Source organism: Phalacrocorax carbo, chromosome 18 (assembly GCF_963921805.1).
Source record: "Phalacrocorax carbo chromosome 18, bPhaCar2.1, whole genome shotgun sequence".
Taxonomy (NCBI): domain Eukaryota; kingdom Metazoa; phylum Chordata; class Aves; order Suliformes; family Phalacrocoracidae; genus Phalacrocorax; species Phalacrocorax carbo.
The window spans coordinates 12,132,499-12,628,457 of NC_087530.1; the positions used below are offsets into that span (position 1 = coordinate 12,132,499).

General features: G+C 51.8%; 14 protein-coding genes across 49 annotated transcripts; 7 read left to right on the forward strand and 7 right to left on the reverse strand.

The window, feature by feature from the left end:
* The first annotated feature begins 7,154 nt into the window (after window positions 1-7,154).
* Window positions 7,155-48,286, forward strand: GRIN1 (glutamate ionotropic receptor NMDA type subunit 1). Of its 13 annotated transcripts, XR_010375646.1 has the most exons (23): window positions 7,155-7,441; window positions 12,103-12,237; window positions 19,522-19,698; window positions 24,226-24,288; window positions 25,043-25,143; window positions 25,728-25,849; window positions 26,342-26,516; window positions 28,072-28,216; window positions 28,316-28,399; window positions 29,572-29,707; window positions 30,616-30,743; window positions 30,924-31,088; window positions 31,430-31,548; window positions 32,275-32,387; window positions 32,907-33,055; window positions 33,847-34,004; window positions 34,495-34,656; window positions 36,386-36,495; window positions 37,663-37,808; window positions 39,432-39,683; window positions 40,424-40,534; window positions 43,390-43,661; window positions 46,572-46,611. XR_010375646.1 is itself a non-coding variant. In XM_064468762.1 (22 exons), exons 1-22 carry the CDS (start codon window positions 7,184-7,186, stop codon window positions 46,638-46,640), a joined length of 3,078 nt encoding a protein of 1,025 aa, XP_064324832.1. In that variant the 5' UTR covers window positions 7,155-7,183; the 3' UTR covers window positions 46,641-48,286. The 13 variants fall into 13 exon arrangements, 12 of the variants coding, with proteins under 12 accessions (XP_064324832.1, XP_064324830.1, XP_064324833.1 ...); XM_064468762.1 differs by lacking the exon at window positions 43,390-43,661 and having other exon boundaries at window positions 46,572-48,286; XM_064468760.1 differs by lacking the exon at window positions 46,572-46,611 and having other exon boundaries at window positions 43,390-44,190.
* Window positions 48,287-50,768: 2,482 nt separating this feature from the next.
* LRRC26 (leucine rich repeat containing 26) lies at window positions 50,769-52,545 on the reverse strand. Its single transcript, XM_064469077.1, has 2 exons — window positions 51,987-52,545; window positions 50,769-51,028 (listed from the first exon to the last, which is right to left on the reverse strand). Exons 1-2 carry the CDS (start codon window positions 52,528-52,530, stop codon window positions 50,769-50,771), a joined length of 804 nt encoding a protein of 267 aa, XP_064325147.1. The 5' UTR covers window positions 52,531-52,545.
* Window positions 52,546-56,349: 3,804 nt separating this feature from the next.
* RNF224 (ring finger protein 224) lies at window positions 56,350-60,857 on the reverse strand. The gene is made up of 3 exons (XM_064468954.1): window positions 60,669-60,857; window positions 58,146-58,215; window positions 56,350-57,312 (listed from the first exon to the last, which is right to left on the reverse strand). Exon 3 carries the CDS (start codon window positions 57,309-57,311, stop codon window positions 56,805-56,807), a length of 507 nt encoding a protein of 168 aa, XP_064325024.1. The 5' UTR covers window position 57,312; window positions 58,146-58,215; window positions 60,669-60,857; the 3' UTR covers window positions 56,350-56,804.
* A 1,010-nt stretch (window positions 60,858-61,867) lies between these two features.
* On the reverse strand, window positions 61,868-64,559 carry CYSRT1 (cysteine rich tail 1). Of its 2 annotated transcripts, none has more exons than XM_064469210.1 (2): window positions 64,477-64,559; window positions 61,868-63,542 (listed from the first exon to the last, which is right to left on the reverse strand). In XM_064469210.1, exon 2 carries the CDS (start codon window positions 63,530-63,532, stop codon window positions 63,119-63,121), a length of 414 nt encoding a protein of 137 aa, XP_064325280.1. In that variant the 5' UTR covers window positions 63,533-63,542; window positions 64,477-64,559; the 3' UTR covers window positions 61,868-63,118. The 2 variants fall into 2 exon arrangements, with proteins under 2 accessions (XP_064325280.1, XP_064325281.1); XM_064469211.1 differs by having other exon boundaries at window positions 64,481-64,536.
* A 19,117-nt stretch (window positions 64,560-83,676) lies between these two features.
* RNF208 (ring finger protein 208) lies at window positions 83,677-88,813 on the forward strand. 2 transcript variants are annotated; one of them, XM_064468662.1, is made up of 2 exons: window positions 83,677-84,446; window positions 85,828-88,813. In XM_064468662.1, exon 2 carries the CDS (start codon window positions 86,537-86,539, stop codon window positions 87,332-87,334), a length of 798 nt encoding a protein of 265 aa, XP_064324732.1. In that variant the 5' UTR covers window positions 83,677-84,446; window positions 85,828-86,536; the 3' UTR covers window positions 87,335-88,813. The 2 variants fall into 2 exon arrangements, with proteins under 2 accessions (XP_064324732.1, XP_064324733.1); XM_064468663.1 differs by lacking the exon at window positions 83,677-84,446 and adding an exon at window positions 84,734-84,828.
* Window positions 88,814-94,428: 5,615 nt separating this feature from the next.
* On the reverse strand, window positions 94,429-96,327 carry LOC135316189 (E3 ubiquitin-protein ligase TRIM33). The gene has a single exon (XM_064468553.1). It carries the CDS (start codon window positions 95,939-95,941, stop codon window positions 94,832-94,834), a length of 1,110 nt encoding a protein of 369 aa, XP_064324623.1. The 5' UTR covers window positions 95,942-96,327; the 3' UTR covers window positions 94,429-94,831.
* Window positions 96,328-97,973: 1,646 nt separating this feature from the next.
* NDOR1 (NADPH dependent diflavin oxidoreductase 1) lies at window positions 97,974-113,097 on the reverse strand. 2 transcript variants are annotated; one of them, XM_064468552.1, is made up of 15 exons: window positions 113,011-113,097; window positions 111,709-111,843; window positions 111,181-111,258; window positions 110,660-110,757; window positions 109,775-109,873; window positions 108,996-109,097; window positions 108,293-108,499; window positions 107,822-107,943; window positions 107,170-107,390; window positions 106,685-106,792; window positions 105,843-105,957; window positions 104,720-104,866; window positions 103,947-104,065; window positions 101,200-101,294; window positions 97,974-98,181 (listed from the first exon to the last, which is right to left on the reverse strand). In XM_064468552.1, exons 2-15 carry the CDS (start codon window positions 111,841-111,843, stop codon window positions 98,037-98,039), a joined length of 1,791 nt encoding a protein of 596 aa, XP_064324622.1. In that variant the 5' UTR covers window positions 113,011-113,097; the 3' UTR covers window positions 97,974-98,036. The 2 variants fall into 2 exon arrangements, with proteins under 2 accessions (XP_064324622.1, XP_064324621.1); XM_064468551.1 differs by having other exon boundaries at window positions 112,660-113,020.
* On the forward strand, window positions 113,070-113,938 carry TMEM203 (transmembrane protein 203). Its single transcript, XM_064468554.1, has one exon. The coding sequence runs from the start codon at window positions 113,184-113,186 to the stop codon at window positions 113,592-113,594; it is 411 nt and encodes a 136-aa protein (XP_064324624.1). The 5' UTR covers window positions 113,070-113,183; the 3' UTR covers window positions 113,595-113,938.
* Window positions 113,939-126,212: 12,274 nt separating this feature from the next.
* On the forward strand, window positions 126,213-133,524 carry LOC104051749 (ectonucleoside triphosphate diphosphohydrolase 8). The gene is made up of 9 exons (XM_009512869.1): window positions 126,213-126,335; window positions 127,284-127,401; window positions 127,938-128,088; window positions 129,154-129,313; window positions 130,138-130,371; window positions 131,419-131,691; window positions 132,190-132,300; window positions 132,967-133,104; window positions 133,342-133,524. Exons 1-9 carry the CDS (start codon window positions 126,213-126,215, stop codon window positions 133,522-133,524), a joined length of 1,491 nt encoding a protein of 496 aa, XP_009511164.1.
* Window positions 133,525-135,640: 2,116 nt separating this feature from the next.
* Window positions 135,641-139,732, reverse strand: LOC104051740 (ectonucleoside triphosphate diphosphohydrolase 8-like). Its single transcript, XM_064469079.1, is given in 8 exon segments — window positions 135,641-135,856; window positions 136,225-136,326; window positions 136,509-136,739; window positions 136,867-137,026; window positions 137,504-137,654; window positions 138,010-138,014; window positions 138,821-138,933; window positions 139,607-139,732. Coding segments are annotated over 8 exon segments (1,104 nt in total).
* A 1,078-nt stretch (window positions 139,733-140,810) lies between these two features.
* ENTPD8 (ectonucleoside triphosphate diphosphohydrolase 8) lies at window positions 140,811-149,735 on the forward strand. Of its 2 annotated transcripts, none has more exons than XM_064468689.1 (10): window positions 140,811-140,887; window positions 142,665-142,796; window positions 143,229-143,346; window positions 144,424-144,574; window positions 145,052-145,211; window positions 145,742-145,972; window positions 146,776-147,039; window positions 147,452-147,562; window positions 147,718-147,849; window positions 148,460-149,735. In XM_064468689.1, exons 2-10 carry the CDS (start codon window positions 142,677-142,679, stop codon window positions 148,649-148,651), a joined length of 1,479 nt encoding a protein of 492 aa, XP_064324759.1. In that variant the 5' UTR covers window positions 140,811-140,887; window positions 142,665-142,676; the 3' UTR covers window positions 148,652-149,735. The 2 variants fall into 2 exon arrangements, with proteins under 2 accessions (XP_064324759.1, XP_064324757.1); XM_064468687.1 differs by having other exon boundaries at window positions 140,870-140,946.
* Window positions 149,157-167,884, reverse strand: NOXA1 (NADPH oxidase activator 1). Of its 2 annotated transcripts, none has more exons than XM_064468686.1 (15): window positions 167,558-167,884; window positions 166,169-166,251; window positions 164,469-164,577; window positions 160,112-160,246; window positions 158,975-159,082; window positions 158,183-158,242; window positions 157,557-157,594; window positions 156,695-156,836; window positions 155,060-155,113; window positions 152,893-152,965; window positions 152,664-152,722; window positions 151,570-151,739; window positions 150,775-150,880; window positions 150,566-150,689; window positions 149,157-150,339 (listed from the first exon to the last, which is right to left on the reverse strand). In XM_064468686.1, the coding sequence occupies exons 1-15, from the start codon at window positions 167,729-167,731 to the stop codon at window positions 150,242-150,244; spliced, it is 1,533 nt and encodes a 510-aa protein (XP_064324756.1). In that variant the 5' UTR covers window positions 167,732-167,884; the 3' UTR covers window positions 149,157-150,241. The 2 variants fall into 2 exon arrangements, with proteins under 2 accessions (XP_064324756.1, XP_064324755.1); XM_064468685.1 differs by having other exon boundaries at window positions 151,570-151,742.
* Window positions 167,885-168,340: 456 nt separating this feature from the next.
* Window positions 168,341-469,231, forward strand: EXD3 (exonuclease 3'-5' domain containing 3). 19 transcript variants are annotated; one of them, XM_064468665.1, is made up of 23 exons: window positions 168,341-168,455; window positions 174,470-174,510; window positions 216,141-216,240; window positions 239,463-239,576; window positions 267,604-267,668; window positions 271,796-271,966; window positions 273,239-273,406; window positions 283,083-283,136; window positions 283,679-283,818; window positions 284,631-284,731; window positions 291,925-291,998; window positions 294,819-294,857; window positions 312,484-312,650; window positions 319,142-319,280; window positions 319,627-319,840; window positions 320,562-320,671; window positions 321,808-322,018; window positions 323,129-323,295; window positions 325,704-325,874; window positions 332,919-332,972; window positions 334,710-334,841; window positions 457,810-457,903; window positions 464,162-466,824. In XM_064468665.1, exons 4-23 carry the CDS (start codon window positions 239,540-239,542, stop codon window positions 464,656-464,658), a joined length of 2,805 nt encoding a protein of 934 aa, XP_064324735.1. In that variant the 5' UTR covers window positions 168,341-168,455; window positions 174,470-174,510; window positions 216,141-216,240; window positions 239,463-239,539; the 3' UTR covers window positions 464,659-466,824. The 19 variants fall into 19 exon arrangements, with proteins under 19 accessions (XP_064324735.1, XP_064324739.1, XP_064324745.1 ...); XM_064468676.1 differs by lacking the exons at window positions 168,341-168,455; window positions 464,162-466,824 and adding exons at window positions 168,462-168,702; window positions 468,332-469,231; XM_064468677.1 differs by lacking the exons at window positions 168,341-168,455; window positions 464,162-466,824 and adding exons at window positions 168,462-168,702; window positions 468,332-469,231 and having other exon boundaries at window positions 271,799-271,966.
* Window positions 469,232-481,231: 12,000 nt separating this feature from the next.
* On the forward strand, window positions 481,232-484,662 carry NRARP (NOTCH regulated ankyrin repeat protein). Its single transcript, XM_064468602.1, has one exon. It carries the CDS (start codon window positions 481,462-481,464, stop codon window positions 481,807-481,809), a length of 348 nt encoding a protein of 115 aa, XP_064324672.1. The 5' UTR covers window positions 481,232-481,461; the 3' UTR covers window positions 481,810-484,662.
* Window positions 484,663-495,959: the final 11,297 nt, after the last annotated feature.

Sequence of the window (495,959 nt, forward strand, 5' to 3'; positions counted from 1 at the left end):
GACAGCAATGGGAAGTAAAGGGCAGTTCACAGGACTGCAGGAGTAGGATGAAACTTTGGAGAACTGGGTTGTTGGCCACAAAGACTCTCAATGACAATTTTCACCAGTGTCTTTCCAGGAAGCCCATCCTGAGACTGCGTCTCTTGCCTTCCAGATGCACTGACTTGTAAGTACATTAAAGATACCTTAAGGGAAGGAGATGAGATAAAAACAGTGTTTTCTTCAAAACCAATGCTATTTAGCCTTGTCTCATCATGTTTTTATTTGGGTTTAGGCTGGTTTCGTAACAGAACTTGTGCAATCAATCTTTCTATCTGTCCTCGGCAATAAGGTTTTGATCTTGTAGCAACAATCAATCACACATGACAGGAGGGCACAGCTCCGGAGGGGACAGGTTTGCTGTCATATTCCTGTGCTCTGGGTTTTGTGTTTGAGCCCGAATCTACCAATTATCTGTTCTGGTGCGTGCTGGAGCACACCCAGGCTCCACAGTCCAGCCCGCCAGCTGGCTCCTGGGGTGAGGTACGTCAAGTGCAACATAAAGTCTGGTGCCACTCAGCTCCTGCCCCTACTTGCCATATTGACACAAATGGGCCAGTTCTGGCTTTGTCTGGATTGCTTAGCATCCTCCAGAACTACTCCCGAGGCTGTTCACCTCTCATTTATCATGTTTGATGTCTTTGAAATCCACATCTGGCAGGTTGGAAAGCAGCCCTTTAATTTTTCTGTTCTCCCAAATTTGGGAGCATTCGCATGGGAGCTGCATGGGCTGCGGAGCCCCTGGAGTTACTTAAGTGTTTGCAAAGACATGAAAATTTCCCAGCAGCAGCATTAAGTACTGAGGCATCCTAGACACTGTTCACTACAGGGGGACAGATCCACGTCTGGCTGGGGCAGCGCAGAGCTGGGCCCCAGGATGCGAGGGGAGTTCTGAGCACTGTGGTGGGCTCCTGGGAGGGGGACAGGAGGCTTGGGGTGCATGCAAAGGGGCTCTGCTGAGAAGATGTTTGCTGCCTCCTCCCAAAGGCGGGTTTCAGAGTTGGGAACTCTTGCACGTTTCTGCACCCATCGCTGTGAAGACAGTGCCCTGTCTTTGAGGACATCTGCCTCTGGAAGGGTTACAAATTCCTGAGTGCCTCATTTGTCACTGATAGCCTTTTCCTTCCCTCTTTTCAGCTTCACTGAAGCCTGAAAAGGTCAGGCATGCCCATAGGTCTCACTCTCCACTTGATAGGGCACCTCTGCCTCCTGATGAAGCCTGTAACCACCTGGACTCTACTGGGGAGACATACCCACCTGGAGAAGCTCACATGTCCCCTTTCCCAGGGAACTTGTCCTCTCCAGCCTCTTCAAATGGTGGGACCATTTCTGCTCGAGCAAGGTGCTGCAGAAGCACACCCCTCTGCCTCTTGCAATGAGCAGGGCTGCAGGTTATCAGTGCAACAGCAGGCTCTGGTGTCCCAGTGTTCCCAGCGAGTCCCTGGAGATAAAGGAAGTGATTCTGACAGCCTGGGATGTCAGTGCTACCTTGTGAAGCAAAGCAGCCACATCCCAGCGACAAGCTTTACCATGGATGCCCAAGCTGTTGGACTGAGCTCCAGTGTGGCAGGACATGCATGCTGGGGAGCACCAAGGGCTGCACAAGGGCTGATGTTCCCCAGCGTGCTCCACCTCCAGCCACTCTGCACTGGTGACTGCATCACTGCGTTACCTGGGCCCAGCCTCCAGTGTCCTCCGAGGTGAAGATGTGCAGGAAGCCCCCAAGCAGTGCCCGATCTCTCTGAGCTCCTTTCCAGTCTCTGCTATGCAGCAGTCCCAGGGGCCTGGAAGTCCCTGAGGACAAGTTGTCCCATCTCCTGGGACACAATGTGCAGGCAGCTGAAGCCCAGCCACCTCTTGGCTTGTTTTCCAGCAGAAAATTGGAATGAAATCAAAATGAAAGTTTCCCTACAGAGCATTTGAAACATGTGAATGCTGGTTTTCCCTTAGGAAATTATTCCAATGGAAATTCCCACCCACTTCTACTGAACATCTGACTGTGTGTTTCTGTGCATTCAGTCCCTTCTGATTTCACAGAAGCTGTTTCTGTGTTTCTCACCATCTTTGCTCTGGCCATTGATGTTCCATGTCCCATCCTCCTACCAGCCACCTGAATAGCTCCCTGCCCACTCAGGAACCTCTTGGTATCCAAAAGCCAGCCTAACTGCTTACACCTTATTTCAACTCTGCCCAGCTGCCTAGGATGAAGGCAAAGCACTGGTGGACGGTGGGAATGGTTCTGCACATGGGTGATGCAACGATGCAGTAACCTGACAGTGGAGGGAGAGAAATACCTCAATTCCCATCGTTTGGCATGGGATGCTGCTGCAGCTTCTTTCTATCATGACAGGGACTCCAGAATTGGTGCACACTGTGCTTGGGAGGGTGACAAATGCCCTCGGAGTCCTAGATCTTGTGCCCTGTAGGGAGAGCTGAGCAAAGACAACACAGATGCCCACATCAGGCCAGCTTTGTGCTGCACCAGCACTGTGCTGCCTGGTGACTCCACCAGCCACATCTGAATTGCAAAGTAGGTTGGTTTGAGTCTCTCTTGGCTGAGAAAGCATTTAGGGAGAGCACAAGACCTGCTTAGGGACTGCAGTCCATCCTGCTATCATCTGGAAAAGAGGTGGAGACAAGGCCAGAATGTACAACAACAGCAGCTCAGGCCAAATGGCTGCTCAGGCACTTTCACCTTGGTCTCCATCCCATTGCTCCCTGCAGCTCCCCCACCATAGAAATAACACCTTTGGCCACCTTACTCTCTGCAGACACCAATCATCGCCTATCAGGCTGGATGGATGGCAGACTCTAAGGATGCCCTCCTGCTGCATCCCAGCTGCTCACAGAAATTGCATCCCTCAGTGGACTGATGGTGGGGCATGCACTGCGCTGTCCTTCAGGTGGGTGGTGAGGAGCTGCGGGGGGCCCTGCACCCCCTTCCTTTTCCATCATCCCTGCCTGCTGTCTGCCACCACCTGCTGCCCTCACACTGGGGTTTAGTGGCATTCTCCATGCCCATCCCAGGCCATCCTTGTGTTGGTCACGTGGCAGAAAGCCCCCCACCAAAGGCAGGTTTCCTTTGCCTGCAGGGTGCTCAGGGCATGGACTCCCCTGGAGGTGTCCAGATGCCCGAGACATGATGAAGCTGGGCAGGATGCTCTGGCCATGGCATGAAGACTGTGTGAGGGGGAGAGGGTTGCTTTCGTCCAAGTTCACCACCCTGCCTACCCAAGCTGTGCTGGAGCCAGCTTGCACTGAAGGAGCAACTCTGGAAGCAGCTTCTCCAGTGCTCAGAGCCCCTGGGGAAAGCATTCGCGCAGAGACAGTCCTCTGTCATTGCTCCTGGTAGGCAACGTCTGATACCACAGGCAGCACTGTCCGACTTCATCGACTCTCTCCTCTTCTGTAGCAGCTCATGAGGAGATTTTCTTCAAATATTCTCAGGCCCCTTTTTCTCCAGTTTTTCAGCCTCTTTGTAAAGAATGTGATCCCCAGATCTGTGGGCAGCATTCCCATCTGGGATTCCCCAGTGCCATTTCCGACCTCTGTTCTGACCCCTCAGGGGCACAACCAAGGATGACATTGACTCTTTTTGGCTTTGACATTTGTGATCTCTGACCCCCTGGTCAACATGAGAGATCACTGCATCTGCAGTCCTGTCTACGGGCAGGACCAACAATACTTGCTTCTACTTACATGGGTGTGTGCTGCCTTAAAATATGTTTCAGTACTCTATTTGTCAAACAATCCAAATTATTTGGCATCATTGTTGCTGTCTCAGTGATTTTATCATCGGTGATTGCTTCCAGAGCAAAGGCAGAAATACTGAAGTATCAACCACATCTCAATTCGTTTCATACCTGTATGAAAACCTCTATCCCATTGCACACCTTCATTAACAACCGCTCTTTGAAATCTGCCATGGCCACTTAGTGTGTGCATTACTAAGTTTTATACCTTAGATTAACCACTCTTACATCTTGCAGCTGTATGTAAAAGGCATTTCCATAGACTGTGCTATAGCTGTATGGTTACAGCTATCAATTAAATTTTAACTTTCTCAGAGGAAGAATGTAGTTTGTTTGGCAGCTCCATGATGACTGGCATGAATCATATATCCCTAATCCTTGATTTCCTCATTTATGAAATTCCATATTAGCTTTTCCACCACTGAGACTGATGCCTTACCCCAAGGTGGATGAAATTTCCAGCTGGGTTCAGTGCTGCACCCCTGAAGTCTCTAGGTTTTATGCTGATTTACTCTGGCCACAGGAGGAATTACACCATTCACAGACAATGGGGCACCACACAAACATCGGTCCCATGCTCTTGTCCAACTCCCCTGCATCCAGAAGGTGTCAGACATAAAGAGCAGGATCACGCTACGTACATGCTAGTTGCTAACAGGCAACTGTGTTAAGTTCCTGTGCCAAACCAGGGCTAAGAAGGTTGCCATGGTATGCCAGGAGGCAGCGACAGGAAAAGCAAAGACCTTTGCTAGCTACAGAGTCCTCACAAGCATCAGCTGGTGGATGCAGTTGTCCTTGCCATTTACACAGCTTCCACCCTGGGAAAACCCTGCATGCACTGCCTTCAGATGATCAAAGAGCCTGAGGACGCAGCAAGACTGGAAGCCGTGTGGTGACAACGTCTGTGCTGGCTGAGCCTGGCTGCTGGAGGTTGTGATCTGGGCTGTTCCTGATGCCAGAACAACACGGCCCGGTGGGAGGCATGACCTGAGAGGGAAGCAGGCGTTTCTCAGATCTCTGCAATGGTTCCAGGAACAAGAGTCTCTGGAGCCAAAAAATGAATGGAGGCACAGAGGGAAGACCCTGGTTCCTGAGTATGATAATCCGAGACTCATGGGTGACACAGGAGGGGCTCAGTAACTGTACTCCTTTTTCTCCCTACAGGGAACTCCAGATAATAAGAAGGAAAGACCTTTTGCACTCCAGTATGATCTAGCCAAATAATATTTCAAAGCTTGCCTTTTTCCTTTGTCTTCTCTCCTAAGTCCCCTGTGATGGCCACGTCTTGCCTTTATTATTCTACTGCCGTCACACCCACCAGGGTCCTGCTCTGTATAGCCCACTCCAAAACTGTTTCTTCCCAAATAACCTACTTGCAAATGTACTTGGTAGGCAGAGGATGGGATGAAGTCAAATGTGTGCAGACTAAGGGTATGGATCCAACCCTCTTTAACTTGCACCCTTTGTGCCTTCACGACAGCACTCAGGCCCCTCGGGGTGGACAGAGCCACACCACGTGAGTACTGCAAGGCCCTCATCTCCAAGCATGGAGGAGAAGGAATGACACAGTGACACTGAAAATGCTAAAGCGTGCCTGGAGGTCTGTGCGAGGAGTACAGCAGGATCAGTGTGGAGCTGCACGCAAAGCACTGCAAGAGTTAAGACAAGGTGGGGCCATTTTCTTTCTTTCACGGAGCACATCGTAACTGCCATGGGCTCCAGTGCTTTCCCAGTCAATTGTCCTCAGCTTCTCTGAGAGGGTCTCATAGCTGGAAGGGTGCTGCGTAGCACAGCAGCTCCTTGTATGCTGAGACCCTGCAGCATTACACAACGGCCATTTTGCTTCTACAGCTTCTTCTGAGTGCATGTGGGCAACGTGGGACACAGACAAAATGGTTTCCATGGCAACTTGCACTTCAGAGATGCCAGTGAGAAAATTTGTGTTGGGGGAAAAAAATTCTGCTTCAACTCACGTTGCAAGCAAGCACAGAGGTGGGCTGTGGCAATACCCTAGAAATGGCTGATGTATAAATATCTCTGGTGATTTTTCTTCTGCTGTGCTCAGCCTGCCTTCTTCTTGGCTGGCATATGGTGGGCCGGCTGATGGCATTTGTCCCATGCAGTTACAAAGCAACACCCTGTCGCTACCTGCAACCCCTTTGTTTTTTCCAAAAAGGCCAAGGTGGAAGCTCTGGGGAGCAATGTGCTGCTGTGGCCACTTCACCCCTCTGGTCCTGGAATGGGAGAAGCGTGGTCCAGGAGTGAAATGCAATCCCTTTCAGCCCTGGTGTGTCCTCTGTATGTTGGCCACTAGCTGCTGTGCCTCCATTTCCTTTGGGGAGGCTAATGGTAGCCCAGGGGCAGATAGGTAAAGAGACCCCCAATAAACCTCCTCAGCAGATGAATCTTAAAATCATATCCTGGAGTACTGCGGTGAGCTTAAGGGAGGAAAATGGCCATTTGCTCTGTGAGCTAATGTCTGGAAGAGTGGTGGCTCTGTCTGGAGGGACAGAGTGAAGCCAAGGAACCAGGCTGAGTGTCTGCTTAACATCCCTGCCCAAGAGCTGCGCTGGTCAAGGGAGGGTTCTCCAGCACTAGAGTGAACACAGACCCTGATGGTTTTCATGTCGCAGGCAACTCTCCCCAGCCAGGGGAGGGGAAGTGTGTTGTTCAGAGATGCTGCAGAACTGGGAATATTTGTTCTGGCAAACAAATCCTGAAGACCCTGGTTTCCCCCCGTCTGGTGTGATTATGCCTGGGGAAGACCCTGGTTTACCCAGTCTCTGGTGTGATTGTGCCTCCTCCCAGAGCAAGGGGAATACCCAGACCCCGAAGTGGCGGCGCAGGTGAGAAGGACGCTCTCCCCTGCGGCCGGAGGCTCAGCCCCAGACGAGCTCCGCACGCCCTGCACCAGCGACACTCCCCAGCGCTGCGGGAGCCAGACCCCAGCCCGCAGCCCCCTTCCCCGCGTACCCGCGCTCTCGGGAGGCAGCAGGAGGTCGGGGCGGGGGGGGTGGGGTGTGGGGGAGGCGTACAGCCGACCCCGCAGCAGCGCCCAGCGCGCCGGGCGGGCTCTGCCGCAGCGGCCGGGGCCGCGGGGGTCCCTCCCGCACCCCGCCGGGGCCGGGGGCGGGGGCGGGCCGGGGGGAGGGCGCTGCGGCAGCGGAGCGGGAGGAGCCGGCGGCGGGCGGAGCGGAGCGGAGCGGCGCGGCGCGGAAGGGAACGGCGCGGAGCGGGCGGTTCAGCACCGCGGAGAGCGCCCCGAGCCGCCCCGCACCGCCCCGCACCGCGCCGGGCCGGGCCCCGCATGGGGCCGCGCTGAGCGGGGCCGGCGGCCCCTCTGCGGCGGGGCGCGGGCGGGGGGGCCCCGGCGGGCTCCGGGCCGCCCGTGGATGAGCACCATGCGGCTGCTGCTGCTCGCCCTGCTCTTCTCCTCCTCCTTTGCCCGCGCCGGCTGCGACCCCAAGATCGTCAACATCGGCGCGGTGCTGAGCACCAAGAAGCACGAGCAGATCTTCCGCGAGGCGGTGAACCAGGCCAACAAGCGGCACGGCACCTGGAAGCTCCAGCTCAACGCCACCTCGGTCACGCACAAGCCCAACGCCATCCAGATGGCCCTCTCCGTCTGCGAGGACCTCATCTCCAGCCAGGTACCCCGGGCCGGCGACTCCCCCGCCCCCCCGCCCGCGCGGCCGCAGCGACCCCGGCCCGCGGTGCCCCCCTCCGCCGCCCCCGGGGCTCGGTCGGGGCGGGCAGAGCCGCGGCGGTGGGGGGGGGTCCTGCCCCGGGGCCCCGGGGCTCCGCTGCCCGCATTGCAGCCTTTATGTAAGCGTGGCCGGGCCGCACGCTGCACCGCACGGGCACCCGCACGCACCCCGGGGCACACAGGGGCTCACACACACAGGCACCCCGGGGCACACAGGGGCTCACACAGGCACCCCATGGCACACAGGGGCTCGCACAGGCACCCCATGGCACACAGGGGCTCACACAGGCACCCCATGGCACACAGGGGCTCACACAGGCACCCCATGGCACACAGGGGCTCGCACACACAGGCACCCCGGGGCACACAGGGGCTCGCACACACAGGCACCCCGGGGCACACAGGGGCTCACACAGGCACCCCGGGGCACACAGGGGCTCGCACAGGCACCCCATGGCACACAGGGGCTCGCACACACAGGCACCCCGGGGCACACAGGGGCTCACACAGGCACCCCATGGCACACAGGGGCTCGCACAGGCACCCCGGGGCACACAGGGGCTCACACAGGCACCCCGGGGCACACAGGGGCTCGCACAGGCACCCCATGGCACACAGGGGCTCACACAGGCACCCCATGGCACACAGGGGCTCACACAGGCACCCCGGGGCACACAGGGGCTCGCACAGGCACCCCATGGCACACAGGGGCTCACACAGGCACCCCGGGGCACACAGGGGCTCGCACAGGCACCCCGGGGCACACAGGGGCTCGCACACACAGGCACCCCGGGGCACACAGGGGCTCGCACAGGCACCCCATGGCACACAGGGGCTCACACAGGCACCCCGGGGCACACAGGGGCTCACACAGGCACCCCGGGGCACACAGGGGCTCACACAGGCACCCCGGGGCACACAGGGCCTCGCACAGGCACCCCATGGCACACAGGGCCTCGCACACACAGGCACCCCGGGGCACACAGGGGCTCGCACACACAGGCACCCCGGGGCACACAGGGGCTCGCACAGGCACCCCGGGGCACACAGGGGCTCGCACACACAGGCACCCCGGGGCACACAGGGGCTCACACAGGCACCCCGGGGCACACAGGGCCTCGCACAGGCACCCCATGGCACACAGGGCCTCGCACACACAGGCACCCCGGGGCACACAGGGGCTCGCACACACAGGCACCCCGGGGCACACAGGGGCTCGCACAGGCACCCCGGGGCACACAGGGGCTCGCACACACAGGCACCCCGGGGCACACAGGGGCTCACACAGGCACCCCGGGGCACACAGGGGCTCGCACACACAGGCACCCCGGGGCACACAGGGGCTCGCACAGGCACCCCGGGGCACACAGGGGCTCGCACACACAGGCACCCCGGGGCACACAGGGGCTCACACAGGCACCCCGGGGCACACAGGGGCTCGCACACACAGGCACCCCGGGGCACACAGGGGCTCACACAGGCACCCCGGGGCACACAGGGGCTCACACAGGCACCCCGGGGCACACAGGGGCTCGCACAGGCACCCCAGGGCACACAGGGGCTCGCACACACAGGCACCCCGGGGCACACAGGGGCTCACACAGGCACCCCGGGGCACACAGGGGCTCGCACACACAGGCACCCCGGGGCACACAGGGGCTCACACAGGCACCCCGGGGCACACAGGGGCTCACACAGGCACCCCGGGGCACACAGGGGCTCGCACACACAGAGTGGGTGTGCAGGCACGGCCAAAGGCCATGAGGGCAGACAGCAGCGTGCGTGCGCACACACACCGTGCACAGCCACTCATCGCCATGGACACACACAGAGCTACATGTGCACATGCTGTGCTGCTGTGCGGACACATGTGCATCCACACGCTGTGGGCAAATGTGGGCACGGGGAGCGCCGTGCGTGCACACAGACTGTGGGGGTGCCCACGGGTCACGCTGCACGCAGGCACACACCCCGTGTGCACGCATGCATTGCTCTGCAAACGCGGGCACGCATAGAGAACACTGCACGTCTACACTCGTGCCAGTGTTCAAACACTGGTGCGCGCACACTATGCCACATGCATACACGCAGCCCCGAGCGCACGCTGCACCAGGCGCACAGACACGCGCAGCCACACAAGCACCGCCTGCACTATGAACACGCGCACGCAGACACACAATGCTTGATGTACACCCACACCCGCAGGTCGTGCACTCGAATGACTGCGGAGCACAGCTGCACACACCCCCCCCCGCACACCACAGACAGCACCGCACCCCAGCACCACACAACGCACACGAGCAGACCCACTGCCACACACACACGGGAGACACAGGCACACACAGAGACACAGCACTTACACACCTGCACACACACAGAGACCTGTGGGCACACACACGGTGCGCACTGTGCGGGCATGCCTGCACACACAAGCACAGCGCACTCCTCTCTCCCATCTGTGCAGGTCACTCTCAGCACACAAAAGGGAGCAGTCCAAACCTGCAGCGGTGGTGGGTGCAGCCTGGGTGCCCTGGGCAGCCTGTGGCCCAGCTTCTCAATCTCCAGAGCGTGTTCTCTGGGTGCTGAGCCCAGCTGATCAGCCCTATTCCCCCTACTCAGGGCCATCAGGTGGGCAGACAGGCAGGTACAAACCCACCTCCACCTCAAGCACATCCATGCACACGCAAAAGGTATACAAGGACACACGCATAGGTAAAAATGCACACAAACTACATGAACGCCCACACCACAGAGGCTCACACCCCCCCCCGCCCCCCGCATAAATACATCTATGCACCCAGGCACACATAAAGCCAGCGACGGGGGAGGGAGCTGCAGGGGCCAGAGGTGCACAGCGGAGCAGAGCTGTCACATTCGCAGCTCAGCTTCCTACTGTGGAGATGGAGGATGGCTGGAGACACCCCTGGGGATGGTGGCAGAGCCGGGCAGGAAGCACAGCACAGGCTGTAAAAGATACCCGCTCCCCGGCAGGGAGCAGGGAGAAGGCTCAGCCGGGTCCCTCGCTGAGCCAAGGCTCCATTTAAGCAACCCTGCTGATGGCTGCCTGTGTCCATGCCTCGGCCCCATGGCAAACCCCACGGATTTGCCACGTGCAAGATTGCAGGCGCAGGCACATCCCTGCGTGAGTGGTGGGACGGAGGGGCAGCTAAGCCAGGGTGCAGAGGGGGCTGCGGGTGCTGGTGTCAGGGTGCTGGGGGTGGCCCTGCTGTCCCAAGATGCAGGGGTTGCTCTGTGGGGCACAGCCACCCTCGGCCCTCGCTTGCTGGCGCTGTGCCCAAGCAGGGGTTGCAAGGCAGAGGAGGGGCTGGGAGCCTGCACATGCAAAACGGCTCCTGTCGGTCAGCTGCTGTGCAGCACAGCGCAGCCCTCACCCCCACGCAGCCCCCAGCCTCTCCCACCAGTGCCTGGTCCTGCCCCAAGGCCCATGCCCCAGCCCTGATGGGTGCAGGTCCTCACCCACCCATCGTGTCAATGCAGCACTGGCATCTCTGCACAGGGCACTCCTGCCTCCCCAAGTGTCCTCCCCAACCCCTTCGCCAGTAATTCCTCCCTTCTCTCACAGTAGAGTCTCCAGCCCCTGCCCCAGCTCATGCTGCACCCTCAGCTTGCTTCCACCCAACACCAGGCAGGATCTTCCCTTCTTCCCATCCCAGCCGATCTCCGGGTCCCCTTCCCCAGGCATGCTTCATCCTCCCCTCCCATCCTAGCAAGCCGTCCCTCCAGCCTGGGTGCAGAGCACATCCCAGGGGTCGGGCAGATGTTTGGAGGAGGAGGAAGAGTTATTTCCTCCCAGACATCAAAGTCTTTGCACTGATTCACCCTGGCTGGAGACCTGTCAGCAGCTGGGGACATTCCTTGTGCTGTGGAAGGGCATTAGTGTAACAAAGGATCCCCCAGAGATTAACCAGCTCCTTCCTCTCCATTTGACACAAAATAGGATCCCGCTGGAGACCAAAATCCCAGCCCTGTAATAAGAGCACGATCTTGCCGAGTTCCTCCTTCCCCATTTCTGTATAACCTAGATCCCTGTGCCCCATCGCCCCGGCGTGCTGCAGGCAGATCCTGGCTCCTGCCCCCCCGCCACCCCCCCGGCTTTCTCATTTCACTGCGTGCTCAGGACCAGATGGCTGATTTGCTCCCTGGCCCTGCGCTCCTTCTCCTGCTTGGAGTCCCAGCTGACCACTTTGTTTGTAATAGTCCTCGGAGGGGAATTACAACCGAGTATTAAATGTGTGGTTAAAGAAATCGCATTACACAGTGTGACTGTAAGGGAGATGTTTCCCTTTAATCTGTAATCCATGAAAGTTATTAGTTTAGCGAGCGGAGCGGCCAGGCACAGCACTGCCATTAAGATACAACCGTGGGCAGACCCATCACCTCGGCGCGGGTTGCAGCCTGAGCGGTGGCGTAGCACCCCTTGCTCCCCGGCTCAGTCCTTGCTTCGCTGTTCCTGATTATTTGAATGCCGTTATTTTGTTAACGTGGGGCTGTTTAATGTTGCAGAAAAGAAAAGGAAAATAATCACACTCGATGGCCGATGTGCTCCTGTGAAATAATGTTTGTGTCATGTATCCTGTCCTACAGGTCTATGCAATATTAGTTAGTCACCCTCCTGCTCCCAACGATCACCTAACACCAACACCCGTATCATACACAGCTGGCTTCTACAGGATCCCTGTCATTGGTCTGACAACACGCATGTCTATATATTCTGATAAGGTAACTGCTGCATGTTTCTAGTCTAGTACCTCATACATGTGGTGTAAATCAAGAGTGCCCGGCAGAAGGGTTAATGATGTCTACGCTACCCTGCCTATCTATGTGTCTGTCTGTCCATCCATCCTCTCCAGTTAAACCTGCAGCTCCCTCTCTCTCTCCCCCCCACATTCCCTGGTACATAATTTTTTCGCAGCTGCCAGTGTTGACCTACATAGTGCTGGATGATTTCTGCAGTGTTTCTCTGCCAGGCTGCTGGGCTCGCTGCTCTTCAGCCAAGGCAAATGCATGAACAAGCTCCTGCCTTTGTGCGCTAGTGACAGCCGGGGGGTTCTGGGTGCTCCCCAGGTGCGGGGGGACCTGTGGGTGGGTGGGAGGATCCTAGGGGAGCCTGTACTGGGCACTAGCTCTCTGGGGCTTGAAGATTGTTTGGTTGCTTTCACTTTTCTGAGTTTATGTGATATTGTAGGGGAGATAATAGAATTGACTAACAAGTTATCCTGAGTCTTTAAATGACATTCAGTCCAGCCTGCCAGCATTCAAGAAAGAGGTTCAAATTCCAGTGTCTTAAACCACTGTCTGCTCTCCCTGTGGAAACACGGAGACTTTCAGCCTGGCTGAGGTCCTGGGGGCAATGCCCTGGCCATGAGATACTGCCACGGGCCAGCTCTTCCACTGGGTGCTCAGCTCGCAACCTGTCTGGCAATCACACTTTGTGATCAGTAAAAGCAAAAGGAGGAGCTGAGCGAAGCCAGGCAAACCACATGCCATTGCAGCCTTGGTAGAGGTTTTGATCCAGGTGCATGAGCTTAGTGGGAGATATCAGGCCCGTTTCAAAGCACGGCTCGGTCTTTGCTTGGAAAATGTGAATATTCACAAATGCAAATGTTCAGTGCAAAAATAGTCACTCCGCCTACATGCTAAATGAAGTCAAATTTCAGGAGGGAGGAGCAGAGACTCCCAGAGATGCAGCCCACAGGACTGCTCAGCTGGAGCAGCAGCAGGTCTTGGCATCTCCCGCCCAGTAAAACCATAGTAGGACAACCAGTAAGCCAAGACCAAGGCAGTGACAGCAACGGTTCCTGCCAGGGTCTGGGGACCTGCATGCCCTGGCAGGGTCCCATCAGGCATCATTAGAAGGAAAGGGATGATAACAGAGCTGGCAGACTGAGGGAGGGGGCAGGCAGCAGGTAGGAAATGCGCAGGGGGAATTTGGCTCATGCTGCCATGGGGAAGAGATAGGTCTGGTCAGCAATGCCACTGAGAGGGACCTTGTCACAGTGCACATCATGGCAGGGCGAGGGGACCGTGTGTACTATCGGTCCAGCTTCATCTCAGCAGAGCCATGCTCACTGAAGCAAATTTGCCACCTTTTCCACCTCACGACCTTGTGGTGAATTTGTGTGCTCACCCTGAGGGGGTGGGAGCTTCCCCTGCGGGCTCCGCTTCAGCCATTTGTTTCCTATTTAAAACACATTTTCTGCAGAAGAGGCTCATAAAAACCACCTGGCTCACTTCAGAGCTGGAGGAGCAACCCACTGCAGCAGTGGCAGCCCGCTGCAGTGGCAGGGAGATGCTGCCCGCTGAATATTTGGGGGTGTTGGGCAGGCCAAGGGCTGTGGGGTGCACTCGCCTGGCAGGGACTCAGCAGGTAGGCTGCACTGCCTGGCAGGGGCATGTCTCACCCCCCCGAGCACGCCTGCCTGGCTGGCCTCCTGCTCAGACTCCTTCCCACCGACGCAACCAGGGGCTTGAGGACTTGGAGCTCTCTGCAGACTTTCAGGCAGGAGACGGGGCAAAGGCAGGGACTGGGTGTGGAGAGGAGCAAGGACGTTGAACAGCGGACTGTCAGGAGCTGAAGGGGACAGCAAAGGTGGGAGTGGAGTGGAGGACAGCAGAGCAAGGGAGTGCAAAGGCATGGGACAGGACGGCGTGAGACTCTGCACAGCCCCTGCAGGACAGGCTGGCTGGTGCAACCCAGGGACATTCAGCTGGTTCCCTTTTTGGTTTCCACTAATCAGCTTGCCTTTTTTTTTTTTTTTTTTTAATTCAGGAAATTATATCTTTCAGCTTAGTTTCTATGGAAACAAGCTTGTAAGATCACTTTGTGTGTATGCCCCGTGCTGGTTTTGAAGGCATCAGCCAATTTTAGCTAAATTTCACAGGGGGTTGAAGTCTCAGAGTTAATTATGGTCCTCCCAAGGCTAAGCTGCCAGGGAGAGGAAAGGCGTGGGCCTCAGCACAGACAGGTTTGCCCAGTACCTTCTGATGCTCTTGGAGCATCTCCAGTCAAGCATAGTGGTCCACGAGCTGTAGACAGTCTTCCAACAAAGATACCTGAGGGAAGCAAGCTTTATTTCTCCCAGTATTCAAAGGATTATTTTTTCTAGAAACAGTATTGCAGCTATCAAGCTGAGCACTCTGGCTTGGCAGCTTTTGTTTGGCCTCCTTGTGCATGCATCTTATGAAATCATTACCGAGACCCTCACCTCATTCAGCACAGTCCTGCCTGCATGGTGAGGGGGTCTCTGAAATGCCGGTCACCTCTGAGTGAGGTGAGCAGGGAACTGCAGGAGAGGGGAGGGTCTCATGGTAAAGGCAGCAGAGCAGTCCCCATTGCTGTGGTGTCCATCACTATGGAGAGCCCCTCACGGACGCCTCATGGACTGAGCATTGCAAAAACCACGCTCTGACCTCATGCTGGCCCCTGAAAGGACAGGCTGCGCGGTTGCCTTAGTGCTTCTGTTCCCCAGGTGTCATTGGGGGTATTTATATCTCCCTTACATCTCAGCTAAAAATATGAGATTACATTGATGTCTTGACAATATGAGAAATATGAAATGACACCAAGAGTGTGAGACAGGAGCTCGTGGGGAAACGCACAGCTCAGGAGCACACCTATGTGCACCTGGTCCCGGTGGTTGAAATGAAGTCTGTCTCTTTCTCTCTCTCTCCATCCTGGGCCATGGGATGGCTTTTCTCCCCGTTTCCTTGTCTCAGTATAACCAATCCATGCCCTCCTGGGGGTTACTGCTCACTGAGAGGGGTATTTTTCTTTTTTACTGGTCTCACTGGCAACCGATGCTCAGCAGAAATGGTGTTAATCAGCGTGGGAAACTGCACTGAAAGTGGGGAGAAAAGTGATTCCCCTCGAGCAAGGCCAGGGTCAGGGTCAGGACTCCTTCACTGGTACCTGCAAGAAGTGACTGGAGAAGCTGGTTAACATAACAGAGATATGTTTCCCCCAGGGATGGGTTTCAGAGGCACGGCCAGGCAGCGCAGCCATCAGCAGGCTGGCCTGCGATGCGTCAGGGCAGATGAGGGGCTCTGCACGCTGAAGGCTGTACTGATGGCAGTGATGGAGACCGCTGACCCCAGCAGAGGAGAGCTCTTCATAGGCTCTGAGGATTCAAGCTGGGAGGAGGACAGAGCAGCCCTGACACTCCCCAGGGCCGCTGCTGCAGCCTTGCGTTCCCCAGAGGTTAACAAGTCCTCTCCAGGCACTGCAGGGGGAGGGCAGACGATGCATTTGAGCCTGAGCTCCCCTTATGTCTGCCTCCACTAAAATCCCTCCCAGCACATGTCTAAGCTATTGCAGAGTTATCTCAGCTCCCTCCCACACCCGCAGCTATCACACGGGACAGTGGGCAGGCTGCTTTCTGGGGGGGCTCAGAGACGCGTGTGCTGGCTGGCGGGCAGGCTGAACAGAGCAGGGGGAAGAGCAGCCCAGGCGCCTTCCATGGAGACACTGGCCAAGGATGCTTTTCTGTACCCAGCTGATGATTTTTGTAAATTATCAGGAACTTATGTATTGGGATCTCTGTCAATCTCCTTGATACTGCCCAGACAGCTCAGTTATGGGGCGCATTGCTAAAAGGGGAACCGACCACATTATTTCCACAGGTAACGAAACAAAAGCACATCATTTCCTCAAGCCTGTAGGAAAAATTACTCTGCTAGCCATGGACTGTGAGCTGTGATGAGCCCTTAAGCAGGCAGAGGTAAAGAAGATAGCAAACGTTTCACTCATGGACCTGTACGTGGTCCTTACACGGACACCCTTGCACTGCCTGGTGGCCCCCCAGCCACGCCCGCACGCGTGTGTACCCCCCATGCACACAAACTCCATTGACAGGCACCCACACAGGCACCTTCCCCCATGCACGGCACGGCCATGTGCAGACTGTGCGCAGCTATTCAAGCACCCAAGCACGTTCCCTGCATGGGTACATGCACACACACTTTCTATGTGTATATGCTCACTTTTATGCATACAGAGTCCTTGCCTGCACAAATGCATACACACACATTCAGAGGATCTACTCAAATTCAGCTCCTCTTCATATATACTCATGTCAACAAAGTCCATACCACTAATAATTTGTGGATCCTAAGAGACTGGACCCAGCACATATCCCCACCCTCAGAACCACGCTCACTCCCACCCAGTGCATTTAGGCTCCAGTCCCGTGGGTTTCTGCTGAGCTGAATCCGTGTAGAGCCCTGGATTCAGTCCCAACTTGTATTTACTTACGTTTTGCAGAAATAGGATGGAGGAAGCACAGGGCTGAGCAGCCAGGTTTTGGTGGGAGATAGGAGGCTATTGCAGAAAGCTGCTCCTCTGCTCAGGTCTGCTGAGCAATTCCCACACTCACATCCCAGCCCTCCCAACAGGCAACAAGCACGCTCAGAGAAGAGAAAATGATATGAATCCTGCAAAACATCTTACAAAGTGAACTGCTGATTTGTAATTAGGAGCATTTTCGCTGTGTGCCTGGTCTGAGGGGAGCAGGTTATGATCCATGACAGCTCAGAGTTAAAGCATTTGTAGCAGTACTTCAGGGACAGTGTGATGAGCGGTGCAGCTGAAATGAGTAACAGTTGTCTCACAGAGGCTGTGTTAAAAAAATCAGGTCTTTATAACTGTTATTTGCCTTAAAAAGGGCTTACTATGATGCAAAAATCAGTGCATCCACATACTTTGCAGTATGGCACCATGTGCACATGCCCACGGCCAGGAAAACTCTGTGCTGGGTTCAGAGGGATTTGCCGGAGAACTGTCACTGCATATGCTGTGATATGGGTTATCAAATCACACAAAACCTGATTCCCAACTGCCTCTGCACACCCCAAGTTGGACTTGTTAACCTTTGGGGGACTTTAATTTTTCTGCCAGTCCTTGGGTCCTGGGAGAAGTTCAGGGGTCCCAGGTGCCTCAAAAGCTGAGCACGGAATGGGAGTGCTCATCCTGACATCTCGACTCAGCATTTGTGATTAGTCACTCTTCATTATCCTATTTAAAAACTAAAATTCTGTAATCCGAGAGCTGAGATACCATCATAGCAAGTCCATGGCCTTTTTGACACAACCTCATATTTGCCTGAACAGTTAAACCAAGTTGCTCCCCAACAACTTTGCAGTAAAATTTGTTCATCTGAACTTAGTGATATGTATTAACAACACTTAAGAAAGCCACTATCAGTTTAAACAGCATTTTTGCAAGCTAGTTGGGAAACTAGAAAATAATTTGATGCAATATATTGACATTTCAAAGATGTTTTCATTTCAAAAAGAGATTGAAATAATTTTAAGTTAGATTTTTTATTTTTTAGCTTGTGTTTTTCTGATTTTTTTAAACTACTAGCTATTCTGTTCTTTTTTCATTTCTCTTCTGAATTTTGTTCCCATTTCCATTTTCCATTTTCATGGATTTCCTTAAAGCAATTAAAAATGCTGAGGGATTACAAATTAAAAATGCTCCAGCCCATCTGGCCTGAGCTGTGGAGCTGGACATGGAAATGCCTGGGCATCTCTGCTGACTCCAAAGAAAGCTTGAGCACCGTGTTGGTGTGGAGACCATAGCTGTCCTTCCATTGTTTGTCCTTGGGGGACTTCTTCCCGATCCCGTTGATTAGTACTGGGCATGTGGGGTGAGCTGCATTTCTCCTGCTCTTTGTGTAACTGGGAATGTTTGCATGAGTCATACAAAACTGGAGCTCTGAGATGCTTGTTACAGCTCTCCTGGGCTGTTTCCTCCTTTGATTAAACATCCACAGTTCTTATTGGTCTTCAGTAATTAGGAAATCTTCCCAGTGCTTTGGTATTTTTGCTGCTGTCTCTGTCATTTCTGTGTTTTGGGCCAGGGCAGCAGAATGGACACGCTGTCCCACTGCAGAGAGACCTTGCCAAGACAGAGGTTTTGCAGTGTTTTCTATACATTGCATGGTTCAGTTTGACTTTATCCCCATGTTGAGTGCAAGGAAAAGGCATTATCTGGTCTGTCCATCTCTCCTGTGCAGGTCCATGGTTGACATGATGCCCTTTCTCTTCTGCAGTCAACTACTTTGGCCCATTCAGGATATTTCTGACCGGTGCTGGGTTAGGTCCCTGGATGAGCATGTCTGGACAAGCCCTGTTTGTTCCAGAGGACCATCTCAGTCTTAAAAAAGAAGTATTATGGTGCCTTCCTTTTTGTCCTCTCCTGGTCAGACTTCTGCCTCTCTCCAGCAGGTAGCTGGTTTGTCACGTAGTGTCCATGCTGAGTGTAAGCACTTTCATTTTCTAATATTTGACTCTAGGGCCTTTTGGAAAAGCTGCATTTTTTGAAACGTCTCTGTCAGCTACATCTTTTGGTCCAATTGCTCCCCAAAGAGTGCTGTACTTAATTAGGCTGGAATTGCTATTGCTCAATCATCCAACCATAATGATGTCTTTAACCAAATCAGATAGGTTAGCCGGGGCATTAGTCCAGAGCTGCCTCCTGTGTGCTGCTGCAGAACAAGCTGACCTAGAAACAGCCAAACAGCATATTATAAAACTGATTTTCTGAACTTCTCTCATGATGAGTAACTAATATATACCTGTGCGTATCTGCAGCTGCTCCTTGTTACTCTCTGAAGGGAATTAGTTTTCTTTTTGATGTCCTTTGCTCAGTAATATTTTCAAAAAGACAAGAGGAAAGGCTATATTTGCACTGAATGTTGCTGACAGTTCATTGCTGGACAGGCATTGCTTCACCACGTGTTTACAGACCACAAAGCAAACTCCCATGTGCTGGATTAACCACAGAGAGATATGAAATCACAGACAGGGTTTGCTTCTCAGCCAGAAGAAAGGAGTGCAGGTCCCAGAGGCTAGCTCAAGGCGTGCAACCCAGAGGTCTACCAGAATTGCTGCCCTGCCTCTGGCCTTGTCCCAGCCCTGTCCCTGCAAACCTGCCCGGTCCCTGAGACGCACCCTGGCCAATGACCCAACCAGTCTATGTTTAGCTCTTGTTCTTCCTTGCAGAGCATCCACCTGTCCTTTTTGCGCACAGTCCCACCATACTCTCACCAGGCCAACGTCTGGTTTGAGATGATGAGAGTCTTCAACTGGAATCATGTCATTCTGATAGTCAGTGACGACCACGAAGGTCGTGCTGCACAAAAGAAGCTGGAGACCCTCTTGGAGGAGAGAGAGTCCAAGGTCAGTTCCTGAACATTGTCTTGTAGCTTTGTTTAAGCAACAACAACAAAACTAGAAGTCTCGGGCTGTTGTATGTATGTAGATTTCTGTATGTAAAACACCTTTTCTTTCCATTGTAACATGGCTAACATGCTTAAAGCATCAACAGTGTCTGACTAGTACCTGACAGAACTTTGTACTTTATTCATTTCACTTGCTTTGCCATGGTCAAAATCTCCTACATGTAAATCGACTACAAAATGAAGGGAAGGATAACCTGGAGCTCTGCAAATGCCTCGCCCAAGATTCCCACCTAAGGAGAGGACCAGTCGCTCAGCTTAGGGAAGCACCTGCCCCATTACAGCCACCCAGGGGCCAGGCAGACCCAGCAGTGCCAAACCAACCCCAAAAAGCAGCTTCTGAATTGGCTAACCAGAGCTCACCTTAGTGGCTTAGGAGGGGCAAGGGAAGCCGGCGCATTGATGCACGGAGGTATAATGCACCCCCTCTATAAAGCTGTCAGCTCTGCGGCTGCAGGCTGATGCCCCCGTTCCCATCTCCATTGAAGCACATGCCAAACGCTGCTTTCTTGACACCCCATGCTGTTATGAGAGGGCGGTTGCTGCTGGCGGGAGCAGCTTTATCGAGGAGGTGCACTGCACCTGCACTCAGGGCCACAGCGGGGAGCAGGGAGGGAGGCAGGGGAGGTCCCGGAGCCTGCTAGAAATTCAGGAGTACCTTAGACCTGCTGCCATTGAGTAAAAGCACGGAGCAAGTGTTCTAGCCAAGCAGGGAAGGAGAACACAGGGAGCCGTTCAGCTGCAGTGGTTCAAAGGCAGGCGCCCGTCTGGAAGGCAAGGAACCACCTCCTGCCCTATGGGCTGAAGTCCCACCATGCTCTCTTGCCTGGGTCAGGCTGAGGTCCCCTTCAGGTGGGCAGAATCCTAGCCCCTCTCCAAGTCTCCAGCAGTGTCAGAGCAGGCACCCGTCCCTGGCTGCTCCCTCCTGGGTCACAGGCAGGGACCACAACCTGCTCTTCTCCAGCCCCACCAGCAGCTGCTGGACTTTTGGCAGCTGGCTGTTGAGGAGATGTGGCTGTAGACCCTTCTTGTGCTTGGAGATGGTGGCTGATCTGAGAGACCAGCGAAAGCAGCCTTTCCACTGCTCTTCATCACCTCTTGTCAAGCCACTGGAGGAACAACTGGTGGAGGTGTGCGGGCTGGCACAAACCACACTTACCAACAGGCTTTTGGTTTTGGTGGTGGTTTCCAAGAAGTTTCATCCTTGCAGCATCCTGGGCCACCATGAGACACTGGTGTCCCACTAACCATGGTGGGATCCTCCTGTCTCCAAAGGCAGCTTCCCACTGGGTAGACAGTGGGCCAGTATTTCTTTCCAAAGCCTCTTCCCAGCACTGCCCCTCACCCAGAGACAGCTGGGGAAAGGTTGTTCCCACTGTCAATCTGTCATCCCCTTCCTTGCAATCTTTTGATTTGCGCCTTCTGTTTTCCTGCAGATCCTGTGCATCCCCTTTTGCTGCTCCCTCTCATGACGCCACTCCCTGCTCACTCCGTGCAATGCTCCCCGGCACAGGGTGTATTTCTTCTTTGAAATCTGAGGCTTGAAAGATGAGGGAGAAAGGGTCTGTCCTCAGATCTGTCCCACATTTGCACTGCATCTGTGACACATCTCAGTGCCTCCTGGCAGCCACTGGGCTACTGCAAATGCCCTGGCCATCCTCCAGACTGGGGCATGTGCTCTGCGATGGTAGGTCACCTTGTCTTCCCTTTGGGATGTGCCACAGCATCTTGTTTCTTTTTCCTTGGGGAGCTTGCTCTGGTCAAACTGGCTGGTCTGGAAGGTAGCTAACCCCCATCAGGGCTACCCCCTCTTCCTCAATTTCTTCTGCTAATTGCTCTTCTAATCAGTTGTGTGCTGACTCTCTTTCTTCATGCTGAGAAGTTTTACCCTGGACCTCTCCCCAGCCTTCTCAAGGCCAGCCTGGGTCATGGGGAGGGAGCAGGCAGGAGACGTGCTCTTGACCTCTTCAAGGCTTGGATCACAGCTCCCAAGGACCTGGGGCTGGGTCAGATGCTCACCTGCCCTCCTCTTGGACCTGAACATGGCTTGTCCCATGGAGTCTGTGCCAGTGCTGGGTGTCACTCAGGCACCACTCTGTGGATTTGCACTTCAAGCAGGTATTCGGAGCCCAGCACTCAGGCCAGGCTGGCCAGCCCTGGTGCACCCCACGTGGTAGCCTTGTCTTAGGTGTGCCTGCAGTAATTCTCAGCCTGGAGCTACTCCTTCATCCCAGTACAACTCTGCTCATTCATCCGGGCAGGCCCACCGTTGTGCCAGCGCTGCTCGGGGTCAGGGGGAAATGCCAGACACTGTGAAAATCTGAGTTTGTCCAAGTCAGGGTTGCCAGGTCCCGGGTGTATAAAATCCCTTACTCTGGGACAGTGGTGTTCATGAAAGTGGTAAATGCTTGAGTGAATGCTGGAGAACATGGTGGAAAGTGAATTTTGAATCTGTTGGTCTCTGCGTGGGCTGAGGAGCAGGGAAGTGCTGCAGGACCACACAGAGAAGTGGAAAGACATGAGACATTACTGGTCTAGTTCTGGCAATAGAGATGGGAACAGGGGGAGACAGAGGTTATCAAGTGCCATCAGATCCAGGTTTGCTGCACCCAAGACTCTGCTTCACTTTGCTGACTAGCTTGGGTCGAGGCACCAGCACATCCTGGGCCATGAGGTGATTCGTGGCTGGAGGCTACCAGATGGATGACCGAGTTTCCAGCTAAATTGATAGTGCCTGAGGAAAAGTGGCCAATGTCTCTACATTGGAAAATATTCATGCTGTCCTGCTGCTGCGGCTCTGCTCTCCCTGGAGGCAGTTGTTACTCCAGGTCTCACCTGTGATCTGAGCAGACCCTAAGAAGCCATTGCAGAAATCCCTGCCATGGACGTCATCAGATGGCAGACCTGGGCTCCGAGCAGATTTTGCCTCCTCAGATACTTTTCCTTACAAGGACCCAACTTATTTGAGCAATGAAAAACCTGCCAGGCTGAGCCCAAGGAGAAGAAAGGAAAGATCACACAGCTGCACAGAAAGGAGACCTGGCAAAATGTCCTGCCAAAGACTGGTCTGAGTGCTCAGGAAAAGACAAGCTGTTCAATTTGGAAAGCAAGACGCAGAGATAAAACCTGGCCACCTAAGAAACAACCTGGAACATGAACCCTTGCATTACTGGGGTGCAGAGGGTCGGGTTCCTGGCGGGGATCAGTTGCCATCACCATAAAATGCTGCGAAATGGAGATTAGAATAGAGCCATGTCCCGTGCCCCATACACAAGATCAGGGATGCCCAGCTGGGGTGGGACGGCGCCGAGAGGAAGAGATCAGACTGTGTCCCACCAAAGCCTGCCAAGCACTATCCTGCAGGCACTATCAGGTTGATGTTATTGGCATGGCCACAGAGGCTGCTCCCAGGAAGATCCACCTGTGCATGCTGCTGCAGGGTCAAGGCTTCTGAAAGCTGAGGCCATCAGCCCTCAGCGTGCTGCCTGGGGAAGAGGAAACCTCCAGAAGTAGGTTTCATGCCCCTGGCTCCTTTGGGGCTGAGCAGCAGAAGTGGCTTAGGCAGGAGACGTGGCGGGGAGCGGGCGCTCTGCTCCGGTCCGTTACCTGCAGGGTCGGTGCATGCTGAGCCACCTGCCCCTGGTCCAGGTGTGACACTCCAGCCGGCAGCACGGAGACCACCAAGCAGTTAACCCCTCTAGCCATGCGTAGGACCAGGTTATGGGCACCGTGGTCACCGGCAGCTGCACCGCCCAGGGCTACCCATGTGCCGCAGAGCCACGAGGTACCCTCGGCCCTCCCCAAGCACCAGGTAAAAGCTACAATGTCATCCCATGATCACCATTGCTTCATATTGCCACGCTTTGAGCCAACATGAGATGCAGAGAGCTTTTTCTTTCTCTCTTGGACAGCAGCAGAGCTCCAAAAAGCTGCTCCCTCCTTGCAGGAGGTGAGAAGTTCAGCTGAGACACCTCATTTGCTCTGAACTTGCTTAGGGTGAACAGGATTGTAATGATAATAGCGATGGTAGTAATGCTAATACTATTAACTGTAACAGTTTGCATTTATCCAGCACTTTCCGTACACAACATTTTGTCCTTTACTTCCACAGTAATTCCATGGAAATCCCACCACTTAGGCCCTTAGAGACGCATAGATTGTTTCTGAGTTTAAGATAAAAATTTCTTGCTGAAGAATTCCCCAGTCCCACAAGGGAAATGCAACTGCATCGCAACAGCTGTGACACTCAGGCTTGCTCTAACCGATACGGCTTTGCGCCCTGACGCTCCCGTGAGAGCTGAGGCACTCTCTCCTGATAGTGGTTTTTGCGAGCTCCAGCGTTATAGAGACCCTTTAGCAAACAGTGGAGGAGGAGGTGGATGTTGGATTGCTTTACTACACGTCATTTTCAACTGTTTATAATATTCTTCTGTGTCTACATATTTTCTCTGTGCACATTATTCATCAGAGTAAAAAAAGGAACTATGAAAACCTCGACCAACTTTCCTATGACAACAAGCGAGGACCCAAGGTATATATGCATGGAAATGCACGCCGCCCACCAACCTAACTAGCAAATGAAAAATAGCCACAGCCAACAGAAAAATAAAAAAGAAAAAAAAGAGAAAGAGAAAAAAAAAGAAAAGAAAAGAAAGAAAAATAAAAAGATCCATGACTATGTTTCTTGGTAGCACGTTTTTATGTTGAGATAGTTTGGTTTGGACTTGAGAATGGAAACCTAGCCAGCTGACCCTGGAAGGATTTCTTTTTGAAACATGCATGTGAACCAGTAATTAACTTGCAAGTTTTTTTTTTTTTTTGAAAAGTTGAACCAACCCCCTTTCCTCCCCAAAGGAAACGGTTCCTTGGTGTAAGTTGCTCACTTTTACTCCCAAAGGTTAACCCTGTGCAATATGTTTTTTTTTTCATTTCCCATGTTTTTGAAAAACAACACTCGTTTGAGTTTTCAATTGCATTTCAAAGCCTTTTTCTCTTTCCTGTACAATGCACGCCTCTTTTTGGGTCTTGATTGACTTCAGTTTGCATGCACAGTGCAAAAAAAAAAAAACCCAAAAAGCCAAAACCTTAAAAGAGAAAGGAAGGAAGGAAAGAAAGAAAAGAAAGAAAAGAAAAGAAAAAAAAAGAAAAAAGTAGCTATAACCAACCTTATTTAGCAGACTTTTGTGCAGTTTAATGAATTCTCTTGACCCTTTCCTAGATAGCATGGCTCTCACAAGCAGTCCTGGGGCTCCTGCACTAACCAGCTTTGCTCACACTAATCACAGGCTGAGAAAGTGCTTCAGTTTGACCCCGGAACCAAAAATGTCACATCGCTGCTGCTGGAGGCTAAGGAGCTGGAGGCTCGTGTCATCATTCTTTCTGCCAGGTAAGGCAGAGCAGCCCCTTCCCCTCCCTGCTCTGATTTCCTCACTCTCCCCTTTGCCACGCTGCCCAGCACTGGAGTCGGTGCAAATCTGGGGCACGTCGTCCTTTCAGGGAGTGTGGGAGAAAACCCACATAAAGGCCCGTGTCCCAGGCAGGTGGTGGATGCTGTGTTGTGCATGCTGCTGGCCAGGGAGCTTGTAATCATGAGCACAGATGGGATGCCTGCCTGTCGAGGAAAGTGTTAGCAGCTGCAGAAGCGGCAATAGTTACTGATGATATATCCTGATCCACTCGTGAAGGAGGGGAGTCTTTCTGCCCCCATGCCTATAGATGGTGAGCAATAAGGAATGGGCCAGGTTTGCAGATGCTCAGCAGTGCTGGGTGCTGTGGGATTAGATGAAGCCGAGAGGAAGGTTCCCATTGCATCAAGGAGTTTAGCCATTGCCCAGGAGAACCAGTTATCAGAAGAGGGCTGCCTGGTGTTGTGTTTTACCTGGCTTTGCCACTCCCTTGGGGTCCGATACAGGAGAAAAGGGGCCATGCGGCACCTGAGGCCACATTGCCATTCCCTTCTTCTCGTTGCAGTGAGGACGATGCGGCCACGGTGTACAGATCAGCAGCCATGCTCAATATGACGGGCTCCGGCTACGTGTGGCTGGTGGGGGAACGGGAGATATCAGGCAATGCCCTGCGTTACGCCCCTGATGGTAGGCACCCGCCGGAGGTGCGCGTCCCGCTGTCGGCCAGGCCTGGAGGAGCCTGCTGAGAGCTGGGACGAGCGGCACCTGCCTTCCCAGGGACCCCTTGGGCTGGGGGAGCGCGATGCCTTGGTGGTCCCGAGTGAGCGGAGGGTCCCACACGTTGCTCTCCACTCCTTGCTCGCATGGGGTGGCAGCAGCCTTGGCCTCGCTGCCATGCCCCAAATCCAGCTCGCTGTCACCAGGGAGAACAGCTTGGGCAAGAAGACGGGGTCAGAGCACTGGGTGTCAGCAGTCTGTGTAGCTGTCCCCAGTCCCCATCCAGACACTTGCTTGCCCTGCCTGCCCCTGCCTGAAGCTCAGAGAACTCCCCAGCTGCATCTGAGGTGTCCCCGGCCCCGTAGCCATGTGCTTGCCGGCCCCTGAGCCCTGCGTGTGGGACTAACGCCAGAGCAACCGGCGTGCCCTGCTGACCTGCCTTCTCCCCTCTGCTCGCGGCAGGAGTGATTGGTTTGCAGCTCATCAATGGGAAGAACGAGTCAGCCCACATCAGCGACGCTGTCGCGGTGGTGGCCCAGGCTGTGCACGACTTGTTTGAGAAGGAGAATATCACAGACCCGCCCCGAGGCTGCGTGGGCAACACCAACATCTGGAAGACAGGACCCCTTTTCAAGAGGTATTTGGGGAAGGGTCCTGCTGGAGGGAGCAGAGGACCTGCTCAGCGAGAGCTGGAAAAGGTGGGAGCATGTGGAAAAGGGCAGCGTGGCAGCTTTGTTCAGAGTCTGTCACTAAAGCTCTGAGGCATGTGGCACAGGACTGCTTGGACTCTCCTGCGTGATTCAGACGGGAGGGCTACATGTGTCCTGTAGAACTAGCCAGGAGACAGGCTCAGGCACTGGCCCAGTTTGTCCAGGCTGTTTAGGCATCATCTTGGTGCCTGGCACCGATTCAGCCCCTGCCAACCCATGCTCTCCTGGGCAATGCTTTGTCAGCTGGGATCAGTGTGGGCAGGGAACAACTCCAGGAGAAATAGATCTGGGGGCCATGGAGGGATGATTTCCTCTGGTCTGGATCTTAATTCCGTGGGCAGAAGAGGGGAGAAAGGGGGGTTTCTGCCAAATCAGGGTAGGGGGATATTTCTGTCAAATCGGAGCTCAGTGCTGCAGACACATTTCTTGCTGAATGTTTCAGGGCTGCAGCATGGGTCAGCACGCTGCAAGCAGGACTTGGGGGCAAGAGATCTCCATGCATGGGACAGGCTTCCTCTCTTCTGTAGCAAATACTGGCGCTTTGGTTCTGGTTTGTTGGGTCTCAGCAGATCAGAGCATGCACATGTTGGATCTTGCTGCCGTGGGCAGTGTGATCGGTAGACGTGGCATGTGCTTCCCAGAACACAGTCTTTGTGCTGCATGGGGTTTTGTGCTGCATCACTGCAGATGCTAGAGCCACAAGAGCCTCTTCTGCAGGCTGGCTCTTGGTAAAGCAGCAATTTCCTTTGCAGCATGGCTCCCCATGCGGGAGGGCTGCTCTCTGCATTGTGCAACCTGGCACCAGGGTGTTGCTTTTGGCAATGGGATCTTGCACCAGGGGTTGCTCTCTGCAGACAGGGTCGTGGTGTCTGTGGGGTGCCCTTTCTGTCAAGCATGGGACATGGAAAGCCTGGAGATGATTATTTTAGAAAAATTTCTGGCATCCTCTGCAGCGACACAATCTTTGGCATGAACTAGTCAAAGCTGTTCTCTATGGTGCACTGCAAGTGGCTTGGGCAATTCTGTGTCTTCACTAGCACCTTTCCAGGGTTTGGAACTGGTTCTCCCCTTGGTGTTGCATGTGCATGCCTGGGGCACTACCCAGGCTGTGATGGGCAGGTGCCAGACAGAAGCACCAGGAGCAGTGGCACGGACACAGCTCCCAAGGGACCCCCAGAGGAAGGTGTCCTTGGTGCTGCGGAACCGATCATTCCTTAAGGGAATGGGACTGATCTGGTGGAAAACAAGGGGCAATGACAACAGATATGGTAGCGCATCATTCAGGAGACTGATTCCATCTGCAAGCAGGGGATGACCACAGGGCTATGAACAGACCATAGGTAGCCTTGACTGGACTTCTGGAGGGTAGTAGGCATATGGCAGGCAACTGTGAGAAAGCATTTGCCTTTCTGATGCCTTCTTAGTTGTCCCAATGGCCACAGCAGGTTTCCTAGGTTGGCCCCACTGTGTTTCTCTCCACAGGGTGTTGATGTCCTCCAAGTACTCAGAAGGCGTCACTGGACGGGTGGAATTCAATGAGGACGGGGACAGGAAGTTTGCCAACTACAGCATCATGAACCTGCAGAATCGGAAACTGGTCCAAGTTGGGATTTACAACGGCAGCCACGTACGTACAGGCCTGGACAGGTTGGGTAGGAGGGATCTGTGCACTAGGGTGTCTACCTATGGCCTCATGTCTACCTCCTTCCTCTGGGACTGATCACAGGTCTTGACCAATGACCGGAAGATTATCTGGCCAGGGGGAGAAACGGAGAAACCTCAAGGCTATCAGATGTCGACCAAGTTGAAGGTAACAGCAAATGGTGGCAGGTTTCCTCAGCTCTCTGCATGCAGGGCTGTGGCTTTTTTTCTGCCTCCCACTTCCGCTGCTTCCTCTGCAGCTGTCAGGAGCATTTGCAAACCCAGGACACCTGCCATCTGGGAGAGGATATAGCAGAACAACTTAGAGAAGGTACCAGAGGGTGTTCAGAGATAGAGTGCAACCTCCAGCTGGAGACAAACTAGATAGGGTGGCAGGCATCCTTTGGTTTGGAAAGAGACAGCTGGGAAGGGGATATGAGAGAACAGCAGAGAAGGGATGAAAGGATAAGGTGTTCACCGTTCCTCATGGCTTGGGAGTCAGAAGGCACCTGGCACAGGTTTGCAGGAAAATCAGGGATGGGCTCCTTTGGCCAAGGCATAGTTCAGTTCTGGAGCCTGTTGCTGCTAGATGGTGCAGAGGCCAGAAGGAAACAGGTCCAAAAGAGATTAAACAACATAGTGGAGGGTGGGTGGGCTGGTGGCTGCAATATTGGGCTCAGGAAATCCCTGAAGAGCTGATGGCCAGAAGCTGGAGGTGACACTGAGAGAAAGTCCTTCCACTCTTGCTTTGCTTCTCATGCCTTTCCCTTAACTGTAGGCCAGCAGCCAATTTAGTGACTGGATCCTGGGCAGGTTAGTCTTACCAGCATGACCATTCATTTTTCCTCCTGTCCAGACAAGGGAAATCGCACATTCCCACCAGCAATGAGTCCTTTCCTGCAGAGATAGTGCAGATGCATTTGGATGCTGCTTTACTGAAAAGGTCCAGGGCAGGACTGAAATATCTGCATTAGCTTGGGGCAGTGTCACAGTGTCTGAAGGACTATTCAGGGCACTAATCCTGGCTATGCAGTGGCTTTCATCAGCCTGCTCTTAGGGAGAGGGGTGTGAAAGGCTTTGAGGCCAAGGTGAAAGTGCCACATGAAGGAGGATGCTGATGTGGCTGTTCCTCATCTTGGGTGCAGGGAAAGCAAATATTCCCCATGTCAAAGCCAGGTCCTGCAGCTGGGCTGAGTGCTCTCATGTGCTGAAATGGCAGCTGAGGATGGCACCATGGCATTTTGGCCATGTTTGCATGGAGAGGGCAGTCCAGCTCCCCACCCAGGGGGAGATAGCTCTGGAAGGGAATGGACAAGCAGGTGTTTGTGCTTCGTCCTGCAGATAGTGACAATCCACCAAGAACCCTTTGTGTATGTGAAGCCCACGCAAGCAGATGGGACATGCAGGGAGGAATTCACCATCAATGGAGATCCTGTTAAAAAGGTCTTTTGCACTGGACCCAACGAGACCATCCCAGGTAACTTGTTCTGGTGGTGAGCGCAGCAGGTCCCCCAGCCCGCCCAGCTGATGAAGGCTCCTGTCCCAAGAAGGGGTCCCCAGGGAGGGTGTTCAGTTGTACAGGAGGCCCAGAGGATGAGGAACAGAAAGGTGACAGCACACTCAGCCCCCAAACACCCCCCTGTCAGTTGAGCCCCACAGTAGTGCTGTGCCGTAACTGGGCACTGGGGTTCAGATTTTTGACACCAACAGATGACTTTCCCACTGTCTCTCTTCTGGGTGAGCTCCAGGGCTGTTTTGGGGGATTGTATCCCATGTTTCTGTCTCCTGACATGCTCTAGCTCTCTGCCTTGATCTCAAGCATAAGCAAGAACCCCAAGACACCTTAGCTCCACTAGTACTAACACCACCAGTTTCAAACCATTTTATTACAGAAAGCCTGTTTCAGGATTAGGAGTGTGCACCTGGTGGGGTGTGAGCTGCTTAGCAATGCCAGACTGGCCCAAACCCACCTGAAGTGCATCCCCCTTGGCCATCACAATTTCCTGTGCACAGCTCCCCTCGTCAGCCCTGAGTTGTGTCCTGGGCTGTGTTCAACTCAATGGGTTTGTGTCAGCACTCCCCGAGCACAGCCTGCATGCATCAAGCCCCCTCCATCCTCTACAGTGGCACCGACTCTCAGCCCACATAGCAAATGAAAGAGAGCCTTTTGCCCCCATCTTGCCAGCACCCATAGGCGATGGAGGCAGTGGGAGAGGGTGGTCAAGCTGGGTGGCCCTGCCTGAATAACATAATATCATATCATATGAAACCACAGCCATGCTGGTGGCTGCTCTCGCTGGGGACAGCCATGGCTCCTGCATAGGGTCTCTGGCAAAGGGCTGCCTCTACTTGTGTCCCCCCCCCCCCATTTTCTCCCACCTGCAGGCCGTCCCACTGTGGCACTGTGCTGCTATGGGTTCTGCATCGACCTGCTCATACGGCTGGCCGGGGTGATGAACTTCACCTACGAGGTTCACCTGGTGGCTGATGGTAAATTTGGTACCCAAGAGCGGGTGAGTTTGTGCCTGTGATATCTTTTTGCCTGTATTTTGTGTTGAAACACCCCCAGGCCCATCTCCAGAGCAGGGGTGGGGCGGGAGGGTAGCGCAGGGCACCTCCTGTGTGTGGGGGTCCTGGCCAGTGGGGGACAGGTGTCAGGGCAGTGGGCTGATCCTGCGCTGGCTCTCTGGCAGGTTAACAACAGCAACAAGAAGGAGTGGAACGGGATGATGGGGGAGCTGCTGAGCGGTCAAGCGGACATGATTGTGGCTCCCCTCACCATCAACAATGAGCGGGCACAGTACATTGAGTTCTCCAAGCCCTTCAAGTACCAGGGCCTCACCATCCTTGTGAAGAAGGTATGGGCTGGGCTGGGCTGGGCTGTTTTGTAGAACAGGGGAAGTGCTCCTTGCTCCCACACTTGCAGACATGTGCCATGCCAGCGCCATGCCCAGCTTCCCCAGCTGCTGCCCCCTGCCCACCCCAGGGCAGTGACCGCAAATCCCAGCCTTTGCTGTGGGATGCCAGTCTCCACATAGCTGGTTTTAATGCTGGGTCTTGTCTCAGTCACTCTGAGCCTTCCTGAGTAGCAGAGCAGGAGGAGCTCGGAGCAGGGCAGGGGCCCTGGTGAGCCCAGCCAGGCGGGCAAGGTGCAGGCATGATGGGTGCCAGCACTGTTCACCTCTCTCCTGTGTGCTAGGAAATCCCCCGCAGCACCTTGGACTCATTCATGCAGCCTTTCCAGAGCACGCTTTGGCTGCTGGTGGGGCTCTCTGTGCACGTGGTGGCAGTGATGTTGTACCTCTTAGATCGATTCAGGTGAGTGCACTTTGGGTCACCCAAGGGCTGCAGGGGACAGGGAGGTGCTCCTGGGAACCATCCCCTGGGTCCCCACAGTGTCTTGCTCAGGCATGGCCCTGCAGCCCTTCAGGAGGCTCTCACAGGAACTAAACCTGCTTCCTCTGCCCCACCAGCCCTGGGCTGAGACTCCTGACCCCTCTGGCTGCTGCTAAGCTGAGAGATATGGATATGTGGGGTACTCAGCACCTGGATATGTGGGGTACTCAGCACCTGGATATGTGGGAACACGCCCGTCAGACCAGATGCCATGCTGATGCCTGACTGAGGGGACTGTCATCTCCTGGGATCTGAGATAGTCCCCTTCCTTGACCCTAAGGCAGCTCCTCTGAAGGGTAGGGAACCTGTCTCCACCGCTAGCCCTGTGCCCAGAGGCTTCTGCAGTTAATCTGCAGTAAGCCATCCATGTTGCGGTGGGAGAGGCTGGAAATGGCCAGGATCAGATGATCTTCCTGGCCCAGAGAGAAGTGTGATAGGACCAGTACCCGTGTGAGCTGAATAGGGTTGCAGATCAGCAGAGGGGGCATGCAAGGCAGTGGGGCATCAAGGGTGAAAAGCTGTTTGGGGCATAGGCACAATCTGTAGGGCTGAGTGATGTGGGGCTGCATCAGGACACTTTGGGCACATCAGAGAGGCCTGGAAACCAGGATAAGGGATATAAGAAGACCTCTCTGTCTTGTTTTCCAGCCCGTTTGGCCGGTTCAAAGTGAACAGTGAGGAGGAGGAGGAAGATGCCCTGACCCTCTCCTCGGCCATGTGGTTCTCCTGGGGAGTCCTGCTGAACTCCGGCATCGGAGAAGGTGTGTTTCAGCACACAGCAGCACCGCTGTGCCCTGCAGCCCTGGCCCCAAGCCGGGGCACATCAGGCTGGGGGAGAAGCTCATGCCCTCTTTCACTGCCTCCTTTCTGTGGCAGGGCTGATGCCTTCAGGTGACCAGTCAGTGAATGGGTACAGCCCTCATTCCCTGAGCCTTCCCTGGAGTGGGCTGGTGGGCGATTTGGTGATACTGGGGGTGTGGCAATCCCTGTGCAAACCATCCTGCCACCTCTCACCATCAGTGATGGGGAATGGGTCCTTCTTGGGCTCCTTCTCCTGCCCAGGCTTACCCATCTGCTCAGGGTGAGACACATCAGGCCCTGGAAGGAGGCATGGGTTTTTCTTGGTGTGGGCAATGCAGCAGCAATTTGCACGGCTGTTGGCAGAGCAGACAGATGGGGCACATCTGCAGCTCTCATCAGTCTCATGTGGGATGGATGTGGCTTTGGTGACCAAGTCAAGCCCTTGTCATTCCAGTCTGATCTTGCCTCTCTCCTTCCAGGTGCTCCCCGGAGTTTCTCTGCCCGTATTCTTGGCATGGTGTGGGCTGGCTTTGCTATGATCATTGTGGCTTCATACACTGCCAACCTGGCAGCCTTCCTGGTGTTAGATCGGCCTGAGGAGAGAATTACAGGCATCAACGACCCCCGGGTAATGACCCCTCACTTGCTTTTCCCTTCCCTGTCCACCTCTGGTCAGAAAAGCAGGAGATGCCTCCAGTGGGTATCTCCTGGCTCATATAATATGGCTTGTAGTACCTGGAGCCCTGCTTTAACAAGGTTGTGGGTCTGTGCCAGGGGGTCAAGCTCCAGGTAGCTCTGCCTGGGGCTGATGCTGGGGGGACTGAGCCCCTGTGTTGTGTGGGAATGGACAGGCATAGGGATCAGCAGGGAAACACTGTCCAGAAATAGCACAGACCCAGCCAAACTGCCTGCCAGTTCCTGGAGAGCCTGCACTAACCAACGAGGAAACGATTCATTATGGATGAGTTATAACTAATGAAATTGTCCCTGCGGTGCAGTCAATACTCTTAGCAGATACCAACATGCCTCAAACCCATTTCCTACTCTGGCAAGGACGCAGCCACAGCTTATCAGCCCGAGCACACAGGAATGTATCCCACAGCAGCACCAACCCACAGCATCCTGCACCCGCTGCCCATGGCACTGCCAGCCCCACAGCATCCACAGGCCTCCTGCATCCTCAGGGCCACGGTGTCCCTGTCCCATAATATCCCCTGCCCCACCACCATCGTCCCAGAGCATCCACTGCCCAATGGTATCCACTGCCCCGTGGCATCTTCAGCTCCACTGAGGAGATCAAGGACTTCTCTGGAAAACAGGTCCCTGAAGGGGATGGGAAATTAGGGAACACAGCTTTGGGGTGAGCCAGTTGGGTTGATGAAGGACAGAAGACATAGGATCCCTGCCCTTGCCTTTCAGCTGCGCAACCCCTCTGATAAGTTCATCTATGCCACGGTGAAGCAGAGCTCGGTGGACATCTACTTCCGACGGCAGGTGGAGCTGAGCACCATGTACCGGCACATGGAGAAACACAACTATGAGAGCGCTGCCGAAGCCATCCAGGCAGTCAGAGACAAGTGAGTGGGTCCAGCACCTTTTCTGGCCATGCTGTGAAGAGGTGTTTGTTTTTTTTTGGGGGGGGGCTGCAGTTTGGTGGAGCAAGCAGGGCTGATGCAAACCTGGAGGGAGCTGCAGTCAAAGCATGGCTTGATGGGGCCTGCCTAGCCCAAGTGTGTGCCGGGTCTCTGCATGGAGAGCACAAGGTCTCTGTGGGGAAAGACACACTCAGAGCTGTGGCCCTGGCTACAGCATTTCTCTCTGGCCTCTGCAGTTGCTTCTGTGCAAGGCTGAGTGGCTTCAAATCCCATGTAAACCACTCACATCCCTCCTCCAAAATTTTGCCAAGTCTTTTGCCTCCCAGCAGCACATAGACACACCCTGCTGGGATAGGGATGACACTAATCAGTGTTTAAATTAGGCCTGGGAGCGCATTCACTGCTCTCCCATGGTGGCTGCAGACAAGGTAGGCTGCCCAGCCTTACCTGTCTATTCTTCCCCGGTTTTCAGCAAGCTCCATGCCTTCATCTGGGACTCGGCAGTGCTGGAGTTTGAGGCCTCCCAGAAGTGTGACCTGGTGACGACGGGGGAGCTTTTCTTCCGCTCCGGCTTCGGGATCGGGATGCGCAAGGACAGCCCATGGAAGCAGAACGTCTCCCTGGCCATCCTCAAGTCCGTACACAGCTCTCAACATGAGGCTTGCCCCGAATGCTGCATGCGTTAGCACGCAAGTAGCCTCGTGCCAGGCACTGCCACCCCACCCTCCAAACCCTCCGCGGGGACGGGGCTCTGGGGGCTGCTGTGTCACTCCTGATGAAGGGGACGTGCCTGAGCGGCTGGGGTGGGCACCCGCAGCCCCAGCTCTGGCTTGCAGGGCTGGGGGAGCAGCGCAGAGACGGTGGGAAGGCAGAGTAGAGCAGGGCAGAGAGCAGGAGCTGTGCTTGGCCATGGGAGCGTAGGCAAAGCTGGCAGGCAGCAGCCCTGGAGCCATCCAGCACCAGGTCCTTGTGAGCAGGGCATGGACTGCAGCAGCAGGCAGGGGTGCTGCCATTTCCCCACTTCCACCTGCGAGCTCAGCCTGGCCGGTAGCGTTGTGCTGCCCTGGTCCGATCTTCCATGGGTTTTCCTTTCAGCTCTGGCTATTCATGCTAGGCAGAGATATGTCAGGACCCCTGTTGAGTGCAACTAAGGCTTTTATACCAGCATGAGCTTGCACTGTGTTGTGCCACAGGTCAATCTGATATTATGGGTAAAAAGGTATTTCCTTGGAAATACTGCACTTGTTGCAGAGGCATGTGGTGATGGAGTAACTGGCAGCTGGGAAGCAGCAAGTGGAGGGAGGGGGACAAGTGAGATTAATTTTATAGATGGGGTCTGAAGCCACCAGGGTCCTGCCCGAGAGGTGGAGATGAAAGGCCTGAGAGGGAGGATGGGCAGGGTGTGGAAGATGCAGGCAGGACCCAGGGTAACATAGGGAGCCATGGGACCCCATCTGTGGGGTGGTCTTTCCATGGGGGTGGGTGGCCACAGGACAGATGGGATTTGGGACAACAATGTGAGAAGCCTGGAGAGGTAGCAGGACCCCTTGGTGTTCTTCTGGCTACAGGTGGCCCAGGAAGGCAGTGGAGGTGTGCCAGGAATAAGAGGGAGGAAAATGCAAGGTGGGGATGTGCTCTGTGCCCACCTCCCTCCCCACTAGCTGTTCAGGCAGAGACAGGCACTGCAGGGACATGGTTTGTTTCCTCCCAGGCTGTGACACCAGGTTGTTGGGGAGTCACAGCCTTCACCATGCACAGCAGGTTGCTGCCAGGCAGCAGTTATTCCCCTACCCTTGTCTAGAGGCTGCTGGTGATGATCAGATAGGGCTGGGGTCCAGCATTGCCTGAGCTCCCAAGTGGCCCTGGCAGGTGGGGGGATTGTGCAGGAGGGCACCGGGGATGTGCTTTGTGTCAGCTACCTGCAGCATCTCTCTGAGCACACTCTCCAAGCCCTGCCTACACCCATCAGCTCCATCCCTCCCCTTGGGATCCGAGCTTACACATGGCTCCTTTTGGCAGTGGCTGGCCAGCTCTTGGGCTCTCAGACACGCTGTGGATGCCTGCTTGCACCCGCTGCAGCGTTCACAGGGCTCGTGGCTGTCCACAGAGCAGTGTGCAAGCACATGTAGTACGGACATCCACCACAGACACTGTCTACGCAAAAGCCATGTAAGCACATGTATGTGCACACACACGCGGTCAGGCAGGCGTGCGCACGCACACATCATCGGTTCATGTATTCGTAGGCTGCAGGCAAGCGCAGAGTCCTAGGACGGAGGGCATGAAGGCACAAAGAGCTTGTGCCCCTGCTGCCTGTGGCTGGTCCCCAGTGACTACTCTGTCCTGTCTCTTTGTGCTTTCAGGTCCCACGAGAACGGCTTCATGGAGGATTTGGACAAGACTTGGGTGAGGTATCAGGAGTGTGATTCCCGTAGCAATGCCCCAGCAACACTCACCTTTGAAAATATGGCAGGTTTGTTCTGCAAACCTCTTTCTTCCTCTTCGCTGGGTAGCCTGCTTTCGCTCAAGACACTCTCCTCTCCAGGGCTCTCCTCTCGGGCCAAAGCTGTGCTTCTTCTGGGTTTGTGCTTTCCTAGCGCTGGGAGGCTGCTGTGTTGGGCTGCAATCCCACCTTGTCTGAAACAGCTCCGCGAAGCTTTCCCCACCTTCCCTGGGGTGGCTTTCTCATCGGTGGGGCTATCCTGCTTGGAACATTGCTCCCCTCCCTCTGCTCTGGCCAAACTGCGGCTGTCACAGTGAAATCAGAGCTGTCGCCAAGGCAGAGAGAGGGGAGCAGCACCTCGGGGGAGGCGAGAGCGGCCGTGGAGGCAAGCGAGGACCCTGCTGCAGGAGGGCGCTGGCGGTGAGGGGCAGCCCCCCAGCCCTGAGGAGCGTGTCCCAGCTGGCCCTGGGCAGCGGGCAGGGGGCAGGAGGAGGATAATCAATACAGAAGGGGGTTTTGTTGGTCCCTCTTTGCAAAGACTGTGAGTTCCCCCAGACGGGCTCTCCCTTTGCAGCGATGTTGTTCTGCTGGTCCTTCACCCAGCCAATGCGGCAATGTGGGATGAGGGGTGTCCGATGGGACCCCATCCTTGCTGGCACTGTGGGTGAGGGCAGAAGCACCAAGAGAGGGGGCACTTTGCTCCGTCTCCTCAAGATACCAGTCCCAAAATGTCAGCCCCGAGGGTTGCTGGTGGCCAGGGACAGCACAGAGAGCTCTGTGCATGGCTGTCCTTCCTGATGATCCAAACGGGAGCACCAGAGCTGGGCTTCTGGTGCAAATGACCCTACAGCCCCAGGGGCAGGGTCTGCCCTGGTGCTTGGTGCAGCACCCAGCACACCGTGCCTGCCCCCAGCATCGCTGCAGCACAGCCGGTGCCCTGTGCCCGACCGACAGGAGCTTGCACGGACATCCAGCACCCCATCACCTTTCTGCCCATCACCACGGGTGCCCAACCTGCAGCACCTGCCCTGCTTTGCTGTGTTCCCCTCCCTGGCCCCTCCAGGACTGTGGGGGGATGGCGGGGAACCGGGGGGACTCTGGGCTGGCAGATGTTCCTGTTGCTGAGTGTGATACAGAGGAAATGAAGTGTCATGGTGCAATTTCCATTGCCCCCTGTAACTTTCCTGCTTATTTCAGGTGTGTTTATGCTGGTGGCTGGAGGTATTGTTGCCGGGATATTTTTAATATTCATAGAAATAGCTTACAAAAGGCATAAGGACGCGCGGAGGAAGCAGATGCAGCTGGCGTTTGCGGCCGTTAATGTGTGGAGGAAAAACCTGCAGGTAGGACAAACCGTTTTTAGAGCAAATCTCCAACAGGTGCGTTTTCCATTCCTTCACCAAATCAGTGAATGCAGAGCTGTGGATTAGCATGGGGCCCTCTGTCCCTCACCCCAGTAACTCAGCTGGGCATTACTGGGCACCTAGCAAACTGCAGGGAGGGCCCCTCTGCCTTGTCCCTGGGAGCTGCCCTCGGCTGATGCCATCTCTCCCGGGAGGTGTCATGCACAGCTCCAACCGGGACAGAGACCTGGCCCAAATGCCCCCAGCAGTGCTCGGGACGGGGATTTTGCTCTGCTGGGGACCACGTGCCGGAGCCACACCTTGCCCTGGCAGAGCAAACGGTGCCAGCAAGGCTCCCTTTGCAGGCGCTCAGCTCTGCTGCCCAGCTCCAGCCGTGCTCACCAGCAGCCAGGAGGGTTAATCCGCTGCCACTGAGCATCCCTGCCCGGTGCTCAGGTGGAGAAATGCTCCAGGGATGGTTTCCATCACCTCCCCTCCCCGCCCACTCCCCAGGGATGTGGTAGCCCTTGTCATACCCGGGACAGACTCCAAAAAGAGGTGGTGCGTGCTCTTGTCATTTGGAGACAAGGACATCTCCCCGCATGGGAGCCAGCAATGCCGGTGCCTGTCAGAACCAAGGCTCCCTCGGGCCCCTTCCGTGGGCCATTGCTTTCCCCGGCTTCTCCCATCCCTGAAACACCTCCGTGCCACTCAGGCAGGGGAGCCCAGGAGGGTCAGTAGTGCCTGGCAGTGACACTGAGCCGTGGGCATGTCTGTGGGCCACCAGCCTCACACTTTCCCTTACCCCGTTGCTTTTGGGGATGAGACCCACGGTGCCCCGAACCCCAGTTTAGGGCAGCTGGAGACTCTCTCTGAATTGCCTGGGCTGCTTTCCTTCCTTGGGGAAGCAAACTGGCATTCAAAGAGCAAGAGATCCTTTAAGCGACTAAAGGAGACTGCCATTCGCGGCAGAGCCAGTGAATGAAAGAGAGAGAATGAGGCTCGGGGACCCCAAAACAAGCCCGCAGCGGTGGCCCTGCAGGAGCAGCGCTGGCTGGGGCGTGCGGGTGGGCTGCCCGGGTGGAGCAGTGAGGGGAAGCACGAGGCCGGGCTGCTGTACCCTGAGAGCTCGCTGGGTTCAGTTCACGGATAAGAGTCTCGGAAAAGCCATTTCTCTATTTTTTCGCCTTTTTTTCCTTTTTTTTCCTTTGCTTCCAAAAAGCAGCAGCACCGAGGGGGTTCAGGCTGCTGGGACAGAGCACACTAGTCGCACTGCCATTTTTCACTTGCCAACCTTCTAGAAAATACTGCACTGGGTCCTTGGGCAGAGTCTGTGGGACTGTGAGCAAAGCATGCTGCCCTGTGGGGGTAAACAGCCTCATGGTAAAGAGCCGTTTGACATTGTAAGACTTTTCCACAGGAGGAAACGTCAGAGCACTAGTATCTGGTACATTGCTAGAAGGTAGGCAAGTGGAAAGATTTATTTGTTAAAACAAACAAACAAAAATAATGGTTTTTGGGATCACAGTTTTGCCATGGCTATTTCCTGAGATGCCATGGAAGAAAAAGACATTTCATTCCATTCATCTTGCTTTCCTTTCCGTTTGTGCATGTCCGCAAAAGAGAGAACTGAGAAGGAGGAGCAAATGTATCCCCGAGCATGCTCTACGCACCAGCGGGATACATTTTGGTTACCCCCGTGCGGTAGCAGAGCCAGACCTGGTCACTCCGTCCCCCGTCGGAAAGGTCACACTCATTGGCACGAAAGCAATTGGGGAGGAATCGTTGTCAGCGCCCGCCGCAGAGCGCGGCCGGTCCCCACGGCTCGCTGCCCCCGCACCATGGCGGCTGGTGCTCCCAGCCTGCGCTAACCAGGTCCGACTCGCTAACACCAATGGCTACATTTTTCAGTTCTGTTTCTCTTTGAGTTCATCCCGATCCCGATGACATCATAGTGCTAACGCTTTGCCTCCTCCCTTTCTTTTCCTTTATTTTTGTTTCCTTTTCTTTTTCTTCCAGTTTCCTTTTTTTTTTTTTTAACTTGTTTTACTTTGGGAAAAAAAAAAAAAAAAACCACCACCAATAACCACGTTCGGCTTTGCACAACTGCATCATTTAAATTTTTGAATACATTTTTTTACAGAATACTCATACAATGACTTCTCTTTCAATGCAGTCCTCTCTCTCTCTTGTGGCACTAGGATTCAGCCTCAGAAAAGGCCCTGAGCAATTTTTGTTTTTTTAGTGGTAGGTGCAGCATCTCACCTCTCGGTCTAGCCAGGCTAGCGGTGGAAGCGAGGGGCAGGGCGCCAGGCAGAGCATCCCCAGGAAGCGAGGTCAGCTGTGCCGGCCTGGACGCAGACACCCAGGAGAGCAGGGCTACTCCCCAGAGGGTTTCCAGCGCTCCAGATGCGAGGCCGGCCCCGTAGCTGTAGCAGTGTGGCGGCCGTGCTGTAGCTGTGGGTCGTGGAGGCCCTTGGAGGACTGGGAGTGACAGGACACCTCCAGTAGCTTTCTCACCTAAATGAAGGACATGACACGGGGCAGTATTCAAATAGATTTAGCGTTTCCAGCAACACACTAGAGATCTAATCACTTATACATATTCATTTTAGGATAGAAAAAGTGGTAGAGCAGAACCTGACCCTAAAAAGAAAGCCACTTTTAGGTCCATCACCTCCACCCTGGCCTCCAGCTTCAAGAGACGTAGGTCCTCCAAGGATACGGTAAGAGGAAGAAGAACAATTCTGCCCTCTCTCTTTCTCTCTCTTTCTCTCTTCTGCCATCCCATCGACTGCCACACACCCATCCCGAAGCTGCCAGTGTACATGCATAGCTCATGTTCGTCACCAGTCAGTCAGTGAGTCAGTGAGTCAGTCATCCCGTGTACCTGAAAGGATGCTGGGATCCTGGAGGGCAGGCAGGAGGTGGCTTGGAGTCCTGTGATGAGTTGGGAGATGCAACCGAGTTTTCGTTTTGTTTTTTGTTTTCTTTTTGCCTGGATGATTTCTGATGTTCCTCTCTGTGCTTCGCTCACCTTACCGGTGCTGACCTCTTGAAACCGATGACATTTTTTTTTTTCTTTGTTTCTGTTCCTGAGTGTTCCTGTACCTGTTTGTCATTGTATGCCTAAAAACGATCACCCCAATTTAATTTGGGCACCGTGTCACCTCACCAAGAGCCATGCGTGTCACATTCTCTACATGTGATTTTTGTTTGTGACGATTAGCATTCGGGACGTAGTCCTTGGCACAGGAGTGACAGCTGTCTCTGGTTATCGTCAGCAGTAACGCAGCTCTAGACAAGAGACGCAAAGGCTTGAAAGAGGAGGTTGTTAAAGACCCAAACTTGCTTCAAACTTATGCTTTCCACCTTGGAGTAAAACTGCTCTCACGTAACCAGAGAAAATTTCCAAATTGCTGCCTCTAAAGCAAGCCAGCTGTTTCCAAATGTGCAAACGTGTCTGCTCGTGCTGGAGCTTCAGACACTCTTCAGCGTCAGGTTGGGCTGTTGGTCTGTCAGACTAAGCCAGTGTCCCTCTGCATGTTGCTGTCTGTTGTATGACACTCTGCACTGTGGCTACTCTGTTGTCTCGTGTGGCAGCGGCCGCTGCGTTTTGCTGCCCGACCTCCTGGCGCGACGGGCTTGCCGACATCACCTCCCTGGGGTGATCGGTGGGTTTCTGCCCAGGGCTGCTCAGAGCAGGCTCCCCGCCAGGCTGCCCAAGCCGCAAGGCGGGGATGGGGGGACGGCGGCAGTGGGGGGAGACGCAGCCCCCTGTGGTGGGGTGGCCCATCCCCAACCACAGGCTCGGGGTGCCTTGGGGAGCAGCACGGGATACTGCAGGGGGTCTCGGGGCCACGGCTCTGTATGCAAAATGGAGGCGGCTGCCTTTGACACCAATGCAGGCTCCATCCCAAGAAGCTCCTGGAGCACCCCTGGGACACAGCCCTGGGGACAGCTGAGCCCTCGGCTGGGCTCAGCTGCCACCGTCTCACACAAAGTGCTCCTCTCACTGTCACCTCAAAACCTCGCAGACATGGGGGGGGACCCCATGGTCTCCCCACTCATCCCCCATGCCCCATGGGGAAGATGGGCCTCCCTGTCATCTCCTGCACTGCCTCGATGATTTACCTCGATGATGAGGTGGTACCTTGTCCCGGTGATGCCCCTGTGTCTGGGGTCCTCCCTCCCCACTGCTGCACACCCCGAGCAGCTCTGCAGGAAGGTTGCAGGTCTTGGTGGCCTGAGTCCCTACTGGGGGAGAGCAGACAGAGATGGGGTGGGTGGTGCAGGGGGGAGAATGTGGGAAGAGTGAGGACGAGGAGAGACAGGTGGGATGCACAGAAAAAAGGAGAGAAAAAGTTGCAGAAAAATCTGCTGGGGGGACCCTCAACATGTCCTGAGTAGACCCCCATGTTTTGTTGTGTTTGAACCACTCCATGGTTATGAAACCAAGGGGCCCTGTCCTGGGAGAGCAGAAGCATCATGGTGTAGTCGGCACCTGGGGATACTGGTGCCCACAGTGGGCACAGGAAAGGGGGACAACCCAGGAAAGATGGGGCAGCTGGTGTATGGTGCCCCGGTACCTCCCACATCACTCCCTCTTCAGGGCAGTATCCTGGGCCTGATCCTGCTCTGTGCTGTGGCACCCACCACTCACCAGCACTTTGTCCCAGGGTAGAAGCACCTCAGTGCCCTAGGCTGACCAGGTCCAGCGGCCACCTGCTCCAGAGGTCACACAGGCAAGCGATGGAGCCATGCTCTCCCCTTCCCTCGCCTGGTGGGGACCAGCGTGTCATGGGGCTCCCTGTGCTTTGGGTCCTGGCCATGATCTTCTTGGCACGTTGCTCACAGGGGAGTTGTGGAGGGAGATGGCCCCACTCATCCCAGAAGATGGTCCCCGCTTTTGGGGCAGCTGCATCCGCGAGGCAGCTACGGGCAACGATGGGTCACTGCCCAGGAGCCTGTCGCAGTCTTCTGCCTGCCATGGGACAATGTGGCCGGGGTCCCAGGACATATTTCCCAGGCAACCAAGCTAGCTGGGTCAAGAACAGGCTAGTGGGGCCAACATCCAAGTCAACATGACCAAGATGGAGGCTAGCAGGTCCAAGGTCCGGCTATCACAGGAGGCCTGTGGTGGAGCAAGCTTTGTCGTGATATTGGGAGACCCGTTGGTTGCTCTGTGAGGTGAGCAGCCAGCAGGAAGGTGGTGCCACCAGCTCACGTCACAGCCTGACATTTGGTTCCCTCCACTTCCGTGCAGCAGCCCTGGCTCAGAGACCCCAATGCCCTCCTGCTGTGGAAGGCCCCATGAGTATGTAGCATGCTGGGACACGTTGCCTGGGGTCCTTGTAAAGATGAGAAAGCAGCGAGGCGCTCTGTTTTATGATGCTCAGCAGAGCCAGGGGCCCATACCAGGTCTCAGATGGGCAAGGCTTGAGAGCCCATGGGGCTGGAAGGCCAGGCTGACCCCAGCCCCATGGGCTCTCCTGGCTAGCGAGCGAAAGATGCAAACCTGGTGGCCTTGCTTCTTTCCTTTTCGTTGTCGGGAGTTTTAAAAATGGATTCTGCTCTGCAGCCCTGCAGAATGGTCCCTCAGGAGTGCCAGAGAGACAGGCTGGCACCATGGAGCCAAGACAGCCCTGGGAAGCTACCACCCCACTCTGAACGTCCTAGCGCCCACCATCACCCGAGCTGCACAGCCTCTCCGCGGCACATCATCCCCACCGCCCCAGGAGGAGATGCATGTGTTCCCCATAGGCAGCTCCTGCAACTCGAATAGCACTCGCAGAGCTGACGTACTGCCATCCATCGCAGCCACCCACGATACTGCAACCCCACAGAAGCCATGTGAGACGCATAAACCACACAGACACCTTCCGAGCCGGCACATTTCGTACAGACACGTAACGAGGTGCACAGGTCCCTTAGCCCCCCCACTGCAGCCGTCATCAGTCCCCGCAGAGTCACACTGCCAGCCCGCGGGCGTCCTCCCCAGACACAGCATGACACATGTCCCACGTCACCGCCAAGCGAGGGCCCGGCACCGCGAGGCAATGCTCGCCCTGCAGCCATGGGGATGGTGCCAGAGCTGGTCGAGAACTGAGGGGGTTCATGGAAAAGGTCACCTTTTCAGTGAAGGATCAGCCGTCCCAAAGCCAAATGCTTCTTGGCTGAAAAAGAACATAGTTTTTGGCCCAAAAGAACCAAAAGTAGGACAAAGACAACTAATTTTTTTTAAAGGAAAGTTGACATTTTCTACAGCAAGAATGCATTTAGCTGGAATCCTAATTTTTAATTAAAGAAAAAAAAAACAAACCCCAAAACTCTTCCAGAAAATCTTCCACCAGCCAGGGACTACCATATCAGCCCAGATTAGGATGAAGTCATTTTTAAAGACATATTAAGTTCTTGTCTATATTTTCTTCCTGGTTGTCATTTAAAGTTTTTGGTGCCTTCACTTCACTTCCATACCTTAACATGTTTGAGTCTCTTCTACGGTTAATATTGATTAATTTCTTGGCTTTATAATGTTTGGTTTGGGGATAATTGCACCATCCCTGTAACATAATTTACCCTAAATTACTGGTATGTGCTTCTAGCATTAGTCTACTTTAACATAGTTTTGATATGACGGTTTTCTTGCTTTTTTTCTTTTCCTTTTTTTTTTTTTTTATTTTTATTATTAAAAATTGCATGCGTGAACTCTACACAAAACAAGTAAATGAGAATGTTACCCTGTGATACTCTGTGATTGGAGGAGATATGCTTTCAAATCAAAAGCCATGCTCTTGTATTTTAATTTTTCTGGCCAGATTCCCCACTTTGCTTGGTTATTTTAGCGTTTCCCACCCCCCCGAAGCTGTGCAGAGAGGCCAGAATGCCCCAGCCTGCCCTGCTAGAGCTCCAGCTTTCCACCACAGCAGCCACACATACATGTTCACCGAGGCACACACACACACATGCACACACCACTCCCCCCCCGCACTTGCATCAGGCAGGATATTTAACAAAGGACCTTTCTTCTGCCCATTCCTTTTTGTATATCAAGTTCCTCCTTCTCCACCAGTGAGTCACCCAGCCTCTCCCCTCTCCCAGTCGCCTCTCCTCCCTGCGGGAATCAACCCCTGTCCGTCCCACGAGCGCACGCCTCCTGGCCATTTTGCTATGGAAAGGAAAGGTTGCATCCAGCTGGAATCCTAATTTTTCACAAGGAGGGAGCAGCTGCACCTGTTTTTGGGAGAGAGGGGCGTTTTTTGGTGGACTAATGAATAGCCACAAAAAGCTCCCCCCAGGGTGGCAGAGCGACTTCAGGATCACCTCGGCTGTTCTCTGTGCAAACAGGCAACAGCCCAGGTGTTGCCACTTAGCAAAGCAAGGCCACAGCAAGGAATTTCTCAGAGTCTCTGTTTTAATATTATCTAGTCCTCGAAATGAAAGAATGATCCTGTGAAATACTCCCTGGGTGTCAGCACGTCCCCAGCACGTGCACCAGGGAGACGGGAACATGCTGGCTCCCGCCCCTGCCCCAGCAGCTCCCCACTGAGGGGTCCTGGAGAAGCACAAAACTGGGCAAAGCAGGGCAGCCCGGAGGACCCCATGCAATAGCTGGGGGGACCCCAGACCTCCCCGTGGCAGGAGGCAGGGTGTAGAGCCATGCAGGGTAGCCACAGTGCCAGAGACACCAGCAGCACCACGGGGGCCACAGTCACCACTGACCAATGCGAGACAGGTAAAATCGTGTCACTGAGGAGCCCACCAGGAGCCCAGCAAAATGGCAGCCCTCCTGGGTAGCATGGTGCAAGGGGCAGATGTCACTGGAGAGGGTCCACGCTGCAGCACATGAGACCCACCGAGACCCTTTCCTGTCCTGGCACCAATTTAGGTCCCCAGACAGCACTGCAAGATGCTCCGTGCCACCCGCTCTCGCAGCAGGTCTGGACAGGGCTTCCAGTTCAGGGTTTGGAGTTAGGACAGTGGGACTGGGAGAGGAAGGGAGTATGGAAGGAGGAAGGGAGAAAATAACTGCCCAGTTGTAAATCCCTGCCTGGGGAGAAAGGACTTTTTTTTCTTGCCTGTTGAAGGGTATTTCTGCTTTCCCTATTTGCTTGCTGGTGGGACTGCGGCTGGGAAGGTCTCTCCCATGCAATGTTTGCCAAGTCCTCCCCCATCTGCAAGGAGCGCAGAACCCCAAATCCAGGCCACATCCCCAACACAGGCTGTATTTTCACATTAGCAAATGACGCCACAATTTATCGCAAGTCAGCCACACTGCACACCTCCTCACCTGCATGAAAGGATAGTCAAAGCACAGTCATTCAAGCAAGGAGGTGAAACGCCCTGGCCTCAAAGCACAGCTTGATCTGGCACCAGAGAGATGCTGAAAACCAGCCAGACCCTCCAAACACAGGTTCAGCCGTGGGCTGGGCTGATGAGTCACAGGCTTTGTCCTGTAGCTCTCCCAGAGCAGCGAGGGGCTCGCTCAGCAGGCGATGCGGCTGCCGCGCTCTGCAGAAGCTGCACCGCGCTGCTGGGCGTCCTCCCTGCCAGCTGTAGGGTGCTTGGAGAGTGTCTGCAACGGCCTCTGCACAAGCTTGGCTGGCATTGGGAAGGGGACCTCGGCCAGCAGCAGGTTTTGGGCGGTTGCATCACCCCCAAGAGATATCCTGTAGGGACACATGAGATGTAAGTAGAGGTGGGGGCAAGTGCCAGAACTGCCTAACACTTCTTTCTCCTTGTCTGTCTATTTGTGTGTTGCAGCAATATCATCCCACCGACATCACTGGCCAGCTCAACCTCTCCGACCCCTCAGTCAGCACTGTGGTGTGACCTTCTCCCTGAGGGCCATCAGTCCTTGCCCAACACAGTAGGAAGGCACAGCCAGGACTGTCTTTCAAGGGACACTGATGGGTTCTTCTGGGTGAGATGGGAGGAAAACATCCTTCATCCATACACAGTGACTTCATTGTATATCTCCCTCCCTTCCTAGACCTGCTGCCATGCTCGTGCCCCAGAATGCACAGCAGAACCAGGACATGGTTTGGTCTTCACTGTACAGAGATAACTGCTTCCAACCAGTGCTATTGATAATCAGTATTGCCACTGACTGGCTACATGCAAGGGGAAAGGACTTTGAAAGGCACATGGCGCCTGCTCTCCCACAGTAGTGGGAAAGAGCTGGTGCCACACTACAAAAATGTGCTTCACTTCACAGGCTTCAGGCTTCTCGGCACATGCACGGCCCCTCAGACTTGTGCTCCACGTCTCCCACCACCCCAGAGGGCTCCAGCCACCACCCCAGAGGGCTCCAGTGCAACGTGCTTGTGGTCCCGAACAGCTGGCGCGGTTCGCCAGGATGGGCACATGGTCCTGCTGTGCTGAGCGACCCCTGCCTCGGTAGCAGGGGCTGGAAGATGTGTGCTCTGCTTCTTGCAGGGGATGAACACCCTGTTCCTCCCTCCCATCAGCCCATGGCTGTGATGTGGCTCCTGTATGTGGTCTGTTTGCAGCAGGAGTGCTCCCAGCCCTACAGCCCATGCTCCTGTGCTAAGCATGGTACTCTGGAGCTCCAAACATGCTGTCAGCCAAGATCCTGGCTCCCCACCTCTCCTGCACAGAAGACATCCCCAGGACCTGGCCATGGCCAGCTTGTACCTCTCACACTGTGGCTCTCCTGGCCAGGAATATCTTCATGGGGAATGACTCTGGATGGTTGCATTGACGTCTAGCCAAGCTCCACACTGCCTCTGCACCAGCAGTGCAAGGAGAGATGCTGCTGGCTGGTCATGGCTTGCTGTGTGTTGCGGTGTCTGCAGCGGCCACCCAGCCTGCCTGCAGTGTCAGAGCACCAGAGCTGGCGCTGGCAGCTTCCCTGCCACACTCAGCTACAGTTCAAGCTTGCCAGCATCTCCCACAGCAGCCCTGAAGCCCCAGCTCACATGGTTGCATCTGCCTGAACCTGGAGATGTGGAAACTGGATCCCAGTTCAGGAAAAGGGAACCAAACAAGGCAGGCTGATGCTGTTCCTCCCCACAAACATACGTGCCCATGTGCCAGTATCCCTGAGGACCCTCCCCATGGGTGCTGCAAGCGGTGCGGAGACACCAGTGTTGGGGAAGCATCTGGCACCAGCCAGGCTGGTGATGAGCAGGTACAGCATGCGCATGGGCAATGATGCAGCCTGCCTCCTGCGAAGGCACCAAACCCACCTGCAACATGGTACCAAGCCCGTGGCATGAACTGACTTCTTGCCCCAGCCGAGCACCTGGGGCTTCCCCCTGAGGGTCGGCTGCCTTTGCAGGCAGGATTTTCAGACGGCAGCTGAGGTCTGTGAGTATCGTTCCACTGACTGCAGTGGCTCCATCAAGTTCATCTCACTCCAGCTGAGAAATTGGACCCATTCTACTTTATACGTCAATGTAACATTAATATCAAGTTTTTGCAAAAGCTCAGTAAAGTCTAGACTGGATCATGAAGTGGTTTATTCCAGTGCTGTGTGCCTCTTTCCATCCCTGCCTTCTGGCAAAGCTGGCAGGGAGCCCTGTGCTGAATCAGAGCCTCATCCAGCACTGCTGCAGGGTTTGCAAACTGTAAAAGGTGGAGGGATGGGGAGGGACTGAAAGCCAGCAGGGAGAAAGGCCAGGAGCTGCAGGGAACACCAGGAGGGAAGGGACATCACCATTCTGGGATGCCATGCTGATGGACAGCCTGAACTTTCAGTGTGGAGGGGACAGGCCTGGCAGTGGGGAGCTGGGGACAGCCTGAAACTGTCCAAACGCCAGCACCGTGCCAGCTGGCTCTCACCCACCCCCATCCAGGGGAAAACGGTCCCTGTCACTGCTGTGCCCTCCAGCTCCTGGGAGCTGGTGTGGGGCACTGCCAGTGGGGCTGGCCTTTGGGAACAGAGGACCAACTGCAAAGATGAAGGCTTCTGGGGAAGTCCCTGCACGTCAGCCCATCCACAGGGATTTGCAAAACAGAGGCACAGCTCCCATAGGCTGAGCTGAAGCCACATCACTCATTCACAGCATGTTCCCCACATGCTGAGACCACCAGCCCAACCTCCATGGGGGTCTCAGCCTCAGGATTATCTGGGAGGAGGAGCGGAGCTCAGGTGGCCGTGCAGGACAACAAACGAGGTCCTAGCTCCAAATGGGAAGCCCAGGCCTTCTTGGGAAGGACCTGAGTGCTGTCACTAGGGAGGGTCTAGGAGAGCTGGGATTGCTCCTGGGAAAGTTGCTGTGCAAGGGGCCGATCCTGGCAAAGGTCCTGCAGCCGTCCCGGGTGCAGGGCTGGTAGCACTGGAGGAGCTGATGCTTTCATGCGCTGCCCGCAGTCCTCACACCCCTTGCTGAGGAGAGGTGCAGCAGGAAGAGCTGAGTGGCAACTGAGCAGTGTTGCAGCACACTGCGTTGTTTCTTTCTTGAAAATAAAAATGGGAGCAAGCCACAACTGAGGTGACATTGGTTTATTCTCTGCATGATTTATTTAACCCTTGCCAAGAGCTTGCCAAAGGATGCATTGACCCCCACCACATCCCTGGCTTGTCCCACAGCTCTTGCATGGAAAAGAGATCAAGCAAATAGAGGGAGGCTGGTGGCCAAAGTCATCTCGTTGTGGTTCTTATCGCCTTGCAACGGGTAAGAACTCATGCCAGAAAGGGCTCTTGCTCCTCCTTGAGAGATGTTTTTGTCACCCCGGCTTGTGCTTTCCTCTGGAGCACAGCTCCAGCGCCTTCCAGGACATGTCCCAGTACACTCACTAAGCATTTCCATGCAACGTGGTGGAGAAGCGTTTCAGCAGGGAGATGCAGGGGCAACCCCAGCCCCTTTTGGTGGGTGATGGGAGATGAGGCAGCAGCAAGGGCTGCAGGCTCTCTCCTGTAAACCCACACGGGCCTTTTTGTCCCCACTCCCATCACTGAGCTAACCTTAGACCTTGGCCTTGGATGAGTTTTAGCCTAGGGAAAAAAGCTATTGGGGGGTGAACCACTGTGCTGCCTCACCCATCCTTTGGCAGCCCCTTTGCTGAGCCACTTCAGTGGGAGCCTGAGGCTTTGTCACTTTCCAACACCCACCCTAAGCCTCAGCCTCACCCTAGAGCTTGGTTGTTGGCTGAGCCTTCTCAGCACCAGCAGCCCTGTGTCAAGGAAAAAAAACTATTAAAAGAAACATTTTGCAACTTTCCCTGTGCTTGGGCAGTGCACAGAGGGGTCTGGGCTTTCTGAAAGTCCCGTGCAGGCTCTGGAGTCCCCCAAAAGCACCCAGAGACCTTCAGGTGCACACAGAGAGCTCTGGGGCACACCAAAAGGCAAACCAAAGCCTGTCAGGACACAGAAAGCCAAGTGGGTGGCATTTGGATGCACAAAAAGCCAAGCCAAGGGGTCTTGAGGGCATGGAAAGGCACTCTGGGTCTGCTGGGGCCACTGAATGGCAGAAGGGGAGTGCTGGGGGAACGAAAAGGCCTGAGGAGGGCTTTGGGGCAAACTGAAAGGCAAGCAGAGATTCCTTGGGTGCACTGAAAGGCAAATGGAGGCTCCTGGGGTGCACCAAAAGGCACATGGAGGCATATGGTGCATCCTGAAATGCACCCTGAGGCCCCTGGGCAGCAGAAGGGGTAGGACAGGGTGAGCTGGAGGAGAAGGATCACCTGGCCCCGCTGGGAAGGGAATGTGCAGGTCTGAGGGTGGCCTGGCGGAGCCTCCCGAAACACTGAGAGTAGCTGCGGTCAGACCATGCCCTGCAGAGGGGATGAACTGGAGGCTGCTTCCCCTGGTAGCGGGGCGGTGGGAGCTTGGCATCATCCTGGGGGACTCTGGGAGGAGGAAGAAAAGTGATTTCCAGGAACAGAGCATCCTTTCACTGGTCCAGAGGGAAATGTTTGCAACAGGGAGGTGCAGACTCCTGGAGAAGGGCATGAACCACTGCCTGCCTGTTGCTAAAGCCTGGTCGCCATGCCTCAGCGGCCCCTGCAGATGTGGGGTCTCCTCCAGAAGTAGGATTCCTTGCGCAGATTGTTGTAAATGACGATGATGGAGCCCATGAAGGTGCAGAAGAAGATGCTGGCCATGAATGAGAATGGTCCAATGATCAAGAAGGCAATGTGGTGCTGGGCAGACAGTGAGGTGTCCTGGCATTGCCTGAAGGATTCATTCCTGAAGGCCATAATCGGATAATTGTTCAGCTGCTCCGGGACTCTGCACAGGAGCAAACTCTTCTCTGGAAGACAAAAGCAGTGCTGACGGGCACACTGGGCAGCTGGGGCAAAGCAGGTGTCCAGGACGGAGGGTATGGCAGGTCTGTATGGGACAGAGGGGACTAGGGCAGGAGGACAGGGGCCAGGTTGACCAAGATAGCCCGGGGAAGGGTACAAAGAAGGGGATCAGTGAGGATTCAGGGCTCATCTACATCCTGGGGAGTGGGACAGGATGGGGAGGTGGACACAGTGCTAGAGAGGGCACTGGAAAATGGATTTGGGGCAGGATAGGATGGAGCAGGACAGTAGATGCATCAGGCAAGGTGGTGAGCCTGGTTCCTAGGGGACAGGCATGGAAAGCAGTGAGCAGCCAGCCTGGAGATGCCACAGAAGGTCCCAGCGAGCACCAGTGACAGGCACACTCCCAGGCTGGAAGCAAGCAGGAGTGGGTGGCAGCAGGGGGAGAGACCTCATTGGCAGAGCTGTCTCACCAAGGTTCACAGTGGAAGAAAGGCAGGATCAGACCCATGTTCATGAAGGCACTGGGGAAGGGGCTAAAGGCACTGAGTCCTGGCTGAGTCAGCGGTGATGCCCACCCTGATACACAGGCTCATCTTGCCCCCTCAGGTGCCCATTGCCCAGCTCACCTTGCCCTCAGCTTGGCAGGACTGGTGCCACTGCTGGGGACAGCACGGGGTGCCCATCGCTGGGCCAGTGCTCTTCTCCAGGCAATCCCCACTTCTGGCCAAGGGTGGGCACCAGGGACCAGACCCAGCGATACATCCACCCACGCAAACCCAGGAGCTGCCATGGCCTGGGGATGGGTCCTGGGGAACCTCACCGTACCCCCACTGGCACCAACCACATGAGCCCATGGCCAGCTGGCAGCCACTGTGCTGGGTCCTGCCTCAGCTCTGACAGAGTGACCGGGCAGCATGGAGTGGGTGGGGGGCTTGGGGACACGGTCCTCCGGGCACTCACCTCGCACTTTTTCCCTGTTGTGGCTGAGCCAGCGCCAGAGGGGCAGGATGCCGCAGCTGCACACCCAGGGGTTGTCCTGCAGGAGAAGGGCTCGGAGCTGGGGCAGGGCATGCAACACCCCGGGCTCCAGCTCCCCCAGCATGTTGCTGCCCAGGTTGAGCGTGGCCAGGCTGGTGAGGGGCAGGAAGGTTTCGGGGGCCAGCACGGTTAGATAGTTGTTGCTGAGGTCCAGCTCCTGCAGTGCCCCGAGCCCCACCAGCGCCTGGCTGTGGATCAGCCCCAGGCGGTTGTGGGGCAGGCTGAGCAGCAGCAGCCCAGGCAGGAGAGGGAAGGAGCGCGGCCCCAGCACAGTGATGAAGTTGTAGCCGAGCCACAGGGTGCTGGTGTTGGCCAGCAGGTTCTGTGGCACCTCGCGGAGGGCACGCTCGCTGCAGTCCACCTCCCCCGAGGAGCAGCGGCAGGCGGCGGGGCAGGCTGGCGAGGGCAGCGGGCGCAGGAGGAGCAGGCAGGCCAGCACAGTGCTGGGGACCCTCCGGCAGCGCATGGCTGCCCACTGAGACGGCGAGGGCCCCTTGACCTCCAGTGCCAGGATTTCCCCAGGGACAGGATCCCTAGTGCCTGTCGCCTTGCCCAGCCACCCGTCCTTGCCTGGCACCCTTGGGTGAGCCCAGTGGTTCTGAGTGGAGATGCCAGGCAGTGCCTGGCTGCGAGGGGAGCGGGTGGATGTGCTTGGCCTCCCTTGCAGCCATACACATTCCCCCACTCGCCACTCGCCACCAACCACTGTCTGCAAACTCGGAGCAGGCTGTGCTCCTGGCTCCAGTTTTCCTTTGGGGTGGAGCTGCACTTTTTTCAGCAAATATTTTTGCAGTGATGCCTGCCCTGGCAAGGTGCGGAGCCGTGCCCTCGCCCCTCCCTCTGCCAGGCACTGCTCCAGCCAGGTAAGCAGCCAGCTCTGTGTGGCCTGGGATTAACTGCTTGTGTGCGCTGCAGGCTGGAGAGCTGGAAACAAGCAAAACCAGACCCATCTCATGGCCTCCACCCTCCCCACAGGGCATCCCCCATGGGTGTGCTGCCTCACCAGCCACGTACAGAGGGGTGTATGGACCCAGGACCCCCATAGCTGGCCAGGGTGGGACAAAGCTTAAATCATATCATCACTAGGTCTAATCCCATCTTTTGTGCTGGCCCACCATGCCAGAGGTCCTCAATAGGGAGCTCTGCTGGGAGCCATGGGCCACCCTACTGAGCCCAGCCCTTGGCCAGGCTCTGTTTGCCCCTGGCAGGAGACCACAAGCCATGCCGAAATGAGCAGGGTTGGGATTTGAATCCCATGGGCCACCCTCTTCTTCCCCAGCAGGGTCACAAATGTGTGTGCACACTGGGGCACAGCCAGGAGCCCCCCACATGAGAGGGCATGGAAAAGGTGAGCTCGCTGGGCTGCAGGTGCTCAAAATTTGTTTATCCTCACCCCAGCATGGCCATGCCAGTTCAAGAGGGCTCAAAGTCTGACTCCACCCTGTTTACACCTGCTCCAGTTTCAAAGCTGCCTGAAGCCCCAGCAGACGGCTGGAGAGGAGAGGCATCACCTCGCAGTGCCCACCATCCCTGGCAGAGCTCAGCGGGGACCAGGGGTCCAGGGGACACGGCTGGGAGCACCTCATTCCACCCGCAGCTTGGCATGGGGGCCAGGAGCAGAGATACAGTCTTCCACTCACACCCTCGCATCTCCTGTCCCGCTTGGGACCCCAGCAGTCCCAGTCCTGGAGGAATCCCTGGCACCTCTGCCCCATGGCCAAAGGGCTGGAAGGGCAGCAAGGCAGCACATGCCTGCGCCTCAGGTCAGGACCAGGATGTTCCCAAATCTGGGGCAGAAGCAGCAGGCAGGCAGTTTATTAATAGCATCCAGAGAGCTTTTGTTTGTTTATCTATCCTGCAGCAAACTCAGTTTGCTGCATTAATCCCCATCTGGAAATCATTGAGAGGAATCCTCCAGCCCAGCCCCGAAGCAGGGCACAAACCCACAGCCACTTGGAGCTGCAGCAGCAGCTCATCCTGCCAGTAGCTGTGGGCTATTTGAGCACCCAAATTTTTAGGGAGCCCTGTCCCAAAATGTTCTTCCTCCCCAGGGGTTGCATTTCCATCTGGCTGTAGCCACCTGGGATCAGGTGAGAAGTGTAAAATTCATTGAAGAAAAAACCCAAAACCTATTAAAAGCAAGGCCATTTCCATCTTTTGCGCTCAGAGAGCCCAGGTGCCCAGGCTGCAAACCCATCTCAGTTCCTCCACCAGCCCTTCGTTGTGACACCGCTGCACACCCCCACGGCACGTGGCAGGAGAGATGTCCCCAGTGTCCTGCCTGCCAGGGACACCAGCCAAGCACAGGGCTGGTGCTAGTTGTGCCCGGCCCCACTCTTGTTTTGCATACATTGGCTGTACCCTGTTGCAATCACAGGCTGGTGACCCTTGGGGGTCCTGAGCCCCAGCAGAGCCACCACTGTCCCTTTATGCATGCTGCCAGTGTTCAGCAGAGCGTGGGTCCCTGTCACTGCCCCCTTCTCTGGAGGGGGGCACCTGGCATTCTGCAGGAAGAGCCCAGGTCCCTGCCCGCAGCCAGGGCTGCACCCACCGGTGCCCCACTCCCCCACTGCAATGCCTCCTCCTGCAGTTTCGGGATCCACATGGAACAGCACAGCCTGGCCCCAGTGCCAGCACCAGGAGAGGCTGCTCCAAGCATCTGCTTTGCAAGGAGGAGCTTGGGTGGCCTATGCTGACCGATGGAGGAGTCCCCCAAGGCACAGGGCTCAACACCAGCCCTTCTCTAGCCAAGGGGTGTAAATCTGGGTCCCCCGCCAGCACGCCAAGACAATTCCCACAATGAAGTTATGGTGGGGCAGATAAACTCCTTCAAAGACCAGCCACTGGCTGGGAGCAGCAGGGACATGAGCAGATGATCACTGCAAGGGCCAAGCTGCACAGCTTGGTTCTAGTGCTGGGGGGATGCAGTGGAGCAGGGGTGGGAGCACAGAGGCAAGGATCTGGGGCTAGGGACAGGGAGCTGTGGGTCTTTGTCACCCTCCACTGTTGGAAAGCTGGGATCCAAGGTGCAGGACTGAGAACCGAGTCCTGCTGGCACCTTTGTATGGAGCCGTGCCTGGGTTAGGGATGGGCTGGGGTAGGGACGGGTCCTTCCCAGACTCTTCCCCTTCCCAGACTCTTCCCACCACCCACTGTGGAGTGTTTGGGAAGAAGTGAAGATAGAGGGGAAGGTGTTTTAAGTCTTTCTGTTAGCTTTTGTCCCATGCTTGAAGGCTTTAATTTACTGCATGCAATTAAAGATCCAAGGCAGGCCGATGCCCACCCCATGCCACACCACGTTTCTGCTGTCCCCCCGGGCATCTCTGCCCTGGGGCATCACTGGTGGCACCGCTCTTATGGCTGGAAGGTTCCCAGGTTGGGGTCTGCTGGGAACATCTAAGCTTTGAATTTTTTATGGCAGGTGACACCAAGTGGCAGAATTGTGCATGGGCACTGTGCATGGTGTGAGCGCCGTGAATGGGGTGGGTGCTGTGCACAGGGCGGGTGCTGAACAAGGCATGGGTGCTGTGCATGAAGTGGGCACGGGACTCCTCTGGCTGCAGCCCTGGCACACAGTACAGGGGTAGCCAAGCACCAGGACTGCCCAAGGGGCATGAGGTCACTGCTGGACCCAGGGAGGCACAGGATGGGATCCCCTGCTGAGCCTCAAGGGACAGCCAGTGGTGCCTGATGCTGGGCTACTGCAAGAGCATAGAAACCACGTGGAAAACAGATGCAGAAAATGGGCTCTGAGGAAGGACCACAAAGGCTGCGCAGGCAACCTCGAGCCTTGCCCAAAAACTGTATTAGTGTCACCCTAGTGCACCCCAGTCCTCCCCTTTTTTGGCCTCTGTTAAACCCACACCTGGCTGTTTGGGCGCTCGTCCTTGCACCCCCAGTTTGGAGTCAGGCAGGGAAAGCCACACAAAGACTCCACCTGGAAAAACAGCAGAGGGGTTTCTGTATGGGGTGCATGCAGGTATGCAGGCAGGGAGGTGAGGAGAGGGTCAGGAAGAAAGACCAAACCTGGAACTAGCCATGGAGCACAAGGCCAAGCAGGAGCTCCTGTGGGCCCTGCCATCCTCGATTTCAACTGTTCAGCTACCCCGATGCCCAAATTTCTCATGCAAATGGCCAACAGAGCAAGCACTCAAAGAACAGAAATCCAGCAAGGTAGGTCACTTCCCCCCTCACGCCCCACTGCAGGCAGGGCTTGCCACAGGCTAGCCTGAGCCTTACCAACAAATACAACCAAGACATGCAGCCCAGCAGGGCCAACAGAGAGATGTTTACTAGGCATGAAGCTTTCAGGGTGCTGGACACACTCCCCAGAGCATCATGGCGTCACTGCACTGTGCCAGGTTCCTGTGTCTGCTGTCTGGGAGATGCTCAGTGGACGTGTCCCTGCTGTAAAGCCATATGCACGGAGAAGCCGGGTGTGGGCAAGCCCTGGGCCAGGGACCAGGGGACATCTGTGATGGCTGGACCAGGTTACTGAGTTGTCAGAGGGGCGGGTGGGCAGGATGAAGGGGTGGGGGCATCCTCATCCTCCCCATTGCGCTCCAAATCCCGGCAGGATGGATAGCAAGCCCTGGGCAACCTGAAGCCCTTCCCAGGCTGCCAGTGAAGCTGCTGTCCATACGTGGGTCTGGGGCATGGCGTGGGGTCCCCAAAAATGGTCCCAGACTGCACCCCTGGAGCTCAGATGCCGATGCACTGCCAGCAGCCCCCTTGTCCTGCTCAGCTCTCGAAGGCCGCCATCACCCCACAGCACAGGCATGGCTGGCAGCAGCTGCATCGGGGAAACGGCACAGGGGGCACCACATCTTGGCACAGCCCGGCTGGCTGCTGGGTGACCGCTTTCTCTTTGCACAAGCCCTTGGTGGCCGAGTCAGGCTGGCACCTGCCAGCCACCCGGGGATGCTCCTTGTCAGCCCTGACGGCAAGAAAGGTGGCCAGGTCAAGGTCGAGCATGGCGACGCCGCCACGTGGCGTGGGTGTATTTTGGCGACACTGTGGGCAGGGGATCCAGTGCTGCTCATTGGCGACAGCGTCGAGGCGTTTCAGACAGGCTTGGCAGAAAGTATGGCCGCAGTAGAGCCGACGCGGCAGCCGGCTGCACAGGTCATAGGAAGAGTAGCAGATGATGCACTCAACCCGCTGGCTGCCCCGGCTTGGGGTGCGCGAGTGCACGCCAACACATGTCCCTGCGTCTTCTGCCCGGGGGCTGCTGCTGGCCTGGGACATGCTGGGGAGGGGAGGGTGAGAGGAGCCATCAGACCCATGGTCAGGGTGCAGGCTGCCACCTCTGAGTCCATCTGATGCATGGGAGATATGGGGACCAGCCCCACGTAGTGATTTCCCAGGGGCATCAGGCTCCCTGCCCAGCATCCCTGCCTGCTGCCTGCCCGCCCCGTGGACAGCCCTACCTAGAAAAGCAGAAACGTGCCACTACAGATGGCTCTGCCTGCACCCATGGGGGATGCATTTTCCCTAGTGCCACCACCCCTGCATCTCTGCCAAATGCCCCTTATGTCCCATGGGGGATCAGGGCTGGTTGGACCTCAGCAGCTGCCTGGGCTCTGGGTTGGTGGGGAGCATGGGGTGGGCAGGAGCATGTCAGCCGTGTGGGCAGGGGAGCAATGCCCGGAGGACCAGGCAGTACCACCACATCCCTGCTCCTTGCCAGCCCCAGGCTGTGCCAGACCGCTGTGGCACAGCTGTCAGCAGCAACAGACAGGCATGCAGGCTGGCAGGGAGGATTTGAGGGATCCAGCGGGATCTGGTACCACGCAGCATATTTGCAAACCTCTCTTGGAGGCTACCAAGACCCCACTATGAGTCTACAGGTGACCTTAAGTGTTTTGACATACACAGGCATCCTTCCCCTCCTCCCCTGTCCCCCATCCCTACCTGTCCTGAGATGCGAACCCCAGGCCCTCAGGGGAGGTGGCAGAAGGACCGCGCTGTCCCAGGGGGCCGCAGCAGTCCCATGGGGAGCATGGGGGGCCTGAGTCACCAGCAGCTCCCCAGCCTGGTCCCAGCGGCTGCTGGTGGATGTGGCAGTGGGAAGGGGCTCACCTTTCAGGGACAGGCGTGCTATCAGATCTGCTGCCGGGAAGCCAAGCCTTGGAGATTGAGTTACAAGCACCTGCATAAGAAAGATCTCTGAAATCTAAGCCCCAGGAGCAGTCATTAGCCACCCATCTCTGCTTCATTAGCAGAAGAAACCGTCCCCATGAGGACAAGGAGCCCTGGGCTTCACTGTGGGCGGAGAGGGCTCAGACATCAGCTGTACCTGAGCAGCAGTGGCAGAGTCTTCCACACCCTCAGCCACCCATGCTGGCAGATGTTGCCCAGCAGAGACACCCAGCCCACACATCCCCAGGCGGTCTGGGCTGCCGGGAAGGCTGTGACAGGAGTGGGAGGGCACAGCCAGGCTCCAGGCTCGCAGGGGTCAGAGGCTGGGGCTGGTGCAGGGACAGCAAGGCTCCAGCCTGGTACGAGCTGGCAGTGCCCACGCGTGGGGTGGTGCCCCTCATCTGGTGCCTGGGGTGACTGCTGCCACAGACAAGTTGGTGACCTGCCCCTGCTCTTCCAGCTGGGGCTGCAGGCTCTCGCACTGGGGGCTGAGTTATCCTCGGCTCTGCCGGGGACGATGCTCATCACCAGGCTGGGAAGAGCCCAGCACCCCTCGGTGACAGCAACAAGGTTCATGCCAATGCATGACTCGGGAGGTCACAGCACCAGGGTGGTGGCAGGCTCAGTCACCTGCACAGCCCGTGGTCCAGCAGTAATGCTGCAGCCTCTGCATGGAGCGTGCTCCAAGCAGGGGAAGATTTAAAACAGGGAGCGTGGCAGGGGGACAGATCCTGGACCCAGGATCCTGGAGGAGAAAAGCACATGCTGGAGCCAGGGCAGGGCTGCCAGCAGCACTTCTGCGTGGGAGCAGGAGAGGGCAGCAGCTCCTGCTCCAGGCAGGAGCAGGCAGGGAGCCAGGCAGCGCTCTCCTGTGCTGCCTGCTTACCAGACGTTTCAGCAGCCCTCGAGCCATGTTTCCAGTACTTCTCGGCAGCAAGATCTGGGGCAGTTAGACCGAGACACTCACGGGGTCACGGGGCTTTGCAGAAAAAACTCGACCCCTTGATGCCGATGCTCAGGAACAAGGCAGCAGGACAGCACAGCACCTTTGGGGAGCAGCGGCTGCATCCTGACACAGGAGCCTGATACATCCTCTGTCACAGGTTTGCCCAAGCAGCGCACATGGGGGGGTGGATGCCCATGGGTCCCCAGGTGCAGGGATGGCACCCCATGGCAGGTCTTTGCCCTCCCCTTGCCAGGCTGGCAGCAGGCAAGGGATGGCAGGGTGGCTGGCTTGGGATGGGCTGTGCCTGGAACCTCAGTTTTGGCCAAACCCACCAGCGGAGGTGGGGGCAAGGGCTGTGTATCCTGGGTGGATTGAGAACCAGCTGTGTGTGATTCCTGCTGTGCCCTGGCATCTCAGGGTACCACCCCGCATGCCTGCGGGCTGGGTGGCAGCACGCTGGATGCCAGCAGCCAGGGCAGAGCTCGTGTCTGGATGAGCACAGTGTGCTTCCTCCAAAGCCATGTGCCCAGGGACATGCAGGCAGCTGGATGCCTGGGGATGTCCGGGCACACCCCAAAGCTGGCAAGGAGTCACTAGCCCACCCAAAGCATGGTGGTGGCCTGGCTCACCTGCTGCAGGGCAAGGTACGGAGCACGCAGGTGTCAGTCCCTTTGGGCCATAGGAAGCCCTGCCCAAAAAGCCCATATGGGTGAGAGCGATGGGCTTGGCTCCTTGCACACCCCTGGCACTGCCCAGGGGTAGTGACCCCCCACTTCAACTGCCTCGCCTTGCAGAAAAGTGCACGCACACACACATATACACCCCGCTTGCCCTCCTACCCTACTCCAGCCCCTGCCCAGCCCCTGCGCATCAGCCCTCGTGTCCCCCTCCCTGACATCAGCAGAGCTGTGTCCCGTTGAGGGGTTGTGCCCAGCTGCCCTCAGCCACTTCTGTCCATTGCATGCAAGCCCCTGGTGCGGGGCTGTGCACCCCAGCTCACCCACCCTGCACCCCACAGGCAGGACTTGGGGCGGGGGAGCCCTTGGTGACATGGCTGTGCAGATGCCAAGCCGTGCAGGGTGACACCACGGGGCATGCTGCCTGAAACCAGCCTTCAGCCCTGGCTGGGCTCCATAAGCCCTGTCAAAACACCCAAATCTGGGCACAGGCAAGGCGTATCTGCAATCAGCTGTGACATGCATGGGTGGGAAAGGTCTCTTCCTGTTCCCAGGACTCATTCCTGAGAGCTGCAGGGACCTTTGTCACAGCAGGGCAGGGAGCGGCACCCTCAGAGGAGTGCAAAGGTCTGATCCAGATGAGCCAGAGCCAGGCATCACCACCCACACTCCAGACACAGGAGGTAGCAATCACCCAGCACAACCCTCCACACTCCTGAGAACCCTTCGAAGATGAAATGCACGCAGGGACTACCCATGGGACCCTTCACACAGCTACCCGTGTCACCCAGAGCCCCACCGAGGTCTGGGGCAGCATCCTGTGCCCTTCCCTGCTCATACCTCCAGCTTTCCTGCTGCCTCCAGCTTAATCATTGCTTGGGTATCTGGTAGTCAGCACTCTGCCCAGCCTCTCCCGATTTGTTTGCCATCGCCCCAAGGTAAGGCAGAGCGAAGGGCAGCAGTGACACACAGCACTGCCGGCAGATGCTGCGCCCTGCCAGCGCCATGTCTGAGCCAGGCCACAGGTTTCAGCCAAGCCTACATGGTAACACCACATCCCTGCTCAGCCACGAGGCAGGTGGGCTCTGGCTGGGCAGGGCTGGCATCAGGGCCACAAAAGCAAAGCAAACGAGGGGTGGATCTGCCTGTCCCCATGCCAGCACTGCCCACGGTCCAGGCAGGGTGAACAAGAGCACTCCTTTTGTTGGGAGGGCGGCATGGGCTGCATCCCTGCCAGCCTCCTCCTGCAAGCTGCACACCCGCCAGCCACCCACCAGCATGGGACCTGGGCCAGGCAGACTGGTGGGGAGGGCAAACTGACAGGGGTCTGCCCTGCACCTCTGCCAAGCCACTGCCACCCCAGCCCAGAAGCTCCCAGCGGTGGTGGGATTTCAAGAGTGGTGGGTTTCCAGGCAGTGGTGGGGTCCTGGTGGTGGTGGGCTCCAAGGGGTGGTAGGCTCCCAGTTCTGGTGGGATCTCAGTGGTGGTGGGATCCTGGTGGTAGTGGGCTTCCAGGCAGTGGTGGGCTCCAGCGCTGGTGGGATCCTGGTGGTGGTGGACTCCAAGCAGTGGTGAGCTCCAAGAAGTCGTGGGCTTCAAGCAGCAGTGGGTCACAGCCAGCCAAGGCAGTGCCACAAAACCCACCCAGCTGGCCCAGCCAGGAGCCACCCCTTCCCCAGCCCCTCCCAAAGCTGGGCTCTCTCTTTCCAAAAGACAGGACAGGCATCCAGTTTGGCAGGGACACGGTGAGCACCGGCCAGTGTCCCCAGGCAGGCAGGAGCAGACTATACTGGAAACGCCTGGGTGAGGGGAGTGTTGGGCCCAGGCTGGCAGCAGGCAGCAGCAAACTGAGGAGCTCAGCAAGCCACTGCTGCTGCTGCAAATCAGCAGTGTAACAGTTAAGCCTGGTTTTGAGGGGAGAGGAGAGGGCTGTGTGCCCCCTCTGCTGCCTTTACACAACCCGCCAGGATAAGCAAGAAGTAACACGGGAATCCTGGAAAACCCAGGGCGGAGGGAGGAGGCATACCTTGGCAGGGGAGAGATGGCTGTAATTTTATTTGCAGCACCCTGAAGTCATCTGCTAACACACGCACTCTTTCCAAGCCCCTGCCCCTGCAGACCAGGCAGTTCCTGCAGCAGCCGCGGCGCTTACGCAGCTGCCACCTGGCAGCATGGCCGCCCACAGGACGCCAACACAACGGCAGGCTTGTTCCAGGTTGGCGGCGCCAGCCCCAGCTAAAAACCCAGCCTGCAGCCAGCTCAGCACACTGCAAAGAGGCCAGGAGGCTTCTCACTTGCCTTCCTCGATGCCCAGGGGGGTTGCAGAAGGCGAATGATGGGGATCTGCATCCCAAACGGGGTACCCCAGTGCTATGGTGCTGCTGGAGCTGGGCCAGGCCTCTACACTGGACCCAGCCCCAACACAGTGTGGAGTCCTGAGCCGGGATGTGGATGGGGCGAGGGATTGTGCCCAGTGCCCTGCAGGAGCAACGGAATGGGGCCGGGGGTTTCCTGGCAGTGGGATGTTAACACCCGTACCCAAGCTGTGCTGTCACGTGCTGCCCTGGAGCACTGCCTGGGACTCTGGCATGCTTTGTCTGTCTGTCCTTCCTGCCTCCTTCCCTCTGTCCCATGGGCGGTGTGGCAAGGAGTGGTACCAAGCTGGAGCTTGGCACAGGCCACTGCAGCATCCTGATGATACTGTGGGTGGGGGAGACTGCTCAGTTCTGGGGAGGCAGGTCCCCATCCCGGCTGGGGGCATGTTCCTGGCTCCTCTCCACCGCTCCAAGACAGCGATGACAATGTCCTCTTCTGCCACGCACACAGGGCTGCCATCATCCAAACGTACCCTCCGGCAGGCAGGCAATGCCTGCACCTTCCCCACAGTTGGAGGTTTTCCAGCAAGGGCAGACTGGCAGGGTCAGTGTACAGGGACACCGGCTCAAAGTGCTGCCCCATCCCCAGTGTAGGCACTTCTTGGCGGTATCTGCATTGGCACACATCATCCTCAAGGCTCTTGGGCCTCAGCAGGGCAGGGGGGACCTGTCCTTCTCTTCCATGCCCCACAGTGGGCTCTCAGGACCTGGGAGGTTCCCATCACCGGTGTATCTGGCTGCAGAGCTCACGGGTGAAAAGCAACAGCAGAGTCCAGCCAGTATCACCTCCCAGCTGCCAGCTCTGCCGTGCACCAGGGCAGCTCCCCAGGGTGCCCAGGCCGGGCAGCCACATCCCTGTGGGGGCACCTGGCCCCATCCCACGGTCAGCATGTCCCGTGGGTGCAGTGAGGGCCCTTAGGAAACAACACAGCAGCGCTTTCTGCAGCAGGGGCAGCACTTGCAGCAGCCACATACTCCACCAGCCTTCTGGTCCTGGCCCTTGTCCAGGGTGACAGTGTAGAAGGAGTCAGGTGATTCCCCGTTGGGCATCCTCAGGCTGGCATAGGGGTTGTAGGGACGAGACCAGGACTTCTCTGTGGAAATGGTTGGGCTGTTCGAGCTGCCAGCAGGGTCCGCCTGCTCCTCCACGCCGCAGCTGGACACGGCTGCAGGATTGGCAATGATGGTGGGCTCATCGTTCAGGTAGCGAGTGAGGAAGATTTGCTGGAACTGGTCCTGTGGGATGTTGACACTGGCGTAGGGGTTCTCCAGGCCGACGCTACGATCCATCTCCCTGCTCATTTTCAGCATGCGTAGCCCAGCTGGCATCTCCCACCTCCTGCAAGACAGAGACCCCATTAACCCAGGGTGCGGGGGATGTTAGTTATGGGGTTGTTCTCATGGCTTGGGGAAGGGGCCCCCTGCAGAGCCCACTGGCAGAGCTGTGCTCCCTGTCCCTGGCAGCCCCATAGGACCCCAACATGAAGCCTGTGCATTTTGGCCATATGGCCCTGATGGTAGAGCCGGGAGAGGAGGCAGGAGAGGGTGACACCAGACATGGGGGTGGGCAGGGTGCTGGGGGGCAGGAGGGGGTGCTGGATGTGAGAAAGTATGCAGGGAGGGCAGTAGGGTGGGGTAGGAGCTTCTGGGGGGAGACAGGTCCTCAGATGTGGGGGGCAGGCACGGGGGAGAGGAGGGGGGAGAAAGAAGTTGTGTGGAGGAGAGGCAGAAGCAGGGGCGGGAGGGAGAGGGGCAGGGGACCGGGCGGGCAGGGGGGAGAAGGGGAATCGGGGCAAGGGGGCAGGGAAAGGGAGGGCAGGCAGGGGAAGGGGGGCAGGCAGGGGCGGGCGGGGGGAAGGGGGGCAGGCAGGGGCGGGGGGGGGAAGGGGGGCAGGCAGGGGCAGGGGGGCAGGCAGGGGCGGGGGGGGGAAGGGGGGCAGGCAGGGGCGGGGGGGCAGGCAGGGGCGGGGGGGGGAAGGGGGGCAGGCAGGGGCAGGGGGGCAGGCAGGGGCGGGGGGGCAGGCAGGGGCGGGGGGGGGAAGGGGGGCAGGCAGGGGCGGGGGGGGGAAGGGGGGCAGGCAGGGGCAGGGGGGCAGGCAGGGGCGGGGGGGGGAAGGGGGGCAGGCAGGGGCAGGGGGGCAGGCAGGGGCGGGGGGGGGGGAAGGGGGGCAGGCAGGGGCAGGGGGGCAGGCAGGGGCGGGGGGGCAGGCAGGGGCGGGGGGGGGCGGGCAGGCAGAGGGTGGCCAGGGAAGGGCGGGGGACCCGGCACTCACCGACCGCTCGGCTCCGGCCGGCTGCGGGGCCGCTCCGCCGCCGCCTGCGCTTCCTCCTGCACGGACCGCCCCGCCCGGCGCCGCCCCGGACCGACCGACCGCCCCGGACCGACCGACCGCCAGCCCGGACCGACCGCCCGCCCCGGACCGACCGACCGCCCCGGACCGACCGACCGCCAGCCCGGACCGACCGACCGCCCCGGACCGACCGACCGCCCCGGACCGACCGACCGCCAGCCCGCCCCGGACCGACCGCCCCGGACCGACCGACCGCCAGCCCGCCCCGGACCGACCGCCCCGGACCGACCGACCGCCCCTGACCGACCGCCAGCCCCGGACCGACCGACCGCCCCGGACCGACCGACCGCCCCTGACCGACCGCCAGCCCCGGACCGACCGACCGCCAGCCCGGACCGACCGCCCGCCCCGGACCGCGCCCGCACTAGACACTGGCACCAGGCAGGGGGCACAAAGAGCTGGGCACCAGCACCGGGGACCGGGCACTGAGCAGGGGAACTGGGCACTGGCACCAGTACTGGATAGGGGCACTGGGCAGGGGGGCACTGGGCACTGGCACCAGTACTGGACAGGGGCACTGGGCACTCAACAGGGGCATGGGACAGGGGGCACTGGGCACTGGACAGAGGCACTGGGCACCAGGGAAGACCACCAGTACCGAGCATTGTGCATCAGCACTAGCCACTGGTACCAGGCACTGGGCACTGTCTCTGGCACTGGTCAGCAGATACCAGCACCAGCATGGGCACTGTTATCATGCACTAGCACCACGCAGTGTGCACCGGGTACCACGCAGCAGGCAGTGATACCGTGCACTGTCACCACCACCAGGACCGAGCACTGACACCAGTACCTTCCACTAGCACCAGCACCATGTGCCACGCACCAGGCACTGAGCTCCAGCACTGTGCACTGGCACCAGCATTGGCACCACACAATGGCACTGGGCAGCAGCAGGGGCACTGGAATGGGGGCACTGCACATCATGGGCCTGTAGGAAGCAGCAAACACCAGGCACTGGGCAGGGGGCAGTGAGTACCATGCACACATCTGAGCACTGGGCAGGGGACACCAGGCACCTCCACTCCCTGGCAGCCCCCAGACCCTCCTGTCAGTCTCTGCTTGTCCCCATGGCCACCCAGGTCCCTGCAGCCCAGGGATCCCTCGCACCGTGCCTGGCTGTGCCCTACCTCTCCAGCCCTGACACCCCCCGATGCCAGGTCTCTGCTGGGGTCCTCATCCCTCCAGCAGATCCCAGGGCTCCCAGGCAGCCAAAGGGCATGAACCAAGTGTGCCCAAGCGACCTGGTGTATGCCTGGGCATCAGGAAGATCTGTGGTGGGATGTTGGCTCTGGTGTGAACCTGTGCCCACAAATAGAGCCTTTTCTAGGATAGGCTGGGGGGGGATGTTACCCTGTGCCTGCTCCCAGGGCATCGTTGGATGGTGAAACACACGATGGAGTGAGGGACACAGCTGGCACAAGGGCAAGGAGAGGGATGCTGGCACATGTGCCAGTCCCCAGGACCAGAAGTACTGCAAGAGAAAAGATGCAAATTTTCAGCACCCTCCATCTGTGACCAGGCAGGAGAGACCTTGTGTGAGCCTCAGCCCTCAGTCCTGCTCTCATGTGAGGCTTTTTGGAATGTCCCAAATGAAAATCCAGCCCAGAGGCCAGGCCCCTGTTGCCTTGGGGCCCTGAGTCTGCCACACTCCCACCATCACCAAGCCAGTGTTCCTGTCCCCACCATCACCAGCTGCCAGGGCTCCTTTGGTTCCCTTGTTCTACTCACCGGTACCTGCTGGGCCCGTGGAGGGGCTCTGGGGCAGCATCAGCCCTGTAGGACAGCAGGAAGGGCCGCAGGCAGGGCAGTGCTGCCTGCAGGCTCCCCAGGCTCGTGGCTTCCCACCAGCAAGGAAAGCACCAGCACGGATGGAGTTGGGCCCAGCACCATCATGGGGACACAATGTCCCTAACCGTCAGAAGCCACAGACATTCCCAGACCCATGGGCCATGGCCACCCCCGCAGCTCCGCTGCAAATGGCTGTTCCTCTGGCCTCCCCTCCTGCCACCCCCTGCAGGGTCAGGGCTTTCAGCTCCGACACAGCCCCGGCACGCCTGCCCCATGGCTCCGCTTGTGGCTGGCAGGAGATGGCCACTCCTGGATGGATGTAGCTCAGAGCAAGAGCTGAGCCTTGGGGGAACCATGGGGATCAGCCTGCCAGCCAGGGTGGCTGGGTGGGAGGCAGCGCAGGAGCACCCCAGTCCCACATCCAGACCTGGCATCCTCCTTTGGAGCAGTGGAAGGAACCAGCTGGAGTCCCCTCAGTGCTGCTGCATCCCCAGGGAAGCTGCAGGGAAAGCTGGAAGGTGCAGGGACAATGTGAAATGCCGCCAGCCTGGCCTGGGGAAACAAGACTTGGTGGGACGTGGCACTGCCACAGCTTCACTGCTCTGCCCTGCCCTGGGCAGGACACCCACATGTCCCCTGTATGTCCCCTGTGGGTCCTGAATAGGCATTTTGGTGAAGGTTGCAGGACTTCGGGCTTGTCAGGAGGGTCCTTACTGCTGGGTGGCCACAGCCAGCCCTGACAGGGGCTCCAGTGCACGATGTCCCTGCTTCTGGGTGCTTGGGGACAGGGTGGTTTTGCTGGGAGCCTGTGCCCAGCCAGGTGTCCTATCCCCAGGGTGTGGGACACAGCTCCTGTCCTGCAGCTGGATGGTCTCTCCTGTGCTGGTGGCTGAGCATGCCATGGGGTAGGACAGGACCACTACGGATCCCCTTCTCCAGCCGTGTCCCTGCCATGTGACACTGCTCTGATGCCCTCAGCCAGAGTCATTCTTCTCATCACCAAGCCTCCAAAACTGGTTTGTGCAGAGACCCAACATCTTCCCACAAGCAGTTCCACGCAGAAACCCATCCTGCCCAGGAGCCCTGGGCATGCTTATGGGGCCGGGGCAGCCTGGGGACAGGCACAGGGTAGAAGGTGCCCCAAATTGCAGCTGGATCCTCCTGGAATTGAATTACATTTTCCGTAGCACTTTGCAAAAAGAAAAGCCGCTTCCTTCTGGCCATTGCAGCAGAGAACTACATTTCTCACATGCGCGGAGGAGCTGGGGCTGCACAGGCTGGCCGGATCCTGCTCGCAGCAGTGCCTACCACTGCCCTGCCCGTCCAGCCTGGTGCCAGGTGAGTGGGGACACCAGGCTGGGGGCTGCACCCTTGGAGCCCATGGAGCAAGCAGGAGAGCTCCAGTGGGTGATGGGACCCTGCCTGGCCCTGGCAGCACTGTCACTGTGATAGGGGACAGATGCTGGTGGGTGCTGAGCTGGCCAGGCACCCAGTAGTCAGCATGCCTGCTGCCAGCACCCTGCCTGCAAGCCCCAGTCTCCACTGCCTGCCCTCTGAGGCTGGTCCCTCAGTCCTGGAGCCTGCTGGGCTTGCAGCTACCAAAGTGTATTTTTCCCTGTAAAGAGACTCAGTGACCTCCCAGAAGGTGGAGGGAAGGGAAGAGGGAGGCCTGGGATTTTTTTTTGAGAAGCTGGGAGGTCAAACCCTCCTCTGACCAGCTCTAGCACCAGAAGAGGGGCCCTGTGCAGCTCTGTGCCTCAGTTTCCCCACTAGTAGGGATACAGCAGAGCATGCACCATGCGTAACCAGCATCACAGCACCCAGCTCTTGGGTTTTGGGAGGTGCAAAACACCTGCACAGACACACCTGGGTCCTCTCTGCTCCCACAGCATCACCTGGAGGACAGCCACTGGCAGCCCCTCTCCCTTCACTGGGCCTCACTGCTGCCAGGTTTTTGAAAAACCCATATATTTTGTTAAGCAGGCATAAAAAGGAAGCAGCATCCTCCCAGTTGTAACCCCAGGCCTGCCTGCCTGGGCATGTCCCTGCTCGCATGGGGGATGTCACTGTAGCACTCTCTAGCAGTGAGTCTCTCAGCACCTCAGGACTTGCTCAGTTTGGCTTTTTGCCCCAGATTTCCATGCGTAGCACTGTTCACAAGTGGCTCTGCTTGCAGGGAGCTGCAAGGCTGCATGCAAAGCACAGCTCGAGAGTGGGGGACCCCAGGACCCTGCAACAGCACCCTGTGCCCTCAGTGCCTTCCCTCTCCCAAAGAGGCTCCGAAGTGAAGCTCACCTCATTAGCACCTCTGAGCTCTTTGAGGTAGGGATGTCTCACACGCTGCAGCCTGAGGCTGCGGACCCCACATAACCTCCCCGAGTAGGGTGTTAGCTTTAACCTGAAGTGCCTCCATCCTGGCTGATGTCCCTCCCTGGCGTCTCACTGCAGCAGCTCCCATCTCGCAGGCGCCTTCTGGATAATCTCATTCCTTGCAGGCTCTGGCGCCAGCTCTGCAGCGGCTGGGCTGGTTGCAGCCTCAACTGGGGAAAGCCCTTCCAGCCTCTGCTGCGGCTCTCTGGGTCCGGATCTAGCTGCCTTCTCCTTTCCAGCCTCAATTTCCTGATGGCCAATTTGTTCTTGGGCCAACAGCATCTCTAATAGCGCCTTTCCTCCTGGCCAGGGATGCAGCGGTGACGTACCTGGAACCAGTCCCATGGTGAGAGCTGCAGTGACACTTACATACACTGGTGGGGATAGGGTTGGCTCAGGTCTTCTGGCAAGGAAAAGCAGCAGAAGCAACTACATCTTCTGTGGACCCTATAAGGTCCCTATCAGGCCAAGGCGGCCACCACGGCACCTGTGATTTGGGCTGCTGCCTAAAGGCAAGGTGCTCCCAAAGGCTGATGAATTTAGGGTCACAGCAGCATCCCTCCTTCCTCCTCAAAGCTCACCAGCCCCGTGTCAGCCTCAAGGAGCTTTGACCCTCTTCTCCCATGTCACAGGGGAACTCCAGAGCACCAAGGCTGGGGAGGGCACTGACACCAGGGCTGAGGTTCTGAGCCCTCCTGGGGCTTGTTCATCTCCTTGGGCGTATTTTGACCCAGCTGTGGGTGACTCCAGTGGGAGTAGTGTCTCCAGCAGGTGCTGGTTGTCCATGGAAGAAGTTATAGCTTTTTATACAGTTTTCTTTCTTCTGACAGATGTTGAGAACGAGGAGGTGGAGGCTCTGGCACATTAGGGGACCAGGGGGACACCCCCTCCCAGGCTGCTGGGGACTTCACGGATGACACAGAGAACCCTTGTCCCAAAAAGCCCCTGCAGCAGAGACTCTATAAATGCCCCAAGTGCATGAAGATCTTTGTGCAAATCTCCCACCTGCAAGCCCCCCATGGGGCAGTGCCCGTACAAGTGTCCCACCCATGAGGACAGTTTCAGTGACACCTCCATCCTCATCAAGCACCAGCGCACTCTCACGAGTGCCATACCGGTGCTCCCAGTGCTCCCTTCAGCCTCAGCACTGACCTGCTGCAACACCAGCGGGCAGGGGATGCATCACGGCCCAGACTCTGCAATGTGTGGGGTGGCTGGCATCACTGTGGTCCAGCCTCCAGAAACGGGGCACCTTGGAAATGTGGTTTTGTCTGTAATGGGAGCTGGGAAGGGGGACACCCATGAGAGAGGGAGGTTGTTGTCACACACAGCCAGCAAACACACCTGGGATGTTAAGACACTGGGACCAGTTGCCCTGGCCACTCTGGTGATGCCCCAGGGGCTGTGTCCATCATCGTCCCTCGCTGGCTGCAGGTCATCGCAGCATCGGGCAGATTTGTATCCATGCAGCTCTGGGCCCCTGGGCACTGAGGTTCGTCCTGCTGCCCCCCAGGTGGACAGGATGGGCAACCCCAGCACCCCACAGGCAGGAGGTGGCTCAGGGCTCACCTCTCCCCTCTGGGAGGCGATGATGGGCACCAGCCCCCCCTTCCCAGGAGTCCTGCGGTCCCCACAAATGGAGTTAAATAAGTCCTTTAAATTCAGCGTTACTGCGCAAGAGGGAGATTCAGGGAGTGAAAGCCTAAATCTGCCCTTTTCAGCACTGAAAAACTTTGTTCCCTGCTCCTTGTCCCCCCCAGCGTGCTGGAGCCACGGAAGGAAGTCTGGGCATGGCAGAGTTGTTCGGCGTTCAGTGCCGGCAGTGGGGCAGAGCTCTGGCAGCGCAGCCCCAGCTGAGGAGAGTTACCACCAATCTAGGAGCAGCACCCCCTAATCTGGAGCCTGAAGTTCAAATATTTAATTCCTTGGTAAAATAGGACTCCGAACTGAGCTTGGAGAGCCATGTCCTGCACTCTCATGTGGCTCCTTGGGGGATTTACAGATGATGGAGAATCCTCAGATGGAAAAGCTGCTGCATCTGAGCCCAAGCTGCTATTTTGGAGTCGTCCCATGTGGGACTTGCTAAGCTGGGAGCCGGTGAGTGCACTGGAGCTCTGCGCCGCTTGAGTAAATGGATGAGCCAAACTAATGCATAGCTACTTGTTGCTTAAAACCAGCCTAATTTCCTGCAATTGTTTGCAGGGGAAAAAAAAAAATTCAACAGAAAAAACCTAACTGAAAGCTCAGTGCCCACCCAGGAAATATTGTGTGCTAGGAGAGGTGATGGGAGGAAGGTCCTCGTGAGGTGCCATGGTGCTTGCAGAGAAAGGTGCTCTGGCTCTGTGCAGGCCAGGAGACAACCTCTGCGATTTGAGGAGGAGCCTGAGAAAACCAGGAGAAACAGAAGAAAAAGCCAACCTTTAATTGCCTTTTTTTTTTTCCAACTCAGGCGCCTGCTTGCAGCCTGTGCTGCCTCCCAGCAGCACAAAAACGAGGGGGCAGATCCGCAGAGGAGGCCAGGGGCTGTGTCCCCAGTGCCAGCAGCTGATGACGGGTCTGGAGCCCAGCGGGTGCTGCAGGGGTAGGACCATCCCCAGGTGTGGGACATGCAGCCAGGAGGAAAGTGCTGGGCTGAGCAATTCCTGCAATACTCATCAAAAAAAGATTTTGGGTCTTCACAGCAGTACCATGGCAGGGTACCCCAGTGCCCCATCCTGCGCGACCAAACACAAGCTTTTAGGATTTTTTGAAGGATACCAGTCACTGCAGTGATCTCATGCAATGCCTCAACTCTCTGGAGTTCCACACACAGTGAAAGGGACACTTATTTTGTTAAAAAAAACAAACCAGAAAGCCACGGGCACATCCTGCTGCTGGGCACCCTTCCCCTAGGGACAGGCACGCATGTGACATCAGGGTCGGTGGAGCTTTTCCAGCTCCTCCCAGGGGCTCTCCCAGTCACCAGGACATAAAAACTCATTGACACATCATGTTTGCTGAATATTTCCCTCCTGCGCCTCGGGAGATGCAGTGCCATGGTGCCAGCACTTGAGGGTGATGATGTTCTTTCCAGCCCATCAGTAAGGTAGGATGATGCAGAGTGGCGTTTCCTAGAGGGACTGGCTTTGCAATCAGCTGGGGGAGCAGCTTGGTGAGAGCCCCCAGCACAGATGGTGGTTTCTCACCAAACCTTGGTGGGATTGAAGAAGTTTTTGAAGCTAAGGAGAGCCTGTAGGTGGTCAGTGAGTGAAAAGGGCACGGGGGTGAGTTGGGCCAGGGCAGCAAAGGGAAACCAAACCCCAAATTCAGTCTGTGTGAAACAAAGACAGGCAGGTGGGATGATTTCTTCTGGGACATCACAAGGCTCCTTCCATAGGCCCCTCTGCTGTGCAAGGTCTTCTCCAAGGTGTTTGCCTTAATTCTTGTCTGCCTCCTCATTAAAAAGCAGAGTGAGGCTGGGCAGGTACGGAAGGAAGGATCACAAGGTGGCCCAGGGAGCAGGAGGCATTACTGGGGTGAGTGTCCATAAGGGGAACCCCATGGGGTCAGTGCCACCGGGAATAGGGGCTCAGCTGGGACCCAGCGAGTATGGAGGAGGAGCTGGGGCTGCTGGCACGAGGATGCCATGGAGGGCATCAGTGGTGCATCTTTGAGGGGTAACCTAGGGAGCACAGACCAGTGCACAAGGACAAAGCTGCTGGGGGGGTGTGGGTATTGGGGTTGGGGGCAGCACAGAGCTATTTCCAGCAGCACAGTGTAAAATTCAGCGCATCCCCGCAGGCCAGGCTGGCACCCTGTGCTCAGCATCGCATCCTGCAGGTCCTGGCACTGAACCTACCTTTCGATGCAGCACGCGGCACAGCCTGGTGTGGACATGCGACCTGGCAGCCCCACAGCTGTGCCCCATAGCATGGGGCCCTGGCACCCTCATGTGCCCGGTGTCCATGTGTAGTCGCAGCCCCACACCCTGTAGTCTGCCTGTGGCATGCAAAGAGTTTTCTCAGTTCTTGCTTCCCTCTTAGGGAAAGTGATATGTCCCGAAGGATAGTGGCAGCTTTTAAAGCCAAAACGGAGCCTGGAAATGACCTTCAAAATCTGCTCGATAGGAGGGATTGCCTGCAATGCCAGGATGTGTCCCGTCACTTGGGTCAGCACATGGGCTGCATGCACCAGGGGTCCCTGGGCCATGCATCCATCCTGCAACAGGTCCCATCCTGCCCTCAACACCAGCTCCTGGGATTCAGCTCAGTAACCTGGAGCAACGCAGGCTTCTCTGCAAAATCCCCAAGGCTCTGTTGCTCACCCTACATCCCTCGACAGGGTTGGCAGCTCCCCAGATCTGACAGGATCTGTCACCAGCTCTGTCTTGCACACGGTGCACTCTCCCGATGTGACATCTCAGCCACCCTGCAGGCCTGCAAGTAGGGGACAGGGACATTGGGAGCACCCTGGGGATGTGCAAAATGCAGCGGGTGCTGTGCACAGCTGAGGCACACGTGCATGTATAGCACGTGTGGATGCTGGGCACCTATCTGCCTCCCTGGTTCACTGATGTGCCTGCAGGAGGGCTGAGGACGCTGCAGAGGCATGTTTTCTTGGTGTATTGGGTCTCCTCCAAGCCTAGGCTGCATGTCATCCACATATATGGGGGATGCTCAGGCTGTGGCTGCAAAGCCCAAAGCCTTTCTAGTTTAAGTCCCACGCTGCCCTGGCAGGGGGATGCTGCATCCCTCAAAGATAACGAATCGGACACATAATCCGGTGTCCAGGCTGGCACGGCCGGAGCCAGCATCACACGAGTCGGCTGGTGCCTGGCCTGCTGCCTGCCTCTCCTGGGGCTCACGCCAGCTGCAGGAACAAGGAGAGGAGCTTGTTTCCTTATCGCCCTCCACACTTACCCTCCGTCCCCCTCCCCTGCGGCTCCCCGGCCCGGCCAGCCCCCGGGTCACGCCAGGCCTTGGCAGTGGCGCGGGGGAAGCTTGCATTGTGGCTGCCCACTGTGGCCCAGCTGGAGGAGAAAGCAAGGATTTCCTGGCCCGGAGCAAGTCCTTCCTGTCTCCTCCCAGCAGCGAGTGCTCTGGGGCTGAGGGTGGGCTGTTCCTGACTGGTTTGGACCTGGAGCTGCCTCCCTGCACGGAGCTGCCGCTGAATGTGCAAGCAAGCAGGAGGCAAGCACGGAGCCAAGGCGCTTCGACTGACACCACCCTCCAGTGCCAAAATCTCCCCCCTCCAGCTCTGTCCTACCCACGTGCAGAATCTCCGCTCAGCCAGCATGGAGATGTCCCTCACTGCACCCTCGGTGCTTGTGCACCCTCACATGCAACGTGCCATGGGGACAGGGGCGGTGCAGAGTGGCCTCGTTCCATTGCATGGGACTTTAGGAAGGGCAGTTCACCCGTTGCCAACTTCAGCCCAGCCCATGGCAGGTCGATGCTGTGGGATTTGTGTCCAATGGGCCATGGCCTGCAGCACCCCGCTCATGGCCGGGCAGCAGCAAACAGCCTGGGTGTCTCCCAAGGCTAAACGCTTGCTCGCATGCAGAGACCTGGGAAACAGGCTGTAAGAGTTCCAGCTGGGGACGCCTGGCTGGGCACCTCATGTGCATGGCCATAGTTTTCCCTCCTCAAATGTAATTTTTACTTCCTGTGAAGGAAGAAGCAGGGCTGAGGCCAGGGCAGCTGCTGGCATCCACCGTTTGGTGGGCTCCCTGCAGGCACTGCTTTCGCTTTCACTGCAAACAGCCGCGCTGGGTCATGCCGCAGCTTCCGCTGTGCCACAACCACACGGAGATCTTGCATGGCAACTATACCTGCCAATGGTTTTTTTAGGACAAAGGGCTGATTTCCAGCTATTTTTCCATGATTCAAAATTTCTAGTCCTGGGGATGGCTGCGGCAGAAGGGCTGTCACCCGTCCTCTGGCCTGGAGCATCCCCAGCAGTTTGCCATCCTCCCCCTTTCACCCCTGCCCCAGGGATGGATCAGGGACGGCACCATCCTGCCCCAAGTGAAGGCTTTGAAATGGCAGTCTGGGGATGCTCTCCCTGCCGGGAGCAGGCAGATCCCATGCAGCACCCAGCTCCCAGCTAAGCCCTTGGCTCCGGCTCTCTCCCAGTGGAGGTCTGGTTTCTGTCCTGCCGTCAGCTTGTCCTCCCTTACTTCAAACAGTCCCTGTTTGTTTGGCTCTCGCTGCTGGCTGGAGCCGGGGCTGCATGCCTGGGCCGCCTGTGCACAACGGCTCCTTGTTCGCCACCTCCCTCCCTGCTCGCCCCTCGCCTGCTTTAGCAATTATCCCAATTAGCCATGCCCTCTCCTTGCTCCCCGCTGCACCACGGACCCTTGCCCCTCCTGCTCTGTGCTGGTGGCAGCAGCGCTGCTGCCTGCAAGGGGCCACCCCTGGGCAAGCAGGACGTGGGCACCGGGGCCACGGCTGCCAGCTTCCCAGTGGGAGACAGGCAGGTTGTGCAAAATCCAGGTGTTTGGGGCCAGTGCTGGATCCCAGGGCTCTTTTCAAACCTCTTTGGGGCTAGAGGAGGATGAGGAAGCTGTGCCTGGACCTGCAGGTCCTGGCGTGCCAGCCCTGTGCCACTGGCATCTGCTTCTGCTCCTTCAAATCACCTTGGTGGGTGCTGCCGCTCATGCCCCAACTATGCAGGGTGCTCACCCTGCCTTGCTCCCTGGGAGCGTGGGTGCAACCAGCCAGCTTTCTACAAGCCACAACCCACGTGCCACTGCAGCAGCACCGTGCTCCGGCAGCCGCTGGCTCGGTGAGAGCCTGGGGCAGGCGGTTGATGTTTCCACCTGCTGACGCAGGCTGGGGCAGCCACACAGGCCTGTGAAGGGGGCTTTCCGTAGCAGTTCCCATCAGGCGTGTTTTGGGGCCACCTTCCCCTCTGCCCTCCCAAGCCTGTGGAGAAGCTGGGACACAGCCCCTGGAGAGGTGCTGGGTGCAGGAGCATCCCTGTCGGCAGAATCAAGCAGGAGAAGTGGGGGCCATCTGTTCCTGCACCCCAACAGTGGCTTGCACATCCCCCCAGATCTGAAATCCAGGGCAGGCAAAGCCCCATATCCTCTCCCCATGGCATGGCCCTGAACTATGGCCAGCCCTGCCATGGTGGCTGCAGTACGCAGGCAGCACTAGCAGCCCCTCAGCAGGCTCCTGCCCACACCCTGCCAGGGACACTGTGCACCGCAGCCACGTAGGGACACAGCGCTTTAGCAGGGGCATCACCAGGCAGGGTGAGCAATGGGGCTGCCACTCCCGGGATGGCCCTGAGCGCCCCATCTCTCGCTGACAGCTGCCCCAGGCTCCTGGGGTTTGATCTTTACCACTCGAGCCGGCCTGTCTGTTCCCATTTGTGTCTGTCGTGCTGCCGAGGGATGTGAGTGCCAGGCTTGCACAGCCTGGCAGCTCTGCGCTGGCACACGGACAGCCGCCGGGCAGGCAGCCTCTGCACTGGTGCGCAGCCTCCTCCACAGCTCTGCCAGCGCCAAACCCCCGTGCATACATCAGGGTCCTGCTGAAAGCCAGCGCCTGGTCGAGCCCTGGCAGGTGGGGGGCTCCCCAGAGACCGCTTCTGCCTTGTTGGGGGTTGTCCCTTGTCCTTGATCCTGCACCCAAAACTGCCCCTTCTCCCCCATCCATACAACCGTGATTGCTCTGGAGCATCCTGGTATAAGTCTCTCTGGTTACCCCCACCTTCCCTGGGTACACAACAGTGCCCCAGTGGGGCCCTGACGGCTCCCCCAGGAGTCTCGGCATGCTGGGTCCCCTTCCAGGCTGAAGCACTTGTTTCCATTGCATGGAAAGGCGTCGCCTCCCCATGCACACCAGGGTGGATCTGGCTCCGGTGTGACCGCTCCCTTCCCCACAGCCTGCACAGCAGCACCAGGCTGCGGCAACCCGCTGGTTCCCAGGGGTCCTCTCCAGCCAAGGCACCAGGCCGGGGCTCCTCTGCAGCAGGGGAGAGATGGGCCACAGGATCCTCCGGCAGCACCCCAGGATGGCTCCCAGCACCGAATATATCAGGCCCTTGGAGGGCTGAAGTAATAAGGGAGAGGAAAGATGTGATGGAAAACCCAAAGCCAGATGATGACGTCAGCCCCATGAAACTCCCCCAACAGCCAGTACAACACACCATCCCTGCCCCACAGGATGCAGACCCCTCCCGTGGACCCTCTGCCAAGGGCTCTACATGGCTCCCAGCTTCCATCCAAAGCGATGCTGGGGAGTTCACCAGCTCCTGCATTTCCTTGTACCTCGCCCCACACACCCCCTCTGCAACCACCCGTCCCCAGGTCTGCAAGCCACTGCTCTTACCCCAGCTGAAGCTCTCCCCACCACATGCTCAGAGCAAGTGGCAGCTCAGCTCCCCATGCTCAAACCGCAGCGAAGAAGCACCTGCTCCGGCAGCCCCCGCACGCCCGGCAGCCGCAGGAAGCTGCTACTGTGCCGCAGCACAGGCCGTGGCGGGGCAGCTCCCGGTTTTGCACCCACACAACACCCCCAGAGAGTTACAGGCGCACAGAGAAAACGAAATCCTTGGGTCAACACTCAAAATCACTCAGCTGACTTAGAAATGCAACTGTGATGCTCTGTATAAGAACATTGGTTGCCCAAGCAGAGGAGAAGGGATGACAGGAGACCCAGGGACTGTTGCCAGCTGCTGGGAGCAGGGATGGGGGAGCACATTGTGCCCCCAGGTCCTACCGGGAACCCCAGAACAGCCATGTTGGGACAGCAGGCTCCCACCACCCACAAGCATGGCCATGGCCTCATGTGTGGGGCTGCATTCAGAGCAAGGGGCAGCAGCCAGGAGCTGCCAGGACCTGGCTCAGCCAGTCCCATCCACTGCGTTCAGGGAAGTTTTCCTGAAAAAGCTGAAATTCTGCTGCAAAAACAAATTGCTGCTTCAGTGCTGGGCTGCTCTTTGGAGCTGTGCCCCAGCTGAGGCAGCACCTGGGGCAGACAACAGGAGCTTGGGCACCTCTTCACCATGCCAGGACCACCTTGCCCCACCACGCTGCTGACGGGCATCTCAAAGGCGCATGCAGCCGCCACGCTGCCTCCTTCTCCCTGACCCAGTTTGTGTCTCACCGCTGCATCCAGGCAAGCAGCGCTGTCAGGTTACAAGCACAAGCAGCTCCAGGCTCTCTCAGGGAGCCAGCAAAGCAAACGCTAAGTGTCACCACAATTACAAGACATCTGCCTCAACCCCAGCATTGCCAGCACCAGAGCTGCTCCACCAGCCCTGCACCCGCCCAGCCCAGCGAAGGAGGACTGGAAGAGCAGCTGTATCCCAGATCTGGTACATGCTCTGGTTTCTACTGAGCCTCAAATCCCTCAGGCTCTGTTAAACCCAGCATTAGCTGGGCTGGATGACAAGGGGGAAGGTTTCTGCAGAGCTCCCATTTCTATTTCTGGGCCATCCCTGTCCCGTTTTGCTTGGGCACAAGTTGTTTTCTAAAGGACATGTGTTTTCCTCACACACTCTTGCTCCTGAAATGTGGCTCTGGGTCTTTGTTGTCACCCCCTGCCTGGGCCAGCAGCCCCCAGGGAGCTCCAGACCTCCCCATCAGCACTGCAGGACCAGGAGGGACTTTCTGATGTGACTGTGGTGCTGCGAGGTCACCAGCAAGAAGGGAAATCCTCCTTGCCTTGGGAGTCTGTGGGACTGTGCATACGCGGGGCTGGGGTAGATGCGTCCCCCAGATGAAGAAGGGGGCTCTGATGGGAGCAGGGGACCCCACTTGCCCTGAGGGGACTGTGGCTGGTCCCACTCCCACAGCGGAGTCCAAGCCCCTGCTCAGAGCATGGCCAGCATGTTGCGCTGGTCCTTGTGCAGGGCAGCTTTGAACATCTCCAAGGCTGGACATCCCCACCACCTCTCTGCGCCCCAGTCCAGTGTTTGACCCTTAAAGTGAAAAAGCTTTAGCCATAGGGAAATAGAGAAATACAGCTTGAATTTCCCATGTCCTGGCTTATGGCTATTGATCCTCGTTCTCTCTTCCTCCTCCCATGAGGTAACTGTGGAGAGCAATAAATTTTCCATGAGCCTTCTTTTCTGGCAGCTGAGCAACCCAGGTCTGCAGGCAGGGAGCTGGTGGGGAGGGGGATGAAGGTCAGCACGTCCAAGGAGAGAGGAGATGGTCTCTCTGGCCCTGCTGCCTTGATCTCCCACGGGCATCCCTCCTCCTTCTCCCTGCCCTCCTGCCATCGGTGCAGCACCAGCAAGGCGGGCACCCACTTCACACCGAGGGCTCCCAGAAGTGGCCACAGTATTAATCACCAAACCAAACTAATAATAAAAATAATTAATATACCCCTTGGGATCTGTTGGGGCTTTAGGAACATCCATACCCTTCAAGCTGGCCACACACTATGCGTGTAGGTCTGTTGTGCTGCCATGGAGCTTATAATTCCTATAATCTCAAGGTCTGTGTGTGCTAGCACGTGGAGGAGCCACAGGCTTTAGACCGCTTTGCAGATATTCTGAGAATCGTTTTTCCTATGGTGGAATCTCTGTATAGGGCTGCAAGCCTAGAAATGACCACATCCAAACCCCCATCAATGTGTTAGGACTGTACTGCAAGAGCATCTATGGCTGGGTCCTGACCACCGCCAACCCACACATTTCTGCTGCTTCAAACAGCAACCAGAGCAACCAGCTCTGCAGCAGCTGGTTGCATCCTTAAGCAACCAGCTGACAACAAGCAATTCTGCTGCTGGTTTCTTGACAGATTTTTTTAATAGCACCCTTCCTTCAAAATGGTCTTTGCTTTGCCTGGTCAAGCTGCACATCCCAGGAGCTGCAGATAGCTCCTGCGATAGTTCTGGTGGAGCTGCACGGCAGATCCACAGGGTGAGAGACTGCCCTGCTTTCGTCTTCTGTTGGTGTCTGTGCTGCACTGTTGTGGGGGCTGATGCCACCTCAGCCAGGCATGGAGGGTCATGGCCTGGGAGGGTGGCGATTGTGGCACTTGGGGTCCCTTCTCCTGATGCTCTACCCCAGGAAGAAGAGACAATCCCAAGGGGATGGAGCATGGCACGATGGAGTACGGAGAATGAAAATACTTAACATGGAGCATAGGTACCACATCCACATGTCTCCCAGCCATGCCAGGCTGGGTCATTCCTCCGGCACCACAGAGCAGCTGGGCAGGCACTGGCACTGGTGCCCAGCCTGCTACAGACCTGCCGATAAAGCTCTTCTCTGGAAAGCTGAAGATGAGCTCATTTTTTTGTGGGTGAATTATCTGTGTGATGAGTGATTCACTAGTGCAAAACAAGACCACTGTGAGAAACAGGCTGGATTTTGGAAAGAGCCGTTGATGTGTGCAGGACCTGATCAAACGAACTCTACTGAGAGCAGCAAGCAGCAAATAAAAGTGGTGTGAGTCATTGTAAAAGCATCGCAAGGTGCCGCCGCCAGAAGCACAGACAGCAAAGCGCAATGCCAGGTGTGCACGCGGTGGACGGGATTGGGATGCAGGGCAGGAAGGTTTGGCACTCGTGGAGCTGCTGGCTCACGCGGGTTGAGTGGAAAGCAAAGACACACGTGTCATCACAGCGCAGGGTCAGTCCCAAGTGAGGAAGGAGCCATTCTGTTAGAACGGGTCCTTCTCTGAAGGCATTATATATCCAGAAAGGCAATAAAGTCCTCAGCGTGCAGCTGGATGACTGAACCAATGATGGCTGATGAGGAAGAAATTTAGGGTCAACCTATCTTCTGGCATCACCGTTCTTCTCAGCAGAATTGCAGCAGCGACTGGCCAATCTCTCAATCCATCTATAAAGCAAAAGTTTAGAAATGACCCATTTGTGACACTGGAAATTAATAAGCTTTGCAGAAAGAAGCTGTGGTTGCACGCAGGGCAGTCCCAGCAGGACCAAGACCGACTTGATTACAACAAGTTACCACTTGATCACAAAAAGCAAAACTTTGTTAATCTGGAGGGCATGAAGTAAACCCGCTGGCAAAGCTGCTCCTGCATGTCTGTCCACGTAGAGCTCGAAGAAGGACATGGGGAACGGCAGGTCACTTGAGCTAAGGAGCTCCCTCCGAACCCAGGGGCATGCTTGGCCTGCTCAAAAGGTCTCAGAGAATGGTAAAATAAATCAGTGCTGCTTGTAAAACCCAGAAAATCATGCCATATCACATCACCACAGCTCAGAAGACATGCTGAGAATAACCACATGCAGCATAAAGATGTACATTTATGATAACACACAATACAATCGATTTTTATAAAAGATAATGCAGCATATATATGATAAAGTTAGGTGTTAAACCCAGGAGTAAGAGTATGGCCAGACCCAAAGGCAAAGGTAAGAGCTGGCCACAGGGGCTGGGGTTTGGTAAGGACATCGCTCAAGATTGCAGCCACCCAGGCCCAGCCAGAGATGAAGGGTCTGGGCTTTGAAGGATGAAATTATTTTCAGTTTGGGGTGGAAAGCGGAGATCTTGGTGGACCAACTCAGCAGAGAAAAGGGAAAAATCTGCACCTTCAAAAGCAAGCCTGGACAGCTCTGCAAGTCTCATTGAGCACTGACAGGTTGGGGTGAAAACTTGGGGCCAAAGCCTCCCTTGTACAAGACTTAACCAGTGGCACTTGCCACCAAGGACCCCATCAAGCCTAACCCAAGCTCTAGGAGAAAAAGAAGTGCCAGGCTTTGGCTCAGGCTCAAACTGCTTCAGAAGTACCTGAAGAGGTGGAGGAAAGGCTGAGAAGTGCTGCTGTGCTGGGATGGGGAAGATCCAGTGCCACGTCCACTGAGCACACAAAGCAGAGACTAGCAGTGCCATTGGAGCAACACGAGGATCCCCAGCATGTTGGCACAAACACACTCTTATTCAGCAGAAAAGATGCCTGATATCATTTATGATTATTTTTAAATAGAGCTGTTGCTTAACTCTTGGAATAGCAGCGCAATAACACCGTGTGGCTGGGTCAGCACGGGGATGCCATATGAATTAATAACAGAAAATGGCTCGTGCTCACTCACTTCCTGCAATTTCCTTTGCTCTGCGAGTTCAAGCATAATATATGGTTTCTTGCTATCTGCATCCAGAAGCATTAGCAGGAAAGTAAGCAAAAACTGACACAAAGAGGATGGGGAAGATTAAGGGAATCCCTGTTTAGAACTGTTAGGGTGCCAGACAGCAGCAGCCTCACACTGATTTCAGCAGGTGAGCAGATCAAAGAATTACACTTAGAAGGACTAGAGGCAAAGTCGTTACAAAATCCCTTATCCAACTAGAAGATTAAAAATACAACTGCTCACGTTGATGCAGAGGAGCATGAATTTCCGGGCAGAGGCAGCTGGTGGGTGAAGCTGGACTCTAGGGTCAGTCCAGCCTGAGAATGGAGCGTGACTGAGCCCTTGGGGTGCCAGGGGATCCCTCTGGACCAGGTGGGTTTGCTCATGTCCTCCAGGCCAAGCATCTGGGGGGCAACATTTTTAGCATCATTGCCTGGAGCGTGGATGGTTGGATCACCTGTGGGATGTATAAGGCCCGATGGAGCTGAGCTTTCCTTTGGGCTGAGAGCAGGAATGCAGAGCTGTTCAGAGAAAAATGTGAGCTCCAGCTTCTGTGTCCATCCCACTGATGGAGGGGCCGGAGGACTGTGATGGCAGGAGCATGTTGTGGCTGTGCAGTCACAGCACAGATCCAGGCCCCCGCAGACCCCTTGTTACAGGGGCGAGCGGTGGATGAGTCTTTGCTGCAGCAAGGCTGGAGGGCCAGCAAGTGGTGCTGGGCAGGGGAGCCTTCAGGGGGAGGGCATCAAAGTCCAGGCAAAATCCTGGGGCCAACTGAGGAGTATAAGGAGCTCAAAGGTGGCAGCAGGTGACATGAGCAGGGAAACCCCAGCATCACCCAAAGGATTCCAGTGACCCTCCCACCACCACCCTGCCCCAGCCAGGGTGGGATGGAGTGGTTTTGGGTTTGGGTGTGCATGTGCCGGGGTCACTGTTGCTGACAGCCCCCCATTCTCTGTGAGCGCTGGGTTTGAGCGTGGCTGGGGAGTTGGGGGGGTTCTACATGTGGCTGGCTGCCCATTTGGGCTGCCTGCCTGTGGTCTTCCCAAGCTGGAGGCCCCATGGCGGGAGGAGAGGGCAGCCCAGCCTGTAATACCTGCCAGGGCACGGCAGGAGCCGTGAAGTACAGACCAGGAGTTATCCTCCCAGGGCACAATGAGGGGTGTCCCCAGCCCGTGGGCTCCTGTCTGCCTGTGCCAGTGAAGGAGATCAAAACAGCAAGACCACGGCAATGCACAATGCTCCCCAGTGCTCCCCAGGGACGTGACAGCATTGCTGGTACCCAGTGGTGGTGTGACCCCCCTGCATGCCGTGCTGAGCACCCCACATCCCCAAGGGACCAGCAAGACCCTGTGCCCTGCTCCTCCCTCCCAGAGCTCAGCAGGGGTTGGGATGCTCCGCCGGGTTTTGTCCTCAGCGTGGGGGACCCCCTCTGCTCCGCTCCTGAAGGGGTGACTGTGGGTGGGAGTCAGGCCTGGCAGTGGGGAGGGGGTCCCTTGGGACACGGTGGAGTGAATGGCTCTGACTCAGCAGTGGGGAAAAAGTGGTGGTAGTGGGCACTGCCGGTGTCATGGCCTTTCCCCCAGCCCCGAAAGCTGTGGGGGCTGCTGGCAGGGGCCCCTCTCCCCGCTGCCACACACTCCCCGATGTGGTCCCAAAACCCCGGCCTCCGGAGCGGCGTCGCCCGCTCCCCAGCGCGCGGCGCGGAGCCATTTCCAGCGGCGGATGCTGAGTCACCGCAGGCCCCTCCGAAGCACCTCGCCGGGACCCGGCCGGGGGTCGGGGGCGGGGGGGGCGGAGGAGCCGCGGGGCGGCGGCGGCGGGAGGGAGCGGGGCCGCGGCGGGGCGGCGGCGGGGCCGGGCCCGGCGGGGCGGGGGAGGGGGTGCGGGGGGGTGGGGGGGTGGGGTGCGGGGGGGGGGGGGGGTGGGCGTGCGGGGCGGCGGGCGCTGCGGCCGGCGGGCCCCGGCGCTGCTGAGCGAGAGAAATGTGAGCCGGCTGCACCACTGCGGCGGCACTGCGGGCGGCAGCCGAGCGGGAGCGCGCAGGCAGCGCCCGCGCCCGCCGAGCCCCGCGGGACAGCGCGGACGGAGCCTGCCTGCTGCCTGCCTGCTGCCTGCACCTGCCGGAGGGGGAGCGGGGGGAGCCCGAGCTGCAGCCCCCCCCCCCGCCCCGGGCAGGCAGCCTGCGCTGTCGGCCCGGCAGTGTTGCATCAGCCCCGTGCGGAGCGGGGGCTCCGCGGCCGCCGGAGGAGCCGGGGGAGGGAGAGCGGAGCCGCGGGGCGGGAGGTGCCTCCCCGGCGGCGCTACCTGCCGCCTCCCCCCGGCAGCTGGTCCCCGCGGAGCATCCGGAGGCAGAGGAGGCGGCGGGAGCCCGGCGCCGCCAGCGCTGCCGTTGTGCCCGGTACCCCCGCCCTGCGCCGGGGAAGCTGCTGGGGGAGGCGGCGGGGCCGTGGGAAGCGGGGCCGGGAGCCGCGGCCCTGCCGGGAGCGGCGGTGGAGACCCGCCGGCATCCTCGGGGAGCCGGCACTCCGCACGGGCAGCGCCCGCATCCCTCTGCCTTTCAGATAACCTTTAGCCGCTCGGGCCTCCCAGCCTTTACCGGGGAGAGAGCGGGGGTCTGGAGGCTAAACTGGGGACACGGCCGCGCCGGCACCCCCCGTCCGAGTCCGAGGCACGGCGGGGCCAATGCAGGTAACGACCGGCAGCGACCATCCTTTCGGCCGGGCTGCCCGGGGGGCATCACCCTGCGGGCGCGCAGGCGCGGGCGTGAGGACGTGTGTGTGTGCGTGTGTGCGGGTGTGCACATGTGTGTGCACCGCTGGACCGCGAGCGTGCCAGCGCGGCGGGGGGCTGGCGGCTGCGGAGGGAGGTCGTGGCGGGGGGCGATGCTGCGCGGCCTGAGGGTTGCTGGGGAGGGCTGCGTCCCCCCGGGGGTGATGGGGATGCGGGGCTCGGCGGGGTGCTGCACCAGGGCGGTGCATGAAGGGGTGTGACGGCGTGAGCGTGGGACCGCGGTGGCTGTGCGCGGCGGCTGCCCGGCCGCACGGTCGCCGTGCCCGTTGGCGTGCTGCGGGTGAGTGTCTGCGCAAGACCTGCAGGCAGAGAGCCCCCGGGGCTGCTGTTGTGCGCGGGGAGGGGGGCATATACGCTGTTCGTGGGGTGCGGGGTGCAGGGTGTGGGCCCGCGATGGGGGATGCGGGACAAGAGGCCTCCCTCTCCAGGGCAGGCAACGCAGGATGCTTGCAGGACCCCAGTGCAGCCAGGGCATGGCTCCCGGGGACACCCCCGCTGGGGTCGGGCAGGCATCCAGACCCCCACGGCTCTCAGGCATCCAGGGCTGAACCACACCCCCCGCGGCCTCTCGCCATCCCCACGGGCTGCTGCTGCAACCAGATGGCCCCCTCGGGCCCCCTCCGTCAGGCCTGGCAGGGCTCGGCAGGAGCAGGCATCCCCCTAACAGGATTTGCAGCATGATGGAGGAGAGCGCCTTCGCCCTTCTCGGAGGAGAGACGGGCTGTCGCTGGGGCTGCTGAGGGAGAAAATGGCCACGGGTCGGCTGCCTGCCCCCCATCTCCTACCCCCAAACGTGGCCTGTCCTCTCCGGCAGCCCCGGGACACGGGCAGGGGGCTGGGAAGGGGGAGAGGAAGCTGGAGGGAGGGATAATAGCAGGGACAGATCAGGAGCAAGCGATGGAGGTAAAAATAGATCCACTGAGCAGAGGAGGGGCTAAACGTGAGAGAAAACACTGAGCAGAGGCAGGTCGGTGGGGGAGCCCCCCCGGGAGGGTCCCTGCATCTCAGAGGAGTGGAGGGAGACCTGCCCTCCTGGCCCCCAGGGCAGAAGGAGGGCCTGGGACCCCACACTCCGGGGGCTGCTGAGGAGATGCCTGGAGGGAAATACCTGCCTGCTCCCACTTCCGCCGGCCAAACATGTGGGTGGATGGACAGGACCTGCAGGGCTCAATTGCCAAATTGCCGGGATGCAGGCGGGCATGCATCCTGAGGGAGCGCTGGCAGCTGGTAGATCCCTGAAGAGCCTTGGATTCAACCCCCTCTCACTTTTCATTTCCAGTGAGCACGAAGCTGAGCTGGGGACTGCGGTGCCTGGGACAGAGGAGACAAGGTGTGTGGCAGCCCGGGCACCAGCCAAGGTGAGCTGCCCTCCGGCGCGGGATGCTCCCTGGGCCCCTGCCCCGCGGGAGCTGCTGGTGACGACAAGTCGGAGAGCCAGGAAGTCACAGCAAAGGAATTTGCAAACACATTCTTCAGCACCACGAGGATCCCAGGGCCTGTAAACAGGAATAAAGGCTAGGCAGAGGCGGGGACCGGGGAGAGGTGGGGGCTGCCCTGGTTCCTGTGAGACCCCCTCCGGACTCACCTGCCCCGGGCAGCACCTGGCACCACGGACCCCAATTCACCGTTCCCGGCTGCAGCTGATCTGGCACAGGAAGTGCCAGCGAAGGTGAAGGGGGGCTGCCAAGTGACGGCCAATGTCACGTTAACATCCTGGCGAAGCGCTGTGGGGAGCTGACTCTTTGATCACCTGCCCAAGAGCATCTTCCAAGGCAGGAAGGATGCCACTGTGAGCTCTGCCCTCCCCTGCACGCCCCAGCCTTGCACCCGGCACCCTCGGGCTGGCTGGAGAAGAGGGGTGCGGGGCCCGCTGGCGCTGCCCCGTCTCCCCAGGATGCTCTCCCACACCAGCAGCTGCTCCCTCTGCTCCTGCTCTGCGGCCAGACCGAGATTGAAAGCTCAGCAGGCTGCCAGTATGTTTTAGCCTCATGCAGGCGTCCCTCGGAGACCCCAGAGCAGTGGACAGTAATGTGAAAACGATACTCATGTCGTGTCTGAAAGGGCAACAGGTCATCATTAAAATGGAGGCGATGAAAATCATCCACCCGGAGAAGTTTTCGGAGCTGCAGGCCTCGCAGCCACGCTACGCGCCAGCCCCACGCCGCGAGCCACCCCTCGTGGCCAAGCGCGCGTGGCCTTCTGAATCCGAGATCATTGTCAACCAGGCGTGCGGGGACATCCCCGCCTTGGATGCCACCCCCGGGCCCCTTCCGCTGCCCCGGACTCCCCCCCTGCCGCGGCGAGAGCGTGGGTACCAAAGCCAGCGGAAGGGCAGCTCTGAGGTCTGCTACCACCGGCAGCCGCCATCAGATGAGGTCATCGTCAACCAGTACGTGCTGCACCCCTCGACGCCCTGCGAGCCCCTCGAGTGCCCCACCTGTGGCCACATGTACAACTTCACCAACAAGCGGCCCCGCATCCTCTCCTGCCTGCACTCGGTGTGCGAGGAGTGCCTGCAGATCCTCTATGAGTCCTGCCCCAAGTACAAGTTCATCTCCTGCCCCACCTGCAAGCGGGAGACCGTCCTTTTCACCGACTACGGGCTGGCGGCGCTGGCCGTCAACACCAGTATCCTCAACAGACTACCGGCCGAGGCCCTGGCCACCAACCCTGTCCAGTGGAGCAGCGACACCGACCGCAGCTGCTACCAGACCTTTCGCCAGTACTGCGGGGCTGCCTGCACCTGCCATATCCGAAACCCGCTGTCTTCCTGCACCATCATGTGAGCCCCGTGCCCCTGCCCGCACCTCCTGGCAGCAGGGTGGCCGGCGGGTGGGAGGGGACAGTGTTGCTCCGCGGCTGATCCCCAGGCCCTTCTTTGCTGGTGGCACAGCCTGGGGATGCTCACCGTGGCCAAGGACGTGGGACTGGTGTCCTCACTGGCACTGGTGGGGGGTGATGGGGACGCTGGGACCTGGCGTCAGCCCCCTACACCCAGTGGTGCCTGGGCAGAGGGACGCTGGGATGGGGAGTATGTCCACCAGCGCATCCAGGGGCTCCGGCTCCCCCCAGTCCTGCAGCAGGTGCCCCTGCTGTGCATCGAGCATCTCACCATGTTCCTTCCCTGGGCACCTTCTCCCTCCTCTCTCCCTGTGGCTCCCGAGAGTGGACGCTGGGTCCTGACCGGAGTGACACCATCCCCATCGCCCCGCGGCCGCCGGCGGCAGCACAAAGAGCCCTGGAGGTGCCACGCTGGGTCACCCACCCCGCAAAAGAGGCGAGGACAGGTCCCCAGCTGCCCCCCCCTCCTCTGTAAGTTATTTGCCAAAGCTTTCATCTCAGCGGCCACGCCGCCATGCACCCGAGTTGTAGCCATGCCAAGCCACTGCACCGGCCCCTCGGTTGCGAGCAGACACACGGCCCGTTTCCTCCACAGGCCCTTGAGGAAAGCTCCACTTTATCCTCGTTTTGGAGGATTCTTCTTTTTTCCCCATCTGCCCCCGGCCTCCCTGTCCCAGGCCGCTACGCATTCACAAAGGCATTGAGCTGTGACCGTTCTCTGCCACTCCACCCGGGACCCCACACCCATGCCCTGTGGGATGGCTCAGGGTGGGCAGCGTGGAGTCTAGTACCCTAAATTGCCGGTTCCAGCAAGGGGATTTGGCTGGGCAGGGGTGCAGAGGTCTAGCTCCTGCCACAGTCCCTTCTCCAGAGCAGCACCTCTGCTCTGACCCCTGTGTGGAGGGGCTGGCAGAGCAGCAGCCCCCTGTCCACAGTCTTGCTTTCTCCAGGGCACCTGGTGGGGCAAGTTTGCTGCCAAAAAAGCAAAAAAACCCAAACAAAAAAACCTAAAAAAAGAAAGAAAAAGCCATAATTTGTGGGTGCTCCCACGGGGCTGAGCACCACAACCCGGCACACCTGCAGCACCAGGGGCACCGGCTGCCCGGTCCCAGGGCACTGGGGCTGGAAGAGCCAAGGGGCCCTGCAAAGCCCCGCACCCTGGAGGAAAGAGCAGCCCCCGGTGCTGGCCGAAGCCCAGCATCCATCCGGGGAGAGGGCCAAACTGTCCCCGCCGCCGGCCCCTAGGGAGCAGGCGATGCCACCAGCGCAGCCCTGGGTACCACCTCGCTGCCGGTGGAGAACAGGGGCCGATACCGTTTCTGTGTTGCTCTGCCAATGCCTCCCGCTGCTGGTTGTGACAATGATCATGTTTTATACCCGGCCTTGTTCTTACCCCCATCAGTCTCCCCAATAAAGATTATATTGGAACGAATGGTGAGTGTCTCGGGGGGGGGGCGTGTCGCTGTGGGCAGGAGTGGGGCTGCACACTGGGCAGGGCGATGCACCCTGGCTCTGTTCAGTCCGTGGAGCAAGTTGGGAGAGAAATACCCAGAGGCAGGTCTTCCCACCGGACTGACACCTCCTCCCCCGACCTGGCTCTCAGCTCTGATGTGGTTCTGTCCCCTCCCTGCCCAGTCCTTGGTCCCACCATATGTAGCTGGGCACCATGGGGTACCCTGCCCACCTTAGCAAGCCGGCTTCAGATACACCAAGGGCTCTTAAATATGTGTTGGATGTCCCATTCGTCCCTGAGCGACATGGCATACTGGAGGGAGGGTTTGCCAACCTGGCCCAGGTGGCACCCACTGGCAAAGGGAGCTGGGCAGAGACATGGGCAGTGCTGGTGTCCCCCTGCCCCGCTCCAGTGAGGCAGATGCACCCACAGGCTCTGCTGTGCTCGTGGGCTCTCTGCACCATCCCCAGCTGCACACAAGGACTGCCCTGTGGCCAGTGTGCACCCAGCAACACTGGGAAATGGCATTGGTGGGGAGCACCCACTGCCCGCACCAAATGGACCTCAGGGTCACCGTGACGGCAGCTCACCAGCTGGGAGAGGCAGAAGTTTGCAGCAGAAGCAGCTGGGAGGATGCTCCCAGGGCAGCGCGATTCCCCAGGGGGTGACCTGTGCACACAGCCACGCAAGTGCACACACTGGTGCACGCACGTGCACAGTGGAAGGTGCATATGTGTGCGCACATGGAGGATCTCTGTGCACACACAGCCCACTGGCCCAGTGCTGGCACCCCAGTTTCCTTTCTCTGGGAGCAGCGGCTGTCTGTCCTCTGCTACGGGCCACTGTAGAGCGGTGGCTGCCAAAGCACTGGCACATCCCCAGCTCACAACTGAGCCCCAGGGGGGAGCCCCTGCTCTTGGGGGCTGCAGGGTGTGGGGGGTTGCTGCAGACCCCTTGTGCTTGGCTGCCAATTCCCGCCTTGGAGGGGTTTCTATGCCCAGAAAATGAAACCACATCCCAGTCCATTGGTGCTGAATTACAGCATCAATAATGCAGCTGGTGCCATCCCTGGCCCTGAGAGCGCTTGCAGCCACGACCTGGCTCCCCGGCCCTGCACCCGCATCCCTGCCATCCTTTGTGGGTGTGGGGGCACATCCAGCCCTGGCAGCAGTGCCAGGCACTCCTGGCAGTCACAGCATCCCCACAGCGAGCCCAGTGATGTGGCTGGTTAGGGAAGATGTGGCAGTCCCAAATCCAGGATGAGCAACTCCATTACCCCAAAAGCTCATCCTGAATCGAGGATCAGTATCTCCACTGGCGGGGCCCCAAAGGCACCAAAGCAATGGGCCAGCCAGAGCAGAGGTGGCAGCATTTTTGCCCTCAAAGTAGGAATTTGCCCTTTTTATTACATAAGGATGAAGGGTACAGCATGTCCTCCCCTCCTTGTGGTACCTCTGGGGCACAGAGTAAATTTAAAACCACTAATTTGATTTTGAGTTGCAATTAAGGAAGAAGTGGGGCCTTTCAGGAATAAGTGATGTAAGTAAGAAAGCCCATTTCTCCAGCCCTATTAACCTCGAACAAGTGCTCGCTGGAAAAGGGGCCCATGTGCACTGCGGGGCAACAGGGACGGTGGGGCAGTGCCAGCCCTCGTGTCAAGGCTGCAGGTGAATTTGAAGTCTTTCAAAGTCACTCCTGCATCCCAAGCCCTGAAACACTCCCATGGCCACTGTGGCCATGCCAAGCTTTGTGCCTCCAAGCTGGGTTTTCAAAGTGCTCTGAGTCCCAGCAGCTGCTTAAATGTGGCGAGGATGCCGCTGTGGGAGCAGGTTTGGGTGCAAGTGAGCAAAGATGCTTACAGAAGTTTCCAGATGAGCTGGTTTTAAAATCTCCTGGTTGATGTAATGTCTGTCCCAAGCTGTGACAGAGCTCTGGGCTCTCCTGCTGTCTGGGCTGGCCTGTGGTGGGACAACAATTAAATGGGGGTGTTAAATGGCTGCTAGGGATGACCCTTCCGCAAATGGACTTGCTTTAGATGTGGGAAGGCCCAGGAATGGGCAGCTCTCCGTCAGTTTGGGTCTGGGCTTTGGCACGGGTTCAGGAGATGATGTTTCCCAGCTGTTCTCCCCAAAACTGGCTCCCACAGAGCAGCGGGTCAGTGCCAGGGGTCATGCCAGGCTGGGGCAGATCTGAGCTCCTGCTGGTGATGAGTGGACAGCCCTGGGCAGCACTGAGGCTGGTCCCCATGCTTGTGGCCCCACCAGTCCCCATCCTGCCCCACCACCCTGCCGGGAGGTTGCACAACAGGACCAGTTCCCAGTTGGTGCAGTGTGGGGGAGGATCTGGCCCCAGCATGGCTGAGGGGGCGAAGGCTGAGCTGGGTTACGTGGCAGCGCGATGCCAGGCTGGGAAGGAGGTGACCAAGCATCAGGGAAGTGCCCGCCTTGGAGTCACACAGGCTCAAAACCTCAACCCGGGGTGGTCATGCACCCGAAATGGCTATTTCAGCTGAGAGGAAGCTGCTCGCAACGGCTTCTGCCAGCGCCCAGCTTTCACAACAAGGTGAAACCCTGGGCTGAGAAGATAACGGGCTGTGGCACGGAGCCCGAGAGGCTGTGACAGGTTCCCAGGGCAGCACTGGGGCAGCACTGACCCCACAGATGGGGAGGGACTGCTGAGCTCAGGAGCTTGCTTGGGGTTAAACCTAGGAAAAAGCTGCCCACGGGCAGGGGCACCTGCTCCCGCTCACTCCCTGGCTCCACATTTGAGGATGGATTCTGGTGCAGGAGGTGCTCCTAGCGCCTCACCACTTCCATGCCTTCTCCCCGGCCGCTGTCCCTCCAGCCTCGCTCTCATGGGTGCAGGATGGGGACAGCACTAGCACGTCCCCAGTGTGCGGGATGAGCGGGCAAGGGGAGATGCTGCTGCTGGTTGTGGTGCGAAAGGGGTGGGGATGCCTCCGACCAGAGCTCATGGGGCCCCTGACATGCCAACCCCTGCCTGCCCAGGCAGGTGAGACCAGGCACAATCAGTGCATGCCTGAGGCTGGCTGTGCTGCCTGTGTCCTTACAGCCACCTGGGCATGGCTGGGGACCCAGGTGGGGGTCACACTGGGCCTCAGTGGGGGAAGCCAGGAGAGAAGTATAGCCCTGCAGAGCAGGTCCCTGTGGGGATGGGGACAGCCACGTCACTGGACTGGGCACACCACATCACCCTCCCAGTGCCAGCAGCTGGGAGATGCAATGAAGCATTTGGGACGCAATGGGGTGTCAGGGGCTTGTAGGAGTGGACAGAGAGGGCTGCGAGGGGGGCAGGGGGAGATGGGGTGGATCTGGGAGGGCTCTACTGCAGTCAATGGTAGGGGAGAGAGGGGTTGGGGGGGATGCAGTGGGGCAATGGGGGGCAGCTGGGGGGCTGATGGGAAGGTGGATGAAGGGTGGGTGGGGGTGTGCGTAGCGAGACTGGGGTGCATGGAGGGGCTGTGGGGGCTGTAGAAGGGTGATGGTGGGATGTGCATGCGGAGACAGGGTGCATATGCCTGCTGGGGGAGGGCGTGGTGCCTAGTGGGGGTGCAAGGGGACTGCAAGGGATCAGACGGTGTATGCGTGGGGCTGTGTGTGGGGCTTTGGGGGGCCTGTGCCGGGGTGGTGCCACACAGCTATAGCCATGCCGCAGTCTCCCATGGCTCTCAGCACGCCGCCCCCAGCCCCAGCTTGCCATGCTGCGGCACACCCACTGTGCCGCTTGCTGCTATCTCAGAACGCTAAATATAACCGAGTCCTTGTGAGCGGACATCGCAGGCAGGCTCCCACGGGCCAGCCTGACTGCATGCCGGGGCACCGCGGGCAGCACTGCCGGGCTCTGCATCACCTCCAGGGGCGGTTCAGCACCACAGCCCCCACAGGGGCACTACCCCTCGGTGGATTTAGGTGCCCTTCTCTGGCCTTCAGCACCCAAGGGTGCCAGCAGCCCAGCGAGGGGCGTGCGGACACGCTGGAGGGTGCATTGTGCACCATTGTGTCCCATGGGGACAGCTCTGGCCTGCTTTGCCCAAAAGCCTGTTATACCCCGCCATGTAACGTAGAGCGGGGACACGTGCCAGGCCTCCCATGTGCTGGTGGGTGTCTGAGCCACCCCTTTCCCCACAGACCCCATCTAGCTGAAAATGCCCCTGGCCAGGGCTGAGCTGGCACGTCTCCTGATAGAGCTGCTCCACTTGGTATAAATATATATTCCTTGGTGTGATGGGGGCTGGGGGGGACCCGCCTGCCTCTGCCTCTCAGCCTGACCCGTTTCGGGGTGCCTCAGCGGGTTCCTGCCGCTGCCTCCCGTTCCTTGGCACTTTGCCGGAGCAAGGCGCAGCAGCGCCAATACCGAGAGGAGCTCGGTACCCGGGCAAAGCCCATGGCCCAGATCTCTGTCCCTGTGGGCACAAGGGCATGGTTTTCCTGCAGGGCTGGGCGGACAGGGGAGCATTCACTCACTCCCCACTGACTTGTCTCCCTTTGCAGGAGGAAGGGGAAGGGGGGTGGGGGTGGGTAGTGGTACCCTGCGGTCCCCCGCAGCCCTGGGGAGGTGCCCGCAGCGCATTTCCGGGGGAGAAGGGCAAAGCCGGGACACACAGCTGGTTGCACAACACCAGCGTGGCCAGGCGTGGTGGTGTCAGCCAGCCCCTCAGCGGGGATGGGCAGAGTGGGGATGGGCAGAGTGGGGATGGAGAGCGGTGACAGCACAAGGGGGCAATTTGGCATGGGGTCGGCATAGAGCTTTGGCACGGCACCAAGAGGAGGCTGGCAGGGGTAAATAAGGAGCAGCACATCCCAGGCTGCTAAGATGGATGCCAACACTGCAGGAGACTGACCCCCCCAATGGGACCTTGGTCACGGGGCTCTGACATCTCCCTGCCACGCACCACCAACCCAAAGGTGGCTGAAAGCCTGGAACCATCCCCGTTCCCCTTGGAGTAAAGGTGTCCCCAGTAAGTGGCTGCCAGCCCCATGCCCTGAAAGTGGTGGGCAGGAAGGGTACAGAGGAGCCATGCCATGGCCGGGACATTGCCCCGTGGGGGTCCCAGGGAGCAGGGCATCATGCCTGCCTGGGACACAGCCCCCACGCAAGACCAGCTGCCAAGTAAGGACCAAAGCCCACATCCTGCTCAGCACTGAGATACTCCTGCCAGCTGCAGTCCTGGACACAGCCCCGGTGCCATGACCACCGTGGGCTCTTCTGCCTGCAGTGCCCAGCTGAGGCCAAACCTTCCTGTCCTCGGGCACTCGGGGCCCTACCGGCCAGTCTGGCTCAGTGCTGCCAGTGCCAGGCCACAGGGGCAGAACTGTGTTTGCTCTCTTATCTCCGCGCAAGACAAGGCACAAGCACGGACTGGCACAGCTTGGCTGGGGCTGGGAGGTGCTGTGGTGGGGGCAGGCACCCTTTCCCAGTGTGGCTGGGGACCACTGGCTGTCCCCATCCCCTCCTCGTGTCACTACTGCACTCCGAGGGGAGATGCTCAGCCTGGACCAAGCACTGAACTCAGCTGAACACGGCCGTGGTACAAATGCAAGTTGTATTTCCAGTCCATGCTGGGGAACCCCAGTCTGTCTGTCCCAGGCATGGGCAGCGCAGCCCACCGCACAGCCCTGCTCTGCCCGCAGAGGCCCTCCGGTCCCTGGCCCTGTGCCAGGGATGTGCCCCCGGTGCAGGAAGGGCTCCTGCTCCGTCTGCCCCTTCGCTGCTGCAGTGATGTGTCACCTGGTGCCTGATGGGATGCAGGCGATGCCCAGCTCGGGGGTCACCTCCCTCAGCTGCCAACTCCAGCTCTTCCGCTGCCTCACCCACTCCGGGCTCACCAGCAGCACCAGGGCATCCCAGGCACCTGGGTTCACAGGCTTGCTCGCAGGCTGGCATCACCACCCGGCTCCAGCCCCAGGGCAAAGCAGGAGCAGGGCACCTCTGCCCATGCATGGCCCAGCCCAGAGGCACAAACCCAGCACTATTTATCGAGGATGAGGAATAGCAGCACCATCAGGACAATGGGGAGGAAGATGAGGAGCAGGCTGAGCATCTCAGCTGCCAGCAGCAGTGCCAGCACCAGGAGGTAGCAGCAGCGGCAGCGGTGCTCCAGCCGCCCCAGCCTGTGGATGAGGCAGGGTGGGTAGCGGACGCAGGGCAGGCACCCGAACATGCGGCTGGTATGGAAGCGCACCTGGAAGCGATGCTCGAGGGCGCCAGCGAGGCCTGGGCGCCGGGGAGGCAAGGTGGGTGGCCGGGTGGTGGCCAGGGCAGTGGGGGAGCTGGGCTGGGCATGCAGCAGGAGCAGCTCCTCTTGCAGCTTGCAGATCTCCCACTCCAGCATGGGCGTTTTCTGGCGGCAGATGGGGCAGCGCACGCGGCCAAACTCGGCGCCGGCAGCTGTGTCCATGATGGCGCGCAGGCAGGCGCGGCACAGCCCATGGTTGCAGTTGAGCAGGGCCGGTTTGTGCTGCTGGTCGTCGTAGGGCTCCGTGCAGATGGGGCACTCGTCCTCACTGCCTGCTGGCACGTGGCACGGCTCTGCCGCTGCCTCACTGCTTGATGATTCCTCTTCCTCGCCAGAGAAGCTCAGGATGGAGCTGGAGGCGGTTTCCAGGCTGGGTGACCCGCCCTGACGTGCTGGGCTCTCCCTGTGGGGCAGGATGGGGCTGATGGCGGTGGCAGCAGGAGGGTCCTGCCCCGCAGGCAGGGAGGCACTGTGGGCCGGTAGCTCGTCATGCCCGGGCAGGAGCAGCTCAGTTGCATCCTCTCTCGGTGGCGGGTTCCGGCGTCCCCAGGCAGCAGCAGGCTCCCCTCCACAGAGCCGGGGTGGCTCCCCGGGGCCCCCTGACCCAGCAGTCTCGCTCTCCCCCTGCTGCCTGGCACAGCCTTGCCCACCGGCTGCCTGCACCGGCTGGGGGCCGGGCTCTGCCTCCTCACCTGCTGCCAGCTCCATGGGGGCAGCTGCAACGTGACTGCCCCCCTCACCCACTGCCCCCTGAGTCCCCTCAGGGCTGGGTGCGGGACGTGGGTGCTGCTCCAGGGCAGGAGGTGGCTTCAGCGCGGCTTCAGGTCTTAAGGGCAGCGGCATCCACACACAGTCCTGTCATCCCTCCGGCACAGTTTGGGGCCCCCTCCCAGGCTAGCGGGTCAGGAGCCCCCAAAGCAGGGTGCATCCCTGTCACCCTCACCGATACGCCACCCCAAGAGGGGCATCGCTGTGAGCATCCAGCAGCCACTTCCTCCTCCTCCTCCTTTTCCTCCTCCCCAGCACCGACACAGTACTGACCTGCCACGGTCCAGACGAGAGGGGCACGAGCTGGGCGCTGCCAGGTGCTGCCTGCTGCACCGGCAAGGGGTGCAGGCGTGGCAGGCACCCGTGCAGGCAGCTGCTGCCTGCCTGCCGTGGGTCAGGCAGGGCTGGGGCTGAGCCTGGCTCTAACCAGTCTGGTTTGTCAGCTTCTGGAAGCTGCTCAAATGCAGGCAGCCCAGGGCAGGCAGCCATGCCCGCGCCAATCAGCTCCCGCGGGAGCTGGGGAGGAGCTGGGCCCACGGCCGCCTCTTCCCCTTGCCCAGCAAAAGTGGAGCCACCTCTGTGGCCAGCGATCCCCACACCACTGCCCGTGGGGCACACCAGCATGGGACCTGCTCTGCTCCCAGTCCAGCCCCCCAGCTCAGACGCCAGTACAGCACACCAGCATGGGCCCAGTGCTGTCACAGTCCAGCCCCTCAGCTCAGACCCCGGTGTAGCACACCAGCATGGGCCCTGCTCTGCTCCCAGTAGAGCCCCCCAGCTCCCACCCCGGTACAGCACATCAGTGTGGGTCCTGCACTGCCCCACTACAGCCCCCCAGCTCATCCCCGTCACCCAGGTCAGTCCCTGCGCTGGGCCACCTCGCCTTGCCGTGCCCCATAAGCAGCTTGCAGGGCTTGGAAGGAAGAGCGCAGCCTGGATAGTGCCCCATGCAAGGGGACAGTGTGACCCTAGAGTGATGACTGCCATGCAGCAGCCTGGTGCTGTCCCCGGGGCACGGGGACACCCAGCCTAGCCTGGGTCTGCAAGTGCAACAGTTCCTCGCAGCAAAGTAACATCAGCAAAGCAGCAGAGTGGAGAGACCCAAAACCCACCGAGTTCCCATTCACTGCGGTGCTGTAGCTCGAGCAATGCCCTGGGGCACCGCTCGCCTGTGCAGGACCCCATGATTTGGTGCGTGGGAGGGTGGCTGGGTCACAGGTGTGGTATGGCACCGCTGTCCCTTCCTGTCCCAGCCTGCTCCCAGGGACTGTCCCTGGCTGATTCATGCCCTGGACTCTAATTGCTATTTACACAGTGGCACCGAGTTCGCTGAACTAGGGGAGGAAGGTGGTGGCACTGGCCCCACTGGGGCACTGGCAGGGTCAGGAGGGCACACGGCCCCGAGGCTGCCAGGAAAAGTGCTGGAGGCTGCCAGCTGCCCGGCCCCAGCTGGAAGCGGCTCCCCAGGATGGGGTGGAGGATGAGTCCAGCTGAGCAGGCACTCAAGGAATGGGATAACTCACTGGGAGCTGGCACTTGGGGAGCTCAGACCACGGCATCATGCAGGCTCAGGAAGATGAACTGGCAGCAGAGGCAGAGGGATCAAAGCTTCCTCCTGTGCCCATCCCTGCTGGCCTCAGCCACTGGAGACAGGGGGAACAGGTCTGTCAAGGCAGCCTCCTGCAGCAAGCGCTGCTACTGCTGACTAATGCCAGGGTGGAGAGACTCCCATGCAACAGCTCACTTCCTCTAGGTCCTACCACAAACAATGGCTGTTGCGAACACTGTCGCTCTAGCAATGCCTGCAGGTGCTGCTCGCCCAGCACAGGGACCCCAGGTGCTGGAGCACGTGGGATGGCATCTTGGTCCCACGCAGGAGCCAGCCAGCAGCATCCCACCACAGATTTCTCACCTCCGCTCAGGCGGAGTATGGGCACAGGGAGCCAGGCTTTACCCACGCCAAACCTGCATCCCCAGGAGATGGGCTCCCCTGCCCGCCATGGCCCTGCAGCCGTTGGGGAATGGCTGGTGGGGTAAATCCACCCCCTCCGCCAGACCCCTGTCCTGCCTGGGATAATCTCAGCCCAAGGACAATGCCAGAGGCAGATCATTTTGCTGGCTCCTTTATTCAGGCAGAGCTTGTAGGGAAGGGGGAGGCAGGGGGCCAGGCTCATGACCAGGTTTCAGACTGGAAGCGCTGGGACCGTTCCAGGGCTGCTAAATGCTCCTCTGCTTCGGAGGGCGACAGGCCGCCTTCCAGCTGCAACACTGACTGCAGGGCTTCAACCACCGCTGCTGGCATCTGCTTGGCATTCCTGGAAGAGAGAGTAGGCGGTGCAACGGAGGGCAAGCAGGAAAACCAGGGGCATATCTGCATCCCCAGTGCTCTGGCAAGCCCGTCAGCAGAGCAGGAGTCCCTACGACTGAAGCCACCATCCCCAGCATACAGCACAGGCTGCCCCTGCACCAGGGCAGTGGGAACCTGCCTCACTCTGCAACATGGGCTGCCTGGCACTGAACAAATGACAGGCTTCGAAAGGCAGCTCGTACCACTCCCTAGAAAGCAGCACCATTATCCACGCAGGGGTTTTCAGTGCTGGCATTTGCATGCAAAGACAAGGCCTTGGCACCTAGTCCCTGGAGAGGAAGCACCACAGCTCAGAGCCCTGGCCTCCGTATCGCTCAATTTCCCATCACCTTCGTCAGAGGGACATGGGGAATATGCACAAGCCACAAAATACCGGCAGGAGGGCAGGAAACTGTCCTTTCATGCCAAGGGAAACATTTGTTGGAAAACATGTCTGATCCCAAGCTGGACAAGACGACTGCTGCAAAGGAGCAGCCACTTCAGTCCATCCGCTGCCCAACTGTTTTGATGGTGACATTTGTAACCAAAGCCAGTTCAAACCTCAAAATAAGAGGTGAAGAAAAAACCAAGTTCCTGTGTAGAAAATACCCGAATAGGATTCAACACTTCCAAGTACAATTATTTCTTGTGGGAAAAAAGAAATTCAGACTTCTTCCTGGACAGAGTTTCATTTGATGAATGGACTGTGTGACGAACATCTAATAAGAAATTTCCCAGGCTCCTCCATTGGCATGAGCATCTGGCAATGTTCTTGCTGTTTCCCAAGAACAAGGCAGAATTCTGACTTGCATTTGAAGATGATTAACATCCCAAAATACACAGAAAGGAGGTCTTCTTTTTTTGGAAGAGTCATATTGTTTCTGAGTCAGGCACTGATATGCAAGTGCAAGATAATGTAGCTGGGCTTGTGATGGAAAACACATCAAATATCTATTTTTTGCAGAAAAAGAGAGACATTTTCAATCTTTTTGCCCCTGGGTGAGATAAGCTGGGCACAATCAGAGAGAAGATACAGCCCCAGCTCCCCAGACCCTGCCCCAGCCAGCAAGGGCCTGGGAAGGCAGACACACCGTGCTACATGGCCCAGGGCCACTGCTCGTGGCAACGCAGCCCAGGGTTCGCTTTCCCCATCCTTCTCGTAGTGTGGCTGAAGCTGTGAATACTATTTTTAGAGGAAAAAAGGCCATTTTCAGGCTAGCCCACCTCCACCTTCCTGTTTGGCACCCCACTGGCAGTTCACGGCAGATGTCCGGGGCCAAGGAGCAGCGCCGTCACCCTGGGAGTCTTTACACGCGGCATGGGCTGTTCAGGAGGGGTGGGGAAGTGCCCACTGCAAACAGGACAGTCACCACTTGTGCCAGGAGGGTGAGACTCTTGGATCCCACCTGCCTGATTGGGGCTGAGGGCCGCTCCGTGCCAGGGACAAAGACCCCAGAGAGATGGGTCTCGGAGCAACGCTGATGTCCAAAACAGCATCCTTACAGCCACTCCAAAATCCTGCAACAGGAGGAGCCGTGCAAGCCTTGCTCTTTCCAAGATACTGAGGAAGAGGGATCTTTTCTGGCAGCCCCCAGCGTGTCTCCCATTAGCACCAGAAAGTAGCAAAAAGGGTGGAAGAGGGAGAGGACAGAGCCATCGGGACACTGCAGATGGGCACCCTATGGTCTGGGCCTATAGGCTGTGGATGAAGGAACAACACAAGTCCTAAGTGCAACTTAATGGAAGGAAGCAAACCCAAACCCCAGATCTGCGGGTAGGAATGACCAGTTTGGGGTAGAGGCCCCAGAAAGCTCCACGATGCAGCGAGGCATGCCAGATCAGGCAGCAGCACTGGTGCAGCAGTGAATGACAGGGCAGTGGGTGGCCTGGCCTCCTCTTCCTGGGCAGTAAACAAAAATCTCCTCCCAGGAATGCAGCGAGGCCAGTCGCGCCCCACGAGGCACTGGGGAAGTTCCTGCTCTCATGCAGGACAGGCAGGAAAGAGCCTCCTGCAATTGCTGCTAGTGTCGACAGCACGGCGTAGGTTTGCACAGCGCTTTCCAGGTCACGAGGTGCACGACAAAACACCACTGCCAGCCTCTCGGCAGCTCAAGGAGCACAAAGCATTTCACAACCCTCGCCCCAGGCAGCAGGTGAGTGGCCTCCTCCCTTGCCATACAGGCAGCGACAAGGGCTGGCAGGTTAAGAGCTTTGCCCAGGAAAACATCCACAGAGCCAGGAACAGAGCTGCAGATGCTCTGCCTCCAAAGGCCAGATCCCACTTTCTGGCCAACTCTGTGAGATTTCCCGTCAGCCCAATGCAACCACCTGGTGAATGCCTGGGCTGTCAAAGGAGGCAGGCTGCAGTGCAACATGGCTCATCCCTGCCCCAGGAAGGCAGTTTCAGGTGCAAAGAGCCAGCCAGGATGTGCTGCGGGTCCCAAAACCTGTTGCTCACAAGCCCCAGCACTGGTGGAGCTCTGGTATATTGTGCTTTAAAAGCCTCCTGCCCACCTGAGCAGCCACAGGAACCGCACATGACTTTTACTGTGCTTTCACTGAGCCCTGCTGGAGGAGAGGGGGGTGAAGAGAGGCCAGGGCTCTCCCGTGTATGGATTTGCCATGGGTCACAGGCCAGGCAGCCCACTGGCAGGCGATGCTGGTCACAGGTGCTGGCAGTTGGAGGGACAGGCACATGGGGTCAGCTGGGGCAGCTTTACCGTGGTGCCAGCTCTGCCATTCCTAACTGGAGCACAGGGTAGGTAAGAAATGTCCCTCTCAGCCCAGGGCTTGTGGAGCAGGACAGATGGAGAGGAGGAACAAGCTGGTCCCTCCGCAGTGGACACACAGCAGACCCCAGAGACCTGCTGGGGTACAGGGTGTGCTCGCTCTGGAGGCTGAGCCAAGGGAATGCCTGCAGGGAGGTGGAAAAGCAGTGACATGCAGTCCCACTCCCCTAGTCCCTGAGCAGAGACTTCGCACTCACCCAGCCAGGTAGACATGAGCGTTCCTGCTACTCAGCAGCTCCCATACCACCCTTCGGTTCTCCCGGATGCGGTGCTGAACATAAACCTTGTCCTCCTGCAGGGAAACACAGCGCTGAGCCCACCAGCCCTAGCAGCAGCCCCAGCTCCAGCACGCCTGCCCGGCTCCCTAGGACTGTCCTCAGGGGCTGTTTGCAAGAGCTTGGGGCAGAGCAGCCCCCCAGAGCGGGAGACACTGGGAGAAGCAGTTACATCAACTCTCACACAGGGAAGAAAATCTCCACACCTCCTGTCAGTGCACTGGGATGGGTTGGTGGGAGATGGGTGCAGAAGGACCTTCTGTGGGGAACACACCCCACATAGCTCCCCCAAATTCTCTGGCTGCCCCCTGCCTGCTCAAGCTCTGGTAAACAGCCAGGGCCATGAGCTGGGGAGTCCCCACAAGGGCTCCCCTCCTGCCCTCTCCTCTCCCAGCATGGGCAGAGAAGGCTCGGTGGCCCCCCTGTCCCAGGGCTGCTGCAGGGCAGAGACCCTTCCCCACCCCTGGCTGCCAGTCCCAGCCCTGTCACCTGCTGGAGGCCTGGAAGAGCTCAGAAGGGCAGGAAGCTTGGAGAGACAGCCTCAGTCCCACTCCCTGCCCCTTCACTGTGCTTAGAGACTGGATATGACTGGCTTTTGGCCAGTACAGCCCAACCGAGGAGAGTTCCCAAAGGGTTAACCCACAAGACTTCACACATCCAAGCAAATGCCTACGGCCCTGGCTTCTGCCCAAAAGGAACACCATTGCCAACGTGCCTGAATGCACTGCCGGCCCAGAAAGCTCCTCCATGACAAAGGTGACACTGTGATGGAGGCCAGGCCCTCTGCCACACGTCCCACCACGCCGGGCTGTGCGCAGCGGTGAGCTGAGCTGCGGGCGCAGCCTCCTCCCCCTCTCTCCCGCCCAGACCCAAAGGCAAAAAGGCTCTTGCTGCGTTTCAGCTCCCTGCGTGCTGCAGTCTGGAGATGTGCGTGGGAATGACCCCAAGCAGCAACCAGCCCCAGCTGTCACAAGAGCTGGTCAAAGCGCGGTCAGCGGGACCCACGCAGCCCCACTGGCTGCTTTGCACTGGAGAGTCAGGTCAGCCCTGGGCACGGCACTGCTGCTGGCGATGCAGGAGGCAAGCAAGTCCACCAAAGCACCAACACAGCCAGTCGGTAGCTCAGCTTCAGCATCGTTAACATTAATCAGCTAAGTGCTGACAGAGGCTCTGCCGACGAGGCTGGGGCTCTGAGCGGGTCACTTAAGGACCTGCAGCTACCTAGAAACCAGAGCACCCCAGTGACAAACTCGGGTCACGACGTCTCCGCTAAACCCCAGGGCATCCTGCTGAGAATTAGCGACAGCCACATTAGGCTGGGATCAATCAGTCTGCACCGCGGGGCAGACGTGATGTGACAGAAGGTCACTACAAAGGGGACCTTACAGAGGGAAGAGGGAAATCCTGCTCAGTGATGGAGCATCCCAGCTCCTGCTAGCTCTTCGAAAAGAAACTTTTTGATGAGTTAACAGCTGTGGTATCTCCTACAGCCATGGGTACAACAGCCCAATATGGCACATACTACCTGGATATGCTCCCACTCGCCTCCTTGTGCAGCACTGCATGGACTCAGTGGCAGAAGACCCCCCACAACAAACTGCTTTGCCCCATGGAGTAGGCAGAGGAGGGAGGCCAGGAGGCACACTCCAATGCAAGTCCCATCCCTCCAGAGGCTGCAAGGGCAGGAGGCAGCTCTGAGGTGACTCTCCAGATTTAGGGAGCAGCAGGTCCCCCCTTCACTGTGTGAGCCATCAGAAAAAAGGCAGACTTGTCACCCAATAAACCTTTGCAGCACTGCTTCTGTTCATCAAAGACTTGGAAAGCCTTCACAGAGGCATTCAACTCATGCCTTACAAGTGACTGGATAAAAGATGCTGGCTTTATGTCAATACATGTACACAGCCAGGAGAAAAGGACTGGTGCAGCTGAGCTACCTAGAAATACCCATTCTCACTGACCCTTTTTATCAGATCTCTCTATTTCAAAGGCAGGCTGAGCTTTCAGTGCCATCAAGGGACAGGGCAAAGCAGTGAAAGAGTCGCAGCTCACAGAGCCTCTCCAGCAATGTAAAAAGCCCTGCAGCCTAGAAAGGGGCTGAGAGTTGCCCACCAAAGATGCCGCCTGGGAAATGAGGGAGCAAAGTGAGGGGCTGAAGTGTGGGGGTGCTCGTACCTCTGGGGAGCTTTCTCCTGCACAGCTGAGGCTCAGGGAGAGCTGGCACAAAAGCACCATGAGCTGGGGCAGGAGGCCAAGCTCCTCAGCTTCAGCCAGCGACCAGAGGGATGTGGTGGGGAGGGCTGCACTCAACTAAGAAAGGTTATTGCCTGATGACACCCACCCCCCCCCCCCCCGAGAAGCTTGGGAGCTTTTTATCACTCACGTGGTCCAGCTAAACAAAGCTGGCTAATGCCTTATCTGCTCTGGCACTCACCGGCCCTGTCCCAGCAACCCTTCTAGCTCAGCTCAGCTAGATGTGTCACAGCTGGGCAGCAGCACTGTGCTGCTGGTGGGGATCCTGGCCATCACCCAGGTGGTGCAGGGGAGCAAGGTGACCACAGTGCCACCCCACCAGGTCCTTCACAGGCCATGCCAACAAGTACAGGGGCCAGAAACACTGGCAGACTTCCATCAGTGCTGCCTGTATCCACCCTCTTCCTCTGGGAACTAACCTGGTCCCTGGAAAAGGCAGTGAAGAGTGTCAGGAAGCCCTTTGCCACCAGCTCTTCCCACTCTGCCTGGCAGTAGAAGTCCTTGGATTTCTGGCGGCAGCCAAAGAACAAGCAGTTCCCTGCAGAGAGACAACCAGAAGGGCCGTGCTGAGCGGACCAAACACCCTGTGAATGCTGTGGACCATTGGTGCCTATGGGACCTGCAGCAAAGCCCACATGCTCCCACCCCTTTGCCAGGACTGGCTAACAGGCCCGGCCTGGAAGAGCCAGGAGAACTCAGGAACTGTGTGACCATTAAGCCAGGTGGCTTGTGGCAACCAGAGGCCCCTGTGTGCTGGGAAAGCAGGAGGCAGGGGTCAGGTAGGGCAAGAATAGCCCTCCAGGGCTGCCTGTTCCTCTCCACCAGCCTCCGTTTCCTGCTGAGACCCACAGCTGAGCCAGGGGAATGAGGATGGGACAAGGGCAGAGGCATGACTCCTTGTGCAGCAGAAGATGAGTTCAACAACCCATCTCCACTCACAGAGAGCCAAGAGCCTCTGCAGAGCCCTGCCTTGACCCAAGAAGCAGCCTGGCCACACAGCCTGTGAATAACTACACAGGTTGTACACACCAGCCTCTGGTTTTCACCTGCCCCAGAGCCCAGCATGCTCCCACACTCAAAACCTGGGCCTCTCCAAACCGCCAGAAGCCCCCAGTCCTTTCCTCCCATAGGCTGAACACAAACCTGCCTGCAGCAAGGGGCATCCTGAGTCCCTCTCAGGACCATCCCTCACCTCTACGCCCTTGTGCAACACGCTCCTGTATTGCTGCTCGGAAAGGTGCCACCCCTGTGCCAGGGCCAATCATGATCACGGGGGTGTCAGGGTCAGCTGGGAACTTCATTCCTCCTTTCTTCACCCAAAGAGGCACCCGGATATCACCTGCAAAATGGACTGACTAGTATCACTCCACCACCACTGCACCTGTGACACCCTGCAGAGGGTGAGCCAGGCATCCAGTTCTTCCAGGATGGTCCGAAAATAGACAGCACCTGACTTATGACCAGGCACCAAGGCACCCCTAGTGCCATGGGCACGCTATGTGTATGAAAAGTGCTTCACCTGTCTCAGCACTGTCTCTGCAAGCACCTGAGTGAATCCCAGAGCAAGGCAAGAGCCCCACAGCACACAGGCTGTAGTACAGCCTTCTCCTCACACAGCTGGAGCCAGGGATGTCAGAGGTGGAGAAGCAGAGGTCTCAACCTGCCTGGCAAGTAAGGCAGGGTCAAAGTTGCCTCCTCTGGGAGCCAGAGGAGGGATGAAGATCTCCCCATCTAGGCACTCAGAGAAGACCCAGTTTTTCCCTGGAGTCATACAGAGCAATTCTCTACCATCCTGCAGCAGGGAGACCCTGTGAGCTTGACACATTTACTTGGGGACCCAGCTGGAGGGGTTTTGTTGTTAGAGCAGATGAGCAGCACACACAGGCTTCACAGGACAGATGTGCTCAAAGGAAGGACCATTCCTCCCTAAGCTGGTGCTATGGGCTTGAGGTGTCCAGCAGTCAGAGAACTACCAGCTCCAGGATGCCAGGAGCAGCCCACTGTGAGGCAGTGGGACAGACTGGCACTGGGAGCAGGAGGGTGGAGCAGCTGGGAGAAAACCAGGAGCTCAGGGTCCTCAGGGCAAGCTGGAGGAGCACGCCATGCCCTGAAGAGGATGGGAGCAGTGAGGAAGGATAGCTACTGAGTTCAGCCCATCTGGCCAAGTCAGTGCGCTCCAGCTCCTCATGGTGGTGGTGCTCCAGGGCAGTTCCAGCATGTGGTCAGCATGCACACTGCTCCACCACAGTCCCGTAGGGTCAGTGCTGTGTGCTGTGGCAAGCAACAGGGTCCTCACAAAATCCAAGCAATGTTACCTTGCTCTGGGTTGAGAGAAGCCAACCAGGTAGAGCACAGACCATGGCGGGGTTTGCTGAGACGTGTCTTGTACTGTACTACTGCCATGAGGATTTGGATCCGGTCAGGGTGGGCCTGTGTCCAGACAGGGAGAAATGAGAAGACACCCAGTACAGCTCTGCAGGAAGAGCCCAGTGCCTCCTTCAGGGACAGAGCCTGTGCCTAGCTCCTGCCAGGGCATCTGCAACACTCGTCCTAGCCTGAAATAGCTGCTGAGACACAGAACGGAGCACACGCTTGCCCAAAACCTTTCCACTGAGGAAGGGGGCTATCTCAGAAAAGCACTGCTGCAGGAATGCTCTGCACAGCTGGCAATGGGCACAGAGACTGTCCAACCCAAGAGGTCCCCACAAAGGGCAAATGTCACCCGTGCTTGGGCTGACACCTGCCAAGTCACCTGAGCCAGGTCCCACTGCCACCTTCTGGCAGCACCAGGAAGCAGCACTCCCCCTTCCCGTGGCCACACCGCCCAAGGAAACACCCAGCCTTCGTGGCACCACCTCCCGCTGCTCCCTGTGACAAGGACACCAGTCCTCTGCAGTGCACTGGGCCAGCCCCGGCACTTGCAGGACTGCAGAAGGGCAAGCACCCTAATCCGGAGGCCAGCAGAGCCCTGGGGGTTACATCTAGCGTGTCGGGCTGATGCAGGCTCACAGTGGAGCAGGGGTTCGAGTGGGGTGTGGGTGCGGGTGCTCAGAGGGTCTGCACATCTGCAGCGTGCATGGCACCAATGGTCAGCCCTAGCCCTGCCAGACCCTCAGCTGAGAGCCTGACACGAGGCCAAAAAGGGCAGACCTCTTACCAGCAGGGAGGAGGCAATGGAGAAGGCACGGGGTCTGATGCGAGGGATGAGGTCCAGCAGGTATTCAGGTGGAATGGCGCACGTGGTGTGAGGGAAATCCCAGAGGGCCTGCAAAGCCAAGGCGGGGTGAGACCTGCTACGCCCCAGAAGGCAGCCTCCCTGCTTCTCAGGGTGTTAGAGACTGTTCCACACTGCTGTGCCACACTGCCCTCGACCAAAGGCACCACACTGAGTACCTCTGAGCATTGATCATCCTGTCCCACTGCCCTCCCCTCACTCCCAGGCTGCAGCACAGGACCCACCACAGAGCCCAGAAGGATTTGGAGCAGGTCTTAACCATCAGTGGAAATCCAAGGACACTTCAGAAAGTGGGTGAAGTAGATTAAACTCCCCAGCTAAGAAATTACAGCTGATCATCTGCCTGGGTGCTTTATGCCATGGCACAGCCCTCACAGAGTGGGTCTGTGATGCTCCCCCAACCCTACCTCGAGAGTGGTCCTGCGGGGCCGGTTGCAGTAGCTGTACAGCTCTTCCTGGCCCTGTGCAGAGCTGAACTCCTGCAGCTTCTCCCGTTCCAGCTCGTTCGTAGAGAAGTAGGACAAGAGCTCGAAGAAGGAGCGCCGTGGCACGCAGGAGATGTCCAGGTAGTGGGTAACCAGGTGCTGGATGGTGCAGGGCTGTGGCAACAGGGCAGGGAGGGATGTGCCTGCAAGGCAAGGCAGCGGGGAGAGCTCAGTGCCAGCACTGGGGCAGGACACCCGAACACTGCCTGCCTGCTGTCCCCACAGCTCTGGCCCTCCCTAGGATGGGGCTGTAGCATGAGCAACCCAACCGGGGTCTTGGGCTGGGGGGGCTGCAGGATCTTCCATGCTCTAGGCTGAGGGCTGCAAAGACACAAGGCATGGGTGCAGCCGGGACACTGCTGGGTCCATCCCACGAGTCACACTGGCCTTAACATGGGATCTGCACACGCAGAGCCCCCATGCTGCGAGACAGGCAGAGGTCCTGTATCCAGCAGCTACTTCCAACTCCCTATTTACTGTGCCTAAAGCAATGGAAAGGCAGAGCTCCGGATTGGGCCAGAGATCAGGGGCTGCCCCATCCCACCAGGGAGGGGCAGGAGTGGGCAGGACCTACCGGGCTCTGTGGGCTTCAGCACAAAGCGTCTGTCTGGATCCAGGCGCAGGAGCTGGCAGAACTGCTGCACATCTTCAGGGCAGTTCTGGGGCTGGATCATCACTATATCTCCTGCGCTGAACCTGTGGATGCAGGGGGACCTGCCGAGGGCTGCCACGGGGCAGGCCTGAGGGCACAGCACTGCCAGCCCAACCAGCACCCGCACCAGGGGAGAGACCACCGCTCAGCCAAATTTCCAGTGTCACTAACATTATGTGCCCTAACCTGGCAAGGCAAAGAGAGCTGGTCCATGGGCAGGACCCACGCTGCCATACACTCCTGACTTTGTCACGGAGGGGGACAGCGCAGCAGGAACCATGTCCATGAGGCTGCAGCCTCAGATATTACTGAAGAAGGGGAGAGGAAGAGGAAGGCAAGCTACAGGACACTCCATCCCACACAGCAGAGCTGTGGAGTCAAGAAAATGCTCACGTGATCCCTGAGCCCGTGACATCGAACTCGATGAGCCGGACATCCTGGAAATGGGATTCTGCCGTGACCCTCTGGTTGGACACCAGCCGAGCAGCGAAGGGATGCAGCTCGGAGGGAACGGCCCTGGGTGCTGTCGGCTGGAGCAGGCCACCATCGGGGTGTGGGGAGTCCTCAGCCAGGTAGTGCAGGGTGTATTTTGGGGGAAGGCTGTGGGGAGGAAAACAATGCACTGCGGTTCCCTCCGTGCCACAGCTCCTCTGCTATCATAGCGCTAGAGGCTGGAGGCAGGGAGAGGCCTGAAGTCTCCTGCTGTATCCACCACTCATCATCCCTGTCCCCTGGAGCTGGCCTGCGGTAAGGGAATGCAATGCAGACTGCCAGGAGGAGATCCCAAAGGCCTCAGAGCAGGCAGAGGAAGGCTGGCTGGGCACACAGGCTGAGCAGGTCTGCCAAGGGCAGAGGCACATCAGGACAGCAAGAGGGGAAGAACCCTGCTGGGGCAGCTGACACACACACCCAGGGGACAAGGGGACACCCCATCCAGAGGAAGATGGGCCACCCGTGGCCAAAGTTCAAGTGATACTTGGGACACCAGAAGCTTCCTGGTCAAAGCAGGGCATATCTCCACCCCAAAGAACAGCCAAAGCAGCATGGCATTTCCACCAGCCAACTCCAGCAGTCCCTGCCTTCCCTCTGCACTCACCGTACATCTGGACTGATGATCTCAAGGCCCGGAGAGAGAGGATACAAGGCAAGGATCTTATCCCATAAGTCCAGGAGCCACGGATCAACCACTGCATCTGGCCTGCAAGGAAATTCAGGCTGCAGCAGAGCAGCATCACCCCTCCAGGCTCAAGTGCTGCTACCCCGGCACGCAGACAACACTGGGCCACCCCGGGAAACCAGCTCTGCTCCCCTTTCACTGCACAGTCACTCCATGTTGTTCCCTTCCAGCTTCAGGCCTGGAAACATGTCTCACCGATTCTTAAGCACTCACTTGCTGTCTGGGGCTCAACCACTGATGTCTGAACAGAACCACCAAGCCCCTGAGCACAACCGGTGGCAGTCACCGACCCCCCGAGCCACACACACCCTCTGCCCCATGCCAGGAGAACAGCGGCACGGCTCAGGCTGCTGTAATGCCTGCAGGTGCACCGCTGTGTGACACAGCCATCCCCTGGTCTGAATAGGGCTGGAGCAGAGCCAGGAGATCTTGGCACATGCTAGGGGTCATGGGTCACCCTGGAGAAACAAGTGATCCAGGTCCTGGCACGGGACAGTTATGAGCAGAGACCAGCACATTCACAGAGCAGCAGGAGGCTGCTGGGCATGTCTGGGGTGCAGGAGCAGACCCCAAGTGGGAGCAGCATGCTGCTGTCCCCAAAGCTAGGGTGAAGCATACTCAGCCCTGCCATCAGCCTGAGGACAAAATTGTAGTGCACCCCAGGGCCACCCCCCACCACGCCTCCACTGGGCTCTTACCCCAAGTCATGCTGGTCGTCTCCCAAAGCCACTGGCAGGAGAGGGTTGCCCCCAAGCTGTAGCACCCGTTTGTGCAGCTTCTTCGCAACAAAATTAAACCTGAGCAGAGAATAACCGCAGCTGCAGAGGGCAGGGCTCCTCCAGCAGGACAGCAGGCACTGGCTACATGAGGCAGCACAGAGGGAGGTCCAGCCAGAGCCACCACACATGATCTGGCCCCATGCCCTGCCCAGCCCATACCTCCATCCTGAGGCACCTTGGAGAAGTGGCTGGCTGCCACTTGTTGGGCCACACAGGCTGTGCCCAGCTTCCCAGAAGGGACCTGAGGAGGTAAAGCTTCCCTTCAGGGCAGCTTGTGCCACAGGCAGACACTTCCCTCCTTCTAGGTCCTCACCACCCCATGGAGCTCAGGCACACTCCCATCCCTCCCACTGCAGCTCTTTTGGGCACATGGGAACTATCTTTTGGGAGAGAACTGGGACCAATGGGGCTGGCTGGCACCTAAAACTCTATGTTTCATGTCTCCTGTTGGCTTGAATCACTGAAATTGTGGTGGCACAGGCTTTCCTGCAATTCAGAGAACTGCACGGCTGTAATAACTGACTGAAAAATGATGCATGACACACTGCAGCAAAGCACCTGCTTGAGGAGCTGGGAGGAAAGAAACAGGCAGAAGCCCAGTTCTTGGGGGTTAGGAGGGACACGGGCTGGTAGGGCAAGGATTTTTAAGGCTGGTGGGAACTATGCTTTGTCTGAGCTGCTGCTTGAGAGCCAGGCTCTCTCTCCCCTTACCCTCTTCGTTCTCCAGCCACTCTGGTCTCGCCTGCAGCCAGAGCTGAGAGGAGCAGCTGTTGTGGGCAGGCAAGTAGCTACAGAGCTGCTTACTTGGGATAGGAGGAGTCGCCAAGGCCCAGCACAGCGTAGTCCAGCTGGCAGAGGGAACCAGGCAGCAGGTTCTTCCGGAACAGAAACCGCCAGAACATCTATGAAGGAGATGGCCGGGAAGTCACACTGCTGCCAAGGAAGCCTTCCCTACCTGCCTGTCCCTAGCTCCCTAGCTCCCTGCTCGCCCAGCCACCGGGCACCTCCTGCCCTCCGCTGAGTCGCAACAGAGCGGGGGCTCTGCCTTCTGCAGAGGTGACGCCTGAAAGTAGCCACTGCTGCTACCTACAAGGAGGATGATGCTCTGTGAGCCCTCCGCAAACCCATGGCTCTTGTGGCGGTGGGGCCCCTCTCAGCTGTTAAGACGCTGAAACCTCACCCGCTCCCTGCCCATGTCCCATCAGTAACAGGAGATGCGACCGGTGTTGCTCAAAGCTCCCCACTCCAAAACCAACCATCACTCAAGTCGCCCCAAGAGAGAAACCCATTCACTGGACCAGGAATATAAAAGCAACATGTCCTACCTTCATGTTGTCAGGTGGGTCACCCTGGCCAGTGGTTGCGCACACGAATACCACCAACAGCTCATTGATGAGGTTGGCCTGTGGGCACAAACATGGAAAGGCACATTCAGGTCAGCAGCTTAGAAACATGTGCCCCAGCTGTCCCGACATAGCTGCTGAGATCACGTTGAGTCCACGGACAGACTTCACTCGGAATAAAACCCTCAGCCCCACATGGCATGAACTCCTCAACAGGCACTGCAGCAGCATCTGCTGCCCACACACTGCCTGCCGTCCGGGCTCCCTGGTGCTCCTCGCCCTGTAGGGCAACAGCTGAGCACCTGCCACCCAACACAGACTCTATCCCAAAAGTCATTTGCTCAGTTTCACTCATTTTCAGCACAAGCTACCCTGAAGAAGGGCAGAGAGGTTTGGTGAAATACAGCAGGTCCCAGCAAGGGTAGAGGACGCCTGAGTGCCTGAAATGGGGTTGGTAGAATTCAAGCAAGACCAGAAGCGCCTGGAGAACCCCTCTGTGTCACCACTCACCACGTCATAGCTGTCCAGTGCCTCGACTCTGCACTGGAAGTGCCGTCGCTTGGCTTCTCTGCCAATTCTCTCAGCTGTGTCTTGAGCTGTCCCAGTTTGGCTGCCAAAAAGAACGAGGAGCTTCCGTTCCACCATCTGCAAGAGACAAAACCAGAGAAATAACCAGGAGGGGACGGGAGGGGAGGCAGAGCTGGACCTGCTTTGGGCTGGGCATCACACCAGCACCCACCCAGCCTTCACAGGAGTGCCGGTGGCTGTGGGTTTGGGCGACAACTGTGGGATTGATGCTGCAAACAGCAGGGACAGGGATGGCCGAATAATTTGGAGACAGCAGCACAATTCAAGGCTCCCGGGCTCTATTTCCACTCTTGGGCAGCATGGAGGGAGCAACACCCCCTTTGCTGCAGCTTCCTGGCCCATGGCAGCAGCAGGGACACTAGCGTGCTCCTTGTCCCCACTGAGAGCGTGAAGGGAGGAGGCTGGCTTGGGGGCCCAAAATCCACATTCAGGCTCATTTTAACTGTCGCCGCACACTCATCACCACACACTCAGGGCACGCCTGGGAGCAGCTGTTACCCATTTCTAGTTTTAAGATATCTGTCTGCCCTGTGAATCCCCACCCAAGGGGCCCTGGGGGAGTGCCTGGAAGCTCAGTGACAAGAGAACAGTGTGACCAGAAACAGGCTGCTCTCAAAGCGCTCTCTAAAGCAGTGAGGGTCCTGCATAACACCAGTAGTCGCAGCCCTCAGGCGATCCAACCCAGATGGATGCCTGAGCTGTAAACCACTGGTGTCCCCATGGGGAGTGTGCACTGCTTCCAGAATAACTAAAAAACCAAATAATTCGAGAATAACAAAAAAAAACCCCACAATGATTAAAAACAAAACAAAACAAAACAAAAAAACATAATAACTTATAAAAACCAGAATAACATTTTAAAAAACAGGATACCTTTAAAAAAATCCAAAATAAGTAAAAAAACTCCTGAGGAAGACTGCTGGCCTCATTACGGACCAGCTCCTGCGGAGGGTGGCTGCAGCATCAGGGAATCGCCCCGTTGCCCTGGGGAGGGGGGGTTTCGCGGTGGGAGCGCCGCGGCGCTGCCGGCCCCTGTGCAAGGCCTCGCTCCCCTCGCAGCCCCCGGGGGAGAGGCAGGACCCGCGTCCCTCCCCCCCCAAGACCCTCGCTGGGTGCGCTCGCTCTTTGTAAGCGGGGGCCGCGCCCGGGGCTTTGGACGGGGGGCCGGGGATCGCGAACGGAGCTTTTGCCCCGGCCCCGCGGCGGGACCCGCCGTGCACTCACCGTGCACCTTCCCCACCCCGCCGGTTCCGCGTTCGTCACCACGTAGCGACGCCCTCCTGTCAGGCGTCATCATCCCGCGCCGCCGAGGCGCCCCGCCGAGGGCTGGCGGGGCCGGGGGTCTCGCCGCCCCCCGCCCCAGGGCACCCCCCCGCGTGCCCCCCGCCGCCGGGACGATGCTGTTCTCCCTGCGGGAGCTGGTGCAGTGGTTGGGCTTCGCCACCTTCGAGATCTTCCTCCACGGCCTGGCGCTGCTGGCCTTCTCGGTGCTGCTGGTGCTGAAGGTGGACGGCGAGGCCGCGGCGCTCTCCTGGTGGCTCGTCTTCGTCCCCTTCTTCGCCGCCGACGGCCTCAGCACCTACTTCACCACCATCGTCTCGGTGCGGCTCTTCCAGGACGGTGAGAAGCGCCTGGCCGTGCTGCGGCTCTTCTGGATCCTCACCATCCTCAGCCTTAAGTTCGTCTTCGAGATGCTGCTGTGCCAGAAGCTGGTGGAGCACACCCGGGAGCTCTGGTACGGGCTCATCATGTCGCCTGTCTTCATCCTCCTCCAGCTGCTCATGATCCGAGCCTGCCGGGTGAACTGACGGCAAGGGAGCGGGCTCCGGGTCACCGCCCTCGCCCCGGCCGGGGACGCGCCCGGCTCACCAGGGAGCCCTGGACTCGTAGTGACGGTCATCGGGCTTTTTCCCAACCTTTATTTCTGTATGGAGTGGCAGGTTACGCAGGGACGGCACTGTGTGAGCAAGGGTCTGTAATTAAGCATGCTGCTGTGTTGCATAGCGTCGTGTTTCTTCGAAAGATCCCTTTGTGCCGCATCCCTATTGCAATTCACTCAGCTCTTGGTGTTAGTCTTAAAGTACCCCACCGCGCAAGCACTGTTTGATACACCAGTTATTTTATTTTAAAATAAAAATGCACGGAAGGATTAGTTTTACTTATAACATTATTTTTCCCTAAAAAGCATTTGTACTTAAAACTGCTGCCTGGAGAACGGGAATTATGTGGAGGTAGGTTGGTTGCTGTAGATATCCTTGTACACCCCAGCACGCTGCCAGCCAGGAGCACCACAGCTCCTGCCCCACCTGTCCTGCCCCGTCTGAGGCCATCTTTGCAATGATGCACTGGCTTCAGCAGCAAAGCTAACTTATTTCCAGCTGTCCTCTCACTTCCCTGAGCACTTCATGCCTTCGGTGTGCAGGCAGGGCTTTGTGGGGTCATGCTCTGAACAAGGGAGAACTGATGTGTGTATTTTTGAACAGAAAAGTGGTTTTTTTTCTTTGTATTTCAGATCCATTCCCTAAGTCTCAAGATAGGGGTGTTGGGAGGGTGAGACATAGGACAGGAGTGTGCACAGTGTATGCTGGTTGTGAAGGGGAAGGGGGTCTCACTGAACCCCAGCTTTGGTGTGAAACGCTGTTGTCAGGCACCCAGAAAGCATGAGTAGCTCAGTATTCCTTGGGGAAGTGGGGATCAGCATGTTAAGTGCCAGTGTCATGGGGAACTCCCAGCTCCAAAGACACCTCGGTGTCACTTGGGTCCGGCTCCCACCACGAGGGTGTTGCAAATGGTGGATCTGCCTGTCACCTCTCTGTGAGACGTCGAGTGTTGCTTTGGAGCCCAGCCCAGAGGACAGGTCTGACACCGAGTGTTACAGACCTTTGTACTCTATTGATGATGCTGACTCTGAGAAAACATCTCCAGGTACTGCCCTGTCTCCTCTGCTGCTCTCAGGATCTGTGTCATGCAGATAGGACTTTGAGATGGAAAAGTGATAACCAGCACCCCAGTTCAAAGTTGCTTAGCAGAGGCCTGAGGAGCACCAGGAACGTGTTTGTGGGTCTGATCTCCCCTGTGAAATGGTCTGAGGACAATGAAGCAGGTGGCTGCTCCTTTTCTGTCTCTAAAGTGGAAGTTTCCTGTAGGTGACAATGGTTGTCACTTCACACTGCTGCCGGCTCCTCCTGACAGTCACAGAACAGCGGTGGGAGAACCAGCGGCCTGGTCCGGCAGGATCCATAAGCTGACACATATTTAGCCCAGACTGGGCCATACTGGGGCATAGCCCCTGATGCGCCGTGTGACCTGTTCCCCACCAGCCTCTGTTTCGGTGGCAGCTGGCTCCAGCCCTGGCTCGCTGTCCCCAGTGACTCCAGGTGGCCTGGCCTGGCGCCAGCGTCTGCCACCCATTTTGCTTTGTCCTTGCACACCTTTAGGTGGCACTGGGCCCTGAGCATTGGGACCTGCCTTACAGGAGCTCCTCCGATCCTGCTTCACCTTGTGATGTGGTTTTCCAGGGCTCAGTGTCACCAAGGTGCAGCCATAATGTCCCCAGATGTTCCTCTGGTCTGTCCGCTTAGAGCCAGCCATTAGCTCACATGGGCCAAGCTTTGGCAGATCAAGGACACGCCACCTGCGGCCGGCTGCTCCTTGTCCACTTCCAAGTCACACCAGCATGAGTTCATCCCCACTCTCGGTGTCCCTGTGCCACGGTTGTGCCTACAACGCTCCCGGTTGCTCTGAGCGCACCGGCCACGGCTGTTGCATCAACTGCAGCCACAGATACCGAGCTACCAGCAGCTGCCGAGGCACTGGTGTGGGTCCAGGGAGGGCGAGGGCTGGGGTAAGGGGCCATGGGGCTCTCATGAGCAGGGGAGCGAGGCTGGGGGGACAGCCAGTGCCTGCTGACGGGCATGAAGAACTGGAGGCGCAGAGGGTGGAGGATGCAGTTGGTAAAGGCAGAGAGGAACAGGAAGAGCAGCAAAGCCGCTGAGTCAGGAGGGGACACTCACTGAGTTGCCCTGTGGACTGATCGGTGCCTTTGGACTCTCCCACAGCTCCCCAACCACCCAGCTAATTAAACCAAAGAAGGGGCAAGCCAAAAAAACCACCAACCAAACAACAACAACCAAAAAAACCCCAACAAAAACAAAAAAACCCACAAAGATCAAACAATTGAGGCATCCTTCAGCCTCACCACAATGCTTTGCAGGGAAACGGGGCTGTTTCCTGCTGCTGAGCACTGGTGGGGCTTGCCCATGACGGTCAGCCTCAACCAAGCAAACAGCACGTCACCGGGGTGTGGTGCCTGACACAGGGGGGACGGTGCCACATCCACCTGCGTGCTGCTGCGCTCACCTGCAAGCTGCTTTTCCAGCATTTTGCAGCTGCCTTGGGGAAGGGCCAGCAACCAGCGTTTCCCAGCTGTGCTCCTCCAAGGTAAGGCAAGCTCCTAGGTGTGTTTAGGGACGCAGGGGTGGCACGTTGTCAAACTCTGGCACTTGGGGTGTTGCTCTGATGGGGGTGCGGGAGCTGCCTGCGTGGCCAGGGCTTGTGGGGATTGCCTGGCATCCAGGACCAGCCATATCCCTTCCCGGGGACAGGTATATCCCTTCCCCTCCTCGTGCAAAGGAGTCACCTAATGTGCCCAGGGCCACCAAGCGCTGCAACAAAACTTCCTGGGGCACTTGCCCTTGCGCCCCAGCAGCGTGCAGTTCTGGCACACCAGCCTGTGGCCAGGGCGATGTGACCACACAAAGCTTCTGGCAGTGTCCTCCTCAGTGAAATCCTGCTGCACCCTCCGCCAGCCCACACGGCTTCAGGGGACGGACACACTGACACCCGTCCCCTGCCCCGTGCAAGCTGTGGGGTCCCTGGTGCTCCCTGGCATGGGGAGGGAGGCTCCTTAAGCCTTGGGCCAACAGACTCTTTTACAAGCTGGAATATGCTCGGGCAAAGATAAAAATATCACCTCTGGATTTATTTTTGTTGCTGCAGCAGGTGAGTTGGATATCGCTGCCAGCTGGGCCTTTCCCAAACCCAACTGCAGCCCCTGGCTAAAAGCATGTGTTAGGGGAGTGCCCTGGCTCACTCCCAGCCCTGCAGACATGCTGGGGGAGCGGCGCAGCTTCCCTGTGCTGGTCCTGCGGACCCCAGTGGGTGCCCCAGCCCCACGCCCCTCCGAACCCCTGGGGCCAGTGGGGAAGGAGTCTCTGCGCAGCCCCACCTGGTTGCTGAACCAGCATCACCCTGACAGAGGGACAGTACCGGCCCTGGCTGTCACCCCGCTCCATGTGTCCCAGCTCCTGCTGGGACAGGAGCAGCCCTTGGAGAGATAGCTGAAATTGGAGATGGCTCCGCTGTAGGGAGATGAAGCTGGTGCCATCCTGTCCATATGGCACCTCCAGAGCAGAGCCCAGCCTGGGTCAGCTCAGCTGGGCTTCATGCACAAGAAGGGCAAGCATGGCCTGAGCTACCACAGGGACATGAGGGCTCCTAAAGGAGACAGCTGGGAATGGTCCCAGGGACCTCCATCTCCACCTGCCTTTTGATATGGGCAGCACCTGGGGACCCTGTGACCTCTTTAGCATCCCGATGCAGTGGATGGCTCCCAGTCACGAGCTAGGAGCTGCTCTGCTGGAAGGACCCTGGGGTTATGGTTTGAGGTTTGAGCAGTGCCCTGCCTTGCCCAGGGCTCGTGGGAACAGAAGCCACAGTATGAGGGCAAGGCTGCGTGGGGTGGCTGAGAGGAGGATGGTGTGGGAGAACAAGAAAAGCCTGAGGCTGGGGGGTGCCGTTTGTCCAGCACAGACAAGCTGATGCTGGGAGATATGGAGCTATGGGACTGGGTGGCACAGCTGGTGCCACGGCTTGGAGGCTGAGCCCTGGGACCTGGAGGTGGACTGTGTCTCCAGAGCGGTCCTGCCATGTGGTGATAGCTAGAACTTCCCCAAAAGTAAAGCCAAGTCTTGCAAGTCCTAACTGGGAGAAGCTGTTGACTGCCCACAAGTCCACGTGGAAGGGTCAGGGGAGCAAGGACTGGCATGGGTATTTTACCACCAAACATAGCAGAAGGTAGCTTCACCCCTTGTTGCTCAGAGGTTGGTTAGACACCTCCCTTCCCATCCCCAAAGCACCTACCTCCCCTTCACTAGTCCATCCCTTCAGCTGCATCTTTGCTGCTCAGGGACACAGGAGCCATGGCCAAGACATGCTTGGAAGGAAACCAGGGGTGGCAGAACATCTTTCAGAGGGTTGTAGAGTCAAGAGCAAGTCAATGAGATTGGAAAGATTTATCACTTGTGGAAGACATATAGACAATACATAGGTGTCAGGATTGGGAATTACATGACATCGTGGACAGTGGCTGACTTTAGTGATCCCAGAATTTGTCATGCGTTAGCTGTGTTGGCTTTTACAGCCTTCCTTGGGGTCTAGCTGAGACGCAGTGACCATCTGGAAGCTGCTGGCTGCAGGCAGGTCTCCAGCCATGCCAGGAGCCAAGGCTGCCCATGCCTTGGTTTTTCTTGTGTCTTTGATAACTTTCAGAGGCTGAAAGCATTCACAGACAAAACACTAACTCCACAGCCAGAATTGGCAAAGCTGTGGTCAAAAGCACAAGTCCATTTTGAGTCACCGCTCTCAGAAAGATGTGATGAGAAGTGTGGAGCGAGGGCTAAAAGCCCAGAGGGGAGCAGCCAGGATGGCCCAGGCATTTCTTTTATGATATGTCCTGATTCATGGAAGTGAAAGTTAGATTTTTACCACTAAATTGGCTGAAACATGTTTCAAATCACCACTGCCCTAGAGCCTCCTCTGCTGGCTCTAACGCTTGGATCACTCCAAAGACTTGCAAAGTAGTTTGTGGTGCAAGACATCTAAATCCCTCTGCAGCCAGGGCCCCTGCTCCTTGCGGCTGCCCCCACAGTGCGTCAGCCATGCTGGGGGCTGCTGGGGGCAAAGCTTGCTTCAGTCTGGGTGGCAGGTGAGACTGACTGCAGGGCTGAGCTGGAAGCCGGCTGTTGCATGCTGCTCTAGTGCGGTTCAGCAGCATCCCGGCACCCCAGAATGGGGCTTTACAAGCAGCATATTTGTGCCTTGAAGGGATAAGTCCCCGTAGTTCCTCCTCTGCACCCAGAGCCCTCCAGACCACCACCCTGACTGCCTCAACCACATCCATTGCTGGTCTGGTTTTCATGCCACCCGGTGCAATCAGTGCCTTGCTGTTTTTCTAGCTTTTTTATTTAGGGCTCCCAAACGGCAATGGGAACACTAATCCCACCCATCTTACCAAAGCTCGTACATTCCTGCATCCCGGGAAAGCCTGGCTGGTGGTCTGGGGTGGCAAAAGCAACATTTGCAGCACAGCAGGTCCTCTGGGTGACTTCCTCAGCCAGCAGTACACGGGCTTCATGTGGTGAGTGCTGATGCCGAATCATGGTCCGGCATGTGGTAACAGTGTAGTCTGGTTATCTCATGCACAAACTAATTCCCTTGACCAAGATAAGAGGTTTGGCTGCCTGTGCCAGGCCATTCCTGCCAGGAAAATGGAAGAAGCCTGGCAGCCCTGCCAAGAACAACCTCCTAGCCCTGCCTGCGGGGCAAGGAGCTGTGGGTCACCCCTGCCTGGGGCTGCCTCCACACGTGCTCCACTCAGAGCTGTGGACCTGCCTGCAGTCCAGCGTCCCAGCTCTTCTTGAATCCTCATAATTTAGCTTTGGATTTGTGGGTTTTTTTCAATAAGCTCCCATGTCAGAGACATGTCTTACTTGTGTGTAGGCAATGGCAAACTACAGCCCTCTTAGCTCAGCTTCTAGCTGCTGGGAACATTGGGACAAGCAGTCAAAAAGTTACTGGAGAGCACCTAGAAAATGAAGCAATAAGTAGTGTTTAATCTAGATTTGTCAAGAAACAATGCTACCCCAAGCCGACAGCCTTCTCTTATGGGTGACAGCCACTCTGGAGATGAGAGAGGGTAAGCACAAGGTATCATGCTTAGGAAGGGTCACAGCATGGCCTGGCTAGCTGCTGGGTAGGTGGGATACAGAGGTGGCTTCACGGTGTCCCTGGCTAATGGCCAGTGTGTACAAAAGCAAATGTCACCGTAGGAGCACACAAGTCTCTGTCCCGACATGGGTGCCCCGAGCAGCTGCAGCCCACAGTTTCAGGGTTGGTGTTCCTAGGACTTCAGCTATAACTTTTACAGAATCATTTAGAGAGTTGGCAAAGCTGTGGTCAAAAGCACAAGTCCATTTTGAGTCACCGCTCTCAGAAAGATGTGATGAGAAGTGTGGAGCGAGGGCTAAAAGCCCAGAGGGGAGCAGCCAGGATGGCAGGGGCACAAGGAAGAGGAAAGGCTGAAGAAAGGGGGGCTGCAGCAATGGTGACCTCCCTGGAGCAGCTTCTCAGAAGCTTTGCTGAGGCTTTGAGGAGAAAGAGGTGTAGCAGAGTGCCACAGCTTAGTGACATGAGATGACCTAGCAGGGGGCAAGAGAGTGTGGCTGCCCACAGATCACCCACCACCATGGCAGGCAGAGCTGGCTCCACCATAGTGCTGGCTGCCCTTGTCCAAACCAGTTTGGCAGCTCAAGGGAGAACCTCCCACAGCCAAAGGGTTTTTTGGTTTCCTGCAAGTATCCTCCAGCATTTGCTAAGGGACACCTCCATCATGTCACCCTTTCACCTTCTGCCTTGTTTCCTTATGGCCCTGTTGATTGCATTGGAGGCAATCAAGCATCTCCAGAGCTGCTTGCCTCAGTCTCCCTCCCATGCTGTCCCCATGGACTCTCTGTGACACTAGTGAAAGGGAAAATCCTGCCCTAAGGGCGCTTTACCTTGTTTCCCTGTACTCCCTGATCTCAGGAAGAAAAAAACCTTCTGGATGCCCAGGGCCAGAGGTGAGCTCATGCCTGGGGCTCTTGTGAGCCACATCTGAGATACCCCAAACTCATCTTCCACCTTGGTGCTCTCATCCCCAGGCAGCACAGCTGGTGAGTGAGCAACTAACAGCCTCAACCTCTTGGAGCATCCCACCTCCACATCCCTCCATCCCAGCACACACGGAGCCCATCACCACAGCATTGGGCAGCACATCCCCCTCCCCGCAGGGAGCTGGTACTCGTTCCCCAGGTACCCTGCCCTCCAGGGCTCAGCCAGCTCCACTGCCAATATCTAAATACTGATATTTTTGTTGATATCATTAATCTCGTGGATCTTGCGAGGATGCAGGTGTTGTGCTAAGGCACATCCGAGCGCTGCCTCAGGGCCAACACCTGCTATGTTGTAATTGTGCACAGGGAAGGGGAATGGACTGGGGTGTCCATGGCTGGCAAGGGGCTGGCTCCAGGCTCATGTCCCTGACCCAGAACACCCACAGCTGAGAGGCAGCACCAAGACAGCCACAGTCAGGGCACCTGGGGAATGTTTAATGATACAGACTGGGAAAGACAGTGGGGAGGAGGAAAGGTCTGTTTGCAAGCTGGGAACAACAGGCATGGGCATCCCAAAGGCAGCTTTACATCAGCCCAGTTCCACCACTCTTACTGGAATCAGACTGGAACAGAGGGCCAGAGCTGATCCCTGTTGCAACAAATCGCAGCAAGACCTGGGGTGCCTCCGGAAGGGGAACAGGAGGCAGGAGTGTGTAGTACATCTCACACAGAGACATGGGACCTACACAGAGCCACTGCCTGCACCTCCCATGGCCAGAGCTGGGGTGACCTTGTAGTGCAGAAATTAAATGGAAGGAAATAATAGACTCTCTTTTGGCCCTGAGTCAAGGTGTTTTCCTTTCAGAAGGCACAGGGAAGAAGTTAGCAATGGAGGGGATCTCCTTTCATAAACACCAGTCATCTCAGTGACTGGCAGGAGTGGCTGGGCTTGAACCCTGCAGAGTCCCTGCACCAGCCTGGCAACTTCCTTCTGGGTCTCAGAGTCATTTCAGGGGTCACAAAGAAATACATGTGAAAATCAGATCAAATAGGGGTGTGTGTGTACTTTAGCCATACTTCTCAGCTAGCAGATTTGTCCACCTGCAGTCAGAAGAATGAGATATTTAGGTCACTTTTTTGGTTATGAGCAAAGAGTACATTTAGCTCTCACCAGAGTACATCCCTGAAGGCAAACAGGGCTGGGGCTCATCAGCACCAGGGACCCAAGGGCAGCCACCTGAGAGCAGGTGTTCCCGCAGGCCAGGCACCCCACGGCCCCTCCAGGCCCTGTGATGCTCCACGCTCGGGCGCCACATCGCCCTGAGACCCAGCCTATGTTTTAACAGACAGACACCCTCTTGGGTGGGATTATCTGAAGAAAACTGAGGGCCAGGTGTATGTGCACAGAGCTGGGGTGCTGTCACCTTGGCAGAGCCCAGCCGGGGCAGCATTGCCTGGGAGAGGTGCAGGGCACTGCCCATGGGGCAGGTGCGGGCAAGAGGGGAAACAGCCTTCTCCCTCCTGGAGTGACAAGGTGCAAGGAGAAGAGGCTGGTGCTCAGCCTGTTCAGCAGGAGGTAAAAGCTACGGTACTTATCTAATTAGCTAATTGAGGGGCCTCTTTGGGAGCCTACAAAGGGAGCAGGCACTGGTGCAATACGGACTGTGTGCAATGACGTATGCTGGGGATGCGACGCATGTCTGGGAAGATGTTCTCCAGCAAGCCTTTCACCTGGTCCCGTTGGGGCTCACGGGCTCTGCCTCCCCCACAGCTTGCCGTGCCTCCTCCCAGTGTTATCCTTGTGTTGCCCTAAAGTTTTTGAAGGGAGGATATTGTCAACAAAATTATTAAGCCATTACCTGTGACTTGGTTCAGGAATATCTAGCATAAACTGAAGAAGTATTAACTTTTATCTGATTTTTTAGCCGAACTATTTATAGCTAATATTACCTCTCCCAGCAAAGCCTCTGTCCTGGCTCCCACCCCTGTATCCACATCTGTCCACCAGCCCAGACCGCGGGGGTCTGTAGATGGGGCCCAGGGAAGAGGGTGTTGGGAGAATGGGGGTTCCTGTTCCCCCTCGGCTGGGGCAGCTCAGAGCTCTGCAGCTCCTGCTGGGTTTCAGGGAGGAGGAGAGCTACAATACATGGAGGAGCTCCCCTGAAACTAGAGTTTCCTTGAGTCATCCATGTGCAACATGCCCTCTGCTTGGGCACAACCCCATCCCGCAGCTCTGTCCCAAGCCATTCCAGGCCTTCAGCACCCAGACAACCTGTTTGCTCAAGGAAAGTGCTGGTGAAACTGGTTCTCCTGCACATCTACATGTTCTCCCAAAAGAGGTGGACGCTCAGGACCCCAGGAGGTAGATGAAGGTCTTGGGCAGATGGGGGATGTCTCCTGGCCACACTCACGGCTGCGAGGTGTACAGCTGCTGTGCAGGGAATGGACAAATCTGCCCATGTGAGAAGGAAGCAGTGCACCACATGGCGAGCAAAGCGCTGCTGGGTGTGGCTGTCCGTGCTCTGATCAGTAATGTCCACAAGGTGCTCTCACCAGCTTGGTCCTGATCTCCAACTCTCTGGGGCTCTGCCCAGCTCAGGAGCAGGGCTGAGCCTGGTCCTGCCATTCTTGCTAGGACAAGGTCCATGGAGGATGGGTGGCTGAGGGCTGCTGCAGCTCCAGAGCACCAGGGCTGCTCCAAGGACCCCTTGAACACAGCTCCTCAAGGGACCGGATCCCTTGAGTAACCAGTGGGGTTACAGACTATGGGTGGGACCATGGGGCCGTGTGTCCCTGTGACGGTACACATCCGCACCTGCCTGAGTGCGTTGTCCCACTCACCATGTTCATGAGGGGTCCATTGCTCTCAGAAGCTGTGCTGGTGAACCTGGAAGCATTGCAAAGCTTGCATTTCACGTGTGGCCCCAGCTGCACCCCAGTCCCCTACTGGGACAAGCTGCAGGCTGGATGCAGACCTGGGGCACTCCCATCCATCCCTTCCTTCAGCATCCCAGGGGACCCTGCACCCAGGCACCATGGCCAGTTGATGCTGTGTCAGCTTAGTCCCAGCAAGGTCTGTCTTTCACTGCCCTTGCGCTCACATGGACCAGGGCTGTTCCCGGCTAGGCTTGTCCCAGGCGGGTGGCAGCAGGTTCGCCAAAGGGCTGAGCCTGGCAAAGAGACCAAAATTGTTGGGAACAGAGACAGAAACAGCACCTCAGACAGTCCTGCTGCCTGGGATGAGTGGATGGAGTTACCAGAAGCCAAGGGAAATCCCTCCCAGCTGGGAAATCATTACCTGTCCTTCTGGCATGAGATGCAATTAAGATATTATCACATAACCTCTGGAACTATTTCTTTACTACAGAAGGATCAGGAAAAGTAAACTGAAGGGTTGCTCAGTCCGGGTTTGGAGGCAGGAGCTAGAGGGTTTGGTTGGTTCTGGGTGCATACAGCCACCGTGCAGTGCTGCATGTCCCGGAGGGACCGGGGCTGGTCGGTGTCCCTCTGTCCTGCATGCGGACGAGTCCCCCTTGCTCAGGACAGCCCTGACCCAGCTGCTGTGCAGTCTGCAGGGGAATTCCAGACTTGTGAAGGTAGCGGGCACTTATTCACTCTCTTCCAGTGAAGCCATGTGAGTCCAAAGTGTTGTGTGGAGGTGGGAATGCAGGAGTCGTGGCACCCTCTGGGCCTCAGGCATCCACCTCACTGCACCACAAGCCACTGCAAAGGAGGTTGCCACGGGAAGAGGTCTGTGCCACCCAGCTGTGTCCAAGCTGCAGATAGATGTGTCCTCAGACAGAGCACCGGGGGACTGCTGCACCCCCAATTTCACAGGGTGGTACTTTCAGTGCACACAGTGGGACCTCTTAAACCACCATCCCTCCAGCTGCAGGGAAGGTCACATGCAGTGAGGACTCCCCAGCACACATTTCCCTTCTGGCATCTTGGTGGATGTTTGACTCAGCTGAGATACGGAAGCTTGGTACTGAATCCTTCCATCGAGATCACCCTTGTGATAGCCCTGGCAGCCTCATACTGGGGAGCTGAATCAGCAGGAAGCAGCTTCACTGTATTGCCCAGAGAGAGCAGGTCCTGGTGTCCACCAGCCCTCCTCATCCCAGGGCAGGGGTGCTGGGGCTCTGTGGCTGAGGTGGGATATTCTGCCTGTGCTGCTGAGCCTTGAACGCATTCCCAGAGCAATGGGAGGCTGCTGGTGGAGCTGGGGGCTGTGGGAACCTGAGCCCTCCCCACTCCCTTGGCTCTCCTTGGGGTCACCGTCTCTGCAGGGACCCCCAGCCCAGGAGCAGCTCGAGGGTGGGCCACTCACAGGGAAGGGGTGACCGCAGTCCCAGCTGGGCTATGATGGTGTCCTGGCACTCTTGGCCTCTCGTGTCTCCCCTGTCAAAGCACAGTGAATGTTGCTGAGACCCCCATGGAAGGGCCATCCTCCTCCTCTGATGTGATTTTTCATGTCATTGTAATAAAACTTATTATCAAGGCACCTACCACTCTGTGTGTGATTTCAGGGCATTGGATACTGGAAATATCACTCTCACCTCTTACAGACCTTGTAAAGACTCATAATGGAAATACTAAGACTGGTGAGAGCAAAGAGACAACAGAAATGTGTGAGTGAGCGTAAAAGTACAAAGAAGCAGGGGGACAACAGTTAAAAGCAGAGGTGTGCGCTAATTGCTGCAGGGCTTCTATGTGTGATTTCATTCAAATGAGGAGGGGGAACTAACTGGCTGAAGATAAGGTGATAAGGAAGATGCCCTAAGAAAAAATTATGCCATAAATGCACCTGTAAGACAAACAAGGGAACAGATATTCAAGAGTTTTGCCTAAGGCTGATGAGGTCTGGGAAAAAAATTTCAAGCAGTATCCATTTCCAAAGGATATAAAAGGCAAGACCAAGTTGGGTTTCCTGCCAGCAGCAGAGGAGCCCAGAGCCACAGCAAAGACTTGCAAGTCAGTTCTCAGAGATCCTACCTGGGCACACACATCTGGGTGCTGCTGGGTGCACAGGTCTGGGATTGCCAGCAGGTGATCTGACCTTGCTTACATCTTGTAAAAGAAAATCACCTTCTCCTTCTACAATATCTCACATTAAGCTTTTTTGCTGTTCCCCATGCTCTCCTGTTTGGTGCAGTGCTTCTTTTCCTCCTCCTGGCCCTGATCCTTCCCAGTAGGATTGAAGAAGGAGTGGGTGCGGGGCCTGGAGGACTGTTGTGATCCCGTCACGGCTGTGCCAGGCTGCAGGGCATCCAACCCCTCTTTCCTCCAGCCCCCCGGTTTCATCCTAATATTGCTTTTCCCGAGGAAAGATCTGATTATCCACCAGGATTTCCAAGTTACACAGCCTGAGCTAGTGTCAGCCTGGGGACAGCTTTCAGAGCTGATCTTGCTGCTCTCACTGACCTGCCTTGTTCCCAGCTGGCTGGGTCCAACCACCTTTCTCCCGTGTTTGGGTTTGCAGGAGCCTTCACCACGATGTTCACTAGCAAGAAGCACTTCACCACTGCCATCATTGGCGTGCTGATCACACTCTCCATCACCGCCCTTGTCCTCAGCCTGGTGAAGATTGAAGATGTCACCCTGCCACCCACGGTCAAGGTGAGCCCAAAAGAGGGTCCCCAAGCACCACTGCAGAGATCGGTCACCTTGAGCAGGTGCTCAGAGACAACGGCTTATCTTCAGGGTCAGGAGGTGAAGAGTGGTCAGTAGGCCCTGCCTCGCAGTAGCTGGGTGGGTGTTTTCTTCCCACCTCAAGATGCAGGCAGAAGAATTACAGCCTGGCCACCTTGAAGTTAGGGGGGAAGCCTTGTCTGAAACTGGTCACTGTGCTATGTGCTTGATGTGTTTTGAGGAGATTACCTTGGGGCAGATGGGTAGGGAAAAGCCCTGCCCCACTTCCTCTGCCCTCCCAAGGCACTGCACCGCAGGGCGATATGCCTCCACATGGCCTTTGTTCCTGCCAGCTCCCACCAGCCTTGTCCTAACCCACTCACACAACAGCACAAGCATCATGGCTCCTCCCCATCCCTCCCCTGCAGCTTGGCATCCCACCCTGGCTGCTGGAAGAGGGTTGGCGTGGTTTTAGGGTGAGGTGGAGGGCTTTATGTGGGAGAGACACACAGCTGGGTGCTGCTAGACTGGGGCTGGTGTGGCCATGCCAGTCCCTGCCCAGGCTGGGTACCATGGAGGTAGCAGAGAGCACTGAAGATGAGGGAGTTGCTGGCCCCAAGGTGGGGCCAGTGTAGACACAAGAGGTAGGTAACCAAGACAGAAAATAAAAAAGCATGAGGAAACAACCAGGAAAATATTTGTGTGAGCTGTCATTGCTGCACAGACCTCAGGAGAGGGAATGAAAAAAATCCTCAGTTTCCATGAAACATGCCCATGCTGAGGCCGTGCGCTGTCACCACTCTGCTCTGCCACAGTGCAGATAGCCATGCCCTAGGGAGATGTTTTCTGGGGCATCCTCTCTGGATGGGCCATGGCGGGGCCAAGGGCAGGCTGCTGCTCCTCCTGCCAGTGTGATTTCTTGTTTTTTCCTTCCAGTATGGGGTGGTGTTTGATGCAGGCTCATCCCACACCTCTCTGTTTGTCTATGAGTGGGATTCAGACAAGGAGAACAACACCGGTGTGGTCAGCCAGACCTTGTCCTGTGATGTCCAGGGTCAGTATACCCCTGCTCGGGGATGCCCTGTGTGTTCTTGTGGTGGGTGGGATGACCTGGCCCTCCCTCTCTTTGGCCTGCCCACGCTGGGGCAGCTCTGTCCATCGGGCTGGCACTGCTGGCATGGTGGGGAGCCCTGGCTGTGGGCAGGGCGGTCCCTGCCTCCCCACTGGCTTCAATCCATGGTTGGAGGGCCCTCAGCACCACGCAGTGCCTGCACGCTTGGTGGGACTGAAGCACCTTGGTGTTGCGCTCAGTTTTCATTCCTCCACCTTGGACTGCCCCAGCTGCCCAAGCTGCTGTCCTGGCTGTGGAAAGTCTCATCTATAGAGCTGGGAACACTGCTGAAAGCATGGGAGATGTGGGGAAGCCATGGGAGAGGAATGTAAGTGTGGGTCAGTCAGGTCTCAGAGAAGCCAGGCAAAGCACCCTTTGTTGCTAAAAGGTGATGGGCCTTGCTGCCCCATGTCCTCTTGCTCCCACATGCCTGTCCCCAGCCATTCCTGTCAGCGTGTCCCAGCCTGACTCTCTTCCAGGGCAAGGCATATCGAGCTATGCCAATGATCCCCCGAAAGCTGGTGATTCCCTAAGAGAGTGCATGGATAAAGCCCTGAAGGTCATTCCAGCTGCAAAACAGAAGGATGTCCCAGCTTACCTCGGAGCAACAGCAGGCATGAGGTTACTGAGGTATCACTGTGGGGTGCGGGGGTGACGGAGTAGTGATGGCGCTGCAAGAAGCCACTGCCAGGACTAGTGTCCCGCACAGGGCCAGGCTGCCAGGAGCTCCCCCCTCTCATGTTGCCATGACCAAGTGACTGGGGAGTGGGGAGGAGACAGCCCCGTGGGGACACATGGATGATTGACTGGCCCTGGGGCAGAGAGGCTGCTCAGAGGTGGCTGTTGTCATCCTGGGACCCCGCCTCCCAGGAGGGTGCTGCATGCCCAGTTCCAAGCAAGATATGCTTCCCAGAGCTCTTTGTTTGCTATTCATTATTCCTTAAATTCCTTAAATACAAGGTTGTTGATATGCCACCAGGGGATGTGCCATCTGCCCAGATGGATGGGTGCTGGTGGACGAGGGGGCAGAGGTAGGAGGCAGCAGGGTGCTGCGAGAACTGCCCTAACCTTTCACCAGCTTGTTTTAGCTCTCTTCAAATGTCAAACTTCATTTCATGGTTCTTGGTTTTATGGCTGGAATATCTCTAACATTATTCCTGTGCCCTGGCAATCAAACCCCTTCCCTGGGAAGGAGCTGGGTCATAGCCTGAAGGTTACTCGCTTCAGAGAGTGAGCTCATGCCAGCAGCCCCAAGACATATTCCCCCACTCAGAGGTCTGAAACCAGGCTGGTACCTTCCTGAAAGACCCACGTGAGCTCAGCAGCCAGTCCTGGCTTTGATGCAGTCAGTTCAAACCTGGGTTTTGCAGCACAATCCCCTCTGGCCTCCAGCACTATGAAGATACTTAGGTAGGGAAGGGTGTGTGTGACCTCTGTGTGACCGCAGTCAAGCTGCACTGGAGGGATGAGATTGCTATTGCTCCTAGATTTGTGATGCCAAGTCTAGGCAGCTGGGATTTATGCTGTACGAGCAGCTTTGACAAGTCATGTAACAGGAAACATCTTTTCACACAAACTGCTTGTTGCAAAAAACGGGAGTATGTGGAGCTGGTTAAAAACCAGACTGTTTCCTCGTGTTTCATCTGTAGCATTGATGTAGCTGGGTATGTAGCCTGATCTTTGTGTCCTTCTTAGGGAACAGAACAGCTCAGCTGCAGACCAAGTCCTGGCCGAAGTTGCTAAAACCATGCAACAGTACCCCGTGGCTTTCAAAGGGGCTCAAATCCTTACAGGAGAGGAGGAGGGAGCTTATGGCTGGATCACCATCAACTACTTGCTGGAATCCTTCACTAAGGTGGGAGAAGGGTGAAACACACACTCCTTTGCTAATACAGTTTTTCTGATTTTTCTTAAGCTTGCTTAGCACAGAAGGACAGGTCTGGGTTATGGCTTTCGGGAATGACCTAAGGGGAGCAGCCAGTTATCCTCTGGCTTGTCTACAGTGAAAGAGGAGGGAGAAATCAGGAATGGGGGGTCCCTGTTAAGAGCTAGGGGCACATCTCCATACAATGTGGGTGCAGGGTCTCTTGGGGACAGCGAGGTTGGCCGTGCAGCCCAGTGGGGACCGTTTGCTCCAGTGGGGCTTTGTCTCGCTGCCCTGGGAAGGTCCATCTCTGTGTGGTGCTGCAAGGCCCCAGTTTTGGTTTAATGTCTGAAGGAAGATTGAACCAAACCTCTTTCCTGCCACCCTCTCTTGCAGCACCGCCACAGCTCAGAGCAGTGCTGGCACCGTTGGGCTCCTGTGCAGGCTGTTGGAGTATTTCTGTCCTTCCCTTTGCGCCAGCACCAGCCTGCTCCTCAGGAAGAACAGCCCATCCAAGCCAGGTGCCCACCAGCACTTTGGTCTGGGGAGCAGTGTCTCAGAGCCATGTGAGCCCACAGCATGTTGGCACATCTTGACCATCAGACAGTTCAATCTCTGTTTTTTCTGGCTCTGATAAATGGCTGGGATGGTTGGGCAGGGAAGGCAGTGGGGATCACATATGGTAATAATTGAATTGAATACCCACTGAATATAATAACAAAATCCTATTGACTTCAGTGGGATGAGAATTTTGCTCAGAGCAAGTAAGCCCAGCCGTGTACAACTCCTCTTCCTCTCCTGTCTTGCCTTGGCAGTACTCCCCCAAAGCACATATGTGGCTTCATCCAGAGGCGGCCAACATTTTTGGGGCGCTGGATCTTGGAGGAGCATCTACTCAAATCAGCTTTATGCCCAAAGGTTCAGTGATAAACTGGAATGAAGCCTCCAAGTTCATGCTGTACGGGTATAACTACAACATCTACACACACAGCTACCTCTGCTACGGGCAGAACGAGATGCTGAAGCGACTGGCAAAGGAGTTAATTGTGGTGAGAGGGTAACTGGGGGGTAATTGAATTGGACTCTGGTCTCATGATGCCAACCACAGACTTCTTAATGCATAAAACAAGAACAGGCAATGCTCTTCCAGAGAGGCGTCAGCAGGGACTGAAAGCAGGTACAGACTCCTTGGAGCACGGGTGTGTCGATGTGGAGAGGAGCATGGGAACCGTCAGAAGGGGCAGCTTGGGAGAGATCTTCTGGCTGTACACAGCTGCCTCGCACAGTGTAGAAAAGGCAGGACCAGGCTCTTCTCAGAGGTGCAAAGTGACAGGACAAGAGGCGATGGGCACAAGCTGGAACATGCGAGTTTCCAACCAGATGCAGGGGAAAAGTATTTCCCGATAAGAATTGTCAAATATTGGCACAGGGCCCAGAAATGCTGTGGAGTTGCCATCCTTGGAGAAGCTCAGAATTTGATGGGACAAGGCTCTGAGCAACCTGATCTAGTTGGTCATGCTTTAAGGTGACCAACTCTACAGGTACCCTTATATCTCCCCTCAACTACTCTGTGACTGCATGGACCTGAGAGAAGTGAACCAGAAACCTTTATCAGGCCATTTTTTGGAAGGTGAGAGGGGAAGAGGGACTTCACGGAGCTGTGTCTTATCAGGAGGAGCAGCCTTGGCAAGCCAGAAGGCTTTGCTTATGCCGCACAGCCAAGAAGGGTCCCAGGTGATGTCCCTGACTGGGGCTGGAGCTAGAGACAGAGCTAGAGCTGGGGAGGAGAGGGCTTTGAATGCCCCAAACCATGATCCTGCTGGCCAGGGGAGAGACACGCTGGGTCCCTGAAATCGGTCGGCCTCCGTGAGAGAGGGAATGAGACAAATCAGAGTGAGAATTAGTGTTGAGCTCCAACTGGGACTGCAGATGGCCAACAAGACCAGGATTAAACAGCAGGAGGGTCTTTCCCTGCTGAGGAGGTGGGAGATGCCTGCACCCTGGCTTTGGGGCGAGCACTGGGTGAACCCTGCCACCCAGTATGCCCGCCAAGAGGGTTTGAAGGAGGCTGCAGCCTGCAATTTTGCTGTTCCCAGGAGTCGTCCTCTGGCACACAAGTTGATCACCCTTGTTACCCAAAAGACTACAATGAAACCATCTCGCTGTCGTCCTTCCGCACCAGCCCCTGCACCAACCAGAGCGACTCACGCCTGAGCCTCGGTGTCGGGAACGTGACCCTGCAGGGCAGGGGCAATGCCAGTGAGTGCCTGGCTGCCATCAGGAAGCTGTTCAACTTCTCGGCATGCGGCCAGAGGCAGGACTGCACCTTCGATGGCATCTACCAGCCCCCAGTCAATGGCCAGTTCATTGTAAGGCAAATCCTGTCCTCCCACCTCTCGGGCAGAGCATGTCCCCGGGTGCTGCCATGCCCCTGGTGCCCCATGGCACTGTCACCTCCCCGCAGCAGAATGGGTAAGAAGCACCCAGATCACCACTGCCCCAGGGCACAACAGGGGTTTCTGCCATCTGGTTTTCCAGCCAGATGTCCAAATGAGACCATGTTAACAAAACAGATGCCTAGTTGAAAACCAAGTTTTCAGTTAAAAAATAAAAAAAACCTTAGCCAGCAGCCTTCAGGCAAGGCTTTGCCAGTGCTTGATGTGCTGCTGTAGCCAGCAGGCACCCACACCGCCAGCCTGTCACCTCTGCTGTGACGTGGACGTTGATGCCCTGGGAATATGCAACAGAGGGACAAACCCAGTGAAGGACAAAGCCCACCTCCTGCTTCGAGGGAGATGGGGGCAGCTGCCTGGGGGCGGGGTGTTCCCCACTGTAACTCAATGGCATTTCTGCCTCTTGCCTTTCAGGCCTTCTCTGCCTTTTACTATAACTTCAAGTTTCTCAACCTGACCGAGGGGCAGTCGTTGGCTGCTGTCAGGGAGGCCATTGAGCATTTCTGCACAAGAAGCTGGGAAGATGTACGTTCCCTGTGGTGGGAGGCTGTGGGAAAGCTTCACAGCAAAGGGGTCCTGGGGTGAGGAAGAGGAGCAGGGACCCCTCCAGGACAAGGCTCCCTGGTTGCTGAGCTGGGGCCTATCCAGCAAAGCCATCCCTGAGGTCTGTGAGGGAGCCAGGACTGTCCTGCACCCACCCTCAGGGGCCCTCCTTGCTCATGCAACATCGGGAAAAGGGCAGCCAGGGCTGGTGAAGGCAGAAAAATCTCCCCACCAGCACAGGAGCAGGGGATGGAGGTGGGGCTGGAGCCCTGGAGATGGTGAGAGGGAAGCCAGCTACTGGCACCACTCTGGAGATGAGTCAAATGGGGATGGATAAGCCCAAGAGGTGTGGTAGGACCACCGTGGGGCAGAGAGCAGGGTCTGCTTGCACAAGAAGGCTGAGATGGGAGAATATGGGGCAGAAGGAGCTCCAATATGTTGCTGTTTCCACATGGAGAGTAAATTGTCCTCAAAGGAGTTGGCCTGTGTGGACAGATCCAAAATACCTGCCTGGTCCAGGAGTCTTCTTCTGGATGCTGGTGGCTGCAGAGCCATTGCCTCTCACACAGCAGTTGTGAGGGCATTGTCCCTGCATGGAAATTGCCTGCAAATAACTTCCCTCCTTCCCCAAACATGTCCCCACCCCAGCTGTCTTCTAGCTACCCCAAAGAGAATCCTGAGCGACTGCCTAAATACTGCGCTAACACCAACTACATCCTCACACTCCTCCTTGATGCCTACAAGTTCAACGAGACCAGCTGGAACAACATCTTCTTCCAGATGAAGGTAGGCAGCAAACCCAGCCTGTGGCAGGAGTAAAGGCAGCGCCAGGGGAAAGAGCCAGCGTCCCACTGGGGTGCCATGAGAGCCACGGTCCAGAAGGCCTTGCCTGCCCCACATCCCAGCATAGCACTGCGTGTGGGGCCGCGCGCCCTCTTTGGGCTGTGCAGGAGTAGGTGGCCCTGCATCATCAGCGTGGCTTTCCTGCAGGCCTAACTCCTCGTCCCCTCTCTCCTCGGGCAGGTGGGCAGCGCCGACGTCGGCTGGGTGCTGGGGTACATGCTGAACCTCACCAACATGATCCCGGCGGAGGCTCTGACACAGGTGAAGGGGCACATTCCTTCCCTGTGGGCTACGGCTGTCACCTTCATCAGCCTTACCCTTGCCCTAGGGCTTGCTGCCCTGCTCCTGCTCTTGTTCATGTAGCAGCCTGGCTGCATTTTGGAGCAGGGCAGGAGCATGGCAGGGCTGGAGGGCTTTCTGCACTGTGGTGCCCTGCACTTCTGCCAGTGGGACTGGTAGCCTGAGGCTTGTTCAACAATGCTGAGCACATTAATCTCTACAGCACTGAAGAACCAAGGTCTGGCCTCCCATGGGACTGCCCCCAACATGCAGATAGGCACCACGTGAGGTTTCCAGAGGAGCTCCACTACTGTGGAGCTTGCTGGGATCAGCTTATGCACCACAGGAACCCCGGCCGTGGCTATCTGCCTCCTTACATTTCTATGCCTGTTACAGATCTGGCCTCCATCCCACTGGGTGACACATGGGGCTGTGGAGAGCCAACCTGGCCATGGAAGAGCTCCCCAAGTGCCAGACTGTCAGTGCATGGCTGCAGGCACATGGTGACAGGGCGCTTCGTGCAGTGCTGGGTCTGACCGCAGTTGCCAACAGCCAGGCAGGTCCCTGCTGGGTCTGCCAGAATGAGGGCATGCAAGCTTCTGCAGCACCCCAGCCGGCTCTCCTGAGGGTGTATCATTTGGGCTTATCTGATGGTCTTGGAGACAGACAGAAGACAAACTGAGCGCCCAAAGTCAGAAGTGTGGTCCATGCCCCCCCAGAGGGTCCATTTCGTCTTGTCTTCCTTTTCTTCTGGGATAAACGGGTTGATGTTCCTGAGTGTCTTCCTGGAGACCAGACTGTCCCACCAGCAGAAGGACTGGACACCATGGTGTCATGCTGAGACTCCAGCAGGCTGCAAGTCCCGCCCTGACCCTGCACACGCAGCTGAGCTGTGTCCTGCCCACAACTGCGTGCTTGCCTTTGGTTCTGCTCATTCATTGCCTGCCCTGCGGGTGATTCATCTTGTTTGCCTCCCAACGGCAAGGAGCTGATCTTTGGTGTCTCTGCAGGAAGGCAGGCATCTCGCGGCTCTCATCATGCAAATAAACATTGTAAAAGTCGTCAAATGGGGAAATGACAGTTTGCTCCTGAACTTTTATGATTTTATTGTTTCCGTCTCCCAGGGACCCAGGTGTTCCCATCTGCCAGACCTCAGAGGAGCCAGCAGGGCACAAGGACAAGCCTTTTGCTTCTGAGAGCTGGGGTCTCTCACCTCACTCATCCACTGGCTGCCAGTGGGACTCCTCAAAAATTTAAGGGCCCCCCCAGAAGCTGCCCCTGACATGTCCCAGTAGCATTCCCAAATCATCCTGTGTGCTGGAAAGGGAGGGTGAGATATCTGCCTGGCACAGACATGGGGTACAGCCACACTGGAGAGGAAACTTGTACAGGATAGCAGGGGCCTGCTGCCATCCCCCACCTCACAGGGCTTCCCAGTGCTGGGCGGAGCCCGAGTCCCTTCTACCGGGCCAGCTTCCCCCATAGCCCATTGCCACTGCCCCTCTGCTGGCATAGCATAGCATAGCATAGCATAGCATAGCATAGCATAGCATAGCATAGCATAGCATAGCATAGCATATTTTCAGTTGGAAGGGACATACAACGATCATCTAGTCCAACTGCCTGACCACTTCAGTGCTGACCAAAAGTCAAAACATGTTATTAAGGGCATCATCGAAATGCCTCTTAAACCCTCGCAGGCATGGTCCATCAACCACTTCTCAAGGAAGTCTGTTTCAGTGTTCGACCACCCTCTCAGCGGCCATGGGCTCTTCACCCAGGATGGGGCAGGACACATCCACCCCACATTGGGTATCATCTGCAGGCTGTAACCAGCCCTGTGATGATCCCGTTGCTGCCAGACACCCCTTTTCTCTTCCCTGCCCCACTGGTGCCACCATCTCAGCCACTCCACATCACTGCGATCCCCGTGCCCCCAGCACTGAGCCCCTGCTCCACACAGCCATCCCCTCCCTCCTAGAGCACCTCCAACCAGTAGCGAGGGGAAAGGAAAAACAGACAGCACACAGCAACAGGGAAGATTTTTTAAAGCCTGGGCTGGTTCCAGCTGCCCAGGCCAGGACTCAGGTGCCCCATGTTACAAGTTCACAGCTCCTGGACACATGGGGATGATTCCTCAGTCTGCAGCTCCTCACACAAGCATGGCAGAAGGACTAAGTGGCTTCAGCAGCCTCTGGAGCTAGTGCTGCTGGAGACTCCCGTAACCGGAGTTTTTCTGGCAGTATACGTCTGTGAGCAGGCAGAAGATGAGGATGAGCATGTTGGCCAGTAACACTGTGGCTGCTATCCACTTGCTTCTCTGGAGCCCTATGACTCTCTGGGGAGTCTCTGAGGGAATCATGTTCGGGGGATTGAGCATGTAGCCCAGAGTCCAGCCCACATCTAAGTTAGCAACCTGTGCAGACAGAAAAGAGGGATGTGAAAGGCTGCAAAGTACTATGCAAGCCAGAGAGCTAAAGAAGACCTTTGCTGTTGCACCCCCAGGTCCTGCTCCACAGCCACCATATCTGTGCACACCTTGGGCTGCAGATACCCTGTTAGTGAGACATGATGGGGAAGAGCATAAATGGCCCAGGCCAAATGTCCCAGCAGGTGCCTGTAACTCAAGAGCTGCCCTGGGCACAGGCAGTGGAGCGTCCTGCCCCCTTATCCCCTGCTCCCCCATCCAGGCAGGGCAGGGCCAGTGGCAGGGTGGGCGCAGGCCATTTCATGGCACAAAGCATGGAAGCTGTCAGCTGTCAGGTATTTTCCTAACTGATGGACAAAATAGATGTTAAGCCACGTTGTGTGGTTGAATTTGTAGCCTTGCAGGAGAAGGGTGAAGGCTGTGGTGGTCCAACTCCATCTCAGCTCAGTCCTGCCCTGCTGTTGGGACACCCCTGGGATGGCTCCAGCTGTGGTGGCCCTGTTGTATCTACCATCCTCACTGGGGTTTGCACAAAGGCACCGAGCCCAGTGGCCGTCACACCCAGCAGGTGCTGCCTGCCCAACGCAGTGGCATCAGGGTGCAGGCTGCAGCACATGACCACAAGGCTGGAGGCGGTTACCTGGTGTAAGGAGGCCATCAGCATCTTCAGGACTTGCTTTTGCTTGTAGCAGAGGCAGCTGTGGGTGTCAATGGAGTCGTTGGTCCCTTACAGCCCGGGGAGGGCTCTCGTACTGCTGTCATCAATGGAGGTCCTGGGAAGGAACATGATCTGAGTTGAAGCCCCATCGAGGTCCAGAGATCCAGCCACAGCTCCTGCCAGTGGGTGGGTCCACTTGCCTGTAAAGGAGCACTGCCCGGTACTGGGAGTCACCCACGGGGACCTGGCACAGGGTGAACACAGGTGTATCAGCTTCCCAGTCCAGACTGCAGCACAGCAGAGAGTGGGGACCCCCTCTGCCCTCTCCCCTGGCCCGCACCTTGACGAGCGTCTCCAGCAGGTAGTTGACAGTGATCCAGCCAAAGGAGCCCTCCTCGTTCCCCGTGAGGATCTGAGCTCCGCGGAAGTCCACGGGGTACTCGCCAATGGCCTTGGCCACCTCAGCAAAGACCTGCTCGGCCTTGGTGCTGTTCTGGTCCCTGCCCGGGGAAGGAGATAAATACCATGCAGTGGAGGAGGCAATGGCTGGGGAGCTTTCAGCGCAGGGCTGACGGCAAGAGGCTGCCGTCTTCTGCAGAGCGTCAGGGCTGCTCAGAGACAGGGTAAAGGCGCCAAATCCCTCAACTGGTGCGCTGGGAGTCTCCCTAAAAATGCTGCCTGCGGGCTCTGCCTGAGCATGCGGGAAGGTTAATGCAAGCCTGGCAAAGGAGGTTCATCCAGCTCTGGGGCTGCTGCCAGGCTGGGGGTAGAGTGCGCTGGGTGCGTTCCCCGTGGGCACAGCGAGCGGCTCTCTCGGACAGCCTGGTGACTGCGGACATGGGTGCTCTGCCCATCACCATGGCCTGCCTGGGCAGCAGCCCCCATACCCCCGTGCCCCCAGCCCCCTGCACCGGTGACGATGCAGAAACGCCTGGTGGGGCAGGGGTTGGAGGTGCCGGCTCCGGGCAGGGCAGTACCTCAGCAGCCGCATGCCCGCTGTGGCCCCCAGGTAGGTGGGCGTCTCCCGCTGCTGCTTTGCCGGGATGATCTTCATGGCCTTGTCCAGGCAGGTCTTCAGGCTGGCTCCAGCCCCGGCCGGGTTGTCTGCGTAGCTGGAGATGCCGGGTCCTGCAAGAGAGCACCCCGCAGTGCAGCAAGCTCAGTGCCACCCAGGAGGGAGAGGGCAGTGGGGCACACGTTCACCCAGAAAGCCCCCAGGGTTTTTTCCCCGTCTTGCCAGGCTAGTCATGCCCCTGCCAAGGGTGTCCCTGGAAGGGGAGTGCTCAGAGCTGACCTGCCTGGAGGCGGCAGACGCGGCACGGCCACGGCACGCTGCAGGAGCAGGCTGCAAGCTCCTGCTCTGGGTGGAGGCAGAGGGCTGTGGTGTGCGTCTTGTGATGCTGAGCACACGCTTAACCCCAGGGAGGCTGAACTGCCCAAATGTGGCCAGCCTGTCCCGCCGCACTCAGCTGACAAACGGAGCCGTTCCTTATTTCCCTGGCAAAAGCGCAGGCTCCTCTTGGTCCTGCTGGGAGGGCGTGCGGAGCCGATACGCACAGGCAGAGGTGCCCTCTGCATGGCTTGTTTGAGTTCCTATTTTTAGAGGCTGGCATCGGATCTGAGGACTCAACATGGTCCTGCGGTGGGTAGGGACAGGCTCTGGGGTGGAAATATCATTTCAGGGGACACGTCCACCCATTCCCCAGGCCCAGGAAGCTCTCTGGACCTCCCTGGCAATATCCAGATGTCCCAGTCACAGCCCAAAACTCTATTGTATTTGGTGCCGTACAGATACCAAAATGAACACTGCTGACCCAAAGAGCAGTTAGGAACTGCATGCAAAAAACCAGCATAAACACAGTAATGTTTAGGGACTTCTGCAGAGCTTTTAGGAGGCCCCATGGGAACATGAAGCCGCCCATTATCAAAGAATCTGTGAAGAGATGTGAGAAGACCCAAGGAAGTGGCTGCATGGGAGAAGGAGCAAACTCTGCCCATCCAGCATCCCAAGCTGCAAGTTGATGCACAGCAACCTGCTGGAAGACTGGACTGGCTCCACAAACCGTGATAACTGGTGGCCAAATTCCTTACCCACCTCTGGATCCCCCACTTACCGTAGGGCTCCCTAAGGTGTAAACCATCCCCCCTAACATTTTGATTCTTCCACCAGGGCATCTCCCTTTGGCCTAGCACAGGCTGAAAGACTCAGATGACAGACAAGGCTGTGAGCATCTGGGACAGCACTCCACGAGGCTGGGAGAAAGGGACAGACACGTCCTGGCACACTCACCGACACCTTGCAGGCCTCCACCTGGGAGACGATGCCGGTGCCATTCTCCTTGTCTGCGGGCCACTGGTAGATGTAGAGAGCTGTGTGCGTGGAGCCGGCATCAAACACCAGGCCATACTGGGGGAGGCAGAGGGGAAACAGGGTCATAGTATGCTCAGGGCTGCACCAAGTGCCACGGGGTTTCTGAGAGCCTCTGCCGTTTCTTCTCATGCATGAACACAAGCAGCACATGTTTTCACATCTAACCTCCCTTTAGCAGCCCCGCTCTACCTCTAACCCCCCCGATTTAGCCATTCAAGGGAGTTGCAGCTCAGAAAGTGAAGACGTGCAGGTCAGCAGGGTGATTTGCAGAGCAGCGAGGAATCCAGGCATGTCCCAAAGGGCTCAGGCTGCCAGAGCTGCTCCCAGACCTTTGGGAGTGGCAAATCTCACAAACCCTGACTATTTTTTAACAGTCTGCCAGCAGAAAGCAACAGGAGAGAGGTGTAAACCCACCAGGTGACCTGCATATCTGAAAACAGAGCAGAGGAAGTGTCTGGCGTGGCAGACAGACCGCTCCCAGGAGAGGGGCTGCTCTTCTCTCCCCCATCCTTAGCAAGGAGCCAGGACCATGGTTTAGGGGGGTGGTTGTTCTGCCCAGTGCCACCTTGATTAGGTTAAGCCCTGAAAAACTGGACTGGTTATGGGGAGACTTGCAAGTGGAGAGGAAGGCAGGGCTGATGGAAGGATGAGAGATGGAAAGGGGCTGGTGGTTATTCCCAGGCTCCCCCAGGTCCCAAGGGGCACATACTCTGTTCCTCATAGGAAGGGCAGCATCCTTCACCGGGGTTAGGACCAGGAGGAAGATGGCCACCCCCAGCACTCCCAGCACAGCCGCCGAGCTCCATCCCACTGCCCTGAGCAGGCACGTCTGCATCCTGGTGCTGGGTTGTGGGGAGGGATGGTCTTTGCAAGGGCAGCCCTAATCCACCTGTCCCTGCCCTGTCCCTCCCGCTCCTCCTGGGGTCCCCTTCTCCCAGCAGCTCAGGAACCGCATATCCCCTAAATCACCCCCTGGGACAAGGAGCAGCTGAGCAGAGACCATGAACCTGCCCTTTGGCTGGCAGCAGAGCAATGCCCTTTGATGAGTAGCTCCCATCCCAGGAAGGGCGGCGGCGAGGGGTCCCTCCTGCCAGGCCCTCGGGAAGATGGTGGCCGTGGTCCCGGCTGGCCCCTTCTGTACCTGTGCCAGGAGCACTGCTCATTCCTTGGCCGTAGGTGCACTGAGCTGGGCAGAGCCTCTGTGCTCTGCCTATCCTCCCTGGCACAGCCTCCTGGCAGCCCTGCCTGCACCCAGCCCTGCGGAGCGGTGCAAAGAGAAAGTGAGGCGTGTGCTGGCCTCGGATGTCCGGGTTGCTCCCCCAGACAGCTCAGGGCGGGAGCTCGGCACCGCCTGCATCAGTGCAGCACCCCGGCCTGCCTGCACCCCCGCTTGCACCACCCTGGGCAATGGGATCCTGGGCACGGGAACAGAACCCTGGCCATGGGAACAGGTGGGTCCCTGGCCATGGGGATGGGTCCCTGGCTGTGGGGACATGTCCCTGGGCATGGGGACAGGTCTCCACCTGCCAGGTCCCTCCTGTTTCTCTCATGGGCCCCTCTGCTGGCCTATCTCTGCTTGCCAATGGGGAAGCGTGGGGTATGGCAGAGCTTGGCCCATGCTTTATCTAGCAGATCTAGGGCAGGAATGTCAGTGGGGCTCCCAGACCTCAGTCCCTGTCCTTATCCTGGGGCCAGCCTGCTTACAGGCTCCCTGAGGGGCAGAGGTGCAGGCTGGGCTCGTTGTGAGCTTCATGGGGAGCTGCCCGCCGGTGAGCCCCCACCGTGGGTGGAGGTTTCCCAGGCAGACCCACTCCTCCAGCAGCGAAGTGGTTAACGCCAGACACTACTTCCACCCTGGCTCTCCAGCCTCAGCGCTGCTGCCTCCTAGACAAGTGCTCTCCTGGGCAGGTTGCTGGTCTGGGGCCAAGGGGAGGGCCATACCGAAGACTCGGGGCAGCCTTTGTCCCAGGAGCGGGGCCCCACACTCCAGGTACGTGCTGACACGGGGACAAGCGTGGGTGCCAGGAACAGCAACTGGGAGCAGCCTGGGTGAGCCACAGGCAGGGAAGGGGGCTAGGGTGCCCCTCAGGGGGGGCTGTGCTTGGAGGGGTGGTGGGTGGGCTGTGACCCAGGTGCCCCCGGCCAGCAGCAGAGCTGGGTGTTGGGGATAAGCATGCTCCATCGGCTGGAGGAGCAGGAGGGTCAGGGCTGGAGCAGCCACTGGCTGCTTGAGGTGCTTATGGAGGGCAGAGGGGCACGGAAGGGACATGGATGGGGCATGGATCAGCTTCTCACACACCTCTCACCTTGTTTTCCACTCACTGGGCTCCCTCCCCATGCCCTGCTCTCCTCCCCAGGCCTTGCTAGCTCTGTGCTGCCTTCAGATGTTGCCTCCCGCCCAGTCAAATGGAAATAAGTCCCTACCAGAGCAGGTGGAGTTCATTTCCCGCCCGCTGCTGCACGCAGGACTTTTGTGCACTGCCAGGAGAATTGCGTAGCCAAGTGACAGCCCCCAGGTGCCACCCAAAGCACTTGTTGGGTTAAACCACTTCTCCAGGCTGAGTCCAGAGCTCTCCGGGCATCCACCACTCCGCTGGAGTCTGGTTTTCAGCCTAACCCCATGGATTGAGGTCAGGCTGGCTCCCCGCAGGCATGCTGCCTGTGCGGCCGGTGGCAGGGATCAAGGCAGTGCAGGAGGAGGAGGGAGAGCCGTGAGGGTAGAAAACAACACCTGGACTAGCTGCGGGGTGCTGAGCACATGCATGTGTCAGCTGCCATGTGCTGAGGTGGTTGCAGGGAGCCAGACCCTTTGGCTTTGCATCTCTGCTGCAATTTCTTACTGATGCCTCAGGGCTGATTCTGCTGGGAGCTGAACTCTGGTTGGACAAGCAGGAGGCACAGGACCTCTTCCATTCCCCACTGGCCTTGCCTGCCCATGCAATGCTATTGCTGCCAGCTTGGCTAAGGGGCTGTGTGTACCTGGGTCAGTGGGAACTTTCTCCCTCTGTCTTTCTGCCTGCCCTTGGGACTGCAGGAGAGGCTTGGAGATTGCCTGCAGGCAAGGACACCATCCCTGTGTGTCTGCTTACCTGCTATGGCATCACCAAGAGCTGAGGAGACCTGGGCCAGGCAGGAGATGCATGGCTGGAGATGTTGTTCTCTTGCCTGGAGCAGAGAGGACCTTCTCAAGGGCAGTCTGGGACCGTTGGGCAACAGATGTGACCTGATGGTTCCAATTTTTGTAGGATGGGTTTTGAGGTGGTGCAAGGTATGACGGCAGCACGTGGGTGCCAGAGGGATGCAGCTCTGCATCCATCTCTGGAGGGGATGGCCACACTGGGAACCTGCCAGGGCATGGTCCTGCTCCCAGTCTGGGACTCCTGTTAGCCACTGCCATGCTTGCCCCAGTGATGCTCCTGGGAAGGGAGATGCTGACCTGCCACCCAGCCAGTAGTTTGAGCAAGGCAGAGGGGTGGGGTCCTGGCTGTGTGCAGAGAGGGGCCTGAAGGGCTGCAGGTGAGATGGCAGAGCTGAAAAAGCCAATCTGAAAATCCCCCAGGGTGGGCGTGCTCAGAAGGAGAGGGCATCCCAGCCCTAAGACTGCCAAGAACCTCCCATAAGAGCAGCCATGCACTGGAGAATAGCTTCAAGCCCTTGTTAGGGAAGGGGAAATTCCCATCTTGACAGTACCCATTAATGAGATCGGCATTTCAAACTGGCCTTGCAAATGCAGAGGTGTGAGCTGGGGGTTGGGGTTGTTCTTGCAGGTTGGAGGAGGAATGGCCTACAAAGCCAAGGCCATTGTAGGTCTCCTGGCAGCCACCTGTGCCTTCAGCATCATTGCCCTCATTCTGAGTGTCGTGAATGTGAAGGATGTGATTCTGCCTCCCAGCAACAAGGTAGGGCCCTTGGGAGGAGCGCAGCTGCCCACCCTCGCTTGGGTGCCAGCTGCCCCTTGGTATAGGATTTACCCCAGGTTTCAGGCAGGTTGTGCTGTTTGTCACCAAGATGGGGACAAACTCCTGTGCAGGTTGGCATGCCAGGTGGGTCTGGCAGTGTTTGGTCACTGTGGCTGGCCCTACAGCACATACAGCCTTTTCATCACAGAGCATGCCAGCTCAAAGGGCTTGTGGTGGAGCCTTGTCCCCTGCACAGCTGGTGACTGCAATGCCACAGGGCTTTCAGTGCCCTGGTGACACTCATTGTTTTGCCACTTGAGGTTCCCCTGCCCACCAGGAACTCCGCTGGCTATCCTGGAGCTCCACTCGCTCTGCAGTGGGTGAAGATGATCTGCATCCCCTGACACCCTGTTTCCCCTCTGCCTCCCCCAGTATGGCCTGGTGTTTGATGCCGGCTCCACGCACACAGCTCTCTACATCTACCAGTGGCCCGCAGACAAGGAGAATGGCACCGGCATCGTCTCCCAGGTGGAGGCCTGCAAGGTGTCCGGTGAGTGTGCCAGGACGTGTCTGTCCCTCTCCCCACCCTGGCTCAGCTGGGGGGTGCTGGGCCTGCCCTGCCCTGGTGCTTGCCAGGAGCACTGTCCCGCAGCGCCAGGTCGAGTTGGTTAGTTCATGCCAGGCGTGGTATATGGTAGATGCCTCAAAGGACATTTATTTCTTGTGCATTTATAAATACAGAAAGGGGCATTTCTTCCCATTGCAAAGGTGCTCCAAGGCTTTGGCGCAAGGACTGGTCTATATGGAGGAAAGTACCAGGCTAGTGAGGAGAGGTAGGGTCAGCTCAATGGTACATGGAGCTGGACTGGGATTGGCAAAGGCCACCAGACCAGGGCAGAGGTGCCTGGGCAGGAGGCGAGAGGGCTCAGAGCTTGCCTAGACCTCAAATGCAAGCACCACAGTGGTGGTATAGCAGTTACTGGTTAACCGCAAAGGTCTGTCAGAGGGCAAAGTGTAATGAAGAGGGTGCATGGGCTAATAGCAATAATGGTAAGCAAAGCTCTGGGGAAGGTAAATAATGATATTTCCACCCCAGAGCCTGTCCCTACCCACCGCAGGACCATGTTGAGTCCTCAGATCCGATGCCAGCCTCTAAAAATAGGAACTCAAACAAGCCATGCAGAGGGCACCTCTGCCTGTGCGTATCGGCTCCGCACGCCCTCCCAGCAGGACCAAGAGGAGCCTGCGCTTTTGCCAGGGAAATAAGGAACGGCTCCGTTTGTCAGCTGAGTGCTGCGGGACTGGCTGGCCACATTCGGGCAGTTCAGCCTCCCTGGGGTTAAGCGTGTGCTCAGCATCACAAGACGCACACCACAGCCCTCTGCCTCCACCCAGAGCAGGAGCTTGCAGCCTGCTCCTGCAGCGTGCCGTGGCCGTGCCGCGTCTGCCGCCTCCAGGCAGGTCAGCTCTGAGCACTCCCCTTCCAGGGACACCCTTGGCAGGGGCATGACTAGCCTGGCAAGACGGGGAAAAAACCCTGGGGGCTTTCTGGGTGAACGTGTGCCCCACTGCCCTCTCCCTCCTGGGTGGCACTGAGCTTGCTGCACTGCGGGGTGCTCTCTTGCAGGACCCGGCATCTCCAGCTACGCAGACAACCCGGCTGGGGCTGGAGCCAGCCTGAAGACCTGCCTGGACAAGGCCATGAAGATCATCCCGGCAAAGCAGCAGCGGGAGACGCCCACCTACCTGGGGGCCACAGCGGGCATGCGGCTGCTGAGGTACTGCCCTGCCCGGAGCTGGCACCTCCAACCCCTGCCCCACCAGGCGTTTCTGCATCGTCACCGGTGCAGGGGGCTGGGGGCACGGGGGTATGGGGGCTGCTGCCCAGGCAGGCCATGGTGATGGGCAGAGCACCCATGTCCGCAGTCACCAGGCTGTCCGAGAGAGCCGCTCGCTGTGCCCACGGGGAACGCACCCAGCGCACTCTACCCCCAGCCTGGCAGCAGCCCCAGAGCTGGATGAACCTCCTTTGCCAGGCTTGCATTAACCTTCCCGCATGCTCAGGCAGAGCCCGCAGGCAGCATTTTTAGGGAGACTCCCAGCGCACCAGTTGAGGGATTTGGCGCCTTTACCCTGTCTCTGAGCAGCCCTGACGCTCTGCAGAAGACGGCAGCCTCTTGCCGTCAGCCCTGCGCTGAAAGCTCCCCAGCCATTGCCTCCTCCACTGCATGGTATTTATCTCCTTCCCCGGGCAGGGACCAGAACAGCACCAAGGCCGAGCAGGTCTTTGCTGAGGTGGCCAAGGCCATTGGCGAGTACCCCGTGGACTTCCGCGGAGCTCAGATCCTCACGGGGAACGAGGAGGGCTCCTTTGGCTGGATCACTGTCAACTACCTGCTGGAGACGCTCGTCAAGGTGCGGGCCAGGGGAGAGGGCAGAGGATGGTTAGCAGCATATATATCCCTGTCTGAGCTACATCCAGGTTTCTTTATTCCCAGGAGAGGGAAAAATATCGTTTTAGGGCACTAGTCACCCAAATAAATGTAGCCTGCAGCTGTGAACTGCAGATTCAGCTCCACTGATGTGATTAACAGAATCAAGGGTCTTTGTGCTCAGCTCAGCCTGTCCCTGCACTCTCCACTTACATATGGATCTATTTTGGTATCACAGGGATGCAGCAATACCAGATCCCAGATACATGCATTAATCTTTCCCTCCTCAAAGTCTCTGGATCCCAGCTGATGTGCAGCAGCCAAGAAGCCAGACCTCAGTCCTACATGGAGGTCTATGTGGGTCAAAGAGAATGTAGGCAGGGAGGGGTTGAACAGGGAGACAGGACGTGGAAGGTCCCTCCAGGGCTTCTGAGCCCACAAAACGTTGAGGGAAGTGTCTGGGACTGTGACTCCCTCCAGTTCAGACTAACACTTGCTGTCGTATGGGGCCAGTTTTCCTTTGCAGGGCAATGGGAACATCCACGCGACACTGAGGTTCTGGGAGCTCTGGACCTTGGAGGCGCCTCGACACAAATAACCTTCCAGCCTGGAGTCACCATTGAGGACAAGAACACCTCCATCTTCTACAGGCTATACGGCACCAACTATTTGCTCTACACCCACAGCTACCTCTGCTACGGGCAGACGCAGGCCTTGAAGAAGCTGCTGGCAGCTCTCCACCAGGTGCTACAGCCACTGGTCACCAGGATCTGCTCAGTCATTTCCCATTGACATGAAAAATGTCTCCCAGAAATTTTGGGCATGCCGGTGGAAAAAGCATTAGGGAATTGGGAATTTTCATAAACCCAAAAACCTGGGAGAGGCTTAGATTTTCTCAGCTGAACCAAAAAATTCTCCCATTTGGGTGGAAGGTGGTGGTGGTTCCCTGCCAGGGCTCCCTTCTCCCGAGATGTTGAAATGTAACAGCATTTTTCATCATTTCCCAAGCCCAGCTGTATCCTTAGGTTCTTCCCTGTCCCCATTCACTTGCCCTTCCTCAATTTCTGCCCAGAGGGAGGTTTCCCAACATCCTCTCCTGCACACCGCTCCACTACTAACCAGTGTCCTCCAGTCCCACCTCAGACAGAATGCACAGCCCAGGGCTGTGGGAGATGGAGACACTTGGGGAGCGTGCAGCTGGGATGTATCTTTGCTCCTTCCTGGGCTAGGGCCTGCAGGATGCAGTTTGGAGAGAGCAAACATCGAGAGCAACAAGCTCTCCATGCAGGCAGAGAGCACGCACTGCCCTCAGGAACAGGCTGGCAGTGGCATCGCCACCCCAGCACAGCTCAGTGGTGGGGCCAACAGCGGGACCAGCAAAAGCCGTGGGCAGGTTAATCATGCAAAGGATGGGTCTTGCTTCTCCTCAAATCCCCCTAGGGTCTAGATCCCGCTTTGTGGGAATGTCTAAGCACAGGATGGGCTGTGGCGTAGGGTCTCACTGGCATCCCAGGCCAAACCCTGCTAACGGCTCCCACTGTCTCCAGGGCAGCCCATCTGCCCCGCAGATATCGCACCCCTGCTACCCCAAGGGATACCAGGAGAACATCACCACAGCAGACCTCTACGACAGTCCCTGTGTCCAGGCACCGAGCACGCGCAGCCCTGCACAGATCCTCACAGTGACGGGGACAGGGGACCCAGCAGCGTGCAGCGCCGCCATCCAGAAACTCTTCAACTTCACCTGTGGGGCCAACAGGACGTGCGGGTTCAACGGGGTTTATCAGCCACCTGTGCGGGGACAGTTCTTTGTAAGGAGCCTCCGTCCCCACGGTGGTGGTGGGGAAGGATAGAGGGTGGGAGTCTCCTCTGCCACTGGTTGTGGGAAGGCTGGGAAGGGAGGGGACCCTAGAGCTGGTCCGGTCTGCAAACCTCTTCTCCTATGCTGGGAGGTGGCTTCTGCCTCCTGCGATGTCCCAACCCTCCCTGAGGGAAACACAAAGATCCTGTCCCAAGAAGCAAGTCTGAGCGAGCTCAGAGTGCAAGCAGCAGCCCCAGGGCTTGTCCACCAGCTCCAGACTTTCTGGTAGAGCATCAAGTGGGAGCTGGATGCAGAACCCTGGGAATTACATGGGACTCTGACCCCAGTCAAGAGGGGCACCCGGGTCTCCTTTTTGGGGTGAGGAGGAGATGTAGTTTTTAACATCCCACCTTATCGCCCAGGCCTTCGCTGGGTTCTACCACACCTTCCGCTTCCTGAACCTGACTGGCCAGCAGTCTCTAAGCGATGTCATCTCCACAGTCCAGACCTTCTGCAAGAAGAACTGGAGAGAGGTGAGAACCCTGTGAAGGGCCGCAAGGACCCCTGTGTTCAGCCCATCCCAAATCTCTGCCCAGAAAGTACATGTCCTGCTGTTCCCTGAGCCATGGAGGGTTTCTGAGCATGTGTTTTGTTCCCTGTTGCACCATGGCCCCCGATGGCCCCACAGCTGGAGGAGGCCTTCCCGCAGGACAAGTACCTACACATATACTGCTCTGTGGCGAATTACATCTTGACGCTGCTGCTCGATGGCTACAAGTTCAATGAGCACACATGGAGCAACATCCACTTCAGCCGGCAGGTAAACACCCTGTGGGGTGGTGGGAGTGGGCTGGCAGCTGCATCTGCATCCTTGCCCTGGCCCGAAGACACGTTCAGGAGCAGCATCCCTGGAATCCCCTGCATCAGAAATGTGTCCCCATCTCATGGCTGCTACCCAGTGATCCCAGCAGAGCTTCACTCTTACCTGTCCCCAAACCTCTGACACCAGCTCGTTTCTCACTTACTCTGTGTGAACTTAAGCTAATTTTAAGGGGTCAGAGAAGTGCAGAGCAGGATTTGGCCACTTTGGTCTCTGATGTTGGGCAGAATTGACTTAAGCATCAGAGAGGTGATGGTGGCCCCATGACTGATTTGAACCAGAATATGACCAAATTTAAACGATCATGGGGGAGGTCACAGAGGCACATCTGGATCTGAGCAGTCATCCATGTGCAGTTGCCCTTTAGCCCTTGGGAAGAGGCACAGGAAAGGCCTCTGTAACCGGTGCCGGTAAGATCAGGTTCACCACAGGCAGGTCCACGTGTGAAATCACAGCTGGGGTGGCTCATGGGAGAGGTGCCCAGCAGTGCCTTGCACCGAAGCTACCGGTGCCTGGGAGAGTCACTTTTGGATGATTTCTCTCACCTCAGGCAGCAAACACAGACATCGGCTGGACGCTGGGCTTCATGCTGAACTACACCAACATGATCCCCACAGAGGCTCTGGAACACGTCAAGGGGCACCAGCCTAGTCTGTGGGCAGGTGCTGTGTCCTTCATTGTGCTGGCCATGGTGGCAGGCCTGGTGGCTGTTTTCCTCCAGTGTTTCTGGAAAACCAAGTAGCTCCCAGCCTCCTGACTAGAGGCATCTTGCCCACTAAACCAGGCAGGGAAGTGGTGCAAAAGAAGGTGCAGATGAATGAGGGCATTAGATCCATCTCCATTGCTCAGGAGGTCTAATTGGGTCACCTCTGTAAAGATGTCAAAGTTGACAAAAATGTCTTGAGGTCTCTAAGTATCTCCAAGAGGAAAAGACTCCTTTAATTTGGCTGACAAAAGCTGACTGATGCTTGGTGACTAGATGAAGCCAGATAAATTCCAACTAGAAGTAAAATCCTTTTTGTTTTTCCAATCCAAAAGTCACTGACCAGCCTAGCACAGTTTCCTTGGCACTTCCTGTCCTGCTGGGCTGCTCTCCTGACAGCCGTGGGGGGCAATCAGCCATGGCGAGCAGTGGTGGCCACCTAACATCTGAGGAGAGGGGTGACCTTATCTGTATCTTGCCCTGTGCAAGATATGCAAGATTTCTGTAGTATGTGACAGAATATCTTCCCAAAGACACTGGGAGCTGTCTTTAAAAATATTTACTGGCATATCTCAGCAGAAAAATACAAGTGGAAGTTGATTTAAGAGCTGCCAACTTTGGCTCGGGGTTTTTTTTTATATTCAAGTTACATAGCTCAGCCTTGTCAGACACCAAATGCATAGCAAGTTCCAGCTCCAAGCACTTGAGTGTTTTATGTAGATCAGCAGAGCCCAGTCCAGCTCAGCTGCAGGACCGGACAGTAATTTCAGTCCTCCCAGCTCCAGCCACCAGCCCAGTGCCGCACTGCCCAGCCAGCCCTCATCCCAGCCCCTTCAAGGCTCTGCCAAAGCCCAGGGCTGGTCTGAGCAGGGCTATTTCCACAGCTACCTCTCTGCTGTGCTACAAGACCCCTGCCCACACAGCATGAGGCAGTAACATTCAGGCAGGACTTAAGAGCTTACGAAAAGAACTGAAGGCATCTGGGCTGAGAAATGCTCAGAGCCCTTTGGCTCTGGCAGATCCATGGCATATTTGCTGCGGAAGATGATACATGGTGGTCCTAATCCAAGGTGTTCTCCCACATACCCCACTGCAAACTGGTTATGAAAGCCTTCCAAAAGAACAGTGTCTCTCTGTCTGGTGGAGATAAGGATATGTGGCCCAAGGGCCGGGGGAACTGGGCTCTGCCTCCTGCTCACAGACTGCTGTCCTTAGCTTCATTAGAGTGAGGCTCAGCCTTCCCAGCCTGAACTTGAGCAACAAGAGAGGGGGTGATAACCTCCATCCAGAGGAACCTCTTCCCACCCAGAAGCCTGAGCCCCTGAGGTCTGAGTTGCCACGTGGACACTTCCCATAGCCAAATACCAGATCCCTCCCGCTTCTCTCTGCCCTGCACAGGCACATCTTTGGCAGTGTAAGCACTGAGGTAAAAATGCCATGTCTATGAACAGGCTGTAGAAAATGCTGTCAGACTGCTGGAACTGACCCCATGGGATCTGTGGGTGGGGGACATCTCTTGTCCGGTTCAGCAGAGCTCCTGGCTGTGCTGGCTGTGGCCCAAATGAGCTGGGACTGGTGTCTCCCACCCCTGGGAGACAGTGCAGTTGGGCAGACAAAGGCTCCTGTCCGCTATAGGAAGGTAGCACCACAACTGGTCTGGGTTGCAAAGCATTTGGGGAAGATGCCAGTCTTGCCATTGCAGTGTCCCTCCAGCCAGTCCTCGTTCACTGGGAAAACATAAAGGAGCAGGATGAGCCCTGGCCCATATGAGTGGGGTTAGTGAATTTTCAGGGCCGGAATTTAACTCTGGGCAAAACCCAGTGCAAGCCTGTACCTCCGGAGAGTATGAGCCTGAGACAGCACCGGAGAAGCCACCTAATTCGCCAGTCCCTCCCTGCAGTAGCCCCCAAAAGCCTGCCCCAGTACAGCCTGCAGACAGGACTGGAGAGGTACCTTCAGAGAGGATATCCAGCACATCTCCCTTGCTGAACTCCAGGTCCCCTGGCCCCTGCACAAGGTAAGAGTGCTGAGCCAGCATCCGGTAGAGGACGGGTCTGCCCGAGTGGGAGTCCGAGTCCTACAGGAGAAAGTCAGCATGGAAGTTACAAGGCAAAGCAGATTTGAGTCCAGCACAGCAGAGAAGCTTGTCACAGCCCACGTACCTGGCAGCAGAGTGTCAGCCTGCCATCTGTCAGCTGCTGCCACATCTTCCCTAGATCCTCCTCTCCCAAAACTGCACCCAGTTCTTTGCCATCCAAATGCCTGTAACTGCAAGGGTTCATTAACACAGCTCAAGTCATCTCACTTAAAGCCAAACTTTGAGGCAAGCCTAGCCCTCTAACATCTTCAAAGTCCCCTCTGTAAGCCAGCTCTGAGCTTCTCACCTTGCACAATGACATGGGGCCACCCTGCATGCTCAGTGGGCAGAAATGGCTCTGGCAGGGAGTGATGCTGTCACCTCCTCACACACGTACTTGAGGGGAAGATCCTAAACTCTCCTGACTACACTGGCTGTGTGCCTCCAGTAATGTCACAGCCAGGAAGACCTCACCCCAGACCAACTTCCAAACTGCTCTGCATTGATCCTAGTGTATCTCAAAGGCTGAGCTGAGCAGGAGAAAATCCAATATACAGCAGCTGCAGCTGCATAGAGTTTTTCCTTCTGTTCCCCCATTTCTCTTGACCATGGTACAGTTTCCTGGGAAAGACCCTATGGGCCTCCAAAGCTCACAGAGCACACTCTGTTCTCAAAACCAAAAACCGTAGTAAGGTTAGCCCTACAAGGAAAGTTGTGTGCTCGCATCTTTGCTGAATCTCTGCTAGAGTGCTTTGGCCCCAATTAAATGTTCTCAGGAGATCAGACAGAGGTCTGTATCCTTAGGGGAATGGCTGCTGCCACCCTGTCACACATACTCATGCACCAAGAGTGCCAAGGGCCTGGCTGTGCTGCAGCGTACCTCAGCTTCCCTCGCTCTGCCTGCTGGCCAAACCGCTCCCTCAGCAGAGCCCGCAGGTCTGGCAGAGACGGCACCTCGCCTGCCCTCACCACCACGGTGCACTCACAACGCGCTCTCAGCACAACAGGTCTGTCCGTGCTGGATGAAGCTTCTCCATGGGTCAGTGGGATCTGCTGAAAGATGCGGCACAGTGGACAGTCTGGTTATTCAGGGCTCTCATATCAAGAGAGGTGACACAGACACAACCCCTCATTCAGTGGTACCACGTAACATTAGTGCAGCATCAAAATGCAGATCTGAATTTCAGAAGAGGAACTACAAATTCAAAGCCTGGGATCAAATATTCCTCCCATGATCCAGGAAGCCTGTGTCTGAGTTCAATCACACAGGTCCTTCCCAAACCAAAACATGTATGAGCAGGGCCCCAGTTCCTCCAGCCAGCTAGGGAGGTGCAGCCAAGTCCCCTTGTTCTGCTGCCTTCTGTCTGAAGTACAGCTGACAAAAAATTACTCCAAAAGCCCTACAAGGAAGGGTGGCAAAGCTGATCTGCAGCTGGCACTGCCAGAGAGGGGCTGTCCCCATGTGGACGCAGGAGTGATTCAAGCTGCATCACGCACAGGGGTTGGTAATGACACGGAGGTGCATCAGAGGACATCATCCCAGAAGAATGCAAATATGAACAACTGCGGTACCCGGACTGACAGGGACAGAAAATGCCACACAGGACGAGGGGGAAAGGGGCAGCAGGTAGCCCAAAGACAGCGCTCTCTCACAAAGTGGGCTGTACAGTGTGTGCCTGAGAATGCTGCTGTGTCTGCGGCTCTTGGCTCCTTTGGAGGGCACAAAAGGGCACTGCCCTGGTAAGCCTCAACCTTGGGCTGCCTCACAAAATTGTATGGCCACAAACTTGGGAGTGATGAAAGAAAGACTACATGGGACCCTCTCTTTGGAATGGGAAAATGGGCAGAGGAAGACCTTTTTCCAGTGATTTTGGGGCAGCTGAGGAATTTTGGAGGATCTGGCCAGGATTATTGCACTTGTCGCAGCCTTGATCTATTGAGGCTGTGCCAGCTTTGGGTTATGAAATACCTTACCTTGAAGTCCATTTGGGCACTAGCATCATTTGCAGAGGCATCTTCTCTCCCAGGAGGTTCTGCAGAACAAAACAAGAGCAGAGGCCCCCAGCAGCTCTACTGCAATCCGCTAGCACACAGGCAGCCATGGCTGCTGCGGGCAACCAGCCTCCCCACGCACACCTCGAGCAGGGGGGTTTAGGCACAGCTCCACATAACACCCACTGAGGGCCCTGGCCCAGGGCACTACCTGGCTTCTGCTTCACTTGGAGTCTACTGGGAGGCACCTGGGCGGGAGGGAGAGGAATCCCATTGCTGATTTTCTGCAACAGAACAACATCAGAAAGGAGTAAGCAGAAGACACCAGAGACTGGGCAAAGCTGGTGTGCATGACGGAGGCCGCAGCAATAGAATCATAAAGGTTGGAAAAGACCTCTAGGACCGTCAAGTCCAACCATCAACTCAACACCACCATGTCTCCTAAACCATGTCCCCAAATGCCACATCTACACGGTTTTTGAACACCCCCAGGGATGGTGACTCCCCCACCTCTCTGGGCAGCCTGTGCCAGTGCCTGACAACCCTTTCAGTGAAGTAACATTTCCTAATCTCCAACCCAAACCTCCCCTGATGCAGCCTGAGGCCGTTCCCTCTCGTCCTGTCACTGGTGACTTGGGAGCAGAGACCAGCCCCCCCCTCACTCCAGCCCCTCTCAGGCAGCTGCAGAGAGCGAGAAGGGCTCCCCTCAGCCCCCTCTGCTCCAGGCTAAACCCCCCCAGCCCCCTCAGCCGCCCCCCAGCACACTTGTGCTCCAGACCCTGCCCCAGCCCCGCTGCCCTTCTCTGGACACGCTCCAGCCCCTCCAGGCCCTTCTTGTCCCGAGGGGCCCAAACCTGAGCCCAGCATTCGAGGTGGGGCCTCCCCAGGGCCGAGCACAGGGGCCCCATCCCTGCCCGGCCCCTGCTGGCCACCCCAGTGCTGACACAAGCCCGGGGGCTGGTGGCCTCCTTGGCCACCCGGGCACTGCTGGCTCATGCCCAGCCGGCTGTCAGCCAGCACCCCCAGGGCCTTCTCCGCCGGGCACTTCCCAGCCCCTCTGCCCCAGGCCTGGGGCGCTGCCTGGGGTTGGTGTGACCCAAGGGCAGGACCCGGCACTGGGCCTTGTTAAACCTCACACAACTGGCCTTGGCCCATCGATCCAGCCTGCCCAGGTCCCTCTGCAGAGCCCTCCTGCCCTCCAGCAGATCGACACTCCTGCCCAGCTTGGTGTCATCTGCAAACGTACAGAGGGTGCCCTCGATCTCCTTGTCCAGTTACAAATTTCTCAATGTAACCCCAGAGGGAGCCCCAGGGAGACCAATTCATTAACTGGCTGGATGAGGCAGAGCTCTCAGGCTCTCAATGGCCTCTGCAGCTCTCGTGGGTAGCAGGGGCAATGAGAGGTTTGGTGGGATGCTTCCTTGGCCTCCTGACCCTTGCTGGATTGGTGCTGGAGCAGGAGGAGGCTTCTCATACTGCACTGAGGGCTCTCCCCATGATCTGCCAGCTCATGTGGGAACTTGGGCTGGTTCGTAGTGACACATCCATGGGGCAAATGCCTAAGTGTGTGCTATGGCCATGGATTCATTCGGGTGGTATGGGGGTGGTGGGGTTTAAATCATAGCAACATCAGAACAACCATGTGCTTCAAAAATTTCACAGGGAATAGGGGTTGCACCTTTCCACATTGGGTTCAGATGGAAAATTATTTGGAACATGTGTAGATATGCCTGTGGTGGACACAGGAGATGAAGGGAGTTTTCCTAAGTCAAAGGTGAGGGTTTAGGGCTTAGGTGCATGGAACTCGGCAAAAAGCAGTGCCTGTTTAAGATATTACTACTCCACTGCAGGAGATTAACCTGCTCTCATTCTGCTGGTGAACTAGAACATATGAGCACTCCTTACCTGCTTCTGTGCTACATCTAGTGGCTGCAGACATCACAGGAGCAGGCTGAACAAAAAAATGTCGCAAGCCCTCAAATTCATCATTGTGTTCCCATGGCTCAGCAAGTTACAGTGGGTCAGGAGAGCTGCGGCAGCTGCTCATATTTGTGTGCTCCATCAGCCCACAGCGAATAAAAGACAACACCGCCTAGATCAGCCTGCGATAAAAGCCATTGTGGCTTGGGTATGTATCCAAGCCCCCAGATTTTGCTGTAAAGAGATCTGATGTACAGGAAAAAAAAACATTTTTCCTGCTCTTAACTCTTCTGTTCTTCCAGTTCAAGAGCACTTGGTTTTCACTCAAGGTGTCTGAGCTGAAACACTCTATGCTTCTCTTACACAGTTGTTTTATCCTGTGATAATCTTGAAAACAAATATCCCAAATGTATTTCTTGGTTCCCTCCTCGTCCCTGGTTGCCAGGTTGTCAGCTCACCCATTTATCCATCTTTGAGGCAGGCTCCAGGAGAGAGCTCGGTATCCGCAGCTTCTGCAGGACAGAAAGCAGAGCAGCGTGAGACAGGAGCTGCTGCTGCAGCAGATGCAGCCCCATCCCACCCAGCCCCATCTTCTGTTAGACCCACTCCGCACTGCTTCTGCCCTTGCCAAACACCACTGCCCGCTCACCCTACTGCAACACGAATGTGCCCATGGAGGGCCCAGGGTCAGGTACGGTAACCCTTTTAGGTAGGTTTGTGCTCAGAAATTGAGGAACAAAATCCAAGGGTCCTCTTGCATCTTTTTGTGCTGAAAGCAGTGGTGCTAACTGAGTGCCTGTGATGTAACAGGCTAAACACCCACCAAGCCCAACACGCTGCTCCTAAAACGGATGCTTAGGAAGAGAGCAGCAAGGATGTTGAGGGATGCCAGTCCAGCAGCATTTCTGTGTCTTCTGACAATCACTGCTACAGGGCTATTCATTTCAACTGATCATTGTGAGTAATTACGCTTTTTTTTTCACCTCACTGTCTATTATTTTACTTTGACTTTGAATTTCATCTGACACTTCACTGAGCAATCAACCAGCACATTCAAATACTTCTGCAATTGCTTACTGTTAGCTCCAGATGCTTCAGGCTATGCTGAATGGTTTGATTGTCTGTCATCAAACGTGATCACCTTAAGAAGCACTATACCACTATCCCTATTACTATATCACTTAGGAATATGCTAAATGCTTAGATCACAGCAGATTCTCTGTGGGGACATCCTTTCTTTGGAAAAAAAAAAAAAAAGAAAGAAAGAAAAATCTGTTCCTTTATGCCCACTTTTCACTTCTGTATTTTAACCTGTTGTCAGTCCTCAGAGCACTGCCCCTCTCGCTCAAACAGCTCACTGGTTTTTTTAGTGGTCTTGAAGAATCTTTTTGCTTTTTTTTTTTTTAAATATAGGCAGATAATACATTCTCTGGCTCAACCTAATCCAGGTATACCTAAGTCCTTTGGAAAAGTCAGTGCAGACATGAGAGAAATGGCTTCTGTCAACAAAAAAATATTCCATTTTGTCATATTTATCTGTTTCTATTCCATCTGTTTACACTATAGTTCCCTAGTCTGCAGAAAGATGTCAGATTTGCTGGGCTTTCATTCTTTAGGTCTCCTCTAGAGCCCTTTATAAAACCTGCCTGCACAGCTGAAACCCTCCCAAAACCTTCCCAAAGTTAATTTAACAGAGGCACTACACACCAGGTAAGGACCAACCTGTCTCCTTGGCTCTGTTAGAGCTCTCAGGTGACAAATACTGCTCTAAACAGTGGTCCTTGCTGAGGTCTGTTATCCTACATGATTCCACAAGAGGATCCTGTATGGTGGAGAGCACAAGCGCCTGAAAAAAGGCCCTTGGGGTGCTACAGAGGTGAATGGCAGAAGCTAGTGAGAGCCAAGTGTCAGAGAAATCTACGGCTAGCAACTGGTCCGTGGGAATGAGCTCCCGAACTCATCCTCTGCCCTGCAGTGCTACACGTGGGTCCCCAAGGAATGTGCTCAGAGGGTTGCAGCAAGCTCCTGTTCACAGGCAGGGCTGTGGGTCTCTGCTGGTGGGATGGGCTGGAGAGCCCACCCGTTTGCTTTACCTGTCCATCATGTATGGCTGTAGCCCAGCCATCCGCTCCTCTCGTCAGCACAAAGACCAAACTGCTGGCTTTCACTGCCAACTTCTCTGAGTCCTCAGGGCAATAATGGGACAAAACTCGATAGTAGCCTGACTCACTGTCTCTGGAAAGAAAGAACAAAAGCACCTTTACTAACCCTGGAGTTCTGGTGCTGGATGGCTTTGATCCAGGACACTGCACCGATCCAAACTGGCATGTGCCAAAAGTTTCAGGTGTTGGGGAATTATGTTTCCACTGCTACTTTGGTCCAACTGGGAACAAAAGGAGCTTGGAAAACACTGATTTCCCAAACACAACTGTCCTGTTTTCATTATACTAATAAACATCCACCGTATTAAAAAAAAAATTATTAAAATCAGCCTTGAAATACTGTTGGTACAGTATCACCAAAACAAATGACTTTCATGTTTTTTGAACCAGGGCTGATTTTGGCTCAACACAGCATGGCTGGGAGCACGTATTTGGAGACATTGTCCTGGGAACTAGGGCGGGACAGCTGAGCATCCTCTGCCATGGACCTGCGCAAGTTCCACACCTCTCTCTGCTTCCATTCCTCAGCCATAGCACGATCCATGCCTGTCTCCCAAGACTATTGAATCAGCTCCTGCAAACTGCTCTGAGATTCTTGCATGAGAGGTGCTACAGAACTGCACTGTCTTTTGCAGCCACACAAGCCTTTGCAAATTTGTCATTCACTCCACCCTTGGTGAGAAATGGGCGTGGATCCTACAGCCTCCAGACAAAGACATCAGAGAACAAAACATGACCTTCTGAATAGAAATAGCAAGAGAAGGGTTAGAGCAGGGTAGAACCGAACACTTACCGCAGAGTATCAACACTGGGTTCATAAAAGCCCTGTTTCTGTGGGGGAAAAACAGCATCTATTTATAACTGTACGTTATATAGCAACAGTGACACCTTAATTACTGTCCCTCTGAATACCCTCTGTGTTATTTTGTCTTTGCTTTTGACCACATTTGTCACACCACCCACCACCCAGATAGAAGTCTGCTGCTCCACACCTTACCAGGATGTGCCTTCCATTTCTCCCCCTCCTTCTTTATCCCAGCAGGAGGCAAGTAACAAAATTTTTTCCCCTACCCTTGGCTCTAAGAAACTCATTATAGTGCAAACCAGCCGTGCTTATGCTGACAAATTTACTAAAGTGCTGGCCAAACATGTGTTGAGCATAGCAAAGTCTCCACTGCTCTTCAGACATGGTAAAGAGACAAAAATGCACCTTCAAAGGGCTGGAGACTCACATTGCTGACTCTCTTCCAGCCAATGCCGAAGCCTACCACCTGGCTTTGAAAGGCCCTGTTGGTCCAGTCTGATATTGCACAGTTTTTTTCAATAATATGTTCTTACCCTGATGGTGTTAGGATCTGAGGCCCTACCTGGAGCTCCGTGACAGCTCCATTGCTCCTTTCACAGCTATGTCCTGCTCACCTGAGGCCTGAGAGGCTCGAAGCCAATATACTCATCATTGGGAATGATGGAGGAGATCACCTGTTGGAGGAGAAAGTGATGACTGAATCCAGGCTGAAGAGGTTCTGAAACTTCATACAAGGTTATCTACTCAGATCTGTTTCCTCCTGACATCCTAAAGTCAAGCATAAAGTAGAGCCATGCATATAATGGAAAAAGCAGAGCTGGATTCCCAAAACAGATTCAACTGTTGTACCTGTGTTTTTAGTTTTTCCAAAGTTTCTTTAAAAGTACATGAGTTAATTACTTTCCTTTCCCCTTATTCATGTCAGAGCCCTCTGGCCTGTGGCACTTCTGCTGACCGCACTGGCCACAGAGGGATCAGAGGAATCCTCTGCTGACTTGCGTTAAAGGACATGACAAAGCATTTATCTCCCGAGTGCCTGCCTGTACCACCGGGAAGGCAGCAGTGAGTAGGAGTGTGCTGAAAGAACGTGCTCCTCTTGAAAACATCGTTGTCAGCAAAAGGACAACCACGAGGTTCCCCAAGTACCTGCTCAGCTTTTTCAGACTTTAAAGCGATGAAGATTGGGAAGGTTTTTTTAGCACCAAAGTGCAGTTTTTATAGAAAAGGTGGCAGTTCTTACAAATTTTGGCTTCTGTGTCCCAGATGCCTTGACTGGCTGCAAGCCCTGATTTCCTGCCCTTTGGTCTCCACCAGTGGAGTGGGCAACAGCAATGCTCTCTGGCGGCATCACAAGGTAAGAGTTTTATTCTGCTTGCTGTTAATATTAACGATCACATGCCTGTTACCTTGGGTTTGCCCAGGAAATCTTTTGAATCCAGCTGTTCAACTTCCTTCTTTCGTGGTCTGAAAAATTCCCCGAGAGGAACCTGCATGGGCTCTAAAAACAGACAATCCTAGGGCGGGGAAAGCAAATACACGAAAAGCCATCAGTTAATATTAAATGAATTATAACGGCAGTGAAAAGCAAGTATAGTTTCCCTGTGTGTGCAAGATCAGCTCCAGGAAGACGTTGGGGGAAAAATTACAGCTGTGAACTCGAAGAAGGTCACCCAGGTTTAATGAGCACATGCAAACTAAGAGCTCAGCAGTCACTGCCCTGTGTTGAGTCAAAGACTAACTCTGTTGACATGGAAAGGGAGGGAAGCGGAGCTGTTACTAACAAATCTCTAAGCAGTTTTTCTATGTGACTTCAAACGTCGTCTTTTCTTCTCCTCTGTTCAACCACTGAGTAGCGTGCTAGTAGCAAATATAGATAATGCACTAATGTAAAGCACAAACATGATGCCAGAAGAGATGATCAGATTTAAAAAAAAGTGATTATCCCTTAGAAAGGATACAAATAAGATGAGGAAGTATGTAGGTAGCAAAATAATGAACCCTCATAAAACAGTCTAGCAAGAAACTATTACTTAGAACTAACCCTGAAAACACTTTTACACTTTACTTAACCTCTAAGTGTGATTAGCATTAATATCTGAGCTGCCACCAATTGTCACTGAGACCAAAGGGACTCAAAAAAGTCAGCCAGTGTCATGAAAATGGAGACCCTCCAAATCTGCACTTGTAGGCGTTCTGAACTTAAACACTGCATAAGGCAACTTGTTTTACAGTACAAGTACAAACAGAACCAAGCTCTGGAACAGCAGGGACTAGAAAGTAAAATTCCCAACCTGAAAGGTTATCCCATAACTCTCCGCTATGGTGTTTCTACGCTATGAAGCACCTAGGGAGGACAGAGTTGATTAGCTGAAGCACTGGTTTGGTAGAGCATCACATGCAAATGGCTTAGACCCTGTTACCAGGTCACCAAGCAGGTGGGTAGACAGGAAAACCCAAACATACAATAATTAGCACATTCTTATATTGTATTTCTTAACTTAAGCCCAAAGCACATACCCAGGAACTCACAGAGGTGGTCTTACCTGCACCCGCTCAAGGGCTAGGTCCAGGATTGCTGTTCTTCCTTCAGGTCTCCATACAACAGCCTGATCTAGGGTGACTCTGGCCTCCTGCCACTGCTGCAGCCGGCACTGCGCTGCTGCAGTGCTGTACAGCACCTAGAGCGGGCACGGAGGGAGCAGAACTCAGAGGGCTGAGACTGAGCAGACACCCAATACAACTTACTGAACTCAGCCAAAAAACAGGGACCAGGCACTGAAACACCACAGATACAACAGTAGCACCAATCTACTCCCCACTGGCCACAGGAAAGGCACTTTGAACAGAACAGCTGAAAAACTTCACAATCAGAGTGGGAAGAGATAAAAGCTATACCTCCAGGCTAGTTCCTAGGTGTGCTAGAGCTGCTAGCTCTGCTCAAGCCAAGGACAGTCATAGGGAACACCAGACAAAGACTGATACCACACAAGTTTTTATCTTATCCTTCCTGTACCTGAAAGACCAGCAAAGATTTTCTTGGCAAGTTGCATGGGATTTTTTGGGGTATGCAAAGAGGGAATGTTTTTGCTGTGCAGAGTAATTCTGACTCCCTTGCACTGCAAAATAACATAACTGAAACTATTTCACATTGTAGGGGCTGCAAATGTGCAAACTGTCAGCTATAGCTTGTCACCCTTTAGCAGCATGTAAGTATGCTCAGTGGTGAAGTGGCAAAGTGTGGGAGTAGCACAGACTGGATGTTGGGAAGCCTTGATCTATATGCGGAATTAAGAGTGGGAGATGTCGTCTTGTCACTGGCCAACAGTGTATGGAAAAGCTGCTGGCCCACAAGGCAGAAGCGTGGCCCAACAGACTTGCTGCCAGATATGTCGCTATTTTATATGATAGCATTATCAGCTAGTAAATTGCTTTGTGGCACCTGGATGCAAGCCGTGCTTGGGACAGAGGTGCAGCTAATAGAATGCTTTTCCTTCACTCCTTAATCATGACAGTAGAAGACTGCTGTTTCGGGGGTGGGTGGGGGAACAGCCATCCTGAACATCTACAGGAACTGCAGAGATGCTCCCTCTTGCAGAGGCAAGGCAGCAGTTCTCACTCAGCTCAGAGGTGGTGTAGCCTTCAAGAGGCAAATATTTCTGGATTTTCAAACTGTACAGCATATCTCCTCCCCTTGAGAAGATCAGATGCAGCATGTGAGAGGTCATGCACGGGGAAAGCTGATGGCACAGGTCTGCAGGATGATTATGTTCGTGTATTTTGAGAAATGAGCGGCAGGTAGACGTAAGAGCGAGATACAGTCGACTCAGGATGCAGATCCTGAGTCCGGAGTGTCAGCACAGTGAGTGCACATGTCCTGGCAATGCCTAGAGCCTGTGGAACGAGTGCCTGTGCGTTCACACCACAAAGGGTACCAATCTCCTCCCAGTGGCCTCGGGACACTCCTGCAGCCCTGCACCTTTCAAAGGGAATCTGTTGTTTCTAAGTGTGTGTTGAGTTCAGAGAAGGCAGTGCTGTGGCACTGAAACTGTTAAAAACAGTGAGGTTTGGGTAATACCACCAATGCCACGGACAGCTTCTGCCTGCCAGGTATAAAGTGCATGAAAATTGACTGAGACTGAAGGACGGATTTCTGGGCATGCTTGACTTGAGTTTTACAATGACTTCCAGTATCTGCTCTTCAATCTGTGTGTGTGGACTCAGGACAGAATACAAAATGAACCCTTGCAGTAAAGTACAGTTTCGAGGAGTCTTTTACATTCCAAACATTACAAATATTTACAATCAATTTGGACTGAGATCTTTTTTGTACAGGATGTGGCAGGTTGACTCCACATAACAGCATAAGAGCTGCAGTGTGAGGTGTTACAGAAGCAGAACACAGCTCGCAGCCCAGTGCGTAAGGTAAAAAAAGGTAACGTTAAGACCAGCTGCTGCAGTAGGAAAGACAGGCTTCCATGTGCACAAGTTTCTTAGAGTCTTCATTATGTGCCACTGAGGTGAAGGGCTCCAGAACAGAGGATTGTGCTGAGGACCCTTTCTAAAGCAGCAAAACCATTTTTTCTGGGACTCCAGAAAAAAAAGAAGAGTTTACCGCTTCTGGAAGAAGAGGCAGGCAACTTAAGAGTACAGGGATCTCGTCAGGTCATGCAGAGAGAATATTAGAAAGGCAAAAGCCTAGCTACAACCTGGCCACTGTTGTAAGAGATAACAAAAAATGTTTTTACAAATACATTAACAACAAAAACAGAGCCAAGGAGAACCTCCATCCTCTGTTGGATGCAGGGGGAACACTGCCACCAAGGATGAGGAGAAGGCTGAGGTACCTGATGCCTTCTTTGCCTCAGTCTTTAATAGTCAGACCAATTATCCCGGGGGCATTCAGCCCCCTGAGCTGGAAGACAGGGACAGGGAGCAGAACAAACACCCCATAATCCAGAAAGAAGCAGTTTTATGACCTGCTGCTCCACCTGGACACTCACAAGTCCATGGGGCCGGATGGGATCCACCCGAGAGTACTGAGGAAGCTGTCAGAGGAGCTCGCCAAGGCACACTCCATCACTTATCATCAGTCCTGGTGAACAGAGGAGGTCCCAGATGACTGGAGGCTTGCTGATGTGATGCCCCTCTACAAGAAGGGCTGGAGGGAGGATGTGAGGAACTACAGGCCAGTCAGCCTCACCTCAGTACTGGGGAAGGTTACGGAGCAATTAATCTTGAGTGAGCTCACACGGCATGTGCAGGACAGCCAGGGGATCAGGCCCAGCCAGCACAGCTTCATGTGAGGCAGGTCCTGCCTGACCAACCTGACCTGCCTAGTGGATGAGGGAAAACCTGTAGATGTTATCCACCTGGACTTTAGCAAAGCTTTTGACACCGTCTCTCCTGCAGCATTCTCCAAGAAGAGCTGGTGGCTCACAGCTTACACAGGTGTATTCTTCACTGGGTAAAAATTCATTCTGGCTGAATGACCGAGCTCAGAGAGCTGTGGTGAATGGAGCTGAATCCAGCTGGCAGTGTCACCCAGGGCTGTGTTGGGGCCGATCCTGTTTAATGTCCTTATCAGTGATCTGGACAAGGAGATCGAGGGCACCCTCTGTACGTTTGCAGATGACACCAAGCTGGGCAGGAGTGTTGATCTGCTGGAGGGCAGGAAGGCTCTGCAGGGGGACCTGGACAGGCTGGATCCATGGGCCAAGGCCAGTTGTGTGAGGTTTAACAAGGCCCAGTGCCGGGTCCTGCCCTTGGGTCACACCAACCCCAGGCAGCGCCCCAGGCCTGGGGCAGAGGGGCTGGGAAGTGCCCGGCGGGGAAGGCCCTGGGGGTGCTGGCTGACAGCCGGCTGGGCATGAGCCAGCAGTGCCCGGGTGGCCAAGGAGGCCACCAGCCCCCGGGCTTGTGCCAGCACTGGTGTGGCCAGCAGGAGCCGGGCAGGGATGGGGCCCCTGTGCTCGGCCCTGGGGAGGCCCCACCTCGAGTGCTGGGCTCAGGGTTGGGCCCCTCGGGACAAGAAGGCCCTTGAGGGGCTGGAGCGTGTCCAGAGAAGGGCAGCGGGGCTGGGGCAGGGTCTGGAGCACAGGTGTGCTGGGGGGCGGCTGAGGGGGCTGGGGGGGTTTAGCCTGGAGAAGGGGGGGCTGAGGGGAGCCCTTCTCGCTCTCTGCAGCTGCCTGAGAGGGGCTGGAGTGAGGGGGGGGCTGGTCTCTGCTCCCAAGTCACCAGTGACAGGACGAGAGGGAACGGCCTCAGGCTGCGTCAGGGGAGGTTTGGGTTGGAGATTAGGAAAAATGCCTTTACTGAAAGAGTGGTCAGGCCCTGGCACAGGCTGCCCAGGGAGGTGGGGGAGTCACCATCCCTGGAGGCATTCAAAAACCGTGTAGACGTGGCACTTGGGGCCATGGTTTAGGAGACTTGGTGGTGCTGGGCTGATGGTTGGACTTGATGGTCCTAGAGGTCTTTTCCAACCTTAATGATTCTATGGTTCTATGATTATGGTCCGATTTTGTTCCCATACGTCTATACTTCTACCTACTTCAGCTTTTAGATCTGAGGAGTTTACAAAACTTACATGCATATTTGCTTGCCTGTAAGCATAAATATTACATGCATAGATAAGCTAAACCCCCTCCAACGTACAAATTCCTGTGCATCTGCTCTGAACAGTTTTACTTTTCAAACTGCATAATTTGCTAAAGTTTACAGAGATGACATGGTTTTATGACTTTCATGATTAAGTTGCTTTAAAATAAAAAAAAGTCAAGCAGAAAGTTTTTACTGTTCTAATGTACTGTATTGAAAAGCTCTTGGGTTACTCATGCCTGCTGCTGAACACCTGATGAACACCCCAGCAGAAGGGAAGGACTGCTGAGACAGATTGACTCTTACCTCCCATGCATAGAGTATGTGCCTCAGCCCCAGCTGCTTGTAATCAATGAAGGGATTTTTTCTTAGATGACTGAAGGCCATATGATAGTCAGAGAGAGCTTCTTCGTACCTACAATATGCAGAGATAACAGAAGAAACTGAAACTAAAAAAGGTGAAGACTATAATTAAGAAGTTCAAAAATCAATCTAGCAAATAAAATATATTCTCCTCTGTAGTCTGGATGGGGAGAGCTGCATCAGAGACCCGTGTCATCTTGCAACCACAGAAAATTCCTTGTCCTCTCCTTGTTGGCAGTTAGAACAAAACGAACATGGTGTATCTAGGATTATCTGCACAGTTTTACTGATAGGGATAATCACTAGGTTTTGATACCTGAAATAGAGTTGCAGTTCCAAGGAGGAGAAATGTAAAGAACAGAGATTAACAAATGCTGTGAGCTCCTTGCCCAGCTTGCTGCTGACAGTTCTGTGTTAGGGGAGAAGCGAGGGCTGGGAAACCCCTGATGACGATGAGTGTACATGCATGGCCAGAGCAACATGAGCACAAGTTTAGAGAAACTCTAGGGATATGGGAATTAGTCTGAATTTACACCAGCTATGCAACTGAAACCAAAACAGGTTCCCACTGAGGCTGCAGGAGGTGAAATGATGGGTTGTGCAGCGGTCATCCAACCAAGGCCCAGTGAGCACAGCCAGGAGAAGGTGCCCAGTGGATGTGGGTGGGTGGGAGCAGCATCTCATGAGGGAAGGAGCCATGGGGGTGCTGGTGGCTGTCACCTCCTTGGGCGGGGGGCAGGTCTGCAGCTGCATTGCCCTTGACCTGCTGCACAGTGTGTGCACTTGGGGCAGGCTTGCTCCACTTCTGCCAGCTGTGGCACAGCACTGGGAGCAGAGCAGAGCAGCTCCAGTGTGCTGGCTGGGGCTCCAGCATCCCTGACTGCAGGTCTGCTGTCAGACAGAGGCACAGAGCATGTAGCTGCTTGGCGCGCCATCCGTGAGTGTAGAACTGCTCACTTTAACTCCCTCCCAGAAATAAAGATAGAAATTTTCTGGAAATTAAGGTCTGGAAAATATGGGGAAAATAACAGGAAAGAAAATAACTGAACTTTGCAGGTAAGAAAGGACCTGTAAAAACCTCCACCCATCTCTGTGTGCAGGATGTCACTGTGATTTAACCCTGGAAACAACAAGTAATCAAGCCCATGGCACTAGTGGAGCACTCCCAACATTAAATCAGTGAGCCTGAGATCAGGCCCACAACATCCACTGTCAGCAGAGTGAGAGTCAGATGCTGTGGGCAGACTGCATTTTTAGGAAGGCCAGACTCCTGTGTACAATGTGAAGACACACCAAACAGCACAATTGTTTTTTTCATTCCCAAAGAAAATCTGAATGGCAATGTAACCTCCTGGCAGCCCTTCATATAGAAGCAGCTTCTTTCTCTGTGTGTGTGGGACAGTAATGTCACATACTAGCCGCTCCTGGGGCCCCAGAGTTGTGCAGCACGTATCTTTTCAGTCTTACCAGAGATAAGGCTTGCTGACCTGTGACACAGTTTACAAGGCCAAACTAGACCTTATGAACTGTTTAAGATTACTGGAAGAAGTGGGTTTTTGAGTCATAGAATCATTTAGGTTTAGAAATAAAGTATGACTAAAAGGAGAAAACTGAAGACTGAAACGGACATGTGCCTCACTTACCTTTCCAGCTGCAGATGGACAAACCCTCTCTGAAAGAAGCCGACGGCTAGGGAGCTGTCCTTTGCAATGGTTTTATCAAATGCCTAAGGAAAAAAAAAAAACACAGACCCATCCCAAAGATCAGTTAGGAACCCTCCTGTTGATGCCTGCGTGTATCCACCCCGCCAGCCACGTCCAGGCTGCGCTTGCGCGGCGCGCAGAAGCTGTCTCCAGGCTCGTGACCAGCTCCTCTGGACTGACAAGCGCAGGGCTGCGATCTGGGCTGAGGGGCAGGAGACAAGTCCAAGTCATCTTACAGGTCTTGGCTCTGTATGTGCTGAACTTCAGGTTTTTATCCTTCCTTGGGAAAAACGGACTGGACATAACAAATGAGATAGATTTGCCATCCAGCATCTTGTCATGAGAAAACCACGTTGCCTGGAGCAGGGTTTGCCCTGACAGCGGGAGCAGCGGGGCCAGACCAAAGGGGGAAGGCTGCCTGAAGCAGCCTACTGCGGTGATTATGTGAAGGGGTGAAAGGGAGAAAGCTGAAGGGCTTCACACTGCACCTGCAAGTTAGTATTTCTGGTCCAGTTTCCCAGCTAAATACAGGTAAGTACTAGCAAAGGTGGCAGCAGCTCATGGCTGATGGTTCAGAGTAACACTGTGCTGGCAAAACTATCATAACGGCTTTCTGAAAAAGATAGGTGTGCTCCTTCACTTCTCATTGCAAAGAGGTGGCAGGCAGATAACGAATCAAGCCTGAAACCCTAGACTTTCCTGGTACTGTCTAGACAGGGATAGCTTTGTGGGGTGGAAAGATGTTGCAAGAGGTCAGGGAGTGACTGGGCCTCTGGGTGAGGTGGCGGCTGGTTCTCCCACGGCCCCCACAGCACACCTTGCTTGAACAGTCTGCTTTACCGTGCTAAACAAGAGAAAAAACAACCAACTCTTGACCTATGTGGAAGCATAGCCGAGCTTCTTCCCAGTCCACGCCCATTCCTCAGGGCTAGAAAGAAGCTCCCTGGCACCGTCGTGTAAGGGACAGCAGTGCCTTATAGCGACTGTCCCGCCCGCGGCTCCGCCCGTGCCGCCGGGCAGCCGCGCTAGGGGCCGGGGTAAGGAGGCTTCTCCTCGGGGCGCTCGCCCGCCGGCCCCAGCGCAGGCAGCGGCCGCCCCTGTCCAGCGGGAGCGGGTCTCCGGCGCCGCGGGTTCGCGGCGGGCCGCGGAGCGCTGTGCGGGGACGCGCGCGGCTCCCTGCCCCGCACCTGCCCCGGCTCGGTGCCGCTGCGCGTGCGGCGTGAGGAATGCCGCGCTGCGGGCAGTGTGAGCCGCAGCGGTATCCCCGCAGAAATCGGAACGGGGCGGCCGCCCCCGGCCCCCCCCCCGGCTCCCCCGCCCGCCGCTCACCCGCAGGGCCTCCGCGGGCCGCCCCGCCAGCAGCTGCACGCAGCCCATGTTGAAACAGATCCTGGCCGGCGGCTCCGGGATGCCGGAGAAGATGTCCAGGGCGGCCTCCCAGTCCCCGCCGTCGGCCGCCAGCACGCCCTGGTGCCAGCGCCTCACCAGCTCCCGGTACGCCATGGCCGGCGGCGCGGGCTGCACCTCCCCGCCCGGGCTCTCACCGGGCGGCCGGGGGCGGCCCCGGGGCGGGACGGGGCTGTCCGGCCCCCTCCGCCCGCCCCCCTCCGTCCTCTGCCGGCCGCGGCTCTGCCCCCCCGGAGCCGCCACCGCCCCACCCCCGTGCCCGGGCACAGACCCCCGGGGAGGGCGGGCCGGGCCATAGCCTGAGCGGGAGCTGGGGCGTGCGGTCTCAGCCTCTGGCAACGAAGGGCAACAGACAAACCACCCGGTGAAAGGCCCCGGCAGCGCAGCGAGCGGCCAGGGCTGGCACAGCTCGTAAGGCTGGTGTTGGGTTTTTTTTTTTAATTAAATAGTTATTCTCACGGCACTATCGGAGCGCGCGTTAACTACAGTAAGTACGGTAGGTATGCGGGCGCCGCTGCGCTCTGATAAATACGGTAACCCCTTCGGCCGCGGCCCCGCCCCGGCCGCTGAGGCCCCGCCCCGGCCGCTGAGGCCCCGACCCCCGGGGCTCGCTGCATTGCCACGGGCGACAGCGCTCCCTGCAGGCCCTGCGGCATCGGTGCCGTCGGAAAAGGGGGCCGATGGGGTCGCGGGGCTGAGCACTGGAAGTTCCGGAGGCGGCCGGGTTGGCCGCGCAGGAGCGGTGAAGCGGGTGGGACGGGGAAGATTTTGAGCAGCGGACGCCAGGGAGCTCCCGTTGCCGCTTCCGGGTCGGTGCCAGGTGAGTGGCAGGAGGCGGTGGCCGCCCCGGGCTGGGCTGCGGCCCCGCGGAGCCGCCCCGGTCCCGGTCCCGGTCCCGGTCCCGGTCCCCCGCGCGGCCCGGCCCGGCCCTGTGCGGAGGAGCCCGGCGCGGCGCAGCGGACCCCGAGCCTGGGAAGCCCGAGCGGGGCGGGGCGCATTTCGCAGCCGGAATAAAGCCATGAAGCGTCTCTCGGCGCCCCGGGCGGCGCCGCCCCGCGGGGCTGCGGGTATGGCGGGGTGCGGTGCGGTGCGCACCCGCCGGGCTGCCGCGGCCGGGCCCCTCCCGCCCCCGAGGGGGCCCCGCTCGGGCCCCGCTCCCAGCCGCGGCCTGGGGCCGGCCCGGAGCCGGTCTCCCGTGGCGGCGGCGGCCGAGGGAAAGGGGGGGAAGGAGGGGTGAGTCGGCGGGGGGGGGGGACGGACGGTGGGTGCAAACCGCAAGTTCATCGCTACGAGGAGTTCCGCAGCCTGCGGTCTTTGCAGTTACCGCACGGGATTGCGTGGCCTGGGGTTAATTGGAGTGAATTAATGGCAAGCTGTCGATGGAAGCCGAAGGAGGCCGTGGCAGCCCTGGTAGAGGCAGCGGTGGAAGCGTTGTGTGTTCAGACGGCTTAAACAAGCTGGCTGAGGTCCCTGTCGCCGATTTTAAACGTTTTGGAAAATGGGGAAGAAAATTCAGCAGGATTGGAAGTACCACGAATGTTGTCCGCACACGTGGAAAGGTTAACTGTGCTTTAGGAAAACACGTTTGTTGACCTGATACCAGTTTCAGGAATAAAATAAAACGAGTAGCTAAAACTTAGTTATATAAAAATTATTTATAAAATAATTAGATACTACAAATACAATGAACGTAGAGACTAAAGGCTAAACAACATGCTTGAAAAGAGATTTTCCGTTCCCTCCCCCAACCTGGTGTTCCTTCTTGCAAGGGGATTTAAAGATCTAGTTAAGTCAACTGTTGATATAGTTAGTATCGCATACCTGAATCGCTCTGGGGAATCTGACTCTAGTGTGACCTGACAGTTTAATTAAACAAAGGTGGTGGTGTATGGCAGCAAGGCAAACTTTAAAAATGAGCTTAGGAACAAATCATGTTCCTAACAGATCGTTAATTGGAAGACATAAATGAGCAGGCTATTTCCAGTCGGCTCCTCCACCTAACAATTTTTTGTTCAAATACTAATACTGATTTAAATTATCCAACAGAAGGTTTATAACCTCTGCTGTTGAAGTTTACTGATGACAGGCAGGGTGATCAGCCATGAGATGTTACTGCTGCTGCCTGGTCTGAACCTCCTGTCTAGATGGTTTGGAGTGGGAGAAGGATCTTAATATAATGAAAAAGACTGTGAAGTCTAGAAGCCATGATAGCTTCCCACCGCAGACACAGAGGTGGCAGAGAGTGGCTTGCAGGATTAAGTTGCATCAGGGACACAGCTTGAACTTCACTGTTGTGGGAAGAGTTGATTTGATTGTTGGGGTTGGGTTTTTTTTCTGTTTTTAAGGAGAATCAAATTGGAGTGATCATGTGCATGCACATGGTGTTGTTAGAAGGGGCTGCTAGAACATAATCTCCAGTTACAGTAGCTCTCAAGTAAGATATGAAAATACCGGAGAGTTCAGAGGAGGTCACAAAAATGCTCTGGTTCTGGAAAACAAGCCATGTAATGGACTTGATGAACTCAGTTTATTCAGGCACATCCAAGAGAGGAGGGTGAAGTGACTCAGCCGCTCTGTGGAAATCCGTGCCTATGGGAAAGTTATCTGATAGCAGAATATTTTCAGTCTTTCCAACAAAGACATAATGAGATCCGGTAACTGAAAGTCAAAGCTACACAAATTCTTTTAAATATGACACAATTTCCTAGCAGTGTTGGAAGCTAATTATAGGAATAGTTTATGGGAGAGGTTAAAGGCTTGCCATTATTTGGAGGTCTTAAACTGAAATGATAACAGTTTTGAAAGTGGGGTTAAACCTGGAATCTTGGGCAACTTGCTGGTGCAAACCCGTGTGGTTTGGGGGAAATTATCAGTGAGATTGTCAGTGAGTTGCCTTCTGGCACTCTGTACTTCCCAGTCTGCTTGGCTGCAGAAATATCAGGACTTTTTTTTTTTTTAATGTTGGTTAAAGGGCTGTAGTTCTAAATTAAGAGTTTTAAGTGATTTTATCCTTTTGGATTAATGTCTGCTTCAGGGGGGAATTCTGCATGCTGTTCTTACAGAGGAAAGTTAGTGTGTTTCTTCCTCTGCTGTTCTTTAAATCATCAGAGTTTGGCCACAGAGAGCCGACACGGAGTTGGGCAAACGGGCGTGCAGTACTAGTTCAGAGAATCCCCTCCCTCGTGTACTGTGTCTTCCCCATATGTTTGCAGCCTGATCCAGATCTGAGGTCAGGAAGGGATTTCCAGCAAAGCCTGATTTGTTAAGGCATCATGTGAGTTTTTCGCCCTCAGCAAGAGCATAGTTTTCAGGCTGGAACTTTCTGCTCTCACCGCTTTTATCTCATCAGGCTCTTGTAAAGGGATTTGGGGATCTGTTTGTCTCGGTGTATTGTTTCCACAGAGGGAGAATGCTTCCAAGGTAGTAGGCTTTATAAAACAGTATTGGATGATAGTGTCAACTAAGGATCTGTTGACTCACTCTGAAATTATGACTTTTAAACAAAAATAAATAAATGCATACGTCTCCCTGGGCTTCCGTGGATAGTGGAACTCTGCCTCTTCTGTAGCCCTGTGCTTTTTGGTGTGCTTGGAGAGCTCGCTACCCCCCTGGTTTTCTAAGAAACAGGCACCTGCCTGTGGCTGGGCGTCAGCTTTTGACACAGGCATCACTAAGAGCTGTGCCTGCTGGTTCTGTGCTTTTTCTCACTGTTTGTGCAAGTAATAGAGAGCAGGAATAATCAGACTTTAGCTTGTGGCATAGAACCAGCAAAATGCATATTCTGGAATGTAAACGATCCATCAGAAAACCTCTGTTTGGAGTTTTTAAGGCAATAATACTGCTTATTAAAAACCATAACGCACACCTGCACAAAATGTTGGTTCTTACAGTTTAGCAGTTGCAGCAACCTTTTCTCAGCTCTCTTTGTTGGGGGAGCTGAACATGCTGCTTGTATGAAACTGCACCGGCCAGATGTGCAGCGGGCAGAGCGCGCGCAGAAGTTCGGGAGGACTAAACCGCAACGTCTCACGGTGTTCCTGTTCCTGTGGCACAAAGCCGTGTTTGTCCTTACCGTAAGCCACGGCAAACAGGAGTGGGCAAAGCTGAAACGAGGGCAATTTCTGCTGTTCTCCGAAGGCGGCTTGGAGGGAGGCGGGGGGCAGAAGCAGGGGGTCTCTGCAAACCCACTCACTTTTGTGAGCTCTGTTCAGCTGTGCAAGGAAGCTCGGTTATGTTATAGCTTGGATCTTAATGCAGAAGTGGATGCATCCGTTCACAGCTGGTAAGAGGAGTGGATCTCTTTATGCTCCTTGACAACTAAAGCTGTTGTTTTTGTGAATAAGTGATTTTACGCAAACTTGCATTAAATAACTTGCTGATGAGTGAAGTGACGTAGCCTGGGAGGGGAGGAGAGGAGAAGAGTGGGCACAGGCCACCTCTGGGCTAACTGAAACAGTTTGACAGAGGCATTCTACTGGAATTAAGAGTGGTGTTCTCCTGAGCCACGTTTTAATAATCTGATCAAAAGCTAATTACTGAGCTTGTGTAGTATGCCAGTGCCTTTAAAATCTTTGTTTTTTTAAATTTTGTAACTCTCTGAGGATGCTCGATGCTACGGGAGCCTCCTCAAGCAGCTCCCTTGGTAATCGTGTGTATTGGAAGAAGGGGTGGCCATTGAGTAGTGTGTGAGAGGAAGAATTACGCTAGCAGAAATAGGAGATAGACCAAGTGCTGAACATCTTGCTTTTTCACATTTTCATCTTTTAATTGAATTGATGTGTAGTAAACTGACATGTTGTGGGGGGAAACTGTGGTAGATGTCTGAGATAAAAGTCTGAAAAGTTCTGTCGGGTAGAAACAAGAGAGGGGACTGTGTGTGCATTGGATAAGGGAGGGCTGAAGGGAAACTGCAGTTGGATTTCTATCAGAAGAGAAGTCTGGAAAGCTGTTTTACCAGAGGATAAAAGTCTTGTTTCTTTTGTGAATCCATGTGAAGGTTTGGTGTTGCAATGTGACCAAATGGCATTAACTTGGGCCTGGAAGGCGAGAGTCTTGTCCAGCCGTCTGAGATCAGGAGTGGGATGTCCTTTCCCAGCTGTGTTAACTCCCTGCTGGATGATTTGAGGTAGATAATGCTCTATGGTCAGGTAAAAATCAAGCAAGAAAGCCCTGCTTACGTAATTAATAACTTCTTTTGTCTGAACTTTGCCAATTTCAGAGGCTTTTTGTGCTCTTGCATTTTTCCGCAGTTTTTGTTCTGTGCTGAAACTTCCTGCTATGTGGTTCAAAAGGCACTTTATGATCATTTTTGATTTTCACGCATATTCATTGAGCCTTGTTTGGGTTACACATTCATGAAAGAAAAGTCTGTTTTTCAAAACATCCAGGACATTGCCTGTCTATCCACTGCTGATCTTTTTAATGTCAAGCTCTGTCCGAAGCTCCTCAAGGAATAACCTGTTACACCAGGAAAAATGTTGCCTGGAGCACAGCAGTGCTGTGAGGGGTGTTTGAAAATGCGAGAGCGTGCACCGGAGGAACTTTGCACTGCTTGGGAAGCGCTTGCTGTATGAAACTGCTCCACGTGGGTTTTCTTAGATTATACAGTTGCCTGTAAATTTTTGGAAAATATTCCCTGGGGACTAAAATCTCCCACTGTTACAAACTAAAGGGACAGCAAGGTGACCCTGAGCCAGCACCGTGGCCGAGAAGGCCAACGTTATCCTGGGCTGCATGAAGAGGAGTGTGGCCAGCAGGGCGAGGGAGGGGATTCTGCCCTCTGCTCTGCCCTAGTGAGGCCCCATCTACAGTGCTGCGTCCAGTTCTGGGCCCCCCAGTTCAAGAAGGACAGGGAAGTACTGGAGAGAGGCCAGCAGAGAGCTAGAAGATGATCGGGGGACCGGAGCATCTCCCTTATGAGGAAAGGCTGAGAGACCTGGGTTTGTTCAGGCTGGAGAAGAGAAGGCTGAGGGGGGATCTCATCAATGCTTGTCAATATCTGAGGGGGTGGGTGTCTGGAGGATGGGGCCAGACTCTCTTCAGTGGTGCCCAACGCCAGGCCAAGGGGCCACGGGCACAAGCTGGAACACGGGAAGTTCCACTTCAATATGAGAAACAACCCCTTCCCCGTGCGGGTGCCAGAGCAGGGGCACAGGCTGCCCAGAGAGGCTGTGGGGTCCCTTCCCTGGAGACATTCACCCCCCGCCTGGACGCGGCCCTGTGCCCCTGCTCTGGGGGTGCCTGCTCAGGCAGGGGGTGGGATGGGGTGAGCTCCAGAGGTCCCTTCGAACCCCCACCAGTCTGGGATCCTGTGAAATGGGTTTGGCTTTTTGAGAAGGGGAGTGCAGTTCTGCTTTACAGGATAAATAGCTGCTGTTTCAGACTGTGCAAAGTGGGTTTTTAGTAGCAATGTAGTTGAAAGCATTATTGTTTCACTTCTGTTTTGGAAGCAGTGGTTGCCACTGGGTCATTCAGATGGATGGGAGTGGAGGTTTCCTGATGATGTTCTGTTTGTTGGAGTGGATAGCCTGTGTGGATTAGGACAGTAGTCTCTAAATTGTTTGTAACATCAGTAGGGTGTTCTTGTTAGTCTTTTGTGGCTCTTAGCTACATGATCTTAAGCTTACAGTAAAGGTGTTTAGCAAGAAGTAAAACTGTTGGCAGGTAGGTAAGGCTCTGGTTCAAGACAACATTTGATGCCTGCCAATCTCTGTCTTTCCAGGATAGCAGTTAACGAGGTGCTTAAGGTAGGATTGCTTCAATGGAGCTTAGGTCTCGTGTTGGTAAGTGCACAAAAAGCATGGCTTGTTAACAGGCCTGTTTGCTTTCTTGCAGCTCTGCGGTGGCCCTGGAATTCCCCCGACCTCACTCAGCAGGTAAGACCTTCACCATCCTCCTTCAGGGGTGAGCGCGCTGTGTCTCTGGACCCGAGCCTGTTCAAAGGCGTTTGACGGCGCGGGGGCAAACTCCCCGTTCGGCAGGCCTGGGCAGTACTGCTTAAGGAGTTCCTGCCCCTTTCTAGTGCCTGTATTGTGTGAGCTTAGAAAGGGATCATTTTTAACTTCGATTACCTTGTCAATCTCTTTCACCTTATGTTTAGCTTGGGTGTTTGGGGGATGGCTGAGTGGGGTGCTTTGGTGCAGGACGGGGTGGGAGGGAGAGCCCACCAACAGCGCAGGCTGCTCTCACTGTTCTGATTCCGCGTGGAGGAGCTGTGCCCTCATTGCGTATTTATAGGTAGATCTTTAAGTGGAGCAGTCTTATTCTGACAACTTGACATCGAGGTTATTGAAATTAATTTGTCCTGAAAAGTACAGACAGCTGAAAAAGTATCAGCTTTTCTGTGTGGAGTTTGTTTCTGGATGTAATACAAACATCTTTTGTTTGCAGGGTGGTTTATTACCTTATGTAGGTAGGTGAAAGGGAGCTTGACAGTAAACCAAGTACCAGTTGTACAAACTTGGAACAACCACTGTTTCATCACTGTACTTTGTGTGACCACTCTTAGGTGAAGACATGCTTTCAAATAAGCAATATTTTATGGTACAGCAGTGTATTAGGGAATAGATTTATGAGGATTCCATTTTGATTTGTGAACTTCATTCATGATATTCCCTTATTTTTGTAAAGATCGATTTAACTGTGTCCGATGCTGAACAGTTACCCAGCAGTTCCTTACAGATAAAGTAGATCGTGTAGAACTCAGTTTATCTTAAAAACGGGTATCTTTTACTTAATCTTGTACTGGATTAACTGCCCTGGAAGCCCATCTGATTCCATATCCTTTCTTCTCTCAGAGTGGGAGAACTGTGACCTTTCTATTCAGTACTGCTGCCTACTGAGAGATTTACCAATGGGGGTTTTCGTAATACAAGGAAGTATATACTGTCTGTGCAGGAGCAGCCACCGGTTAGTGTGCATCATCTGTTTTCCCCTTTTGTTCGAATGGAAATAAAGCTTGGTGTTTAATGAGAAATTTCTGGAAAGTCTCATTTTAGGTTTTTCTAGTCTTCCTTGTCTGTGTTCTGAAATGTAGCTGCAGCTTCGTTAGAGGGCACTCTTGAATAGCGCATCAGGCAGCGTGCGCCTCGTACTTCCCAGAGGAGTCCTGCTGCAAATGTAATTTGCCGCCCCAGAGTAGAAGGTGTGAAGCTCAGGGTGGTTTACCCGAGATACTTCACCATCTAATGATGAAAGGCAAGACTGACTACGTTGAGGGCTGATTTAATGCTTGTGCTGTATATGGAACACAGTGACAATCTATTAGATAATTCACTATTGTTTTACAACTGTGGATTAATTAATGTAAATAACTTGCTTTTCTGATGGCCTTTACCCATGCCTTGATCCTAAATGTGTGTCCAATTTAGAACGTTTTTTGTATTGTTGCTATTATCTTTTAAAAAAAAATCCATTAGAAACAATAAGTTGCTTCAGAAAGTCTTGAGTTTTCATTCTGGCCGTCACATTAGTTCCTTCCATACTTTGACGAATAGCTTATCGTGTCTTCTTTTACTTTCCTTCTAATAAAGACAATGATGATTTTTACCTTGGGAGAATTAATCAATGTATGTAAAAGTGCTTTGAAATCTGACGTGTTTTAGAATGTTTTTAAAAATATAATTAAAATATTGAACAAAGCAGGAGTCAGGGAAGTCAAAATGAAGACTGTGATTATTGCTCAGCTGCTTTGGTGCTTCTGTTCTGGCAAGGTTATAGAGCCAGATCATTTGCATTACTTTTGACTTTCCTTGATATTTTCAGTTTTTTGTCCAAGGAGAAGCATTCTTTATGTGCAGGAGTCAGATTGACAGTAAACATAAACATAATCTTAACTTTGTCCAAAACATACCTGGTTTTGCTTTTAAAAAAGCATGCCAAACCAGTGTAACTCAAAACGGTTTTCTGAGCAATTAACACTGAATCATACCCACACTGGCTTGGCAAAACCAAAGTGCATGTTTCCTATGCTGGACCCATGCCCACATAGCATAAACCTCAGCTTTGATGTATTGCTTTACTTAGCCCCTAAATTCCCACTTCTGTGTTAGCATCACTGCTAGAGCTGGGTTCTGCGTGGCCGCTCGTCGGTGGAGTTCACGTGCCTCTCAAGGATGAGAGAAGAGGCGTTGCGTGGGGATCTGGTTTGAATGGGGTCACAGATTAGGGCAGTAACGGCTACGAACAGAACCCAGCTCTCCACTGACTGACCACCTCCTTACTGGGAAGTATTCCTTCCAGCCGGGACTGGCATGTCTGTCTTAGCAGGGCTTTAGCTTTGCACGGAGGTGAGAGCTTTATCATCTGCGCGTTAAAGATGGTAGACACTGACAACCTGAGAGTTTATCAAAGCAGATCCTGTGCTATAGCCAGAAGATAGTACTTTGCTTGGTATCCTAAAGAACTGTGTAGTGCTTCCATGAACTCTAATGGCCATGAGACTCTGCTTCTCCAAAGTTAAAGCAGAATAGTTAGAAAAAGTATTTGTCAGGCCATCTTTCTCCTTTCCTTGTTTCTAATCTCCTCTTGCACCTTCCCTTTCTTTCCCACTAGCATGGCTCCTTGTTAGCTTTTTGGCAAAGCGTAGTAGCCTGGAGTAAGGAAGGAAAGCTGAGATATTCCTTCTAAGGAGCCCTTCATGTCTGTCCCAACTGGAGGGTACACGAGGAGGCAGCAGAAGCTGAGCTGAGGCGTGGCAGCGGGTGGCTGCAGGTGTATGGAAAGAAACACTGTGGAGAGATTCCTGCAGACCGTGAGGCGGTTGACTGGAAGAAGGTGAGCAGCTCTTACAGCAAGGTCTTGCCTAGGTAGCCTTGCAAAACAGCTGTTGGGCTAAGTGCAGACACAGTAACTGGTGTGCTGCTCAGCTCCCACCACCTCTCACGGGAGGGTGGGAACAGCAGCTTCACTGGAGCAAGGACAGTGGGTCGGGGAGCGTGAGCAGCCCAGACCTGACCCCGGGGCTGTTGTGTGGCCCCTTGGATTGTTTTGGTGGGCTGGGAATAGGGCAGCAGGCAAGGCAGGCTGGACAGACAGGCTGTCAGGGGTGGCGTGCGAGCGACCGCATCGGCAGTAGCTTCTGAGGAAGCTTTTAGTTGCCTGACTGGCAAATGGAATTTAAGGTGAAATGGAATAAATAAGAACTTCCCTGCTAGAAAAAAACAAGTTACCGAGCCTACAGCACTTTCATCTGTGGGGCTGTGATTGTATTTTTAATGGTTTTGAAGAGCTCAGCTTTTGTAAATGATATTAGGAATGCCATTTTGAATGACAGAGGCTTCAGCCAAAATCTTCGCCCCCCTCAGTGTTATACTCCGTCCTGTATGTAGATGTTTTCTCATGTGTTTTACCACACATAGAGTTTGCGCGTTCTGAAAAATAATAGTAATCTAGCAGCCAGTGACATCTACAGAGCGCGCTGAAGAGGAGCTCCAGCGTGCTTGAATGAAGTACTTTCTTTGTGTTGAGTAGCATCTCCTGCAAATCTTTTCTCACAGAACATTTCTGTGGAACTGGAAGTTTATTTTTATGATGAGATCTGGTTTGGTCTTTGTCATTCTTTGAAGACTAGTGGGAGTTGTGGTGACGTGTTTGCATGGGTTAGCTAATGCCCTCTTCATGGCATGATCTATTAAATGGAATTAGTAGATGCTAGTGTCATCTTTGCATTAGCTCTGAAATCAGCTACAGGTACCACCTGATTGTTATTTAAAAAGACAGTTGCAATTCTTGGTCCCATCTATAGTTACAATCAGTGTCGTACTTAAGATGTTCTGCCAAGTCCTTGTTTTTATCTGTGCATCAGCAGTGGCTTGTCTTTTTGGGATCTGGAGACGAAGTGTGTATTTCTGGGCAGTATTTTGAGGATGGCATTGTGACTAGTTTCATGAGCACCTCCCTGCTGTTAGCCTGCCTCCAGATCAATGTTCTGTTACGGCAGGTTCTTGTGTTGGTCTCAGAAGACATCGTGGGACAAACTGCTGGCTGATATGGGTAGGCAGCAACAACTGGAGAGAGCTTCCTGCTTAAATAGGAGTGAAAAAGCCACTGCTAATAGAATTTAAGGGAAGAAGTAGCACATGTGTTTACAAAAACACAGGAGGGGAGCATAATGGGGGAAAGCATAAATTTAGGCCAGACTTCTGCCTAATGTAACAATGTAAATGGAGCAAGCAACTTTTCTTCCCCCCCCCCCCCCCTTCTTTTTTCCCAGTAGGAGCAGTTTACCGAAGGGCCCAGTGGTGCTGGCTGACTTGTCGTAGGTTAATATTTTTAAGTAAAGCAAATGCAAGACTTTGGGGATATACTGAAAACACAAAGCAAAAAAGAACAAAACTGAAGAAAGCCTTTTGTGTACAGTGTCCAGAGCAATTTTAAAATGCTCTTGTTCCATGCCTAAATAAATGGTTGTTTCAGCCAAAGAGAAGTCTTTCCTATTGATTTATTACCCCAATTTAGATATAAACCCTCCGTGCAGGAGTGTCAGTTTAATAGACCGGCTTTCTTTCTCCTTTCAGATTTAATCCACATGTTGTTGTATCAACAGAGCCTTTGTCTCTGCTCAGTTATGAGTTATCCTTTTTTAATTAAAAAAAAAGTGAAAACACGTGTTTTTTAACAGCATTATTGCAAAAAAGCATATGGCGACATAGGGAGAGGTGACCATCAACTAGTGACTCTGATTTGTAGGTAACTTCAAAGTGGTGCTGCAAATGAAAGTGTGAAAAATGGACCTTTCACCTCTTCATGTTGCAGTGGCTGTGAAAGCCCAACAGTGACAGGAGGAGGCAGCATTATCTTTAGCCAGGATTTCCTAGGGCTTTTTCCCCCAGCTTGTGCAGTGATGCTAAACATGCTTTTTTTGTTAACTCTAATTTCCTTCCTTTTTTTTTAAAGGGGGACTTATCCAGAGGTGTATGTAATTCACATTTCCTTCCTTCCTGCCTCCCTCCCCTGCAGAGAAGGATTTATTTCTTGGACCCCTCCTGTTTTCCAAATGGAGAGGAAACTCATGAATTTGGTATTATTTCTATACTTGGTTTTGTGAGAAAGGATTTTGAGTATCAATGCTTACTTGATACCTGCGTGTGGGTTCAGAAGCACATGTTAGAGCTGCTCAATAAACCAGGTTACTACATCATCTGATTATAACCTCTGTTTGGACCTTATCACACAACTATCTCCTGTAGCATCATGAATTCGTTCTGAAGATGTCTTTAGTACATCCTGAACTGGCGGCTTGGTGGGCTGAATGCAGCCAAAGGCAGAACAGTTGCAATATCTATGTCTTTGGTGCTAGCCTGGTTTCTTCCAGCTTGTGTTAGACTCCTGACAGTCATCACAGTCTCTTAATTCTCTTTCAGGTGTCGGCACAGCAGATCCCACCTGAAGTGTCATTATCATTATTTACAGTGGTGTGATTTTAAAAGAAGCTAATAATAACGTGTCTTCAGAAGGAATTTGTCTAGCATTTAAGTGCTGTGGAATGATCCTGTTCTACTTCTCAAAGTTACAGAAGAGAGTAAGAGAAGATCCACCTTAGAGGCTTTAGTAGTCAGTGGTGGGGAAAAGAAGGTTGTGCCCTTGCTGCCTGAAGCACATGGCTGGCCTGGCAGTGATATGGTAGCTCTGAGGAAGGAGTGTTCTTACTATATCAGGCAGGTCCCTTGGTCCACCAAGCTCTTGAAAAAAGAACACAGAGTCCTTGGCAGCATCTTGTCGAAGTTAAACTGGTCTGGCTTTGTCAGGACAGGTAAGCCAGGCGATGGTTAGCAGCCTGTGCTAAAAGAAGCAGACTGTTCATGTTTAAGGCAGCCTAGATGCTATCAAATTCTCTGGATGTTAACTCTGCAAGTGTTTCTTGCATAAGTAGAAAAAAATTCCTCCCTTTGAACGTGGCTGTGGAATGCAGGCTTATGGCGGGGTGTGTGTGTGGGTGTTTCCCTGCAGGCTGGCCTTCTGTCGCTGCCTGTGTTTTTCTGAGGTGGCTGAGCATACCTTTCCAACATAAGATAAAACCTTGATCTTGGGAGAATTATACTTTTCAAGCTCTCTCAGAAATTTTTTTGTCCTCAAGTCTGCAATCCACCAAGTTCTCCCAACCTTGGTACTAATGGATGTTTAGATTAGGTTTGTTTCCTTTCCAGTTTATCGCTGTTCTTAGTGGCAGCTAGCCATTATTACTTTTCAAAACAGCTTAGAACTTGAATCTTCTTAGAGCGATGGTAAATGAAAGGGGTATTTGGCTAACAAGAACAATTTCTTTATATGTGGATTTTGCAGGCATTGTACGATGTTGTGCTTTCATCTAAAATATCCTTGGGCAACCTCAGCCAACTTTGAAGTTGGCCATCCTTTGAGCAGCTGATTGGATTGAAAACCTCCAGAGGTCCCTCCCAAAGTAGCTTACTCTGTGATTCTGTTTTCTGGTAGAGTTCTGGCAAAGATGCTTCTTTTGGCTTCGTTTATATCTCCCTTCATGCTCAACAGCTTTCATCATGTTCCCATCATAAGCAGTTCTTTAAGCTGAAGTGATGTGTAAACATCAGGAACCGTTTCTAAGCCGTAACATAAGTTTCCTTCCTTCATAGTTTAGACTGTTTTTTATGCTGCCATATTCAGATGATATGAAAAATCAAATCGCTTTTATTGCTATTTATTAAGAGATAATCCCATTTTTTTGGCCTCAGACACAAATGTTTTAACGTGGGCCAGTACAAAGGATAATTTTCTAAAAGCTTAGGTCAGCTTTGTTCCTTTGCACTCTGTCTTTGTTGGGAAGCTGCAGAAGAAGGAAGGACAAAGAGAAAAGAGCCTTGTTGTTATTTGGGATTTATAAGACTATATTGTTACTGCATTTTGAGTGAGTGTTGCATTTTTGAGTTAAAAACTGAAGTTAAGTAAAAGATGCTATTTTTATGCATATTGGTACCTATTATTCAAACACTTCAGCTCATACTTAACTTTATGCTGTGCTGTTTTTGCTTAAAATTTAAGCAGTTGCTTAACACTTTGAATAGTAATGAACTTAATAATGTGCCTTAGTAATTCAGAAACTGTACGCTCGATAAGGGAATGCTGACAGTTTGTTGGCCTGCTTGGATTTAGGATTTTATTCTGAGGGCCGAACAGGATGGTGGGGGCAATTAGATGGAGTTACATATACCAAATGTTTAATTTATCACATATGTACTCAAAACTGAAGTTGACTAATCTTGTAGTTCATGCTTGCTGTATGTTCAGACTCTAACCTCTCTGTTTAGATTGCCAACGTGGTGCCAATTAGTGGGACTGTGATGTGGACACTAAGGAATATAACTCACTTCACATGGGTTACCAAACAGCTAGCAGATGTTAAGCTAATGGTTCTTGGCTACTACCAGCCTGACTTGGATTTCAACCCAGAGGTGAAAGAATTTATTTCTCTCCCATTACCATTTCCCTTGGGCCATATTGTCCCGAGCAGCGAGAATTCCTTCAGCTTACTCTGGAAGATGATGTAAACATTTCCCCTCCCCCTTAAACCTGTTCTCACGGTGTCTTGTGTGTTCCTTTATTTTTATGTTAATTTGCCTTCTTTGGTATTTGTTATTCTACTGGTAGGCTTTATTATAAATGGTAAATGAAAATGTAGACCCTTTAAACACACAACTGAAATTCTTAACAGGAGGCGTCTGGGCTAAGCGCATGGTGTGGCTCATGTGCTGGACCTGCAGCCACGTCTGAGATGTGACAAAAAGTCTATCCTAGGATTGCTGTTACTACTCTGAGTAACAAAGGCCACAGAAAGTGGCGGGTCTGGCTTGCCCGCGATCCTGCCTTCCTTTGTTCTCATTGCTGGGTGTTGTACTCTCAAACCCTGAAAAAAAAGTGTAACTGCAAGGCCCATAGTTTCTCCTCTAGGGATGAGTCAATGCTGAATAACTAACTGGCAGATCCTGCGGTCTCTTTGGTGTGATTTAGAGCAGTAGGTACTAGTGGCTACTCAAGATGATTTATATATGGTATGAAATATAGTGTAATAACTGGGAAACATTCAGCACTCTGGCTTTATTTCCTGTGCTCTTTCAAGTGATAGGCATGATAAGGAGGTCTTTGTCCATACAACTTCAGCAGCTTCAGGAACACAGGTAGGGTGATGGAGGGCTCAGCTGAATGAACGATAACACTTAAATACTTATTTGTGCCTAAATCCTGTTTTATAACTCTCTGTATAGTCATCTGATGTGTTTAACAAGTGTGTGTAATGTTAGGGCTGATGCTTTTTGCTCTCTCTGGAAACTTTGTCCTTCCTTCTTCGAGGATTTAACCTCTGACCTAAAAATGTTGCCTGCAACGTTATGTGCAGCATTCAGTCTTTCAGCAATTTCCTTACCTTGCTCATTTAATACTTTGATAAAAGACAGTAGTATTAGCATAGCAAATGTTTGAAAAACAAAAATCGTACTTAATGAGTTTTCAGTCATAGTTTATTTTCTTACTGATGTGCTATTTTGGGGTGTCAAAGTTGATCAATATCAACATGAACACCAACAGGAAGAGTTGGGTGAGGGTTAAATAACTGTCGTGGTTATTTTTCCATGAAAAATGAAAATAAACCTCTTGCAAGGTCTTGTCATTTCTTGCTTTTCTTCAAGGTTCTAAAGCAAATGTTTCATTCAGTGACGCATTTGATCCTGAACTTCCAAAGAGAGCAATTATTTTTAATTTCTTGAGATGAGCAGAACTGTTTCTGTCCAGTGGATTCATCTTTCTTGGTGTTTATGTCTTTACTAAGAACAACATAACAGAAGTAATGCAAACAGTTATTCTGTACTTAGATAATGGCTAAATGCTAATTACCTTTCTTGAGGAATAATGAATAACTTTCGCATTTTCTGTAAAATGAACAGGGAAGGCTCAACATGATAAACTGAGAAATAAGCTGAACTCTCTGCTTTTCAGGAGTGGCAGGTTATCAAGTGTCAGGATTTTGGTGACAGGAAACAAAATCCAACGCCAGTTTGCAACTATGTTTGTTCTTCTCTTTCTCAGTATCTAAGTAGATCAGAGCAGTAGATGCAGCCTTTCTCTAGTGATTTCACTGGCTTTCTTCCCCTCTAGACTTCTAGGCAGCTCTTCATGATAAATTACTCTTGGTTTTTTTTTTTCCCTTTTAAGAGACTTAAGAAATGCTGATGATGGGGTGTGTTCTCAGGTGTATTTTAGTGTATAGGTTTAGGGCACATTGAAATTATAATAAATCTGGAAAAAATTCAAAGTACATTGTCATGTTCATATAAGTTTCTCAAATATATACATGTTAACCCCAAAATCAAGGCATCAGATTTCCTGCCTTCCTGCCTTCCTGCCTCCCTCCCTCCCTCCCCGGGACTGCTGCCTTAATTAGCATAGGTTTTGTCTCTCATCTGTAGTGACTAGTACAAAATACACTTACTGGTTCTTTTTTCCTGTCATACATAACTGTAGCCTTTTTTTGTTGGCAAATAACAGCAGAGGAAGTTTAGAAGTCCAGATAAAACTGAAATGCTTGATGCAAGAATTTATTAGATAATCGTTCAAGCAGCACTTCCCAGCTCTTCTTGAACATAGCTGTTTTGTTTTATCACTGAAACTTCTGCCCCCCATGTTCGCTTCGTCATGGAAAATTTTCACCATATGACAGTTCTCCCCCTTAGATTAGCATTGACATAACATTAAAAAAGAAGAAATTTGGATCAAATGTGTATGTATTTCTGACAGATTCTGAAATCTTAAGAAATAAGGTGGATGACCTAGGGAGTCTGAGTTTTATGTGAGACTGTCGAATAGGGCTATAAGAAAGTCAATGGAAGGAAAACATCAGTTGGAACACCCTAGTACCAAGTTACAGGTTACCTAAAAATAACAGAGTGGTTCAAACCCATGGGGGAATAGTACAGTGTCTTAAAGCTAAATGTCAGATCAGGAGAATAACTGTATCAGAACTTGTAGATAGGAAAAGTATAGAATAATACAGAGTTTGTAGCTTCAAAGCAGGAAACACAATGGGAGAAAGCTGGCACCCCAGTCCTTGTAGGCCTCAAGAACGACACCTTTGGGAAACATCTGGTCAGGGAATCCAGAACTTGGTACAAAATTTTAGCGCCAGCGGCCTTCCGTAAGTGTGAACGTGTGTACTTACAGATCCTTGCGGGAGTAATCCAAGCCAAAAACTTAACTGAAGTGACACTTCATGTCACAAGGGAGAGTACATCAGAACAAGGAAGCATGTTAAAAAGAAACTGAGAGGAGCAGTGAAAAGGGTGAAATGTTTGTAGGCAGTGTGAAGGTTATTTAAAGGCACTGTGCTGCAGAGCAAGTGCTTCAGCCGTATCAAAAGCCGTTTGAGAGAGAGAAAAGTTATGATGTGAAACAGCAGGGAAGAGAGGCTGTAGAGTCAGAGGCATCCTTCCAAAAGCTGAAGTCATGACCAAGTGAGGAAGACAGAAAAGAACAAACACTTTGAAACGCCAAAAACCTGGAGGAACAGCTTTCAGAAAGTATAAAAAGTAACAGTTCTTTTCCAAATATGTTGGGAATAAGAAGCTTGTCTAAAAGTTTGCAAAACCACTTGAAGACTAGTGTGTGAAAAAATCGCTTTCAGAGGGAAACAAATGAGTTTCTGAGGCATCTACTCTCTTTGTGGCTTCCTTGCCAGAACCCATCTCAAACCCAACTATTATTGCAAGACTTTAAGAACGCAGTGAGCAATAACAGGCTGCAGGGACCCGGATGTTAGTGCCCAGGAGGGATTCAAGGGAGAAACTGTTGAATTATTAACACTTGTGTGCAACCGTTCAATTAAAACCTCCCCAGCCCTAGTGGAGAATAGATAGGGCTGATACGATGCCAACCTGCAGAAGAATTCCAGGGAGCCTGGGGAACAGCAGACAGAAATCTGGCCTTGTATTGTGCAGCATCGTCAAAAGAATAATATAGATTAGAATTACTTGGCACATGATTTTATATGAACATGGAGGAGTCAGTGTGCCTTTTGTAAAAGGAAGTTGCACTTGAAAAATCTTCAAGGACCTGAGAGGCTCAGCAGACATCTGGATTAGGTTGTTCCAGCGTGTATGATATCCTCAGATTTTCACACAGCTTCTGACATGGTCCTTTGCCAGAGCTTCTTAAGGCAAGTGATCTTTCTCGGGGTAAGACAGAATGGTCTTCAGTAAACCAGTGACTGGTTAAAAGGTGAGAAAATGTGTAGCAGTAATCTTTGTTACAGTGGAGGGTGGTTACCATTGGAGTGCGACGGGAGTCATGAGACCTGTGCTGTTTAACACTCACAGGTGATAAGGAAGGCAATGATGATGATAAGGAAGTAACAAAGTCTGAGTGATTTAGAAGTACTTTCGCATAGTCAATGCTAAAGCTGCAAAAGTACCTGCCTTAGGGTACTGTGTGATTGGAAAATAGTCTAGCAGGTTAAACTCGGTGTCAGTAAATGTAGAGTAAAGTGAGAAAATGTCATTATCTCTGTTTACAGCTACGGCTAAATGAGGTACTGCCTCCCCCAATAACAGGCTGTGGAACAGCACACAGATGAAGAATGTCTGGGCCTGAAGGAAAGATGCCTGAGTGGGCCAGAAGATAAGCAGTCATTCCCCATTTCTCTTTCATTCCCTAACAAGAAGTAGGTACATCAAATGGAAGTAGGAAGTTCAAAATAAACAAAAAGAAATACGTCTCTGCGTGATGAGCACAATGTGGCAGCTGTTGGAACAAGACACTGGTGCTGAAAGTTTGCATGAAAGCGGTTGGATGTATTCTTGGAAGAAAGATCTATGAAGTCTGTTTCATACCAGTGCAGAAGACCTGGCTTGTGGAAATCTTCAGCTACAAGTTGCTGCAGGCCTGGGGAATGTGTTGGGGAATATAGCTGCCCTCTTCCCTTCCTTAGGCATTGGCCACTGAGCACTGCCCAGGACACAGTACTGCCTAGATGAAGATGTGATCTTACTTGGCAGGGCTTGTCTTTGGTGCCTTATTCTCTTTAACTGTATTTTGCTATTTCTGTACTTGTCTGTTCCAGCTACTCCCTCCTCTCTGACGCTCCTCCTACGAAATAAATAAGTTTGGTTTTTATGAAAACACACTTTTTTGCCTTTTTTTTTTTTTTAAATAGTACATTGAGTTGTCATGTGTGTAACTTAAGTTTATTGTGTCTGTCTACAGACTTCTTGGACAGAAAATGGAGCTGCTGCTTTAAGCATTTCCATATGTGTTCAGCCATATTGTTCAGCTATGTTTTTCACCTAATGTAACTTGTAAAAATAAATATCTGTAAGTGTTATCTTTCCATGTTGGTAAAGAGTTAATGGAACTAGAGGATGTTCCAGACCAGTGTTCCTACTGTGGATGGTAGGAAGGCTCTCTCATGCCCTGCTAGTTTTTTAGCAGCCTACAGCTTCATCTCAATGAATATGATGGCCAATTAATTGATCCCTCCAGGAGACTTAGTTACATACAGTCCCCCTGACGTTTGAACACAGCAGAGTACTTGAACATTAGCAAGTTTTCCATTTATAAGGGAGTTGTTTGTTAAAAGTGGAGAGTACAATCCGAACTCTGCCAAGTACATGCTAGGCGTACGCAGCCCTGCTGGCCTCAGACGTAACGTGTTGTCAATTTTGGTTTTATTTAGGGCAGATTTGCAAAGCTGGTGTGTTGATAGAGACATGAGGGAGTCTGTGATATGTCCCATCTGTGTAAACTCAATTTTCTATATGCTGCCTTGCTCAGATGGTATGCCTTTGTATGGTTTTTTTGTTTTGCACTTCAAGCTGAAGAATCCGGGTTTGAGGAGATGTGCTGTATTAATTTAGCCCCTTGTAAACTCGAGGTGGCTTGTTGGTGAAGGGGTAGGTGGTAGGAGAGTGGTCACATCTGTCTTCTGAATCAGCCCATGTGTCCCCATCTTTTCCTGTTCAGCAGGTAAAACTGTCTCTTTTGATCCCATCTGTGGAGTTGAACCATTTGTCACAGTAGGAGGAAGTTAGTAGAAGTCCTGACACGGAGAATATTATGTCCTTGTCTTCTGCGTGAAAAGGTGCTTGCATGGGAATGAAAATTGTGGCAATTGCTCTAATGTTGTCTGCTTTCTACTTCTCAGCTTTTCCATCACCAGTAGAAGTGAAGGAAATAGGAACAGTGGGGTGAGGTTTGAAGAGCCCAGTAGTGAGGCAAAGTCTGTAGCCTTTATATACAAGAAGAAATTTGTTCTAGACTCCTGCAGGGTGTGGGAGGAAACTTGTGAAGCTCTAGGAGTCTGTTGATCATTCCTGGCTAAAATTGGCCAACATCTGCTTAGTGCAGCTGTCAGAAGTACAGAAAGCAGAATGGAGGCAAGGCTTTCTAACGTTGAGGCATGGGGATGCTCTAGGAGTACATCACGGACTGTGCTGATGCATGGTCACCCTTTGGTAGTGTGTCAGGATCACATGTGACTTTTTCTAAGTTGAATTCAAGGAGGCAAAACCAGAAGACGATCATCAAAATGAGAGCTTGGATGAGAATTCAAGTCTGGTTTGGAACTTACTGTCTTTGAGAGGAGCTGCATAGAGTGCTTAATAGAATCAGATGTGCTGAGGAGTAAGGGAATCTGGGTGGCTTTGAAGAGATCATCAGAGGAGATGTTAAGCGCGGTTTATTGGTAATGGGATGAGAACATTGGCTGAAGAGGCAATGCTGTTGTGTCAGGGCTGCGGGAGGTAAGCTCAGGTGCTGCGAAAGAGTTGCTGGTACAGATACTGCTTTGTGCGAAAGAAGGGGAAGTTGGACAACGTGTGATTTGTCATCCCTTGGCTGAGGTTGACTTACAGCTGAAAACTAGGAACCTGTTAGTCAATAACGAACGAGAGCGGAGTGGCAGGAGAGGATTTAGGTTCACTGCCCTGGCTTGTGTTCAGTCTTTATGGAAATGATAGGAGTGCAGCGGTGTTACCTTCCATGGGTGGTATCTAATCATGCATTTAGGCATTTTGGCAAATGCTGTAGAACTTGGATGAAGGAAATCTCCTTTGCAGCAGTTAGTCTCTTCTGATAGGAAGAGTTAAGGTTGTAAAAGAGATTACGGGGTTTTTCTTGTGTTTACCAAATAAATGATTTTTTTTCTTTCCCCTGTGACTTCTCAGACTTCTCTTTGCTCAAAGGTATGAATCTTCTTTTAGAAATACTATCACAGCAATCCTTCTATCTTGTCTACAGTGATTAATACATAAGTAGGTACCTACATCTCGTAGATATACCTCCAAGAAAATAGCAGAAGTTGCAAACTGCTCTTGGAAAGTGCCATGGAAGAAATTATTGCTTCTGGTGAGCTTAAAAGTCTTGACCTTTACAAAATATAGGGATTTTAAGGCTGGAAATGAAGATTAGAGCAATAGTTTCCTCTCTTGTATAACATGCTCCACCACTATTTGCATTTTAACTTCTTTAAAAAGTTACCTAGTCTTTGTATATAGTCTTCCTTTACTGTTTTAGGATTATTTTTGAAAGGCAGAATTCTTGCAGAATCACAGCAGCCCTTTGAGTGTCTCCTGTGACCTCTTTTTCCATTGGTGTGTCTAACAGGGTTTTCTGATACTAATTTAGAACCCTTATTATACTACTTTCCTTTTTGTTTTCCTCCAGACTTGTTTGATTTGTCAAGAGTACTTTGCTTTTTATTCCTGTCTTCCCATATATTGACAGTCACTCCTACTTTGGTGTATTTTGCAAATTTAATAATCATCTCTTGGTTTTCAAAACAGGGTTTTTTTTTATTCAAGTAGTAGCTGCAAGTGATAAGCAATGTCAGCAATCCCCACGCAGTTTCCTTGCCACCTTGTGGCATTGTTACCACCTGCCTCTTTTTCTTCCCTCTTCCAGTGCCTGTTCATAGCCCATTTGCAGTTTTCCAGAATTGTAATTGGAAGGCAGGCTCCTTAGGCTCAGGGCATGCTATGTTTAGGACTCTTAAAGAAATTCAGGTTTGACCTTCTAGCCGTTCTTTACTGAGCATTTGCGAATGAGAGTTTTTCTGTGGCTCTCGGCTTGGCCTGATTCGGGGAGATTTTAATGAGAATGGCAAAAACACATCCGGGTATGGAAAGCATACGTGTTTCAGAAATGGAGGAAATGCTTATGAAGGAATTTTCTCAAGTTATTCAATCTGCAATTTCCATCAAGGAAATATCCGCCTAGATAAAGTTTTGTAAAATTGCAGGCAATTTCGAATCAGAAGTACATTATAGTCCTATTGTTGGGGTTCTGTAAGTCCAGTTTATAATGATTTATGACTTTGCTAGAACTGAAAATACCTTGAAATCAACTAGTTGTGTGCATAGCCTACATGCACATTTTTCATTATTAGCCTTCTGCTTGGGTTTTTTGTGTTGGTTTTTTTTTGAGTTTTGTTATTTTGAAAGTCTCTTTTGAGACCTATTTTAAATGACATCTGTCTCCTGGGTGTTTCAGTGTGGCGGAACCACAGTGCTTACGGGCTGCTCCAGTGAGTTCAGTGGTGCTCTGAAACCTGCTTCTCTTTCTGTTGTCCAGAGTGAGACCAGACCCTGTATTTTTGGTGGAAGTGAGGTGAGGAGACTCCCAGCTTCTCTGTCTCTGAGAAGGGACTGAATGTAGGCATCTGCTGTAGCTCTGTACCCTGCAGAGCTAGTAACCCTTGGGTTTGTATAGTCAGCAAAGAGAAATTCCGGGGCGTGAGTCAGATTATCCTAAAATGAATGGTCTCCTAGAAGTGCCCCTTTCATCTGGCAATGGGAGACATGGGAGACATAGATGTCTTAAGAGTGGTGAGACAGAATTTGCAACCAGTATCTCATAGAAATATGAGAAAACTAGAGGAGAAAACAAGGTAACTTATCCTGCCAAAATAGGAGCTTGACTAAAACCAAATGTATCTATTCAAATGTTGCTATTGCAGTGTGAAATTGCTTTCAGGAGCAAAATTCTTGAGAGCACTTTACCCTTTTCTTATTTGTTTTTGTATTGGTTTCCATTTCCTATATCATCGTTGTAGCACTTGTTGGTGAGCTGCTGAGGTTTAACTGTGGACAAGCCGAACTCTGTCTGCCATATGTATAAAGATATTTGCCAGAACACCCCCAGGCAGAATGGTGTGCAAAGTGAAATATGCTCATTTTTCTTCTGCTGTCTCCCATCTGTGCTCACACCAAAACCCACAGGGATACAGTTGTATAATCCTGTACAGCAGGAGCTAGACAGGACCCCTGGGGACTTTGCTGCCTGGAGGAAGGGGTGGAAGACTGGAATTACAACAGAAAGCTGAACATGTGGCAATTAAAATCTGTTTCAGCTGACTAAGCATGCATTATCTTTTAGCCAAAATTTTGCTGAAACTGCACAATAAATACATATATTGGATCTGTTTAAATGAGCCCAGTGTGCTTTTTGAGCTGAAGGAGATATCCTTCCCTGGTCACCAGTGAAAGCGTCAGCGTGACTTCAAGAACGAACATTCCCGCCTTGTGAAAATGATGGCTGAAGTTCTCTGTGTTAGTGAAGCTGAGATCTGAAAAGTGTTGTCCTGAGGGTTTTGGACCCACCCTTGCCAAAGGTAACAGAATAAGGAGGTGTACACTGGTGCTCATAAGACTTAATTTATACTTACTGATCCTCGTATTGCCAGAAAGAAGCTGGCAGGTATCCAAGTGCCATTGAACCATTGTAGAAGGAAACTACATTTCATTCTTGTGTAAGATGGATATCTTCTCTTTCCTATTCGCCTGTCCTGATTCTTCGTGTTACCAGGAAACGTTTGTGTCGTTCATAAGCATTCATAAAATGCAGTCGTAGATTATGGCAATTCATACATATTAAAAAATTTAAAGGAATTTGAAGACTAAAAAGCATGGAGCGGTATAGAGTTTCTTTGGTCTCTGAATAAGAAAATTTTTACATGTTTTGCTAAGTCTTCCCCACTCCATTCTGTCTTCTGGAGATGCATCCAGCTCTACCAGTGCAACAACACTAAATCTGCTAAATCATTCCATTACTTAATTTAACCGTTATGATATGGAGTAAATGTAGGATAGAAATAAGGTGCCTTTTCAAATATTCACAAAGGAAAACATGATGCTTTAGTGAACTGTTACTTTTTAACACAGAATACAGGCTAGATTTGAACCTGACATGATAGCGCCCCTAAAGTATTTCTTAACTTCAAACTTTAAAAGTATATTTTACAGATAGATATTATTTGCTTTGCTGGGAGTTTAAGGAGGATATTAGGAACAACAAGGCACGGAAATTGTTTAAAGTGTTTGACTTTCCTTTTTCACTCACTGACAGTTGCATAGGCAGTACTTGAAAGCTACCGTGTCTGCTTAATACAGTCCAGTTTTCCCAGTCTGCTGAAATGGAGACCAGAATTCTCCTTTCTTAACTCTGTGTTGCTGAAGGTTAAGTATACTCTCGGAATAAGGGCTGTCTCTAGTTTCTTATTCACACAGGCTTGGAAATGTTTCTGCCTTGCCTCCTCAATATTGCTGGGGGCAGCACGCGGATGTTAAGGCAGCTTAGCTGCTGTTAACTGCGGGGTGCATCGGAAGCGGACTTGCTTATCGCATGGTCCACCCCACTGCCGAATTCCCTGGAGAACCCTTGGCCAAATAGCTGTGGGAGGTTAAAAGGATATTGTTCCCCAAAGTCCTTTCCAGGCACATGCTCTCATTGTTCTTGTAATTGGAAAGGATTTAAATGACAATTCGTGCTGGTGGCATACTCACAGCTCTCCTATTCATTTGATATTTATTACCTCCTTTAGAAACAGCAGCATTAAATGTAGAGGAATGTACACTATTATGTTTCTCTGTACTTGAAGCTGAGGACTCCTTTCCCATCATTTTGGGCAATAGGTTAAAAATAATGATAAAATGGTGTACAGGGGCTCAGCAGATTTATTCAGCTGAAGACTTATTCTCTTTTCTGCCTTCAAGCAGATGACCTAGAGAAGTTTATTGGTAGATGTTACAATAAATGGCTGATGACTCTACTATCTTACTGATAACAGAATTTATCATATTGTCTCACTATCTGCTGAAATTAATGTAAAGGAGAGCGAGGTCTGAAATCTCTTACAGCATCCACCAGAACTCAGGATTCATCTCTCTGAGTTCTTTGGAGGTACCAATAAATGTAGAGAGCCACGTGCCCGGGGTACTGGACATGCATGTGCTTACCAGTGCTTTTGAGAACAATCCATGTTCAAGTTCTGCTTAATCACAGAAGTCGATTAATTCGGTATGTTTGTGTTCAGTTACATTTCTGGAAGCATATGAATAAAATAAATTGCTGTAGTTTTTCAGCTGATGTAATGGCCAAAAGAAAATAAAGGAAACTTCCCCAAAGTCTTTTATTCATAAAATCTAATCCTGAAAGATCTGTTGATCAGAACTGTGTTCCTCTGAAAAAATCTCAACATTTAACTCGTGGTGGTTTTGGTTTTTTTTTTACTTTTTTCTCAGCTGCATTTCTGCTGTTGTGAGAAAATGAGTGGGATGGTGTTGGGTTTTGATAATGAGGATCCAATCTGCTGCACATTTTATATAGTTGATTATTAGTGAAATAAAGAACAGGAGTAGGGAGAGATTGTGAACAATCTCTTCTAATACCAGAGTGGTGGAGCTTCAAAATAACAGTGGAAAGGTTTAGATCAAGCATAAGGAATACTTTTTCAGGCAACATAGATGAGTTATGGAAAGCTTTGATGCAGGGCGGTACAAGTGCTAAAGCTCTTGTGAATTCAAGAAGCTACAGAAGAAATCTGTGGACAACAATTCCATCAAAGACTTTTGCAAAACAATGTCCATCTCTGCCTCGGATCCCCTGTGCAGCAGATTTCTGGAAGCTGGAAGAGTGTCAGGGAAGTATCACTTCACACCTGCTCCATTTTGATAATACTCCCTAGGCATCTGCTGTTGTCCACCTTTGGAGACAGGACAGTGGCTAGGTGATCCTTAAGTCCGATGATGGTCCAGTGTTTGGAAGGCAGCAAATAAACTTCTGTCCCATGAATCATCTTAAAGGTCCATCTATGCAGTAACACAGCGAGGAGCTAGCAGAAAGGATACGTAACTTTTGGGAGTGTTAAAAAAAATAATGAGATGACAAAAAAAATAAAGACAAAACACAGATCAAAGAGAGCCTTAAGCATTGTCTCTAGGCAAGAAGATAGTCCTACTAATGGAATTGTTAAATATTCAGTAAAATGAATATTGCAGATTACACCAAATTGGCCCAGAGTGTTGATCTGCTGGAGGGCAGGAGGGCTCTGCAGGGGGACCTGGACAGGCTGGATCCATGGGCTGAGGCCAGTTGTGTGAGGTTTAACAAGGCCCAGTGCCGGGTCCTGCCCTTGGGTCACACCAACCCCAGGCAGCGCCCCAGGCCTGGGGCAGAGGGGCTGGGAAGTGCCCGGCGGAGAAGGCCCTGGGGGTGCTGGCTGACAGCCGGCTGGGCATGAGCCAGCAGTGCCCGGGTGGCCAAGGAGGCCACCAGCCCCCGGGCTTGTGTCAGCACTGGGGTGGCCAGCAGGGGCCGGGCAGGGATGGGGCCCCTGTGCTCGGCACTGGGGAGGCCCCACCTCGAGTGCTGGGCTCAGGTTTGGGCCCCTCGGGACAAGAAGGGCCTGGAGGGGCTGGAGCGTGTCCAGAGAAGGGCAGCGGGGCTGGGGCAGGGTCTGGAGCACAAGTGTGCTGGGGGGCGGCTGAGGGGGCTGGGGGGGTTTAGCCTGGAGAAGAGGGGGCTGAGGGGAGCCCTTCTCGCTCTCTGCAGCTGCCTGAGAGGGGCTGGAGTGAGGGGGGGGTCGGTCTCTGCTCCCAAGGCACCAGTGACAGGACGAGAGGGAACGGCCTCAGGCTGCGTCAGGGGAGGTTTGGGTTGGAGATTAGGAAAAATTTCTTCCCTGCAAGAGTGGTCAGGCCCTGGCACAGGCTGCCCAGAGAGGTGGTGGTGTAGACGTGGCACTTGGGGCCATGGTTTAGGAGACTTGGTGGTGCTGGGCTGATGGTTGGACTTAATGATCTTAGAGGTCTTTTCCAACCCTAATGATTCTATGATTCTGTGATTCTATGAAATTTTGTTGCAGGTTTATGTGAACCATTGGTCTAAAGAAGAGGGCCTGGTGTACAGTACCAGTGTAAAGCTCTCCTAGAATGCTTACATCAACTTGGAGTAATGAGATGAGCTTTGTATCTTTGAGTCCTGTTGAAACATGATAGCTATGCATCAGTCTTCTGGCCTGATGCCCAACTTAATCTGCTCTATCATTTTCTGTAGTGCTTCACTGAGGTGCCAATAAATTCAACACGTAAAGGTGCCCCATGGCGGGGACAATTCATTCTTACAAGAGAGGAATGATATTTTAATTGGATAGCGTGTGTTTACAGTGGGCTAGTCCCGTGATTAAACAGTTTATCTGTTTGCTAAGCTCCTGTTTATTTGGATGTTGTGCCCAACCCCTATTAGTCAACTAGTGAATGGGAAGCTCTGGCTTCTGGTTTTTCCCACAGCTACATCTGAAACAGCTGCCCTGATTTGGAAGTGCAAATGGTAGGTACACAGGATAAGTACACAGAGACCCGATCGGATGCTGATAGGTGCTGAAATCGTTTCTGTGCTTGTTACGGTTGTGGGAACCCTCCACACAGAAAAGCTGCTGGCAGTTCTGCTGTGATTCAGCGAACTGGAAAGGACGAGGCAAATACAGAAAAGCAGTTTGGCCAACCAGCCGTTTTCACTGTTTCCATTTCTGCCATCTGTCCTTGGAAGAGCTCCTTCTCCCCCATATGTGCCTTCAAATGTTCTGTTCCTCTGTCTTTTTTTTTCTTTTAATCAAGTTCAGACCTCTTGTTTTCCCCAAAAGCTTTATTCTGTGTCTCCGCTTTCTGTTCCTCAGTATCCCTGGTGAATTCTGCCTTACAAAATCTGTGGACATAAATTGACCCATCATTAATACAAAAATAAAGTAACAATGAAGAGACACTCCCAAATCCCTTCCAATCTTTGGTGTGGTCTGTCTTAAGACTGTACCCGTGCTAGTGAGGGATGTGGGGCTTGTATGGGGCAGTACTTAATGGTAACACCACAGATCCAGTGGTGAGGTCACGGCCTTCTCTTCACAGAAATCGGATCTGGAAATTGTCTTGCTAACACGTTTAATCCATTTCCTTGCCATTGTCTGATTCTTTCCTGCAGTACATTTGTTGGTGGTATGCCCAGTCTCTCATAAAATACCCATGCAAAAGCGCTTCCACTGTTTCCCTGAGGAATAGTTCCTTATATCGATTCTCACTCTTCAAGATTTTTTGTTCCCAGATACTCAGCCTACCTTTTGCTCTTGCTTAATTTCATTGCTGCCATACCTGCTTGTTGGTGTAGTTCTTGGAATTGTGTGTAAATTCTTCTACTCTCGAGGCTTGCGCCTTTCAGATCGGGGCTCCCGCTGCCTTGACTGTGCTCGAATACTCCCTCCACCTGGTCTCCTAATCCTGTGTTCAAGGGTTCCCCAGTCCTGGTAGTGTTGGTTCAAGTGCGTTGTGCAGCAACCCCTATTTTCCTGCTAAGATGCCAGGATTTCAGAAGATGCATTATCGTAGGACAGCTAACGCCAACGGAGGTGAGATCTGCATCTTGAATGCTTGTGCCTGTGCAGAGCAGAGCACACATTTCCACGAAGCCTGCATCTGTGTTTTCATCCTGTGTTCTGTGAAAACCTCTGGGTGCCTTTATACGCTGGGGTGTTCTTGCTTATTCTCATCCATTTATTTAAGAATATTTTTCTGGAGCACATTTAGTTTAATTTTTCTCAGACTTCCTTTATTTTTCATTCATAAGCTTGAGAATGCAGGGTTTCTCGGTTTCTGTGGACTTCTGCCAAAACATTTGAATAAGGATAACCTGCACAATGTTTTAACATAGTTACCAGTTGTTCAGAGTTGTGTAAGAAAGATGGAGGCAAACACCAGCATCTTTCCAAAGGAATCAATAAATGCTTAATGCAAGATTTTGTATGATGATGATGTGCAGTTTACCTGAATTTTGCAGTTTTATTAAAAATCAAAGTTAGTCCTTTCAGTTAGTCTGGTAAGGTTTCTTTTTCATGAACCTGTCTGTGGTTCGCTTACCACTTCGAAAAAATAATCCTAAATTTATTGAAGCCAATCGCAAACTATAAAGAATTAAGCTGTTGGTACTATTTCTGTTTTTCTCAGCATCCAATTTCTAATGTAAAGATCTTGTTAATACCATGAATATTTTTCTTTGTGAAAATGTGTCATGTCACAAACTCAGTATTAAAGTGTTTCAGGATGAAAAAAAAGTGTTAGTCTTGCAACTCACCTCTGTGTTGCACTGACATCTAAAAATAGATTACTAGGGAAAATGGAGGAGGTGAACGTGTAACTCATGTATTTGTGTGTCTTCGTTAGAGAGTTTTCTCTAGCGACTAGCAAATGCTCGCTAAGACAAAATATCCCGCCTTTGTTTTTAGCATATGTGTTAAAATAATATTGTTTTCCGCAAGGGGAATGGTCTCGTCTGAGCCTTGAGACATGGTGCCATATTTAGCTGCCTACATAATATTTCTTCCCTTTGGTGACAAGGTTAAATAGTGAAATAATTGTTCTCTTTCAGTTTATTTTAATTTTACAGATACATTTTATTTCTGCTTTATAATATTTCTTAAGAAATGATAATGGTTGGCCAAATTTATCTGTGTAAGCTGTGTGACAGACATGAACTGAAATTAAATTTGCTACTCTAGGAAGCTAAAATTTTGCTCCTGTAAAAGGTCTTGAAAGAACCATAGGGAGAAGCAAGATGATTCAGTCCATGTCTTCATTGGAAAAAGTGCGTATGATGGGGGATGCCCATCCCCTGAGAGCCCTTGTTCCACAGCTGCCTTCCGCAAGGGAAGGAGGGCACGGGTATATATGATCGCTGTGAGTACGGTTAACCCCCTTCTCCTTGGAATCACCTTGCCTGGGCTGCTATAGAGGAAAGGGGCCTACAGCTTGTTCTCACTAGGTTTGAACTCATCTGAGAGCTAATGTGTGTTTGCTCAGTGAAAATGCATATTTTTGGGAAAGGAATACAAAGCCTGTGTCATGTAAGGGGCTTGGAAGTTCCCAATTTGAAAAGAGTGATGCAATAATCCTTAATATGTCTGTGCCAGCCTTTGAAAAGCTCCCAGCAGCCAGCAAGGCCCATTGTTCTCAACAGGAGGTGCTGGCACCAATTTGTTTGGAAAATCTGGCTCTAGCGGTGTTCCCGGGTACCCCGCACCCTCAGAGCACCAGGCAAAGGAAGGTGAAAACCCTGTTTTGCAGGTGGGAAATGGGACTCGAGGTTTTTTCCGTAAGTTAACGAACTGAGCCAACTACAGGTTTCAATGGCACAATCCTTAAAATATTACTTAAAAACAATGCACTAATGAACCATGATGACTGTGAATCTGATTACAGTCAGATTAACTATACTGATGATTGCCATAAGAACTTAACTTGCATCACTTGCTTTGAGAGGCAGCCAAGGCTGTAAATACAGCAGTTTTAAGTAAACTAAGCGATTACTTTTCTCTAGCGATGCCTCGTCTGCAGGAGTTGCAGCTGTACAAGGGCAACATTACCCGCCCCTTGCTCACAAGCACTGGTGTCGTCTGTGGGAGTCTCAAATCCTGATGGCACGCAACCTTCACGAAAAGGGAACTTCGCTCTCAGCCGAGGCCGCATGAGACTCCCACTAGTCCACACGCAGCAGGAATTAAATTTTGTGATGGGCAAGTCAGGAGGTTCCTAACTTTGCTTCTGCTCGGCCGTAAGTGCAGAGAGGGAAGTAATAGGATGGAAGCTCTCCAGTGAAGGTGCTTCTGAAAATGACTGTTCCTTCTGACTGTGATTTGGCTCGAGTAGATGTCGCATCAGCACTGCTACGCATGACATGCAAAAAAGAAGAAGGTTTTTTACCTTTCACATACCCTCTCTTTCTTAAAACAGTCATACAACAGTCAGCCACTCTTAATTCCTGCTGGAAGAAGTTGTGTTGCAACTTGGTAAATACTATCAATACATTTTTAAAACCCTTTACATGATCGCAGGGTAATGCTATTTAGTGCACAACCAGGAAATTTCCAGTCCTACACATGTAGGAGACATTTCACTTCTTATATACTTGTTCTGTCAGTCAAGTGGAAGTTGAGGTGTGTACAGCAATATGATTCTGAGCTGGAAAGGGAGTAAATATTCCAAGATTCACATGAGAATTGTCAGAGTTGGTAAGAATAAGAGGTATGATTTAGAGTTAACTTTAGATGTTGTGTTGATCAGATTTCAGTAACATTGCAAAGTTTCTGTAATACTCCTAGGCACGTTCCGTAAATATTTTTCTAGGGGTTTCAGTTTTTACTTATTGGGTGCAGTGATAATCTAATATTGGTATTTTCAGAAAGGCATCATATGCAAGATTCTTCCCAAGGCTGGAAGTAGTTTTTAGTAATGATCCTGGGGCGAAGTCCTTAAAGAAAAAAAGAGTCAGTTGCATGCAGTATTCCTAGAGGCTGGAAAAATGAGTTGTTGGTGCAGTTTTTAGTAACCGTCTATGAGTGAGATCCAGAAAAGTCCATTCTTGGCTGAGCCATTCATGTTAACCAAAGGGCTTTCAAAGAACGCTCTGGGAAGTCATTTCAGGATACATAAAAGTTGTAGCCTGGAAGGGGTCTGCATGCATGTGGTTTTAGCAGGGGCAAAAATCCTGGTTTCTCTGAGCTCATGCGGAAGAGAACATAATGTTCTCTTTAGAAGAAGGCCACTTAAAGAACAGCTGCTCCACAGTGCTCGGTGAGCATGCTGTGCATCTGGAAATAGATTTTTTTCTTCTTTTTTTTTTTTTTTTTAGTTAAGCTGTGGTCTAAACTTATTCACATCAGTGTTTGTACAGTCTTGCAGTTCCAGTCAGTGTCCGTAGGCAGCACAAAAACTCCACTGAAAACCAGCTTAACACCTTTTCTTTTGGCAGGCTCCTTTCCTTTGGAATAAGTGTGTGTGACCTAAAAACTCCTCCTTCTCTTGAACAGGGTATGGATTATTGATGAGTAGGCACCCTCACTTGTCAGCCCTGGTGTGAGAAACATGCCAGGGGCGAGATCTTGTCCTGGCAGAGCGCGAGTGACAAACTCCTCCTGCCCTTTTCCACGTGTGTGGCAATAACTGCTGTTACTAACAAGCATTCTGCTCCCTTGATGTTTTTCCTCCTCCATTCGGATCAAGCTGGATGTAAACTTGGGAAGAAACCGTGTGAGCATGTGCACACCCATGTTAGGTACCTGGGGAGGAGGGAGGCCACCTGGAACCTCAGCCCGTACCAAGATGATTCTGTGGAAATTCTTCTGTAACATACTTTTTAAAAAAATCTTTTGAGCTTTTAAATACAGAATCTGTCTTTAATTTATGAAAACAAGGCTGGCCGTCTAGTTTAATTCAGGTTTTTTTAGGCTAGCACTATAACTTTTCAGCTGTTAATTGACTATTTCCTCTTAATTACTGTAACAATCCTTTCTGTGTTTGGACTACCTGAATGCCTTCACTTAAGGCTTTCTTCACTTAGTCTGTGCATCTCTTAATGCGAAGGGCCCTGTGCGCTTTGCTGAGGAGGAGGGGAGTGTGAGACAGCATCCGACTGACCAGTGGTTTGGTAACCTTCCTTTTTCTTGAAATGGAGATCAAATGCTGCACAGAGACACATTTATTTACCTTTGGGTGTTCCTATAAGCATGAGTGGGATTGAATTATCATTTATAAACAAAGAAGTCTGTAACAACCCAAGTGAATGAAAGATGCGTGAACATTTTGCTGATATGACATGCTTATTTTCCAAGGGTTATTTCCACCCCCCCCCCCCCCAATTATTGTTATAAACACACTAGTAATCTGTTATTCTTGGCCAAAAGAAAAACTGTTGTATTACTCTAACTTTTGTATTCATTTATAAAGATGAAAGGTGATAGCTGGTTTTGTGCTGTTTTCCAGACTGATCAAGGCAATAATATAACACCGTCTTGTTGCTGCAGAAACACTTGAATTTGGAATTGGAAATATATCTACTAAATGTTTCTTTAAGCTTTTCGGGTTTTTTAATTTGAAGTTATGTAGGAGTAGGTATAACGCTGGCCTGGTGCAGTAGGGCACTGTGACAACTCGCGCTCTCTTGCTAGGGAGTCACCAAAAGCAGCCTCCTAAGACTGTTCAAATGTTTTGTCAGAGAACCACCAATTTTGTTATAGGTAAGAAAAGATGAACAAATACATACTACGTAATTGTTAACAAAGCAGCCACATCTCATGTTTTACATTTGTTGTGTATGGTGCTTCTTACCAAAGGATTAATAAAAGGGTCAGTCACCACAAAATTCCATTCTTTGCCTGTTGCTAAAGCTCTTATCCTTGTTTTTCAGTAACGTGGCTGGTTTTATTTCCCCGTCATTATCACAGGGGTACAGACCAGTAGAAGCCTCTTCCTCTGACTGACACCATTATTAGTGTGGAAGCAGAGTAGCTCTGTGCCTGCTTATCCCCAGCCAGGCTTCTTGAGGTGTGATCTCATGGTTTATTGGGACCTGTGCTTGTACAGGGCACAGCTTCCCAAAACTGTACTTACAACCTCACTGCATTAAATGGAATCCAAGCTGCGTGGATGCTTTATGCTTCTTTAAAATGTCCCCGCTGGCTAAGCCTTTTGTTGTTGTTGTTCTGGAGGTTTCTGATACACCATCCATCCTTACAGGGCAGGTGCATTTTTACCTTCATTAATGATTTTTTGTATTTTTAATTCCAGTTGGCAAGAAAGGAGGGAGAACTAAGATATACCGATAAAATAATACCGATTCTTTACTTACAGTGATCTCTTGGAAGCATGGTTGCTGCTGGCTTGCAGTTTCTGTTTTTCCTGATTTTTTTTTTATTTATTTCTAAGTACTTTCTTTCCATTCCTATTCATTTATTAACACGACCGTGAATAGGTTCCTAGTCATGCTTTATTTAGCAAAGTACTCTGCCTCTATGTTGTTGGAGAAATTAGATAACAATTACTCAGAATGGCTCTTCAATGCAAACTGGACCTTGAAAAACCTTGTAATTGCTCTACATATTGACTTTTTTTGGTGAATTTTGCTCATGTACCTCTGTGATCCCAGCTGCGTGGAGCTGTTTTGCACCTTCACTGGTAGAACTGAATTTAATTGCATGCAGCTTGCTAAATGCTATCATATGATGAAATACCATGGTAAGATTTGTCATGAGCCATGAGAAGCTTTTATCAGGCAGGTTAATTGCACTAACATTTGGTCTAAAGTACACTAGAAATTAACACACCATTGCTAGTGAAGCACACAGGATGATAAAAATACTCCAACTGCCAACTAAGTCGTCTGAATTGCTTTTGAAAACTGTCTTAACTCTTGCACTTTCTTCCCTAGCACTCTAAAAATACATCTGTGCTAAAAAAAAAATCTAATGCCACAGAGAATCAAAATTAAGAAAACTGCTAGAAAGCGTATGCCTCTTCATGTAGAACACAATAATTGACCCTGTACTTCATTGTTACTATAGTACATAGAATTACTGTACTTTGTGTGTTACTTCCTTTATTAAATGCAGAAATAATTGTTTCTGGGTTAGAAAATAAAAGTGGCCTTGTGAAATTTCAGTGATGTACAAGTATGCTAGAACTAGAAATCAGTTGTAGGGAGGAAGGTGATAGGCTATGTTTGGGAGGAATTATTATGAGTGTGCCAGTACGCTAAATCTTTTAAGACATTGGAGAAATGGCCTAAAAAGAGGAACAAGGCTCTGCATTTAAGCAAGAATTACCATGCTTTCAGGCTAGGAGACACGTGACAAGCCAGCAGTTGTATAGGCTTCACTGACTTTTCATCTACTCCGTGAGCTACTATAGCCCTCAATGTCCAACTGCTGGAGGGGACAGCTGCATGCGGATAAGCCTGCTGTGCCAAAGAGACGTGGTGATACCTCGCCGCGGAGTACTGTGCCCAGGTGGGGATGTTGTATTTCAGGAAAACTGGGGGCTGCTAATTAGAGAGCAAGAGCTGAACAATTTAGAGGTCCAGAAAATGAGATTTGAGAAGAAGAGGAAGAGGAATGATTCGGTCTGGACAAGGGTATAATGACACTTGTTAGCTATGGGAAAGAAAAGAAACGTAAGCTGTTGTTCCTGTACACTTTGAACAGAATTAATGAGAGACTGGAATTGAGTCCTTTGGTGAGTTGTTGACTATCAGTGTTGGAAGGTTTTACAACTGGATTTAGAAAAGTATCTGTTGAGGAGGAGGAGCTACAGTTGTTTCTGCCTGAAGGCATAAGAGAAAGACTAGATGAGCTCTTAAAGGCCCTTCTAGCTCTGCTCTTCTCTGATTCCCTAACATAGCTAAATGTTTTCATACTGTTCATTATTGTCAGCACCAGTGCAACTGACTGAGAATGTAACAGTGTGGCCAGGCAAATTAAGTGACGTTCTGTATACTCAATACAAGCTTCTTGCCAAGAATTTTCTAACCTTTTCCAGCATGAAAAAACTAAAGGAGAAGATAGAGCAAGCAATTATATCTGTATTCCATTTTAAATTTGGTCCAACATTTTGGATTCATCAGAATTTGAGAGTGTAAAGGATGTGGAAAGACGGGTATTGTCCACCCAACCATCTGGAGGAGAATATAAAAAGTCCCTGGAGACATTGCATTGTGCAATAGTGAAAGCTCATTACTTACCTTCAAGAGCTCTGGATAGAAAACATGTGGAGGGTGAAAGGCAAAATGTAAATAGTAAGCATGAAAGAAAGAATAAAGCTGGCCCGGGGGCAGCGCGATGTTCTGACTGCCATATCCAGACAGAGAGGATTGCATTATTCAAATAGAAAACTGGCGGAATGTTTCTCCAGGGCCTATCTTTCCAAATCCTGGAAGCTGAGCTTTATCAACTAATCGTTAGGCTGGGCAGATAACACGGAGACGCTTGTCCTCTAGCTGCAGTGTGGCCGTTCCTAGGACTGTCAGTAAGAACCGCGGTGTGCAGTTTGTGTTACATCATCATCAGTCCTACTTCATGAGCAACCATTGTGAGCTCCTGCCCACTGGCCTGTTCAGACTGATAGGACCACATCTGCATCGTTGGTTTGGCCTCTCTTGAAGCCTGAAGGAGGCAACCATTTGGGCTGATGGGTATCCCTGTCAAAGCCAGATGCGTCACTAGGAAGTCAACAAAGACAGCAATACTAGATGCCCAGATGATGAATTTGTACCTGTCATGTAAGCTATGCAGAGAAATAGGAGCTTCTGACTGAATTTTTTCAAAGGTCTCGTACTTATAATAGCTTTCTGTTGAATATAAACTCAGAAGGGTGAGAGCAGAATTGTTAGACTTTGGCTGTTTTGCCCCCAAAGCAGCTTTTGACCGTGGCATTCTTCATCTCGTGAGGTCTGTTCATTGTTGCCCTGTCTGAGTTTTGTGGGTTTCTGTATGTGCTGGTGTAAACCATGATACTGCCACGGTGATGAGGGGTGCTCAGTAGTGCAGTGGTTCTAAAATATATGTTGTATCAACCTTGCTACACATTGATGCCTTTGTGATGATCTCAGCATTAATCTTGTGTCCCTGCTTCCGCTCTGTCAACCTTTCCCCTCCTCTGCATTTGGGGCGATGCTGCAGTAGGAGTGGTCACACAGGGGGCTGAAGGCCCTTCGCTTCCTCTTGCAGACAGCGCAGGGTAAGAGCTGGTGTGCGGGAGATGTCCAATATCCGCTAGCCCTTCCTGAAGACAGTGGGTGACAGGGGGGTCTGCGCTGAGATGAGGGATCTTCTGGCCCGGGAGCAATGGGGAGGAGTGGTGAGGTTGTAAGCGCTACCCTGAAGTGTCCCCTCTGCTGTGGGATGGAGTCCCCGGAGAGGGATCTGGTTTTCCCACCCAGTGAGATTTGCTGTGGAATGACATGTTAATGGTTAATGCTTGTTTCTGTCTTCTAAAACTTAGTGCCCTGCCCAGCAGGATTTTGGGGTATCATAACAGGACATGGTGTTTTAAATGGACTTGCCTGTGACTACTGTGTTCCTGGTAGGGAGCTGAGGGCTCTCGGCGTTCCTGCTGGATTAACAAGCGATGGTCCAGGGTTCTTCGGTGAGTTGAACACCTCCTCACCCACAGAGCCAGCTACTCAAGCTGTGACCATACTGATCCTTCTTGGGCCCGCAGTTGGCTGCTCCCCCTCTTGGAAGGGTGTTCTGTAGCCAGTGCTCTGGCTGCCTCCCATCAGCCTGGATCCTGTTCGGCTGCTGTGCTTTCCCTATTGAAAGATGTGCAGAATTGTGGCTAAGTTGAATATCTACAGTTTCTGATGCGGTGATGAGAGTGTGTTGGAAAATGTGAATATTTAACTCTGATCAAAACTGCTTCTGCCCTGAAGATTTGAGCCATTCATGTTGAAATCTTTGAAGGAGACTGCTTGCTTTTGAAGCCAGTATTGTCAATGATAATTCCTAGCAGTAGTTGCATCCGCCTCATCTTTCTCGGGCATAAGCAAGCTGGCTGTTCAAGGGGGCTGTAACCCGTTTGTCTATCAGAGTATTGCAGTGCGTTTACTCCCACTCATGTGACAGGACCACGTAGCTGTGGGTCTCCCCACTTCTTGCTCATACTTTTCTTTATAGTGGGCCGTGGGCCATTTAACCATTACTAATGCATTTGGCAGGAGGAGTGTTCTTGTATGCAGGGATGTCACTTTAGGATGGTGACTTTAGAGTATCTGTATGAAAAGCCATTAGAAAAGTAATTATAAATATTTTTTAAAAATCAAATCAATTTAGAAGAGTCAGAAGAATTTGTTAAAACCCAGTTACAGCAGATTACAATCTATTAATAACTTGAAAAACATGATAAAAACCTCAATGCATTAGATGGCAAGCACGTGTCTTTTTCTGGCTGTTTGCTTATAATTTGACACTGGGAAATGTCTATTTGCAAAAAGGCTAAATTAGTTGTAACCCATTTTGCTTTTGAGGATGATGTGAATATATAAAAGAATAATGTTCTTTCTTCCTGATGACTTACACTTACTTGCTTTACTAACATACATCCTGTCTTAGAAGTGGTTTCTCCTTTCTTCTTCTTGGGAAAAATTCCATCACTGAAGTATTTAAATTCAATGCTGCAGTGATTGCTGTTGTCATTATTTTATACCCTGGGGTTTTTACAGAGTCCTTTAATGCCATGCTGGTGATAGCTTCGTTTATCCTTTTGTCTGAGCCTTCGGAATGATGACAGTGTCCCCCCAGCGCCTTCAGGTCCCCATGGGACCTGCCATTTGGCTAATCAGGGGAAAACTCCTTAGTAGAGGTCTCAGAGTTGACCATTTGACTTGGATGCAGGAATGAGCATCTGGAGACGCAGGGAGATGATTTCCCTGAAGAGGACTCCTGGAGGAGGCTTCCTGGTGAAGAATACAGCTCCTAGTTCTTCACCTTTGAGGAACATTTAAAATACCCTGGGTAAAGCCTAAAACCTACAGGGCTTACAAACAGGAGTGCTTAGTGGGTAACTAAAGTCATAATTGCAAAATAAGCTTATAACGCTAAATAATAATACGGGTAGTTCCTGAGGCTCAGCAAGCAAATAAATCAAAGCTGCAAATGATCTTCATAGCCCCTCTCTTACCAAAGTTACATTTCTTTGCCCACTGTCCAGTCCTGTCAAGTGGATCTGTTGCACGCCAGAGAAGTCAGAGGCTTTGGGGTCAGGCAAAGGTTGTGTCTGTGTGCATGCACAGGCACGCACAACATGAATGGCCTTTGTGAAAGTCCTGCCAGGATGCTTTATAAAGAGGGTCCAGTGGTGCTGGCTGTAGCAGTGCGCTGGAGGGGAGGGGGGGGTGTTCCTTAAGGAGGGTCACTCCTGAATGTCAGTTTTGGAGTTTCGTCTGCTGCCACTATAAGTCTCCAAGTGCTTGTGCTAATGGGTTGCAGTGATGTGTCCCACCGAATACGTGAGATAGTGCAGCCTGTGTTATCTTTGGACATCCTGTATCTATAATCTGTATTTTATGAGAAGTAGGGGAGTTCTGTAAAAGAAGAAATCACATCCTTTGAACCCGGGTACAGATAGCTGTGTGCCGGTATCATGGTAAGAGGTGTATTTTTGTGATGTGCTGAATGTTTATTTTCTGCCATTCAAATAAAAAGATTGAGTTGTATTTTAGGTAGCCAGTGTGCCCACAATGGCTTTAACACCTGACTGAGCAATCACAACTGAGAGGAAGCCACACAAAGAAAAGATGTGGTCTGATAACTACTTGCCTAGTGCTGTGAAAAGAGGGATTTCTCTGAGTCCACTTGTGACAGGCTTGTTGATACAGGATCACACTGAGCCAGGCTGAGCGAGTAACCTACTCTTGGGAAGTTAATAATTACTTTTGACTTGACCAGCGGAGATGCAGTCCTCCATGAGGGACGGCAGTGCAACCTTCACCAGCATCTCCTCTCTACCTTTATATCTGCAGTTTTCCTCTTCGTCTTGCCTGGTTTGAGTTTCACTACCTTCCTGTAACTGTGGCTCAGCTAACATGCCTGCAAGTCTGTTGGCCATTTTGTTATCAGAGTTAGACAAAACGGAGATGAGCTGCCAGGTGTTATCTGTGTGTTGATTACATCCTTCCCATCCAGTAACCCCATGCATTAAATATGGGGAGTCATAAATAAGGATCATAAAATAACAACATGATTTAGGCAGGGAGGAACCTCTGGAGATTACCCTTGCCTTGTCTTCTCAAGGCTGGACTGACTTCAGTTATACCAGGTTTCGGAGGGCCTTGTTCCTCCTTGGATCTGGATCTGGATACCACAGTCTCTCCAGGCACCTGTTCCAACGTTTGGCTACCTCTGTGAATTTTATTTCACCTAATATCTAATCAGAGTCCCCCTGGTTGAAACTTGAGTCTGTTGCTCTTCATCTTTGTACAAGCTTCATCTTGAGCTCGCTCTGGGAAGAGAAACCATTGAGATTTTCAAGCAGAAAGATAAAAACTGCAAAAGAGCTGTCCTGTCCATTCCCTGTGCACCCTTGGATCCTCTGACTGCTGGTGCCAGGGTATGTAGTGGTGTCAGCAAAGTTTCGTTGCATCCACCAGCAACAGGAGAACATTTATGAGCAAAACCATTCTAATTACCTTATTCCGTTCAGGTCTGTAGCTCACCAACAAAGTTTAAGGAGACGGCAGGGAGCTAGAGGCTTGTTACAGGCTGAGTGATGACAGACTAACTGGACCCCTGAAAACTATATTGTTCTCCACTGACTGGCCTTCTGTATTACATGCAGGGAACCTTGTTGTGGAAGCCAAGAGCCGGAATTACCTGGCACCTGTGGTTTTGATCTGTGTTGGGGTGAGGAAGAGGATGTGTCAACTGCGGCCTCCCATTTCTCATTAGCTGCCCCTCAAGTGGGGTTTCCCCACTGCAAGGCAATATGTGGTTATGCTGCTTATACCATTTCTCGGTGTTGGTGCTGTGCACAAGGGCAGATGGGGTCTCGTATTTGGACAACCTGTATTTTAAACAAGAAGAGCAATGGGTTAAAGACATGATCTGTATTGTGCGTTAGCGCTTCGTACTGAGTCACAATCGCTTCCGAGAATAACTGCCCTTGCTTGCTATGTCTTGTCAGCATTTCATCTAACAGAGCTGGTGGGCCGAGAGCAAATACTGACAGTCTAATTTTTGGCACACTTCCATTAAAGGTTTTAACCCAGTAGTGTTTCTCATAGGGGAGTTTCTTCCTTACAGCTGGGTGAAAAATTCTCCTAAGTTTTGCTTGAAGCCACTTGGTTAAGTCCCTTCTCAAAAGTGGGAAATTACATTAGTCCTGTTAGTAGGGGAGTCACCTGCGATTTAATGCGGTGAGTCTGATAGGAGAGGTGTAGAGAATGGTTAGTGAGGTATATTAGGATAGGAGTTTTCTGTGACTTGTAATCGTGTGTTGAACATTGCCAAGCATTCTTATTTTATCAGGTAGTTACTGTTGTTTCTGGCGAAATACAGCTGACAAAATGCACAGCTTGGCTTCTTGTGCAAAGGGAGCCCTTCTTAGGAAGCGGGGACTCCTGCAGCATGAGTAACTGATTAGTACCGGATTGCAAGAACTCGTAAAATGATTTGGAGTTGGTTGGAGGAGCAAGAAATAAAATAAGAAACTAGAATGAGTTGCAGATGTGCATTGTAGATTTCAAACTGGGAATCCTAAACCCACTTGCCTAAGTTGAACCACATTAAGGGCCTGAGAAACACCAGGTCCATGGGAATCCTGTGCTGCTTGGCATTGTGTCCAGAAGCCTCTGTTTTTCAGGCTAGACACCACATTTTCAGCTAGAGACTGTTTGGGTTCCAAGCAGATTTTTTTCATTTTGTTTTAAGCCAAATTAAAAAAAAATGCAGCCAGCAGCCAGGAGAATATTTGGCTTTTGTTTCTTTACCAGCTGTTTTTGTTCTCGGAAACTCATTTTAGCTCCTGGTGTGTTTCTCCAATTTGTAGCTTATGAATTGCAGGAGCAGATGATACGCTGCTGAGTGCACCCTCTGTACAGAGCCGTGTGAGAATCGAGCAGTTCTGTGTTAGCGGGGGCAGGCAAACAATTTGTCATTAATTCCTAGAAAGAAGGAGCTTTTGGGTGAAGGTCGCTAGACGGGATCTTATGACGGAGAAGTTGGCTGCTTTTGAGAAATCTTGCTTTGTAAGAAGGCTTTGATGAGCTCCTTCCATATCTTGAAGTTTTGCCTTTCGTGGAGCGGTGGGCAGTGCTGGTTGCCGCAAAGCCCACAAAGCGGCAGCTGTAAAAAGTCTATCCATGAGCTCTTATTTCCACCTTGTTCCCTTTCTGTTTTGGGAAAGCTGCTCGGCCCCACTGACCCTGGGTTCTGGCAGGAGAACTGCTGTCCTTGCTCGCAGCCCAGTCCCTCGGCGTGTGGCCCCATCCTGGCCTGCTGCGCTCGCGCCCTGGGCGGTCTCCAGCCGCCCCGCCAGCCCTCCTCCCCCTCCTCCGGGCTGGGGTCCTCCAGGGTTTCAGCATTTCCTTTGATCTCCTGCTGCTCAGCCTTGGCAAAGCGACCGCGTCACTAGGGTGGGGGCCAAACTCTTGCCTTCTTGCAGCTATAAACCCAGAAGTCTGGTTGCATATTTGTTGAGATGCTTCTTATCTCAGCCATTGTTCTACCTTTCCTGCTTGTTCCCTTAACAACGGCTTTTGATCCGGCTCCATAGCGACTAACCCATCATACACCCACGCACGGGGGCATGCATCATCGGCAGGGAAAACAATGCCGTTATCTCCCAGTTATTGCTAATGGCGTCAATATTATTCTTCATTTGTCTGGTGTAAGAATGAGAAAGAAAAAGGCTGTGTTCGGACCTCTAATGGTGTGAATGCCTGGCTTGTCAGCCTAAGTCCTTTCTGAATCCATTTACTTTACAGTTTCTTCTCTTTGATCTCAGCCCCATGCATTTTGTCTGTAGCTTTGATTTGTTAAAGAGCGTAGTGCTTTATCGTGCTTAATTTTAAGCACAGTGAGTGTGCTTATGCGCTCAAGCTTGTTCACAGATGCGTTTCTGTCTCAGGACTGGAGTGTGAATGAGGAGCCAGGGGTTGCGGCGTAATTGTAGCAAGGGATCTAGCTGGGTTTTCATTCTGAAGAATTAATTTTTAAAGACATTACTTCTTCTGAGCAATTAATTTATGGCGCAGTATGTTAAAAACATTACTTAGATTTCAAATGCAAGTAGCCTAGAGTGAGGAAATGCCAGAGTTAAGGATGCCTGCACAACACCAACCTACCACAATGTGGGTGTGAATTATGACAGTCTTTAATTACATGACCACATACCAAGTTTTTTTTCCAAAGAACTGTTGCTTTTCACAGTGTTGAAGATGGATGTGCTCTGGAGTGTGTAGTTAAGAAAGCTCTTGTCTGTCAAAGCTCTGCCTCGCTGGTTGCCGTAACCGGAGGGTGTAGAGGGAACCAAGCAGTGTATTGCAGGAGAAAAGGAAACATTGCATTCCTGCAAAAACCTGACTTCTATTCTTATTTCCTCAATAGAGGTCTCATACAGAGGCAGCTGTCTTGAAGCTGAGCACACTCAGAGCAATTGTTCAGAGTTTCAGTTAAATTATCTCTGAAAGAAAAAGGCAATGGGACTTGTGAAATCGAGAAGAGTAAGGGTAGCGCTGGGGGAGTGGGATTGGTGAAGGAGAGCTGTGATGAGGGAATCCCCTTTTGGGAGGAAGGAGCCAGGTAGGTGGTTTATAACCTGTGGAATGTGATCAGTGGATGGAGGAGGAGGTTTAAATGCCACAAAATCATTCCTTCTGCTGTATTACCCACGATGTGCTTCTCTGCCTTTCATAATTAATTATCTGTCATAATTTTTCCCACCATCCTGGTTGGGATAGTTTAATAAAAGATACTTGATGAAAAACCTAGAGCAAGATAGCTATAACAGTACCGCTTGTGTTGTCAGGCCCCAAGTTCCTGAGATCTCAAGGTGTGTGCCTCGTGGTGGAAACGTCTTGTCTCCCACTGTATTTCAGTTTCCCATCTGAAAAGTAGAGAAGATGCTGCCTGGTACACTGGCCTTCTCTCCTCATGGCTTCTAGTCTCAGTATTGGGTGTGTTTTGGTGCATCACCCTCTAGTTTGAAGGTGGTGATGCTGGGGAAGGAGGTGTTTTGCACAATTGTAGTTGTTAATCTGATTTTGTTCCTCACAGAAAACTCCAAATGAGCATATCGGCTGTATTTTCAGGATAAATTATCCTAGTTTGTTGTTTTTTTTTTATCCTAATGGTGGTCCCAGCACCACTCCCATTCCTGTATCCTGAAGCACTGAAAGCTCAGCATGCAGAGCAGGGCAGAGCTGGTGGTGCGCTGCCGGTGGGATGAGCTGTAAGGCAGGTGTTAGCCAAGCTATAGATGTGTTCAGCCTGGAGGTTCCCCCTTGCCTGGGAGGTGGAAGAGGTTTGGAGCAGCTCTCTTTGTCTAAGGATCAGTTTAACCAAAGGGGAGGCTTTAAATCAGGATGTTTTAGTCCTGAGTTTCTGTGGGAGCTGAGCTCTCCCAGGAGAATCCAGTACTGGTTTCTGAGATAGGAAGATGCTGAGCATTGGTGCTGGTTGTCTCACTCGTGGGTTAAAAGTTGTTTGGAATGCTTCTGTCTCACTTCTGATACTGCCTTTAGACTTACAGTTAACACAGCCCTGTAATTACCGTGCCACGGATAAAGTTGGTATTTATTACACTGTATTTTATGTCATGTTCCTCCATTGTTTTAAATGAAATATTTTTATAAGACCAAAAAACCCCAAACCCCACAGAGGTAAGCTTTGAAGAGAATTGCATGTTTTCAGAATCTTTGGCAATGCGTTTAGTTTGGTTGGTTTTAAACTTGCATGATCTCCTTGTGCCAGCTTACTGCAGGTGTGCTGGATTCACAGCAGGCTGCAGCTGCTTTACATGATGTAAAAACCTGTGTAAATGCAACAGCTAAGAATGCAAAGTATTTTTACAGGAAAAATGTACTTTTAGAAAAGAAAACCCAATAGGGTGGTTTGTTTAAGCCTCTTAAAACTGTTGCAAAAACTGTGTTAGCTCTTGCAAAACCTGTGATTTCCTCATTTGTATTTATTGTTTTGATTTGTTGGATTTGGGGATGGATAACTGCTTAGCACCATAAGAATACGTATAATTCCCAAATACTTTAGCATATTACCTCTTCAGCAAGACTGTTATACTCTATCTTCCTCCTGTCCCACAAATTCCCCTTGCTCGATAGTGAATCCCACAGTACCAAAAGGGGGGAGACTTTTTTTTCTTTTTTTATGAGTAGCAGCTTGTTGTAATCTTTCAAGTTCAAATTCTGTTCTGCCCAAAACATGTTCTTACTGAGGCTTGGGCTGTTGAAAAAAACTGATGAGAATTGACTCTCAATTTTTGTCTTACAAAGCCTGATTTTTGTTTTAATTATCCATTGTTATTGTTTGTGACCTTCCACTAGAATTGTTCAGTGTGAGTTTAGAAAGATTCCTGCTTTTATGTGAAGAGGGTGTGACTGAGGAAATGTTTGTTCAGTTGGGTGGAACAACTTATCTTTCTTGTCCTTTCTTTGTGGGACATTCATCTTCAGCTCAATGCTGCAGGATCACTTATTGAATTGTTTATTGCCTCCAAAAAGAAAATGGTATTTTCGATTTAGCGGATTGAATTGTGTGCTCCCCTAAAACCTGCAGGTGGTCCTGTTTACTGGGGTGAAATGCTTGAAGGATGCAGAGATGCTCTTAGTACCCAACTTTTAGCATGTGGGAAAAGAAGGAAGAAGTTGGAGGGAAGGGACTGGGCAAACTCTGCAATCAAAGCTGCCCTCTGCAATCAAAATCTTTTACATTTGGATTGCGCAATGTAGCCATGAGGCAACTGAATGTGCTTTAATCAATAAAGTATTAAAATTGTCGCTCTGGAATTTGTAGTTGGTGCATTTCTGTTTTGTGTCTTGAGGAGTTAAATTCCTGCATGGTGGAGTCAGGGTTTTGATGTAACGTTGGAAAGCGAACGCTGCCAATTTGGAATCCATGGCTTTAGTAATTGGCGGTCCTACTGTGTTATCCATAACAAATGGACAGCTCAAATGCTTTATGTTTATAGAACTAATTTCCTAATTTAAATGCCTATTTAAAAGCTCTGGTTTAGTGTTTCATTTCTCAGTGACCCTACTGTGTTGAGGGATTGAGTTTCAGATCAGAGTCTTTCAAGAGGTAACAGTATGTTTTAGGAGCACTGCACTATCTGAACTGTACTGAATATGAAAGGCAGCAATGAAAAACACTCTTGGTTACATACACATTATATGAGATAGAATCACAGAATGGTTTGGGTTGGAGTGGACCTTTAGAGGCCGTCTAGTCCAACCCCCTGCAGTGAGCAGGGACATCTTCAACTAGATCAGGTTGCTCAGAGCCCCGTCCAGCCTGACCTGGGATGTTTCCAGGGATGGGGCATCAACCACCTCTCTGGGCAACCTGGGCCAGTGTTTCACCACCATCAGTGTAAAAAATTTCTTCCTTATATCCAGTCTAAATCTACTCTCCTTTAGTTTAAATCCATTACCCCTTGTCCTGTCACAACAGGCCTTGCTTATGAGGTTGCCCCCATCTTTCCCACAGTCCCCCTTTAAGCACTGAAAGGCCGCAATAAGGTCTCCCCGCAGCCTTCTCTTCTCCCTGCTGAACAACCCCAACTCTCCCAGCCTGGCCTCGTAGCAGAGGGGCTCCGGCCCTCAGGTCATTTTTGTGGTCTCCTCTGGACCCGCTCCAACAGTTCCATGTCCTTCTTGCACTGAGGAGCCCAGAGCTGGACGTGGTGCTGCAGGGGGGTCGGAGCAGAGGGGCAGAACCCCCTCCCTCGCCCTGCTGGCCATGCTGCCGGGGATGCAGCCCAGGGGACGGTTGGATTTGTGGGCTGCAAGAGCACATTGTTGGCTCATGTCCAGCTTTTCATCCACCATCACCCCAAGGCCTTCTCTGCAGGGCTGCTCCCAACCCCTCCATCCCCCAGCCTGTGTTGGTATTGGGGGTTGCCCCGACCCAGGTGCAGGACCTTGCACTTGGCCTTGTTGAACCTCATGAGGCTCTCACAGGCCCACCTCTCCAGCTTGTCCAGGTCTCTCTGGATGACATCCCATCCTTCTGGTGTGTCAACTGCACTGCTCAGCTTGGTGTCACCTGCAAACTTGCTGAGGGTGCCCTCGATCCCACTGTCTGTGTCACTGATGAAGATATTAAATAGTACCAGTCCTGGTACGGACCCCTGAGGAACATCACTTGTCATCGGAAGATACACTTGAGATCAGGAAATGTTAAGTATATGGTTGAGTAACGATTATTCTGGAAAGCTTTGTAGATTTGAAGCTTCAACATTGTGCTACAGACCTGTGTATTATTAATAAAATTATTTTCAAAGTCACTTAATGCTGATATTTAGTGGGTATACTTTTAAAACCATCTAATATATGAGGTTGGACTTCCAGTTTTTGCAGTGAGGAGAACTGTATAGATAAAAATTTTTAATGATCTGTGCACCTTACTTTATACTTATTTTCTCAATGTTAAGTGCCAGTTAGTCTTTAAAAAATACAGTTGCAAACAGTTTTATGTTTTACATCCATGCAGGGTCTCTGAGTGATTTGTTTGGGTCAGGGAAGAAACAAAATAACCAGAGGCTTGACTTTTTTTTCTTTAGTAAAGATTTCAGTGCAATTACTTGATATAGAAATGAGATGTTTATTGTTTATGTAGTAGTGACCAGTAAAAAAAAAAATATGTATTTTTGAACAAAACAATTTAGAGAAAGCAGTGAAACTGTAAACTACAGAAACCAGTGTATCATTTTAGACTGTGCACATTTGGGAACAGGTTTATGTTCCAGCTTCTTAAAACCTTCACCTCTTGTTTTAATCAGTAGCATGCTTGTTGAAAATAAACCGAACCTCCTGGGGGGAAAATGAATAATGTCCCACTTTTCATTAGAATCTCATTAGTTTTGCAGTTATGAGGTATAAATCAAAAAGCATAAGCGAAAACAGCAGTTCCCAAAACACAGTGCTGTTTAGATTCCCGCTAATGGATGTCTGGCCCCTTATACTTTATGTCACCCTGTGATTGGAATTCAGCAGGGTACCGTGAGGTTTTTAGGCTTGGTCTGGTTAGTATAGATAGCATGAGAAAAATACATCTGTTAACATATGCGTTTGAAAGTAATTTCTGATTCACATGGATGTAAATAGGTGGAAAGCCTGCTCACCGAGGTATTCTTGGGGGTTTGCATGCGCAGCCTATTTGAGCAGTTTTAACTTGGCCTGAAGAAGATGCATTTTAAAGAATTTCTGCCATGACTGTGAAAAACATGTTTTTTTAAAAAAAGAGGCTTAATTGAAACTTTTTGTCTTGGATGTGTTTTGCAATGCAGCAATTTTTGTTTTAGTGAAATATGGACATTGTGAAACTACGGAGATCTGAAAATGGGCATGAAAATAAAGGAAACTTAAAATGTGTTTCCTTCACACACAGGCTTTGCAAGCTTATGTTAAACCAGATAGTTGCAAAAGCAGAGAGTGTGATGGTTCATGACTTAAGCAGCTAATAAAACTTGGAGAGGTCAAGATGGGGAGGTGCACTTCTTTCTGCATAGTAGCTTTAGTAGTCTTGGGGGAAAAAAATCTCTCACTGTAATAGAAAGATTGTTTTTTTTCTGAAGCTGACTGTAGTGTTGTGATCTCTCGTTGAGTCCTCATGAATATAAGCTCTTCTTCGTCCTGACCCACCACTGCAGCTCTCAGTGTCTGTTTCTTCTCAGATCAATGGTCTTTTCTGTTACAGGAGTGCGAATCCCAAAGGAGAAGAGCGGGGTGCAATCTCATGTACTGTGAGTACAGTACTGAGGGTGAGGCAGCATAGGGAGCCAATAACAGGGAGGAAGGTAGGTGATACAGTCAAATCACTATTATTAATGTCGTAGATTCAGAGCGCGCCTTGCTTTGATGCCATTATTAACCTGTGCCGGCTGAGGTCTGGAAACAGTGCAGCTGTCATCACACCATGGGGAGCCAGGACCATAAACCCTGTTCGATCTTACACTGCTTCCATTTCGAGTCTGAGTGTCTCTGGACAGCCTTCCTGGGAGTGGAAGAGTCCGGCCAGGCTGTCGCTGTGCCAGATGTGAGGTGACCCCCTGCCAGCCCACTGGCCCTGCTCTGCTCCTCCCTGCTCCGGGTTCGGGGAGCTCAGGGCCTGGGTGCAGCACTGCTTGCACCCACAAACCAGCTCGGGTCCCAAGAAGCCCTTCTGCGGGGGGGCACAGCTCCGGGGCCCCGCCTGGGTCTGGCAGGGCTGCGCTGCCCAGCCGCCCTGCAGAACTGCCCTCCTGCCTTTGCAGCCCACGTTGGCCTTCTCCATCACCTGGCATGGGCGAGACCCCTCCCGAAATCCCGAGCCCAGGAATGGGCTGCATTCTCAAACAGGTAAAACGCAACCCCCCCCCCCACACACACGCACAAAAGAGTCTAGGAGCAAGCTGATGGCGTTGTGATGGGGTACAGAGTGAAGCAGATGAAAGTGCTCTCCTTTGACTGATGCTCTAACTGTGCCCTACTTGCCTGTAGGTCTTGTCTGCAAGTACTTGTCTTGTTCTTAGCTGAGAAAATGCCTGTTTGTTGGTTGCTGTTTGTTTATATGGACATAAGACCCACGCAGGCTGCTGTTACCCAGGCAGCCTTTTCACATGGAGGCCTTTAGGACAAAACTAGACTTGTTTGCTTCTTGCGCTTGTGTCTGCTTAACCACATGGCTTTTATTATAAATACAGTAGATAATGTATATAGTAGTTCAAGGAGAGGAAAATGTCTCCAGCTGAACCAAAATCTGTGGAAAATCGATTCCCCCTTTAGTATTACAACAAAAAGACTACCTGCATGCATTTATGTTATACGGAGTATGTGTCGTTTTAAAAAGAAGTACCTTCTTTCATACAAAAAATGAACTTGCTGGGCCCAAACAGATTTACTAGCTGAGATGGGAGGGCACATGCAAGTCTGTTCAAAATCTGCTGTAATTTGACATGAACTTTGATTTCCTGCCAACCTGAAAATGTAGGTCAGGAAAAACAGGTACTTGTTTCTACAACACTGTTTGATTGCTGTGGTATAACCTGCAGAAGTGTTCTGCTTTTTTTGAAAAAGATTTGCATTGATTTATAAATCTTTGAATTTAGAAAGGCAAACCGGCCTTTCACTTTTTCCAGAAGTGCTTCATTCTTTCCATAATATGTATTTGGAAATCTGAATGCTCTTGTACTTGGAGAGCAGGGGAGAAAGAAAGGGAAATGCTCACCAGTTTGAAACGCTTTACATTTTTTAGAGCAGTGCAGGCTGCACTAACAAGCATTTTGAACCCTCCCCTCCAGAGTGCCCTGGGATGCCATGTGGCTTCATTAACTTGGCAACTCCAGGAACAGACTGAAAGCTGGTATTTTCATGTATATTGTTTAAAACTTGGCTGCAATGGTGAGGTGGGGAGGGAGCACCAGGAAAGGAAAAAACAAAAAGGGGAGAAAGTGTGGAAAAAGAGCCTTAAGGCTGATATTGCTAGTTGTTTTGTTACAGGTATGGAAATTTTTGCAGTTTTGCTAGGCCAGCATCATTTTGGCTTTGATATATTCCATTTGGGGTGTCTTTTTACACTTGCTGAGTTTAACTTGGATTGAGATGAGGAACTTGTTCAGATCTGAGCATGGCTCTGTGGAGTCTCTCATGGTGGTAGGTTAAAAATAGAGCAGTCTTACATTTTTTTCCCTGCCGTGGTCTAGATGAGGTGCAAAAAGAAACAGACTTTGTATTGTACATGCTGTATCCTGGGTTTTGTTCTGCGCTGAGCACAGGACACATCGCTGTTGTGTCTCCTTTGGAGGAGCTTAAACCCAACTGACAACTTGTTCAAGGTGGGGCTGAGTGAAGTCAAGTGGATGGACACCTGAATACCTCCATGGGTTCCTCGGGAGGGTGTGTACACCGCTTGAGTGTCTCACACTCCGGCTTTATTAGCCTCCGTGGATTATGATGGACTGAGGTTGTTTCACTCTCCATCTTAGGTGGGAGTACGGCTCTAGGTAGTGATTGAATCACGGCCTGAAATGGGCCTTTGAGTACTTTGTGGGGGAGCAGGGGAGGGGGTTTCTCCTCAAAGCTGGGCTGTGATGGAGTGGAGTTACTCAGGAGAAGAAAAGAGTTGTCCTGCTTGAGCTAAGCCCTTTGTCTTCTGCTGTTCTCTGTGTGAAATAGTACTGTCAGGTACTGCCCGGGTGGTTAGTGAAGATTTTGCTAATCTGGTATTTCCGATGATACAACTGATGATGGATTAATCTGCAGAGGGCCTTGAGCTTTCTTTTGATGGGTACTGAAGAGTTTTCATATTTGGGTATTATTCAGCCTTCCCTTCCCACTGCCCCCTTCCTCCTCCTCCTCACCTTTTGTACAGAAATACTGCATTCCCTCCTTAGTCAAACCAGCAGATATGTACAAATCTCCTGATATCAAATGAACCGTGGTTATCACCGGTTACAGTCAGTGAAGTCACGCGTGGCCATTGCCCCCGCAGCACCCTGGAGGAGAGCGGCAGACTGTCCTAGCCTGTGTCCGCAGGGCTCGGGGAGTGACACCTGGGACGGGAGCAAGGACTGCCCGCCCAGCCTGGCCGCCGCTTCTCTCCAGGGAACAACTGTTCTGCAAAATCTGTGTGGTTTACTGGGTAGTCTGAATTTCCTATAGAACATAAGTCTAGATTGCTGCTGGTGGTGTAAGTAGGAAAACAGAAAATTTCATGGAGAAGAGCTGTGACAGGTAATGGCTTTTGTGATGATTATGTCTATGGGGTAACAGAGCTGTGCAGCTCAGCTTGACGGGGGTGACCGGAGTCCTTTTGCCAAAGCCTGCTGAGGGGGAGACGCTCCCGGCGTCCAGAAGGGCCCCTGTGTACCGCGTGGGGACGTACCAGCAAACCTTTGGGTTCTGCAACCTACATTGCCCTTGTTTCACATGAGAAAACAGTTGCCCTCTCTAATTTCTGTTGATCATGGCATGTCCGCACACCAAGTTACTCTGAGGTGAGCTGTTGCCTTGGGTACCTGGGGCTGGAGATCATCTTTGAAAGTGTGACTTTGAGTCTTTAATGGTTGACTAACAGCTTTGCTGCTGTGACTGTGCAGATGTAAGAGCAAGCCTGATGCCATCTGATCAAAGCTATATCCTTTGCAAGCTCTTTCTTCCCTGGTACTGAAGTCAAAAGAGGGTACTGGAAATGCTTTCATTTGAGCATCTTTTGCTAAAGATCTTGTTTGTAGATCAATATAGTCTTAATTGTCAATTCTATCCAGGAATCGCTTCTTTTTCCCTCCTAATTGTTCGCTCAGCCCTTTGGAGGCCTGGGGACTCTTTAATGGCATGGTATCAGATTGATTGTTGGTCTCTCTGCGGCGTTATTGTCTTAAGCTTGGCTTCTGATGCTGCGTGCAGCAGCGCAGCGCTGCGAGCAGCGAAGAATGACAGATGAGCGGAGGCTTCCTGGAGAGCAGGCAGCGCATCCCCCAGCTGTTTGGAAGAATTGAGGGAGAAAAAAAGGAGAAAGGCAGATTATCCCATTATGTTTACAGGGCATCGGTCACACAGACAATGACTGTCCTCTTTGACAAGAGGATTGTTTAATTAGTTAAGGGTTTGATAAAGAGATGACTAAACATAGAGTGCTCTGAAGGCATCTGCCTTTTAGTACAGCAGGCACGTCCTCCGTGCTAGTACAGTGCTTCTCCTTTTTCCTGAGGAGCGCCGGAGGTCTCCAGAGCTCTGTTCCAAGTCTCAGAGCTGGTTACTTTGAGCATTTTTAATTGAGTTTCTGTTATCTGAGAAACAACAATATAATTTAACTGCCTGTGAACTAGTTCTGAGCATTCAGGAAGAGCGAGGCAATGTAAGTTATACTTGGAAAGGCAGATTTTTTAATGTATGTATTCTGGTATCCTCAGTCCTTGTACCTTTATAGCTTTTCCCTCGCTCCTTTTTCTTATTCTTAATCTGTGACAAGTGTTGCCACGTTAAATTCCCTCCCACAGACTCTGAACTGGACCTGGATGAGAATCTGAGTAAAGAGATTATCAATTATGCATAGGTAAGTTAGTGTGAAGAGTGGCATTCAGAAGGCATGTTGCACTGGCCATAGGTGCGGTACTACACTGCCTTCGCCTTGCTTCTGAATTTGAGATCATAAAATCCAATTTGAAATACAGAAATAATGTATAGAGAGTGAATTCAAGCAGTATATTGAAATGCTGGTGTTAGCATAGATTCTAGTCTGTATATCATCTCCAAACCAAGGAGTATATAGAAATAAAATCAATAGTCAGTCCTTTTTAAAGTGGTCCAGCTTAGCCATTCAATAATACACATTTAACATCCTGCTGCGCTCGCAGTGGCTTGCTTGCTTTTAAATTGGCATCTGCCTTTGTAAACTGATACTGACAAATAATTGCATTCTATGTAATAAGAAATAGTGTTGTAGCAGATACAAGGTTTTTTATGGCAACTACCTAAAATTGTTCTGTTACTGTATTGCACTCTTAAGCCAACACTTAGAAGCCACTTATTTCTTAGTGTCTAGTGTTGTTTTTAAGTTTCAAGCCTCCTGTTTTTTTGTTTGTTTGTTTTTTTTCTTGGAGGCTTTTCATTCTTTGTAGTGTTTTGTGACCACAGAACAAATACTTCTAATCTATCAGAGAGTGTGTGTCATTAGAGGTTTAATCATGGCTAGAGGCAGTATGTATCAAGCATTTTTAATTCACAGGGGGATCATGCATCAGGATTGACTGTCGAGGGTTGGGGACAAACTGCCCCTGTGTCTTCCAGTTATTGATCTCGCCTTTGCAAGCTTCCTCTTTGTTTGCTGAGTGAGACAAAGTGGGTAGGCTGTGCCATGCGTCAGCGTCCTTCCTCATCCGGGCAGGGGAAGACAATGCATTCAGCATCCCAGGCGGTAGGGAAATGGTGATAAAGCTGCGAATGCTGATTTAAAGCATAGGTCAGAAATGCCTTGGTCTCAGATACTGGTGTTTATTTTCTTAGTGTTCCTTTCTTAAAATGGCTGGGCTGCGGGTTTGCCCCAACCATCAAGAAAATGAAACGTTATTGCCTTTCTTAAGATTAATTAAAATGTAGGAACATAGCTGCAGCCCGGTGCTTCAAAGATCTTATCTGGACACAGACACTGTGCATCTCGGGGCCTCTTTCTGCTAATTCTCCTTTATGCACCAGCGCGGGGCTTGGCGCTGTGTGACGCGCGGGAGTCGCAGGACAGCGAAGCGTTTACAGCTGACGCCTGCTGCTTGCAGGTCTCACGGAAGTTTGTGGAGTCCCCATAGTGCCTCACTTGCTAAATGTCCGTTGTAGCTTCCTAGAGGGATGCACAGAACATCTAAAAGATGTTCTTCCTCCCAGTAAATAGCGAGCGGCCCTCAGTTACCGCCAATGAACGGCTTTCCTCCTCCTGCTGCACCCGCACGGTGTCTCTGGTTCAGGACGTTGTTGGCCCGGGCTGCTTCTGTCTGCCTGTTTTCCACAAACTCACAAACTCTGAGGCTAAAGGAGGTGGTGAAGGTACCTTGAAAGAAATTCAGGTCGAGTATCCCATCAGCACAGGATGCCGCTCCATGCTTTCACACCAGTGAAGATGGTGTTCCTCTTCAGCAGGAGCTGTGCCAACCCACCCACAGCTTTGACAAAGGTTATTGTTTCAGCATTTGAAGTGATTAATCATTTTTAGGAGGTTGCAGTTCTCCATTTTCAGCATGTCACCTCAGATTTCCTTTTTTGTGTCCCAGAAGGCTTTGGAGAAGCTATGGGGCACAGTGATCTGGAGAAGCTGAGCGACACGGTGAGGAGCGTTTGTGCGATCAGGCTTACCTGCGTGGAGGGGGAATGTTGTCGTTCTTCCTCAAGTGCATTGTGCCCATCCGGCCCTATATGTGAACAAAGTTAGTGGTTCCTCAGTTTGCAGAATGACATCTTCACTGGGGCTGGAAAATCCCACTTCTCAGGAGGTTGTCTTTTCTTTGAGATTCACAGGGATGTGTTTTGAAGTGCTACACCTTGAGCAGTCCCTCTGCTTCTGCCTGTTGCAGCAGTGCCCTATTCTGTTGTAGAGTTTCTTGGTTTTTAACCAAATAATGTTTTCCTTACCCACCATCAGGCTGTGAGAAATTTCCTTTCTGATAATGAGCTTAAATATCAACTTCCCTGCACCTTATTTCCATCATTAGCCTGGTAGAAGTTCCTGAAGAGGGACTGCAACAGCCCACAGTTACACACAGCCCTAAGAAACTGGGCTGCATTTCCGCAAGGGACGCAGTTGGTTCATCACTGAATCCAAAGGTACCTCAAACAAGATGCGGAACACATGGGACAGCTACGAAGAGCAGTCCTGCCTATCTTGTCAGCTAGCACCTTTCTTGTTTAGCAAGACCCTTTCCTGCTTTCTCTTGTCTCGCCTCACTGAAACACCCTGCAGGGAGAGCTGTGCTTATGGCTTTCTACATTGCTCTGCACTTCACCTATTGCTTGGAAACTAGACAAAAGAGACATTGCTCTGCGGCTCAGGTAATGAACGTGAGCAGTAAATAAATACTCGTGTGCTTCCCATAGCACTGTAACAGCAGCACTCAAAGCTGGAGCGAGCCATTTCAGTGCCTGGGTTGTCTCGATTTGGTTTCAAGCATTGCTGCTGCAGACCTGTGGCTCTGGTGGTGGCACCAGCAGGGTTATGTATATCTGCCCTCATTTATTTTCTGTAAAACCTGGCCTGGCAAAGGTTAGTGTCTGCAGGGAGGCTGAGATGTCTTTCACTGACAAAGGGAGTGAGGGGACTTTTCTCTGAGCTAATGCATGCTGACTACTGAGCACCTTTCTTAAGACAGCAAGCAGGAAAAATAAGGCCAGGATAAATACTTAAAGAATATCACTGCCTAGCTTCCCAGTGTGGAGGGCCATTAACGCACAGAAGTGTGGGAAGGGATGATATTTAGGACCATTCTTACCAACTTTTAAGACAGTTTTAAAGATTTCCAAGAAAGTGTGTGGCCATGGAAAGAGGTGCAATGGAGAGGCGAGCAGATGCAACAGAGCACCCTTCTGCGGTGACTGCCAGTCGACGCACCCAACGCTGCTGTTACTGTGCATCCTTTGGGCATTGTGCAATGCTGGTCCCATACAGCATGAAGCCTCTGTGGGGTTTAAGAAGAAATTTGAAGAGCTGATCTCTCTGCAGCTGAGACATGCATCAGTTCTGCTGATTTTGGTCAGAGCATGCAGCATCCTCACCTTTTTACTGATCACCATAAGCAGGTATCCCACAGCATCGCCCCCACAATGCCTGCCAGCAGTGTGGTGGTGGTACTGGCTGACCTAGCGATACCAAAGAAGTCCTGGTTCCCTTTTAGATTGCTTTTCAGACCCTGCAATTTCTGGTAGGCATCTGCAGACTTGCAGTGGAGAGCTTTGCGGGAGAGCACTCCAGGGTGAGGTCTCTCTCCAGTGGTTACTTTGATCAAGTGTGGACCTGTGCATACATAATGCTTAATAAGAGAGGTACTTTATGGCATTGTGGCAAAGCAGTGCAGAAGCACACTATCTTGATGTAGCTTACTTGCTGCCCTGTGAACAAGTGAATTAGATTATAACATCCCAGAGTAGATGTGGCATTTCATGTTGAAATGAAAAGGCAAAGAATCCCAATCTTTCTAGCGGTTGCCCACAGCTTTGCTGTTTCACTTTGAATTTGTTGCCAGTTGTTCAGATGCCAAATCATTTGGCAGACATAAATCAGATATTCCTGCCCATGCCTAAGGGAGAATAATATGTTGGTTCTAATATTTGTATTATTTTATGGGTCGATTCATCATTAAAGGTCTTTCAAAAGGTGGTTAAAACCATGCATAACCTGTAGTACTTTCTGAAAAATTAGACCATGATTATTGCAACTATAAGTGCAACTAATAAATCATACTGAGAAAAACACATGCCTTTCAGGTTAATAATATTGTTTATGGATGCGTAACAGCCCAAAAGCTGGCTAATACAACATTTTTCTTAACTTCTTCTAATGATAGTGATAGAGACTCCTGTAACTATTGAGATCTCATGATCTGAGCAGACAGTTTCACAGTGACTGTGCATAGTGCTGCTCAAAACACTTCTGAAAATTAATCTGAGCCTTTGAACTTGGGTACTCTGTTCCCTGAGACAGTCTGACCCATTTGTTGGATGGTGTTGCAGGAGGAGACTGGAAAGTAAAGCCCTTGCTAGTTTATCATGATAAGATCCAAAGGGCAATGAGATGGTTATTGAAGACCCATCTTCCGGTCATCCGGAAAAACCAGGCTTACTACAGAGGAGTTTCAGGAGTGGTTTCTTGGTGCCAGCCTTCCAGGAGTTCTGTGAGAACAGAACATGGACCTCAAAACTCTCCTTGTTTTGGACAATATCATCTCCCACAAACTTGATAACAAACCCATGTCCCATGCGCAAGCTGTTTATGCCACCAAAGATGTCCTTGTGAATCCCACTGATTGCTAATCACTGCATTCAAAGCCTGCTTTCTGAAGAAGACCTTCTCTAAGCTTGTTTGGGAGATAAAGGGTGAGGAAGAGCTCTCCCCAAAGGAGTTTTGAAAGTAATTTATTATCAGGCATCATGTAGATAACACTGATATGGCTTGGGAAGAGATCAAAATTCAGCGCACAGTGTGTGTGGTGAATAACGTAACTCAACTTTGTTCTGACTTTGTGGGATTTGATGTTGTCCCTGCAATCCAGGAGGATGTTATTTCTCGTGCTGTGGGTACAAGCATGAGGAAGCCTACAAGGAGAACATGGTGGAGCTATTGGCTTCATGCTCTAAAAGCTTGACAAAGCCTTAATTGACTTGAATGAGCAGCCTTCATTGACCTGGATGTCATCTGGTGATGACACTGAAAGTGAAACTCGTTCAGAAAGAAGCCGTGAGAACCCTCACCCTGAAGTATTGATATGGGGGTGTCGGTCCCTTAGGTGCCAACAGGTGAAATTGTTCAGGACACAGGTCTCAGAGAGTAGGCAAACAAGGCCCTGTGCATTCGAAGATTTGATCTTGTGTTATAAAGAGATGTGGTCAAAGTCTCAAGACGGTAATTGGTCATCCCTTAATTTATGTTTCAAGTAGTAGTCAGGATCTTCAGCCACAGAAAAGCCACTGTCTCCTCCAGCTTTTCAGTCATTACCAGGCGCTGGCAGTTGATCTCTGATTGCCGCAGCTCTGGCCTCTGCATCCTCCCTGTCATCCAGCTCCCTCCTTGCTGCCTTCTGTTGCTGCAGTTAACTGAGGATATTCCCTGAAGGAGATAGGAGGACCCACAGGTAATGATGTGGGTAAAAGACAAACAGAAGTAAGAGGCAAAACTTACTAAAATGGGTAGCTTCTTGTTGTTGACAAGGAGTATCAGATCTGAGGTGAGGAAAAAAAACTGTGAAGGAAATCTAGGTCAAGCCTGATAAGATAACCTGGATATTAAAAGGCCGATAGCTTCTGGGACTCCTGAATTCTGAAAATGTTGACAAGGCATAATAGCAATGCCTTTGGGAGATGTAAAAGGGGCTTGACCATAATCTTCAGTGTTGCCTGAAACCTGTGCAAGCTGCAGAGCTGCCGGCTCTGCTCCGGGTGTGGGCAGCCTGTTAGTAACTCCAGGCGAGGGTGGAAGATGAGGAGCTGCAGACAGTTGGGATCTGAGGGATTTGCTAACAACAGGGATAACGGAGGAAATGTTGATTTGAGAGGAAATCCTTGGATTATTCTGCTTTGATTCTGGTACCATTTAGATGTGGTCTGGAGTGAAAGTAATCAAGGAGAAATCAACACAGAAGAGTTTAAGCTCCTTTGAGTGAATAGAAAGGGAGATTAGCAAGGGAAGCAGATCAAGATGGAGAAAATTTACTGGATTGCTGAAATTACTCATCCATCCTGTAAAGGTTTATGTGTTTAGTGTTGTGTCTATAGCTAGAGCTATGAGCTATTCAAGCAAAGCCCTCAGGAGAAGGAAAGCTTCAACTCTTCTTTTAAAAGAAAAAAAGTGGTTTTGTCAAAGACAAACTTTCGTCCCTCCCCCCCTCCTCCTGTAAATGCCACGATTCTTAAAATTGTATCTGTTTTGTCTGGGAGTTTGCTTGAGCATCTGTCAGTCAGGAAGTGATTGTTTTTACTGCACTTTTACCAACATAATTGCACTTCCAAAACTTTGCTGTGTCAATGTGGCTGAAGAGTCTGTCTTAGTGATCCCTTAGGAGCAACCCCCAAAGTGAAGTATTCAGCAGGAGGTAAGAGTTCAGACCATGTTCCTGCATGCATTGATGATCTGTGTGTGTTAGTGCTCTGACTCATGCCTGTTGGCCAAACAGCTGCAATAATTTAGGAGATGACTGTCCCCCACTGTTTATTAGTGCTGCAGAAGGAATGCGTCCTCGTATCTCAGTTTCTCTAGCCCAGACCCCAGCAGTTTTGCACAAATACTTTCACCCACTGTTCACATTAACATGCCAAAGTTGAGAGCTGAGGCACTGGGCGTGCAGGCTTCCAGCCAGCTGTGCTGTCTCCTGGCAGAGCAAGGTAGGACAAACAGCTGGCGAGAGCAGTGTCTTCAGCTGCCACAGCTACGTTTGCCAGAGCATGTCTGTCAAAGCCTTTCGTAAGTGTCAGACGCTGGAGGATGGTTAATGTGTTTTAAAAAAAGAAGATGAAGAAGTTTAGGCAAGATGATAAAGCCTCCTCAGCAATCCAGGAGAAAACGTTCAAACACTCTCTGTCACAGCGCGCTGAACAGATGTTAATAATGCTGGGTTCATTGCTTAACAGTGGTGCCTAAACTTGAAATCAAAATGCTGGGAAGCAGGCAAAGTGCCTGAAGAAGTCAAAATGAAACAGCCCTGGCTCTGTTTTGGGAATTAGTGAGGTCACACCGGTGGTGGTGTGCTTACATTGTTAACACAAGGCTATTCTAGGGCTGGAAAAAAGAAAGCAAAGTAAGCTTATTTTTAATTTGAGAGAGAGCTCTAGAGATACTGAATTGTCAGTGTTTAAAGAAACTACACAGTATCTCCTAGTAAGAAGGATTTACATGTTACTATTACAATTGTCTTCATTATTTAGTCCCCTGGCTTTTTAGTGTTTTTCAAAATTTTTTTTTTATATTATAGCAGCTTTCAGTAGTGGCCAACAAATTGGAATTAAATTTATAAATGTGTTCACCCTGACCTGTTTTTCTGTTTGCTAAGAAGATTTTTTTGCACTTTGATTCTGGTTGAAATCCTGCACTGCATATTTCCAAAGCTTCCTTAGTTTTTTTAAGGCGCTGGTTTGGAGGTGGAGTGATCCTTTGGGATTATTTCTCCTGAAGTGGAGATCCTTGGTAGGTTAAGTACAACCTGTATGGGTTTGAAATAACTTTTAGAAAGTACTGGTGTATGTGTCTATTCAGCCTGCAAGCTGTCTTTTGGTTTACTCAGCGTATCACAGAATCCCAGCATGGCGGGGGCTGGAAGGGCCCTCTGGAGCTCACCCCGTCCCACCCCTGCGTGAGCAGGCACCCCCAGAGCAGGGGCACAGGGCCGCGTCCAGGCGGGGGGTGAATGTCTCCAGGGAAGGGACCCCACAGCCTCTCTGGGCAGCCTGTGCCCCTGCTCTGGCACCCGCACAGGGAAGGGGTTTGTCCTCATGTTCAGGGGGAACTTCCCATGTTCCAGCTTGTGCCCGTGGCCCCTTGGCCTGGCGTTGGGCACCGCTGAAAAGAGTCCAGCCCCATCCTCCTGACACCCGCCCTTTAGATATGGACAAGCACTGATGAGATCCCCCCTCAGCCTTCTCTTCTCCAGGCTGGACAGACCCAGGTCTCTCAGCCTTTCCTCCCAAGGGAGATGCTCCAGCCCCTGATCCCCTTGGCAGCTCTGTGCTGGGCTTGCTCAAGCAGCTCCCTGCCCTTCTTGAACTGGGGGGCCCAGAACTGGACGCAGCACCCCAGATGTGGCCTCACTGGGGCAGAGCAGAGGGGGAGGAGAACCTCCCTCGCCCTGCTGCCCACACTCCTTTCCATGCACCCCAGGACACCGCTGGCCCCCTTGGCCCCAAGGGCCTGGTGCTGGCTCAGGGTCACCTCGCTGCCCCCCAGCACCCCCAGGGCCTCTCAGCAGAGCCGCTCTCCAGCGGGTCCCCCCCAGCCTGTGCTGGTGCGGGGGGCTGTTCCTCCCCAGGGGCAGGGCCTTGCACTGGCTCTTGCTGAATTCCCTGAGGTTCCCCTGGGCCCAGCTCTCCAGCCTGTCCAGGTCTCGCAGCACAGCCTTCTGGTGCACCAGCCGCTCCTCCCAGCCCGGTATCGTCAGCGAACTTGCTGAGGGTGCGCTCTGTATCTTCATCCAGGTCCTTGATGTATATGTTGAACAGGACTGGACAGACCCCTGGGAATATCGCTAGTCATGGGCCTCCAACCAGACTCTGTGCCATCAGTCATGACCCTCTGAGCTCTGCTGTTCTCAATCCATCTCATTGTCCACTCATCTAACCCACGCTTCCTAAGCTTACCTATGAGGATGTGATGGGAGACAGCATCAAAAGCCTTGCTGAAGTTGAGGTAGACAACATCCACTGCTCTCCCTTCATCTACCCAGCCAGTCACACCATCATAGAAGGCTATCAGGTTGGCCAACCATGGTCTCCCATTGGGGAATCCATGCTGACTACTTCTGACAACTTCTTTTCTTCTACGCGCTTGGAGATAACCTCCAGCATGAACTCTTCCATCACCTTTCCAGGAATGGAGTTGAGGCTGACTGGCCTATAGTTTCCTGGGTTCTCCTTCTTGCCCTTTGTGAAGACTGGAGTGACATTGGCCACCCTCCAGTCCTTGGGCACCTCTCCTGTCCTCCATGACCTTTCAAAGATGTTGGAGAGTGGCTCAGCAAGAACATCCGCCAGCTCCCTCAGCACTCACGGGTGCATCCCATCGGGGCCCATGGATTTGCGAGGATCCAGTTTGCCTAAATGATCTCTAACCCAGTCCTCCTCAACCAAGGGGAAGTCTTCCTTTTTCTAGATTTTCTCTCTCCCCTCTGGTGGCTGAGATGCCTCAGGGCCAGCCTTAGCAGTAAAGACTGAAGCAAAGCAGGCATTCGGTAACTCTGCCTCCTCTGCATCCTGCGTCACCAGGTCCCCCCACCTCATTCAGCAGTGGGCCCACAATTTCCCCAGTCTTTTACTACTGATGTATTTGAAGAAGTCCTTCTTGTTCTCCTTGACATCCCTTGCCAGATTTAGTTTCAAGTGGGTCTTGGCCTTCCTCGTTGCATCACTGCACACCCTGACAACATTCCTACATTCCTCCCAAGAGGCCAGTCCCTTTTTCCACATACTGTGAACCTCCCTCTTCCATTTGAGTTTCTCTAGAAGCTCTTTGCTCATCCATGCAGGTCTCCTGGCTCCTTTGCTTGACTTCTTCCTCATGGGGATGCACCAATCTTGAGCTTGGAGGAAGTGGTACTGGAATACTGACCAGCTCTCTTGGATCCCCCCAACCTTCTAGAGCCCTAGCCCATGGGATTCCTCCAATCAGGTCTCTGGAGAGGCCAAGTTTAGCTCTCCTGAAGTCCAGGGTTGTAATCCTACTTGTTGCCCTGCTTCTACCATCCTGAGCTCAGCCATGTCATGGTCACTGCAGCCAAGGCCTCCCCCAACCCTCACATCCTCAACCAGCCCTTCCTTGTTCGTTAGTATAAGGTTGAGCAGCACATCTCGCCTTGGCTCCTCCAACATCTGCATCAAAAAGTTACCCCTGATGCTCTGCAGGAACCTCCTGGATTGTGCGCACCTCGCCATGTTGCTTTTCCAGCAAATACCAGGGTGGTCGAAGTCCCCCATGAGAACCAGGGCCTGCGATTGTGAGGCTACTTCCAGCTGTCTGTAGGAGGCCTCGTTGCCTTCCTCCTCCTGATCCGGTGGGCTGGAGCAAACGCCCACAACAATGTCACCCATATTTCCTGCCCCTTAATTTTTACCCATAAGCTCTCGACTCGTCCTTCCTCCACCCCTCGGCAGAGCTCGATAGGTTCTAGCTGCTCCCCCACATAAAGAGCAACTCCCCCACCTCGCCTTGCTGGCCCGCCTTTCCTCAAAAGCCTGTAGCCCTCCACGACGGCATTCCAGCCACGCGAGCTGTCCCGCCGTGTCTCTGTGACCGCAATGCAATCACGGCCCTGCGACCGCACACAGACCTCTAGTTCCTCCTGTTTGTTCCCCACACTGCCTGCGTTGGTGTACGGGCGTTTCAGAGCGGTAACTGAGCACGCGGGTTTCCCTGGAGGCGTGCACAAAGACCCACGATAGCCACGCACACCCTCGAGGTGGTTGGTCTTCTGATTGTCTTCTCATGAGGCAGGTAAAGCACCTCCGTCACTGCTCTGGTTGGCCTGGCTTATTCCCCGTCGGATGTGACGGCGTTAGCGTTGCCAGTATGTCCCCCACCTCCCGAGTCCTTCAGTTTAAAGCCCGCCTCACCAAGCTGGCCAGCCTGCTGCCAGAGCCCCTTGCCCCTTCTAGACCCGGGGATTCCATCCCTCCCTCAGGCTGTGGCTGCTGGGGAAAGTCCCATTGTCATAAAAGCCAAAACCCTCGTGACGGCACCAGCCGCGTAGCCAAGAGTTGATTTGCCCTGCTCGTCTGTTGTTGGCTGCCCCTTTTTCTCCAGCTGGTAAAATGGAGGAGAAGATGACTTGGGCACCACTATTTTTCACTTGCTCTCCCAGGGCTTTATAGTCTTCCGTGGTTCTGCCCAGGCTCTGGCTTATAACATCATTTGTGCCCACGTGGAAGAGTGGCAGCAGATAGTAATCTGTGCTCTTGACGAGCTGTGGCACCCTCTCAGCGACGTCTCAGATCTCAGCTCCTGGAAGGGAGCAAACCTCTTGTGACCCCGTCAGGTCGGCAGATGGGTGCCTCAGTGCCTTTTAACAGAGAGTCCCCCACTATGAGCACTCGTCTCTTCTTCTATGGCATCCGCTCTGGCTGCCGGTACAGTTGCACCTTGCAGACCTTGCTTGTGAGTGTGCTAACTGTCATGCAGGGCTTGTTCTTCTAGCCTTTCCTTCACATGAATAAGGGAAAAACAAGAAGCAGAAAAATGCAGACAGTAACAAGGCTGAAAATCAATCTCTAAAGTTAACACTTCTCTGAAGATTAGGTTTCTGTTTCACTGTTGCCTTTACACAGAATATTCTCCCTTCTTGGTGCTCGTTGTTCCACAGGAATCTTGAAGAACAACACAGCAGGGTCAGGATGTGTCATGTTAGCGATTCAGTTTAGCAAACCCCTTCGCTTCTGGTGCCTGCCGAGTGCAGAGGGTTTGGGTGTCGCTGGTCACGTTCAAACACCTCAGTGTATCCGCGTGCCTTTGTGTGCGGCACCACGCATTAGACACGTTGCAGGATTGGTGCTGGGGTACGTCACAAAAGTGTGTGAGACGATGTCTCCCCTTTCCTTCATCGGTGTCAGGTTGCTCTGGTGGAGGCGGGTGGCACAGAGCCCCCAGCCAGGCACAGCCCCATCCTCCAGGCTCCTCCTCTGCCCCCTGGTCCTCCTGCCCAGTTCAGGGACATGGAAGGGTCGTGATGCTGCAGATGGTGTGTGCCAAGTGTGGGGTGGGGATTGTTGAGGGAACTGTGGATCAGAAGCGAGGGACTGGAAGGGTTCAGACGGTTCCCTTCCAGGGGTAATAGACTCTGATAATCCCTGCTGATACCTGAGCAGGAACATTGTGCTTTGGTTTATTGCCCTTTTCATTCTCCAAATTACTGTTGGAGTTTAGGTAACCTCCCTGGTACCTGCCTTTTCAGAAAGAAGGGAGAGGATAGATGCTGTGTGCAAGGTGCTGGGGGTCACTGGTGGGTGGAAAGGGTGAGAAATACAAGGGGGTTTAGGTAACACCAAAGATAGGAGTGTAGGGCGCCTTCCTTTACACGGAGTGCTCGGTTGCTGGAGCAAACGAAGGGGAAGAAGGGACATCTGTGATTAGTATAATTTTATGGAAATACCTGACCAAATAAATAAGAGAAATTTTACATTATGAAATGTTCATCTAGAAAAGGGGATGTGGATTATGTTAGCGGGGCATGGCCCTTCAAGTCTGAAACTTCTGTGCATGCCTTGGGCAGTGGATGGGCTTGCAGGGATGGGACAGGTCGTGGTGGTTTGTCAGCAGAGGGTGCCAGAGACCAACAAACAGCCTCCCTCTTTCCGCCTCTAAAGGGAAAAGCAGGTGGGAACGGCAGCACCTTGTGTTCTGGAGCCAACAACCTTTTATGGGCTGGAGCGGAGTGAGAGAACCACCTTGGACACCAAGAAACACCCTTGAAGCCTCGCCCTGAGTTTCAGCAGTGACTTTTTGTGCTGGTTATTTCCAGGATGAGTTCTCCAAGAGGCTGAATGCCATTGAGGCGTAAGGAGTGTGAGATGAGCAGGGAGAGTTTGGTCTGCGTAGTAATACCCATTCGTGTTGCTTGCGGAGTAGGAGGGCTTCACACATACTTCAGGAAGGTTGGGGGAAATAAGGAAAGGCAGGGATCAGCAGCTGTAATCCCACACTTGGGTGTGTAGGCAAGTTTGCATCCATACGTGCTGTCGGCCTGCAGGAGCCTCTTGGTAGGAGTGGAGATTTGCAGGGGATGAGGGATGTTGTCCTGGGAGCCTTTTAAAAGGTGCTCGGAGCCAGCAGTGTGGTGACAGAGGAGGCCGCTGCCAGGCTTTTTTTTTTGCTCTTGGTGCAATGAATCTCTTAGACAATCTGTTGCGACTAGCTTCCAGGAAGGCAGATAGTAAACTGTCTCCCAGGTAGCTCTGGAGGTTGCAGGGATACTTAGGAATCGTTGAGGTATTTATTTCATCCTACCTATCTGTGACCCTTCAGATCTGCAAGAGCAAAAGGTGGACGTTGTTCTTACCAAATGCCCCAGGTGTGTGTGCCTGGGCTTTGCATGCCTTGGGAGTCACGGGGTCCCTCCAATGGGAGAGCTTTGGGACAGAGATCACTGAAGCATCATGTTTAAAGGCCTTCCTGGGCTTTCAGAAACTGAAGTCCAAGCTGTGAATTTTTTTTTCTTCTTCGTTTTTCCCTGCTTAGGAAAGGAGGGCTCACCTCAGTGCAGGCAGTTCTGTCAGGTTGTCCCTGCCCACCCCCTGGAATGGCCCTTCTCGCTGTACCGCTGCAGATTGAATGAAGTAGTGTGTCGCTTCGTTAACTTCAGTCGGATGCTGCTGGTAAACTGTTTATCCTGGCTGGAAGGGAAGCGGTGACCCAGCCGTTTGAAGTTGCTGCTTTGGTAATGTAGGGTCAGCTCTACTGTCAGGAGTAAAACATACAGAAATTAGCTGCTGGCCTGTGATTTGCAGAGTCAGCTATAGGTTAGGAAAGGCTGGGTGTGAACTTCTTGGATTCAAATATTGCTCCGCATGGTTGGTACCTGCATACGACGGTTGTTTTATTCTTGGTATCCTGTTGATGCTGATGATGTGCTGGACATTCAGCATGCGTGCAGGAAGACACGTTCTCTGGTGTACAGGGCTTTCTGCATGGGTTCAGGTTTTATTTATGCCCTTGGTGTCACAACAATTTGCTTATTGATGTTAGAAACTTGGACAGGATCTTCCATTAAAAGTACATTCTAGTCAAGCTGGCGGGTTTCACCATGCTGAGGGGGATAGCCTTGTCCACAGCCATTGATAGACATCTGCTGATATTTTGTCAGCTGCTTTCTAGTTTTAATGTCAGAACTAATGAGGCAGAGGGTTTATGCTGGAACTGTGTAGCTCTACTGGTTTCTGCTGTATTTGTTCCGGTTTGAGCCTTTAGCAGTTCCAGTGAATCTTATTATGATAATAATGGTATGGAAAAGATTAAATTAGTCCCATAAATGATCAAAAATCTATGATCATTTAATAAAAATTCCATTACACCAAAGCAGAGAAAGAATGATGTCCTTCTTAGGATGAACCCAAATAAACTTAATTGATTCAGAAGGTGGCTTTTAGCTGCAGGGTCTTGTCCTGGCCTGTTCCCAGTAACCCACTCGACTGCTGGCTTCTGCTGTGCCGATGGTCCTGCTGGTGCTGTGCAGACCTGTCCAGGCGAGCTCCTCAGCTGGCCTGAGGGGTCCAGCGGAGCCCTGCCCACCTCGGGATGGTGGTGAGGAGCTGAGGTTGCCTGTGCCGCTGCACAGGTGCAGTCTTGTTGGCAGGCACTGGCTGAGAGCTTCTGCTGCCTTTTTTTGTCTTGTCTTTTTTTTTTTTTTTAATGCTAGCATCAGTGGGTTTTTTTCTATATCCTTATCACAGAGAAGTGAAGTTTCTATTTCTGGGTAAAGATTTATGTGATAAAGGAAAGACTGTAAAAATAGGTGGAACTGCTATTTGCATTTCAGCCTGTGGTATGAAGAGGCCACAGGTCTTTCGATCACTTCTTTCCACTTTGAAATAACATAGGCTACTGAGATTGCTTGTAAATAGGCTTGGTGCGTAGGTAATTCGTGACATACTGAAGTCTGAGGTGCCGTAATTCTAGAGCGGAGCAGAGATTTTGGCTGGTGTGGCGTCGCTGGTGCATTGTGAAGAATGAAGTGTTGGGCTTGTGGCTGATGGAAGCCTAAAAGCCAAATCTGACCACAGGGCTGCCTAATTGGGTTTAAGTCCAGGATCCAAAGTCTGTAAAAGTCAATGAAAAGGCCCCCATGGTCTCCAGATAATGCTCCGTTAGGACTTCCAGGACTACAGCTCCTTCGCCCACACTCCTAACTGACATTTTTGCTGCAGAGGGATCTGTAATGCTAGATATCTTTTGCTGTGTGTGCCTGTATGTTCTGTAACAATAAAGCAATAAAAGGCAGGTTGCAAAAATGTGAGATACGCCTAAAATTCTCAGTATGGAGAAGACTACAAATAAACATTGCTTCCTAGTATTTGTCTTCTTGTTTCTAAAGCTCTATGTTACTCTCACTTCACATTTTCAAATCTTTTTCCATAACCAAGCGGAATAGAAACCTGCTTTTTTGTTCTGGTGACATTTTCTGGGGAGAGATAAGATTTTTTTTATGCCGTTTCTTCACCCAGCCTCTGGGCTTTAAGGAAAGCTCCAGCTATGACAGAGCTTCAGACAACAGCACAGGAGTTGACCCCGCAGAGGGTTAACAAACTATCAGGAGAGAGATTTACTGCTTTTCTCAGCAGGGCTCGAAGCTGAGGGTTCGGGAGTCTCTTGTCCGCCCCAGCCCCATGGTGGCCTTGCTTGCGCCGAAATCGCTCAAAAGGAAACCGGTGGCCTCCAGTTCCCTGTCTGGGGGTGGCTGTGGCCTCAGCTGTCACTGAGGAAGCAGGACCGTGAGCTCTGTTTACGCAGGCAGGTGAAAAAGCCTCCCCATCTACCTGAATGTTACTTCACCTTTGGGGCAGTTATGAACTGCAGGCAGAGGTGGTGTCAGACCTTTACTAGGCATTCATCCTTTTTGCTTCAGACTATGTGCATTATTCAGAATGACGTTAGCTCATTTTGATTAAGTATGAAGCAAACCACTCCTGTATGGCATTAGTCCCCAGATCAAGAGCTTAACAGTGCCCACACCTGCTCTGAAGAAAAATCAGAAGTCCTTGCAGAAGCAGATTGGCAGTGCTTTGCAAAAGCCTTTTTGTTTAGCTGTTCCATGCTGGGTTTCTGTATGGGGAATGCCTTGGACCAAGCAGAAGACATCCGAAACAGCAATTGCCTTCTAGTGTGCTGTTATTCACCACTGTAAACCGATCACAACATCCTGCAGGATTAAAGATGTGGAGTTACGTTCTCCCTCTGGACACACTTGATTTAGACCTAAGTGGGGTGACCTCATAGGGGGAAAACACAAGCTTGATCCTGACTACAAAAATAGCAGGCAAGGAATGAGAGAGAATAGCCTTTTTAGTGAAAAACAATTGAATTACATTTAATATTAATTCTTAAATTACTCTCATATGATGTATAAAAGCAAGGCTTGAGGGTTTATAGATAATGTCAAGGTTGAAAGAAGCCTTGAGGAGAAATTGTGACTGTTCTTTACCGTTGAAAAGAATGGAAGAAGTGCCTCAAAGTGTATCTTGGCAGGAAACTAACTTCAGTAAATTTTTGGATGTTCTGATACCAGTGATGTGAAAAAAACTACAAAGTGTTGCAGAACAAAACAGAGGCAGATCTCTGCAGCGAACAGCGATTCCAGGAGGGGTGAAGAACAGGGAACAGGCTGGGGATAGCACGACAGTTTCTCTGAAAATCTCAGGCATTACCCCTAGGTAATAAGGATTGGCCGTCTTCAACTGCATACATCCCAAATGTAAGGAGTCTTTTAATATACAGTCTTCAAGTGTACTACAGAATTGCAGAATAGCTGAGGTGGGAGGGGACCTCTGGAGGTTGCCCCCTCCAACCCCGTGCTCAGAGCAGGGTCAGTTACAGCAGGCTGCTCAGGACTGTGTCCACTCAGGATGGAGGCTCTACAACCACTCTGGGCAGCCTGTTCCAGTGCTTGATCACCCATACAGTAAAAAAACAAAGAAGAAAGAAGTCCTTTTTTTCCCAATGATTTCCTATATTTCAGTTCATGCCCACTGCCTTTTCTCCTGTCACTGGGCACCACTGAGAAGAGTCTGCCTCTGTCTGACTCTTGTATCCATGTAGATATATTAAGATAAAGACAAAAATTGTAGGCAATTAAAGTAACACAGAAAGAATAAATAGGTGATAGATTCAAAATACCAAACTTCAAAGCAGTGACATTTGATTTTGTTTGATACTGGTGCTTTGCCTGACACTTCCTGATGTGTTTCCTGATGTGCTGTGGGACAGCCAGTATGTTCAGCTCTGGGGTAAGGTAATGATGGAGGGTGGGATTCAGCTGGTTGGACGTAAATGCCTTCATCTGAGGTTGCCGTCGAGACTGTCTAGACGGCCATGGGAGAGAAACAGGTTACTCCATTGATGTCTTCTTCAAGTCATCCCTGTTTGGGTGAGCTCCCTAGAGATGCCTCTGTACCTCCACTGCTCAGACAGGGAGCCTAGATGGTTCGGTGAGATGCAGGTCTCTGCATGTGGTAGATGGATCCTTCACAAAGTGCCCTTGGAGGGGCTTTGTGTCTCCAGAGCTGCACTGATACTCCCTGCATTTGCGTTGGGAGGTGCTTCTGGCATGATTGGGGATGAGTGGGGATCAGTCTTGAAGCTTAATGGTCAAACAGAAGAGGATGTCGTAGGGAACAGAGGCTTACAGGTGCTCCCGTGGGTGCGTGCTGGGATGGCTGCCCTCAGACCAGGCTCATCTGGGGAGAAGACTGCCTTCCCGTGGGGCTGGTGTGTCCAGCAGAGCCCATGGGGCCCTGCCGGTGTCTGTGGGATGGACCTGGCCCTTAGCTGTCCCATGGCCCCATAGCAGTGCCGTGCACTGGAGACTGAGCACATCTCCCTTGAGCACTCGAGGTGGCTCGCTGGCGGCAGCTCGCCTTGTGTGATGTGCTGTAGATCTATGAACATCACACCAGGACGTTGTGATTGAGGGTTTGGTTCCCTGCCCCTCAAGAGTCTGTCCTGCTGGAATTTCTATACAATGACATTTGAAAGGGAGTGTAAAAGAAGTTCAGAGTTCTGGGAATCTGCCCAAGCCCTTGTTTGTGTCAGTCACTGTGGTGGGGTCTGGCAGGATGCAACCTGGAAAGCCACTGCTTGCAAGTGGAGAAATTCTTCTCCTTTCCCCAACTGCCGAGCAGAGCCACATTCTTCAGAGCCCTGGACCATGAACTTGCTGTTTCAGTAGGTTTGTGTCCTCTGACAGATCACAGATGAATTACAACCCTTTTTGTTTCTAGGCGACTAATGGGGTGAACTGTGTTTAGGCTAAAATGTATTTGTTCCACTTTTGGTATGTTCCCCACTGCCCTCCCTTTTTTTTTTTTTTTTTTTTCTTTTCTTTTTTTGCTAAAGACCTTAAAGAAAGCCTCAGTCCTTCGCTAGTACAACATGTTGAAGTTAATTCTGACCCACTAGACCACGTACTACAGCTGCTTGCACTTAGCAGTGTGGTGTTAGATGCTACCAAAGGTGACCTTTATGGTGCCTGATAAGAATATAAACGTCTTGAATCCCCCCCTGAGTGACATCCAGCTAATGCTAAGCACGGGATAGACGTTTCCAAAGTTACGTATCATCTTTAGAAGAGCAGGAGGCTATGACTCTGAGGACATCCAGATGACCTGCATGTTCTGTGTAACATCCTGCCTGATGGTGCCTTACTTATACTGCTGCTAACAAACCCAATATACTGGTGTATACCTTCAGCCTGTCGTACAGTGACTTAAATCACTTGTTTTATTGCTAGTCCATTTGTATTTTTCTAAGCATTTGTGTTCCACCAGCACACTCAGAGTGAGTACTCTCGAGGGGGAATTTCCTTCCTGATAAACAGTTCTGCAGTGTGATTCAGCAGGAAGGATGTGGTGGTTAAGGCACTGGACTGGGATTTGGGAGACATGGGTTCTGTTCCCAAGTCTACCACAGTCGAGATGTGATGAGTGGAAAGGCAAGCAAGCAAAGAGGAGGAGCTGTTTAGCTATGGCAAAAACATTTCACGTGGAATGTTTGTACGGTTTGGAAGATAGATAGGTCTGTTTTTTTGTTTGGTTAATCATGTAAACAGCGTTAGAGACTCCTGTTTGTGCAAATGAAATTGAAAGCTAATCTTGACCTATTCCAGGAATCCAGATGTTGTTTTAACTACATGTTGTTTTAACTTGCATAAGATTTTAGATGCCACTTTTCAGTGTTTCTTGGTTGACTGCATTCACCGATTCACCATTTAGTTCTCTGATCTTCAGGCAATGTAATATGACTTCTACCCTGAGCTGCATGTGCACACACTTTCTCCGCTATCTTGCTTAGATACAACGGCAACAGACCACACACAAGATATTTCCTTTGTCACACAGGGTGAAGTTCTTACAGTTTGATAGTGACACTCCATTTTTTTCTTTTCAGAGTAAGAGCTTGGGCTACCAACTCTAGGCTGTGGACAACAAAGTTCAGCATCCTGATTCGGTGCTGCCTTTGGGACGATGAATGAGGACAGTGGCTCAAGTGATCAGCCTACTGGTGAGTTTTCTGCTTGTCGAAGTGTTTGTTTGTCTTCCGTTCATTCAGCATGATTTGCTTTCCATTTATTTTGCTATTGGCGGAGAATGCTGAGTCACAAATAGAGCAAAACCTATGAATTCAGTGCTAAATTGCATGCCATGAAGGTTAGCAGATCTTCGAGGTTTTCTGGTCCATGTCTAGATATCAGCGTTCTTAGAACTGTATTCCAGGTTGCAAGTTTTTATAACAACTGTTTTTATAACTTCTCAACAGTTCAGAAGAACACGTGATTGTTATTGTTGTGCGTTAACACAACTCAATAGATTTTATCCATAGTTTAGTTTTTCTCATTAACTGCTTTTGTAATTGCTGTGTCCTATAAAGTAAGGCCCACGGGAGATGCACACACGTACCATTTTCATGTATGTCCCACAAAGTTTCAGTGTTAGGGTCCTCACTGGAGAGGTTGAACAGACAGGAATTTGTTCGTTATTCTGGCTCAGTCCTGCCATAAATTTCCTCTCCTCTTCCATCTCCATCTTTGGTTGTTGGAATTCAGTATCATCTAGTGCTGCTGGCAGCTTCTGCAGAGGAGAAGGGCCTGGGCGGCGCGTAAGCCAGAAGCAGCTCCTGCAGCCTCCCAGGCTCTTGCTCAGCTGTGTGCTTTTTTGGATGTGTAAAGGGGCTTCTTAGTCCTGACGTGAGGGCTGTTTTTTGACAGTTTCCGTTGTTCCCTACTCTTTGTTAATTGGTGAGGTCTTTTTGTCTGATTCCTTTTTCAGAAACAGAGGCTGTTACAAGACCTGTCTGCTCACAGGTTTGGGGATTTTTTCTTTTGTTGTCAAAAGTCCCAAGAGTTTCTTCCTCCCTTTTTCAGACTTGCTCGGGCAAACTCATCCACACAATACCTGCCTGAGGGGAATGCTAGGGTATCCCCTTGCCAGGTTACCAGGGAAGGTGGTCCTCATGGCCGCCACCCTTGTGCCATGCTCTTGCTGTCGCAGCCCACGTGGCTGTAGGCAAAGCAGGTCGATGAGTTTGAACACCTGCCTACACTAAAGACCTTGCTGTTGTCCATGGGTTTGAAGCTGGGAGTTCAAGAATGGAAAATTTTTGGAAAATTCCTGTGGTAACGTGGAATATCTATTCTTTAATACTCTGCATGTGTTTCTTTTACTGTGAACGGACGAAAATTACACATCAGGATGTCATGCGGAGTCATGAATCATCCACAAAAGGATCTAGAAGCTGGGTCTTTGGAAAAAGACATTCAAGGAAAGCCTCCGTAACACAAACCATCCTGGGTGCTCATGAGAAAAGTGTGGATTGCGTGGTCAGAACATTCATAGAGTGCTCATAGCAGCATTATTTTTGCTGGGCAGTAGATGTCATGCTTTGAGTTTAGATCCATTCTCTAAAACAGGCAGAATGAAGCTGTCGAGAGGGACACATTTCCAATATACTGCTTGTGTGGATTTTACACCTTCTGTTGAAGTGCATAGTACTGGTTACTCCTGGAGTCAGGATTCTGTGTTAAACAGGTCTGAGCCACTGATGATTTATATCTTGACTGAAGACAAGCGTCTTCAAACCTGGACTTCCATTTGTTCAGCTTCCAGCACCACCACTCTGTAGCCACCTAGTAAGTTCTACATTGTCAGTTCATTTCATTACCGAAGCCTTGCTACCACTGCAGCTATACTTAGAGAGGAAGGATATTATAATCTTGTGAAAGATTAAATTATTTTTACTGTAATCCAGCTGGAAGGGTAGCACTTTTCTCAGGGTAAGAGAGAGCCAAGGTTTTTCCCATTCTGTCCTCTGCTTGTATGCAGGAAGGAAGTGCTGGCAAAGGCCCCCTCAGCTTCCTGTAGACTGGGGAGTACATTTCCAGACACAACCTTCTCCACCATCCATCACGCAGCCCAGCCAAACAATCACGGCAGCGCAACGGGAAAAACACACGTTTCACATAAACACTTTGGAGGCAGCGTGAGCGCAAACCGCCGGGAGTCGTGCACAAGGCAGTTTGATCCGTAGGCTTTGTCTGACAACAGGCTACTGAGGATTTTCTTCCATTCCCTTTATAATCAATAATTATAAATATTAAATATAAAGATATGATAATTAGAAATAAAAAATCAAAATTCAAAATATGATACCTATAAATCAATAATTATAACTTCAATATTCAAAATTTCTCTTTAGAAGCAGCTTAACAAAGGAAGAAAGGGGAAAAAGAAGGAAAAGTGCTGATGTTTAGTAACGAAGCTACTGCACTGGCAGACTGTGGAGCCCTAAGCCAAGGAAATGACGGGGTATGCTCGCTGGTCCAGAGCACCCCAGGGTGACGTGTCTGGCCACAGGGGAAGGAAGTGACTTTTGTCTGGCATGGTGGAGGCAGAGGTTTCTGTCAGGTCTTCAGGGAAGGGCAGTGATGAGGCAAACACTATCTGTGATGCCTTAAAGAAGGAGGAAATAAATAAGGTGGAGGCCTCACCTTTAAATGAATCACCTTTGCTGAATGTGATTCTGTGCCTCTCTCCAAGAAAAGGCTCAGAACTGAACTGCAACGTTTTACTTGTGTTACTGGTTTTGTTTAAAAGCTGCTTTACAGTATTTAGATACTATTTCAGGCCTGTCTGGTCTTTAATGTTTTTTTTAACCATTCCTTAAAACAGCTGTTTGGTTTTGGTTTTTTTCAGTGTGGCTTTAGTATTCTCACCAAATTTGAGCTGGGAATTTCATTTTGATCCTGGTAGCAAAAGCCTGGAAAGGCTGGCTGTTAGGAGATGATGAGCAATCACTGAAACACCTCTCAAGATCACTGTATAATCTTATTGCACAACTGGATATGACAGAGTCTAACTTGACAGAGAAGCAACTTTTCAGTATTTGAGGCTTAATTTTCCTTATACATCTAGCTTGAATGTTTTTTGTGTAAGACTGAGCACCTAGGTTAGTCTTTCTGGGTGTGAGCATCCACACAGATAGAGCCCTGTCTGTGTTACCACGTTCTCACTCTGTGTTTTACGGCAGGTATTTTGGAAGCCATTCTGTTGTTCTTTGGCCTGAGATACTCCAAAGCTGCCTCCTAGTAGGTTGTGTCCAACAGCAAGAGGACGGGTTTGTACTTGGGAATGGAAGGAGGGGGATGGAAAGACTGTCAACCACCACAGCAATTACACCTACCCTCCTTGTCCTTGTTGCAGACTGATGCTGCCATGTGTTTGAGCCCCCATCTCCGAGTCAGCTAAGCACATCAGCTTGTTCAGTTAGCGTGGAATTAAAACACCTCCAAGACTTCTCTATTTGGGTCATTGGAGGGTTTGGATTAAAATTCAAGTTAGAGCCCAACTTAATGGTAAATTCAAAACTCACCCTGAAATTTCAGCAGTTGCTTATAGTGTAAGAAAATAATACTTTGTTGGGGTTGTGTTTTTCCTGAGTTAACTGACACTACAGGATTCCTTCAGCCTTTCCTCTGACTTTTCCCTCTGAAAAAGGCTACTGTCAGTAATTTCTGCAGCGTGACTTTCTTTGCAGTGTGCCCAGTGTACTCAGAGTCAAAAATAGTATTCACTTAAGGCTACGTTTTGGCGAAATTGGGATGAAACTTGAATATAAGTCTAAGCTCTAGAATTAAAGAGAGAGTGTGTTGTTTTAATGATAAGGTTTGTAGGCTAGAGTTGTGGAAGTAATTGGTGAAGACTTTACGGAAGCAAATTGCGTGCTACTGAAATCTGGTCACTCTGACCCCGTATGCATACTGGCCGACATGGTGGTTTTATTTGTAACACATCTTTCCGTGCGGTTTATATTTTGTATACTTTTTTATAATGTAAAAAAAACAGTGTGTAACTCTTAACAGTCTTGATAAACAAGAAAATCCCCAGCTCCATGCTGGCTACCTGCACAAGGACCTCGTCTGCCCAGCCAGATGTGCCTTTCTGGGGTTATTTCATTCCTTCTCCCGTGTTTCACATTTTTATTGTCCTTTGTGCTTGCAGCAGGCGTGGGGTAGGGAGTAAGCTCCTTAAATGCCTTTACAGTACACTGTGGGACAGAAGTTGTCTCTTATTTAAGGTCTTTACAGAATGCAGTGTTATGGAGTCCTCATTTAAAATCTGAAGGTGTTTCCGAAATGCTAACAATTGTTTTTAAATCTACCAGAAAAGCACATGAACAACACCAATTGAAAAAGAAAAGAAGGTGAAAGTTACAGTGGGTGGGAAGGATAATAAAAAGCAGTGATAGCTGTATGTTTGTGAAGACAATAACAAAACCAAAAAACTTACCCAACTGGGCAATGGCCTAGAACTAGGAAAAGTTGGGTTTCCCCACTGGTCAGGGCTGAAAGTAGATGCTGTCAATAGAAGTCGTCAACTTTAAAAGCCAAAAAAGCAACACTCAGCAACCTAGTTTCAGGTCCTGCCGTAGACCCGAAGTCCCCAGACAGTTTGTGGCATTTGGCAGTCTCATTTCCCTGTTTTGTGAAAGTATTAATCTTCCCCTTTGTGAAGCTGCTTGACTGTACATGGGAAAGTGCTCACATTAACAGCATGCAAAATTTCTTAATTTCCTTCTAGAAAATAATTTATTGTGTCGTTGCTTGTCCTGGCCATCCTGTCTGGAGGAAGAAGACATCACTCTAACAGGCAGTGGGTGCAATTCTCTCAGTTCCTCCATGCACTGATGTCTTATTTATTTTGTTAATCTAATAATGCATTGTGACAGCAATGGGTTAAAAAAAAAAAGAGACAGGACTGTGATTTGTTGGCAGTGTCCCTTTTAAGTACAAGAGTGCCAACTTGAAATCAATCCACCACATGCTAGCCGAGCAATGCAAGGAACGTGGGACAGCAGTAACATGATCAGATTTGCTGAAACCACCGAGCAAAAGTGCTGCTGCGCTGGGAGACGCTGCGAGCAGCGGAGGTGTTTATTTCAAGAAACTGTGGCTAGGAGGACTGGTAATTCTCAAAGAAGTGAAAGCAGGCAGGGACTTGTGAGCCCCTTCTGACATGTGCTAGTGGCTATCATGGTTCATGGGAAGACAAGTCCTCAGGACTGCCAAAGTCTCTGAAAAGTCAAAGAAATGGGCTTGTGATAGTAAGTGCTGTTTGCCCAGGGATATGAAAACACTGTGTGACTGAGAAGAATTATATTTAGAGTGGACCTGTGGTCATACAACATAAACTGATTGATAAAGACATTTTCCATGAATTGCCTGCTGGTCTCTACATTCCTCTTTGCAAGAAGGGATGGAGTATAAGAGCTGTTTCCTCCCACTCTGGTTCTTTCACATAAATCTGGTGAAGACAAGGGTCAAGTTAAATCCCACAGTCCCAAACAACCTTCACAAACTCTAGCAAGGTCCAGGTAAGAAACATTTGGGGAAAAACATACTGTGAAATCAAACAAGCACTGTGTCCTACAACCTGGGACCGCATTACTGCCTCTGGGTGCCTGATACCATGCAGCACCTTGAGAGCTTACAGGGTTTTCCGCATCCTCCTTGCCCTGGCTCCACAGCCTGTGTTTGCTAGAGAGGTGTCCTCTTCTCCAGCTCGACAAGGACCTGCAGGGTGGTATGCGCTCTGTAGGAGCAGAGGGGGTTGCCTGCAGCACGTAGCTGCCGATCTTCTCACCCAAGGTGTCTGCCCCTCAACAAAAGGGTTTGGGAGTAAAAACGCAGGGAGGGAGGAACGACTCTGCCACTGCAGGGATTCATTTGTGTTTTAGTGGGAACTGCGAGGCAATAGAAATGTCCTGCTCTGCGACTAAAGCAGCGTTTGCTATGTGTGTGATTGTGCGTTCTTTTAAATTAAACTATTTTGCAAACACTTCCTTCCTGCATTTCTCAGAAGGAGGGAGGGGGGTGTGCAAAGAATGTTTAACTGCCTTTGACGGAGGAGGAAAACTGAAGAAAACAAGAGATGCAATCCTAACTACTGACCTTTTACTTGAGCTTGGTGGTGTTTTTCAGCAGCAGAGCCTCCAGGGAGTAACAGCATCCTCCTTGCTATTGTGCTGCCTGCCCAAAAAGGGGGCTAAAGTTCAGCTTTTATGATGTTCTCACTCTGGGCTTGTGGGAAAAAGGCCACATTCCCTTTCTTAGGTCATACGAGTGCAAGAGATGACAGAGTCCTACAGTATAACCCCAGGGCATTAGGCCAGTTCAGAATGAGACTGGGATAGACAGCTTGGTAAATATGCAGCCAGCTTTTTCTCCTTACAGAGATTCACAGCAGGTGGGAGGGTAATTTACATTGTTAAATTAAAAGGCACTGATTTATTTTATGTTGGTGTGTTATTGTTTCATAAAAGCACATGGGTTGCCATTACTCATAATGGATTCTTGCACTTTATTGTTAAACACTCCTTTTCCACTTTGGTTGACAGTTACTGGAAATGAATGTTATCCACTAAGACAAAAACAAGAGGCAAATAAGCATAAAACAAAACCCCAGCCTCCTCCCCAACGAACCACAGGTTTTTAGGGAACCCTTCACAGTTTTGAAGATTGATATTATTGCAGTGGATGTTCTCAAATCGTGCTCCTTGTCAATCAGGCTGTTTATTCCCCGGACCATGTGGTAGGGGCTAGAGCCATCGGTCCCCTTGCTCGCTGGTTCAGGTCAGGCTCCCCATCCCATAGGTGCCACATAGCCTTTGGTCAGCACCCTCGTAGGCTGGCTGCTGCCAGTTCCCTTGGCAGCTTCTAGTGTTTCTATCCACTGAGGTTTCCCTCAGCCTCATTGTCCCTCATTGTCGAAGTGTCATTCCATGGATACTAAGCTGGTGTTTCTAAATGGCACGATCCTGGCTATGGGGAGATGGTTGTGCCTCCTGAAAAGCTGAGCAGAAGAGGAGGTTCTGCCTGGAAAGGCCGCCTATTCTTAAGGATAGATATTGCTTTAAAGTTACTACGATTCTATATCACAGAATCATAGAATCATAGAACATGATTTTTAAAAAATAAATCTGGATGATGCTGACATCCACCTGTGAATTTGCATCCTTTCAGCAGCACTTGCAACTCCTGCTGATGGTGCTGCAGCATCTCAGCCTGGCCATATTGTGCTGCAGCAGACTAAGAGATCCTGTCTTGTGCATGATGTATGAGTTTTACCTTAAGTTGAAGCCTTCTCTTCTGCATCGTAGAGTGTATAAAACTCAACATTGTACCTAGCTGCCCTGCAGTTCATTGAAGAATATGCATTGCTACCTATTATATAATTAATAGTGTGTACCTCTGTACTTTATAAGGAAAGTTGTCTGTTTTGGCAGAATGGAGCAAATGGATGCGCTGACTGGTGTAGCAGATTAATTGCAGCTGCAAGGGAAAGGTCTTGCTCCCTGCCCTTCTCCCTCACGCCTTCGTACCCAGTCCTGGGTAGATGAGTCATCCTTTTTGCTCCACCGCTGCTGCCTTGGACCCTTCACTGCGTTGGCTGAGTTCACTGGCCCAGCAAGAACTGATCCGTATTTTGGCTGAGTTATTGTCAACAGCTTGGGTCAGACTGGCTTGTGAAGAGCCTGCTGAGGACCAGAGCCTGCGCAAGCTGGGGCAGGGAAGGCGCTCTCTGCATTTCAGTGGGTCGAGCTGCTGGGTGGGGAGGGTTCGGCTTGGCTGGTGTAATTGCACTCACATGCAATACGCAATAGAGGTGTAACGAGAACAGGTCACTTTGCTTTTGCACCAGCAAAGTGGTGAAATACAGCCAGATATTAATTCAAACTACTTGAAAGACATATGAAAGAAAGAAATATGCCAAAGCACCCCTTTGGGTGGCTGTTCTTTGGGTGCAGACATGTTAGGTGTCTCCCTCTCAGTCATGCTTTCACCTTCCTGGGCACCACACACCTGTGACACGGTGGAGCGTGCGATGGCGGTGAGGTGAGGGCCAGCTCGACACACCTTTTGTGGTTTTTTTTTTTTGTCATTTCACATTGAGCCTTGCCTTTGCAGCACGTTCCATTGACTGACCCTCACATTTGGTAAATACAAATATCTAGTTACTGGATATATGCAGGCAGATGTTGGGGTTGTGGAGGAGAGAAATAAGGTACTTGCAGTCTGTCAACTATGGCATTTCTGGTTATCGTAGTGAGTGGTAGAGTACAAATTAATGCTGGGAAAAGAGGCTTGAAGATGAGGGAGGTTTGCCAGGAGGTTTGCCGCAGACGAGAGAGTTGGACCCGTGATGTGAAACAGGCGGGCAGTGGCATTCAGTAACCCCGGGAGCGTGTCTGATCAAGGCAGAATCACGGTTCTTTTAGCCAATTTGAAAATTGCTCAGTATTAATCTGTCTTTCTGGCTTACAAGTATTGTTTTTCATATATACAAGAAAATGCCTGTGGCACTGTCTTGGCATAGGTGCTGGATATACAGTCTTGCCCGACGGCCCACTCTCCACCATCAGCTAAGCAGTGAGTGTCTTCAGTGGCTGTGGAAGAGCCACCGTCCCTGCTCCTTCCAGGGAGGGAGGCCATTTCACAGATCTGTAGGCTTTGGCTCTACAGATCATTCCTTTAACCTTATTTAACTTTGCCTAATTTGAGGAGGTATCTCTTTTCATTTTCTTCTGGGTGCTCTTTGTACTTAGCTACACAGACATTGGGAAGGAGAATTTTTCTAAATGGTTTGTTTTTTCTTGGAGCAAAAGAAATTAAGATTTATTGTTGGTTTTCCCTCCCCAGGGCTCTACCTCAGAAAAATCTTCTGTAAAGCAATTTTCAGTTTTTACTTCGAGAAGTATGTAGTAAGCTATCAGTAATTCAGCATAACAAAAGTTCATGCAGGTCAGAACTTTCATGATTACAGAGGAGCTTTTCTTGGGATTTTTCAAATGTCCTATACACAATTAAAAGAATTTCTCAGCAAGGAGAGTGCAAGCTGGGGACTCTCCAGCAGATGTAATCACTCAAGGAAAACTTTGTTTGGCTTGGCTGGGTCCTGCCTTCATTCCATGCTCTTTCATCCCACCGCCGGTCTTTGTTTCAGTCTTCTGCAGTGTCTCTCTGTCCGTCTTTGTCTCTGTCTGTCTTTCCCTCTTTCAATCTGCCCCGCGTTTCCTCGCAGGCTGAATGGGACAGCATTAACCTGGCTACTTCCAAGATAAACAGCAAGTCAGATGGAAAGAGGGGGGCCTTTGGCTGTCATGAGACTTCGTGGTCACTCACTTCCTAGAATTAAAGGCTGGGAGTTGATCTGTAAGCCAGCCAAGCCGGAGACAATGATTGGGTTTCCATTTTGTTTCTTCGATACTGACTTAAATATGTGCACCAAATGGGAAAACAAAATTTACATAAAAGTAAGTAGAAAGCCCGTTTCTTACACAGATCTGTTCTACCCTGTGCCTTTTGATATGGATAACACAGGTAGCAAAAGCCATCATTGTTTCCTAAAGGACTTTGGAAATCAGGCCTGCTCTCGGAGAACTGATTTGTAACTGAAATGCTGACCGTGGTGTGGGTTTTTTGGTAGGCCTGAGAAGATGGCACTGGTGCAGCTGGAATCCGGGTGTGAGTGAGAGGAGACTGCACAGATGAGTGGCGGCTGCAGGTACAGCTTGTGGGGGACACCGAGAGTTCCCATGGTCCCTGCAACCCAGGAGGGGTGCACACTGGGTTTCCAGAGCTGCTGGTACAAGGCTAGGATAAGTTAGAACTAATTGTTAAAACAGATGGGTCCGTACTGGTGTGAAAATGAGGGAGGTCAGAATCGGGCACCTGTTCTCGTTTCCTTGGGGGTTCTGCTGGGAGGCTTTGGGTAAACTGCTTCACTTCCCAGAACCCAGGTGTGGAAGAAGTGCAGCATCTTTGTGCCTTATAAACTGTAACGTGTAGCCTGAGGTGCAGCTTTTTAAGGAAACCAACACCTGCATAATGTAGGAAAGGAAAAATACAAACATGGAGGGCTGTTGTCTTCGAAGTAATACACACGGTTGGCAGCTCTTCGTGGTAGTGCTTCTTTCAGCACTGCTGCTTTGGGGTGTTTCTTGGTGGCATCGTTGACTCGCAAGAAAACCTTGCAGTGGTCACAGTAAGGACTGTAAAAGGATTTCACTGGGAGATCGACGCGTCCTTGGCTGCCCGCAAGTCTGATAGGGAGGTTCCAAAGATGTTTATTTCAAATGTCCTTGAAATATTTCAGATCTCTTTGAAATAAAGAAAGTGGTGGTGAAGGAGTGTGACCACTTGGAAAGGTAACTGCAGCTCACAAACACAGGCAGAGAGTGTTAGGTTGTTCAGGTAGCTCTGCGTCAAACTTAGTGATATTTTTGCTATGCCAGGGAAGGCAGTACAGATTTCCCAATGGGTTTGCTTCAGTGCTCCCAGAGGTCCAAAGCCAGCTTCTTCTGAACTAGCTGCAAGCTGTTATGGCTTGTAAAGTCTGTTGCAGCTCCTGGATGGGGGATGCTCTAGATAGCACAAAGAATTGTCAAAGGTAAATATTACATTCAACCACGTCTCACACTGCGGGATCCCTTTTCAGGATGGAGCTGTTGTGACAGTGTGCAGGCACTTCAATCTTTTAATCCCTAGCAACTGTGTGGTGCTCTCCTTGGAGAGCTGTCTCAGTCTACCTCCTTCTGCTCCCCATGACTCACTCACTTAAACTATTACTGAGTCCGCATATTTATATATATTCATCATGTCATATATCACCAGCATATATTCATCAGTGACCTGTACGATGGCACAGAGCGCACCCTCAGCAAGTTCGCTGACGATACCGGGCTGGGAGGAGCGGCTGGTGCACCAGAAGGCTGTGCTGCGAGAGCTGGACAGGCTGGAGAGCTGGGCCCAGGGGAACCTCAGGGAATTCAGCAAGAGCCAGTGCCAGGCCCTGCCCCTGGGGAGGAACAGCCCCCCGCACCAGCACAGGCTGGGGGGGCCCTGCTGGAGAGCGGCTCTGCTGAGAGGGTCCTGGGGGTGCTGGGGGGCAGCGAGGTGACCCTGAGCCAGCACCGGGCCCTTGGGGCCAAGGGGGCCAGCGGTGCCCTGGGGTGCATGGAAAGGAGTGTGGCCAGCAGGGCGAGGGAGGTTCTCCTCCCCCTCTGCTCTGCCCCAGTGAGGCCACATCTGGGGTGCTGCGTCCAGTTCTGGGCCCCCCAGTTCAAGGAGGACAGGGAACTGCTGGAGCAAGGCCAGCGCAGAGCTGCCAAGGGGATCAGGGGCTGGAGCATCTCCCTTGGGAGGAAAGGCTGAGAGACCTGGGTCTGTCCAGCCTGGAGAAGAGAAGGCTGAGGGGGGATCTCATCAGTGCTTGTCCATATCTAAAGGGCGGGTGTCAGGGGGATGGGCCGGGCTCTTTTCAGAGGTGCCCAACGCCAGGCCAAGGGGCCACGGGCACAAGCTGGAACACGGGAAGTTCCACCTGAACATGAGGACAAACCCCTTCCCTGTGCGGGTGCCAGAGCAGGGGCACAGGCTGCCCAGAGAGGCTGTGGGGTCCCTTCCCTGGAGACATTCACCCCCCGCCTGGACGCGGCCCTGTGCCCCTGCTCTGGGGGTGCCTGCTCACGCAGGGGTGGGACGGGGTGAGCTCCAGAGGGCCCTTCCAGCCCCCGCCAGCCTGGGATTCTGTGCTTATCCTTCACTTCAGTATTTGATTGTACTAATTTTCTATCTTAAGAGTTTTTACATTGTCTATCACATCATTTTTCTTCGAACTACATGCTATAATAGGTCTGTGGTGGCTGATGTACCATAAAACAAAGTATTGTTAATATCGGGTCTTTAGTGTCAGGCCCTGTGTCTAGGAGTGTGCAGTGACACGACGGTATTTTTGAGTGATCGGAGCACTGTGGCATATGGTCTGATTCTCCCATGGGATATGATGATATGCGAAAGACCGTAATGAGTATTATATTTTAAATTATATGTGCATTTTAAATAGGTGAAGCTTTGAACAAGTAAGTATATGAAAGATTGATGAACTTCTCTGTTTGACAGTTATGAGCTAATTCTTGGACATCCCAAGTTTTCCTGTGAGGCTGAAGTCTGAGGAGATCTTAACTCCAGTCCTTGGTAGTTCCTAAACAGGAATGACCCCGCAGGAAAGTCGGACTGAAACATGCTATCCTTCTTCATTATTTTTCTTTGATTCCATGTAAACCATTAGGCTCTGAGTGGTCCATGTACTCCAAATATCTCCTAAAATGCAGAGGGATGTCCCACTTCCAGCTGCTCACCTATCCGCTCCAGCTTCCATTCTTCCTGCTACCACAAGCTAGGCAGCCCCTGGCAATTACCTTTCCAAACTGTATTTCTTTTTCTTTTATTTTTAAGAAATATAGTATAAATTCCCAAATGAAAAGGAGTGATGTATGAAAGCAAATGCAAGTTGACACTGGGTCACCTGCGGTCTGTTCGACCAGTTCCCAGTTACAGTATCGTTACCTTGCCCTGTAGCTGGATGTTTCTAGCTGAGAGTATTGCCCAGGCATACAGGTGACAAGGGCATGGGTGTGAAGACCTTTCCCCTGTTCCAGAACCACCCCTGGGATGATGTTGTTGTGCTCTTTGAACATGAGCTTTGAACCTGCGATGATTACTCAGGTTGAGTGAAAGGCCTGAGAAACGCCTGTGAAATGGTGCTCATGCCACAAAGTGCTTTATAATCCAGCCTGGCTTCCCTGTCTAGCAGTAGGACCATCACAGCACCCTGATTCTCTGCAGCTCGCCCCATCAGCGGTCCCTGAACTGAATACAGTTTTGGGAGGTGGCAGGATGTTGCACACTAAGCTGTTTTTCTCAATTTTGATTCAGCAGCGTAACTCAGTATCTCACACTAAAAGACTTTCCATTGGTATTCATGGCTCATATAACAGCTCCTCAACTGTTTCCTGCGGGTTCCGAGGGAAGGGATCTTTCCATGCATAATTTAATCACATTCAGTAGTGCAGCGTTGGATTTTTTTTCCCACAGAAAATCTATAACATCTTGTTAGTTAAATCTTACACTTTCAGAAATGTCAGTGAGCTTGCTTATCTTGTTCACTCAGATAAACACCTCTCAACATCCTGTTTTTCTTATGTCATATGAACAGGAAGAGAACGATTGTTTGAGATGTGCGTCAGTCATAATTGTAACCAGGCAGCTATGTTACCCTCCCCATTGCCATAGAAACCAACAAATCTCTTCAAACATGTTGGTGGGGAGCTGACAGGTATCCTTTCTTTTCTACTTAACCTCCCAAGAGCTATAACTTTGCAAGCCATGTGTCGGACCTCTCAAAGATTTTTTTTTAAATTTTATTTTATCTAAGAGGGTGCACCTATAAATTTTGCAAGCAAATAGCCATTGCTACTTGATTCTTAAGTAGCAGTGATATCTTTTATTTGGCCTTGTATCTAGTACTAGAAACACTGATAAAATCCAAGGCCTGCTGTTCAGGCAGCAGTAGTGCAGTGTGAAGTACTGGGGCAAGTTTTCGCCTGAGCCTGTGCGTAGTATGTGTAACGTGTCCTAGAGAAGAGTGGTCAGAGTCAGGCGGTTTCTGGAAAAGCGTTTGGCTATTTTGCAATTGCTTAAAGGTGACCTGGAGAGCTTTGTGCATGGAGGGAGCAGATTCAGTATTTGGGCCACATTTCGGAGTAACTGGAACTGTCCTGGCACCTCAGGATGGGATTTTCAAAAGCAGCAACAGGAGCAGAGAGGTGTGTGAAGAACACGTTATTTGGAGATTCTTGCTTTCTCTGGCAATATTGACTATCAGTACTGGAGACAGAGTTTTAATGTAACACTCTGAGATGTAGTTAGCTATAGGAAGAAGGAGGAATTTTTTAGTCTAGGAATTTTACCATTATTTTTTTCAACATAAGCAAAGTAGCAATTCCACTCTGCCTGAGGAGAGCTTGGTTCAGCCTGGACAAATGGGTCCTCTTCATTTTGTTTATTGAGTCTTTTAATTACGTTATACGTAACCTGAAGGGAAGCTGCAAAAGCTACTTTACAAGCCGTATTTTTGATTAGAAGAAAGCCATGATATCTTCTCAAATCAGCATTTAAGGCACATCAGTTTGGTTGAATATACTGACCAACAAGAGCGTGGGTCACAGATGCCCACACCTGCCCTTTCTGGCGGCTGTTGCTCATAGCCTGTCCCCCCATGCAGGCAGAGAAGGAGGAGGGAGGGGAAAAGGAAGAATGCAGAGAGCTGGTAATAATGGTGGAGACATCACCTCTTGGAAACACAGCATGAGGGAGAGAAAATAAGCCATCTGTGACTGGGAACTGCCGGCCTGGAGGGGTGATTGCTGGTCATTCGCTGTTACCTGTGCCTTGGAGGAATGGCCAAGGAAAGAGCAGCAGAGGGAAAAGTGAATTTCCCAACAACAGATTTCAAGAAGGCAGACGGTGACTTCCAGAACACAGTGCTGCGTGATGCAGGGCACCGTCATTCGGCATCTGAGAGTGAGAGGTGAAATACGGCTGGTGGGCTGGTTACCGTGTCTTCCTTCTGTCCTCCCCCGGTGCTCAGACTGGAGATGAGGAAGTAAACTTGAAAAAGAAGCCTTCGTACGTAATTCCTACATAGCTACATTTTCAAAAAATTGTCAGAGATAAAATCTGAAGAGGCATTCATTTCAGTTTTCTGTATCTTTCCCCTCAGCAGATCTGTTAAGGCTAAAAATATGCATGCACTGGGGCAGATGACACTAATATCTGCGTCAGACTTAAGCTTTTTGTTTTGTTTTGTTTTTTAAATAACGGCAAAGATTTGTACAAGTTTTAACATGTGTTGGGTAGAGCATATGAAGACAAACTCTTACACAGATACTGGACAGCTGTGAATTTCAAAGGAAATACTTAATAAAAGAAATAAGTGGCAAAATGTCATGTGTTCTTACATTTCTTAGCCTTGTTCCGATAGTTGGACCTCTCTTCTTCGATTCGGCCTTTGTCAAGCATTGGGCAATAACAGCTGTGGGCTTTTTCCTTGCTGGAAAAGTTAGTCTCAGTTGCAATTGCAGGATGCTGATTGTGTCTCTAATACCCACTATTAAGTGCAGTTTTTACTCAGCTGACAGCTCTGGCTTTTGCCAGTCAGCCGGTGCGCTAAGGAAAGAACTAGAGCTGTTAGATAACCCAACTCCAGAAGGAGAGAGTGCCAGGACACCTGGAGGTGCTGCAGTCTTGTTTCCCTCCCCCCCTCGTTTCCTACCAGTAGAAAGCTGTTCAGTGTATTAAGAGCTACAAAAGGTGTTTTTATAAAGGCCGATGTCCCAGACTACATGGAAAGAACATCAGAAGGAGGTCTCTATTTATGGTGTGTGCTCCTGCTTTCCCTGCAGGTAGCTCTGGCATGATTGTCCTCTCTTAAGCGGAACTTGCCAGTGCTTTCTGGCCGTGTGGTACAAGAGTTGCCAGCACCGATTCCCCACCCCAGGTGAGCTGCAGCCCTGCACGCCCATGAGGAAGCTCAGTTGCACCTCGTTTGCTTCACTAAATAAGCTGGACTCCGCACAACACATGACAGAAAAATGTTTCCATCCTCACTTCTACGGGACACAAAGTTGGGAGGGTCTTTTTTATCTCCTGTTTACAACCTGATAGAAAGCTCATATGCACCCTAACTTAATTTAAGCAGAAATTAAGCCTTAATTAAAAACTGGATTTAAACGTTAGGATGTGGATCCAAGCCCAGTGAAAAGCTTCCTTAGCTGGTGCGTGTGGAAATCTTGTGTCAGCTTCGTTGGGTGAGAATTTCATCCAAGGAGCTGTTCCTCCAAGGGGATACTAGGTTTAAAGCTTTGGCTGAAATAAGCTGGCATCACTTGGGATAGGTTAAAATACATGGACTTCTTCAGTGAAGGTCTGAGCTTGTTTGTTGGGCTGCTGAAAATGGACCAAATGCTTTTAGCTGTCCATTTTAACGTGTGTTTAAACACAGTCTAAATACTTCTCTAACATCAGGTCTCAACATGTAAAAGTTTCTATTTCAACTTCCGTTTTTAAAAACAATTTAATCCTCAATTGGATACTTACGGAACAAAGTTTACTTGAACCCAATTACCTATCTTTAGTGATTGGAATGGTCTCAGCTAGTAAAAAGAGGACAAAAAAAGTGAATTTTGACTTTACTGAAAGGGTTATTTTAATATGCTTCTGAAATGCTAGCAGAAAACCTGATGTATTCTTCAGGCTCAAGTTGTTTTTTGCAGGTGGAACCAACAGATTTCTTTGGCCCATTGGGTTTTCCAGCCACAGATGAAGAACTCTGCATCTGATATTAAATACCTGAATCAGCAGTACCAGTTATGGAACTGCAGAGATAACAGAAATAGAAAACCTTAGGAGCGAGGAGGAGCAGGATGCCCTTGGTGCCTTTCACCTTGCTGATAGGGGTGACACTGCAGCACTTCTGATTCTCTAAAGGGTCTGGTTGCCTGGTCCGCGCCGGCAGCGCTCAGCAACGTGACCGTACACATCGGCCTCAGAATGGGAGAGGTTCTGGCCCCCGTTCAGCCTCTGCTGATGCTTCTTAAGTACACAGAAGTGAGGAACTGGCAGAAGAAAATGTGGGAATAGCATTTAAACAAGAATCAAACTGTTGTTGCTGTTCTAAAAAGAAAGCTGGGTGGCTTCAAAACATGTACTATGGCTTTTTAGTATTCGCAGTGGGGTTTTTTTAATGGAAAACTACTTAGGAGAGACAGTTAAAGGTTCTTAGGTTTAGAACTTGGGGATTTCCAGAGATGTCTGGAGGGGAAAAGAAATATATCTTTTTAGCTTTATGATAGTATTCTGCATCTGATGCTTCTTTCCCAAACCACAGTTCAGTCCACTAGACCTTCTGCTGCTGCTGTTCCTGACAGTCTTGGTACTAAGTAGCCAGAAAGTGCAGACGTCTCTGAGAAGTTCCCCCTTTTATCCTGGACAATATTAGTTTTCTTCACGTTGACAGGACTGAGAAGATTGAAAGAAGAGATTGTTAGTTTTCTGGAGCGCTGTTTTAAATGTTCTTTTTAAACTCCGGAATTTCCATTGCCGTGAAAAAGCCATTACCTTAGTGTAGGGACAGTGACTTGTGCCTAGCTCGGACAGACCCTGCTGGTCCTGGGCTCGCAGAGGTGTGGGGGGGCAGCCCCACCGCTCAGCAGTGGGATGTGAGAAATGGCTCATTCCGTGGCAGCGAGTGTTGTCAGAGCGGGTGACTTGCTCCTTACCCTTCCCTCCTCAGCACCGGGTGTTTTATGGGAGCAAACCCCATTTCTCTTTATCACTGAAAAAATGCATGGAGCTGTTGGCTAAAGTAGGTAAAAATAGCTTGGCTGATTTTTTGGAGGAAATTAAATATTTTATGGTGAAATTGTGGGTTTTCCTTAAATAGGTTTGAACACAAGAACATAAGTCATGGTTTTGGCAGGACAGGGTTCCACCGAGCTCAGTGTCTTCGGTCGCCTCTCTGGCTGTGCCTGGCAGCAAAGATGTAAGGAAAGGGTATAAAAACCCAGAAGGGACCGAGGGAGCACACTGCCACCCTCCCCTCCAGTGCGTGCCCGGGCTCCCATCAGTCTGCAACACCGAGTCCTCTGGTGCCAGGGGTTGTGTTGTCATCTTGGTGCTTAACAACCCTTGATACTGAGGGTATAGCCCATCTGCCAGATGAGGAAACCATTGAAAGTGTTGCCAATTGCTTGCAAAAGGCTAACGATCATTATATTTTCAGGCTTCTATTAATTTTGATTTCATTACCTGCCTAGAAAGCAACTTCTTAGTATTATTTTTAGAACCGCCACTTATGTAAAAATAGGTGCACTTCCCCTTGTCAAGCCAGGGTGTATTGAAAGTATCCGAAAATGACTTCTCTTTGTTCGAGGTGGTGACCCACGTGCGTGCTCAGGCTGACGGTGTGCGGTGCTCTCCCTTGCCACTGCGTGAGGGGAAGGGATGTTTCTGCTCCCTGAGAGTGGGTCATCTTGGGCACTGCGTGAGGATGTTCCCAAAGCTGGGTAACCTCTTGGTTAGGTTTTGGTGTTATTTCTTTAATTGGCACCAGATCCGAAGGGCATCTTCTGCTCACGTGGCACGCGCAGTGCCTAGGTGTTGCCGTTCAGGTGTCTGCAGGCACTAGGTGGGGGAGGAACGTGAGTGCCCCTCTGGGCTGATGTGGGGTGGGGAGGGCAAGGCCCCTGTCTGGAGTACCAGGGGTGGGGGGTGCCGAGCCTGCCTGCCTGACATGGCGGTGTCTGTAAGCAACCCTCCTCTCTCTTCATTGACAAAAAGCACCAAGAAAATAAGAGGAAAATGTTATTGGCTGTTCTGCATGGACAAGCAAGCCTTTCCTTGTAATGAGAGTGCATTTTGTTTGATCTGTGTTTTTTTGGGGGGAAATGATGAATTTTAGCCATTATGAAAACAAAACCCATGGTTATTTGTAAGGATTGTTTTATAAGAAGCATATGTGTGCTTTATTATTCTTTTGCTTGAAGTGTGGGGATTGTTTTCAGTTGGGAGATTGCTTTAGAAGAATGTGAACTTCTGACTCACTGAGAAATAGAGCATGTATTAGAAAAATTGTGAGGTTTCCTATTATGTTTTCATAACTCAAACTTCTCAGAATGGAAGGGCTCTCTTTTTCTCTTGGTTAAAGAATGACTTTTACTGCCATTGAGAAAGAATGGGTTCTTTTTCTAGAAAAACTTGTTTTGATTTCAATACACTTTTACTCTACGCACCATTCTTCATCTCCCTTTTTCCTCTCCAGCTTGGCAGTTCCTTTTTCTCAGTGTTCTGCCTGTGCAACTCATTCTCCAGCCATATTTCTGTTAGATCTCTAACTTTTGACATTTCAATAATGATATATTATTAATACACTGATTATAATCAGCAGTATACACCAAGGTATGGCTTAACATTGTGATCCCAGGAAGGGGTGGGCTCAGCTGGTGGCATCTGAAGAATTCCAGCTTTCCTCTAGAAGAATCAAATGAGAAACATGAAATCAGCATTGAATGCTTTGTGATAAACTTTTGCAAGGATGTTAGAGAAAATACGATTAGTAGCTAACCCTGTGGTATAGTATTGCATGCTGTCACGTTAATACAGTAGATCAAAACCAGAGACTACAATTCAGCAACTGCTGGCCTGTACCTTGCTACCCTATATGAAAAGTAAATAATTGAATTAGATGTTTCTATTAAATCAGGTCTGTCTGAAAGATGGTGAAGAACCACCAGAAAATAAGCTTCTCCATACTGACCTCCCCCTTTAAAGTGAAGCAAACTATTCTTGCTGAGTGAAACAACTGTCTCATTTGAATTGAAATGAAGCTTTTCCTGCTGCTTTTGATACAGGGAGAGAACTGGGCCAGGGGGAATTGTTTTGGGTTGACCTGACTTTTTTATCCGGCCCGTGAACCAAGACATAAACTGGTTCTGAAGTTGGAATGGCTGTCTGGACCACATTGCGGCAGCGCGTTAGGTGGCATGTACACCTCTGTTTCGGTAATGATTCCAGCTGCGGGGTACTTCATCTGCTGTAGAGAGACTGCAGGGGAAACCCAGCCGTGGCCTAAAGATCTCTCCTGCGGCAAGTGGGAGCGGGTGACTGCCATGGAAGGGCATTACAGGGCTGGAAGAAGAAATGTGTCAGAACAGTCACAGCTGGTTGAGAAATGGAGAAATAAGGAACCATTCATGTTAAATGAGGATTCTGGCTACTGAAAATGAACGGATGTTCATAATCAGGTGATTACAATTGAGGAACTTACCAAGTTTTGGGGTTTTTTTCCTCCTTTTTTTCCCTTCTGTCTGACACAGATATTGCACTGGCTGTTAGTCCAGAAGGTGAATCCGACTGTGTGAATGAAGAACTGGAGGAACAAGTAATGAATGCTTTTCCTTCGGTGAACTTAGACTCACAGACCTCCCAAAAGGCTAAATCTTTAATGTTAAAATTATAGGGAAGGTGTGTGGTGCATGGAGTTTTTAAGACTGTGGTAGCTGCATGTGGTTACTTCCCTTCTGAGATCTGAAGCGTTCCGTGCGGTGGAGTTCAAAGCTCCCTCTATTAGAAAGCTGTAGCTAAAACTGGAAACCGAGCCAAAGGCTGGAGCAAGCCAGACATACCTTATAAAGAAGGACCCTCTCTGTCTTGTTGCTTCATTTCCTTCGTGTTTGAATTCAGCTAAACCCACACAGTTATACGTTTTAAAAGCATATTTGTCTTTCGTGGGAGACACAGTTAAGGAATGGTAGCTGGGCATGGTGAATGAATTCTGGGGCCCTAGAAATTGTGCTACAGCAGAGCAATTTATTGCTTCTGAAATGAAATAGTTTTGTGACATCTGATCCTCTTGTAAATTTTGCACTGGAGGATTCAGTGGTGGGATGTAATTAACATTTAAATTGATGGGGCTCTGACGGCAGCATTCCTCTGCCTGTCTGCAGACACTGGTACAGGAGACATTTCCCTATGAGTGAATAGCTCTGGGGTGCTTTTATTCTTAGTGGGAGTCTCATCACTGCAGTTGGTGGAGATTGGGATGAATCACCGAGTGGTTACTCCTTAGTCATAATGTTCTTGGAAGTGAACTGTTAGCATTCCTGGAAATATCTGTTTTTCCTAAGACAGAGACCATGCCATGAGAAAGTAGTGAAGAGGCTTTCACCTCCTTGGTGCAGGTGCATCTGAAATAGGAGAGGAGACTCTTGTGAGCAAAAATACTCCACAATCCCAAGATGGTGCTAGTTTACACTTAAAAGTAAAAGTAACATGCAGGGGTGGAGAAGGGTGCATTGGAAGTTCATCCTGGTCATGGTGTTATTGGAATAGGCGTGATATGCCTGAAAATATCAATCTCCCTTAAGACAACTGTGGACAATTTAACTGGTAATGACAAGGTATCCAGGAGCCATAGACCCCCTCGTTTCAGGTGAACCTGCAGATCTGGTCGGAAGATGACGTGGGTGCTCGCTGGATAACTGATGTGCAGGGTGTAATGCCTGCACAGGCCCACGCTTACCTCCCCGTCCCTGAGAGTACATTTGTTGAGCGCTAATTTGGGGAGAAGTCCCGTGGGCATCAGCCTGGGTGCTCCAGCAGCCTCACATGCGTGTTTGGTCCTGCCACAACATCCCTCGTGCCGGAGACTCGCCTCCACGAGACGCTTAACGCTCTGACAGCAAAGCACGCGGGAGACGAGGCCTCCGACAAACCTAGGAACAAAATGGGGGAATCTCTTTGAAAACAGTCAGAAATTCAGAGGACGAGAGAGCAGCCAGTGCCCCAGGGCATCCCTACGAGCCACGTTGCCCAGAGCTGGGAACTTTGGGCAACTTCTTGGTTATTTCTGTTATTTCTGTTTCTTTTGGAGTAACTGTCATCTTTCCATCGTAGGGGTATCCAGGTAAAATATAGGCAGACGCTCACATGTGACACGTCCGAACCAGCCCCGCAGCCGTGGCTTAGGGGTGGACCCAGACCTCACTGAAGCAACGTGTATTTTGGGGCACAGAGGTGTGGGGAGGATACAGGGCAAACCTGGGGGTTGCCGAAGGGTTGCTAAAGCCCTTGCTTTGGTACTGCTCTTCTTACCATGGTTTTTTGGTAGTTTGGAGCTCTGCCTTCTTAGCTGCTTGCCAAGTTATTTGGGTTTTGAGTCTTTATGGGGAAAATTCAATTTTTATTTATCTCTTCACTCCAAGTTCTAACTTATTTGGTGCAGTGCCATGTCTATTAAGCAATACCCTTTGTGACTTTTATATTCAGAAAGTAAACTGAATGAGAACAGGGGAAGACTGACCTTGGATTTGCAAAAAATGGTGGCTGTCTCAGCTGTACTCCTGTATCAGTGTGGATGCAAAGCAGAGGTTACATTTCATTGTGGGTGAAGTAGGAAATGCGATCCTTGGCACTGTTTGGAAAAATACAGGCAAATTACGGCAATGCTATTAAATATCATTTAGAACACGTGTTCTCAATAAGAAATGGAGAATGGATTGGTGTAAGGGGGATGGAGCAGCAGTACTGACAAACCCACTTCTCAGGATATTGCATCTATCGAGTTCTGACCAGCTGGAAAATCCACGTCGCGCTCTGTCTTTTGTAGCTTCTGATGCACTAGTTGCCCTTTGCTCTCTCCTCCCTCTGAAACCAAGGAAGAGAGTTCCATTTACCTTCCTGCAAGGTTATATTTTACCTGGATACCCCTACGATGGAAAGATGACAGTTACTCCAAAAGAAACAGAAATAACCAAGAAGTTGCCCAAAGTTCCCAGCTCTGGGCAGCGTGGCTCGTAGGGATGCCCTGGGGCACTGGCTGCTCTCTCGTCCTCTGAATTTCTGACTGTTTTCAAAGAGATTCCCCCATTTTGTTCCTAGGTTTGTCGGAGGCCTCGTCTCCCGCGTGCTTTGCTGTCAGAGCGTTAAGCGTCTCGTGGAGGCGAGTCTCCGGCACGAGGGATGTTGTGGCAGGACCAAACACTGTGGCAATAGCATAATCCTAACTGTTTTTTTAAAAAGTGATTCATCTATATCATATCTCTTTTTATTGGTGACTCTTCATTCCAGTCTGTGTAACATCTTCACCAACTCCATGGCTGTGTGCCATGTTGGGTACCTCTCCCCAGACCTTGGATAAATCCCAGTAAGAACAAAGCACTGAAAAAGCCTCCTACAAAGCAAAAGGAGAATGGTACTACCGTGCCCCACTGGCTGGTGCCCACATAGTCATGTATACATGCCTTTTATGAAGTCTTTCTACTTATTTTAAAATATAGCACTTTACCTTTTGTTTCTTTATTGTATCTACTTCCTCTTCTTTTTTTTTTTAATTACAACCCAGGATTTTACAATGCGTATTGCATAATAGCTGTATATTCTAAAATTGGTTTTGTGTCTTTTAAATGTCATTTCACATTGTTAGGAGAAATTCTGTATGGAATAATTTTCTAAAGCTCAGAAATGCTTAAAGAAGATTGGAATGTTTATTTATGTTATGTGTGCTCGATAAAGGTAAGCACAGCAAGAAAACCTAGTAGGTGTGAAAATCTGTGAGTTTCTGTGGAGGAATTTTTTATCTTTTTAATGAAATCAGCTTGTTCTTAGAGATTCAAAATTTCTCACTAGAAAATGCATCTGTTCATTTTTTGCATCACCAAAGTGATATTACTTCTGTTCTCTGTCAGTCTTCTACAAAATTAGCACATGCTTGGTGTGAACTACAGACTTTTCCGAAACAGATTGAGGCAAAGTAAGTTTTGGTAAGAGACTTTGATTCATTCGTAATCCACACAGCATGCTGTTTGTTGGTTTTCAGGTGTAATTTAAATGACGCAGTGTTGGGTGGACCACGCAGCTGAACCAGGCGTTGGCTGAAGAGCTCTGCTCACCCACCCACCCACAGTTTATACGTTGCCTATATATTTATATAGTTTGGGTTTTAAGTGGAGATGGGCTAGCTGCCCTTGTGTTGACACTGACATATCTAGAACCTTCATTTTCCTTTCAGAAAAATACCTCAAAGGATTGTTGAGATTAGCAGTTTTCACAGAAGACACATTTCAGGATTTATTGGGGCAGACGGGTCACAAAACAATAGATAATGGCAAAAATTCACGGAGTGTTTACTGTGTGGGTTGGATTTGTTATCTATTCTATTAAATATTTATTTAAATCCTGTTAATTTGCAAGGCAGATGTATAAGCTGTCTGCCTAAAGAAGACTTAACCATTAGCATTTAGTTCTTGACCTTTTCTGTCCATGAATTTCATAACTGACTGCTTGGTGCATGTGATCCTACATTTCAGTCACATCAGCCTTCTTGGTTTTTTGATTTTGTGTGTGTGTGTGTGTGTGTGTGCATTCTCCATTTTTTAATTAGTTGACTGTAATTCTTCCAGGTCTTGGCCCACAGGGCATTTAATGGCTTTTGACACAAAGAAAAAGTGTTGAGAGGTTTCTTCATTGGTAAATTCCTCCTCTGGGGTTGGATGTCTCACTTTCCCAAGTGAGAGACAGGAGAAGCCTCTGTCAGAAAGTGGGTTTCTTGGTGTTTCAGCAGAACCAGTGAATAATGCAGCAGAATTTTGCAAGGACGCAATAGCAAAACCACAGCTTCACCTCACCAGCCTGCGGGCACCGCTTTTGTTGTGATCACAGCAGGTTTTGAGTGATGTATGCACAAAGGAAAAAGAGAGAATGAACAGAAAGTCGTTTATGGCTTTCCTCAAAGGCACTTTTCTAACTCAAAAATATAAGCCTTGTGGTTTATATGGTTTTGAAATGTAACCACAGATATTGAGAACTGGAAAAGATTTGATTTACCATCTCCTCCAATTTTGGTACCAGATTCAGGGCAGAGGAAATTTATTTTCATAATGAAAAAAAGTTGAAAGGAAATGTATTAATGTCAAAATCCTTAAAACAGGAACATCCTATTTGGAGAAACTGTCGGATGAAGAGACAGAGGTTTTGTGTCTTGATGGAGTGGGCGCAGATATGTCCTTTTGAGATCTCCACTGAAGTGCTATAACCTTGCTTTGGTGAAGCTCTGCCAGCTATTTTTTGGTCTGCAACCCACTTTTTTGGCACTGTGAAGGATCAGTGTCAGGCTGAGCATTTTCTCTTGGAGCTTGGTCTAGGAACTGGATGGGATCAGCTGCATGGGGCATCTCTCAGCATCTCCAGTTTGGGAGGATGGTAGACCTGGCCATCCTTGGCTGTTCACAGCTGGGAGCAGAGAGTGATGATGCTCTCCTGCTTGCCACACTGGTTTTTTTACACTGTTTTACATGGCCTCGTCCTTGTTTTGTTTGTTTTGCTCATGGAATAACCCTTGCTAATAGCTGGAGCTCTCTTCAGTATGTAAAAGTCTCTGAAGAATTTAACTTTTCTTTAGAAGTGGAGATTCTGGGTGTTCCTGGTGTGACTTATGAAGGTAGTTTTTTGGCCTCAGTGACCTATCCTTGCTTTTGCCGGCACTGTTCTGTCACTGTTCTAATACGTGTGTCTTAGTAATTGCTGCTTCTTGCTCCTGCTACTGTGGCTGGAGGTCGCTCCAGAATTTTCCTGTTCTTGTCCTCTGAGTTGAGCCCAGATGCATTTGTGGTGCAGTTATGACCATTTGGTTTTCAGTCGCTTTGCTTTGTTCTTCCTTCCCTTGTATTTCTTCCTCTCTCCCTTTTGTGTTGAGCAATCATCTGCTCTCCAGATTTGTTCTGCAAGTTTATGAAACTCCTTGTAAGGTCCTGTCCTTTGTCCCCAGATATCCTGGCATTAGTTTCCTGCTGCTTCTCTGGTTCCTTCTCTGATGTGGATGAGCAGGATCCTATCTGGAATTCCAATGGGAACATAACAGCACTGTTATTGCTTCATTTTCCATGCCAAAGACAGTCATTTTCACTCTTCAGGGGTGCCAGGAGAACCAAGAGGAGGCCGGTCCCCAAAGAGGTCCTGCAGGAGGAAGAATAGAGGATTTCTTCATTTCCTTCAGTGGCCAAAGTGATGTGGTCGTTCACATTTACATCTTTTGTCCTAGCTGGAGGGTAGCTGGATACAAGAGCTCGAGGCCCAGTGGGAGCAGCGGTGCCTTTCCACTCTGGTGGGCTAGGCAAAAGTGTCGTGTTGCTTTGTGCTCTTGCTCATGTTTGGTTCTGGGAGCAGCTGCTCCTCAGTTATTTTGTGAAGTTTAGCCCCTGACTACATTTCGTCCTTAGGTACTTCCCAGGCTTTATGAGATAAGGAAGGAGACAGCACTGTTCTGCCACCAGCGTGCTGCAGTTAATATTTCAGCGTGTCTCTCCTCGTTCAGTCCCCACTCCGGAGAACTGGGTGGGATTTGCCTCTTTCTTACGGACAGACTGAATGGAGAGCAAAACCTTTGGGTCAGGTCATGCCAGAAGACGGGTGGTTGCCCTCCCCGTGGTTGGTCTTCTCCTGCCCCAGTGGTTCGGCTGCTGCCCAGCCGGCCCGGCTGCCCAGCGCGGGGCTCGGCAGCGGCCGGAGGCTTTTCCCAGAAACAACTACGCTATGGGTGCGTTCACTTCCAGGGCTCGGGGAGGGGCACGGTTGTTTCCTACTTACCCGTGCCTGCACAGTGGCAGGCTGGCAACATGCTGGGTCGTTTAAAGTTGACTGGAGAGGCGGTTTTCATGTATGGAAAGTAACGGTGAGATCAGATTTCAGTTACAGGGAGGTAAGGTAGGGAAAAGTCACGTAGGAAAAGGGCTTGTGTTGTTGACTGAGGTTTAGAAGGCTTTATAACAACTTGAATTATTGGCTGTATCTGAAGTGAAACACTGCTTTCCTAACTGCTCTCATTTCCTGTATCATTCCGCTTGTTCACTGCATTAATTACAGTTCAGATTTACAGTGTATTTGGTTACACACTGGGTTGCACTCTAATGTTTTTTTCCTGTGTGTGTATAAATTCCTTTGGGAGTCAGGCCAAGAGGAGAGTGTGTGTCTATGCGTGCACACACACACATGGGCTGAATTTGACTGTTCGTTGCTAATTTTGTGGGGAGTAGGGATCTGGATTTTCTCCTGTTTTGTTGTAAAAAGAGACTTTTCTGTTTTTCCAAAGGAGAAGCAGTAGCTGCGAACAGCCAGTGTTTGGAGAGTTCGAGATTTCAGAACAACCAGAGATGAGAGAAAATATTACCTTATGAAATGTAAATGTGGCATTTTTAATTTGGCTGGTGTTTCCCAGAGGTCTGTGGATGGTGGGAACGCTATAATTCTCTTGGCTCGACCAGTAATCAGCTTGCTACTTAAAATATTTTATAAATGCAGTGCTTCAGAGTTTAGTTGGATGAGGTAGAGCGTTTCACAGTTGAAGTAGCTTTTTGTGACCTGAAATATGAAGTGAGATGGGATACTAAGCAAGAAACCTAGCATTTGGAAACGAGCTGTTCAGGAACTGTAGAACGCAGAAGGTGGTTGAAAGGATGTTTTCTTTCCAGTCTAACATTTTTCTTTTGGCTTTATGAAAATGTAAGAGGAGACACACTAAATATACGAGGCATGTTTTTGCAGAACTCATTCAGATTTTTAAATTCATTCTTCACATTTGAACTGTTGATGCAGTAGAAGATTTTCATTCAGAGTATTCTGAGTCATGGTTTCATAAGTAAATGATTGCAAATCGAATAAAACCAGATATCAGAAAGTTACTGCTTTTAAAATGGAACATTCCTAAGTATTTGATTCAGAAATACTGGTACAGTGAATAACGGTATGATGAATAATACTGGTATGATGAATGATGATAGCTACAAAATAACAACTGAATGCAAGTTCTCAAATAACTAGGTGAAAAGTAAAAGAAAAATTCCAAATAACCTTCTTTTGAAATAATTGATCACCCCTTTTTTCAGCCTCGCCACTAATCACAGCAACATTTCATCTTTCCTCTTCCTCAAACACCATCTTGCCCTAATCGCGCCAGAGCCCAGCCTGCTTCCAGCCCGGTGTGCTGGCTGGCGCGGGCAGGCTCGGCTCTGCGGCACACAAAGGCTGCCCTGCGCTTGCCAGGCAGATAGAGGCTGATCTTCCTATGAATTCACCCGCTCGCGTCTTCCATCCACAGGCTGCAATGAGGTTAACCCTTTAGAGTAATTTCATTCAAAAATAGTGTGTTGGTAATCCTTTCCAGCCTGTGCGAGATGCTGGGTCTTCTAGGACCATTTTGTTTTCATGTTAAAATTAAGGAGGAGCGGTGGTGGGACCGGTGAGGGTGTATTTGATGCACAGCAGCAGCATGATTTAGTTGTAAATGCACCAATACAGCTTTTCAGTATTTGAGCCCGTGTGGGTGTTTAGTTAAAGCCATGCATGGATGATGCCTGTTATTTTGTTAGGATTTCAGAGTGAGGGATTTTAGCACTTTAATCCTGACTGACAGTTGGAAGGTTGGTGGTTTCAAACACAGTGGCATGGAGTAGCTGATCTCTCTTCGGTGAAACAATGCACCAGTGTGTCTAGGCTGCCTGTACAGAGCCAATAAATCTGTTTTGTTTTGTTTTTCTCCCCCCTTTTCTCTCTCTCTCTCCCTCTCCCCCTCCCCATCCTCCCCTCCAGGCCAGGACCCACTCCTGTTGCTGAAAACCCTTCAGCTTCTCTGGACAAAGAAAGAGATGAAGAAGGTAAGGCTGAGCCTCCCCTCCACACTGCAGTTAATAACTGCATGCAGAGCATGTCCAGACGCAGAACGCTTTGGTCAGACCTGCAATTCTTCATGATTGCTTTCAGTTCCAGCACACAGGGGAAGAGCCTATGCATTTGCAGCAAGAAGTGAAAAGAAAAGGTAGCTCTGTGTGATGTGAAGCAGCTCAGGGGCTCATATAAAAGAGCTGAAGTTTACAGGGCTGAGTTGCAGAGGGAAAAAAATCAAAGTTGCTTTTGTTTTCTTTTAAACCCTTTTTTTGTCCATTAAGTGGAGGATCTTTGGGGGAGGGGAAAGAATATTTCTAGTAGCCGAAAAAATGAGGATTGAAGTCAGTAGAAAAGTACTCTTTGCCAAGTGGAATGATATCAAAGGCTTCGTATACAGTATTTTTACAGTTTTTTCTGATTTGGTTTGGTTTTGCCTTTTAGAGTGGTGAATACAATTTACACTGCCTGTCTAAAACTAGTGTTATATTTTTATACAGCACCCTATGGGCTCTATGTGGAGATTTCTCACAGGGAGTAAAATATACTTCATCTAAATTTAGGAGCTTGAAAACTAACAGAAACACTGGACTCATCAGCTTAGTGGTGACTTTGCCATGTTAAACTCTGCATTGTTCAGGCGGGTTCATAGCTGAAATGTTTTTTTCTAAAAGACCCAAAAGCCTGCAGCTCACCACTAGCCACGTGGAACGTGTCCTGTGTGAAACGGCTGGCGTGGCTGAGTACCTTGGCGTACGTGCTCCATCCTAGGTGTCTGGAGCGTTTAGTCATTATCCTTGTCTGCCTCACTTAGACTTTCCATTACTGATAGTCTGTGGTTCCCAGCAGGAATAATTAAACAACTGGAAACACAGTGTGAGAGGTGCCTTTCCAAGTAGTCAGTCGCCGACATAGACTTGAGCTCAGCAACTCTGGAGCCTTGAGCTTTCTATCAAGTTTTGGTAGAGTTGGAGGAAAAAAAATATTATTTCTTAGGTCTTGAGGGTAGTTAATCCCACAGAACAACAGCAGGAAAGAGTAATCATCAAAATCTCTGTACCGTGTACCCTGGGATGTGTGTGGATTGTGAAGGAAAATACTCTAAAAAAGACAAAAGCCTCCCATCGATGTGTGCTTGGGCAGAGAGCACCGCAGCTTTCCTGCTGAGGCTGGAAAAGCTTGAGGATCCCCATGAGTCACATTCGCAGCTCCGCTTATTCAGTTTGTTTGGTTCTGGAACGGTCATCCCAGTGAGACGCATGGCTGTGCACAGCGTGCGGGCTGCAGCTCCCTGCTGGGGCAGGTCTGTCCCCCTTGGGCCCACCCTTCGGGCAGCGCCGCGTGGCTGCGGGCATGGGCAGAAGTGTGTTTCTGAGCCCAGAGGAAGCCTTTTTAGAGACATGAGGAGGGCTGCCACCAGGCAGTGGCACAGTGGCAGCTGCCTCTAAGGTAGGGAGCGTGGCGTGAATGTCCCCAACAGTTTCTGATTCCGTGCTCGTCACGCTGTTGCCGAGATGGGCTAATCCATGCTCAGGGCATCGCCGCTCTTCAGGCATGCAGGGCACCCACGGCAAGCGTACAGACTTCTTTCAGGAGCAGCTGCTGCCCTGGCCTCTGTGTGCAGCTCGAGGTCTGTGGTGCTGCTGCTTACGTCCCACTCTCCCGTTCAAATAAATGAGGGAAGATGACTTAAATACAACTTAGTCTGCTCCACTGACATTTAAATGTCAAGGAGCTTCTTTGCCTTTCGCTGTGTATGAATGTAAGTCAATACTGTCTGTTAACTGGCGTGAATCAGCTGGTCGTTCTCAAATCAGTGACCATGAGCAGGAGTTTATTTGTCCATGGTGTGACCTTGGTTCTGGAACAATGTTATAAGAAGTGGTCATTTCCTCCACAGGAAAGACAGTTTTGAAATAACCAAGAAGCATCAGCAGACTGCCCTGCGCTGTCTAACTAGAAATAAGGGACCAAAACTGAATGAAGGAGTATGTAGTTTGAGCATCAGCGAAATTTTCCTATTCCCATGATCTGCCAGGCTGTAGAAATCCCCCAAGGAGCATTCCCTGCCATGGGAATCAATTGAAATGGAAATGGCAATTACACGTTTGAGAGGAATCCTTCTCTGGCAGAGAGAGGAGCCAGGCAGCAAAACACTCTTTCCTCTCTGATTTAGGTGTCTCGTGCCTTTTTTCCTTTGGTTTTTTTCCCCCTCAAACTTACATACTGTAGTTGAAGTCTTCAGATCGCTAGTAAGTTTTGAAGAAGGCTTCTCCCCTGCTTGTCAAAGTCTAGCTGATTCAAAGACAAGACTCGGTCTAGATAACAGCAGTTAGTGCTCCTGGCAGTTGTGTCAGTGTTTGGGGATGCTCTGCGCGTGAAAGCAGGCTTGTGCTCTCACAGGACCTGGTGTCTGCTGGAGCCCGTCCTGCCAAAGCCCAGGCTCTGATTCCAGCCCAAGGAGGAGTGGAGCGGTGTGGTAAAAGCTCTTGCTCAGTCTAAATGTGCTGAAGTGGGGCTTTAGGGGAAAAAAAGAAAAAATAAAAGGCCATTTATAAACAGTGCAGTTTAGTTGGCAAGTTGCTTTGTTTTCCTTTGGCTGTTGTGTTGGATATTTGTGGTTGGATAAGAGCTTGCCTTTTCCTTCTGCTGAATTTCGCAGTGAAGTTGCAGCCCTGTGTTTAACATCACAAATTCTTGCCACAGGGGAAAATACTTAAAGGGAGCAATGTGTTATCTAAAGTCACATCGTCATTAGTCATCAGCTTTTTCATGCTGCATTTGATAATCTAGTGAGAAAGAAGCAGTTTCTGTTGTAAACGATAGGTTTTGTGGTTTCTCCAGACATGAAAGACACTATGGAAAATAACTGTCTTCCAGTAAATATTGTCGATGAATAAAAAAGAACAAATTCATTGGCAAATTTTCTGTAGATTTCCTTTTGTTCTCCATGTTGTTCTTCAAACTTTATGTTGTTTCCATTGGAAGCTACGACTGGGGCCATCATACACAGTAAATTACAAGTGCTGGCTGCCGGCGGGAATGAGCATCTTTTGGATTTTGCTTTTTAGCCAGAAAAGAAAGAGAGCAGCTGCTCTTAGTGATTTCTTCTTTTCTGTCTCTGCTTTTGCCTTGCTCCACGGCAGTACATGTACCATGCGGTGAAAGGTCCTGTGTGGGTACTGAAGGATGCCACTTCTTCACCCTGCCAACCCTCCGAGCTCCTTGGAAACTACTTCTAATGTAAACATAAAGATATTGCTCAGTACTGCTAATTTATCACTTCTACCAGATGGGTAGTAAGTAGCCTATTAACATTCACAAAGTGAGTGTCCAATTCCTTCACATTTCTAAACACATCACCCTGGGATTCCTAAGATTTATGGCGTGGAGTTTTCCCATGTTGCGAGCCCCTTCGTGCGGCCTTTAGACTCTCGGAGGTGTGCAGTGCCTGACGTGCAGTGGCAGTAGGTAGTCAACAGCAAATCCCCTGCTCAGGTAGGTTTGGAGGAAAGGAGCATAGGTTTGTAGGATGGTGATCAGACAGAGTTTGAGCTCTGATGTTTCTTTCTTTTTAATCTTGCGTGTAAAATCCAAACTATTTTGATACTCCCAAATACTGCTGTTACGGTGAGGAGCGTTATGCCATCCGGGCTGACGTGGGTATAAGGTCAAATATGGAAGTCTGCGATACAAAATGAGGAGGAGGGGTTTATATGCTTTATTACTTGTAGGTCTCTTAGAAGACGAGTAGGTTTTTGAGCCCAGTTATCTACCTTCATATTGCCATTTTCCTAGTAACACCCCTTCCTCCAGCTCACTTCTTTCTCCCCCTCCCCCAAATCCCAAGCCCCTTTGTCTGCCCCACAGAACAACTTCTCTGTCTTTATGGGATAATTAGTGTGGACAATTGCTGCTTTTCCCATTGGGTTTGAGGTGCAGTGAGCCATGAAGGAATCTGTAATGACATGAAAAGTCACTGGAGGCGCGGATGGTGGCTGAATAGCAACAGTTACCTCTCTGAATAGATTAAATTAAAAAAATAAAGCTTTGTGTTCAGCTGGGGGAAGGGAGGATTCACTAATCTTTTTGTACATGACAATGTGTTTTTGTATCTCAGCAGCTCAAGGAAGAAATCAGGCGGGGCTTTGCAGGACTGGAGGACCCATTGGCAGGACTCCTGGACATGCTGGAAAGCAGCAGCGATTGGAAGGGGAAAGGGCATTCCCTCGGGTATTACATCACCACTGAGTTGCAGCTTTGGATAAAAGAGCATCCTGCTGTTCAACAGGTTAGAAAAAGAGAGAGAGAGAGCGGGGAAGAAGGAGAGGGCAATTGATTTTAATGTCCCTCAAGTGTCCCCAGTTTCACTTTATTCCATAGTCCAGTGTCTTCTCTGTAGTCTCGTACAAACACGGTGTGACGAGGTGTGAAATTTGTACTGAGGTGTTATTATCTGTTGTATGCTGGCCTGGAAATGAAATCATATTAGAAGCAGTGATGCGAGAACTCCGTTTCCCCTTCCAAACTGGGATTTCCATCCTTCCAGATCAAACCACTTTGATCAAGCGTCGATCTTGCAGCCTTTGCCGGGCTGGAGGCTTTCCCACTGGAACTCACATCCCTGCTGTCAGGATAAAACCAATTGCAGTAATCTACTCTGCATATTCTTCCAGTTCTGCAAATAGAAGCCAGTTACTGTACGATTGCTTAACTCCTGCCATATGGTGGGGAGCTTTTATCATCGGGAATGCAGAAAATGGTAACAGTATGACTTTTCAGCAGCTGAATGATTAGCTTTGTAACATTGGGTCATCAGATTATGCGTCCTAATGTTTACCATTCCTTATGCCTTCATATATTCTGACCTACTGGGATTTTCTCTTTTTTGTATTCTTTTGGCTCTGTACGGCAGGAGACTTTTATACTTGTGTTGTTTTGTTTCCCATTTTCCAAATGGCTCTTTTCAGATGTTGAGCTCTGCCATTCCAGTATTTGCAAAGTGCAGCAAAGTGCTACTGGCACTGAAATTCCAGTGTCATAAGAGAATGATCATGTAGGAACACAAGGATTAATACTTGTGTCTGTGCCTCTTTTGATGATGCTTTTGCTTTTCCTGCCCTTCTTGCACCCAGGAGAAAGCCTGGGAATGAAAATGGAATTCTTATGTCTGATAGGTGAGATCTCCCTTGAGGGGAGTTGCTGGATTCAAAGGTTTTCTGCTGGGAATTAGAGGGGAAAATTTCTAAACAGCTGAGTTAGTAAAAGAGGGCATTTTTCCAGTTTCATATTTTGCTTTTGCACAAGGCCATATGCCTTTTCCAGAATTATCCTGCAAACATTTAATGTTTTTAAATTGGATGCTGTGAAAAAAATATGTATCATACTGTTCTGATTTCTGCTTGCAGACTCCATGGGGAAATTGGAGAATCCCTTCCCAAGGAATTGGCTTATTCCACTTTTTAAAACAAGCTGCATTTTCAACTGCCATTGAATTGTAGCCATCCTTACCAAATCTGTGTTTGATTTTTTTTTCTTTTCTTCTTTTTTTTTTTTTTTCCAGTCTGGCATCAAGCTGAAGAAGCTGCAGGCCCGTGTACTCAGAATACTTGCCCAGTGCCCAGCTAATCTTCTTGACCCTCTGATTAGCATTTACCAGCTCCATACAGCAGACCGGAACTATTTGCTTGGGCATGTCAGTCATCTTTATCACAAGGGCGATTACAAAGAGGTGGGTCATGTCTTTCAAATAAATTTACCTACCCAGCTCTCTAGTCCTCTGTTAATGTCTGTGTCCTTTTTTGGATGCATTTCAATGTGAATTCCATTTCATCACAGCAGCTGCACACTGTGAATGGTACAGCTTAGCATGGTCTTCCCATGTACATGAGCAGGCTGTGTTCAACTTCATTTTTTCTAATGGCTGAGTACAGAATGCCAGTGAGTCCTTCCTCCACCCCTTTTTTGACCTTTGGAAGTAATAGGTTAATAGGGTTTAATTTGGAGAATTTAAGGGGATGGTTGTATTCTTTTTCTTCCTTGTCCTTGGCAAGAAAAGAAGGGATTTTAGTAGTCAGTTATAGGCCTGCTGTGCTATCGCCAGTCTGCCTGCAGCGATTAGAAAATCTCTGTTCCCACGTGATTGCCCTAACCGAAAGGTTCTCAGTTTGAGGAGTTTCAAAGCCTCTTTACCATCGAGGCTCGTATTCAAAATGTGTCACTACTAGTGCATATGCGTTTGAGTCTCTGACACTGGCAGGAGTTCACCAAACCCAGAATTTGGTATGTTTTACCACGTGCTTTAGAGTGCTTGCAGTATCTCTGGCATCATGGTGATGTCTCGGTAGCCTTGCAGGTGTTCTCATGAGCAAACTACAATACTGTTAATGCTTTTTTTTTTTTTAAAGGCAAAAAGCATAGCTTTGTTTTTCTCAGAGGAGGATGGTTCACTTCGATGGTGTAGAACAGCTTGATCTTGTTTAGCAAAAGAAAAAAAGTTAAATAGCATTTTAAAAATACTACTCTTCAGTAAAGCTGAATTCCCAAGTGAGGTGTGGAATTCCATTCCTGCTGACTTCGTTGAATACTGAAACAAGGATGTTTCATATTTGATTAGAAGTTCACAGGTAGCTGCTTGAAACTTGCTCAATAAGTTTTTGAACATGAGCATTTGAAAATCCTAACAGAAACATAGTACTTGACTATATTAAAGTGTGATTTTTAAGTTCATGGCTCCGAAGATATTTATTGTTATCATTAGAATTGTGTTCCTTTCTAGATCTGGTTTTGGAAAGCTCTACATTTTTTGGTGGAATTGTTTTTCTGTTCTTTCTTCCACAGAAAAGCTCATTTACTAGTCATTCCCAATGTGAAGAACAGGAAACCTCAACTGTTGCTTACCCTCAGCCATAACTTTCTCCTCATTTTATTTTGTTGCCAGAAGGATGAATAGAATTATCTTCTAGAATAACAGGAAACCTTTTACCGCCCTTGGGGACCGATCATACCTAAGTTAACAGCAACCAACCCCCAAAAAACCTGGAACTACGGCTCTGAGCACTTGCAGTGCGCTATAGTGCATCAGTTTGTCTTGCTCTTCCCTGTCTTTCAAATGGGGCAGTAAAGCAGATTCACATGTAGGATTTTTGGCTTTTTTGTCTCTCACCTGAAAGGACAGAAACCCTTATAAATCCTTGCTGTCATCATTTATTTTCTTGCTGTATTTACAGCAAGACACCAGGCATTTATTCTAGAGCATGTTATTCCCTTTGCCTGTTTTGATGTATTTCCTACCGTGGTGTGTGAACCATGGAGGTCCCCAGCTCTGCCCCAAGAGCTAAGGCTCCTTTCCCTCACAGAGGATTTGCGAAAGATCTCTTCAGAAAACGAGATCCCAGAGATCCCTGGGGACAGCCGTGACAGTTATTCGTTTCTGAAGCACATCTGGCCCTCCCTGTATACCTTGTTTTAGCAGAGCCGGTCAAAGGCTGAAGCAGTTTGTGAATCAGAGCAGCGGAGGGGTTTCAGCGAGCTGCTGGGAGTGCTGCCTGGGAGGGTGAGGCGTCGTGGGGGCAGCAGGAACGTTCCCGGCTCTGTACAGGTGGTGGTGGGTTCGGTGGAAGATGGCGCAGGTGGAGGTAACTTTATTCTGATTTAGCAGCATAAAATAGTAGCTGTGGTGAGGAGGCACGGGTGGGGAGTGCTGGCCAGTGGATGGCACTAGTGCTCCCATGATGCAGAAAACTAGGCTGATAGAAAGTTAAAGGAAAAGGCAGGGACATAGAAGTGGGTTTTTGAGGCGCCTGGCCTGTTTTAATCCATTCTCTCGCGACTGGAGTTTGCAGCTGCTGGAGGAGTATAGCAGCGTGGGGCTGCGCAGGGCGCTCCGGAGCTGCGCGAGGGGCTCCGCGTCTGCTCCTCGCGGCCCACGCGGTGTGAGGCGGCACAAGGGTTTAACATTCCCGCTCAGGAAGCTTCGGGTGAAACGTGGCAGCCTTGTCCCCCTCTCAGAAGCCCTCCGACGCCGCAGGCCATGGCTGTCCCAGGCCGCGGAGCCTGGTCGGGCTGTGGCGGAGGCTTTGTGGGAAGGGCGATGGCTGCTGGTGGGGCCGGGACAATGCGGGGATTCAGCAGACCAGGGGTAATGCAGTGCGAGCGGGGCTGTGAGAGGCCCTGAATAGGCCAGGCTGTGCTCGAGAAGAATGAGGGGTAGGCAGAAGGCAAGCTAGTGTTTCATGGTCATCTTATGTTACACTTCAGCCTTTCAAAGAGTGTCTGGGGCTGGTTGAATGAACCTCTCTTGCACTGCGAATGCGGGAGCCTAAAGACAAAGGGGACTCTTGTCACTCGCAGGCCCCTTTCGGGAATAAAAGCCATTGTCACATGAACAGGGGCAGTCTGGCAGGCTGTGCATGCTTCAGTGCCCCATGATATCGCTAAGTCTCAGCAGAAATCACATTCAGGGCCCTGTCAGCTTTGATTAGCGGGGTCTCATGACTTAATGTGCTGCGATATTTCATGTCTAAGGGTGGCGGCTGTCTTTCTGTGGGATGAATGCCCTCTATTGTCCACTGAGTTATTTTATTTACATTTTTTTAAACAGCTTATAAAGGTAAAAAGATAGCTGTGCTTAAAGAAAAAAATCAAATTCCTTTGCTTCTGGATCAGTAGTGAGTGCTGCTCGGGTCAGATACAGTGAAACTTGTTTTCACAGTCAGCATCAAAGTGCTCGTCTTGTTTAACAGCTTTATAGTAAATTCTGAACAGGTGGCAGTGGAGCTGGGTTTAGGAAGGAAACAATAAATAATCTTTTTAGCCTCTGACAACCAGAAATATTCTTGGGCCTGAGAGAGCTCCCACTCCCACTTCTCTGCATCAGTGGCTAGCAGCATTTTTCTCCCCTTCGTCAGTTTGGTTCTTAAACAAAAATATTGGACTAAGTGGGACAGGGAGTATTTGATTTTTAACAGGTTTTTTTTTGGTTGTCCATCCAGATTTCTCTGTTTTCAGAAGCAGAGTATATCTTTTCTACAAAAAATGATAATTTCTACAAATAAAGAGGGTTGATTCTATACGTTAAATTCAGTCAATGTTTGCTCTTTCAATTAAGATAATGTGAATTATCTATTAAAATTCAGTTGTTAAAATTTGTCGTAGAACAACTTGGAGTACCCAGAGAAGAAGCTTTGTAGACACAGAATTCAAAGTTTTTGTCAGCAATACAAATACAGAATACAAATACAAATACAGAAGTAATTTATTAATTCAGTAGAAAGGATGGTTGACCAGAGAGTTAAACTTAAAGGATATGCTAAGGTGTGGAAATGCATAGTTCAGTCACCAACACGACCTTCAGTTTTCAGTGTAGTGATGTTTTGAACACTGTTGTGGTTCAGCCTCAGTCGGCAACTAAACACCACGCAGCCGCTCCTCACTGCCCCCACCCCTCTGTTTGTAGTCCTACTTCATACATGGTGCTTGAGTACACATGGTGTATTTTTTCAAATCTGTCAATACAGCTCAGTGTTAAGATTGATTGACCACATTAATGGATATTCAGATTTTGGATTTCTTCACTCTGGTTCTTCTTTTCTGAGCTGTTCTCAGGACAGTGAAAATATCTCTGATATTGGTTCTCTCCCCCATTCGCCACCTTAATTACAAAGGCTTGTTCAGTTCTTACTGTATTTTGAAGTGCGTGCATTTGATTTCCCTTGTTTCTTTTAAATTAAAAATAATAGGAAAACCGAGGAGAATGTTGCAGGGGATGTATCTCATGTAAAGTTGATGGTGTCAGTCTCAACCCTTTTTTCCTGTTAACTTATATCTACTGCTAAAGGACAGTTTCAATGGCACGTTGCCTGCTGGATTCTTGCCACTGCAGAACAGAGGTAGCCAGCCATGGGCCGCTCTGCTGCCTGCTCCCAAACCCTGTGTCTTCTGGAGCCACCTCTGCTACGGATGTCTGTCTGGTGAAGCGGTTGGGAAGGAGCTGGGAAATTGTTGCTGGGAAATAATAATTCAGATGATAGTATTCTGCTCCTACTGCCAGCATTTCTGGGGTCTCATCAAGCAGGTGGGCTCTTGCAGAAAAGGTGTGAATGTGTAGCAGAGTAGCCGTACAGAGAGTCTGGGTCTGGAGGATCTGGTGAAGGTGGGTGGCCTGTGCTCACAGGAAACTGCGGCAGTGCTCTAGAGGATCACACATTTGTGAGGATGCACTGACCAGTTAAGCCAGGTTTAAAACCGCTTTGAGTGACGCGAGGAAGACAAAGCACAGCAGTGTTTGTTTCAGTTCCCACTTCCCTTCACCTGTGCGCATGCATATTCCAACCCTGACTTTTACTTCTCTCCCTCTACCTCAAATTCTTTAGGTATGAGTAACCTGTCACTACTTCATTTTGATGGTCTCACTCCTTATAAAGTATGTTCGTGCCGTCTTGAAAGTGGACCTGGGAAATCTCATGATTTTTTTCGTTTCTGAAGATCTTCCTGAAGACAGCTGTGTATATTGTGTGCTCTTTAAGCAGGAAGTAATTAAACATCTAACCTGATGTCATACACTATGCAGTGATGCACTCTGAGAGTTGGAGCAAAGCTGATTAGCCACAAGTTTGAAATGAGTGATTCCAAAACACAAAACAGATGTTCCCAATGATTAATACGTGGTGTGCCCTTTACTCAATTATTTCTACCATTATTATGTATCCGGGCTCTGATCACTGTGATTTTCTTAGAGCTGACGTTGGATCCTCCTCTGCAAAATATCATTCTATTGTTTGGTCTGTTCTATGGGTTTTCAGAAATTCCTTCAGCCTTGGTTCAGAAATACTACACTAAGTCAGGCACAGGCATATTTACCTTTGTGTTGTCCCAACTTGCTTGCAGCAGAGCTAAGTAATGCAGGAGTCATCAGAAACCATTTGTGTCTGTCCTCCAACATCACTCCAAGCGGTGTTACTAGCAAAAGGTTATTCCTCTGATGCTAACCCCACCGTGGGAAAATTGCCTAAATTGTCAGTGTAGACACCACCCAAGTGCACATGCCCTTGCAGATAAGATCTTGTGTGGCTTCCTGCACTTCATACTGTATATGGAAAGAATAGTCATTTTTAGATGAGACAGAGCCAACGGCATTCAACACAAGTAGAGAGGATCAGGTATTGGTGCAGGGTGCTCTGGGCTTGTGTGTTCACTTCAAAACACTCCCCATTTTCCCATACTCTTGTTTTTGCAATTGCATGACTAGAGGAGTGGTCTGGTGCTTGTGGCTTGGCCTGAATGCGTCAAGTTTGGGTAACTTCCCCCATCCTATGGTAAACGTAGCTACACACATTTTAGATATCATTTAATGTCATATTTAGATATAATTTAATGTAGTATTGTCCAGCCTTGGATTCTTCCCTATCTTCATCCAACCCTCCTTTGCTACAGTTTTAGGTGTTTATCTTTGGGAAACAAAATTATTACTAAATGTCCAAATGTGATTTTTGCTTTGACCATAATTAAATCAAAGAATGACCCAAAGATCCCTGAGGACAATGAAAAGACTCATGAACTTTGATGGCATTTGAATCAGGCAACGGGTCGTCATCACCTTTTCTCTTGAACTAAGCAGTGGCTTCATCACGTCCTTGTCCTGTATACACCTGGGGGAGGCACGGCAAGAGAGGGACCAGCCTTTCCCATATTTCTGTCATCTGCGGCAGGAGGGTTCTAGTATAGTTTAAACACTCTTATGTGTGGCAATAATGTTAATAGTGCTAATTCTTTGCTGTTATTGGATTACATGTTAGAAACTCTCAGTGTATTGAAATGTATTTTTGTGAAAAGGCTATTTGTATCACCTCTCCAGGGAGGGTGAGTAGACCCTGATAAGCTGACAATATGTTAGCGTTCACCAGAGCTTTTCCATCTTCCTGCCTCGTAGCTAGGTTTTTTGCTCTTATTGATCAGCTGGTGAAGTGAGAGAGGTTTCTGCTGCTTAGGATTTTTGTTGGCCTGCTGATCCAAACCGAGTCTGAGGACCTGCAGTTGGATTAACATGGTGGCTACCTTCCAGCTACCCTGGCTAGTCTTCCAGCACAGCTTGGATATAGGAACACAGACTGCATATGGGAAATGCGTGTTTCTTGGGTGCAGAGGGGGGTTCTCCCCATTTCAGTTACAGCATTCTGTCTGCCTAATTAAAGTGTTTGTTTTCTAACTACAAACTGAGTCTGCAAATGAAGTGTTGCTTTTCTGGAGATTTTATCATCTATAAACAGACTGTTAAAAATAGGGTAGTTTGACACAAAACTTGTTTGTGGAGTGAAACAATTCAAAACATGTTAATAACAAAACAAAATCTTAAAATAGCTCTGAGTTGAGACCACAGACACAGCTGCCAAACACTTTCATCTTTATTGCAGTTACTCATATCTCTTCTCTTATTATTCCTATTGTAAACATGCTGATTTTATCTCAGTTGTCCTTGCTGTTCAGCCAGCCAGCCCATGTAACTGCACCCTGCGATCCGGCCTGGGTGTTCCTAAGGACCCAGGTCAGGCGCCTGCTTCCACGTTTAGCTTTGTGCGTGGACAAGGCTGCTGCCCCATTGCTGACAGTGATCCCCACTGCGAGAAGTTTCTGCCAGCAGCACGATTTGTCTGACTGCTCCGTCACCTACTTTAGCTGGGTGATGTTAAAAAGATGTTCAAAACCAGCTTGTGCAAGTTGCTTGAAGTTCCCCTGACCTGCAGCAGTGGTGGTGGCGTGAGCTGGGTCTGCCGCAGCTGAGGCTGGGAGGCGATGTCTCTCCATGCTTTGTTCTAAATGAATATTCGTTGCTCTACACCCTTTGGTACAGGGTAGAATATACATCCCGTAGAAGAGGAAAACCTAACCTGATACAGCACATGTTCATCTGATTAAGTCACCTGTATGGTTAATAGAGATGGAGATAAACCCATGCCATTTTGATAACAGTTCTGCAATTAGGCTAATCTGAACCTGCACGTGAACATTAAAAAGCTATTAAGCTATTAGGGAATCCATTGTATGCTTGCATGTTAAAACTAATGGATTACTTGTTTAATAAAAGGTACTCATGAGATCAAATGGTGAAATGAGATTTTGAGAGTTACAAGTCCTTTTTTTAAAATTCAGGAAGCAGATAACCATGAGGAAAATAAAACCAGCTGCCAAAGCTTTGGACACCCAAAACCCTTCTTTGGGTCCAAAACAGAAGTAGCAACCTTCAACTTGTATACAAATTGGGGATAATTACTCAGCTTGAACGTTGTGATGCTAATCTGATAATTTGAGAGAAAAGGTACTTGGTGCGCGTGGAGCAGAGTAGCACATTAGCCTCTAAACAGGTGAAATAGTTACAAAGTCTGGAGTAAGAGGGAGATTTGGTTGAAGATTTAGCTGGGCTGAGAAATTATATTGTGCTTTTCAGTATCTGATTTGTGTCATACAGTCACTGCATTAATGTTAGTTCCTGCTTTGGCCACTTAAAGCTCTTCTGTTGATGTCTCATTTTGGGGTGAAGCCTGGACTGTCAGTGACGCGGTGTTCATTTTGTGTGGAAAAGGCAAACAGGCAAACAAACCCCCCAAAACCCCAGAACCTCCAAAAACCAAACCCAAAACAGAGCAAACAGAAAAAAATGTTTTCCCACTGATAACAGGGTATCTCCGTTCTTTCTGGACAGTTAAGATTGAACAATTGGACTTACATAGTGTGTGTTTCTTGTCTGCTTCTGTACACTCAGTCTTTGATGCGGCGGACGAAGTACACGCATGAATTTCCCGGAAGGTAAAGCAATCCACAGCTTTTGCTGTGAGCAATGCTCAGATGAGCTGTTGGGTTTTGTCAGTGTTGCTTGGCTGGGTTTGCAGAACATGTGCTTCCAGCCATGAGTTAGGTTGAGGTATCCTATGAATGCTAGGAGAGATCATAAAATATGTGTTTCAGGGTGTGCTCCCACCCACACTTCAGTTATTTTTCTAGTTACATTTTTCTACAAAGGTTTCGCGTAGGTGAAGTGTAATGATGGGGTTTGTGTTTGCTTGGGAGGAATGCACATTTTTTACTGTATTATGTTTGTTTACATATTCTAACAAATAACAAGTTCTAAAATGCAACTATTTTGACAAACAAATCCATCATATTAATGATCTTTCTCTGAAAGCAAAATCAATCACAGATAGCAGAGAAACCTGTTGAAGATAAGAGGTTTTCCTCTAAGGCCTAACAAACTGGTTTTATCATCATCTTAATAAATAGGCATTTGTGAACTCAGGTGATTCCGTACCCTGTCCTGCTGTTGCTTAGCGTTGCGTGCACGCTGCAGTAGGGTCAGAGATGTTGTGTTTTCAAACACTGTTTACAACCATTTTGGAAAATACAGCCCAACTTTGCAAAGTAATTAGAAGGACACTTCATGTAAAACATCCTTGTTACCTGGGTCACAATTACGTCAGTACTAACACATCAATGCGCTAGAGGCTCCTTGCTCTTATTACTCTATTTACTGGAACAATACACTGTATTAAAGAAAGCCATTATATGCTTATTCTGTTTTTGAGATCCAAGTATTCTCACACACTACAGAAATTAGACACTATTAACTGCTTAAAATCCTAATTAGTTATGTGCCTCCCAAGCAGCGCACAGTTAGATCTTAATACATTTCTGTAATCACCGAGCTGGGACAGGACAGACAGTGGCTGAACCAGTTCTTCTCGCAGTCTGAGTTACTGCAGTTCACCATAGCAGAGGTTCCTCCTCTGCAGAAGGTATGATTTGGAGTTAATTTGTGAACGTGGCAGGTCTTGGCTTATCAAAGATTTGTAGATACCACAAAGGGGAAAAATACAGTTCTTACCCTCTCTCTGACTGTGGGGAACCTCAGCCCTTTCAGGGGTGGGGAGCTACACAGAAATTATAAAACTAAGATCTCTTGATTTCAGGGTCTTTTAAATCTTGAGTCGCTTTCAACAAAATTCAACCGTTTTACAAAATTTAAAAGGCACAGCAAGGTGGCTAAAGTTAACTCAGAAAGGTGTGGTGGGTCAGGTGTTTTTTACAATTGCATTGTAGAAAATATCCATCTTCGCTGATTTTGTCCGAGCACTTTACTTTCTCTCTCTCTCTTTCTGCCAGACAGCTTGATCTTTAATATTTGCTCCAGGGTACGCTGCTGCTCAGACTACGCAACTCTGCCAGGAGTGTTCGTGTATGTTTCCGAGTGGAATGTATGCAGCCCAAATGTCTGTATGACTTGGACTTGAAGATTCAACAGAGAAAATTAACACATTAAAGATTTGTATAATAGCATATACACTTCGCTTTGGAATAATACCCATTTATCCACTGTGGTGGTGTTCTCCTAAATACGCAACTTTTTTTTTATTTTCTAGGCAGCCATACTGAGTATTAAGCTAAAATTACAGCCAGATCAAGATGTGGAGAAGGTGAGTCATTTCCTCTGCAGCCTTCTCTGTCATCAGATCCACCTTTTGTTAAGCAGGAGATCCATCAAGGCCCTCCAAGTTGTGCTGCCTTTGCTGGCGGCTTTTCTTTGTTCCCAAGAAGTAACTGCCACATTGCTGATGTACCTTCACATCTAGGGAAGTGGCAGAGCATATTTTGTTAGACCACATTACAGCTTACGGGGCTGTTTTTCTAGCTGCAGCCCTGTAATAAAAAATTCTAGCTGTGCTCTTGACAAATGGTTATCACTATGATGGAGTTCAGTGCTTTTGCTATTTTGAAGCTTTGCTAATATTTATGTTGAAAATGCTGCGTCCCTTTTAGGCAGCACTGGCTGATTAAGCAGGGGGTTTGTGACTTGCTCACCATGTCTGAGCAGCAGGGGATGGGACACCCCACTCCCAGGTTTGAGTCTGCGATGTCATGGACCTCTTCTGTGCCTTCTGCGTGCTGCAGCGCACAGTTGCAGAACATGGTGATCAGAGGGAGGGCACAGTGCTTTAAATGTTATTTCTTCTCCTAGATGTGTACACCGCTACTGCTCCAAGATAAAACTAACTTGGTGGAAGATTATGTGGGAGAATATCCCGAGCTCCAGAGCAAGCTCTTGCAGATCCTGGACACGTGGTGTGAACCTGGTTTTAATATCAGAGACATCACAAGGTAGAAATGCTTGTTGACTTTCTAAACAGCTGGGGCCAACGTGCTGTCACAGGACAGTACGTTCTCTGCTTGTCTATCTAAGATCGTTTCTCAGCGTAATGGAGTGCAATATATTTACTTTTCAGCTGAGAATGGGGAAATTCTGGTGTCTGTGCCAGAGCCTTCTCAAATGCCTCAGCCTGGAAGACAGAGGTATCATTCCTTTTAACAGATGTTCAGTTCCTGCCAGGATTGAGGAGTACAAAATGAAACCTGTGCAGTAGATCTTAGCAGTGTAACGATATCAAAGTTTCCTCCTGGAGGTTGTAGCAATCCGACTCTTGTGCTTTGCTGCAGACAAGGGTGAGTTTCAGTATCGGTTGTACAGGTTTTGCAGGAAGATAATACTGTGATGAAGTGGCAGAAAAACAAGAGATGCAAGTGGTTAACCTTCATGTGCTCGTGAAATAGTCTTGTGTGTTTTAATTTATAAATTACCTCTCACTAGAATAGCTCCTGTCAGTCACAAAGCCAACAGCAAGTCAAACTCACAGTTTAGGTGCAATAGTTGCAGTCTTGGTTCTGAAAACAGATGAGAGGGAATTGCTCGCTTTCTCTTTCGTTAAAATAAGTGCCTGGGCTTGCTTCAGCCATTGACTGGGAAATGTGTATGGTTTTATTGTTGGCTTTTTGCTGTAGCTCAGGAAGGGTAGGGAACTGTTCTTACCAACACCTAGCAAACCCTAATACCTCTGCTGTTGAATATCTACTATTTGGAGAGCATACGTTAGGCAATTCCACAGATGTTTCTGATTTTGTTTATTTGCTTACAGACAATATCAAGGCCTGTCCAGGTACAAACCAGATAAATTTAACCGCAGAATGCTAAGCAAGCTGGTCTTCAGGCTCCTAGAGCGATTTAACGTAGATCCAGGTATGTGATATTGCAACATATTGTGGAGTTATCTCAGCAATAAAGAGCAGATGAAGTCAATTTGTCTTCTTCCATGTTCAGCAAGGAATCTCTGCTGTAATTTATCATGGGGAGTTTCAGCATTTAATTAACGATATTGAAGAACAAAGCTGGTAAGTTATGGGAATTACCACTTTGTGCTGTCAAAGAATAAAGTGCTTGTGACTAATAGACTGCTTCTTCCATGATATGAAGTAAATCTTGACCTCAGAATGGCTCTACATAAACATATGATGGTCAGCTTTGAGTTATGACTCCATTCCACTCACATAAGAGGCAAATCATTATTCATTTGAGGATCTGTTTTCTTGAATTATGGGTCCGTCAGCTGGAAGAGATAACCCTTGGGAAGCAGGAGCCTCACAGCCCTTTGTATTCCTTGCATAAACTATGGATGGTGGTAGAGAATTTTAAGGCTCTTGCAGCCTTCCAAGAAAAGTAACAAGTTTTACATCAGTGAATAGATCTGCTTCACTGCTGGTTATCTAATAAAATCTACTTTGTTTTGCGTTGGTTGTTAGTGGGGACTGCTGATCTTTTTCTCTTCTCTTTGGGACCTTGTGTCAGACACCTTTAGGTGCACCGTTAGATTTTACCCTGCAAAGCTTTCCATCATCAGCCCAAGATATGCAGTTCTCTTTTCTTGGACTGAAAAGTGTTTTCTAACCACAAATTGTGAGCTTATTACACCTGGCAGCAACAGTATATTGCATATTAATCTTCACATCTTCAGACTGGTGTTCAAAAGTTAATAAGATAATGCTTACAAACCCTCCTTGGAGGATAAGTAAATATAATTAAACTTAGCACATTGATGTGAAAGCTGAGACATATGTGGGGTGGTTTATTTAAATTCTAAAACCTTCCCAGGAGTTTAGTAGTCTTCGGTAATTTTTCCTCCTTCACAGGGTTGGTCATCCAGTAGGCTGTATTGTCTTTTATGATCTGTAAAGAGAATTCAGTTGTTCCCCTTTCCTTATGAAAGATCCACCAAGGGTATGATACTAACTGTAGAGATGAAATGATGTAACTATTCACATGCAAAATCCTGAGAAATTAAATAGCCGATGAAAAGAGCAGGGGGCTGTTGATCTCAGGAGCTCTCTGTGGGATGGTAGCGTGCCTCGGCCCAGTCAGGATGTCCCAGATGTTGTAGCTGCCAATAATAATGGCCAAATCTTGCTGGTCCCCTACAACACATTCACTGGTGAGGAGGTTCCTTGAGGTACATACAGATCCCATTCCTGCCTGTGCTTCCAGAGGGTGATTTATCCCATGCAAACTGCAGTGTCTGTGCCAGATAAGTCACTTGCTAGAGTGGGCTGCCCACCTCTCTTGATGTGAGAGGGGATGTGGGCTACTGGTTTAGACAGGATGCCAGATTTGGGGCAGCTAAAACCAGTGTTGGATGACTCTCATAGTTCCATGTATGAAAGCAGGTGCTTATTTTTTATGTAATATTACATGTAATTCAGAGCAGGACTTCACATTTTGCTAAACTGTGGCCATCTTAGTCTCATTTGAAATGCTTTGGAAGGTGATGAATGCCTGCAGAGGAATTTCTGCCAGGGTGCTGGTCCTGCTTGAACTGAGTTGGGAAATGGTGGCAGCTGGAATAACATGGCTTTCCTTTTCTTCCCACCTCTCTCCCCTCCCTTCGTCTGAATTTCTGGGTGTTCTTTCTCCATTCTTTAGTGGAAGTAAATCTGACTGTGAGGAAAGAGTGTACAAAAAGGAAGCAGGCTGGGTAAAACGTACAGGTTAAAAACCCCCCTCATTTCTCTTGTTCTGAGCAGCTCCACCAAAAGCTAGCAGTGAGGTAAAACTCACACTTCTTGTTACCTAACCTGACTGTGGGCTTGTTCGATGCTGCAGTCTTCTGCTGCTTTCTATCTCCTCTTCACTCATGACTCCTACTCGCTGAAAGAGGCTGAGAGCAGCAGCAGAAGAGGGAAGTGGCTTTTGGTGAGAAAGGCTGGAGGAGGACGGGGTTTCTTGGTATGAGAAGGCAAACTTGTATGTGACTCAGTTCTTGCAGTTCCAAATCTACTTTCATATTTCACTACCCAAGTTCACTCTTATCCACTCACAATAAATTTCACTGGCTGCTAAGCAAAACTTAGGTGTTGATCAGCCGTTCAGATTTGAAACACTCCTTGGAACTGCCAGTCTTAAATTTCAGAGCCAGATAGGAGGTGGCCCAATGTAAAAAAGATTTGGAACCTCAGAGGAAAAAAAAGCCGTCATCCTAGATTAGGCCACCTCTTTTTTTTTTCTGAACTGTATTCCAGTATTCCTGATAACACGCAAAACAGTGCATGGTCAGTGGAAGGTTTTCTGCCATGTCCCAAAGGTGTCCCATTAAACTGTGTGTGGATTCCATTTAATTAGCTTTATTGGGGAAGGAAGAAGTTGGGAAGAAATGACACATGATTGAGGAAATTGAGCTTTATAGAGTCTTTTCTCACACATGGGTCAGTGTGCTCTGGTTTAACGAGCCTGTAGTTTTTACAGGCTGATTACTTAATACTCTTTGGAGACCCTGGCTAAGACAACTTAGCTTTACAAATACAAGTTTCAGTCAAAACAGTTCTCAGAGATGAGGGAACAGAACCTACCTAGGTTTGAAATAGTGAAGTCTATTTTCTCTTGTGGTTTTGCACACCCAGTATACCATAGAGTTCAGTGGCATTTTTTATTGACAGTTCATTGGGTATGAGGTAGAAATGACACCACTCAGAAAAGTCTAACTCTCCTCATATGTTGGGCCTTAGTGCCTATATGAGAATAAATCTGCTTTATATATAGCGATGTTGATAGAAAAGAGATGGTAACCGAATGCACAGTTAACAGTTGTCATTGTCCCATAGCAGTGTAATAAATTAGCTGAGCACCTTAAGTTTTGAATGCTATGAACATGTTTTTACCATAGTCTTTAAAAAGATTTTTAGCATAAACTAAGAGAAACGTTACTTTTCATTTGACCACCAGGTTACCGTTTTGGTTTAACCTTTAATTTCATTTTGGTGTGAATCTTCCTTTTTAAGCCCCAGCACTGATTTGCGAGATAAAGCGTTATCACTCCGTTAGTGTTGGGGCAGTAGAGGGCAGACGAGGGCTGCTCAGCAGCCTGTGCCTCTGCTCAGGTGGGTCACAACTGTCCTCAGACTTCATCAGGTCTGTGAGAGCTGCAAGCACATCTAGAGCTCCCGCAGGGACTTGGTGGGAGACTACACTAGGTGTTTTCACAAGATGCTGTATTGGAGAGACAGGAATGACTGCTATGACTCTACAGGGACGCCTTTGGAAGGAAGACATTTTGAATGTTTTTACCTTTTCCTCGTTAAAACAGAGCAGAAGGTTATTGATTTCCTTTACATTTGCTTTACAAGGATTGTTTCTCCCTCCTTCCGTGGTGATTTTCTTTCAGAGTTTTTTAGCTCTAATGTTAAATACCAGCACATCTCTGCATAGCACTGTGACTGAGAAGAACCCCTAGGATTAGACATTAGAAGAGAGGAGCCGACCATTCATGGGGTCGAAGTGCAGAGGCAAGGTGCTGAAGGAGAAGGGGATTGAACATGCCAGGGTCCCCTCTGGGGCCCTTACCTTTTCAGATACATTTTTGTCTACTGAAGTCCAGGCAGTAGAATATGATCTTCTCTAGACCAAGAGAAGCTGGCTGGCAGCTCTGAGCTTTTTGTTGGAAAAGCTGGTGCCACCCTTGCAGTCCTGAGCATGAATTGATCATATCCAGACACAGGTCTAAAGACCACACCAGAGCATTTTTTCCTTTAGGCATAGATCGAAACCCTTGAGCTATGCTTTCTGTTCTTCCTCCAGTCAGCTAGTGCTCCAGGCAGCAAAGCTAGTAGGTAGCTCAGGGGTTTGGGGGTGGTCTGGGGCTTCTGCTGTTTCACCTTCCTTTCTGAGGCCCGCTGACCCTGAGCTGTAGCGGCACAGAGCACTTTATGAGAGACACTAATGCATCTTTGAGGCTACAACAAAAAGAGGTGTTCTTGAGTCTGGCCCTACCCTCCACTAATTCACACTTAGGGACTAATCTCATAATACACTGAGAGACTAATGCACAGCTTGCTTATCATCAGATTCGCCAGCAATCCGTAGCAATACCAGGGTAAAAGCCTCTAGCATTTCAGGTACCCTGACTATATAAAAAAGGCTCCTTTACTTTGTCCCCAGACAAAGTATTCTTTGTCTGGGGCCTTCTGTTCTGCCAGGACAAGGTGAAGTAGTCTCATTGTGAAGGGAAGTCAAGCTCTCAGGGCTTTAGAGGCTAAAGAGAGGATTGGGTCCACATCCCAGCTCAGGAGGCATTGCGTATCACCTGGGAGCGGTAGCCACGCACCACACCAAAAGACATTTTGCACCATGTCCCGAGCAGACACATCTTACCGACGCTACAGGAGTGAAATAAGTGTGTATTGTGGGTTTCATACTCTGTGTGACAAATAGATTTCATTTTTACTTCCTCTGCATTGCTAATAGCCATTAACTCTCTGCTAGTGGCTGAGAGCAGACTGGAGTCAGCCCCAGATGTGAAACAGTTCAGATGGAGCATTGTTGTGGTACAACTGCCAGGTTAAGAATTAACACATGCCCAAAGAGGTGCTTTCATAGTATTATACCATTTGTATTCCACTAGTGCTCTACAACCCGGTCATGATCCCAAAACCCCATTGTGCAAACACTGAGTACAAGGGTATTTCCTATTCTGAAAAGCTTAGGACGTTGTCTTTTGTTCTGACCAACAGAACACTGGTTTTGGCTCAGGAGACCCAAGTTCAGACTCCTGTTCACTCAACTAGGTGTTTGACCTTGAGTAAGTTGCTTTGCCCTGAAGTGCTTTGACTTCTGCAAATATAAGGTGTAGATGGTCATGAAACTGCAGGGAGAAGATCTGGCAGACTCTGCAGTACCACCTGCGTCACCCTCCTGCCCCAAGGCCAAAGGAGTTCCGTTATTTCTGATATATGTGGAATGTGGAACCTATTCTTAAAGACCTCCAAGGTGGAAAGTTTACCATCTCCTATACAATCTATGGCAGTTCTTCCCTGGCCTCACCATTAGATTTTTGTTGGGTTTTTTCCTCCAAAAGGCCATGTGGAATTTCTCTTGCCCTTATGGCTTTTGGGAGATGCATCTCATGTTTTACTTTGGGCTTTCTGATTTTATGTGTTTGTGCTGTTCTTTTGTATTTGTGTGAGCCAGTTTCCATGTGTTTTAACTTGCTGCTTCTGTTTGAGATCAAGAAAAGCTTCTGATTTAGCAGTTAAGTCTCTTACTTCACTTCCAGTTTTTCCATTGCCAGCTCTTCTTGACTCCTTTTCCCCTTATAATTTTCACATGAAATCTTACCTGCCAGTTCTCTGAGTTTATTGAAGTCCATTTTGTTGTTTTTATTTTGCTGTTCTTCCTTTCCTTAGAGCTTTGAACTCTTCATTTCATTGTCTCTCTTACCAAGTTACCTTTCATCCTCACATTTTCAATTAGTTTTTTGTAACAAAATATAGAAAACTGGATGCAAACTCATTTCCTTTGCTCCATCAGAATAGAAGATGTCACTACTGCCTTCAGAAATGTTCCAGTCCATCTGTGTTCCTGTGTCCTGCTTTCTGCACAGATAGCTGGGCACTTAAGATCCCTCAGTGCTGCCAAGTCCTGGGCTTTGGATATTTCCTCTAGAAGCTCAAAGGAAAAAAATGTTCAGTGGATCTTTTTTGGTGACCTAGAGCAGACATGCTGTGTTGCTTTCTGAAGTGCTTGCAATCTTTAAGTTAGGTGGTAATAGCATTACCTCTTATGTTGATCTTACCTTCGTTAACAAGTGTTGCTTTCTGCGAGCTGATGATTTTTCCTCCAGATATTGGGAAAATATCCGGAGGAAATATCACCATATTTATTGGGATAATATCCTGCGGGATAATTGCAATAATTTCCTCAGATCGTTTGAGGGCAAGGATATGTTGTCATGCTGTGGACGATTAACTTAAAAATAACAGTTTTAAACTTTTTTTTTTTTAAATGGAAATGTTCAGCTTATGAAGCGATGCTTCGAGAGACTCTGAGAAGCTGCAGTAGCCATTGGTACATCAATCCATATCCCTCTGATTCCAGGGTCTGGTATTCAGAGGTCTTTCTTCATTCTCTCAGTTCTTAACCCTTGGGCATGCCATGTGTGGGGCACGGAGAGTACTAAGCTCTGAGGCCCTTTGAGTCAGTAACAGTTTCTCCCGGCGTACGCTGATTCAAGTGAGGCTGCAGAGAATTTTCTCTTTACCGTTTTCTGTTACCTTTTCTGGTTGCTGGTCCTGCTCCTTCTGATTACCAGTGAGGTGGTTTTAGCCACTGAAACACCAGTGAAGTGGTTTTAGCCACTGAAACACCAATGAAGGCTTTGTTTAAATCTTCCCCTCTACATGCATCCCAGCATGTAGCAAGAACGGACAGATATGTATGTTAATCCTAGTTAATGTATTTAATCTTCTGCGTTTATCTGTCTTTGCACTGGATTTCAAAACAAGGTCTAGTGAAGATCTTGTTTTTTGCCGTTGTAATGAGGCATATCTAATGAAGATGACAGTAATAAAAATAATAACAACAACTATTGCTTGCTAGCTCAGCGAAACAATAGTCACCTCCCTCTTTGTATGGGTATGGAGTCTCTTTCATGGATATATATTTTATTGGGTAAACTTTAGCCACAAGTTTACATCCTGAATAACGTGTTCAAAACTGTTTCAATGAATTAAGAGCCCAGGTTCCAATTAAATCAAAAAGAATGCAGCCTCTAGAGACTGGAGATGGTGCCGGTATGAGGATGCTACCTAATTAAAGGTGTGAAGTCATTGACTACGAAGCACATTGAACCAGCAAGTGGATCTTATCATTCAAGGGTGGTAAAACCAGAGATATCAGAACCGAGGATTAGCATTGCTAGTCATGGTTGAAAGTGTAAATAACAGTTTGTAGTTTAGATAAGCTGACAATGTGTGTGTCTGTCTGTCATTGTTCCAAGTGCGATAGCATCCGGCCTTCCACATACCAAGTTTGAAACTGGGAAAGGAAAGACAGTGAAACTTCAAGGAAGTTCAGCTATGTTGTATGCTTAAATGTCTTTTTCCTTCTTTTAGCTCTCTGCCCTAATGTCATAAACCAGCGGCACTTGAGAACTCTGAATTACCTCTTTTACAAGAGATTTGTTGAGGTACGTTTCTGTATTGCGTGACATGGCTGCGAATGAGGCTTTTTGTTTATTTTGCATTTTGAGTAACATAATTGATATGATTGAAATGTTTGATAGTATATGAGCAAGTTTTCATTCTGATTATTATTGTATTGTATTATATAATTATTATTATATATTGGATCTGCCATTGGACCTGGTTTTTTCCTGTAAGTGAATAGTTTGCGCGTCCATTTGTATTCTAATGACTGGGTGTCGTGACTGCTCGGACCTGGATGCTTGCTCACCTCAGCATCCTCAGCGGTGCTTGGATGTGTAGGTAGATCAGGATATGGCCTCCATACATTCAGTTTCTGTCAGCCATCTCAAGTAAGCAGGAGCATACTAGCTAAAGAGTTTTTTGGTGGTTTTGTTTTGGGGGGGGGGGGGGTGTTGTGTGTTGGGGTTTTTTTTAAGAACACCAGGTTTTAGGCTTTCCGCATTGATGGGTTCTTTGTAGGCACTTTGCTTTGGTAGTTGTGGCCTGACTGTGATAGGTAAGGCCCAAACCTGCCACAGAAGCCTTTTTGTGCTAACAGCCTAGTTACTGCCTGAACAAAATGGTAGTCCTTTCAGCTCCTGAACAACTCTTTGAACTAACTTTACTTTTGTCCAGTCTCCAAATTCCCTTTGCAAATATTCTGGTACTTGTCCGGGTACGGAGGGCTTGTAGAAATAAGAAGATGCCATTAATTCTTTCTGAGGAGCAGGTTTCTAGCAGGCAGCTTGGAGGTTGGTTGTCTGCACATCACCTGATGATGGTTTCTCCTCCCCTTTCATGAGTGTACCGAGCCAAGCCGCTGCCCTTTAGATGCTCTTAGGCACGCTGCATTGGGGAGCACATTTTTATTCTTGCCAGCAGAACAGTTTTGGTGCTTCTCTTGATGGCCTGGCATTCATCATTATCCTGTGCCTGGAGACAGGCTGTACCAGCTGAGAGTAAGTTTTTGTTCTGCCTGTTCTGGAAAAAACAGCTTGCACTTGCTGTATCCGGGTGTATCAGTTGGGCTGTGAAGGACATGGACCACAAGAGACTGAATGTTAGTGAAATATTTCAGTTTCTTGAACTTCGAATTACCAAGCTGTATTTGCCAAACGTGGAGTGGTGTTTCATCTGCAGTTCACAGAAGACTTTGTCCTTTTTTAAGAGAGTTTTAACAGAGACCAGCAGGTTGTTCAGTCGTTCCTACAGTACTATTGATCTGTCTTCAGAGAGCCAGTTTTCAGGAAATGAGACACCTCCTCCAGAAGTGTCTGTTCTTTTATTCAAAAAAGGATTCATTTGATGTGCTGACAGAAGAAGGCAGATGCATGCATTTTTAGTGATCCCCCATACCCCGGTGCTTTGAATATGAAGATGGGGTTGAGTGGTGGTGATCTGATGACACCATTCTGGCACTGTCAGTTCTGCTTCCAAGACTTCCCGATCCATCAGTGAAGGCTTTGATCTGCCTTTCCCGCCTGCCAGATCCACTGACAGAAGACCTGGGGAGGATCGAGCATTTCAGCGTCCGGCATCTCAAAGCTTTAATGTTGGATGACATAATTGTAGGGAGCTTGGTCATCCGCAGTGAGAGAGTAGAAAGCATTTGTCCAGGTGTATTTATTTAGCAGAGTGGAATGGATTCTTGAGCTGGTGTTCTGCTCTCTCTGGCCTTCCATTTCCTTTGTTTTGGAGTATTTGCTTGATTTAAAGTATCCAAGCTGGCCAGTTACTTCCATTAAGGTACATTTGGCAGCTGTTTCTGGACACAGTCCCTTCTTCTGAGAGCTCTTTGGTGTTCTCTGTTTACCATTCTCAGCTGTGTATGAGGTCTGGTTAAATGGCTCCTTTATCTCACTAGTATTTAAATTACATGCTTGTATATCTCAAAGATGTTTTCTCTGAGGCACTTACTCCCTGTTTGCTCTTGTACCTTTCCATAAAAGTGGCGCTAGCAATCACTGTTCCCTCTGCCAGGAGTGGGGGTGAGGCTCAGGCCCCGGTGGCTGATCACTCTCATGCAGCCTGTGTTCTTGGCAGAGTAGAGAGTAGGTCCCATCCCACGCTCCTCCCCAAGGCTGGCTCTGAACTACACTGGACTGGGGATATTAACTTATCAGTTTCCTTTCCCAGACCTCATGATTCCAGAGGATTTTTCATGACTTGGCTTTTTAAAAAAGTTTGTATTTTTGTATTCCGAAGGCTCAGCCTTGCAGATAATCCCTGAGATCACTTCCTTTCCTGGAGCCTGTGGGGATGGCTCTCCGCTGGGCTAGCTCTTGAGGTGAACAGTGTGTTGGGCATATTACAAACCTGAGGTAAAGGCCACAGTAATGATCCATGTGTTCCACTAGACCACGGCCTGTTTCAGCTTTGGTCAGTGATGTCTCTGTCACTGCAAGAGCACCATGTGAGCTTTGAGGCATTCAGAAATGCTGCTGCACTTTGAGGAGAGTTGTTAGGTGATTAGTTTTCTGCAAATGAGTCCAGGACCCAGCTCCAGGTAATAATGAGGGTTCAGGCTACTGCTGGGTAAGGGCCTGCATTGCCTGTTTGCTTTGACTGCATATACTTTTTTTGGTCTTATGTGCTGCAGGGTAAGCCTGAACTGTTGTCTGAATTACTTCATCTAAGCTTTGTTTTTCTGCTCTGCCCTGACCGGTGACATACACGAAGCAGAGGTTTCCCGTGTGCTCCAGAATGCATTCCTCAATCACAGTTGATGCCAGTGTGTAGGATGGTGTGTTAAATTTCAGCTTGTGCTGTATGTAACATTCTCCCTTTTCTAAGATGGCTGAGAAGTAATTTTGTCTTTTCAGAAAACCATGACTCAGGAGAATTGGACAGATCATGTTCAGGTGAGTATGGATTTCCCTCTCCCATTTTCTGAGGGTTATTTGCTTAGAAGTTATTTTAACATGTACAGAATATCCAGCTCTGGATTCTGTCCTACTGTTATAATTTTGCACTTTCTCCTAACTTTTTAAGCATATAGCAAGATTGTACATGCAGGGAAGAGCAGTGAAGAAAATTTATATTTTAATTCCTGTTACATGTTTAAAAATGCTCTAGTTTGGCTGGAGCATTTAGATAAGATTATCAAGTACGTTCTTTTACTTTCATACACTTATCTGTAAGTGAACACTACAAATATTTATGTTGATTAATTCTGAGGGGAAAAGAGAGTTCTCTTCAGGCAGCTAACAAGGTGTGTGAGTAAATAGGGACGAACGTTAGATTCCCTCTGCATGCTCCGCTCTGATCATTTTCAACAGGTTTATCAATTGACTGTTAGATATTTTGATGTCTACGTCTTGTTCTGTAGGACACAAGTTATTTTCATAACACAGGAAGAAGTGTAGCAGTATTCTTTTTCTTGGTCTATAAACAGGAGAGTTCAGGCAACTGTGTTGTGGCCTGATACTACAATACATACATAGGTGACAATGAAATATCAAGAAGTTCCATGGTGTCAAACCATTAGTCATTATTTGTGTGTCCATTATATCCCTACGGAATTGCAACCTCACGGTGTTTGCTCCTTTTCCGTAACTGCTCTCGGTTTGAATTCTGCAGCCGTTAAGGATTTCTGACCACTGCCTAGAGTCTTCCTTTGAAAATCCATTTGAATGGTCAGTGTGGGCCTTTGCGTGGTACCAGGCCAACCCGACAACTAACGATCTCAGGCATTTGAGATCTTAGGCACTGTCTGCACACACCAGCAAAATGACTGAATTTTAAACGTGAGATGTTTCTTCTGTCTTTCATGGGTCAGCAGGAGAAAGAACAATTCAAAAGACATAAGGATGTGTTTTTTAAGGCGAGATCCTTGATAAAATGCCTAGCAGCACTTCATGGCAACTGTTAAACGTACTGAGTGTTTTTAGTAGTGGATATTCAACTTCTGAGTGTAGTTTATCATACCCATGCAAGAGACCAGACCCTGTGAGGAAAGAAAGGGATCTTGCCTCTTGAACGCAGTGATCTGATCCAGTGAAATAACTTTTCAGGGTTCCCTTTGATTCTCACAAGCTCAAAGTGCGGGTGCCTTGCTGGGTCAAGACCTGAAATGAGATCAGCCATGAAACTGTAGCAGACATCTTCGTCACAACTTCTGGATGTACTTTGGTGTACGCAGTGAAGGGGTTTCTGTGATGCTACGGTGAATAGTGGGGAGACCCTCCCAGTTAACATACAGGAATGCAGACTGCGTCAATCCCTTGTGGAGACAGGAAGCTTGGGGAGAGATGCACTCTGGAAAGTGCCGGTTTGGTGCCTGGTAGGGCAGTTCCCTAGAGAGCTCCCAGAGCTCAGCTGCAGAATGGGCTCTGGCAGAAGGTCACCTTTGCTCTCCCAACGGATTCAAAAAAACTTTGTATTTTCTGCATGCTGCCAACTTATATATTTTTGACAACTGTGTAATTATAACACGAGTAGTGCTTAAACTTGCCTGTTATCAGTCCTGACTGTTAGTGCTATCAGAGATTACTGTCTTTGGCATCACTTTAAAGCGATCAAAATCTGTACCTATACATCTGGAGGAAACCGAAATAATCACATGTGCAGGTAGGCTTCTGCTTCACATTGCTGGCAGCACGGCTGCACTGAACAGAACTTACAAAGGAGGAATCTCTGAGCAGGTTTTGTTTTCTAGTGCAAAAACTAAAGTTGTCCGGGACTTTATTGTTTTTGAAAGATTGGACTTTACATGAGGGAAAGGTTCAGCTTTCCACTCAGAGCTTCACCTATGACCTGGCATGTTTTGACCAAAAAAATCCCTTAGGCTTCTTGTGCCTAAAGACTCCAAAAGACTCCACAACGGCAAACTCTCAGTCAGGACTTTTTGATATTTTTTCAATTCTAAGTCCAAAGAGGTTAAAAGTCTTCATGGATCTAAAGCCAGTTTTTTGTTTAATTCTGTGCTGCAGCTGTAACAAGACTTAAATTATATACATATTGAGAGCCCTCGTGAAAGCGGTGTCTCTCCTTGTTCAGTGGTGCTGGCTATATCATGTTTGGCATGGCGGGTGGTAGACATTTCTGGGCTGGTATTCCTTTTTGTTCACCCTGAGCAGTACAAGTACAGAATTTTCCTGTTCCTGCCCTGTGGGATGAATCGAAGGTGTGATCCTGACTGCTCCTACAAAAGGCAGAAACTCAGTAGTTAGTTGTGGGGCCAACAGAACCTGTTTCCAGCCCTGTAGCAAACTGGTTTTGCCCCCTCCGCCTGCCAGTGCCTGCTCTGCTGTCCAGGCTGTGGCTGCACAGGCAGGGGTGGCAGCCGTAGGCAGGCAGAGGAGGCAGGAGGGAAAGCAAAGGGATCAAAACGTCTTCATACCCTAGGGAAACTGCCCTCATCACAACTGCCTGTTGGCAAGCCTGGATAGCCTGGGAGGGGAGCTACGGTTTGTATTCTCTCCTCCAAGCAGCGATACCTGGAGGGCAGAGGGAGGGGAAGAGTACTCTTCTTGTACAGTGCCAGCTGCGTTGCTATTCATGTTTGCCTAACTGATTCTGAGCTGCATGGAAACACACAGGAGAGTGCCTGTCTTCACAAGCAGAGGGGAAGGTGCGTAGGATATTGATGGTAGATAGGCAGGAAAAAACAGAGGCAGGGCATGAGCCAATTGTCTGCTTTGCTGTGTGCCCTTCTGCTTCCATTTTTGCATGCTTCATATTTTTCATAGCTTTAATCAGCTGCATAAAGATGGTAGAATTGGGTAGAGCCACCACAGAACAGCTGATCTATGACACTGGTCAGATGTGTTCAGGAAAGGTTGTCCTGCAGAGAGCACTTGGCCAGCAGCAAGAGGGGCTTATTGAATGCTGGTGTTTCCCTGGAAATTCTGCAGGACAAAATTACTTTGAGACTAAAAAGCATGGAAGGCGTTTTTTCAATCATCTGCCAAGCTTTCAGAAAGTGAACATATATAGAACAGTAACATGTAGGAGGAGCATAGCAGGGAAGCAACTCTGATTGCAGATGTCACCTCTACCAGCGTTTCAAATGTCAGATAGTATCTGAGATACTTGCATGACGTTGGCAATACAACGTGGGACCTAGTGGGGAGCACTCCCTTTCGGGTGGCCGCTGGAGCCTGAGGACATCTCAAATAGCACCAGACACCTGTGTTTTGGTGACCTGAAATTCACCTGGTTTAACAGAGGGCTTGGGAACAGGAGGGTCTGGTATTTTGCTGCACCACTTTTAGCATGCAATATTCTCACTGGTGGTTTGGGGTGATCTTGCAATTGTGCTCTTCTAGACTCAGCTTGGCTGATCAGTGCCAAGGCACCCATTTTGTGTGGAGTCCCCCACACCCCTCAGGTCTGGTCCGTTCCACGTGGGAGCCGTGCCCGCCTATGCGAGGAGGAGAGAGCTGCCTGGGAAGCTCTGAGGCCCTGCTGCCACCCACGGGAGCAGTCTCAGCTGGACGAGGAAAGGCGGGGGCAGTTGCACAGGGGGACTGACAGAACATTATGGGTATTTCTGAACAGTTAGAGCCCAGAAGGCACACGCTTGCTCGATGATTCTAACCTCCAGAGTATTTTTGCAGGGAATAGTTTGGCTGCAGCAGAGCTCACCAGTTCATACAGTTTAAAATGTTATCTGGGGGTACTTTGGCCCAAGAAGTATAAGTGTGTTTATTTGGACTTCCTGCTATGAAATTCCTTCTCCCATGGAGCAGGACAGGGTGACGGTGCACAGCAGTGTAGTTCTTTGTTTGGGCAATAACTAGAATCAGTGTTGGACGGCGTCAAAACCGATGAGTTTATTTAGGACTGTCAGTGTTATAATCACCTGTTTTACAAGGTGTCTGAGACAGTGAAGTGGTAGAAATGGTGCTTCCACTTTTATTGACCTCGACTCAAAGAACCTTTTGTTGCTAAATCAAAATACTTTCTGTACTAGTGTTTGCATGGGGGAAACTGTCCCTTAGTTTCTCAAATGTAAAAATCTTAAACCCTTCCAAAACTAATGCTCAGAAAAAGCGCTGGTGTTTGAAAAGGTGTGTCTGGTTCTTTGGGCACTCCTCGTGAGCTGTGGCACATCGGCCAGCCCTTTTGCCAACTAATGGTTGAAACCACCCTGTCCTTCGTTTTGGCATGTGCGACTTGAGGGAAGGGTACAGGGATACAACACTTAGAAAAGTGGCCCTTGTCATTTTCCAGGCCTCTGTTTCGCAGTTACTCAGTCTGCTCTGGTCTTGCATGAGAATGAAGTAGATGAACCCTGGAGCCAGCTGTTCACCATGTTCAGTGTTGGGAGAGACTGCAGCTAATCTCTCCTTCTCCAGCTGTGAGAATGAGATAACTTATTTATTTTAAAATTTCTGACCATGAAAATCAAAATGCCGTGCCAGCTCATTCTCTGGGTGACCAGGGGTGAGATGCTAGTAATATGTAGCAAATGAAAAAAACCTCTAGTTCCACTAAAATTCTAGGGTTGTTATGCTACTTTACAGATAATATTCAGAAATCTGCACAAACAGAAGGCATAAAAGTAAAGTGCCCACCGTTATGTGTAATACATTTGAAAAACTTTGACAGTTCCTGGCCCTTAATAGGTGTAAATTATCTTACACTACAGCAAGGAGTTGATGTAATCTTATTTATTTATTTAACCTGTAAATTTCTAAATAACAAACATCCTCAGTGACTGATGCCAAGATCCTAATGTACTCTTTCTGTACAGAACCATTTTGACCTCAATTAAAATGTAACTACCTCTGGCATAAAATGTCGTAGCTGTTATGCTCAAGGAGGTAATTTTTAAGGGGAATTTAAAGGGCAGAATGCAATTATTTTTTTTAAGTTTTTTTTTGTGGCCAGAGCACCTGGTCTGGGGAACCTTTAATAAGGACAAGAGGTCAAAAAGGCCACTTTGCAAATATCCACATCTAGTGTCTGTCCCTAGGACTCCTGAGTTTAGGCAAACTTTAAAATTGACTCAAGATTGTTTTGAGTACAGCAAGATCCTTATAGTGTAAGGAACTTAATATCTGTAGGGAATTAAGCAATCTGTGCAATGCAAATAGGAATGATATTTGGGAGGTGATTAATAAACAGCATGTCTTTTGGTATAAGTCTGCATGTCAGATTATCTTTTGCTCTGTGTTTGAGTGAACTGTTTATTTAGGGATATAATGGATTTCATCACTCAGATGTCAAATCTAGACTGGCTGTTTTCCTGGAAGGTAGAAACCAAAACTAGTTTTACCAGCCGTTGTGTGGAGTCCCTTGATGGTATTTATGGCCTCTTTTTTAGCAGGAAATTAGAACCAGTGGGTGATTGGTTTTGTTCCTTCTGGCCTTAAAAGTCTCAGGGAGGAATCATCAGCTGAAATAAATTGTCATGGTTCTACTAGTGTTGCTGCAGCGGGGTGCTTGAGCTGAGGAGCTGTCCCACTTGAGCCTGGGTAGCTCCGACTATGGCTGTGTATATAAATATGCAGGAGCTATTCCCTGTCTCTATTTTGCCTGCAGTTTGCCTGTTGAGCTATCTGCAGAAGAATAGCATTTATCTTTCCACAACTTTAAGCAGGTTCCTAACAGCTGCTGTTTAAAAAAGAGAAGATTTTTTTTTTTCCTTTCCATTTCCCTTTTGCAAAATAGACGGTATTTAGATCTGGACCAGTGACAGGTTTAAGATCTGGTATCCGTCTTGTGAAACCAGGACTGAGGGAATTGCTTTGTATCAGTTGAGAACTGGCAGTCTTTCTTCCCCCAGTGTCCACTTGTTGCTCCCATTGCTCCTTTCATTCCTCTTCCTGCATTTTGTCCCCTGTTCAGGGGCTGACCAGAAACTCAGTGGTGGTGGGAGTGTTCTGGCAATCCCTCTGCTTTTGCCCCATGCCTTTTTCTTTAGATTTACTATTCTTGCTGGAGGTCTCTGGGGAGAGCATATAGCCACAATGTGATGTACAAGTATATTGTACCTAAGGGAATATTAAGCCGTGGAAAAACTGAACAATAAAAGTAGCAGGCGAAGTACAGATTTCCTTCTATTTTTCAGTTCGGTTTGTAAATGGTGTCATATATTTATTGATAGCTGAAATAACATCGGAGTTGCAAGGCAAAAGGACTTACTGATGTGGCTGATGCAGAAAACAGGCACATCTTTGATTGTCTCAGGAAAAGCATAACGTAATTCTTCAGTTACATTCTGCTTTCTGGATAGAGAGCAGTAAAATATGCATCTGTACTAATGAAGTTAGCACTGTTGCTCTAAAAGAAATGGGGACTTGTCATTTAACAAACCCACAGCTGTTGTGGGAGAAATATATGGGAAAAGCCAAACATGCCGTGTGTTCCATGCCTTCCTATTTAAAGAAAAGTCTATCAAAGGATGATACACAGAGTTAAATGTAAATATCTCCATATACCTCCTGCATGGCTTAGAAAGAATTATTTTGTGTAAGACCTGGAGGGCTGGTGTGCCTAATGCTAATTACGGTAGTTTTATTTATAACCCTGCCGTTTCTAGATAAATTGTGGTTACACACAAACGTAGTAATGAATTCTGGTGGAATTTTACAGGAGATACAAAGAAGCTAAGAAAAACTGCCATGTTTTCTGCACTATCTACCAAATTGTCAAGAATGTCAAAAACATTTTTAAAAATCAGCCAAAAATTTCTCTGGAGTGATGGAAGATGTGTTTGCTTAATAACTTTGGAAAATCAGCTCACATTTACTGAAGTGTGGATCTACAGGGCCATGCTCTGGGGATTCAGCAGAAACTTACGGGAGCTGAGCATCTGTCTTCTGCTTCAGCGAAATATTGGCAAGAAATTCCTTTGAAAGCTCAGAACCCCAGTTTTAAAAGTTGTGGACAAAAACCCTTTATGTGCAGACATATTAAGTACTGGAGAGTGAAGAAAGGAAACTGGAGAGAACACACTGGGGAAAAAAAAAACCTTTAAATTGTTTTGGTACGTTAGAGATGCTTTCTGACCTTAAACCCCCTGCAACCAGACGGGGCGAGCTTGCTGCTAAGCAGTATAATTACATTTCTGTCACCAGCATGCATTCATTTGAAAGCACAACTTAATCAGAAAGAGATTTGGTATGGTATAAAAAAGAGGCTAATTGGCTTATGGCTGTAGGTTGAGAGGCCAGTATTAGGTTAAAGAGTTAAGAGCATGAGCAAGTGGTTAGACTGAACTGATGTTCCCGGTGGTATGTTTAATTCAGCCAAATCGGAGAAGCATCTTAGGAGGAGGAAGCAGTAGAGGAAGGAATATCATACAAAACTTTATAGGATCCTGTCAGACATACGAGCCCCTTAAAAGCTGTATCAGGAGTCCACTATAGTAGTTTCCAGGATACCTGTTACTGACTCCAAACTGCATCGGCTATAGGATTGTATGCCACAAAGTAAAGATGGGGACAGCCTCACTTAAAACAAGCAAATCCTCCTGTTCCTTTTGCTCTAGGACAAAGGGAACCCTCTCAAAAGCACTGACATTGGCCTCTCCAGCAGAAACGGGGAAGGGCAGAGAGGATGGGACATGGAATGTGCCTGCTAGCACAGAAGAAGACAATGTGCTTGCTGCTTTTTTAAAAGTGGGAAGCAAATAGGTCATCAACAGGGCTCTGCATGTATTCTGCGGGTGGGAGACAACTCCTGTTTGCAGCTCTGTGGCGTGAGACCGCCATGCTCTTGCCCTGTGCCAGTTTCTGCGTGCTCGGGGACGTGCAGATGTAGGGGGCTTCGTTTGCCCAGGTTTTCTAAAGTCTTAAAACTTCTACATGTTCACACATGTGCACAGATCCACTCACGTTCTTATCCGGTCAGCAGTAAAGCCACCCGGTCATTCGAGAATCATCCCAGATTATTTAAAAACCCTGCAATCGATCGGTACCTGTCTGAGCGCTTCCATGGGTAGATACTGGATTCTGAAGGCCCGTGCAAATCAGCTGCCTTGCACAAAGATGGTCGGGCTATTTGCAATTGATAGTTTGGCTGATTTAGGCAATCCTGACTTTTAGGCAGGATTAGTTCACCAGTTCCCTGCCAAGAAGAGAACCGCATAAACAGAGGATTGTTTAGAAACAAAAAAAGTTCTTGACAGAGAAGTCATGTAAATGGGAAGAAACAGGAAACTAATCTTCCCTTGTTCGCTCTGAAAGAATGCATATCTCTGAGGAATGTTGTAATTATGGATTTAGGAAATCAGTCCAATTTGCCAGGGTGTGAATTTCAGAGTTCAGTCAACCCTGGCAAGCATTTCTACTTCAGTACAAAAACCACCAGGAGTTTAAATGTACCAAAAGAGATTAAAGGAGAGAAAAATCTACTGCCAAGCTTTGCTTTTAGTAAAGATCCTGCAAGGATACTTATTATTGCTTTGGCTGTGAGCCAGATGAGGTTTGTGCATAGTAAAATAGAAATAAGTGGTAACCTGGGTTTTTCCTGTGGGCATCTATTTTTCATAGACTAATGATGGGAAGAGTTAGTGCTCCTGAGCAAGTATTTCCATCGTCAAGATTTTTGCTTATTCACTTTGAAGGCTTCAGTAAATAGAAAAATGTCCCCTGCTGGGGGAATGCCACGTTAGCATGTTCTTAGAGAGAAAAGAACCTAAACCCAAGTTCCTAACTATTCTGAAGCAAGCCTGGGCTGGAACAGATCGATAAGCAGAGCAGAGCTGGGGAGAGTGCTAGGTGTGAATACAAGGCACAGCGAGACTCAGGAAGGTGAATGAAATAGCCCATGGCGCGCATTGCTGACGAGCCCCAGCACGGCCTGCAGAAGGGCTTTCAAAGGCAGGTCATGAGCACTCACAAACCTGCCTAGAAGTGAAGCAGCAGCAGCAGCAGCAGAGAAGAAACCTAAGAAGTCTGATATCAGTGAAGCTCAGGGCTGGGTTAAAAAGAAAGCAAAGAAATTAGCTTGCTGCTTTTCTTCTTTGGCAGTGAACACAGGAGATTTTAGGTTAATTCCACTTCAGAGCTTACAGGCCTTTTAATTAAGGTGGTGATACGAGTGAGAACCTGGAGCTCTTTGATGACCAGCCTTTCATGCACCTTTTTCTACAAGAAAAGTGCAGGTCCGAGGGGAATTGCCGTGCACCAGGAATAAATGCAGGCAGAGTAAGGGTGCATCCTGTACAGGAGAACCCCTATAGAAAGCTGTTAAAATAATCCAGAGCCAGGACCAAGTAACAGGAGTTTCCTGCCTTGTTGCTTGGCCTCATAACTTGGAGTTTGACCTGAGCAGGGAGAATGGAGTGGGGAGAGAACGAGGAAGAGGTTTCTGAGGCTCTTCCCCATCTGAAGACCCTTCCTCCTGGAAAGTCTGTCTCGGCCATGTGGAGCTGGTACAGGCTGGACCTGAGCAGCAAATCCTCCCACACCACTGGGGAGTAAATGTGCTGGAATTCCATGACGTTTTGGAAGGGAAGATGGAGCTCATGAACTCTCTTATGTTCATGACGGGGTATGGGAGCATTTAGTTGAGTGATTGGTTGGTTAACTGTGTACCGGTTTGGCTCATCGGGGTTAACATTACGGCTATCCAAAAGAAATGGGAAGGCGTCATGGTGGCTTCAGCTCATGTACATCCTGACAGACCGATTAAGTGTAATTCTGCAAGTTCATTTAACAGCAGCAGTGGAGACACAACAACAGGGGTTTCATTCCTGCGGGCTCTTCCTCTTTACACATCTGCAGCTCTCGCGGTCCTGTAGTCAAGCAGTGCTCTAGTTCTCTGTTCCTGTCCCGCATGCTGTCGCTCTCTGGCAGCGTGCGGCTGTCGCTGCGGTCCCTTGCTGTGCTTTTGTAGCTGGAGTGGCGTTCCTACAGACAGATCTTGTAGTACGAGTGGATGTCATACACTTCTGCTGAGTTGGATTTTGGAATAATCACATTTGATAGTAATCCTTCAGGCAGCCTTTTAGCTTAGTAGAAAGTGTTATATATTTCTCACGCGCGCTTCCATGCTTGAAGACCAAAATAGAGTTATGTAATGGTGACCTTTGTAGGAAGTTTATGAAAGTACTTGGCAACTGTATAAACCTCCTTAGGCTTGAGACTCCAGAGAAATGTTGTTGGGTCACATGAGGACCAGGCTCGGTGAACCTCAGCAGCAGTGCAGGTCACCTAATGCGTAGTATATGATGGGAGCCCTCACTTTCGTAAACTGGAGAGCACAATTTGCTATTTGCCCCAGTGACACTTTGTTGGTGTGTGCGTGACATAATGACAAAAGGCAGATAGATAAATGCTACTTCAAAATACACTAGGAAGATAAGGGTTGCCAGTTTGTCTTCAATGAACTGTGTTATTGGACTTAGACAAAGCATCTACTGTGATAAGTAACATACTACTTTGTGCTCTGAAAGAGTTTGGCCAATTTCCCCATCCTCATTCATCTTCAGTCTTGCCAAGTGCTGGAATGCGCCCAGAAAATATCTCCAGCCTGCCATCGTGGGACCAAGAGGTGTGAGAAATCTGGAAGCGTATCAAAACTGTGTGGCTTATGTATTCAGAACAAGTCCTTGGTCCTGTGCTGATCCCGGGGATGAATAATATTCAGCAACTCTGGGACCAGGGTTAGAATTCAGAAGATGCCTCTGTAGCGATTGTGAGAAAGGGGTTTCAGGGAGAAGCACAGACCCTCAGGACAGACGTTACACTGAAGTGAAAGAAAAAGAAATTATATCTTAAAAAGCAAGTAGGGTGAACTTACCTTAGTCTGTTTGTTAAGGAATTGTAATTTTGCTTTTTTGGATGTCATGCAATTATTTCTCTCTCCAAACAATGGTTATTTTACTAGGGTTAGCTGGACTCTATAGCTCATTAAAGACACATATCTATGACATTCCCTGAACAAGCAGTGGAGGGGAGAGCAAGGTGAATGCATCCCGGTGTTGCATATCTGCATACCTGGAGTTGCTGCGGGATGTAGTTGAGGAAAATGGGTTAACTGTGGGTTAAAATAAAAGGAAGAGTTCTGATCTTCCCACGGGGAAAGTCCCCAGAGCGTCAGGCTACACCTACACTGCTAAACAAGACCATGAACTGATCTGTGACCCCAAAGGCAAGTGGCACTGGCTGACTCGTACCAACATGGCCACAGGCTGCCTTCCCTCCTGGGAGATGTGTCTGAAGTCCACAGTGCCAGGAGCAGAGGGGCAGGATCCCTTCATTAATGCCGTTCTGCAAGCGCAGCAGCAGTGGCTAATCAGACAGTAAAAGCCAATTTTTCAGGACAGCTTTTAAGTGACTGCGTTTGTATGCTGGTGGGTAATGTGATTCAGTGTCAGTGCTGAGCTTTACCATCTTATAGATGCATTGTGGTGCCCTCTTTACTAAATCCTCCCATGTCCCGAAGCATCGGGGGGGGGGATTGCATGCCTGAGAGTTTGGGGCAATGTTGTGGTAGAGTATTACACCTTTTCTGTTAAACCTCAGTTTCTGTCTGGGCTTGTGCCTTCTCCAACCAAGAAACATGGATATCCATGTTCTGGTCAGCTACTGAAGTGATATCTGGTAATGATCGTGTCAGATTCACTAAGTTAAATTGCTGTGTGCTGAGCCTTTCATCTCTGGAGTAGGAAGTGTTGTGTGCCCTGTGAAGCGGAGCCGTTGCCAGCAGACAGTTTTTATCTGTTATGTTACTCCATGAGTTGGGTGAAGGTTGTATGAAGGATGTCTAATCCTGTGTTTAAAAAATGTCTCAACCTCTTGCTTAATATTTTTTGAAAATACTCTCTCTTCAGATCTGACTGAAAGTAGAGCTCGTTCTTTACCTCTGCTGTATACCTTCTCTCATCTGCGGCAGTATGAGCAGATTTTGGAGACATGATGACTTCATCTGGCAAAGATGAATGACTTCCCTCAGGGGCTGCCTGACAGAAATCTGGAAGGAATTCCAATGCAGGAAATGTATTTGGATCTCTGTGCGGTATTGTTGAGCGTGATCAGGACCATCCTGTATTCTGCATAGATGAGATCCTGGGTGTTCTCCGCCCGGGAGGTGCTTGGAACTTGAAAGCAGCAGTCACTGCAAGAAGCTGCCTGTCTGTGTGGCGACGAGTCTCGGTGCTGGGGAATGCACAGCAGTGCTAATCACAGAATCAGAGGCTAATTTCAGTTTGAAGGAGCCTGTGGAGGTCTCTTCTCTGCCCTCCTGCTCAACACAGGGCCAGCTTAGTTAGACAAGCTGTTGCAGGGCCCTGCCTGGTTCCACAGCCCCTCTGGACCTGGAGCAGTGTTTACCCACTCTCGCTGTCACCTTTTTTTTTTTCCATTAGGCCTGGCTGGACTTCCTGGAAGGATCTGAGTCCATCTTCTCTATGTTCCCCCATGATAAAATTGAAGAAAGCAATTACATTCCCCTATACCTCCTAACTTAGCCTTCCCTAGGCTGAACAAGGGCTGCTCCCTCAGCCCCTCCTTCCACATCAAGTGCTGCAACCCGCTAACTATCTCAGTGGGTCTTTACTGAACTCTCTCCTAATTTTCAGCATCCCTTTTACACTGGGTTGCCAAAAATAGGCACCGTGTCCGGGTGTGGGCAGAACAGAGTCCCCTCCGTAAACACATCCCTCGGCCTGCTGGCAGCAATGTGGCTGGCTGTGCAGTCAGCGGGTGAATTTTAACAGACGAGCTATACGGTTTTTTCCCTTCTGGCTGCCATTTGGTAGTGGTGTCTGGACTTCTGAACGAGAAATTGTGTTGGCAAGATTGTGGGAGCTGCAGAGAGAAAAATGGAGCCAGATGGGTCTCCTCACACAATATTGTCCTAGCTGCTCATAACGAGCTAGCAGCTTCATTCAGGTCGCCCAGGAACAATAAGCTCCTTGTGGGGATCCCCAATACAGCGGCAAGTTGGCTTTAAGAGTTGCCTTTGCCTTGATCCGTTTAAGTGATATTGTAAGTTAGACTCCTCTGAATTGCCTTTTGGAAGAGCTGATTGCATGGGGAGACTGGGAAGCTGAGTCTCTTGATTCACAAAGCTGAAGCTAGGTAGTGTGAACATGCCCCAGGGAGCCGCATTGCCAAAGCTTTGTTGAAAGAGAGAAGAAAGACCACTTCCCTGCCATTGATGTGGTAATGGCCTCCAGAACACTGAAGTGTGGCTCTGTCAATGACGCACTGATCGCTATCTGAAAGTCAGTCTTCTGGGATGTGAATGGAGGCTATTTTGTTCTTCTTCAGTTCATAAATTAGTGCATCTGAGTAGCCAGTGCCTGTGAGCCAGGGAACAGCTCAAGTGGTGAGAAAGCATGGCTTTTCTCATGCTCTGTCTGTGTGCGTTGGCCATGCCTGAGTGGCCTGCTGCTTTTACAAGAAACCCTGTTCTTCAGTGAGTGTGGGTAAAATGGGCATCTTTTATCTGAGTGCCATCTATGTAGGATATCCAGAAGTCAGGACCCCCCCTCTCTCATAGAACAGGCTGTGACCTGGTCAGAGCTGGCGCTGATGCTCCCAGCTCCAATCTCATGCGTAAAGGACTTCCCTTCAATGACATACCAGTGGTGACATACCACTGCGGCACCTCTCCGTATAGTACAAATGATGCTAACTTCAAACAGAAATCCCGAGCACAAATAAAATAAAGTGACAATAAAACTAACACAGTAGGATGTTCCAGGGAATCTTTAAACAAAAGTGTCTGCCCAGCACCTGCAGCACTGCAGTGAATTTCGAAATGCTGTTGGTGTTCTCCACCGCTTACAGCGGTTTTGTCCTTTCAAGTCCAGCTTTCTTTTTCTCCTTTTAAAGTTGTTGGCTCTAAAATATTCTACTTGACATTTTCTCTACACTAGCAGGATTTTTGTTGTTGTTGTTGATTCTGGAAGCACTTGAGAACAGGGGAAATCGGCCAAGTCATTCAAAAGTTAAATTAAAATCTGACTCTGCAAATAGCCAGTGTCACTGGTGTGAATAACTTGACTCTCCAGTAAAAGATACTGAGGGAACGTGGAGAATTGTGTCGAACAGAAGTGCGACTTAACACATCCAGATAAGAGTAATCTAGGTTTGGCTAGGGTGTCTTCCAAAGAAGATATCGGATTTTTGGATCCAAAAATATTGATAGCGATGGAGGAATTGCTGACGCTGTGGGTTAAGATGAGGACATTCCTAAGCTTGCTCAGCATTGGCTGTTGTGAGCTTTGTAAGACATTCGGCCGGGTAAGAACAGGATTTACGGGTGGGTAATCTGCAGGAGTCATTTTGGAAAGCTTTAATCATGGGTTATTGTTGGTGTCCTTAGGTTTTTGTGTGCACCTATGGATTAAAGAACGTATGATATGTCTAGAATTCAGAGAGGGATGTAAACAAGCCTCATGGCACATATAATCTTCTCCTGCTTGGAGGTGCTGCTGATGTTGATCAGAACAACTGTGCCAGTTTCCTCTTGAAAAATGTTAATTTACTGAAAACGAAATACATGAAATGTCATCCCTAGTGAAACATTTGTCTCTGTATCTGTGCCCACATCTTCTGGGGCCAAAGTTTCCACATTCTTGCTTCTTGCAAAGCTGTTGCGGTGGCAGCCTTTCCCCTTTATAGCAATGTTGGGTTTTTTCAATAAAAAACAAACAAAGCTATTTTCCATTTCAGAATGCAAGATGTAATATCTCTGGAGAGATTAACCTTCTTTTCAGAGTTGTTTTTGTGGTTGAAAGAATAAATCTGTTATCGTTAAAATAATAAAAAAAAGAAAAGTCTGCACCTCATTATTTCCAGAAATAAAGCTGACATAATGAGATTTATTAAGAATTTACTTTGGGTGAACTGAAGAGAGATCCAACCCCAAAGACTTTGTGTTCTAGAAAAAAGGCAGAAAGACAATAGGATGGACACAGGGGAAGCTAAAAGAGGGAATTGCTCTCTGATGTTAATAAGAAAATATGTTCTTTTTGGGAAGGACTCTGAGAAGTGGCTTGGCAAACGCGGCAGGAGGAGTTATTCAGACCTCTTTCATGTGCTAGGTGCTTGTCTGAGCTCAGGCACGTGAGGCAGAGATGTGAGAGATGCACAAAGTATCAGGACTGGCATGGCTGGGGGGAAAGATTTGGGCAGAAATGTAAAGGGCAAGAAGTGTTAACATGATAGCTTATCCTTCCCTGCTCTGCCCCTTCCGCTGGTTCCCTCTCCTGCTTCTCTCCTGGAACTGAGCCCCTGGTTAGCTGCTGGACCCTGTCCTGCTGACACTGGCTCCTTGCTGTGCCACCAGCCTCCTAGGAGCAGCGGTACAAATATTCCTCCACATATCCATGAGAAGAAATGTGATTTGGCAATTGGCAGAGTCCCAGGGGTGCAGGCTTAGTGCTGAGGCAGCAGTTTTTATGAGCAGGCTGGCTTCTCGCGTGCACTACCTGGGATGCCAAATTTCTCTGTGGCTTTTCTTCCAAGCGTCTACCCCCTCCTGCACCTCTGTGGGGTGGGTCATTCTTTTTTTCTTTTTTGCTTTCTTTTTTCCTTCCCTTTTACCTTGGGGCCATCAGCAGGTTTGTTTCCTGATCTCTGTGCAGGGTGTCTGCTTTGAAGACAACTTCTCACCTTTTAGTTACTTAAAGAATGTGAAGAATGAGGCCCGCTGGCCCCAGCCTACCAGCCAGTCGGGCTGTGTTTGTACATGCAGTGGAGAAAGCAAGGTGCCTGCAGTCCCTGGGAGCAGACTGTGACCCTGCAAGCGCCGCTCGGTGGGCAGCAAAGGAGAGATGGCAGTGGCATGTGTGGAGGGTGGGGATGGACTTTAAGTGCATAGCTGAGCATTCCACTACACTGAAAAATACTCATTGGTAGTGCCAGCAGCAATATAGCCGTATAGCTACAGATCCTGCTCCACCATGCAGAGTTTTAACTTGTTTTAGCAATTAAGTTTTCTTAGCAATATTAACTTCTAAGGCAGAGCTATGAGTAAATCAGTCTGGCAAGAGGAGCGAGTTGTTGATCTGGCTGCAGTGGCTCCGGGATATTTGCAAGCGCAGGTGGGTTGGCTGGGCAGGAGGGGGTTATTCCCACCCCCGTGTAGCTGCCGTGACTGTTGGGGTCACTGTGTTCATATTTCTTCTTACAACTGTACCCACCGACAGGGTGAGCAAGACAAAAGAGCTTTGGTGAATCCAGCTGTCACAGTGGAGACTGTTATGGGCCCTACTTGTCTGCTGTGCCCCTTGCCAGTAGCTGCCCCTCATGCCAGGGTGGGCAGCGTGCCGTACTCCAGCCACTCCGGCTCACAGCTGGGTATTTGGGCTTAAACCACAGGCAGTTGTGAGTTTGTACATGAGCCCCCAGGCTCTGCAGGGTGCCGAGGCGCAGGCGCAGCGTGCTGAGGCACAGGCACACGTTCGCCTCTGCCAGAAAACAACCGGGAACGGGGAATGTCCGAAACTGTCCTCCCTGTTTGCCGGTGCGTGTAACACAGGCTCCTGCAGCGACACTTGAGGTCGTTGTGTTTGTCCGTATGGCTGAAGCAATAATCCAGTTGTCACGTCCACAGAGGCCTTGAACAGACACAAAGGGAGACTCAAAGGGAGGAATTTCTTGCACCCAACCCTAGTTCTTCACAGCTGGAGCGAGCTGCCCTGGATTCCTCTTATGATCAGTGGGGATAAAGTGGGACTTTCAGAGCACATTTGGTACGACCTACTTCCGACACAGGGTGACACCACTCACACCCTGGGCCCATCCGCAGTGCTGGCCGGGCTCGTGCGGGTTGCGCTGGGTGCCTGGCCGCACAGGGTGCCGTTGCGTGTTGCTGGAGGAGGGACCTGCACCCCTGTTTTTGCAGGGGTGTGTGCAGGCGGGCTGTAGGCCGATGAGCGAGCCATCTCCTTGCTGTGAACACCAAAGTCTGCTGCTCAGGAAAGCTTTGCTGATGTGTCCCACCTGTAACCCATGTGTGACTGGCAAACCTAATTACCTGTGCAAATACCCGCAAGGCTGGAGGAGGCCCCACGCTACTGTCTTACCTGGAGAGAGACTAAGCCATCCAACTGCCTCTCCCAGGACATCAGGCCACAGCATCACTTCAGGGCTATGTAGAGGCACAAAACGGGACTAAACCAATCCAAACTCTTACCCCTTCTGTAATTACCCTTTTAATGAACGCAAAACCCTTTACTGTCTGGTCAGTCTCTGGTTCTGATTTTGCTTAATATAATCAGTATCTGAGCAAATAACACGCTAGTCACCAGTCAGGCTAGCTGGTATTGTTTTACTCTTCTTTCTCTGTGCTGTACCTGCAAAGTGGTATTCCCTGAACAAACAGCCATGCTGTCTAGGGGATGCAAGTACCCTGACGAGCTCTCGGCTAAAGTATGTGCTCTTCACCTCTTGGCAGACAAGTGCAGCACTCACTGGGTTTGAACAAAATCAGTCCTGCAGTGGAGAGATTCTTGTTCCTTTCTGCACTTGCCCAGGACCCCCTGAAGGATGCTGTCTCCTGAGAGGGGGTAGAAGCACCCATGATGGAAATTGCACTGATTTCACCTACCTTCACCCTTGATTCCCCTTTCAGAGCACAGTTGGAGAGAATCGATGGCTTCAAGGGCACCTGATACAGCTGCTAATCAGTTACTGTGATTTGAACACAGCGGCAAGATGGGCACAACGCTGCAATTTGCCTAAGGAGATGCTACCTTATGGAGTGGCCGATGAGCTTCAAAAGCTTCAGATCCAAGAGAGGTAAATACTCTGTTTTGTGCCTTTTCACTGTAGATTACTTATCATACAAGGGCTACATATTTGCTTAAAGTTATCTGCCATAATGCTTCCTTGGGGAGATAATTTTGCAAAAACTTCCTCCATTTACTCAGATCACATCTTGGCCATGTATGTGCTGTATTTCCTTTTCATAAGCCTGGAAATGTCTGTGCAAGGTACATTTTAAACTGACTTCTGAGTACTTAGAAGCTGTACGAGGTTGCTTCATGCTGCAGAGGGGTCTTCAGACTCCCTCTGCCAGATCAACAGTGCAAATGAAATGGTGTCAGTAGGATCTGAATATGCATCTATTTTACTAAGTTGATTACACATCTCTCAGTTATCTATACTCTCTGCATTCCCCACTGTACTGTAATTGGGTTTAATGCCTTTGAGGAGACTTATGGCCAAGAAAATAATCTTGAAGTTCCTTAATTTTTCCTAATTGTATTTATTTTCTTCCTCCTTTGACAGCTCATAAGCCATTTTTCATCCCAGCCTGTAATTTTTGCCTCATCCAAAGCTTTCAAAAGTAATGGGAATTTTTGACCTTTGGGGTCAGATCCCAGAAGAGCTGCATTAATTGAATTTGGGATAAAACCAGACTCTCCGGCACAAATTCACCAAGCGAGCTTAAGAAGTATTTAGCCCCCTAATTAGCCTCTGTCCCCTTTTCTTCCTCTAATGCTATCCCAATGACACAATGCCGTGGTTCCTCCCCTGCTTTGGGACCAAGGTGTTGGATGCAGCGGATTAGCCTGCCGTAGCTGCAGTTCCTTCCCCAATGGGAGCTTCATCCTGTTGCATGAACTGAAACAACAGTACAAAGGAAGAAGTAAAAAAAAAAAAAGAATTGAAAAATCCTTATATTAAGAAGAGTTCTTACAACTCCTTGACTTCAAGTGCACAGAACTGTGCAAACAGCGCCAGTCAAGGATCTCTGTGAACCGGTTGGTTGGTGTAGGAGGAGCAGGGGGGAAGGGTGGAGGGAAGAGGGTGGCTAGGTTGTATGCTGTGTGTAGACAAAGCTGTGTGAAGTTGAAAGAGGCTCAAAATTTAGGAAGGCACATAGAATCATAGAATCATTAAGGTTGGAAAAGACCCCCAAGATCATCGAGTCCGACCACTAACCCACCACTGCCAAGTCCACCACTAAACCATATCCTCAAGCACCACGTCTTCCCTTCTTTTAAATACCTCCAGGGATGGAGACTCCACCACCTCCCTGGGCAGCCTGTGCCAGGGCCTGACAACCCTTTCGGTGAAGAAGTTTTTTCTAATGTCCAACCTAAATTCCCCTGGTGCAGCTTGAGGCCGTTTCCTCTCATCCTGTCGCTTGTTACTAGGGAGAAGAGACCAACTCCCCCTCACTCCAGCCCCTCTCAGGCAGCTGCCGAGGGCGATAAGGTCTCCCCTCAGCCTCCTATTCTCCAGGCTAAACCCCCCCGCTCCCCCAGCCGCCCCCCAGGACACTTGTGCTCCAGACCCTGCCCCAGCCCCGCTGCCCTTCTCTGGACACGCTCCAGCCCCTCAAGGCCCTCCTTGTCCCGAGGGGCCCAAACCTGAGCCCAGCACTCGAGGTGGGGCCTCACCAGTGCCGAGCACAGGGGCCCCATCCCTGCCCGGCCCCTGCTGGCCACAGCAGGGCTGACACAAGCCCGGGGGCTGGTGGCCTCCTTGGCCACCCGGGCACTGCTGGCTCATGCCCAGCCGGCTGTCAGCCCCCACCCCCAGGGCCTTCTCCGCCGGGCACTTCCCAGCCCCTCTGCCCCAGGCCTGGGGCGCTGCCTGGGGTTGGTGTGACCCAAGGGCAGGACCCGGCACTGGGCCTTGTTAAACCTCACACAACTGGCCTTGGCCCATCGATCCAGCCTGTCCAGGTCCCTCTGTAGGGCCATCCTGCCCTCCAGCAGAATGATGCTTCCACCCAGCTTGGTGTCATCTGCAGACTTGCTGAGGGTGCACTCAACCCCCTCATCCAGATCATCAGTGAAGATATTGAACAGGACCGGCCCCAGCACTGAGCCCTGGGGAACACCACTCGTGACTGGCCGCCAACTGGACGTGACTCCGTTCACCACCACTCTCTGGGCTTGGCCGTCCAGCCAGCTTTTAACCCAGCACAGAGTGCACGTGTCCAAGCCGTGAGCAGCCAGCTTCTCCAGGAGAATGCTGTGGGAGACAGTGTCAAAGGCCTTACTAAAGTCCAAGCAGACAATGTCCACAGCCTTCCCTCATCCACTAAGCAGGTCACCTTATCATAGAAGGAGACCAGGTTAGTGAGGCAGGACCTCCCTTTCATAAACCCGTGCTGGCTGAGCCCGATCCCCTGGGTGTCCCGCATGTGCTGCGTAATGGCATTCAGGATGATCTGCTCTATGATCTTTCCCGGCACCGAGGTCAGGCTGACAGGCCTGTAGTTCCCCAGATCCTCCTTCCGACCCTTCTTGTAGAGGGGCGTCACATTCGCTAGTTTCCTAGCTGACCAGGACTGCTGATAAATGGTGGACATATAGCCACCTAAACTCTTTGGAGCTGACTGATCCTCACAGGAAGCTAGATCTGGAGGAGTACCATGGCTTTGTAGTTCTGGTTCTGGGAATTCTGTGCTGTGTCTCTTTGGGAAAGTGGCCCAAGATCATCCTCTTCATGCACCAATATCCCAGGCAGTTCTCAGCTATGCTGTGTGGAGGAAGAAAGGCTATATTTGAAAAAATGACTCAATGCAGATGATTCGCTGAGCCCCAGAAAGCACTTTTATACTCACATGAGTGATGGTGTGTCTGCCATGCTTCAGTGACTCTGTCCACAAGGTGTTTAACCAGAGATATTAGTTATTCAGAGTTATTCAGCAATAACCATGTTTGGCACCCTTTTTTAAACTTTTAATTTCCGCCCCCCGCCCCCGCAGAAAGGCCTGCACATATGCAGGCTGCTGCAAGTCTTGAGGAACTGCAGAGCTTGCAGGTGATACTGCATGAGGGTCCTGTTAGGATCTCGCCCAGGACTGCACAGGAGATCTGGAACCTCGGGCCGGATGAGGTCTGGCTGGTAGAACCACATGCAGCCCTGTAGCCTCTGTGCCCACGCATGTCCGTGAGCCAAGCTCCTGCAAGGCTGCAGGCTGCCACGGTCCTTGGGTTCAGAGTGATTAACACAGTCGCCTTGCTGGCCTGCTACAGTCATGCAACATTTTCTCCACTCATTCATGTGCAGGAATTCATCTAATGGGATTCTGGGCACAGAAGACGACTTATCCCTGAATGCTCAGTGCAAATGCAGGAGAGCTCTGGGCTGTGTGGTTGGGGTGCAGCGTAGCTCAAAGCCTTGCTGTCTCGAGGAGCAATCGCGTGTTTCGCAGCAGAGTCAAGGCTTTTGTCAAAAACAAAAGAGAGGAAGCGGTGGTAATTTTGGGGTTCCTTTGGACTCTTGCATCGCTGTACACATCAGTCACCTTAATCCAGGGTGTTGTGCTTGACTAGACTTGGCACCATTTGCCTGATTTCTCTCTCTTACCCTCATTGGTGAAATGTCTTGGGTTTTTTTTTTAGCATGGAGATTGGTGTTTCTAGTTCAGAAGCCACGTGAGATTAGAGGAAATTTTGTGGGAAAATCTTGACCACTCCCAAGAGGTAACTAATTTACAGCTTTGTGCAAGCTGATAGCCCATATCTTTAGCATCCTGCCAATGTAGCCCTTGAAGCCTGTAATATGAAGGAGTAACTTCATATTTGGAGCTGAACTTCTCAGTGTATGTGGTGGAGATTTGAATCTGATTTGAAATGGACTGTGTGTCCGGCAGAGTCGATGATGACATCATACACTGCCTGTTTGGGGAGGAATAAAGCCATCAGAAAGTCGATGATCACTGCTTCCTGGGTAGCAAGAAGGATGCTTTCAGCGCTGTGCTCTTGGTGTGGGAAGCGGAGGCAAGGTCCCACTCGGCATGGCTGTTGTAGGAGTCTGCACACCCATGCTCATCTGCTGCCATGTGTGGTCTGGGGCTCTCTCCTGTTCCTGCAGAATGCGCAGTTGTACGCAGATGATTTGGGTGCTCTCTTTTACTTTATGTTCTTAGTGCAGGACTGTCCTACTGGTGTCTTTTGTCAGAATTGTGAACTCCAGCTAACAGTTAGGACCTGTCACTGGCTGCCTGGTTAATGCCGACACGTCACTAGGGGATAAGGAGACCTAATGAGACATTTTGAGAAGACCAAGCCTGAGACTGAGCGAGGTTACCTGCTCTAAGTGGTTTATCATCAGGTTTGTTGTCTTCAACATTACAGCAAATTTCCATCTCCTGGAAGTGGTGTTTATGCAAAAACTGCGGCTTTCATAACTAGAAATCATATTTTTGGAGCGTAGATTGGGCTAACTTGAATTATGTAGAAGTTGAATGAGAGCACGGTGTATTATTATTTTTTAATGCTGATGATTTTGGGAGGGTCTCACAAATGGCCTTGAACAGTTCATGTGCTGAGTTTCATGGATCTGATCCTTCTCCTAGTGCAGATCTGCACTGGTTCATGTTCAAACCCCACGTAACCTCAGGAAATATGACACAGATGTAATTGTCCTCAAAACACTGTCTGCAAAGGCCCACTTCTTCAAACAGTACATGGCTTTCTGGGGGCACAGGAAACTCTTGTTGGTCTAAGACATGCTTCTGCTTAGCGCTGATGCATTGCTGGAGCTGCCCTCCTCCTCTCTCCTGAAGCTGCACCAGCCGCCAGTTGGGAGCCAGAAGGTTTTTCCGTGAGGTGTAACCCCTCAGAACACAAAGGGGTAGTTAACAGGAGTGTGACTGAGCCACAGCCTCTGGGCATCTGGAAGGATAGAACAGCACTACATCTCTCTGCTCTGGGAATCCTGGGTTGTGTATGGGTGGAGAGAAGGCCTACCAATTAGGATGTGCTCTGCCACTCATGAGGAGTTGTGACAGATGAGTAGACCCCTTTGTGCCCCAGTTTACTCATGCAGTCATGATACCTGCTGCAGTAGCTGCTATCAAATCAGCAGAGCCATGGAACCTAATAAAGCAGTCTGGCTGCCCTGTTCATTGAGGTAACAAAGCAGCAGGTTCCCAGAGAGGGTGTTCACGCTGTAGGGAACTAGGTGGTACCAGCATATAAATGACATCATCTCTGCCACTGGTCACACCACATGTGGCTCCTGAACTCTGCAGGTGAGAATATTCCTGGAGACCTGAGACTGCACACCTTCATTAAATATTTTACACAAATATTGACTTCCCCATGCACACAAACCCACAGAAAAGAGTGTTTGTACAGTGAAAGCTGCTATGCTACAAAATTAGTCACACAGTCCCCTAAACATAAGGTTAGTAAATAGTTTCTCAAATAATAAACCATTTCAAGTCTCTATGGGAAAGAGACGGTCCAGAAATTTTTATTAGTTTCTTTCCTCTGATTGCATCATCTGCCTGAGATACCACCGCAGGACGCTGACCTTCCAGTTACAAGGCCATTTCAAGGGACTCTGCTGCATTTTGTAAAGAAAATGTGCTGTGTAAGATCCTGTTGTAGGAAATCAGTTAGCTCATTTCTGCAGGCAGCTCCCAACATTCCCAGGGTATTAATACACAGATACTGAATTTCTCTGTGTGGTGCCATCTGAAACCCGAATGGAGGGAGTAGCACAAGCAAGGTCTGCGGGTTCAGCTGGCTGTCTCCCCCTAAATATAGAAGGTTTTGAAACTGTTTCTGAACTTTTCTCATTTTATCCCTGTGTAATGTAGGACAACTGTTCTTGTGCAACCTATGTGGACATTTTACAGGAAGGGGATGGAGGAGAAGAAGCTGCATAGCATCAGGGAGGTCCCTGAAGCCTTCCCAAGACATTGCACTATAAAGTGATGAGGCAGATTCACCCATTCCAGCTGGCAGTGATCTGAGCATGGAGCAGGCTGAAAGCCTCTTTCTGAGCCAGTTTATGCTGTGGGGAAGTGCAAAGCTCCTGTTCGGACACAGTGCTGGTCGGAGCTGACTCCTCTGTTATGTGTTACACTGTGGGAGCTAGCAGACTTCCATGTTAACCTCAAGGGCAAAAAGCAGTAAATCTAAAATGCGTTGTCTCTGAATGTGGAAACAGCTGCCCAACCTTGTCATCCAAGTTGCATCAGTTCTGGGAAAGAGAGCTGAGCTTTGAGGCCAAGGCTTAGGACTCTGACTCCAGCAAGTGTTTTGGTTTGGGTGCTCTCTGCAGTGCTTGTACGTGGTGAGGTCTGGGATACCTTACCATTTCTGTGGTGGGAATAAAAAGAGAGGATGAGTCCAGGTAGGGAGGCTGAGATTACAGGGGCAATGAGGAAAGGGAGGTAAGAGAAAAAGTTGAGTGGCATGGGGAACTAGAGGCCAGGGTGAAATAAGGGGCTTAAGACTTCCTGATGTTCCTCCAATCCAGGATTTCTTCTCATTGCATGGCTTAAAGCTGTTGCATCTGGTTCTGTGCAGGGTAGAAGAGGCCACAAAAGCAGATAATTACGAAGAAAGTAAGAAGAAGGACTATTACCAGCTTCCTATTCCACGGGCAAGTATTCACTTCCTGCAGACATGGGAAGAGACACTGCAGTGCTGGGAGAAGGTGCTGCAGGTGAGTGTTACTCTGATATTTACTTTGCAGGATCAAGGAGCAGAAACTCCATAACAGGCTGGTACGCAGGGTTGGATGTGGGCTGCTGCCATCAAATGTCTCCCTCCCCAAGTCAAGAACAGCTGCTTCCTTTAGGCTTGTCTGATTTGGGGAATGTGCCGGGAAAGGTCCCCATGGGGGGTAGCTCAGGTGTGCTGTGAAAGTTACTTGTCTCTGTAGCAGTTTGCACACTAGCAAAGAAATGCAGTTGTTGGAAGGGAAACGCTTGTGTTCTGGACAGGGACTGTCCAGGCTGCTTTCAAGTGTAGACAGTCTCTAAGTGAAGAGCCTTTTGTCCATGTTGCAGCCTGGGCAAGTTGTTGGCATTGACATGGAGTGGAGGCCTTCGTTCGGCATGGTCGGGAAGCCCCGTGTCTCCCTGCTTCAAATTGCTCTGAAAGATGAGGTGTTCCTGCTTGACTTGCCACGGCTCCTCGAGCAAGCTGAGACGGAGGGTGAGAAGGAGAAGCTGCCCCACTTTATCCAGATGCTCTATTCAGATGCAGCCATCACTAAACTAGGTAACGTGCGTCTCGTCTCTCTGCCTCGGGTCTTTACACAGCTTATTCTGTGTAATTCCTAGATCCTCTTGGGGTTGTCATTCTCTAAATCCATTTTTCACAGAACCCGCTTTTGTAGCCCGAGTGTTCAAATACTGCCATGCCAGTAAGCAGGGTGACCAGTGTAACTGGGAATGATAGAATTGTCTCCCCATTTCAGGTCAGGCCCAAGATTTCTGATTTAGACTCTCCCCTCAGACTTGAGGTTATCTTAGTTCCGTACTGAACCCTGACTTGCACCCAGCCTTCAGTGGTCTAGGGAAATCTGCCATCCAGAGCTTTCTGGATTTGCTGGCCCTGTCCCAAAGCTGCTGTGCTGGACACCAGAGCTCTCCAGCTTACCATACCTTGTTTTAGATTCTGTTTGGAGGCTTTTGCAGGAGTTATTAAACCCGGAGTTCAAGGCCAAATTCGTAATTGCCTTTCACTGACCTAGCAGATTTTAAGTTGATCTTAAACTCAGCTTTTTTATCCACCTCTTCTGTCCCAATCTTGATCTGCAAGAGTATCCCTTAGGAGCAGGATAGGTGGGAGTCTGCCTTTCCACCTGTCTGAACAGTTGTTCCACCGATGTTTATACATACATTGTCAGCATTTTGTCTCTGAACTAGAAAAAGCTGCAGTGCATTAGCCATGGTTTGAGTTTTCCTACCTGTGTGATTTGGGCTTTTGTTTTCTCCAGGTTATGGGATGTCTGGAGACCTTAACAGCCTTGCAGCCACGTGGTCTGCTTTGAAAGACACGGATAAGCAAGCGCAAGGTGTGGTGGACTTACTCAGAGTAGACAAACAAGTAAGGATGAACACATGAAGACATGGAAAATTGTGTCTCCTCCGTGAGCTCGTAGATAACTGTCATGAATTCACAGCATTGTCTTTTTGTATCCTGTATTGGCAGGGATACGGCTAAATGAGTAAACAGACCTTTTCCACTTGGGGTTTCCAGGGTAATGTAATTCTGTAAAGAAAGTCAGAAGCATTTAGTTTTCGTCAGCTAAAAAGTTAGAGCTTGATACACTAATAACATTTTTCATAGCCTTTACAACAGCTATGAAAAAGCAATTGAAATGGAGGCATAGCTCCTTTCAGCTAGGACAGAGTTGCTAAGCACAAGTCTTACTTGAACTCAGTAAGAGAAAATTCTTATAGAAATTCTGATGTTCCAAGATCGTGCAGTGTTGGAGCAGATATTATGGAGTTAAAGATTTGTAGAGAACTTGCAATGTTTGTAGGAGGGCTGCTGGTGGATTCAGCACAGGAATTTCTGTTTAGCTGAAGTCCAGCTGTCTCTGGATTTGCTCACAGTAGTTTTTAGCAGTCTGCAGAAATGTTAAAGACCGCCGTTTTAACGGGTAAAATTTACAGACCGTGTTTAAAGCTGTGAGTTGAGGTGAACCCAGATCTTTGGAACTGATAGCTTAACCTGGGAAGTGCTTCAGGGTCAGAAGTACCTGCCAACAGTTATTGCCTCAGCTTGATCTGAGACATGGCAACTGCAGAAAGGCCATTGCCCACTGAGTTACAGGAACACCTCTTCTCCCTGGAACTGGAAGGAGAAAGGTGCTGAACTACTGCTGCTATACTTTTATTGAGCTGGTGCCCAACAGCCTCCAGCATGGCTGAGCACCCTGCAAACCTCTGAGAAGTGACAGTCACAGCCCTCCTGCTCTGACACAATGCTGTATGACAACGTGCTTTTTTTCCTTCCCTGGCTATGAAACAGATTTCTTTCCAGCAATTGTGTTTGTTAAACAAGTAAGCAGATACCATATATATCTAATGCCATCCCAGCCCTTCTCTGAGACAACGGGATTCAACGTGCCAGACAAAAGATAAAAATGATAGGGTTGCTGCGTGGCCCACTGGAATACAAGGTGTTGTAGAAATTGTTTTATAACCATGTATTTTGTATCTTTTTCTTTCCATCAGCTGCAGAAGAGCTCCATTGACTGGAAGAAGGGTGACCGGAAGGTCAATGTTCTGTCCCCGGAGCAGAGCTGCGAGGATAGAGAGTTGAGGCAGCCGGAGAAAGGACTCAGCCTCTTGGTGCAACATGTGCTGGGGAAGCCTCTAGATAAAACAGAGCAGCTGTCTAACTGGGAGAAACGGCCTCTCCGGGAGGAACAGATCCTCTATGCAGGTCTGGTCACTGACTTCGTGGCAAGGTGCTACAGATTGTCCGTTACAGGCTGTGTTTGTCTGTTCCGTATCACTAGGAAAATCATTAAGTAACAAATGAAGAAAATGGCTTTGCAGATTAGTTCCTGTTCAGAGAAGCCAGCACATGTTGTGTTTATCCTTTTGTGGACGTGGCTTTAATGGTTGAAGTTTAAACTGTCCGGTGATTCATTATTTCCCTTATGAAAGAATTCCTGTGCTTTGCAGATTTTGTCTGATGAAACATCACCTCAGTGGAAACTCCTCTCAGTAACTGAAAGGAAGAAAGTCCACTTCCTTCTGCCTCTCATTTCACAGCCTTTCTGGGAAACAAGCGCTGTGTCTATTTGTCATAGTGAAGTGCTTGTTAGAGCAGGGTTAAAGATGGGTAGACGTGGTGTCAGCTGCAGCACAGAGCTGATACTGTGGAGGGACTAGTGGAGTTTAATGCTGATTATTCCAGAGTCAGAAGTCTGGGACTAAATCTTTTCCTGAGGCATCAAAGGACAGTCTACTGAAGAGAACTAGCCCTTTGTTAAATTCAACTATCCTTGAAGCTGACACAGTTCCCACAAAAGTTAATCACCAGGACTTGTAAAACTGGCTTGGAGACTTAGACAGTTCCCGTTGCAAGGAGCAGAGGCCGCATGGCAGTGCGTGTGGGCAGGCGATTGCAAACAACTCAGCGTAAGATATTGCATGTAGTGGGGAAGTTACCTTCCCGTAGCTGGAATGTGATAATAAAGCGCGGGCAGCTGCCGCTCAGTAACAATGCAGAGTGAGGTGGGTTGGCTGAAGCTATCGTGTGGTGGCTTGAGCAGGCACACTACAATTTGTATTACATTAGAGTCAGAGACAGCAGAGGGCCTGTCGCTCTTTGAGCTCCTTCGCCTTGACTCTTTGTGTTCGGGTGTTAAGTTGTGATGCTCACTGAACCGGTAAGAGTGCAGGGTGCAACATCAGTAAGTTGGAGCTTCGCAGGCTGGTTGCGTGCGGTGCCATTTACAAAGGTGAGGGCTCTTCCTTGCATCAGGAAAGCAAAAGTTTTACTTTTGAATGAAACCAGATGAGGCTCTTATTCCCTTAATTTCAGCTTCAGATGCGTACTGTTTGCTGGAGATCTACGAGAAACTCTGTAAGGACCCAGCAAGCTTTGGTCTGAGTTCAGACCTGACAGAGAGTCTGGTGGGAAAGCCAAGCGTAAAACCCAGGGCAAAGAAGCAGCTGCATAAACAAGAAGTACCGTCACCTTCTGGACAGGTTTGTAAACATCTTCAAAGAGCTGCATGTTGCTCAAGACCCCTGCAAATCATATGTTGCCTTGTCTCTCAGTCACACTGTTAGCTATGCCTGGCGTGCCTGTTTGTAGTCTGTTCTCAGGACAATTGCAGCAAACATCTTCCTCGCTCCTCCCCTTTACTGGTAAGATGTGCTTTCTCCTTCGCCCTGGTTCAGCATTCCCTGCAATTTTAGGTTCATCTTTGCAAAATGTTGGTGCAGATCTGTGTGGCAGAATCCAGCTAACCTTGCTGGTAGAAATGCTCCTGCCACATTTCCTTAGTGGTGTGGGTCTGAATTCTGTGGCCTATGTGTTGCATCAATGAGGTTTCAAAACTGACTTCTTTACTTTTGCTTTTAACTGAGCTTCCAGACTTCGGTTTCACCTTGAGAATGCCTCCTTTATTGCGTCTGGAGCAGAAGTCTGTAAAGTTAAAAACGAACAATCGATCAAAAAAGTCTTTCTGCTGATGGCTTTTCTCTGTCTCCCTGCCCACCACCACATACTCCATTACCAGCCTCCCCCTGCAATGTATGTTGTGACAGAGCCATAAAATTCCACTGGCCATAACTTGGAGCTGTGTGACTCTGCTTAAATATCTTGGAATGTGACTGCTCCGTCTCTCCTACTAATAAAATTTTACTTTTAAAATGCGACCATCTGGTTGTTTATGTGCCTATGAAAACATTAGCAGAAGAAGAGTTTTATTTATTAACTGTGAAGACTCACTATGGCTGTGTATCATTCTGAGTAGTCCCAAAATTGTATTTACCTCCTGAAGTCAATACTACCTTCCATGGTTGGACTGAGATGCTATTGATTATAGCCACCTTTTCAGGATCCTCCTTATCAAGTGTGTGTAAATGTACAGTATCACATTAGTCTTAGGCAGTAAAACACAAAGCTGCTCGGTAGTTTCCTCAGCACTCTGTGTTCATGGGAATGTTGTATGTTACAACAGATTTGACTGGCTGCTGAAGAGATGGGAAAAGTAAGTACTTCAGGCTTGAATTACCTTGTGAACTCATGGGTCATCTTTGTGGTCTGTACAGTCAGACTCATTAACCGAGAGGTGGTTGGTAAAACCTGGACTGGGGCTCAGAAGAGCAGACTTCTCCTGACTGCATCCTGCATGACTCCAAGCTCTCTTTCCCAGTGTTTCCTGGGCCGCTGACTGAAGTGGGGCTAATGACACTATTCTCCTTTATAAGCTTTTTGCTCTCTGTTGGCATGAAACATGAGAAAAAAGCTACGTATGACATTGCTGGCCATTGAATAAACACTAGCTACGAGCCAGCTGCTGCTCCTTCACAGCTGTTTGAATAGAAGCAGCAGCACAGGGTTAGTGTCTTCCAACTGCCTCAACATCGAAAGGTCAGCTTGATCCATTATCACAGCACTCTGATGTTTCAGGACACAGCTGCATCCACCAAAGTCCTTGCAGGAGCCGGTGACAGTCCAGTCTACCCGGTGCTGCAGAACTTTGAGTGCATGTACCAGCTTCAGGGAGGTGCAGCATCTCTCAGACTGAGCTGTCAGATCTGAGCTCGTTCACGTGGTCAGCCCAGGTGTGTCTGCAAGGTGTGCTGCATTTCCAGGCCTGAGGCAACTCCTGCAGAGCTGGTCTGCAGTGCCACAGTAACTCTGGTTCCAAAGAGACCGTAGCCCTGCATAGTTGGTGGCTGTGTCCTTCAGTCATCCCAGCTGATTCAAGTTCCTGGAGGCAAAGCTGAATATTGGAGATTCCTTAATAACTTCCCTTCTCCATGAATTTAGCTATTGTACTTCTGGGAGCCTACCAACGACAGAGTCTCCAGCTGCAGGAACTCCCCCAGCAGCAGACATTTGAAATAAAATAAACAGAATTCAGAGACACTGCCTATTTTTAAACTTCCCAAGATAACAACGTTGACGTGGTTGCTTTGTCTACCTGTTTCTGCCTCTGTCTGTCAGATCCCTTTCCCAAACCATAACTTTGGCACATGTATATTAATTGCAGCCTAATTCACTAGGGGAATAGCAGTCTTGAAGACGTGTTGCTGTGACTTCATGAAAATGAATGTCTGTGTAGAGCAAAGAAGGCCAGGTTGGCATTTCTCCAGGGAAAGGCTGCAGGTCCCCAGTTTGGGTGGCCAGCTGGCCAGTGAGTGAATAGATAATTCAGAGTTAGCCCCATCATGTGCTGCCTCCTGCCCAAGTGGTAGGTGGGCGATGTAGAAAAGACATGAAGGAAGAACTAGAGGTGTTGCAGAGCACGGGGGAGGTTGTAATACAGGTGGTAGGGGACAGTTGGATTTGCTATGGTGGGTGAATGCAGGGAGGCAAAACACAAATGTACTGGAAACCAGCCTTCTGTTCTGCTTCTTACGGATCTCTTGCCTTTCTGTAGCAATGCAAAGGATCCAAAAAGGAGACCTCATGTCCCCCTGCTCCCATCTCCCCAAAGGAGTTCAGTGTGGTCTGCGATAACATGCTGCAAGGCCTCGGGCGCTATCTTCGCTGCCTTGGTGTAGATGTCCGGATGCTGGAGAATCAGGATGACCATAGGAAAGCTGCTGAGGTTAGTCGTGTGTGTGTGTGTGTGTGTGTGTGTGTGTGTGTGTGTGTGTGTGTTCATGGCTCCCATCTGTGCTCCTTGGGGAAGCCCTGCTGCTTACTGAATAACTGCAGTGGTTACTCACTCGCGCTGATCAGGCAGGAGCTGCCCAGTGCATCCTGTGCCCATGCTGAGACCCAGTCCTCTGGTTCAGTCTGAGAAGCTGTGCCACATGGTGTCTGGCATCAGCTAGGCCCTACAGCAGTGTGTGAGCCGAGGCCTCTCTTTCCAGGAGGTGGGAGCTGAGCACAGAGTGCTGTGCTCTCACACCTTATTTGTGTCGGTGTGTTTGTGTCATTGACAGCTGGGATGTTTCAAGTCATTAGAGGACCACGAGCAGAGTGTAAAGGTGTGACCTGCAGACTCAAGTGTCTTTGATGGGGAGGTGGTGGTAGATTTGCAACAAGACAAAAATCAGAGGAAGGAACCCAAAATTCCCTTAGTTTCTAATGGACTCCAATTTGTGCTCACAGGGAAGGTATTTGCCTGCCTTGTGCCTCGGTCAATTGAGCAGAACCATAATCAAAAGATGGCTGTGCAATATGAAAGGGAAAATTCCCATAATAAGTTGTCATATAATGTCCTGGCTGGCTACCACCTTGTGAGATGACTCAAAGGTGTTCGGCCACAATTTGAAGTGAAATGTTTGGGAAAGGAAGAGTCTCTAACATACGTGGGGACAACAAACGTTGATCTGGACTCCCATAACAACTTTGACCCTCTGCCTCTCAGAGAAGAGACACATGCTTCTTCATTTCAGACATACTTCTGCCATGCCAGAAACGGAGATATCTAGCCCACACAGTGAGTCGCTATCAAATGTGCACTGATCACCCGGCCTGGTTCACAGGATGTTTCCTCTTCAGATGTCTGCTTGGCCTGAGTCCGGGGCAGGCTCTAACTTCTGCAGAAATAATTAATATCTCTTCTCTGCCAAACTTGCACAAGTCATTTAAACAAACTAGTTCTCACTGCCTCCCTCCAGAGCCCCGTCTCCGCTTCTCATCCTGATACCTTATCGTGCTATGGACAGGATGTTTTACATTGCTTTCTCTATGGTGACTGGACAAACATCCTTTCACTATCAAAAGCCCTTGGAGTGTTACTGTATTGCAGAGCCTTTGATCTGTGCTTGGATAATCAAAGATAAAAATAGACTTCTCCTGCTTTATATCTGACTAGTCCTGATTTAATAAAAGTTGAATGTTGACCATCCTACGCCCAAAAACTTGTAACTGTTATTGCAAAAGCCAGGAGAAGGGTTTGGATTCTGGCCACTGAATACGCGACAGACAGTTCGGGAATTGTCCCAACACAGTCTCAAACTAGTGTCACCATGAACACATAAATGTGTACAGAGTTAGTGTTTGTTCTTCATTAAAGTCACAGAATCCCAGAATCACAGAATCCCAGGCTGGAAGGGACCTCAGGGATCATCTAGTCCAACCTTTCTGGGAAGAGCCCAGTCTAGACAAGATGGCCCAGCACCCTGTCCAGATGACTCTTGAAGGTGCCCAACGTGGCCGAGGCAACCCCTTCCCTGGGGAGATTATTCCAGTGGTGACTGTCCTCACTGTGAAAAATTTCCCTCTCGTGTCCAATGGGAATCTCCCCAAGAGCAACTTGTGTCCATCCCCCTTGTCCTCTCCATGGGACTCCGTGGAAAAACGGAGTCTCCATCTTCTTTGTAGCTGCCCCTTAAGTACTGGTACACGATTTATCAGTCATATTACACACCTCCTTGTGCCAAGAACTCCTGAATCACCTGGCTTTTGCTCCTTATTCTCATTCCTGTTGCTTGTTAAAGTGACTTCAAGTATTGGTAGGCAGGTAGGTCTTGTCCTTCACCCTCTATTGTTTGAGATCGAACTTAAACGCCTGAGAGCTTTGTAGGCTGTGCGTGGGCAGCTGTTTTGCTTGTTGTTTTTTTTTTGTCTGCGTGTGGCAGTAATTGGTTTGAGAAAACCCATTCCCAGGCTGAACTTGAAGTCAGTGTCCTGTGTACTGCTTCGTGTTGTGCTGCTATTATTGGCTAAATCTTTTATCTTGGACAACAGTTGTCATGGCAGGTTTATCAAGCCGGCTCTGCAATCTCAGATCTGCCAGCCCATGAGAGCAGGACCCGACACCACAAGCCAGTGCATTCCCCTGCTTGCCCACGTTCAGCTGCTGTGAGATGACACTGGTTTGCATTCTGCGTATTTAATGGTGCTATTTAATTAGGACTTGAATCAAGAAGTGACTGATTAAAAGTTACCTGTCGTAAGTGTAGACACAGAAGAATCTTTAAAAATGGAAAAATAGTGGAAAATCATACTGAAGATTTCTCCAGTTAAATCTGTCCTCATGTTGAAGGCAAAGAGCTCACAGTCCATCCTTACAAAAACATGTTAGCCTCTGTTGATGAGCACCAGCCTCCCTGAGAAGAGCAGCTTTATGTCCAAGTATGGGTCCTGTGTCATTTCCTAAGTCTTCTCATTCGGTGGGGTGGCAGTAACACTTTTACCCTTTTACGTTTATATCCTAGCTGCTGTAGCACAATGCACACAAGTATTTGGCAAAGCAGGTATGCAGCTGGGGGGTGAAATTGGTACCAGATGTGCCAAATGAGCTCCTTTACCTGACTTTAGCAGCCTGTGCATTGAGAGCTGGGGGATTCACCGCATGCTTTCCCTGAAACGTGTTCTTGCCTCGCAACACTGCTCCAGTCCTGCATCTTGCGTAGGAGCCCCTTCTGGAGAGCTTTGGGTAGTGGCCCAGGCTGGCCCGATCCTGGCTCCCTGCTGTGTGTTAAAATAGGGAAGCCTCTCTCGAGAAGGGCTGTATGCATTCAGCCATTCCTCACCAGGACTCCTGACTCTATCTCAAGGTAAAGAATGGCTCCATCTAGTAAAGAACGCAGAGATTCGATCTCTCTTATGCAGCATCCTTCTGTGCGTGCAGCTGCCATTGTGGAGGTAAGCCACCCTCTGTATTTGCACTTACTCCTATAAGCAACATGTTATTTCCAATTAATACATTTTTCTTTACTTAAATCATGCCCTGTGCCTGTTAAGTTTCTAGCCGGGTCTTCCAGCTTGTCTTCTGCAAACTTCTCTTTGCAGGGAATCTTAAACCTATCTTTTGGACCTTCTAGATGGATAATTGGAAGGAGGTGGGAAAGTTTCAGCGGGCGTTCCTCTTTTCTCTGCAATTTTGCAGAATCAGGTAGAGCAGTGGGATGATTCCCGTACTTAAAGGATCACCAGCCAGCCTGAAGTGACTACAACAGACCTTGCAATGTTGTACTTCAGGAGTGGAGCAGAAGCTTATCAGAAAATTTTGGTAGTCTTTTAGGTCACTACTTTCTAATAGAAGACTTGGTGGAATCTCAAAATCCCTTCAGTTGAGTTGTGGGTTGATTTCTTTTATTTTTTTAATGGACTGTGCTCTTGGTCTTCAAAATCATCCTCATCTCTAAGAATAATTTGCACGCTAAGGCAAACCTGGTATCTTTTGAAGTGTGATAATAACCAGAAGGCTGGTAGAACTGGCTTCCTGCAACTCCCTTGGTGTAGAAGGTTCCCTTGCACGGTTACACCTACTCCCCCAAAACTCCAGGTGAACCGGTCAATTGGAGAGGAGGGCCAGGCTTGTATAGATCTCAGGAGCCAGCTGGAGCAACGTGCACCTTGATCTAAATTGCCCTGGACTGGTTTGGAGCCATGGGACACAAAGGGGACTTCTAATACCGCAGTAAGCAGAGTTTTGTGTAATGGGGGAATCTCATCTCTGATCTCACCTCAACTTTGAACGTCTCTTTCCATATTCTTGATGTAAAGGACATTCTTCAGTTTGCTAGTTTTTCTCCTCCCCACCAGTCTTGGAGTAATTCTGCAGAGGACAGATGAAGAACTGTTCTGTCTTTAAGATCAAGACTTCGCTTTTGATGTTTGGTCAGCAGGAAGTGGATGTCTTCAATTGGAGACCTTGGTACAAATGGGTCTATGTTAAGAAACAAAATTGGGTTGATGGTTTGATGTGGTACTTAAGGCCACATTATGAAATCATGCAATAACTCTGTACAATTTATGGTTTTCAGGAATGCTGAAGAGAAATCTAGGGTTGAAATAGCAGCAGTATACCAAGCGCACTGCAGGACTGGACTGTATTCATAGCTATTAAGCTTTTGGTTTACTGTCTGTTTTAAAAGAGCCTGAGATAACAGATAGGGGGCTTCAGCGTTGGACTGAGGTTTGTGATCAACTTATCTAGCAGATCCTTCTCTGGGTGATTTTCCAGAACACATCCTGGAGCAGATGCTTTCTGTCTGGTCCCTTTTTGTCTGAACTGGGCCCTTGGTGGCCTAGGCTCAAGATCACTGCTTCACCTCTGCCGCCGCAGGGGGTCACAGCTTTCCCTGGAGTGCTGCCTTGCAAACGGAACACTGCAGTTTGCCTCTTCAAGGACACGTAGCATTGCCCGAGATGTGTCATGTGCTGCCTTGGCAAATTCTAAATTTTAAATTACAGATCTACAGCCTTGTGCTGCTGTTTCTCAAAACCTTCTTTGGCCTTAATTCAGGATCCTTTAGGTTGACACAAATACTTCTGCTGTGGGTGCTGGCTTCAAAGCATAGGGTCTCTGCCGTCTCTCATCATTTGTTGCCCTTCCAGGAGTAATTCATTTGAGCTTGTTCGTCTCTGCAAGATGAAAGTTGGCTGAACAGACAGACACGTTAAGAGCTAAATGCTAATACCAAGTTATTAGGGAGTGCTTTCTATCCAGAAGGCCTAAGCCTTTTCCAGAGGAAGTTGATATTATCTTTTTAATAGGTTGTGAAACTGAGGCCAATGCCCTCTCTGCAGCCCTTGGGATGTGGAGCACAAGTCCCTGACACCCACCCCAGCACAATGGTTCTTTTTGTTTTATTTGCCTCTCCGAGCACACGTCTCCCGGATGGTCCCAGCGTTGCCTTCCATTATTTCTTTCAGAGGAAAAGAAGGAATTGTACCCTGTTCTCCAGCACGCATTCTCCGTGGTTTCAGTCAGATGTGTGCTATCACGTGGCTTTTCTAGCTCTGCATGCTTCTCCCGGTCCTTGTTCCAGAGGCGGAAAAACATGCTGGGAGAGTTATTGCTCTTCTCCTTTTTATTTGATGTTCTTTGCCTGTCTCTGCAGAGCCATTTAGATAAGGGGATTTATCAAGCTTGAACTAATTAACCCTGGATGCAGGAAGTCAGAATGGAGTGTTCCAGCTATGAAATCCTCAGACTTACCCTGGAGTACACATGGGTCTGAAGGAATTTCACATCTCTCTTCCCTTGTTGGCAAATCACTGTGGTGAACTTTTGTTGTTGCCTTACTGGCCTTCTCTCACTAATGTGCCGTGAGGGTGGTTTGTTGGCAGGGCTGTTCAGTAACCCAAACTGCATGTACTAGGATTGCATGCAGCACGGGGTGCCTCTGCTGTCACTTAAAGGTTCCTGCTCTTGGGGATGTTTTTTTTTCCTTAATTGAGAGAGGGGGTTGATTTTGATAGAAATACAGTAATTTTGCCTGTAGGAAGATGCTTTAGTTGTTGCCAATCACTTTCTCAGTGTAGAACTGGCAGCCAAAGAGTGACTTCACAAAAAAGGGAGAGAAGCAGCTACCTGAAAGGTCAGGACAGGAAAGAAATGGTTGCTTAGTTGACTGCATGGAGATTTGTGCCTTCAGAACCTTCTCCCCCTTGTTTTTACGTTGCCATAGGTCCAGTGAGTCTTAAGAAAATAGCTGTCCAAGACAGAGTTCAAGAATCTTGGTTTGGTTTTTTTTGTGTGTGTTCCCTGGCTGTGCTTGGTGGTGTCAGGCTGTCCGGGAAGTGCAGCAGGACACGGATCCCAAATGTGTCCTTCCAGGGTTAAAGAGTGATCCAGACAAGGCTTCTGAAACTCTGATCCAGAAGAGAGACCTCCATGACACACATCTGGAAACGGTGAAAAATGTGGGGGCTTCCAACAGAATCCAAGCCAGTGAAGGGAAATAATCTCGTGCCTACCTTCAGGTGCCAATCTCTTGTCAGCACTAGCATAGCTGAAGTGCTGGTTCACGTGGGAATCCTTCTGTCGCTACGGCCATGAAACTATTTCCCTCCTACAGGAGGGGGTGAAGGGGCAGGAGGGAGGGATGTCGTTTAATCATACGAAGATCAGTCACACTTTCATCCTTGTGAAGAATTGCAGTGCCAGATTTAGTATCTCCTTTTGGCACCAAACCATTTGAAAGTGCCTTTTACTCTATTGCAAAGGTCAGAAGTGCGGGTAACGAGTCCCCTGATAATTCACCGCAGACCTTTCCCTTGAAGGGCAACACCTCTGATAAAAGTGCAGGATTGCAAGTCAGGAGGTGATAAACTCTGATGGAGATGTTCTTTGCAGCCTGGAAAGGGTGCATAATTTCTGTATGTCTGCTCTTGGGCTGCTGGGAAAATAACACCATCTTATCTGTAAGGAGCGAAGTGAGCACTGTTCTGTTAATGTCTACGAAGTTTGCAGGCACATTTAACGGCACTTTTTTTTTTTTACTGGAATTACCTGCTTAGGTTATTTTTTCCTTTCTCCCCTGTGCATTGCTGCACGAGCAGAACTGCTTGCTTCTTTGTGGCCAAGACTGGGGAAATAGAAATAGTCTGGGTTAAGGCAAAAAAAAAAGATAGAAAGGTTTTTGATAGGATTATTTCAAGGTGGATCAGTTCCCTGGGCCATCTGCAGTGCAGATGCACGAGTAGCTTGTTCCAGCACATGTGAGGGAAGGCGGGTAATGGCAGAGAGGGGACATGCAGTGAGCAAGCGATACCTTGAGCTGCTGTTGCTGTCAAGAGCATATTGTTGAACCAGACCCAGATACTCTTGGCCTAGCGTGTGTCGACAATGGAGAGGAAGACTCGATATTGCCAGTTCATGTTCCCTCTGCTTTGACTGAAAGGAAGGCTTCAATCCGGTGTAACTTCACCCCATGTTCGTTATGGTTTTTACTGTTTTTTCCAGATTGCCCGACAGGAAGGAAGAGTCATTTTAACCTCTGGACTCCCATATCAGACCGTAAGTGTTCAGAGCTTCTGGCATTTTTCTGGCATTGTATCACTGCGTGGTCTGGGATGTGCAGTGTAGAGAAGAGGAAAAGTCAGATGTGAATGCAACAGCTGGCTTGGCTTTTTCATGTTTTCTGCACTAAAAACTTCATTAAGGGTCTTGAGAGGTTTGCTGCTTCTGAACGACCAAAGCTCGGGGTGAAGTTTTTTTTTTTTACTGAGTACTGCAGCAGTGGGGGGAGCGATTGCTCTCTGTGGGGGGCGGGGGGTGGAAATCAAGCCAAGCAATCCAGAACAAAGTGTTTCTGTTTGGCCTCACTGGCAGGTGAACGGCAGCTCAATTCCCATACTTTTTATCACAAAGAGTCCTGTTTACTGACTGGCTCCACACTGCCGTAGTTTCAGCACTTGAAGACGTTTCTTCAGGCCTGGAAGGGAGAGAATGGAAGCCACCAAGCACGTGTCCTGGTGGAAGCTGTTGGCTGTAGAGGTTTTGTGTTCCTGTAGGTACACAGAAAAACCCAAATCAAAATCCAGCCTTACCCTCAGCACCAGATGTTCAGAGCCCTTCATGAGACACACTTCAAAATGGAGTGTTGGTGGGAATATACTGAACCTATCCAGTCAGTGGTTGCATTGTTATGATGCCTGCTGCAGGTCCTTTGCACTTTGTTACTGCCCAAAAACTCATTTGGAAGAGTGAAACTGTTCCAAATTAGACACATGAGCCAGAGTGCAGGACTTCTTTGTCACAAACTATCAATATAAAAGCTCCCAACTACTCAAGTAGCTAGTTGGAGTATTTGCAGAATGTAGGTTGCTCATTTCCTACATAATGGCTGAGCACTGAAAGATCTCCCCCCGATGAGACACTGTGAGGCAGGTGCTGCAGTGCCACATTATGGGTTCCTTATCCAGACTGTGGTTCCTTGAGCCCACAGCTGGTGTAATAGGTAACTCAGCATCCAGCACGATCTTACTTGGCAAAGCTTTAACTTCAAAGTACTGTGTAGGTATTGCAAAAGGAAAATAACTGTTTCCCAGTATACGATACTGTCCTGGGATATGTCTGGTTCCCTTTGTTCCTTTGCCTTTGTATGCCCTACGCAAGGACAGGATGGCTCTGCTAGGCTCACATACTTGTGTGTAACTGATCCCACCTTGCTGTGAGTACTCGTCATGTTCATAAAGATGTGTCTGAACTTCCCAGTGCTTGTTCCCAGGCACAAACTTCTCTGCTAAATGTGGAACAAAGGTAGAGGGACTGTCCATGTCAACCACTTCAAATTCATTGGCCATCAGTGAACTCAGATGAAACGATGTATAAACTAGAAGGGTTGAAGTGGTAGAACTGTCATTGGACATCATCTCCATCATTGTGCTTTTGCGTACTGTGTGTGATCTGGCCAGGTTTCATGTGAAAGCTGTGATTAAATTCAGTTTCCTCTTGCTACCCCTGTTAGCACCACACCACCAAATTATAAGTTGAAGGGGACTCGGGCCATCGTGTTTCTTATACCTATAGAATGCTGCAGTGCTTCAGTAGTCTCAGAGCTACTGCAGCAGTGGCTAAGTGTTAAATTACCAATTGTGCTTGGTAGATCAAAATTTAGACTGTAACACATACTAACTCCAAATATTATTTGTAATTAAAACCAAACCAAGCGTATTAGGAAAAAACCCACGGATCATGGTCCATGGCCTGGCTCATTTATTGTCTGTTTGGTTTATGACTTGTCTTTTGAAGCTGCAGTCCCAGGTAGCAGAAGGAAGGTGTTTCTCTGTGAACTGCTCAGAAAAGGCAAAAGAACAGGCCCTGCAGGTTCTGAAACACTTCAACGTTCAAGTATCCCTGGCGGATATCTTCAGCCGCTGCCAGGTAGGACAAGGCTTCTTTGAGTTAAAGTTCATGCTTGCTCGCCGTTTCTTGCACAGCAGGCACTGCCTCAGCTTTTTGAGTCTTGTACTCAGTGTATTCTGTTTGGTTCCCAAGATTTCTGCCTGAACTTTGGCAACATCTTGCAAAGCTGTGAGGAGTTCCGAGTGTGCTAACATCCGTCAGGAGTGTTGATGACTAAGTCAGAAGAGCAGAGGCACTGCATCTGCAGCTTTGCTAGAAAGTCTGCTGTTTTTCTGAGTTTTGGTACTTGGCATGCGTTGTGGCATTGACTATCGCAGTTATTGTCTCTCTGTTGCTGTGTTCTCTGTCTAGAACACATGCTGTTTTAATTACAAACCATGTTTAATTATAGCTCTGTGATTCTGATAACATTTAATTACTTTAATAGGAGGATTTTTTTTTTTACGACTGCATATTTTTTTTCAGAAGCTATTAGGTTAATTCATGTCTATGCTAGTTGATGCCTCCAGATTGTGTTTGGCACTGGATATCTGTGGATTGTTGCTAAGAAGAAGTTTAATTGTGTTAGCTCAAATCTCCATCTCCTCCAGTTTCACTCCTCTGTTTGTTACAGTAACACGCTGAAACCTATCCCTTCAAAAACTGTAATATAAACCAACTTGAAACTTCAACATCTCTCATCTTATCAGTGTTTAAAGCGAGAAAAAGAAGAAACTGCAACTCTGGCTAGAAAAGGAGCTTTCTCTTAAGAATAAACAAGCCAGCTGAACACTTCAGTGAAGTCTGGCTCGGTGCCTTGTGGTCGAGCTCATGGGGTCTCCTGGCCTGGTGGAAGTGCACAAGTCTTGTAGGAATAGCAATGACTTCTGAGCAAACACACCAGAGAGCGTTTTCTAGACCACTGCTGATATCTGATGTCGGTTGTTGAAACTGTTTCTATAACTTGCAGAGAAAATGAGAGTTGTCCAGCTGTGCAGGTTGTCTCTAAGAGGAGAGTGACGTAACGCCATGCAGATTGAATTGACATAATATGGGTTGATCTTACTTTAGGATAAATGTATATTCAGATATAAGATACTGTGTTCAGTCTTGTGGTTTTATTGTTCCAAGAACAGATTGCAGTCATTATATAGTGGCACACTGGCTTCTTTGCTATTCTAAAAAAACCTTTAAAAAACCTTGTGGATTCTCTGATTCCCTGAGATCCCATAAAATAGCAGTGTTCTTCCTGATGGTTGTTAAAATACCACAAGAATAGGCACACATAAAAAAACACGCTGCAGAAAACTCTGTTGTATCTGTGATATCTGTAATAAACGCAGAAGACTGTGCAACATACCATATAAAACTGACCCCTTGCCCATGATCTGGAGTCTGGAACTGTTTAACTATATGGCTTTTTAGTACACGCTGTCTTAGTTTACAATATAAATAGGGGTAATCAATCTGGCTAGGAATATACACTAAGTGTTCTCTTCCAGGAGAAATGCCTTCCCTGTAAATTGTGGTGGTAGAACAGCTGCATGTTTTAGACCGTTAGGCATGGGAAGATGCTATTATTTGTCAAATGGCTCTGTGTTCTGAATCATGTATTTACCTACGTTTAAGGCTTTGGCTTTTTGGAGCTGATTTTGTTCAGCTGTCCTCTACAGACTGTGCAAGTTTTGCTAATATGTTGCTGTTGCTCTCAAGGAGAATCCAAGCGCTTAGAGCTGCGCAGGTCAAGCAGACGCCCAGAGTTACCCAGGCGTGCTCGGCACTGCAGCTCTCGGTAGGTCTGTGGGCGAGGGGAGAGCGGTGGGCAGCTGGTAGGAAGGATCGTGCTGCCGAACTACAGAGTACTGACTGCCCATGTGAAAAATGGCAAATTTCTGCTTTTAAGGTGGTGCTCTGGGGCCACGGTAGCCAACGGAGACCTCAGCACTTCATTTGTAAGTTCTTTCTAAAACATCTTAATCCTCTGCAAACCTAATTGGGCTTAATTAGGACAGAGGCTAGATCCTTAAACTGCTGAGCGGTGCCTTCCATACAACCAGTTCTGGTCTTTAACTGGGTTACAGACCTCAGGACTTGCAAACTGCTTTGAGGTCTGCCACCTCCTTGCAGAAATGTGTATTGCCAATGGGTGACCCAGGGTTTTGGCTGCCCCTGTAGCAGGAGAGCACTGGTGGCATGCAAGCTGGGACCTCCAGAAGCGCCCGAGCGCTGCTCCACACGTGCTCAGCAGAAGGAGGCCACGTAATACTCATTCGTAACCTGGGCCGCTCTCCTTTCTCGCCATTGTGGAGCTCGGCCGGCCGGTGTCTGAACTGTGGGCCCGGCAGTGAAGGGCAGCCCTGTTGTGCTTGCCAGAGCGCTGGAGGTGGGTTATCGGCTGTGATCATCCATTGTAGATAAGCATTTTCTGTGTGTCACAGGAAGCAATGTGGCATCCTGCCTGACTCTCTCTGTCTCATGGAGCAAGGGCTTGTTTTGTCTCTTGGGCTTCTAGTCTGTAAATGATTTGAGTCAATATGTCAGCAAATATTGTTGCTGTAACAATTAATGCATGTAGTGCAGAGCACACAGTAAAAATAGGTCCCAATTCAATGTGGTACCAAAGATCGCTGTAAAATACATTTCCTCTGTCAGCTCCCTCAGCAGGGAAGGACGGTCTCTCTTTTGCAGATATAAAGAATGGGCTTGCTTTGTAACCCTGCCAAAATACTGCCTTTTTCTGTTAAAACAATGGCAAATACCTCTGTCTGACTTAGAGCAGCAAGTGCACGGAGAATTTCACCCATGGGCATCTTGCCATTTCTGCTCTCAGTTGTGCTGGGCTTCCACTTGGTTGCTCTGGCTAAAGGCTCCAGAAATGGAGAGTGCTGCCGGCTGCATCAGTTATGGCCTTCCAGGTATGGTCTTCCTATTGCATGTGTCTCTCAAGTGCTCCGTCTTAAGGACTCCCTGGTAGTCATGGAGACGATTTAGCCAAGCCTGCTGTTGCCTTCACTGAGGAACATTTTAGGGGGGCTGAATGAAAATAAGATCAATTCTGTCTTCTGGTGGCATCCAACACACACACACACACCCCCAGTAGTCATACATTTCCTAGCCTTAAAATCTTTGAAATAAACATATTCCCTCTATTTGAAACACAAATGTCTTTTGTCTGCACCTCTGCACACATCTGAATATCTTGTACACAGCTTTTCTTCTTTCTAGATATCCAAAAGTAGCTCCTTCAGAAAATGGTGATGTGAAATGCATGCTGGAGGGTGTTCTTACATGATAAATTCAGCATATTGGTCCCTTACACTAGTCACGCAGATCTTTGTAGAGCTGTCAGCAGCCTTAGGGTCAGCTGCCAAACTGGCTTGAGTGGAAGACCAGTAATCTCTGCTCTTGACAACTTGGAGGAGATTCTAAGACAGAAATTGCATTTAAGAAAGAAAAAACCAAAACCTGCTAAAGAAGGTGACCTACTGGATGGCTGCAGTTATGGATATGAACATCTGCCAGCTAGGTCGTTTTATAGGGGCGTTGAAATTTGGCTTCTCTGATAGGTACGTCTGTTCAAGGAGGAGGTTCTCTCCCACCCACCCTGGTGCTGCAGCCACCTGTGCTCAGACGAGGTGTCCGTGCATGGGGCATGCCTGCCTGCTTTGACGCTCGCCTCTGGCCTGAGAGGACAGCAGGAGGACATGAACTCCGTTAGCCTTGTAAAGAAGCACTTGAAAATGGGCATGATTTCGCAGATATTACCTGGACGACTGACTTGGCTTTTTCCATCTTGCTTTTCTGTTCCGTCTCACTGAAGATCCATCTGAAGCAGGTGTAGACAGCATCTACTGACCTGGCAGAGTGCACAATGCCTCTTCTTTTACTGCTCTTTCTCAGTGAGCCCGTGGTACCCAGGACATTTTGCTTCCTTTGGCTAAGGTATGGTGTCTGGCCTAGCCAACTTCTTGCCAGTGAAAAACGCTTGGGTCAAAGAAGATAAAATCAGGAAAGGGGCTGGCAGCCCTCGGCTGTGAGTAATGCTGCTCTGCGCAGCACTGACAGGGTGAAATTACGGTTTGAACGGTGATAAACTGAGGAGATAAACAGTGCAAGTTGTCAGCTTTAAATCTTTATATTGCAAATGTTTGTCATGATGGTTTGAAGAGAAAACAGTGTGTTCAGTGTTGAACGGGATCGCCGATAAATTACTCATGTTATAGAAGAACCTCCTCGTTAAAGGTTTATAACTCTGCTGTAAAATCCTTGCTGGTTTGGGGCTCTGCAGACAGATTTGGAGCCAGAAGGGCCTGTCCATCTTCAGAAAAGCTGAGCTGTGCTTTACTGAAAGAGTAAGTGCTGATCAGCTCAATTTTGAGTCTGAGGCTTTGCTCTTGTACAAGGGAGGGAGTGGGCTGGGGCACCTAGGTCCTCTGATGTGGCCGTGCCACCTCCTTGCCTCCTTTGGGCCTCTCTTTCCTTTCCCACCCTCTATTTGAGTTGACCCTTTAGCCTTTAAGCTGTCTGGGGCAGGGACCCTGTTTGAACAATACCTAACGCAATGGGAGCCTGATCCCAGGTGAGGTTTCAAGGCTTTCCTGCAAGTAAAAACGATTGCAATTATATCTCCTGCAAAAATAAATGTGCACAGGGAAAAAAACCTCTCAGGCTCCAGTTGCAGTTTCTGCAGCCTAACAGCCCTGCATTTATTATAGGATTATCTGCAAATTCAAATAGGTTGTCTCTTTCACTTCACTGAATGCTCTGATCCTAAATAAGCAACTTACATCACCTATTCTGGTGTCCTGTTTAACTTATGACCTCAGTCTGAGCGCTGCAGAATGTGAGAGATAGCTGCTTTGTTTCATTGTCTGGAGATCTGATATCTATTTTTTTTTTCTCCTCCTTCCCTGCTCTTTCAGTTTCAAAGCTGCTCACCCCAGCCTTTTAGCAAGGTGTTAGCATGGGATTAGGAGTAGGTGGGAAGGAGGGGGGGAGGAAGAGAGGAAACCAACATTTTTTTGGAAATTAGGTGCAAAAGTGTTCTAACAGTTGCAGCAAATGTTTCTGGTTTTTTGTGGTTAAGGTAACGAATTTCATTGCTGCAAAGCTCATCATGTGCAAGCTGATTTACGCAGAGGGAGCCCAGTATGGAGCAAGCCATTTAGCAGGGACAAAGAAAAAGGCCTTATGATTAGATGAAAAACCCTGTGCTTGGGGCACTTTGCGAGAACCTTTGAAGCCAGCCTGGGAACTCTGGTAATATTAGTCGATAATTAGTAATATAGATCCCTCAAGCTGTCGTTTAGGTTGAGAATGTGCATGTCTCTCATGAGCCTCTGTCACACCAATCTGATCAGCAGGCTTTTTTGTTCCTTTTATGTGGGTTGCTCTGTCGGTCCAGATGATGATGAGAACTGCCAGACATCATCTTTCTCACTAACTTGTGAGCCGAACGACTATCTTCCTGCTCTAGCGTGTCATGGAAGTGGGACCAGGGCAATTTTGTTTTGTGGTCACCTTTCCTACCCTGAGCAACAGTCATTTCATTCTTTTAAATGTACTAGTTGTCCTTCCCCATGCACAGCGAAAACCCAGTAGGACCTTAAAGGCTACGTATTTTGTAAAATGTTTCTGCCCCAGCAGACAGCAAGGGATTTGTCTCAGGAGTTGCTTAGGACAAAAAGCATCTGCAGCTGAAATGGGGCTGAGGCGATCATCAAAGAATTTCGAAAATGTCAGTTCTCGGAGCCCACGTTTCATCTTCTGAGATGCCGTCCGCTGATGTAACATCGTGTCCCTGTTTGCTTCCTTTCAGCCCTGAAATATGTTTGGAAAGGGCCACGTCACCATCTAAATGAAGAACTAAGAAGGGTCTCGTGCGCTGGATTTTGTTGACCTGGGAATGCTGAGAAAGAGAATACTGTTTTGAAAGCCTTTGTGGTTTAATAAAAGGTTCATCCATAGGATGCAATTTGTCAGCGCCTACAGGTCAGGAAAACCTGTGATTAACAGCATCTGTGGTTTCCCCAGATGTGTGTTAGCTGTTTACTCCTCACCAGCCCTTAACCCACACCGAAAACTCAGCCCTGTGCCTACCCACTACGTAGGCTGTGATTTCTTGCTTCAGAATGCCATTGTTCAACACAAAGGGTAAGGCCCTCTTAATCTTTTTGTTTATCCTGGGCTTGGCAATTTAGATGTAATCTGCAACTTGTGCTGCTGGGACTGGCCAGGAAGCACAGCTGGTATTATTCTACCTCTACAGACATTGTTGAGGGAGCAAATTGACCTCAAAAGGTACTTGTCCTGGGACTGTCTGAATGTGGGCGTTCAGTCGTGAATGCACCTAGCCCTGACGCAGCAGTGTTTCACTCAGAGGGCTGTAGCTCTTTATTTGGAGTGGCCCTACACGACGGTCGTTAAATAGCATCAGGGTTTGTGATAATTTGTCATGGCACATTTGTGCTCCTTGTGAGTCTCCAGTTGAGATTTTCATTTCTTTATCTCTAAGGCTTTATAAACTGTACTGAGAGCTCATAGCAAGTGATCGCCATTACTTGCAGGGGCGCGGGGGCACACCGAAGTAACGTGCGTGCCCCGTCTGGATGGAGACCCCAGTGATCGAGCCCCAACCCTCTGGGTGCGGGGCAGGAGGATGGGCAGCGTGCTGTCCATGGCAGCTCCGCCGTGCGATACGCAAGTCTGCACAGCATCACTCCTGTAAAATTCCCAGCCTGTAACTTGCTCGGCACTGCGCTGCTGTCCATGTAGAGCTCAGAGCCCCCCATAAAAAGGGCTTGACTGGGCCTAATTCTCACCAGTGAGTCCGGACAGTGCTGCCTGGTTCCCACAGACTGTACACTTCCCTGCCAAGATTTCAGTATCTTCAGAAATTCAGTGGAGCATGAAGGTCACAGCAAGGGAAGAATGACAGCCTGAGATTTTTTTTTCCCCTTTCACCAGCTCAGAGCAGACTGTTGTCTCTCTAGCATGTTGACTGTTTTCATCGGGTTAGCGTGAAGTTTGTGTTTTACACAGACCAGTGGAAGTCAGATATGGGAATGCAGCAGATCAGCTGTGTTTCTTCAAGGAAGACGGTCTCATGTTGCAGGCTTTCTTTCTCAGTGTCTGCAAAAGCTTGATTTCCAGAGAAATTTCCTTTACAGATCTTTGTCTTTAGGTTCTTTTTGTGGACATATGTGAGAGACTGTACCGAGGTTTCGGTTTGTGTATTTATTTCCTCTTATTTTCACTTGCAAAGCTGCAGGCGAATATTAAACTTCAGGAGGGGAAAAAGCTGTGAATTTTTCATGGTATTATGTATTACAGTGCTCAAAAGGATGATGCCAAATTAGCCATTCGAGGTCAAACCTCAGCTGACAGCAAATGTTTTCTTTTGAGGAAATCATCCTTATTCCTGGGAACCAGTTTTGTTCTCCTGTGCTAAATGCAAGAGAGGTATGAATGTGTGTTTTTTCCTGAAGGGCAACACTAGCTGGAAAAATGCTACTTTTAGCCAGTGGAAACAGCACAAGCAAACGACGATTGGCAGTAAAAACAGCACTTGTATTTAGACTAGCAAAGAAAAGAAGACACAATGTAGTGCAGACTAAATGTCCTTTCATACAGTTCTGTACAGGGCTTTTTCTTCCTCTCGTGGGTTTGGACAGATCGTGAAGTGCATTGGTCAGCAGCGATGCTGGTGCACAGGGAGAAAGTAATGAAAGGTCAGTGGGTGACAGTGATGGAGTGACTGTAAGGAAAGCGAGGAACTCTCTGGAGAAGGCAGTGACACAGCTATAACTCCCATGTGTCCAAAGAAACTGTCCCCATGTTTTCTCTCAAATGTCGTGAGAAAACAAGAGATTTGTAGCCAATTTGAGTTCTGTTGGTTTCCAGTCCCCTGTGCCTCCTGAGGTCAGAGTTCAGTGTATTGACTGTGTCAAGAAGTCAAAATTCCCATGTTTTATACACTGTGGAGTTTCTCCTCCTTTTTGACATTGGTGCCCTTATAATGCTCTTTGTTTGTATGTCATGGCAAGGATAGGATGTCCAACTCCCGGTGTTTGAATGGCTGTATATTTATACTGGTGGGTTCTCAGGATGATAATCCTACATATAAACCAGCATACAATCAGTGGGTCTCATTAGTTGAGAGACCTTGTACATTAAAAGTTAAATAATGTCAAAGTTCTTGTTTTCACAACAGAGTAACCAGCTTCATTAGTAGATCAGGTAAGTGAATTGATTTGAACCCATCCAGGCGGCCTCCAGGCCTTTTTTTTCCCCTCCATAGATCAAGGTGATTGAATAGTATCAGAAAGGAGCCTTTCTTCTAAACAGTTTGATGTGAGCCATCGTGTAGCACAGGTAAGTATCACGGCAATGTTTTCCCAAATCCTGTGGAGAATCCTGCACAAAACCCTTGTCCTGTTGTTGCAAATGCAATTAAATCCTGCTACGTGCTTCATGGGGAATGAACAGTTTTGCAGTCATCCAAGACTGCAAGTCATCCAAGTCATCCAGTGTTTGCCTGGGCAGCTGTTAATACCAGCAGCGGTCCTTTGTTCCTTCAGAAGAATGTGTGATCTCTAGGCATTTTTGAAGCTTTCGTTTGAGTCAGCATTGTACACTGAGCTACACATGCTTGGCTTCATTGTAGAATTTGCCAGATCTGTAATTGCTCGACAGCCTTTATCTGAAGACCTTTAGGCATTAAACTGTGTAACTTCCTACTGGCATAAAATGAGCTATAGCTGTTATTCATAGTATTAATTGTATGAGATGACACCCTGCACCAAAACCGTATGTCTGTGGACCCCTGTGGGATATGATACGTTGTTTCCCTCTTCATCTACTCCTGCAAAGGCATTTTCAGCTAGAAACAGCTAATGATGAGATGGTAAGCAACATATGTAGGATTTGGGCTTTTCAAGAAGGCCTTGTCCCCAAAAGGTGCATGTGGTCTAAGAAGAAACCATTTTGTGTTAATGTAAACCCTTTCATCCAAGGATCACGGAGTGTTTCGGAAAGAGGGACAGGTAAAGCAGTATCCTGGTGAAACCTGACAAGAGAAACAGAGAGCTTTTAAATTAGTTTCTCAATTCATACATTGTGTCAGTCTTGAGGAAGGTGATATTTTGCGGTTATCTTGATGAGTAGCTATATTGCGTGCTGTAAGGCCAAGGTAGGATTTTGCTGAGCTAGGTGTGGATGCTGTCATTGAATCAGTCATTTATAAAAGGCTCAGGATAAATTTTACTCTCTCATCCCCCAAGAAGTCAATAGAAATTCCTTAGTAGCCGGAAGGTTTTTGCAGTGAGCTTATTTGAGAGTGTGCTAATCTGGAACAAAGTCTCCCGACGGCATAAGCTTTTTTCTTCCGGAGGGCAGCCAAGTACCCTCTGGTCTTCCAGCACCAGGAGTGACAGCTTGGAGGGAGAATGACAGCATGGGAATTTTGGCAAAGGTAGGGCATGCTTTCTGTGAGTCATTATCTTTTCTCTGGACAAGTGGGTTTAGATGATTTACCTTTCTTACTTCAAGATGCACACTCTGAGTTGATCATCCTTTTATTCAGGGAAGTGCTGGGGGAAGATGCAGGTGAAAGCCTGTTTTTTCTCGCATCGCCAGTATCTCCTCCGTTCCCACCCCCCACCTCAGCTTTTCTCGTGCTTTTTTTCTGAGGGAGCTGCTCCTACTGAGGCATTTTAGTGAAGTAGGAGAATATCGTGTGTTCAAGGTGAGCACAACCAGGTTTATTTTCCTAGTTGCCCCTCCTAATGGCTGTGGTTACCATCAGGTGACTCCAGCCTGAGACCTTCTCGCAGCCAGGAGGGTGGCACCCTTTGTCCCCTGCACACTTGTCCCTCCCTCATGTTTTCAGCCCCTGCTTGGGGAGGGGGCACATGGGGAGCCAGATGTTAAGACTGATCTGGCTGAAATGGGAGTTCCCATCTGCAGCTGGGTTAGAGCTTTGGAGGCACAACGGGCTGCGGGAGCAAGTTGCATCTCGGGTGTACCAACAGCATGGACTGCTCCACCTCTGGCAGCCCAACCACTGATCTCTGCAGCTGTTAGGGTTTTAATTTGACTGTCTAAGTACATGGACTTTAGAGAAGGGGAGATCACTGCACTGGGTTCTGCAGGAGGAAGTGAGCTGGTGGTTAGAGAGAAGGAAGTTGGTGACAGAGGAGTCAGAGGAGGAACACGGTTCCATACAAACAAGGTCGTGTGAATGGCTGCTTGGTGACAGGATGGAGTGATCGATGTGCAAGGATAATAGGTCACTGGGGAGTCAGCTTGAAAGCTGAAGCCTCTCAAAATGTGTGGGACATTGTGGAAAAGAAAGTCAGAAAGGCACAAATCACAGAATCGCAGGTTGGAAGGGACCTCAGGGATCATCTAGTCCAACCTTTCTGGGAAGAGCAGAGTCTAAACAAGAACACGAAGTAAAGCCAGACAGCTTCTTGCACACCAGCCTGCCTCGCAGCTCTGGCTAGCGGGCTTCCCTTGGCTTATTTTTGCACACTCCAATCTCTGACTAGATAAATGAGTTGGGCACTAAAAAGTTGTTCACGCTTCCTTCTGTGTAGCGATTGGCTGAGCCAAAGGATTGAGCCTTCACCCCCAGGAGTAAGCCCATCCCGCGGCGGGGACCAGCCCTTCCTCGCCCTGGTGAGCCTTCGCTCTGGCTGCCTTCTGCAGTTGGGTCATTCCTCCCCTGAGCGGGGCCTTCCCTGGATCCGCGGCATTTAGTGGCATTTACTGGAGGGCTCGGATTACCCCAGTGAAAATAATCAGTTATGCAAAGTTACGCTGTTTAGACTGGGTTTCTTCTGTGTGGCCAGTGAGGTGTGAAAGTCAATCCGCTCTGCAAACCCTGAGGGCGCTTTCTCTGTGCTGACTTGATATGATAGCTTTGGAGTTTGGCTGTCAGGGGGATAAAGCTGGCCCTGGGTTCAGTTCAAAGGGACACAAACCAGAGGTGGTTACGGTGGGACTGGACTCATGAGCAGCACAGCGCTCCTAAACCTGGCCGGGGCTGAGCAAGCCTGGCCTGGCAAAGCAAGCGAGTCACCCAAGAGGAGGGTGCAAGGTTTGGGTTGTGCTGGGTTTGCGGAGGCCTTTGGTGATCTCAGCTGAGAGAAGGCTGTTGAGGGCAGCCTATGGCTTCCAACTGAGTATTCCTGGTTATGGTTATATCTTCACAGATATATGAAGAAATATGGTTATTTCTTCACAGGCTGATCATCATGGTCCATACAGTAAACAAGGGTAATTAGTAAATTCTCATGGTTGGGAGAAGGAGTTGCTGCAGCAGGAGTGTTTCATGGTATCCATCTTACGCTTTTTTCACGATCGTCTTCCTTTTCTCCCTGATAGAACCACAGATTTGGAGTTTCATTGCAGAAAAGTCCCTGTGGACCAACAGTCCCTCCTGACCCTTCCTGCCTGCTGGCTGAGGTTTCTGTGTCATTCCTGCACAGAGACACACGGGCTTGCTCCCAGTTTGAGCTGGTGTGTCAGCCAGCGGGGAGGCTGCAGGTGACCAGGGTGTTCAGGCTGAAACCCTCACCTAACATGCCAGTACGGCACTAGACCACCTGTCCGTCAGATCACAGCAGTGGCTCGTGGTAGCCGTCATAAGGGGTTTGCTGGCTGCTTATTGGTGTTCATAAGCACTGGAGGATCCCAAGGTAACCATCACGAGTGATGGTCCAAGGGCTGCTGCCTCGGCCAGGTAATGCAAACTCAGTGTAAAGGGAGCAGTGCTGAAAAGCAGCACATGCATATTTAAATCAGTGTCAATTTATGCTGTCGCTGATCTGTGACTTACCGCAGTATCATTCATATTCAGCTTTAGTGCCAAAAACAGTGCTCAGCTGCTTTCTTACTTCTTAATGAAAAATACCTCTTTAGGGTTTCTTTGAAGTCCCCACCCCTGAAAATCCCCACTATATTGTCATCATTGTTACTGTTAACAGCCCCTGCCAGTATAGGGTGCCTTTCCTGACAGATAGCCCTGCAGGGGCTTTGTCTGACGCTGCAATTCAGCCTTATACTATAGACAGTTTTAAATGGCTAATGACGGGCCTCCCAGGGGATTTCTGCCAAACTCTCAAAGACCTCCCAGGTTTAAAAGTGGCAGGGTGTCCTTTTCCTGGGGCCAGCCGCAGGAGGAATGCACACAGTCAGATTCTCCTACCTAAGCTGCATCAGCCTAGTTATTTTTTCAGTTGCAAAGACTCATCCATGCGTATATAGCCGGTTGCTTAGCAGAAGAGAGATAGCTGTGTCAGTAGAGGACGTTGAATAAACAGAGGAAAAAGGTTAGGTGGAAAGTATCCCCACTAGTCTGAGGTGTTATTGCACTGTAACGTTGAAAATATCCTTTTTGAAAGCTGTAGAAAAATATGAAAATCTTTGAAAAATTAAGCAGGGGCTGTATCAGAGGTACAACAACATTCATTCTCCCCCTGCGTGTAGTGACAGTGCAGTGATATATCTGGGATACAAATAGGAACGTGAATGATGTCTAAATGAGCTGGGCTCCTATGTGCCATTTTCAGAGGAGAGGCAGAAAAACACTTGAGGATCATTGAGGGTCTGTTGGAAATAGGACTCCTACACTTATGCCATGATTTCATGAGAGTTTTAAGTAAGTGTAGGCAGACACTGCTGCCAGATGAAGCCGTGCCTCTCCTCTCACCTCTCCCCTACCCCAGTGCCTCTCTAAGCCCCCCTCGTCCCAGCACAAGTGCTTGTTTAACTGCAGGATTGCTGGATCAGGGAACTGATCCCAGTTGAAACAGACCTGTCAAAGCCAGATGGTTAATTTTAACCCAGCTCAGTTCCCCAGGCTGGTTCGCTCTGCAGCTGCCCAGATGTGTGTCCATGCAGGAGGAGGGCAGGAGGACTCTGCCTCCGCTGTGTCAGCATGGGCTTACGCTGCCCAAAGCCCTCATGAGCCACAGCTGAAAGAGCTCAGGCCGGCGCTTCGACAGCCTTTGTCTGTCAGTCCTAGCCAAATGAAGAGATTTGGCTGGTGCCACGCAGCGTGCCAGGGAGGGGTGGCCTGTTCTCCATGGCTGTCTGGTCCTAGCTCAGGAGATGACGCCTCAGCCTGTTTCAGCCCTACCCTGTTAATAGCCATTCATTTTGGACCCTTCCGGTGGTTCAAAATCTGTTTTGATTCAAATTTGATCTTCAGCTTTATAAACGAAGTGCACAGTCACGTGGGTGCCTATTCCCGTGTAAGCAGAATCCGTACCATTTTGATCAGCTTGTAGCTGGTGTGCACCTCACCACAGTTTTGCATCATGGCTGAATACAGTTCACAGCTTCTGAGTGCGTTTCTCAATTTATTCAGAGTGAAAAGGGCTCTCCTCAGTGATTAGCAAATGAATTTCCCATAGAATACGTAAGAATTGGTTAATTGCTGGCGCTTGTGCTACTAAATGCAACTAAATCTTTCCTCCTGCTAAGGGAATCAAAATCAATACATTTTCTTCTGTATTGAAATAATTTCTTTTTTTTTTTTTTTATTGAGGGGAAAACTGCTATCTCTCAAAGTAATGCTGTGTCTTTAACTGGGCTACTGTTGTGCAGAGCAGATGAAGCTTCGTTTAGCCTGAATGAAAAACTTGATGCGTGTTGCTGAAGAGAGGAAACTGGTGGTGGATGATTTACTTGGAATGCCCTACAGCAACGAGGTTATAAATGAAGAGGGGAAACACCAAGAGCACTGAGATCTGAACCAAAGGAAATGCACGAAGCCTTGAAGTGACCTTATGTAAATTCCTAATGATGAGACTTCATTGAACTCATTTTTTCCAAGGGTTGTAAAGATCAAAATAACAGCAGCCTTGAAATGCAAAGGTCTGTAGATAATGCATATGAATGTACGGTTGCATACAGCTGAAAAGTGCCCTGGGTTTGTGTGATCAGCCTGCCCAGCAGCTGGGTACTGGACCCAGTCTTGCTTCAGGAGCTGCGGTGCCTCTGGGCCCTGACTGAGGCACCGGGGCTACCCGAGGTGCAAAAGCAATGCGCAGTGTCTCGGTCCTGCCCTCTGGCCCTGTGCCAAAGCTGCCTCTGCTTCAATGCTTGTTTGAAACGCTGTGTTTCTGCACTGAGTCCCAGGAAGCCCGGCGTGTCCCGGGATGCGAAGGGCGTGTGGCTGGGAGAACCGCTTGCCAAACGAGCTCATGTCCTCAGCCAGGCTCCACAGGGGCGAGTGCTCCGTTGCACAGACACGGCAATCCCAGTGAGGAGAACCAGAGCAGCTCTCGAGGGGTCATCGGGCTGTGCCCTTCTCGCTGAGGTTGGTTCCCGACGTGAATTAATGTGGGCACGTGTTCAGTGTGACAGTGTCAGAAAATGATACCAAGACTGTCAAGACCGAATTCCTGTGCTGTTCTTAGAGCTTGAGGTTTTTTTCCTCTGTGCCTGTGTTCAGCTCGAGGATTCATTCTCCTCTTTCGTATTAACACATTTGTGGTAACATGAAGAAGGACTGATCTGGGGAGAAAAAAGCAGGTGGGCACTACTGTGAAAAATACTTATCACTGATACCTGTGCCTAAATTCTCTGGGCTGGTGTTTTCCAAGGACTTGAAAGAGTTAGGTACCCACATGCACTGAATGGCTGTGAAACCCCAGCTGCCAGAAGTGTCCCGAGTTTCATTCAAAATACCAGATTAATTGATTTATTTAGATTCATAAACAGCAGTAGAGAGCCGGAGGCTCTGACCCAGTGAGAAACTGCGGATATGGCTGTGAACAGCAGGCTAATGAAGATGAAAAACCTCCCCTGTCCAGAGTAATCCAAACACAGCCTTACATATGAGTCTGTTGGCCCAAGTGCAGCTGTTTGTCTTTTCAGTAATCTGAAACCGGAGCAGTACCCTGAGAAGCAAAGGGGACAGTGACTGTTTGTACGTAGCGGAGGTCAGTTGCGCTGCTGCCTGGCTGAGAGCTTCCCGCGGTGGAGGTGAACGCGGTGGCACAGTGGTGCCACCGTGGCTCCAGGGACGTGCTCCTGCAGGCACAGCCTGGCTCCCTGGCTCCATCGGACCCGAAGAGAGCAAGAAACTCGACGTCTTCCCTTTGGAGGAAAGCTGGAAAATCTTCTCTGTATTTAAAGTTCCCATGGCTGCAGTTTGAATTTGGCACACAGTTGGCCATGGGGTTATCTGAGGTCATGTACTCAAATAGTTGTAGATAAAACAAGGGCCTGTTTGGATTGGAAATCTCCAGAGGGCTTTTCCTGTGCGCGCGGATAATGATATTGCAAGAGGACATGAGCCAAAATAAAGATTCAGCTCCGTATGCAGTAGCTCAATAAAATAAAATGAGCAATGGAAAAAAGAAGAGGAGGGAAAAAAGACTGTTTTCATTACGTTATTTTCTGAACTTGCTGTTGAGATGGAGGAATTACAGCCAAGGAGAGGGAGTCCTGCAGCGAGGCGCCATCCAGGACTGGGCTCACCGCACCGCTCTTCCAGGAAACTCCCTGTAGCTGCAGAAAGCCACCACGTCCCGGTTGCGCCCGCCTGCCCGCGGGCTCAGCCGGCGCACCCACCGCACACCTCTGCGGTCCCCGCACCGCGGAGCCGCTGGCGGGGCACAGGGGATGCTGCTGTGTGCTTCCCCAGCTGCAGCCCCAGCCGTACCAGCCTCAAAGCTCCTGCTCCTCTGCTGAAGAGGTTTGTTTCCAAAAACCCCTACCAGTTGGGGCAGTTATAAAGAGGGAGAAGTTAATGGCTTCTGGAAGTTAGAGAGGGAATAAGGTGCTGTCAGGCTCTTTCACAGGCCCTTGGGCTTTTATGGGAAACTATTTACTCACTGCTTAATGGAAGACTGCAGAGCAGAGCACATTTGGACAAGAAATGTGATTCAGTACTTTTCCAAGCTGCTGTTAGAGAAAAGCATATGCTTGTAACAACAGCTCTCTTCCTCGCTCCCTGCCTGCTACAACGATCTTCATGGCTTCACAGCCTGTTGTTAAGAAAATAATTGAAATGCAAAAGCAAAATCACAAACTTGGGAAGAAAATGAGGCCTTTGGGGGCTTTCTGTCTTCCTGTGGTGCACTTGGATGCTGTGGTGATAGATGCTGCTATAAAAGCATCACCCAAGAGGCAGTGATAAAGCAAAGATGAGAGAGGAATGAGGAGGAAGAGCCAGAGGAAAAGGTGTTCACTGCACTTCACCAGGGAAACCTAAACGGGACTTTCCCCTTGTTGCCGTGACATCCTGCCTGTGGGCTGTGGTGGGGTGGGTGGTATCAGCTTTGCTGGCCTGGAGGTCCCTGCTCTGTCGGGAGCCAGGGCTGCTGTGTGTCGGGGAGCAGCCCCGTATCGTGCTCAGTCTCCATCGCTCTCAGCTCCTGCAGAGGGGTGCAGTACTAGCAATCCCCCTGCCCACACCTGACATCCCTATGGAGTGCGGTTGGGTGAGTCCTGCCAAGCTGCCACGTTTAAGATGTGCGTTTCGGGTAGCCTTGTGACAGGTGGCACGAAGGCAGTGCCACCTCCGGGCTCTCAGCGGGAGCAGGCTGGTCCCAAGTGGGGAGCTGCTGTTTGAGAAGAGAGCATGTCCCACACCATGCAGGGTCACCCAGGCGTTGCATGGACCCACTGCATGTCCTTTAGGGCTTTCCCCTGCGAACAAGGCATGTACAAACCTTTTACCAATACGAATTTAATTTCTGTGTAGAAATTAGCTGAAGACAGCTTGCAGCTTTGTGACGCTTGTTTATTGTGTTGGTTTTAAGATTGCTTGCTGAGGAACTCCAGATGCGGATGTTTTGTTGGTGGCTGTGGACGTGAGGAACACAACCCCCACCAAGTTTAGGGGGATTTGTGTATCCCTCTCCTCTGGGCTGCTGAGAAGAATTCAGCCTCAGTCAACACATCTTTATCTGCCTCTTCATTAGAGTTGACTCAAGGTGCTCATTGGAGACTTTGGGAGTCTGAAAGGTTGAATTCATCAATCGATTTATTTCTGTCCCCTGTCTGGATGGCGACAACTGATAGATGTAGGTTTCTGGCGCAGATTCTGAAGTTTACATCTTCACAGTTCTGTTTCTAGTAGTATATGCTTCAAATGTATATTCACATTCTTCTTGTGAAGCCAGTTTGTTAGTAGGGAAGGAGTCATAAAAAGGTCACATATTCATCAGGATTCATTTTTAGAAAGGGAACAAGGCTGCATGCATGTCTCCTTGGAGCACTGGCCCAGCTTTTCTCCTTATAGGGAGTATTTTAATAATGGTAACACTGTAGTTTTTCAGCTTATGGAGGCATACAACAACGTTCTCAAAAAGCCTGCAGTCTATGCAGCGAGAGATTTTCTCTCTCTTAGGACATCCTGTAATTCTGCGTGTGCACATTACTATAGCCTTTCTGTATCTTGTAGGCCTGGTGTTTCTTAATGTGCTTACAGTGGGCTCCTAGTACTCGTCTCATGACAAATTAATAATCAAATACTTAAGTCTATAGTATTCCACAAAACACACTTTTGAGCTGCTGGGTTTCTTTCTGAGCGTGCATGGACATGCTGGGAAAAAACAGTAAGTCCTTTCTGACCAGAGAAAGGGAAAACAGGAGAGCTTGGCAGTTTTATAGATCCTTATGACGACATACAGAGCTGTGTAAAAATGACATTTTCTTCCTAGAAGGCCTGGGTGCAAATCTTCTTTGGGTGGCTGTTAAGGGGGAGCGGTCCGTTACCGCCGTTCGCGCTGCAGGCGGCGGCTGGTACGGTCGGGCCGGGCTGGGGCAGGGCGTGTGGCTGCATGCTGCCCACAGGGGTGTAGGGCAGGATCACTTATCCCAGTGCCAGCGGGAAGGGGACGGGGGTGACTGATGTGCCAGGAAGCACAGGCAGGCAGTACCCTTCCAGCCAAAAGCCAGCCAGGTCGAGTCAGTTCAAAGTTTTAAATATTTTTTTGGTAGGCATATGAACTGGCTCCCTAATTTTGTGTCGTGTTAGTGCTTCGTGTCATGTGCCTTTGATCCCAGAGCTGCCGGATTTGCTGTATTGTCACGCTGCAGCCTGTGTGTCTCGCTTACCTCTCCTGGGCTATAATCCATTTTACAGGACCTCACCTGAGTTTGCCAGGAGTGTTATTCTGGCTCAAAAGAAACTCAGGGCTCCACAGAAGTGCCAGGGCCTGGTTTGCAGGGCACTGGCAAAGCCGGGAGGATGAGGGAGACGTTTCTCACCTGAAGGGCCTGCATGATTTAACCAAACATACACATCTGGCAGTTTTATGATGGTGACATTTTGCCTCTTTTTCCCCAGTGGTAGAGCAAAATTAATCAGAACCGCTTTAGAACAACAACTGTTTTATAGCTATCATAGCATGAGTGCAAGAGCAGGCTTGTCATCATGGCAGCCTCCGAGCTGATTTGCTGAGGCGTTCAACTGTCTTAAAATCTCCACTAGAGAATTTTCGCATTTCTGGTCGTGGGTCACTTGTGGTAATTTGGCATCTCTCTTAGAGCAATTTACATTTTTCTTTCAGCACAAACACTTATCCTCTCTAATAATGAGAATGCTCCTGTGCTTGGTTTTGGGGGTGGTGGTGAAAGTAGTTCAAATCTGAAGAGAGGCAGCTGTTCTCCTTGGCTTGCCAGCGTGTTTCAGGCATTTGTTGAGCCTACAGAGGAAACACATTCTTAAAGTCTGTGTCAGGAAACCAGCTTCGAAGGCAGGAAAGTCGTGTGAATTTTCAGTGTTCCTCTAAGACCTATAATTTGTTGCAGCACTGTGGGTGCTGCAGTTCATTTGTGGTGTATGTTAGCGAAGCCCTCGCAGGATTTACACTGCAACACGTTTAGCAGATTTTAATCTGACATTACTGAGTTGAATCGCAAGTTGCATGAGAAGTTAAGGTTGGGACATGTGGTCATTAGTGCATAGAGACGTACCCCTGACATGAGTTCAGGCCCATGGGTTTGAGTGTAAACTGGCCAAGAAACAGGCTTTTGTCAATGCAATACAAGTAAGACTGTTCCTAAAATAATTTAATATTAAATGCATGAAGCAAGCCTCAGATCCTGCCCTGTCCTGCACGACCCAGAGTTGGAAGAATAGTGAGGCAGTTGTTCCAGAGCTGCTCGATGCTGGTGAGCTTGAAGTCTCTGGCGGGGTCATTACTCATGAGATCAGAAGGGTGTTTTATTGTTGCAGCATACGAAGGTGCCAACACCTCCTGGAAGAGGACAGTAGTACATGAGCGAGATCGTAAAGTCCATGAGAGCTCTTGCACAAGCAAAATGCAAAGCAGGGACCAGAGCAGAAGTGTCGGAGAAGAACTAGGCACTGGTGACCCAGCCTCCCTCTGAAGAGTCCTGGAGCGGTCATGGCCGTCGGGGTAGATGAACAGGAAGAGAAATGAGGGATTTCTATTAGAAAAGGAGATGGCAGGACTGAACCTGGACCATCAAATAGTCTTTGCAGATTCCCCCTTCCATGCCAGCAAGCTTTGATTTCAGGTTTAAAGTAAAAACCTTCATTCAGATCAGTCCTTCAAGCCTAGGTAACATTTTTCCAAAACATAAAAGTGCAAAACAAGAGACCTCTGAAAGAGAGATTATTTGTGTGTTGACAATGATTAAAGGTTTCTCAGCAGGCTTGTTCCCTCATTAGAGATTTGAGCCTCTGCTTTGAAGTTTCATCTCCTGCTGGAAACGCACACAAACCTCTGGGCCAAGGGAACTTTTTTCCTTAAAATATTTGATATCAGTGCTTTGGTGCAGATCTTTAATTTGTGTGTAGCTTCTGTTTTGTGATTCATCTACCTTGGCAGAAGACAGCCGGCCAGTGACAAACTGGGATTACTGAATGAGGGAAAAATTCGCATTGCCCTGGAAAGGTATCTGGGAAGCATACAGTCCTGCCTTGAGATAAACTCTCAGCACAGCCAGTTTGGGAGATGGAAGTATTTTGCATCCCTCCCCTTTCTTCTCTGTGCATATAGAAACTTTTAATTCTCCTCTATACTAGTGATGGATCACTTAGAAATACAGAGCATAATCCTTTGTCTTTTTGGAACTAGGGAATGTTCTAAATAAAGGTTTGAAAGGCAGCCTCTGAATTTAGCCCTGCACAGGCTTGGCAGCTCGATGTCAGGGTGCAGATACAGATGTGAAGGTGAAGCTCTGCTGTGTGCACGTGGTGAGGCCAAGGCATGCGGGACAGCTCTGCACGCACTCCCTTTGCTGGTTTTTTTTCCCTCTGCGAGCAGTTATGTGAGTGCATCTGTTTCTCCTCTTGAAAATGCATTCCTGGGGAACGCAGGAGAAATGAGTGGCTTACAGACAAGGTCTGCACTGCTCCACGCTCCAGTCACCACAGGAGGGACCTGCTGGGGGTGGCTGTGGGCCATGCAGTCCGGTGCACACTCTGGATTTCCCTCCTCCGTGTTGGGAGACACTAACGCTGTACATGTGTGACCCCAGACCAAAATGTGCTCCCATTGCTGCCGCTGCGGTACCTCAGCCGGGCTGGCGGGCTGGGGTGGATGCTGGATAGCTGCATGTTACTTGCGGGGCTGCTTGGTAAAGGCTTTCGGAAAGCTTTTCCATGGAAGAAAGTCCTGTCTCATCATCTCTCCCCCCCACCCCCAGTCACAAGCATCTTTGTGTAGCCCTTCCCCGTTGCTGTTTTCCCATGGCAAGAAGTGCCTAGTTCAGAAAGCATCAGCCCAAGCCCTTTGATCTTTTCTTTCTCAAGAGAAAAAAGATTAAAAAGAGACAAGAAGTTAAGGATTTGTGAGGGGGAACCGAACATGAATAGCAAATTCTGCTGCGGAGGTCACCTCCCCCCAGCTTTCTTCCTGTGTGATCAGGAGGAGGGAAGGGTACAAGCCGGTCTGTTGGGGGATCCAGGGAGGAGGGGAGTAAATTGGGGGCAGAGGAGTGGGGGTGGAGTGGCGAAGCCCTTCAAAAGGAACAATGCTTGCAAGCTCCTGCATTGTTAGGCGGCCCTTTACAGAGAGTGCCATGAATACAGGTTATAAATTCTTTGGCCATTGAGAGAGCTCTCCAAACCTGACTCCATCCTGCACTAAACCAGGCCTGAGCCCTATCAGTTGCATAGCAATGAATTCATTTACATCTGGATAGTTAATCTCCAATTCGCTTGACAGTTTATCTCACCCTTGGAAGAGCAACCAGTGCCTGCTCTATTGTGTTGAAGCAAGTCTATGATCATCAGCTAGACTAGCACCTCTTTTTTGTGCGCAGTAAAGATAAGGAGGGTGGGTGTTGATATCTAGCTTATGAAACACAGTTATTCCTCCAAGCCGCTTGATTCTGCAGTCCTTTCACTTGACATTGTCCCCATCTTTAGCCTTCATCGGTTACTGTTGCAGTACAACTAAAGTACTGCTTTTCTAATATGAATGGTATTAGATGAACACAATCCAGAACTATTTAGTTTGTTCTCATTTACTGAGGTCTCTTAATTCTGCACTGATTTTAATCTCTGGATGTTTTGCACAGATCCCCCAAGGAGGAAGCACTGCTTTTGTTCCAGCACAGCTCAGCAGAGCATCTTCCATGGGGATGCCAAGGAGGGTGACCTGCAGCTCCCTTGCAGGGGGCTGTGAGAAGCCTAGGATGTCCCACAGGTGTGGGAGAGGCATCATTCACCCAAAACCCCAGCAAGAGGAGATGAGGCTACTTGTGAGCCAAGCCCTCTTGAGTAGCACTGATTTGGCTCGTTGTGAATGGGGAAATGATTACAGTAATGCACATCCTAATGGACAGTGATGTGGAGAGGCAGTCATTGCTTTCGGGCCGTGTGGGCCTGTGGAGGTGAGAACAGGGCTGGTTTTGGCAGATCGACCAACTTTCTGTTCGTGTCAGGAAAGTGGATCAGGAAGGGGGACCTTGGGGGTCAGAGGATAAAGTTAAGCATGAGAATTCCTTGATTTATTCATATTTTTAAGTCTTCAACTTTAATTTCCTGCAGTCAATATTTGTATGTATTTGATGTGGTTTGGGCATGATCTGTAGAAAGGCCACTCTAATTATTATATCCTTCTTCTTTTATCTAGAGTGGCTGCAGATCTTTAACCAGTCCTTGTGTTTCCTCTAACACACACTGCACTTAGTTCTGCTCTGGTCATGAGAATTATTCCTGAAAGGCTGTCTGAAAGGTTTGGTGTGGTTAACACTAAACAGTGAAAAATAGTGAAGTAAAGTAAAAAATTATGTGATTTAAAAACTGGTAATAAGTTGAGGCAGAAAAGCAACTTTGGCTTTCCTTTTTTTTTTTAGTACTAAAGCATCTTTCATTTGTTTGTAACCAGGAAAGTGAGAAATGTTTCCTTTTCCAGTGAAAGCTCAGACTGTCACTGAGTCACAGCCGTCCAGCAGCTGAAACTGGAAGTGGAGCTCCAACTGTCCAGAGACTGGTGATAGCCCCATATCTGCTGGGCTATTACTGATCTTCTCTCCCTTTGCCTTAGATCTCCTTGGGAGAACCTGTAGCGTGAAGGTCACAGGAGAAGTTCTTCAATGAAGAGCAGTTTCAGACTCTGTGAGCAATATGTTTCAAACAGGAGTGTGGCTGTGTTTCTTGTTTGTGGCCTCTAACTGAAATTGTTTTCATATTGGAAGATTTGGCTCAGCACTGGGGCCATCACTGCTGCTGATCTTCCTTCAGCGTGAGACTCTGCTGGAGTCGATCTGGATAGACTCTATCTGTCCAGACAATGCTAGCTGGGCGTATCTTTGAGTCACTTCTGCTTCCTTTCCACATTGATTTTAGGAAGCCGGTAAGCAGCCAGCAAATCAGCAGCCTACACCAGCATGCAATGTGTTGTGGGTGTGAAGCATAACGGGGTCAACACTGCATTCCTGAGGAGCACTGCTAGTAGCATTGTGATAGTGATGTCACAGAATCATAGATTCATTTAGGTTAGAAAAGACCTTTAACATTATCAAGTCCAACCATTAATGTAACACTGCCAAGTCCACTGCTAAACTATGTCCCGAAGTGCCACCTCTACATGTCTTTTAAATACCAATGGTGATGGTGACTCAACCACTTCCCTGGGCAGCCTGTTCCAATCCCTGGCAACCCTTTCAGTGAAGATATTTTTCCTAATATCCAATCTAAACCTCCCCTGGCACAACTTGATGCCATTTCCTCTCGTTCTATCACTTGTTTCTTGGGAAAGAGACCAACCCCTCCCTCACTCCAGCCCCTCTCAGGCCGTTGCAGAGAGCGAGAAGGGCTCCCCTCAGCCTCCTCTTCTCCAGGCTAAACATCCTCATCCAGATCACTGACAAAGATATTAAAGCGTAGGGCAAAAAGGCAGACCCCTATGCCACCAAATTTATTCTGTAAGTATAAAGGTGGAGACAGAAGGGAGAGCCTGAGGAGGTCCTGACCCTCCTGAGGTGGCAAGAACATAAAAATACTTCTCTGACAGTAAGAGGCAGTTGAATGTCACGATAAGATACGAATGGACCAGAAGTGACTCTGTCGCCTCAACACTGAATGAGAAGCGATGGTGTGAATGGGAGAGGCCAGAGAAGCAGCTCATATTGGGTTTGAAAGCGAGAGGAAAGTCAGGGGCAGGGAGCAGAGGTGTGAGCGGCCGTGGCGTGGGCGGGAAACGGTCACTGCAGTAACTCTCCAGTGAGCGAGTGTGGGACAAAGTGGCACTTGCTGAGACTGGAGGAAAAGATGCTGCAGGATTTGCGAGGAGGTGGTGAAAGACTTGCAGGACCTCCTGGTCGAAGTGCCGCAGGCAGGGGCAACTCGCTACCCCGCACCAGCTTGTGGTAAAAAAGCCACAGCCAACAGTCTCCTTACTGTTGTCCAGAAAATGGGAATTTTGGTGGAGGTTTGGAAAGGGAAGGTGTAGTCTCAGAACGACCTGCTGCAAAGACCCCCCAGCTGCTGGAGGAGCTGGGGTACCTCACAGAGGGGACTGTCAGCTAAGCTGGGAGCTCACCGGCACTGCAGAAGGAGGCGATCAACAGCACTTTCCCATGCTTGCTGTTACGCGGTGGTAATGCCAGTAACAGCTGTAGCTCAGTCAAGGTTGAGTAATGCTTTTGTCCCACCCCTGCTCGGAGCCGCAGGTGCCCCTGCCCGCAGCACCGAGGTCGGCGTTCACTTGCAGTGTCGCAGGAGCTGGAGCCATCTCCTTGCAGCCAACTTGGGAATGCACTCACCAGCCTCCGCTGTGCGTTGGTGTGCGCTTGGAGCGCCTTCCGCTCCCGAGCGGTGGGAGGCAAGTCGGGAGGAATGAGGCTGGGGCTGTGGCATCATCACTGCCTGGTACAGGCAGCACGGGGGAGAGGCAGGGATGCGGGGCCGAAAGGGGGGCAGGTGGAGATGGGGGCAGCTCCGTGAGCTCATTCTGATCTCCTTCAGCCTCTCATGGTGTCCTGTTTCAGGGGCAGATGATGAAGCTCCACCCTCACCCATGGCTGTCTGTGTCATGGCCTGAGCCGCAGCCTCTCCTCACCTGGAGCTACGAGCCCTCTCGGTGTTTCTGAGCACCTCTGGAGGAAACTGCGTGCTTTGCAGAGTGTTATTCTCTGGGTTGTGATTTCAGCTATCCTCTCGGTTAAAGCAGCGGTGCTCTCTGAGAGCAGCAGGTGGGAGGTGGGACATAGAAATGTGGTCCAAACCACAGGAGTCCTTTCTGAGGCTGCGTCTGGGTCTGAAGGACCGTGGTGTCCCGTGGAGCGAGCATGGTGCTCACCATCAGCTGAGCGCCTGAAGATGACTGTATTCTCTATCAGTGACCACAGGGCTGATCATCTCCTTGTCTTTGCAGTGTGTGGACGTGCATTTTTAGTTGTTTAATAACAACATTTTTATTTACCAACAGAATTTTCAAATTCCATTTACTCCTCAGTTTTTCTTGGAATGTTGCTGTGAAATGAGCAGGTCCAGGAGACCAAATCTTGTTTCTAGCATCAGCTTGTAGTGATTCAACCACAACACACAACAGGCTGCTGTCTGCAGGGACTGCAGCTCGGCGGCATGTTCAAAGGAGAGAGCTTATGACCATCACCAGATTAATTCCTCATCCTCGGGAGGAAGGTCATTTCCGTTTGCATGCCATAGTCATTGTAGGCATATAATAATGTTTTAGAAGCATTTGTCAATTAGTGTTGGTATTCCAGAGACTTCCTCCAGTAAAGAAACCTCCCCTAGGTTTGTCTTCTCCTTTGTCCCCAGCAGTCGAGGATGAGCGTGGCTCTGCCTCCCCGCGACGAAGCCGTCCTGGCTGTGACGGCGTGCGCTGAGCCGTGCTCCCCCGCACCGCCGGTGATGCGCCGTGCTGTGCTGAGCGCCGCCGGACCAGCCCGCTGCCACCCAGCTGCGCTTTCTTTCCCGCACTGATTCAGTTGTGATCGATCCCACGAGGCCGGTCGGGCTGTGGTACGCCCCGCGAGCGTTGCTGTGCTGGCCGCTGGAGGCCAGGGGCTGGCCGTAGCTGGAAGCATCAAAGCAGGACGAGGTTTGCATAAGACACCGCAAAGTGGAACTTGCCTTTTTACAATGAGTTTATATTTTCTCAAAAAAGGACCATTTTGCCCCAGATTGGTCCATTTCCCATGCTTTGTTTTACCTGACCTTATAGTGCCATGGTTCTCCTGCTGCTGGAAACCCTGGCTGTGTTTCCTCTTGCGAGGCACCACTGGGGATGGCAGAGTCCTTGCAAGGTTTAAGCTATTGCTATTAGCAGCTATTGGCATTTCTTTTTTTCTGCTTCACGTGAGAAGAGCCGTTTTATCTCAAGGTGGGAAGAGTTTGGGACTGACCAGCTTCTGGGGAATGACACACTGAGAAATAATGTGATTAATCACTGGAACAATTCAGGTACCAGCATGGTGCAGCCTCTGACCCTTGGGGTCGTGAGCCTGGGGCTGAATATCATTTTGGTGTGTGATAGCAGAACGAGGACTTTTCCAAGGAAAATTGTTGTTAACCTTAAAATCTATGGGGAGATTCAGTGTTTGGTAAATAAATTAATGAATGTCAAAAAGCAACATCCTGTTTCAAAGCATGAAAAAGACCTACATTCTGTTTTCTGACAGCAATGAGACAAGGTTGTGGTTTTTTTATGTTATTTTCTGTGCTCAAGTGGAAGAGTGAGGAATCATCCCTTTCTGTGGAATTACTCAGGCTCTGCCTTTACAACTCCTCGTCTAAGTGCTTAAATGCCTTTTTATTGTTCCTCGGTGTAGGAGCAAATTGCTGTTTCTTGTGTTAGTGTCTAGTGACCCACAGCCATCTCTCCACATGAAAGATATTTTCTGTCTTTCTTATCTGGTCTGTGGTTTTTGTTTTTAAAACAGCCTAACACAACTTTATTTTATTTTACTTCTGTGTATGCATTTAAATAAAAACAAATTATAATAAATAGCATTAACATAAATATTATGGTTAAGATTTAAACTAAACAAAATCAGGATGCTGTGTGTTCCATAGCAGCTAATGAAGCTCCTTTCTGGCTCACTTCACGGCAGGCTGTGAAGCAGGACACGGGGCACGTTACGCACACGGGACGCGGACGCGACGGGGTGGGACTCTGCACTTGGCACATTTGGCATTCGCTCATTTGAGATCTCAATCATAATGCCTCACTAACTTAGTTGCTTGCATCTAAGTTCCTTGCATTTTTCTTTAAATTAAAAAAAACTGTTCTTTTATTTCTTCTTCCCCTGAACTGGAGCTTGTGCGCAGGCTTGGTAAGCGCAGGGGAGTCAGTTCTTCACATGGCGTGCAGAGCTGTCACCGTCTGTAAATGGCATTTCCTTGTGCAAGTACAGGGGTCAGTGTCTCCCTCAGGACTCTCCACACCAAGCCCAAAGGTTTTATAAGCAGATTTAGAACTTACATTTGCACCCAGGATGCATCTGGAAAATGTCTTGATTAGCTGATGATATCACATTTTCATGCTCAGCTATCTGGAAGCCAGCCCTGTGGGACTGCATGAAGTGCTTGCGTTTGGGTGGATGTTTGTCAGTGTCTGGGTACGGGAACTGCTGCTGAATTTACTCGTGGAAAACCTCGGGGAGTACGTGGCAGAAGCCTCTCTTCTGCTGCCTCCCTCACAGAGACGGCAACTCTCTGTGAATATCTGTTATCTTCCATGACGAAAACCAGATGAATAATTGCTGCTACTTATACTATTGAACTTTCCTAAAGAAATTCTCCACTGGGTTAAGAACAAGCATGACAAATCTCATCCCAAAGGACTAGAGGCGGGGAGTGGTAACTTATAATCCATGAAAAACAAGAGCTTTTAATGGAAAATGGCTTCACACCATAACACTTGGCACTTACCCTTCCACGCTTCAACCTGCGTGGTCAGCACAGCCAAGAGAAAACAGGGAGCGAGTTGATGCCTTCAGCAATTACAGTAATTACCCCTCCGCTGGTGCCAGCTGCAGCCTGCCGCGCTGTTTGTGTGACAGACCATTGTAAAACAACACCTTTTTGCCCTGGGCAGAGGAAAACCCGGCCCCGGGTGATCTACAGGCAGGAATTAACTTAGGTGTTTTTGGAGAGTGTTGGAAGCCAAGCCTGGCAAAGGGCAACACTTTGCTCGAGAGGCTTCAGACCACACCGAGGCTCAGCAAAGCTCTCGGCTACTCTTTGCTGGCTCTTCGAATTTTGGGGGGCTCCTGCCTGCTCTCAGATAGCTGCAGGCACGAGGGGAGAGCTGCCAGGAGCACCGTGGGTGCTGATGGAGCTGTTGCCGTTCATGGAGCATCCCGAGGTCTGCCCTGAGGATGGCTTCCCAGCATGGGCTGGGTGGGAGCTGGGTCTGCCTTGGGGACGGCACTGGAAGGAGATGAAAACAAGCCATTCCCCCCCTAGCCATTCTGCGTGCTGCCCTGGCCCGTGGCACTGCCCCTCTCTGCCCTGAGGGCTGTGGGCAGACTGGGACCCTGTCCCCGTGCCACGAAGCGTGTCAGTCTCAAAGCCACCACAGGACTCCTTTCACACATCCTCGCTGATGGTGTTGGTGAGGTGGTATAATTTTCCCACAAAACCTCCAGCTTGCCCTGACCCCGCTGCGAGGTTGTTATTTCTGTGGGTTTGCCCACAGAGCTCAAAGGGCCACAGCTGCCTGGGGGGCAGAGGGGCTGCCAGCCCCGCATCGGGCAGAGGGAGGTGCCACCCACGTGAGGGTGGCAGGTCCCTCAGCCACCACGCCAGGGACAAAACGCAGGACCAGGGACAGGAGCAGTGCTGGAGACGGCGGGGTGGGGGGACGCCCTCCCCGTGCCGGCTGAGAAGGGTTAACGAGAGGGGCTGCTGGGCCAGGGATTATTTTGCTGGTTTGCTGCAGCTCTGAGAGCAGTACCTGTGACCTGCTCCCTGCGTGCCAAAAGTGGGGGCTAGAGGCAGTATTTAAACCTCGGAGGGATATATAAAAGAAGTGTTTTCTTCTTGAACTAATGCAAAAAACAAAGAGCTTGTTTCAGTGCTCGCCTCGTCTTTCAAACTGGATGGGATCCTGGATTTTCTAAAAGAAAACAAAGCATATTTCAAACACAGGCTTTCTTTTAGTCTTTTTTTTCCCTTCCAGTTCATTTCTGTTTGCTGACAGGGATTTCGGAGCCCTGGGGAAGGTCCATCCGCCAGTGATGATCTCCGCTCTTTGTGAAGCCCAGGCGCTGTGCAGGGGAGCTCTTCCCCCCTTGCGGCCGCTCCTTCCCAACCAGGAGCGGGCTGAGCTGCCGCAACAGGGTCCTGGTACCACTTTCCCCTAGATGAGAGTGTCGTCTGGGCCAGCATAGGGAAAACAGGCTTTAGGTTGCATGTACAAGCCTAATCTGCTGTCCCAAAATCCTGTCTGCCACGACAGCTCCGGATGCTCTGGGCAGACATGGTGCTGCGTTCAGTTAAAGACTCAGACAATTCTTGACAGCCATGGACACCTACCTTTGCATGCTTTTGACTACTTGGCTGGAAGACCCCACTGCTCTCCCAGAGGAAGCAAGGCAGTGAAATGATCCATCTCGTGGCCTGTGGGAACGCTGGTAGCAAAGCCCCAGTTTCTGGAGATAGACCTCCAGGACACACATGCTGAAAGAAGTGACGGGCTAGTGCCCCGTCGCAGCGGTAGCTTGACATTAACCGCTAGACAAGCGGCTTGACAACCGGCAGAAGCCAGAACCTTAGCAGTGCCCTCCTGTGCCTTATCAGAGGAAAATAAATCTTGACTGATTAGTTTTTTTAAATGAGAATTCTCAGCAAATAAATGAGCTGCCCGCACAGTGATAATCGGTTGTTTGGAAAGCGAGTCTGCAGAGTGTATACACGGCTGGAAGTCATCAAAATCATCTTATCCCGTGGACGCTCCTATGCTGAACTCATGTGTACAGTATCAGACAGAAAAAGGAATTTTTCAATGGATATTTTCTGATAATTTTTTTTAGCCAAGCAGCAGCGTAATTAGGGTCTGTCTCCATAGGGCCAGCGTATCTTTGCTAGCTGCGACTTGACCTCCTTCTCTCCATCCCTTTCTTTCTATTTTGACGCATCTTGCTCCAGTTTATATCTGTGTCCTGAGGTCTGACGGACCTCAAATATCCTATGAGGAGTTTGCCAGTGGTCCTACGGGACCATTGGTGAGGAGAACAAGCTTATGCCAGGGGGTGAGCACACTGCTTCTGCCCTCGTCCCTTCCCATGGCTGCCATGGTGTGCAAGAGAAACACGGCTGGGAAGGATGCAAGTCCTTACACTAAGCAAAGCTGCTGACAGTATTTCTTGCTGTGAAGCATTGTTGGTTTTATCCACCAACTATTGTTCTGCTCATTTTAACAAGTTCTCCTAAATAATCCTGACATTCAGTCACTAGTTATAATCTGGACTAAGAACGACCTTTCAGAGGACAGTCATAAATACTTGATCTTAGTTCACCACGCTGTTTGTCTCCCCCAGTCTTCACCTCTCTCCTTCCTTTCCTGCGATCTTCTCATCCATAAAGATCCCTTTGTACGGTTTCTGCTAAAAGTCAGTGATGGATAATTGGCCAATTTCCTGCACGCTGGCAGCTCTGTGGATTCATTGTGCTCGCGCTCATCCCCCTCACTGTGCGTCGAGATAGTCTCTGCTGGTGCGCAGTGGCAGCTAGACCCAGCTGTGGCTGCAGGTCAGCTCTTGAAAAGTGCCACGCTGAAGCCAGAGCTTCGAACGCAGTGTGCTGGAGCTCCTGCCTTTGGCGTAACCTGTAGCGGGCAAGGAAACGTGTGCTCCGCTGAGGGATGCCGAGAGCGTAAGAGAAAAATCTCAAGGTGATTCGGATCAGATTGCTGGGTCCTGCGTAAGGTAACCATGGAAAAAATGCAAATTGAACTTGAAGCCCAATTCCCCAGTTGTTTGTGTGTGTGAAATCTCTTGGCATCTCACATCTCCTCTCTAATAATGGTATTTTTAGATTTACGAGTGATTATTTTTGATGCTGGAGACGTTAAAACTCTTCTGACATGAACCCAAACTATTCTGCTATCTTAAAAAATGAAGTCTTAAATGAAAACTGAAATTTGTTGAACTATACTTCCATTACAATGTAGCAGAGCACTTTAACATGTGCATGGAAAGATGCCCAGGAGGAAGGGGAACAAACCTGAAAATGGATCAGAAGCTGGAGCTTTTCAGAGGCACTACACGGGTTACCCCTCCCTGGAGAAATCAGCTTTGCATGTGAAGCCATCACCGTCCAGCTGCGAAACCCAGCTGAAATGTAAACTTTTCTTAAGTGCTCACGGGCGGCTTGCATCTGTATCTGCCTCTGATTAGCTGGAATCATGCAATGGCAGTCAGCTGTGTCGCCAGTTCTTCCCTCCTTACCTTGTCTTTGGCTTGAGACCATCTTCCTCTGTGTGGGTTCAGCAGCAGATGCGGCGAGAGCCTCGCTTTGTGGGTCTGCGGAGGGCAGAATGACAGAAAGGCTGAATGATGTTTCTGGTTCCTGTGGACAGTCATCGCACAGGCAACGGCGAGACAGCTCACCTGGAGTCGGGGAGGATGAACTCGGGACTGGAGGTGGTCATGAGCCCAGGCTTTCTGTAATAGGATTTTCACAATGATTTGCTTCCCCTGTCAGGTTGTTTCAAATTCCTCACAAGCCATACTTTTCACAGTCTGGATTTTCTCTCATGAATTTCTCAAGGGGCTATCTGGAGGGGAAACTATTTCTCACCATAACAAACAACGAAAGCCTTCATCGTTAAAAAATAAAGCACTAACATGGCCCTACAATGGACCCCTTTGTCAAGTCACATCTGTTTAGATCACCAGAAATGATAAGCCTTCACTTTAGAAAGTAACTTTCTTTTATCAAAATAGGAACGAGGACTGCAAAATGTTCAGGGAAAAATCTGTACGAAGGCTAAGACATGTGGCAGTAGTACTCTGTTTTACATAGAAACATCAAATTGCCTGTACGTGCAAATACTGGACTTACACTCTTGTAGCTGAAGGTACGGCTGGCGCCGTAGCGCTGGTCGCTGGGGCGCTAGTGCAAAAGCAGTGTGAAAAAAAGATCAGGTCTGCTGGACAGAAAAGCTCTACTTTGAGAGCTAACGCAGATTACCTTGGGTTTAGCCCCGAAGTTTAAAATCTGTTTCCCAGAGGTTGTCTGCCAGTAACTGCCAAATTGCAGAGCAAGAGGATTCACATGGGCAATATGTAGAATATTATGTGAGGTGTATTCGATCATTTGAATTAAATAATCTGCAGACATTTGCCCCCAAGTAACAGAAGTGCCTGCCCACCCAGAGGAAGCTCAAAGTGCTGCTATACCTGCACTAGGCCAATGCACAATTACCCAGAGGTCTCGCAGATAGGGTGTGCTGATGCTGCGGCAGGAATAGCTGCCCAGAAACCTGCTGCCTAAGGCCCTGCTCTCGTGTTTTGCCAGCGATGCTTTTCTTTCCCTTCCCAATGTGAACCGCCTCTCTGCAGGTGAGAAGCTGGTAACCACCATCACAGCAACAGTGCATCCTTGGCACCGGCCCAGATCAAGCCTCTTTTTTGGGAAGAGGCTGCCTTCCTCTGAAACAAGGGCAAGATTTTGCAAGGCAGCGAGGCTTAGGACGGTGGGTGCAAGTCAGCGCTCACTGGATCATGAAGATTTCCTGGGTACTTTTGAAAAGTGCAAAATATTTGGGCTGAATTCATAGGGTTTGAATTCCACTGGGTCTCTGAACCAGGGCTCTGGCACACGTTGGTTTGGGGGGGTGCAGATGAGCTCAGCGTGAGCCGTGGTGCTTAGGAAAGTGAGCTAAGTGGGTCTGGGTTCTTAAGATAGAAGTTATTTGGTGAAAAATCCTGCCCCCTGCCTGAGGTCACGTCAGTCTTGCAGCTGGCCGTAGAGGGAGAAGGAACAAATCTGCTGGTTTCTGTTGAGCCTGTTGAGACACAGACTCTGCTCATCCTGTTTCACTGACGGCTCATAAACCGTCTTTGCTGCATCGCCACGGAAAGTTTCAATAGCGGTGACTGAATCGTCCCCAGTCTTGGAACTGACACGAAGCTGGAAATAAACTCTAAACTGCACTCAGAACTGAAGACCCTGTGTTCATGTTAGACATTTTCCCTAGATAAAAGAAGGGGAAAATGAGGGAAATTTGTCTTGACAGAATGTTTTTTCCCTCTTAGAAAGTCCTTCAAAGCCTTTTCAGGGGCACTGTCAGCAGAGATGAATTACAGATCATTCCTGTGCATCCAATAAAGGGAATGGTTGTAGAAATTCCTCTAATTACTTATAATTGGTTTTGAAATTAAATGATCTGGAATTTCAGTGAGTGACTGAGAAGGATTACTGGCCAAGAAGGAGGAGCAGCCTGTTGGAATGAGATAGATACATGGAAGTAATTATGGCAATAGTTTGCTTTAATAGTTATGATACTAGAATAAGCTGGGCCAGTTTAGGTCAATGCATGCAGAGAGTTTCCCAGTTAACTCCTGCGCTGCAGGTACTGTGCTCTGGCAGCTCTGGAGTGACAGGAGCCCGCTCCCCATCCTTAGGAGAAAAGGCTGAACAGTGTGAGCTGAGGCAAGGATGGAAGATGTCAATCCTCCGTACTTTTAATGTTAAGTGATACAAAGCAGAGCTGCTTCTTGCCTGTCCTTTCCCCAAGCAGTTGATTCTGTCAAGTGGTTTAATTCATTCATAAATGCTCTCTGGACTGCACAGTCATGCCAAATATGCAACTGTCTGGGTAAAGATGTACAAACAAGGTGTGCCTGATTCCTGCATATAGTTACTGTAACAAGTACAAACATGCACAGGAATCTAAATACACGCATGAACAGACATCCAGATTAGCAAAGAATTTCTGAATGCAGAGTCCTGATTTGAGCAACAAATCATGGCATCTGTACGTGTGAATTATGTGTGTCTTTGCACATGAATTTTGAAACTCTGTTTCTAAGGAATATAGGTATTTCTATGTATTAGACCACAAAGCTTATCTGAGTTTCCCCTTTTTAACCATAGTGATGAGATCACTGGAAAAAGAATTGCCCACTGTTCATCACCCTTCCTCATTTTGAATGCCCATGTATTAAACATCATGCAGTGCTTTGTGCAGAGCTAGGAGATCTAGAGAAAACAAGGTCTAGGGAAAACAGAGACGGAGATGACAGAATAAGGGAACTCACAACCTGCGGAGCTGTCTCTTCCATGCCGACCACAAAGAGACCGGAAAAATACAGAATCCAGCTCCTGAGCTCCAGGAGCCTCCAGCCTCATGGGATGGAGGTGGTCAGTCTGGGAAGGGCACTTGTTCCGCTCCACATCACCTGGACCCGTGCCACTGTAAACAGCAGCAACAGGATAAAGCCTAGAGTGATGAAATGATGAAAGCACTGTGGAGAGCTAACAGTGTCTGTGGTGACCAGCCTCTGCCCGGTCAGTCCCCATGGGGCTCTGACCTCCTTTTCGGGCGGTTGCATTTCAGACTATACGGGTACGTGCATCTTTCCTCGCGCTCCTCCCTTACAGACAGAGGGAAACAAAAGGACACTGAACTCTGTGGGCTACCAGAACCTGAGCCCTCGCTGGTGGCCAGCCAGCTGCCTGGCTACAAACTCAGCTCTCGCAGGAGGCGTCAGTGCTTACCGCTTTCAGATGCGGTTTAAAAATACCTGCAAACTCACGCTAAGGGTGAACAGTCTGAGGCTCTTGAGAGCCCGGTCCTTGCCACGCATCTCCCGTTCAGCTGTTTGAGTTCCTGGGTGGCTGCATTTAGCACCAGCGTTCTGTGCGCCTCTTCTCTAGCAGGAGTTGCATTTTTAGTTATTACTGACTAACAGTGCTCTTCTGAAGAGGAAATGCTGTTGCCTTTTTTTTTTAGTTTTTAAAGAATCTTATTTTTCAAAATCACTTTTAGAAATCTGCCTTGGAAAAGGGTGTTTAATTAGCAGTTAATGCTCACTGCCACCAGACAGCTAAAGCAATGGAAAAAAGGAAAATTACATTTAGCTGCTTAAAGTATGCAAAAAAATATTCCAAAATTTAAAAAAAAGACATGGAGTGCAAATAATTGCCTTTTGCAGGGTTACTTGCAACACAGATGAGTTCACTGAATTGGTTTACCGCATCAGTCAAGAAACAGCTGTGTCAGCAGAAACATGGGAGCGGTCTGTGCTGGGCTGGGTGGAAGAACACCCCGAGCTGACAGAAAAAGGAGACGAGACTGATATGGACCCGGGCCTTCAGAGAGCAGAGTATCCTCGGGGGCAAAGCCAATAGTTTGTTCCCTATTCCCTTTTTCCTCATCACTTTGCTCATGTAGAAGCAGCCTAGGGCCACTGGATGTGGCCCTACCGTAACACTGAGTAGCTAAACTGTGTGGCAGGTGTCTGGAACTGGTGAATGCATCTGCATTTATATTTTCTTGTTATATTTTTGCATGCATTTATGGATGCTCTTGCTCTCTTTTAAGTCCCCCTCCACGTTAAGTCCGTGGTGAGTGCAAGTGCCAGTGCAAACTGCGGCCCCGTGACAGAGCGTGGGTGCTGCAGTTCCCCCCGCTTGCTGCAGCGACACCCAGTTCGCAGCGTCACGGTCGTTGCTGTACGGGAAAACAGCTTTCCTGCACCTGCGGCCAGGGTGGCGTATGGCAGATGAGAAGAGGGTCATATGCACATTGTGTTTTAGGGATCGTCTTTCTCCTTTTGCTCCTGAAGTGCCATACAGCTACCATAACTGCAGGGCAGGGTAAAATCGCTGTGGGGCTGATGCACATATATAGCATTAAAACAATGTTGAGGACCAATGGCCACCTGCAAGTTACAGCTCCACAGGGCCTGTCGGGGTGGGGGGGACACCAACGAGAGCGCAGCAGGCAGTCGCTGCTCGGCAAGCGGACGGGACTCCCTTCCCCTGCACTCCAACACAGCGTGAAGCGGGGTTTCTCAAGAGGGTGTCTTGTACCTCCTTGCTGTTCTGGCAGCGAGCGCAGGGGCTGAGCCCCCCAGCTGGTTTGTGCAGGTAGTTGTGAAGTTTGTTCTATTTTCTGGAGGTTTCCCATCTTTTCCTTAGAGGTGACTGTTCACTGCAGCATGTACCTGGCCTGACGCCGGCGCAGCGCTTTGGTACAAGCTGTGCTTGTCTCCTCTCTTATCGCAGAGCTGTCAGCTCCGTGTGGAGGGGAGACGAAGTTGGGTGCTGGCGGGAGCGAGAGCCGTGCAAGGAGGCTGCAAGGGGCACGGCTGCTCAGCCCCACAGCGTCCTGCTTCGCCCCGGGCTGTGCATGATGCTCCGGCAGGCTCCCTCCAGGCAGGACATCAGTGAACATCAGCCATGCAAGAAAATGTTTTATACAGCTTAGAAGCCTGTGCCTTCCCAAGGCGAAGAAGCTGTGAGCCTCAGCCAGACACAGAGCGTGCTGAGCCGTAACAGTGAGGCGTTTTGGATGTTCTCTGAACAGACACGCTCTGCACCACCAGGACAGCCAATGCTGAAAAGAAAAATCAGTTTTGTTCTCATTATCCCCATCAGAACTCATGAAAAAAAATAATCTTGTCCTCAGAACCGGTAGGCAAACATCTGCCTGTTTATGTCTCATGTTGGAGACTGGGTAATTTGGGGCATTAGGGCAGTCATCAGGCTGTAAACAGCATAAACCTGGATAGCATTGCGAAGGGCAGCCCTGTTAAATGTTGTTCTTAGTGTCAATGTAATTTGTGTGTGGTTTTGTGTCATTTATAAAGTCAGCAGAGCGATTGGGTACTCTGGATGAGATAATTGGAACATTCCTTACTAACCGGGAAGTCTTCAAGGTTTAAGTCTAAGCTTAAATTCACTTATAATTCCAGCCAAGTGCTTAGGCCTGGGTTTAAAGTCTGTGTGTAATCAGGGCTGTTTCTCTAGCACAGGAGCAGGATTAACATTTTGGTGCCCTGGCCAGGTGTGCGGGCCGGGTCCTGCCCGCGCCGGTCGGGCTGGGACTCTGCAGACCCTCCTGGCAGCGCTGCACATGGGAGCTGCCACAGCTATGAAGTAATGGTTTGGTTCTCAGGCTATTTTTGAAGCTAGAAATGCAAGTGTAACCAATGCTTCAGCATTTTCCCACACCTTTCATGTGACACAGGACTGTGCCCAGTCATAGGACTCTGTCCCTAGGACTTAAAAATTGTCACAGTTTCGCTTCCCTCATGGGTTTTTTTTTTCCTTCCTTTCCGGAGGCAGCAGAGTTGGTTCCCTTTGCTGCCCCGATAGCTGCCGGGGGAACTGCCTGGTATGGCTCCTTTCCAAAAATTACTGGTTTTGGAAGATTCTCGCCCATTTTGAACTGTTTCTGCAGGCAGGTAGGGCCCTTTTCATTCTCTCTAGATGTGTTTCACACCAGCTGTTCCATATCTTGAAACACAGAGCGAAGTCTTGGGGCAAAAATGGAGCCTAACGGGTTGTTTTATGCGTAACTTCCATCTTAATGCAATTAAGATCGACACTTAAAAACAATAAAATATACAGCCGTTCACATCTATATAGTGAAATGGTTAAAGAAAACTAAACCCCAGCTATGGCATGCAGCCCTTGCCCACCTGCAGCTTTTGGCTGGATTGCTAGCTGGGCCTCTCGCAGGCTTCCCCTGTTGCTGCGTGAAGGGCAGAACTGCCCGGCACAGGTACACGGAGAAACTGGCTGTACAGAAAAGGCTTCAGTTATACATGTAAGCTCCAAAGTACCCAGGGAAGTGCTGGCTCTCTGGTCTACTTCAATTACGGTCAGTCTAGGGATTGCTGTGACACTAGTCATTAAAAATGCTCAAACAGCTATGTGAGTTTTAAGTCGATGGTATTCCTTTAATTCTAACGTACTATTAGAATGTTAATTAAAAAAGCATACCAAAATGAAATACTCCTTCAAGAACCAAGAACCTGTCATTTGTGTGAAAACCCTGGATTATAAACTGCTTCTTCTACTTTTGCTGCCAAATATGCAAAGTAAATTGCACAATTTTGGGGATGCAGTTGAGCCGCTTTGTGTTTTTCTTTCTCTATCTGAGAAGAAACATTCTCTTCCATCTGACAGGGAGTCATTTGTTTTTCTTGCTGCATAACACGTATGAGCTCTCATCAACATTAATACAATAACTTTTCCACCATTTCTGATCTCACTTTATGATGATGTTATGATTTTTCTAAGAAAAAGAATGTTTGTTTGCTTGCTATAATTATCTAGTTATTTTTCTAAACAAAAGAAAGTGAAGTGAAGTTTAGCGAGAAAAGCAGCGACCGCGGCTGTGAGCCCTACTGAGTTTTATTCCCATCCCTGCTCAGGCGTGAGAATGTTCTCAGCCAGTGGGACTGTTCACATCCAAACTTTTCTCCTCCTTAGTTGTCAAATACCCAAGCTTCATCCATAGATTGCACAATCAATTATTTCTTTATGACAGACGTTGGGATGCTTTCTTATTTTCTTAGTGTTTTTTTTTTTAATTGCAAGATTATCAAAAGCTGGATAATGTTTCACCAGTATTGCAGTATAGCCCAGGAGAAAGAGACGGGGAGGCTTTTAGAAACCTACCTCAATAAATCCTTAAAATGATGTGCCTGCAACTCAGTTGTTGAAAATGGGTTTCTGAGTATAATCTCCTCAATGGGAGAGGCAAACTGGAGCTAACAGGTGTGTACTGGGCTCAGCCGCGGGGATAGGAGAGAGCAGGTTGGCACAGAAGATGAGTATTTCTCATAGTAGGGAGCGTCTACACTATCATAAAAAGCTTTAAAAACATTTTTAGAGTATTTTTTGATAGTTTATGTGTTACTTATACAAGATAGAATAGTTAGGGTGTTCACCCATGGTCCCTTTATAGGCAAAATGTGCTAGTAGCTCAGTGGTCACCGTAAAGGTTTCAGCCTTGTTTCACAGGTAGGACATCCCGTTTCCCATATATGTCACCTCTCCAGAGTTTGGTAATTTTTCCATTGTCTGTCGCTCTACTGTCCTTGTCTAAACTGTCACTTTGGACTTTTGTTTTGTTTTATACTCCCAAAGTCACTCCGGGTATTTTGAGACTGTGCAATGGCAAGCAAGGCGAAGGGCCCACGCTGGCTGTGGCAGGCGCCGTTCCAGCCACGGCTCCAGGCACAGCTGCCAGCCAGGACCAAGCGCAGCTCCTCCAGCTCGTGGTGTTCCCAGCAGGATATCCCCCCCCAGCAATGTACCCGAGCCCACGTAAGGCTGTAAAACATTTGCCTGTGTTACTGATTATGATGACCTCGGTGTATTTGTCCTCAAATGGCTTTAACAAGAAAAAGACGAAAATTATTTGGAATCTTTCAACACCTGAGGTTGGAAAGGACCTCTGAGGGTCCCTCGAACTGATATGGGATTGATATTAATTTGATCCTAACATAGAAAAGGGCCGTGAGTGCTTCATGAAATATTTCTCTCTTGGGGCCCGTCTGAGGTCATTCTGAAGTCAGCACAGAGGCTCCCTTTGGCATTGAGTGGCAACTCAAGGGTCCTTGTGGTGACATTCGTGTCCCCAAACTTTGGACTCCTAACAATTAGGCAGCTGGAGTAAGCTCCTGGAAGAGACACAGGTGTCTCCAGGGCCTCTTCTACCTGTCCCGTGGCACATGAGGATGGAGTGACCGCCTGCAGGTCCCTCTCTCTCCTCGCCAGCTTTTGGGAGAGCCTCTGTGACCCACTCAATGCTTTGAGATGTTCAGGTAAGAGGTAGGTAAGAAGGACCTTTACCTTGGTGAGAAGGTCCAGGAGCCTGACCCTGCGCTGAAATCAGTTCATATGTTCTTATTAATTTCAAGAAAAGTGTTTGTTAAGAGGGATTTTAGTCTGCAATAAAACAAACGACTTGTGAGTCCACCACAACTCTTAAGGATTTATTGAGGCTTAGCACCCAAGTGTCATTTCACAGTGAGGGTTTTCCTGCTGTTAGACTTCTGCTGCACTGCTCGACAGCAAGCAGAGAAGAGCTCAGCCAGCAGGATTTAAGCCCAGGAGCTGAAAGCATTAGGCTGTTTTCATAACGTGGACTTACTTGCTCTCAAAATGTGTTTATAGACAAGAATTTGGGAGTTTCCAGGGAATCCACAAAGAAAATGGAAAGGCAGCATCTGTGCCACACCATGAAGTGAGACCGCAGCAGTGTAGAGCAGCTGGGTTGAACTTTCTAAGACTCCTTTCTATTGCAAAGAAAATCAGGGGTTAGGAAAGCTCACAATTTTTGCAGGCAGTATGATGAAATTGAAAAGAAAATCCAGAGTAGTACTAATGTGCTGCAGAGTTTTGTGACCAAACATCTTTGCAGGGAAAAGTGTTTGCTTTCGGGGGAGGGGGGGAGTCAAGATTTGTGATCAGTCTGAACACGTGAACAGCAAAACCTTTTGATTAACCAGCATTCTCTCTGTGTGTTTTGGGGTTTGCTGCCCGTGACCCCCGTGGCAGGTCTGCATCACCCTTCGCCCTCTGTGCTGCTTACTGTCGTGAGGTGTTCCAAAAAAGAGTCTGCAGACAGAGCTGGCCGAGCTGCACGAGTTCCTGTGGCCATCCTGATGTGCAGGCGCCTGGTGGCTCACGGGCACAGTAAGTCACAGCGTGGTGTAAGGGGGTAGCTCCGCGCCGGCCAAGCTCCCTGCGGCAGGCATGGCATGTACGCTGGGAAGATGGTGTTTCCAGCACCTCACCCGCAGTGCTCCAGGGCAGCTGTGGCAGAGGCCGCCTGCCTTGGCTTTGCTCTAGATTCGGGGGCTGCTCTGTGCCCTGAGCTGAGCTCTGTGTCGCTGTTGCTCTCTTGCAATTGCAAGTTACCTGCTTTAACACTAGAGATACGTGAGCCTCTGTGCCAGCAGCACAGGGTACCCCATTTCTCAGTCCCAAAGTGTTATCTTCCTGCAGCCCAGTATCTCTGCACAGTGAAAAGTGAGGGCTGGGGTACCCATCTGTGGGTGAGGGCGTGGGACAGTGCAGAATCTTAATGTGTTTGCACGTCTAGACCACCAGACTAGGAAAGTGCTAGAGCCAGGCCTACTTCCATCAAAGCTGATGCCAAAATCATTCCTTGACTAACGCAGGATGGGAATTACCCCTCGCCCCTCAAACGCAACTGGACCTGGCAGCAGCAGATGCAGCATGGCACCTCATGGGCAGAGCAGGGATGTTGCAGCCCCGTGCTTCACCAGATGCTGTGCTTGAAAACCGGCCCTGGTTTGCAGCCAAATTTGGTGTCTCAGCCTGGCATCATTTTTCAAGGATGTTCAGTGGAGGAAAAGAACTTGTATAGCGAGATAGTGGCAGATGCTCAAGGACTGCGGTGCTTGTAATGGTGCTTCTGGTGTCCAAAGCCCCGCCGCAGCCCTCTCGCACGTAATCGTGTTGTAAAGCTGATGTCGAGCTCCTGGCAGGCTCCTAATCTGTCCTGACATGCACACAGATGCTCAGCTGAGTGTCATTTCCTGCTCTAAGGCGCCCAGATTGTTCCTGCCTGGCCCTTGGGTTTGAGCAATCAGTTTAATTTTTCTCTCTCATTTATTCCCTTTCCCTAAGGGAACTGTGCTTCAGCCCCCTTCTGTAAATCTCCTTATCGTGCGCCATATGAAATACACTCAGCGGGGATAAGGCCTTTATGTATTAACTGAACTCCTGCTGGGTTTAGTGATGCTGCAGCGCAGGAGGTTTGCTCAGGGTGTGTTGTGGCTCCAAGCTTGGGTTAGATGCACGCGGCTCCTTCCAGGAGCACGTACCTTCTGCAGGCATCCGGCGCAGTGCTGATGGGAGCACAGGGAGAGGGTCTTTGCGGCTGGTGGGAGGCATAAAGGGCTCCCGCCCATTGTTGTTGAACCCAAGCAAGGTTTAGGCTGAGTGAAGAGCAAGGTGCAGCTCCTTTTCGGGTTGCTTGCTCCTGCTTTCATGCGCAGGGCAGCTCAGGGCATGCCAAGAGAAGAGCTACCCCAGGAGCCACGGCTGCAATGCCGGGGTGCAGGCAGGCAGAGCAGGGCTGCGGCAGCAGATGTTTTGGGACAGCTCTGCCTGCTCGCGTTTCAGAAGGGAATGCTCCACTTGGATTCCTTTCCAAAGCAATTTGAGGTTAATTAGCAACTTCTGGCTTCACTATCTAGCTGGTCTGTTTATCTTTTGTCTGAGCAAGTTCTCTTCTCTTCCTGTTGTTGTTCCTTCTTCCTGAGCGAAGGGGGGGCGGTGCAGACACCCTGCCCCACCGCGCTAGGGGACTTGCCGGCCTGGGCAGGCTCCTGCTGCTGCCTCCTACCCGCTCCCAGATGTGCAGGCTGGTCCTCGTCGTCTGAAATATCGCTCCTTACCTATCCAGCCATTTCATTTTGCTTCTGCATAAAGGAGGCCCGTTGCAGTCCAAGGTGATGGAGGCCAAAAGCACGGTGCTGGGTGCAGCAGTTAGGAGAGAGCTCAGAAAGCCGCAGCCAGACGTGCCGGCTCAGAGGTCTCACCTCCCACGAGCTACCACAAAGCACAAATACAGCAGCCATCCTGGTTGAGCCCTTCGCGCTCTTCGGTGCTGGCCCACCTGGGGCCCTCGGGGCATCGCTGCAGCCCGTGGGTGGGTGCTGGAGCAGAGACATCTGATCTTCCCTTGGCTGCGCCTCGGAGCCCAGATGTTAATGCCGATGGAAGTGATCCAAATACCAGCACATGAGCTCCAGCTAAGCCTTGGGGTCACCCCTGCTTTTCAGCAGGCAAGCACCAGCCGTAAATATAGACCACTGTGTTACTAATGCACCCACCATAAATGTTTTATGTAACCTCATAAACTTCGAGTAGCTTAAATGTTATAAAGCCTGTGGCCTTTGCTGGACTGGCATTTTAGGCAAGAGGCCTGGAAGAGCCGGGCCATCTGTGGTGGTAATGAGTTTCTCATCCTTTCAGAAAGAGAATAGTCCCTCAGTGGCCTTCCCCATGAAGTCTTATGTGCTGAAGACTGCATGGGATTTTCCTAACTTGCACATCAGTGAGGATCCAGGGGTGTGGGAGGGAGAACCCAGAGTGAAACTACTGGATACGACCCCTAAATTCATCCATCAAACTGCTGCCACGGTAGGACAGGTGAAACAACAGATACCGAGCAAAGAAGGATCATCTGTATGTGAAGCAATTATGCAGTCTATAAATGATCCCCAGATCCATGCAAACTGAGAGGTGCTTCTGAACACAGCTGTTTATTTTACATTGCATTGAGCGCTTCCCTCCCCTCTGTGAGAGCAGGCTGCCCAAAGGCTCTGTGCGGGCTGGGTGGCAGAAGGTCCCACCAAAGACTTGCCAGGGGCTGTTTATGCAGGGACTGTTTCTTGTCTCTTAACACCTTCATTCCTCTGTCTTGATCCCTCCTGAACTCTCTTCACAGAGGACTCGACCCCTCCTTCCTACCTCGCCGTTCTCCACCACGGGGTAACCCAAGCCCTGCAGCGATGGTTTTTGTGGGAGGACCTCCACCAGACTCAGCTCCCTCCGTCTCACGGGGGATCCTGCCTTCCTCTCAGCCCTCTCATCCTGGAAATCCTTCCTGCTCCCCTCCTGCTTGTTCAGCCCACTGCACGGGCAGATGGTTTCTGTCGCAGCTGTCGGACCGCAGCTGCGTTGCTGAGCCTCAGGGCGGCTGAGCAGCGGCTCTACCCGCATCCTGCTCGCTCAGTGCTGCACCCAGCCTCCTCCTGCCCCCTTCTTGGCATGACCGCTCCGCAGGTGACGGAGCTCACTGCCAGCAGTGGCAGAGTGGGTTGGACTCTCATCTCCTTCGCACCAGGAATTTTAACACCAGCGCTGTTGCAAAAGGGAGTTGGGTGTCTCAAGCAATAGGCACCGTGAAAAACATTCCCTTTATTTCTCAGTGGGTGAAGTCTTCATCCCAGCCTTCAGGTTTAACCTTTGAGTGATTCTGCTGGGGGTTTCAGGTCTCTTGCATTTGTGCCTCTCAGTAGTGACCACAGCAACGTGGGGGCATGCCTCTGTGGGAAAACTGTCCATTCCTGTTGGCTCTTGGAGCACATGCCCAGGAATTGCCTTCCCGAGGGCCTAAAGTGTGATAACACCATGATAAGAAGATAGTAAGGGAAGAGCAGTGCCTGTGAAAAGGGCTGTCCCTCCATTCAGGGACTGGGCAGAAAGCAATTTTGGAAATACCCCATGAGGGATGTGCGTGGATGTGCATCTCCCAGTATCAGATGGTTTGTTCCTGTAGCCAGTCATCTGGTCACACAGAAGAGAAGGCGTCTGTCTGGAAATCTCATTTTCACACTCCCACTGTCTGGGTTTTCAATTCAAATACTGCCCCAAACATGCATCTGCTTTCCCTTCTATTTTTTGGCTTTTACTTCCTGCCTCCCCCCTGCTCCCCACCCCCCCATTTGAAGTTTTTGTCTGGATTAAGGTATTCAGCCAGGAATAGTCGGTGTTCCTTGGTTCCTGAAACACTTGCCTGGCCCCAGGCTGCGCTGCCAGCCACTGGTCCTGCACCCGTGGTCCTGCCAGCTGGCCCAGCATGAGCCCCTTGCTGCTTGTATGGAGCCCAAATCATATAGATCCCTGTGCCAGGATGAACCCAGAGTTTTATTTTTTGACTATTGGTCCTTACCAAACCACTTTTCTCGGAAATCCAGGTCATGAGAAATATGTGCAAATGCTTTCCAGCCTCCTACTTTCCCCAGTTAACCTCAGGCTTTCAGCATCAGGCAGTGCCCATCTTTGCCCATCCTGTGTTTCATGGGCTCCCCCAAAGAGCCAGGGCCTCTCCTTTGCAGGAACAGCCACCGAACAGCATTTTCTGTGTATTTGGTGAGCAGGTGAGAGGCACCAGTGCTTGTTCTGCCCGCTGCCAGCTTGGCTCTAGGACGGCTGTGCTCTGAACACTGTGTCGAATGTGCTCCAATTTCAATGAGATTTCATTTCCACTCGTAGTGGTTCACATGGTGCAGCTCAGCTTCTGGGCTCGGCCTCGCGCAGCACAGCTCCGTGCCAGAGAGTTTGTGTCCTGTCGAGATGAGCCAACTCCGAACAGTACGTGGGTCTGATATCATTGCAACCGATCTTGGCCCCATGCATGGGAGAAACGAGTCTTGGCAGAGACCTGTCCTTTGCTCGTCTGTTTTCCTCTCGCCTGCCGATTCTCTCCCAGAGGGCTGCACCAGGGACCGGCTCCCTGCACCGGGTGGTTTCTGGGGCTGATGGAGACCTCTCCTGGACCTCCTGACAAACCCTCTGGTCACCGCTATGGCTGTTTGCTATGTGCAGGTCTCCCCCAAGCCCCCAGGCCCATCCATCCTCTCTCCAGAAATGCCCACGCCTTTGCATGAGCCAGGGCAGCAGCCTGAGGTCATTTTGGGGAGGGGGCTGGGGCTGGAGGCGCATGAAGTGGGGTGTCATGTCCTGCATCGGGGCTCTGACTTTTCAGCCCTGCAATGTGTGACCAGCTTCATGCAGAGCATCTCCTGTGCCCGGGCTGTGCTAATCCCAGCCACCTCCTGTGGCCGGGAGGGAAGGGTGGAAGAGGTGACAGAGGAAGGCTTGTCCCAGCTCGGAGGTGGGAGCTTCCTTCCTCTTCCTCTTTTTGGGGCTGGGAGGTTCGCACTGTGAGCTTTTAGAGCAGGTCTGGGGAAAGAGCTGTCAAATCTCCTCCACCCAACAGTGTTTTGGCTCTGGGGAGGCACTGGGTGGATGATCAAGGTGAGACTCAGCTCTTCGAGGAGGTTTTCTCTGCTGGAGACTCCCCAGGCCAATGGATCAGAGGTGCCTCAGGCCATTGGTACATGGTAAGGCAAGCTCTGCTGTGGGTGTGGAGCTGGCCCTAACCCGCAGGGTGGTGGAAATCAGGATGTGCACTAGACCCAGGTCAGGGGAAGGGCTCCAGCCCGCCTCCTTAGAGGTGACTGAATGAAGTCTGGGGCTCCTTACTGCAGGTCATGGACTGATAGTGCTGTTTATCCTTGCTTTTCCCCTCTTCCAAGTCATTAGTGGGAGAGACTATGAGCCTTGCCATAGCCCCAGCCCATCGGCCAGGTGTGGAAACTCCTCTAATGCTCTCTCAGCTGCACCCATAAACCATTTACTGAAATAAAGAGCTGGTAGGAGACCAGATTTGAGAACTGTGGAGATGCACGGGGTAGGCCAGAGCCCTGCCCATCCTGCCACCACTAGGTCTGCAGAATGGTGGGAACACTGTCTGGAGACAGACCAGGGATCACGGACACGCGGGGTCAGGATCTGAGTGTGGAGGTAACACATTTGCAGCTGTTCTGATTGTGATGGAAAAACTCATGGGTGAGAAAATCCTTGTTAATGAGTGAAAATTTGGATCAAAAGAATGGGAATAATAACATGCCGAGATAAGCCATTCTTTTCCTGAACATTCAAGTATGCACTGGGCAGACTAGGAAAAGCAGCTTACAGGTGGGCCTGTGTAAATCTTCCAAACTTCACATTCAAGACAGGATTCACACCTGAGTCTTACCTCCCCTGCCCAGCACCACGCTCCCTGGTGGCAGTGCCTGCCGTGTGCCCACTCAGTGCGGGGTGGACCTTGGGATGTGGCACCGGCAGATGCATAGGCTGGCAACGAGAGCCTGGATGTCTGACTGCAGCTAAAACCCACCTTCACGTGGTGTGCTGCACTTCTTTTCCTCTGAACTAGCTGTGCACGTACCGCTGTGGGAGCTCCTGAACGTGTGAGCTACTCACTGGAAGCTTTGCCTACACGACGCTGCCTCTGACCACAAATTATGAGTATTTAACCAGTCAAATTCATTTCCGTTCCCATGCTGCTGTTGTAGTTATCTTGGTGCAGGTCAAAAGGCACAGTGCCGTAATTTGCAAAAAGCCCAATGACTTGACGTTTCATTCTTGGTGGGAGGGCGGGTGCCTCATGCAGAGGTGTGGGGAAAATAAACAGAGCAAAGCCGAGAGGAGCAAATGCAGGCGGGCATCTGAGACACCAAGCCCTCGCCCTGGGGCTTCATCCAGCAACTGTTACCTATGATTAAGGGCCCGTATCAATCTCGAGGTCATGAAAGTCACCCAGACCATGAAATCCCCATGTTCGGTGTGGAAATACGGCATTTGATGCAGTTTTGTTTGAAATGCGTTAAATCTGTGCTAGAGGGGCCGCGGAGAGTGTTTGGGCCTCCTCGGCCAGGAGGAATCGTGCCGTCTCGCTCCCTCACGGAGCAGGGCGCGCAGAGCCAGCGGTTCCTAACAGCTCATCCATGACAAACTGCAAAAATTGCAGAGATATTTGCCACGGTTGGCCTGTGAAATCACCCCCCTCTCTAGGAATGAGAAGCCTCCATAGCTGCGATCCGGGACTGCCAGGCTGGCTGCGGTTTCCCTGCCAGAATGCAGCTCCCAGCGGTGGCTGGGCGGGCAGGGAGGCAGGGCAGGGCTGCACAGCCTCCAGCGTGTGAGAGGGACAGGAAAGCAGAGTGAAAACAAGAGGCTATGGTATTTTGACACCTCACTCCTTTCACCTGGCATCTGCATACATGGCGGGAAGGGGCTTTAAGCACAAGCTTTGTGCAGTGCGGGCTGTAAAGCCACTCTGGGTAAGACTCTGCTGGCAAGTACAATGTGTTTTAGCAGCCAGATCACCCTGGGGATGTCCCCGACCATTCCAGCTATCCCTTGGGATCTCTGCTTGCACCTGCAGCCAGAGGGGAAGTGGTGAAGCCTGCGCTGCTGCGCCGGAGGAGCTGCTTGTCACTGTGGCAGGGCTCAGGGTCTGCCCCGTGTGTCCTACAGCTCAGCCACTTGCAACTACAGTTTAACAAACGTGCTGATTGATAACTCTCTGGAGTGCATTTTCCCTTCCTTTCCACAAAATGTCCTGAGCTCAGCCCTCTCTTTGACAGTTCCCACTTGTGGAGCAAAGATGGGGGGATTGTTCGTAAAAGGGGCACATCAGAGAGGCCAGAAGCAGATCCCTCACTGAGCATGGGGGCCTGGCAGCGTTTGTTTGTGCGAGGTAGAGTTCTCACGCTCTAAATATACAATCTGTGATAAGGGAAGGGAAAAAGCCCAGCATGGAAATATTCCTTCTGTAAGAGAAATAATTTGCTGCTGCTAAAAATATATGTTCATATTATTCCTGCCGTGGTCTCTAGCTTGATGGGAGAGAGTGCACGCAGGCTGCCCTCAGGGGACTTGGCTCCACAGCACAGACCCCAGGCGCTCGGAAAGGCCGTGCATCCGCTGGGGCTGGAGGGATCGCAAGGGGGAGGGAAGGGGCTTCTTGTCTTCGTCCTGGTTTATCACCCCCATTTTCTCAGGGCAGTAAAACCGTAATATGGGGTTACCCCGAAGGTCGTAGGAAGTAACCTTCAAGCAGGTGCTGACAGTGGGAAAGGAAAGTGATCAGCGCCATTCCCAGAGCAGCTGGGAGCCCATTCCCAGCCCCAGCTGTGCGGAGAGGCAGGAATGGCTTTGTTCAAGGGGGACGCACCTTCGCATCGGTGGGATATGTGTAATCCCTTCCTGTTTCATCTGCAAGTGGCCCAGGCCTGGTGCTTCCTTCCCTGATTGCTGCTTCTGGGACCCTGGGTCGGCATTCGCAAGCACTTCCGTGCCTGCAAGGCAGGCAGAGCCAGCCGAGGCGAGCGGCCACCCCGGGGGGCAGCGCCGGATTTCCCAGGGACAGCCCCCGGCCGGGAGGCAGAGCCTGCCCAGGGAGCCCTGCCCGCCTCGGCTCGGCTCTGCCGCCACGGCCTCGGCTGACGGAGCCTGGCACGGCTGTCCTGAGGCCAGTTAGGAACATCTCTGAAACCATTCCTGTTAGAAACGGGTGAAATCTTTGGTATTTTCTTGCAGATCTGTCTCCAGAGCGTGGTAAGTGGACACAGTGTCTGCTCAGGAGCAGGTTCTATCTCCCGTCTTGAGAATATGGTCAAGGAGCTGACCTGGCAGAAGGCCTTGCTGCTGCAGAGCTGTCAGTAACGTCCGCCCTTAAACACTAGCAGAGACCTTGCTGCAGATTTTGTAAATCATATCTTGCCTTGGCATTGCTTTTTCAATTCTCAAAATACTCCTGCCTGCTTTGGAGCCCAATATCTGTCCCCAGAGCATCTTCTGACCGTTACTTGTGAAGTTGCATTGATTTCCTTGTAGGTGATCATGACAGGAAATTATAACAGCATGGTTTCAGTGCAGGATCCAGCAGCTAGATCGCTTGGCAGGGAAAACATCACTGTGAAAACTGAAAGATGCCGCTTTTTAATATATCCTCATTCACACACCCTTTTTGAAGCTCAGCTATACCCTTATGTATCGGGCCGCCTTTACTAACCATGCTTATTACAAGAAGGTAATGAGAAAAGTCTTTGCTGCTCAGACATGTGCTCCCGAAAGCCCTTTGCAAGCGGTGTGCTGGTCACTGGATGTGGTTTTGAAGCAGCGCTTGCTTTGCCAGATGAGCTGACGAAGAGCAGCACCCACGACTTGTGCTGGTTGGGGCTACAAACCTTGCCCAGCCTGTGCTCCATCTGGCCAAGGTGGGTTTTGGAAGGTTCCTGCAAAGCCTAGGAGGAAGCTGAAAGGGTTTCTCCTCTAGATTTGTTTAAGGTAAATATGTCGTCAGTGGAAATGCCGGCTGAGAGCCTGGAGGCGCAGGAGGCCGTGTTTGGTGGTGCAGGACGTGTTGCACCCTGACGTGGCCCCACTGCCTCCCACCATCACCCGGTTGTGAGGGTGATGGGGAGGGGCAGCCATCATGCACTGGCATGGTGGGGCAGCAAGCGGGCTTTGCCAGGAGTTTGATGAGGAAATATTTGTCCATGAGGTGTGGGTTGGATGCTCTAATCACTATGGCTGGAGCTACAGCAATAGCACAGCATGTTTTAGCTCAGGTTAAGGACTGGAAGAAATGCAAAACATCAACCCTAAAGCAGACCTGGTGTCGATGCATCTCCGTATGGACTTCGGGGGCAGGTTTCGTGAGGACATTTCACTTGCCGGGCCTGTTTGTGCCATGCTGGCCGGGTGAGTCGGAGCCTCGTGTCAACCTTTGCAGGGAGCTGCAGGTTTCCCTCTGGCCTTGGTGGAGCCTCCAGGACTCTGCCTCTGCCACGACAGGACATTCACTGGGCGCGGGCTGCCCAGCGTCCATCCTGGCACCGTGTCAGGAATGTGTGTGCTGGGCAGTCCTGGCAGGGCGGGGGAATTGCCACCGAAAGAAAGGGAAAAGCTGCCTCCTTGTTTTTCCTGCTTCAGACCCTCTCCCATTTCAATCGCTGGGAAAGGCAGGGTTCGGCCTGGCTCAAGGTTACGTCCTTCTGCTGCCTGGCCCCGGGCCAGTAAGCGTGAGAGCAAGCTAGACACAATAACAAGTATGTCAAACACAGGATCACTTCCCTGCAGACCCAGGCAACTGTGCAAGCAGCACTGGGAAAGGATTAGCAGAACGGGGCTAGCAGTAGGGCTAAAGCATGTCAAAGCTATTAAATAGATTATTTTTTTTTTTTGCTAGTTACTCTTCCAGAAAAGAGAGCCTCCTACCTCTGCGCAACCAGGTTTTGGTGTGCAAAAGTTCTGCCCTGTCAGTAGTTCTGCTGCTGGCTGGGATGGGGTGAATTTGGGCAATTTTGCAGAGCCTGGGCGCAACCTACATTAAGCCAAGGAGGCAAAAAGGGTGGCTGGAGCTTCTGCTCAGCCCTTGATTTAGGCATCCAACCACTGGTCATCACCATGATCAGCCCATTCTCCTGCTCCTATCCTCAAGCCCAGGCAGGATTTGTCTTGTGGATGCATTGGCTTAAAGCAATGGTTGGCCCTTGGTAAAGAGGTAAGAGCAGAATCATGTCAGCTGCTGTCCCAGCAAGTCAGGATAGCAATAGCGGCATGTATTATTGAAGGTCAGTTTAAAATAGCCTCTGTCTTGCTTAAAACACAGGGAAGATGGAGCAGATCTTAACGTGTGCTAACATGGCCAGAATGATTTATTGGTGGCTGCTTGTCACTCACTGCTCAGCTGCTGCTACTGTGTCAGGGAGGAAGGCATTCCTGGGCATTCCGACATTTACAGATTTTCTTTTCCTTTCTCCCATAATGGAAACATCAGAGCTTCTCAATACAAATGGAGTTTGGTTTGGGAATGGGGCTGAGGTCCTTTCCCCTCCCACTGCCCTCCGATCATCCCCACATTGGGACCAGCCAGCCAGCATGGTCCTGGGTGGCTCACACCAGCCCTCACCAAGAAGAGACAGGACAGTGGTGGTTTAAGGGACGCTGCTAACTGGGATAACTGGCTGCTGTTTGGGATAATTAAGGAAAGACAGCGGGTTAGGCAGTGAGAAGGGATTACTCAGAGATTTCCTCCCAAGCTCGGTTAGACTGTCACTTCGGTGTTGACCTCAGTTGAGGTGTGGGGTTATTTCTCACCTGGCTCCAGTAGCAGCCGTCTGCCTCAGCCGGAACAGGAGGGTAACAGCCGTTGTCCTCCTCTTGCTAAAGGAGAAGTGTTGAAATGTCAGCCGTCAGCCGTGGCCTCAGCACTCACACACAGCAGCAGTGACTGCATGGTGGGACTGGCCCCGCGGCAGCCCCCCACAAGCCCTGCCAACCCGACCTGCTGGCTGCAGACTTTGTGCTTCACGTTCTGCAAATGTTCAAAAGGGTGGTGGGAGAAGAAGGCAGTGGCTGCTCGGATAGCCCAGTCCTGTACCCATCTGCCAGCTGACTGGCAGGGCCAGGAGACTGCAAATATGTGGAAAATACAAACATCCGCAGAGAAGTGCCCCAGCTTTTCTGACAGTTCAATGTATTTTTATCTTTAACTGCTACTTGCTTTCCTGCTCGCCTCCCCTCCTCATTGGCAACTAGGAGCCCATGGGTGGTGGTGCTCTCAGCACATGGCAGTGACACACCATGCCACACATGAGCCTGGGAGAGTGATGGCTTCACAGCCTGGAAAAGGGGGACAGAGATGCTACATGACACATCCAGGAGCTGTGCCAGAACCAGGCCTGGTCTTCTGAGCCCTGCTTCAGATTCCGAGCTTTGTGGTGATGCTGAGGGTTATGCCTTTGAGGGAAAGCCCTGGCACATCTTCAGTGGGCAACTGTAGCCATGCCCAGCATGGCACCATGACCAGCACAACCAGAGGAGGCAGCTCGTGTCCTTGCATTTAGCAGAGGAGAGGCTAAACAGGGCCCATCAATCCATGGTCACCATCTGGTAAGCCACTGCAACCCACAGGGCAGTCCCATCACATTTGCTCCTTGAAAGCATTTTCAGGCCAGTGAGTCAATCAAAGACCCTGGTGAAGTCAGTCTGGCTGTACCGCGGGGCAAACCCTCCAGAGCCACAGCTCCCATGGGTTCAGCATCATTGCATGCATTTCCCACCATCATGCCACGGTGAAGGAGCCGCTCCAGCCAGTGCATGACGTTTGAACCCGGAGCCACGGCCACACATGCTTCACACATCTGTCCTACCTGCCTGTGAGCTCCTCGGCACCGCTCGGATGCGATCCAAGCTGCTGCAGCACCGTCGTGTTGTGGAGCATCCCCAGGTATGGCAACCTGGGCTCTGGTAGCAGAAACCTGGCAATGCATGGGGTTAGCTTGCCTGCCAGCAACCCTGGTTTGCAGGCACCTTGCTGGGACCCAGGTAGAGCAGGGTTAACACCAGCGAAGTGTTCCTGTGCAATGGCCTTTTTGTCTGATACGATCCAGCGCATTTCCTGGTGGAGTGGTTTGCGTCCGGTCCTTAAGGCTGCTTGGCACCGGAGCAGAGAGGAAGGCTGGAAGTAAACACAGGCGCTCTTGGATCAGTAGCTGGGAAAAGCAGTGAGAAGCTGCATGGGATTGCCGTCTCCAAAACCTCCTTGTTTCCTTGCCTCGCAGACAAACGGCTTCCTGCCAGGGACAGCACACACTGCGAGGCTCCCGCAGCAGCACTGTCCCAGCCCGCTCCCTCCCCAGCACGGCACAGCCAGCCCTGGCTGCAGCAGGCGCTCTGCCTCTCGCAGGGGTTTCCACTCGCATAGACTGGGGACTTGAAGTAGTTCTGGACTTTCCAAGCTTTGCACGCCTGGCTCCACGAGAGCCCACAGAAAATTCCGGGCTGTATTACCTTAAAGTATTGATCTGTCTTGTATCAAGAGTATCAGTCTGCACTGGAGCAGCAGCAACCACATCCATTGAGCCAGGGTTGGAGAGACCTGCTACGTCAAATGCCGACCGTCAAGTCCTCTCTTAGCACGCAGGCTATTTCACCTTGGGTGTACAGTTGCTCCTGGAAGGGATGGCTGTGAGATTTGGGCTGCTGAAGTCCTAATTTCTAAGCTTTCACCTTTCTCCTTTGAACCAGATACTGGTTTGAGCATGTCCTGGGGTTTCCTGGAATGAATTAAAGCAATGTGTCTCTAGATCCCTGCCTCTCTGGGGTCAGGTAGGAAGACACAATTGTTTTGAGCAGCTCAGGGCTGAGTCATTAAAGAGGGCTTGACTCTCCCACAGCTAACTAGGCAGTGAGAGCAAGACCCCATCCCTAGCGCTCATCTTGAACAGCAGCAAGTGAGCTGCTCAGGTGGAGATGCCAGCGGTTCGGATAGGTGATGGCGCAGCCATGCTACTGTGGACTCACCAGCACTCACCTCACCTCTTCAAGCTTTTCCTCTTTTCTAATTCCCAATGAAAAACAGTGCTTTTTGTGGCTTCTCCTTGGATTTGGGCAAATGTAAATGTACAAACTCCAAGGTTGGCAGGAATCAAAGATTTTTTTCCAGATACTGAGACAGCTACAGAAATGCCCAACATAGAGTAAGGGAGGTTGCTTGAGTCCACTCTGCTGAGTACGTCTGCCAGGAGGGGCTCCCAAGTAATGAAACCATTCGCCTGTTTCTGCTCTTCTTTATGCTGTACACTTTAAAAAGGAAAGAATAAAGACAGAAGTTTGAGGCTCTTCTTAATGTATCTGTTTTAGATGATGTATCCAGTGTTTGGCTACAGAAAGAAATAACCGGTCACATGGAGCTGTAGCTGAGGCTTGGGGTCTGAACATTGCTCTGCACTTCACTCCAGTCTGTGCAGAGAAGGAAGGCAGCCACCTGGGCTAATTCAACAGAAATACCTGCAGTTTCTCATGGAGGCGTGGAATAAAAAGGAGCCTGTTTCCCCAGCCTGAGCTTCCAACTGTAAGGTCAATAATCACAAAATACACCAGACCAGAGGGTACTGGGATCCTAGTCACAGTGTTCTCCAAGTCACAGGCTTGTTCTGAAGCCTCTCTGTAGAGGTGAATGGAAATCGATAATGACTTCACTGGTTTGCAATGTGGTCGCTGCCAGCCATGCGAGCGGCAGCCTTTATCCTAGCAGTGAGTTTGCCTTAGATTCCCACTGGGGCCTCATTTGAATTTCATGTCTCAGTGCAGAAGGGCAGTTGGCTGATTTCATGTTCCCACTGTCTCAGCTCTTCTCGGCTCTTTATATCCATGCACTTCCCTGGATCTTCCCTGGAAGGAGAGTCCAACCTGCTGCTTTCCCTTTTCTTACACGCCATTTCTGTTTCAGCCAACCTCTAGATGCGTGAACGTGCTGGCAGCCTGGAGGTGAAGGTGCTGTGCTCACCTGAGTTGTGGCAGGGCACTGCAGGTACCACAGGCCGTCCTGATGCAATCAGCTTGGACCATTGGTGTCACATAGAGACTCTGGTGCTTGAGCTGTCAAGACTATTTGAAAATCCCTGTCCCACACAGGTGATGTGTTGGCTGGTGAGCTGAGCGGTCTCTGTCTGGTTATCACTCAGAGAAGGGATGGGTTCCTTTTTGCTGTCGGGCAGAAGTCCAGCAAGGCTCTTTGCTCACCCTCCTGGGATGTAAGATCTGGGCTTTGCTGGTGCTGTGTGCAGCATCTCTAGGAAGGCGGTGGATTTCTCATCACGTGAAATTTTTGAGCCAAGATCAGATGTGTCTTGCTCCATTGCAGCTTACCAGCTGGCTGCGAGTACCTCTTGCCCTATTCTGATCTGTGCCGAGCAGGATCCATTCAGCTTATGTTATTGATCCCTAGTTCTTCAGTCAGCCTAGGGGGTGTCCAAGAAACCTTTGCTCAAGCACACAAACCAAGACCCGCTAGCAGAAAAGCTTTTTGTCTTTAAATATCAAAGCTCCTGTTTTATTTAGACAGAGTGAAAGGCTCTGCCTCTCAAACAGATTCACAGCACTGTGTTAATGAGAATTTCCCTTCGGTTCAGCATCATGACAGGAGCGTTTGGAGGAACTAGTGTGACCCTAGACATGCCCATATGTCTCCCAAGCGGGAGACAGCTGCAGGGCGCCGGGGCTGAGGGAGCAGCATCCCTTTGAGACTGAAACAGTGTGCTCAGCATCCTTGTGTTTCAGAGGAAAATTCAGGCCTTTCCCTGTGTTTCAGCTCCTGTTTGCACGTTGGGGAATACAGCCGTACCCTTTGGTTTCCCAGTAGTTCGCCCAAAGCCAAGCCTGAGCCTTGCTTGGGTCTGTCTCTGACTTCATACCACTCCTACTTCTTCCTCCAAGGCCCATGTAGTCCCAACGCAGTGGATGTTCACAGGAGATCTTGCCAGGCTCATGGATCAAAACAAAATATTTGGAGACTTAGGGTTTTCATGAGCATGTTCCCTGAATCTGTTCCCAAGAGGAGCCAAGTCCCTGTGCCGAACAGCCTCCTCCTTGTTGCAACACGCACACACTTGCCTTCAGATTTGCATGTCTGAATCCTTACTCACACCTCGGTGAGGCACAGCACTGCCTGTCTGCCTGGGAACTGGAAGGGTGGCGGTGGAGCCCACACTTTAGGGGAGCGACATGGGAGTGTGTACCTGCATTTTTGGGTGAAGGGAGGATGTTGCTCTTCCTTTGATAGGAAAATGAGTGTCAAAGCCCCTTTCAGCCTGTGCGCTCAGGTTCCTGCCTCTGCACATGGGTGCTGAATAGCCTCTTGGCTGGAAAAATAGTTCTTGACAGGAGCAGTGAAGAGACCTGGAAGCATCCCATGGCAGCGCAGGGCAATCCACAGCACTCAGCCTCTCGCATTCCTTTCACAGTTCATGCCCTTATTCGTGGGAGCTGGGACTGGGGGAGGCCCAAGACAACGGAGCTGTGGATGAGCAGCATTAGTCAGTGCCCCGGTCTGTGGTTCTGCCAAGTGTTTGCAACAGGGGTTGAACTTTCTGTCTTGGCTGAGTGCTGTGAACCAGCTTGGGGTGCAGTAACCTCTAGTGTGGCTTTAGCACCAGCCCTCAGAGGCTCTCAAGCCACTTTATTGCCACTGGTTAATGACCCCTCTCCATGCCTTTGAAAGACAAGGAGTTTCCTATAGCTCCTGGTAGAGCCAGGGAAATGGAGGCACATGGAGGTAAAGCAATGGCTCTGTGTCCTTTAAGGTGCCAGGGGTACTGTATGTGTCTCTTGGCTGCCCTTAGTTGTTAGACCCAAGTTGTTTAGTCAATGTGTGACCTTTACTGCTTTGTATAAACATCACCGTGACTATAACATGTCATCAGGCTCCGGTTGTTCCCTGAACTTGTGTCTGACTTCTCAGGAATCTGATTCTGTTTTTCTACCCAACATGGGCGTAGGCCGAAGGCCCTGGGACTTTGTGAATGGAGGGATTTCGCAGCCTACAAGATGCAGTGTGAGGTTCCATGTCAGTCTGTGAAGTTGAACCAGGAGGGAATGTCAATAGGTAGCAGTCTCTGTGCAAACACGCCAGGTCCTTCTGCTGCTTTGGGGGTTTCCTTGGATTTCTCCATCCAAGAGCCCATCCTGGGACACCTTGGCATCTTGCAGAGAAGGATGTTGCTCTGACTCCATGGCCACCCACATCCTTCTGGTGTTTAACGCTTCTGCTGCTGGCTGTGGAGAAGGTCTGTGTTAAACTTACTCTGTTTGCCAAGTGCAGTGTTACAAGAGCTGGAGTCTGTCTGAGAACTGTTTGGGGTTTCTTTCTCCACTGAGGTATCGAAGGGAAATGGATGGAGGGGAAGGGATCTCCCCTGAGCAAGCACAGAGGGGAGAGCAGACAGCTATTAAATACGGCTGTTAAATTCTCTCACCGGAGAATATCCCTCCAATGCAGTTTGCCTGTTGCAGGATCACAGCTGTAGTGCAGCCGTGCAGAACAGACGTGCTGTGGAGCCCCTCGTGCTGCGAGCAGCCAATGATCAAGGGACACTGGACTTGTAGGTCTGGTTGAGCCCTTCCAGCCCAGCTCCTGCAAGTTCAGCCAGTTCTTTATCCATCCATAAAGCACTGCGATGGTTCAGAGAAACTGCAGATACAGGCAGGTTGCTGTAGCATGGCAAGAGGCCGGCAGGCCAAGAGAGAAGCAAACAAGACAGTTGTCCACCTGAGGGCTGCAGGAGCCGGCACAGTGCTGAGCACACCACAGGTGCCCCTGGTTGAACAGGAGGAGATAATCAGAGTGGTCTTTCCTCATGCTGCCAGGGCTGGCATTGCCCCAGCATCTTGGGCCTCTATGGGACGTCTGCCCTCTGTTGGGGACAAGCCCTTAGGAAGCGAGATCCCTCCAGCACTGCATCTCACTGCCCTGCTCCTGGCTGAGGTGGAGGTTTGGAAACGCTCCCACAGCCCAACACCCTCTTCCCCCAGTGGCTGTAGTTCCCAAGGGGCCACCAAGAGCCTCGCATCAAAGTGTCCCCCAGTCCTGCCATGAGCAGAGAGGCTGTCGTGTGTGGGGTGGGGGTGGACAACCAGCTTTCTGGCTCCGCTGACTTTGTAAATAGAAGGAAGTAGGAGAGACTCAAAATCTCTGATTATCTTCCAAGGGGACTCCCATCCCCTCCAAGGCATGTCTCAACTTCCCAGCCAAGCCTGGAGCTGTTCCAAGAGCGGCAATGTTTCTTGTCCTCTTTTGAAGCACAGCACTTTGCTCCTCTCAGGTAAAAACCTTCTCAGGTAGCGAAGCCCCGAGCCCTGGTGCACGAACAGCCTGTGGCCGGAGCGTGCAGCTGACTGACAGACTCCCATTTCTCTTCCCGCCGGAGGGGAGAGCTGTTCCATGAAAGGTGCTCCACAGTGACCTTATGCAGAACCACAGGTTTGGAGCGCTGCTCCTGGGGGTTTGCTCTCCGCGCGGGGAACCGCGGGGATCCGCGAGCGGGGTGTGTGGGTAGGACCCTCTGGCAGTGCTGCCGCTGCATGGCAAGCCTTTGTCAGTGACCGGGGCGCTCTTCCTCCAGCAAGGCGTGCTAGTGCAGCGCTATTTCCCAGGGCAAGTTCCTAGGGTTTCCCTCCTCCCACCTACCTCTTTCCTCCAATTTTGTGGATATTTGTGGCTTTGCACTAAAGGCGCTCTGCCGCACGGTTCAGTAGAGCCTCAGCCTGCTTTGGAGAGTGCTGAAAGGAAAGATCTAAAAATAATGATCATTATTGAGTTCTGTTTGATACCAAGAATCTGCCCCGGCCCCTGGAGCTGCACTGGGCCATCTGGGGCAGACACAAGCATCTGCCCACATTGCTCCTCTGACAGCTGGGCACGGGCTCTGCACTGCAGTGGGTGAGAGGGATGAAGGGCTTTAGATAATGACCACGTTTTGAGCATCGTTGTTCCCTCTGGCAGGACACCTCTGCTCACCCATCAGGTCTGAGGTAGGATTAACCTCTCCTGCGGAGGTTCCCACTCCCCTGGCCCAACACAAACAGGATGACCCATGGCCTTGCAGCCAGGAAGGCTGTGAGTCACCAGCAGCTCCCTCCTGGTGACAGCAAGCCCTGCCCATTTCCCATGGCGGTGAGGCAGGGTCTTGAGGAACTGCAGGGACAAGGAATGGGCTACGGGGCTGGTGAGTAGGAGGAAGAGGTGCTGCTGAGGGAGATCAGGGAGTCCACAGGTGACAGGGGAAAGACCAGCACTAAGAAGCGATTTCTGCAATTTTTGTAAAGCTAGCAAGTCTGAAAGTAAGGCAGAATCCAACCTTGCCAAGGTTATTAAAGGAAATAGCAAAAGATGAGTTGCACAACTCTTGGAAACTGTCCAGCCATATAAATGAAAGGGGAAGCAGGAAAGAAGAAGTGGGGCTGGTATGTGCTGAGGATAGGACAGAGATGGAAGATAATCTACGTGTAGTCCTGAAAGAAACAGTGAAAACTTGTGCCCAGGTTTTTGGTAGCGATGGGGATGCCGGCCAAGGAGAGGGAGGCAGGATGAGTGGTAGCAGTGTATGGGGATAGGAAATGCCACAACCAAAATGGAAGCAGCAGTCAAGGATCTTTGAGCATGCAAACAGGTAGGAGCAGCTGGCTTCTTCTTGAGAAATGAGAAAGGGCTGGCACAAAGCTGAAGTCACGGAAGAAGAGTTTGTAATATATCCACCAAACCACAGGGGTTGGATGGTTTGGCTGGAGAACAGCAAATAGAGATCTATTTATTGGGGCAGAGAGAATATGTTCTTGGCACATAGGAGTCTATTAGTCTGAATCTGTTAGTATGCAAAGCTTTAGAATAAACATTAAAATAGACAATAATTAAGAACAAGGAAAATGGATGAGATATGGATTTTCTGAAAGTAAATGATGCCAGAGTAGATAAAAAACCTGATCGTCTCGACAAAGCAGACAGGATGTATCTAACTTGTCTGATCTTCAGTAAAGGAGAAATATTCAGTCAATTGGGACAGAAGGGTGCTGGGCTGCAAGGACTGTGCTAGATGGGTTTCTCAAAAATTGGCCTTGGAAACTATGTTGTTTCATGCTTTTAATGGTCTTGGCACAAAACATAGAAATTGCTGATGAAATTTGGTAATTACCCGTAATTGGGAATCATCATCAAAACAAAGGAGTTGGGGGAAATTACGCACAAAGAACTGGATGCCCTACAGGATAGGAAAACAAGGAACGAAATGAAATGACAGAGTCAAGGAGTCATACATGGAGGGATGGGCAGCTTGGATTTCTGCTGCAGTCTGGAGCAGACCTTCACCTGGAGCCTGACAAACTCCAACAATGTGAAAGGCCCCCGTGCACGAGTCAGCCCTCGAGTCACTAGAAAAAGGCAGAGGAAAGAGAGGTGGGGAAGAAGCGTTGCTTGTTTCTGCCTGATGCATAGCTGGATTTGGAGCCCGTTTGGGCACAAAGATGTAACGACTATGCAGTGCAGAGGCCTCGCTTTTGGCTGTGGGAGCTTGTGACTTGTGCCGGCCGCACCCCTGTTGGCCCGTGGCTGCATCCGTCGATGTGTCCTCGCTCGTGCTGCTTACTCGCATGTGAGCACCGGGGTTTTGTTCCCTGCGTCCTGCTGTACGATTATATCTCCTAGCTACACTGCACCGCAGATAGTGAGTAATACTCCAGCCTTCAAAAAATCCCTCCTGGCTGTTATTTCCGCAGTTTGCCAAACATATTTGCACCGTTGCTTTTTGCACCGTTTGCCAGAGTCCCTACCAGATATTGGCACTAGTGACAGAAAAAAGTGATGATTTGAGCACGTCCCTTTCTTTTTTCTGATAATCCCATGATACGGTATTTTGTGTTGTAACACAAAGGATCACCTGAGGCAGTAGAATGGTGAGAAAATAAGGCTATTAAAATGTTCAACCTTACTTAACTCTCTGACAACATCAGAGAATAACTAGTAAGTTTTTAGCCAAGTCTGTGAGTCATCTTGTCCTGCACAGTTGTCACAGCTCGGCTCATCTGTTCGGAGTAATTGCCAGGGGAGGACTGCTCGCAGCAAAACAGGAGCTGTTGTGCGCAAAACAGTGACGGGCCTGCAGTCGGGTTCCTGGTCAGCATTGGCAAGTCACTGAAGCCCAGCACCTGAAATTAAAACCTAAACCCTCTGAATAGCTGACACGGGAACCCATCAGGAAACAAAGCTGATGATTCTTCCGTATGTGCAAAGCTTTTAAAAAACATTTTTTTATTGTTATTTTATGTAAATCAAACGAGCTATCAGCCCTATTTGGATCTTCTCCTATCTCAGGTAGTGGCATAAAGCCTCCAGCCTTCCCCTGTAAAATGCTGAGAAAGTTGCCCATTCATCGCCAGCCACTGTCGAGTGTTTTTTCAGTCTGTTCCTGATTAAGCGGCGTGGTATCAAGGGGATAATTGCTCCTTGGAACTGATCCCAGAAGAAAATCATTCAGTTCTTTCTTATCAGGTCCTTTCTTGCAGGGTGAGATACCCACAAGACTTATCTCCCTCTTCAGTGCTGGCCTCTAATTACTATTTAAACAGCTCATTAGAAAACCTTCATTAGAGTGTAATAGTTGAAGCTGGAAATAAATGAAGGCTGATGCTGTGGTAAAGCGCTGCCCTCCCACGCGCAGGCTGGGGCACCCATGGCTGCCCCGTGGGGTGCTGGAGCAGGCGCTCACACTCGTCTGCCCCGCGGCCGCACCGGCGGGAGCGGCTGGTGGGGAAGTGGGGCTGTGGCACTCCGCGGCGCACACCAGACCTGGGTATGTCACTTGTCCTGGTGCCAACCTGCCCGTTCTGGTTGCATCACAGCATGGCTCCAGCCCGTGCTGGAAGCGTACCAGGAGCTGAGCTCCACGCTCAGCCCATTTCCATGCCTAGCACAGGATTTCAACAGCTGGGAGGCATTGCAAAGTTATGATTACAGCCTAGAGAAAATTAGAGACCATAGCAATCCCATTTTAAAGAAAAAAAAAAAACCTACATACATGGGAAATGTTTTTACATGAATTTATTTGCTGGTGAAATGTTCACGAGTGCGGGCCTGAAGTCTTCTCTGTGTCTCCAGAGCGCGGTCAGCATTAGCACAGATTTCCCCCCTAAACATGCTTCAGTCCTGGCCAGGCTGGGTCTTACTTCTCTGGCTGTAAAATATGTTAGGGAAGGAATGGACATGCAGGCTCCGTACTTCCCTCTGTCCTGGCTCCTTGACAGCTTCAGCCCCAGAGGAGTCACTTTTTGGCATTAATCTCTCACTGGGTTTTTCAGCAGGAAAACCACAAATGTTTAATAAAAATCCTTGCAAAAAGCATGCCAGGCAGCACCCGGAGAAGTGTGCGTGTGTGCCCTTTGGGCTGGCGTGCGTGCTTTGCAGAAGTGGGCCCTGTAAATATTTTCCTGACATTTAGGAAGTTTAGAGAAGTGTTTATTATTTTCCTGTCAACTTGACAAGCCCAGCATGAAGAAGGGAGGAGATGTGCATAGCTCCCTTCCCTACCCCGAGCAGCGCGGTGATGCTATAGGGTTTGTAGAGGGTTTAGAGCTGGTTTTATTTAGGAAAGCAAGAAGCTACAGCTGGTGTGGGGTCGGGGTGCTCCTCCCTTCCTGTTGCTGTTGTGATTTGGGGCGATGAGGTTACAGTACCTGTAATTTGTTCATCCCCTGGGTTGGCTGCAGAGCTGCTCCTGGAGCTGCAGGCGCGGGCATCCTGCCCTGGGGAGCAAGCGTGGCTCAGGGGACACATCTGGGCACACCTGGCTGGCCGGGCTGACCTCCAGTCAGGCATCTAAAAGTGGAAAAGCCATGTCCTATCTGGGAGCGGAGTCAAAGCCCAAAGCAGAGCCAAGGGTGTTGGCAGTATGAGGCACCATGAGCTTTACAAGCTCATGAGTCCCCGTGTCTTAGAAGGATCCCTCTGCATGCAGAAACACACTTGTTTTTTGCTTCCACTTTGTGAATCTTGTGGAGTTACTGAAAACTCTGAAATTTATAACTCTCCCAGACGTGACAATGTGACTGCTGACCTCCCACCATGATGTGCATGATGTACAGTCTGCAGGCAGCTGTGGCCGGCTCAGTGTGGAGCTGCCTGAATCAGGTGGTCCAAGAAGCAGCCAGCTACAAAGATGGCACGACCATCCCAAAAGTCTTGTTTGGGAAGCGCGGGATGATTTGTGTGGGGCCAACACGTTACTCTGCCCTGTGGCACGTGTTGGCATCTTTGCAGTAGAGAGAAATGGAGTTGCACGAGTTGCATGGGTAGGGCTGTTGGTACACTGTAGTGACCAGCGTGCTCCGAGTACTGCTGCCGTGTAACCAACTTGCAGAGGAGTGGAAGGAAGGTTGCGACAGCTCTGCAAGTGTCAGTTTGAATGCTGTTATCAGCTTGGTGAGGAATTTACATGTTTAGCAGTTTCTGGTCCAGCTTAAATGCAATGATTCTGTGTTGGGTGTCCTTTGAGGCTGTAAGTGAAAAACTGGATGGGACCCGATACCGAAATGTTGGCACGCGTTATCACTCGCCTTGCTTCTCAGAAAGCTCATTTGAGAATTGCTCTGTCTCTGGTTCGGATACGCACATCCCAGCTTGCCACTAGCTCCCATTCCTGTAGCAAAGCTGCCCAGCTCTCGGCAGCTGCACTGTGTGAGGCTGGCCGGGATCTGCCGTACCTGCAGCAGGCTCTGCTCAGGCTTAATGAGCGCGGAGCTCGTTAAGCGCCAGCTCAGGTGTGTATCCCTTCCTGCGGTCACACTCCTAACCACGCTGTAGATAAGTCCTCTGCGTCTTTCAGGTCTGTCCCTTTTAGGCACAGTCCAGCAAGTATATTAATGATGGAAACTCTGTGGGGCTGACGGTTTTGTTAAACTCTCAACTCTGTATATTTCGATTCTCAATATTTTATTCCTACTTTAACCAGAAGAATGGCCCATTCTGGGCTGTTGGGCGGTACCAGACCGATGGAGAGGAGTCCTCCCATCACAGTAAAGCATCGCATCCAGGCAATGTTAGCTTTTTCTCTTTCCCTGCTTCTGCCCACTACTTTTTTGTACCCATTCCTTGGGGCTTCTTTTTCTCTCAGTCTGTTTCGATGCCTTCTAAACAGACTCAGGGATCATCCATACTGTGGGTTTCTGTACTTGACTGGCAGGTTTGGTATCTGAATAGATCGACAGCCGTTAGGTTGCACTAGATGTGTATTCAACAGGAAGTAGGCAGGCGCAGAAGCTAAAAATGACATAATGTAATTCATTAATTAAGTGAAGAGCCTCTGTTTCATGAAGACCCAGTGCCGGAGTGACTCCTTCCTGCCACAGCAAAGGGAGGAAGAGGATCCTGATGGAGCCGGGGAGGTGGGAACATGGTTCTTCACAGGGTGTGCAACCACAGAGCTGACTGTGACTTCTCCGAATTTCCTGGCAGTGTGCATAGCATTAGCTCCTGCTGAGAAAGCTGAGTTGAAAAATATCCCATGCATGACACGTGCCTGCCTGTGTAGTTTTTGAGGGAAGGACCTTTCGTCCCGTGCTGGTCACTGGGACCTGATGCCGTTCACATGAGCTCAGCTACTTCCAGTGCCTGGAGCCTTTTGGGAGGAGGCAGGAGGCAGCTGTGTGGGAGAGAAAGGACAGAAACAGGTAGCTGAGAGTTCATAAAACTGCATGGGCTGCAGGAGAACTGGATATCGCCTCCAGTGTTTTCAAAGGTGCATGCTAGACACAGCCATTCGTGATTCAACCTCTGTCAGCTGAGTGATGAATTCACTGGACTGCAGCAAAAATTATCTGGGGTTTTCATTAGGTGCCACCTTTCTCTGGATTTTAATGGAAGCTCATCTGACTAAGCAGGTGTTTTGATACACTAGCCATTTTTCTGACACGTAAACGCAAGCATTTTCTACCTCTTCCTGTGCTAAGGCAGTTGGTGCTGCTGGATGCTGCTCTCCTGGAGGGGAAAAGCACCACAATGAGGCCCCCGTGGACACCCTCCAAGAGCCCGTCACTGGGGACCCTGGCACGGGGAGCCACTTGCCCTCTGGGTTTGTCAGGTGAAGAACCTCAGTGCATTGAGCAGGCTTCAGGGCAGGGAAATGTGCTCGCGCCGCGGAGGGCAGTGGTTGGATTAAGAGGAGATATCAGACTCTGGTGCCCAGAAGGCTGGTCCAAAAGCTGCCATTCAGCGCGGCGGGGCGAGCCCGGCCCCGGGCCGTGACAGCCCCTCTGGCAGCAGGAGCGTGGCTGAAAGGCCAGCTGCTGGGCAAGAGGCTGCGATGGCTGAGCGGAACGCCTCCTCTCACACGTCCCTTCTGCACGGAGCAGCGTTCTCGCCCAGGCACTGGCCGCCACAGCCTTGTTCTGTAAAAATGTATTTTTGGTCAAGAAGGATGCCCCCTGCTCCCAAGCAATGCAAGCAAACAAAAGAGTGCTTTTGAATGTTTTTAATAAAAAATGCTTTATTGAGAAATATTTTTTAAATAAAAAATGTGTTTAGCAGAAAGAATAATTTCTGCATTGTCAAAGTACCAAACCGTGATATCTCTACTATTAAGCAATATATTGCTGTAGAACCAAGAAAAGACTGCAGCAAGCGTTCTGAGTTCCTCTGTTGCCGTGTTAGCTTGGAAATCTCATCCCAGGTGCATTTCTTTCCAGGGATTTTCCCATACACATATAAATATATGTATTCTGTTATGTGTAATATGTATATAATATATATACATATATAAAATATCTTTTATTAACAAAATGCGTCTAATTGCATGCCCTCAGCATCTCAAGACAGCAGTAGGAGCCCAGCCCTGTGGCTCTTTCTCTCCCGTTGAACTATTCCCTGTTATTCTCGGGGAAGCTGAGCAGGGGTCAAGCCCAGGCAGGGAAATGAGGTCTGGGGCTATGGAAAATTTGGACCCCAGAGCCACCTCCTATTATATAGATATAAATGGAATGGAAAATTATTTCGAATAAAAGTGCACTGCCCTCTGAGAAATGTTCTCACAGAACCGCCTCTGAGAGTGCCTTAACTCTTTATCAGAGCACAGCGCTTTGTGGCGGGGGGCCCTCGGGGCAGCAGTGACAGTGAATGCAGCGTGCCAGAGCCAGGGACATGCCAGCACGGCTGCTGCCGAGGGCACCCGACCGAGCGCCACGGCCAAACTGACTGTGCTGCTTTCCAAGCACGGCACAGGAGGGTGATTCCCTGTTGCTTCCCTCTCCCTTCATGCCAATGATGAATCTGCGTCCGTGAGCCAGCCAGACCCACATCCTCGGGAAGGAAATGGGACTCGGCTCCAGCTTTCTCCATCTCTGCAGGGCTGCGTGGAGCAGAGCAAGGGCAGCTTGGTGCACATCCCCCGGCTGCATCCAGATTGGTCTGAATTTTTAACATCTTAATTAGGAGTGTGGTGCTGGTCTCGCACAGCAAGGCACAAACCGGGGATGTGCGCCAGCCGTCCCGTCTGCTCCCCGTTCAGCACCAGTCCATTTTCTTCCCTCTGCATGTGAGAGTGAAGTGTTCATCCTCATGGATGAAAATAAATGCAGAGCAGCCCTCCTGCCCCGGGGCGATCGTAGGCAGCCGCGTGCAGGCAGCTGGAGGCAGCGGGGCAGCAGGTGTGGTGTGAGCGGTGGATAGCTGATGGGGTACAATAAATGGGGAGGAACAAAGCAAACATGACACGGCAGTGCCTGTGCACTGGTCTTGCCTTCTCCTTTGTTACTTGTCACTGCCAGCCCCATCATGTCCCCATCTGTTAGTGACAAGGCTTTGCAAGAGATTGAAGTGCCAGAGAGCAGGAAAGCCTATGGGAGAAAGGGGAGGAGGGTGCAGGGAGATGGGAGAGAGGGGCTGTATGCACAGCAAGGCATGACAGCTCTCCTGGAAGCAGGGCTGAGCCTCCTGCAGACGGGGTTTGCAAGCTGAGTGCAGGTCAGACACAAATCACCCCAAGGGATTCACAGCACTCAGCTCGATTTTTGTTCCAATATGCAAGGCCAGGCTCAGTCTCCCCTGGTGTCTCCCAGCACCTCCTAAAATCAGAGGGGTATTTTCCTCCATTTAGGTGCTGAAATGCAGCCACGCTGTTTGCTGGTCATAACTGCGACACCTGCACAGGCAGAGAGTCCTGTAATTACAGCCTAGGCTGCAGGACGTGGGGGAGGTGGAACAAAAGTCAATAAGCTTGTGCAAACACGCGTGCAAAATAAAGCAACCGGGCAGATATTTTATTTGCTTTTTAAGGAAACATTCTTGAAACAGCCACTTAAGGACTTCAGCAAAGGCAGAAAGCAAAAATCTAACGGGCCATTTGTCCAAAGCCTTGTGGCAAAACACTGGCTCCAAATTTAGCACCTAGAAAGCATCTGGCTTGATTCATTAAAAACCAGTTTGTAAGTGCTCGGAAGATAACACTGTGATAAAAAGCAGGCTCTAGAGACTGGTCAACAGCCAGCCCCACGAGCCAGTCCCGTGCCCATTTTCCTCTGTATCCAAGTGACCTGCAGGATGAGGGGAGGGAACGTGACACAGGCCCGACCTGCCCAAGCAGTTGCGGTTGAAATGCGCTGTGCCAGGTTTTTGGATGGGTGGTCAGCAAAACCTCCTGTGGAGGCACTGGAGGACAAGACCCTTCAGCCTGTCCTCATCAGGTGGCATCTTACGTGTGCCCTGTGCTCTGGAGATCTGCAGGTAGTCGTCTGTCCCAGGTCTCCTGTGCCCTCTGATGACATAATTAGGAATGCACCCGTTAAGGGGTACCAATCATTCACACCCTGGGGAAGAGAAGCCACTGGAGGAACAGTCAGAAGTCACCAAGACCCTTCCAGTGTCTCATTTCTCTCATGAGACAAAAAATGAGCAGGCTCCAGAGTTTGGCTATCGCTAGTTTATTTTTGTATGTCTTATTTCAGCCCTGAAGAGGAGGACAGATGTCAGGCATGAGCTGGTCTGTGGGTTTGGGAATACCTTTCAGCCTAAATTCATGAAGAGGGACTTCCCGGGCTTCCTACAGTACAAAGGCAGAGAGAGCATTACCTCCAGAAGCTGTTTGTTTCTGTGCTTATTTGCATTGCTGTGATTGTTGTTCATTCCTCTGGGTACTTAGGAAGATATTTAACAAATCGATTTACTGAAATACTAGTATTAAAGTTAAAAAAAAAAAGAAAATGGATCTACTTACTCTCAGGACAGAGACAGTTCGAGTGCCTTTAGCAGCCTTTCTCCAGCAGAGTCCTCTGAAGGCAATAAAATGCAGAGGGTAACAGGGCAAGTTTCAGATGGGTGATCTTCAGTCAAGCAAGAATCTTTAGAAAATAGAGATGCAGCCTTGGTAAAGCCAGTGGAAGATGCATACAAGTTGGGGAAGCAAAATGTAGGGTGAGATTTGGAAGACAAGAAGGACTGGTGGCCAGTGCTGCTAGCAGATAAGCAGAGTCTCTGAAAACCAACCTGCAGCATGTTGGGAAGAATAGAAAGAGAAGGACATTGCAAGAAATCAGAATGGTTTCTCTGTACTCTCCTACCCCATGGAAGACAGGGCAAAAATACGGGCCATTCACATAAAAAATGCTTAGGAGTCACTGCTGGGCTTATGGATTTTCGCTATTAAAGCAACGGTATGAGTGCAGCGCTTGGGCTCCAGTGTGCAGCAGCTTCACCAGCAGATTTGTGGAGCACGGGGAGGGGCAGAGGGTACGTGTCCATGCCGGTACATCTGCCTGGCTGGCATCTGCTCAGTGCGGGCAGATGTGTGCCCGTGGGGCTGCTCCTCCTGCCCTGGGACCAGCCGGTGGCTAACGGTGCCCAGCACTGCATCAGAGCTGGGAGGAAGCCGGTCAGTGCCTGGGAACGGTTTTGCTGATACAGGATTACTCATTGTGGATTTTGGAGCAGGGTGAATTTGGAGCAGATGGGGGGCTTTTTCACTTGCGCGCAGAGGAGGTTGCATGACCTGAGATAAGGGCACTGCTCCACTCTCGCCTGTGTGGGGAGACACGGTGGCTCGGCCTCCTGGCGGGTTGCACCATCAGCTTTTCTTCGCTACGGTGATGTTACGGGCAAGGGATTGCATTTTTCACTCCCTGAGGATGCCACCCTCCGAGGCCCCGACGTCAGGGTCAGATGTTGCTTTGTGCAGGTGTAGCTGCAGTCGGGTGTTGTGCTGTTCCAGGCATGGCTCTGCAGGTTTTGCTAGGGAGAGCTGATGTGGTATTTAACCCACTCACTGCTGGGTTCAAGGTATGACACAAAAAGGTAGAGTTTGGAAATCCCTGTTTTACATGGGAATACCAGGCACCGGTCAGGCTTGACACGCTGCGGGCTCCTAGCCCGTGTTGCTTAAGGAAAGTAACACTATGATGAAAAAAAATGTTGTTAGCTGTATGTTTACTATGAGATTTTAGCAGTCTGCTGGTCTGCATGGCTTTATGCTTTGGAATAAAGCCCAATGCTAGCGCGTGTGGCACGCCTGTGCCAGCTGCTCCAGGGGATGCTCCAAGGCGGAAGGTGAAGACCGTAGGGACAGTGGCAGGGATCCACCTCCCCACCGCAGGGACCCTCTGGGGGGACCTGTCTGCCTTGTCTTCAAACACCGATCTGGGGCATTGCAGCAATGAGCATTAAGTGCAGGCAGGGCACACTGGTGGAGGCGGGAGGCCGGACCACAGGCTGCTCTCCCAGCCCGGGGTGTGGGGCACTGAGCAAGTAACTTCTCCAGACCCCAGTTTCTCCAGTGAGTGCCCCTCCCTCTGCGCCATGCTTCGGAGAGCCCTGGACAGGGCAGATGGAGCCTGCAGCCCTGCAGAACCTCTACAGGGTCCCTCCGTGTCCGTCAGCATGGGGCTCAGCCCTCAGGATCCACGTCCCCTGGGCACCGGCAGCGTGCCGGCAGCGTGCCAGCAGTGCTCCGCGCTCCTCCCATGGCAAGCCGCGCTGCCCGCTGCGGTGGGCGGATGGACAGGCTCACAAGCGCTGTTGGGAGCGCGTTTTTTCCCAGGCAGATTACGTAGCCTTTTTAGCTTCACCCTCCCACTACACCCCCCTTCCTCTGTTATTTTGGTGCCTTTCCCCAAGGGAAACAAAGTTAACTCGAATGCTGTTCCCACCAGAAAGGCAAAAGATCCCCCCCCTCTTTTTCCTTCCTCTTTTGGGTTCAGGGTAATGTGTCCCATGACAAAACAAGCACAGATCCCTGCACGAAGTGTTTTGCCTTTCTCCTTAAAGGGAGAGTCTTTCTCCAGGGCCCCGTGGGCCATCACTCCATCACACCGAGGTGCCTCCTGGATGGAAGGATGGTCAAGTTGGACTCTTTTTGCCTGTGGTGAAAGCAGCCCATGCCCAGACATGGGGGGCAATGTTGGTGGTGGAAATAGGCCTCGTAGCTAGGAAGTATGGAGCGGGGAGCAGCGGTGTGCCCAAGAGCGCCAAGCCGGAGATCTTGTGGTCAGCTTCAGCCATGCCCAGTGGAGATGCCGCCATAAGATCTGCCATTCAGGCCCCTCTGCAGCCCACTGGGAGAGAAGGCCCCTCCTGAGACCCTAAAGCAAATGTCCAAGGCAAGAGCAGGAATTCAAAACATTTCTCTCCACTGCCTGTAGGAGCGATGGGTGAGAAGTTACTCATCCTTCCACACTGCAAAGCAAGATGTGATGGGCTCGTGTGTGGGAAAAGGCCACCTCAATCCAAACCGCCATCCCATTTCCACCAGCAGCAGCATCCGGGCAGGTGGTTCAGTTATAAATGTTCAATTGGAAGCAGCTGATGTCGGCCTCTGGGTGAGCATCCCCAGGCTGCCTCACCACTGCCTCGCTCCCACGGGCAGCGGGGGCACCGGGCTGACCTGCTGCAGGAAGGTTTTAAAGATATTTATGAGTATGGGCTTTTCCCACTATTTGGGGAAGGCAGATTCCTAGTTTTTCAGCAATTGATCCATAAAACCTCCTTCTTCCCGGAAAGCACTGGTCACCACTTCCCTGCTTACTATGTCAGAGAAAATTTAAGTTACTTTTGGTGCACGTGGCCGCTGCATCCTTCTGTCCTGCTTGGAGCTGAGCATCTTCACCCTCTGCAAAGTCACAGTGTGCGTGCATGGGCAGACAGGCTGGGATCATGCTCGTTCACATTTTATCGCTGATACCACAGTCACATCCCTGGGCCTCTGCAGAAAGAACCAAAACAGACCGACGTACAATTTTTTCTTTATAAATGCTGTTTTCAGGGTTTCCCCCACCCTTGGATTTCTTTTAGCAATTTTGAACAAATGGGATTTTAATACATTCCCCTAAATAGAGACATTATAAATGCTTGTGTTTCCCATAGAGGTGATAAATGAGTGGTGGGAGCCTGGGGATGGAGGGTTGTTTCCTGTTTTTGCAACTCAGTAATTTTGCATAATGAGACCTTGGCAGCTCGCTCTTGGAACCTGCACCTGCAGTAAGGTGTCTAAAAGGGAAAAAAGAGAAGAACTTGAAATAAACCCCACAGGCTAGTGATGAGAAAGGCAAAAATTACAAAGGTGTAATTTAGATTTGCACTATTTAAAAAAAAAAAACAAAACAGGAAAAACATTTTGGTTCAAAGACGTTGAAATCAGACTATTGTTTTATTTCAGATGTTTCCAAGGAATGCTGAACTTGGAAATAGCAGGGACGTTTACGGTGAGCGTTCACACCTGGTGGCTGGGGGGCTCTCGGTGGCCTGGGCGCAGCATGGGGGCTGTCCTCTGATACCTTTCACAACAGTGACATCTGGGCAGGATTTGCTTTACCTTCAAGCAGCCACGTACTTTGGGTGAGACGAACCGCCCCATTCCCCTGTGCCGAGTGTGAGCGGAGCCACAGTGCTGAGCCCGGCTGTAGGCATCTCCAGCCTGATGGAGGTGGTGATGGACCCACCAGGTCTCCGCTGAGTTTGCATCCATGAGTGAGAGCCAGTGGGATGGCAAAACATCCACTTTCTACCAAGATTATTGAATCTAGTGGCCAGAAGATTTCCCTGCTGAAAATCTTACCTACTGCTACGCAGCACAGGAGCCAAACAGAGATGTGGTCCCAGTCTCATGCTGGCTGTCAAAGTCTCAGTTTCCTTCCCGGACTGTGTCCAAGATGGTGTTTCTGCCTTCAGGGGTACCTTCCTGGCTCGTGCACACTGATTAATGACTTCCAGGTCCCAAAGGTGTGGATGTGGGAGTGAGAATCTTGCAGAGCAGAGGGAATACAGCTCTGGCATAGGATCTGCGACAGCCTGGCTCATCCATCAAGAATGCTGTGATGGAGGGGACGTTCCAAGTGTATTCAGCATGGGAAAATATTTTATCAAAGAAGCTTGGAATAAAAAAATAAAATTAAAATCTAAACATGAACGCTTGACACAGTGCCACATGAGGGCTATTTTTAATTTCCTTCCTGATCGTTCCACTTGTTTTCATCATTGTCAGCTCTTTGAATGATGGAATTAGTCACCATATATGAGATGAAGTAAACAGAGAGCTCATGGTTTCCAAGTGAGCATCATCTTAACTCTCCTAAGGGACATGAGAGCCATGGCATGCTGTTGCGTGTGGATTTGCTGCTGGCCATGGGTGACCTGGTGGTACCCAGGACCGTGTGCTCAGTTGGGTGCATTTGGGACAGTGACACCCAAGGGAGGGCTGGGATGCCAGCTGTACAGCAGCTCTGCTGCGAGGACTCGTGGTGTAGGTGTCAGACACGCTTTTACGTCTTTCTTGGAGAAGGTGCCTTCTGTAGAGTTGCTGGCAAAAAGGAGAATCCAGGGATTTTTAGAAAGGGGGAAGGCAGACTCATGCTCTGTCCTCACTGCTCAGTATTTTTGTTCTGATTACTTTTAGCTATAGAATTAAGGAGCTGGAGAAGCCCTTGCTGAGAGCCTGACACATGTACGGGCTTGACGTCCCTCCTGGGGGCAGGCATGGCGAAGAGGAAAAGCTGAGCACCGGGTTTCAGCCTCGGCAATTGCTAAACTGGGTCATCCCTCAGCACCAGGTCCCGAATTCATGGGCTGTCCTGCCGCGGGGCTGGAGAAGGCTTTGGTGTCGTAGCATGACCTTGACACGCAAAGGCACCTGGCAACTGCAGGTGACACAACGGTGCCCTAAACTACCATTTGCTCTACGTGCTTTGAACCGCTGGTTGCATGGTACAGTTTCTTTCTGGCTCTTTGGTTTCTTAATGTACTGAACTCAGGGCAATACTAATTTCTTGAATTTCTAGTTTCATGGCTATGTCTGTGCTCATTGATTTCTTGAAAAAATTGAGTGGTATTTGGTTGATGTCGTAGCTGGAAAATACTTGTCAATGTAACTGGAGAAGTCCCCTTTCTGTCAGTCTCCAGAGGAGAATCCCTGTGGTTATCCCTGTAACAGCGTGTCTTGGTTATGGAGCACTTTCCATTTTGCAGACTTCAGCTAATCTATTTCCTAATCCTTTGTTCTGAGCTCCTGAAGTTAATGGGAATTACTGGAAAGTCTAAGGAGGCTAATGGCTTTAGAGCTGGACTTGAATAATACCTGTTCATTACAGAGTGACACTGTATTGCTTGGGAATGCCTTTCTAGGCAAATTTTGCTATATTTAAAATTTTACTTCCTTACTACTGTATGTGTTTCAAATATACCTTAGCAACTGATAAGCAATGATCCCATTTAATTGCAATACTGGACTGAACACCGAACTATCCAGTTAGGGCACTGAATCCAATGCTGTCATTGCCTGTGCCTTTGGTTTCAACATAAATTGGTATCAAGTCCAAGAAGGATTCATTAGATCACCTTATGAAATGGCACTAGTCTCCTTCAGTGGCTTTATGCTTCATTTTATTGTTTTAATGAAACATTTGTGATGGGTTTTGGCTGCTTCTGTGCTATAAGGAGGACACCGAGGTGATGGGGGAATTCAGCTGTGCTGGACACGGGGCATCCATTCCCGAAGAGGCAGCGGCCACCCCCAGTGGAGCAAAGTCCCTGTCCCCCTCCCTCCCTGCCCCTCCCGGCCTTAACAAGACCACGGGTTTCAGAGCTCTGTGAAACATCATTCAGTTGGCTTTGGTTTATTTAAAAATAAAAACTCATGCAAAACCAAGATTATTTGTTTTTACAAAAGTCTGGAGTTTCCCACAGTGGGCTGTCACGTTTGGGGACTGTTAGAGCCAACATCCATTTTTTTCTCCTAAGGTAAGGAGCCTTCCTTACCAGGATCCTTGGGATAATAATAACAACAGACATTTCCTAATTAGTCGTTAATCATGGGCTGGCATTTCTGACACTTTCTGGGAGCTGATGTTCCTGCCAAACCCCTTCTGCTCCCTTTGCCGTGGTCCCCGTGGCTGGGCCATGTCCCCACAGGGCCGCTGGCTTGGTCCCTGTGTTCGAGAGGAGTTGCAGCGGGAGCCTCTAAACCAGAGACTGGTGGTGGAGCAAAGATGCCCCATGGACACGTGTGCCGGGAGGAGACACGGGGTGCAGAGGCAGGCTCTCCTCCCCACAGGGAAGGCGTTTGGCAGGGCCAGGCCATGGGGGATCCTCAAGGCCAATAGCTGGAGGTGCACCAGTGGGACCTGGCTCCTGCCATGGCTCTTCGGCCCCAAGAGAGGGGGAGAAGGAGAGGGAGGGATTGGGAGAATATTTTGTGTCTTTAAGATTTCCAGAGCCTGGTGGGTGAGGATGAAATACCCATGTTGGGACTCACCCAGGCTGAGCATCACCACCTCAGTGAGGAGCTTCATCAGCCATCTCACTGCATGCACCAGTCCGGTTGTTAACGAAGCTCTCACTGGGGCTGGATTTGGTGATCTCTGATTTACCAGGATTTTCTCATTTACAGCGTGGTGCTCTGCTTACACATGCAGCATGTCCAGCTGTTACGGGGCAGCCCCACACCGCATGAGGGGCGTTTGCCACTGCAGCAGAGGTGATGGGAGATGACCAGCATCACCGCGGTGTGCCAGGGGAAAGCCTCATGTGCCAGCTCTGCTTTTGGCCCTGGCAGCACCGGTGCGCTTCCAATGGAGATGCAAACATGGGGCAAGCAGGAGGGCAGCGCAGCCTCCCAGCGAAGAACCACAGCAGGAGCCATTTCTCACTGCCTTTCTTCCCCCCCAGACCTGCCTCCTCCTTTGTGAGCGCGTGAGGCCGCAGCAGCGTGCAGGGTACCCGTGCAGGCCCCGTTCCCACACTCATAATCCCTGGGTCACGGGAGACACAAAGGAGGTGCCGTGCTGCTGGGAGCCGGGGCGGGGGCAGGAGGGGCGGCCGGGCAGACCCGGCTCCGCTGCTGCCTCGTTTCTTTCTCACTGAGGACGACCTCCAGTTTTCTTCCTGCTAATCCCTCCCTTTAATCCCCTTCTCCTCTCCGTGCCCCGGGTCAGGGCGCTTTCTTGTCATGCCCCCTCTTCCATGGCGGCTCCATCCCAGCCAGATCCAAGCCAAGATGTCTCCATCACCCGCATGCTGCAGCATCTTGCTGACAGGGGCCAAAAGGGGGACTGCTGGAAGGCTGGAGGTGTTGCTGGGCTCCGCTCCTGCTTGGCTGTACATGAGGTGTTAAGAGGAGTTGCTCGGAGGTGGATCAGGGCACCACTACGCCCGGGTCCTGCCTCCCGCCAAATCCCCAGCTGGGAGCCGAAACCTGCAGGGCCCCTTTGCTAGGCAGCCAAAGGAGGCGTGGGGCTGAAATCCTGCATTCCCATATGCCATGTGCCCCATGGCGATACTTCTCTCTTGGGTTCGCTCCTGGTGCTAGGGGCCTGGCTGAGCCCTCACCCCAGCCCACTCAGGCGGTCCCTGCTGGGGCTGGGGCTGCCGCAGGGCTCTGCTCTGAAGCATCCTTGGCCCTGGGGGCTGGAGGCGGGCTCCTGCCCCTGTGCGCAGGCATCGCCACCACTGGGCTCTGCACCAGCACCACCGAGGTGTAACATCCAGGACTTGGCTTCCAGGGGATTCAGGCAAAGTTTCCACATGCAAAATGAGGGGCCCAAAATTGGCATTTTTAAAGTACTTTTAGTCCCCTGGGGCTTTAGCAAAGAGGATGGCTTTCACTGCTGGGCAGGAGCACCACGGCCCCGCGGCTGGGCTGTCAGCAACAAATACCCCCAAGCAGACAATGCACTAGCCCCAGTTCAGCTCATCCTGCTTTCTGGGCAGAGCTTGAGTTGGGTTTGAGCTCCACGGTCGTAGCGCCTGAGGTCAGGTGCCTGCAGCCAGTGTGGAAGTGTCCACGTGAGACGTACTCATGTGCCTGCACTCTCTTTTCTATCTGTTGTTCATACAGAGCCTGGTGCAGTAGTGTCTCCAGCCTCAGCCCGGGCTCCTGATGCTTCCACAAGGCTGATAATTAATGTGATGAATAACAGCAAACTGGGTTAATTGCATATTGGGGACCATGAAGAATCAGAGCTGCACTTCTGGGGCAATAAAGGCTTTACTCAGAGTCTAAGTAGAGATTCAGGGTCTGACTTTTGGTCCTGATTTGTGACAGTCTTGGCTGTAACACTAGAACACCAGTATGTTCTCTATTAAACTGTCTAACGCAATGGATTTCCAGCCCATACTGGAGCTATTAGATAAAGTGCTCGGCAGCCACAAAAGCAAAGGAAGTGTGTGAAGCTGTGTTTTTATTGGAAATCCAACAGTAGCATCCACATTTCCAGGATTGTGTAGGGAGCTGGGGGGGTGGAAGGGTGGGCAAAGACTTGTACACTGCAGAGGTGCTTGCAGATTTTGGAGCCATCCCATTTTGTAGTTGGTTTTTGGAAGTGCACCTGCAGCTCATGAGATGTTAGTCCTTTTTGTTTGGAATTTCAATATTTCCAGTCTAATACTTCGGCACATAGTATGGTCCTTACTTACCAATGAGTTGGCTGCTCCAATATCTGTTGTTTCAGGTTAGCTGTTACCTATTGTCTCTGGTGTCCACAAGGCTGGGGGCCGACATGGGCAGAGACTGTGCCAGCAGACTGTGGCATCTGCCATGCTTCTGGTGGAGCCTGGGGACATGCCCGTAGGTTTATCCTGGCAATAAACTGAATCTCTTGGCATGATCCATGTGCTCAAGGGCTTGGTGGTGCTTCCAGAAGGGCTGTGCAAAGGCTCAGGCAGCCTGAAGCCCTCTCTGCTGACTCGTATCATGTAGCATCAGGGACCAGAAAAAAAAAAAAAAGAGGCTGTGGCAGGAGAAGGAGAAGCAGCTTGGGATGGGAGATAAGGTCTTCCTGTTTCCCACAACACCCTGGGTTTCTTATCTGCAATACTGCAAATAAAAAACACGGAGCCAGTGAGGCTAATTCCCACAGCACAGCAAAGGCTCATCAGCATCTGTTTTCCTGGTGACTCCCATGCCTATAGGAGGAAGCCCAGGCTCTGGGATGGGCTTCCCTGTGAGATGTCAGCTCCACAGGGGTTTGCTCTCCCCACTTGCCAGGTGTCCCCGCCGCATCCCAGGGGATGGCTCCTGCCAGCGGCATGCACCCTTGCAGCATCTTGCGGAAGACAGTTCCCAGCTCTGCAGGGACCCTGACATTGCAGAGCCCCACTGCTCGCGTCCTGACAAGCTTCTTAGCTGCTGCCGGGGGGGAAATGCTGCTGTAGCCATGCCGTGTGCTCGGGGTGGGAGCCACGCGGAGGGGTTGAGCTGCGTCTCTCTGCAAGCGTTTGCACTCGGGAGACCCGTCATCAGACGAGCAGTGCTAATAGGTCTCCGGGGCAACTTGTGGAAGGTCGCAATAGCTGCTTGTCATTTTGTGAAGTTTGACGGGGGTCTGAAACTTGGGATCTCTCATTTATCACCTGCTAAGAACAGGGCAACTTATTTCTGCACCAGCCTTTTCGAAATGGGTGCCTTTCCTCGCCACTGCCCTGTTTGCATTATCTGTTTCTAGAGGACTGTATGCTTTATGATTCTACCCTCTCTATGGAAAATAATGGGTAAAAGGGAGGTGCTGCAGGTCTCGAAGAATTTTATCAAGCAGGGTTTTGCTTAGTAAACCATAGGACAGCTTGGCTGTTGAAGCCATATCTCCCACTTTCCAGGAGAAGTCTGGGCCATTGATAAAAACTGAAGGTTGCCCAATATGCCGTTAAGAAAGATGGAACATCTCAGCAGGGGTTGGCCTGGGCTGACTCTGGCAGCGCAGAGGTGGAGCAGGATCAGGACCCACAGACTCTTTTTCTCTGAGAATTTTTAAGCCAGAGGGAATTTCACAGCAGGAGGAAACAAAGCTGTGGGACAGGCCTGTCCTAATGATGGAGGGTTTGCTCTGCCTCTTAATGATCTGCAGAATCACACCACAGCAAAGCTTTTAAGTGCAACAATGTCGAAAGCTTTAAGTAGTTGTACAAGCTTTAAAGGTGTCCAACCTTTGACTTGTCAGGGAAAAAGGCAGGGAAGAGATTCCTTTTTCCACTGGAATAAGTCCAGATTGGCAGTCTGCACCCAATTAGCAGCAAAAGCCACTAATGACACAGCATGTGCAGCTCTGGCCTCCGACTCTTCTCACAGACCTCGCGAACTCTGGGACTATTTTCTTTTCAGCCGCCCTTTGCCGGCAAGATCCACACACTGGATAATCTGTCCCCAAGAAATCGGCTCTGCTGGAGCCTGAACCATTTCAGGGGGAAAGCGGTAATTTCTGGGTACCACAGACAGGGGCTGTTAAGAAAACCCCCTTCCCTTGCTACTATATCAATCAGTCTTTACAGTATGAAAATATTAATGTTGCTATTATATGTATTAGTTCACATTATACACTGTAATTAAGGAAGCAGCAGAATTTTACTGGAGACTTTGATATTGTTCATGCTTAAGTAAACCAAACTAAAAGACAGCCTGGCCCTGGAATTAAGGTTTCCCTTCACAGAACATCTGAAGAGATGAGAAATGGAGGGGGAGGGGGTTATCAGGAGCCTACCTGTAGAGTTTGCAGCATCTCCGGCAGCAGAGCTGGAACAGCGCGTGGCCGGCTGCTCATTTCGCTCCTTGATGAACCACCCCACACACAGCTATAGGGGTCATGGCACCATTGCTGTTGCTGTAACGGTTCCTCTGGGAGTCCTAAACCTCAGGAAACCGCCAAAATTCCCTCTGCATGTCACACCATGGGTCTGCTCACAACCAAGGGCTGATGCCATCAGCTCCTGGGAAGGTCTCTGACCATGAATGAACGTCCCCTTTGTGGCCGGTGGGCTGGAGCACAGTGTGACCCCTGCCAGGGCCAGCTCCTTCTGACACAAACTGCCCTGGATTTTGCTTTTCCCACAGCGGTTATACCCCCCCCCCCCCCCGCCATAGCTCCCTTTCTGGGTTATTAATTACAAGTTTCCCCCTGCTAATAGCTTTGTGTCACCACTTCTCCCAGGCGCTGCTCCTGGGCAGAGCAGCCAGGAGTGTCTCCCCCTCCCCGACCATCCTGGGGGTGCTCCTGGTCAGTGTTTCCCGTGCAAGGGAGGGATGTGTGGCTCCAGCACAGCTGCTTCTCGGTGGCTGTGAGCTTGGCAATATGTGCTCCTTCCCCTGCACCGCTGCATAATGAGCTGCGCCCTAACAACCCGCTAGCCCCGGGGCGCAGGACCCAGTGCCCCATGGGCTTTCCCTCACCTGGAGCCCACCTTTCCTGTGGAGGTGGGTGCAGAGTCCAGCCCTGTGCAGCTCACATCTGACCCAGGTGGGGCTCATTTAAGTTAAATAACATTATGAGTGTGCAGGCTTCTCTACAGGGAGCAAAAATGCTGGGTCAGTGCAGCTTGGATGTGGTGCAGGGACGTGGGGTGCTCGGCAGAGGGGGCTGCCAGAGGGGTTCGTGGGGTCCATCCCATGGCAGCTGCCCAAATGCCACAGCCACACTGAAGTCCCCACTGCCGTGGGGTCAGAGGGACTGTAGGGAGGGGACACAGGGGTTGTTCTGGCAGCGGGGGGGTGGCAGCTCAGTGCAGCCCCCAGTGTGGCTGACCAGGGGAGGGGATCTCTTGGAAAAGGCAGGTGGAAGGGACATCTTCCCTGTGGGAGCTGGCATTGCTAACACAGAAACCCACGCACATGGGGAGCCATATGTGCTCCCTGGAAGAGTGCTGCCGCCTCAGCAGCCTGCCTGACCCTGCCTGCGCAGTCAGCTTTCCTGACCTACAGGCCATCATTTTTAGCTGCTTTTCTTCCCTGGATCTTTAAAACTGAACATGACTGTGGAGAGGGTGCTGCAGCCCATTCCCTCTCCCAGACTCAGGGAGTTGCTGCCCTCTGTTACTCCCTCCAGGGCTTCGGGCTTCGCCATGCTTGTACACGAATTTCTCAGAGCCCTGCCTTTCACCAGCTGCTTTCCCTGGCTTGTTCCTCCTTTTCTGTATGATTTGTCCCTAAAAATAAAGATGGGCCTCCCAGCCCTGCCTTCTAGCTCCTGCAGAGCTGCTTTCGCCAGCTCATGGTGCCCAGGGCAGGTGACGCCAGGTTGGACACCAGGTAGTAGGGCAGAATCATACTTTATTAAAAACCCTAGAAAGTGATTTCACTAAGGCCATAAACCAGCAAGGCAGCTAAAAGCAGATAAAGCTACTAATTATTTGCTCATTAAAAAAGCCCTCCAATAAATCCTTTTTAGGTGATCCCATAAATCTCTCCAACATCATTAAGGCCAGTTGTCTTCAATTCTTATCTTCCCCCAGGGAAGCCTTTTATAGGCCTACAAATGCAGTGGGTTTAGGATTTGTATTGCAAATATAACTAAGTTTGACGAGATCATCCAATACAAGTGACCCTCTGTTCCCCGTGGCAGCAATCAGGGGATAACAGATCCTCCCTGGGGAGGCAGATGAAGCCCCTAGGACTGGCTCTGATACCGTCAGCTCTCATCTCACATCTCCAGGAGCCACCACTATGGTATCACCAAGCCAGGCATTCTGGAGAGCTGGAGAGACACTGAGGCTTGGCCTGAGCTGCTACAAATGCCTTTTCCTGGCATTGCACAAGCATTTGAGCACAAGATGAGCCTGTTGGCAGCCACTGGGTCTCCTGCACTGGGTGCATGCAAGGATTTGCCCACCAAAGGGCTGGGGATGGGACCTGCCTTTGTCACGCTTGGTGTGGCTGGGCAGACCCCAGAGGGAAGGGACCTAGAGATTCAGTTTTGGATATATGTGTTTGGGGGCCATCTGTGCAGCCCACATCTCTTTGCTGAGCTATTAACAAAAAGCAAGCAAGCCTCACGCAGGTGGCCAACCCGCTCCCCACAATTCAGCTGCAGCTTCAGGGGAACAGCCTGGCCCCCAGCCAAGGGCCAATTCCCCAGGACATATTAAAAACCTGCAGAAAAAGCATGCCCAGCCACTCTTCACGTGCATTTCCCCACTCAAAAAAAACCCAAACAACCCTGAAACCTTGAAATGTATGTAAGAGACTTCAGCTTGCAAGTTGCAGGGTTGTTTCCTGAGATGGTATCAGGTGCCGCCTTCTGCAGCACTTCCACTACCACAGCTTCCTTCTTCCCTTCCTGTGACCATGTCCCCCAGCCCACAGCCCTCTCCTCATCCCTGGCACCGCTCGCTCCCCTCCCGGGGAGCCTGGGCAGGAGCTGCCATGGGTGAAGCTGGCGCCAGCACCCTGCCTTCCCCGGCTGCACCGTGCTGGCTTCGCCCGCAGCACTTTTTCACAGCCTGTTCATCTTAATTTGCTCATTGCAGCAGATGCAGACCTCGCTGGGGTCTCAGACACATAGACTGGGACTAACTGATGGTCCCAAGCTCAGGAGATCTTTCCTCCTTAACCAAACCACCCCTGTGCTTGTGGGCATGGGGCAAGCGGCCACGTGGCCTCCCAACGTCCCACCGGCATACAGCCACCCTGAGCTGGGTGCCCGCCAAGCACCGGTCACGACAGCAGCTCCTGGGGAGTCACTTTGCTCATTACTCCAAGTAATTAATTAATGGCTGCCTTGGCTCTGTGCTTGCTGGGCAGGAATGGACACAGCCCTGAGCTAGCTGGGAGCTGAGCAGCTGCGGCTGTGCCATGTGGGGCCTGGCTGGGGTTCACGAGGCCCACGGGAGCCTTCAGCTGGGTCTGTCACCCTGTCACCCCAGGGTGCTGCAGCAGGGATGAGCATCCTCCTGCTCCGGCACCACACCATGGACCTGCACTGCCCGTCCACACTCGTGGGGTACAGAGAGGAGACAGGGTGGTGCAGTAAGGGTGGAAAAAGGGTGTCTCCTCTCCACCCCTCCAGCACTGTCCCTGTGCTGTCACTAACCTGGTCCTCTCCTTCATAACCCCATGAGCAGGACACTGTCATCTTCACTTCACCTCCTGGCCAGGCCATGCTCCTGGGAAAGGGAGGGCAGCAGAAATCCAGAGCAAAGCCTCTGGGTTGAACCTGGTCCCTTGCGTGACACCCTGCAAGAGAACCCTGCTGCACCTCGCTGCCGGCCCCGGGGGCTGCGGGCCGCTCCGTCAGCTTCCGAAGTGAGGCTTCACAAGGGCCTTCGCTGTCCCAGCTGAGCAGCATTGCTGCCATTCCGTTATCTGCATTCACCTACTGAGCTGGAGCCAAAATATAACACATTTGGTGAAAAGATCCCAGGCTTTGGCATCTGGATGCTGTATGTAGGAGATGCTCTGAGAGTTTTAACTCCCAATGGTCCTGGAGTTTTGAGCAGGGGAAAGCTGCGTTATTTTCCCCCCGTCTGTGCTGAAATGACAGTGATTTTATTGTCTGATTTTGGGGAGGGGGTGGTGGGGGTGTGTCTAAATCTGGTGGCTTCCCAGAAGTCTTCAGGGTGTGTTTTATTTCTTTTTAGCTGGAAGTTTGCAAGCTGGTGGTCGGACGGTAGGAGCAGCATGGTCTTGGGTGCTGGGGGCCCAGCTCCCGTGGTCTGGGCACAGGGCCATCACCACAGTTCCTGGCAATGCAGCTGCACTGGAGCTGTCTCCCCCAATTACTCCCACACCCTCTCGCCCTGCCGCCATGGGGTTGTGGAGCAGTTCCCCAAGGAAATGTCACCAGCAGCCTGATTTATACTGACAGTGGTGCAGAAATTCAGATTTGAGCCTGACACCGCCGCTCAAACCTCACCCTGTGTCCCTCTCCCCTGCTTCTGCTCAGGAGGCAGCCACCGGCTGTCTTTTATTTTCAAGTTTTATTGCTCTGAGATGACAGGCCATGCAAGGGGCTGTTTCTAACCATCCCTCTCGTACTGAGATGATGTGTTGCTTGATTTTATGTGTGTTTTCCTGATGGGTTGTGCTTTCTGCCTGTGAAAAGCCTTACATCTGTTTTATGGAGTCAAGCCAACTCAGCTAATGCCACTGAGATCCTCTGCAGGCACCCGACATCCATATCGCAGACACCCAAGAGTGTAATCACTCTTTCGGGGGGTGGGGGGGAAGTGAAGAAAATGTTTATTTTTGCTTCTCAGCACATGCACAGGCTCCAGTCTCCAGGCCGGGGCACTGGGCAATCCTGGCTCTCCTGCAGGACACCTGTTGACCCAGGGTGACGCAGATGCCGTCATGGTCTTGCTGGGCACAGCTGGGCATGCATGCCGCTGCGGAGGTGATGGAGGAGGCAGGAGAGCAGCAGGCACTGACCCACACTGGGTGCAAGGGTGCTTGGGTCCAGAGCAGGCTCTGCAGCCCGTCCTGCAGCCGCTTGCCCAGTCCTGGGGTAACAGCCAGCAACAACAACATGGCTCTTGCATTGTCTGTGCCACTGCGCCAGTTCAAGCTGCAGGTTCTCCTCCCCACGCGTCTGTTGGAAAGGACGTGGGGCTGCGCAGGCTCTCCTCCCGCCACCACCGCTCCTCGCTGGGGGTGACAAGCCCCAGAGCTGCCTTCCCACGGCAAGATACTGCCTGCCCCTGCCCTGCCCCCTCGGCTTCTCTCTGATGTGGCTGCCGAAGGATGTGGCGACAATAAAAGTGTGAGTACAGAGAGGTGCTAAGGTAGGTGAGGCAGCTGGTTTCCTGTTAGCACCAGTGCGACAAGACACGGCTCTTCCCCGCTGCCCGGAGTGAGCTGGTTCCCAGCCCGCTCCCCACACCACAAGCTCCATTTACAGTTATTTACTAAAACAACACAGAGTGTGTGAACTCCCTCTAGGCCAAAAATAACTGCCGCCCCATTAACTCGAACTGTTTGTTTGTTTTTGGCTGTTTTCTGCCCTTATCGCAGGCAGGGAGTCTGCCTGCTGGGGTCTGGGGAGGGGAGCGGAGTTATCACACACACCCCCACCCACAATTGCTGGGGAAAACCTCTGGGCTTCAAGACCCCCTCGGTCCCTGCTCTGGGAAGATTTTCTTGCACTGGAGAAAAACCAGCAGCGACCGGAGCGTGTCTGTGGGGTGGTTGGGTTCTTGCTTTATGGTGTGCAATGGGGGCATCTGCGGGGACGGGGCAGCTGGGTGGCAGCAAGACATCCCCAGCCCTGGCTGCTGACCGGCTTCCTCCTCGGGTTTCTGGGGACCCAATGGCTTGTCAGGCCGTATCAGAGGCTCGTGGCTGCCTGCGGCTGTGGGCATCAGGGAATGGGATCCTGTAGGTTTTGAGGTCTTAAGCAGGGCCTCAAAGCAGGGCTGGGTAGCCCAAGCTGAGGCTGGGGTGGGAGCTGGGAGCCCCCAGTCCCTTCTTGTCCCCTCCTAACCCCGCCTGCAGGACAGGTTTTGCTTGGTTTTCCCTGAGAGGTGCTATGGGGAAAAATCCCCAAATAAGCATTAATTTCAGTTCTTAGTCTTTCACCCAGATTTCAGTGCTAATAGTGATGGTTTTTACCTTCTCTGCCCCAAAAATCTTGGGAAACCCATCTTGTTTTTCAGCCAGCTCTAAAGTGAGGTGAGAAATGTCAAGATCAGAAGTTGCCATGAAAAATGCCCCAGATCCCTGCATGGAGATAAACTGCTTTAAAGCAAAAAATAACACTTTTCCCATAGTTGCCTGTGACAATATTTACATTCGCAGGGGCAGCCCAGAGCCCATCCCCGCTACCATCCCCGGTACTCCTTGCCGCAATGCTGAGCACACCCACCTCCCCAGCAGCCCCCCGAGCCCCCACACCTGCCCTGCCCAGCTGGCAAGGGCTCTGCACATGCCTCTTCCTCCTCATGCTCTTCAGTAGCCGCAAACATAGGAAGATTTGGCAGTGTCCCCCCAACCAGGGATGGATTTGGGGGGCAGGGGGAGGACTGTGGAGGGCTGCAGCCTTACTGCCTAGTGCATCATGCTTGCTTCTGCCCACGTGAGGAGACACTAAACTTTGACTTTTCTCTGCCCTGGCATTTTCAGTTCAGTCCATGCATTTTTTTCTCCGTGTTTTATATGCTGTAAGATATGTTTTTTTCCTTTTCTTTCTCTTCTGCCTTTGACAATGGTGTTCATTTAGCAGGTTTTGCTTGCACTTAAGAACACAAGCGGATTGCAGCCAGCCCTGCTCTGCTGCCCTCTGTCCATCTCACATCACTGCCATCCTGGGGAGGGGTCTTGCAAAGCCCTTAGCATTGCTCTTGGTTCTTGTCAAAGCAGTGAGGGCAGAATGGGAGATCAGGGAGTGCTGCCAAAACCCCGTGCAGGCACTGACAGTGTCCGCAGCTGTCCCTGGGAGGGAACACTGGCGCACCTCACCATCCCTTTAAGAGGGCGCAAAACGCAACAGGGCTGGGGGGTCACCGGTTATGCGCGCACAAGTAGCTAGAAAAACCAGGGAGTATTGCAAGGCAGTTAAACTCCGTGTTTTGTCACTCCCCAGCTGTGGCCAGAAAGTCACTTAAATGCCTTGTTCCACAGTCAGAAGTAAGAAGTCCGGTCTGTCACGAAGGAGAAGGCAATATTTTGTGGGCTGGGTGAAATCAGAGCACACCAATCCCACGCATGTTGCTGTCTTCTGCAACCTTCCGCATCACACCTGTGAGCTCTCGCCTCTGCAGCACACTGGTGCCTTTGGCCACTTTGCAGAGGTGTGAAAGCTCTGTCTGCCTGAATAAAATTATCATCACAGGGAGCCGGGTTAGGGAATTCAGTAAAAATGGCTATTATTTAAAATGTCCCCAACAGGCCTCATCTGAGACTCTCCAGGTACAGTCAGTTTTGTGGGGAAGGGTCTGGTTCTCCACCCTGGGGAAATGCTTCTCAGTGGTGGGCTGTAGGAGGTGTATATATTCATAGAAATGGTCTTTTTGCTTCTGTGAGGCCCTGTATGGAAAAATTACAGCCTTGCCTGAGTGCTGGCAGTCTCTGTCAGACTTCCTCAATATAAACCATCGCATGCAATCGCTGGTGCACAAGCATCCGTGTGATACCTTCGCTAAGATAAAGTGGAAAAGTCAATGAGGAACTGGTGGAGCTGGAAGAAATATGATCATGGGGGTTATGGACTCCTGTAAGTCACGAAAAGTGGTGCAAAGCCCTTTCTTTGGCAATAGCGGTAGCTGTTCATGTTGATGCATTCAGGCAGGGAATGCCCTGGGCTGTGATTGTCATCCAGGACTATTTTATCTCCATTAGCATGTCCATGGAGGAGGTTAGTAGTGCCAGAGCTGGAAACTGAGCCTCAGGCTGTGGGGAGCACAGCAATACAGAGATTTTCTTCCTGCTGAGGGCAATGGGAAGATTTTTGCAGTTTGGGGTTTGGGTTGTGCAGAACAAGCCGCCAGCGTGGGTGTTTTATTTTTTTGACCATAGTGGAATATTTATCATTGTCACCAATGCAATTTCTAATTTCAGGAGGTTCTTTCCAATATTTCTCTCCTCTTCTGACAATCAAACATTTTTCCTACCCAGCCAGCTTCCTCTTATATGACAGATGAGGATGGTTCTCACAGCATATGAGAACTTCTCACCACCTTACTTTGCAAATGGTCTCCTCTGCTTTGGACTCGGCAGGTGTCCCTGCCTTCTTCAGTCCATCTCCAATGAGATGGTTGCCCTGTCTTAATCCGTGGAAAGCATGTTACGGTCCTCTTTAAAGATCCTCTGATGTTTCACAGAATCTTTTGACATCTCACATCTAGATTACCCTGGGGAAAGAAAGACTTGGGGGGTGGGGGGTGTCCAGTTGCAGCCCATGCCTGCAAGAGGGTTACAAGGCAGTCAGGCTCCGTGGGGCGATGCATGCTGAGGCCATGCATGGGGCTGGACTTGGTGGAGCCTGGGAGAGCCCTGGCTCTGCCCACTCACCGTGCGCAGGGCAGCAGGATGGTCCTAGTGGCAAGGCCAGCCCTGGGACCCGCCTCAGCTCACATCCCTCAGGGAGCAACACGCTCGCTGAGCCCTGGCACTTCATAAGAAAGGATGGTCTGGCAGCCCTGGGAGCACTGGACACGTACGTGAAGCCTGGTGAGCTTTGGGTCTCCTGCAGCGGCACAGCTCCCGTGGATCGGAGGTGCTGTGGTGGGGTGCGGGTCAGCAGGGCTGATCCAGGCCTGGCAGGTGTCACTGGGTACCACTTCCACAGCACGTCAGTGCTCAGGTATGCATTACATTTAAGACCGCTGAGCCAGAGGATTCTCACCCAGCACCCTTCTGGGCTCATGTCCTCAGGAGACCCCAGCCCTGGCTTTCAGAGCTGGGCATCACGGCTTCCCGGGAAAGCAACTTGGGCTCCAGCACACATCATGTCCCCAGTGGTATTTTCCTTTTTCGCTTTGCAGAGTAGCAGGAGACATTTACGGTGCTGTCTGGCATGGGAGGTTCCTCACTTCTCATTTCTCCTCTGAGAAAGTGTTCAGAGAACAAAAAATAATTTTAAAAGACACAGTATTCTCTTCTTCTAGCTCAGGGAAGAATTTGGTGATCTGTTTGTTAAAGATAATGGAGGGATGGATGTTTACTGTGTGGAAACCACACCTGGTTTGCTCCCAAGTCCATCATCTCCAAGGCCTCCGACAGCTTGCAGAGTGAAAGAGAATCTGGAAATAGTGCCCAGAAATGGGCTGAGCACAAATCCTGTGCCCATGGTACCTCTGACAGCTGGTGTGGCTCTCACTCCATGGTAGGCCCACCTCAAGTCCCCCTCCCAGACCATTTTCTAAATGCCTTTTGACAGCAGGGAGCTTTGAAGGCTGCCTCTGCCTCTCCCAGAACAGAAATTTCCCCCTTCCTGCCTGATTGGGCATCCCAGCTTCAAAGTGGTTGCAGAGTGCCTACGCCTGGAAAAACACGCGTAAAATTAATTTGATGTGACTAGAGGTTCTGAAGACGCTGAGTAGCAGGAACCGCCTGTGCTGGGTTTGCGTGTGGGGTGAGCTGCACGCACAGGGGCTGCAGGCGCACCAGAGAAGCCCCTGTACACCAGTGGGTCTGGTTGCCCGAAAGCAGGTGCCAGCACCCTTGATGGGTCTGCTTGGCATCATGGTCCCACCATGGGCCCTGCTTTTGGGGAACCAGCCCTTGGACAGGTCTGCAGTTTGGGGAGGTTCGTCTCACCTTTCCAGACACATCAAAATGTCGGGTGCTTCGGTCTGGGCTATGGGTGCATGGCGGTGGTCTGGAGAGAAATAAGTCTTGGTGCCTGATGTCCCTAAATGCTGGTGGGAGAGTTGCCCTCAGCTGGTGTCTCTTTCTCCCCACAGACAAGGAGGGGGTTGCATGGACAGAATGCAGTTGAACACCAAACTCAGGGCAGTTTGAGTCCAGTCCCCGGGACTCCTGTGCACAGTGCAGGTGGAACTGGGGAAACGGGTGCTGAGCCGGCACGTCTGACGGGCACGTGCACGTCCCCGTGCTCCCCTTGCACTCTGCCAGGCTACTTTCATGGGTGCAGTATGGGGAGAGAGGGGGGAAATTGGTTATTTCTGCCCACGGCATAAATGGAGATCAGCTCAGTAGCTGGAGGACCAGTGGTGCCCGCTGGCGGGACACCAGCCCCGGCTCCCACAGCTCCCATAGCAAACCTCGCTGCAAAGCCAAGGACACGTTTTGCCATTTGACTTTTTTCTTGTGGGAGGGTTTCAGTGCCACAGCCATGGTGTGAACTCACACGTGTTCCCGATCACAGGCTCGTCCCCAGGGGGATGGACAGCACTGCAGCTCGCCCTGGGTGCCGGTGCTGGGTGCCAGCCCTTGGTGCGGGGGTTGGCACAGCCGGGACGCCTGGTCTGGTAGAGCAAAAACCCCCATTTGGGTGCCACAAAGCATCTGAGCTCCTGCCATGCAGCAGGCTCACTTGCCTCCCCTCTTTCCTTTTGTCCCTTTGCTGGCTTTGGTGCCATCCTGCTCACCGGTGCATCCCTCCACAGCGCTGCCCACAGCCCCGAGCCTGGGCAGTGGGCTGGGCGAGGTGGCAGATACCTGCTTGCCAGGACTGTTATTTTCTGCCGCAGCCCTGCGGGTCCCTGGCCAAGCCTCTGGGCACTCTGGCCACTTCGTCTTTTTGTTTCCTTCTCCACGTATTTTTCTGGATGCTGCATTTTCACATCGCCTGTTTGTTTTGAGTCCTGCGCGGGGATGGACAGATGATGGCAAATTCCCAGTGTGGACCATGCTGTGTCTTCCGCCTGGATGACACAGGGCAGGGGGTGTGAAAGTGCCTGCTGAGAGCATGCTCGCATTGCAGCAACGAAACCAGACGCCTGCAGCCACCCCACTCTCCGTGTGGTCGCGGTGGCTGCGGCCCCCAGGGGAGGAACACAAAGCAAAGTGTCTCCTGAGGGCAAACACCTTCAGCTCCTGCAGAACCCTGCTGCAGCGTTTCAGGCAGGACTTGCAGCTGTAGCCAGAGGGAGGAATTGGGTGCTTCATTTGCAGGGAGTTGGGGAACAGGGAGGCGGGAACAGCCAGGAGAGCTCATCCCAGCCGGGACAGTGAATAAACCTGCTCTTGGCACGATTTTATGTTGGTGCAAAGTTTCCTCCCAGACTGCGTGGCTCCATGGCTGCCCAGTTCCTGTGGTTCATTGCCAGCAAACCCAGCCGGGTGGGGGTCAGGGCTGGGCGATGGCCTGGAGAGGGTGGAGGGGACCCTTGTCCCCCAACAAGCTCCAGATCTGGTTCACAGGAGGGTGTTTGGCTGGGCTGGGCTGGGCAGAGAAGGGAGCTCTGCAGGGACGGGCTGTGGGCACTGCTGGCCGTGCTGTTGCGGATGCCGGCTGGAAGCAGCTGGCTTGAGCGGGGATTTAGCTGTCCTGAGTCTTCCCACAGCATTTTGATGGGCTCCAGTTCTGGATGATGCTCAGCCAGGCCAGTAGCACTTGGGGAAGTATGTCCCACCAGGAAGCCCCACCAGCACCCTCTCCTTAGCCTTTATTTTAAAACAACACACAGGGAGTTTCATGCCAATCTCAGCAGCTCCAGCACAAGGTTGTTCTGTGTCTTGTCACCAGTGCAGAGACTCCTCTGGGGCCCAGGCCTAAAAATTAGAGCACTTTCGGGTGCTCAGGGTTGTCTGGCTTTGCCCTCTGCCTCTGAGGTCACTGAGCCGGGCCTGGGCACGCTGCCCATAGGGGACCTCCTTGCATCCCGGCCAGCTCAGCTGTCCAGCCACCCCACCTCTCCCAGCTGGCCTCTCCTTGACCACGCTCAGGACCTCCTCCCCTTCCTTCCCACATCCTCTCCTGCCATTCGGGAGCGGATCCTGCTTGTGGTGGACCCCTGACAGTTTCACCCACTGGGCAGTTCCTTGTTTCTGGCTGCTGGTTTGTCAGATCCAGTTGGGGTTGTTGTTTATTTGACCAATTCTTCATACTTTTCTGTTTTCATTTCTGTTGCTGGTTCGCCCCAGGTGCCCTCCGGAGCAGCCCAGCAATGCGCCAGGGTAAAGGCAGGCTGAGGATGTGCATGCAGGTGCAGGAAGGGTAGGGAGCCGGGTGTGACTGCCGCCTGGCAGCACAGCATGCTGCCCAAACCGGAGCCTTTCGCCCAGGGCTGGCAGAGACTGGCCCACGCTCCCCACCAGCTCTGCCTGGTGAGGGGCACGGGACAGCAGGATGGAGTCACACCAGCCTCCGTCTCTGCCGGAGCCTCCAGCAGGTTGGAGCTCCCCGTGGGGACCCTTGCTTTCCTCTCCTTCCTGCAGAAAGCTCAAGGAAGGTGGGGCTTGGGTCTGCAGAGATGCAGCAAGCGAGTTGGATTCACTTGCCCAGCGTTTGCCCCCAAGTAGATGTCAGCAGGTACCTGGGGAAGGGGAGTCACCCATGGCCACGATAGTGCCACAGGCTGGGTCCCAGCTGTGCCTTTCCCAGGATACTGGTACTGAGCCGGGGTGATGCACAGCAGTGTGGGCAAGGTGGGAGTGCCCAGGGTGGCCTGAGCACCATGCACTGTCCTTAAGCACCCACGCTGGCATTACCACCCATGCTAGTGTTAGCACCCAGGCTGGCATTAGCACCTGTGCTGACGTCAAGCACCTGGACTGGCCTTAAACACCCAGACTGGTGTTAAGTAGCTGGACTGGCATTGGTACCCAGGATGGCATTAGCATCTGGGCTGGCCTTAAGCACCCAGACTGGTGTGAAACACGTGGAGAGGCATTACCACCCAGGCTGGCAGGAGCACCCAGGCTGCCATCTCTTGACTACCTGGATTCCGTGGGAGAAGGATGGGGTTAGGCTCCAGCAAAGCGTGAAGCTAGAGAAGGGGTTTAGCTGGGTGGAGCTTGCAGGAAAACAATAATGGACCTGGAAGAGCTGAGGAAAACCTGGAGGGATTTAAGGTAAAGCCAGTAGCTATTCACCACTCTCTGTGGGGATCTGGGCGTCTCACAGCACCTTACAGAATCCCTCCATACTCTAATGTCCCCCAGTCAGGTGGCAGTGCCCTCCGCCAGGGCAAACCCCCTTGCTGCTGGCACCCGTGGGGTGCTGCAGGGCGCAGGACGGCTGCGGACTGGGTGCTGCACCCTGCCAGGACTGGGCTAGCCCCACAGCCCGGCCAGGGCACAGGGTATTTCAGCACAGGGGGTGCAAAGGCTGGGCATTAGGAAGGGATGTGGGGCTGGGGGATGATGGTGGCTGTGCCACCTCAGGACCTCTGTATCAGGGCAGCGCCCCGGGGCTCTGCCAGCTCCCTGCCTAGCTCTGGGGACAGCATCAACAGGGAAGCAACAGGGAATCTGAACCATCTGTCCTGGGTGCCACAGTGACACTTCCTCAGCTCCTGCCCCTGCCCCTGCCCGCTGACCCCAGCTGGCCTCCCCAGTGCCACGGCCAGGCCCGCAGGAGTGGCAAGAGGGGCTGCACTGTGCCACCACTGCGTTTCCCTGCAGGTTCGGACCCTCCACCTGAAAGAGTTCCTGTCTCCCAAGGGATGCAGGGGCACTGCTTCTGTTCACAGCCGAGGGCACAAAACCTCCTGGCATCCTGACAGCCCTCGCATGAAGTCAGCCTGGGAGCATGTCCCAGTGGATGCTGTGCATCCCGCCGGTGGCCGTGCCACAGGCTGCCATCCCTGGCATCCTCCCCAGATGGGCCAAGTGCCGGAGGAGCTCCAGGGTGGCTTTTGAGAGGGTCCTCCCTGGGGAATGCCGAGGTGCTGTGGCATCGGGGAGTGACAGGGTCTTTCTCAGCATGTCGCTTTTGGGGTAACTTGGCCTTGCGCTGGCTCCAAATAACTCCGACGCCTAGAGCAAGGCTCAGGGGCTTCATCCTGTGAGACCACCAGAATAACAGAGGGTTAAACCCCACCATACCAGCTCAGCCAGGAGCATTTTTGCCACTTTACTTTCTCCCTACTCTTGCAACACAAAGAGCAAAGCTGCCAGTTTGCCCGGAATGACCCCTGCGTCCTACAAACCTAACCCCTTCCTCGAAAAGACAAAAATCCCATTGCTTTGCACCTCCATCTGTTTAGCAAACAGTTTAACCTAACAAGATTAGCATTCGAGGTCGTCTCTTCTTCTTTTATTTTTTTCCCCGCCATTTGCAAAGAAAACAGCATTGGATTTAGGACAAAAGCTTGAAACCCCTCATTTGTAAGTAGCGCAGGCTTTGGAAACTGTTTTGTTCCAGAGTTATCTGGAGAAAGGTCTTGTGAATCCTCCCCTAATGCAAACAGGAGTCGGCCAAGGGGCTCAACCCCAGGGAGGATGGAGCCCAGCGTGGGGCACCTGCGCCTGGCTCTGCCTGCTGCGGGGTTGGGGACATTTCGTTGGGTTAGTCCCCTCAAGGAGGTTTGCGAAGAGGGAAGGTTGCAGTAGTGGGGCGAGGCTGCAGTGGGGTGGCTGGACCAGGAGGGAATCAGGATTCGCATTCCCTGTTCCCCCATAGACACGCTCTGGTGATGTTTCACCGCAAACCTCTATCTCTGCTGGGGAGAGTGGGCTCATCCTCAGAGGTGGTGGATGAAGCCACAGCAGGAAGAGACTTGTGAAGGAGCAGTGAGCGTCAAAGCCAAATTAACCTGCGAGGGAACACAAGTGCTTTTTTTATGTGTGTGTGTGCTTGTTCCTTAAACACCATCACATCCCACCACGAGCCCCTTGCAGCAGGCTGAGCCGCCCGGGTCCCCACTGCAGCCTGGCACTGCCCAGAGAGGTGACGGCCTAAAGAGTCCCCAGGGAATCATCGTCAGGGAGGGGGGCAAAGGTAAAGGGTTTGATTTTCATTCTTTGGGACTGTTTTCCCCTCCCTCATCTCCCGCCTGCCCCCTCCCTTTTCACCACATTGTGCTGAGCTTGAATCAGACCTTCACAAAGGGGATTAGAGGCCGGTTGCTGATAAATAGCAAAGCAGGTTGGAAGCGTGGGAACCAGCCATGGCGCAGCGCAGAGGGACATTCCTGCTCCGGAGGGCCGGGCAGGAGCAAAAGTCCGGGCTAACCCCAGGTCACCCAGGGGACCCAGCGCCTGAGAAGATTTGTTCGGACACTGGCTTTTGTTGTGCACAGTTCCGTGTCAGCCCAGCGTGTCTCTCGCTGCTATTGATGGGGAAGGAAAGCGCTATTGTCAGGCACCCGAGGGCCCCCCTTTCACTCCTGAGCACTCAGGGTGACGTCAAGGCAGTACATGGGAACCCAACCAGCCAACCTGGAGCAGGGTGAGTGGTCCCAGCAATGCTCCGTGTCTGCTAGCCCTCTCGCAAGGCAAGGAGAGATGCTTGGGGGGACGCGGGGAGCTGAGCATCCCCTGCAGGGCCAGAAGCTGTGCTTTCCCCCTTGCAAGCCATCCTGGTGCTGCTGGGAGAGTCAGGGCCAGGCAGGACAGATGCTCCAGTAGGCAGCTGGGTGGGAACATGGAGGGCATTTTTCTTTATCTCAGCCCAGCGTTATCGGTGAAATTTCCCAGAGGGAGGAGGTGAGGTAGGATCACGTCAAAAATTCATGCTGGGAAACGGCTGCTGGCTGCAAACACAGCTGCTTGGCCCCACAAATCCCAGGGGTGTCTGCGGTGTCTGCTTTCACCCCACCTGGACACCTGCTGATGGGTTGAGCGTTTCCCTCATCCTCAGGCTCTTATTTGCTTACATGGTTTTAATCTCCACCTGGAGACCCTGGGAGAGGTGGGAGAAGGGCCTGGGCCTGGGTCTGACCCACCCCTTGGTCCAGCTCCTGCTCCGGCCTCTTTTCGGGAAGTGGAGGGCAGGGAATTTCCCCAATTTAAGTGCTGCGGGGTGTGCAGTAAAGCTGCCCTGAGCAGCTAAATGAAGCTCAGCTGCTTTGCATCTGGTGCCGAGCTCGCTACGGCATCTCGGAGCATCTGCGGACAGGCGGCGTGCCAGGGAAGGAGCCTGCTGGGAAAATCCCTCCATTCCTCCTCCGGCTTTTCCCCCATGACCTGACAGTGAGGAGCTGCAGGTGACCTTGAACCCTGCAAGCTGCCTGGTCCTGGTCAGGGCTCTGCACATTTCCTCTGCCATCTCAGGAAATGAACCAAGCACCAAGGCTGGGCTTGCTCCTAGCCCTCGTTTCTCCTCTGAAGCCTGGTTTTGCTGCCAAAGGCTCACCAGGAGCTGAGGCTCCAGCACCCCATCCTCCAGGGTCCGCCTGGGGACCGCCAGGCAGGGGCGACTCCAGGGCCACCCCCAAAAGCTCAAATGAGTGAAAGCCAGTCTAAACCACCACATCCAAGTGAGACCCACAGGCTCTGCGTCCAGCAGGGAGGCAAACAGGGGAGAGCAACAAATATATTTGCTGCCACCAGGTCCTCCAGCTGCATCCCATAACATTGGAAGGAAAACCAAAAGCCTCCTCTATGAGCTGGGATTACCCTGGAGAAATAAGGCAGCCCAAGGAGGACAGCGGGAATGTGGCTGCTCTGCTGCCGAGGATGCATGCTGCCCTTCCTGGGAAATCTGTGTGGGCAGCCGTAAAAATATTCCTGGAGGTCACTTGGGAGTCTAGGAGCTGGAGGGGCAGCATAGCTCTCTAAGGGCTGGGTAGCAGCCAAGATTTATTTCAAAGAGCTGTGAAAAAAATGGGAACGGCTTCCGAGAAGCAGGATTTTCAGCATGCGCTGGTCTGGGTCCTCCCTGGTGGGTGGAGGAGTGAGTTGCCACCTGGCCGCATTTTCGGGGCCTTGCCCAAAGTGCACCTCCGGCTCCATGCATGCCTGAGGGCAAGGACCCACGGTGCTGCTGCTGCGTGCCACTGCCACAGCTTGCTTGTGCCCAAGTGCTGAGTCAGCACTTGGCAAGCCTGAGGTGATCCTGGTGAACCTGGGAGTGTGCACGGATGTGGGACAAGGATCGGGATGGGGATGGGGATGGGGATAGGGATGAGACTGAAGAGGAGGATGGGGTTGGGAGGAATGGGGACAGGGATATTTTTCTGCTCGGAGTACATGGGATGCTTTCAGATACACTGCCCTTGGTCAAGCCCCTGCACAAAACCAGCCACATTGCCTGGGCTCCTCTGGACACCTACCTCACCTTCCCACCTCCTCTTACTCTCCTGTGGGTGCAGACACCCATGGGGTTAGAGGGAGCTGGGGTGGGAACAGCCAAGGCCTATGTGTTGCAGTGTTTCCCACACTGCCGGTGCATGCCTGGCTGCTGCACATGCCACGGGCATGGAGAGGCAACTCCCAAGCACCAGGAAGGAGATGGTGCTCGGGGTGAGGATGCTCCTTCCAGCCACTGCCCTTTGGGTGCCCGACCTGCTGCAGTGGCATCTCCTGCACCCTCCATCAGCCCAGCACCCACCCACCTGCCTCCAAAACCCCACGGGGGACAGCATCACCACCCCCAGATCAGGGTGAGCCCCGCTGAGGTGCTTGGATGAACCATCAGGCAAACATTAACTATGGCCTTTCCCAGCACAGCTCACCCCTGCAGGCCTGCCAAAGGGACTCGGCTGGTCGCTGGCTGCCATGTGATGGGCTGCTGTTGGATTCTTCTGTAGGAAATAAATAGTCCTGCAACAGGAGCGGTTTTTAGTATTATTATTATTCCCAGGCTATCAGAGTCACCAGCTTAGCCCTGCCTAACCGAATACAGCTGTTTCCTGTGCACTCAACAACAGGCCTGACGCTCCGCTGTCCTCCGGCCAGTTTATTTAAATAGGTAAGATCCGGATTTCTGGAGCGAAACAAACAGCGCCAGATGCCCAAACTGCTCCAGCCCTGAACCCTCTGTGCCCCAGCAGTGCCCGACACCTCTCTGAGCCTTTGGTCCCCATCAGGGTCCCCTCTGCCGCCGTGATGGGGCAGGGGGAAGGTGCTTGTGGAGGTGCTGCCAGTGGCCAGTTTTATTCCTTTACTCCAGTGCTGGGAGAGGGCCAAAGCAATTGTCCTCGTGTCCCAAAAGACCACATTTCTCTGGCTGGAGTCTTTAAGACATTCGTCTGGGACACCTGAGGATCAGAACTTTCCTTTCCATCGGTGGGATGCTGAGGCCATGTGCCCCTCATCCAACTCTGCAAACCCAGGCGCTGTGTCCCCCATGGAAGAAGAAATGCCCTAAGCAAGCATATCTGCGATGAGTTAGAAGGATAAATAGTAAATGAGAGAAAAAGAGAGCAGTTGGGATGGTTGGGTTCGGTGGGGGAAGGCAGGCTGGTAGTGTCAGTTTGTGTTAAAACAGACTATCAGGTTTTGCTGGGCTGAGTTTTGTGACTGTTTTGTAAGCATAGAATAAATTTGGATGCATGTTAACCTTCCGGTTGCTGCAATCGTGCAAAACAATTCAAGAAAGAACAGGTGCTAATTGCTTCCTTTTAACTTACGTTCAACATTTGACCAGCCAGAAAGCAGGCTTGAAAACTGGGTCTCTCCAAGATGCCTCACGGGGACTTGTGAAGGTACCTGGGGCAAACTCCCCAGGTCTTCTACATGTCCCCGTGCTTGAGGTGTCAGCCAGGACAGACAAGACAAGTGTGTTCTGCTTGGGCATGGAAGCCTTCCTTGGGAAGGATTTGGGTCAGTCTGGGGAATGGCTCCAAGGATGCCATCCTACTAGGGCTCCCCTTGCCCCATCATCCCCGCCCCACCATGGGCAGGTTTGCAGCTCCCCATGGACCGAGGCACTCGTCGGCAGCACCCCACGTGCCAGGAGCCACGGCAGCTCTGCCATGGAGCTCAGGGTGCCGGAGCTGCCTGCAGCCCTCCCTCAGTTCAGAGCCCCCCTTGCCCACAAGTATCACTGTTCCCACGGCTTGTCTGCACAGAAGAGCTGTCTGGTGCTGTGAAAACTCTTTGGTGTTAATTACTGGCTTTTTGTGTGCAGTTATGTGATGTGGCGATGCTGACATATCCCGACGCCATGCACCCATGCGGTGCCCGTGACAGCATCGCACTCACCGTGCTGCCACAGCACCACCGACCCCAGCACAGGCAGCGGAAGCGCCAGGAAACTGTTTTGTAGGCTTTGGTGGCAGCTCCCTTGGCTCCCTGGGGTGGGCCAGGCTGCCACAGGAGCCCAGCTGTCCCCAGCCCCAATGGCCCCAGTGGCACCATTGCTGCTCCCTGTCGGAGCCGGTGCACGCAGTGACAGCGCCCAGCATGAGCCCAGCTCGGGCCACGCTCCCTTCCAGCACCACCACTGGGATGGTGCCGCGGGTGGGTGGTTCCCCGCCACTGCTCGGGTCGGCGCTGCCCTGGGGCGCGGAGCTGGGAGCCGCCCGCAGCCAGCGCCGGCGGAGCCTGGGAGCCAAGGGGCAGCTCTCAGCCTGGGCTTGCATGCATGTCCTGAAGTTGGGGTGCTTCACATGAGCCTGTTGCTTTCCCTTTCTTTTTTTCTTTTTTGTGTCCTTTTTATTATTTTTATTTTTATTTTTTCTTAGTTTTGTTTCTCTTTCTCTGTTTCTCTTTTTTCTTTTCTATTTTTCTCTTTCTCTCTTACTTGTTCTCATTCTCTCCCAGCTTTTCACACTGCCCAGCTGTGCTGTCTGTGCAGTTCATGCCCATCAGGCATCTTGTTTAATGTTGCTCATAAGGATTCACAGCCCCTCAGCAGAGGTATTGCCGTGCCCCCACACCCTGACCTATGTTGTGATAGTGAAGCCTTGGCGCCATTAAACCAGAATACAAAGACAAGCTGTAGCTGGACCATGAACTGCAGAGCTGTTTGCCACAATGGTGGTGAGCTTGCCTCCTGCCTGGGTGGAGGTCGGGCAGGGAGGCCAGGACAGTTCCCTCAGGCTTTAAGGCTGGGGAACCACCTTGTGATCCATGACCAGGAACACCGGGGTGGCACAGATGTCTGCCTGCTGGGGTAGACGGCTCCCCATCCCGGCAGGCTGGTTTCGCGTCAGCACAAGTTAACAAAGATGAGCTGAGTTGGAGCAAATGTGGACAAGAGCAGGCACAAGCATCGTCTTATTTGCAGAAAAGGTCCTGGTGCCTCGATTTCTCTGCAGGCACCTGGGAGCAGCCAGAATTTGCGGCTCCTGAGCACTTTGCTGGTGAATGCAGAGGTGACAGAGGTGACCGGTCCTCACCCGCCACCCCCCTCCTGGCAAGCAGGGCCTTGCAGGGCAGGCCAGGTTACCAGCCATTTGGTCCCAGCAGCGTCGGGCCAAGTGCCGATGCCGGCGCAGGCGGCTGGCGGCGGGGGTGGCTGCCATGAGAGGGGAGCGATTCGCACCTCCAGGCAGGAGATGAAAGAGCCGCTGGCACTTGGAGATGAAAGAGCCTGTGGGGCCATGGCACAGGGCGAGGATGGGGGATGAGGGGAAGCCCCAAGAGTTGTTTTTTCTCATCTCTGCCACGCAGTGGGACGGCAGCAGCCAGCTATGGGCTTTCCCAGGGCCACAGCAGAGCAGGGCCCTGTGCCAAGCCCCACACCGCAGCTCCACGGTCCCCTCCTGGCTCCCGGCTGAGAGGCAGCAGGACCCTGCATGGAGGAAGGGAGGCTGTGGGGGTGTTTGCCAAAGGAGAAGGGGGGGGGGGGGACTGTTCTTGCATGGAGGCAGCCATGCCACTCCCAGCCCTGCCTGCGACTGTGCCGGCTGCTTGGGGTCATCCCTGTCACGCAGCGTCAGGTGCCATCGCGCAGGGGTGACACAGCAGTGAGACAGACTCGGGCAAAGTCTCCATCTCTGGTTTGTGCATGGTGGGGCCCGGGACAGGACTTGGTGACTTTTCTGAGAGTGGCAAGGGGCGTGGCAAACCTCAGTGTCCCCAGTCCCTGGGACTTCTGTCCCCAAGCAAGACCATCCCCAAGTCACACCTTTGCGGTGTGGCAGGTAGTGGGAGCCCAGCATGGCTGGTGCCCTGCCCCGTGCTGTGCCGTGCAGCCATTGCACGCCATGCTTGTGTTAGCTCAGCCCTGGGGTTTTGGGTGCAGGTATGGGCTCAGCCATGCTGGGACCACCTGGGTGCTGTCTAAGGGGGTGGCTGTGTGTCAGGCTGGTCTTTCAGTGCCTCCTCTGCTGTCTCCGGTCAGACTCTCTAATTCAGGAGGGCACAGACAGCACTGAGGCAGGTCCCCTTTTATCATGGGGGGAAAATCTCTCTTCAGCCTCTCCTTTGCCTGAGACTAAAGCTGGAGGAGCAGGAATCCTGAGAGCAGTCGGAGTCACCATGAGCTGAGCGGGTATCTCCTAAGCTGCCAAGGATGCTCTGCTTCCGAGGTCCCCGTGACCTTCTGCATTGGTGCAGTTTGTCCACAATGGCTCATGCAGAGCAGTGAGAGCAGAGGCCAGTGCTCTGGCAGATGGGCACCCACACCTTCCCGAGAAAGCCTGGGCCTTGGAGGTTTGGCCTTCGACTTGCCTTGGACTTTGAGGTTGAGCCTCCAAGACCAAATGGCAGGCTGCTTCCCCTCAAAAACTCTACCCATGTACCTAATGAAGGCCCATTTTTCACTTCTGTGCATAATTTTTGTATGCAAGGGTTTGTGCAGGGGCCTAGGCTGTTGCTTTGAGGAGTCTCAAACTTGCAGGTACCCATGAAATCGGGCTGAGCAGGAGAAGCCCCCACCAAGCTGCTCCTTCCAGCGCTCCCTCCCACGGCTGCTCACAGGGTTTTATCCACCAGCCCTGGCCCTGTGTGTCCCAGCGCTTTGCCAATCTGCAGGACCTCCTGGCAGGCTGGCAGTGGCCAAAGGCAAAGAACAGTGAAGAAAAGGGCACTGAGCCTCCTGACGTGGCAGGTGGGGACCAGCAAAGCTTCAGGTACCCTCAGAGAGTGTTGGCTGAAGGTGCTGATGGAGCCAAAGAGGTCTCCAGCTTGGTGTCTGCATGATCCGGACTGCAATGTGTTCATCACTGCATGGAATCAACTGAAAAAGGCGAGGGAATCACTTGTTTCAGCTTAAAATGTTGTGTTTGAAGTTAAATTTCACTGCTTCAGGGTGGCTTGGTTAGTTCTGAACCTCAGGCAGGGGAAGCAGAAAATCCAGAGCATCCTATAAACCCATCTCTCTGTGTCTTCTGGCTGGACTCCCGGCAGGTCCAGGGCTGCTGCACACCCTAGGAACAAGTGCGCTTGCTCAGGCGATGCTGCGCATCTCCCACGTTGGACCCAAGTGCGCTGGTCATGGAGCTGGGGAGGAGATCTGGGGAGCCAGGCTGGGCTACAGGCAAGAGACAAACCCTCCCAGCTGCTCCTCTCTCACAGCTGCAGCAAGTTTGACGGTGCTCTGCCTGCCCCTCCCTGGAGACCACCAACCTCTTGGGGACCTGTGGGATTCAGCTGGCACCAGGAGGCCTGGGGACAATGCCCAGGGGCACAAGGGTGCCGACTCAGCTCTGCACCTCTCCTCTGCACCAGCTCTTGCTCCTTCTGCCTCATCCACCTCAGCCGCTGGGTAAGAATCACTTCTCACCTTGCACAAAACTTACTGCCTGTGGCCCTGGTTCAATTTGTGGCTCAAAAGTACTTCTGAACTACAGACAGGTGGTGATAACTTGCCTGCATGCTCATCTCCATTGCACAGAGACGTGCAGGGGTGCTGCCGCGGTCAGTGCCAGCACGGTGGGTAGGCTTTGCCCTCACTGCTGCAAGCACCGAGGCACCTGTGTCAGGTGATGAACTAAACCTGCCGCCAGGTTTCCCAGCCTGCCTGCTGGACACTTAAGAGTGAATCAAGAGTTTTTTGAAACCAGACCAGAAATGCGCCGGGAGACAGCCTGAGTTTATCGTGCTTCTGCTTCCCTGTGAATTCCAGTCCTCTGACATGTTTCGATCAAACCTGGTGACCCAAATCTGACTGCAGAAACTGAGAAGAAAAGTGACCTTCTGAAAAGAGCAGCTGAGCCAGCCCAGGAGAGCATCCACATGTGCTTCAGGCCACTCTGGGCCACTGCACCCGACCATGCTGCAGAGAGGAGCAGCCAGGCTTTTAATTCACTTACACTGCAAAACAGCCTGTAGCGCCACTGACAGCTTCACAGCATCCCACGGCAGTGAAACGGCTCTGAAAGCTGATGCCAGCAGCCTGTGCGGAACAGCTTAGTGGGTTCAGGCCAGGATCTAATAAACATGTGTGTGCAATGCAAAAACCACCTGCCTCTTTGCAACGGGACCCGCTGATGGAGCTGTGGGAGCATAGGGTTACTCCATCCCTGCCCCATGCCGGGGCACTGGGAACAGGCCAGCAACTAGTTGGGGGACCTGGAAATGTCCCCCAGCCCTTACGGACAGGCAGGTTGTGGGGTCAGGGAGGGAGCTGCCTTCACAGCTGACTGCAGGTGGAGGCCAGCAAGGAAGGAAGCAATAGAGGAGGGGGAAAGAGGAAAAAAATGGGCATGCACCCCTCTTTCCTCCTGCTTTCCTCATTAGAAGTGGAGCTGGTCAAGGCTGAAAGGTGGCAAGTGTATATGGAATTTCGGGGGTCTTGAAGCCATGTGGGAAGGCAGGGATGTGTCCCCAGCTGTGGGACTCTTCAGCACCTGCTGTGGCCCTGGGCACCTCTCAAGCCCACTTCCCTGAGATGTCAAAGGTCTCCAGCCAAAAACGTGGGGCAGATCATATATTTTTTAAGTGAAAAAAGCAGGAAAATTCTTTTTATTTCAAGATCTCTCCTCTAGCCCCTTCTTTATCTGAGCATCAAGCAGCTGTGATGGGCAGAAGCTCAAATATGTCGCCTCAGGCAGGTCTCATTTAATTAAAAGTCTGAGCAAGGAGAATGTTACCCAAACTGTTCATCTTCTCAGGAGATATTTGCCAACATCTGGGGCAGGGAGATGTGGTCTACCGTGACGCACATCCCATCCTTGCTGCTGCCATGTTTCCCAGGGAGGCCATCGCCTCCTGTGCTCAGTGCTCTTATAATCTGGCTGGTCTAGATGCTGACCTGGGGCCCCAGGTGTTGTGCAGGTGGGTTTTTCCATGGCCTGGTGATGCTTTCCCACCCTCGCTTCCTACCTTTCAGGGTAGTCTGAACAGGAGTGGGCGTTTCAGACCTTGCACATCCCAATGTGCTTTGGTCAGTGGTGCGGGAAGAACCAGCCTGAGACCTGCAAAATTCTTAGGGGGAGTCCCGGGTGAGCTGCAGTGTCTCCAGTGGCTGAAGGGGTTCTGCCAGCCTGGGGACCCATGTCTAGGGGACAGCCAGGGCAGCATGCCCTGATGGGGAAGGGCTCCCTGCAGCATAAACCCCAGGGGAGGGAGTCCCCCTTGCACCCCTACCCATAGCCCCATCCATCCCTCCCCAAGGGGGAACAGGCAAGGCGGACCCCAGCCATGTCAGGGTCTGGACAGAGGACCCCTCACCCTGGGGGGGCTTCCCCTGCTCCACTCCACCGGGGCTGTGTGTCCGGCTGGACCCCCTCTCACGGAGCCCCTTCCTTCCCCCAGAGCATCGGCAGGGGCTCAGCAGGGTCTGCACAGAGCCTGCAGGACGTCTGGCCCCAGAGCCCCCACTAAGTGCTTGTGGGGTTGGGTTTTTTTCCACTCCTGGGAACCAAGCGTCAGCTTTTGTTGGTGAACAGACTAGCTTTCATGTGAAAAGGTTAGTACAGTATGTTAGTTCCTAATGAGGGGATAATAGAGTCTGATTCTCACACCCAGGGGACTGCGAGGTGACAGCAGCATGGGAGAAGGGTATTTAACACCTTCGCCCTGGGAACCTTTTTGCTTTGCAGCCAGAGTCCCCCTTGCCAAGAGCAGGGAGGAGGAGGAGGAGGAGCGCGGTGCAGCGCCTTTGTCCCCACTTGCCTCTCGTCCGCCAATCCTGTCCCATCAGCACACACGTCCTTGCAGAGGGTGCAGCCAGTGGAAGAGCCTGGGAAACAGTCGGCTGACAAGTCAGGATCTGGCCCCCCATCACTGACTTACGTTGCCAAAATGCCCCCAGCCAAGGGCAGCGTGGGGAGGCTGTGGGTCACAGTGCCTGGTGGGGATGCGGTCCCAGGGCCGGCTATGTGGGGAGGTGGAGGTGCCATCCCCTTGGTGTGTGCACTGCCGGGATGATGGGAGCCTGTTGTCTGCGTCCCCATGGCTGTCACCTCCCTTGCTGGCTTGCAGCCATGTCTGTGGCAGGACTGGGGCTCACAGTGCCACCTGGGACGCCCTCGATGGACCAGGATTTGGGGGCAGACATCTCCCACAAAGCCCAGGCAGTGCAGCACAGCCTGGGTGCCACACAGGGAGGATTTAAGGGCCCCACAGCCCTGACTTGCTTTTCCTAGAAAAATCAAGATTCCTTCCTAAATCCAGCCTCCCACCCCATCCTGCTGCAGTGGCCTAGGAGGGGGATGAGCCCTGTGACTGCCTGGCACCTGGGGACAGCCCCCCAGCCACGTGCCATCCCGGGGCCGGTACCAGATACAGGTTGGTGTTGCTGTTTTCTCAGGGGTAGCACCATCCAGCGAGGGCAGCCCAGATGCCAGGGTGAGGTTTCACAGGGCTATCACCTGCCCGGTGGCAGGAACCGCAGTGCTGGCTGCGGCCGGAGGCACGGAGCCTCACCGGGGCAGGACAGGAGCCTCCCGAGGGAGCACACTGCTGCTGCTTTTCTAACTGCAGGGCACCGACCTGGATTAAACCCCCGCTGCTGTATTTATTGAGGGAGTCCAATTCAGACTGCCTGTGCAGGGAGCTGGAATGTCCTTGGAGCAGGAGAGACCAGTTTTGCCAAATTCCACACCCACAGGATGCCAAATTACAAGTGTCATCGCACGGGCTGTCACTCTGCTCGGCGCCTGTTCAGGGCAAGACACCTTCCCACTACTTAGCGATCTTAGAAATGGCAGATTTTTGTAGTAACCCTTTCCTGAGTGACCTGTTTCTTATTGAGGTTACACATGGGAAGTCCCAGCGATCCGGAGCCACCTGTCCTTGGTTTGCTGCTCCCGCTGAGCCGTGCTCAGGTGGGACGAGTGATGCTGCAAAGTGGCTGCTGAGCTACATCGGGGCCAGGTTGTCCTCTGCTCCCCAGAACACCCAGAAGAAAGTCAAGGGTGGGATTTTGGAAGGAGGCAGGCTTTCATTTGGGTCTTTCCACAGGGGCCCTTGCATCCCAAGGCTGGTCACCTCCTCCAGCCTGCCGAGCTTTGGAGATTTCTGGGGCAAACAGAAGTGTGGGAGCACCTCTGCTTGCCTAGGGGACTGGAAAAGGGGCTCAAGCCCAGTTTTCCTGCCCCGATGTGGAGGAGGCTGAACAGGGTGGGATGGGAGAGGTTGTGAAAGTAGTTACTTAAGACCAACTGAAATGTCACAGTGAGGTGTGATGATGGTCAGTGCCTGCAGGTCAGCATCGCAAAGCACCCGAAGAATGAGAATCCAACGTTTTGCTTGTCTGTTGGGCTATTTTTAAACATCCAAACCTCTGGAGTGGGGGAGCCAAACTGTGGTCCATGTCTGGGGAGGGGAACCAGTGGTCCCAGGGACTGGCCATGAGACTGATGAAATTTGGGAAGAATTTGCTTTATTGATATAGGAGCTCTGAGGGCAAAAATCTACTAGGTCTGAAGACAGAGCTTGCAAGCTGTGCTGTATGGCTGCTGTGAGGCATGACATTAAATATTTGCAGAACAGACCTTTCCTAAGGTGCTGAACAGACACATATGAGCACAGCAGAGTCATGGTCCCTCTTCACTGGTGGGCAATTTCTGGGTCATAAAAGCTGGATTTGGGGCTGTTGGGGAGCAGCTATTGCCTGGTTCACCCTTGTACCAGACTGACACAGGTGCAGATGCTGCCTCTTGCTTCTCTAGGCCATGCTCCCTCGGCTGCTGCCCCAGCGGGCGCAGGGGCTCCCAGGTCCCGCAGTGGGGACTGGGCAGAAGAGCCAGCAGCTTCCAGCAGTGGCAGTGCCCACAGTGCGCCCAGCTGCACGGTCCCTTCTTGGGCTGCTCCAGCCCGGACCCGTCCTCTGGAGAGGGGGGAGCAAGTCATCCCCTTCCTGGCCTGAAGGCGAGTGGAGGGGAGCGGTTTGCCCACCCTGGTACATGGGTTTGCATCGCCCCTGGGCCCAAGGGGCATCTTTCTGGGTCAACCTATGCAAGCCTGTTTGCACTGGAGATGTTTTCCAGCTGAGATAGTCTGGGCCTGAGAAGCAGACATTCCCTCGCTTGAGTGTGCTGAAATGTTTAATTAGAGCTTAACAGCAGCCTGGGAAAAAGGTGTCTTGTCATATTTCTGGGCTGCATTTTGTTGTTGAACTGCTAGCCCTGTATGAGCACAGCCGAGGGAGACCTGCGGCACAATGAGCCCTTTATGTGCCTCTCCCTGCGGCTCGCCCCGACCCTGAACTTTCCCATTAGCTGTTGGCGTGGTGCCCTCGCGCATGTGCCCGGGAGGGAGCCAGGACAGCACGGCGATGGGAGCGCGCAGCAACGCAATGGCTTTTCCTCTGGTTTTCGGGTTGGTGTTGCAGGAGAGGGGACAGTGTGGGGTGTCCAGAGGAGAGGACATCCCACCATTTGCACTTAGGTGTTCGGATGAGCCCAAGGTGCTCTGCTCTGAACCAGGCTCCGTCGTGTGGCCACGGGTGCAACGTGACGGCCGTGCATGTGGCAGGATGCTGGGGTGCAGAGGGCTGACATCCAGAGACACAGTGTTCACCTGTGAGAGATCCTCACCCGAGTGTTTCTGAAGATGCTGCCCACTTAGATCAAAGGTTTCATTTAATCAACCCCAGCGGGATTCAGACCTCAGTCCCATCCCTCTCCCCCTGCACTGGGAAAGGAAGGTGCTGAGCCCTGCCCAGCTGGTGGAGCCAGTGAGGTGGCAGGACAGGATCCTCGGCCCTCTCCATCACCCCCTGGGCGCCCGGTTGGACCCTGGGGAGTGTGGCCACTGTCCCGAGGGAGCTGGGGAGGAATGCAAAGAATGGCGCACACCCCTTCCTTCCCCAACTTCACCTCCACAAAAAGCCCATCAGCATTTTCCACTCACAGGTATTTTTTTCTGTGGGGTGAAATTAAAGTTTTGCTGCCACTTGCTAGCTGGTATCCTGTTCATCAGCAATAGAGCAATGGTGGGGTTGGATCACTCCTCTTGCCATCTGTCCCAGCTTTCTCTCCTCCACTGAAAGAGAAGAAAGCAAATCCCTTGGGTCCAGAAAAAGCCAAAAAAAATGCTACATTTATGTGTATATTATTACCTCTTTTTACCTTTTTGTTTTTGTGTGACACAAGCATGCGATGCTCTAGGTAGCTCCCTGAGCCCCCCGCTAAATTAAGAAGACATGGAGGTGTTGAGGGACCCCCAGGAACATGCCTGTCTCACCACGGTGACCTCACGTGACACAAACATGCTGGGGTCACGTTAGCACATCTGGGAGGTGTCAGGCTGGGAGTGCAGGAAGTCGGTGTATGAGGTTTCTTGGGGTTTCTCCTTGTTCCAGCAGCAGCAGCTCATCCCCCAGACTGTTCCTGGGGGCTTTTCTTTTGTAGGTCCCAGTTAGTAGCTTGCATGGCTTCTTTCTGGGACTGTTTTTGAGGGGATTCTTTTGGACAAGTCCTGCAAGAGCTGGTGTTTTCCCTCGAGATGAGATGCACAGGGTGGTTCTCAAAGGAGATGGTGCTCCTGGTGAGCTCCTCTGCCTTGGAAATGCTGTCAGGGCCCAGCCATGTGGCTTCACGCTCTGCTCCCCCATGGGATGAGCTGTACCACCAAGGCCAACCGTCGCATCAGACAGTGAGAGCCTTCCACAGGTGCTTGGCACCAGCCTGGCCCTCACAAAAATCCCTGATTTCTCCACCCCTGTTCTCCCAAAGGTTTTGCAGTAAGTTTGGGGCCCCTGTGGCAGCGCATGGCCCATACACCTTCATTCACAGTGTATCCTACAGCCATATTGCTCCACCTTTGGTCACAGAGGTGACCAGCCTTGGTCCCAACCCTGCCCAGGGTTGTCTAGAGAGAAGGGCACTGGCAGGATGAATTGGGAACGTGGTTCTGCGTATTAAAATTTATCTTATTGCCCATATTTTCCTCCCTCCTGCTCCAGACATGCAGGCACTGCGGGCAGAGGCTGACACCTTTGCTCCAAGGCTGGTAGGTGATGCCACGGAGGAGCTGTTGTGACCTCACGCTCTTCCTCCAGACATGGTGATGGGGGTAAACTGCAGCAGGGACTATCCCAGGCTGCCTGTAGGATTGTGCAGAGGGGCTGACTGTCACTGAATTTGCTGGCATGACATGCCATTTCCATGGTGACATCCTGACTGAGCTGTATGACCAGCAGCACCGTGGTCCTCTCCATTGATGCTCCATTTGTCAGGAAGCTTCCCCAGCCCCGGTGGCCCTGTGAGATGAGCAGGGTCTTCACCAGGAGCGACTTTCTCCTCAATAGCCTTGGCCTGTATTTGACCTAACACAGGCAAGAGTGTGGGATTTTTATGCTCTCCATAAGGACAAGGACAAGTCTTGACTCGCAGCAGCGAGGATTCAAGTTAGATCTTGAGCGGCATAGAGAGCAAAGCCTGGGGAGGCTGGGCATCTCCATCAGCAGTGGCTGTTGGGAATGACAGACAGCTCATGGATAGGTCTGCTCCTGACCTGTCCAGGACCATCACCAGGTCTCTCGTGATGTGGCAACCCTCCACATCTGGAACATCTGGACAGCTGCTGCCTCCATGGAGAGGTGGGCACTTGGGCACTGCTGAGCTCTGTCTGGGCTGGGAACAAGGAAAGAAGCCGTGCCCGGGCCTCTGCAGGACTGCCAGAGAGCAGCCCTGATGCCACAGTGAGGGACAGCTGAGGCTGAAACATAGCTTCTGCTTTTTTCCCCTTGCTGGTGGTGAGGGGGAGCGCACAGCCCCAGGCTAGAGACCCACGTGGGGTGGAGGTGCCCATGATGTGAGATGAACCTGCAAGAGTACCCACCACCCCAGGGTGTGTTTCAGCACCAAGCAGTGCTGATGAGGGAAGGATCTGGCCCTCATGGCCTGCAGCCCCTTCATGCTGGCAAGTGATTGCTGATGGGCTCCCCGCAACCTTCTCCTCAGCATCCTGGAGGTTGAACATGGATGTATTCTCTTGGAGGGGCTTTGGGAGCCACAGGGCTGCTGGCCAGGAAGGGGTCAGGGTGCTCAGCACTGGAGGTGGCTCCTCTGAGCAGGAGTGAGGAGCTGCTGCGTGGTTCTTCTTGCCAGTGAGTGGGAATAAAAAGTCACTGGGAGCGACCCAGGAGACAGCACGGTGACAATGGCACCTGGGAAATAAGGTGACCTTGGGAGAGGCGAATCCACCCGGACCCCCAGAGATTTGCGTGCGATGGAGAGCATGTTCCAACTTAATTGTAACAGTAATGGCAACAACTGCATTTGCAAAGGCAAATATTTGCTCCGTCTCCCCCCTTCCGGCCCTGGGGGAGCCAGTAAGGGGCATCCTCACCACCATCCGCTTCCCACTGGCATGGAGTGCACGGTGTCCCTCCTGTCCCACCCAGGGATGGTGACCAAGCAAAAGAAAGGGGAAATAGGGGCCCCTTGCTCTGCTCCCAAAATCCCCCTCTTGGGAACAGCACCCCAGCCTTGGGTGGTGTCAGGGTCTGCCCGAGACGGGGTCATGGTTTCATTTTCCAGAGCTGCCGAGGAGCTCTGCCCTCCGTGGGGTGCTGGGCACTGTGGGCAGGCTGAGATGCACGGGTAAGCCCACGGCACGTGCAAAGTGCCCAGCCCCGAGGAACGGGCAGCATCCAGCCCAAAGGCAATCCAGCTTGGAGGCCAGAGCCCAAAGATGGAGCCACCATGGGGGCCCTGGCGCCGCGGAGCTCCCCGGGGAGCATGGCGGCCACGTGCAAGCAAGAGGCCGCCTCCGGGGGCTGGGCCGCGGCACGCTGGGGTGGCTGCTGGCTCCCGGCACACCTGCAGCAAGACGCCGTGCAAGCAAACCCACTGCACCATGGGGCCTGCAGGCAGGGGCTGCCCACGCCTCCAAGCTCTCTTCTTCACCAGCTTCTTGTTTGCTGCCTGTGACCTGCCCACTGCCCAGGGCCGCTGGCCACCCTGCGGGAGCCCTACAGCTTGGGGTTGTCCCCTCCAGGGTAGCGGGCAGTGCTCCTTGCCAGCCCTGCAGCACCTCCTGAGCCGCAGCTCGTTCCCAGCTCCTGCAGGATGCTTGCTTGCTTGGCCAAGCAAGGGTTTTGCAGCCCTTTTGTATTCTTATCAGAGTAGGATCTGGCCTTAATGCCCAGCTCCTTCCCTACCACCTTTGTGCCCGGGCGGTGGCAGCTTTTGGAGCAGTCCCACACTCACAGGGACCACCCCGAGGCAAGAAACAATGCCAGGCTCTGCAAGGTTCTCACCAAGCTCTTGGGCTGCTGCCATAGATTGCCCAAAGACACCCGGATAAGTCAGTGACCCATGTTCTAGGGACATCGTCTGTCCCTCAAACCACAGCCTGAGTGATGAAGGCTGAGCTGGGGACCCACATGCCCTTCTCCAGCACCAGCAGCGCAGCCAGCCTGACCGGGGAGGCTGGTAGGTGCAGGGGAGCTGCTGCAGGTGCAGCCTACCAGGAACAGAATTGCTGTCGTGGTGAGCTGAGGGTCCTGAGTGCACAATCCTGTGCCAATGACGTCCAGGGTATGACCTGTCAAATGTCATGCAGAGCTGAGAGGCAGGATGGAAATCTCTGCCATCAGCAGGAGGCCTGTGGGAGGTTATTTCCCGGCTCTCCCCAGCTTTGCTCTTTCCCCTTCTATTCTGCAAAATGTCAAATCCACTCTCAGCCATTTTCCACCTGCATGGGGGCACAATTGCTGCTGCCCAAGCTCTGCAAGGCTGCAGCTCCAGGCTGGACTCGGCATTTCCGATTGCCTTGTGCATGGGATCGGGGAGCCCTGGGCTGGAGGGTCTCCACCAAGATGCTGCCAGAGCTTTGCTCCTTTTCTCATCACTGACAGAAATGGATTTGCTTAATGGCTGTCTCTGCTTATTGTGGCTTTTTGATGTAGGGCTGAGTGGAACCACAGGGCACAGGTTTGGGTTTGCTCTCGGGGGGCTGATGGAGGGCTGCTGCCTGCTCAGCTCTTCCACCAAAGGTAAAAAAAATGTTGCAAACACTTTGGTTGGGGAAAAAAAGAGGATGAGTCAAAAGGACTGAATGGGGTTTGCTAAATGTAAGAGGAGAAGGCTGCTGAGATTGACAACAGGACTCAGAAGGGGGCTGAAGGGAGAAGTGGTTTCTCTGTGGGGTGGCTCGAAGACGGGTTAGACAGGGAAATGGTCCTGGCATTGGGAAGCCGGATGGGTATTGGTAGGGCAAGAGATCCCAGAGCAAACACGTGAGTGAGAAGTGAATGAACTGGAGAGCATCTAGCTAGAAACGGGTCCCAAGGCAGAAAGGTAGAGCATGATGGAAATGAGAGGGCAGGGAGGAGCATGGGTTGAGTTCATGTGCAAGTGGTAGAAGTGGGGGTGATCAGTGTGGAGGTGAAAGGAGCAGGGTGACCCTACTGGGGGTGATGGGAGGGGGGCTAATGGGTGTGGTGCTGGTTGGAGTGGGTTGACCAGGCTGGACATGGTTGGGAGTGGGATGACCAGGCTGGACATGGTTGGGAGTGGGATGACCAGGCTGGAGGTCACTGGGGTGGAGGTGGTGGGAGTGGAAAGCAAAGGCTCTGTCAGGGGGTTGGTGCTGCCCAGGCAAGAGGAGCAGCCGCTCTGCGGGGGACCCTCTGAAGCAAGATGAGAGTGAAACACAGCCGCACAGAGCCAGCAAATGCCCAGAGCTTCCCAGGTCCTCCGGGAGCTCCCTTCCCATGCTGGCAAGGATGTTGCTGCCCTTTCAGCATCTTCACCTCAGAGTGAGGAAGAGGAGCTGATCCTGGCACATCAGCCAGGCACAGGAGTCCTCCCCTGCTGGGGAAGGGGCCATCTCAGGGAGGGGAGCCCCGGCTCTGCTGCCACATCGGTCATGCAGCCATGCAGGGCGATGGGCCACGTGAGCAGCGTTATGCCTGGTTAGGTTTTTCCTGGGCTTGGTGGATGGTAACATACAAACCAAGTGCATCCCTGCATCAGGCTGCTGGTGAGCTGACCGAGGGGCCCTGTGGTGCTGTGAATGTGGTATCTCTGCCTTAGAAGCTTTTCTTTCTTTATTGAACTAAAGGATGTTGGATGTTGGGGGTCTGGGGCTTGTCTCAACACATGCCCAGGGCAGTTGCACTGCAGCTGATTTTTACAGGCTCCTGACGCTGCTCGCCAGGAGCCTGAACCAGTTGCAAGACCTCATTAAGCGTCAAGATCAGCATGTGTGGGACCCCAGGACAGCTTTTACTTCTCCACACATCGGGCCCAGTGAGACACCCCTGCTTGTGAGTTGAACCCAAAAGCCTCTGCTTGCACTGCGCAGTCTTCCTGTGCTGCTCCCTGCCAGGTATTTGGGGAATCTGGGGCCCCGTGCACTACTGGCAGAGGGGTGCAGGCCGGAGAGCCGACACAGGGTGCTGGGAACCCAGCTGCAGCGCTCTGAGTGCTCACAAGTGTGTCAAAGCAGAAAAATGTGCTGGGAACAGCTTTATCCTCCCTTCTCTTTGGCTCCTCCTGCACACGCCAAGTGAGGCCAAGTCCCAGTGCAGGCAGGGAGCACTGCCTCCTCGCCAGGCTGCTGCCCCTGGCCCCACTGGGGTGGGCAGGGATGTATTTGGAGGGCGCTGAGAAGTGTTTGGCTTGTGGCAAGGCAGAGCGCAGGATGGCGGGAGCTCTGCCTGCTCCCCTGAGCTGTGCTCCACAGAGGAGGTCTGGGAGGATGGATCCAGCTCAGCCCGCTGGAAAGCTGTGGTTTGTCCCTGGGTGGGGGAACCACAGGGAGCACGTCTGGGGGAGGCTGGACTCATCTGCAGAGCCAGGGCTGGAAGGAATTGAAATCCTCAGGTGCAGGAAAGTCCCTGAAGCTCACAGTGAGGAGCATGACGGTGGTTTTGATTTTAGCAGGTTAAGCTTCTGCTTCAAAATGAAAGTATCCGGCCCTCCCGGCTGCAGGGAGCCCAGCCCCCCAGCATGTCCCCAGCATGCAGCCAGGTGGCTGGACCTGGCACCTGTGGCTGTGTCCAGGGCAGGAGACCAGCTTCTGGACCATGCTGGAGCTCATTTTTCTACTAAGGCTCTCCCCACCTTCAACCAATCCATCCTACAGCTCGAGGGTTTGCCTGCCAGGGTGTGCTGCCTGGAAGGGACAGACAGACATCCCGCGGTGGGATCTGGGGAGGTGAGAAGGTGCATCCATGGCCATTTCCTCAAGAGCCCACGTTTGCGGTAGGGTGGCTGGGCAGGCCCATGGGCAGGTGCTGCAAACGGTTTGTTACCTCTGTAAAGGCCCTTCCTCACCCCGCCATGGCCAAGCTGGCAGCAGCAGCACAGTTTCCCTGGCAGGTGCCTGCCCAGGACCCACACCCCACCTGCGCTCGGCCCCAGGGACCCCGGCTGGCACAGTCCAGCTCTGCTGCGCTTCGGGAAACAGCCCAGCCTGGGCATGAGCCCAGCCTAGCAGTGAGCCCCACCTGGGGGATGGGGGTGAGCCCAGCCTGGGGGCTACTCTCAGGATGGGGGCTAATCCCAGCCTGGATGCTGAGCCCCGCTGAGTTAAATCAGGGTGCTGAGCCCAGTTCAAGTGCTAAGACCAGCCCAGCTCAGCCTGGGTGCTAAGCCCAGCTTGAGGCTGAGCCCTGCCAGACCCAGACTGGAGGAAAGCTGCGGCACCTTGCTCTGTCCAGCCTTGTGCAGTAGGTGACAGCCCAGCCTGGCAGTGGGATGCACACCCAGGATTAGGGGTTATCTGCCCAAACCGACTATGTCATCGCTGCCTGGGCGCCAGCCATGCCGGGCAGCAGCGTGGGCAGGCTGGACAGGCATCCTCCCCGGCTGCCCAGAGCCCCTGGGAAAGGGGGCACTGTGCCCCGGGCAGCCGCAGCCTCATAATGCCCATCTTGTTCTGCAGGCTGGGAGCGCATGGGGTGAGCCTTCCCTGCCCCCCCCTCCAGCCCGTTCCCAGTCTATTCTACCTTATGTGTAGGAACTGGTTTTTCTTCCTGGGCTATTGTTTCCGCTGGATTGGTTAGATTGCTCCAGGCCTTGCTCAGATTTCCTTTCTCACGCTTTTTTTTTTTTTTCCTTTTTTTTTTTTTTTTTTTTTAAATATTCCCATTTTCTGCAGCAGTTTCTATTCTCACCCCAATTAAAGCTGCAAGAAGCTGCCCAGTGGGATGGGGGGGCCTCACCTCCTCCCGGGTTTGCCCTGAGGTTCACTGTGATTGCCCAGGACGAGGGGCTAGGCTCCAAAATCATGTTCCTGTGCTGGGGAGCCTGCCCTTGGATCAGTAAAGGCAGCCTCTGCCCTGGCCAACATGCAGGCTACACAAGCTTCTTGGGCTTGAGCTGCTCAAGTTTCCATTTTTCTGCAACTATGTCCACTAAACCAATTTTTTTTTTTTTTTGCTTTAGTAAATAAAAAGCGATGGTCTGGTGCCGTCCTACAGCCTTAGGCATGGCTCCCGCAGAGCACCATGCAGGGTGGGATTGCAGGGGTTACCTCGGGGCGCTGAGCCAGGCGGCACCATGTCACCCCAAACCTGGCTCTTTCCCACAATGCTGCTGCCTGAGACCAAGCTCATCCTGCTGCGCTTCAGCCACTGCTTCTGGGTGGGGGGATGAATCCTGGCCCTCCTGGGCCAGTCCTACCACCGTGGCCTGGCTTTAAGGCCAGGCTTGAGAAGGGACACCTGCACCCGGCTGCTGACGTGAATGGTGGCATGGTGAGTGTGTGAGAGGGCTGCTCTGTGTCTCTGGAGGGTTAGCTGTGATGAAGTGTTCCCAGCCTCAGCACAGCTGGAGAGGGGAGCCTGGCCTGCAGAGAGCCGTGCCCAGAGGATGTGGCTCTGCCCCCCACTCCTTCCCTCCTGCCACATTACACCATGGAGTGCACAGAGGTGCCAGCAGGATGTCCCCGTGCCTCAGAAGATGCTGCCCTCTACCAGGAGGTCTGGCACACCGACAGGGGAAAGGCAGGTAGCACTCAGATGGTATTTGGCTCCTGCTGGGGAAGGCAGCACATCCCCTGGGAGCCTCTGCATTGCACCACAGGCAGACTTGAGTTCCCAGGTAAAAATAGAAGCTGAAACATGAGCCCAACTTCCCCAGCTGCTGCCATTGCCACCCAGCTCTGCCTTTGCCCCTGCAACCGCAAGCCGCTGCGCTGGGGACACGAGCCCATGCCACCCCCAGGAGTCCCTGGGGAGGGTGGAAGAGGAGATGGCAGGGGGGGTGCAGGTGAGGATGCTCATGGACCAGATTGCCGTGGAGGAGTAGAGGCATGCATTGGTCAGCCACCGAGCGTGGCCCACCTGGCCCAGAGTGGCCTCAGCCACTTGTACAGGGTTGAAAACTGCTCTGGAGAAAAGCAGAGAGCTTTGGGGGCACAGCTTCCATCCAGCCACAGCTTCGAGGGCTCAGTACAGGTCAAGGAAAGAAATTCTGACATATATTTTACAGATGGTTCCAGGACTTCAACCAGAGGAGGGACAGCTGCCAGGGAAAGCCAGAAAGAGCAGGAATAAGGGTAGCCGTTGGCTTAATACCTAATAATTTCCTAAAGCTTGCCTAGCACCGGGGGCGGAGGACAGAGCCCCCAGTACAGCTGCATGTTCCAACCAGGAGGAGGGTGCAGTAACAGAGCTGGGGCTTCAGGTGCGGCCCTGGGGTTTTGTGGGACCTGGGTCAGGCAGCAAACTCAGCTTCCAGCGTGGCCAGCGCCGTGCCTGACTGTTAATGATCTGAGCGTTGGACTTGTATATAGAAAGAAAAGCTTCAGTCCTTTGCAGCTTCCAGGGCTTTGACTCTCACAATCAGAAAATGTATCTCTGTGACCCTTTCTGGCGCCAAAATGCGATGCTCTTGAAGGGCTGAAAGATGCTTGGTAGCCCAATTTCCACCTGCATTTTAGTTTTTAGGTGTGACCCTTTCGAATATGAGCCCAGGAGTAGTTAATCCTCACCCCAGAGGTGGACATAAAGCACATTTAGGCAGGCAGGAAGGCAGCTTGCTGGCATAGTGGAGGCACGGCAGTCGGGCAGGGAGAAGGGTGGGAAGGGACAGCTTGCCCACCAGCCCCTGGCAGCTCCTGGCACAGAGCTCACCCTAAAATGAAAGCTTAGGTGTGCTGCATAACCTCATTATAAGGCAGTTATTACTGGTTTGGCTTTGTTATTAAACTTCTTGTAAGTGCTAGGAGCCTCTCCTGGAGCAGCACCCTGCTGTGCTGGGTGCTGTATAAACAGGGCTTGCGGCTACGGTGAAGGTTGGGTCAAGGGTGCTGTGGCAGCTCCAGCTTCTTGGAGGGGCTCAGCCCCCATCTTGGCAGCTCACAGCCCAGCTGGGAGGAAAAATGAGCAAGTGAGACTTGAGATGGCTGAAAGGTAGCTGGTGGAGACAGGGGGACCCGAGGCAGGGGATATGTGCGGCAGGAGAGGGGGTTGAACATCTTTTTTTTTCCCCCTGGGAAAATCAGCTTTGCATGTGGGTTTAGGTGTAAAGTCAGGTGAGATTTTCATCACAGCAAAGGCCCTGAGGTACTGAAAAGGGCTTTTGGTGTCGCTGACCAGTAGGCACTGACTACCCAAGGCAGCGTGATGGCGAGGCGGCAGTGGGATGGGGTCTGTGGTTCGGGACCGGCAGCTGTCTGCGTGGCACTCAAGGGAGCGCATGTGCGCCAAGAGGAGCAAGAAGCAGAGATGGCAAAACTCTGGTCCTGTCCCTGCCGGATGGTGAGCCCTCTCTCGCAGTCCCCATGCGTTATCCAGGGATGTGCTTGTGCTTCCCTTCTCCCATCTCTGCCCTTCTCCAGGGGAGATGATGGACCCTTCCAACCCAAAAATTGCATCCTTTTCTCTCGCGCTCGCAGCAACTGCCAACTGGCAGGTGTAAATGGAGGGGGGAGATGACCCTGACAGGGAGCCAGCGGGAGCTGGGTTGCCCCAAAAAGGAGGCAGTGGGAGCTGGGGTGCCCACAGAGGCTCCAAGGCTGCGTCACCTCTGGCCACTTCTCTGCCCCAGGGCTGACCTCTCATTTTTTGCGATCTCCCCAATCTCATCAGCAGAAGAGCTCTGCTAATCTGCCCATTTCAGTGCCCATGATTCGTGCTCCCAGACAAGTGAGGCCCTTCTAGCTGTCAGGTGAGCCTTTCCCAGAGCTTATGCAAATGATACTAATTAAAGGCATTCTTATCTGTTCGATTTCCCACACCTTTTGCCTCCGAGGGGGATAGAAAACTTCATGTTTTAACTCCGTATTTCATGGCAGTCGGAAGGACTGCCTAGGGAAAGTGTTGGGAAATGCAGTGGGTCACTCCTGATGAGAAGAGCTGGCTTATGCAAGTCTTGAAACACTTTATTATGCATGAGAAACCTTCCAGAAACAGATGACTAATAGCAAAGCGGGAGCAGAGAAAGCAGTGGGAACGCTGTACCAGGCTGGCATGGGATCCCATGTCATCTTACCAGCTTAGCAGGGTTGGGCTAGGTCAGCACTTGCCTAAGAGACCTCTCAGAGTACCTGGCTGGCGATGAGGGAAGTGATGTTAATGATTCAATAAACAGAGCCCTTCCCTCTCTGTGAACCAAAATGCCCCTGTACAATGCCATGAACCCACCAGCAGCCCCGTATTTCCACCAGCAGCATGTTACTTAGCTCAGCTGGCCATACAAATACCAGTGCTCATTGCGCAGGCAGGTGAAGTGGAGGGCGCATGGGCTGCATTCCCATGTGGGGCCATCACAGTCCATCTGCCAGCGCAGCCCTTGCTGTGTTGTTGGCAGACAAGGCTGCCCAGGTTTTGGTGGCCGCTCAAGACTTGTGTTCACCGAGAGCCATTGCTCCCTGGAAGGACCAGGCTAAGGCACCCATGCATCTCATCTGCTGCTTGGGTATGTTTGCTGGTACCCAAGGACAGACATTAGACTGTTTGTAACACAGCAGGAGCGGCAATGTGCACGCTTATGATTCCCAGGAGCTGGTGATAAGAAGTTCAGTGAGAAAAGCTCTTGGCATAAAGGGGAAGGGAAACAAGCTGGCCAGCTGCTTTCTGAAAATCCCCTTGGAGGTGAGGCTGTCCCAGGGGCCCGTCTCGCTGCTGCTCTGCACCTAGATGTGGCCTTTGCACCCACAGGGTGTGGGAAGCTTTGGCAGGTCAAATTGCTGAAGTTTCTGTTCTTTGTGCAAGGACCTTGAAGGCACTGCGGGGCAGAGAGGAATCCAGCCCAGAGTGTTGCTGGAGGAAGAGGAGAGTGTCTGAAGGTCAAAGCTGTGAGTGCAACAAGGAGGAGCTGGAGACTTAGGAAAAGTGTGACCCTGCTTGAGCAGGGGGTTGGACCAGATGATCTCCAGAGGTCCCTTCCAACCTCAACTGTTCTGTGATTCTGCAAAAATGGGCACACATGGGCAGATGAGCATGATCAATTCTTGACTTGTGTTTGGAATTTGCCAGGTTGTTACCTGGTTTTTTTTCACTGTCCTTCCCACCATCTCCCTCCTTTCTGGGCTCTCTCTGCGATGGGTGATGGGCAGGAGGTCTGCTGGAGGCAGACCTATCTACCTGTAATGCCTGGGCTTTCAGGCTGCACGCAGGCAACCTGTGCTGCGGAGATAGCTGGCTGAGCCTGAGCATCCTGCATGCCCATTCTGGGGAGTTTTATAGTCCAGATAAGTCCCTGAAAGAGATTCTTGGATGCTCAAGGACTGTGGTTTCACAACCAAAGTGAGAGTTGCAACCTCCATCCGGAGGAGTGGCCCTTTCACCAGATGATATCCATCTCAGAGAGAGGGAAAGAAAGAAAGGGAAGAGGGTAGGCGGTGAGTAGGAAAAGAGATATCACTCCAGGTGGCTGTTGAATAGTCCTGTGATATGGCGAGCAGAAGACGCCCAAGGAATTGTCCTGACATGAGCTGCCCTGAATTGCCCCAAACAGTTCACGCCAGGCACTGTTATCCTTTACAGCTGATTTTGATACACTGAGGATTTCCCAAGCCAGAAGCTTTCCAGGCGGAGGGTTGTGTCTCACCGGTAAAACCCCTGCCAAGGAGATCCTTCAGTGACGTTGGCCCGTGATGTTTGTCAGCAGAGCAGACAGAAGTGAGCCCAGGGACCATTTTGAGGATGGCTCCTCTGGGCAGAGCTCAGCGTCACCAAGGTGACTCTCAGAGCACTTTGGAGATGCAGCTTTCAGGGTTGTCAAAGGAGAGAGCAAAACTGACTCCACTTCTGTCTGAACTGTTCATCTTCCAGATGTGTTGGGCACCAGCCTATGGACATCCAGCTGAGCTCATGCCACCCTCTTCAGCCAAGCTCACGCTGGCTCCCAGGGCCCTTTTTGAGTCCCAGAAGGTTTGGCTCCTGTTGTCTGCTGGACTCAATTTTTCTTCAAGGTTCTCACCTTCCTGGGTGGAGGCCCAAAAAGGGGATGGGGTGCTGAGATGGCCCCAGAGCTCCAAGCTGAAGCATCCAGTCCTTTCAATCCTGGGAGGTTCATGCGTCACTTTTGGTGACATCCCCACCCAGGAGGGCTGGGAGAGGCAGGGATTGTCCTAAACAAAAACAAACCACCAGACCAACTGCCAGTATTGCAAAAGGATGTTTCACCTGCCTTGTCCTCCTTAGCCACGTAGGCAGGGAGAGCCTCAATGCACAGCAGTTGCCCGCTCAGCCAAGGTGGCTCAGGCTGCTGGGACTGGGAACAAGTGTCTCTCCAGGCTCAGGGACCACAGCAGCAGAGATCCGCACCAGCTCTCATGCTGTGACATCACAGCGAGGCATGATGTCACAGTCACAGTCCAGTGACAATTGGACCAAACACTTCTTCTAATCCCCATGTCACAGCTCTCGGTGGTGACATCTCAGAGCAGGCTGGCTGCGGAGTGCTCCTCTGGGTGCGGTGGATGCCAGGGTGAGGGGATGGGAGCACATGGATGCAGGGGTGATGGTGCCCGGCACTGGGGTGCCGCACCTTGGTGAGGACACCCAGACGGGCGCAGGGAGAGGGGACAATGGTGAGGGACCACAGTGGGGACCACAGTTTCATCTGAGATGGATCACACCTGCTCCTCATCCTTGATGTACACGGTGAGCAGAGGCCAGGGAGGCAGGGGGAGATGTCACAGCCATCCCACCCTGCCCGGAGAGCCTAAATTTGGTACTGTCCTTGCCAGCCCTCCCGCCAAGCGGGCAGCCGGCACAACGGGGGGATCAGAGTGGGGATGTGCTCGCCTAGCTTTGCCTGGCCGCCTGCACGTGTGCCTTGCGGGGGCACCCAGCACCTGCCCGGGAAGGGGCTGATTCACACAGGGCACTGGAAGCCAGGCTGCCGTGGGAAAGCGCGCCCGCCATGGCTCCCGAGCACCGGGATTGCTTCAGCGGGGGTGCAGCCAAGATCCATTTCACAGAGGGCAGAGCAGATCTAGGCTGGGATTTACCAGTGACTAAGCGTGTGCTGGCAAGGGCTGCCCTAGCGTGAGAAAGGCAGCACTGCTCCTCCTCTGAGGTGTGCCTGCTGCCGCCCTGCGACCCGCAGCCCTCAGGGGCAACAGGGCACCCCACCGTGCAACAGGAGCACAGCTGTCAGCAGACCAGGCAGTGCTATGGGGTGTGGGGGGGCTGCAGCCACCTGGCCCCCTCCTCCCAAGCTAAACACCCCTTTTCTCTCCTATGGCCCAGCTCCGTGGTCACGCTGTGGTTATGCTGGCCACATGGATGGGCAGGGTGGCATGAGCAGAGACCTTGCACACTCAGCACACTGTCGCCAGGGCAGGGCTGTAGTGTTGGGCAGAAGCTGCTGCCCTACCCTGAGCTGGGGATAGGGAAGGACCCCGAAATTTTGCAGGGGAGAAGCTGAACCCTTCACTGTTGGACCATAGACCCTGCTTGCAGCAGCTGCACCCCCAGGCAGCATCCCAGCATGCCACCATCTCCTGCTGTCTCACCACAGAGAAGATTTTTGCCTTTGCATGTGCCCCACTTCATGGTGGCTATGACTAATCCTGCCGCAATGGATCTGGGGAAACCAAACCTTCCCAAGGAGGAAAAACCCATCCCTTCCCCAGCAGTGAGGCTCTGCACTTCCCTACCCTTAAAACAAAAGCAAGATCCACACAAAAAACTGGTCCACACCCCCAGGCAGTGATGCTGAGACACAGAAGGCTGTGGGCAGCCATGTCCCCAGGCAGGAGCCAAGCATCGAGCCCAAGGCCACCACCAGCCCCTGCACAGCAGCTACTCAGCCTGGCCTTATTGAGGTGGCAGGCTGCCCCACTCACTTCATCTCTTCTGGCTCATTTTGGCAAGGCATTAAAAAAATTAATTGCAATTTTTTATTACAGCTAATTGGCGCTGCTGCTAAGTGGCTTATCTGGCTCCTGAGCCTGCCCCATGTTTCGGGGAAGCTGAGGGTGGGGAAGGCCCAGAGGCTGGAGAGATGGTGTGGGGCATGGAGACTCATGGCAAGCGTCTGGCAGCCCTGGGCAAGTGGAAGATGCCAGGCTACCCCCGGGCTGCTGGGGCATACCTGGCCCAGAAGAAATACGCCCAAGGTTGTTCCGTGCGCCCAAGCGAGAGCCAGGCGCCCATGCCCGGCACGCTGGCATTGCTGCCCAAGCAACGTAGACTTGCTCCAAACTGCCAGTGCTGGGCGTTAAGGTGGATTTGGCGTTCGTGATGGAAAGGACATGAGCCCATGCCCACACAGGATGCATGTCTGTGCCTGGAAGGGAGGGCTGGGAAGGAGGGTGCTATTTGCCCCTTGGGTCCCTGCTGCACCCATCCTGGGTGGCAGCTCAATGGCTGGGTGGTTTGGGACCTCTGCGAGCCTCTGACACCCCAGTGCAGCCAGTTCTGCCACCATGCCCAAGAGGTGCCATCCCACACCTCTCCCACTACCAGGCTCAATGCGTGCAGCCCCTTCCCCCGTTGTCACTGTCACGGGGAGCAGGACCAGCTGGAGCAGATCTTGGCACACGGGTCTGGGAGCTGCCCATCACCTCTGCCTGCCTGTTGCCATCCCACCGATCCCAGCAGGCACCCTGTGATCCACACGAGGGCTTTGGGTGGTTGCCGGGGTGGTGACACCCGTGGTTTGAGGTCCAGCCTGTGCAGGCTGGGACATCCTCGAGCCTCAAAGGGACCATCCTGTCCCACAGCATCAGCACTGCCTCCACCATCAGAGCTGGCAGGGACCAGAGCACAGTTCCACTGGGCAACAGCATCTGTCCCATGGCTGCAGGTGACATCCACCCTAAAAGAAGGAATCTGTCTGTCTCCTTCCCTGCTGATCCCTGGATCTGTCTGTACTCCTCTTCCCTTTTTCTCAGCCATTTTTCAGGATAGATCTGGCCCAGCTGATGAGCTGCTGCTTCAGGCACTGCTGAACCGGTGGCAGAGCTGAGGGAGGGGGAGGGGAAGGTGTGAAAAGCAGCCAGTGAGCTCTCCAGTTCTTGTTAGTCCAGACAGCTGAAGGAGATCAGATCTGATAGTATTGGGTGGCCTCCACAGGTTGCAGTGTAACCCTCCCTGGCATGAGGCAGGCAGTGAACTCCTAAGTGGCATCTCCTTTCTGAGCAGATAACCAGTGGCTGGTTTGGCTCTGCAGAAATTCAGGTTCATTCAAAAAAGATCATCTTTCTGCTTCCCTGGGGTTTCACCCAGCGTCGTTTCCCCAGGTACCTGGGTTTGAACGTGCGTGAGGAGGGTGCTTTGCCCTGCTCAGGGCAGGGAGGGCATGCTCAGCCCCCCGCAGCATCAGCGCTTGCGGCTCGCCCCCAGTGTGAGTGAGAAGGACACGGGCTGGTGAGCTGGAGCAGCCTGCGGGGGTCTGACCCACGTTTGCATGAGTAAGGGTTGTCTGACATTTGGTGCGCAAATCAGGGGATTGCTGCAAAATTCCTTTTTAAAAACGATGCAGCGGCTTCCATGTCATTTGGGTGCTTTCAAGATTGCACCTTGTCCATCTCTGTCTGTCTGTGCTGCTGCTCCACGGGGCTGGAGCAGCAAGGCTTCAGGGACTGGGGCCTGGGCATCCTTTTATGGCCAAATCATGCCTGGGCTGGGGAGTGTGTGCTGGTTTTGTGGAGGCTGCCAGTGGAAATAACCTTCTCCTGCTGCAGGGCAGAGCTGCGACGTGGTAGCAAGCTCATTTTCAAACAAATCATCCTCCCCCATCCTCCTTCAGTCAGCTCTGTGGGAAGAAGGGGCATCATTGCTCCTTGCTGTGACCCCAGCACTGTTCCAGCTAGCATACTGCAAACCAGCAGAGCTGCTGCACCGGCGCCCAGTCAGGCAGTGGAAAAACCCTTCTGGTTTCAACAGGCTTTGGAGCAAAGCCCCAGGCAGGGAACTCGTTCTGGTCGGTGAAGTTATGCACCTCTCTCCCTGCTTGCCTTGGGTGCAACATGCTTGGAATGCTCCACAAGCAGAAAACAGCACCTAAAAACAAATAGCTGACAAAAGGTGTTGTAGCACAGCCCAGCACCCAGCTACCGTCCAAGCAGGGAGAGGGAGAGGAGAGCGAAGGTGACGGGGAGCCAGCTGCAATGCTCCGGGGTGATCTAGTGCTGATCGCTTTTGTGTGAGGGCATTTGGCTGCCGACTGCACCCTGGGCTCAGCCTGCGGCACCCGGCTGTGGGTGCTCCTTAGCAGTGGGGTTTGGGGAGCTCCTTGAGGGGTTTGGCTCCGTAAGAGCCAGCACCTGTTGTGTGTAGGTACTCGGAGACCTCTCTTGGTGCACTTTGGTGAACCAAAGGTGGGGTTAGAAGATGTGACTTGGCGCTTGCGGTGCTGCAGCAGAGCCTGGCCAAGACCCCAGCGTACCTCAGGGTCTATGGCCATCGTCCATATCCTTTAATAGACAAGAGGGAACAAATCTTGAAGCCACAGCCCAAATTTGGGTGTCTGCTTGACGTTTTAAGGCAGCCTGACATGAAGATGTGACTAAGCACCGTAAAGATGGAGCGCCTCTGGAGAGGAGGTTCTTGTGGCTTGTGAACCCCAAAATTTGTGTCTGCTGACATTCTGCCTCTTGGTGGGCCAGGCCTTGCCTCAGTTTCCCTCTGCTACCATGCATTCAGCTGGGGGTGCCCAGTGCGGGGCTGCGTGCTCCAGGCAGGCAGGAGGTCCCTGGGGAGCGTGGTGCCACCTCACCAACCTCCTCTCTCTTCTTCCAGGTGTGCAACTGCGACAAGTATCTGAAGGTCTCGAGGGAGAAGATGAGGCAGCTGGTGGAGAGCAGCAGGCAGGTGCCGGGGGATGGTGGCACAGGTAAGCTGAAGCAGGTGGGTGCTGAAGGCTGGGAGTGATGGTCTGACCCCAGCCCCCTCCCTGCACTCCTGCCTGGGACTCGCTGCCCTGGACAGAGCAGGACCATCCTGCTCAGGCTGGGGGTCTCTCAGAGGGGGAACGGGATCCCCTGCCACCAACCTGCTGCTGGGTGCAGACCTGCAGAGCTCTTCCAAACCCGCTTTGTGCCTGAGTTGAGCTTGTGCACACCGAGCACAGCTCCCAGCCCTCTCCCCAGGCTGCCCCTTGCTGCCCTGCAAGGCACTGCATGGGACTGCCCAGCCCGGGGTGGTTTGGTGACGTGCCAGCAGTGGCTCAAGTGACAGCTTAAGGTCATCGCCGCCTGATTTGGAAAACTTAGCTTGGGCTGTGAAATGCCTCCCAATTGGCACTGCTAATGGTGCCTTTCTCACCCGCACAGTGGCTCCTAAACTAGGTCAGGCTGCGGGACGAGTCAGGGCCACCTGCTCGGCAAGGCTCTGGCGGGCTCAGAGGAGGAAGAGGCTCCTCCATGCCCTGCCCCAAGCTGTGTTGACCTCCCACGCTCCTCCCCACAAGGAGCTGTGTTCTGGTGGTGAGTGATGCCCACTGCAGGCACAACAGGATGGAAGCATGCCCCTCTCGCTGCTCTGACCCAGCCTGGGCTCTGCCACTGGGCCCCCACTTGCCGTGCCTCAGTTTCCCCATCTGCTTGACAGGGAAGAGCGGTGTGAAGCAGTGGCTGCCAGGCACTCCCGGCTGGCTGTGGCTTTGCTGGGAATTGCACATGTGGCTCTGGGGATGAGGTACATGGTGGGGCGGCTTTTCCCATGGTGTTGGCAACCTGGGAGCGTTGTGCTTCCCAAAAGGCCGGGGCATCCTCCCCAGCAGTTCCTCTGGTGAGGGCACTTGCTGTGTGTGTACCCAGCGACCAGCCAGGCCTGTTCAGCCAGTTTTAGAGTATGGGAAATAGAAATGCTGTGGTTTGCGTTCAGCCTTGTGAGTGGTTTCCCCTTCCCCCTTTGGGACAGAGATGATGGAGCTGGGGGGTCTCACATGGCACCATTGCTCCTCCACACAGGCTCTTCAAGGACCCTCTTGCTCTATCCTTTACACCATGTCTGCAACACCCCATGTCCCCATCGTGCCATGCAGCTGGGTCCCCTGGGTCCCTGGGGGGGGTCTCATGGGGAATGACCCCCATCTGCTGGGCCAGGTGGGAGCCCTGCACTGGTCATGTTGGGCATGACCTTGTCGGGGAGCGTCCTCCAACGTGGCGTGGTCAAGAACAAAAGATGCCACAAGATTCTCAGGAGGTTGTTGTTTTTCTGCAATGGAGACATAAAATAGAAGCTGTGATTCATGGGCAGGTGGACACAGCTGGGCAGGTGGCACACAAAGTGAAGACCCCTGGGGACTTGCTGCGGGGAGGCCCCTCTGCCCTAGGGCTCCAACCACCCTGGGGTTCTATTCTATTTAGATTCTGCCAGGGGCTGCTGGAATTGTGTGCACCAGCGTGAGCTCAACTAGGTTGTCCCCAGAATGACCCACTTTGGGTCAAGTTTTGTGGAAGAGGAACAGGGGAAGGGTGTGATGACAATGTCCTGCCATTGCTTGGTGGGTACGGCAGTGGCAGTGGGACAGGCTGGGAAGCCAGAGAAGTGAGTTCATAAGGAAAATCTTAGTCATTCCCTGATTTCCTTCACGTTTTCCTTCTGGAGGGGGCTGATGGTGGGGACCCGTTCTGCCCTCAGCCGTGGTCCAGCGCACAGCATGGGAAGCTCAGCCCCACAGCCCCTAGCTGCTCACCCACACCAGGACCAACCCCCGCTCCGTGACTCCAGGCCAGGCCATGTCATCTCATTCATGCTACCGGACATAGACTAACCCCCCGGACCATGGCCAGATGCTGCTGCTTGACAAGAAAACACCCTTTCCCCTCCAGCTTCCCAAGCAAGGCAGGAGCCTCCTCCTCTGCCTCACCTCTCTGGGGAGCAGCAGGCAGGTGCAGCAGATGCTGGGGCACCCATCGGCTGTGGATGGGGACAAATCCTGCAGGGCCAACCTTCAACATAAGCCTGCGGCTGCCTGGGTGCTCCCAGGTCCTGGGATCTGGCTGCAGACAGCCTGAGGCTGCTCATGTTTTGGCTGCAACAGTTGGGCCAGTGCCGCGCTGTTTGGCGCTTGGATTTTTATGGCAGGGCTTCCAGGTGATGAAAGGTGAATTATTCATCCTGTAATAGTTCACTCCAACTTGGACCTAGGACTTTCCCAGGTTTTAGGGAACATTTTCCCTGACACAGCCGCATTTGCACTGCATGAGGGCTTTGATGGAAGTTCTGGAAATAGTTTCAAGCCTGGACAGCTTTGCCGCATGATGCCCAGTGGGAAGCTCTGAGCAGCTTGGGTGCCTGGAGCTGGCAGGCGATGGGACAGAGAGAGACAGCAGCGCTGTGGGTCACCACCTGGCACAGGCAAGACATGATCTCACTGGAGGTTGTTGGCAGCCTGCAGGCTCCCAGATGACCCAGGGGGATGGGATGTGTCACAGGCTCTCAGCTGGCCGGGGAAAGCTTCTTGCTTACTCCGTGTGGTAAAACCAGCTGGCACGGGGCCCCAGTGCTCAGGGGATGCTCCGCCAGATGAAATCTGGTCCCTGGGAAAGGCAAGGATGGAGCACATTCGATCCGGTTAGGATTCGCCAAACAGAAAAGGCTGTTTTAATCATAAAATCACCCCTTGCCATCTGAAACACTTTGCAAAACATGAAAACAACTGGTCCTGCTTTCCTTTGGGCTGTGCTGCTAACCAGGTATGCTGGAGCCTCCGCTCTGTGCTGGAGAGAGGTAGAGGAGCAGGTGCAGATGCCAGGGATCATTGGGGAGCATTCTCCCTGACCAGCCAAAGCTGGTATCTGTATTCTGTACAACCCATCTTCTCCTCCAACATCTCATCCCACAGATGCAGGATAAGCCCCGGGCAGCCCCGTGGGAAGCTGCAGGAGCAGCCAGGATGTCCCCGCTCTGCGTGGCAGGATAGCATGGGGCTGGTGGGGCTCCAAGCAGCCCACTGGGACACCTGCCTTGCCCCCACCGTCCTGAGTGGTGATTTGGGGTTTCTTTCCCTTCCTGGCCCTTGGCTCTGTGGCGGAGCCTGGGTGAAAGAGGTGGAAGCAGTGCGCAAGCAGGGAGGAGGAAGAGCTGCAAGACCGCAGTGCAGGGAAGGCTGTGCTGCAGCTCTGAGCTGGGGTGACACCAGGACAGTGCCGGGTCCCTCCTCCACAGCCACCACACTGGACAGCTGAGGGCATGGCTGGTGGGACCCACTTCCCTTAGCCAAGGACTCCAGTGCACAGTGGAAAGAGGCCACTGTGTGTCCAAAGCCTTGAGGCTGGATGCAGTTTTATCCTGCCACACTTCCTTGATCTACAGTGTTCGGCTTTGCTGTGAGCATTGCACCCATCTTACTGCCACGTGGGAAGGGTGGGCGATCCCTGTGCTGTCCTAGGAGGGCTCTCACACCCATGGAATAGCCCATGCATCCCCACCTCTTTGGCACTGGGCCTGGTGTGCAGGAGAGGCCAAGGCACCCCAGATTTCTCAGGCTGCTCTGCACATTTCTGCAGGGAAGGGGATGGGACCCCAAAGGGCTGCACCCATGGACCCAGGACCCCAGCCCCCTTCACCCTCAGACCTGGCAACCCTATGCATTTAGGCTCTCTTCTCTCAGTAACAGAAACATGCAGCACAGTGGAGTAACAGGAGCATGCTCACATCTGTGCCCGAGTAGGGCAGGGATGGGGACCAAGGCGCTGCAGGGCAGGGATGGGGACCAAGGAGCTGCAGCACAGAGCTGGGACCAGGGCGCTGGAGTGGTGAGACTGGCTAGAAACACCCCCTGGCCTCAGCTGGGTCATGCTCTCCCAGCTCCCCCTTTTCAGAAGAATTTAGTATGCTCATATGAAAAATCACTGCCAGGCTAGGAAGCCAGTGACATTTTCGTGGCTGTGGGTTTGCAGATCTCTGTGTGAGCCCGCTGACAGCGGTGTTGTGCTGAATGCTCCCTGGGAAGGAGCAAGGGACCATTTGGTGCTCCTGCCTGGTGCTGGGCGCAGGAGCCAGCAGGGTTTTCTCCCACAGTGGCACTGGGAGATGATGGCAACTAAAGGTGCCTCTTGCCTTGAGCTCATCCTCCCTCCTCCACCCTGGGAACATCTTAAGATTGTGGCCAGGCTGCTGCAGCCCAGGTTGCACAATCCCCAGTCCTTTGTCCTTTGCTTATCTGCCTTATCGAGGAGGAAAAGATAACCAGGCATCTTCAGTGCCCTGCAATCGAGTTCGTTTCTCAGGCTTGTAACTCCTCTTATCAGGTTCGATCTCTCACCACGGCAAGGTTTCCCATGCACCTTTGTACTCCAAGAATGCTCCCAGGTCTGCTTTCAGCCTTGTGCAAAGCCTTTACGATGTGCGCTTTCTCCAAAACACCTCAGACTTAATTGCCTAATTACAGACGAGTCTCCCGTGTGTGTGGTTGCGATGACAGCTGGGTGCGGCTGCTGGGCTGGGAGAAGGGCTCTCGGCTTGCACAAGCACTGCCAGACCCAAGCGCCTCTCGGGAGGTGGCAGGAGGCTGCGGTTCCTGCTGCGGAGCCATGGGGCAAGCGCCAGGTCCCCGTCTGGGCCAGCTGGGACAAGCACCCAGCTCCTCACCCCAAGGCCTTGGTCTTAGCTGGGGTGACAGAGGGCCCTGCGCTAGAAATGGGGCCTGGGGGCAGGATTTTTGCAGAAGTACCCAGCTCCCCAGGGAGTTTAGGTTACCTGATAGTGCCCCGGATCTGAAACCCCAAAGGTGCCCAGGGCTCCTGCGTGCAGGGACAGGTTGTTTCCAGCCAAATCAGGGCTGTGTGGTCTGGGAAAGGGGAATGGGCACGGGTTCAGAGGAGGATTGCCCTGATCCTGATCTGTCCCAGCTTTCCAGACCCTCCTGTGCCCCCCATCCTGCAGTGGGGGGTCCCAGTAAAGGCTGACCCAGGGCTTCTGCATTGCAACCAACAGAATGCACTGTACGAACTACAGGTCTCTGGTGTCACTGTAACGGTGGCCTTCAATATGACGCCCACACTGCTAAGGGCCTCTTTGTGGGCAGAGGAGGGTACACGTCCCCCTGCCCCCTGTGTGCAGCCTGTGCTGTTGCCCCCCCCATCCCTCCCACTGGGTTCAGCCCCCTCATCCACAAGCAGGACCTCGCAGTGGGGCATGCGGGGCTGCAGGTCCTGGCCTGCCTCTGACTTCCCTGGGGTCTTTGGGACAAGTTAAGTCATTTTGGCCACCAGAGCCCCCTTGTTGCAATAGTTCCCATCCAGGGCTCATGCAGGACTATGACCTGAGCAATCACCTGTGGCCACGGGGTCCCCAGATGTTGCCATGCTTTTGGGACCCACACTGCTGTCTCTGTGTCCCCCAGGGTGAAGGTACTGTTAGTTTTCGAGCACCAGGAACCATGCAGTGCCCCAGGGTGTGAGATGTAGCTTTGCTGTGGGTCTTTCCCACCGTCTCAGTGCCAGTGGCTGGGGGCTGAAAGAAGGGGATACGTCCTGGGCAGGCAGGGCTCCTGCTGCACCCCACCTCAGAGAGCATGGGGCCAGCCGAGCTTTGGAGCACATGGTAGCAGCTTGGGGACAAAGCAGGGCTGCTGCGGGGGTGACAAGGACATCTCCTGGGCTGCAGAGGTGGGATCCCACAAGTGAGGGTGGCTTTGCTCAGCCCAGGGACAAACCTGATGCAGAGATAAACAGAACTGGGGTCCTGCAGCATCCCCTTTCCCCTGGGCATGGCAGCACTTGCCGGGAGGTGAGACATGTCCATGGGTGGGAACAGCAGCAGTTTGCACTGTTCCTGTAGGGTATTAATTCCCATGGTGAGGCAGGGGTGGGCAGAACATGCAAGGGCAGAAGGATATAACCCTGTGCTGAGCAGGGCTGCTGGGCTGGGGGCAGCACCAGGAGATGGGGACAATCCTTACTGCCTGTGGAGCTTGTAGCATTAATAGACGTGGGTGCTCAACGCCAGGGTGCTGGGGGGGCTGCAAGACAGCTCCCAGTCAGGCTCTGTCATCCCCAGGGTGACCCAGCCAAGAAGGGGAGAGGTGAGTGAGAGGCAAAAAGGCTTTTTATTTTCAAGATGTTTTATAATGGGATTATTAGTTCCCAAGAGGTGTTTCGAATTGATTTGGTAAGGAATTGCTTTCATTTCTCCTCTGCAGAGATGCTGTGGGAATTCAGCCTTTGGTGTGAACCATCACAGAGCTCTGGAAGCTGTAGATCTGAAAAACTCCTGGCACGTTGGAAGGACATGCTCGGCTCCCCTCAGCCCCACACACCCCACACATATTCTTTGCTCCATCTCTGGTGTAACTCCACAGTACGCAGCACCCGAGCAAGCCAGGCTGCAGCCCCGTGGGAGCAGTGGCTCTGCTGGGGAGGACTTTGCCCATCTCAAGGGGGAGAAAAAATCCCCTTCTTCAAAAAATCCCCCTTTTCCCCTTGGAAATCCCTTATTTTCTGGAGGATCGGACCTTTTCCCAGCAGGGTTTTCTTTGCGTGCCTCCCTGGCACCCTGTGCCTGGCACTTGGTGGCCCTTCTACCACAGCAGCAAGGGGAGTACAGGCATCTTCAAAAGCCCTGGAAAGAATTTGGTGGGAGGGGGAGAAGGCGTTTTACAAGCTCCCATTCAAAAATGGTCACTTTGAAGTGATGTAGCATTTTCAACCCTTTGAAGAGCCACAATTAGGAGGGGGCTGGTGCAAGCGAAAGGCAAAACTACTGGGTGACCATCACGGCCTTTCTCTCCCTGGGCTTTTAAGGGATGAACTTTTCCTCCCTGCCTGCCTTTTACTCATGAGCCTAGGGGTTGGGATTGGAGTGTTTGGGAGAGCTGGAGGTTTCACCACCACCCCCATGCAGAGGAGGGGGTCTGCAGCTGGCTTTGCCCGCCAGCAGCATGGCAGCTGATGGAGCGCATCATGAGGGAGAGCAAACTTCCCAGGACTGCTGCAGGAGCATTGAGTGTCTGTGCCCTGGCACTGGCAGGGCTGGGGTGCTTCAAGGTCAGGACAGATAATTTTTTAGGCTTCATGGTGGAGAAAGATGTTGGCCATCAGTTCTGGCTGCTTGCAGTGTCAATTCAATTACGGTTGGATCTAAAAGTCCCAGCCAAGGCAGGTGTCCCTCCTGTCAGGGTCCTAGAGGCAGATGAAAAGGTCTGGTGCTCGAGAGCAGGCATGATGAATAGGAAAGGGTAAGAAAGGCAAATTTGTGTCCATGTATTATAAACTGAGGAAAAACAAGTGATGGCCCAGGGTTTTGAAGGAGCCTATGGTTCATGTGCTTGGAGGTGCAGCTTGGCCTCCTCAGTGAGCTGGTCCCTGCATGCCCGGGCTGAGGCCACGCTGTGCCATCACGTAGCACAGGGCAGAGGGAGGCAGGGATGGGGTGAGGGCAGAGCCCCTGCCTCCTGCCACAGCGATCTGCCACCTGCTGACAGGCTCTGTCCCAGAGAAACACCCGGAATGGGGCTCTTCCTCTATGTCCCCGCACCAGCCGGCTCAGGGATCTCCCGAGAGCAGCCCGGTGCTTCACCACATGCCAAAAATTGGAGAAAATGGGAAATTGAGGTCACTGTTTTTTCTCCAAGAATGGATGTTGTGTCCCAAGCAGACGCAGCTGATATCTGCGAGCAGGGCTGCAGAGCGCTTTCCCGGGGCACAGTGATGGTGAGCCCAGCTCTCAGCACGTGTCTGGGACTGGGCTTGGGGCTGCGTCCCCTCATGTTGTGACAGCGGCCCCCAAACCTGTGCCGCTCCTGAGCTGTGTGGTGGTCCAGGGCTGGTCTGCAAAACCACCCTGGAAACATCTCCAGTCATAGCCTTGACCCTGAATGTGGCTGTTTGTCTGCTGGGAATGGGGGATGAATGTGCCCCACTAGCTTGGGCTGGTCATTTCCTCTGAGGTGTGAAAGGTCTTGGGGGGCTCTGTGGAGCCCCCCTGAGCCAGATGCTGGTGTGAGCTGGGCCTTCTGCACCTCTCCCAGGCTGTGGCTCTTTCTGCTCATGCAGCGGCAAGTCCAGCCTTGCTGGGCAGCCATGGGGTGGCTCTGCTGGGATAGGGTGGCCATTCCAGGGCTGTCCTCAGCTGTGCTTTCCCCCAGAATAATCACCAGCATGTCCCAGGTCCTGACAGTGTTGGGATGCAGGGAAGAGTCAGCTGAGAATGATGGTGTCCCTCTCCATCACAGCTGGCTCCCAACCAGGCTCCCTCTGATCCTCCAAAGGGGCAGGCTGGATGCCCCAGAGGTGCTGCTGGAGAGATGCAGGATGTCTTTGTTGTCTGAATTGATGCCTGAGCAGGACAAGTCCCCCCTTCCAAAAATGAGTCATCTGACAGCAATGACTGCAGCTGGCGTCGCTGGCTGCCAGGCACCCTGATGGATGGGAGGCAGCTCAGCCCTCGGCTTCCACCACCTGGATCCAGCGACCTGCTGTGCCCAGGCCGCAGGTGGTGAGAGCCTGCACTGAGCTGCCAAAAATGCTGTGGGTTTTGTACCATTTCACAGAATCACAGAATCATATAGGTTGGAAAAGACCTTTAAGATCATTGAGTCCAACTGTAAACCTAACGCTGCCAGTTCACCACTAAACCATGTCCCTGAGCACCGCATCCAAACGTCTTTTAAACACCTCCAGGGATGGTGACTCAACCACCTCCCTGGGCAGCCTGTGCCAGTGCCTGACAACCCTTTCAGTGAAGTAACATTTCCTAATCTCCAACCCAAACCTCCCCTGATGCAGCCTGAGGCCGTTCCCTCTCGTCCTGTCCCTGGTGACTTGGGAGCAGAGACCAGCCCCCCCCTCACTCCAGCCCCTCTCAGGCAGCTGCAGAGAGCGAGAAGGGCTCCCCTCAGCCCCCTCTTCTCCAGGCTAAACCCCCCCAGCCCCCTCAGCTGCCCCCCAGCACACTTGTGCTCCAGACCCTGCCCCAGCCCCGCTGCCCTTCTCTGGACACGCTCCAGCCCCTCCAGGCCCTTCTTGTCCCGAGGGGCCCAAACCTGAGCCCAGCATTCGAGGTGGGGCCTCCCCAGTGCCGAGCACAGGGGCCCCATCCCTGCCCGGCCCCTGCTGGCCACACCAGGGCTGACACAAGCCCGGGGGCTGGTGGCCTCCTTGGCCACCCGGGCACTGCTGGCTCATGCCCAGCCGGCTGTCAGCCAGCACCCCCAGGGCCTTCCCCGCCGGGCACTTCCCAGCCCCTCTGCCCCAGGCCTGGGGCGCTGCCTGGGGTTGGTGTGACCCAAGGGCAGGACCCGGCACTGGGCCTTGTTAAACCTCACCCAGCTGAGCTCAGCCCATGGATCCAGCCTGCCCAGGTCCCCCTGCAGAGCCCTCCTGCCCTCCAGCAGATCGACACTCCTGCCCAGCTTGGTGTCATCTGCAAACGTACAGAGGGTGCCCTCGATCTCCTTGTCCAGATCACTGATAAGGACATTAAACAGGACTGGCCCCAACACTGAGCCCTGGGGAACACCACTCATGACTGGCCACCAAATGGATTTAACTCCATTCACCACCACTCTCTGGGCTCAGCCATCCATCCAGTTTTTTACCCAGCAAAGGGTACACTAGTCCAAGCCAATAGCAGCCAGTTTTTCCAGGAGAATGCTGTGGGAAATGGTGTCAAAGGCTTTACTAAAATCTGGGTAGACACACTCTACAGGCTTTCCCTCACCTACTAAGCAGGTCACCTTGTCACAGAAGGAGATCAGGTTAGTTAAGCAGGACCTGCCCAGGTTTTATGTGATGGGGGGTGGATGTCATGCATACCCCACTGCCCAGTGTCCTCAGGTAGGCCAGGAGAGCCGTGGCTGTCATGAGCAGTGCAGACAGCTATTAATGGTGGTTTTTAAAATTAAAACAGCAGTAAGGGGTTCCCTTGCTGTTTGCTCGCCCTGTAATGCAGCGCGGGTTGGGGGCAGAGCCCATCTCGGAGAGTGGCCTTGCCTGACCTGTGACCCAGAGGCAAAACCATTGCACCCGGTACAGCAGCAGCACTGGTGCAGTTACCCAGACTGGAATAGCTCCCAGTCCATGGCAGGCCCTGCTGCTGCCCAGGCACACAGAAGAGGAGCAGCGGGAGGTATTGGGCGGCTGCTGGGGAGCAGGAGGCTGCATGGGTGCCATGCTTAGGTCAGGCGGTTAGTGGATGCTGGTTGTCACTTTCTCCCAAATTCTCAGGATGCTCCTCCCTGGGATGCAGGGCAGAGCCTGGGCTCCCTGCAGGAATGACAGGCCCCTCACAAGTGTTGTTCATGTGGCTGAACACAGACCCCACTCATCACACCAGTGGCTGATGGTTTATCTGCTGCCTCCTCTCCCTGCAGGCTGCCTGGTGAGGTGTGAGGAGAAGCCCAGCCAGAGCTGTGATGCTGCCATGCCAGCCTGCGATGCCGCCCGACCTGGCTACACCCCGCACGACAAGCGGCTGGAGGGGCTGGAGCAGTGTGGGGCATCCATGGTGCTGGGAGAGGGCACGGTCCTGCAGGTCACCGCCATCCCCCCCGGGGTGCTGGACAAAGCCGAACTTACTGACTTCTACTGCTGCACCCGCTGCGGGAAGGTGTTTTGGGAAGGGTCCCATTTTGGACGCATCGTCTCCCAGTTTCAGGATGTTCTTGTCACCACCAGGGACGAGCAGAGCATCTACGAGCTGAGCTGAAGGGGGATGTGGGGGCTCCCCAGTGGGATGGAGACTGCAAGGGACATGATCCCCAGTGAACTTCAGCAGATTTTGGGCTGCGGGTTTGTGGTGCAAGGCTGGAAATGGGGGGGGAGCGGGGGGGAGCCTCTCTTTTTGGCATCTGCTTTGGAAGGAACTGTCACGTTTACACTGATGGTTGATGACAGCCCAAAAATACATGGCCTCCATGAGATCATTAAATCAGAGGTGGCCAGGGAACGGACAATTTGTTTTATTTCTGCCTCCCCCCCAAGCTGGGCATGGCAAGAGGGTGGCAGAGCTCTCCAAAACACCACCCAGGCAGCGCTGACCCCATGGGACCCATCAGGCCCCAGCACCCTCACTCCGGTGCCCCTCTGCTGGGTCACTCACGTTAGGGAGCCAGGAACCATGTCCTCAACAGCAGCAGAGGAGAGAGAGAGCACCTCTGGTGCCTAGAGCGCTCCCCAGCCTGTGGGACACGTGTCACACCATGACCTGTCCCCGGTGTCCCCTCTGACCCTGGTCCTGCTCTCCCAACACCTCCCCAGCATTTCTCAGAGGTAATGGGTGGGCACAGGTGTGGGGGCCCAGGGGGGCTGAGACCTGCTGGGTTGCCACAGGAAAACCTCTGGGTGGCCACAGGAAATCCTCTGGGTGCCCACCATGCCCGCTGGCACCCACATCACCCTGCACTGGAGTGGGGGATACCCCAGCAGAACCGCACTGGTCCAGTGGGGGTCCCGTTGGTGCCAAAGCTGCCTTCCAGCCAGGGGGGTGAGCAGCACCCACCTGTCCACCTCCTCCTGGGTGGGTCCATCAAGCTGCCCCCCCATGACTCTGTGCACAGTAGTGGCAGCGAAGCGTGTGGTCCCACCATCACTGGGAACTGGGGCTGCTGGCGGGAGTAGCCAGCATCCAGAGGAGCTGCACAGGCCGATGTAGGGGCCAGGTGAGACAAGGAGCCCAGTTGCGCTGGTCCTGCTGCTCCAGGCACTGCTGTCCGATGCCACCGGGTCCAGGGACAGGCTTAAACCACTCCACCCTGCAACCGAGGAGCATTTGCAGAATTCCTTCTATAACCCCGGTTAACTGCCAGGCCCTGATGTTATTGCTAAAAGGGCCCAAGGGGCTCTTGGCTGAAATGTGACATCTACGGGCCAGCGAAATGCCTGCCCAGGCAGCTTACACTGCAATGTGAAACTTGCTTTCCCTCTCTGAGAGCTCCTGGCCATGCAGACATCTCACCCCCCCCCAACTCAGCCCTCTGGCAAAAAACCCAACCCTTTCTCCGCTTTAAACATCCCTCTTTCCACGAGCTGCTGCCTGGATGTTAGTACAAGTGACCCTGAAAGGTCCCCCCACTGCACCCGTCTTCCCTCCCCAGTGGTCCCTGCCAAGACCCAGCCGTGGGCACAATCCCCTGCCACCACGGCACAGCATTCCTGGTGACACTTTCCACGGTCATGATGTGCCATTTTGTCCCAACTTCCATCAGAGGATAGCAGAGGGGAGCAAGACCCCTGTGCCCACCCTATGGCCACACTTCTGTCCCCACCCTATGGCCACCCTTCTGTCCCCATCTCCCTCGCAGCCCTGCCAGGGCTACCCACCACCCCTTGTTTGCTACCATGGAGCCCCATTTCTTTCAAGTGGAAGCACAAAACAACAGCACCTCCTTCACTGGGGATGAACGAAGTCAAGGTGGATGCTGACTGTGATGGCAGGGCTGTCACCACTGCATCCCCTCCCCTCTCCTCTCCTCCCCTCCCCTCTCCTCCCCTCTCCTCTCCTCTCCAGTGCTGTGCTCCAGGTTCTGTGCTTCCCACAGTGTCACAGCCAAGGACAGTCACACCTGTCCCCTCTAATCCCCTGTCCCCAAGGCGGGCTCTCACCCAGGGCCCTGCAGTCCAGGCATCCTGTGGTGCTGCTGGGCTTCCCTGGGGCTGGTGGCCATTCACCCTCCCAGGCAAGTGGGTGCAAGGCACTGGGACTTACCACCCAAAAATGGTCTGTTTGAGCAAAACTTCCCTCCCCATCATCTTCATCACCTCCTTCCCCATCTCTCTTGGTTTGCCCTGGAAATGGCTGTTTCTTCTAGAGACAGGCAGAAGAAAAAGAGGGATTTTTCCTACTTGGCTGGAGGCTCCCAGGGCCCGGCACACCTTCCTGCATGCACATTGACACCTCCAGCCGTGGGGATTATTTCTCCTAATGGGATTAAAATGAATTCTGCCGATCTCACACTTGGCGGCCATCATTTTTCCATCAATTGTTTCCGTTTCCCTCCTCAGTTGTCTACTATTTTTGCATATAACCTGAAGGAATTGTGTTTCATATCCTGGTTTCCCAGCTCTGCACTCTTTCTAGGTGTTAATATGTTTTTCTTAATTCCCTCTTTATCCAAAAATGGGAATTTCCTTTTTGCTTTTACCTCCAGGTCATTTTTGTCATGTTTCTGGTGCAATGGTTAGCGGCCAGGTGGTGACAGAGGAGGATAAACTGCGTTCTGCTAACTGGCATCTTTAAATGTACCTGACCTGGTGCATTGGCAATTGCTTGTAGGGCTTCTGGTGCTGGAACACTGGTATGTGGAGGGACCAAATATCATCTTTGCTGGTGATGATACAGTTGGTTGGAGACACAGACCCTGGTTTTATGTGCCTTGGGCTAACCTCCCCACCTTTGGGCCACAATTACCTTGCCCTGGGCCATCAGGATGAGCTCCAGTATTGAATCCCGTGTCAGTGCAGGGCTTTGGTGCTAGGAAATGGCACCCATGGTAACACCTTTTCTGCCTCTGTGTCATGGGTAGATGTTTAAAAATTGTCCCCCGTTCCCAGTGGCAGCATCAGAAGCAAGCAGCTTCTGTCTGAGCCACTGAAGTCCCTCTGGCCTGAGTTGTCTCTGGTGCTGTGACAGGACAGTGCTTGGACAGGGACACGCTTGGATGGAGGTGCTTTCGGTGTGCCAGCTGCAGTCTCAGCAGTATGGATCACAACATATGTCTTCTCATCCATCAGTGCCACCAGCTCCAAAGCTCTCCATCCCTCCATCCCTCCCCATCCCTGTTCAGGGGCAGGAAGGCTGCCTGAGGCTGCCAGGACAGTTTTCTCCCTTGAGCCCTTCCCAGAGCCATCAAGTGTCTGGGCTGGGTGGCAGGAGACCTGTGGAAAGGGGTACATGGGATCCCTGCTAAGGGACCCTCAGCACCCACCTGGGGCATCCACTGCCCCAAGGCTGCAGGGTGCTGTATCTAGCCCCTTGAGGATGTCCTGCCACTCAGCCTTGGGCTGATGCTCTGGCTCTGGGGGTTTCCCTGTTTAGGGGTTTCCTATGTGTCCAGGTGACCTGTTTAATACCCAGAAGCAGCATGTCCTTACGTTCATCCACCTCTAGTGCCAGCACCCTCAGTGCTCTGCTAAACAGGCATTGGCTCCCCCAGCCCATAAACTGCCTCCTCTGTGAACGCTCTTGGCTTGCTGTGTCCTTGTGGGCACCCAGACCCCCAGCTCCCCCAGAGCAGCTCGTGGGGACCCTAAAGAGTGTCCTTTGAGCAGAGGGAGGATAAGGCTCATGCTTTGTCAGCAGCCCCTCTACACCAGCCACTGGTGGAGTGTACCGGTGGGGTCACCCCAGCCGGTGAGCATGGGACTGCCAGCACCAGAGGCTGAGCAGCCTGGGCCCCCCAGGCTCCACGCGGACTCATCTGTGTGTCAGCATCCTGCCACTTCAGTGTTTTCTCTGGGAGGGCAGAAACTGGCAAAGCCACCCCCACGGTGAGCGATGCTTCATTGTGCGGTGAGATGAACCTCTCCAGACCCTGTTTGGGGGAAGCTTCTGAGTCACACAAACATCTGAGTCAGCCCAGCCCCAGCTGGGAGCAGGGAGGTCAGAGCTGCAGCCCCAAGCCTCCCAAAGAACACTTCCAACCAGCCCATGGGCATTTAAAAATGCTCGCTCCGTTTTTCAGAGCTGTGGTTTCACATCGGTCTGGCACTGCTTTCACTGCAGAGGGGAGCTGGCAGGGGTGAGCAATGGGGCATGCTGACCTTGCCTTGGGGACAGCTCCTGACACACAGCTGCCTGGAAGGGGCCATTCCCCCTGATCCCTGGGGACAGTAGGGTCAGCTCCTGGCCACCTCTAGGACTTTATCTCCCTGCCATCTCTCTCAATTTGGGGGTGAGGTCTTGTGCTTACAGCCTGGGGTGCTGGCAGCCGGCTGTGTTGGGGCAGGCTCACAATGGTGGGACTTGTTTTAGGAGAAGACCAACCCAGGGCAGACACCAGCAGGTCACATGTACATTTGGGCATGGCATGAAACAGCTCCCAAAGGGTCTCATCCAGCTCCTGGGGATGGGGCAGTGGCTGAGACCTAGGACAGCACCTCTCCCTTTCTGCTGCCCACAGGAGGCGATGCCGAGGTGGCAGCCATGCAGCAAGGTCATCTCCCGTCACAGACACAGTCAACATCAAACTCCACGTCGCACCGGCCTTGAGCAGCATCCAGGAAGTAATAAATTGTCCAGTGTTGAATGGTGGATACAGATCAAAGGGAATTAAACCAGCTTTTTAATCAGCTTACAATATTGTTTCCCTATCTGGCTACTTTAAAAAAAAATAATTTTAAAATCCCATTGTCTGTGCTATACTAATGTTTAACATTTATTAGAGCAGTAACAAGTCCTCTGTGGTTTTATGGAGCCATTTGATCCTGTGTTGGAAGGGCAGCTCCTGCAGCACTCTCATAGGGATGCAGGCTCTGGCTTAGCTGCTCATGCCAAGAGCCCTTCGGCCCCCGGGTCACTTCACCCATGCTCAGCTCCAGCCCCTGCATTGCAAGATGTGATCATGGGGGGACCCTGTGATAAAATGGCACTGGGGAAGAGTTTTATCTCTGTTTTATCGCACCAGCCTGAATGAGACCTGAATAAGCAGTATCTCTCAGCCCTGAGAAATCACACGCTGCATCGGATATCAGGCCGGTTCCTCTCCTCGCCTTGTATACTCCTTGCATATCCTTTGGAGTTTGATGGGGACAAGGTGTTTGGCACTCAGGCCAGCTTTAGTTTACAAATGAATATATCAACATTGTTCCTCATCAGGCAGGAATGCGCTTCCCTCCCTTCTCCCCCACCCTATCCCCATCCCCTTCCGAACAAACTTCCTTCCTCCTGTAATCTGGAGCGGAAACCTCGCTGCATATTTGACCGGCTCAGAGAAATCAGCTCCGTTTTCCCTGGTGTGACTTTGTGTCTTGAACCAGGGCTGGCCGGTCCTGAAGGCAGCCAGCAAGGCAGGGGAGGAGGAAGGGGAAAGGACTGTACTGCTGCCCATCCTCAGCGTGGAGCTGCTCTTCCAGCCGGATGCTCCGATCGAGCTCCCAGTTGCTCGGCTGCCGTTTTCAAACAAATCGGCGTGTTCCTGGGCATGGACCCAGGGCTGACAAGCCTGAGGCTGGCTGCAAGCTCAGGCCCTTGTGCTGCCCCACTCCACGAAAACAGTGCTCCCACAGACCAGGGGTCACTTCTGCTGGCCCCTTGCCTGGGGTAGGAGAGGAGAGAGGTGTCAGTGCCACGTGAGGAGGAAGATTTGCATTAGGAGGATGTTTGTTTCCTGGGAAATAGCCCAGGACCAGACCCTTCCCACCAGCCTGCCAATATGTGGGCATGACTCTCAGGCAAATGAGCTTCCAGCTGCTCACCAGGTGTGCCTTGCCATGTGTCCCATGATGGGCTTCCCAGACTGCCTCGACCCAAGGGATGTCACCACAGAGCGGTCACCAGGTCCCCAGGCCAGTCCCAATGGGCTGTATTGCGTCCTCTGGGGGAACCATGCGATGGGAGCAGTGGGGCGACATACTCCCATCCCCGCGGCCACCGCAAAGGCGTGACCACACAGCGCAGTGAAACAAGCGGCCCTAGGGACTACATGTCTTGCGAGACAAGAGGTTGAGCCAAGACAGTTTGCTACAAGCATGCTCAGCTGTGGCAGGGTCATCAGCCAAGGTGATGCCATGGGGTGGCCCGGCAGCACCAGGGCACCAGTGCAGCTGGAGAGCCCTGCCAGCAGCACAGGACAGCAGCAGCTCTCCACCTCCGAGGGTGTCCTAATTAGTGGCATTTTGCCTGAACAGCACTTTTCCTGTGTCAGATACGGAGGCTGTAGGCTATGAGCAGGGTTTGAACATCAGAATTGCTGCAGGATTTCCAGCAGGATAAGGACTGGTCAGACAGGGCACTGGAACAATTAAAGGCCAAGCTGCAGTGTGGCAACGCAAGCCGCACAGCCTGGCACCACGTCACCACAGGCCCTGCGGGGAGCTGGGGTCCTTCAGCCCTGGGGCCAGGCATGGAAGGATGCCCCCACCTGTGTTCCTCTGAGGACAACAACCACAGGTAGGGTTATGACCATGCTTGAGTTTCTCTCAGGTTTTAAATACTGCTTGGCACAGGCTGGGATGGAGGGAACATGCAGAGCAGCATCTCTAATGGCATCTGCGGGATGTGGCAGTCCTCAGCCCACGTTCCCACGGTGGCTCCCATGGTGCAGGTGTCCCAGGAGAATGCAGGATGCCTGGAGTGTCTCCCTGTCCCCAGGGCTTCCCCAGACCCCCCATGGTGCCTTCTCCCTGCAGAGGGCACAGGGCAGCTGCATGTGTGCCCTCGCCCCACAAGCATGATAATTCTCTTGCAAACCCCAGCTTCTGGCCTCAGGAGCTTTGGCCCTGCAGAACTGCCAGGAGCCCAGCCCCACGCCAGGCTCTGCTTGGGTGTTGCTGAAGGCTCACAGTGTGTGATGTGTCCATGTTGGGATAGGGAGAATGTGAGGCTGGTCCCATGGCTGTGCCCCTGCTTGCCCCCCGCTGTGAGCAGGGCAGCTCTCATGCAGCACAGAGGAAGGTTTTCCCCTGAGACATGCCCCCCCACAGCCCCTTCCCCACAGATCCCTTGCCAAAAGCAGCCACCTGGGGCAGGACTCCCGTCTTCGCCCTCCCAAAGGTGAATCTCAGCAAGGGAGACCTTTCCCACCCAGCAGCCACAGGCCCCCAACATCCCGGTCCTGCATGGGGTCCCCTCCCTGCCCCCATCCCCGCACCCCCACGATGGGCAGGCAGCGTTAGCTGAGCCCCGCTTTTCCCCACCAAGGCTCCGGCAACTGCTTTGCTAAAAAGCCAGAAGGCAAAGCACCAGCGGGGCCAGTGGCGGAGGAAACCTTTGCGCTTCCTCCTGGCTCGCAGGGAGCCGAGCAGGCGGGTCGCTCTCCCTCGCGCGCCTTTTGCTGGGTCTCTGCGCTGGGAAGAAAAGCTCTCGTCTTTCCCACGCTCTCCGACACATTTTAATGAATTAAGTGGGGGCACGCCCCCTCGCCGCCTGCCCCGGATCCATCCCCCCGGCTCTCCGGCTCCCTTCAAGGAGGCCTCTGGGGGTGGCTGGACTCTCACTGGCTTGTCCGCCTGGCCCAGAGGATGGGCACTGCCCGCTTGGGCTGTTTTGGAAGAGGGCTACGACGTGCCCAGCCCGATGTGCCAGGGAGGCTCTGAGCTCCTCAAGCAGCGCTGGTGGCAGACGTCCCTTCTTTCTCCCACAGGCTCGCATGAGCGGGGGGAAATATGGTTAACACGTCGCTTGAGGAGGGGAAATTTGGTTCACGCCTCTTGGTGTGACCGTTTGCTAAAGGCATTGCAGTGCCAGGTCTCTCTCCCCACCTCCCGCTGCCCTCTGCAGTGCCGGTGCTCGCCACGGCTTCCCCTCTTCTCAGAAGAGAGCAGATAAATCACGGGGTGGGACTACTGGTTTTGCAGTGTCCCACCGAGCAAGCGCTGGGTGCGGGGAAAGGGGCCTTCCAGTGCCTGCTGCCAGCCCCTCGCTGGCCAGCAGCCAGCCCGAGCCGTGCGGGGAGCCTGGCCCAGCCATACCACTGCAGTCAGCTCCTCTCCGTTTACAGAGCTGGGGCACAAATTGGAGCCAAAATGCAGGGTTTCAAAACTGCCTTTCTATTTTCCTTTTATTTTGTTGTTGGTTTTTTTGCTATTTTCCCTCCCCCTCTGGCGCCGTTCCCAGGCCGAGTCCTGCCCCCACCTGCCAGCTCTGAACATTTGCATGGCTGGGTCCCTGCCCGGGTGCTTTATTTTTCTCACCAGTGTCACTGGCAAACGCAGATTTGCTTGTGAGGATGTAACGCTGGCCAAGCCCCAGACCAGGGAGGTGTGAGCAATTCCCACTCTCCCACGGCTCGCTAAGAGGGCTCGACACCTCGCAGGTGCACAAAATCCGCTGTGCCGGGATATTTAGGAGTGGAAAGGATGGGGCAGAGTCTTGACCGCCAGGCTCCTGACATCACAACCTCCACGCCGCCCGGCTCCAGCAGAACACGACCCACTGCTGTCCCTTTGCTGGCTTTGCCACAATGGGCTTCCAGAGTTTAGTGCCAGGGTGTGGTCACAGGCTGCCGTGGCTTCAGCACTCCCAAGATGCTTCAGCACGGCCCTTTGTGCTGCTGGGCTGTGCCGGGCCCCTGGGCTCAGCTGTAACTCCCCGTGAGTCACCATGAGCTGGCCCCAGGCCAGGTGACACGGGGAGAGGAGGGCAGGGATTGCCACTGGTGTCCCCCGCTGCCACCACAGTGGGGTGATGGGGGACAGAGCTGCCACCTCCTGCCTGGGATGGGGCCCTCAGCGTGATGGGAGAGGCAGGGGGTGGCTCCTCTTGACTGTCCTTGGGCAAACCTGGCTCCTGCACCCACATGTGGACTCTAAGCCCACACCTGTGCCAGCGCTGTGGGGACCCCATGACTCAGTGGGACGGGGATGTTCTGGAAGAGGCTGTGTGGACACAAGGCACCAGAAGGGGGGTTGCCTGCAGTGCAGCAGCCGCAGCAGCCGCTGTGCTCTGCCGGCCCCAAGGCCCCAACTGTGGTCACATCCCAGCCCTCCCTTTTCCCTGAGAATGATGTGCTTCGATACACTCATGTTAAAGATGCGACTGGGAGAGCTCTGGCTTGGGGAAACCAGGTGGGGTGAGACATGGAGACCAGACAGGGATGGATAAGGGTGGGATGGAGATGGGTATGGGATAGGGTTTGGGATGGGATGGGGATTGGGATGGGATGGGGATGGGGATGGGATGGGGATGGGGATGGGATGGGGATGGAGAAGGGGATGGGATAGGATGGACAGGGATTGGATGGGAACAGAGATGGGGGTAGACAAGGGCATGGGATGAGGGCAGAGATGGGGAAATGGGCATGGACACGGGGGAATGGGTGTGGAGATGGGGTTGGGATAGGGATGGAGGTGGGGGTGGGGAGGAGAAAAACTAGCTGTGGAGACGGACTTAGAAAAGTAGACCCTTATGGGAGGACAAACAGGAGCTGCTTTGCCGACTCCTTACAGCCCAAACCAGGCTGGTTTAACCTTCTCCAGCAAAGGATCAGGACCCAGGCCCAGCCTTCCCTGGCTGCTACAGGGAAAAGCGCCATGGGGCAGCCATGCTGACAGCCACTGCCCTCCAGCCGTGCAACGGACGGCTCCGCGATGGCATGTTTCACCCAAGACCTCTCACTCAATGGGGGCAGAATTTAACCATTGGCCAATTTCTCCCTTTCCACCCTCAAATGGAGACACTGGCACGGCCAGGTGACAGCAGCTTGCCGGCCAGCTGCCCTCGGTGCAGCTGCTGTCACCTCGTTTTACGACACCCTCCTTCCTTTCTTCGCGCACCCCCCACTCCGCTCTGGCCGACCAAATGCCCAGCAGCCGCAGCCAGCGCCGGCCTGCGGATGCCGCTTCCCACCCAGCCTCTGCCGTTTGCTCCCCACAGGCCAAACGGGCGTGGGGAGGGCCCTGCTGGTGCAGATTGGAGTCGATGCACTATTTTTGGTAGCTTTTTGCCTATTTCCTGCCTACCCATGGAGTCCATAGATCCCAGCGCTCCCACACTGGGAATCTGGTCATCTGCTGGGCAGTGGATCTGACCTCAGATAAAGCCCCGTGAGACCAAACTGTGTCTTTCCCCCAAAAATCAATCCACCCACGGATCCCCAAAACTTCGTGCAAACCCCACTGTGTGGCTCTAGGGGGACCGGATCCTGCAGGGCTGAATCCCCCCACCCCTGCCTGTGACCTGTCCCAGCTTGCTCACAGGTAGATAAACCTGTAGGAAAATGGTGTCGCCTCCAAAATTTGAGGGTATTTCCAATGAAACCTCCTGCAGCACCTCAGTTACCCCCATCCCCGCGGAGTTTGGGGCACCAGCTCCCGGCCGGGCGTGAGGCGGGGGGCGGTGGGTCCCAGAGGCGCGGGGGACGGCTGGGGATGAGCACAGCGCGGGGCCGTGGGTGGCGGGGCTGCAGCCGCATAGCCCGCCACCGCCCGGCTCGGCACGGCTCGGCTCGGCTCGGCACGGCTCGGCTCGGCTCGGCACGGCTCGGCTCGGCACGGCTCGGCACGGCACGGCACGGCTCGGCTCGGCACGGCTCGGCTCGGCTCGGCACGGCACGGCACGGCTCGGCTCGGCACGGCACGGCTCGGCTCGGCTCGGCACGGCACGGCACGGCTCGGCTCGGCTCGGCACGGCTCGGCTCGGCACGGCTCGGCACGGCACGGCTCGGCTCGGCTCGGCACGGCACGGCACGGCTCGGCTCGGCTCGGCACGGCTCGGCTCGGCTCGGCTCGGCACGGCTCGGCACGGCTCGGCTCGGCTCGGCACGGCACGGCACGGCTCGGCTCGGCTCGGCACGGCTCGGCACGGCTCGGCTCGGCTCGGCTCGGCTCGGCTCGGCTCGGCACGGCTCGGCTCGGCACGGCTCGGCTCGGCTCGGCTCGGCACGGCTCAGCTCGGCCCGGCACGGCTCGGCTCGGCACGGCTCGGCACGGCTCGGCACGGCACGGCACGGCACGGCTCGGCACGGCTCGGCTCGGCACGGCTCGGCACGGCACGGCTCGGCTCGGCTCGGCACGGCACGGCTCGGCACGGCTCGGCTCGGCTCGGCACGGCTCGGCTCGGCACGGCTCGGCACGGCTCGGCACGGCACGGCTCGGCACGGCTCGGCTCGGCTCGGCTCGGCACGGCTCGGCTCGGCACGGCGCGGCACGGCTCAGCACGGCTCGGCTCGGCTCGGCACGGCACGGCACGGCTCGGCTCGGCACGGCACGGCACGGCTCGGCTCGGCACGGCTCGGCTCGGCACGGCTCGGCTCGGCTCGGCACGGCTCGGCACGGCTCGGCACGGCCCGGCACGGCTCGGCACGGCTCGGCTCGGCTCGGCTCGGCACGGCTCGGCACGGCACGGCTCGGCTCGGCACGGCTCGGCTCGGCACGGCTCGGCACGGCACGGCTCGGCACGGCTCGGCACGGCACGGCTCGGCTCGGCTCGGCTCGGCACGGCACGGCACGGCTCGGCTCGGCACGGCTCGGCTCGGCACGGCTCGGCTCGGCTCGGCTCGGCTCGGCACGGCTCGGCTCGGCACGGCACGGCACGGCTCGGCTCGGCACGGCACGGCACGGCTCGGCTCGGCACGGCTCGGCTCGGCACGGCTCGGCTCGGCTCGGCACGGCTCGGCACGGCTCGGCTCGGCTCGGCACGGCTCGGCACGGCTCGGCACGGCCCGGCACGGCTCGGCACGGCTCGGCTCGGCTCGGCTCGGCTCGGCTCGGCACGGCTCGGCTCGGCACGGCTCGGCACGGCACGGCACGGCTCGGCTCGGCACGGCTCGGCTCGGCACGGCTCGGCACGGCTCGGCTCGGCACGGCTCGGCACGGCTCGGCACGGCTCGGCTCGGCACGGCTCGGCACGGCTCGGCTCGGCACGGCTCGGCACGGCTCGGCTCGGCTCGGCTCGGCACGGCACGGCTCGGCACGGCTCGGCTCGGCACGGCTCGGCACGGCTCGGCTCGGCACGGCTCGGCACGGCTCGGCACGGCTCGGCACGGCTCGGCTCGGCACGGCTCGGCTCGGCACGGCTCGGCACGGCTCGGCACGGCTCGGCTCGGCACGGCTCGGCACGGCTCGGCTCGGCTCGGCTCGGCACGGCACGGCTCGGCACGGCTCGGCTCGGCTCGGCACGGCACGGCTCGGCTCGGCACGGCTCGGCTCGGCTCGGCACGGCTCGGCACGGCTCGGCACGGCTCGGCACGGCTCGGCACGGCTCGGCTCGGCACGGCTCGGCACGGCTCGGCACGGCTCGGCTCGGCACGGCTCGGCACGGCCCGGCCCCGCACGCCTGGGCGGTAGTGCCCCCTGCCTGCGGCCACCGCGCCGAGCCGGGATAAACTGAGACTGGCCATGCCGGGCCATCCCGAGCCGAGCCGAACGGAGCCGAGCCCCGAGCCCCGAGCCGGGCCGAGCCGGCAGCGCCCCCCATTGCCCTCCATCGCCCCCCCGCGCAGCTCATGGGGTAGAGGAGGGGCGCCCCGGCTCGACCGCCCAGGGGGGCGTGGCTTCTAGCTGTATCCCCGCCCCCTCCCCGCCCGCTCGTTCCAATGGGCGCGCGGTGGCGGCGCCCCGCCCCCTCGGCGCCGCGTCACGGCCGTGCCATTGTTATGCAAATAAAAGGGCGGGTAAAAGGCGCGGCGCGGGGCCGGCTCCGCTCCAGAGAGGCCCGGGCGCGGCGGCGGAGCGGCGGCATCGCGGAGGCGGCGGAGCCCGGGGCCGCTGCGGGGCGGCGGCGGCGGCAGCACCGGCAGCGCCAGCAGCAGCGGCAGCAGCAGCGGCAGCCGCCCGCCGCCGCATGCCCGGGCGGGCGGAGGCGTCGCCGTCGCCGTCCATGCAGGGCGGCGGGGCGTGAGGCGGCGGCATGAGCCAGAGCGAGGTGTCGGCGTGCGCGGCGCCGCCGCCCAGCCAGCGCGTCTTCCAGGAGGCGGTGCGGCGCGGCAACACCAAGGAGCTGCAGTCCCTGCTGCAGAACATGACGAACTGCGAGTTCAACGTCAACTCCTTCGGGCCCGAGGGGCAGACGGCGCTGCACCAGTCCGTCATCGACGGCAACCTCGAGCTCGTCAAGCTCCTGGTCAAGTTCGGCGCCGACATCCGCCTGGCCAACCGGGATGGCTGGAGCGCCCTGCACATCGCCGCCTTCGGGGGCCACCAGGACATCGTCCTCTACCTGATCACCAAGGCCAAATACTCCGCCGGCGCCCGGTGATGCCGGGGCCGCCCCCCCCCCCCCCACCCCGTCCCCGTCCCCGGCCGCCAAAGCTGCTCCCGCCCCCCCCGTGGGGTTTATTTGGCGAAGATTTGGGGCCCCACGCAAAACACGCCACCGATCGCCTGCTTTTACATTTATTTTTTTTTTCCTTCCAAGGGTTGTTTTCCTACTGTAACGTGGTGGTTTTTTTGTTTTGGTTTGTTGTTTTTTTTTTTTTCTCCATCTACCTCGGCTGCACTCACAGTATTCACGGTTTCAGTTTGACATCTGGTCAGAGGCTTTAAAGGCTCCCCCATCCCCTCCCTGCTAATATTTATCCTCCCTCCCTTGCTCCCCTTGCTCCCTCCGACTTAAAAGTGTTCTGGCTCAGAAACGAATTCATTTCAACACTCCCCAAAGCCCACCCGCTGTCCCCGAGTGGGGCCGGGGGACGCCCCCGTGTCCCCCCCCGGAGCGAGGAGCAGTACCCCGGGACGGGCTGGGGGCTCCCGCCTGCCCGCGGCCTTCCCCGCCGAGGAAGAGCAGGAAAGCTTTCCTCCCCTTGCGAGCTTCTCCCAGTGTTTTACCACCACTGATTCATTTTATTTTTTTTTTTTTCCGAGGCGACTCCATTGGAATATGACAGACACGGTTTTCTCACCCCGATTGCTCCTTTTCTTGTTGTTTTGGGTTTTTTTTTGTTTTACTTTGCATTGGGTTCTCTGCTTTGGTTTTCTCTTTTGGGTGTCCGAAGAAAGTTTGCATCCTCACCCACTCCTTGAATCCGTTTAGCACGCGTGAGTTCCCAGGAAAAGACATTGAATCCTTCTGGTTTTGTGTGTAAAGGGGGATTAGCAAATCCTGGACTTTCTTTTCTTTTAAAAAAAAAAAAAAAGTGAAATAAACTCTAGAGGCAGAGGATTTGCTTTTGCACAGAAAAGGGGCGCGAGCGCTCTCTGCTGCCTAGAGAGATGCCGGAAAACTACTGAAAACAGTTTGGGAACATTTTTTTTCTTTTGGTGAAACATGGATAACACTTCTCAATGCAGAACGATTCATTTGATGTATGTAGATTCACCTGCCTTTTATATTATATATATTTGCCTAAATATATATATTTATAAAAGAAAGGGAGGAAGAAGAGAAAGCCACCCGAAGTCGCATTTTGAAGTGACTGCACGTATAATCGCAAATGCTGCTTTTTTATTGCTATGGCACAAGAACATCCATTTGGAAAATGCGGAAAATTTCAGAAGTCTCCTTTCTCCCGCTGGTCTTTCAGCCCTCTTCTCTTCGTCTGCACTAAAATCATCCATATCACTGCCGTCTCCCTGCTCTTTCCTCTCTTGCTCCCTGCATCCAAACCATTACGATTAAAAAAAAAAAGAAAATAGTTACCTGCTGGTTTATTTGGGTTGTGTCTTAACTATTTATCATGTATGTATATATTTGTGGGTGAAGATTGTGAGCCTGGTTTTGTCTGAAGCTGGTGGTGAGTGTTTCAAAATATGGTTTGGGAAATATGCTTTTTTTGTTTGTTTGTTTTCCTAGTCTTAAAACTAAAAAAAAAAACTTGAGTCTGCCATGATTATTTCCCATTGCACTGAATATTCTGCTTTGTCTCTGATGGTTTCACCTACAGTTTGGTTTTGGTTTTTTTCCACTTCAGCAATTTGAGATGATTTTTAAAAGCTCCAGATTTAAAGAAGAAAAAGATAAAAAAGCCCTGTCGAAAGCATCTACTGTTAATGCTGTAATTTGCAAGGAACTGCTTGGCCGAAGTCTTTCTGCGAGCATGGAAGGGGGTGTCCAGCACTTCCACTGGTGCTTCTGTGCGATAGTTACGGGGTGGGAACGAGATCTTTTCTAGCAAGGTTTTATCGTCGTTACCAGATGGTTGCACATTTTTATCTGACTAAATGGATTTGCCACAATGAAATGTCATAACATTTATGACATGATATTAAAAAGTGTATTGTAAAGCCAAGTTCTAGATGGATTTTTAAAAAGAAATCTTGGTTATAAACCCAGTCTAAAGGGAGCTCTGTCCAGTGTTGTAAAGACAACGTGATGTAACCCATATTTATATTTTTATAAAATACCTATTAAGACTGTGAATCTCCTGTGTGAATTGCTGGGTGAGTTGTTTAAGAAAAGTATTGTTCCTTTCCAGCCTCCTGGAGCTTTAGACATGCTGAGATTTTGGGAAACTGTACGTTGGGGAAGGGGGTTTGCTCTGAAATTGTGAGTTGATGTATTTTTACATCCCTTTGTATTTTACTGAAAAGCTGCTGCCCTTCCTAGTCCCTAGAGTTTCAATTTTCTATGCAACCCCCACACCCCAGTCTCTCTTGATCCTGAGAAGTAAAAGGGATGCAGATTGATTCAAATTGAAATGAGGGTTCCCCCACCCCCCTTGTTGGCTCATCGTGCTGCTGACCCTTCACGCCAAAACGGGGAGTACAAGAAAAAAAAAAGAAAAAAAGAGGCAGGTGGGGGAGGCTCTTTCGTGCATGACTGGTCGCCTTCTGGCAGTCATCTTTTTAATTATTATTATTATTTTTGTAAGAAGAATATATTGATAATGTCAGTGAAATAAGCAGACATTGAAGCTGATGCACAGATTGCTCCAGAAAGGAGTTTTTCTGTAGATTTTTCTTTAGATGCGAATACCTTTTTTAATTATGTTAATTAATGTTAAGAATTTTTAGGCTTATATTGAAGCTGTATGTGGGTCACTATATGATCATTTCTAACTGGATAAAGTCTGTACAGTACAGCATATTCCTGAGTGTATGATATAGACGTGTAGCCCCAGAGTGCAAAATTTATAAATAAATTTTTCATTGATCTTTTTATAAAAAAAACAAAGGCTTTGTTGTTTGTTCTTTCCAGGTGATTATGGGCAAAGCTGTGTGGATCCCCCAGTGGGGGGTGACTGGCTGGGCCCCCAGCTCCCTGTTTCGGTGCCGAACCTTTGGCTTTTCTGTGGTGAAATGCATCCCCAGAGGGCGATGATGGGGGTGGATTGTGGGGCTGCTAGAGCACACAGCCTGTGCCAGCCCCTTCTGCAGGCTGGAGGAAGCTCCTGGGGTTGGGACCAGGGATGTCCTGGTTTGCCCCATCCCAGCACTCAGAGGCTGGTGGAGGGATGATGGCTCAGACCAAACCCTGGTGCCGGACTGGGCACGTGGTGTTTGAGATGTTCCTAAAGAAGCTGCTTGCCCCAGGGGAGTGAGGTGGGAGCTCTGCAGCCAATCCTGGAACTACTCCCATGGACTGTGGCAACAGGGTGTGTGGTTTGGGTCTGCAGCCCCAGCTGAGCCCCCCGTGGCTCTCTGCAAACCTTCCCAGGCTTTTTTATTCTAACCTGGACCCCAGCAAGGGTTTGAGTGGCTTGGTCCTTACCAAACCCTTGGGCTGTCAGGATGGGGTCACCTCTAGCTAGAAGCTGCTCCCAGGCTGGTGGTGGCTCCAGCCGTGCCCTGGAAGGGGCATGGGATCTCCATCCCCTTGTGTGGCTCAGAGCAAGCTGGTGCCCAAGAGTGGGCTGAGCCCTGCACCTTTGGAGAGTCTCCGGCAGGATCCAGCCACTCTGGGAAGCGGGAAGAGCAGAGGCAGCCCGATGCCTGCACTGGCTGGGCCCTACCTGCAGCCAGGGCTTTGGAGGCAGGGTGCAAGGAGCCTACCTCACTGACAGCAGTGTGGATTTTTGGTTAAGGCTTTTTTTATACTGATAATTTTTCTAGCTCTGGAAATGCCTAAATTCCCAGGAAATTTGTGCCATGCCCAGTTTGGCTCGGGAGTCGCCAGGGCTGCCAGGAGGGGTGTACTGCAAATGGCAGCGGGGAGGAAACCTGGAGAAAAGGCTCTGTGTGACCTTTCCAGGTTGGCCAATCCGTTCCCAACCTGGCCAATCCGTTCCCATGTACTGAGTCTCGTGCTATTCAGCACCAGCGTGGATGGCACGTGGAATGGACACAGCGGGCTGCCCCAGGGTGCCCTGGGGATGCGAAGGCTGCCCAGGCAGTATCCCAGAGTGGAAAAGATGGCAAGTGACCCAGCTGGTTTTTAGCAGGAAAAAAAAGATTATGCCAAAACCATCAGTCACAACCGCTGGTGGTCCTGTGGGTTTATCACCTGGGGTCTCACAGCCGCCAATGACCGTGGCCGAATCAGAGACGTGTGCGCAGGGCAAGCATCGATCTGCTCTCCTGCCATGGTACGGTTTTGGCCTACTTGGGCACTGTGTGACACCAACCCACTGGCACGTGCCACCACACCTCTCACCATCAGGGTGCTCCCCAGGGCTGCAGGGTTTCACCTGCGGGTGCAGTTCACCCCTGCCTGTCTCCTGACCTCGGGATGCTGCATCATCCAGGCACTTGCTTTGGGTTTCCACAAGGCTGGGCTCAGTCCAGCTTGGCACTGCCCTGTGGCTTCTCGCTGTTCACCTTGTCCCAGGGCTTCAGCCAGCTGGGCTGGGCCAGCCACAACCTCAAGGACAGGTTTTTCTGAGGAAATGCAGCATTTCTGCACAAAGCTCCTCTCTCCCTGTGGAGGATGGAGCAGACAGGGGCCTCCAGCCGCCCCTTTGCAGGGGATTTGGGCTGGGTGGTGAATGCAAATCGCACCCCCTGGCACTGAGCCCAGCGCCCGTGAAGCCATCCTGCATCCTCAGCCTCCAATGCACAACAGCCCCAGCAGCACAGACACGCCGAGGGTGCAGCCAAATCCCGACCCCCTGGGGCTGAGCCCATCAGGGAGCAGCTGCCCCGGTGAGGGCTCCCTGCACAGCCCACGGCCACCCTGCTTCGCAGCTCTCCTCTCTACAGAAATCCCGTCCAAGAAATCTAGGAACTCCAAAGACTTGTTTTTTTTTTTCCTTTTTCTTTTCTTTTCTATTTTTGTTCCAATAAAACAAAAATGTTGGATTGTTTGGTGGTGCAAGCACATTCTTCTGGCTTTTTTGCATGTCCCTGGCCGCACATTATTGTCCGCCAGCCGCATTACGTAGGTGCTGTTGTTCCAAGAGAAACCAAAGCAAGAATTTGAACTTTCAAGTGCTTCCTGCCATTGTCTTTTGCTTTTGTTTGTGCTACTGACTCCAAACCAGATGGATCGGGCTCCCCTCCGGCCGCGGGGGCGATGGGAAGTCAACACAGCCCAGCGAGGTTTGACAGCTTTGTCTTCTCTTCTATTGCCCTTCATCCGTCAAGCCCAGCCATCGGAGCTGAATCAACCAACGCATATGGATGGGGGGGAGGGAGGTGGGATTTTATTTGAATTTCAGGGAGCTTAACGCAGTAAGTAATGAATGAGAAAGAAAGACGGTGAACGGGCGAGCGAGAGGGGACGGGCTGTAATCAAAATTCAGTACATTTTAAATAGATGCTTTGTTGGGCATTTGTATGACTATGATAATGCCGCAGCCTGCAGATCCAAATAGGAGTTACCTTTTTTTAAAAAAAAAAAATGACAATCGACTACTGTTCGGTGCCGGGGAGGAGCCGGCATCTCAGTCTGGTCAGCCAGGCTGGCCTCTTTTCCAGCCTTCATGTTTTGCCCCTTGTCAATGCTTTCTGGGCTTCACCCCTGCTGTCAGAGAAAGCCCCACTGCATGGGTGGGTGGGCGGGTGGGTGGCTGGGTGGAGGTGGCAGGGTGGCCAGGCAGGCTGCCGTTGGTGGCACCGGAGGTCCACAGTGAGTCGTGCAGGACAGGATGGCTCATGGTTTCAATCCATTTTGCTGCTGACCCAAAGCTGCTGCAGTGTTTGGTGCTGGGACTTGTTGCATCAGTCCCGGGCTCCAGGATCATTGCCATGTTGGTGCTGGAGCTGGCCACCCCATTCCTGCGGCATGGAGCCATTTTCGGGTCTTCCTGCAGCATGGACAACACTCACACCCTGCTGCAAGCTGAGTGTGGGGTTTTCAGTGCCAAGCCCCTATGCCCTAAAATGGCTGTTATTCTGCAGACCTCCATGCTCAGGGAGCTGTGTTGCCCCAGGGATGCTCCTAGGCCTGGGATGTGTCAGCACAGGCACTGCAGGCAGCATCCGCTTCTTCTTGGTGGCAGTGAGCGTCCCAGGGAATGATGCTGCTCCATCATATGGGCAGGAGAAACATCATCTCTTCCCAGAAACTCTTCAGCTGCTGTGTCCCAGTGCCACCATGGGCACCCATCTCTTGGGGTGTCCCGCAAGGGGTGCCCAGGGAGACCTCTGGGTCTCACACTGGGTGGGACGCAGACCTGCAAGTGCAATGCAGTTTTTGGCTTCTTCGTGTTAGCAGGTTTCTCTGCCTGACCTTAAAGAAATGGCCAAGCAGGACAACACCCTAGTGTGGCTTGTTTGGAAGAGGACAGTGGACGGGGCTTGGATCTTGGAGGGGTGGAAGGCTGCTTGGATGGAGGGATGGCTGGGGAGGAATTGGGAATGGCTGGGGAAGGTTGGGGGGCATCACTGGGGGCATGGAGGAATGGAGGAATGGACGGATAGGGGTGGCTGGGGAGGGATGGGGAAATAGGGGCATGGTGGGGCATGGACAGAGGGACGGATAGAAGAATGGACAGAGGCAAAGCTGGATGGCTGGATGGATGACAGGCTTGGGGGTGGTTAGGACAACTGTTTTCATTGGAAACTCCTCATCCAGCCTGAATCTAACACCATTCTGTGGCTGGGAGCAGTATCTTAAGGGCAGGCCAAGGAGAGCAGCACCTCCAAGAGCACCCTTGTGAGGTGGCAGACCTTGGCCCAGCTGAGCTGGAGAGGTCCTCCTGCCGAGTTTTAGGAAAAGGCTCCCCAGCAGGCACACCCTCTTTCCCCTCATGATCTGGGCAGCAGCCCTGGCAGCCTGGAGGAATGCGGAGGGACACAGAAACCCAGCTGTGAGCATCAGCTGTTTGCTTCAGCCCCTCCGGCAGGGCAGTGCATGGTGGGCTGTCCTTGGCCACCGCCAGCACTTGCCCACTGACAAATCCATCCTCCTTGTCTCTGATCTAGCCCAGCACCAACCAGCTTCATATTTGTCCCAGGCAGGATGGACATGCTGACAGCATGGCTGGCTCTGCTGCCCTGCCACCAATGCTAGCCCTGCTGGAGGTGGGCAGGGGCTGCAGCCAGAAGCTGCCGGGCAGCACAGAGCAGAGGCTGGGTTGACCCAGCAAGCATGGCCACACTCACCCCTGGCCAGAGGGGACATGGCTGGAGCCGACAACAGCTGCTGGCTCTGCTAAGCCTCTGTGATACGTTGGTGGGACAGTGCGAGGCTGGGCCTTCACACAGGGCCTGAGCAGCATCCTAGGACTGATGGTTTGTGCCCTGAAAAAACGAATGCACAACAAGCAGATTTCTGTCTCCAAATGAGTTATACAACCAAAGAAAGCCTCTGCCTGGAAACAGCACCTCTGCAGCCTCCTTTCACCCTCGGGAGTGATTGCAACCTCATTTCTTGTTTTCTCTAGCTGAAAAAACACTTCTCACCTATGCACAGTCAACAGCAATGTTATTACACAGGATGCAAGTGCACATATGAACTCCGAATGTGCCCAGACCTCTCCCTGGTTTTCTGCCCAGGACCAGACCCCTGCCTGTGCACCCCTGCTTGCTTGGGGAGCTCTCACTGGCACGTCTCAATATGGTCGTCGATCTCTGAGCAGGGGCAGAAGCAGTGTTGTAGCTCCCTGAACACCAGATTTCCTTTAATTATTATATTTTCCACTCAATCATCCAGTGGCTGGAGGGCTCTGCCATGGAGTAGGTGGAGAAATGGGAGACACTGGCTGCATTCTTGCAGCATGCGGCGGGGGCTTCCCCTGCTGCCCCATCCTGTGCCCAGCCTGCCCCATGGAGTGGAGTTGGATCCTGCAGCAGCCCAACAGCACTGGGAACAGCCAGTTGCTGTGACACTTACTGGGATCTCTCCCCAGATGCTTCAGTTCAGAGGTCACAGCTGGGGGACACCCAGCCCTGGCCGCAGGGGCCTGGGGCACCCTGGAATCCCTGCAGGAAGAGGGGTGTAGGGTGGCCCAAGGCAGCGGGGCTATGGGTGCAGTAGGGTGCCAGCTCAGCACCTACCGCCCTGTGTGTCCCCATGAGCAGGGGGGCACAGGGCAGTCCTGGCCTCTCTCTGCAGCACCAGGATCAGGCCCTCAACCCCCAGCACAGCGCCCAGCTGGGACAACCATCCCCAGCAGGTCCTCGCATTTCACCCTGCTCACATTCACAGCTATGGTGACAACTACTTCGAGCCGCCCCTGTCCCCTTTTCCACTCACAACTCCCCCTCATTCAAACCCTCTGTCCTTTTAAGCTATTTTTTTCCCTTCCTATTCATTTCCTGGACGCCTCTATCCTTTTCTCTTGCCTAGCCCCTCTCCCAGAGCAGCTGCTATGCTAATAAGCATGAGGCAGAAAAGGGAGCAAGCCTTTGCAGTGGCTGGGGAGGAGAGAAAGACCCCAGAGCCCTCCAAATGCTAAATAAATCCAAGGCTGGAGCAGCATCCCCGAACAAAGAGGCCTGGCCTCCCCCTTCTCTTCCCCTCTTCCCAATTCCACCACCTTTTCACATTCAAATCCATTAAACAGCGAGCAGAAAGACTCCGAGTATTCATAGCATTGCATTAAAGAGAAAACACCATGGTCCCTCTCCCTCCTGGCTGGGTGGAGGGAAGGGCTCTCCATCCCCAATGGCCTGCCCGGGGTCTGTGTCTGCCGCTGGCTGGGAAACACCAGGCTCCAGCCCCTTGGCACAGCGTAAGAAGGACAAAAGCCCCCCTGGCCACCACACAGGGAGATGGGTTGCCTTTTACCTGTGTTCCAGGTTTCTTCCTCACCCGAACCCTTGGGCTCCTCCATCGGGATGCCGTTCCTAGTTTCTGCAGGCAGCTGCCAGGGTTGGATGGGAACCGCATGGGATGGGAGAGTCCGGGGGCACAACAAGGTGGGGACCCCCCTGTGTCTCCTGCCCGTTGACAGTGCTGGGGAGTGTTATGGCAGTGCTGGGACAATGGGGACACCCCAATCTTCAGGTGGTGAAGATCTCTCACAGACAATCCCAAAGGGCAGAGCTCCTGGTCTTGGTGAAGGGTGAGAAGGGAGAGGGTCCTGCAGGGCTGGGCACAGCCTGCAGTGGTGGACATTGCAATGTGCCCACCAGCCCCTGAGCAAGGACCAGCCACCTCTGCCTCACCATGGCTGGAGCTTACCCAGCGGGGCAGGCTGATAGCAGAGGTCCCTTATGCCAAAATTTATGATTTCCTACCCATTTTGCCTATTTTGTCCTAGAGTCAGAGCGGCTTTCTGGTGCAAGGACCTCAGACCTTGTTCCCAGAGCTAGAGGATGCAGTGGTGGAGATGGACATGTAGGTGGGTTCCGTGTCAACTGTTGAGGATGGTGGCAGGTGGTGGGATGCCTGAAGGGATGTGACTCTTCTCTGAAGAGGAATAGATGGGCATTTTCTTCTTCTGCCTTCTGCAATGGAAACAGAGGCACACCTCCAGGAAGGATTTCATGCTCTTCTCTGGTACCAATTTCTGATGGAATCACAGGGCTCCAGGAGATGGAGCTTTTAGTACCAGATATTGAAAAATGTTTTTAAATCGTGGATTTGAGTATGTGAGGATTGAAACTGAGTGATGCCAGCTGGACCATGGAGACTGTGATGGTCACACGTGGTGCTCAGGGGGCAGCAATAACTGGTGCCCTTCCTGCGCAGCTTGGTCAGTGGGGTGGGATTCAGCTCTGACCCTGGGGTGTCCATCTGAGGTGGTATCCAGGCTCCTTCACAGGCTGTGGAAGCAGGGGAGGGGTGGCAGCTCTTACACCTAAGCTCCTGCTGCTGCCTGAGGTGCCCTCACAGGTACTGCCTGGCCTCTGCCCCAGGGTCTGGAGGCCATCCTATCTCCTAGACTTGCACAGACATCCCGGGCACTCTGGGCCACCTCATCTGGCACAATGGGGGGTCTCAGCACTGTCTTTTGGTGCCTGAATCCTGCTCTGTATCAATGTAATCAAGAGTCTGGAAGGTGATCAAGGCTGCCCTGACAGACCACCTCCATGTGCTTGGCCATATCCCACCCTGGGCTCCTGCAGCCACGTTCATGTGGTCACCAGGGCTACACCCTGACCGTGGCAGGTGCTGCACAGCTTTGGGGTGCATGAGGGACCAGGCCAGCAAGACATCTATGTCAGAAGGTGGAGACAGGTGGGACAGCCCTCAGGAAACCTAAAATGACATTAACCAGTACATGGGACACGGGACACGGGAGTCCAGACCCCTGTCCTTGCAGTGCAGGGCCCCAAAGCTGTGTGTGTAGCGCTCCAAGATATGTCCCTGCATTGGAACCTGGGCTCCCTGGGATGCTCCTAGCAGCGTGGGATCCTTGGGGTGCCTTCACAGCTGATGCTTCAGGGCTGTAGGACTTTGCTGACCCACCCTGTCCTTGCTCCCCACTGCAGACCACCAGCTTATCAGCCTGGAAATGTCTTGCTCATTTTGGGGCCTTGATGAGCTCCGTGAGGGACATGTTCCCTCAGAAAACAGCTCTCTGGGGTGAATGTCAGCAGGAACCCAGAGAGGTTGCCGAGAACAACCTCCCCCGTCCTGCGAAGGAAATAAGTTCCTGCCAGGAGTCTCAGCCTCAGATTCCCAATTCACAGACAAAGGGTCTGTTTCCGTCCCTACCATGGGGAACACGTGTGTGCAAACACTAAGTATTGACCCAGCATGCTAAGAACATGGAGGGGGCTGCACTGCTCCAGCTTTGGTGGACTGGCCTTGCCTTGGCAAGGGGGTGTCCTTGGGCAGAGACAGCAGGCACTGATCCTGCACTACCCTGCACAGGTGACTCACTTCTACCTGCTCCTCGCCTGAGACAAGACACGGAGGGTCAGCCTGGTGTGGAGGGTGCAAGAGGCACGGAAAGATCCAGATGCTGCCAACACCACAGTCCTACTCCTAGGTGACTCCCCACATGTCCCCCATGGGTTTGGTCAGTGATAGGTGGCCAGTGACCACCATTGCCCTTGGGGGCCCCTCATTCCCAGTGTGACCCCGAGCCCATGCTCTACCATCTCGCTCTGCTCCAGCCCCTCCCAAGGTCCAGTGCCAGCAGCAAAATCCACCCTGCCCCAGACCTGCCCTCAGAGCCACCAAAGACCGGAGTGTGGCAAGTCCTTCATCATGCACGTGCTGGTGGTATGAGGTAAAAGGGATCAGTTGGAGGGACTGTGCCCCGTCTGCACCCCAAACTGCATGGCTACAGGAGGTGCTGAGAAGGGCAATGAACACTCACTGATTTTTTGGGGGGTCTTCTGTGGTTGAGAGGGTGTGGTTGACAAGCAGTTGGGCACCACCATCTCCAGCTGCAGCTGGAAGTGCCCCAGCCCTTCTCCAGGAGGGCAGGCATGGGCCTAACCCTGCTGCAGGTTCCAGCTTTCCTCTAAGTACCAAAGCGTTGGTGCCTGCCTTAAACTCCAACACTGCAGGTTGAGGCCCATAGCTCTGCTGGGGCGAAGGTTGTGAATGTCCCGGAGACCCGAATTGCCCCACATTGCTCCCAGGCTGGTCCAAGGTATGCCACAGCTGCCTCCTCATCCTCACGGGGATGACCCAAGGAACCTGCAAGCACCCTAGTGCTGCTGTCCCCCAGTGTGGCTGCATCCCAAGTGTGGCTGCAGTGTGGTGGGACCATCCCGGGAAGGTCTACCTGCAGCGGCAGGTGGGACAGGAGTCCTGGGAGTCCCTCTGATGGACTGGTGAGGGAGAAAGGTCCCTGCTTAGCAATGCAGGAATGCAGGTCAGGCTGAATGCAGCGGAGGCGGGTCTGATCTGGTGCCCCACTAAGCCCCCATTCTTTCCCAGCCGGTGCATCTTGTATTCAGGCTGCCTGCTCCTAAGCAGAGCGTCTTTAATCCTTCCCTTGTCTCCTCCATTCCCTTTCAGGCCTTTGGCCAATGGGAAGGGGATGAGCAGCTCTCTCCAGGAAGGAAATTAAAAGCAGGGAGGAGAGTAGGGAGGAGAAGAGCGCGGGGAGGGGGAGTTGGAAGGGGAGACAATCCTGGAATGGAGATGCCAGTCATTGGGGTCTCAATAGCCCCATTCACCCTGCCCAGCCACACAGAAAATCAGGGTCACCAGGATCCATGCCCTGCCTGGAGACAACTGTTGCTTTATTCTTTTTAATTGCTGGAAAATGCAGAAAAGTTCACTTGTGTGTGTGGCTGGCTCCGGTGGGGGCTGTGCCGGGGGGCACGAGCGGCAGAGGGGCGGGAGGGACGGGGTGAGGCCGACACACAACGAGAAGGGACACAAAAAGCAGCCGCATGTGAGGGTGGAGGCTGCGACCCTGCACGGCGGAGGAGCCATCTGTACAGCTAGGCAGCCGGAGCAGCGGGTGGCTCGGGGACAGGGAGCTGTGCTGGGATGGGGACATGGTGGCTTCGTCCGCCAGGCGTGCATGGGAGGGGTCCATGGGTTTGGGGGTGGAGGGGGCAGCCCCATGGCCAGCAGCCAGGCAGAGGAAAGATGTGTGCAGACAGACAGGTGTGGGCGGGTGAGCAAGTGTCCCCACTTCTCTGGGCACAGAGATGCCTGGGTTGATGCTTCTGGCTGGAGACACAGGGACCGAGCAGCTCAAAGCATACGCACCCGCATAGGGGCTCTCAGTGGCACATTGTCACCCTGACCCAAAGGTGTTGACACACCTCCCAGACGGCCATGCCACCTCCACCCTGATACTGTTCCAAGTGCCGCCCCAGTCAGGTGGACGATTCCACCCAAGGTGGAGCTCCCGTCCCTCTGCACCCATGCAGCCAGCCCCAGGGATGTCCTGGAGGGCACGTGTGCAGCCTCGGGGCTCTGCCTTGCTCTACCATCCAGCCCATTTGCTGGCCCATGTGAGCAAGCAGCAGACTTGAGACATAAGCCACCATGGATCATATGTATGCATCAGCAGCCCAGAAGGTCTGCAGCAGCCATCCAGCTCTGATGGGTGGTGGGTGCCAGGGGCCACCCCAGGAGCAGGACATGAGTGCCTGAGCCACAGATGGAGCCAGCCCCAGCCTGTCTCCATCAGGAGCAATCTGGGACATGTCTCTGCCCGTCATCCCCTAGGCCTCTGTGAGTCTGGGGCATAAATCGCCTGTCACAGTCCTCATACTTGGCTTGCACTTCCCCCCCCAGTCCAGCCTTTGCCCCCTTTGCTCTGCCCTGCTGAACACTCAACTTCTCCTCCTGAAGTGCATCAAAGGTGTGCTGGCCATGCTGGTGGTCCTGCCTGCTCTCATCCTGCAGCTCATCCTCAGCCCACGAGTGTTCCCAAGCACTCTGTGACCCACGGGGCACAAGGCAGCAGCCTCCGAGGTTTCTGCGATACCATGGCCTTTGCCCCTTACAAGTCCTCACCTCACACACCCTGTACCACCATCCCTGCCTACCCTCTTGGCTGCCATGGGGCTGGCAAGCCCAGTGCAAGGAGATGCAGACAGCACCTGCCATACTAGCCAGCCTCTGAAGCAGGGGAGATGCCTGCTGAGCATGGCCCAACTCTACAGCAGGTCTCCTGACCGGTCCCACAAGTCCTGTGCTGTGTTCACCCTCAGTATGAGGCGCAGAGACTCCCCTCTGCCAAAACTGGAAGGACGGACCTTAAGCTCAGGGTAGGAGCAGAGCCCCCAAGCTAAGGAGCAGCCAGCAGGCAGGGAGGAGGAGGAGGAGGAGGAGGAGAAGATAAAGAGGAAGAGGAGATGCAGGTTTGTGGAGCACAGAAAGGAAACCCACTGCAGAGCATGAGCATCCCATGCTGCTCCGGGCAGTGGGACACACCACCCCTCGTAACCCAGCCCATGAACTGCAGCCACAGCCCCCTTCCTGGCAGATGTTATCTTAAAGGCATAACTGCATCTATTTTAAACCCATAACTTGACCAGCCCTGATCAAATGCAAACAGAAACCTTCCTCAGGCCACAGCCTGGGCAGACTCAGATGGGAGTGTAACCACAGCTGGGGGACAAAAAGGTGTTTGGGAGACAAACGTGGCCCTGGGTGTTCAGAGCATTTGGAGAAGGATATGAAGCAGAAGTGGAGGCTGATGAGCCCAACACTGCCAGATGGCTGGCCTGGGAGCCAGGGCAGAATAGCAAATGCTTTCACACCAGTGCTGGGAGCAT

Bases quoted from the DNA above. Each gene is read 5' to 3' on its own strand.
- GRIN1 (XM_064468760.1), top strand. From the start codon at position 7,184: ATGAGCACCATGCGGCTGCTGCTGCTCGCCCTGCTCTTCTCCTCCTCC. The intron at 31,549-32,274 runs GTGAGTGCACTT...CTTGTTTTCCAG, and splicing joins TACCTCTTAGATCGATTCAG to CCCGTTTGGCCGGTTCAAAG. The intron at 36,496-37,662 runs GTTTGTTCTGCA...TGCTTATTTCAG, and splicing joins CACCTTTGAAAATATGGCAG to GTGTGTTTATGCTGGTGGCT.
- LRRC26 (XM_064469077.1), bottom strand. From the start codon at position 52,530: ATGCGCTGCCGGAGGGTCCCCAGCACTGTGCTGGCCTGCCTGCTCCTC. The intron at 51,029-51,986 runs GTGAGTGCCCGG...TTTGTCTTCCAG, and splicing joins CAACAGGGAAAAAGTGCGAG to AGAAGAGTTTGCTCCTGTGC.
- RNF224 (XM_064468954.1), bottom strand. From the start codon at position 57,311: ATGTCCCAGGCCAGCAGCAGCCCCCGGGCAGAAGACGCAGGGACATGT.
- CYSRT1 (XM_064469210.1), bottom strand. From the start codon at position 63,532: ATGCCAGCTGGGCTACGCATGCTGAAAATGAGCAGGGAGATGGATCGT.
- RNF208 (XM_064468662.1), top strand. From the start codon at position 86,537: ATGCAGGCGTCCCTCGGAGACCCCAGAGCAGTGGACAGTAATGTGAAA.
- LOC135316189 (XM_064468553.1), bottom strand. From the start codon at position 95,941: ATGCCGCTGCCCTTAAGACCTGAAGCCGCGCTGAAGCCACCTCCTGCC.
- NDOR1 (XM_064468552.1), bottom strand. From the start codon at position 111,843: ATGGTGGAACGGAAGCTCCTCGTTCTTTTTGGCAGCCAAACTGGGACA. The intron at 109,874-110,659 runs GTAAGCAGCTCT...TTCTCTGCTCAG, and splicing joins GGCGACTCCTCCTATCCCAA to GTTTAATTTTGTTGCGAAGA. The intron at 105,958-106,684 runs GTAAGAGGTCTG...GTCTGGACACAG, and splicing joins CCATTGCCTCCTCCCTGCTG to GCCCACCCTGACCGGATCCA.
- TMEM203 (XM_064468554.1), top strand. From the start codon at position 113,184: ATGCTGTTCTCCCTGCGGGAGCTGGTGCAGTGGTTGGGCTTCGCCACC.
- LOC104051749 (XM_009512869.1), top strand. From the start codon at position 126,213: ATGTTCACTAGCAAGAAGCACTTCACCACTGCCATCATTGGCGTGCTG. The intron at 126,336-127,283 runs GTGAGCCCAAAA...TTTTCCTTCCAG, and splicing joins CCCTGCCACCCACGGTCAAG to TATGGGGTGGTGTTTGATGC. The intron at 130,372-131,418 runs GTGAGAGGGTAA...TGCTGTTCCCAG, and splicing joins TGGCAAAGGAGTTAATTGTG to GAGTCGTCCTCTGGCACACA.
- ENTPD8 (XM_064468689.1), top strand. From the start codon at position 142,677: ATGGCCTACAAAGCCAAGGCCATTGTAGGTCTCCTGGCAGCCACCTGT. The intron at 147,040-147,451 runs GTAAGGAGCCTC...CTTATCGCCCAG, and splicing joins CTGTGCGGGGACAGTTCTTT to GCCTTCGCTGGGTTCTACCA. The intron at 147,563-147,717 runs GTGAGAACCCTG...ATGGCCCCACAG, and splicing joins GCAAGAAGAACTGGAGAGAG to CTGGAGGAGGCCTTCCCGCA.
- NOXA1 (XM_064468685.1), bottom strand. From the start codon at position 167,731: ATGGCGTACCGGGAGCTGGTGAGGCGCTGGCACCAGGGCGTGCTGGCG. The intron at 166,252-167,557 runs GTGAGCGGCGGG...TTTTTTCCTTAG, and splicing joins GGCCCGCGGAGGCCCTGCGG to GCATTTGATAAAACCATTGC. The intron at 152,966-155,059 runs GTGAGCTGACAA...GTTCTGTTGCAG, and splicing joins CCTCAAAGATGGATAAATGG to AAAATCAGCAATGGGATTCC.
- EXD3 (XM_064468665.1), top strand. From the start codon at position 239,540: ATGAATGAGGACAGTGGCTCAAGTGATCAGCCTACTG. The intron at 271,967-273,238 runs GTTAGAAAAAGA...TTTTTTTTCCAG, and splicing joins AGCATCCTGCTGTTCAACAG to TCTGGCATCAAGCTGAAGAA. The intron at 319,841-320,561 runs GTAACGTGCGTC...TGTTTTCTCCAG, and splicing joins TGCAGCCATCACTAAACTAG to GTTATGGGATGTCTGGAGAC.
- NRARP (XM_064468602.1), top strand. From the start codon at position 481,462: ATGAGCCAGAGCGAGGTGTCGGCGTGCGCGGCGCCGCCGCCCAGCCAG.